The sequence below is a fragment of the Ranitomeya imitator genome, chromosome 1 (genome assembly GCF_032444005.1).
Source record: "Ranitomeya imitator isolate aRanImi1 chromosome 1, aRanImi1.pri, whole genome shotgun sequence".
Lineage (NCBI taxonomy): Eukaryota > Metazoa > Chordata > Amphibia > Anura > Dendrobatidae > Ranitomeya > Ranitomeya imitator.
In genome coordinates, this window is record NC_091282.1 from 1,249,065,843 (window position 1) to 1,249,642,558 (window position 576,716).

Below are 576,716 nucleotides of genomic sequence, written 5' to 3' on the forward strand. Positions count from 1 at the left end.
TTTTTTCTTCTTTGAGACCTTTACTGGCCAGCCACGCTGTGGAGTAGTTGGAGGCATGTGATGGAGCATTGTCCTGCATGAAAATCATGTTTTTCTTGAACGATACCGACTTCTTCCTGTACCACTGCTTGAAGTTGTCTTCCAAAAACTGACAGTAGGTCTGGGAGTTGAGCTTCACTCCATCGTCAACCTGAAAAGGTCCCACAAGTTCATCTTTGATGACTCCAGCCCATACCAGTACCCCACCTCCACCTTGCTGGCGTCTGAGTCGGAGTGGAGCTCTCTGCCCTTTACTGATCCAGCCTCTGGCCCATCCATCTGGCCCATCAAGAGTCACTCATTTCATCAGTCCATAAAACCATTGAAAAGTCAGTCTTAAGATATTTCTTGGCCCAGTCTTGATGTTTTATCTTATGTTTCTTGCTCAAAGGTGGTAATTTTTCAGCCTTCCTTACCTTGGCCATGTCCCTGAGTATCGCACACCTTGTGCTTTTTGTTACTCCAGTAACATTGCAGCTCTGAAATATGGCACAACTGGTGGCAAATGGCATCTTGGCAGCTTCACGCTTGATTTTCCTCAATTCATGAGCAGTTATTTTGCGCCTTTTTTGCCCAACACGCTTCTTGCGACCCTGTTAGCTATTTGCCATGAAATGCTTGATTGTTCGTTGATCACACTTCAAAAGTATGGCAATTTCAAGATTGCTGCATCCCTCTGCAAGACATCTCACAATTTTAGACTTTTCAGAGCCCGTCAAATCTCTCTTCTGACCGTTTTGCCAAAGGAAAGAAAGTTGCCTAATAATTAAGCACACGTTATATAGGGTGTTGATTTCATTAGACAGCACCCCTCCTCATTACAGAGATGCACATCACCCGATTTACTTAATTGGAAGTTGGCTCTCAAGCCTAAACAGCTTGGAGTAGGACAACATGTATAAAAATTATCATGTGATCCAAAAAACAACTTGCCTAATAATTCTGCATGCAGTATATTTATATATATATATTTATATATATATATATATTTGGACACACCTTCTCATTTAAAGATTTTTCTGTATTTTCATGACTATGACGATTGTAAATTCCCACTGAAGGCATCAAAACTATGAATTCACACATGTGGAATTATATACTTAACAAAAAAGTGTGAAACAACTGAAAATATGTCTTATATTCTAGGTTCTTCAAAGTAGCCACCTTTTGCTTTGCACACTCTTGGCATTCTCTTGATGAGCTACAAGAGGTAGTCAAAGGAAATGGTCTTCCAACAATCTTGAAGGAGTTCCCAGAGATGCTTAGCACTTGTTGGCCCTTTTGCCTTCACTCTGCGGTCCAGCTCACCCCAAACCATCTCGATTGGGTTCAGGTCTGGTGACTGTGGAGGCCAGGTCATCTGGCATAGCACCCCATCACTCTTCTTCTTGGTCAAATAGCCCTTACACAGCCTGGAGGTGTGTTTGGGGTCATTGTCCTGTTGAAAAATAAATGATGGTCCAACTAAACGCAAACCGGAAGGAATAGCATGCCGCTGCAAGATGCTGTGGTAGCCATGCTGGTTCAGTATGCCTTCAATTTTGAATAAATCCCCAACAGTGTCACCAGCAAAGCACCCCCACACCTCCTCCTCCATGCTTCACGGTGGGACCCAGGCATGTAGTGTCCATCCGTTCACCTTTTCTGTGTCGCACAAAGACACGGTGGGTGGAACCAAACATCTCAAATTTGGACTCATCAGACCAAAGCACAGATTTCCACTGGTCTATTGTCCATTCATTGTGTTCTTTAGCCCAAACAAGTCTCTTCTGCTTGTTGCCTGTCCTTAGCAGTGGTTTACAAGCAGCTATTTTACCATGAAGGCCTGCTGCACCAAGTCTCCTCTTAACAGTTATTGTAGAGATGTGTCTGCTGCTAGAACTCTGTGTGGCATTGACCTGGTCTCTAATCTGAGCTGCTGTTAACCTGCGATTTCTGAGGCTGGTGACTTGGATAAACTTATCCTCAGAAGCAGAGGTGACTCTTGGTCTTTCTTTCCTGGGGCGGTCCTCATGTGAGCCAGTTTCTTTGTAGCGCTTGATGGTTTTTGCAACTGCACTTGGGGACACTTTCAAAGTTTTCCCAATTTTTCGGACTGACTGACCTTCATTTCTTAAAGTAATGATGGCCACTCGTTTTTCTTTACTTAGCTGCTTTTTTCTTTCTATAATACAAATTTTAACAGTCTATTCAGAAGGACTATCAGCTGTGTATCCACCAGACTTCTGCTCAACACAACTGATGGTCCCAACCTCATTTATAAGGCAAGAAATCCCGCTTATTAAACCTGACAGGACACACCTGTGAAGTGAAAACCTTTCCCGGTGACTACCTCTTGAAGCTCATCAAGAGAATGCCAAGAGTGTGCAAAGCAGTCATCAAAGCAAAAGGTGGCTTGTTGTGAATTCTGCTCTTGGGCTCCCTCCGGTGGTTATGAGTGGTAGTGCTGCGGTAGTTGGATCGCAGCATTTATCAGGTGTATCTATTTTTTGCAATTTGGGCTGGGCTATATAGCCTTGCTTGTTCCTTTAGTCAGTGCCAGTTGTCCATTGTTTTTGGAGGATTCACTTCCCTTCTGGTCTCTCCTGTTCGCTGTGATTTTCTTCAAAGATAAGTCCTGGCTTTGTTTTTGCTGTCCACCTGCTGTGGACCTTATAGTTCTGTGCATTTTTCATGTTTTGTCTTGTCCAGCTTTGTTGTGAAGGATTTTTTGCAGCCTAGCTGTGTCTCTGGAGATGCAGATATACCCTCCCTGTCTTTAGTCAGATGTGGTGTTTTGTATCTTCTGTGGTGGATATTTTCTAGTGTTTTAATACTGACCGCATAGTACTCTGTTCTATCCTTTCTTTTTAGCTAGTATGGCCTCCTATGCTAAATCCTGATTTCATGCCTGCGTATGTTATTTCCCTCTCCTCTCACAGTCAATATTTGTGGGGGGCTGTCTATCCTTTGGGGATTTTCTCTGAGGCAAGATAGGTTTCCTGTTTCTGTTTTTAGGGGTAGTTAATTCTTAGGCTGTGTCGAGGGGTCTAGGGAGCGTTAGGTACCACCCACGGCTACTTCTAGTTGCGGTGTTAAGTTCAGGGTTTGCGGTCAGTACAGGTGCCACCTTCTCCAGAGTACGTCTCATGCTGCTCCAAGGCCACCAGATCATAACAGTAGCTACTTTGAAGAACCTAGAATATAAGACATATTTTCAATTGTTTCACACTTTTTTGTTAAGTATATAATTCCACATGTGTTAATTCATAGTTTTGATGCCTTCAGTGTGAATTTACAATTTTCATAGTCATAGTGTCCAAACTTTTGGTCTGTACTGTATATACTGTGCATGTGTGTATATATAGAAGTGATTTGTGCTCACTCAGCTGTGGTTGAGGTAAGCACAGGAAATGGTTTCATTAAAATGTCCAGGCAGGTTTACTAAACTTCATAAACCTCTCAGTATGAGCAAGCAAAAGATAGCCTTCTCTGGAACAAAGTAAAAAAAAACAGAAAGTAAACAGTCCACTTAGTAGTGTGGATTCATCTGCTCAAGTTACTGTCCTTGAGCAAACACACTGGCAGCCTCCACATCTCCTGTCAGAGACACAACTACTTGCTCTCCATTTTATTGGCCAAATCACAATCCAGGGTAGTTATATGTGAGCAGTCATTCCCACCCATCTCTTTTGACTGCTCGTAAAATAATCCATGTTAAGCCTTATTAACTGTTTCAGCACTATACGTGCTGGAGCATGCTTTCCCTGGCTTACATCACCAAATCTACCAAACTCAATGATACATATCTCCCCTCAAGGACCCATCTGGTGGCCGTCTTACAATATGCAGTTGAGTAAAAAAGTGTTTGCCCCTTCCCAATTTCTTATTCTTTTGCATGTTTGTCAGACTTAATTGTTTCCGATCACCAAACAAATGTAAAGATAACAAAGTAAACAAAAAATGCTATTTTTAAATGAAGGTCTGTATTATTAAGAGAAAAGAAAATCCAAACCTTTGGAGCCCTGTGTGAAAAAGGGATTGCCCCCACCCTCTTAAAACATAAATTAACTGTGATTTATCACATTTTTAGGAAACCGAGTTCAGATTTCCTAGCAAGACCCTGGTCCGATTCCTGCCACATGTGTTCTCAATCAAGAAATCACTTGAATAGGACTTGCCTGACAAAGTGAAGTAGATAAAAAGCTTATCAAAAGCTAGACATCATGCCCTGATCCAAAGAAATTTTGGAACAAATGAGAAACAAAGTAATTGTAGTCAGGAAAAGGTTAAAAAGCCATTTCTAAAGCTTTTGGACTCCAGCGAACCACAGTGAAAGCCATTATCCAGAAATGTAAAAAAATGGAACAACGGTGAAAATACCCAGGAGAGGCCAGCCAACCAAAATTAACACAGTGCATCGACGACTCATCCAAGAGGTCACAAAAGACACCATAACAACATCCAAAGGGGTTCATAGGATCTAGTCCGGTGCCAAGAATCGTCCACATATACTGGTAAGTGCTGCTCTTAGCATGAACTATACTTTTACACATCTGTAAAATGCTTACTCTATTGAATAGCGTCTTGCCTGTCTAATACAGAACATTGGTGGTTGCTTTGGCATCGGTGGTCCTACATTTCCATCCTTGTGCACTTTAACACTTTTTTCTTTTGTATATCTTTTGTACTAATTATTTATTATATGTAATTAATAAAATAATACTTTTTTTAAACCATGATACTCCTTTGTTCTCTTTATTTTCTAACATTCAAAGAACTTCAGGCCTCTAGTGATGAGCGAGTATGCTCATCACTCAGGTTTTCCGAGCATGCTTGGGTGGTCTCCGAGTATTTCAGCGTGCTCGGAGATTTAGTATGTCGACGTAGCTGCATGATTTGCGGCTGCTAGACATCTTGGATACATGTGGGGATTGCCTGATTGTTAAGCAACCCCACATGTATTCCAACTGTCCAGCAGCCGCAAATTGTGCAGCTGCGTCGACATAAACTAAATCTCCGAGCACGCTGTAATACTCAGAAACCACTCGAGCACGCTCGGAGAAACCCGAGTAGCGAGCATACTCAATCATCACTAGAGGCCTCACTTGCCTTAGTTAAGGTCAGTATTCCTGACTCCAATATAGTAAAGAGACTGGGCAAAACAGGCCTGTGTGGCAGAATTCCAAGAAGAAAACCATGGCTGAGCAATAAAAACATAAAGGCTTGTATCAGTTGTGCCAAAAAATATCTTGATGATTCCCAAGACTTTGGTGAAATACTCTGTGGACTGATGAGACCAAGTTGAACTTTTTGGAAAGTGTATGTCCCATTACATCTAGAGTAAAAAAAACACAGGATTTTAGAAAAGGAACCTCATACCAACAGGAAAATGTGGTGGTGGTGGTAGTGTGATGGTCTTGGGCTGTTTTGCTGCTTCAGGAACTGTAATACTTGTTGTTGTAAATGGTACCATGAATTCTGCTGTTTAACAAACAATTTCTGAAGGAGATTATCCAGCTATCTATTTATGACCTCAAGCTGAAGCGAATTTGGGTTATGCAGCAGGACAGTGATCCCAAACACACCAGCAAGTCCACCTCTGGATGGCTTAAGAAAAATAAAATTAAGACTTTGTAGAGGCCTCATCAAAGTCCTGACCTTTATCTGATTGAGTTGCTTGTTTATGACCTTGAAAAGGCGGTTCATGCTTGGAAACCCTCAAGTGTGTCTCAATCACAACAATTCTGCAGAGATGAGTGGCCAAAATTCCACCAGAACATTGGGATCCAAGAAGTATCATTTCTCCTTGCAGAGAGTGACATAATAAGCATGTTGAGGTGAGGAGACTTAAAGCTGCAATGCAATTTGAGATTCTGGTTTGGCTATTAGCCTAAGTCACGTGACAAGGCTCGTTAAAGGGTCGTCATTGACTGTTAGGATTGCTACTTCCAATAGGTGGCACTAGAGTTCTAGTCCTCTTCCCCTCTGAAGAGACAATCATCAGAACATTGCAAAAGACTCACTTCCAGCTACCACAAATGCTTGATTTCAGCTGTTGCTGCTAAGGGTGGCCCAACTAGTTGTTATGCTAAATGGGTAATCACTTTTTTACACAGGGCCCTGTAGGTTTGGATTGCTTTTTTCTTTAATAAAAACCTTCAATGATAAACTGCATTTTGTGATTACTTCTGCCATCTTTGTCTAATATTTACATTTGTTTGTGGTGATTTGAGACATTTAACACCTTAGCGACCGCCGATAAGCCTTTTAACGGCGGCCGCTAAGGCTACTTAAACCACAGCGCCATTAGTTAACGGCGCTGTGGAAAAAGTAAATAGCGCCCCCCAGAGTCGGATTTTTTCCGGGGTCTCGGCTGCCGGGGGTAGCCGAGACCCCAGAGAACATGATTCTGTTTTTTTTTTACCGACCCCGCATTTGCGATCGCCGGTAATTAACCGTTTACCGGCGATCGCAAAAAAAACCAAAATGCGATTTCTTTTTAATTTCTCTGTCCTCCGATGTGATCGCACATCGGAGGACAGAGAAATGGGGTCCCAGGTAGCCCCCCGATACTCACCTGTCTCCCCCGGTGCTCCTCGTGGCTCCCGATGGGCGCCACCATCTTCAAAATGGCGGGCGCATGCGTAGTGCGCCCGCCGGCCGGCACCAGGAGAATCTTTGGCAGCCGAGACCCCAAAGAACATGATCGGGGTCGGTTTTACCGACCCCTGTTTTGCGATTGCCGGTAATTAACTGTTTACCGGCGACCGCAAAAAACTAAAAAAAGCAAAGTGTAATTCTCTGTCCTCTGATGTGATCGCACATCAGAGGACAGAGAAATAGGGGGATTCGGGGACCCTATCATACTCACCGGTGTCCCCGGGTCCTCCTGCTGCTCCTCCAGGCTGCCGGGGAAAAGAAAATGGCGGGCGCATGCGCAGTTAGGGTTAGGGCTAGGGTTAGGGTTAGGGCTAGGGTTAGGGCTAGGGTAGGGCTAGGGTTAGGGCTAGGGTAAGGGTTAGGGTTAGGGCTAGGGTTAGAGTTAGGGTTAGGGCTAGGGTTAGGGCTAGGGTTAGGGTTAGGCTTCTTTCACACTTACGTCGGTATGGGGCCGTCGCAATGCGTCGGCCCGACAAACTGACGCACGTTGTGAAAATTGTGCACAACGTGGGCAGCGGATGTAGTTTTTCAACGCATCCGCTGCCCAATCTATGTCCTGGGGAGAAGGGGGTGGTGTTACGGCCACACATGCGCAGTCAGAAATGGCGGACGCGACGTACAAAAAACGTTACATTGAACTTTTTTGTGCAGATGGTCCGCCAAAACACAACTGATCCAGTGCACGACGGACGCGACGTGTGGCCATCCGTCACGATCCGTCAGCAAGTCTATGGCTTACAAGTCTATGGGCAAAAAACGCATCCTGCGGGCACATTTGCAGGATCCGTTTTTTGTCCAAAACAATGGATTGCGACGGATGCCAAACGACACAAGTGTGAAAGTAGCCTTAGGGCTAGGGTTAGGGTTGGGGCTAAAGTTAGGGCTAGGGTTGGGGCTAATGTTAGGGTTAGAGTTGGGATTAGGGTTGGTATTAGGGTTAGGGTTGGCATTAGGGTAACGCTTGGGATTAGGGTTAGGTTTGGGATTAGGGTTAAGGTTAGGGTTGTGATTAGGGGTGTATTGGGATTAGGGTTAGGTTTGAGGTTAGGGTTGAGATTAGGATTAGGGGTGTGTTGGATTTAGGGTTTTGATTAGGGTTATGGTTAGGGTTGACATTAGGGTTGTTTTGGGGTAAGGGTTGTGATTATCGTTAGGGTTAGTGATTAGGATTATGGATCGGGTTGGGATTAGGGTTAGGGGTGTGTTGGGGTTAGGGTTGGAGCTAGAATTGGGGGTTTCCACTGTTTAGGTACATCAGAGGGTCTCCAAACACAACAGCCAATTTTGCGCTCAAAAAGTCAAATGGTGCTCCCTCCCTTCTGAGCTTTGCCGTGCGCCCAAACAGTGGGTTACCCCCACATATGGGGCATCAGCGTACTTGGGATAAATTGGACAACAACGTTAGTGGTCCAATTTCTCTTGTTACCCTTGTGAAAATAAAAACTTGGGGGCTACAATATCTTTTTTGTGGAAAAAATTTTTTTTTTATTTTCACGACTCTGCATTCTAAACTTCTGTGAAGCACTTGGGCATTCGAAGTTCTCACCACACATCTAGATAAGTTCCATGGGGGGGTCTAGTTTCCAAAATGGGGTCACTTGTGGGGGGTTTCCACTGTTTAGGCACATCAGGGTCTCTCCAAACGCGACATGGCATCCGATCTCAATTCCAGACAATTCTACATTGAAAAAGTAAAACGGCACTCCTTCTCTTCCAAGCTCTGCGGTGCGCCCAAACAGTGGTTTACCCCCACATATTGGGTATCGACGTACTCAGGAGAAATAGCCCTACAACTTTTGTGGTCTAATTTCTCCTGTTAGCCTTGTGAACATAAAAATTTGGGGGCAAAAAGATCATTTTTGTAGAAAAAATGCGATTTTTTATTTTCACGGCTCATGTGAAGCACATGGGGGTTCAAAGTGCTCACCACACATCTAGATAAGTTCCTTAAGGGGTCTAGTTTCCAAAATGCCCACATATGGGGTATTCGCATATTCAGGAGAAATTGCGTAACAAAATTTATGGTTACATTTCTGTTTTTACACTTGTGAAAATAAAAAAAAATGGTTCTGAATTAAAATGTTTGCAAAAAAACGTTAAATGTTCATTTTTTCCTTCCACATTGTTTCAGTTCCTGTGAAGCACATAAAGGGTTAATAAACTTCTTGAATGTGGTTTTGAGAACCTTGAGGGGTGTAGTTTTTAGAATGGTGTCACACTTTGTTATTTTCTATCATATAGACCCCTCAAAATGACTTCAAATGTGATGTGGTCACTAAAAAAAAAGGTGTTGTAAAAATGAGAAATTGCTGGTCAACTTTTAACCCTTATAACTCCCTAACAAAAAAAAATTTGTTTCCAAAATTGTGCTGATGTAAAGTAGACATGTGGGAAATGTTATTTATTAACTATTTTTTGTGACACATCTCTCTGATTTAAGGGCATAAAAATACAAAGTTTGAAAATTGCAAAATTTTAAAAATTTTCGCCATATTTCCGTTTTTTTCATAAGTAATCGCAAGTAATATCGAAGAAATGTTACCACTAACATGAAGTACAATATGTCACAAAAAAACATTCTCAGAATCAGCGGGATCCGTTGAAGCGTTCCAGAGTTATAACCTCATAAAGTGACAGTGGTCAGAATTGCAAAAATTGGCTCGGTCATTAAGTACCAAATTGGCTCTGTCACTAAGGGGTTAAGTGTGACAAACTTACAATAAAACAGGAAACCAGGAAGGGGGTTTATATTTTTTCACCCAACTGTATACAGTATACATGTACTGTATATATATATTGTATATTTGAAACCAATATGTGGCCTAGGTTTAACCCCTTAGTGACCACCAATACGTCTTTTTACTGACCTGAGATATAAAAGATTAGCATCCCAACGGGTGACAATCTAGCAGCTGTCGGCTGTACACTATAGCTGACAATGTGCTGCATCAGCCACAATCAGTGCTGGTACCGACAATAATCAGTTAACCCCTTAAATGCTGCTGTAAATAATGACTACAGCTTCTTGATATTTAACAGGGTGTGAGGGCTTCCTCTTTAACCTCATCGACACCCCGAGATCTTGATCTTGTGGTCCTAATGTTTGCCATGGCAAGTCATGGCCAAATAGCGGCCTTATAGTCTGACGGCTTTTGTGACCGGTTCGGAAGTTATCAACATTTATGTGGTAAAAATTAACTTCTTCATTTCTGTTATGCCACTTTGCATTAATTCCTGAAAAGCACCTGAAGGGTTAATGAACTACCTGAAAGCAATTTTGAATATGTTGAGGGGTGCTATTTTTAAAATGGTATCACTTTTGTCGGTTTTCAACATGTAGGACCTTCAAAACGTAATAAGTCCCTAAAAGTATGTTTTGTACATTTCCTTGAAAACCTGAAAAATTACTGCTACATTTTTAACCCTTCTATAATCCTAACAAATTAAAACAATTTGCAAATGGTGCTGGTGTAAAGCCGACACTAGGGAAATGTTATTTATTAATGTTTTTGTGTGGTATGACTATTTGGATTAAAGGGATAATCATTTCAAAGTTAAAAAAAAATGCAAATTTTTGGAAATTATTGAAAATCTCCGATGTTTTTATAAATAATTACAGAAAATATTGACATAAATTAACCATTATCATAAAGTACAATATGTTGCGAAACAAAAAACAGTTTCAAAATCAACTGGACATGTTTAAGCATCGCAGAGTAATTATCACATACATTGACGCTGCTCAGATTTGAAAAATATAATACATATATTTCCAAAATAGAATGTAAGTCTTCTGTATAGTTCTACTTTTTGCTTGATTCCCATATGACTGTATAGAGCAGATGATTTTATATTAATATTTTGCTAATAATATTCCCTCCCAATCTCTCACAAGCACCATCCACACTATATAATACGGCTCGTTCAGGAACCTACAGCTGTATACAACATTCAGAAAGCTGCAGCACAGATGTATCTGTTATGATTATATTCCAGGGAATATTCCATGGATGAGCCTCCTACCTGCAGAGATGTCGGGGAAGTCGCTAGTAGTAATAGTTATTATTTTCCTCGTCTTTATAGTAACACAGTGCCAGAAGCTAAGCTCAGGACCAAACTGTTTTATTACAAAAGACTCTCCTCTGTTAAATACAAATTATTTCCAGGATGGAGACATGATCATTGGAGGAATATTCACTGTACATTATTATTATGATAACGACCAGAAACAGCCAATTGATGGAGTCTGTAAACTGTAAGTATAGATCTTGGAAAATGATTTTTATTTTGCTGGACACATCTTTCAATTTCTCATTTTTATTTGTTTGATCCAATTATGGGATTTGACTCTGTATTTTTTTTAGTTGCCTCTACAATATACTGCAATATATCTATACTAAACTCATCAATGAGATACTGAAAGGCAGCTTAGTGAGCTCAACTGTAGGGTATAAAGAGGTTAGATCCAGAGTCATCAATATTTGCTATATAGATAGGCCTCCAGCTGCCAAAGCAACACAATAACACCCAATGATCGCATTGCATGTCTCATGTGAGCTCCTGGCTCATCTAGCCACATAGATTCTACAATCAGAATTTACAACAGCACATTCAGTGGCTTCCAAAAGTATTCACCCCCTTGGCATTTTTGGTGTTTTGCTACCTCACAACCTGGAATTTCACTGTTTTTTAAGGGTTTGCATCAGTTCATGTAAAGAAAATGCCTACAACTCTTAACATTTGATTTTATTTTTATTGTGAAGCAAACAAAAAATGGGACAACATTGCTGAAAACTTCAGTGGGCACAAATATTCACCCGTCCAAAGTTAATACTTGGCTGCTCAAACAAACACTTACACACTTTCCCTTAAACCACTTTGCTTCAGCAGTATGCTTTGTGTCATTGTCTTGGTGGAAGGTGAACGTCCGTTCCTGTCTCAAATCACTGGCGGATTGAAACAGGTTTTGCTCAAGATTGTCTCTGTATTTCACATTATCCATCTCCCCCTCGACTTGGACCTTTTTCTCTGTCCCTGCTGTAAAAAAACATCCCCACAGCATGATGCTGCCACCATCATGTTTCACTGTGGGTATTCTATTCACTGTGCTGGTTTGCCACCAGATATAGCATTTACTTTGTGGGACAAAAAGGTCAATTTTGGTTTCATCTGACCAAAGAACCTTCCTCCATACTTTTGGGGAGTCTCCCACAAACTCATAACAAGCCATAGTTTTTGTGTGTAAGTAAAGGCTTTTTTTATACCCAACATAAAAGGATATAAAAATATAGCTAGGTATTCGCGCTGATGCAACCCGATTAAGAAAGGATCAGATGTAACAATCCATGAAATACCAATAAAAAAGATAGTCACTCAATAAATGGAGCAACCGCTGTGGTAGTTCATGTCATAGCTCCTTCAGGATTGATATAAATTTTCCTTTTGGTGCTGTGCCGTAAAAAACTTAAAGTAAATGACGTTCTTACCATGAGGAGTCCATGCAGGATAAACAGTCCATGCAAAATAAAGGAATGCTTTGATGAAGTCTGCGGACCAAATGTTCGGCTAGTAAGGAAGGAAGGAAGGAGACGGACGTCTCTGAAATGCATCAGCTGTTTTGATCCCTACCACCATTCGTACGTGCAAAAAATGTATATTAAGCCGCTCTACCAAACGTCAAGGTATACCCGTATTAGAGCAGTCCTAACTAATGTACTGTATGTAATCCCTAACTGATGTGTTTAAAAACCTGGTTGTTAGGTCTCGAGTTCCCGCTTCTGCACAGGGGGAATCTCGAGCCATCTCCGCTGCGGTCTCCCATTCTCATCCAGCCGCAGTGGAGTCTGCTCAGCAAGGACTTCGGTCCCAGCGTCTTGCTCTGTCTCACTCTGTACAGAGAGTTACTGCTGCTTCTTCAGCTTCTGCCATTAAAGCCAGTGTTGGTCAGCAGCGAGCAGACTTCTCTGGGACTAAGTCCTTGCCTGCACACACTGAGCATACCCAGGGCAAGATCTCCCATTGGAGATCGAGGGTCATGTGCTCAGGCTCTGCAGCACATTCCATTGGTCCTCTTGGCAGGTCTTGGAAGGGCAAAGTTTCTGTGGCCACTTCCTGTGCTGCAACTATATAAACTGCGCATGACCGCACGGCCATGCGCTAGTGTACAATTGTTAATGTGTGTATGTTGTGAGTGCAAGTCGTCCTTGGATATCCCTACCCTATTGAATGTCTGTTCGCAGAAGGTGTATGGTTGCTATCTAGCGCCCGACTTAGCCTACAGCACTAATCACACATTACAGCGTCCTGTTGCTGTGACCGCCAGTACGGCGCTGTGCACTTCCTCTGTGCTTTCCTTACCCAAGCCTGGGTGGTTAGTGGCGTTCGTCAGTGCGGCACCGCATGCCTTAAAATTGTTATTGAGTTTCCTTACACACCCAGTTGCGGTGTTGTGCCAGCAAGGGTCTAATCGGACTTCAATCCTAGTTGGGGTTGAGTTCGCTGACTGCTTGCTCGCGCTCTATGTGCGGTACCGCGGTCCTGTGATGCAACAGGATCGCTTCCTTCATGCTGGGTGAAGTTTAACCCACGTGTGTATACTTATGAGTACCGCCATATAGTCCGTCATTACTTGGCAGCAGGTTCCATCTCTGCACGGTGGACCCCGGGCTGCGAACGCACCATACTCTATCTGTCTTATTATTTGGTGCGTTCCGCTAGCCCTAACATTACACTAGCGCCAGGGTCTGGCTAGTAATGACGGACAAACAGCAATCCTTGCGGTATATCCAGCAGCTGGAGGGTAGGTTGGCGGCTCTTGAGAGCGCAACCTCAGCTGTGGATGTTACCGCAGTTGCTGTACAGGCTGCTAGCGTGGCTGCAGCAACCCTGTCCATTGCCACCCCTGCTCCGACCTTTTCTCGCCTCCCGCTGCCAGAAAATTTTTCTGGTGATAGCAAATTTTGTAGGGGATTTGTGAGTCAGTGCTCTATTCACCTCGAGCTCCTGGCTGCACGTTTTCCCACAGAGCGGGCTAAGGTGGGATTTATAGTGTCTCTCTTGTCGGACAGGGCGTTGGAATGGGCTACACCGCTGTGGGAGCGTGGCGATCATGTGGTGCAGAGTGCTCCGCTGTTTCTGAGCACTCTGAAACAGGTCTTTTCAGGACCTGAAGTCACCCATGATACTGCGCTCCAACTGCTGGCATTAACTCAGGGTGAGTCCTTGGTCAGTCATTTTGCCGTCCAATTCCGCACTTTAGCTTCTGAGCTGGATTGGTCGGATAAAGCTCTTATCCCCATATTTTGGAGGGGCCTGGCTGACCACGTTAAGGACGCTCTGGCCACTAGGGAGATTCCTGCCACACTGGAGGAGTTAATAACTGTCTCCACTCGAATTGACCTCCGTTTTAACGAGCCGAGGTTAGAGCGAGCCCAGTGTAGGCAGAGCTTTCGGCTGGCTCCTACCTTCGCCAAACCTCTGGAATCTCCGGTTCTGGTTCCTGAGTCACATGAGGCCAGGGAAGTGTCACAAGCGGGATCTAAGTCCCGGACCGCAGGTGCACTCAAGGTCTGTCATGTATGCCAGCAGTCGGGACATCTAGCCTCCAGATGTTCTCAGCGGTCGAGGAAACGTCAGCGTCTAGTTGTAGTAGGTGGAAGGGCACTAGACACGGCGACGTTTGCCTCTAAATTGTCCTTTAAGGGGACAATTACTATAGGCTCATTCTCCCACTCGGTAGAGCTCTGCGTGGATTCTGGGGCGGAGGGCAATTTTATGTCTTCTGCCTTCGCCCAACGTCACGCAATACCCCTGGTTATGCTAGCTCAACCAGTAACGGTACGAGTGGTGAATGGGTCGACACTGCCCTCACAGATAACACACCAGACCATCCCTTTTACTCTGTCCATGTCGCCATCTCATCAGGAGATTATATCTCTGCTCGTCATTCCCAAGGGAATTGATGAGGTCATGTTGGGAATACCTTGGCTACGGTACCACTCTCCTCATATCGAGTGGTCCTCTGGCAGAATCCTGGGATGGGGCGAATCTTGTGGGGGTAGGTGTCAGAGGGAGTGCGTTCAGGTTGCTACTACTGAGGTACCCGCAGATCTTTCCTCTCTCCCCAAGCAGTATTGATCTTATGCAGACGTGTTCTCCAAAAAGGCGGCGGAGATCCTTCCGCCCCATCGCCCCTATGACTGTCCTATTGATCTCTTGCCTGGTGCTGAGCCTCCCCGGGGTCGAGTCTATCCGCTATCTCTCCCAGAGACGGAGGCAATGTCACAGGTCATCCATGAAAATCTGGCAAGAGGATTCATTAGGAAGTCAGTGTCACCTGCTGGGGCAGGGTTCTTCTTCGTGCAGAAGAAGAATGGGGAACTACGTCCATGCATAGACTACAGGGGTCTTAACGCCATCACCGTTAAAAATAAGTATCCTTTGCCCTTGATATCTGAGCTCTTCGATAGGCTTCGGGGAGCAAGGGTATTTACTAAACTAGATCTGCGGGGTGCTTACACCTGATTCGCATCCGTGAGGGGGACGAATGGAAGACGGCTGTTAACACCAGGGATGGGCACTATGAATATCTGGTGATGCCCTTCGGGCTCTGTAATGCCCCCGCCGTTTTCCAAGACTTTGTGAATGATATCTTCCGGGATATGCTTTCCACCTCGGTCGTAGTCTATCTGGATGATATTCTCGTCTACTCTCCAGATATTGACTCCCACCGGAGAGATGTTTGCAAAGTCTTCGACCTCCTACGGGCAAACTCCCTCTATGCCAAGTTGGAGAAGTGTATGTTTGAGCAGGAGTCCTTACCTTTCCAAGGCTACATCATCTCTGCCCAGGGATTGGCTATGGATCCTGCTAAACTACAGGCTGTGATGGACTGGCAGGAACCCCATTCTCTTAAAGCGGTGCAGCGCTTTATGGGGTTCATTAATTATTATCGCCAGTTCATTCCGCACTTCTCAACTTTGGTAGCTCCCTTGGTTGCCCTCACCAAGAAGGGGGCGAATCCCAAATTGTGGTCTGAGGAGGTCTCCAAGGCCTTTAACTCTATAAAGTCACACTTCGCTAGCGCTCCCATCCTACATCGCCCCGATGTTGATAAGCCATTTATCATGGAGGTGGATACCTCTTCTGTTGGTGCTGGAGCAGTCCTCTTCCAAAAGGATGCTCAAGGTCGGAAGCATCCTTGCTTCTTTTTCTCCAAGACCTTCTCACCAGCAGAGAGGAATTATTCCATCGGGGACAGGGAGTTGCTAGCCATGAAGTTGGCTTTCTCGGAGTGGAGACATCTCTTGGAGGGAGCACGTTTTCCCTTCCAAGTCTTCACAGACCATAAAAATTTGGTGTACCTGCAGACAGCCCAGCGGTTGAATTCTCGCCAGGCCAGATGGTCCTTATTCTTCTCCCGGTTTCATTTCACCCTCCATTTTCTTTCTGGGGAGAAGAACATTCGGGCCGATGCTCTCTCTCGCTCCATTGTGTCATCTGCGGAGGAGGAGGAGGAGCCTCGGCTTATTGTCCCCACCGAGAGCTTGAGAACTGTGGCCCCGGTTTCGCTAGAGTCTGTGCCCCCGGGCAAGACTTTTGTTCCATCCAGTTTGCGACCGGAGGTTCTCTCTTGGGCACACTCGTCCAGGGTGGGTGGACATTTTGGTACCAAAAGGACATCTGAGTTACTGGCGAGGACATACTGGTGGCCGCATATGGCTCGTGATGTCGCAGAGTATGTTCGGGCGTGTGTCTCTTGCACCAAGAACAAGACTCCTCGGCAACGGCCAGCTGGTTTGCTTTATCCTCTGCCGGTGGCGGACAGGCCCTGGGAGATGGTCGGGATGGACTTTGTGGTGGGCTTACCCAAGTCTCGTAACTGCACCATTATCTGGGTGATCACCGACCATTTTTCCAAAATGGTGCACTTGGTGCCTCTTCCACGGCTACCTTCTGCACGGGCATTGGCTGTCTTGTTCGTCAAGCATATCTTTCGCCTACACGGTATGCCAGACAAAATTGTTAGTGACCGGGGTCCCCAGTTTGCGTCTCGATTCTGGAGAGAGCTTTGTCGTCTACTCAGTATTGAGTTAAATCTCTCTTCGGCATATCATCCCGAGACGAATGGGTTGGTAGAGAGGGCCAACCAGACCTTGGTCACATATTTACGACATTTTGTTTCTGCCAGGCAGGATGACTGGGCATCCTTGCTACAGTGGGCAGAGTTTGCACTTAACAATGCCGTAGCCGACTCCACCGGTCAGACTCCATTCCTCCTAAATTACGGCCAGCATCCACGTGTTCCTGTGCCCATGCCTGTGTCTTCTCCTGATTCCAGGGTGGCAGACTGGGCTGTGGAGGCACGGGACATTTGGGATCGCACGCAGGATGCCATTCGGGCCTCCAAGGAGAGAATGAGGTCCTGCGCTGATGTTCATCGGCGCCCCGCTCCGACCTTTGCTCCTGGCGACTTGGTGTGGCTCTCCGCCCGTAACATCAGGCTGCGAGTTGAGTCCACTAAGTTTGCTCCTCGCTACTTGGGCCCCTTCAAGGTTCTCGAACGGGTTAATCCTGTGGTCTACCGTTTGGCTCTTCCTCCACGCTTGGGTATCACCGACACCTTTCATGTGTCCCTCTTGAAACCCGTATACATGTCCCGGTTTTCCGAGTCATCTGCCGGGACATCGGGTTCGTCTACGGACGATTACGAGGTGAACGCTATTTTGGGGTGCAAGGTGGTACGCGGCAAAAAGTTCTATCTGGTGGATTGGAAAGGCTTTGGCCCGGAGGACAGGTCATGGGAGCCTGCTGAAAACATTCGGGCCCCACAGCTCATTGCTGCCTTCGAGCGTAGCGAGGCCCAAGGAGGGGGGGTAATGTTAGGTCTCGAGTTCCCGCTTCTGCACAGGGGGAATCTCGAGCCAGATTCCGCTGCGGTCTCCCATTCTCATCCAGCCGCAGTGGAGTCTGCTCTGCAAGGACGTCGGTCCCAGCGTCTTGCTCAGTCTCACTCTGTACAGAGAGTTACTGCTGCTTCTTCAGCTTCTGCCATTAAAGCCAGTGTTGGTCAGCAGCGAGCGGACTTCTCTGGGACTAAGTCCTTGTCTGCACACACTGAGCATGCCCAGGGCAAGATCTCCCGTTGGAGATCGAGGGTCATGTGCTCAGGCTCTGCAGCACATTCCATTGGTCCTCTTGGCAGGTCTTGGAAGGGCAAAGTTTCTGTGGCCACTTCCTGTGCTGCAACTATATAAACTGCGCATGACCGCACGGCCATGCGCTAGTGTACAATTGTTAATGTGTGTATGTTGTGAGTGCAAGTCGTCCTTGGATATCCCTACCCTATTGAATGTCTGTTCGCGGAAGGTGTATGGTTGCTATCTAGCGCCCGACTTAGCCTACAGCACTAATCACACATTACAGCGTCCTGTTGCTGTGACCGCCAGTACGGCGCCGTGCACTTCCTCTGTGCTTTCCTTACCCAAGCCTGGGTGGTTAGTGGCGTTCATCAGTGCGGCACCGCATGCACTCTTGTGCCTTAAAATTGTTATTGAGTTTCCTTACACACCCAGTTGCGGTGTTGTGCCAGCAATGGTCTAATCGGACTTCAATCCTAGTTGGGGTTGAGTTCGATGACTACTTGCTCGCGCTCTATGTGCGATACCGCGGTCCTGTGACGCAACAGGATCGCTTCCTTCACGCTGGGTGAAGTTTAACCCACGTGTGTATACTTATGAGTACCGCCATATAGTCCGTCATTACTTGGCAGCAGGTTCCATCTCTGCACGGTGGACCCCGGGCTGCGAACGCACCATACTCTATCTGTCTTATTATTTGGTGCGTTCCGCTAGCTGTTATGTTAACCAATTCAGTAACACAATGGACATAGCGGTCAGAACACATACAGTGATCTGACAAACACCCAAAAATAAAGAACGAGCTCTGAGACGTGGGAACTCTGCAGACCGCAATCCCTGATCCTATCAAACCACACTAAAGGTAGCCGTGGAGCGCTCCTGACCAGAACCTAGGCGCCTCGTCACAGCCTGAGAAACTAGCTATTCCTGAAGATAGAAAAATAAGCCTACCTTGCCTCAGAGAAATTCCCCAAAGGAAAAGGCAGCCCCCCACATATAATGACTGAGTAAGATGAAAACACAAACATAGAGATGAAACAGATTTAGCAAAGTGAGGCGCGACTAGCTGAATAGAACGAGGATAGGGAAGATAACTTTGCGGTCAGCACAAAAACCTATAAATAACCACGCAGAGGGGACAAAAAGAGCCTCCGCACCGACTAACGGTATGGAGGTCGTCCCTCTGCGTCTCACAGCTTCCAGCAGGCGAGAAAAACCAATAAAGCAAGCTGGACTGAAAAATAGCAACAAAATAACATAAGCAAAACTTAGCTTTGCAGAGCAGCAGGCCACAGGAATGATCCAGGGAAAAAACCAGTCCAACACTGAAACATTGACAGGAAGCATAGATCAAAGCATCAGGTGGAGTTAAGTAGAGAAGAAGCCAACGAGCTCACCAGATCACCTGAGGGAGGAAACTCAGAAACTGCAGTACCACTTTCCTCCACAAACGGAAGATCCCAAAGAGAATCAGCCGAAGTACCACTTGTGACCACAGGAGTGAACTCTGCCACAGAATTCACAACAGTACCTCCCCCTTGAGGAGGGGTCACCGAACTCTCACCAGAGCCCTCGGGCCGACCAGGATGAGCCACATGAAAGGCACGAACAAGATCGGGAGCATGGACATCAGAGGCAAAAACCCAGGAATTATCTTCCTGAGCATAACCCTTCCATTTAACCAGATACTGGAGTTTCCGTCTTGAAACACGAGAATCCAAAATCTTCTCCACAATATACTCCAATTCCCCCTCCACCAAAACCGGGGCAGGAGGCTCAACAGATGGAACCATAGGTGCCACGTATCTCCGCAACAATGACCTATGGAATACGTTATGTATGGAAAAAGAATCTGGAAGGGTCAGACGAAAAGACACAGGATAAAGAACCTCAGAAATCCTATACGGACCAATAAAACGAGGTTTAAACTTAGGAGAGGAAACCTTCATAGGAATATGACGAGAAGATAACCAAACCAGATCCCCAACACGAAGTCGGGGACCCACACGGCGTCTGCGATTAGCGAAAAGTTGAGCCTTCTCCTGGGACAAGGTCAAATTGTCCACTACCTGAGTCCAAATCTGCTGCAACCTGTCCACCACAGCATCCACACCAGGACAGTCCGAAGACTCAACCTGTCCAGAAGAGAAACGAGGATGGAACCCAGAATTGCAGAAAAACGGTGAAACCAAGGTAGCCGATCTGGCCCGATTATTAAGGGCGAACTCAGCCAAAGGCAAAAAGGACACCCAGTCATCCTGATCAGCAGAAACAAAGCACCTCAGATATGTTTCCAAGGTCTGATTGGTTCGCTCGGTCTGGCCATTAGTCTGAGGATGGAAAGCCGAGGAAAAAGACAAGTCAATGCCCATCCTACCACAAAAGGCTTGCCAAAACCTCGAAACAAACTGGGAACCTCTGTCAGAAACAATATTCTCTGGAATGCCATGCAAACGAACCACATGCTGGAAGAACAAAGGCACCAAATCAGAGGAGGAAGGCAATTTAGACAAGGGTACCAGATGGACCATCTTAGAAAAGCGATCACAGACCACCCAAATGACTGACATCTTTTGAGAAACGGGAAGGTCAGAAATAAAATCCATAGAGATATGTGTCCAAGGTCTCTTCGGGACCGGCAAGGGCAAAAGCAACCCACTGGCACGAGAACAGCAGGTCTTAGCCGAGCACAAATCCCACAGGACTGCACAAAAGTACGCACATCCCGCGACAGAGAGGGCCACCAAAAGGATCTAGCCACTAACTCTCTGGTACCAAAGATTCCAGGATGACCAGCCAACACCGAACAATGAAGTTCAGAGATAACTCTATTCGTCCACCTATCAGGGACAAACAGTCTCTCCGCTGGGCAACGATCAGGTTTATTAGCCTGAAATTTTTGCAGCACCCGCCGCAAATCAGGGGAGATGGCAGACACATTTACTCCTTCCTTGAGGATACCCGCCGGCTCAGATAAACCCGGAGAGTCGGGCACAAAACTCCTAGACAGAGCATCCGCCTTCACATTTTTAGAGCCCGGAAGGTACGAAATCACAAAGTCAAAACGGGCAAAAAACAACGACCAACGAGCTTGTCTAGGATTCAAGCGCTTGGCAGACTCGAGATAAGTCAAGTTCTTATGATCAGTCAATACCACCACGCGATGCTTAGCTCCTTCAAGCCAATGACGCCACTCCTCGAATGCCCACTTCATGGCCAGCAACTCTCGGTTGCCCACATCATAATTTCGCTCAGCAGGCGAAAACTTCCTGGAAAAGAAAGCGCATGGTTTCATCACTGAGCAACCAAAACCTCTCTGCGACAAAACAGCCCCCGCTCCAATCTCAGAAGCATCAACCTCGACCTGAAACGGAAGAGAAACATCTGGCTGACACAACACAGGGGCAGAAGAAAAACGACGCTTCAACTCTTGAAAAGCCTCCACAGCAGCAGAAGACCAATTGACCACATCAGCACCCTTCTTGGTCAAATCGGTCAATGGTTTAGCAATACTAGAAAAATTGCAGATGAAGCGACGATAAAAATTAGCAAAGCCCAGGAACTTTTGCAGACTTTTCAGAGATGTCGGCTGAGTCCAATCATGGATGGCTTGGACCTTAACAGGATCCATCTCGATAGTAGAAAGGGAAAAGATGAACCCCAAAAATGAAACCTTCTGCACACCAAAGAGACACTTTGATCCCTTCACAAACAAAGAATTAGCACGCAGGACCTGAAAAACCGTTCTGACCTGCTTCACATGAGACTCCCAATCATCCGAGAAGATCAAAATGTCATCCAAGTACACAATCAGGAATTTATCCAGGTACTCTCGGAAGATGTCATGCATAAAGGACTGAAACACTGATGGAGCATTGGCAAGTCCGAACGGCATCACAAGATACTCAAAATGACCCTTGGGCGTATTAAATGCAGTTTTCCATTCATCGCCCTGCTTAATTCGCACCAGATTATACGCACCACGAAGATCTATCTTTGTGAACCAACTAGCCCCCTTAATCCAAGCAAACAGATCAGAAAACAATGGCAAGGGGTACTGAAATTTAACCGTGATCTTATTTAGAAGGCAGTAATTTATACAAGGTCTCAGTGAACCATCCTTCTTGGCTACAAAAAAGAACCCTGCTCCTAATGGCGACGATGACGGGCGAATATGCCCCTTCTCCAGGGATTCCTTCACATAACTGCGCATAGCGGTGTGCTCAGGCACGGACAAATTAAACAATCGGCCTTTTGGGAATTTACTACCAGGAATCAAATTGATAGCACAATCACAATCCCTATGCGGAGGTAGGGTATCGGACTTGGGCTCATCAAATACATCCCGGTAATCAGACAAGAACTCTGGGACCTCAGAAGGGGTGGATGATGAAATTGACAGAAATGGAACATCACCATGTACCCCCTGACAACCCCAGCTGGAAACCGACATGGATTTCCAATCTAATACTGGATTATGGACTTGTAGCCATGGCAACCCCAAAACGACCACATCATGCAGATTATACAACACCAGAAAGCGAATAACCTCCTGAGGCTTATTCTTGGCCAAAGGTGTAGCATCAATTCCTCTCAATGGAATAGGACACTGCAAGGGCTCCAAGAAAAACCCACAACGCTTAGCATACTCTAAGTCCATCAAATTCAGGGCAGCGCCTGAATCCACAAATGCCATGACAGAATACGATGACAAAGGCAGATCAAGGTAACGGACAGAAGAAATTTTGACTGTACTGTACCAATGGTGGCAGACCTAGCGAACCGCTTAGAGCGCTTAGGACAATCAGTGATGGCATGAGTGGAATCACCACAGTAGAAACACAGACCATTCAGACGTCTGTGTTCATGCCGTTCAACTCTGGACAAAGTCCTATCGCACTGCATAGGCTCAGGTTTAAGCTCAGGTAATACCTCCAAATGGTGCACAGATTTACGCTCACGCAAGCGTCGACCGATCTGAATGGCCAAAGACATAGATTCATTCAGACCATCAGGCATAGGAAATCCCACCATGACATCCTTAAGGGCTTCAGAGAGACCCTTTCTGAAAATCGCTGCGAGCGCAGCTTCATTCCATTGAGTGAGTACAGACCACTTTCTAAATTTTTGACAGTATACCTCTATCTCATCCTGACCCTGACACAAAGCCAGCAAATTTTTCTCTGCCTGATCCACTGAATTAGGCTCATCGTACAGCAATCCGAGCGCCAGGAAAAACGCATCAATATTACTTAATGCAGGATCTCCCGGCGCAAGAGAAAATGCCCAATCCTGAGGGTCACCACGCAAAAAAGAAATAATAATTCTCACTTGTTGAGCTGGGTCACCAGAGGAGTGAGGTTTCAAGGCCAAAAACAGTTTGCAATTATTTTTGAAATTCACAAACTTGACTCTATCACCATAAAACAAATCAGGAATAGGAATTCTTGGTTCAAAAATAGGCTTCTGAACCACCAAATCTTGAATCTTTTGCACATTTATAACGAGATTATCCATTGAAGAGCACAGACCCTGAATCTCCATGTCCACACCTGTGTCCTGAACCACCCAAATGTCTAGGGGAAAAAAAAGGAAAAACACAGTGCAAAGGAAAAAAAAAAATGGTCTCAGAACTTCTTTTTTCCCTCTATTGAGAATCATTAGCACTTTGGCTTCCTGTACTGTTATGTTAACCAATTCAGTAACACAATGGACATAGCGGTCAGAACACATACAGTGATCTGACAAACACCCAAAAATAAAGAACGAGCTCTGAGACGTGGGAACTCTGCAGACCGCAATCCCTGATCCTATCAAACCACACTAAAGGTAGCCGTGGAGCGCTCCTGACCAGAACCTAGGTGCCTCGTCACAGCCTGAGAAACTAGCTATTCCTGAAGATAGAAAAATAAGCCTACCTTGCCTCAGAGAAATTCCCCAAAGGAAAAGGCAGCCCCCCACATATAATGACTGTGAGTAAGATGAAAACACAAACATAGAGATGAAACAGATTTAGCAAAGTGAGGCCCGACTAGCTGAATAGAACGAGGATAGGGAAGATAACTTTGCGGTCAGCACAAAAACCTATAAATAACCACGCAGAGGGGACAAAAAGACCCTCCGCACCGACTAACGGTATGGAGGTCGTCCCTCTGCGTCTCAGAGCTTCCAGCAGGCGAGAAAAACCAATAAAGCAAGCTGGACTGAAAAATAGCAACAAAATAACATAAGCAAAACTTAGCTTTGCAGAGCAGCAGGCCACAGGAATGATCCAGGGAAAAAACCAGTCCAACACTGAAACATTGACAGGAAGCATAGATCAAAGCATCAGGTGGAGTTAAGTAGAGAAGAAGCCAACGAGCTCACCAGATCACCTGAGGGAGGAAACTCAGAAGCTGCAGTACCACTTTCCTCCACAAACGGAAGATCCCAAAGAGAATCAGCCGAAGTACCACTTGTGACCACAGGAGTGAACTCTGCCACAGAATTCACAACAGCTAGCCCTAACACTGGTCATATGTATAATACCTGTATGAGCAGGATTCAGAAAAGAAATGTCCAATGTGGACAGGCAGTATAGATAATAAAAGCCACTCTATACTGCGTGCCACATTGGACATTACCTTTCGTAATCCTGCTCATACAGGTATTATACATATGACCAGGTTTTTAAATACATCAGATAGGGATACGATACAATACGATACACTTTATTGATCCCGTGGGAAATTATGGTATCACAGCAGCACAACTTAAATCAAATCATAAAAATCATAAAGGAATTACATAGTTAACATGACAGTGGAGTTGACAGAAGAACATTATACATTATACATTAGAATAGGACATACACAACGAGTGAACTGAAATGTAGAGAAATAAGTAGACATTCACCTTGGAGGTTTAACCCTAATGTTATTGTTGTACATTCCCATGGCAGTTGGCACAAACGATTTCCTATATTTTTCCTTCTTACACCTCAGAAGTATTAGCCGGTTGCTGAAGGTGCTCTTCTGTCTCATGAATAGCTCATATAATGGATGTGCATTATTGTTCATAATTGTCATACACTTTCTCAGAGTTCTTTTCTCCATTACCTCCCCAAATGAGTCCAGATTGCAGCCCACAGCAGAACTTGCCTTCTTAATAATCTTATTCAGCTTATTAGCATCAGAGGCCCGCACACTACTACCCCAGCATGTGATTGCAAAAAAGATGGCACTTGCCACCACAGACTGGTAGAACATTTCTAACATTTTGCTACACACATTAAAAGACCTCAGTTTCCTTAGGAAATACAATCTCCTCATCCCCTTCTTGTAGACAAACTCTGAGTGGCATCTCCAGTCCAGTTTGCTATCCAAATGGACCCCCAAATATTTGTAACTCTCCACCTGCTCTACCTCCTGACCAGCAATAGTGATCGGTAAGCATTCTATCTTTATCCTGCTATAGTTGGCCACCAACTCCTTAGTTTTCTTAACATTTAGTTGTAGATAGTTACCATTGCACCAATCCACGAAATTCGACACCACCCTTCTATATTCCTCATCCCCCTGATCTCCCCTAATGCATCCCACAACCACGGAGTCATCCAAAAATTTTTGAAGGTGGCAAAGTTCAAATTTATACTGAAAGTCTGAAGTATACAGTGTGAATAGAAAGGGCGCAAGCACCGTTCCCTGGGGGGCACCTACACTGCTCAGTAATCTGCTTGACACCACTGCTCCCATCTGTACAAACTGTGGCCGATCTGATAGGTAGTCAGTTATCCAATTTCTCATCCCCTCCTTCAACCTTCATATCAGTCATCTTTTTGTGTAGTAAAAGTGGCTGCAGGGAGTTAAATGCACTCCAGAAATCGAAGAACATCGCTCGCACCGTGGTTCCGTCAATCTCCAGAAATGAATGTACCCTATGTAACAGAGAAAAGATAGCATCATCCACCCCCAATCTATGTCGGTAGGCAAGCTGAAGGGGATCGATAAAAGCATTGACCCTCGGTCTTAAGTGAGCAAGCACTAATCTTTCCAAGGCCTTCATAGCGTGAGATGTTAAGGCTACAGGACGATAGTCATTTAGGGTTGCAGGAGAAGAAGTCTTGGGTACCGGCACCAGACAGGAAGTTTTCCATAACACTGGTACCCTCTGTGTTTGTATACTTCCATTAAATTGGCGTGTAAAGACAGTACACAGCTGGTCTGCACAAACTTTAAGGACACGTGAGCTGAGACCATCAGGTCCTGCAGCTTTACCAATGTTAAGTCACTTAAACTGCCTCCTCACATCATTTTCGGATACTCTAAATTTAGTCTGCTCATCCTCCAATATCGATGTTGCAGAATTTGCACCCAGCTCCCATCCACTATCAGTTGGCAGTGCACATGTACTAAACCTGTTGAAAAACTCGTTCATCTCATTAGCCTTGTCCATTGTTCCTTGATCATTTTCAGGCCTCACCTTAAGCCCAGTCAGTAATTTCATTCCTTACCAAACCTCCCTGGTATATTGTCGGACAGTTTCTTTTCAAGTTTAATTCTGAAGGCTTCCTGGGCCTCCTTTATTTTATGCTTCAATTCATGCTGTATCATTTTAATTTCCTCTTTGTCACCCAGTTTAAATGCCTTTTTTTTCCTGTTGAGCAAATGCTTCAATTCCTTTGTTATCCATGGCTTGTTGTTTGCAAAACACCTAATCTTTTTAGCCGGCACCAACATATCAGTGCAGAAGTTAATGTAGTCAGTCACTCTACCAACCACTTCATTAACATTTGTATACTCGTCCATTGTCCCAAGCAGCACATCCCAGTCTGTAAGATGAAAGCAATCCTGTAAGGCCTGTTCATTCGTTGGACTCCACATTCTAACTGATTTAATGGTAGCAGGCTGTGTACTAACAACAGGTTGGTAGACTGGTGACAATAGTACAAGATTGTGATCAGACTTCCCCAAGGGTGGCAGGGTAGAGGATGAATAAGCATTCTTGACATTCGCATAGAGTAAGTCCAAAGTAATTTTGTCACGTGTTGTACATTTAACAAATTGATAGAATTTAGTTAAGGCAGTAGAAATTTTAGCTCGGTTAAAATCCCCAGAGATTAGAGTAAGCGAGTTGGGGTGTTTCAGCTGGAGCCGAGCAATGACTCCTGACAGCACTTCACCTGCAGCCTCATGGTTTGCAGTTGGTGGTATGTACAACACTACTGCAATAACAAGCGAGAATTCTCTAGGAATATAGTAAGGTCTGAGGCCAACAGCTAGCAATTCAATGTTCGGACAACAATGGCGCTCCCTTACAGTCACATGCCCCTGATTGCACCAACCATTGTTTAGAGTATAACTCCACTGCCCTTTTTTTTGCCGCTCTTCATAGTGTCTCTATCTGCCCGGACCATGTGAAATCCTGGTACTGAGACACTTGAGTCTGGGATCTCGCCACGTAACCATGTTTCAGTAAAACACATCAAACTGCATTCCTTGTATTCCCTCTGGGTCCGTATTAATGCCAGCAGTTCATCCGACTTATTACCCAGTGATTGAACATTAGTGATTACAGTGATTACATATATTAGTTAGGACTGCTCTAATACGGATATACCTTGACGTTTGGTAGAGCTGCTTAATATGCAATTTTTGCAAAAAACTTATTTACCAAATACCCTGTGCTTTTCCATCTTTTTATTAGCACTTGCTGTTTACAGTTATATTTTTTTGCAACAGAGTATTTTTTGGTTTTACTGTGCTTTTTTGTGTGGTTTGTCTCCTGGTGGTGTGAACAGTGTTCTACAGGCCTGTTCACTGTGTGCACGGCTCATGTGTTTCTGGTTTAATTCCTTTAACTAAGGTTTTGACTAATGAAGGTAATTGCCTGCACCAGAAGTTTTGGGGCTTCCTAGCAAAAGGTGTGGATACATATGCACATGTAAATGTTTACTTATTTAATCCCATAAAGTAATTTATACCAGTATTCGTCTCACTTCACTTCACCAACTTATACTATTTAGTGCTGATTAATGTTGAGCGATACCTTCCGACATTCGGAAATATCGGTATCGGATTGGATCGGCCGATATTAAAAAAATATCGGATATCGCCGTTACCGATACCCGATACCAATGCAAGTCAATGGGACAAAAATATCGGAATTAAAATAAACCCTTTCTTTTTTTGTAGGTTAATTCTACCTGAAGGAAAACAACTAAGAATAATGTAGGATGTGTGTGTATTGTGGGAGGTGGAGGAGGCATTAAAGGCATAGAGGTTTAGCCCAATAAAATGGAATAGCAGAAATTATTATTTTTTTAAGATGTTCAGAGTTACAAAGATATTAACTATGTTTAGATTTTTTATATTGTGTCAGATTTTTATGTTTCACTACTTCCATGCTCTTCACGTCCTTCTTCATCATCTTCAGCAGCAGCATCTTTTTCATCAACATCTCCTCCACCTTATTCATCTTATTCTTCTTCACCTTCTTTCTATTATTCTTTTTTTTACATTCTTCATATTCTTTTTATTCAACTATTATGCTTCTTCATATTCTACTTCTTCATAGTCTTCTCCTTCATATTCTTGTAGATTGTAAGCTTGCGAGCAGGGACCTCACTCCTAATGTCACTGTTTAAATTGTCTTAACTTGTACCGAATTGATTGTTTGTACATGTCCCCCCTTAATTGTAAAGTGTGGCGGAATATGTTGGCGCTATATAAATAAAAATATTATTATTATTATTATTATTCATTATATTCTTATTTGTGACAGGCATCCCTGTAATTGTTATCTATAAAAGTTTGAAGATTGCACCTTCCGTTCTGCCTGTGACAAAAGATTTACAACAGGATTTGTTCGCGTTCAGTTTGGCCTGCAGCAGCAGGTTTTTTCCAGGGGCACCACGAGGAGGAAAGGACTCACCCCCATACATTGCTTAGTCTTCTTCTGCTAATAATTTAGATAATATATTTTGCTGTGATTTTTAGTCTTATGCTTAATGTTCTGCTTTTTGATCTGCAGCCTCTTTTTCTTCTGCTTCTCGGTCTTCAGGGTCGTCATCTCCAGCGTCTTCATCTCCAGGGTCGTCATCTCCTGGGTCGTTGCCTTCTTAGGGGTGGTCTTTAGGGTCGTCGTCTCCATGGTCATCGTCTCCGGAGTCGTCATCTCCAGGGCCATCATCTCCATGGTCATCATCTCCGGGGTCGTCGTCTTCTTTGGGGTAGTCTTGAGGGTCGTCGTCTTTAAGGTCTTGAACTTGGAAATGTAGCAGAAGGTACAAGAAGGCTGAGGAACTGCCGAGAACCAGCTGACGGTACTGGAACCTGGATGGCTACCCAAAGGAACAAAAGCCAATGGAACTACCAAGGAACAGCTGACGGTACTAGAACCCGGTTTCTAAGCAGGAGGTACCCATGCCAGAAAGCACTACCAAGGACCACCAGACATTGGTGGAACTTGGATACCCAGAAGGAGGCACCTAAGCTAAAGGCTCCACCCAGAACCAGCTGACAGTACTGGAAACAGAGATTACGCCCTGCATTGTCTTCTGATTTAGTCACACTGCGGGGCAGGGATTCATGGGCATGCACAGTGCATATCTTTGCCTCTCACTCATCTCCTTCAGCCTTCTTCAGACTGTGCGGCGTCACGGCCGTGGCATGCGATTAGGGATCAGCTGATGGTGCACAGTCTGAAGAAGGCGGAGGGAGATGAGTGAGAGGCTGAGGCGAAGATATGCACTGTGCATGCCCATGAATCCCAGTCCCGCAGTGTGACTAAATCAGAAGAAACTGCGAGGCAAGATCTCGGGCAGCGCGGGCACACAGGCGCAGTCAGCCTTACACCAAATGATGTCAGAAGACGGGCAGCGCTAACTGCGCATGCCCAAGTTTTAACATAACAGCACAGGCTCTGGGACAGATTCAAACAACGCTGAGGAGGCGGCACCCGGTGCCAAGGGAGTATGAATGATGTCTGTGCTGCGTCTCATTACGAAGGAAAGTCCCACCTCTGGGACGGTTTCACAGTATGAGGGGACACATTTTATAAGTGTTAAGTTCAGCATGTGCAAGGAGCATAACTAAAAGAGCCACATTTTCCTTGTGCAAATGCTGACTCTTTTCCCTCTTTTGACTTTCTAATGACACAGCTCGCATTTGACTAAGCAAATGTCATCTGCAACGGTCTCAAAAAAGGACCAGGCACTGCAAGTCTTGAGAGCACCCATTTTGGCTTTTGGAAGAGGCATGCTCCTAATGGGTGCCAAAGTGAAGGCTACATGCAATGCATTCTTCCGCCTCCATCTCCCTCTTTGGGCCATTCGGGGAATCTCTTCCTCAGAGCTGCTCCCACCACCTTCCTGTACTTCACGCCATAATGGGTCAAGGACCTCATCATCTACACATTAACCTCTTCCAACAACTGCTTCTCCTGGGTAGTCTCAGCAGCACAATACGCACCAGAAAGTGGCATCTGAGTCTCATCATCAGATGCGTACTGAGGTATGTTGACCGCAGGCACTGGCCCACCCGCCTCTTCAGATTCAGAGAGACAAAGCTGTTGGGCATCACTGCATATTGCCTCTTCTTCCATTTCTCGAATGCTGCTTGGCTGGCCCCCTCTTTCCAAGCCAAGAGATTCAGAGAACAGAAGTAGAGATGGCTCCTGTCCTGGGCTCTCTGACTTGCTGGGCAATTTGGCAGGTGGTGAAGAGACAGATGGGTACGCTTCAGTGCTCTGTGCCTGAGATGATGTGGTACTTATTGAAGTTGATGCATTAGCTGCCATCCATCCGACAACGGCTTCAATTTGTTCATCCCACAGCAGCGAGGTATGGCGAGCTCCTACAAAGCTGCGCATGAAGGACTGTTCCCAGCTAAAACTGGGGGATGATTAGTCAACGGTGCCCACAGCAGGCACTGAATTCCCACATCCTCTCCCTGCTCCACCTCCACGACCACGACCATGTGCCTTACTTCTTCATCTTGGTAGACTGATAAAGATAGACAGAAAAGTACTAAGGGCTTATTGTGCTTATTCCTGAACAGCTGCTAAAAGGTATAAGAAACACTAATTTTATAAAGTGTGGACTAGACTTTAATATGAGCTAATGTGGCCTACACAACTGTAAAGTGGAGTGTTTGGTGAACTTTATTAACTTTTTGTTTTTTTCGCAGAAGTTACTGCAGAGTGAGCTGCACTCACACAGAGACTGTGCAGACAGCTGTGAACAGTGCTGCAAGGCCAAAAAAATCTCCTCTATGTAATCCTATATAGTGTTTTTCCACAATCTAGCAGGATTCGGATGCAAACCCACTAATAGGATAAATTTGAAAAAATGTGCAGCAGGCAGCACTAATTGAAAAAAGGACAATGGAACTGTATGAGGCAGTGACGCACCCTGAGCTGACTACAACCAGCTGTAGCAGCAGAACAGACTACAGAGTGAGCTGCACTCACACAGAGATTGTGCAGACAGCCGTGAACGGCGCTGCAAGGCCATAAAAAGCTCCTCTATGTAATCCTACGTAGTGTTTTTCCGCAATCTAGCAGGATACGGATGGAAACCCACTAACAGGATAAATCAGGAAAAATGCGCAGCAGGCTGCACTAATTGAATAAAGGACAATGGAACAGTATGAGGCAGTGACGCACCCTGAGCTGACTACAACCGGTTGTGGCTGCAGAACAGACTACAGAGTGAGCTGCACTTACACAGAGACTGTGCAGACAGCCGTAAGCGGTGCTGCAAAGCCAAAAAAAGCTCCTCTATGTACTCCTAGTTAGATCCATATATATTTGGACAGAGTAAACATTTTTCTAATTTTGGTTATATACATTACCACAATTAATTTTAAACAAAACAATTCAGATGCAGTTGAAGTTCAGGCTTTCAGCTTTCATTTGAGGGTATCCACATTAAAATTGGATGAAGGGTTTAGGAGTTTCAGCTCCTTATCATGTGCCACCCTGTTTTTAAAGGGATCAAAAGTAATTGGACAACTAATTCCAAGGCTATTTCATGGATAGGTGTGGGCAATCCCTTCGTAATGTCATTCTCAATTAAGCAGATAAAAGGCCTGGAGTTGATTTGAGGTGTGGTGCTTGCATTTGGAAGGTTTTGCTGAAAAGTAAACATGCGGTCAAAGGAGCTCTCCATGCAGGTGAAACAAGCCATCCTTAAGCTGAGAAAACAGAAAAAACCCATCCAAGAAATTGCTACAATATTAGGAGTGGAAAAATCTACAGTTTGATACATCCTGAGAAAGAAAGAAAGCACTGGTGAACTCATCAATGCAAAAAGACCTGAGTGCCCACGGAAGACAACAGTGGTGGATGATCACAGAATAATCTCCATGGTGAAGAGAAACCCCTTCACAACAGCCAACCAAGTGAACAACACTCTCCAGGAGGTTGGCGTATCAATATCCAAATCTACCATAAAGAGAAGACTGCATGAAAGTAAATACAGAGGGTTCACTGCACGGTGCAAGCCACTCATAAGCATCAAGAATAAAAAGGCTAGACTGGACTTTGCTAAAAAAAATCTAAAAAAGCCAGCACAGTTCTGGAAGAAAATTCTTTGGACAGATGAAACCAAGATCAACTTCTACCAGAATGATGGAAAGAGAAAAGTATGGCGAAGGCGTGGTACAGCTCATGATCCAAAGCAGACCACATCATCTGTAAAACACGGCGGAGGCAGTGTGATGGCTTGGGCATGCATGGCTGCCAGTGGCACTGGGTCACTAGTGTTTATTGATGATGTGACACAGGACAGAAGCAGCCGAATGAATTCTGAGGTATTCAGAGCCATACTGTGTGCTCAGATCCAGCCAAATGCAGCCAAACTGATTGGTCGTCATTTCATACTACTGATGGACAATGACCCAAAACATAAAGCCAAAGCAACCCAGAAGTTTATTAAAGCAAAGAAGTGGAATATTCTTGAATGGCCAAGTCAGTCACCTGATCTCAACCCAATTGAGCAGCATTTCACTTGTTAAAGACTAAACTTCAGACAGAAAGGCCCACAAACAAACAGCAACTGAAAACCACCACAGTGAAGGGCTGGCAGAGCATCAAAAAGGATGAAACACAGCGTCTGGTGATGTCCATGAGTTCAAGACTTTAGGCAGTCATTGCCAACAAAGGGTTTTCAACCAAGTACTAAAAATGAACATTTTATTTAAAATTATTTAATCTGTCCATTTACTTTTGTTCCCTTTAAAAACAGGGTGGCACATGTTAAAGAGCTAAAACTCCTAAACCCTTCATCCAATTTTAATGTGGATACCCTCAAATGAAAGCTGAAAGTCTGAACTTCAACTGCATCTGAATTGTTTTGTTTAAAATTAATTGTGGTAATGTCTATAACCAAAATTAGAAAAATGTTGTCTCTGTCCAAATATATATGGACCTAACTGTATATAGTGTTTTTCCACAATCTAGCAGGATACGGATGGATACCCACTAATAGGATAAATTTGAAAAGATGTGCAGCAGGCAGCACTAATTGAAAAAAGGACAATGGAACAGTATGAGGCAGTGACGCACCCTGAGCTGACTACAACCAGCTGTGGCAGTAGAACAGACTACAGAGTGTGCTGCACTCACACAGAGACTGTGCAGACAGCCGTGAACGGCGCTGCAAGGCCATAAAAAGCTTCTCTATGTAATCCTACATAGTTTTTTTCCACAATCTAGCAGGATACAGATGGAAACCTGTTGTGAATTCTGTGGTCAAGCTCCCTCCTGTGGTCATGAGTGGTACTTCGGCTGGTTCTGTCCATGTGCTTCCTTTGGTGGATGTGAGTGGGGCTGCGGCTTCTGAGTTTCCTTCCTCAGGTGACGAGGTTAAGTCGTTAGGTGCTGCTCTATTTAACTCCACCTAGTTCTTTATTCCTAACCTCCAGTCAATGTTCCAGTATTGGTCTTGCTCTCTCCTGGATCGTTCTTGTGACCTGTCTTCCCTGCATAAGCTAAGTCTGCTTGTGTTACTTTTGTTTGCTATTTTTTCTGTCCAGCTTGCTATATTGGTTTTTCTTGCTTGCTGGAAGCTCTGGAACGCAGAGGAAGCACCTCTGTGCCGTTAATCGGTACGGAGGGTCTTTTTGCGCCCTCTGCGTGGTTGTTTGTAGGTTTTTGTGCTGACCGCAAAGCTATCTTTCCTATCCTCGGTCTATTCAGTAAGTCGGGCCTCACTTTGCTAAAATCTATTTCATCTCTGTGTTTGTATTTTCATCTTTACTCACAGTCATTATATGTGGGGGGCTGCCTTTTCCTTTGGGGAATTTCTCTGAGGCAAGGTAGGCTTGTTTTCCTATCTTCAGGGCTAGCTAGTTTCTCAGGCTGTTCCCGAGGCGCCTAGGTCTGGTCAGGAGCGCTCCACGGCTACCTCTAGTGTGGTGTGATAGGATTAGGGATTGCGGTCAGCAGAGTTCCCACGTCTCAGAGCTCGTCCTATGTTATTAGTAACTATCAGGTCACTTGGTGTGCTCTTAACCACCAGGTCCATTGTGTTTCTGAACCCCCAGTTCATAACAGAAACCCACTAATAGGATAAATCAGGAAAAATGTGCAGCAGGCTGCACTAATTGAAAAAAGGACAATGGAACAGTATGAAGCAGTGACGCACCCTGAGCTGACTACAACCGGCTGTGGCTGCAGAACAGACTACAGAGTGAGCTGCACTCACACAAACACCTTGCAGACAGCCGTAAACAGTGCTGCAAGGCAAAAACAAGGTTCTCACACAGTGGTTTCTAAATTAGCCTGGGTAAAGCACAATGAAGCAAATCACTATCTCAAAACTGGCCCTCAGTCAGAACACAGCGTCCTGTCCCTAACTGAATTCACAGCAGAGTGAACCCAAAATGTCGGCGGCGACTTTTATAGTGCATCATGACATCATTTCAGCAGCCAATCACAGCCATGCCAGTAGTTACATGCCTAACATGCAAAACAGGATGTGCCCACAATTCAAATGATTCCCCATTGGCTGAATTAAATGAAACTGGCTCTTTGCATTATGGGAACTTCCGATTCCGGTATCCGATATTTCAAAAGTATCAAAACTCGGTATCGGAATTCCGATACTACAAATATCGGCCGATACCCGATATTTGCAGTATCGGAATGCTCAACACTAGTGCTGATGCATCAAATGCAAATCAGTTTACAAATATATTTAAACATAGGTTTTAATATAACAAAATAGGTGAAAAGCCGTGGGAGAAGGGGACAAATACTTTGGCAAGCCAGTGTAGGATCAAACACATCTGTCATGCTACAGTAGTTGTTAGGTTTCTATTAAAATAATTTTTACTTTTGTGCCGGTCTGGAGTCTTAAAGTTGAGACAAACATCAGTCAAGTAATTAGTGCAAATACAAGTGTTTTGCCATGACGTTCTATGGTGAAGTTTAGCTTCACTATATCCAATATGCACAGCTGCTTAAAATTACTCACTCAGTAGGATCATCCGTCACAAGTTTGTATGAGCAGACTTGTGGAAGTTTGGATTCTGGTACACTAACAAAACTTTATTCCAAAGTTTAATTCTGGTACCAGAACTGTTCCTCAACTTGCATCAGAATCTGAACCCTGCTGAAAACAATGAGAAACTGAACTTTTGAGCTTGAAAACAATATCTGTCTGTCTCTTCCTTGGCCTTCCACCCCCCTTCCCCCCCAAACGCCAAACATTGCAACAAGACTTCTGGGAGACGTCTGTGTTCGGCTTTTTACCGCTGGACATTAACTGACTGATACAAACTGAACTTTTAAGTTCAAATTTTCTCATCTTTACTCACAAGATATCAATATGGAAATGCAGAAACCAGAAACTTGAATATTACCTTGACACCTGCGATCCAATATTTTATTACAGAAAAAAAAACACATTTTTCTTCTATGTATGTTGATGTTAAGATCTATGGGTCAGACATGGATGTGCATGAGTATCTTCCTTCAGATCTCATTTTAAATATAATGGGGGATTACAGTGTGAACCAAGTAATAAATGACACTTATAATTGCACACAGCAACAATGAGATCAGAACATTACAACAAGCGTAGTACAGCAGAGCTATCAAAGTACAGCAGAAGTGAAGTTTTTCTCATTACAATCATTTGCAGCAGAAGTTTTCCTTTTATAGTGCTGGCAAATCTGTTACAGAGCTTTACCTGATTATTACTGATTCAGTACAGCAGAGTTGAGACTTGCCATATTACAAAAACAACAAGCATGATTGCAGTTGTGGCCTCACAGTGCTGTCAGCTCTACTGTACTGCTTTTTCCCCCACACTGGCTGCCTGTGAAATGGTAGCTGAAGCGGACTGCTTTTGTAATGAGACAAACTTCACTTCTGCTGTACTGTGTTTTCTCTAGTCTTTCTGAAAAGTTGTGTGTCAATCATTACTTGTTCACACTGGCAATGCCCCCTTTCATTAAAAATAAACTCTGGAGGAAGATTCTCGTAGAGAACTATGTCCAAGCCCACAGATTTTAACAGATCATTTACATATTTAAAAACCATGTTTTTCTCTGGAACAATCAGATCGCAGATATCAAGGTATCAATTTATTCTATGACCTGCATGTTCATAATGACGGCTTAGGAGGGTAGATCCTACTGGCAGGTTACCTTTCTACTAACTGAAAATAATGTTGTCCCCTACTATTTTTTAGCCTGTAGAATGTTTTTGCAGATACCTGAAAAAGAAAAAAATAGAAATCCTGTAGAGAACACATTGTTAAAGTTCCTGGTGTTCTAGTTTCATCTGAACGATTGGTTAATTTTCTTTCCATTTTCAGCTCAGGAAAATATGGTCAAGGAGAATTAGTATTGATTAAAGGTAGTTGTCCATGCATAAGTATCAATGATTTATCCTCAAGATGTAATCAAAAGTCGATCATTCAATTGTAATCCTGTAGAATGTAAGCCCGCAAGGGCAGGGTCCTCGCCCCTCTGTACCAGTCTGTCATTGTTAGTTTTGTTTACTGTAAGTGATATTTGCATTTTGATGTAACCCCTTCTCAAGTACAGCACCATGGAATTAATGGTGCTATATAAATAAATAATAATAATAATAATAATATTTATCATGGAATTCATGAAAATGGGCTATATACCTATAGCGCAAAAACGTGATGTTATAGAGAAATTATAAGATCAGATTTGAATTCAGCACCCTCAAATTAGTCTAAAACTGTTCTTAAAGTCCATGCCAGAAAAAAAAATTTTTTTGTAGCCCAGTGTTATTTTTGTTCTATTGTTCTCAACACATTCCACTATGTAATGAATAACGATTTACAACTGGAATATTTGATTCAGCGATATCTAGGATGTGGGATTTTAGTGTTCCCTATATTATTTTGAGCAATGTATACACCACCAACTTGAAAAAAAACTAATTTCTTCAACAGTGCAAATAAGAATATGAAAGCAAAGCTGAAAGGAAGATTAGCTTTAGGTAGTATGTACGGATTACAAAATGTGAACTACATAGTTTTCTAATTGAAGTGCTTTTAAGACCTTTTTTATTTTGGTATCTTGAGCTAGTCTAAAAAAAATGTTTTGTTTTTTTCTCTTTGCTACCCTTGCAGCCCTTTACCGTCCTTCTATAAGTATGTTCTTGCATTTATTTTCGCCATCGATGAGATTAACAAGAATCCATATATTTTACCTAATGTGACCCTTGGATACCATGTGACTGATTCCTGCAACAATGAAAATAAAGCCATAGAGAACTTACTACAGATCTTATCCGGTCCAGGAGACATAGTCCCCAACTATTATTGTCCCCGTAATGGCAAACTGGTGGGTGTAGTTAGCGATCAGTCATCGAAGACGTCATTACAGATAATAGAACATTTAAATGTTTATGGTTACACCCAGGTAAGTATCGTTTATTCTTCAGAATTATTATAAAATCATAAACAAAATTTTGATTATAAACTGAAGTGTTAATGGATTTTCATATGGACAATCCCATCACTAACTGAAATTTAATTTTTGCTAATGAAAATCTTGAGAAATAGTAATTAGTGTAAGATAAAAACAGCTCTACATTTCTCCTGTATTGGCCACTAGAGTGAACATGTGTGTAATGGATTGAGTTGAGCACCATGTGGTATATGGTCACCATAAGTCTTGTAGAAATCTCAGTAACTCTATATTATAATGTGAAGTCCCAAACTCAAATGTCTATATATCTATAAAACTTATTAGATGGACCAATTCTAGATTTTCTACTTAGGTGAAAAATGTAATGGTGTCCCTACCTGTGGGGCAATTTAAACCTGTAGTGAAAAGTAAGACAATTCCTTAAATGTTTGGTGGAGTTTCACTTTTAAGTTATTGATTCATTAATATTTAATTCCTTTGGGGGATTACTTGATTATTTTTAGGACACATCACTGTCTCCTATAAAGAAGTACAGCAAAAGAATAATTATTAGTGCAGGAATCCAGCACAACAACCACTGTCAGTAAATGACTACGAGTTCCACTATCAGTGTGTTAGGGATCGAGTTCCCGCCTCTGCACAGGGGGAATATCGAGCCATCTCTGCTGTGGTCTCCCATTCTTCTCCAGCTGTGGTGGAGCCTGCTCAGCAGAGACGTCGGTCCCAGCGTCTCACTCAGTCTGACACTGTGCAAAGGGTTACTGCTGCCTTTCCAGCTTCTGCCATTGTAGCCAGTACTGGTCAGTGCCGAGCAGACATCTTTAGGTCTAAGTCCTACTTTTCCCTTTCTGAGCATGCCCAGGGTAAGATCTCTTATTGGAGATTAAGGGTCACATGCTCAAGTACTGCAGCAACTCCCATTGGTCCTCTAGGAAGGTCCTGAAGTTGCTCAAGTACTGTGGCAGCTTCCTATTGGTCCTTCTGGGAAGGTCCTGTAGTTGCTGCAGCTATAAAAGGTTCGCATGGCCACACAGCCATGCGATAGTATTAATCCTTGTTATGTGCTTTGTGCCAGTGTGGTCATGAATGCCTGCAGTCAGGGTCGGCTGTAAGAGCCATTAGAATACCGGCACCTCCGGTCAGGAGTTTGGTCGCATGTAGTCAGGGCCCAGCTGAGATAAGCCACTAGAATACCAACTCCTCCGGTGAAGAATTGGTTGTGTGCTTTCCTGACTGTATGACCACAAACTGCTATCTGCTCTGCAGTTATCTGTGTGCTCCTGTGAGCTTAACAGGACACAGTCCTTTTCTATATCAGCAACTCTGTGAGGTAACAGAGTTTGCGTATACCGCCATATAGTGCCATTTACTAGCAGCAGGTTCCTCCTGCACGGTGGACCCCGGGCTGCAAACGCACCAATAACTTCATCTATTTACTCGGTGCGTTCCACTAGCCCTAACACAGTGTAAGAATACATGGACAAAACCATAATTAGAAAAACATCAACAGAACCATCATTGGTACATTGATACATCACCATACCCACCATAAGTACATTAATATACAAGTAAAACCAATATCACTGCATAAAAACAACACTCGAACCATCATCAGTACAATAATTCACCAGAGTCACCCGCCGTACGTGAATGCAGCACAAAAACAGCCATCAATACATGAATGCAGCTCCAAAACAACCATCAGTTCATAAATATATCATCAGTACTACCATCAGCATTGACATACAGCTCCAGAACCATCATCAGTACATGAAATCATTATCAAATCATTCATCAGTACATTCATCCATCACCAGAACCCCATCAGTAGATTAGTACATCACCAGAATCACCATTAGTAGGTTAACACAGGACCAAGACGATCATCAGTACATTAATACATCTACAGCACTAGAATCAGTACATGAATACAGCACCAAGCTTAGTACAGTAGTCAATTGCAATGTCATGTCAGCACTTGCCATATACATAGGCTTCAATTCAAGATATATCTCCTAGTATGTCATTAACAATGGTAATTCGGTGGCAGTCATAATCAAGCTATAGATCCTTCAGTAATTACAGCACTGATGAACTATTGCCTCAACAGTATCTGCTCTCATCAACTATAGCCTCCATGCCATCCTCATATTTCATGTAGAAAAGCCGCAGAGACACCATCACGTGTTTCTCAACGTAAGCAATAAATAGCCAGGTCTTTCACCGGGAAGGAACAACCACGGGAAGGGCAGCATCCAAAAAGGAAAAAGGAAAATCACCTATGCCAAAACATGGTATCCATCCATAGACAGCTGTTTCGGGGTATTTGCCCCTCATCAGTGTGGAGTAGGAAACCGGCTATTAGGAGCAGTGTCTAGTAAAAGGACTATAAACATAAGGATGAATGACCACGGGGAGATCAAAACATCCAACACAGCGGAGACACCATCACATATTTCTCAACGCAGTGATCCAGAACACTGCCCCCATCCCTTATGGGAAATATGCAAATGCATGTAGAAAAGCCGCGGAGACACCATCACGTATTTCTCAACGCAAGCAATAAATAGCCAGGTCTTTCACCGGGAAGGAACAACCACGGGAAGGGCAGCATCCAAACAGGAAAATCACCTATGCCAAAACATAGTATCCATCCACAGACAGCTGTTTCAGGATATTTGCCCCTCATCAGTGTGGAGTAGGAAACTGGCTATTAGGAGCAGTGCCTAGTAAAAGGACTATAAACATAAGGCTGAATGACTTCGGGGAGATCAAAACATCCGACACCGGAGGTCATATGAACTATGACCTCAACACAATCTGTCCTTAAAAATCTTTGATACAGAAAGTTTCTATAAAACTGTGATATATACTTGAAGCACGGGGACTTTAGATTTGGCCAATTATGCATTATTTTTGGATTTAATGTTGATATCCTCGCTGCTATTTTTTTATATACTGCTCTGGCAAAAATTAAGAGACCACCACATCAAAACCCTGGCATGGCAGCCCAATCTCCAGACCTGAACTCCAATGAAAACCTCTGGAATGTAATCATGAGGATGATGTATAGTCACAAGCCATCAAACAAAGAAGAACCGCTTACATTTTTGCACCAGAAGCAGCGTGAAAGACTGGAGGAAAGAAAGCGAAGATGCATGAAAGCTGGGATTAAAAATCATGGTTATTCCACAAAATATTGATTTCTGAACTCTTCCTGAGGTAAAATGTTGGTATTTTTACTTCTAAATGATTATTAGCTTGTCTTGTTTGCATTATTTGAGGTCTGAAAGCACTGTTTGTTTGCTTTTATTTTGAACACTTTGCCGTTTCAGAAAAAAATACAAAATCTTTAGCTTTGAAATTTGGAGACATGTTGTCAGTAGTATATAGAATAAATGAAAAATTTACATTTTACTCAAAAATATACCTATAAAGAGAAAAATCAGACAAACTGAACATTTTGCAGTGGTCTCTTAATTTTTGCCAGAGCTGTTTATTGAGAGTTTTTTCCAGTCTCGCCTTTTTCCTATCACCTTTTCCTGATTTTTATCAATGCCATCATTTTAATCATATATAAATCAAATGTAGTAATTTTAATTGAAGTCCATTTTGTCACTTCTAATGTTTGCATATAGTTAAATATAAGCTTGGATCCCTATTGCAAATACTAGTTTATGTATACTGGGCCAGAGCCACTATATACAGCATGATGGCCCATAGTTCTTATATACAGTATGATGACCACCACACCATATCATATGCACAGCTCATTTTGGTGGCTGCCACCCGGTACTGCCCCCTCTTTGAATCAATAGCGACCAGATCACAGTCCCCTTATGGCTGCAATACCCTTACGGGACCACTATTACATTGACAGAGCTATGCGGTGCAGCTCCGCAAGTCCATACACTTAGATAACGCTAGCACCGGGAACAGTTCATCTGTTTGACTACCAGGGTTCACATCTCTAGTGTTTTGATATTGATGACAGCCTAAGGAAAGGCTTTTAATATAAAAGTATAAAAAGTGACAATGCCTTTAAGCATTATACTTGTGCGCAATGTGGATATTAAATCAAAATATTGCACGGGCAATAGATGTGGTACGGTGAGAGAAAAATATCGCCTATATCATGGCAATAATTGTGGGAAACACTATCAGCACCACAGGCACTTATGGAATCACCCCAACAGAAGTAGTATAAATCACAGTTCACAATTGGCCAACTTTGCCTCTGGCAAATATGTCAGTGATGATAAAGTGGAGGGTGCCATGGAAGCTATGTCACAACACTCGTCTCAGTCACGGCAGGATGATGTTACCTCTGACAGTAACATCAGCAGCCTGAGTCTGTGTTCTGTGCAGTTCATCATGTCCTCTGCCGCCATAACACATAGACCCGATTAATCAAAATGTTTTTATCAGAAGACTGGCATCAACCATTTGAAAAGTCAGTTTTTATGTAATTGTTTATTATTGCACAAAAATGTTGAGACTTTTAGTGTCTACACAATAGTTATGCCAAAGTGGATGGAGCTGGGAAGGAATCATGATGGATCAGTAAGAGGTTATGTCTGTCTGTCAAATTCATCAATAATGGTGACATTTCTTATGCCAAAAATTTCTGGTGATACGCACACCGCTGATCAAGGTTCTTAGCGCATAAATCGGCCAATTCATGTATGCCCTTCAACCACGACAAGGTGACCTCCCTCTGATGGGTCCTACTCTACTGTACATGCCACTCTCGGGCTCATTCTGTATATTTACCTATCTATATATTCTTCATTATCCACCTATCTACCTATTATCTATCATTCGTCTATTATCTATCTATATATTTATGTGCTGTTTCTTGTTCTTTTTTCCATCTATCTATAATCTATCTACACTACCATTCCAAAGTTTAGGGTCACTTACAAATTGTTAGGGCTAGCGGAATGCACTAAGTAAGTATAGACGTTTATTATTGATGCGTTCGCAGCCCGGGGTCCACCGTGCAGGAGGAACCTGCTGCTAGTGAATGGTGGCACTATTTGGCGGTATAAGCTAGCTCTGTTACTTCACAGAGTCGCCATGAAAGAAAAGCACTGTGCCCTGTTAGACTTCACAGGAGCACAAGCTAACTACCGAGCTGATAGTGGTAAGTGGTCATGCAAACACACAATCTCCTCACTGGAGGTGCCGGTATTCTTGGGGCTTATTTCAGCCGGGTCCCTGAATACATACACACATAACCACACTGGTGCAAAGCACATAACTTAGATTGATACTAGCGCATGGCCGTGTGGTCATGCAAACCTTTTATAGCTGCAGCAACTACAGGACCTTCCTAGAAGGACCAATGGGAGCTGCCACAGAACTTGAGCAACTTAAGGACCTTCCTAGAGGACCAATGGGAATTGCTGCAGTACCTGAGCATGTGACCCTTGATCTCCAATGAGAGCTGTTACCCTGGGCATGCTCAGAAGGGGAAAAGCAGGACTTAGTCCCAAAGACGTCAGCTCGCCGCTGACCAGTACTGACTACAATGGCAGAAGCTGGAAGTGCAGCAGTAACCCTTTGCACAGTGTCAGACTGAGCAAGACGCTGGGACTGATGCCTCCACGGAGCAGGCTCCACTGCAGCAGGAGAAGAATTGGAGACCGCAGCGGAGATGGCTCGAGATTCCCCCTGCTGTGCAAAGGCGGGAACTCGACCCCTTGCAGAAATGTCCTTATTTTTTAAAGAAAAGCACACTTTTTCCCAATGACGCTAACAGTAAATGATTCAGAAATACACTCTATACATTTTTAGTGTGGTAAATGACTATTCTAGCTGCAGAAGTCTGGTTTGTAATGCAATATCTTCATAGGTGTATAGAGGCCCATTTTCAACAACCATCACTCCAGTGTTTTAATCATACTTTGTGTTTGCCAACTGTGTAAGAAGGCTAATGGATGGTTAGAATACCCTTGAAAACCCTTTGTGCAAGTATGTTAGGACAGCTGAAAACAGTTTGGCTGATTAGAGAACCTATAAACCTGACCTTCCTTTGAGCTAGTTGAGAATCTGGAGATTTACATTTGTTAGTTCCATTAAGCTCTAAAAATGGACAGAAAAAAATAACTTTGGTGTGAAACTTGACAGTCTATTCTTGCTCTTAGAAATGAAGGCTTTTCCATGCAAGAAATTGTTAAGAAACTGATGTTTTCCTACAATGGTGTGTACTGCTCCCTTCAGAGGAGAGCACAAACAGGCTCTAACCAAAGTAGAAAGAGAAGTGGGAGGCCCTGCTGCACAACTGAGCAACAAGACAAGTACATTACAGTCTGTAGTTTGAGAAATCGACGCCTCACAGGTCCTCAACTGGCAGCTTCATTAAATAGTACACGCAAAATACCAGTGTCAACGTCTACAGTGAAGAGGCGACTCCGGGATGCTGGCCTTCAGGGCAGAGTGGCAAAGAAATAGCCATATCTGAGACTGGCTAATAAAAGGAAAAGATTAATATGTGAAAAAGAACACAGACATCGGACAGAGGAAGATTGGAAAAAAGTGTTATGGACAGACGGATCCAATTTTGAGGTGTTTGGATCACATAGAAGAACATTTGTGAGTCGTAGAACAACTGAAAGATGCTGGAAGAGTGCCTGACACAATCTGTAAAACATGGTGGAGGTAATATGATGGTATAGTGCTCTGGTGCTGGTAAATTGGGAGATTTGTACAAGGTGAAAGGGATTTTGAATAAGGAAGGCTATCACTCAATTTTGCAATGCCATGCCGTACCCTGTGGACAGCACTTGATTGGAGCCAATTTCATCCTACAAAAGGACAATGACCCAAAGCCACCTCCAAATTATGCAAGAACTATTTAGGGAAGAAGCAGGCAGCTGGTATTCTTTCTGTAATGGAGGGGCCAGCACAGTCACCAGATCTCAGCCCCATTGAGCTGTTGTGGGAGCAGCTGACTGTATGGTCAAACCAACTTGTGGGAGGGGCTTCTGGAAGCATGGGGTGAAATTTCTCCAGATGACCTCAGCAAATTGACTGCTAGAATGCCGAAGGTCTGCAATGCTGAAATTGCTGCAAAGGGAGCAAAGATTGAAGGAGAAAATTATTATTTCAAATAAAAATATTTTTTTCGAACCTTTTCAATGTCTGGACTAGATTTTCAATTTGTTTGGTAACTCATTTGATTAATGAAATTATGAGTTTTCATGGAAAACACAAAATTGTCTGGGTGACCCTAAACTTTGGAACCATATAGTGTATCTATCATCTATCTATTATCCATCTATCATCTATCTATTATATTATCTATCATATATATCTGCCATTCACTTCTATTTTCTTGCGCATAATTGCTGTTTTATTTCTCTAGATCAGCTACGGTGCCACAAATCCTCTTTTATCCAATAAGAAATTGTATCCATCCTTCTTCCAAACTCTTCCCAGTGATCAAACTCAATTTCTGGCAATAGTTAATCTTCTGAAACATTTTGATTGGACATGGATTGGCGTTCTTGCCTCCGATGATGATGGAGGTTACACACAAAGTCAGAAGTTAATGAAACAGGCAGAAGTTAATGATATTTGCATTGAGTTTATTCTAAAAATGAAAACTGATGATTTCACAAATGAAGAAAACAGCAATGAAAGGAACAGAAGGATATTTCAAAAAACAACCTCAAACATTATTGTACTTTGTGGCACAATTTCATTTCTCACTGTACAATTTATAGAGGAACAAAGCATTTCCGGAAAAGTGAAGACTCTGATTATACCAGCGGGGTCAAATATTCACATTCTTTCATCAGTAAAACATAAAGCATCATATTATAGAAGCCTCATATTTTCAGCACCAAATGTAAAGATCCCACAGCTGAAAACATTTTTAGAAAATATTTGTCTTGAAAATCGTCCAAATGATCCTATACTTGAACATATTCTAATGGTATACCTGAGCTGTAAACCTTCAAACCCCATCCTAAAAATGTTAGCTGCAGAAAAGTATCCACACCAACTTAAATATTGCAACAAAACTGTAAAACTACAAGAAATTGGCAGCAATCATTATTACACTAAAACATTTAGAACCACCTATCTTGTATATACCGCTGTCTATGCCATGGCTCACGCTCTACATGAAGGCCTTCTTCATATGCCAAGAAATATCAATTGTAAACACATATTAAAGGTAATTTAAGTCTTTTACTCCAGGTGTATTAGACACTTTTCATCTCGGGTAATCATGACAATTTTCAAATTTTTTACATATGTAAGAGGCCCAGGCCGGCAGCTGTGGACGACCTACTGCTTCTACACACCCTGGAACTCCACAAATAAACAATGTCTTAGTCCATCAATGTGGTTCTGTATACAATGCAGTGTATTCACTTTAAAGCTGGAGGTTTTTGCTATCTCCACGTCCTTTGGTCCAAGATCAGCTGCACACACCAGTAGACACTTGTTTTGTATATTCAACTTTAAAGGACGGTTCATATGTAACAGTCTTTAACACTCAGTTTCGGGCACAGCACCCTCCAGTTCCTGTTGCATTAATACTGTATATTGAAAGCCTCTGCTTACTTTCAGCTCAATTCATACTCTTGATCCTCCTGTTTCCCCATCCGGCTTCCTCTGTGTGGAAGAGATTAAGGCACACTCCTCAGTGCCTAGTTTTGGCACTAGGCACACAGTATAAGCTAATGCTGTTGGAACGATATGGACTCCACATGTCTCCAGCTCACTGCACACTGAATCTAAACTTCACACAATCTCTCAGTAACTCAGACTCCAACTAATCAAACCAGTAAATGCTTTCATTTTTTGCTCAACCTTGTCTGTCCCATTGGTGGCAAATATTTAACTGTATCCTAACCTACTCTGTCTGCCCCAGCAGTCTGTTGCTGGGGGAAAATAACCTTTCACCTACTTAACTACAGTCACTATGTTCTAACAGCATGCATTGAACTTCTAATCACAGCCTAATTTTCTCTACTCTGGACCCTAAACCCTAACCTATGTTTAACCTGTGCTTACCCTGAACTTTCCGTTATACATGAGCTAAGCGTGCAAGGTCACCTTAGGCATTACCAATACAGCACCCGCACATCAGCATCAGTACTTATAACATTCTATCCATTTACATGTTTATATTATACCATTAAACACAATCTCACCTCGTTAGTATTCACAATTGGTGTCTTCATAGGAAGTTAGTTATATGAAATAATAAAGAATAAAAAAAAAAAATATGGATATACTCACTCCTCCGGCGGACCCTGGATCTTAGCGGTGTAACCAGCAGCCTGCGTTCCTAAGAATGCAGGGTGAAGGACCTTCGATGAAGTCGCGGCTTGTGATTGGTCGCGTGACCGCTCATGTGACCGCTCACACGACCAATCACAAGCCACGGCGTCATCTCAGGTCCTTCACTCGCTCATTCTTAGGAAGGGAGGCTGCCGATTGCAGCGGTTACAACCAGGGTGTGTCCGAGGGTGAGTATACCAATATTTTTTATTTTTATTCTTTATTTTACACATGAATATTCATCCCGATACCGATTCCCGATATCGCAAAAATATCGGAACTCGGTATCGGAATTCCGATACCGCAAATATCGGCCGATACCCGATACTTGCGGTATCGGAATGCTCAACACTAATAAACACCCATATCGATTATTATTTTCATAAAGGAGCCAGCAAGCACCTTAAATAGAGTCTGTCTGTCACACTGTTACGGCCTTCGGTAGGGAAGAGGGGCCTCAAAATGATCCCTGGAGCTGGTCTCTAATTTCCCTGTCCAGGGGGTACTCTTAACCCCTTCATGACCTTGGGATTTTCCATTTTTCCGTGTTTGTTTTACGCTCCCCTCCTTCCCAGAGCCATAACTTTTTTATTTTTCCATCAATATGGCCATGTGAGGGATTTTTTTTTTGTGAAACAAGTTGTACTTTTGAACGACAGTATTGGTTTTAGCATGTTGTGTACTAGAAAATGGGGAAAAAAATTCCAAGTGCGGTGAAATTGCAAAAAAAGTGCAGTCCCACACTTGTATTTTGTTTGGCTTTTTTACTAGGTTCACTAAATGCTAAAACTGACCTGACATTATGATTCTCCAGGTCAGTACAACCCATCAGATTAATGAGACCATCTTTACGATGGTTGATGGGCTCACACTATTTGATCAAATTCTGTGCAAAGCGTCTCTCTAATATTTTCCTAATGTTGAAAAGCCATTTTGCTATTCCAATTTCATGTAGTTCATATTAGACATGCTTTGGCACGATAGAGTGCAATCTTTTTTGTGTATTTTTTTTTGTATATTGTATATGGAGGTAGTTGCTCCTGGTATGCACCTATTCACACTAGTTTGGATGTGCCAGTCGTTTTTCTGTCATTACGAGTTCATGGACACCAAACATGAATAGGTTCTCTTTTATCTAAGTGATGAAAAAAAATTCCCAACTTTGCTGTAAAAAAATTCCGATACCTGTAGCGTCTCCATTTTTTATGATCTGGGGGACAGTTGAGGGCTTATTTTTTGCGTGCAGAGCTGGCGTTTTTAATGATACCATTTTGGTGCAGATACGTTCTTTTGAACGCCCATTATTGCATTTTAATGCAATGTCCTGGCGACCAAAAAAACGTAATTCTGGCATTTCAAATTTTTTTCTCGCTACGCCGTTTAGCAATCAGGTTAATCCTTTTTATTATTGATAGAACAGGCGATTCTGAATGCGGTGATACCAAATATGTGTAGGTTTGATTTTTTTTTTAATTGATTTATTTTGAATGGGGCAAAAGGGGGGTAATTTAAACTTTTATATTTTTTTTGTTTATTTCACATTTTTTTTCCTTTTTTTTTTCCTTTTGCCATGCTTCAATAGCCTCCATGGAAGACTAGAAGCTGGCACAACTCGATCGGCTCAGCTACATAGCAGAGATCATCAGATCGCTGCTATGTAGCTTAATAACAGGCTTGTTATGAGCACCGACCACAGGGTGGCGCTCACAGCTAACCAGGATCAGTAACCATAGAGGACTCAAGGACCTCTATGGTTACCATTGTGATGCATCGCTGACCCCGATCATGTGACAGGTTCAGCGATGCACTCATTTCCGGCCGGATGGCGGTAAGCGCCAGTTAAATGCCGCTGTCAGCGTTTCACAGCGGCATTTTACTAGTTAATAGCAGCGGATGAATAGCGATTTCACCCGCCGCTATTGAGGGCACATGTCAGCTCTTCAAAACAGCTGACATGTCCCGGTTTTGATGTGGGCTCACCGCCGGAGCCTTGCATCAAAGACGGGGATCTGACCTCGTACCTACTATCCAGTCCGAGGTCAGAAAGGGGTTGAAAGTAGAGAGGCCCAAGTCTCTGACTTTTCTCTGCTCCTGTAAAAACCCTAATCTGTTCCCTTCCCCACCCCATGAGGCATGGGACATAAAGGAATGGTAAACCAGACACAAACACAAAACAGGGATAACAGAAAACCTGGATCATACAAAAGCACTAACCAATGATAGGGAGGTGGATAGGGACTGGGAGGAATAGACTAAATGAGAAAAGGAATGAGGAGATAAACACACATGTACAACAGCAAACTAAAGAACACCACAACTCCAACTCCAAACTTCAAATACTTAACTTTATCACACAGCACTGAAAGACAAATCTGCAATAGCAACAACGATCTCCTCTTCAGTACAGCATCTCCTAAGAGCAAGGAAGAAGAGTTTTCACTGGCAGGACAGAGAGGGTCTGGCTAGGTTTCAGACCAGATCTGAAGCAGTTGAAATGGAGCTGCGTGTTTCTGACCAGCATGGGAAAGGTCATTAACCTCTTCAGCCCAAAGGAAACCAAATTCATTTAATATCACAAGGATATCGGAAGGAGATATAAAAGGGGAGACAAGGGGCGCAGAGTCTAAGTGTAGGTGTATATTCACAGCAAGAAATATATATTGTTGCACTCACCCTTTGGATGTCATGTATGTACATTCAATTGATCCGTATGATGGATCCACACCTTATAGTATTCCGGTATCCAGCACTATTGCATGAACTATGCCAGCCTTGATCCAAGGATTGCATGTGAATACAATAGTTAAAGATGAAGGCCGTTGTGGGCTGAAACGCGTTGTTTTGTTCTTATTAAAGTGTCCTAATAAATTTGGTACTGAGCAAATTATCTCAACCTTCAAACTATCCTTGTCTTCCGGAAGCGCCAAGAAAGGAATTTTTTTTTTTCAAATTCATTTAATATGAGATCCAAACAAAAATACTGAATGGAAGATCTGAGGATCAAAATATGGAGTGATCTTCTACCCCCAGATATCCCAGGTTGGCGTGGCACACACGTGACAATGTCACAATAAAAGTACTTTCTAATAGAGACAAGAGAAATGATTTAATCCAAATCAAATTTGTGTAATATTTTTTTAGGAATTTGCTGAATCCAGCAACATTTAAATATAATCTGAGTTTCCTTTCATGAAAATCACCTACAAAAGTTTCCTCCATTGCAGAAAGTTACATCAACCAGAAAAGGCTCATGTGACCTCAAAGCATCCATCATACCTTGCATGTTAAGGGTGCTTTGCCATTACTATTTCTGTTTGCTTTAATTGCTAAAACTGTTTTGAGTAAAGTAGAGATTAGAGATGAGCAAGCACTAAAATGATCGGGTGCTCATTGCTCGACCGGAGGGATTCCTAATACTCGAATGCTCTTTATGAGATACACCATGTATTAGACATAAGGGAGGGCCTCATGCGCATTCTGTTAAAAATTGTCATGTATTGTTACTCCTAGACTCATAAAGGTTATGCTCTTTTGTGAGATATATACCAAGAAAATGTACTCCAGGAATAGTCTGGGTGAGCAATATAATACCGATAACGATATGTGCACACGTTGAGTAAAACCATTGCTGTATCTCCTGGAAGGAAAAATGCATGTTTCAATTTCAGTGAAGTCGGTAATGAAAAATGCAGACAATTTTCTGCACTAAAGCTGCAAGTCAAAAATACTTAAAGTGACACTTCAGGTTTCTCATTCACTTTGCTGGAATTAGGTTTTACTTTATGTTGTTTTTTTTATAAATCAGTGCAGAAAAAAAACGCAACAAAAACCAAACCAAATTTGCAATGTGTGCACACAGCCTAAAGTTTTGAATAAGGTTTTTGAAGCAGATATAAGAACAAAATATACCCAAGAATATGTAAAAGTTTATGGATAAGGAATGTTTTATACCGCTCAATTTTTGGACATGTTTTTTGAGGCTTATATACCACTGAAACCTTCCCAATAATATGTTAAAATCTAATTATCGATATACTGATACATTTTTAAAAAAAGTTTTTTATAGCTTATATAGCAATGAATTGTTCCCAAGAAGACGTAATAGACTATGAATGAGTAATATAATCCCCCCAAAAATTTGAGCAAGTTTGAGGCATACATAATAATGAAATATACCCAATGTATGTAAAAGTCCTCAATGTACCCAAGAACACATTATAATATGTGGATGAATAATATAATACCAATCAGTCTATAGAAAATGAGGTGCTCAGGAGAAAAATAGTAGAATCAGCAGAAAAAACTCCGGCACACAATTAAAGTCAATGCAATTTGCTGGTGAATTTATTAGAAAATAACAACGTTGCAAGTAGTATAAATCCGTAGGAGGAAAAAATGTAACACCGCATACGTAGGAAAAATGCTATGTATTGATTCACAGGTAACAATTTCATGTATTGATTCACAGGTAATAGTTTCAACGTTTCGGACTGTAAGCCTTTTTCAAGAAAACCTGTATGTGAATCTGTAATGATAACAAGAGTGAATGCATTTAAAATACATATAATACCAAAAAAGTGACAAAAATAAAATGAAACAAAACAATAAAGTGATGAAACAGTAATAAAATAAGTCAAAATGATATAGAATCTCACAACATAAAATCCCCTTTAAAGTAACCCTTGCGGATATAAGAGATGGTATGGCTATATACAGATTTAGAGGCGGAACCAAAAGACAACATATATACACTGGTCAAACAAGAAAACATCCTAAATCTGATGAAAGAGACAAGAGACAAAAACAAATAAATAATAAAAAAAAAAAAAAAAAAATTAAAAAATAAAAAAAAAAAAAATAAATAAAAAGAGAAGAAAAAAGGAAAGTCAGAAAATAAAAACCACTTTAGGACAAAAAAAATTAGGAACAAAATGACAAATATACATGTTAGGGGTCGAGTTCCCGCTTCTGCACAGGGGGAATCTCGAGCCACTTTCGCTGCGGTCTCCCATTCTTGTCCAGCCGCAGTGGAGCCTGCTCAGCAAGGACGTCGGTCCCAGCGTCTTGCTCATTCTCACTCTGTTCTGAGAGTTAGTGCTGCTTCTCCAGTCTCTGCCTTTAAAGTCAGTGCTGGTCAGCAGCGAGCGGACTTCTCTGGGACTAAGTCCTTGTCTGCATGTACTGAGCATGCCCAGCGTAAGGTCTCCCGTTGGAGATCGAGGGTCATGTGCTCAGTCTCTGCAGCACATTCCATTGGTCCTCTTGGCAGGTCCTAGAAGGGCAAAAGTGCTGTGGCCACTTCCTGTGCTGCTGCTATATTAACTGCGCATGACCGCACGGCCATGCGCTAGTATTTTCTTACAATTGCTTATGTGTGTATGTTGTGAGTGCAAGTCGTCCTTGGAAACCCCTACCCTATTGAATGTCTGTTCGCGGAAGGTGTATGGCTGCTACCTAGCGCCCGTCTTAGCCTACAGCACTAACACACATCACAGCGTCCTGTAGCTGTGCCTGCCAGTACGGCGCCGTGCGCCTGCCTTGCGCTTTCCATACCCGAGTCTGGGTGGTTAGTGGCGTCCGTTAGTGCGGCATCGCTCGCACTCTTGTGCACATAGATTGCTTAAGGTTCTCTACACACCCAGTTGCGGTGTTACGCCAGCAAGGGTCTAATCGGGCTCCAATCCCTTCTGGGGTTAAGTCCGCTGACCACTTGCTCGCGCACTAGTGCGGTACTGCGGTCCTGTGAATTAACAGGATCGCTTTCTTCACGCTGGGTGAGGTTTAACCCACGCGTGTATACCGCCATATTGTCTGCTAATTGCTAGCAGCAGGTTCTCACCTGCACGGTGGACCCCGGACTGCGAACGCACCTTTATCATCTGTCTTGGTGCGTTCCGCCAGTCCTAACATAATACTAGCGCCAGGGTCTGGCTAGTAAAATGGCGGACGATCAGCGTTTACAGCGGTACATCCAGCAGCTGGAGGGAAGGTTGGCGGCTTTTGAGCGTTCAACCTCAGCTGTGGATGTTACTGCTGTCGCTGTTCAGGCTGCAAGTGTGGCTGCAGCTACCTTGTCCACTGCCGCTCCTGTACCGACGCTATCTCGCCTCCCGCTACCAGAGAAATTTTCTGGTGACAGTAAGTCCTGTAGGGGTTTCGTGAGTCAGTGCTCAATACATCTCGAGCTTCTGGCCTCTCGTTTCCCTACAGAGCGGGCTAAGGTGGGCTTTATAATTTCCTTATTGTCGGACAGGGCGTTGCAGTGGGCTACGCCGCTGTGGGAGCGTGGCGACCATGTGGTGCAGAGTGCTCCGTTATTCCTGAGCACTCTGAAACAGGTCTTTCTAGGACCTCGTGTCACCCATGATACGGCGCTCCAACTGTTGGCACTGACTCAGGGCTCGTCCTTGGTCAGCCTTTTTGCCGTCCATTTCCGCACTCTGGCATCTGAGCTGGAGTGGACGGATAAAGCCCTTATCCCTATATTTTGGAGGGGGCTGGCTGACCACGTTAAGGACGCTCTGGCCACTAGGGAGATTCCCGCCACACTGGAGGAGTTAATAGCAGTATCTACTCGCATTGACCTCCGTTTTCACGAGCGGAGGTTAGAGCGAGCCCAGTGTAGGCAGAGGTTTCGGCTGGCTCCCACCTTCGCCAAACCTTTGGAATCTCCAGTTCAGGCTCCTGAGTTCCAGGAACCTAAGGTGGTGTCACGAGCGGGATCTAAGTCCCAGACTGCTCGTGCACCCCAGGGTTGCCAGGTTTGCCAACAGTCAGGACATCTTGCCACCAGATGTCATCAGCGGTCGAGGAAACGTCAGCGTCTAGTGGTAGTAGGTGGAGGTGCACTAGACACTGCGACGTTTGCCTCCAAATTGTCCTTTAAGGGGACAATTTCCTTTGGCTCATCCTCCCACTCGGTAGACCTCTGCGTGGATTCTGGGGCGGAGGGCAATTTTATGTCTTCTGCCTTCGCCCAACGTCACGCAATACACCTGGTTATGCTATCCCAACCAGTAACGGTACGAGTGGTGAATGGGTCGACACTCCCCGCACAGATAACACATCAGACCATCCCTATTACTCTGTCCCTGTCGCCATCCCATCAGGAGATTATTTCTCTGCTCGTCATTCCTGAGGGTATTGATGAGGTCCTGTTGGGGATACCTTGGCTACGGTACCACTCTCCTCACATCGAGTGGTCCTCAGGCAGAATTCTGGGATGGGGTGAATCATGTGGGGGTAGGTGTCACCGAGAGTGCGTTCAGGTTGCTACTACTGAGGTACCCGCAGATCTATCCTCTCTCCCCAAGCAATATTGGTCTTATGCAGACGTATTCTCCAAGAAGGCGGCGGAGACCCTTCCGCCCCATCGCCCCTATGACTGTCCTATCGATCTCTTGCCTGGTGCTGAGCCTCCCCGGGGTCGAGTCTATCCATTATCTCTCCCGGAAACGGAGGCAATGTCTCAGTACATACAAGAGAATCTGGCAAGAGGGTTCATTAGGAAGTCAGTGTCACCTGCTGGGGCAGGGTTCTTCTTCGTGCAGAAGAAGAATGGAGAACTACGTCCATGCATAGACTACAGGGGTCTTAATGCTATCACAGTTAAGAACAAGTACCCTTTGCCGTTGATTTCTGAGCTTTTCGATAGGCTTCGGGGAGCTAGAGTGTTTACGAAACTAGATCTGCGGGGTGCTTACAATCTGATTCGCATCCGTGAGGGGGACGAGTGGAAAACGGCATTTAACACCAGAGATGGGCACTATGAGTATCTGGTGATGCCCTTCGGGCTCTGTAATGCACCTGCCGTTTTTCAAGACTTTGTCAATGACATCTTCCGGGATATGCTTTCCACCTCGGTTGTAGTCTATCTGGATGATATTCTCATCTTTTCTCCAGATATTGACTCCCACCGGAGAGATGTTGGCAGAGTCTTCGACCTCCTACGGGCAAACTCTCTTTACGCAAAGTTGGAGAAGTGTGTGTTTGAGCAGGAGTCCTTACCTTTCCTGGGCTATATCATCTCCGCCCAGGGATTGGCTATGGATCCTGCCAAACTACAGGCTGTGATGGACTGGCAAGAGCCCCATTCTCTTAAAGCGGTGCAGCGCTTTATGGGGTTCATAAACTATTACCGCCAGTTCATTCCCCACTTCTCAACTCTGGTAGCTCCCTTGGTAGCCCTCACCAAGAAGGGAGCGAATCCCAAATTGTGGTCGGAAGAGGTCTCCAAGGCCTTCACTTCTATTAAGTCCCACTTTGCTAGCGCTCCCATCTTACATCGTCCCGATGTGGATAAGCCATTCCTACTGGAGGTGGATGCCTCGTCCGTTGGTGCTGGAGCAGTCCTCTACCAAAAGGATGCTCAAGGTCGGAAGCATCCATGCTTCTTCTTCTCCAAGACCTTCACGCCAGCGGAGAGGAACTACTCCATCGGGGACAGGGAGTTGCTAGCAATGAAGTTGGCCTTTTCGGAGTGGAGACATCTTCTGGAAGGTGCGCGGTTTCCCTTCCAAGTTTACACGGACCACAAAAATTTGGTCTATTTGCAGACAGCCCAGCGGCTAAATTCTCGCCAAGCCAGATGGTCCCTGTTCTTCTCCCGGTTCCACTTTTCCCTTCATTATCTCGCCGGGGAGAAGAATATCCGTGCTGACGCTCTCTCTCGCTCCCTTATGTCAACTGAGGAGGAGGAAGAGGAGCCTCGGCTTATTGTCCCTTCCGAGAGCCTGAGAACCGTGGCGCCGGTTTCGCTAGAGTCTGTGCCTCCGGGCAAGACTTTTGTGCCCATTAATTTGCGACCGGAGGTTCTCTCTTGGGCTCATTCCTCCAGGGTGGGTGGACACTTTGGGACAAAGAGGACATCTGAGCTACTGGCGAGGACGTACTGGTGGCCGCATATGGTCCGGGATGTCAGGGATTATGTTCTGGCGTGTGTCTCCTGCGCCAAAAATAAATCTCCACGTCAAAGGCCAGCTGGTTTGCTCTATCCCTTGCCGGTGGCAGATAGGCCCTGGGAGATGGTCGGGATGGACTTTGTTGTGGGTTTGCCCAAGTCTCGCGGCTGTACCATCATTTGGGTCATCACCGATCATTTCTCAAAAATGGTGCATTTGGTGCCGCTGCCGCGGTTACCTTCTGCACGGGCCTTGGCAGCGTTGTTCATCAGACATATCTTCCGCCTACATGGTATGCCAGACAAAATTGTCAGTGACCGGGGTCCCCAGTTTGCGTCTCGGTTCTGGAGAGAGCTCTGTCGTCTTCTCAGTATTGAGTTGAATCTCTCTTCCGCTTATCATCCCGAGACGAATGGGTTGGTAGAGAGGGCCAACCAGACCTTGGTCACATACCTGCGACATTTTGTTTCAGCCAGGCAGGATGACTGGGCATCCTTGCTATCATGGGCAGAGTTTGCACTGAACAACGCCGTTGCCGACTCCACTGGACAAACTCCATTCCTCCTCAACTATGGTCAGCATCCACGGGTACCTGTGCCTATGCCCGTGTCTTCCGCCGACTCCAGGGTGGCAGACTGGGCTGTGGAGGCACGGGATATTTGGGACCGCACTCAGGATGCCATTCGGGCCTCTAAGGAGAGAATGAGGTCCTCCGCTGATGCTCATCGGCGTCCCGCCCCGACCTTTGCTCCTGGCGACTTGGTGTGGCTCTCCGCCCGTAACATCAGGCTGCGAGTTGAGTCCACTAAATTTGCTCCTCGCTACTTGGGTCCATTCAAGGTCCTCGAACAGGTTAATCCTGTGGTCTATCGTTTGGCCCTTCCGCCACGCCTGGGTATCACCGACACCTTTCATGTGTCCCTCTTGAAACCCGTGTATATGTCCCGCTTTTCCGAGTCATCTGCTGGGACATCGGGTTCGTCTACGGACGATTATGAGGTGAACGCTATTTTGGGGTGCAAGGTGGTGCGTGGTAAAAAATTTTATTTGGTGGACTGGAAGGGTTATGGCCCCGAGGACAGGTCCTGGGAGCCTGTTGAGCACATTCGGGCTCCGCAGCTCATTGCTGCCTTCGAACGTAGCGAGGCCCAAGGAGGGGGGGGCCCTAGGAGGGGGGGTAATGTTAGGGGTCGAGTTCCCGCTTCTGCACAGGGGGAATCTCGAGCCACTTCCGCTGCGGTCTCCCATTCTTGTCCAGCCGCAGTGGAGCCTGCTCAGCAAGGACGTCGGTCCCAGCGTCTTGCTCATTCTCACTCTGTTCTGAGAGTTAGTGCTGCTTCTCCAGTCTCTGCCTTTAAAGTCAGTGCTGGTCAGCAGCGAGCGGACTTCTCTGGGACTAAGTCCTTGTCTGCATGTACTGAGCATGCCCAGCGTAAGGTCTCCCGTTGGAGATCGAGGGTCATGTGCTCAGTCTCTGCAGCACATTCCATTGGTCCTCTTGGCAGGTCCTAGAAGGGCAAAAGTGCTGTGGCCACTTCCTGTGCTGCTGCTATATTAACTGCGCATGACCGCACGGCCATGCGCTAGTATTTTCTTACAATTGCTTATGTGTGTATGTTGTGAGTGCAAGTCGTCCTTGGAAACCCCTACCCTATTGAATGTCTGTTCGCGGAAGGTGTATGGCTGCTACCTAGCGCCCGACTTAGCCTACAGCACTAATACACATCACAGCGTCCTGTAGCTGTGCCTGCCAGTACGGCGCCGTGCGCCTGCCTTGCGCTTTCCATACCCGAGTCTGGGTGGTTAGTGGCGTCCGTTAGTGCGGCATCGCTCGCACTCTTGTGCACATTGATTGCTTAAGGTTCTCTACACACCCAGTTGCGGTGTTACGCCAGCAAGGGTCTAATCGGGCTCCAATCCCTTCTGGGGTTAAGTCCGCTGACCACTTGCTCGCGCACTAGTGCGGTACTGCGGTCCTGTGAATTAACAGGATCGCTTTCTTCACGCTGGGTGAGGTTTAACCCACGCGTGTATACCGCCATATTGTCTGCTAATTGCTAGCAGCAGGTTCTCACCTGCACGGTGGACCCCGGACTGCGAACGCACCTTTATCATCTGTCTTGGTGCGTTCCGCCAGTCCTAACAATACATATATACGTACCCACATTCAAACCAACATCCTGGCAAAACATTCACTCACTCACTAATCAACATGTGCATGCAAACATAGATACAAGAACACTCATACATGCTACCACACATATACAACACTCACACACACATACACATATATTCACACACTCACACACTCACACACTCACACACTCACACACTCACACACTCACACACTCACACACTCACACACTCACACACTCACACACTCACACACTCACACACTCACACACTATCACATACTCACATATATACATATACACACACCCACATACATAACCATATTCACACTCGTACAAATCCAAATAAATGCACATATAAATGTATAAAAGAAAAAAGGATAAGAATAAGAGAGTGAAAGTACAAATACCGGGTAAAAAAGGATAAGCAAAAGCAAAACACCTGGCCAGAGCCTGAGAATACACAGAATCCATGCACATATAGGAGAACAAGTCCCTTACATAACGGACACAGGGCCAGAGCGGCTGAGAATAAGAAGCAACAGGCAGAAACGGGCTTACCCATGACAGGAATCCAGCAGTGCGGGGTCCGTAATGCGGTGAAGAAAGAGGCGCTCAATCGCGCTTATATGTGCACGCTTCCCGCTACAAGCGAGCAGAAGAGAAAGACTTCTGGGTGCCCAGGAGGTGAGTATCCACAGTGCGCAGGCGCTGAAAAAGAGTGGAGCGCCGATAGAAGGCAAAACAAGCCGAGCGATGAGCCGGCTTGGCGCATGGGCAGTCAGCGCTGCTCGGAACCGACCTAAAAAGAGAGACATAATAAATGCCAAGCAGGGCACAAAAACCAAAAGCCAGGGAAAAACAAAATAGGGAAAAAAAGGGAAAGAAAAACAAAGGAAGGGGAAAAAAATAAAAAATGTAAATGTAATAACAATAGCTAATGGAAGAATAGAAGGAGGGAAAACAGACCTCCAGAAAGTGGAATCCAGAAAGGGAAGGTAAAGATGGAAATCCAGATATCTAATGTACAATTATGATACTTGTTGGCATATCAAATGTTAATAAATGATCTCATAATCCCTATTAAGACCTAGGGGAGAAAGTGTCAGCAACTTGTGAATCCAGTAAGATTCACGAGCTTTAAGCTTTTTAATTCTGTCGCCACCCCTCCTCGATAGGGGGACGTGATCGATGACCTGGTAGCGCAATTGTGCGATAGTGTGTCTCCGATCCAAAAAATGGGCGGGGATGGGTAACAGGGTACGTGAACACCTAATGGTGGATTTGTGCTGGGAAATGCGGTCTCGGATATGTTGGGTAGTCTCACCAACATATCCGAGACCGCATGGACACTTGATAAGGTACACCACATATGTGGAGTCACATGTAAAATGACCTTTAATTTGAAACCTGCGTCCCGTCCGGGGATGGGCAAAGGAGTCACCCTTAATAATATTGGAGCACTGGCGGCAGCCTAAACAGGGGAATGTCCCATTATGTGGAGTGCAAAGAATCCATTGACGTGGTGTGACCGTTGCTGAACCCACATCCGCTCGGACAAGATAATTTCTCAAATTATCAGATCTTTTGTTACAAATTAGTGGCCGTACATTAAATTCAGGAATATCGGGATAAGAAGTCTGTAAGATACTCCAGTGTTTGAATATACTTTGATGTATGGGCCGCTTGAAGGGATGAAACATATTCACGAATGCTATCCGGGACGTATTACGCTTGTCACTAGGGGATGCTCCAGTACTCATTGATACCCCAGAAATCGATGGGGGGTAACCCCTGTCTCGAAATTTCAAATCCATCTCACGATGTTCAAGAGAGGCCTGGATGTCTTCCTGGAGCAGAACAATATTGTATCATACAATTATTAGGTTCTGTAGAAGGACGTAGATCTGGGTATTTATTATGATGGAATATAGGCTGAACTGGATGGACAAATGTCTTTTTTCGGCCTTACTAACTATGTTACTATGTTACTATGATGTCTATGTGAACGTACGAGTGGATTAGAGACTATCCTCCTGATTCTTTCATGTTGGGATTTAGGTAAGGCCTTCTTAACATGGCAGGGGTGGCTGCTTGTGTATAAAAGCAGACTATTCTTATCTGTGGGTTTGACGTACAAATCAGTCTCAACCGACCCCCCTGCTTTGATTAGTACCAAAGTGTCCAAAAAATTAATGGAATTACAGTCATGTTGAATAGAAAATGCTATATTCGGTGTACATGAATTTAGATCGTTATGAAAATCCAACAGTGCCCCCACATCCCCTGTCCAAATAAGGAACACATCGTCTATATAGCGCTGCCAAAAAAATACATGAGATGTAAATAGAGGATGACAATAGACAAAAGTATTCTCAAAAAAATCCATGAATATGTTGGCATAAGGGGGCGCGACGTTAGACCCCATCGCGGTCCCCTTCTGCTGCATATAATACTGATCTTCAAAAAGAAAAAAGTTTTTAGTTAGTACCAGTCCAAGTAATTCATAACAAAAAGATAATTTGTCTGTATTGAAGGTCGTGTGCTTTTGTAGATATTTCATGACTGCTTCAATGCCTTGTTGATGCCCAATACTGGTGTATAAACTTGTCACATCCATGGTGACCAAAACTGATTGGGGGGGCAAAGGGCCTAGATCTCTTAGTAATCTAAGAAAATGAGCTGTGTCCTTTAAGAAGGATTTCATATTCGGTACAATTGGAGATAAGATTTTTTCCAGGGTGATAGCCAAAGGAGATAATAGAGAATTAGTGGATGCGACTATAGGTCTGCCGGGAGGTTTCCATAAATTTTTATGCACCTGAGGAAGTGTATAAAAAACCGGTGTGACCGGATGTCTATTAATAAGAAAGTCGCCCAACTTAGAGTCAATGATACCCAACTCCTGGTAATGAGTAACAATCAGTTTGATTTGTTTGGCTATTTCAAAGGTGGGATTATGAGGTATAGGAGTATACGTCGTGATATCTCTCAATTGTGTCCGTATCTCTTCCATGTAATAAGATTTATCCAGCACCACTATTGCTCCCCCTTTATCAGCGGGCTTAATGATTAGGTTTTTATTATTCTTAATATCATGAAGAGATCTATATTCCTCTTGAGACAGGTTATTCCTGACCTTCATGTGACCCTTATCAATGGAATCCAGAATAGAAGTGACATCTTTTTGAACAAATGAAATAAAAGTCTCCACAGGATGGTAAGATCGTGGTGGTTGGAAGGTGCTACCAACTCTAAGGCCAAGAGACTTAAGAGAGAAACACGTAGAAGTAACTGAAGATTCTACTACTGGATCATATGGGTGATTAGCAAAATGCGCTTTTAGTCTTATGGTCCTAAAGAAACGGTGTAACTCTTGGTCAACCTGAAAAGAGTCGAAGTGAGGAACCGGGCAGAATGTGAGACCTTTTTCTAAAAGTGTCGTGTCAGCTGGGGAGAGGATCTGTGACGAGATGTTGTACACAATGTTATTGGATGTAGTGGTTTCCCTACCTGAGATCTCGTAATCATCCTTTGTCGATCTGTGTGACCGCCTACCTCTCCGCGTCTTCCTTTTGGTTGTCGAGTACGTCGTTGTTCTAAAAAAGGAGCTCTGGAGGTTCCAAAATCGCTGTCCGAGCTGGTAGAGAAAGAATTGTTGTTTCTCCTGTACAACAATTCTTTCTCTACCAGCTCGGACAGCGATTTTGGAACCTCCAGAGCTCCTTTTTTAGAACAACAACGTACTCGACAACCAAAAGGAAGACGCGGAGAGGAAGGCGGTCACACAGATCGACAAAGGATGATTACGAGATCTCAGGTAGGGAAACCACTACATCCAATAACATTGTGTACAACATCTCGTCACAGATCCTCTCCCCAGCTGACATGACATTTTTAGAAAAAGGTCTCACATTCTGCCCGGTTCCTCACTTCGACTCTTTTCAGGTTGACCAAGAGTTACACCGTTTCTTAGGACCATAAGACTAAAAGCGCATTTTGCTAATCACCCATATGATCCAGTAGTAGAATCTTCAGTTACTTCTACGTGTTTCTCTCTTAAGTCTCTTGGCCTTAGAGTTGGTAGCACCTTCCAACCACCACGATCTTACCATCCTGTGGAGACTTTTATTTCATTTGTTCAAAAAGATGTCACTTCTATTCTGGATTCCATTGATAAGGGTCACATGAAGGTCAGGAATAACCTGTCTCAAGAGAAATATAGATCTCTTCATGATATTAAGAATAATAAAAACTTAATCATTAAGCCCGCTGATAAAGGGGGAGCAATAGTGGTGCTGGATAAATCTTATTACATGGAAGAGATACGGACACAATTGAGAGATATCACGACGTATACTCCTATACCTCATAATCCCACCTTTGAAATAGCCAAACAAATCAAACTGATTGTTACTCATTACCAGGAGTTGGGTATCATTGACTCTAAGTTGGGCGACTTTCTTATTAATAGACATCCGGTCACACCGGTTTTTTATACACTTCCTAAGGTGCATAAAAATTTATGGAAACCTCCCGGCAGACCTATAGTCGCATCCACTAATTCTCTATTATCTCCTTTGGCTATCACCCTGGAAAAAATCTTATCTCCAATTGTACCGAATATGAAATCCTTCTTAAAGGACACAGCTCATTTTCTTAGATTACTAAGAGATCTAGGCCCTTTGCCCCCCCAATCAGTTTTGGTCACCATGGATGTGACAAGTTTATACACCAGTATTGGGCATCAACAAGGCATTGAAGCAGTCATGAAATATCTACAAAAGCATACGACCTTCAATACAGACAAATTATCTTTTTGTTATGAATTACTTGGACTGGTACTAACTAAAAGCTTTTTTCTTTTTGAAGATCAGTATTATATGCAGCAGAAGGGGACCGCGATGGGGTCTGACATCGCGCCCCCTTATGCCAACATATTCATGGATTTTTTTGAGAATACTTTTGTCTATTGTCATCCTCTATTTACATCTCATGTATTTTTTTGGCAGCGCTATATAGACGATGTGTTCCTTATTTGGACAGGGGATGTGGGGGCACTGTTGGATTTTCATAACGATCTAAATTCATGTACACCGAATATAGCATTTTCTATTCAACATGACTGTAATTCCATTAATTTTTTGGACACTTTGGTACTAATCAAAGCAGGGGGGTCGGTTGAGACTGATTTGTACGTCAAACCCACAGATAAGAATAGTCTGCTTTTATACACAAGCAGCCACCCCTGCCATGTTAAGAAGGCCTTACCTAAATCCCAACATGAAAGAATCAGGAGGATAGTCTCTAATCCACTCGTACGTTCACATAGACATCGTGAGATGGATTTGAAATTTCGAGACAGGGGTTACCCCCCATCGATTTCTGGGGTATCAATGAGTACTGGAGCATCCGCTAGTGACAAGCGTAATACGTCCCGGATAGCATTCGTGAATATGTTTCATCCCTTCAAGTGGCCCATACATCAAAGTATATTCAAACACTGGAGTATCTTACAGACTTCTTATCCCGATATTCTTGAATTTAATGTACGGCCACTAATTTGTAACAAAAGATCTGATAATTTGAGAAATTATCTTGTCCGAGCGGATGTGGGTTCAGCAACGGTCACACCACGTCAACGGATTCTTTGCACTCCACATAATGGGACATTCCCCTGTTTAGGCTGCTGCCAGTGCTCCAATATTATTAAGGGTGACTCCTTTGCCCATCCCCGGATGGGACGCAGGTTTCAAATTAAAGGTCATTTTACATGTGACTCCACATATGTGGTGTACCTTATCAAGTGTCCATGCGGTCTCGGATATGTTGGTGAGACTACCCAACATATCCGAGACCGCATTTCCCAGCACAAATCCACCTTTAGGTGTTCACGTACCCTGTTACCCATCCCCGCCCATTTTTTGGATCGGAGACACACTATCGCACAATTGCGATCACGTCCCCCTATCGAGGAGGGGTGGCGACAGAATTAAAAAGCTTAAAGCTCGTGAATCTTACTGGATTCACAAGTTGCAGACACTTTCTCCCCTAGGTCTTAATAGGGATTATGAGATCATTTATTAACATTTGGTATGCCAACAAGTATCATAATTGTACATTAGATATCTGGATTTTCATCTTTACCTTCCCTTTCTGGATTCCACTTTCTGGAGGTCTGTTTTCCCTCCTTCTATTCTTCCATTAGCTATTGTTATTACATTTACATTTTTTATTTTTTTCCCCTTCCTTTGTTTTTCTTTCCCTTTTTTTCCCTATTTTGTTTTTCACTGGCTTTTGGTTTTTGTGCCCTGCTTGGCATTTATTATGTCTCTCTTTTTAGGTCGGTTCCGAGCAGCGCTGACTGCCCATGCGCCAAGCTGGCTCATCGCTCGGCTTGTTTTGCCTTCTATCGGCGCTCCACTCTTTTTCGGCGCCTGCGCACTGTGGATACTCACCTCCTGGGCACCCAGAAGTCTTTCTCTTCTGCTCACTTGTAGCGGGAAGCGTGCACATATAAGTGCGATTGAGCGCCTCTTTCTTCACCGCATTACGGACCCCGCACTGCTGGATTCCTGTCACGGGTAAGCCCGTTTCTGCCTGTTGCTTCTTATTCTCAGCCGCTCTGGCCCTGTGTCCGTTATGTAAGGGACTTGTTCTCCTATATGTGCATGGATTCTGTGTATTCTCAGGCTCTGGCCAGGTGTTTTGCTTTTGCTTATCCTTTTTTACCCGGTATTTGTACTTTCACTCTCTTATTCTTATCCTTTTTTCTTTTATACATTTATATGTGCATTTATTTGGATTTGTACGAGTGTGAATATGGTTATGTATGTGGGTGTGTGTATATGTATATATGTGAGTATGTGATAGTGTGTGAGTGTGTGAGTGTGTGAGTGTATGAGTGTGTGAGTGTGTGAGTGTGTGAGTGTGTGAGTGTGTGAATGTGTGAGTGTGTGAGTGTATGAGTTTGTGAATGTGTGAGTGTATGAATATATGTGTATGTGTGTGTGAGTGGTGTATATGTGTGGTAGCATGTATGAGTGTTCTTGTATCTATGTTTGCATGCACATGTTGATTAGTGAGTGAGTGAATGTTTTGCCAGGATGTTGGTTTGAATGTGGGTACATATATATGTATATTTGTCATTTTGTTCCTAATTTTTTTTTTGTCCTAAAGTGGTTTTTATTTTCTGACTTTCCTTTTTTCTTCTCTTTTTATTTTTTATTTTTTTTTATTTATTTTTTTATTATTTTTTTATTTATTTGTTTTTGTCTCTTGTCTCTTTCATCAGATTTAGGATGTTTTCTTGTTTGACCAGTGTATATATGTTGTCTTTTGGTTCCGCCTCTAAATCTGTATATAGCCATACCATCTCTTATATCCGCAAGGGTTACTTTAAAAGGGATTTTATGTTGTGAGATTCTATATCATTTTGACTTATTTCATTACTGTTTCATCACTTTATTGTTTTGTTTTATTTTATTTTTGTCACTTTTTTGGTATTATATGTATTTTAAATGCATTCACTCTTGTTATCATTACAGATTCACATACAGGTTTTCTTGAAAAAGGCTTACAGTCCGAAACGTTGAAACTATTACCTGTGAATCAATACATGAAATTGTTACCTGTGAATCAATACATAGCATTTTTCCTACGTATGCGGTGTTACATTTTTTCCTCCTACGGATTTATACTACTTGCAACGTTGTTATTTTCTAATAAATTCACCAGTGTGCCGGAGTTTTTTTTGCTGAATATAATACCAATACATTTTTTAACCAGTTTTTCTAGGGTTTGATACCACCAAAATCTAACCAAGAATGTGTAATACTCTATGGATGAGTAAAATAATACTGAAAAAAAATTTTAACAATTATTTTTGGGAGGGTTCGATATAATCAAAATGCACCCAATAAGATTTAAAATGCTATAGAGGAGCAATGTAATACCAATACATTTTTGAACACTTTTTGAGGATTATATAACAATAAAATGTATTCCAGAAGACGGAATAGTGCATGAGTGAGAAATGTAACAGAAAAAATAGATATTGTAACGCTTTTTTGGAGTGTTATATATCATAAAAATATGCTCAGAAATCGGCATAGTGATTTGGTGAGAAATGTAACAAAATAAATTAAATTTAAATTTAGAAAATTTAAAAAGCAATAACTGGCACACCTCAGCATCTGCGTGAACCATCTTCAGCAGTTCTACTTAGCAATCCTTTAAAGCACGCAATTTGTAATTGCTAGGTCTCTTTAGTTTAGTCCAAGTTTAGTTTAGTTTAGTTTAGTCCAAGTTTATTTTTAATAAAACAAAAAAATTGGTCACCTGCAGCAGTCAAAGCAGTTTTGGGGAGTTTAATACGACCATAATGCAACATAAAGAACGCAGAAGTATATGGATGGGAACCAAAATCAATCCAGAAAAGTGTTTAAACTCTTTTTAAATGTACGGTAATATACCACAGAAATGTAACACAAATGCCGTAATACTGTATGGGTGAGAAATCTAACCCATCAACATTTTGCATTTTTATTTGAAGTGTTATATATTACAACCAATTTTTTTTAGCTCTTTTTTATAGTGTTAGATAGTATCACAGAAATTTACCCCAGAACATGGAATAGTGTGTGGGTGACAAATCTAATCCATCTAATTTTTTATCGCTTTTTGGAGTGTTGAATATCACAGAAATGTACCACAGAACACGTGTAACTGTATGGATGAGAAAATTTAGACTGCAAAATTTTTAAATGCTTTTTTCCAGTTTTATAGATTACAGGAAATGAATGTACAATAGAACACATAATAATGTATGGATGAGAACTGTAATCCAGCCTATTTTTGATGCATTTTTGGAATAGAAAACAGACCTGTTTACTGATTTTATTCAGTTACTCTCCCTACTCCTACGACTCTCTCTTCCTCCCAAAGGTATATGCATCCCACAAAATTAGATTATCATCAAAAAGTGAATATATTTCAGTTCTTCAATACAAAAAGTGAATCTCATATATTATATAGAGTCATTACAGGCTGATCTATTTCAAGTGTTTGTTTCTGTTAATGTTAATAAATATGGCTTACAGCCAATAAAAACCCCAAATTCATTATCTCAGTAATTTAGAATACTTTATAACACCAGCTTGAAATAATGATTTTTAAAACCCGAAATGTTGTCCTACTGAAATGTATGTTCAGTAAATGCCCTCAATACTTGGTCGGGCTCCTTTTGCATCAATTACTGCTTCAATGCGGCGTGGCATAGAGGTGATCAGCCTGTGGAAATTTCCATCTCCACAAAGATTGTTGGCAGAGGGAAGCATAAAGTGCTCTAAAATTTTCTGATAGACGGCTGTGCTGACTTTGGTCTTGATAAAATAAAATGGACCTACACCAGCAGATGAAACCATCATTAATCGTGGAAACTTCACACTAGACCTTGGAAATCAAGGTTCCAGAGTATGGAGGAAGAGTGGAGAGACAGACAATCCAAGCTGCTTGAGCTTTAGTAACATAGTAACATAGTAACATAGTTAGTAAGGCCGAAAAAAGACATTTGTCCATCCAGTTCAGCCTATATTCCATCATAATAAATACCCAGATCTACGTCCTTCTACAGAACCTAATAATTGTATGATACAATATTGTTCTGCTCCAGGAAGACATCCAGGCCTCTCTTGAACCCCTCGACTGAGTTCGCCATCACCACCTCCTCAGGCAAGCAATTCCAGATTCTCACTGCCCTAACAGTAAAGAATCCTCTTCTATGTTGGTGGAAAAACCTTCTCTCCTCCAGACGCAAAGAATGCCCCCTTGTGCCCGTCACCTTCCTTGGTATAAACAGATCCTCAGCGAGATATTTGTATTGTCCCCTTATATACTTATACATGGTTATTAGATCGCCCCTCAGTCGTCTTTTTTCTAGACTAAATAATCCTAATTTCGCTAATCTATCTGGGTATTGTAGTTCTCCCATCCCCTTTATTAATTTTGTTGCCCTCCTTTGTACTCTCTCTAGTTCCATTATATCCTTCCTGAGCACCGGTGCCCAAAACTGGACACAGTACTCCATGTGCGGTCTAACTAGGGATTTGTACAGAGGCAGTATAATGCTCTCATCATGTGTATCCAGACCTCTTTTAATGCACCCCATGATCCTGTTTACCTTGGCAGCTGCTGCCTGGCACTGGCTGCTCCAGGTAAGTTTATCATTAACTAGGATCCCCAAGTCCTTCTCCCTGTCAGATTTACCCAGTGGTTTCCCGTTCAGTGTGTAATGGTGATATTGATTCCCTCTTCCCATGTGTATAACCTTACATTTATCATTGTTAAACCTCATCTGCCACCTTTCAGCCCAAGTTTCCAACTTATCCAGATCCATCTGTAGCAGAATACTATCTTCTCTTGTATTAACTGCTTTACATAGTTTTGTATCATCTGCAAATATCGATATTTTACTGTGTAAACCTTCTACCAGATCATTGATGAATATGTTGAAGAGAACAGGTCCCAATACTGACCCCTGCGGTACCCCACTGGTCACAGCGACCCAGTTAGAGACTATACCATTTATAACCACCCTCTGCTTTCTATCACTAAGCCAGTTACTAACCCATTTACACACATTTTCCCCCAGACCAAGCATTCTCATTTTGTGTACCAACCTCTTGTGCGGCACGGTATCAAACGCTTTGGAAAAATCGAGATATACCACGTCCAATGACTCACCGTGGTCCAGCCTATAGCTTACCTCTTCATAAAAACTGATTAGATTGGTTTGACAGGAGCGATTTCTCATAAACCCATGCTGATATGGAGTTAAACAGTTATTCTCATTGAGATAATCCAGAATAACATCCCTTAGATGTGAAGTTTCCACAGTGAGTGATTGCATCAGCTGATATGTTCCCCTAATAACCGTGGGTGGAACCACGATCCACCCGTGGCTGCTAACCAGTTTAATGCTGCTGTCAATCAATGACAGTGGCATTTAACGTGATCATGCCAGTAACACGTCACTTTTCCTACCCATTGGCTACCGTGTAGCATGCTATAAGCCCAGCGGTCGGCTCTAATAGCATGTGAGCATTTCTGCTACATTGAGCAGGGCTGTAGCTTTGCTTTATGTAGCACAAGTGATCGGATGATCGCAGTTTCTAGTTTCTCTTGTAGAGTACTGAAGCCATTGAAAAGTGCGATAAGAATGTTTTTAAAAAATATTTAAAATATTAAAGTTTAAATCACTCCATTTGGCCCATTCAAAATAAAAAAATAAAAAAATACTTATTTGGTATCGCCCAGTTCATAATCCCTCAATCTATCAATATGTAAAAATAATTAATCAGATCGGTAAATAGCATAACAAGCATATATTTTTGTAACAAATTTGGGGATTTTTTTTCGTCGCTTGAATTAAAAAGAATCTATACATTGTTGCTACCTCTGAGTTTGTAATGACCAGGAGAATCATTTGGCAGGTCAGATTTAGCATGTGGTGAACATGGTAAAAAACAAACAAACAACAGTTGTGGAATTGCAGATTTTTTGCAATCCCACAGCATTTGGAATTTTTTTCCAGTTCTTGATATGGTAAAACCAATAGTGGCTTTCAAAAGTAGAACTTGTCCGCAAGAAAAAAAAAGGCTTCACATGGCCATATTGATTGAAAAATAAGAAAAGTTATGGCTTTGGGAAGCAGAGGAGCAAAAAATAGAAATGCAAAAACAGAAAATGGCATGGGAGTGAAGGGGTTAAATCTCTGCTTTCCTGGGATTTTCCTCCATTGGGTGGATTTATAAGTGTCTTATCAGTGACTGTTGAGTGTCTTATTAGTGGCTGTTATTTATACAATTGAACCAAAAATTCCCAAAAGAGCATCTGTTTAAATGATTAAATTACTAATTAGACAGAGTCTACTCCTCTCCTTCTGCTCCACAATATGGTTCCTATGAAATGAACGGCATTTTCATGTTGACAGTTTCCCTTTAAAGTTAACTTGAAAACAAAATGCATTCTGGAAAATCTGGAAACTGTTTTTTAAGAATTTTTTTTGATCAAAATCCTCTGCAAATGCTGCTTCAAAAATACTTGGAAAATTCTTCCATTTTATTTCTATTTGAACTGCACTTTTCTGTTCATATAAGGAGAATTTTTTTTTTTCACATTTGATTTTCTGGGATTTGGAGAGGTCCCATCAGTATAATAATACCATACCTTCAATTTGCATCAAATACATTCAATGTAGAGATCAGTGAATCAGACAAAATTCAAATTTGATTGTTTCCATATTTTTTCTGTTACAAATTGTATTATTTGTGTTATTTTTCATATGTTTTTAAAACATCTTTTTTTCTTTTTATTGTATTTTTAGTCCCCTTAGGTGACCTGGACCTGGGATCATCCAATCGCTTATAACCACATGGTTTTCAATTGACCCCAGCTAAACTCTGGCTTTCATGGAGAACCATTATGAAAAGCATGGAGGTCTTCATCAGACTCCAGGCTCAGGCTGTCATGGCAACCCATCAGTGCCCTGCGAAAACATCACAAAAACACTGATAAGCACTTAGAATGATACACTCCTCTACCGGCTCACATCAAATGCAGCTGTCAGAGATTGACCTCATGTAACAGGATAACAGCCATGGGTGGAGCTCTGATCCTCCTGCTGCTGTTAGATGGAGATACTAGCTGCTTACATTAACCATTAACCATTTTCTGCTGGGTGAGATGTTGGCTTGGTGTGCCAGCTCACATCAAAATCCGTAACCGGATATGTGACTTAAATATGTTGGAAGGAGTTCACAATTCTTTTGTGCTTTGGGTCGTTGACTTGCTACATGATCCACATTCTCTGGAGATTACTCTTGATGTTTTCCTTTTTCGCTCATAAAATTCAGAATTCATTATTCCTTCCAAGATGGTTGCTCTCCTGGTCCTAATCTAGCAAAACATGCCCAAAACCACGATACTGCCGCCACTGTGTATCACAGATGATATGGCTTTGTTATGTAGTAACCTGAGTCCACACGTACTTATATTATGCTGCAATTGAGTCACAGGCAAAATTGTGATGTGACGTCAAGTGTTGGTGACTTGCAGCCACCTAAAAATATGCCATGTTTCTTTTTCTTTATTTATTTTACTTGCTTATCTAGTGCCATTAATTCCAAACTGTCTCATAATTAGTGTTGAGCATTCCGATACCGCAAGTATCAGGTATCGGCCGATATTTGCGGTATCAGAATTCCGATACCGAGTTCCGATATTTTTGTGATATCGGGAATCGGTATCGGGATTAAGATTCATGTTTAAAATAAAGAATAAAAATAAAAAATATTGATATACTTACCCTCGGACGCGCCCTGGTTGTCACCGCTGCAACCGCCATGCTTCCCTTCCTAAGAATGAGCGCGTTAAGGACCTTCGATGACGTCGTGGCTTGTGATTGGTCGCGTGAGCGGTCACATGACGCTACCGTGACCAATCACAAGCCACGACGTCATCAAAGGTCCTTAACGCGCTCATTCTTAGGAAGGGAATCATGGCGGTTGCAGCGGTGACAACCAGGGCACGTCCGAGGGTAAGTATATCAATATTTTTTATTTTTATTCTTTATTTTACACATGAATATGGATCCCAGGGCCTGAAGGAGAGTTTCCTCTCCTTCAGACCCTGGGAACCATAGAGGAATACCTTCCGATATTTGTGTCCCATTGACTTGTATTGGTATCGGATATCGGTATCGGCGATATCCGATATTTTTCGGATATCGGCCGATACCATCCGATACCGATACTTTCAAATATCGGACGGTATCTCTCAACACTACTCATAATATCACTCTCCACATTGGGGCTCACAATCTATATCCCCTTTCAGTATATTTTTGGAGTGTGGGAGGAAACTGGAAAACCAAAAGAAAACCTGCGCAAACACAGGCAGAACATACAAACTGAGGAAAACACAGAGAAGCACAGCTCAGGTACATGGGAAAAACCGTGATGCGTACTTCAACAGCTGAACGCCTGACTGCTGATCACAGGTGCTCGCATGAATAACAGAGTTGAATGGCAAACATATCACAGAAAAATGCGGCAGCACTCCCCGATCCTGGAGTGATCATAGTCATAGTAACATAGTAACATAGTAACATAGTTAGTAAGGCCAAAAAAAGACATTTGTCCATCCAGTTCAGCGCTTCTACACTTGGCGCGAAACGGCCGTCGTCGATCCCTGCACACTCTTGTAATTTTGCACACCCCCGAGCCATGAAGATGTCTCCTCACATGCTTGAATAAAGGACTATGATCACTCCAGGATCGGTGAGTGCTGCCGCATTTTTCTGTGATATGTTTGTAGAACATACAAACTCCTTACCGATGTTGTCCTTGGTGGGAATTGAACAAAGGACCATAACACTGAAAGGTATTTTTTTGCTTATTTTCCACTGTTTTTGATTTTTGGAAAATATGCAGCCACATTGGTTTTTAAAGGGTTTTCCAGGACTAATATATTGATATTATATTTTTAGGATAGGTCATTAATAGTAGATTTGTGAGATCCAACACAGTGGTCACTTTACCTCCCATTTCATACCTTTTCGCAGTTTTTTCTCCTTTGTGTGACTTTCCAACAATAAAATACTCACTTAGTCTAAATCCCATTGGATCCACTTTTCATTCCCTCTGGACTTCCTCAACCAGTTGTGCTCAAGGCTTTATTATAAAATCAGACATCTGGCGCCTCCACTTCAGCCTGAGATACAAAGTCTACTGGGCTACATCAGCACAGTTCCTCACCCTGTGTAGTGTTTGTCCTGGGGCACTGCAGCTCAGCTCCTATTGAAGGGATTGTGAGTTGAACTTCAGAAACTAGAAAAGACCACTGCACAGCTCAAAGGGCTGGCTCAGCACATTGTGAACATCTGCGTGCAACGGGAGCTAAAAACAGGTATCCATGGGGGAATATATACAAAGGATGGGCCCAGTATAGGAGGAAATACAAACCCGGATTGGGGACATATATACCCAGAAGGCGCACAGGATGGGGGACAACTGGACCTGAAAGGGGCCCAGGATGAGGAGAAATGAGTACAGGATGGGGACTTTGCTACATAATGAGTGGCAACAGGTATGTTCTTATTGGATATAGAACACAGGCAGGATGAAGGAGGGCAGGACTAAATTTTGCACCGAGGCCCATCAGATTCTCGTTTTGCCATTGTATATGAGCCTAGTTTTTTTTCTATTCTTGTTTATTACTGTTTCCTTTGTTTCAGTTCTTTTTACGAAATCTTAATTTCCAAGATTCATTGGGAAAAGAAGTCCACTTTAATGACAAAGGAGTAATGAACACTTACTATCACATTAATACTTTTAAAATAGTGTTTCAAAATTGTTTTATTCTGAACAATGTTGGAAGATTTAATCTATCTGTGCATGATGAAGAGCAGCTTTTCATAGACACTAATAAAAAATTTTGGAAAAATGGCAAGGTAAGTATTATGATCTCTAGTCATGTACGATCACTCTAATATATTTGGTTAAACATTCAACAAGTTATATGGCTTTCTTTAGCCATTATTCCCTATAATAAAATTCTGTACTTTTGAAAATAAATATATATTTCTTAAATGTCAAAGAGTTTAAGAGTCTTCATATTGTCTGTTTTAATAAAGGCTGATTTCTCATGTGTAAAAGTCAGATGTCGAAAGCTAGTTTAAAAAATACACAAACAACAATACTGAAAATTGTCTCCACTAAACTTAAAAAGGTGGTGTGATACCTATAATGTCCATTACAAATATTTATTTTATCACCCTAAGTAATTTCATAATTTGCTTCATAATAAAATACCCTACACTTCACCCTATCCAGCTTTTCCTTAAATAAGTTGTTATACTTCATTTCATGTGACTCTTCGATAGAGGGACATCATAGTTGACTGAGGCTGAGTTCAATTTCCATCATTCTCTATCTCCTGTCCTGAAACAGGATGTCATCTGGAGGCAGCACAACTGCTTTCATTGCTGCCCATCGCTGTGAAACAAGAAATCAGCAAGGTTCGGTGAAAGAAGCAGGGTGAGTGAAATCAATGCCACAGCAAAGCAGCTTTTATGTCACTCACCCTGCTTTGATCACTACCTACTGAGAATGTCTCCTTTCACAGTAAGAAGTTGCAGAAGGTGGAGATCGTTGCAAAGTACAGGTGACTGTCACTTTTCCTACTGCTTCTATCAGCACCGTTGACTCATGATGTACCTTTACTTGGTGACGTCTTGTTCTATGGGATGTGATAGACATTTCAGGGTAGTGGGTGCATCCCCAGCCTCCTTTCACTCATTCTGAGCTCTGCATCCGAGTATGAGTGTCAGCTCTACAGTGACAGCAACATCATGGGGCATCACAGAGGGAAGGAGCTCCCTCTGCTCTTCCATCGGCACAAAGCAATGTGATTGCGTAATGCTAATTGTCTCCATGGTGACCCCAGGCTGATACATGTTCTGCTGATACAGAAGCATTGCAGAGTATTAGCAATCTGTCAGTTTAAAGTTGATGTCCCATCCTGGGATAGTGTTAAAATGTAAAAAAAAAAAAGTTAAAAAAAATTGTAAAAATATTTTAAAAAAAATCACAAAATAAAGAACAAAAAAGAAAGAAATTTTAATCCAATAAATCCATTTATGTAAAAAATCAAACACATTGTTAGGTCTCGAGTTCCCGCTTCTGCACAGGGGGAATCTCGAGCCATCTCCGTTGCGGTCTCCCATTCTTATCCAGCCGCAGTGGAGTCTGCTCAGCAAGGACGTCGGTCCCAGCGTCTTGCTCAGTCTCACTCTGTACAGAGAGTTACTGCTGCTTCTTCAGCTTCTGCCATTAAAGCCAGTGCTGGTCAGCAGCGAGCGGACTTCTCTGGGACTAAGTGTTAGGTCTCAAGTTCCCGCTTCTGCACAGGGGGAATCTCGAGCCATCTCCGCTGCGGTCTCCCATTCTTATCCAGCCGCAGTGGAGTCTGCTCAGCAGGGACGTCGGTCCCAGCGTCTTGCTCAGTCTCACTCTGTACAGAGAGTTACTGCTGCTTCTTCAGCTTCTGCCATTAAAGCCAGTGCTAGTCAGCAGCGAGCGGACTTCTCTGGGACTACGTCCTTGTCTGCACACACTGAGCATGCCCAGGGCAAGATATCCCGTTGGAGATTGAGGGTCATGTGCTCAGGCTCTGCAGCACATTCCATTGGTCCTCTTGGCAGGTCTTGGAAGGGCAAAGTTTCTGTGGCCACTTCCTGTGCTGCAACTATATAAACTGCGCATGACCACACGGCCATGCGCTAGTGTACAATTTTTAATGTGTGTATGTTGTGAGTGCAAGTCGTCCTTGGATACCCCTACCCTATTGAATGTCTGTTCGCGGAAGGTGTATGGTTGCTATCTAGCACCCGACTTAGCCTACAGCACTAATCACACACAGCGTCCAGTTGCTGTGACCGCCAGTACGGCGCCGTGCACTTCCTCTGTGCTTTCCTTACCCAAGCCTGGGTGGTTAGTGGCGTTCATCAGTGCGGCATCGCATGCACTCTTGTGCCTTAATATTGTTATATAGTTTCCTTACACACCCAGTTGCGGTGTTGTGCCAGCAAGGGTCTAATCGGACTTCAATCCTAGTTGGGGTTGAGTTCGCTGACTACTTGCTCGCGCTCTATGTGCGGTACCGCAGTCCTGTGACGCAACAGGATCGCTTCCTTCACGCTGGGTGAAGTTTAACCCACGTGTGTATACTTATGAGTACTGCCATATAGTCCATCATTACTTGGCAGCAGGTTCCATCTCTGCACGGTGGACCCCGGGCTGCGAACGCACCATACTCTATCAGTCTTATTATTTGGTGCGTTCCGCTAGCCCTAACACACATATTTGGTAATGTTGCATCCAGAACAATGCGACATATAAAACTGTCCCACTAGTTAAGTTCAGAGACGGACTAAACTGTCCCACCAGTTTAGTCCAGAGACGGACTACACCTCAACAAACCTGGGAAACACACATTCGCCAGAAGACTCGCTACACTCATCAGGAGGGCGTTAAACTAGAAGAAGAGGGGACGGGAAGAAAAACATTAGACTTGAACAAAGAATACCCAGGAAAACATACTCAGATGGGAGGTAAGAACATTTCTAAAACAATCCACAGCGAGGAGATTGGAACAAAACAAAATCCTCTAAACTGCATGCTCGCAAACGCCAGAAGCCTGACAAACAAGATGGAAGAACTAGAAGCAGAAATATCTACAGGTAACTTTGACATAGTGGGAATAACTGAGACATGGTTAGATGAAAGCTATGACTGGGCAGTTAACTTACAGGGTTACAGTCTGTTTAGAAAGGATCATAAAAATCGGAGAGGAGGAGGGGTTTGTCTCTATGTAAAGTCTTGTCTAAAGTCCACTTTAAGGGAGGATATTAGCGAAGGAAATGAGGATGTCGAGTCCATATGGGTCGAAATTCATGGAGGGAAAAATGGTAACAAAATTCTCATTGGGGTCTGTTACAAACCCCCAAATATAACAGAAACCATGGAAAGTCTACTTCTAAAGCAGATAGATGAAGCTGCAACCCATAATGAGGTCCTGGTTATGGGGGACTTTAACTACCCGGATATTAACTGGGAAACAGAAACCTGTGAAACCCATAAAGGCAACAGGTTTCTGCTAATAACCAAGAAAAATTATCTTTCACAATTGGTGCAGAATCCAACCAGAGGAGCAGCACTTTTAGACCTAATACTATCTAATAGACCTGACAGAATAACAAATCTGCAGGTGGTCGGGCATCTAGGAAATAGCGACCACAATATTGTACAGTTTCACCTGTCTTTCACTAGGGGGACTTGTCAGGGAGTCACAAAAACACTGAACTTTAGGAAGGCAAAGTTTGAACAGCTTAGAGATGCCCTTAATCTGGTAGACTGGGACAATATCCTCAGAAATAAGAATACAGATAATAAATGGAAAATGTTTAAGAATATCCTAAATAGGCAGTGTAAGCGGTTTATACCTTGTGGGAATAAAAGGACTAGAAATAGGAAAAACCCAATGTGGCTAAACAAAGAAGTAAGACAGGCAATTAACAGTAAAAAGAAAGCATTTGCACTACTAAAGCAGGATGGCACCATCGAAGCTCTAAAAAACTATAGGGAGAAAAATGCTTTATCTAAAAAACTAATTAAAGCTGCCAAAAAGGAAACAGAGAGGCACATTGCTAAGGAGAGTAAAACTAATCCCAAACTGTTCTTCAACTATAGCAATAGTAAAAGAATAAAAACTGAAAATGTAGGCCCCTTAACAAATAGTGAGGAAAGAATGGTTGTAGATGACGAGGAAAAAGCTAACATATTAAACACCTTCTTCTCCACGGTGGAAAATGAAATGCTAGGTGAAATCCCAAGAAACAATGAGAACCCTATATTAAGGGTCACCAATCTAACCCAAGAAGAGGTGCGAAACCGGCTAAATAAGATCAAAATAGATAAATCTCCGGGTCCGGATGGCATACACCCACGAGTATTAAGAGAACTAAGTAATGTAATAGATAAACCATTATTTCTTATTTTTAGGGACTCTATAGCGACAGGGTCTGTTCCGCAGGATTGGCGCATAGCAAATGTGGTGCCAATATTCAAAAAGGGCTCTAAAAGTGAACCTGGAAATTATAGGCCAGTAAGTCTAACCTCTATTGTTGGTAAAATATTTGAAGGGTTTCTGAGGGATGTTATTCTGGATTATCTCAATGAGAATAGCTGTTTAACTCCATATCAGCATGGGTTTATGAGAAATCGCTCCTGTCATACCAATCTAATCAGTTTTTATGAAGAGGTAAGCTATAGGCTGGACCACGGTGAGTCATTGGACGTGGTATATCTCGATTTTTCCAAAGCGTTTGATACCGTGCCGCACAAGAGGTTGGTACACAAAATGAGAATGCTTGGTCTGGGGGAAAATGTGTGTAAATGGGTTAGTAACTGGCTTAGTGATAGAAAGCAGAGGGTGGTTATAAATGGTATAGTCTCTAACTGGGTCGCTGTGACCAGTGGGGTACCGCAGGGGTCAGTATTGGGACCTGTTCTCTTCAACATATTCATTAATGATCTGGTAGAAGGTTTACACAGTAAAATATCGATATTTGCAGATGATACAAAACTATGTAAAGCAGTTAATACAAGAGAAGATAGTATTCTGCTACAGATGGATCTGGATAAGTTGGAAACTTGGGCAGAAAGGTGGCAGATGAGGTTTAACAATGATAAATGTAAGGTTATAGACATGGGAAGAAGGAATCAATGTCACCATTACACACTGAACGGGAAACCACTGGGTAAATCTGACAGGGAGAAGGACTTGGGGATCCTAGTTAATGATAAACTTACCTGGAGCAGCCAGTGCCAGGCAGCAGCTGCCAAGGCAAACAGGATCATGGGGTGCATTAAAAGAGGTCTGGATACACATGATGAGAGCATTATACTGCCTCTGTACAAATCTCTAGTTAGACCGCACATGGAGTACTGTGTCCAGTTTTGGGCACCGGTACTCAGGAAGGATATAATGGAACTAGAGAGAGTACAAAGGAGGGCAACAAAATTAATAAAGGGGATGGGAGAACTACAATACCCCGATAGATTAGCGAAATTAGGATTAGTTAGTCTAGAAAAAAGACGACTGAGGGGCGATCTAATAACCATGTATAAGTATATAAGGGGACAATACAAATATCTCGCTGAGGATCTGTTTATACCAAGAAAGGTGACGGGCACAAGGGGGCATTCTTTGCGTCTGGAGGAGAGAAGGTTTTTCCACCAACATAGAAGAGGATTCTTTACTGTTAGGGCAGTGAGAATCTGGAATTGCTTGCCTGAGGAGGTGGTGATGGCGAACTCAGTCGAGGGGTTCAAGAGAGGCCTGGATGTCTTCCTGGAGCAGAACAATATTGTATTATACAATTATTAGGTTCTGTAGAAGGACGTAGATCTGGGGATTTATTATGATGGAATATAGGCTGAACTGGATGGACAAATGTCTTTTTTCGGCCTTACTAACTATGTTACTATGTTACTATGTAACCCCTTCAGTGAACACCGTTAAAAAATAAATAAAAAAGATGCGAAAAACCATGCTTTATCATCTTACAGCTGAACATGATGAGATCAAAAAGAAAAATGTAAATAAAAATTGTATCTTTGAAAAATGTCATCTTGTCATTTGAAAAATAAATCATAATACAGCGCCATCAGCGAAAAAATAAAAAAAGTTATAGCTCTCAGAATGTGATATAATAATAATTATTTTTTTCTAGAAAGTGGTGTTTACGGTGTAAAAGCACCAAAACATTAAAAAAATATATAAATGCGGTATCGCTGTGATCATACTGACCCGAAGAATAAATCTGCCTTATCAATTTTACTACACACGGAATGGCATAAAAAACTATTTCTGAATTGCTGGCTTTTGTTTATTCTGCCTCCCAAAAATTAGAATACAAAGCAATCACAAAATGTCACATGCCCAAAGATGATACCAATAAAAACATCAACTCTTCTCATGAAAAAACAAGCCCCACATGATTCGGTCAACTGAAATATGGAACATCTATAGCTATCAAAATATGACATTTTTAATATATTAATACAGCCAGTCATACAAAAATAAATATATAAATCTGGTATTGCTTTTATTGCACCGTCCCGAAGAGTCATCTAATCATTTATACCAAATGAGGAATGGCATTAAAAATAAATAAAACCAATTCTTTACCTCCTCTTGATTTTTTTCATTCTGCCTCTCAAATATTGCATTAAGAATCATCTCACATTTATCCTGTGCTCTGCGCTGATCCAGATTCACTATAAAGAGGTGGATGGAGGCACTATGGATTCTGTGTGGCTGCCTTTGGGCCGGCAGTGTCCATCTTTTTAGGCAGGTAAAAAAGCACAGTGCACCACAGTTTTGTGCACCTCTGAAAAGGACGTTGCTGAACAGAGGCCAAATGGAGCCCAGAGTAACTTTGCAGCTGCGTTATAGTGACTGGATCCCTCGGGGATCTCATTTGCATCATGTCACTGGCAAATTTAGATGTAAAGCCCGATTTATGTGCTCAGCGCAGAGCACCAGATAAATGTGATCCCAAGTGTTATGTAAAATGTTCTCTATAAAATCTTCAAATCAATCCACAAAACAGCAAGTCCCCCCTCAGCTCTATGATCTGTTAATGGAAATAGTGGGAACTTCCACTTTACTGGTAGAACGAAAGCTCTGGGAAAGTGCTATAGTTCCTCGGCCCCCAAAAGAAATTCAGCAAATTCCTCACTCCCAAATCCAAATGGCCAATCTCTTTTGAGGACCACAGTGTGCCTAAATCACATTTAGCGTCCACATGTTTAACATTTCTGTAGCGATGACATCCCACCTAATTTACAGATTCATGTCTCCAGAAGCATGAGCTGGGCACTTCCACGTACAGGCAACTATAACGTACTGGTGACTGCAACATACTGGTGACTGCAAAGGGGACTACAATGGCAATTTGCAATTTTCACTCAGCAACATCCACTGCTGCTTGTTTCTGTAAAACTCCCATGGAGTTAAAATCGTCACTACACCTGTAGATAAATTCCCAAGATGGGGGTCACTTAAGGGAGGATTCTGCTGTTGAAGCACTTAGGGACTTTACATGGAGTCCTAAAACCAGTCTAGCAATATCTTTGATCCAAGAGGACAATAGAACTCAGTCCCTATTGGCATCATTTATGCGGGATTCTGCTGTTCTGGCACCTCAAGGGCTCTACCAATGTGACAAGCACCCTCAAACCAGTCCAGCAAAATTTGAACTCCAATGTGGTGCTTCTTCCTTGCTGAGCTTTGCACTGTGCCTCAAAATAAGTTTTTGGCCACCTCCACAAGAGGTATCGGCATGCTCAGGAGAAATTGTGCAAAAATAATTGTGGTCAATTTTCCCTTGTTAACTTTGTGATAATAAACAATTTGGGACTACATTTTTTATTTTCACAGCTCAATGTTATATTCTTCTATGAAGCACGTGGGGTTTAAAGATACTCATCACACAAGGTGTAAAATGGGGTCACTTGTGGGGATTTCAACTGTTTAGGCACATCAGGGGCTCTGCAAACTCGACATGGCATCTGCTAATGATTCCAGCAAATTTTGCATTCATAAAGATAAATCTTGTTCCTTCTCTTCTGAGCCCTTCCGTGCACCAATACAGCAGTTTTTCCCCACATATGGGGTATTAGCATACTCAGATGGAATTTCACAAAAAAATCCATGCTGCAATTCCTCCTGTTAACCTTATGAAAATGCAAATTTGGGGCTTAAAATAAATTTTGTGCAAAAAATGTGATTTTTTATATTTTCACAGCTCAAAATTATAAACTTCTGTGAAGTACCTGGGGGTTCATGGTGTTCACCCACATCTAGATAACTTCCCTGAGGAGTTTAATTTCCAAAATGGTTTCACTTATAGTGGTTTCCACTGTTTAGGCACATAAGGGGCTCTTCAAAATTGACACGGCTTCTGCTAATTATTCAAGCAAATTTTAAATTCAAAAAGTCATATAGTGCTCCTTCCCTTCAGAGCTTTACAGAGCACCCAAACAGTGGTTTTCCCACATATAGGGTTTGGGCGTACTAACAAGAAATTGCTTAACAAATTTTAGGGTTCATTTTTTCCTGGTACACTTGCAAAAAACAAATAGTCACATTTTTAAGAAAAAAAGTTAAATGTTCATTTTTTCCTTCTACATTCCATTAATTCTTGTGAAGAACCTGAAGGGTTAATACACTTCTGGATTGTGGTTTTGAACACCTTGAGCGGTGCAGTTTTGTGTCACTTTTAGGTATTTTCCATAATATAGGCTCCTCAAAGTCTCTTCAAATGTGATCTGGTCCCTGAAAAAAATGGTTTTGTAAATTTTGCTGGAAAAATGAGAAATCGCTAGTGAATTTTTAACCCTTATAACGTCCTAACAAAAACAAATTAAGTTTAAAACTTTAAGGGCATAAAAATTGAAAGTTTGAAAATTGCAAAATTTTCCTCATTTTTGCCAAATTTCTGATATTTTCACAAATAAATGCAAATCATATCAAACAAATTTACCACTATTATGAATTATAATACGTCATGAGAAAATACAGTAATTTCAGAATCAGGTGGATCCGTTGAAGCGTCTAGGAGTTTTTACCAAATAAATTGACATTGGTCATAATTGTAAAATTTGGCCTTTCAGGAAGGTGAAAACAGGTTTCAAGGTGAAGGCAAAAAAGTTACCGCTGGTTACAAGCATTGGCTCATTAGAATATTATTAGCAAACGTATGATGATGGAAGTTTTCACCAGCTGGCACTTGTGCACTGAATATATTTGAAAAAAGATGTGCAATCCCTTCCATTTTTTATAACTAGAGCAGGCAAAACCAACATCTGTGAGTTGCAGCTCTCAGCTGTCAGCTTTTTCTTGGCTGGTTATCAAAAATAGTGGGATCCTATTAATTTATTAATTTTTTAAATAAATAATTTAAAAAAAATGTTGTGAGGTCACCCACATTTTTGAAAAACAGCCAAGCTAAAGCAGACAGATGGGGCAGTTATTCTCAGACTGGTAAGGGGCCATGGGTATTGACCCCCCAGCCTTCAAATAGCATCCCAAAGCCGCCCCAGAAAAGGCACATCTATTAGATGTGCCAATTCTTGTGCTTTGCCCAGTTTTTTCCACTTGCCCTGTTGCAGTGGCAAGTGGGGTAATAGTTGTGGGGTTGATGTCAGCTTTGCTTTCTCAGATGACATCAAGCCCACAGGTTAGTATTGGAGAGGCATCTATAAGACACCCCATTACTAACCCCATGGTAAGATTGTAATAAAGACACAACAAGAATACAGTCCTTTACATGAAAAATCTCCACACCCACTTTTACACGTTTATTTAAAAAAAATAAAAATAATAAAGCAACATATTCCCCACCTGTTTGATGTGCTGTGGTGTGGAGCTTGGCAGTGGGGCCTGGAGCTAAGTTACCTGTTTTCTTACCTTGTCTATCTCGTGCTTGATGGTCTCCCCTTTGTTTGTACCATCTCCAGTGGTGAGGCAAGCATCATTGCCGGCCAGTGCCCTAGCCAGGGTATTGTGAGGTGACAGCTAGGGACTAGACACATGGCGGTGAGGGGATGACCCACATAGGGCGTTAAAGAAGCTTAGGAGTAGGCACAGGCTTTGTTAGGAGGTGCCACATGTTAGGAGTCGAGTTCCCACCGCTGAACAGGGGGAATCTCGAACCATGTCTGCTATGGTCTCTCTTTCTGCATCAGCCGCAGTGGAGCCTGCTCAGTGGAGACATCGGTCCCAGCGTCTCACTCAGTCTGATTCTGTGCAAAGGGTTACTGCTGCCTTTCCTGGCTCTGCCAATGTAGCCTGTACTGATCAGCGGCGAGCAGACATCTCTGGGACTAAGTCCTGCTTTTCCCCTTCTGAGCATGCCCAAAGGAAGACCTCTCAGTGGAGGTCTGGGGTCACATGCTCAGGTACTGCAGTAGCTCCTATTGGTCCTCTAGGAAGGTCCTGAAGTTGCTCAGTTACTGTAGCAGTTCTCATTGGTCCTCTAGGAAGGTCCTGAACTTGCTTCAGCTATACAAGGTTTGCATGGCCGCACGGCCATGCGCTAGTATACACTTGTTTACATGTGTGTGTTGTGAGTGAAAGTCGCTCTTTAATCATCCCCTCCCTTGTGTTTGAATGCTCGCGTAAGGAGGATGATTGTAATCTAGCGCCCGACTTGTTACCAACACTGGTACACAAACAGCGTCTATTACTGTGGCGTCAGCCAGTGCAGCACCGCATGCACTCTTGTGCTACTTAATTATTATTTCTGTTACGTGCAGTACCGCGGCCCTGTGACTCAACAGAGTTCACTTCTTTCTTTCACACAGGGTGAAGCTAACCCGTGTGTGTATCCTCATTGTACCGCCATATAGTCTGTCATTGTTTAGCAGCAGGTTCCATCTCTGCACGGTGGACTTCGGGCTGCGAACGCACCATATGCCTTTTCTCTAATTATTTGGTGCGTTCCGCTAGCGCTAAAACCTCGATCCCTAATGTTAGGGTCTTCATCTCCCTTTTTCCATCACGTTGTGTGCGTGTTGTGCCATCCGCTAGACCAACCCATGTTGAGTCATGACACCGAAAACTCACAAGAATGTTAGGAAACAAGCTCACAACATTGTACAGGCACCTCCATGTTGAATGTGGTGCTTTAAATAGTAAGTGTAATCCAGCTATTGGCTGGGGACACTTTTGAGTAATGCACACTGCCTCTTTAAGAAAGAGGAAGTATGTGTGCACCCTAAGCCCAGTTCCCAGGGACCTGCATGTGGTTCACGTACCCAGGGTAGTAGCAGACCCAGGAGCAGCAGGATGGGGGCTGCAGTGGTAAGTACGCTTGCTTCTCTACAGGGGAGACGGCCTGCAGGCAGAGACAGGGGCGCTACAGGTTCAAAACCTTACACCAAACTTTGGTACCTACTCTTGCAGGGCCAAAATGTAACAAAGAATAAAGTTGCATACATTTTTATAATAGCAAAAATGTATTACAAATGTTAAAGATATTTAATATCTTATTATTTTTAGTCTTCAACAATATTAGAACACATTTGTTGTTTCAAAAAAATGTGATCGTTTATGTTTTAGATTCCAGTCTCTAAGTGCACTGAGGACTGTCCAGCAGGTTATCGAAGGATCCTAATGAGCGGAAGCCATAAGTGCTGCTTCCAATGTCTGCAGTGTTCTGATGGGGAAATATCTAATGAGACAGGTAATAATTGCTATTTCATTCCAGGAGAATTTCATTACAATCCTAACAATCTTTACATTTTATTCAGCAGTTGTTTTCATGTTATATGTTTATTATAATACTCTATGTCTCAATAAGTACATTTATTCTTTTGCGTATAATTGAATGCTTTACATGTGTATTTGTACTGTTGGCTGGGGAGGTGTGGAGTCTAAAAGCTCCCCCCCCCCAAGATGCTGATGATGATTTAACCCCTTAGTGACAGGGCCAATTTTGTACTTAACCCCTTAGTGTCAATTTATGTGGTAATAACTCTGGAACACTTCAACAATTCCCAGTGATTTTGAGATTGTTTTTTCGTGACACATTATACTTTATGATAATGGTAAATTTAGGTCGATATGTTTTGTGTTTATTTATAAAAAAATACCAGAAATTTGAGAAAAATGTTAACAAATTAGCAATTTTGAAACGTTTAATGATTATCCCTTTAATCCAGATAGTCATACCATAGCAATAAATTAATAAACAATATTTCCAACATGTCTGTTTTACATCAGCACCATTTGTAAAATGTTATTTTATTTTATTTGCATTTTAGGAGGTTTAAAAATGTAGCAGTAATTTTTCATTTCTTCAATGAAATTGACAAAATTTATCCTTTTAGGGACTTATCCATGTTTGAAGTGCCTTTAGGGGTCTCATATATTGGGAAACCCCCAAACGTGATACCATTTAAAAAACAGCACCCCCTGACATATTGAAAACTGCTGTCAGGTAGTTTATTAACCCTGGGGATAAAGAGGGAGAAGCCGCACTTTGTTAACCATTTAAAATGATGTAGTCACTATGGACAGCAGCATCTAAGGGGTTAAACAGATTTGGACGGTGCCAACACTGATCGTGGCTGATACAGTAAGTTGTCAGCTATAGTGTACAGCCGACAGCTGCTGTATGTGGACCTGGTCATAAAAAGCTCCCAAACGCCCCGCGACCCTTGACTCTCATTTTGTGTTCAGCTTTATTGAAGGGGATGGTGTAATGTCCCGAGATGGCCGTTTAAATAATCCCCAGTAAAGCACCAATGATAACGGCGCATGCGCCCCAGAGAGCTCCGTACACTTCCGGTCACTTTTCCGTCATCGCACCATCGTCGCATTACTGTGTGCATGCGGGTGAAGTTGCACCCTGTGATGTCACGGAGCATGCGCACAGCAACTAAGGCGATAGCCACAGAGAGAGCAATGTAAAAACAACAGAGTCTTAGTGCACATGGGCACCCTCGGCGGCCATATTGTCTTAGAACACATTCAAATGTAAAAGTGGCCATCTTGGGTAAGAATATCAATATGCATAAAAATGTGGTGATAAGCCCCCGAAGCTGAAGATTAGGAGAAAAGACAGAGGTGAAAGAGGTAAGAGAAAAGTGAATAATAATAATATGAAGAGATAAGTGAAAAGAAAGACAGTATATATCATAAATAGTGTTGAGCGATACCGTCCGATACTTGAAAGTATCGGTATCGGATAGTATCGGCCGATACCCGAAAAATATCGGATATCGCCGATACCGATATCCGATACCAATACAAGTTAATGGGACACCAAGTATCGGAAGGTATTCTCATGGTTCCCAGGGTCTGAAGGAGAGGAAACTCTCCTTCAGGCCCTGGGATCCATAGGGATGTGTAAAATAAAGAATTAAAATAAAAAATATTGATATATTTACCTCTCCGGCGGCCCCTGAACTCAGCGCGGGTAACCGGCAGGCTTCATTGTTCAAAATCAGCGCTTTTAGGACCTGAGAATCACGTCCCGGCTTCTGATTGGTCACGGGCCGCCCATGTGACCGCCACGCGACCAATCACAAGCCGCGACGTCACCGCAAGCTATTAACGCGCTCATTTTTAAAAATGAGCGCGGTAATGACTTTCAAAGACGTAGCGGCTTGTGATTGGTCGCGTGGCGGTCACATGGGCGGCCCGCGACCAATCAGAAGCCGGGACGTGATTCTCAGGTCCTAAAAGCGCTGATTTTGAACAACGAAGCCTGCCGGTTACCCGCGCTGAGTCCAGGGGCCGCCGGAGAGGTAACTATATCAATATTTTTTATTTTAATTCTTTATTTTACACATCTCTATGTATCCAATACCGATACCCGATACCACAAAAGTATCGGATCTCGGTATCGGAATTCCGATACCGCAAGTATCGGCCGATACCCGATGCTTGCGGTATCGGAATGCTCAACACTAATCATAAAGCAAATCCATAACAAAGTGTCTGTGATATGTATGCAAAATCAGTAAAGTAATAGTGAAGAAATAATAACAAGGTATAAAAAATGCCAGGCAAGTGTAAAGACTAGTGTTGAGCGATACCGTCCGATATTTGAAAGTATCGGTATTGGATGGTATCGGCCGATATCCGAAAAATATCGGATATCGCCGATACCGATATCCGATACCAATACAAGTCAATGGGACACAAATATCGGAAGGTATCCTCTATAGTTCCCAGGGTCTGAAGGAGAGATAACTCTCCTTCAGGCCCTGGGATCCATATTCATGTGTAAAATAAAGAATAAAAATAAAAAATATTGATATACTCACCCTCGGACGCGCCCTGGTTGTCACCGCTCCAACCGCCATGCTTCCCTTTCTAAGAATGAGCGCGTTAAGGACCTTCGATGACGTAATGCTCTTATTCTCTTGTCTGCAAGCCTCGCTTCTCTCTGCTCAGAAAGTTCATTGGCTCTTGAGGAAGCAGCTGCTGTTCTCATGTGTGTCAGCCTTGTTTCTCGGTCTTCGCATTTTTCATTGGCCCGTAATGCAGCTTTTCTTTTTGCACCAGTTGACATTCATGCCATGGAATTCCTTTTCTTATGAGGCATTATTGTTGTAAAAATAGTCTGTAACTGGCAGTTTCTATATCCTCTCACATAGAAGTAATGTGACTGACATCAGCCTTTCCACCAACACACCCTAACTGACATGTTATTACCTCACACAAGCTTTGTTATACTGAGAATGTCCTGGCTATGTTAACCAATCAGAGCTCAGATTAATTAACTGTAGCAAAGTAGAAGCTGAGCTGTGATTGGTTGCTATTGGCAGCCTTATAAATCCCAGCAAACAGGAAGCCCTCCCCCTGGCAGTATATATTAGCTCACACATACACATAATAGACAGGTCATGTGACTGACAGCTGCCGTATTTCCTATATCGTACATTTGTTGCTCTTGTCCCCTTATTAATCAGATTTTTATTTTTGAAGGATAATACCAGACTTGTGTGTGTTTTAGGGCGAGATTCATGTGTCAATTTGTTTGTGTTGAGTTGCATGTGGCGACATGCATGTAGCGACTTTTGTGAGATGAGTTTTGTGTGGCGACATGCGTGTTGCAACTTTTTGTGTGTCGAGTTGCATGTGACGGGTTAGTATGCTTTGCGCATCGAGTTTTATGTCTGGTGCATTTTGAGTATGTGCAAGTTTTGTGTGAGGCAACTTTTCCATGTGTTGCAACTTTTGTGCATGTGGCAATTTTTCCGCGTGTGCAAGTTTTGCTTGTGGTGAGTTTTTCATGAGGTGAGTTTTGCACGTGTGGTGAGTTTTGAGCGGCGACTTTTTTGTTTCGACTTTTATGTGGCGAGGTTGGTGCATGTGTGGTGAAATGTGTGCTGAGGGTGGTATAGGTGTTTAAGCACGTGGTAGTGTGTGGTGCATTTTGTGAGTGTGTTCATATCCCCGTGTGTGGTGAGTATCCCATGTCGGGGCCCCACCTTAGCAACTGTACGGTATATACTCTTTGGCGCCATCGCTCTCACTCTTTAAGTCCCCCTTGTACACATCTGGCAGCTGTCAATTTGCCTCCAAGTCTTTTCCTTTCACTTTTCCCCATTATGTAGATAGGGGCAAAATTGTTTGGTGAATTGGAACGCACGGGGTTAAAATTTCGCCTCACAACATAGCCTAGATGCTCTCGGGGTCCAGACGTGTCACTGTGCAAAATTTTGTGGCTGTAGCTGCGACGGTGCAGGTGCCAATCCCAGACATACACACACATACATTCAGCTTTATATATTAGAAATATCTGTAAGTCATCGACCCTGTATATAGTATATACCTGTATGTCATCTCCTCCTGTATATAATATATAGCTGTATATCATCTCCCCTGTATATAGTATATACCTGTATGCCATCTCCTCCTGGCTGTCAATTTGCCTCCAACACTTTTCCTTTCACTTTTTCCCCATTATGTAGATAGGGGCAAAATTGTTTGGTGAATTGGAACATGCGGGGTTAAAAATTTTGCCTCACAACATAGCCTATGATGCTCTCGGGGTCCAGATGTGTGACTGCAAAATTTTGTGGCTGTAGCTGCGATGGTGCAGATGCCAATCCCGGACATACACACACACATACATACACACACACATTCAGCTTAATATATTAAATAGATATATTTATAGATAGATATATCTATAGATACATAGATGTATCTATACATATATCTGGCTGCTTTCACACATCAGGTTTTTGTCGTTAGGCACAATCTGACCAGTTTTGAAAAAAACAGATCGGGTGGAAAAAAACAGATCCTGCGGAAAAAATGGATCCAGTGGAAAAAAAACGGATCTGGCGGGAAACAACGGATCCTGTGGGAAAAAACGGATCCGGTGGAAAAAAACGGATCCGGCAGAAAAAAACCGAGCCGGTGGAAAAAAACGATCTGGTGGAAAAAACAAATCTGGCGGGAAAAAAAACAGATCCGGCGGAAGAAACAGATACTATGAAAAAAATGGATCCGGTGGAAGAAACGGATGTGGTGGGAAAAAAACGGATCCTGCGAAAATAAACGGATCTGTCGGAAAAAAAGGGATGCGGAAAAAAAATGGATCCGGCGGAAAAAAAGGATCCGGTGGAAAAAACGGATCCGGCGGAAAAAAATAAATCGGTTGCGGTGGAAAAAACGGATCCATTTTTTTCAAAACTCACCAGATTATGCTGACGGCAAAAACCTGATGTGTGAAAGAAGCCAGATATATGGAGAGATACATCTATGTATCTATAAATATATCTATAGATAGATATATCCATAGATATATAATAGAAAGGCCGATGTTTCTAAGGCTACTTTCACACTTACGTTTTTAGCAATCCGTCGTTTTCGGAAAAAACGGATCCTGCAAATGTGCTAGCAGGATGTGTTTTTTACCCATAGACTTGTATTAGCAACAGATCGCCACACGTCGCGTCTGTCGTGCAACGGATCTGTTGTGTTTTGGCGGACCGTCGGCATGAAAAAACGTTAAAGTGAACGTTTTTGTCCATCTCGTCCGCCATTTTCTACCGCGCATGCGCAGCCAAAACTCCGCCCTTTCCTCCCCTGACTTCAGAATGGGCAGCAGATGCATTGAAAAACTGCATCCGCTGCCCACGTCGTACACATATTTCACAATGTGTGTCGGTATGTCAGCCCGATGCATAGCGATGGACCCGTACTAATGCAAGTTTGAAAGAGGCCTTAATGAGCGTTGAATTAAAAAAAAACGGCGTGGGCTCCCGTTTTCTGCGCCAGAGGGGGAAAGCCGATGGCCGGGGGACAATATTTGTAGCCTGCTATGAATATCAGCCCGCAACTGTCTGCGTAGCTTTTACTGGCTATTAAAATAAGGGGACCCCCCAAAAAATGACGTTGGGTCCCCCTATATTTTATAGCCAGAAAGGCTACGCAGACAGCTGCGGGCTGATATTCATAACCTAGAGAGGGGCCATGGATATTGGCCCTCGGGCTACAAATACCAGTCCTCAGCCGCCCAGAAATGGTGCATCTGTAAGATGCGTCAATTCTGGCGCTTAGTCCCTCTCTTCCCACTCCCGTGTATTAGTGGGATGTGAGTAATAAGGGGTTAATGTCACCTTGCTATTGTAAGGTGACATTAAGCCGGGTTAATAATGGAGAGGCGTCAATAAGACGCCTATCCATTATTAATAAAATAGTAGGAAAGGGTTAATAAAACACGCACACATTAGGAAAAAAGTATTTTAATATTCTTCATTTAACCATACTTACCATACTTCAGCGCCTGCAAAAAATGTAATATAATAAACCGTATACTACCTGTCTGCCGTTGTCCAATTAATAATTAGTGTCCCACGACGATCTCCCCTATAGAACAGTGACATCGGGTAATGTCACTGCTCTATAGGACCCTCAGTGACACACTGACAGGAGACAATGGCTCCTGCAGTGCATCACTGAGAGATTACCTTAGCACAAAGTCTCACTTTATGGCAATTGCTGCGTGGGAAAATTTCTCACACAGCAATGCCAAAAGTGAGACTAGGGACTATTTTTTTACAGTGGCGGAGGAATACAGTGCGGAAGGATACCTTCCTCCCGTCATTGTATTACTGGTGCCCATAGAGAGCGGTCGCATCAGCTGATGCTGCCGTTCCCCACGGGAAATTGTGGGACACTCGTGGATTTCTGTGGACCGGGAGTATATTGGTTGTTTGTTATTTTCATATTTTTTACAGATGACACTGGCTTCGGGGAACAAAGTGACAAGTAATGGTGAGTATGTACTCTATGTTATATGTACTGTATGTCTGTATGTATGTACTGTATGTAATGTATGAATGTATTGTATGTAGTGTGTATGTAGTATGTATGTTGTATGTAGTATGTTGTATGTAGTATGTATGTATGCAGTATGTAGTATGTATGTAGTATGTGTGTAGTATGTATGTAGTATGTTGTATGTAGTATGTATGTAGTATGTATGTTGTTTGTATGTAGTTTGTATGTAGTATGTGTGTAGTATGTATGTAGTATGTTGTATGTAGTATGTATGTAGCTGCTTGGAAAGAATCACCAAACCAGGGATTCAAGCTTGAGGAGGCTAATTTGCATATTCCAGGTGCCTTCTGGGAAAAGCGAAGAGTCTCCCTAAGCTAGAAGATCGTTGGGTACAGCCGGGACCAGCTGCTTGGAAAGAATCACCAAACCGAATTTTTGCCTGTAGGACATTAATGCAAGAGAGCTTGGCTGAGTAGATTACACAAGAAGGAAAACACACAGCAAGTCAGCAGGATCTAGGAGCAACATGGCAGATGTGACAACCTACATGGTGAGCTGCAGCATGTGCTACATGTTCACAGATCGACCAGAAGAAGAATCAAATTTCACCTGTCAGAAGTGTAGACTAGTGGCCCTTTTAGAAGAAAAGGTGTGGGGTCTGGAAGAAAGAATAGCAACTTTGAAACTCATCAAAGAGAATGAAGACTTTCTAGACAGAACATAAGCATCTCTACTGGTCACAGAAGGTGAAAAAAGTGTCAGAGAACCTCCAAAAGCAGATGAGTGGAAGCATGTGACCAAAAGAAGCAAGAAGACCATGGAGAAATCACCAACCCCACAACTGAAGAACCGATATCAAATCTTTGTAGAGGATGAAGATGGCACACCTAAGGATGAAGCAATACCAGCAAGCAAAAAAGAAAAGGGCACACAGCAACAAGTGACAGCAAACAGTACAGCCAAGAAGCAACGAAGAGTGGTGGTGGTGGGAGACTCACTACTGAGAGGCACAGAAGCAGCCATCTGCAGACCGGACATAACTACAAGAGAAGTATGCTGCCTTCCAGGTGCGATGATCAAGGATGTGACCGATAGGATACCAAAGCTCTTCAACTCCAAGGACGTCCACCCATTTCTTCTGATACATGTTGGCACCAATGACACGGCAAGGAAGGACCTACCGACAATCTGCAAGCACTTTGAAGAGTTGGGGAAGAAAGTAAAGGAACTGGATGCACAGGTAGTTTTTTCTTCTATCCTTCCAGTAGACGGGCATGGCACCAGGAGATGGAACAGGATCCTTGATGCAAACAACTGGCTAAGACGATGGTGCAGACAACAAGGATTCGGATTCCTGGACCACGGTGTGAATTACTTGTACGATGGACTCCTCGCCAGAGATGGACTACACCTCAACAAACCTGGGAAACACACATTCGCCAGAAGACTCGCTACACTCATCAGGAGGGCGTTAAACTAGAAGAAGAGGGGACGGGAAGAAAAACATTAGCCTTGAACAAAGAAGACCCAGGAAAACATACTCAGATGGGAGGTAAGAACATTTCTAAAACAATCCACAACGAGGAGATTGGAACAAAACAAAATCCTCTAAACTGCATGCTCGCAAACGCCAGAAGCCTGACAAACAAGATGGAAGAACTAGAAGCAGAAATATCTACAGGTAACTTTGACATAGTGGGAATAACCGAGACATGGTTAGATGAAAGCTATGACTGGGCAGTTAACTTACAGGGTTACAGTCTGTTTAGAAAGGATCGTAAAAATCGGAGAGGAGGAGGGGTTTGTCTCTATGTAAAGTCTTGTCTAAAGTCCACTTTAAGGGAGGATATTAGCGAAGGAAATGAGGATGTCGAGTCCATATGGGTCGAAATTCATGGAGGGAAAAATGGTAACAAAATTCTCATTGGGGTCTGTTACAAACCCCCAAATATAACAGAAACCATGGAAAGTCTACTTCTAAAGCAGATAGATGAAGCTGCAACCCATAATGAGGTCCTGGTTATGGGGGACTTTAACTACCCGGATATTAACTGGGAAACAGAAACCTGTGAAACCCATAAAGGCAACAGGTTTCTGCTAATAACCAAGAAAAATTATCTTTCACAATTGGGGCAGAATCCAACCAGAGGAGCAGCACTTTTAGACCTAATACTATCTAATAGACCTGACAGAATAACAAATCTGCAGGTGGTCGGGCATCTAGGAAATAGCGACCACAATATTGTACAGTTTCATCTGTCTTTCACTAGGGGGACTTGTCAGGGAGTCACAAAAACACTGAACTTTAGGAAGGCAAAGTTTGACCAGCTTAGAGATGCCCTTAATCTGGTAGACTGGGACAATATCCTCAGAAATAAGAATACAGATAATAAATGGAAAATGTTTAAGAACATCCTAAATAGGCACTGTAAGCGGTTAATACCTTGTGGGAATAAAAGGACTAGAAATAGGAAAAACCCAATGTGGCTAAACAAAGAAGTAAGACAGGCAATTAACAGTAAAAAGAAAGCATTTGCACTACTAAAGCAGGATGGCACCATTGAAGCTCTAAAAAACTATAGGGAGAAAAATACTTTATCTAAAAAACTAATTAAAGCTGCCAAAAAGGAAACAGAGAAGCACATTGCTAAGGAGAGTAAAACTAATCCCAAACTGTTCTTCAACTATATCAATAGTAAAAGAATAAAAACTGAAAATGTAGGCCCCTTAAAAAATAGTGAGGAAAGAATGGTTGTAGATGACGAGGAAAAAGCTAACATATTAAACACCTTCTTCTCCACGGTATTCACGGTGGAAAATGAAATGCTAGGTGAAATCCCAAGAAACAATGAAAACCCTATATTAAGGGTCACCAATCTAACCCAAGAAGAGGTGCGAAACCGGCTAAATAAGATCAAAATAGATAAATCTCCGGGTCCGGATGGCATACACCCACGAGTACTAAGAGAACTAAGTAATGTAATAGATAAACCATTATTTCTTATTTTTAGGGACTCTATAGCGACAGGGTCTGTTCCTCAGGATTGGCGCATAGCAAATGTGGTGCCAATATTCAAAAAGGGCTCTAAAAGTGAACCTGGAAATTATAGGCCAGTAAGTCTAACCTCTATTGTTGGTAAAATATTTGAAGGGTTTCTGAGGGATGTTATTCTGGATTATCTCAATGAGAATGACTGTTTAACTCCATATCAGCATGGGTTTATGAGAAATCGCTCCTGTCAAACCAATCTAATCAGTTTTTATGAAGAGGTAAGCTATAGGCTGGACCACGGTGAGTCATTGGACGTGGTATATCTCGATTTTTCCAAAGCGTTTGATACCGTGCCGCACAAGAGGTTGGTACATAAAATGAGAATGCTTGGTCTGGGGGAAAATGTGTGTAAATGGGTTAGTAACTGGCTTAGTGATAGAAAGCAGAGGGTGGTTATAAATGGTATAGTCTCTAACTGGGTCGCTGTGACCAGTGGGGTACCGCAGGGGTCAGTATTGGGACCTGTTCTCTTCAACATATTCATTAATGATCTGGTAGAAGGTTTACACAGTAAAATATCGATATTTGCAGATGATACAAAACTATGTAAAGCAGTTAATACAAGAGAAGATAGTATTCTGCTACAGATGGATCTGGATAAGTTGGAAACTTGGGCTGAAAGGTGGCAGATGAGGTTTAACAATGATAAATGTAAGGTTATACACATGGGAAGAAGGAATCAATGTCACCATTACACACTGAATGGGAAACCACTGGGTAAATCTGACAGGGAGAAGGACTTGGGGATCCTAGTTAATGATAAACTTACCTGGAGCAGCCAGTGCCAGGCAGCAGCTGCCAAGGCAAACAGGATTATGGGGTGCATTAAAAGAGGTCTGGATACACATGATGAGAGCATTATACTGCCTCTGTACAAATCTCTAGTTAGACCGCACATGGAGTACTGTGTCCAGTTTTGGGCACCGGTGCTCAGGAAGGATATAATGGAACTAGAGAGAGTACAAAGGAGGGCAACAAAATTAATAAAGGGGATGGGAGAACTACAATACCCAGATAGATTAGCGAAATTAGGATTATTTAGTCTAGAAAAAAGACGACTGAGGGGCGATCTAATAACCATGTATAAGTATATAAGGGGACAATACAAATATCTCGCTGAGGATCTGTTTATACCAAGGAAGGTGACGGGCACAAGGGGGCATTCTTTGCGTCTGGAGGAGAGAAGGTTTTTCCACCAACATAGAAGAGGATTCTTTACTGTTAGAACAGTGAGAATCTGGAATTGCTTGCCTGAGGAGGTGGTGATGGCGAACTCAGTCGAGGGGTTCAAGAGAGGCCTGGATGTCTTCCTGGAGCAGAACAATATTGTATCATACAATTATTAGGTTCTGTAGAAGGACGTAGATCTGGGTATTTATTATGATGGAATATAGGCTGAACTGGATGGACAAATGTCTTTTTTCGGCCTTACTAACTATGTTACTATGTTACTATGCATGTAGTATGTATGTAGTATGTATGTAGTTTTTTTTTTTTTACAATCAACACTTTAGCTGGATGATGGGACTACTACTGTCCCATCATTAGCTAATGTGTCAATCACTGTCACTGTTGCAGGCATCGTCCGATAGGACTTGTAGTCCCATTGGACGATGCCTGCACAGACCCCCAGCAGCCCACACAGAGCCCCGGCAGGCAGCACAGAGCCCCATCAAGCTCGCACAGAGCCCCGGCAGGCCGCACAGAGCCCCGGCAGGCAGCACAGAGCCCCATCAAGCTCGCACAGAGCCCCGGCAGGCTGCACAGAGCCCCGGCAGGCCGCACAGAGCCCCGGCAGGCTGCACAGAGCCCTGGCAGGCCACACAGAGCCCCAGCAGGCATGGAGCCCCAGCAGGCACGTACAGACCCCCCCACGGTCACGCACAGACCCCGCCCGCACACACACACACACACATAGTCTCTGCCCACGCACCGCCCACACTCCATTATAGTGCATCATTGCACTATGGAAACTTCCGATTCCGGTATCAGATATTGCAAAAATATTGCAACTCCGTATTGGAATTCCGATACAGCGAATATCGGCCGATACACGATAATTGCAGTATTCGAATGCTCAACAATAGTGATCAGTCATAGATGTATGTGTGTTACTTTCTGCAGAGACAAGTTCAAGCTAGAAAAAGTAATAAAGGTATTTGCCAGATGAAGAAAAAAAAGCAAAAAAAACACCTTTTTTTGGATGCATTACCAGTAAGTCACTGGATTTCCCTGCACTACAGTATATACATTTACACCATGTATAAAAATCAAGTAGTTTTATTGTGGTTCATTAAAATCAAAAGGGCAGCATGGGAGCTCGTAGCGTGTGACAGACTACCGGCAGTTTAGCGTGTCGATACATTCCTATAGGTGTGAGTGCAGCGTGACATCAGCACGCGTCCTATGTACAAAAACAACAATATGTTTAAGTACAAAGTATATAATAACTGTCATGATCCAGGTTGGGGTTTGCTTCTTGCTTTTCCTTCCCCGGCCTAGTTATGGTGGGGTTAACCTTTCCTGCCTCTCTTTAATTCATGGGTGGCTATTTATTGGTGCCACTCCTGCTAGGAATTGTCAGTGATGGTTCCAGTCCCTGGCTTCAGAAGCTGACCCGTATACCCTAGTGATCCTTCTGCCTCTGATTACCCGTATTTGTGCCTGACCCATTTCCTGTCCGTAAAATACAAGTGACTAGCTGACTCCAAAAGTGTTGTGATGCAAAGTGGGGGTTTTATTTACATACAGTATTCACAAACGTTTCGGTCGTTACTGGACCTTCATCAGTGTGCTGAAGGGAAATATATACAGAGAAAGTGACATCCAATGTAGAAAAAAAGAACAATATATGAAAATAAACATAAACAAAAAAACAGAAAAAAACTAAAGTATATACATCACATGGGAGAATACAGTCATGATTGAAAATAATAGAACACAACTCCAATAAAGAGACATCAAACAAGATAGCCGAGATATGAAGGCTGCACAGATTGAACGTATGCGAATAAAGATAAGGTAGTGTATCACGGAGAAAAATGAGGGGTTACGGTAGGACGGGGTGGTGGGGTGGGAAAACATAAGAAAAAAAAAAAAAAAAAAGGAGAAAAACCTACCTAATATACTAGTATGCTTAGAGAAGCCCCGAGTAGCAAAGTTAGATTGCATCTAAAAAGAGAGATCAATATGCGAAGTTGAAGTGATAATAAGAGAGAATAGATAGGCTATGTGAAAAACTGACGGGGCGTATGGTGTATAATGTGTAGTAGAATCCACCTACCAATAAGAAGCCTGAAGACATATAGGTCGCGGGGGTAGGCACTAGCCGCAGAGATACAATGGTGTGTCACAAGTGACGCTAACTGCAGGAGAGAGCAAGGTGTGACATATATGGCACTGTGAACCGCTGGTACTATATGGGCATGTGCTACGGAGGACCCACCTGCTGGATGGAGCAGGAGCCACGCGGAATGTACTGCCAGTATGGGCTGCAAAATAGTGCGCATGAGGTAGAAACAAGCTACTGAGATAGGGTAGTGTGTCACGGACTGACGCTATCTGCGGAAGAAAGGATAGTGTGATGCATATGGCACGGTGACACGCTAGTACTGTATGGGCACAAGATGCAGGGGACTCACCTGCGGAATGAAGCAGGAGGCACGTGGTATGTACCGCCAGTATGGGCTGCAAAATAGTGCTCAAGGGGTAGGCACAAACTATGGAGATAAGATAGTGTGTCACAAACTGACGCTGTCTGCAGAGGAAAGGATAATATGACACCTATGGCACAGTGGACTGCTAGCACTATATAGGCATGTAATGCAGAGGACTCACCTGCTGAATGAAGCAGGGGCCACACGGTATACACCGCCAGTCTGGGCTGCAAGAATAGTGCGCACTATCTGCATAGAGGGAGAAAGGACGTTTCATGTGTGACAGGCTGGACTGCTACAATGGAAAGCATGTAGAGCATGTGGTGCATAGAACTTACCCGCCTCATCAGCAACAGGAAGCACGCGGTGTCCCCCGCAAGTGCAGGCTGAGGACGGTGCGCTCGGGACCTGCCTATATAGTAGCACAAGGAGCCGGAAGGGGCGGGGAGAGGTGACGAGGGTGTCACATGACCAGAAGGGGTGGTGTGCAGTGTATTACACTAAAGAAGAAAAAAAAAAAAAAAAAAAAGTGAGGTGGAGGTGTATTCCAGAGCAGTATACTAGCTGGTGCAGAGGTGCAATACGGTGGCCGCAGGGTGTCACAGATGTCAGAAGGGTGAATTCAGAGAGGCCGATTCTGTAAGGAGAAGAAAGAAGATTAGCAAAATACCAAATGACAGCATGATAAATAAACAGCGGCCCTGTACGTACCATACAGAGTAATGTGGCAGATGTACATTTCTTTAACATAAGAAAACACATTACTAGTCACCTGGGACGGTGATTATGCCTATGATCATATTGTTGATCACAAAATGAGTGAGTAAATACATTTATGTTAAATGAATGAAAAAAGCAAACATAAGTAGAAGTGCCCCGCTATGTGGTGGTATGATAGATAGCGGAGACCTGGTTAGCGGGCATCACATATAGGAACGCAGTGGTACATTTGGTAATGCGGTTGAGCTGAAATAATAGACAGTCATCAAAAAAGAACAGATACAAAGTGACATCACATGTTCCGAAAGCCGTAGAGCTCAACGGGCCCCCTGGAGTATTCTATAGGAGATAATATTGTGACAGTAATCTCAAATAAATGATGATAACTCATAATCTCTGTTGAGACCCCTGGGGCTCAGTGTGTTGAGCTCGTGTATCCAATACGCCTCTCTGCGTTTGAGAATTGAAACGCGGTCCCCACCGCGGCGAGGTGATGTAATGTGTTCTATTATTTGAAATTTTAGCTGGGACACGTTGTGGCCTTTATCGGCAAAGTGTGCTGGTATGGGAAGTAAGAGGTTCTTACATCTTATTGTCGATTTGTGTTTAGAGATCCTAGCTTTGACTGGTTGGGTGGTTTCGCCTATGTACAGGAGCCCGCAGGGGCATTTAATCAGATATACAGCAAAATTGGTGTTGCAGGTGAAAAAACCGTTAATGGGGTATCTCTTGCCTGTGTGCGGGTGATGAATGACATTGCCTTTAAGGACACTGTTGCACTGATTACAACACAGACAGGGGAAAGTTCCTGTTTTGGGGTTACTCAAGAACCGCTGAGTAGTATGAGGTTGTGTTGAGCCTATGTCGGCACGGACTAAACAGTCTTTTATGTTGCGGGGCCTTTTAAAACATGGCAAAAAAGGTTGTTGGAACTCACTAACTGATGGATACGCTGTTTGGAGGATGTGCCAGTGTTGGCGAATAGTTTTGTGTAATCTATAAGCAGCAGGGTGGTACTGGTGGACGAATGGAATGCGTGATGTAGCAGGAACTTTGTCCCTATGGGCCACTGCACACCACCCCTTCTGGTCATGTGACACCCTCGTCACCTCTCCCCGCCCCTTCCGGCTCCTTTTGCTACTATATAGGCAGGTCCCGAGCGCACCGTCCTCAGCCTGCACTTGCGGGGGACACCGCGTGCTTCCTGTTGCTGATGAGGCGGGTAAGTTCTATGCACCACATGCTCTACATGCTTTCCATTGTAGCAGTCCAGCCTGTCACACATGAAACGTCCTTTCTCCCTCTATGCAGATAGTGCACACTATTCTTGCAGCCCAGACTGGCAGTATATACCGTGTGGCCCCTGCTTCATTCAGCAGGTGAGTCCTCTGCATTACATGCCTATATAGTGCTTGCAGTCCACTGTGCCATAGGTGTCATATTATCCTTTCCTCTGCAGACAGCGTCAGTTTGTGACACACTATCTTATCTCCATAGTTTGTGCCTACCCCTTGAGCACTATTTTGCAGCCCATACTGGCGGTACATACCACGTGCCTCCTGCTTCATTCCGCAGGTGAGTCCCCTGCATCTTGTGCCCATACAGTACTAGCGTGTCACGTGCCATATGCAGATGCAGGTAAAGAAGCTGCGGAGACACCATCACGTGTTTCTCGACGCAAGCAGTGAATAGCCAGGCCTTTCCCCAGGAAGGAACAACCACGGGAAGGCCAGCATCCTATGAAGGAAAGCCACCTATGCCAAGCATGGTATCCATCCACAGACAGCTGTTTCGGGGTGTTTGCCCCTCATCAGTGTGGAGTAGGAATCTGGCTATTGGGAGCAGTGCCTAGTAAAAAGGCTATAAAGGCACAGATGATTGGCCTCGGGGAGACCAAAACATCCAACACTGCGGAGACACCATCACGTGTTTCTCAACGCAGTGATTCCAGAACACTGCCCCCATCCCTTATGGGAAATATGCAGATGCAGGTAAAGAAGCTGCGGAGACACCATCACGTGTTTCTCGACGCAAGCAGTGAATAGCCAGGCCTTTCCCCGGGAAGGAACAACCACGGGAAGGGCAGCATCCTATGAAGAAAAGCCACCTATGCCAAGCATGGTATCCATCCACAGACAGCTGTTTCGGGGTGTTTGCCCCTCATCAGTGTGGAGTAGGAATCTGGCTATTAGGAGCAGTGCCTAGTAAAAAGGCTATAAAGGCACAGATGATTGGCCTCAGGGAGACCAAAACATCCAACACTGCGGAGACACCATCACGTGTTTCTCAACGCAGTGATTCCAGAACACTGCCCCCATCCCTTATGGGAAATATGCAGATGCAGGTAAAGAAGCTGCGGAGACACCATCACGTGTTTCTCGACGCAAGCAGTGAATAGCCAGGCCTTTCCCCGGGAAGGAACAACCACGGGAAGGGCAGCATCCTATGAAGGAAAGCCACCTATGCCAAGCATGGTATCCATCCACAGACAGCTGTTTCGGGGTGTTTGCCCCTCATCAGTGTGGAGTAGGAATCTGGCTATTAGGAGCAGTGCCTAGTAAAAAGGCTATAAAGGCACAGATGATTGGCCTCGGGGAGACCAAAACATCCAACACTGCGGAGACACCATCACGTGTTTCTCAACGCAGTGATTCCAGAACACTGCCCCCATCCCTTATGGGAAATATGCAGATGCAGGTAAAGAAGCTGCGGAGACACCATCACGTGTTTCTCGACGCAAGCAGTGAATAGCCAGGCCTTTCCCCGGGAAGGAACAACCACGGGAAGGGCAGCATCCTATGAAGGAAAGCCACCTATGCCAAGCATGGTATCCATCCACAGACAGCTGTTTCGGGGTGTTTGCCCCTCATCAGTGTGGAGTAGGAATCTGGCTATTAGGAGCAGTGCCTAGTAAAAAGGCTATAAAGGCACAGATGATTGGCCTTGGGGAGACCAAAACATCCAACACTGCGGAGACACCATCACGTGTTTCTCAACGCAGTGATTCCAGAACACTGCCCCCATCCCTTATGGGAAATATGCAGATGCAGGTAAAGAAGCTGCGGAGACACCATCACGTGTTTCTCGACGCAAGCAGTGAATAGCCAGGCCTTTCCCCGGGAAGGAACAACCACGGGAAGGGCAGCATCCTATGAAGGAAAGCCACCTATGCCAAGCATGGTATCCATCCACAAACAGCTGTTTCGGGGTGTTTGCCCCTCATCAGTGTGGAGTAGGAATCTGGCTATTAGGAGCAGTGCCTAGTAAAAAGGCTATAAAGGCACAGAAGATTGGCCTCGGGGAGACCAAAACATCCAATACTGCGGAGACACCATCACGTGTTTCTCAACGCAGTGATTCCAGAACACTGCCCCCATCCCTTATGGGAAATATGCAGATGCAGGTAAAGAAGCTGCGGAGACACCATCACGTGTTTCTCGACGCAAGCAGTGAATAGCCAGGCCTTTCCCCGGGAAGGAACAACCACGGGAAGGGCAGCATCCTATGAAGGAAAGCCACCTATGCCAAGCATGGTATCCATCCACAGACAGCTGTTTCGGGGTGTTTGCCCCTCATCAGTGTGGAGTAGGAATCTGGCTATTAGGAGCAGTGCCTAGTAAAAAGGCTATAAAGGCACAGATGATTGGCCTCGGGGAGACCAAAACATCCAACACTGCGGAGACACCATCACGTGTTTCTCAACGCAGTGATTCCAGAACACTGCCCCCATCCCTTATGGGAAATATGCAGATGCAGGTAAAGAAGCTGCGGAGACACCATCACGTGTTTCTCGACGCAAGCAGTGAATAGCCAGGCCTTTCCCCGGGAAGGAACAACCACGGGAAGGGCAGCATCCTATGAAGGAAAGCCACCTATGCCAAGCATGGTATCCATCCACAGACAGCTGTTTCGGGGTGTTTGCCCCTCATCAGTGTGGAGTAGGAATCTGGCTATTAGGAGCAGTGCCTAGTAAAAAGGCTATAAAGGCACAGATGATTGGCCTCGGGGAGACCAAAACATCCAACACTGCGGAGACACCATCACGTGTTTCTCAACGCAGTGATTCCAGAACACTGCCCCCATCCCTTATGGGAAATCTGCAGATGCAGGTAAAGAAGCTGCGGAGACACCATCACGTGTTTCTCGACGCAAGCAGTGAATAGCCAGGCCTTTCCCCGGGAAGGAACAACCACGGGAAGGGCAGCATCCTATGAAGGAAAGCCACCTATGCCAAGCATGGTATCCATCCACAGACAGCTGTTTCGGGGTGTTTGCCCCTCATCAGTGTGGAGTAGGAATCTGGCTATTAGGAGCAGTGCCTAGTAAAAAGGCTATAAAGGCACAGATGATTGGCCTCGGGGAGACCAAAACATCCAACACTGCGGAGACACCATCACGTGTTTCTCAACGCAGTGATTCCAGAACACTGCCCCCATCCCTTATGGGAAATATGCAGATGCAGGTAAAGAAGCTGCGGAGACACCATCACGTGTTTCTCGACGCAAGCAGTGAATAGCCAGGCCTTTCCGACACGTGATGGTGTCTCCGCAGTGTTGGATGTTTTGGTCTCCCCGAGGCCAATCATCTGTGCCTTACGTGCCATATGCGTCACACTATCCTTTCTTCCGCAGATAGCGTCAGTCCGTGACACACTACCCTATCTCAGTAGCTTGTTTCTACCTCATGCGCACTATTTTGCAGCCCATACTGGCAGTACATTCCGCGTGGCTCCTGCTCCATCCAGCAGGTGGGTCCTCCGTAGCACATGCCCATATAGTACCAGCGGTTCACAGTGCCATATATGTCACACCTTCCTCTCTCCTGCAGTTAGTGTCACTTGTGACACACCATTGTATCTCTGCGGCTTGTGCCTACCTCCACGACCTATATGTCTTCAGGCTTCTTATTGGTAGGTGGATTCTACTACACATTATACACCATACGCCCCGTCAGTTTTTCACATAGCCTACCTATTCAGTCTTATTATCACTTCAACTTCGCATATTGATCTCTCTTTTTAGATGCAATCTAACTTTGCTACTCGGGGCTTCTCTAAGCATACTAGTATATTAGGTAGGTTTTTCTCCTTTTTTTTTTTTTTCTTATGTTTTCCCACCCCACCACCCCGTCCTACCGTAACCCCTCATTTTTCTCCGTGATACACTACCTTATCTTTATTCGCATACGTTCAATCTGTGCAGCCTTCATATCTCGGCTATCTTGTTTGATGTCTCTTTATTGGAGTTGTGTTCTATTATTTTCAATCATGACTGTATTCTCCCATGTGATGTATATGCTTTAGTTTTTTTCTGTTTTTTTGTTTATGTTTATTTTCATATATTGTTCTTTTTTTATACATTGGATGTCACTTTCTCTGTATATATTTCCCTTCAGCACACTGATGAAGGTCCAGTAACGACCGAAACGTTTGTGAATACTGTATGTAAATAAAACCCCCACTTTGCATCACAACACTTTTGGAGTGTGCTAGTCACTTGTATTTTACATAAAGGCTTGGGAACCTATGACCGTGCACCTCCTCCTTTTGGCTGTGCTGAACATTTTCTATATAACTACAATTTCCTGTCCGTGACTTACTGTGTGTTTGGTGGTTCCCTACATTGTATGACTCGGCTTGTATTCTGAACCCTGCCTTCTGCTTTTCATCGCTGTTACTACATTTCCCGTCTGGCTTTGACTCTCTGGCTCATACCCCGACTACATCTTGTGTCTCACATTTTGGATCCCGCACTCCTGTCTGGTTCCAATTTCTTTCTTGTCTCTGACCTGGTGCATTGCTGTGACCTCTGGTACTTTGTCTTCCTGTTTGTTGCTGACCGGCCTGACTGCTCTGCCGCCTCGTTGTGGCGCTCCTCACTTTGCACTGTGGTGCTACACAGTGAGTGCTACCTTTTTCCCCTTACCTGCGTGCCCTGGCGGAGGTTGCGTGCAATTGCTCTGCAGATGTATTACAATATCAACACAGATACTGTAGATAACTCTTGTCACATAGACCTAAAGGCCCTGTCTTTTAATATATAATGATCCACTTTGCCTTCCTTTGGAGTAATAATTTTTGAATGTCTCCTCATTCTGGCATATTAAACACTTAAAATCTTACAAAATATAAACCTTTTGGATTTGATCACTGGACCTCACTTATTATATTTTATTAATATTGGTGAACCATTCCCATTCCTATAGAACAATTGTGCTTTCTATATCTTACAAATAAATGTCTTATCTATTCTCCTTTATAGAAACATTTACAAGAGCAGCAGTGGGAATAAACTACTTGTTGAGTTTTGCATGAGACAAAGTGTTTTACCCAATGTGTAATAAATCCAATCCGAATGGAGTTTTGAAAAATATGGAAACTACAAAAAAGATCAATGGTTGCGTTTACATTTCCCTTTAGGTATTGTTTTTTAAAGCCAAGAATAATACTTGTTTTTCAAATGATTTTGGAATAAAAATATCTTTTATGTTGCTGTTGTTTTTGTAAAGCTAGATCATGTAGGTTCTTATCACTTTCTAGTAAATATTTATTTTTCCAGTAATACATTTACTGTTTCATCCATTTGACTAATTTAAACTAAAAAAAAAAAAGTTTATTTTTTTCTTTGCTTGTAGACAAGCGATCATGCATCAGGTGTCCAAGAGACCAGTGGCCAAATGACAACAATCAATGTGCGCCAAAGGAGACAGAATTTTTATCATTTACCGATGACTCAATTACTCTTATAATCACTCTCATTGTTATTTTTCTTTTCCTCAAAACTTCATTTAAACTTGGGAATCTTCACTTTATGTAGAGACACACCAGTCGTAAAAGCATCTAACCAAAGCTTAAGCTTCCTCCTACTTGTCTCCATTATGTTAAGCTTCCTCTGTATATTTTTGTTCCTTGGTCGTCCTACAAGACTCACCTGTATGCTTCGTCAGACTTTATTTGGGATCATCTTCTCAGTAGCGATCTCTTCTATTCTGGCTAAGACAATTATGGTCTACTCTGCCTTCAAAGCCACCAAACCTGGGAGCAAGTGTCGAAAATTTATTGGAGTAAAGATCACCAACTGTTTAGTCTTTATTTGTTCATTTACCCAAGTTGTACTTTGCATTATCTGGTTATCTACTGCTCCACCATTTCCAGAAAACAACTTTGACTTGTATGAGGACAAAATTATTCTTCAGTGTAATGAAGGCTCAATAGTAGCATTTTCCATAATTCTGGGTTATATTGGTATTCTTGCTTTAGTAAGTTTCTTGGTTGTTTTTCTGGCGAGAAATTTGCCAGATAGTTACAATGAAGCCAAAAATATCACATTCAGCATGTTGGTTGTCTGCAGTGTCTGGGGGCTTTTATTCCGGCCTATTTAAGTGTAACTGGAAAAAGTTCAGTTCTTGTAGAGATATTTGCCATATTGTCCTCAAATGTTGCCATTTTGGCCTGTATATTTTTTCCTAAGTGCTATATTATTATCCTAAGACCAGACTTAAATTCAAGGGACAATTTGTTAAAAAAGCCTAAATATAATAGTGAAAACATAATCACATAAATCATGCATAGCAATTTAATGTATTCACAATTTTTTTTTAATGTATATTTTCTTTTCTTTCGTAATGGCCCAACAATCAATTTACATTTTAGATCTTTATTGCTGATTCTGCCATAAGAAATCATGGTATCAAAATTATGGAACAGTGAAAACCTTTAAAGGACCACACGTTAACAAAAGATTTTAGGCAGCAAATTACTTATTCCAATATTGTAGGAAAATATTTGTTTTCGAAATCTTGAAAATAGATCCTATTACAGTTCATTAATAAGACACGATAAAGATGACTATTTGTTAAGCAATTTTTTACAATTTTCTGGTGTAAAACTGCTTGAAATATGGCAAGTAAAATAAATATGGGAAAGAAAGAAAGCAGACTCACTGCAGGGATTCAACAGGTGTTTAATTGCACTGTAGCCTCTAAGCTGGACAACTATAACTCTTAAATCCAACTCCACTTAGAGATATAGCCAGCAAGGAAGTGCAGTAAAGGGTGAGCATAAACAGTGAGGAAAATAAGTGTTTGATACATTTACAATGTTGCAACTTTTCACATATTCAAAGAATGGAGAGCTCTGTAATTTGTATCACACGTACATTTCAACTGTCAGAAACAGAATCTTTTTAAAAATTCAGAAAATTACATTTTATGATTTTTACATAATTAAATTACATTTTATCTCATGAAAAAAGTGTTTGATACTATAGAAAAACAGAACTCTATATTTGGTACGGAAACCTTTGCTTGCAATTACAGAGGTCAGACGTTTCCTGTAGTCCATGGCCAAGTTTTCACACACTACAGCAGGGATTTAGGCCAGTCCTCCAACAAGTTTTCTTTACATCTTTCAGGTTTTGGGGCTTTTGCTAGACAACCTTGAGTTTTCAAGTGGGAAGACCCAGCAAAGACCCATCTTCAATGCTCTTACTGAGGGAAGGAGGTTGATGGCCAAAATATTGCAATATATGACCCCCATTTACCCTCCCTTCTTTACAGTGCTGTTGTCCTGTCCTCTGTGCAGAAAAGCACCCCCAAAGTATGATGTTTCACCCACGTTGCTTAATGGTGGAGATGGTGTTTATACTTTTTCTTCCTCCAGCCACGACGAGTGGAGTTTATGCCAAAAAGTTATTTTTTCATCTCATCTAACCACATGACCTTCTCCCATGCCTTCTTTGGATCATCCAGATGGTCATTGGTAAACTTCAAAAGGGTCTTACAGGGGGAAGTTGCGTGCCCTGCAGGATTTTAATCCTTGATGGCATAGTGTATGACTAAAGGTAATGCTTGAGGCTGTGGTCCCACCTCTCTTCAGGTTATTGATTAGGTCCTCCCATATAGTTCTTGCGTGATTCTTGACCTTTCTCAGAATCATCCTTACGCCATGAGGTAAGATCTTGCATGGAGCCCCAGTCCGAGGATGATTGACAGTCATCTTGTGCTTCTTCCATTTTCTGATAATTGTGCAAGCCACTGTTGCCTCCACACAATCTGCTTGTAGCTCATCCCAGCCCTGCGCAGGTCTACAATTTTTTCCCTGATTTCCTTATACAGGTCTTTGGTCTTGGCCATGGTGGGAAAGTTGGAGTGTGATTGATTGAGTGTGTGTACAGATGTCTTACATGCAGGAAACAAGGTCACACAAGTGCTATTAATACAGTTAATGAGGGTAGAATAGAAAAACTATCAGGTCTGTGAGAGCCAGAATTCTTGCTGAGCAAATCAGGTGATCAACCAGTTATTTCATGCAATTAAAAGCAATTTCATTAATGAAAATCATGCAATGAGATTTTATTGTTATTTAGCTTTCGGTCTCTCACAGTTGAAGTGCACCTAAGATAAAAATTACATGTCTCTCCATTCTTTAAAGGTGGGAAATACTTATTTTCTCCACTGTAAAAATCAACCCAAAATGTGATAGGACAGACCAAAATGGGAAAACGGAAAACAGTTGGAAAGAAGCAAACCAAGAAGGAGGAACAAAGACAATTGGAACCCTCAGCATTTTGGGCAGGGTGGAAAAGGCAATAGCTCAATAGTCAGGGGTACTATCCACGGAACAACAGGTCAGCAGATCAAATCGCCAAACCGACCTATGACAACACATTTACAAGTTTCACCCTAATGGGTTTGTTTACTTTATTCGCAAAATCCGTTTCCAATCTGTGTATATTAACCCCTTCCCGACCTTTGACGCATACGCTGCGTCATGAAAGTCGGTGCCATTCCGACCCATGACGCAGCATATGCGTCATGGAAAGATCGCGTCCCTGCAGGCCGGGTGAAAGGGTTAACTCCCATTTCACCCGATCTGCAGGGACAGGGGGAGTGGTAGTTTAGCCCAGGGGGGGTGGCTTCACCCCCTCGTGGCTACGATCGCTCTGATTGGCTGTTGAAAGTGAAACTGCCAATCAGAGCGATTTGTAATATTTCACCTAAAAAACTGGTGAAATATTACAATCCAGCCATGGCCGATGCTGCAATATCATCGGCCATGGCTGGAAACACTTATGTGCACCCACCCCACCCCTCCGATCGCCCCCCCAGCCCCCCGATCTGTGGTCCGCTCCCCTCCGTCCTGTGCTCCGCTCCCCCGTCCTCCTGTCCGCTTCCCCCGTGCACCAATCACACCCCCCGCGCTCCAATCAAACCCCCCCGCACTCCGATCCCCCCCGCACACAGCGACCCCCCCCCCCCCGTGCTCCGATCCACCCCCCCCGCACAGCGATCCCTCACCCCGTGCTCCAATCCTCCCCCGTGCTCCAATCCTCCCTCCCGTGTTCCGATCCACCCCCCCCATGCTCCGATCCACCCCCCCGTGCTCCGACGCCCCCCCCCGTGCCCTGATCTCCCCCCCTTATACTTACCTGGCCGCCCGAGGTCCGTCCGTCTTCTTTCCTGGGCGCCGCCATCTTCCAAAATGGCGGGCGCATGTGCAGTGCGCCCGCCGAATCTGCCGGCCGGCAGATTCGTTCCAGAGTGAATTTTGATCACTGAGATATAACCTATCTCAGTGATCAAAATAAAAAAAATAGTAAATGACCCCCCCCTTTGTCACCCCCATAGATAGGGACAATAAAAAAATAAAGAATTTTTTTTTTTTCACTAAGGTTGGGGTAAGAACTAGGGTTAGGGGTAGGGTTAGGGGTAGGGTTAGGGTTAGGGTTAGGGGTAGGGGTAGGGGTAGGGTTAGGGGTAGGGGTAGGGTTAGGGGTAGGGTTAGGGGTAGGGTTAGGGTTTCGGTATGTGCACACATATTCTGGTCCTATGCGGATTTTTCCGCAGCGGATTTGAAAAATCCACAGTGCTAAACCGCTGCCGATTTATCGTGGATTTACCGCGGTTTTTCTGCGCATTTCTCTGCGGTTTTACAACTGCGATTTTCTATTGGAGCAGTTGTAAAACCGCTGCGGAATCCGCAGAAAGAAGTGACATGCTGCGGAATGTAAACCGCTGCGTTTCCGTGCAGTTTTTCCGCAGCATGTGTACAGCGATTTTTGGTTCCCATAGGTTCACATTGAACTGTAAACTCATGGGAAACTGCTGCGGATCCGCAGCATTTTCTGCAGCGTGTGCACATACCTTTAGAATTAGGCTATGTGCACACGGTGCGGATTTGGCTGAGGATCCGCAGCAGTGTTCCATCAGGTTTACAGTACCATGTAAACATATGGAAAACCAAATCCGCTGTGCCCATGGTGCGGAAAATACCGCGCGGGAACGCTGCGTTGTATTTTCCGCAGCATGCCAATTCTTTGTGCGGATTCCGCGGCGTTTTACACCTGTTCCTCAATAGGAATCCGCAGGTGAAATCCGCACAAAAAACACTGGAAATCCGCGGAAAATCCGCAGGTAAAACGTAGTGCCTTTTACCCGCGGATTTTTCAAAAATGGTGCTGAAAAATCTCATACGAATCCCCAACGTTGGCACATAGCCTTAGGGTTGGGTTGGAATTAGGGTTGTGGTTAGGGTTAGGGGTGTGTTGGGGTTAGGGTTGTGGTTAGGGGTGTGTTGGGGTTAGGGTTGTGATTAGGGTTATGGCTACAGTTGGGATTAGGGTTAGGGGTGTGTTGGGGTTAGTGTTGGAGGTAGAATTGAGGGGTTTCCACTGTTTAGGCAGTTCAGGGGGTCTCCAAACGCAACATGGCGCCACCATTGATTCCAGCCAATCTTGTATTCAAAAATTCAAATGGTGCTCCCTCACTTCCGAACAGTGGTTTACCCCCACATATGGGGTACCAGCATACTCAGGACAAACTGCGCAACAATTACTGGGGTCCAATTTCTCCTGTTACCCTTGAGAAAATAAAAAATTGCTTGCTAAAACATCATTTTTGGGGAAAGAAAAATGATTTTTTATTTTCACGGCTCTGCGTTGTAAACGTCTGTGAAGCACTTGGGGGTTCAAAGTGCTCACCACATATCTAGATAAGTTCCTTGGGGGGTCTAGTTTCCAAAATGGGGTCACTTGTGGGGGGTTTTTACTGTTTAGGCACACCAGGGGCTCTGCAAACGCAACGTGACGCCCGCAGACCATTCCATCAAAGTCTGCATTTCAAAAGTCACTACTTCCCTTCTGAGCCCCCACGTATGCCCAAACAGTGGTTTACCCCCACACATGGGGTATCAGCGTACTCAGGAGAAACTGGACAACAACTTTTGTGGTCCAATTTCTCCTGTAACCCTTGGAAAAATAAAAAATTCTGGGCTAAAAAATTATTTTTGAGGAAAGAAAACGTATTTATTATTTTCACGGCTCTGCGTTATAAACTTCTGTAAAGCACTTGGGGGTTGAAAGTGCTCACCACACATCTAGATAAGTTCCTTTGGGGGTCTAGTTTCCAAAATGGGGTCACTTGTGGGGGTTTCTACTGTTTAGGCACACCAGGGGCTCTGCAAACGCAACGTGACGCCCGCAGACCATTCCATCAAAGTCTGCATTTCAAAAGTCACTACTTCCCTTCTGAGCCCCCACGTGGGCCCAAACAGTGGTTTACCCCCACACATGGGGTATCAGCGTACTCAGGAGAAACTGGACAACAACTTTTGTGGTTCAATTTCTCCTGTAACCCTTGGGAAAATAAAAAATTCTGGGCTAAAAATTATTTTTGAGGAAAGAAAATGTATTTATTATTTTCACTGCTCTGTGTTATGAACTTCTATGAAGTACTTGGGGGTTCAAAGTGCTCACCTCACATCTAGATAAGTTCCTTTCGGGGTCTAGTTTCCAAAATGGGGACACTTGTGGGGGGTTTCTACTGTTTAGCCACATCAGGGGCTCTGCAAACGCAACGTGACGCCCACAGAGCATTCCATCAAAGTCTGCATTTCAAAACGTCACTACTTCACTTCCGAGCCCCAGCATGTGCCTAAACAGTGGTTTACCCCCACATATGGGGTATCAGCGTACTCAGGAGAAACTGGACAACTTTTGGGGTCAAATTTCTCCTGTTACCCTTGGGAAAATAAAAAATTGCGGGCTAAAATTCATTTTTGAGAAAATAATTTTTTTATTTTATTTTCATGGCTCTGCGTTATAAACTTATGTGAAGCACTTGAGGGTTCAAAGTGCTCACTACACATCTAGATTAGTTCCTTTGGGGGTCTAGTTTCCAAAATGGGGTAATTTGTGGGAGATCTCCAATGTTTAGGCACACAGGGGCTCTCCAAACGCGACATGGTGTCCGCTAATGATTGGAGATAATTTTCCATTTAAAAAGCCAAATGGCGTGCCTTCCCTTCTGAGCCCTGCCGTGCGCCCAAACAGTGGTTTACCCCCACATATGGGGTATCTGCATACTCAGGACAAACTGGACAACAACATTTGTGGTCCAATTTCTCCTATTACCATTGGCAAAATAGGAAATTCCAGGCTAAAAAATCATTTTTGAGAAAAGAAAAATTATTTTTTATTTTCATGGCTCTGCATTATAAACTTCTGTGAAGCACCTGGGGGTTTAAAGTGCTCAGTATGCATCTAGGTAAGTTCCTTGGGGGGTCTAGTTTCCAAAATGGGGTCACTTGTGGGGGAGCTCCATTGCATAGGCACACAGGGGCTCTCCAAATGCGACATGGTGTCCGCTAACAATTGGAGCTAATTTTCCATTCAAAAAGTTAAAAGGCGCGCTGTTAAGGACTGGCGGAACGCACCATGTATAGATGGTAAGAAACTAGGTGCGTTCGCAGTCCGAGGTCCACCGTGCAGGTAAAAGACCCTGCAGCTAGCAAGACGGACAATATGGCGGTACACTAAAGGATACACGCGTGGGTTAAACCTCACCCAACGTGAAGAAAGCGATCCTGTTAATCCACAGGACCGCAGTACCGCACTAGTGCGCGAGCAAGTGGTCAGCGGACTTAACCCCAGAAGGGATTGGAGCCCGATTAGACCCTTGCTGGCGTAACACCGCAACTGGGTGTGTAGAGAACCTTAAGGAATATAAGTGCACAAGAGTGCGAGCGATGCCGCACTAACGGACGCCACTAACCACCCAGACTCGGGTATGGAAAGCGCAAGACAGGCGCACGGCGCCGTACTGGCAGGCACAGCTACAGGACGCTGAGATGTGTTTTTAGTGCTGTAGGCTAAGTCGGGCGCTAGGTAGCAGCCATACACCTTCCGCGAACAGACATTCAATAGGGAAGGGGTTTCCAAGGACGACTTGCACTCACAACATACACACATCAACAATTGTTTGACAATACTAGCGCATGGCCGTGCGGTCATGCGCAGTTTATATAACAGCAGCACAGGAAGTGGCCACAGCACTTTTGCCCTTCTAGGACCTGCCAAGAGGACCAATGGAATGTGCTACAGAGCCTGAGCACATGACCCTCGATCTCCAACGGGAGACCTTACGCTGGGCATGCTCAGTACATGCAGACAAGGACTTAGTCCCAGAGAAGTCCGCTCGCTGCTGACCAGCACTGACTTTAATGGCAGAGACTGGAGAAGCAGCACTAACTCTCAGAACAGAGTGAGAATGAGCAAGACGCTGGGACCGACGTCCTTGCTGAGCAGGCTCCACTGCGGCTGGACAAGAATGGGAGACCGCAGCGGAAGTGGCTCGAGATTTCCCCTGTGCAGAAGCGGGAACTCGACCCCTAACACGCGCCTTCCCTTCCGAGCCCTGCCGTGTGCCCAAACAGTGGTTTACCCCCACATATGAGGTATCGGCGTGCTCGGGAGAAATTGCTCAACAAATTTTAGGATCCATTTTATCCTGTTGCCCATGTGAAAATGAAAAAATTGAGGCGAACATAAATTTTTTGTGAAAAAAAAGTACTTTTTCATTTTTACGGATCAATTTGTGAAGCACCTGAGGGTTTAAAGTGCTCACTAGGCATCTAGATAAGTTCCTTGGGGGGTCCAGTTTCCAAAATGGGGTCACTTGTGGGGGAGCTCCAATGTTTAAGCACACAGGGTCTCTCCAAACGCGACATGGTGTCCACTAACGATGGAGATAATTTTTCATTCAAAAAGTCAAATGGCGCTCCTTCCCTTCCGAGCCTTACCATGTGCCCAAACAGTGGTTTACCCCCACATGTGAAGTATCGGTGTACTCAGGAGAAATTGCCAAACAAATTTTAGGATCCATTTTATCCTGTTGTCCATGTGAAAATGAAAAAAATTGAGGCTAAAAAACTTTTTTTGTGAAAAAAAAGTACTTTTTCATTTTTACGGATCAATTTGTGAAGAATCTGGGGGTTTAAAGGGCTCACTATGCATCTAGATAAGTTCCTTGGGGCGTCTAGTTTCCAAAATGGGGTCACTTGTGGGGGAGCTCCAATTTTTAGGCACACGGGGGCTCTCCAAATGTGACATGGTGTCCGCTAAAGAGTGCAGCCAATTTTTCATTCAAAAAGTCAAATGGCGCTCCTTCCCTTCCAAGCCCTGCCGTGCGCCCAAACAGTGGTTTACCCCCACATATGAGGTATCAGCGTACTCAGGACAAATTGGACAACAACTTACGTGGTTCAGTTTCTCCTTTTACCATTGGGAAAATAAAAAAATTGTTGCTGAAAAATCATTTTTGTGAGTAAAAAGTTAAATGTTCATTTTTTCCTTCCATGTTGCTTCTGCTGCTGTGAAGCACCTGAAGGGTTAATAAACTTCTTGAATGTGGTTTTGTGCACCTTGAGGGGTGCAGTTTTTAGAATGGTGTCACTTTTGGGTATTTTCAGCCATATAGACCCCTCAAACTGACTTCAAATGTGAGGTGGTCCCTAAAAAAAATGGTTTTGTAAATTTCGTTGTAAAAATGAGAAATCGCTGGTCAAATTTTAACCCTTATAACTTCCTAGCAAAAAAAAATTTTGTTTCCAAAATTGTGCTGATGTAAAGTAGACGTGTGGGAAATGTTATTTATTAACTATTTTGTGTCACATAACTCTCTGGTTTAACAGAATACAAATTCAAAATGTGAAAATTGCGAAATTTTCGCCAAATTTCCATTTTTATCACAAATAAACACAGAATTTATTGACCTAAATTTACCACTAACATGAAGCCCAATATGTCACGAAAAAACAATCTCAGAACCGCTAGGATCCATTGAAGCGTTCCTGAGTAATTACCTCATGAAGGGACACTGGTCAGAATTGCAAAAAACGGCAAGGTCTTTAAGGTCAAAATAGGCTGGGTCATGAAGGGGTTAAGGTTATGTCCAAGTGATTTGCAAACGGTAAAAATACTTTCCCATCCTCTCATATTTCTCCTCATTTTTGTCATTTAATGTTATGTTCCCTTTGCTTTGTCAGATCTCAATGCGGCAATACTTTACAGTAATCTTCCCCTAAGTCTAACATCTGTAAATACTTGGCTTCATATGTATTAATTAGATATTCTTTTGATGGCACAGTTTCCTGATTATTTGTATCTACTAACACATCAAGATCTCATCATGTACAGTTAAAACATGTATCTGTTGGATCTGTCTAAAGGAAAGAACAGTGTTCTCCTTGGAGTTAAAAAGCTGTTTCAGCATGATTAACTGGTCTTCTGGATACCAGAGCTTATTCTCATTGCCGTCACCCTGTGTGGAGGGGCAATCACCAGTGCCGGAGGAAAATTATTATATGGCTATCATCAGTTGTTAGAGGAGTCCTCCATAAGCCCTACCTACTGTGCTACTCTCACCCTCCTCTTCACTTCATGTCAGCAAATGTCGAAAGGTCGAGTTTTGTCTCCTAAAGGCACTATTTTCACTTTAGTCACAACAGCATTAACCCCTTAAGCCCCGAGGGTGGTTTGCACGTTAATGACCGGGCCAATTTTTACAATTCTGACCACTGTCCCTTTATGAGGTTATAACTCTGGAACGCTTCAACGGATCTTGGCGATTCTGACATTGTTTTCTCGTGACATATTGTACTTCATTTTAGTAGTAACATTTATTCGATATAACTTGCGTTTATTTGTGAAAAAAACGGAAATTTGGCGAAAATTTAGAAAGTTTCGCAATTTTCCAACTTTAAATTTTTATGCCCTTAAATCACAGAGATATCTCACGCAAAATACTTAATAAGTAACATTTCCCACATGTCTACTTTACATCAGCACAATTTTGGAACCAAAATTTTTTTTTGTTAGGGAGTTATAAGGGTTAAAAGTTGACCAGCAATTTCTCATTTTTACAACACCATTTTTTTTTAGGGACCACATCTCATTTGATGTCATTTTGAGGGGTCTATATGATAGAAAATACCCAAGTGTGAGACCATTCTAAAAACTGCACCCCTCAAGGTGCTCAAAACCACATTCAAGAAGTTTATTAACCCTTCAGGGGTTTCACAGGAATTTTTGGAATGTTTAAATAAGAATGAATATTTAACTTTTTTTCACACAAAATTTATTTCAGCTCCAATTTGTTTTATTTTACCAAGGGTAACAGGATAAAATGGATGCCAAACATTGTTGTACAATCTGTACTGAGTACGCTGATAGCCCATATGTGGGAGTAAACCACTGTTTGGGCGCATGGCAGAGCTCGGAAGGGAAGGAGCGCCATTTGACTTTTAAATGCAAAATTGACAGGAATTGAGATGGGACACCATGTTGCGTTTGGAGAGCCACTGATGTGCCTAAACATTGAAACCCCCCCACAAGTGACACCATTTTGGAAAGTAGACACCCTAAGGAACTTATCTAGATGTGTGGTGACCACTTTGACCCACCAATTGCTTCACAGAAGTTTATAATGCAGAGCCGTAAAAATAAAAAATCATATTTTTTCACAAAAATGATCTTTTCGCCCCCAATTTTTTATTTTCCCAAGAGTAAGAGAAGAAATTGGACCTCAAAAATTGTTGGCCAATTTGTCCTGAGTACGCTGATACCCCATATATGGGTGTAAACCATTGTTTGGGCGTATGGCAGAGCTCGGAAGGGAAGGAGCGCCATTTGACTTTTCAATGCAAAATTGACTGGAATTGAGATGGGACGCCATGTTGCGTTTGGAGAGCCCCTGATGTGCCTAAACATTAAAACCCCCCACAAGTGACACCATTTTGAAAAGTAGACCCCTTAAGGAACTTATCTAGATGTGTGGTGAGCACTTTGACCCAACAAGTGCTTCACAGAAGTTTATAATGCAGAGCCGTAAAAATAAAAAATCTTATTTTTTCACAAAAATGATCTTTTCGCCCCCAATTTTTTATTTTCCCAAGGGTAAGAGAAGAAATTAGACCACAAAAGTTGTTGTGCAATTTGTCCTGAGTGCGACGATACCCCATATGTGGGGGTAAACCACTTTTTGGGTGCATAGCAGAGCTCGGAAGGGAAGGAGCGCCATTTGACTTTTCAATGCAAAATTGACTGGAATTAAGTTGGGACGCCATGTTGGTTTGGAGAGCCCCTGATGTGCCTAAACATTAAAACCCCCCACAAGTGACACCATTTTGGAAACTAGACCCCATAAGGAACTTATCTAGATGTGTTTTGAGAGCTTTGAACCCCCAAATGTTTCACTACAGTTTACAACGCAGAGCCGTGAAAATAAAAAATCCTTTTTTTTCCCACAAAAATGATTTTTAGCCCCCCAAATTTTTATTTTCCCAAGGATAACAAGAGAACTTGGACCCAAAAAGTTGTTGTCCAATTTGTCTCGAGTACGATGATACCCCATATGTTGGGGTAAACCCCTGTTTGGGCGCACGGGAGAGCTCGGAAGTGAAGGAGCACTGTTTTACTTTTTCAATGCAGAATTGGCTGGAATTGAGATCGGACGCCATGTCGCGTTTGGAGAGCCCCTGATGTGTCTAAACAGTGGAAACCCCCAATTATAACTGAAACCCTAATCCAAACGCACCCCTAACCCTAATCCCAACTGTAACCCTAACCACACACCTAACCCTGACACACCCCTAATTCTAATCCCAACCCTAATCCCAACCGTAAATGTAATACAAACCCTAACCCTAACCCTAGCCCTAACCCTAGCCCTAACCCTAACCCTAATGGGAAAATGGAAATAAATACATTTTTTTAATTTTATTATTTTTATTTTAAGGCTAGGTTCACATTGCATTAGGGAAATCCGTTTAGCACTAGCGGATTGCGCTAACGCAATGTCTTTTTAGGTGTCGTGTTTAGTGGTCGCGTTAACGTCCCCGCTCTGGAAGATCGGGGATCGGACCTCGGGCGCGCCGCGGACGCTGCAAGCAGCGTCTGAGGCGCGCCACAAAAGAACGGCACCTTGCTAGCGCGAGCCGAAAATGGCACGCTCTAGCGATGCGCTACACCCGAAAATCACATTGCTGTCAATGGTTGTGCTAACGGACCCGTTGCACGGCGTTAATTGTGACATTTTCGCCGTGCAACGCTGTCCGTTAGCGTTAACCCATTAACGCAATGTGAACCTAGCCTAACTAAGGGGGTGATGAAGGGGGGTTTGATTTACTTTTATAGCGAGTTTTTTATATCGGATTTTTATGATTGGCAGCCGTCACACACTAAAAGACGCTTTTTATAGCAAAAAAGTTTTTGCGTCTCCACATTTTGAGACCTATAATTTTTCCATATTTTGGTCCACAGAGTCATGTGAGGTCTTGTTTTTTGCGGGACGAGTTGACGTTTTTATCGGTTACATTTTCGGACATGTGACAGTTTTTGATCGCTTTTTATTCCGATTTTTTGTGAGGCAGAATGACCAAAAACCAGCTATTCATGAATTTCTTTTGGGGGAGGCGTTTATACCGTTCCGCGTTTGGTAAAATTGATAAAGCAGTTTTATTCTTCGGGTCAGTACGATTACAGCGATACCTCATTTATATCATTTTTTTTATGTTTTGGCGCTTTTATACGATAAAAGCTATTTTATAGAAAAAATAATTATTTTGGCATCGCTTTATTCTCAGGACTATAACTTTTTTATTTTTTTGGTTATGATGCTATATGGCGGCTCGTTTTTTGCGGGACAAGATGACGTTTTCAGAGGTACCATGGTTATTTATATCCGTCTTTTTGATCGCGTGTTATTCCACTTTTTGTTCAGCGTTATGATAATAAAGCGTTGTTTTTTGGCTCGTTTTTTTTTTTTTTTTCTTACGGTGTTCACTGAAGGGGTTAACTAGTGGGCCAGTTTTATAGGTCGGGTCGTTACGGACGCGGCGATACTAAATATGTGTACTTTTATTGTTTTTTTTGTTTTTTTTTATGTAAAGAAATGTATTTATGGGAATAATATTTTTTTTTTTCTGCTTTATTTAGGAATATTTTTTTTTATTTTTTTTTACAAGTGTGGAAATTTTTTTTTTTACTTTTTCACTTTGTCCCAGGGGGGACATCACAGATCACCGATCTGACAGTGTGCACAGCACTCTGTTAGATCGGTGATCTGACATACAGCCGGGCAGGATTAGAGCTGCAGCTGCAGCCTGATCCTGACCCGGAAGTGCTCCCTGCAGGACCCGGATGCAGCCCGGCGGCCATTTTGGATCCGGGGACTGCAGGGAGAAGACGCTCGGTACACGGTGAGCACATCACCGTGTACCGATCGTCTCAGGGAAGCCCGCAGGGAGCCCCCTCCCTGCGCGATGCTTCCCTGCACCGCCGGCACACCGCGATCATCTTTGATCGCGGTGTGCCGGGGGTTAATGTGCCGGGAGCGGTCCGTGACCGCTCCTGGCACATATTGCCGGATGTCAGCTGCGATAGGCAGCTGACACCCGGCCGCGATCGGCCGCGCTCCCCCCGTGAGCGCGGCCGATCGCATATGACGTACTATCCCGTCCATGGGAATTAAGTCCCAGGTCACCTGGACGGGATAGTACGTCATATGGGATTAAGGGGTTAATAGGGGCATTTCAAACATTGAGCTGTCCAAAATGTAAAAAAATTGCGTAGTATCCCAGCAGAACAATCACCCAAAGGATACATCAAGATTGTGGAAGAAATGGTTAAATGACAGCGATGTAAAGGTGGATATGCCCCCGCAGTCACTAGCTCAACGCAATGTAACACCTGTGGTGGTCTTGAAGAAAAAACTGTATACATGCCCAAGTGAGTCAACCAGTGTGCACCAACTTTGGGAACGAAGAGAAGAGCCATGGGATCAGATTTTAGTCTTGACATGTTTGAATATGATTGAGAGCATGCCCAGAAAAATGCAGACAGTGATGAAAAAAACTAAAAAAAACAAATTTAGATTTTTAGAAGCAAAATAGTAACACTGCATAAACACGACAAGAATCTTCACAACTAATCATAGGCTACATAGTTGCAAGTCAAATGCATGTATAAGATAGCCAAGTTGATTGTATATAAAAATCTGATAGTCCCATGTTCAAAGAAGTAGTGATGGTGAGATATGGTGTTAGGTGTAGAGATCCCACCGCTGCACAGGGGGAATCTTTAACCATCTCCGCTGAGGTCTCCCATTCTCCTCCAGCCGCAGTGGAGCCTGCTCAGCAGAGACGTCGGTCTCAGCATCTTGCTCAAGCTGATACTGTGCATCTGGTTACAGCTGTCGCCCCAGGTTCTGCCTTTCTAACCAGCATTGATCAGCGGCGAGTAGACATTCCAGGGACTAAGTCCTGCTTTGCGTCTACTGAGCATGTCCGTGAGACAACCCCTCATTGAAGGTCACATGCTCAGGTCCTGTAGCAGCTCCGATTGGAGCACTAGGAAGGTCCTGGAAGGCTACATCTATAAAAGGCTTGCATGGCTTGGCCATGTGCTAGTATAAACCAAAATTGTGTGTCTGCTTGTATAACTGTATCTGGTGAAAGCTACTTAATGTTCCCCGTCCCTCCGGTTGTTGCATGGGCATTAGGTTGAGTGGAGCTAGGATACAGCATCAGTTAGCCACCGCCACACACTTGGTCAACATCTTTAGCGGTGTACGCAAGCGCGACGCTGCGCGCACGCCATGTGCTGTAGCTTACAGTTAGCGATTTCACAGTTGCGTTAGCACTTAGAGGTTAATCACAGTCACTTTTCAGAGTAGGGTGGGAATTCCCATTTGAACCCAGCATCTGTCTCTGGTGTGCTCGGGCTCAAAAGCCATTGATTGACAGGGTGCGTTCAACCACCAGCTTAGTTGGGGTGAGTGCTATGGATCCCAGTAGCTCCTGCTCTGCTGTGCCCTGTGACAGCTAACAGGGTCCAGCGTTCCTATTGTGCTCTGCGTCTCTGTGGAGCAACAGAATTTGCGTTTGTTCACACCGGGTAATGTTAGCCACAGAGTGCCGCAATTACTTAGCAGCAGGTTCCATCACTGCACAGTGGACCCCGGTCTGCCAACGCACCTTATACCTTCCTTAATATTATTTGGTGTGTTCCGCCAGCCCTAACATATGAAGCCTCAAAGTCAAAAGTTCAAAACATTATTACCTTTTCTGCTTTTCAGTATAAGGGCAAAAAAATATCACTTTTTGGGATCTGGAACAGGTTTTTTTAATTAAAAAAATAATAATTTAACAAGTGCAAGGATTTTTTATCAATCCATGCAAACAGCATCACGTTTTTACAGAGCAGAACAGGCTAGCTACTTTCAATGTACAGCACAAGGGCTTGTCACCAAGTCTTTATAATTTTTCTGTATTTGGTAGCTTTTTATTTTTTTCTATTCTGAAATAACTTTTAGTCCAACACTATAAAACACATTATGTAGCTTGCAGATGTGTGGATGGTTCGGCCGTGTTGTGAGTGTGGCAAAAGTCACACAGAAAAGAGTTAAAGCAAACCTGTCAGCAGGAAACTACAGGCAATGTCACGTTGGCGGTTTTAATCTACCGGTAATTGAAATGATACATAGGGTAAAGAAATCCATCTCGAGGTTCTTGTGTAATCAGTGTTATAAGTTTTCAGTTGATGAGATTCTCATGCTCGAGAGCTGGACTCTGGGCAGAGTCTTATCTTGGTGCTCTAAGCCAGAGAAACCAAGGAAAGAAATGCCCACAGGCCGCCCCGAAGAACAAACAGCCAGTTTCTCTCTTTCTCTATGATGATGAATATGTTTGTGCTTTGGGTCGGCCTATGGGCAGGTCTTTCCTTGGTATCTCTGGCTTAGAGCACCAAGGTAAGAGTCCGCCTACAGTCCCGCCCTGCAGCAGGAGCATATCATTAGATGAAAACTTCTAACACTAATTACACAAGAACCAATATACAGATTTATTTACCCCAGGTATCATTTTAATCAGTTTAACACTGCCAACCTGACACTGTCTGTAGTTTACTTAGCAAAATAATGCTGGGAAGCTCACTGTAAGGCAAGGCAGATAAGGAGACACTGAAGGACCAGCAACAGCAGCCCTGGCACCAGCAGCATTGCCAAACATTGCAAAACACAGCAGGAGATGTGTGGCTTGTGTACCTCTGCCGTGGTTGTGGCAATGGCAGAAGATACAACAGTGTTCCCCAACTCCAGTCCTCAAGAGCCACCAACAGGTCATGTTTTCAGGATTTCCTTAGTATTGAAGGGTGATAATTGCATCGCCTGGACAATACTAAGGAAATCCTGAAAACATGACCTGTTGGTGGCTCTTTAGGACCGGAGTTGGGGAACACTGAGCTACAAGATAGAGAATTAGGATAGGTCAGGTAAGGAGAATTCCAGCAATGGCAGCCCTTGCAGAAGCAGCAGTAATTGCAGTATAGATGATATGGTCACAGGAATAAATACCCAACTGAGCACAGGTCATCAGCAGTTGCAGCTGGAGAAGACAGGCAATGGACAGTCAGACAGACAGAAAGAGCTATGGCTATTTAATAATTGGCATCAGCAGTAGGTGATGAACATTAGCACTGGTCCATGACTTATTATTTTGACAAATGTTACATTTGTCACTCTTTTAGTCAATTACCTTGGATGTGATATATCCGTTGGCCATGCTAAACACTTTTGCTAACAGTACACTGGAGGCTGAACATGACTATGCCGATATCAAATCGGCCAATATCTCGCTACTAATTCATGGGATCTGTGTTCAGGTTATCTAGCTGAAAAAGAACACAGTGTAGATACGACTTAATCTGGCTGCTCACCCTGGTGTTTCTGTTTGATGAAGTGTGTCCACTTTTTGCTCTGACAGATACATTATCTGGCCCATCATGTTAAAGGTACTGCAGCTATCGCTGTGGCTATCTCAGCTCCTTGTTGTAGCACTACTGCTGGCACAGGCAGGGAAGCATTTTGTCTCGGCGGATCATAGAGGTGTTTGTTGGTCAGTTGTGTAGGGAGCAGTGAAAGTTTAGTATACCGGCAAAATGATAAGACCCCTCAATGTGAGGTTTAGAGAAAATGTTTCGCATTGAAATGCTTCATCCAAGGGTGAGTGGCTGCGATATGCGCTTCAGGTGCGGTAGGTGACTGGATAACCTTATTCCTGAAGGTAGTATGAGTTGTCTTGTGTATTAGGCTAGGTTGACATTGCGTTAGGGCAATCTGTTTAGCGCATAGGCTAACGGACTGTGCTAACGCAATGTCCCAAAAGGGATCGCGTTTGCCGAACCCGCGAGCGCAGATGCCCGATCTGCGCTAGCGAGGAGCAGCGTTCGAGGTCCATCACTCAAATGATGGCACATCGCTAGCGCACAGCCATTGTGGGTGTGCGCTAGCAATGCAATCGCCATTGTAAGCAATGGCGGTGTTAACGCACTACGTTACACCGCGTTATGCCGCTGTGTAATGTAGTCCATTTAACGGGTTCACACAACGCAGTGTGAACCTAGCCTTAGACTAAGATAATAATTATATGGGTTCAATAGGCAACACGGATACCTAATTGGATATGATGTACACTGGATTTACCTTGTTATTATAGCTTTTATTTCTATTTTATGTTCTGTATATCTTTTGTACTCTTTCATATATGTCTATAGGTGGCCATAAATATTACGCAAGTATGATATCTATATATATATATACAGTGGGGCAAAAAAGTATTTAGTCAGTCAGCAATAGTGCAAGTTCCACCACTTAAAAAGATGAGAGGCGTCTGTAATTTACATCATAGGTAGACCCCAACTATGGGAGACAAACTGAGAAAAAAAAATCCAGAAAATCACATTGTCTGTTTTTTTAACAATTTATTTGCATATTATGGTGGAAAATAAGTATTTGGTCAGAAAAAAACAATCAAGATTTCTGGCTCTCACAGACCTGTAACTTCTTCTTTAAGAGTCTCCTCTTTCCTCCACTCATTACCTGTAGTAATGGCATCTGTTTAAACTTGTTATCAGTATAAAAAGACACCTGTGCACACCCTCAAACAGTCTGACTCCAAACTCCACTATGGTGAAGACCAAAGAGCTGTCAAAGGACACCAGAAACAAAATTGTAGCCCTGCACCAGGCTGGGAAGACTGAATCTGCAATAGCCAACCAGCTTGGAGTGAAGAAATCAACAGTGGGAGCAATAATTAGAAAATGGAAGACATACCAGACCACTGATAATCTCCCTCGATCTGGGGCTCCACGCAAAATCCCACCCCGTGGGGTCAGAATGATCACAAGAACGGTGAGCAAAAATCCCAGAACCACGCGGGGGGACCTAGTGAATGAACTGCAGAGAGCTGGGACCAATGTAACAAGGCCTACCATAAGTAACACACTACGCCACCATGGACTCAGATCCTGCAGTGCCAGACGTGTCCCACTGCTTAAGCCAGTACATGTCCGGGCCCGTCTGAAGTTTGCTAGAGAGCATTTGGATGATCCAGAGGAGTTTTGGGAGAATGTCCTATGGTCTGATGAAACCAAACTGGAACTGTTTGGTAGAAACACAACTTGTCGTGTTTGGAGGAAAAAGAATACTGAGTTGCATCCATCAAACACCATACCTACTGTAAAGCATGGTGGTGGAAACATCATGCTTTGGGGCTGTTTCTCTGCAAAGGGGCCAGGACGACTGATCCGGGTACATGAAAGAATGAATGGGGCCATGTATCGTGAGATTTTGAGTGCAAACCTCCTTCCATCAGCAAGGGCATTGAAGATGAAATGTGGCTGGGTCTTTCAACATGACAATGATCCAAAGCACACCGCCAGGGCAACGAAGGAGTGGCTTCGTAAGAAGCATTTCAAGGTCTTGGAGTGGCCTAGCCAGTCTCCAGATCTCAACCCTATAGAAAACCTTTGGAGGGAGTTGAAAGTCCGTGTTGCCAAGCGAAAAGCCAAAAACATCACTGCTCTAGAGGAGATCTGCATGGAGGAATGGGCCAACATACCAACAACAGTGTGTGGCAACCTTGTGAAGACTTACAGAAAACGTTTGACCTCTGTCATTGCCAACAAAGGATATATTACAAAGTATTGAGATGAAATTTTGTTTCTGACCAAATACTTATTTTCCACCATAATATGCAAATAAATTGTTAAAAAAACAGACAATGTGATTTTCTGGATTTTTTTTCTCAGTTTGTCTCCCATAGTTGAGGTCTACCTATGATGTAAATTACAGACGCCTCTCATCTTTTTAAGTGGTGGAACTTGCACTATTGCTGACTGACTAAATACTTTTTTGCCCCACTGTACATATATATATATAAAGACTACCTTGCTATTATATCTTTTTTTAAAATACTTTTGCTTCATGCTCTATACAGCCGTTTTATCTTACACTTCACCCTTGTGTCTTTATAGAGGCACGTAGCATATCTTATTGTATTTCACTACATTAAGTGATATCTATACTAACATCCCCTACAGTAACTTGACTAGTATGCTTCATTGATATCTTTACTTGGCACATATTTTTATATATACACGCTGTTTTCCAGGTTCACCCACCCATGGGTTTATTTCTGTTGTTTTCCTGTTTTTTTAAAAAATATATACTATATTTTGATTTTATATTTGATTATCTGAATAAAGCTTCTTTGCCTTTTGAATCTTGGTCTCTAAGGCTAAGAGCATACAGTGCGTTTTTTCTGCGTTTTTTCAGCTTTTTTTCTGCATGGAAATGGGCCAAAAATGCTACGGAATCTTTATGTGAGCTAATTCAATGACAATGCTGAAGTGTTGTACACATGATCAGTAAATTTCCTGAAGTGTTTGCAGTGTGTTTTTTTCTGAAGCATGTCAATTCTTTGTGAGTTTCTGCAGCGTTTCCTACACATTGGCTTCCTACGGTGTTTCCCACGCTGTCATCTGTGTAACAGTATGAGAAACACCAGTGCGGTGGTTCTTATAGGTGGTAACACAATCGCTGGTAAGACTGTTGGCCAGAGCGCAGTGGGATAATGCTGCCAGATGTGAGCCTAAAGTAACTAAAGTTGTTAGTAACATCAGCAACAGCAGGCACAGAAACCACAACAAAGGTGGCACAGACTGCAATAAAGCAAGGTCATTGCAGCATGCAAAAAACTACACCATTGCCTAGTCTGCCCAGTTTGTGACTTGTAAAAGTAATTGAAGATCTATGACTTGTTCATGTTGATGAAAAGTTAGGCAGTCTATACTTCCAGGGGACAGCTGCATAAACTTGTCAGTCAGGACACTACCGGCAGTGCTGCAGACACATTCTGAGAAAACAATGTCTGATGGGCATGAAAAAACATCCTAGACGTGACAGGCGAGCTCAGGCCACTCTTCCATTTTTGAAGACCAAAATGCAAAAGGCTCGAACACATTCGCATTCATATTGAGCTTGAGATACTCCTGCACCATCCTTTCCAGTTGTGAAACTACTCACAGAAATTGCTCCTGCCACTTACACTGCTGCTGCTAATGTTTTTGCATTGACTAATTGATGTTCCTAGATCTAAAAAATCTGTGAAATGACTCACAGAAATTGCTTCTGCCACTTATACTGCTGCTGCTAATGTTTTTGCATTTACTATTCAGTGTTCCGAGGGTTGGAAGTCTATAACTGCAATGCACGCTGTGTGCCTGACTGCTGTCTTAGGGAAAGCCACTCTGTATACAAGCCTGTTTCGATGCTCCAGCATGAACACATCCCTTTCAAGGGAAGAAAGCATCTGACAAAATGTACTCTTCTACGTGGAGCTAACAGAGTGGCAACCTAGTAGTCAGTACTGCTTCTAATCCTAACAATACGGGCATCATGTTGCAGATAGTGCAGTTAGAAAGCAATCATGTGTCAGGGACTTATATGAGGTACAAGTCCATGGTGTGTTGATGGTGGGGTAACACTCAAGCATGCTTCCTCTGTTCCACATGTAACAAAGTGGGGATCATTATCCTCTCATCTCCTGACTGTTGCATGCTTATCACCTTTTTCTCCTCATCCTGCTCCATTTGTTTCTCGGCACCTGAACCCTTACTAACAGCTTGTATGGTACCATGAGTGCCCATCGATCACTGTAATCCACCCTCTCATGAAACTTGTCTGTATGACGAAAGTTTGGAACTTAGAGATATTATTATCCCTTCTGCATCCTCCCGCAGACTAGGCACAGTTGGCGGATAACGTGAGATGGGTCATCCTTTTCAGTTTTTAAAAAGACAACCCTCACCAACCATGCGAACTGCAGATCTGCGATTGCTGCTGGCAACAGCAAGAGTTGCAGCTAAGGATGCCATGCTTGTAATGGTTGCATCACTCCATATATGTGCAGCAATATGCAACATAACCTCCTCGTCTTCCCCCCTCCACCTCCTCTGCTGAGCTGCATGTGTCTGGTTGCACATAGTCATTCTCTCTGTTCTTCAACTCCCTGCCCTGTGAGTCACCCTCCTCCTCTTCCTGCGATACAATACAGTTCATGTGTGCCTCAGGTATCTGACTTTCATCAGTATCACCTCTGGCGGGGGTTAACGTTTAGTGACTATCATCTGGATTCTGCTCAGACTCTACTTCATCTGGCTCTAGGTCCAACAGAAATATTTTTGAGCATAAGTGCAGATGCTTTCCCCCTTTTGAGTCTGTGAATCTTTGGAGCAGAACTCTGATACCCATGGATTAGATTGTGTGAACAGCTCTGCAGACTCGCCCATCTGTGGTTACCCACAGTCAGTGGGGCAGTTGGAGAGTTGTGACATGGGGGGAAAAAGGGTAATTGGGGTGCCACCTCTTAGGCCTCATCATTGTGTGTGATGTTAAGGTGGAGGAAGAGGAGAGGCCACTTGATGCATCACTTGCCATCCACTGGAGCACAAATTCTTTCTGGCCCTCAACTGTAAGGTGTTGATGAGGGAGTCCAGCATGCTCACTGCCTCGGGAAAACCCTAGACTCTGATCTCTCCTTCAAAACATATATCCATGCCCTTTCCACTTCCTGCTGACTGCAGCTCAAAAATATTTCCGTATATTCCTTAAACAAGAATCTGCTAAAACCTTGGTTCATGCGCTCATCATTTTTCACCTGAACTACTACAAGCTCCTGCTTTGTGCCCTCCCTTCTAACAGTTTCACATCCCTCCAATCTATCCTAAACTCTGCTGCCCAACTACTCCACCTATATCCCTGCTCTTACCCTAAATCTTCTCTATGTCAATACCTTAATTGGCCCCCAATTACCCAGAGACTCCAGTTCAAAACCCTAACTAAGACATAGAAAGCCATCCAGCCATCCACAACCTGTATGCTCCATATATCTGTGAGCTAGTCTCCCAGTACTTAACTGAAATCAACCTGCGATCCTCACAAGATCTCCTTCTCTTCTCCCCTCTTATCTCCTCTTTCCACAACTCATACTAGACTTGTCTTCCTATAAGCCTTCAACCTACAGTAACCACCGTTCCACCATACCGCTGTACTATCAGCTCTATTATCACCTATTGTATCCTCAGCTATTACTTGTTGACTGTGATTCCTCATAGGCAAGGTCCTCATTCCTCCATTGCTAGTCTATGACTTGTATTATTTAAGATTTTTGTAATTGTTTGTATTATGCATACCCCTTATCACATGTAAAACGCCATGAAATATATGGCACTGTAACAATAAATCTTATTAGGGAGTCGGGTAGCCAAAAGGTCAAACTGTGCTCCAGCATGTAGGTGACCGGAATAGTCATGCTGATGATGGCATTGTCAATGCTAACATCTTTGTAGCCATTTCAAAACTGTACAGAAGGGTGCAAAGGTCCTTTATCTGTGCCTACTCAGCAAAAGTGATTTGCATCACGTCCATACTGCGTTGGTCCAGGCTTTGCAAAAGGACATTCTTCACCAGGGTCATTGCTGCAACACATGCAGATTGGAATTCCACCGTGTCGGCACATTTCATATCAAATTGTTAACCAGTCTTCTCAAAGACCACAGTAGCAATGTTGATGACTTGAGGGGTGTAAGAGGTGGGAGTGAGCATACAGCAAATGTAAATTCTGCAGCAGTTCATCCAGGCTGGGATAGTGGTGGATAAATTGCTGTATCACCAGGTTGAGGACGTGAGCCATGCAAGGCATATGTGTGAGGTGTCCCCAGTGTAGGACTGACACAAGGTTCACACCATTATAGCAGATGACCTTCCCTGCCTACAGGTTCAGTGTAGACAGCCATTGATCCAACTTGGTCTGGATAGCTGTCCACAATTCTTGAGCTGTATGACTGTGATCTCCAAGGCATAATAACTCAAACACTGCCTAATTGCGGTGAGCCCTGTCTACGCAGTACAGGTCTTGGGGGAATTCATCTGCACTGTTGGAAAGCGTGTCTCGTTAAAGGAGAGGTTGAGGGTGCAAGTGGATTCCCTAGAGGAAGTGGAGGAGGCAGAAACAGTGGAGGAATTGTTAGATACAGAGGTTTGTCTCACAAGATATGGGGATTCCAAGACATGGTGTCTAGTGGCACCATAATGTCCATAGGATTAGTTCACCATCCTTTGGTGTGTAGTGGTTTAGTTCTCCAATCCTAGATGTTTAGTAGTTTAGTTCTCCAAACCCTGTTGTCTAGTAGTTTAGTTCCCCATCTTCTGGTGTGTAGTGGTTTACTTATCCAACCCTACATGTTTAGCAGTTTAGATCTCCGAATCCTGTTGTCTAGTACTTTAGTTCTCCATCTTTTGGTGTGTAGTGGTTGAGTTATCCAACCCTAGGTGTTTAGTAGTTTAGTTTATTTCTTCAACCCCAGTTGTCTAGAAGATTATTCTCTGATGTGTAGTGGTTTATTTTCCATACCCAAGAGTCCTGCAAGCCTTGAGGATTCTAAGACTTTTTGAGCAGACCCTTCCCCGCCTGTCCCCACAGCAACGAGAGTCACCCAATACCCAGTCACTGAGATATAACGTCCCTGGTCATGCTTGCTAGTTCAGGTGTCAGTTGTTAAATGCACCCTGGCAGACATAAATGTTTTAAAGTAACATGCTGATGTAGCACAGGCTAAGCTTTCTAGATAAGGAGTGACAACTGGGCAACTGGTACTGGGGGACTGCGATGGTTTCGAAAAGCGCCTGTAAGCACGAGGCGGAAAAGCAGCATTTGCGTAGCCAACAGATTTTATACGGTGAGGTTCAAGCTCTCAGCTTTGCCATGTGTAAGAGGAAACATTCTTATACATGACCACAACTGTAGGACCGAGGGCTGACTTCTCTGCTGAGAGATGGTGGAGTACGTTGAACACATCAAACTGATGGACTGTGAGTGAGGTGGAGGCAGAGATGTTATGATGGATTGAGAAAGATATGATGTGCTTGGTGTGTGAGATCTGTCAAAAACAGCAGGCATTTCCATTTCTGTAACAACTAACTAGCTGTCGCCTCACCTTTAGCAGGAAAAAAGTGGAGGTTCTGTGGCCACAGATCTGTGTTAGAACACTCACCAGGGTGACGGAGGAGGAAGCAGCACAGGTTTGGTTGATGGCGCACCCGGTGGTTGGCGAGGCCTGCAAAGCTGCATTTTAGAGCTGTGAGATTCCCAGACTAACTCATGTTGATCTCCCAAGTACCGATTCATGCATGTAGTAGTCTAATTGTTGTCAAAATGCTGCACAATTATACTATTTCTACTCTGGGGAAATTGATGCCAATTTAGTGGTGTGTGGCAATAATTTTTGGAAATGTTTGTACTCTATGTTTAATGTACTGTATGTCTGTATGTATGTATTGTATGCAATCTATGAATGTACTGTATGTAGTATGTATGTATGTGCTATGTAGTATGTAGTATGTATGTATGTATGTAGTATTTATGTAGTGTGTATGTAGTATATATGTAGTATGTATGTAGTATGTATGTATGTAGTATGTATGTAGTATGTATGTAGTGTGTATGCAGTATATATGTAGTATGTATCTAGAATGTATGTATGTAGTATGTATGTAGTATGTATGAAGTTTTTTTCACTTTCAACACTACTACTGTCCCATCATTGGCAAATGTGTCAATCACTGTCACTGTAGCAGGCATCGTTCGATGGGACTTGCAGTCCCATCGGATGATGCCTGCACACACGCACAGAGCCCCGACAGCCCGCACAGAGCCCCGGCAGCCCACACAGAGCTCCGGCATGCCGCACAGAGCCACGGCAACCTGCACAGAGCTCCGGCAGCCCACACAGAGCCCCAGCAGGCCCGTACAGACTCCCAGCAGCCCGCACAGAGCACCGGCATGCTGCACAGAGCCCAGGCACACCGCACAGAGCCCCCACCCTGGCACGCCGCACAGAGCCCCGGCAGCCCACACAGAGCCTCGGCACGCAGCACAGTGCCCCGGCACACCACACAGAACCATGGCATGCCACACAGAGCCCAGGTAGGCCCGCACAGAGCCCCGGCAGGCCCGCACAGACCCCCGGAAGCCCGCACAGAGCCCCGACAGCATGCACAGAGCCCCGGCATGTTGCACAGAGCCTCGGCAGGCCTTCACAGAGCCCCATCAGGCCCACATAGAGCCCCGGCAGCCCGCACAGAGCCCCGGCAGCCTGCACAGAGCCCGGCAGGCCCTCACAGAGCCCCAGCAGGCCCGCACAGACCCCAGCAGCTGGCACAGAGCCCCAGCACGCCGCACAGAGCCCCAGCAGGCCCACACAGGGCCCCAGCAGGCCTGTACAGACCCTGGCAGCCCACACAGAGCCCCAGCACACCGCACAGAGCCCCGGCACACCGCACATACCCCCGCACAGAGCACCAGCAGCCCCACACAGACCCCCAGCAGCCCGCACAGAGCCCCGACAGGCCCGCACAGAGCCCTAGCAGGCCCGCAAAGACCCCCCATGGTCACACACAGACCCCGCTCACACATATGCAGTCTCCGCCCATGGACGACCCACGCACCGCCCACACTCCTTTGTAGTGCATCATTGCACTATAGGAACTTCTGATTCCGGTATCCGATATCGCAAAAGTATCGGAACTCGGTATCGTAATTCCGATACAGCGAATATCCACCGATACCCGATATACAGTATGCAGTATCGAAATGCTCAACACTAGTGCTGAGTTGATCTTGCATTATTGCAGTGTCTGACCCCTTTTTTCATGACTTCTGTGTTTGCTGTTCCAATTTTTGGAATTGTGGAGACTTTAAGTTATGCATCTGTCTGGAGTCTTGCCCATAGAAGAAGGTGTGTCAGAGCCTCATTGTACTATTTCTACTCTGGAGAAATTGATGACACTTTAATGGTGTCTGCCCTTAATTTTTGGAAATATTTGGACTCCAAGCTGAGTCTCCTTAATGTTTGTTGCCTGAACTTGGCAGAGCTCTCAGAGCACCAGGCCTACATCTGTCAGTCATCAACCTGTTACTGATTAATGTTTAAGCTAGAAATGCTCATCCAAGCTGTGTCCCAGTCTCTGCCCCATGCATCCATGCTGCACAATGAAATGAGACCTAGTGTCTGCAACACATCATTAGCACAAAGGATTCATATTATGAAATGAGGTCTGGTGCCTGAACCAAAGTATTAACTCAAACAAATTGGATTATGAAATGAGATCTGATGCCTGCACTAGAGTATTAGGCCAAACAATGTTGATTATGAAATGAGGCCTAGTACCTGCAAAACAACATTACCACAAAGGATTTATGTTATGAAATGAGGCCTGATGCCTGCAACGCAGTATTATCCCAATTTGGATTATGAAATTTGGTCTGGTGCCTGCACCAGAGTATTATCCATAACGATTTGGATAAGAAAATCAGGTATAGTTTCTACACCAGAGTATTATACTAAACAATTGCAAATATGAAATGAGTTCTGGTGCCTGCACCAGAGTATCAGGCCAAATGATTTGGATTATGAAATGAGTCCCTGTTCCTGCAACACATTATTAGCTCAAAGGATTTATATTATGAAATGAGGTATGGTGACTGCACCAAAGTATTATCACAAACAATTTTGGATTATGAAATGAGGCTGGTGCCTGCACCAGAGTTTATTCAAAATAATTTGTATTATCAAATGAGGTTTGGTGACTGCACCAGATTAATATCCCAAACAATTTGTATTATGGAATTAGCCCTGGCGCCAGCAACACATTATTAGTACAAAGGTTAATATTATAGAATGAGACCTGGTGCCTGCACAGGAGTATTATCCCAAACAATTTGGATTATGAAATTAGGTATGATGCCTGCACCAGAGTATTACCCATTTTGATCTTTATAATGAAATCAGGTCTGGTTTCTGCACCAGAGTATTATCCCAAATGATTTTGATTATGAAATGAGGTCTGGTGCCTGCAACACCTTATTAGCACAAAATATTTATATTATGAAATGAAATCTGGTGCCTGCACCAGAGTATTATCCCAAACTAATTGTACTATGAAATGATGACTGGTGCCTACACCAGATTATTATCTCAAATGATTTGTATTTAGAAATGTGATCTGGTGCTTGCACCAACGTTTTAGACCAAATGTTTGGGATTATGAAATGAGTCCTTGTGCCTGCAACACATTATTAAGACAAATTATTTATGTTATAAAATTAAGTCTGGTGCCTGCATCAGAGCATTATCCCAAATGATTTGTATTAGAAAATGAGATCTGGTGCTTGCACTGGATTATTATCCCTAACAATGTGCAATATGAAATGAGGCCCTGTGCCTGCATCAAAGTATTAGGCCAAACATTTAGGATTATGAAATGAAGTCTGGTGCCTGGACCAAAGTGTTAGGCCAAATTATTTGGATTATGAAATGAGGTCTGGTGCCTGCACCAAAGTATTAGGCCAAACAATTTGGAATTATTGAATGAGGCCTGGTGCTTGCAACACATTATTAGCACCAAAGATTTATATTATAAAATGAGGCATGGTGCCTGCACCAGAGTATTATACCAAACAATTTGGATTATGATATGAGGTCTGGTTCCTGCATCAGAGTATTATCCCAAACAATTTTATTATGAAATGCGACCTAACGCCTGCACCAGAATATTATCCAAAAAGATTTGTATTATGAAATGAGGTCTAGTGCGTGCACCAAACTATTATCCAAAACGGTAACCTCCAGTAGAGAATGAGAACACAGCTGATATTGTTTAATGTGCTCAGAAGTACACAATAAATTAATATTAATAGAACTTCAACACTCAAAATTGAAATGGTAAATCCAAAAAGATATAAAAATAAAATAAAATAAAATTTTCCACACTAATAAAATGGAAAAATAAGGAGGGACTGGGACTTCCGGACTTTGAAAAATATAGACTTGCTACACGCTTGTCTAGAACCAGGAAATGGAGAATATCCCCACCTAGGAAGCTCTGGGTTGACATAGAATGCAGTTCTTTTAACAGAAGCATCAATCATTAGTCAGAAGGAATTCACATCCCAAACTATTTATATGCACGTTTTCTCTTTCAAATATAAGTCTTGGTCAGTCTTTTCCTTTTTAACTTGAATTGATAGACAAATAGTTATAATATACCTAAATCCTCTGTCACTCCCACTCTATTCCCCGCCTAGTGCTGTCTCTTCCTGCTTGACTGATGGCTCTTTTGAAGGCAGCATAGAGGTAGGATGTCAAGCAGAAAGAAGATGCAGTGGGAGTGGAGCAGAGCTGGAGCGACAGAGGCTTCAAATGTACACCCTCATTTGCATATCAATTCAAACATTGATTTTCCATTAAAAGAGAAATTGAAAGGTATTGCTAAACTTATCTACTAAAAATCTTTATGCATGTATAAATCATTTGGGGTGTGAAATCCTGCTGAAAGATTCTCTTTAAATCCAGGACATGGGCACGCATGGAGTATAATTACTTTGTCAGACTGTAAGGCAACCAAATGGCTGTGTGCAATGTCTCTCATGTGATTTCAAAGTTGCAGTTTACTGGAAACCAGGCAGCAGGCAATTTGTCGCTTGATGCACAGTTGCAACTCAACTGCCTCTTGACTTCCCTTTCCCAAGCTGTTCAGCTGTAAAACCGCTTTGCAGAACTCGCCCTTGCAAAAGATGATGCAACAGCCCAGTTTATTTGTAGTGTGTAGGGTAGCCAAATTAAAATATGAAACCAATTATGCAAAAAGAAAAATGTATGTGTGGTGCCCCTGAGGGTTCAGTCTCCACAGAGTACTGCACCTCACCCAGAGGTGTGGTATTCTGCTCTTAGGTAAGGAGGGGGGCATGAGACAGAACCCTACACCTGCATCCAACACTAGACAATTCAATCAGGGTACCTGGGCATGCCCTAAGGGAGGATGGCATCATCCCAGGCTGGAGAGTGTATCTAGGTAGAGGGTGTGGATGGAGTGAGTAGTTAGGGTAGGAGCTAATTATGCAGGAAAATAGTCAGATGGTAAGGGAAGTGGAGCTGAGCAGACATGTGAGTCTGCAGCTCCTGACAAGGAGATGAGAGTCTGCAAGGGGAAAGAGAGGAGAGCAGACTTGAGAGAGAGGAAGCAGAAGGATCAAGACAGACAGAAAGGAGTACCCAAAGAGGGGTAACTGAAGGAAAGTGAAGCTAAAGAAAGAAGAGAAGGAAGGGCTCCTAGAGTCAACGATAGTTAAAAGTCCACCCGTGGTGCTCATTATAACACTGACCATAGTCAGGTGGAGGGACCAGATCGCAGTCAGGGGACCGCGCCCATACTATTCGAGAAACTAAGGACTCAGCTAGATAACCGGAGTCTGTGGCTTTTGCAAGAAGCACAGCCACATCTGCACACATTTGCTGAAAAGGCAGCCAGATAGGATCCAGGTGGACTAGATCTCACCATCCGACAAGATTCGTGGTTGCTGCCTGTGTGGCAGGAGCAGGGCAGGAGGGGTGAAGTCAGCGCAGAGAGACGGCCAGGCAAGGACATAAAAAAAAGGTTCTGGAAAGTGCACCAAATTTGCTTGAGAGCTGGCAGGACCACAAACCCGGAGGACACAGCACCAGGGCTGGGGCAACTAAGAACTGTGAGTAAAGGATTGAAACTGCACCCTGCTATGTCCTCACACTTATTTACTGCTCAGTGATATCCGAGTGCAGCACGATCTTTCACTCTTACCCATAGACGGTGAGTGCGATCCGAAATCAGCATGCATTCACAGTATGATGCATTTTTTTTACCGTTCGATCATGATCCAATTGGAGCAGGGAAAAAGACGCAATTGAGAGCAGAAGCATAGGATTAAATTGGCGCAAATGTAAATTTTTATTCTGATTGCATTGGTCTGATTTAAATCCATGTTGTAGCGAGCCCTTACACTATTATCCTCCCCCAAAAAAATGCTATGTTGACAGATACACAATTGCACAAGCAACATAATGAACTGGTAAAAGTTACGCAAAAAATAACCTTTTTTTAATAAATATATTTGCTTGCTAAAGCTACAAACAATAATTCTGTAACCCTAAAACATTATTTAGATATTCAGTAGATGCAATACATATGCAACCAATACTTATAAACTAAATGTGTCTAACATCTCACCTGGCCTTTACCAAAAAGAACAGGATGAGAAAACTTAAGTAGGTCCAGAACCCAAAGGAAAGCAACTGCAACAAACCTGCTGTATTCAGGTGATGTGTTTGGGTCTAATATTATTACAGCAAAGAGGTGTGCCAAGAAATCATATTTTTTCAGCATTCTCAGTATGTGTTGTAGATAGTTGTGTATAATATGATTGATCAGGTCAATAACTTGATACTGATACAAGAAGTTTGTAACTTGACGAATTATTCTAATATTTATTTTAAGGTTGATTTTGAGGATTATTTGACCTTCCCGTCTTGGAAGATTCAAGATTAACAGGAAAATAAAAAAAATATATGTGAATGAACCACAAGAAAATAAAATACGGAACATTTATTGTATTTTTAATATGCTTAGGAGGAACTGATAATAACAAAATATTGAAGCTTAATATAATACATTTTATTATGGAAATATTTGTAAGTCTTCAGTACAATTCTGCTTTTTGCTTGATTCCCATATGACTGTATAGAGAACATGATTTTATATTAATATTGTACTAATAATATTCCCTCCCAATCTCTCACAAGCACCATCCACACTATATAAGATGGCTCGTTCAGGAACCTACTGCTGTATACGACATTCAGAAAGCTGCAGCACAGATGTATGTGTTATGATTAGATTATATTCCAGGGAATATTCCATGGATGAGCCTCCTACCTGCAGAGATGTCGGGGAAGTCGCTAGTAGTAATAGTTATTATTTTCATCGTCTTTATAGTAACACAGTGCCAGAAGCTAAGCTCAGGACCAAACTGTGTTATTGGGAAAGACTATCCTTATTTAAGTACTAATTATTTCCAGGATGGAGATATGATCATTGGAGGAATATTCACTGTACATTATTTTTATGACAGTCACAAGAAACAACCAATTGATGAAATCTGTAAACTGTAAGTAAAGTTCTTAGAAGATAATTTAGCTGAACACATCAAGCAATATCTATTATCTTTGAAGGACAATTGTCATTTTTATTCAGAATTTTGGTTCCACTATGAGACTTGAATATGAAAAATTTTAGTAATTCCTGTAGGCAGGGTTAGCATAGCTGAATTGACAACCTTTTGTCAAGCCTCCATCTGCCATGGCAAACATTATCATCAAATAATCAATCTGTAAGGCCCCAGTGAGGTGACAGATGGAGTTACTTCCCTTTATCTAACCATGTAGATGATGATACTTGTTGTGAGTAACGAGTATAATGGGAGTCAAAGGGAAATCCATGCATTTTTCCAGCATACCCTAAAATGAGGTCTGGGGGCAGTGAAAATAGATGCAAAAAGTGCTGAATGGAAGGAGAACAGGATGGGGAAAACCCCTGGAAGCAACTCTGACTCCCAGATATCAGTTGATCACAATGATATCACACTTATAATCCACTTTAAGGACTGACAATAAAACATTCAAAATCGACAAGAAATTAGAGTTTACATGAAAAAAATGTTTAGAAACATTATTTCCTGTATAATGACTCTTCTATAAAAGGCAACATTTTTTTAAAAATAATAATTGAAGTAAACCAAAATTGATGTAGTTTTTGAAGGGAAAAAATATACACCCAGAACTAGACAAAAAGGAGGGCAACATACACATTCTGTTCAAATTGTCATTTAGTGGTACTTCTAGACCCATAAAGGCTATGCACAAAGTACAAAGTCTTCCAAAAATTCCAAGCAGGTTCATCCATACACCCTTGACGGCACCAACTGTAGTGCCTCATTCAATTATTGTGAGCAAAGTATAGTTGTGATACTCCTACACTCATAATAGTTCTGCACAGTTCAAAGCCTGCCATGAATTGCAAGTAGGGTCATCCATACAACCTTGAAGGCGTCAACTGTAACATCTCATTCAAATATTGTTAGCAAAAGTATAGTTGTGGTACTCCTAACCGACAAAACTTCTGCACAATGCAAAGCCTGCCAAAAATTTGAAGCAGGGTCATCCATACAACCTTGAAGGCACCGACTGTTGTACGCCATTTAAATATTGTAAGCAAAGTAGAGTTATGGTGATCCTACCCTCAAAACTTCTGCACAGTGCAAAGCCTTCTAAAAATTGCAAGAAAGGTCATTTATACAGCCTTGAAGACAACAACTTGAAGGCCTCATTAAATGTTAATAAAGTGTACTGTATACCTGTAACAGGCCAATTTTTTTTTTACTTCAAACCAATTGAATTTCACACAAAGTAGGTTCTACAGTATATATGTCAAAAGTAAATTTTTTGTCCAATATTATTTTGTAAACTGTAGAAGGTCAAACGTTTTTTAAAAACTTTAGCCCATCATAATTTTACACACAGCACATTAAACTGTATGCATGAATTATTGAAGCCATAAATATTTTCGGGAGAGTTTCATATACCAGTAAAATGCATCAAGGACCACATTGCAGTGTATGGATAAATACTTGAATCCATAAAAAGTTTTGGAAGCTTTTTATTAGAGTTTAATCTAACAGCAAAATGTAACAAAGAACCACATTAAAGTCTATGGATGAGTAATTGAGTCAATAAACATTTTTCAAGGACTTTAAGAATTTTATATAATGCTGAAATGTAGCAGAAAGCATAAAAAACTGTTTGGATGAGTAATTGAATCCAGACAAATTTATCATTGCTTTTTTGTATTGTTATACCAAAGAAATGTACCACAGAGCATGGAATATAGTATGGATCAGTAATTGAATCCAGACAAATTTCATCTCCTTTTTTTCTATCTGCTTTCTCTCTGGTAAATTGAAGGCAGTTTTAAGAAACTGCTGTACTACCAAGTAGAGAATGTATACTGTTATGGGTCGAGTTCCCACCTCTGCAAAGGGGGAATCTCAGGCCATTTCTGCTGTGGTCTCCCATTCTTCTCCTACCGCAGTGGAGCCTGCTCAGCGGAGATGTCGGTCCCAGCGTCTCACTCAGTCTGACTCTGTGCAAAGTGTTACTGCTGTCTTTCCAGCTCCTGCCATTGTAGCTAGTACTGGGCAGCGGCGAGCAGACATCTTTGGGACTAAGTCCTACTTTTCTCCTTCTGAGCATGCCCAGGGTAAATGTCTTGTTGGAGATCAAGGGTCGTATGCTTAGATACTGCAGCAAACCCCATTGGTCCTCTAGGAAGGTCCTGAAGGTGCTCAACTTCTGTGTCAGCCTCCCATTGGTCCTTCTGGGAAGGCCCTGTACTTGCTGCAGCTATAAAAGGTGTGTATGACCACACGGCCATGCACTAGTATCAATTCAGGTCATGAGTTTTGCGCCAAAGTGGTCATTCATGTGTGTATTCAGGGCCCCAGCTGAAATAAGCCACTAGAATACCGGCATCTCCGGTGAGGAGATTGTGTGTATGCATTCAGGTCCCCGACTGAAATAAGCCACTAGAATACCGGCTCCTCCGGTGAGGAGATTGTATGATTGCCTCTTTGACTGCATGACCACAGACTGCTATTTGCTCGGCAGTTGCTGTGTACTCTTGTGAGCTAAACAGGACACAGTGCTTTCTTTATAGGCAACTCTGTGAAGTAACAGAGTTCGCTTCTACTGCCATATAGTGCCGCCATTTGCCAGCAGCAGGTTCTCTCCTGCACGGTTGACCCCAGGCTGCGAACGCACCAAATATCATCTCTTTATTTACTTGGTGCGTTCCGTCAGTTCTAACATATACTGAATATATGTGCAAACTTGTCAAGCTTCAGAGCCATCACGAGGTTACTTCCTCCATACCTGGGTATCACCTATACCTTTCATGTGTCCCTCCTAAAACCCGTTAACATGTCCCAGTTTTCTGTGTCATCTGTCGGGACATCGGGCTCGTCCACAGACAATTATGAGGTGAATGCCATTGTTGGGTCCAAGGTGGTTCATGGCAAAAAGTTCTCTCTGATGGACTGGAAGGGTCATGGTCCAGAGGACAGGACCTGGGAAGCTATTGAGCACATTTGGGCTCCTGAGCTCCTTGCAGCATTTGAGTGAAGCGAGGTCCGAGGAAGTAGGGCCCAAGGAGGAGGGTAATGTTAGATGTCGAGTTCCCGCCGCTGCACAGTGGGAATTTTAAGCCATGTCATCTGCTGTCTCCTTTTCTTCCTCAGCTGCAGAAGATCCTGCTCAGTAGAGACACCAGTACCAGCATTTAGCTCAGGCTAATGCTGTGCGTCTTGCTGCTGCGGCCTTCCGAGGTCCAGCTATAGTAACCAGCATTAGTCTGTGGCGATTAAGTCCTACTTTTGGCCTTCTGAGCATGCTCATGAGATGACCACTCATTGGTGGACAGAGGTCACATGCCAGGTCCTCAAGCTTTCTGATTGGTTCACTAGCAAGGTCCCGGAAGGCTGAGGCTATAAAGGGATCGCATGGCCGCATGGTATGTCCGTAATTGTTGTGTGTGTGGATGCATGTGTGTTACTGGTGCAAGCTCCTAATTATCCCCTTCCCTCATGTTATGTCTGAGTCAGGGTGTTTGGAGCAATTACAGTGCCAGGTAGTGCATTGCCAGCACCGAGCATGATAACCAGGGTCTATTAGTGGCATTCACCAGTGCAACACTGTGCACAACCATTGTGCTTAACTCCCTAGTCAGGCAGGTTATTGGAGTTCGCCAGTGTGACGCTGCATGCACTCTGTGTGCTAAATCAATTAGTCAGGTGTGGTCCAGGCATCACAGGTGCGATGCCATGTGCTTAGTGGGTCTAGAGAGACTCTTACCCCATGTCCTTGGGGCTGAGTCTTGTGACTGAACACTAGCGTTGTTTTAGCTGTGCCCTGTGACAGCTAACAGGGTACGGTATCTGTGCTTTGCGGTACTGCGGCTCTGTGAATTAACAGAGCTTGTCAAAAGTACCCACTGGGTGACGGTTAACCCACATGTGTCCAGCGTGACACCGCCACTTTGTGTCCGCCATTACTGAGCAGCAGTTTACATCTCTGCACGGTGGACCCCGGGCTGCGAACGCACCTTATTATTATCCTTATATTTATTTGGTGCATTCCGACAGCCCTAACATACCCCCCATCCTTTCAAATTGAGAGGTATTGAATACCTATCCTACGAAAAAGTTTTTGTAAACAAGCTACATAGTGTGCGTTTGAGGCTTCCATTCACCATTTTTTGCTGTGTGTTACCCTAGCTCCAAACACTAATTTGGGGTTAAATATAAAAAAATAAAAGCCACATATATTACAGTGTGGTACTTCCGTGACACACCTCATCTATCCGTGGGCTACAAAGTGTGCTTTTGAGGCTTCCATTCACTTTTCTTGCTGTGTGTTACCCTAGCTCTAAACACTATTTTGGGGTAAAAAATTTAAAAATACCGGCTACATGTATTACAGTGTGGTAATTCCGGGACACGCCTCATCTATCTGTGAGCTACAAAGTGTGCTTTTGAGGCTTCCACTTTTTTACTGTGTGTTACCCTAGCTCCCAACAATTTTTAGCAGTAAAAAAATAAATATACAGGCTGCATATTGAACAGTGTGGTGTCTCAGTCAAACATTAGATATATCTGTGGCCTACAAATTGTGGCATTTCAGGGCTACATCCCACTGTATTTGCTGTCTGTGACCATATTTCTATACAATATTTTGGGGTACACATTTTTAAAAAAAACAAGGCAGATATTTAACTGTCTGGTATTTTGGGGTACAAATTTTGAAAATACAGGCAACATATTGAACAGTGTGGTATCTCGGTCAAACGCCAGAAGCATCTGTGGCCTACAAATTGAGTCATTTCAGGGCTACATGTTTGCCTATGCAGTGAATGCAAGGCCTGCCCAAGATTTAGAAGCACCTCAATACCTCTTTGAAAAGACATACAGGAGGACCTCCTGAAAACAATGTTCCCAATATCAGGAAGTGGGTCTGGTGTACTGTTTACATATGCAGTAATTGTAAGGCCTGCCCACAATTTAGAAGCATCTCAATACACTTTTGAAGAGACATACAGGAGGACCTCCTGAAAACAATGTTCCCATTCTTAGGAGGTGTTTGCCTTTGCAGTGAATTCAAGAGCTGCCCAAAAATAAGATACACCCCAATTTCCCTTTGAAGAGACGTACATGCGATCCTCCTGGAAACAATTTTCCCATTATTAGAAAGTTGTTCTCCCATATTGTTTGACCATGCAATGAATGGAAGGCCTGCCCAAAATTTGGATGCACAATAATACCCCTTTGAAGAGACATACAGGAGGGTCTCCAGAAAACAAAATTCTCAGTCTTGGGAAGTGGGTCTCCCATACTGTTTGCCTATGCAGTGAATGCAAGGCCTGCCCAAAATGTAGATGCAGCCCAATACCCCTTTGAAGAAAAGTACAACAGGGCCTCCTGAAAGCAATGTTCCCATTCTTAGGATGTGGATCTCCCACATTGTTTTCCTATGCAGAGAATGCAAGAGCTGCCAAAAATCCTGGTTATGGGGGACTTTAACTACCCGGATATTAACTGGGAAACAGAAACCTGTGAAACCCATAAAGGCAACAGGTTTCTGCTAATAACCAAGAAAAATTATCTTTCACAATTGGTGCAGAATCCAACCAGAGGAGCAGCACTTTTAGACCTAATACTATCTAATAGACCTGACAGAATAACAAATCTGCAGGTGGTTGGGCATTTAGGAAATAGCGACCACAATATTGTGCAGTTTCACCTGTCTTTCACTAGGGGGACTTGTCAGGGAGTCACAAAAACATTGAACTTTAGGAAGGCAAAGTTTGAACAGCTTAGAGATGCCCTTAATCTGGTAGACTGGGACAATATCCTCAGAAATGAGAATACAGATAATAAATGGGAAATGTTTAAGAACATCCTAAATAGGCAGTGTAAGCGGTTTATACCTTGTGGGAATAAAAGGACTAGAAATAGGAAAAACCCAATGTGGCTAAACAAAGAAGTAAGACAGGCAATTAACAGTAAAAAGAAAGCATTTGCACTACTAAAGCAGGATGGCACCATTGAAGCTCTAAAAAACTATAGGGAGAAAAATACTTTATCTAAAAAACTAATTAAAGCTGCCAAAAAGGAAACAGAGAAGCACATTGCTAAGGAGAGTAAAACTAATCCCAAACTGTTCTTCAACTATATCAATAGTAAAAGAATAAAAACTGAAAATGTAGGCCCCTTAAAAAATAGTGAGGAAAGAATGGTTGTAGATGACGAGGAAAAAGCTAACATATTAAACACCTTCTTCTCCACGGTATTCACGGTGGAAAATGAAATGCTAGGTGAAATCCCAAGAAACAATGAAAACCCTATATTAAGAGTCACCAATCTAACCCAAGAAGAGGTGCGAAACCGGCTAAATAAGATTAAAATAGATAAATCTCCAGGTCCGGATGGCATACACCCACGAGTACTAAGAGAACTAAGTAATGTAATAGATAAACCATTATTTCTTATTTTTAGTGACTCTATAGTGACAGGGTCTGTTCCGCAGGACTGGCGCATAGCAAATGTGGTGCCAATATTCAAAAAGGGCTCTAAAAGTGAACCTGGAAATTATAGGCCAGTAAGTCTAACCTCTATTGTTGGTAAAATATTTGAAGGGTTTCTGAGGGATGTTATTCTGGATTATCTCAATGAGAATAACTGTTTAACTCCATATCAGCATGGGTTTATGAGAAATCGCTCCTGTCAAACCAATCTAATCAGTTTTTATGAAGAGGTAAGCTATAGACTGGACCACGGTGAGTCATTGGACGTGGTATATCTCGATTTTTCCAAAGCGTTTGATACCGTGCCGCACAAGAGGTTGGTACACAAAATGAGAATGCTTGGTCTGGGGGAAAATGTGTGTAAATGGGTTAGTAACTGGCTTAGTGATAGAAAGCAGAGGGTGGTTATAAATGGTATAGTCTCTAACTGGGTCGCTGTGACCAGTGGGGTACCGCAGGGGTCAGTATTGGGACCTGTTCTCTTCAACATATTCATTAATGATCTGGTAGAAGGTTTACACAGTAAAATATCGATATTTGCAGATGATACAAAACTATGTAAAGCAGTTAATACAAGAGAAGATAGTATTCTGCTACAGATGGATCTGGATAAGTTGGAAACTTGGGCTGAAAGGTGGCAGATGAGGTTTAACAATGATAAATGTAAGGTTATACACATGGGAAGAGGGAATCAATGTCACCATTACACACTGAATGGGAAACCACTGGGTAAATCTGACAGGGAGAAGGACTTGGGGATCCTAGTTAATGATAAACTTACCTGGAGCAGCCAGTGCCAGGCAGCAGCTGCCAAGGCAAACAGGAACATGGGGTGCATTAAAAGAGGTCTGGATACACATGATGAGAGCATTATACTGCCTCTGTACAAATCCCTAGTTAGACCGCACATGGAGTACTGTGTCCAGTTTTGGGCACCGGTGCTCAGGAAGGATATAATGGAACTAGAGAGAGTACAAAGGAGGGCAACAAAATTAATAAAGGGGATGGGAGAACTACAATACCCAGATAGATTAGCGAAATTAGGATTATTTAGTCTAGAAAAAAGACGACTGAGGGGCGATCTAATAACCATGTATAAGTATATAAGGGGACAATACAAATATCTCGCTGAGGATCTGTTTATACCAAGGAAGGTGACGGGCACAAGGGGGCATTCTTTGCGTCTGGAGGAGAGAAGGTTTTTCCACCAACATAGAAGAGGATTCTTTACTGTTAGGGCAGTGAGAATCTGGAATTGCTTGCCTGAGGAGGTGGTGATGGCGAACTCAGTCGAGGGGTTCAAGAGAGGCCTGGATGTCTTCCTGGAGCAGAACAATATTGTATCATACAATTATTAGGTTCTGTAGAAGGACGTAGATCTGGGGATTTATTATGATGGAATATAGGCTGAACTGGATGGACAAATGTCTTTTTTCGGCCTTACTAACTATGTTACTATGTTACTATGTAAAAATGTAGACGCACCTGAATACTTTTTTGAAGAAACGTACAGGGGGGCCTCCTGAAAATAATGTTCCCATTACTAGGAAGTGGGTCTCCAAAAATGTTTGCCTGTGCAGTGAATGCAAGAGCTTAAAAAAATTTAGACACACCCCAATTCCCCTTTGAAGAGAAGTACAGGAGGGCTTCCTGAAAACAACGTTTGCATTGTTAGGAAATGGGTCTCCCACACTGTTTGCCTATGCAGTGAATGCAAGGCCTGCCCAAAATTTTGACGCACATCAATACCCCTTTGAAGTGACATAGAGGAGTGCCTCTTGAAAACAATGTTCCCATTCTTAGGAGGTGTTTGCCTTTGCAGTGAATTCAAGAGCTGCCAAAAATTTAGAGGTACCTCAATAGCCTTTGAAGAGACATACAGGAGGGCCTACTGAAAACAATGTTTCCATTATTAGGAAGTGGATCTCCCATACTGTTTGCCTGTGCCATGAATGCAAGGTCTTCCTAAAATTTAGACGCACCACTATACCCTTTGAAGAAAAGTACAAGAGAGCCTCCTGAAAACAATGTTCCCATTCTTAGAAAGTGGGTGAATGTAAGAGCTGCCAAAATGTTTGGAGGCGCTCCAACACCCTTGGAAGAGACGTGAAGGAGGGCCTTATAATTAAATGTTCCCTTTAGAAAGGAGCCTGTCTCCTATACTTGTAATGCCCATGCACTATGTGTGTGGGCTAACAAACATTTACCCCTGGGGGTATACAAGAGCATACTGTATAACCATTATTTTTTATGGCCATCATAAACACCCTTTAAAAAAATTATGTGGGTGTTGCAGCATGGATCACGGTCACCATGGTGATATTGTGGTGGAGGATGAGGAGAAGGACAACAGAAAATAGCCAATATCAGGAAGCATACACCCATGTGTGGGTGTGAAGAGATACATGGGAATAGACCTCCCAAAAAAGACACTGGATTTGATATTATGTTATCATTCGGTGGTGTTGAAAAGTCTGGCCCAGTCCAGCCCTGGTTCATTTTTATGAGTCAGCCTGTTGACAGGCGGATGTGCTTATCAGTTGTAATTCCACCAGTGGCACTAAAAACCGGCTCTGACAAAACGCTAGCAGCAGGGCAGGCCGGGACCTCCAAGGTATAGAGAGCCAGTTCATTCTATGTGTCCAGCTTGGAAAGCCAACAATTATACGACACAGAGGAATCACCAAGGTCTTTGATATGGTCAACAAGGCACTCCCTCAGCATCTTCCAAAACTTTGTACTCCTTGTTAGAGTACCCCGCGCCTCAAGGCCTGTGCAATGGGAGAGTCTGAGAAAACTCTCCCAGAACTTTAGCAGTGATCCCTTGCATGTGTTGGAATGGAGTTGTTTCTCTCTCACCTGTACTCCTTTGTTGTCCAATGAATTGTGACCTCTGCCACCAGCATTTTCAGATGGGGATTTTTTTAATAATTCTGCAACAAGGGCCCTCTGGTAAAGCCCCAATTTAGTAGACCTGTCCAACTTGGGAATAAGAGATGGAAAGTTCTTTTTGTAGCATGGGTCTTGAAGTGTTGCCAACCAGTAATGACTGTCAACCAAAAATTTTGAGAATGCGAGAGTCACAGGAAAGACAGCATAACATAAACGCAGCCAGACTGTTAACAGGCAAGGCTTCTGTGTCCTCACCAAGAGGACGACTGACCATGTTCTCTTCCTCCTCCTCCTCGCTGTCCTCAGGCCTTCCATATTGAGCAGATTTTATGACAGTTGTGCTGGTAGTACCGTCTATAGCACCTAGCTCCTGTTCTTCCTCCTCCACTTCCTCATTGTCACCCAATTCACGTTGGGATGAGATGAGGCTGGGCTGAGTGTAATTACCCTGTATGGTTCCTTGCTCCATCTCATTGTGCTCCTTCTGCAATGCATCTTCTTTGAATGTGAGCAGAGAGCATTTCAGAACACAGGGAAGCAGGATGGTGATGCTAATTATGGATTTATCACTACTCACCTGTTGTGAATTCTGTTATCGAACTCCCTCCTGTGGTCATGAATGGTACTTCGGCGAGTTCTGTCCATGGACTCCCTCTGGTGGCTGTGAGTGAAGCTGCTGCTTCTGAGGTTCCTTCCACAGGTGACTTAGTTTATTCTTTGGCTGGCTGCTCTATTTAATTCCACTCATATCGTTACTCCATGCCAGCTGTCAATGTTCTTGTACTGGTTCAGTTCGCTCTTGGATCTTTCTGGTGACCTGTCTACTCCAGCAGAAGCTAAGTCCCTGCTAGTAAATTATTTGTTCATTGTTTTCTTGTCCAGCTTGCTATCATGATTTTGCCTTGCTAGCTGGAAGCTCTGGGATGCAGAGTGGCACCTCCGCACCGTGAGTCGGTGCGGAGGTCTTTTTGCACACTCTGCGTGGTCTTTTTGTAGTTTTTTGTGCTGACCGCAAAGATACCTTTCCTATCCTCAGTCTGTTTAGTAAGTCTGGCCTCCTTTGCTGAAACCTGTTTCATTTCTGTGTTTGTGACTTTCATCTTAACTGACAGTCAATATATGTGGGGGGCTGCCTTGTCCTTCGTGCGAATTCCTTGTTTGTGACGGGGTCAAAATGTCTCTTTGGAGTTCAGAAGGTTTCATTTTTGGGTTTCATTTTTTCCCCTTCTACTGTCGAGATGGACCCTGTTAAAGTTCAGGCCATTTATGATTGGACTCAGCCGACATCTGTGAAGAGCCTGCAGAAGTTCCTGGGCTTTGCTAATTTTTACCGTCGCTTCATCGCTAATTTTTCTAGTGTTGCTAAACCGTTGACTGATTTGACCAAGAAAGGTGCTGATGTGGTCAATTGGTCCTCTGCGGCTGTAGAGGCTTTTCAGGAGTTGAAGCGTCGTTTTTCTTCTTCCCCTGTGTTGTGCCAGCCAGATGTTTCGCTCCCGTTTCAGGTCGAGGTTGATGCTTCTGAGATTGGAGTAGGGGCTATTTTGTCGCAAAGAAGTTCTGATGGCTCGGTGATGAAACCATGTGTATTCTTTTCTAGAAAGTTCTCACCTGCTGAGCGCAATTATGATGTTGGCAATTGAGAGTTGTTGGCTATGAAGTGGGCATTCGAGGAGTGGCGACATTGGCTTGAAGGAGCCAAGCATCGCGTGGTGGTTTTGACGGATCACAAGAATTTGACTTATCTCGAGTCTGCCAAATGGTTGAATCCTAGAAAGGCTCGATGGTCGCTGTTTTTCTCCCATTTTGATTTTGTGGTTTCGTACCTTCCGGGCTCTAAGAATGTGAAGGCTGATACCCTGTCAAGGAGTTTTGTGCCTGACTCTCCGGGTGTTCCTGAGCCGGCGGGTATTCTCAAAGAGGGGGTAATTTTGTCTGCCATCTCCCCTGATTTGCGGCGGGTGCTGCAGAAGTTTCAGGCTGATAGACCTGACCGTTGTCCAGCGGAGAAACTGTTTGTCCCTGATAGATGGACTAGTAGAGTTATCTCTGAGGTTCATTGTTCGGTGTTGGCTGGTCATCCTGGAATCTTTGGTACCAGAGATTTGGTGGCTAGATCCTTTTGGTAGCCTTCTTTGTCACGGGATGTGCGTTCTTTTGTGCAGTCCTGTGGGACTTGTGCTTGGGCTAAGCCCTGCTGTTCTCGTGCCAGTGGGTTGCTTTTGCCCTTGCCGGTCCCGAAGAGGCGCTGGACGCATATTTCCATGGATTTTATTTCAGGTCTCCCTGTCTCTCAAAGGATGTCTGTCATTTGGGTGGTCTGTGATCGCTTCTCTAAGATGGTCCATTTGGTACCCTTGTCTAAATTGCCTTCCTCCTCTGATTTGGTGCCATTGTTTTTCCAGCATGTGGTTCGTTTGCATGGCATTCCGGAGAACATCGTCTCGGACGGAGGTTCCCAGTTTGTCTCCAGGTTTTGGCGGTCCTTTTGTGCTAAGATGGGCATTGATTTGTCTTTTTCTTCGGCTTTCCATCCTCAGACAAATGGCCAAACCGAACGAACTAATCAGACTTTGGAAACATATCTGAGATGCTTTGTTTCTGCTGACCAGGATGATTGGGTGTCCTTCTTCCTTTGGCTGAGTTCACCCTTAATAATCGGGCCAGCTTGGCTACTTTGGTTTCGCCTTTTTTCTGTAATTCTGGTTTTCATCCTCATTTCTCTTCAGGTCAGGTTGTGCCTTCGGACTGTCCTGGTGTGGATACTGTGGTGGACAGGTTGCAGCAGATTTGGACTCATGTGGTGGACAATTTGACATTGTCCCAGGAGAAGGCTCAACGTTTCGCTAACTGCCGGCGCTGTGTTGGTCCCCGACTTTGTGTTGGGGATTTGGTTTGGTTGTCGTCTTGTTATGTTCCTATGAAGGTTTCCTCTCCTAAGTTTAAGCCTCGTTTCATTGGTCCGTATAAGATTTCTGAGGTTCTAAATCCTGTGTCATTTCGTTTGGCCCTTCCAGCTTCTTTTGCCATCCATAATGTGTTCCATAGGTCGTTATTGCGGAGATACGTGGCGCCTATGGCTCCCTCCGTTGATCCTCCTGCCCCGCTGTTGGTCGAGGGGGAGTTGGAGTATGTGGTGAAGATTTTGGATTCTCGTATTTCGAGACGGAAACTCCAGTACCTGGTCAAGTGGAAGGGTTATGGTCAGGAAGATAATTCCTGGGTTTTTGCCTCTGATGTTCATGCTGCCGATCTAGTTCGTGCCTTTCATTTGGCTCATCATAATCGGCCTGGGGGCTCTGGTGAGGGTTCGGTGACCCCTCCTCAAGGGGGGGTACTGTTGTGAATTCTGTTATCGAACTCCCTCCTGTGGTCATGAATGGTACTTCGGCGAGTTCTGCCCATGGACTCCCTCTGGTGGCTGTGAGTGAAGCTGCTGCTTCTGAGGTTCCTTCCACAGGTGACTTAGTTTATTCTTTGGCTGGCTGCTCTATTAAATTCCACTCAGATTGTTGCTCCATGCCTGCTGTCAATGTTCTTGTACTGGTTCAGTTCGCTCTTGGATCTTTCTGGTGACCTGTCTACTCCAGCAGAAGCTAAGTCCCTGCTAGTAAATTATTTGTTCATTGTTTTCTTGTCCAGCTTGCTATCATGATTTTGCCTTGCTAGCTGGAAGCTCTGGGATGCAGAGTGGCACCTCCGCACCGTGAGTCGGTGCGGAGGTCTTTTTGCACACTCTGCGTGGTCTTTTTGTAGTTTTTTGTGCTGACCGCAAAGATACCTTTCCTATCCTCTGTCTGTTTAGTAAGTCTGGCCTCCTTTGCTGAAACCTGTTTCATTTCTGTGTTTGTGACTTTCATCTTAACTGACAGTCAATATATGTGGGGGGCTGCCTTTTCCTTTGGGGAATTTCTCTGAGGCAAGGTAGGCTTTATTTTCTATCTCTAGGGCTAGTTAGCTCTTAGGCTGTGAAGAGGCGTCTAGGCAGAGTTAGGTACGCTCCACGGCTATTTCTAGTGTGTGTGATAGGATTAGGGGTTGCGGTCAGCAGAGCTCGCTCCCACTTCCCAGAGCTTGTCCTGTGTAGTTTAACCATCAGGTCGTTCCGGGTGCTCCTAACCACAAGGTCCATAACACTCACCATCTTCTTCTCATAAAGCATTATCAACATCTGCAGTGTAGAGTTCCATTGGGTGGGGACATCACACTCCAGTCATTGAGCTGGACGCTGCAAATGCTGCTGAAGCACAGCAAGGACAGTGGAAGCAGTAGCTGACTTTCTAAAATGGGCACACAGGCGGCATAATTTGATTATCAGATCCGGCAGCTCTGAGTAGGTTTTAAGAAACCACTGAACAATGAGGTTAAGCACATGGGCCAGGCATGGTGTGTGTGACCTCGCCTCAGATCCACCACCAGATTTCAGCCATAGTTACACACGACCATGCTTGGCTGTAGATTCAGCGGTTTCAGCCACAGCTCTGCCTGCTCTTTCAGAGCTCTCCACAACTCTTTAGAATTGTGTGGTTTGTCACCTAAGCATATAAGCTTCAGCACAACCTGTTGTCGCCTGGCTGAGGCAGTGCTGCAGTGCTTCCAGCTTCTGACTGATGTAGTAATTTCGAAGATTGAGACTGAAGAGGAGGAGGAAGTGCAGGAGCTGTAGACTGCTGGGGCAACCCTCATTGACATAAGTTCCACAAACCTCAGCCTGGCTACAGGCTCTACGCTAGGGACGAGCTGCACCTCAATGGGGAGGGTGCAGCTGTGTTGGGGGAGAAAATGGCTAGAAGGTTGGAGGAGTGTTTAAACTAGGAATTGGGGGGGAGGGTATTCATTTTATTGGAGGGGAAGATAGTGCAGATAGAGACCTGGGCACAAATAAGGAAGTTGGGGGTGGCGGTGGCATGGGGGGTGGGGTTAGAACAGTTAATAATTTAAGAAAGAATAGAGGTGCAGAGAGATACATAAAATGTATGTATACTAATGCCAGAAGCCTCGCCAACAAAATGGACGAATTAGAACTAATGTTGTTGGAGCATAATTATGAAATGGTGGGGATATCTGAAGCATGGCTGGATGAGAGCCATGATTGGGCTGTTAACTTGCAGGGCTATAGCCTGTTCAGAAATGACCGTACAGATAAGCGAGGGTGTGGGGTGTGTCTATAGGTAAAATCGTCCTTAAAACCCATCCTGCGTGATAATATAGGTGAATTTAATGAAAATGTAGAATCCCTGTGGGTGGAGATAAGAGGAGGGGGAAAAAATAATAAATTACTGATAGGGGTTTGTTATAAATCTCCTAAAATAATGGAAGCAATGGAGAATATCTTCGTAAAGCAAATAGATGAAGCTGCGACTCAAGTAGAAGTCATTATTATGGGGAACTTCAACTACCCTGAAATAGATTGGGGAACAGAAACCTGCAGTTCCAGCAAAGATAATCGGTTTTTGACAACTATGTTACTATCAATATTGTATCATACAATTATTAGGTTCTGTAGAAGGACGTAGATCTGGGTACTTATTATGATGGAATATAGGCTGAACTGGATGGACAAATGTCTTTTTTCGGCCTTACTAACTATGTTACTATGAGAGACAATTACCTTTCACAACTGGTTCAGGACCCAACAAGAAGAGGGGCACTGCTAGACCTAATATTAACCAACAGGCCAGACCGCAGGGGGTCACTTGGGTAATAGCGATCACAAAATAATAATTTTTCATGTATCCTTTAAAAAGATGTGTAATAGAGGGGTTACAAGGACACTAAACTTCAGGAGGGCAAATTTCCAACGGATGAGAGATGATCTTGGTGCAATTAACTGGGACGATATCCTGAGACACAAAAATAAACAAAGAAAATGGTAGACGTTTATTAGCATCCTGGATAGGACCTGTGCACAGTATATACCGTATGGGCATAAACATACTAGAAATAGGAGGAAACCAATATGGCAAAATAGAGCTGTAAGGGGCGCAATAAGTGACAAAAAGAAAGCATTTAGAGAATTAAAGGAAGTAGGTAGTGATGAGGCATTAAATAAACACAGAAAATTAAATAAATTCTGTAAAAAGCAAATCAAGGCAGCAAAGATTGAGACAGAGAGACTCATTGTCAGAGAGAGTAAAAATAATCCTAAAATATTCTTTAACTACATAAATAGTAAGAAACTAAAAAATGATAGTGTTGGCCCCCTTAAAAATAGTCTGGGTGAAATGGTGGATGAGGATGAGGAAAAAGCCAATATGCTAAATGACTTTTTTTCATCAGTATTTACACAAGAAAATCCCATGGCAGACAAAATGACTAGTGATAAAAATTCCCCATTAAATGTCACCTGCTTAACCCAGCAGGAAGTGCGACGGTGTCTAAAAATCACTAAAATTGACAAATCTCCGAGCCCGGATGGGCTACACCCTCGAGTACTGCAGGAATTAAGTACAGTCATTGATAGACCATTATTTTTAATCTTTAAACACTCCATAATAACAGGGTCTGTACCACAGGACTGGCGTATAGCAAATGTGGTGCCAATATTCAAAAAGGGGACAAAAACTGAACTCGGTAAGTATAGGCCAGTAAGCTTAACCTCTACTGTGGGTAAAATCCTGGAGGGCATTCTAAGGGATGCTATACTGGAGTATTTGAGGAGGAATAACCTCATGACCCAGTATCAGCACGGGTTTACTAGGGACCGTTCATGTCAGACTAATTTGATCAGTTTCTATGAAGAGGTAAGTTCCGGATTTAACCAAGGGAACCCAGTGGATGTAGTGTATATGGACTTTTTAAAAGCTTTTGATATGGTGCCACACAAAAGGTTGATACATAAAATGAGAATAATGGGGATAGGGGAAAATATGTGCAAGTGGGTTGAGAGCTGGCTCAGGGATAGGAAACAAAGGGTGTTTATTAATGGAGCACACTCGGACTGGGTAGCTGTTAGCAGTGGGGTACCACAGGGGTCAGTATTGGGCCCTCTTCTTTTTAACATATTTATTAATGACCTTGTAGGGGGCATTCAGAGTAGAATTTCAATATTTGCAGATGACACTAAACTCTGCAGGGTAATCAATACAGAGGAGGACAATTTTATATTACAGGATGATTTATGTAAACTAGAAGCTTGGGCTGATAAATGGCAAATGAGCTTTAATGGGGATAAATGTAAGGTCATGCACTTGGGTAGAAGAAATAAGATGTATAATTATGTGCTTAATTCTAAAACTCTGGGCAAAACCACCAATGAAAAAGACCTGGGTGTATGGGTGGATGACAAACTCATATTCAGTGGCCAGTGTCAGGCAGCTGCTACAAAGGCAAAAAAAATAATGGGATGCATTAAAAGAGGTATAGATGCTCATGAGGAGAACATAATTTTACCTCTATACAAGTCACTAGTTTGACCACACTTAGAATACTGTGCACAGTTCTGGTCTCCGGTGTATAAGAAAGATAATAGCTGAACTAGAGCGGGTGCAGAGAAGAGCGACCAAGGTTATTAGAGGACTGGGGGGTCTGCAATACCAAGATAGATTATTACACTTGGGGCTATTTAGTTTGGAAAAACGAAGACTAAGGGGTGATCTTATGTTAATGTATAAATATATGAGGGGACAGTACAAGGACCTTTCTGATGATTTTTTAATCATAGACCTGAAACCGGGACTAGGGGGTATCCTGTGCGTTTGGAGGAAAAAAGGTTTAAGCATAATAACAGACGCGGATTCTTTACTGTAAGAGCAGTGAGACTATGGAACTCTCTGCCGTATGATGTTGTAATGAGTGATTCATTATTTAAATTTAAGAGGGGACTGGATACCTTTCTGGAAAAGTATAATGTTACAGGGTATATACACTAGATTCCTTGATAGGGCGTTGATCCAGGGAACTAGTCTGATTGCCGTATGTGGAGTCGGGATGGAATTTTTTTTCCCAATGTGGTGCTTAATCTTTGCCACATGGTTTTTTTTTGCCTTCCTCTGGATCAATATGTTAGGGCATGTTAGGTTAGGCTATGGGTTGAACTAGATGAACTTATAGTCTTCCTTCAACCTTAATAACTATGTAACTATGTAACATGTTCCATCCCAAGGTCCGGCTTCCATTTTATTAAAACAGTGTGCTGTCAGCAAGATGTACTGTCTCTGCCAACAAGCACTTGTACATAGGTCCGTGGTAAGGTGGACTTTCCCAGTAACTGCAGTGTTGAAGGCACATGCTTGTGTAATGCACATCGGGAGAAATAGTGGCGGCTGGGGACCGAATACTGAGGGACGGCCGCCGCCATCAGGTTGCGGAAAGCTTCCATCTCCATGAGCCTGAAAGGCAACATTTCGAGCACAAGAAGTGGCAACATGTTGGAATTTTAGTAGTTTGGCCTGTGGGGCACTGGCTGCATATTTGCGCTTGCGTTCCAAAGAACTGGGGTTCTGAGATACTAAATGTGTGCTGAAACAAGAATGTGGACGTGCTTGCTGATGGTGCTAGATGAGTGTCTTCAATGACAGGTGCAGGGCAGGAGGCATCTTTGCATGCACCATGGACAGGGGCTTGGCTTGCATGCACAATAGCTTAAGAAGCAGTGGTGTCACCCGCGGACACTGTTCGTTGACCCTGGGGTGCTGCCATGTTCTTGATCATGTTGCTGGTGGTCAGGCTAGTAGTTTTGCTACCCCTGCAGATGCTGGCATGGCAGGTGGTGCAAATGGCCTTTTTGGAATAATTTGCAGCGTCTTTAAAAAACAACCAGACTTGGGAAGACCTAACAGTTGGACTGGCAACTTCCATCATGTTGATGTTGCGGGGAACAGTTGCCCATTTTTTGTCTGCCTCCACCACACTGCTCCTTCCTGCCTGTTGGGGTACTACACCTCCCTCCCACTGTGTGCTGTTGTCCTCACTCTGCATGTCCTCCTTGCAGGTGGGGTGAGTTATTATATCATCCACCACCTCGTTTTTCACATCCGCTCCCTGGTCCTCCACCTGATTTTCTGGCAATTGTGTCTCATCACTGTCCACCTCTTGTGACACTTTCCCACTGTTGCCTTTGACCGTGGCTTCTCAAATATTTGGCCATCACTACATGATATCTCCTCTTGCCCCTCTTCAAGTGGACAAGGCTAGAGGCCTGATTCTATAAATGGAAAAGTGAACAGCTCTTCAGAGTGTCTCAGTATGGGACCAGTTGTCTCCAGGCACTTGGCATGGTGAGAGGATGGAGGATCAGGGTGAGGAATATGCAGTCCAGACTCACAGCTACTGAGACTTGACCGTGTTGAAGACAGGGTGGTAGTGGTGGTGGCAAAATGACTGGAAGCATTATCCACTATCCAACCAACAACCTTTTGACACTACTCTGGGTTCAAGAGTGGTGTGCTGCTGCGGTCCCTTAGCAATTGGGACAAGAAGGTCGGAAAGAAGATGTGGGTGTTTGTTGTGGCACAATTTCAGCTTGCACACAGCGTTGGCCTCGGCCACTGCATGCACCATCACCATCATGTCCACTTCTCTGTCTCTTGCCAAGCACCTTGCCTATTTTAAATAGAAGACAGAAAAACGCACAGAGAGGTCAAAAAATACTCTGTTGTAAAAAAGTCACAGCAAATAAGAAAGTGCTAGTCAAAATATAAAAAAATACAGGGTATTTAGTTAATACGTTTTTTTGCAAAAAAAGTATGTTAAGCTGCTCCACCAATCGCCAAGGTATATCCATAATAGAGCAGTCCTGTCTAATGTATATAATCCCTATCTGATGTTTTTAAAAACCTGATCATCTGTATATTACCTGTATGAGCAGGGTTCAGAGAGAAAATATCCATGTAGAACATACAGGATGGAACAGCTACAATGCAAATGACCCACAGAGGAGTGGTGGACTCCCCAGTCTTGTAGAAACAAGAGAACAATTATAAAACCAAAAACACATGGGCTACTTGCACAGTGAACAAGTCTGTAGAAACCTGTTCACACCACCAAAGAACTTGAAGACACAAAAAGAGCACAGCGAGGTCAAAAATACTCTGTTGTAAAAAAAAAGTCACAGCAAATAAGCAAGTGCTAGTCAAAAAATGAAAAAATACAGGGTATTTAGTTAATACATTTTTTTGCAAAAAAAATATGTTAAGCTGCTCCACCAATCGCCAAGGTATACCCATAATAGAGCAGTCCTATCTAATGTATATAATCCCTATCTGATGTTTTTAAAAACCTGATCATCTGTATATTACCTGTATGAGCAGGGTTCAGAGAGAAAATATCCATGTAGAACATACAGGATGGAACAGCTACAATGCAAATGACCCACAGAGGAGTGGTGGACTCCCCAGTCTTGTAGAAACAAGAGAAAAATTATAAAACCAAAAACACATGGGCTACTTGCACAGTGAACAAGTCTGTAGAAATACATCAGATAGGGATTATATACATTAGGTAGGACTGCTCTATTATGGGTATACCTTGGCGATTGGTGAAGCAGCTTAACATACTTTCTTTGCAAAAAACGTATTAACTAAATACCCTGTATTTTTTCATTTTTTGACTAGCACTTGCTTATTTGCTGTGACTTTTTAACAACAGAGTATTTTTTACCTCTCTGTGCGCTTTTGTGTCTTCAAGTTCTTTGGTGGTGTGAACAGGTTTCTACAGACTTGTTCACTGTGCAAATAGCCCATGTGTTTTTGGTTCTATTTTAAATAGAGGATAATATTTTCCACGTTCAGTACAAATGACTGAATTTGTAACATACTTATATGGAACTGTGTGATGGAAAACCACAGTTTGTAATATCTGGCCTGTTGGTAACTTTTTTCTTCTGCAAACTGGTGTCAATAACTTGGGTAAAACACTGCAAAAAAATTAAATGTAGGCATGAAATGGCACTATTTTGAGCGCACTGATATGTGATTTGTGTGACGGACAAACCACATTTTAAAATATCTTGCCTGTGGGTAACATTTTTTTTCAGCAAACTAATGTCAAAAACTTGGGTAATGCACTGAAAAAAAATTAAATGTAGACCTGAAATGGCACTATTTTGAGTGCACTGATATGTGTTCCGTGTGACGGACAAACCCCCATTTTAAATATCTGGCCTGTAGGTAACTATTTTTTTTGTGTTATTTTATTCAGTAAACTGGTGTCAATAACTTGGGCAAGACACTGCAAAAAAATGTAAATGTAGGCCTGAAATGTCACAATTTTGAGCACACTGTTATTTGATCCGTGTGACAGACAAACCCCATTTTAAAATAGCTGGATTTTTAACGCTGTAATATGGAAATGATCTGGCTGTATTCTGCAGTGCCAACAAGCAAATGGAGCAGAAAAATAGTGTTCTCTGGAATAGTTTTAAAGCAGATAATCAGGATTAATATCCCCCCAAAAATGATTCCTGGCCCCTGGTACCTGGCGCTAAGTCTACAAATATATGTAACTAGCTGAAGAGCCCGGCGTTGCCTGGGCATAGTAAATATCTGTGGTTAGTTATAGCACCTCACTTCTCTTATTTTCTCATCACGCCTCTCATTTTCCCAATCACATCTTTCATTTTCCCCCTCACATCTCCCATTTTCTCCCTCACATCTCTCATTTTCTCCCTCACTCCTCTCATTCCCCCCTAACACTTGTCATTTCAACCTCACATCAGTCATTTTCTGATCACTCCACTATTTTTCCTCACTCCTCTCATTTTGCACTCACACCTTTTCATTTTCACCTCACACCTCTCATTTTCACCTTATCACCTCAGTATATACATGTTTGTCATCTCCCTTATATATACTATACATCTGTATGTCATCTCCTGTATATAGTATATACCTGTACGTCATCTCCCCTGTATATATTATATACCTGCTGTGTGTCATCTCCCCTATATATAGTATATACCTGAATGTCATCTCCTTCTATATATAGTATATACCTGTATGTCGTCTCCTCCTGTATATAGTATATACCTATGTGTCATCTCCCCTGTATATAGTATATATCTGTGTGTCATCTCCTCCTGTATATAGTATATACCTGCATGTCATCTTCTATATATAGCATATACCTGTATGTCATCTCCTCCTGTATATAGTATATGCCTGTAGGTCATCTGCTCCTGTATATAGTATATACCTGTGTGTCATCTCCTCCTGTATATAGTATATACCAGTATGTCATCTCCTCCTGTATATATATGTACCTGTATGTCATCTCCTCCTCTATATAGTATATACCTGTGTGTCATCTCTCCTGTATATAGTATATATCTGTGTGTCATCTCCTCTGTATATAGTATATACATGTGTGTCATCTCCTCCTGTATTAGACCTCGTTCACACGTTATTTGCTCAGTATTTTTACCTCAGTATTTGTAAGCTAAATTGGCAGCCTGATAAATCCCCAGCCAACAGGAAGCCCTCCCCCTGGCAGTATATATTAGCTCACACATACACATAATAGACAGGTCATGTGACTGACAGCTGCCATATTTCCTATATGGTACATTTGTTGTAGTTTGTCTGCTTATTAATCAGATTTTTATTTTTGAAGGATAAGACCAGACTTGTGTGTGTTTTAGGGCGAGTTTCGTTTGTTAAGTTGTGTGTGTTGAGTTGCGTGTGGCGACATGCATGTAGCGACTTTTGTGAGATGAGTTTTGTGTGGCAACATGCGTGTAGCAACTTTTTGTGTGTCGAGTTGCATGTGACAGGTTAGTGTAGCAACTTGTATGCAGCAAGTTTTGCGCATGGCGAGTTTTGCGCGTGGCGAGTTTTGTGTGGTGCCTTTTGAGTATGTGCAAGGTTTGTGTGAGGCAAATTTTGCATGTGTTGCAACATTTGTGCATGTGGCAATTTTTCCGCGTATGCAAGTTTTGCGTGTGGCGAGTTTTCCATGAAGGTGAGTTTTGCACTTGTGGCGAGTTTTGCAAGAGCCTAGTTTTTGCATGTGGCGAGTTCTGCGCGTGGGGAGTTTTGAGCGGCGACTTTTGTGTTTCGACTTTTATGTGGTGAGGTTGGTGTATTTGTGGTGAAATGTGTGCTGAGGGTGATATGTGTTCAAGCACGTGGTAGTGTGTGGCGCATTTTGTGTGTGTGTTCATATCCCCGTGTATGGTGAGTATCCCATGTCGGGGCCCCACCTTAGCAACTGTACGGTATATACTCTTTGGCGCCATCCCTCTCACTCTTTACGTCCCCCTTGTTCACATCTGGCAGCTGTCAATTGCCTCCTACACTTTTCCTTTTATTTTTTCCCATTATGTAGATAGGGGCAAAATTGTTTGGTGAATTGGAACGTGCGGGGTTAAAATTTCGCCTCACAACATAGCCTATGACGCTCTCGGCGTCCAGGCGTGTGACTGTGCAAAATTTTGTGGCTGTAGCTTCGACGCCTCCAACACTTTTCCTTTCACTTTTTTCCCCATTATGTAGATAGGGGCAAAATTGTTTGGTGAATTGGAACGCGCAGGGTTAAAATTTCGCCTCACAACATAGCCTATGACGCTCTCGGGGTCCAGACGTGTGACTGTGCAAAATTTTGTGGCTGTAGCTTCAACGCCTCCAACACTTTTCCTTTCACTTTTTCCCCATTATGTAGATAGGGGCAAAATTGTTTGGTGAATTGGAACGCGCGGGGTTAAAATTTCACCTCACAATATAGCCTATGACACTCTCGGGGTCCAGACGTGTGACTGTGCAAAATTTTGCGGCTGTAGCTGCGACGGTGCAGATGCCAATCCCGGACATACGCACACATACACACATACACACATTCAGCTTTATATATTAGACTAGCTGAAGAGCCCGACATTGCCTGTGGTTAGTTATAGCACGTCACTTCTCTTATTTTCCCATCACGCCTCTCATTTTCCCAATCACATCTTTAATTTTCCCCCTCACATCTCTCATTTTCTCCCTCACACCTCTCATTTTCTCCCTCACTCCTCTCATTCCCGCCTAACACTTGTCATTTCGACCTCACATCTGTCATTTTCCGATCACTACACTATTTTCCCTCTCTCCTCTCATTTTGCTCTCACACCTTTTCATTTTCACCTCACACCTCTCATTTTCACCTCAGTATATACATGTTTGTCATCTCCCTTATATATAGTATACACCTGTATGTCATCTCCTGTATATAGTATATACCTGTATGTCATCTCCCCTGTATATAGTATATACCTGCTGTGTGTCATCTCCCCTGTATATAGTATATACCTGTATGTCATCTCCTCCTATATATAGTATATACCTGTATGTCATCTCCTCCTATATATAGTATATACCTGTATGTCATCTCCTCCTATATATAGTATATACCTGTATGTCATCTCCTTCTATATATAGTATATACCTGTATGTCATCTCCTCCTGTATATAGTATATACCTGTGTGTCATCTCCCCTGTATATAGTATATATCTGTGTGTCATCTCCTCCTGTATATAGTATATACCTGTATGTCATCTTCTATATATAGCATATACCTGTATGTCATCTCCTCCTGTATATAGTATATACCTGTAGGTAATCTGCTCCTGTATATAGTATATACCTGTGTGTCATCTCCTCCTGTATATAGTATATACCTGTATGTCATCTCCTCCTGTATACAGTATGTACCTGTATGTCATCTCCTCCTTTATATAGTATATACCTGTGTGTCATCTCTCCTGTATATAGTATATATCTGTGTGTCATCTCCCCTGTATAAAGTATATACCTGTGTGATCTCCTGTATTAGACCTCGTTAACACATTATTTGCTCAGTATTTTTACCTCAGTATTTGTAAGATAAATTGGCAGCCTAATAAATCCCCAGCCAACAGGAAGCCCTCCCCCTGGCAGTATATATTAGCTCACACATACACATAATAGACAGGTCATGTGACTGACAGCTGCCGTATTTCCTATATGGTACATTTGTTGCTCTTGTAGTTTGTCTGCTTATTAATCAGATTTTTATTTTTGAAGGCTAATACCAGACTTGTGTGTGTTTTAGGGCGAGTTTCGTTTGTCAAGTTGTGTGCGTTGAGTTGTGTGTGGCGACATGCATGTAGCGACTTTTGTGAGATGAGTTTTGTGTGGCAACATGCGTGTAGCAACTTTTTGTGTGTCGAGTTGCATGTGACAGGTTAGTGTAGCAAGTTGTGTGCTGCAAGTTTTGCGCATGGCGAGTTTTGCGCGTGGCGAGTTTTGAGCGGCGACTTTTGTGTTTCGACTTTTATGTGGCGAGGTTGGTGTATTTGTGGTGAAATGTGTGCTGAGGGTAATATGTGTTCAAGCACGTGGTAGTGTGTGGCGCATTTTGTGTGTGTGTTCATATCCCCGTGTGTGGGGAGTATCTCATGTCGGGGCCCCACCTTAGCAACTGTACGGTATAGACTCTTTGGCGCCATCGCTCTCATTCTTTAAGTTCCCCTTGTTCACATCTGGCAGCTGTCAATTTGCCTCCAACACTTTTCCTTTCACTTTTCCCCATTATGTAGATAGGGGAAAAATAGTTTGGTGAATTGGAAAGCGCGGGGTTAAAATTTCACCTCACAACGTAGCCTATGATGCTCTCAGGGTCCAGACGTGTGACTGTGCAAAATTTTGTGGCTGTAGCTGCGACGCCTCCAACACTTTTCATTTCACTTTTTCCCCATTATGTAGATAGGGACAAAATTGTTTGGTGAATTGGAACGCGCGGGGTTAAAATTTCGCCTCACAATATAGCCTATGATGCTCTCGGGGTCCAGACGTGTGACTGTGCAAAATGTTGTAGCTGTAGCTGCGACGGTGCAGATGCCAATCCCGGACATACACACATACATACACACACATTCAGCTTTATATAGTAGATAGGCAGCAGCAGACAGAACTGGAATGAACCCTCTTCCTATATGCACTGAATTGTGCCACATACACTTCTTGCCTGTCTATCACTGATATTTCTGCAGCTTTATTATTCCTCAGAAGTATTGTTAGTTGAGATGAATGTGTGTTATTTATGGTTTATCCACACTAAGTATGAAGCAAAGAAATCTCTTCCTAGCTCAGCAGCAACTCTCCGTACACTGTTTGAATCCGGAGCCAATTGTGATGAGCGCGGCAGCACCAGATCTGATATAGACCTGAAGACGCTGTGCGGCCAGCCAATCACTGTTATGCCACAACCAACATTGCTGCGGTATTACAGTGTGTGGCAGGAAATCCCTGCACGTTCATTGGCTCTCTAAAGAGTGCAAATCTTGCAGGGCGGTGACCTGAGCTCCCGCTGAGCAAACCCGGAAATACTCGGCGAGCTCCGAGCATCGCGAGCACCGAGCAATGGCGAGTATGCTCGCTCATCACTACAAGAAGTACATAGTTTGGTTGCTTTTTAACTAAATCTAATTTGAAAAATACTTTATCTTTATTATCCACTTACAGTCCTGTACCGTCCTTCTATAAGTATGTTCTGGCATTTATGTTCGCCATAGATGAGATTAACAAGAATCCATATATTTTACCTAATGTGACCCTTGGATACCATGTGACTGATTCCTGCAACAATGAAAATAAAGCCATAGAGAACTTACTCCAGATCTTATCCGGTCCAGGAGACATAGTCCCCAACTATTCTTGTCTCAGTAATGGCAAACTGGTGGGTGTAGTTGGCGATCAGTCATCGAAGACGTCAATACAGATAATAGAACATTTAAATGTTTATGGTTACACCCAGGTAAGTATAATTTATTCTGACAAGTCTTTAAAAATGTAGCAACTACAGTATATTTTGATTATCATCTGTATTGTTAATGCATTTTTGTATAAAAAAAATCCTTTCACTAACTGAAATGTAGGTTTGGCACCCCAAAGCCCCATAGATCTGATGTTATTAGATTAACCTGAAGAAAGCTCTATATTTCTCCTGCAGCATCCCGAAGGTTGGAAAATTTGCTTCTGAAATAAGTTATATGTCATGGACTATATGGTGGCCCTAAATCCTTTGGAAAAGAAGCTGTTGTTTATGGCAACTATCAGTGCTAATAATGGGGGTTGCAAACGGGAACTGTCTCTACATCCTGTCTTTGTGTATGTAAGGAGGAAATCTTTGAATAACCACAAAGCCACATTAGCATAGCCTTCACTCTAGTCCAGCCTTTAGATGTATTTGCTGTCTGCATCCCAACATATACAGATCCTTTGCTCTGGCTAGGTCATCCAATATCATGAGGCTGCTTACAAACCAGATTAGAGCAGAGAGGAGTTTTGCAGGATCAGCTCTCTGGTACCCACTTGGATACAGAAAACCTTGATCAAAACAAAATAATGTTTATTGTTCTTCATAAAATTTCCAGCTCCAAAATCAAAACTGCCTGTCTTCATCAAGAATGAATAAATAGTTGCCCTTCCTTCACCACAAATGAATAAAAAAACAATCTTGGGTAATTCAAACAGTGTCACCAACTTGGTATTAAACGCTTTCCTCAGTTTGCCATAGATTACTTCACCACAGCAGCCCTCAAGGCACTGAGCCTCTACTCCAGGGGGTGAAGACTGGCTGCAATATGCAATTTACGGTTTCACAGATAAATAACCTTCACAACCTACTGAACAGCCGCAAAACCAGCTCTACCCTCTCCTATTGTATCCTCACCCATCCCCTGCAGACTGTGACCCTCGCGGGCAGGGTCCTCCCTCCTTATGTACCTGTGTGCCTTGTTTTTTTGCTCATGTTTAGTTGTATTTGTCTATATTTGCCCCCTTTTCCCATGTATGGTGCCATGGAATAAATGGCGCTATAAAAATGTATAATAATAATAATAATAATAACACACATCGCTGGGCTAATGCGACAGCCTGTTATTAAGCTCCTGATTGAAGTATTAGAGCAACCTTTCCCACCCAGAATCTTTCGTTTGCTTTTAAATTCGAGACAGAAAATCAAGTAAAGAAATGAAACCATCTCGGTGTTAGGGTTGGCAGGTTGCACTAAATAAATTTAATAGAGAAGTGCAATCCAACCCGGGGTCCACCGTGCAGAGATGTAAAACTGCAACTAGTGTGAACAATGGCAGAACACACAGCGAGCGATTGCTTGCTCACACTGAGTTAAACGCCACTCAGTGAACAGCACAAGAAGCTGTGTCACTAGCACACAGAAATGAAATAGATGCTCTGCAATAGAGCTGTGTCACTCGCCCACAGTAACAGAGTAGATGCTCTGCAATAGAGCTGTGTCACTTGTGCACAGTAACAGAATAGATGCTCTGCAATAGAGCTATGTCACTCGCAAACAGTGATTAAAAAAAGTTATGTCCCTTTAGAATGTGGCAAAATGGAATAAGAGTTGATTTGCCTGAATTAATTTATTGTGTGAAATTCTAAATTAATTTGATTAACTTATTAATGATTCTTGTGTCATGTAGGTTTATGTTTTTCAAACCGTAAAGAAGTTTAATTGGTAAAGGTCCACCCAATTATTTTTGGAACAAATCAATGGAGTTAGTTTTATAGAAATGTCTGTGCAGTTGTAGCAGCTTTCCATATGATAATATGTATTTTGATTATGTAACCAAATGAGAGTATGCTACTTGAGTGGACTGTACCTGATTTAAAGTGAATGAAAATGCAAACAGCATAAAATGGGAGCTGTAATGTTGGAATTGTTACAGCGATATGCTAAGGTGCCAATAATTTGTCTTATTAATGTAGCTTGATGTCTGTACTAACAATGTACAGTAAATAAACCAAAACGTAAGAAGTAAAAAATCCAGGAGCAAAAATATATAGAAAAAATATATTCTGCTCCCAAAAATAAAGGGAACACTAAAATACCACATCCTAGATATCGCTGAATACATTTTCCATTTGAAAATCTTTATTCATTAAATACCGGAATGCGTTAAGAACAGTAAAACAAAAATGATCAATGTAAATAAAAATGAATTTCCCTTTATCTGGATTTGCACTGATACTCAAAATCAAAGTGGAAAATCAAATTACAGGCTGATTAAAGTTCAATGGAAATGCTTCAAGAAAAGGAAATGATGCTCAGTAATGTGTGTGGCCTCCACATGCTTGTATAACCTCCCTACAACACATGGGCATGCTCCTGATGAGGAGACGGATGTTCTCCTGAGGGATCTTCTCACAGACCTGGATTAAAGCATCAGTCAACTCCTGGACAATCAGTGGTACAACATGACATTGATGGATGGAGTGAGGAATGTTGTCCCAGATGTGCTCGATTGGATTCAGGTCTGGGAACAGGCAGGTCAGTCAGTCTGTAGCATCAATGCCTTCATTAAGCAGAAACTGCTGACACAATTCAGCCACAAGAGGCCTAGCATTGCATGCATCAGAAGGAACCCAGGGGCCACTGCACCTGCATATGGTCTCACAAGGGGTCTGAAGCTATCATCCTGGTACCTAATAGCAGATAGGGTACCTCTGGATAGCACCTGGAGTGCTGTGTGGCCCTCCAAGGAAAAGCCTCCCCACACCAGTAATGCCCCACTGTTAAACCGTCATGCTGGAGAATGTTGCAGGCAGGCATGGCATCTCTAGACTCTGTCATGTCTGTCACATGTGCTCATTGTGAATCTTCACTCATTCATGAAGATCACAGGTCGTTAATTTCAAATTTTCCAATCTTGGTGTTCTCTGGCAAATACCAATCGCCCTGCACTGTTTTGGGCTGTAAGCACAAAACCCACATGTGGACTTCGGGCCCTTATATTACCCTCATGGAGTGTGTTTCTGACAGTATGAGCAGACACATGGATGTTAGTTGCTTGTTGGACGTCATTTTGCGGGGCTCTGGCAGTGCTCCTCCTATTCCTCCTTGCACAAAAGAGGAGGTAGTGGTCCTGCTGCTGGGTTGTTGACCTCTTATAGCCCCTTCACATCAGCTGTTGCACTGGCCTGTCTCCTGGTATCTGCCCCATGCTCTGGACACTGTGCTGACAGACACAGCAATCCTTTTAGCTACAGCTTGCATTAATGTGCCATCCTGGATGAGCTGCACTACCTGAGCAACTTCAGAGGGTTGTAGACACCAACTCATTCTACTGTAGAGTACCTATAGGAGTTAGAGCAATAACAAAATGCAAAATTGACCAAAACAGCAACCAAAAAAGATGAGAACAGAGAAATGGTCTATGGTCACCCAATGCAGAACCACTCCTTTATAGGTGTTTTTTTGTTAATTGCCTATCATTAGTGTTGAGCATTCCGATACCGCAAGTATTGGGTATCGGCCGATATTTGCAGTATCGGAATTCCGATACCGAGTTCCGATATTTTTGCGATATCGGGAATCGGTATCGGGATGAAGATTGATGTGCGCCCTGGTTGTAACCGCTGCAACCGCCATGCTTCCGTTCCTAAGAATGAGCGCGTGAAGGACCTTTGATGATGTCGCGGCTTGTGATTGGTCACATGAGCGGTCACGCGACCAATCACAAGCCGCGACTGTTGTGAATTCTGTGGCAGAGCTCCCTCCTGTGGTCACAAGTGGTACTTCGTCTGATTCTCTCTGTAAGCTTCCGTTGGTGGAGGGAAGTGGTACTGCGGCTTCTGAGTTTCCTCCCTCAGGTGATGTGGTGAGGTCGTTAGGTGCTGCTCTACTTAACTCCACCTAGTGCTTTGATCTTGGCTTCCTGTCAATGTTCCAGTATTGGACTTGTTTTCCTCCTGGATCGTTCCTGTGGCCTGCTGCTCTGCATAGCTAAGTTTTCCTTTGCTATTTTGTTTGCTTTTCTTCTGTCCAGCTTATCTATTTGTTTGCTGGAAGCTCTGGGACGCAGAGGGTGTACCTCCGTGCCGTTAGTTTGGTACGGAGGGTCTTTTTGCCCCCTTTGCGTGGTTTTTAGGGTTTTGTGTTGACCGCAAAGTTACCTTTCCTATCCTCGCTCTGTTCAGAAAGTCGGGCCTCACTTTGCTAAATCTATTTCATCTCTACGTTTGTCTTTTCATCTTACTCACAGTCATTATATGTGGGGGGCTGCCTTTTCCTTTGGGGTATTTCTCTGAGGCAAGGTAGGCTTATTTTCTATCTTCAGGCTAGCTAGTTTCTCAGGCTGTGCCGAGTTGCATAGGTAGCGTTAGGCGCAATCCACGGCTGCCTCTAGTGTTGTTGGATAGGATTAGGGATTGCGGTCAACAGAGTTCCCACGTCTCAGAGCTCGTTCTATGTTTTTGGATTATTGTCAGATCACTGTATGTGCTCTGACCTCTATGTTCACTGTGGTACTGAGTTGCCTAATCATAACAGTACAGGAAGCCAAAGTACTAATGATTCTCAATAGAGGGAAAAAAGAAGTTCTGAGACCATTTTTTTTTCTCTGCACTGTGTTTTGCCTTTTTTTTCCCCTAGACATTTGGGTGGTTCAGGACACAGGTGTAGCAATGGACATTAGAAGTCTGTCTTCATGTGTGGATCAGCTCTCGGCAAGAGTACAAAAGATTCAAGACACTATTGATCAGAAATCTATGTTAGAACCAAGAATTCCTATTCCTGATTTGTTTTTTGGTGATAGAACTAAGTTTCTGAGTTTCAAAAATAATTGTAAACTATTTCTGGCCTTGAAACCTCGCTCCTCTGGTGATCCAGTTCAACAGGTTTTGATCATTATTTCTTTTTTGCGTGGCGACCCTCAGGACTGGGCATTTTCTCTTGCGCCAGGAGATCCTGCATTAAGTAATATCGATGCGTTTTTCCTGGCGCTTGGATTGCTGTACGATGAGCCTAATTCTGTGGATCAGGCAGAAAAAAATTTGCTGGCTCTTTGTCAGGGTCAGGATGAGATAGAGTTATATTGTCAGAAATTTAGAAAGTGGTCCGTGCTCACTCAATGGAATGAATCTGCGCTGGCAGCTATGTTCAGAAAGGGTCTCTCTGAAGCCCTTAAGGATGTCATGGTGGGATTTCCTATGCCTGCTGGTTTGAATGAGTCTATGTCTTTGGCCATTCAGATTGGTCGACGCTTGCGTGAGCGTAAATCTGTGCACCATTTGGCGGTATTACCTGAGCTTAAACCTGAGTCTATGCAGTGCGATAGGACTTTGACCAGAGTTGAACGGCAAGAACACAGACGTCTGAATGGGCTGTGTTTCTACTGTGGTGATTCCACTCATGCTATCTCTGATTGTCCTAAGCGCACTAAGCGGTTCGCTAGGTCTGCCACCATTGGTACAGTACAGTCAAAATTTCTTCTGTCCGTTACCTTGATCTGCTCTTTGTCATCGTATTCTGTCATGGCATTTGTGGATTCAGGCGCTGCCCTGAATTTGATGGACTTGGAGTATGCTAAGCATTGTGGGTTTTTCTTGGAGCCCTTGCAGTGTCCTATTCCATTGAGAGGAATTGATGCTACGCCTTTGGCCAAGAATAAGCCTCAGTACTGGACCCAGCTGACCATGTGCATGGCTCCTGCACATCAGGAGGTTATTCGCTTTCTGGTGTTGCATAATCTGCATGATGTGGTCGTGTTGGGGTTGCCATGGCTACAAGTCCATAATCCAGTATTAGATTGGAAATCCATGTCGGTGTCCAGCTGGGGTTGTCAGGGGGTACATGGTGATGTTCCATTTCTGTCAATTTCGTCATCCACCCCTTCTGAGGTTCCAGAGTTCTTGTCTGATTACCGGGATGTATTTGATGAGCCCAAGTCCGATGCCCTACCTCCGCATAGGGATTGTGATTGTGCTATCAATTTGATTCCTGGTAGTAAGTTCCCAAAAGGCCGATTGTTTAATTTATCTGTGCCTGAGCACGCCGCTATGCGCAGTTATGTGAAGGAGTCCCTGGAGAAGGGGCATATTCGCCCGTCATCGTCGCCATTAGGAGCAGGGTTCTTTTTTGTAGCCAAGAAGGATGGTTCGCTGAGACCTTGTATAGATTACCGCCTTCTAAATAAGATCACGGTTAAATTTCAGTACCCCTTGCCATTGTTATCTGATTTGTTTGCTCGGATTAAGGGGGCTAGTTGGTTCACCAAGATAGATCTTCGTGGTGCGTATAATCTTGTGCGAATTAAGCGAGGCGATGAATGGAAAACTGCATTTAATATGCCCGAGGGTCATTTTGAGTATCTAGTAATGCCATTCGGACTTGCCAATGCTCCATCAGTGTTTCAGTCCTTTATGCATGACATCTTCCGAGAGTACCTGGATAAATTCCTGATTGTGTACTTGGATGACATTTTGATCTTCTCGGATGATTGGGAGTCTCATGTGAAGCAGGTCAGAACGGTTTTTCAGGTCCTGCGTGCTAATTCTTTGTTTGTGAAGGGATCAAAGTGTCTCTTTGGTGTGCAGAAGGTTTCATTTTTGGGGTTCATCTTTTCCCCTTCTATTATCGAGATGGATCCTGTTAAGGACCAAGCCATCCATGATTGGACTCAGCCGACATCTCTGAAAAGTCTGCAAAAGTTCCTGGGCTTTGCTAATTTTTATCGTCGCTTCATCTGCAATTTTTCTAGTATTGCTAAACCATTGACCGATTTGACCAAGAAGGGTGCTGATGTGGTCAATTGGTCTTCTGCTGCTGTGGAAGCTTTTCAAGAGTTGAAGCGTCGTTTTTGTTCTGCCCCTGTGTTGTGTCAACCAGATGTTTCGCTTCCGTTCCAGGTCGAGGTTGATGCTTCTGAGATTGGAGCAGGGGCTGTTTTGTCGCAGAGAGGTTCTGATTGCTCAGTGATGAAACCGTGCGCCTTCTTTTCCAGGAAGTTTTCGCCTGCTGAGCGAAATTATAATGTGGGCAACCGAGAGTTGCTGGCCATGAAGTGGGCATTCGAGGAGTGGCGTCATTGGCTTGAAGGAGCTAAGCATCGCGTGGTGGTCTTGACTGATCATAAAAACTTGACTTATCTCGAGTCCGCCAAGCGGTTGAATCCTAGACAAGCTCGTTGGTCGTTGTTTTTTGCCCGTTTTGACTTTGTGATTTCATACATTCCGGGCTCTAAAAATGTGAAGGCGGATGCTCTGTCTAGGAGTTTTGTGCCCGACTCTCTGGGTGTATCTGAGCCGGCGGGTATCCTCAAAGAGGGAGTAATTGTGTCTGCCATCTCCCCTGATTTGCGGCGAGTGCTGCAAAAATTTCAGGCTAATAAACCTGATCGTTGTCCAGCGGAGAAACTGTTTGTCCCTGATAGGTGGACGAATAAAGTTATCTCTGAGGTTCATTGTTCGGTCTTGGCTGGTCATCCTGGAATCTTTGGTACCAGAGAGTTAGTGGCTAGATCCTTTTGGTGGCCATCTCTGTCGCGGGATGTGCGTACTTTTGTGCAGTCCTGTGGGATTTGTGCTCGGGCTAAGCCCTGCTGTTCTCGTGCCAGTGGGTTGCTTTTGCCCTTGCCAGTCCTGAAGAGGGCTTGGACACATATCTCTATGGATTTTATTTCAGATCTTCCCGTTTCTCAAAAGATGTCAGTCATTTGGGTGGTCTGTGATCGCTTTTCTAAGATGGTCCATTTGGTACCCTTGTCTAAATTGCCTTCCTCCTCTGATTTGGTGCCATTGTTCTTCCAGCATGTGGTTCGTTTACATGGCATTCCAGAGAATATAGTTTCTGACAGAGGTTCCCAGTTTGTTTCGAGGTTTTGGCGAGCCTTTTGTGGTAGGATGGGCATTGACTTGTCTTTTTCCTCGGCTTTACATCCTCAGACTAATGGCCAGACCGAACGAACCAATCAGACCTTGGAAACATATCTGAGATGTTTTGTTTCTGCTGATCAGGATGACTGGGTGTCCTTTTTGCCTTTGGCTGAGTTCGCCCTTAATAATCGGGCTAGCTCGGCTACCTTGGTTTCGCCATTTTTCTGCAACTCTGGGTTCCATCCTCGTTTCTCGTCAGGACAGGTTGAGTCTTCGGACTGTCCTGGTGTGGATACTGTGGTGGACAGGTTGCAGCAGATTTGGACTCAGGGTGTCGACAATTTGACCTTGTCCCAGGAGAAGGCTCAACGTTTTGCTAATCGCAGACGCTGTGTGGGTCCCCGACTTCGTGTTGGGGATCTGGTTTGGTTATCTTCTCGTCATATTCCTATGAAGGTTTCCTCTCCTAAGTTTAAACCTCGTTTCATTGGTCCGTATAGGATTTCTGAGGTTCTTAGTCCTGTGTCTTTTCGTCTGACCCTTCCAGATTCTTTTTCCATACATAACGTATTCCATAGGTCATTGTTGCGGAGATACGTGGCACCTATGGTTCCTTCTGTTGACCCTGCTGCCCTGGTTTTGGTGGAGGGGGAGTTGGAGTATATTGTGGAGAAGATTTTGGATTCTCGTGTTTCAAGACGGAAACTCCAGTATCTGGTTAAGTGGAAGGGTTATGCTCAGGAAGATAATTCCTGGGTCTTTGCCTCTGATGTCCATGCTCCCGATCTTGTTCGTGCCTTTCATGTGGCTCATCCTGGTCAGCCTGGGGGCTCTGGTGAGGGTTCGGTGACCCCTCCTCAAGGGGGGGTGTTGTGAATTCTGTGGCTGAATTCACTCCTGTGGTCACAAGTGGTACTGCAGCTTCTGGGCTTCCTCCCTCAGGTGTTCTGGTGAGCTCGTTGGCTGCCTTGTTATTTAACTCCACCTGATTCTGTCTTCCTTGCTCCTTGTCAATGTTCCAGTGTTGGATCTGAGCTTCTGGATCTTTCCTGTGGCCTGCTGCTCTGCTTAGATAAGTGCTTCTTTGCTTTTGTTGCTGTTTTTTCTGTCCAGCTTGTCTATTCGTTTTTGCTGGAAGCTCTGAGACGCAAAGGGTGTACCGCCGTGCCGTTAGTTCGGCACGGTGGGTCTTTTTGCCCCCTTTGCGTGGTTTTTTGCTTTAGGGTTTTTTGTAGACTGCAAAGTTCTCTTTGCTATCCTCGCTCTATCTAGAATATCGGGCCTCACTTTGCTGAATCTATTTCATCCCTACGTTTTGTCTTTTCATCTTGCTAACAGTCATTATATGTGGGGGGCTGCCTTTTCCTTTGGGGTATTTCTCTGAGGCAAGTCAGGCTTGTATTTCTATCTTCAGGCTAGTCAGTTCCTCAGGCTGTGCCGAGTTGCATAGGTAGTGTCAGGCGCAATCCACAGCTGCCTTTAGTTGTGTTTAGGATAGGTTCAGGTATTGCGGTCTACAGAGATTCCACGTCTCAGAGCTCGTTCTATTGTTTTTGGGTTTTTGTCAGATCACTGTATGTGCTCTGATTACTGGCACACTGTATTACTGGATTGCTTTCATAACAGTACAAGGAGCCCAAAACTAATGATTCTCAATAGAGGGAAAAAAGAAGTTCTGACATCCTTTTTTTTTCTCAGCTCTCTGTTCAGTCTTTTTTTTCCCCTAGACATTAGGGTGCTTCAGGACACAGCTGTGGACATGGATATTCAGGCTCTGTGCTCTTCAATGGATAATCTCGTTATAAATGTACAAAAGATTCAAGATACAATTGATCAGAAATCTATGCTAGAACCAAGAATTCCTATTCCTGATTTGTTTTTTGGTGATAGAACTAAGTTTCTGAGCTTCAAAAATAATTGTAAGCTATTTCTGGCCTTGAAACCTCATTCTTCTGGTAATTCAGTTCAACAGGTTTTGATTATTATTTCTTTTTTGCGCGGCGACCCTCAGGACTGGGCATTTTCTCTTGCGCCAGGAGACCCTGCATTGAGTGGTGTCGATGCGTTTTTCCTGGCACTCGGATTGCTGTACGATGAGCCTAGTTCAGTGGATCAGGCTGAGAAAAATTTGCTGGCTTTGTGCCAGGGTCAGGATGATATAGAAGTATATTGTCAGAAATTTAGGAAGTGGTCAGTACTCACTCTGTGGAATGAATCTGCGCTGGCAGCTTTGTTCAGAAAGGGTCTCTCTGAGGCTCTTAAGGATGTCATGGTGGGTTTTCCTATGACTGCTGGTTTGAATGAGTCTATGTCTTTGGCCATTCAGATCGGTCGTCGCTTGCGCGAGCGTAAATCTGTGCACCATCTGGCGGTATTGTCTGAGATTAAACCTGAGCCTATGCAGTGCGATAGGACTATGACCAGAGTTGAACGACAAGAACACAGACGTCTGAATGGTCTGTGTTTCTACTGTGGTGATTCCACTCATGCTATTTCTGATTGTCCTAAGCGCACTAAGCGGTTCGATAGGTCTGCCGTCATTGGTACTGTACCATCCAAATTCCTTCTGTCCATTACCTTGATATGCTCTTTGTCATCATATTCTGTCATGGCGTTTGTGGATTCAGGCGCTGCCCTGAATCTGATGGATTTGGATTATGCTAAACGTTGTGGGTTTTTCTTGGAGCTTTTGCGGTGTCCTATTCCGTTGAGAGGAATTGATGCTACACCTTTGGCCAAGAATAAACCTCAGTACTGGGCCCAGCTGACTATGTGCATGGCTCCTGCACATCAGGAAGTTATTCACTTTCTGGTGCTACATAATCTGCATGATGTGGTCGTGTTGGGGTTGCCATGGCTACAAACCCATAATCCAGTATTGGATTGGAACTCTATGTCGGTATCCAGCTGGGGTTGTCAGGGGGTACATGGTGATGTTCCATTTTTGTCTATTTCGTCATCCACTCCTTCTGAGGTCCCAGAGTTCTTTTCTGATTATCAGGATGTATTTGAAGAGCCCAAGTCCGATGCCCTACCTCCGCATAGGGATTGTGATTGTGCTATCAATTTGATTCCTGGTAGTAAATTCCCTAAAGGTCGTTTATTTAATTTATCCGTGCCTGAACACACCGCTATGCGCAGTTATGTGAAGGAATCCCTGGAGAAGGGACATATTCGCCCATCGTCATCACCACTGGGAGCAGGGTTCTTTTTTGTAGCCAAGAAGGATGGTTCGCTGAGACCGTGTATTGATTACCGCCTTCTTAATAAGATCACTGTTAAGTTTCAGTATCCCTTGCCATTGTTATCTGACTTGTTTGCTCGGATTAAGGGGGCTAGTTGGTTCACTAAGATAGATCTTCGTGGTGCGTATAATCTGGTGAGAATCAGGCAAGGAGATGAATGGAAAACGGCATTTAATACGCCCGAGGGTCATTTTGAGTATCTAGTGATGCCGTTCGGACTTGCCAATGCTCCATCTGTTTTTCAGTCTTTTATGCATGACGTCTTCCGTGAGTATCTGGATAAATTCCTGATTGTTTACTTGGATGACATTTTGATCTTCTCAGATGATTGGGAGTCTCATGTGAAGCAGGTCAGAATGGTTTTCCAGGTCCTGCGTGCTAATTCTTTGTTCGTTAAGGGATCTAAGTGTCTCTTCGGTGTGCAGAAAGTTTCATTTTTGGGGTTCATCTTTTCCCCTTCTACTATCGAGATGGATCCGGTTAAGGTCCAAGCCATCCAGGATTGGACTCAGCCAACATCTCTGAAAAGTCTGCAAAAGTTCCTGGGCTTTGCTAATTTTTATCGTCGCTTCATCTGTAATTTTTCTAGCATTGCCAAACCATTGACCGATTTGACCAAGAAGGGTGCTGATTTGGTTAATTGGTCTTCTGCTGCTGTGGAAGCTTTTCAGGAATTGAAGCTCCGTTTTTGTTCTGCCCCTGTGTTGTGTCAACCAGATGTTTCTCTTCCGTTCCAGGTCGAGGTTGATGCTTCTGAGATTGGAGCAGGGGCGGTTTTGTCACAGAGAGGTTCTGGTTGCTCAGTGTTGAAACCATGTGCGTTCTTTTCCAGGAAGTTTTCTGCTGCTGAGCGTAATTATGATGTGGGCAACCGAGAGTTGCTGGCCATGAAGTGGGCATTCGAGGAGTGGCGTCATTGGCTTGAAGGAGCTAAGCATCGCGTGGTGGTATTGACTGATCATAAGAACCTTACTTATCTCGAGTCTGCCAAGCGCTTGAATCCTAGACAGGCCCGTTGGTCATTATTTTTTGCTCGCTTCGATTTTGTGATTTCGTACCTTCCGGGCTCTAAAAATGTGAAGGCGGATGCTCTGTCTAGGAGTTTTGTGCCCGACTCTCCGGGTTTATCTGAGCCGGCGAGTATCCTCAAGGAAGGAGTCATTGTGTCTGCCATCTCCCCTGATTTGCGGCGAGTGTTGCAAAAATTTCAGGCTAATAAACCTGATCGTTGTCCGGCCGAGAAACTGTTCGTCCCTGATAGGTGGACTAGTAAAGTTATCTCTGAACTTCATTGTTCGGTGTTGGCTGGTCATCCAGGAATCTTTGGTACCAGAGAGTTAGTGGCTAGATCCTTCTGGTGGCCATCTCTGTCACGGGATGTACGTACTTTTGTGCAGTCCTGTGGGATTTGTGCTAGGGCTAAGCCCTGCTGTTCACGTGCCAGTGGGATGCTTTTGCCCTTGCCGGTCCCGAAGAGGCCTTGGACACATATTTCGATGGATTTCATTTCTGACCTTCCCGTTTCTCAAAAGATGTCAGTCATTTGGGTGGTTTGTGATCGCTTTTCTAAAATGGTCCATCTGGTGCCCTTGGTTAAATTGCCTTCCTCCTCTGATTTGGTGCCTTTGTTCTTCCAGCATGTGGTTCGTTTGCATGGCATTCCTGAGAATATTGTTTCTGACAGAGGTTCCCAGTTTGTATCAAGGTTCTGGCGAGCCTTTTGTGGTAGGATGGGCATTGACCTATCTTTTTCCTCGGCTTTCCATCCTCAGACTAATGGCCAGACCGAACGAACCAATCAGACCTTGGAAACATATCTGAGATGTTTTGTTTCTGCAGACCAGGAAGATTGGGTGTCCTTTTTGCCGTTGGCTGAGTTCGCCCTTAATAATCGGGCCAGCTCGGCTACCTTGGTCTCTCCATTTTTCTGCAATTCTGGGTTCCATCCTCGTTTCTCTTCAGGACAGGTTGAGTCTTCGGACTGTCCTGGTGTGGATTCTGTGGTGGACAGGTTGCAGCAGATCTGGACTCAGGTAGTGGACAATTTGACCTTGTCCCAGGAGAAGGCTCAACTTTTCGCTAATCGCAGACGCCGTGTGGGTCCCCGACTTCGTGTTGGGGATCTGGTTTGGTTATCTTCTCGTCATATTCCTATGAAGGTTTCCTCTCCTAAATTTAAACCTCGTTTTATTGGTCCGTATAGGATTTCTGAGATTCTCAATCCTGTGTCCTTTCGTCTGACCCTCCCGGACTCCTTTTCCATACATAATGTATTCCATAGGTCGTTGTTGCGGAGATACGTGGCACCTATGGTTCCATCTGTTGAGCCTCCTGCCCCTGTTTTGGTGGAGGGGGAATTGGAGTATATTGTGGAGAAAATTTTGGATTCTCGTGTCTCTAGACGGAAACTCCAGTATCTGGTTAAATGGAAGGGTTATGCTCAGGAAGATAATTCCTGGGTTTTTGCCTCTGATGTCCATGCTCCAGATCTTTTTCGTGCCTTTCATGTGGCTCATCCTGGTCGGCCTGGGGGCTCTGGTGAGGGTTCGGTGACCCCTCCTCAAGGGGGGGGTACTGTTGTGAATTCTGTGGCTGAATTCACTCCTGTGGTCACAAGTGGTACTGCAGCTTCTGGGCTTCCTCCCTCAGGTGTTCTGGTGAGCTCGTTGGCTGCCTTGTTATTTAACTCCACCTGATTCTGTCTTCCTTGCTCCTTGTCAATGTTCCAGTGTTGGATCTGAGCTTCTGGATCTTTCCTGTGGCCTGCTGCTCTGCTTAGATAAGTGCTTCTTTGCTTTTGTTGCTGTTTTTTCTGTCCAGCTTGTCTATTCGTTTTTGCTGGAAGCTCTGAGACGCAAAGGGTGTACCGCCGTGCCGTTAGTTCGGCACGGTGGGTCTTTTTGCCCCCTTTGCGTGGTTTTTTGCTTTAGGGTTTTTTGTAGACTGCAAAGTTCTCTTTGCTATCCTCGCTCTATCTAGAATATCAGGCCTCACTTTGCTGAATCTATTTCATCCCTACGTTTTGTCTTTTCATCTTGCTAACAGTCATTATATGTGGGGGGCTGCCTTTTCCTTTGGGGTATTTCTCTGAGGCAAGTCAGGCTTGTATTTCTATCTTCAGGCTAGTCAGTTCCTCAGGCTGTGCCGAGTTGTATAGGTAGTGTCAGGCGCAATCCACAGCTGCCTTTAGTTGTGTTTAGGATAGGTTCAGGTATTGCGGTCTACAGAGATTCCACGTCTCAGAGCTCGTTCTATTGTTTTTGGGTTTTTGTCAGATCACTGTATGTGCTCTGATTACTGGCACACTGTGTTACTGGATTGCTTTCATAACAGGGGGGGTACTGTTGTGAATTCTGTGGCAGAGCTCCCTCCTGTGGTCACAAGTGGTACTTCGGCTGATTCTCTCTGTAAGCTTCCGTTGGTGGAGGGAAGTGGTACTGCGGCTTTTGAGTTTCCTCCCTCAGGTGATGTGGTGAGGTCGTTAGGTGCTGCTCTACGTAACTCCACCTAGTGCTTTGATCCTGGCTTCCTGTCAATGTTCCAGTATTGGACTTGTTTTCCTCCTGGATCGTTCCTGTGGCCTGCTGCTCTGCATAGCTAAGTTTTCCTTTGCTATTTTGTTTGCTTTTCCTCTGTCCAGCTTATCTATTTGTTTGTTGGAAGCTCTGGGACGCAGAGGGGGTACCTTTGTGCCGTTAGTTCGGTACGGAGGGTCTTTTTGCCCCCTTTGCATGGTTTTTAGGGTTTTGTGTTGACCACAAAGTTACCTTTCCTATCCTCGCTCTGTTCAGAAAGTCGGGCCTCACTTTGCTAAATCTATTTCATCTCTATATTTGTCTTTTCATCTTACTCACAGTCATTATATGTGGGGGGCTGCCTTTTCCTTTGGGGTATTTCTCTGAGGCAAGGTAGGCTTATTTTCTATCTTCAGGCTAGCTAGTTTCTCAGGCTGTGCCGAGTTGCATAGGTAGCGTTAGGCGCAATCCACGGCTGCCTCTAGTGTTGTTGGATAGGATTAGGGATTGCGGTCAACAGAGTTCCCACGTCTCAGAGCTCGTTCTATGTTTTTGGATTATTGTCAGATCACTGTATGTGCTCTGACCTCTATGTTCACTGTGGTACTGAGTTGCCTAATCATAACACGCGACGTCATCGAAGGTCCTTCATGCGCTCATTCTTAGGAAGGGAATCATGGCGGTTGCAGCGGTTACAACCAGGGCGCGTCCGAGGGTGAGTATATCAATCTTTTTTATTTTTATTCTTTATTTTACACATGAATATGGATCCCAGGGCCTGAAGGAGAGTTTCCTCTCCTTCAGACCCTGGGAACCATAGAGGATACCTTCCGATATTTGTGTCCCATTGACTTGTATTGGTATCGGATATCGGTATCGGCGATATCCGATATTTTTCGGATATCGGCCGATACCATCCGATACCGATACTTTCAAATATCGGACGGTATCGCTCAACACTACCTATCATTTCTATCTGTTGTCTATACCATTTGCACAACAGCAGGAAAATTGAATCATAATCAGTGTTGCTTCATAACTGGACAGGTTGATTTCACTGAAGTGTAATTGAAGTGTGGTTGAAATGGAGCTACATTGTGTTGTTTAAGGCTGTGTTCACACGTTCCGGTTTTTTCGCGGTTTTTCCCGATAAACGCTATAAAACCGCAAAAAAACGCATACAATAAGCATCCCATCATTTAGAATGAATTCTGCATGTTTTGTGCACATGATGCGTTTTTTTTCCGCAAAAAACGCATCAGGCACAAAATCCGGACATGCTCTATCTTTTTGCGTTTTTTTGCGGATTTCCCACTCCAAAATGCATTGGGAAGTGTCCGGAAAAAACCGCGGCAAAAACGTGTCAAAACCGCGGCAAAAACCCGTCAAAACCGCGGCAAAATTGCGGCAAAAACGCACGCGGTTTTCTAGCGGATTTCATGCAGAAAATGTCCGGAATTCTCAGGAATTTTCTGCATGAATTCCTGAACGTGTGCACATAGCCTAAGTGTTCCCTTTATTGAGCAGTCTATATATGCTTTTTTATATATGTGGAAACACCTAAAATTAGGACAATACACGATGAAAGCAGTGTGGGTAATTGATAAGGTCACACATTAGTTCGAAGTCAGGATTTGTGAAAAGAATACAGTACATGGAGTATTTGACTATATTCACATGTTGTGTTTTTTATGCAAACTAAAAGTTGCTTTTACAGTACCAGGAAAAGCAATACAATTTCAGAAATCTCATGTGCACACATTTTTTTCATGTTTTTTTCATGAATTGGAAAACTGCCACATCCCAATCCTTTCAGTGTTTTTGCAGTGTATTTTCAGCCATAGAAAGCAATGGGTAAATGAAAAAAAGCAGCAAAAAAGCAGCAAAAATAACATTGCCATCAGCTTTTGCTATGTTTTTAGGGAAAAAAGCAGGTACAGAAGGATATCAAACTCATTTATTTTTTGTGATTTTCTCAAATTAAACCAAAATGTCTTGGTCCCCTTACCTGAGAATGGAAGTTAGGATTAGTACAATTTAATCAAATTAGTGATCTGTGTTAAAGTAAACATTGCCTGACTAATGTATGAAATTGAACAATGCCCAACTCAATGGCTGACTAGTCAAATTAAACAGTGCCTGACCTACAAAATGCACTGCTAATGTGTTAGGTAAATCATATAACCCCCTTCTGCTGTTTTTTTTTACGTTTGCAATTCACTATTTTTTCTTTAGCTCATTGACTTTTTTGTTCAGAATAGTCACTATTATTTTAAACATAAACATTAGTGATGAGCGAGTATACTCGTTGCTCGGGTTCTCGAGTGATCTCCGAGTATTTGTTATTGCTCGGTGATATAGTTTTTTTCGCCTCAGTTGCATGATTTACGGCTTCCAGATACACTGAATACATGTGAGGAATGCCTGTTTGTTAGGGAATTCCCACATGTATTCAGCCTGTCCTGCAGTCGTAAATCATGCTGCTGAGGCGATGAAAACTATATCTCCGAGCAATAACAAATACTCGGAGGTCACCCGAGAACCCGAGCAACGAGTATACTCGCTCATCACTAATAAACATCTTTTCCACCAAATAATTTGCTTAAATTGCCCTTTTTTAAAAAAAAATGTTTATGGTTCCACCATTATTACTGGGAGGGGCTGGTGAGGACCCAGCGGTCATGGTGCACATTGGCACAAATGACAAAGTTAGAGGTAGGTGGAAGGTCCTTAAAGATGATTTCAGGGAATTAGTCTGCAAGCTGAAAGCAAGGACCTCCAACGTGGTATTCTCCGAAATACTGCCTGTACCACGTGCCACGCCAGAGAGGCAACGCGATATTAGGGATGTTAATAAGTGGCTCAAGAATTGGTGAAGGAAGGAGGGGTTTGGGTTCCTGCAGAACTGGGCCGACTTCTCAGTTGGCTACAGGCTCTACGCTAGGGATGGGCTGCACCTCAATGGGGAAGGTGCAGCTGTGCTGGGGGAGAAAATGGCTAGAAGGTTGGAGGAGTGTTTAAACTAGGGATTGGGGGGGAGGGTATTCAATTTATAGGAGGGGAAGATAGTGCAGACAGAGACCTGGGCACAAATAAGGAAGTTGGGGGTGGCGGTGGCATGGGGGGTGGGGTTAGAACAGTTAATAATTTAAGAAAGAATAGAGGTACAGAGAGGAACATCAAGTGCATGTATACTAATGCCAGAAGCCTCGCCAACAAAATGGACGAATTAGAACTAATGTTGTTGGAGCATAATTATGACATGGTGGGGATATCTGAAACGTGGCTGGATGAGAGCCATGACTGGGCTGTTAACTTACAGGGTTATAGCCTGTTCAGAAATGACCGTACAGATAAGCGAGGGGGAGGGGTGTGTCTATATGTAAACTCGTCCTTAAAACCCATCCTGCGTGATAATATAGGTGAATTTAATGAAAATGTAGAGTCCCTGTGGGTGGAGATAAGGGGAGGGGGAAAAATAATAAATTACTGATAGGGGTTTGTTATAAATCTCCAAAAATAATGGAAGCAACGGAGAATATCCTCGTAAAGTAAATAGATGAAGCTGCGACTCAAGGAGAAGTCATTATTATGGGGGACTTCAACTACCCTGAAATAGATTGGGGAACAGAAACCTGCAGTTCCAGCAAAGGTAATCGGGGTCTGACAACTATGAGAGACAATTACCTTTCACAACTGGTTCAGGACCCAACAAGAAGGGGGGCACTGCTAGACCTAATATTAACCAACAGGCCAGACCGCATATCAAATATAAGGGTTGGGGGTTACTTGGGAAATAGCGATCACAAAATAATAAGTTTTCATGTATCCTTTAAAAAGATGTGTAATAGAGGGGTTACAAGGACACTAAACTTCAGGAGGGCAAATTTCCAACGGATGAGAGAGGATCTTGGTGCAATTAAATGGGACGATATTCTGAGACACAAAAATACACAAAGAAAATGGGAGACATTTATTAGCATCCTGGATAGGACCTGTGCACAGTATATACCATATGGGAATAAACAAACTAGAAATAGGAGGAAACCAATATGGCTAAATAGAGCTGTGAGGGGCGCAATAAGTGACAAAAAGAAAGAATATAGAGAATTAAAGGAAGTAGGTAGTGAGGAGGCATTAAATAAATACAAAAAATTAAATAAATTCTGTAAAAAAGCAAATCAAGGCAGCAAAGATTGAGACAGAGAGACACATTGCCAGAGAGAGTAAAAATAATCCCAAAATATTCTTTAACTACATAAATAGTAAGAAACTAAAAAATGATAGTGTTGGCCCCCTTAAAAATAGTCTGGGTGAAATGGTGGATGAGGATGAGGAAGAAGCCAATATGCTAAATGACTTTTTTTCATCAGCATTTACACAAGAAAATCCCATGGCAGACAAAATGACTAGTGATAAAAATTCCCCATTAAATGTCACCTGCTTAACCCAGCAGGAAGTGCGGCGGCGTCTAAAAATCACTAAAATTGACAAATCTCCAAGCCCGGATGGGATACACCCTCGAGTACTGCAGGAATTAAGTACAGTCATTGATAGACCATTATTTTTAATCTTTAAAGACTCCATAATAACAGGGTCTGTGCCACAGGACTGGCGTATAGCAAATGTGGTGCCAATATTCAAAAAGGGAACAAAAACTGAACTCGGAAATTATAGGCCAGTAAGCTTAACCTCTACTGTGGGTAAAATCCTGGAGGGCATTCTAAGGGAAGCTATACTGGAGTATCTGAAGAGGGATAACCCCATGACCCAGTGTCAGCACGGGTTTACTAGGGACCGTTCATGTCAGACTAATTTGATCAGTTTCTATGAAGAGGTAAGTTCCGGACTGGACCAAGGGAACCCAGTGGACGTAGTGTATATGGACTTTTCAAAAGCTTTTGATACGGTGCCACACAAAAGGTTGATACATAAATTGAGAATAATGGGGATAGGGGAAAATATTTGTAAGTGGGTTGAGAGCTGGCTCAGGGATAGGAAACAAAGGGTGGTTATTAGTGTTGAGCATTCCGATACCGCAAGTATCGGGTATCGGCCGATACTTGCGGTATCGGAATTCCGATACCGAGATCCGATACTTTTGTGGTATCGGGTATCGGTATCGGATACATAGAGATGTGTAAAATAAAGAATTAAAATAAAAAATATTGATATATTTACCTCTCCGGCGGCCCCTGGACTCAGCGCGGGTAACCGGCAGGCTTCGTTGTTCAAAATCAGCGCTTTTAGGACCTGAGAATCACGTCCCGGCTTCTGATTGGTCGCGGGCCGCCCATGTGACCGCCACGCGACCAATCACAAGCCGCGACGTCACCGCAAGCTATTAACGCGCTCATTTTTAAAAATGAGCGCGTTAATGACTTTCAAAGACGTAGCGGCTTGTGATTGGTCGCGGCCACGCGACCAATCACAACCCGCGACGTCACCGCAAGCTATTAACGCGCTCATTTTTAAAAATGAGCGCGTTAATGACTTTCAAAGACGTAGCGGCTTGTGATTGGTCGCGGCCACGTGACCAATCACAAGCCGCTACGTCTTTGAAAGTCATTAACGCGCTCATTTTTAAAAATGAGCGCGTTAATAGCTTGCGGTGACGTCGCGGCTTGTGATTGGTCGCGTGGCCGCGACCAATCACAAGCCGCTACGTCTTTGAAAGTCATTACCGCGCTCATTTTTAAAAAATGAGCGCGTTAAGGACCTGCGAATGACGTCACGGCTTGTGATTGGTCGCGTGGCGGTCACATGGGCGGCCCGCGACCAATCAGAAGCCGGGACGTGATTCTCAGGTCCAAAAAGCGCTGATTTTGAACAAAGAAGCCTGCCGGTTACCCGCGCTGAGTTCAGGGGCCGCCGGAGAGGTAAATATATCAATATTTTTTATTTTAAGTCTTTATTTTACACATCCCTATGGATCCCAGGGCCTGAAGGAGAGTTTCCTCTCCTTCAGACCCTGGGAACCATGAGAATACCTTCCGATACTTGATGTCCCATTGACTTGTATTGGTATCGGATATCGGTATCGGCGATATCCGATATTTTTCGGGTATCGGACGATACTATCCGATACCGATACTTTCAAGTATCGGACGGTATCGCTCAACACTAGTGGTTATTAATGGAGCACACTCGGACTGGGTCGCGGTTAGCAGTGGGGTACAACAGGGGTCAGTATTGGGCCCTCTTCTTTTTAACATATTTATTAATGACCTTGTAGAATTTCAGAGTAGAATTTCAATATTTGCAGATGACACTAAACTCTGCAGGGTAATCAATACAGAGGAGGACGATTTTATATTACAGGATGATTTATGTAAACTAGAAGCTTGGGCTGATAAATGGCAAATGAGCTTTAATGGGGAGAAATGTAAGGTCATGCACTTGGGTAGAAGTACTAAGATGTATAATTATGTGCTTAATTCTAAAACTCTGGGCAAAACCACCAATGAAAAAGACCTGGGTGTATGGGTGGATGACAAACTCATATTTAGTGGCCAGTGTCAGGCAGCTGCTACAAAGGCAAATAAAATAATGGGATGCATTAAAAGAGGCATAGATGCTCATGAGGAGAACATAATTTTACCTCTATACAAGTCACTAGTTCGACCACACTTAGAATACTGTGCACAGTTCTGGTCTCCGGTGTATAAGAAAGACATAGCTGAACTAGAGCGGGTGCAGAGAAGAGCGACCAAGGTTATTAGAGGACTGGGGGGTCTGCAATACCAAGATAGGTTATTACACTTGGGGCTATTTAGTTTGGAAAAACGAAGACTAAGGGGTGATCTTATGTTAATGTATAAATATATGAGGGGACAGTACAAAGACCTTTCTGATGATATTTTTAATCATAGACCTGAAAGAGGGACAAGGGGGCATCCTCTACGTTTGGAGGAAAAAAGGTTTAAGCATAATAACAGACGCGGATTCTTTACTGTAAGAGCAGTGAGACTATGGAACTCTCTGCCGTATGATGTTGTAATGAGTGATTCATTACTTAAATTTAAGAGGGGACTGGATACATTTCTGGAAAAGTATAATGTTACAGGGTATATACACTAGATTCCTTGATAGGGCGTTGATCCAGGGAACTAGTCTGATTGCCGTATGTGGAGTCGGGAAGGAATTTTTTTCTGCAAGGTGGAGCTTACTCTTTGCCACTAGTTTTTTTTTGCCTTCCTCTGGATCAACATGTTAGGGCATGTTAGGTTAGGCTATGGGTTGAACTAGATGGACTTAAAGTCTTCCTTCAACCTTAATAACTACAGTTAGGGCCAGAAATATTTGGACAGTGACACAATTTTCGTGAGTTGGGCTCTGCATGCCACCACATTGGATTTGAAATGAAACCTCTACAACAGAATTCAAGTGCAGATTGTAACGTTTAATTTGAAGGGTTGAACAAAAATATCTGATAGAAAATGTAGGAATTGTACACATTTCTTTAAAAACACTCCACATTTTAGGAGGTCAAAAGTAATTGGACAAATAAACATAACCCAAACAAAATATTTTTATGTTCAATATTTTGTTGCAAATCATCCGGCTACTCTTGTCTGCTCTTATGTCATCAATAAACACAAGTGACCCAGTGCCATTGAAAGCCATGCATGCCCATGCCATCACGTTGCCTCCACCATGTTTTACAGAGGATGTGGTGTGCCTTGGATCATGTGCCGTTCCCTTTCTTCTCCAAACTTTTTTCTTCCCATCATTCTGGTACAGGTTGATCTTTGTCTCATCTGTCCATAGAATACTTTTCCAGAACTGAGCTGGCTTCTTGAGGTGTTTTTCTGCAAATTTAACTCTGGCCTGTCTATTTTTGGTATTGATGAATGGTTTGCATCTAGATGTGAACCCTTTGTATTTACTGTCATGGAGTCTTCTCTTTACTGTTGACTTAGAGACAGATACACCTACTTCACTGAGAGTGTTCTGGACTTCAGTTGATGTTGTGAACGGGTTCTTCTTCACCAAATTAAGTATGCGGCGATCATCCACCACTGTTGTCATCCGTGGACGCCCAGGCCTTTTTGAGTTCCCAAGCTCACCAGTCAATTCCTTTTTTCTCAGAATGTACCCAACTGTTGATTTTGCTACTCCAAGCATGTCTGCTATCTCTCTGATGGATTTTTTCTTTTTTTTCAGCCTCAGGATGTTCTGCTTCACCTCAATTGAGAGTTCATTTGACCGCATGTTGTCTGCTCACAGCAACAGCTTCCAAATGCAAAACCACACACCTGGAATCCACCCTGACCTTTTAACTACTTCATTGATTACAGGTTAACGAGGGAGACGCCTTCAGAGTTAATTGCAGCCCTTAGAGTCCATTGTCCAATTACTTTTGGTCCCTTGAAAAAGAGGACGCTATGCATTACAGAGCTATGATTCCTAAACCCTTTCTCCGATTTGGATGTGGAAACTATCATATTGCAGCTGGGAGTGTGCACTTTCAGCCCATATTATATATATAATTGTATTTCTGAACATGTTTTTGTAAACAGCTAAAATAACAAAACTTGTGTCACTGTCCAAATATTTCTGGCCCTAACTGTATGTAACTATGTCTTGCATTGGTGGCTCAAAACCTTGTGCTGCTTGTGCATATATCGTGGAAGCAAAACTGAACTTTGACATCCTAAAAAAATGCAGCAAAAAAGCATCAAATGAGAGCCAGAAAAAGTTGCTTTTTTTACTGCCAAGAGATCAGTTTTTGGCTGCAGAAAAAAACAACAAAAAACAACATGTGAACAGCCTGATATGATGAAAAGGCAAGTACCGTATATACTCGCGTATAAACCGACCTGAGTATAAGTTGACCCCCCTAATTTTGCCACAAAAAACTGGGAAAACTTAATGACTCGAGTATAAGCCGCCTAGGGTTGGAAATGCAGCAGCTACCGGTAAATTTCAAAAATAAAAATATGTACCAATAAAAGTAATATTAATTCAGACATCAGTAGGTTAAGTGTTTTTGAATATCCATGTTGAATCAGGAGCCCCATATAATGCTCCATACAGTTCATGATGGCCCCTTAAGATGCTCCATTCAAAATACGGCCCATATAATCCTGCACAAATGTTGATTATGACCCCATAAGATGCTCCATAGACACATTTGCCCTGTATAATGCTTGACAAGTTTGGATTATGGCCCCACAAGATGCTCCATACAGATATTTGCCCCATATAATGCTGCACATGGCCCCATACAGATATTTGCCCCATATAATGCTGCACATGGCCACATAAGATGCTCCATACAGACATTTGCCTCATATGCTGTTGCTGCGATTAAAAAAAATAAAAAAATACATATTCACCTCTCAGGCCCCCGACACTTGCTATACTCACCTTTCCCATTCCACCGCCGACCACCGCTGTGTCTTCCACGTCCTGTGCACTGACGTTCAGGCAGAGGGCGGTGCGCACTAATCGCGTCAGTGCGCCCTCTGACCTGAGCGTCAGTGCAGAGGATGTAGAAGACTCAGCGGCGCTGATGATGGAACGGGGAGCAGGTGAATATCGCGCACGGCCCCATCATACTCACCTGCTCCTGGCACGGTGGAGTCCCTGGTTCTCTGGGCGCTGGCAGCTTCTTCCTGTAGTGAGTGGTCACATGGTACCGCTCATTACAATAATGAATATGCGGCTCCACCCCATTGGGAGTGGAGTCGGGTCCATATTTATTACTGTAATGAGCGGTACCATGTGACCGCTCACTACAGGAAGAAGCTGCATGTGCTGGGGAACCAGGGACGTGCAGGGACCGTGCCCGGAGAAGGAGAATATTATTACACAGCTCCGCTCCCCCTCCCCTGCCGACCCCTGGGTATGACTCGAGTATAAGCCAAGAGGGTTACTTTCAGTCCAAAAAATTGGGCTGAATATCTCGGCTTATACTCGAGTATATACGGTAACAGTAAAAAGCTTATAAAGTGAGCATACATATAGCTAAGTACCCCAAGATGAATCATGTACTGTAGGAATACATGTACACTGTAATATACAGTGTCTGGTGGATACATATCCAAATTATCACCACATCCAACACAAATTTTTCCAACACTAGTGATATCAGACAACAAAATTGGACCATGTAGTTCCAAAATTTCATCACTATTCCTAGAATGAACACACAAAAATAGTCTATTTCCCGCTTTAATGACTTGGATCTGTGAAGGTCACTCATTTGACGTTCGCTGCCTTATTGCTGAGTTTCATGAAGCTGTCATTGCTGTTACCTCTTTCCTGGAACCAAGTTGTTAACTCCCATACTTTTCTTTCAAATGTGTCACCATCTGAGCATAGTAACATAGTAACATGGTTAGTAAGGCCGAAAAAAGACATTTGTCCATCCAGTTCAGCCTATATTCCATCATAATAAATCCCCAGATCTACGTCCTTCTACAGAACCTAATTGTATGATACAATATTGTTCTGCTCCAGGAAGACATCCAGGCCTCTCTTGAACCCCTCGACTGAGTTCGCCATCACCACCTCCTCAGGCAAGCAATTCCAGATTCTCACTGCCCTAACAGTAAAGAATCCTCTTCTATGTTGGTGGAAAAACCTTCTCTCCTCCAGATGCAAAGAATGCCCCCTTGTGCCCGTCACCTTCCTTGGTATAAACAGATCCTCAGCGAGATATTTGTATTGTCCCCTTATATACTTATACATGGTTATTAGATCGCCCCTCAGTCGTCTTTTTTCTAGACTAAATAATCCTAATTTTGCTAATCTATCTGGGTATTGTAGTTCTCCCATCCCCTTTATTAATTTTGTTGCCCTCCTTTGTACTCTCTCTAGTTCCATTATATCCTTCCTGAGCACCGGTGCCCAAAACTGGACACAGTACTCCATGTGCGTTCTAACTAGGGATTTGTACAGAGGCAGTATAATGCTCTCATCATGTGTATCCAGACCTCTTTTAATGCACCCCATGATCCTGTTTGCCTTGGCAGCTGCTGCCTGGCACTGGCTGCTCCAGGTAAGTTTATCATTAACTAGGATTCCCAAGTCCTTCTCCCTGTCAGATTTACCCAGTGGTTTCCCGTTCAGTGTGTAATGGTGATATTGACTCCTTCTTCCCATGTGTATAACCTTACATTTATCATTGTTAAACCTCATCTGCCACCTTTCAGCCCAAGTTTCCAACTTATCCAGATCCATCTGTAGCAGAAGTGTTGTGAATTCTATGGTCAAGCACCCTCCTGTGGTCATGAGTGGTACTTCGGCTGGTTCTGTCTATGAGCTTCCGCTGGTATATGTGAGTAGGGCTGCGGCTTCTGAGTTTCCTTCCTCAGGTGACGAGGTTAAGTCGTTAGGTGCTGCTCCATTTAACTCCACCTAGTTCTTTGTTCCTGGCCTCCAGTCAATGTTCCAGTATTGGTCTTGCTCTCTCCTGGATCGTTCTTGTGGCCTGTCTGCCCTGCATAAGCTAAGTTCTGCTTGTGTTACTTTTGTTTGCTATATTTTCTGTCCAGCTTGCTATATTGGTTTTTCTTGCTTGCTGGAAGCTCTGAGACGCAGAGGGAGCACCTCCGTACCGTTAGTCTGCGTGGTTGTTTGTAGGTTTTTGTGTTGACCGCAAAGCTATCTTTCCTATCCTTGGTCTATTCAGTAAGTCGGGCCTTACTTTGCTAAATCTATTTAATCTCTGTGTTTGTATTTTCATCTTAACTCACAGTCATTATATGTGGGGGGCTGCCTTTTCCTTTGGGGAATTTCTCTGAGGCAAGGTAGGCTTATTTTTCTATCTTCAGGGCTAGCTAGTTTCTCAGGCTGTGCCGAGTTGCATAGGGAGCGTTAGGCGCAATCCACGGCTACCTCTAGTGTGGTATGTTAGGATTAGGGATTGCGGTCAGCAGAGTTTCCACGTCTCAGAGCTCGTCCTATGTTAGTAACTATCAGGTCACTTTGTGTGCTCTTAACCACTAGGTCCATTGTGGTTCTGAATCATCTGTTCATAACAGTAACCGCTTAGTGCGCTTAGGACAATCGGAGATAGCATGAGTGTTATACTTTGAATTCACCACAGTAAAAACACAGCCCATTCCGTCGTCTGTGTTCTTGCCGTTCAGCTCTGGTCAAAGTCCTATTGCATTGCATAGGCTCAGGTTTATGCTCAGATAATACCGCCAAATGGTGCACAGTTTTACGCTCATGTAAGCGTCGTTCGATCTGAATGGCCAAAGACATATACTCATTCAGACCAGCAGGCATAGGAAATCCCACCATGACATCCTTAAGGGCTTCAGAGAGACCATTCCTGAAAATTGCTGCCAGCGCACATTCATTCCATTGAGTGAGCACAGACCACTTCCTAAATTTCTGACAATATATCTCTACCTCATCCTGACCCTGACACAGAGCCAGCAAGATTTTCTCTGCCTGATCCACTGAATTAGGTTCGTCATAAAGCAATCCAAGCACCAGGAAAAATGCATCAACATCACGCAATGCCGGATCCCCTGGGGCAAGGGAAAATGCCCAGTCTTGAGGGTCGCCACGTAATAAAGAAATAATGATCTTTACTTGTTGAACTGGGTAACCAGAGGAGCGGGGTTTCAAACCCAGAAATAGTTTACAATTATTTTTGAAATTCAGAAACTTAGCTCTATCTCCAGAAAATAACTCAGGAATAGGAATTTTAGGTTCTAACATAGGATTTTGAACCACTAAATCTTGAATGTTCTGAACACTTATAGCGAGATTATCCATCAAAGAGGACAGACCTTGAATGTCCATGTCTACACCTGTGTTCTGAACCACCCTGATGTAAAGGGGAAAAGAGACAAAACACAGTGCAAAGAAAAAAAAATGGTCTCAGAACTTCTCTTTTCCCTCTATTGAGAAGCATTAGTACTTTGGGCCTCCAGTACTGTTATGAACTGGTGATTCAGAACCACAATGGACCTAGCGGTTAAGAGCACACAAAGTGACCTGATAGTTACTAACATAGGACGAGCTCTGAGACGTGGAAACTCTGCTGACCGCAATCCCTAATCCTATCATACCACACTAGAGGTAGCCGTGGATTGTGCCTAACGCTCCCTATGCAACTCGGCACAGCCTGAGACACTAGCTAGCTCTGAAGATAGAAAAATAAGCCTACCTTGCCTCAGAGAAATTCCCCAAAGGAAAAGGCAGCCCCCCACATATAATGACTGTGAGTTAAGATGAACATACAAACACAGAGATGAAATAGATTTAGCAAAGTGAGGCCCGACTTACTGAATAGACCGAGGATAGGAAAGATAGCTTTGCGGTCAACACAAAAACCTACAAACAACCACGCAGAGGGGCAAAAAGACCCTCCGCACCGACTAACAGTACGGAGGTGCTCCCTCTGCATCTCAGAGCTTCCAGCAAGCAAGAAAAACCAATATAGCAAGCTGGACAGAAAATATAGCAAACAAAAGTAACACAAGCAGAACTTAGCTTATGCAGGGCAGACAGGCCACAAGAACGATCCAGGAGAAAGCAAGACCAATACTGGAACATTGACTGGAGGCCAGGAACAAAGAACTAGGTGGAGTTAAATAGAGCAGCACCTAACGACTTAACCTCGTCACCTGAGGAAGGAAACTCAGAAGCCGCAGCCCCACTCACATATACCAGCGGAAGCTCATAGACAGAACCAGCCGAAGTACCACTCATGACCACAGGAGGGAGCTTGACCACAGAATTCACAACACAGAATACTATCTTCTCTTGTATTAACTGCTTTACATAATTTTGTATCATCTGCAAATATCGATATTTTACCGTGTAAACCTTCTACCAGATCATTCATGAATATGTTGAAGAGAACAGGTCCAATACTGACCCCTGCGGTACCCCACTGGTCACAGCAACCCAGTTAGAGACTATACCATTTATAACCACCCTCTGCTTTCTATCACTAAGCCAGTTACTAACCCATTTACACACATTTTCCCCCAGACCAAGCATTCTCATTTTGTGTACCAACCTCTTGTGCGGCACGGTATCAAACGCTTTGGAAAAATCGAGATATACCACGTCCAATGACTCACCGTGGTCCAGCCTATAGCTTACCTCTTCATAAAAACTGATTAGATTGGTTTGACAGGAGCAATTTCTCATAAACTCATGCTGATATGGAGTTAAACAGTTATTCTCATTGAGATAATCCAGAATAACATCCCTCAGACACCCTTCAAATATTTTACCAACAATAGAGGTTAGACTTACTGGCCTATAATTTCCAGGTTCAATTTTAGAGCCCGTTTTGAATATTGGCACCACATTTGCTCTGCGCCAGTAGTGCGGAACAGACCCCATCACTATAGAGTCCCTAAAAATAACCTAAATTGAAAATTCTGCCTTTATGTTTTAGATTGAAACATAAGTGTTTCATTTCAAGTAATGTTTAGATATAGGCTTCAGTAGACAAAAAAGCAAACCATCTGAGTATTACTAATCATATCCAGTGTAAATTATAGATCAACTCTCTTTGTTGTTGGTCTGCAGTCAAGTTGATGGCACTGCAGTGTCACGGGTGTGTCAGAGGCTGCAAATAGCCGCAGTGCATCTGGCTGCAGAAGTTCTCAGCGGTTTGCCTTGCAGACTAATGGCCACCTCCCCTGGCCTTAATGGTGTTACCTGGATGTGGGTGTTTATAACTCCCAACTTCCTCTTGGGTGTTGTGAGTGTTATTTTCTTTTTGCACATCTCTGTTGAGACTTGGAGCTGCAGCAGTCAGCTAGATTCCTCTTTGGAGTTTGAAGGATGGCAGTGTTTCTCTCTGAGTCTACTCAAGCTAAGTTTCCCTTTGATTTGGGTATCCTAGCCGTCTTTAGGGCTAGTGCGGTTTAACCAGCAACACCCCTTCCTTCCCTTACCACTAGGGTCTGACAGGAACTAGGTATTCTGCTCGGCGATTGGTGTGGAACATATTTAGGGTCTCTTAGGACAGACAGGGTGACGTTAGATCTGCCTAGGGGTCTCCACTCCCCTCTTCCCTAGTGTTGGGCCCCCCTTCCCCTTATCCCTTTGCATTGCCACTTAGTCTGTCCTACATTGTGCGTGACATGCAGCCAATGATTGAGCTCTGTAGCTTGTTATGTCTTGCAAAAGGAGAGGCACAGAGCCCTGTTATTAACTCTGGCATGGCACGTTACAACAGCGATCCAAACAAGCACTATAAATCGGGGCAGAGAAGGAAACCCTACACTGGACCCAAGGAAAGCAAGTTTTCAAAAGGTTAAACCCAACAGTATTCTGAAAGGGGAAAACAGATTTAATCTGCTTGCGTTCAAACTATGCATGAAGGATTCAAGTTCAGAGATAGACTTCCTGCCAAAGGAAGATAGCAACATTGATACAACAACCCTAGATGTGTACCTTCAGAATAAGAGGCATTGGGTCTGTCATAGCAATACCTGTTATGATCTGGTGGCCTAGGAGCAGCATGAGACGTACTCTGGAGAAGGTGGTACCTGTACTGACCGCAGACCCTGAACTTAGCACCGCGACTAGAAGTAGCCGTGGGATGTACCTAACACTCCCTAGACACCTCGACACAGCCAAAGGACTAACTTCCCCTAAAGATAGAAATGGGAAAACTATCTTGCCTCAGAGAAAATCCCCAAAGGATGGACAGCCCCCCACAAATATTGACTGTGAGAGGAGAGGGAAATGACATACACAGACTGAAATCAGGATTTAGCAAAGGAGGCCTTTCTAGCTAAAAAGAAAGAATAGGACAGAGTACTAACACTAGAAAATATCCACCACAGAAAATACAAGTCTCCACATCTGACTAAAGACATGGAGGGTATATCTGCATCTCCAGACAAGCTGGACAAGACAAAACATGAAAATGCACTGAACTATAAGGCCCACAGCAGGTGGACAGCAAAAACAAAGCCAGAACTTATCTTTGTTGAAATGAATAGCAAAACAGGAGAGACCAGGTATGGATGTGAATCCTCCGAAAACAATGGACAACTGGCACTGACTAAAGGATCAAGTAAGACTAAATAGCCCAGTCCAAATTGCAATAAGTGGACACACCTGATAAATGCTGCGATCCAAAGACAGCAGCACTACCACTCATAACCACCGGAGGGAGCCCAAGAGCAGAATTCACAACAAATACCCTTGTTAAAAAATGCCAAATTTACCAATGAGAGCTGAAAAATGCCCCAATAGCAGTTTTCTAGAGTTGAGGAGAAAGGGACTGTTTAAAAATGAAAATATTACATGATAAAATTAGTTTTAGAACATCTACAATACAGTCAAACCTTGCTGTTTCTAAACCACTCTATGAAAAAAGTGAACCGCGAGATGGAAATACCATCTTTCTGAGGTTATGATGCTGAAATTGTACAACACAGGTGAAAAAAAGCTTAGCCATTAAAAATTCAACTAATTTGGGATCTAAATGTTATGTATGCTTTCATGATTATGTTTGGATTACTGAATGTATAGTAAATCAGTATTGCTTTTTCTTACTTCTAAGTTGGCTCTCCAACTCTATGCTCTTCATGAATCCTAATTTAAACTTTATTCTACATTTTTTGGAATGACTCACACCAGTTTATTTTTTGTGTTTTTTTTAAGATTTTAAGTGTTTTATACACATATTCTGTTCCACAGGACTACACTGACAAATCCAGGAATCTTTAGATTGTGACTGACAATATTAACTTTGTATGAAGACTTTGGGGTTCTGACTGCCATAAAGTTGATATTGATGTTGCTTTTTTTTTGGTGTAACGCATATTGTTTTCTCTAGATCAGCTATGGTGCCACAAATCCTCTTTTATCCAATAAGCAGATGTATCCATCCTTTTTCCAAACTCTTCCTAGTGATGAAACTCAATTTCTGGCAATAATTAAACTTCTCAAACATTTTGATTGGACATGGATTGGCGTTCTTGCCTCCGATGATGATGGAGGTTACACACAAAGTCAGAAGTTAATGAAACAGGCAGCAGTTTATGATATTTGCATTGAATTTATTCTAAAAATGAAAACTGATGATCTCACAAATGAAAAAAACAGCAATGAAAGGAGAAGAAGGATATTTCAAAAATCAACCTCAAACATTGTTGTACTTTGTGGCACAATTTCATTTCTCACTGTACGATTTATTGAGGAGCAAAGCATTTCAGGAAAGGTGAAGACTCTGATTATACCAGCGGGGTCAAATATTCACATTCTTTCATCAGTAAAACATAAAGCATCATGTGATGGCAGCCTCATATTTTCAGCACCAAATGCAAAGATCCCACAACTAAAAACATTTTTAGAAGATATTAGTCTTGAAAATCGTCCGAATGATCCTATACTTGAACATATCCTGATTGTATATCTGAGGTGTAAACCTTCAAACCCCATCCTAAAAATGTTGGCTGCAGAAAAGTATCCACACAAACTTAAATATTGCAACAAAACTGTAAAATTACAAGAAATTGGCAGCAATCATTATTACACTGAAACATTCAGAACCACCTATCACGTATATACCGCTGTCTATGCCATGGCTCACGCTCTACATGAAGGCCTTCTTCATATGCCAAGATATTTCAATTCTAAATACATGTTACAGGTAATTTAACCCTTTTGCTTCAAGACGTACAGTATTAAATGCTTTTCTTAATTAGTCTGGACAAATTTCAAGTTGTTTACATATATATAAGTATTTGATCCCTTGCTGATTTTGTAAGTTTGCCCACTTATAAAATCATGAACAGTCAATAATTTTAAGGGTAGGTTAATTTTAACATTGAGAGATAGAATGTCAAAAATAAAATCCAGAAAATCACATTGTATAATTTATATAAATTTTATTTGCATTTCGCAGTGAGAAATAAGCATTTGATCCATCTAGCAAACAAGACTTAACATTTAGTATTAAGTCAGACGTTTTTTGTAGTTGATGATGAGGGTTGAGCACATGTCAGGAAGAATTTTGGTCCACACTCTCTGCAGATAATCTATAAATCATCGCTTGGCAACTCGGAGCTTCAGCTCCCTCCATACGTTTTCTATGGGATTAAGGTCTGGACACTGGCTAGACCACTCCATGACCTTAATGTACTTCTTTTTGAGTCACTCCTTTGTTGTCATGTATGTTTTGGGCCATTGTCTTGCTGGAAGACACAGCCATGACCCATTTTTAATGTCCTGGCAGAGGGAAGGAGGTTGTTACTCAGAATTTTATGGTACATGGCTCAATCCATTGTCCCATTGATGTGGTGACATAGTCCTGTGCCCTTAGCAGATAACCACCAAAACATAATGCTTCCACCTCTATGATTGACAGTGGGGACGGTGTTCTTTGGCTCGAAGGCAGCATTTCTCTTCCTCCAAACATGGTGAGATGTGTTAATGCCAAAGACCTCAGTTTTTGTCTCATCTGAAGACAGCACTTTCTCCCAATCACTAACAGAATCATCCAGGTGTTCATTGACAAGCTTCAGACGGGCCTGCACATGTGCCATCTTGAGCGGGGGACCTTGTGGACACTTTAGGATTTTAAAACTTTATGGCGTAAAGTGTTTTCAATGGTTTTCTTGGTGAATCTTGTCCCAGCTGCCTTGAGATCATTAACAAGTTCCCCCCATGTAGATTTAGGCTGATCTCTCACCTTCCTCATGATCAAGGATACCCCACAGGGTGAGATTTTGCATGGTGCCCCAGATCTATGACGATTGACAGTCATTTTGTATTTCTTCCATTTTCTTACTATTACACCAACAGTTTTCTGCATCTCACCCAGAGTATTACTTATGGTTTTGTAGCCCTTTCCAGCTTTGTGCAGGTCAACGATCTTGACCCTGTCTTCCTTATAAAACTCTTTGGTCTTGTCCAAGTTGTAGGGGTTAGAGTCTCACTGATTAATTGAGTCTGTGGACAGGAGTTGTTTTTTTTTATAAAGGAGACTATGTAAGACAGCTGTCTTTAATGCAAGTAATGAGCTGATTAGAAGCGTCTAACTGGTCTGTAGGAGACAGAACTCTTAATGGTTGGTAGGGGATCAAATACATGTTTCTCACTGCAAAATGCAAATACATTTCTAGAATTTATACAATGAGATTTTCAGGATTTTATTTTTGATATTCTATCTTACAATATTAAAATTAACCTACCCTTAAAATTATAGACTATTCATGTCTTTGTCAGTGGGCAAACTTCCAAAATCAGCAACAGATCAAATACTTATTTCCCCCACTGTATATATACTTATTTTATTTACACTTTATAATAAAAATCTCTTAATCATATTTTCTAAAAGAAGAAATTTAGTCACCTTAAATAGAGTCTATGACAAAGAAATTGCTTCGTAAAGTAAGCACATTATATGGGGAGTCAGCAAGTTCCCCAGGTCTGCAACTGAAACCACATGGACGAGAGATCGTCCCACCCAAGACCTGTTCTCCTTATAAAGTGGGCATAATGCTACTCAGACAACACAGGCTGAGGGTAAAGGATGAGGGTAAAACAGTGTGACAATTCTTTATTGACACGGAAAACAGGCAGATAACACATATTCAAAATTCCCCAAGATGGTACACATTACAGAGTCTCACCCTTTGCTGACCCATCAAGATAATGACAGATGTTGCAGTAGAGCTTCCAGGGTCAGCTACCCCACCTGTGGTACACACAGAGAGAGGAGGTAATGACAAGCATAGGAAGATGACAGTCCATTGAGTCCATACAAGGTCCAAAGCCAGTTGACACAAGAGTCACAACCTGGCTTATCTGACCATCTCCATGGACCTCAGGTGACCAGCGGGTCCTAATACTGGCTTTCTCCAAACGTATCCATGGTCTAGAAAAGATCTGCTTTCTTCCAACTGGAGCCGAAAGCCTCTAGTTTATTTCCTGTAGAATGATAGATCCGTGTCCCTCGTAATGGTGCCATGATGAATTGGCAGCAGTGATGTCTCTTGTCCTTTAGGTGTGTTTGGCAGAATCTCTGGCCAACTCTCTCTCACCATGTCAGACTCATTATACAGAGACATATAACCTATTTAAAACTTATTATTAGTGTTGGGCGATACCTTCCAATATCGGGAAATATTGGGATCAGATTGGATCAGCCGATATCCAAAAAATATCGGATATCGCCGAAACCGATACCGGAAACCAATGAAAGTCAATGGGACACAAATATCGGAATGAAAATAAGCCCTTTCTTTCCTTGCACATCCTGTTCCGGGGGGGGAAGAGTGTGGGCAGTGCATGGGCGGAGACTAAATGTATGTGTGGGACCGTGGGGGGGCTGTGCGGACCTGCCATGGGTCTGTACGGGCCTCTCGGGGGTCTGTGCAGGCTGCCAGGTGTCTGTGCGGGCCTGGCAGGGGTCTGTACAGGCCTCTCAGGGGTCTGTGCGGCCTGCCCGGGGTCTGTGCAGCCTGTTGGGGGTCTGTACGGGCCTCTCGGGGGTCTGTGCGGCCTGCCGGGCGTCTGTGCGGCCTGCCGGCGGTCTGCACGGGCCTCTCAGGGTCTGTGCGGCCTGCCGGGGGTCTGTGTAGTCTGCCGGGGGTCTGTACAGGCCTCTCGGGGTCTGTGCAGCCTGCCGAGGGTCTCTGCGGGCTGCCGGGGGTCTGTACGGGCCTCTCGGGGGTCTTTGCGGGCCTCTCGGGGGTCTTTGTGTTTGTGTGCAGGCATCGTCCGATGGGACTACAAGTCCCATCGGGCTATGCCTGCTACAATGGCAGTGATTGACACATTAGCCAATGATGGGACAGTAGTAGTCCCATCATCCAGCTAATGTGTTGAATGTAAAAAAACAAACAAACAAACATACATACTCCATACAACATATTACATACATATTACATACATACTACATACAACATACATACATACAACATACATACAAAATACTACATGCATACTACATACATACTACATACATACATGCAACATACATACAACATACTATATACTACATACATACTACATACATACAACATACATACAACATACATACAACATACTATATACTACATACATACATACAACATACTACATTCATACTACAAACATACATACAACATACTACATACATACAACATACATTCAAAATACTACATACAGTACATACTACATACAGTACGTACATGAAACATACATACAACATACCCCATACATACAAAACACATACTACATACATACAACATACATACAGCATACATACATACAACATGCATACAACATACTACATGCATACTACATTCATACATACAACATACTACATACTACATACATACAACATACATACATACAACATGCTATATATTACATACATACATACAACACACTACATACATGCTACATACATACAACATACCACATACATACAACATACATACTACATACACACATTTTGATCTCATCACAGAAGAAGAAGTCACCAGGTTCCTCTCTTCATCTCGTCCGACCACATGCTCTACCGACCCCATTCCCTCTCATCTCCTCCAGTCTCTCTCTCCAGTCGTCACTACTCACCTAACTACAATCTTTAATCTCTCACTCTCCTCTGGCATTTTCCCATCCTCCATCAAACACTCTATCATTACTCCGTCACTAAAGAAACCCACCCTCGACCCATCCTGCACAAACAACTACAGACCGGTCCCCAATCTCCCCTTCATCTCTAAACTCTTGGAGCGCCTAGTCTACTCCCGCCTTAGCCGTTACCTCTCCATTCACTCCCTCCTAGACCCTTCACAGTTCGGCTTCTGCCCCCTACACTCGACAGAAACTGCACTCATCAAAGTGACCAACGACCTGCTGACAGCAAAATGTAATGGTGACCACTCTCTGCTCATTCTTCTCGATCTTTCTGCAGCTTTCGACACTGTTGACCACCCTTTCTTACTCTCTAGACTCCAGTCACTTGGCATTAAGGACACTGCTCTCTCCTGGTTCTCTGTTATGACCTGGTGGTTAGGAGCACCTGGAATGACCTGATAGTTAAACCTCGTACAGGACGAGCTCTGGGATGTGGGAACTCTGCTGACCGCAAGCCCTAATCCTATCACACACACTAGAAATAGCCGTGGAGCGCTCCTGACCAGACCTAGGCGCCTCGTCACAGCCTAAGAACTATCTAGCCCTAGAGATAGAAAATAAAGCCTACCTTGCCTCAGAGAAATTCCCCAAAGGTAAAGGAAGCCGCCCACATATATCGACTGTGAGTAAAGATGAAAGTCACTAACGCAGAAATGAAACTAGTTTCAGCAAAGGGAGGCCAGACTTACTAAATAGACAGAGGATAGGAAAGGTAACTTTGCGATCAGCACAAAAACCTACAAAAGACCACGCAGAGTGTGCAAAAAAGACCTCCGCACCGACTCACGGTGCGGAGGGACCACTCTGCATCCCAGAGCTTCCAGCTAGCAAGACAAAATCATGATAACCAACTGGACAAGAAAACAGTGAACAAATAATGTCTATCAGGAACTTAGCTTCTGCAGGAGAAGGCAGGTCACCAGAGAGATCCAGGAGCGAACTGAACAAATGCAAAAAACATTGACAGCTGGCATGGAGTAATGATCTGAGAGGAGTTAATTAAAGCAGCCAACCAAAGGATAAACCAAGTCACCTGTGTAAGGAACCTCAGAAGCCGCAGCTTCACTCATAGCCACCAGAGGGAGCCCATAGACAGAACTCGCCGAAGTACCATTCACGACCACAGGAGGGAGCTCGACAACAGAATTCACAACAGTTCTCCTCCTATCTTTCTGACCTTTCCTTCAGTGTTCTCTTCTTTGGCTCCACTTCATCTTCTCTTCCTCTCACTGTCGGGGTACCTCAGGGCTCAGTCCTTGGCCCCCTTCTCTTCTCCATCTACACAGCCCCAATTGGACAGACCATCAGCATATTTGGCTTTCAGTACCATCTTTATGCCAATGACACACAACTATATACATCATCCCCTGGCCTTACTCCTGCTGTACTACAGAACGCCACTGACTGCCTGTCCGCAGTCTCTGACATCATGTCCGCTCTCTATCTGAAACTCAACCTCTCCAAAACTGAACTTCTTCTGCTCCCACCATCTACTAACCTCCCTAAACCTGACATTTCCCTCTCTGTGGGTGACACCATAATAACACCCCGGCAGCAGGCGCGCTGTCTGGGTGATATGTTTGACTCCGATCTCTCCTTCACATCCCATATACAATCTCTTGCCCGCTCATGCCGCTTACACCTAAAGAACATCTCTAGAATCTGCCCTTTTCTCACCATAGAAACAACAAAAACCCTCACTGTCCCCCTGATCCACTCCCGCCTGAACTACTGCAACGCTCTATTAATTGGCCTCCCCCTCACTCGACTTTCTCCTCTCCAGTCAATCCTTAATGCAGCAGCCAGGGTCGTCCATCTGGCTAATCGTTACTCAGATGCATCCGCTCTTCACCAGTCATTACACTGGCTACCCATTCATTACAGGATACAATTCAAAGTACTTGTTCTCACCCATAAAGCTCTTCACAGTGCAGCACCCCCTTACATCTCCTCCCTCATTTCTGTCTATCGGCCTAACCGACCTCTTCGCTCTGCAAATGACTTTCAACTAACCTCTGCATTAATCCGTACCTCCCACTCCCGACTACAAGACTTCTCCCGTGCTGCGCCAATCCTCTGGAATGCTCTACCCCAAGAAATTAGGACCATCCACAATTTGCATAGTTTTAGGCGCTCCCTCAAAACACATTTGTTCAGAGCGGCCTATCATGTTCCCTAATCAGTTATTCTGTTTGTGTGTAGCCCATTCACTACTTCCATCTTTCCCCCACTCCCTGAAGATGGCTGGACCATCATTGTAAATACATCATTGTAAATACACACCTGTGCTTTTTTATTTCCCCACCTCATTGTAGATTGTAAGCTCTCACGAGCAGGGTCATCTTGTGTTGCATTAATTATTGTATTGTTAACATTGTTACTTATGACTGTTGTGTTTGAAGCTGTTAAACTGTAAATTGCTGCAGAATATGTTGGTGCTATATAAATAAAGATTATTATTATTATTATTATTATTATTATACATACAACATACATACAACATACTACATACATACAACATACATACATACTACCTACATACTACATACATACTACATACATACAACATACATACAACATACATACAACATACATACATAAAAACTACATACATACTACATACATACTACATACAATGCATTCATACATTGCATACAATACATACATATAGACATACAGTACATATAACATAGATACATACTCACCATCACTTCTCACTTTGTTCCCCGAAGCCAGTGTCCTCTGTAATAAATATGAAAATAACAAACAAACTATATACTCCCTGATCCGCAGAAATCCACGAGTGTCCCACGACGATCTCCCGATGAGAACGGCAGCATCAGCTGATGCGACCGCTCTCTAGGGGCTCCAGGAATACATTGACAGTAGGAAGGTATCCTTCCGCACTGTATTCCGCCGCCGCTGTAAAAAAATAGTCCCTAGTCTCACTTTTGGCATTGCTGTGTGAGAAATTTCCCATGCAGCAATTGCCATAAAGTGAGACTCTGAACTATAGTAAACTCTCAGTGATGCACTGCAGGAGCCATTATCTCCTGTCAGTGTGTCACTGAGGGTCCTATAGCGCAGTGACATCACCCGATGTCCATGTTCTATAGGGGAGATCGTCGTGGGACACTCGTTATAGTATACGGTTTATTATTTTAAGTTTTTTGCAGGCGCTGAAGTATGGTAAATATTAGGGTTGAGCGAAACGGGTCGAAATTTTTCAAAAGTCGCCGACTTTTGGCAAGGTCGGGTTTCATGAAACCCGACCCGACCCCAGTGTGGGGTCGGCCATTAAGTCGGCAATCTTTTGAATCTAGAATCGGAATTCCGATACCGATTCCCGATATGTTTAAGATATCGGGAATTGGTATCGGAATTCAGATTTAAGTGTAAAATAAAGAATTGAAATAAAAAATATCGCAATACTTACCCTATGACGCGCCCTGGTACTAACCGGGAACCTTCCTTCCTTAGAATTAGCCTTCCAGGACCCTGCGGTGACGTCGCGGTGACGTCGCGGCTTGTGATTGGCCACGCGGCCGCCCATGTGACCGCTCGCGCGGCCAATCACAAGCCGCGACGTCACCCGCGACGTCTCCGAAGGTCCTGGAAGGGCTGATTCTTAGGAAGGAAGGCTGCCGGAAAGAAGCAGGGCGCGTCCGAGGGTGAGTATATTCCTATTAGGTATTCCTATTAGGTATATACTCACCCTCGGACGCGCCCTGCTTCTTTCCGGCAGCCTTCCTTCCTAAGAATCAGCCCTTCCAGGACCTTCGGTGACGTCGCGGGTGACGTCGCGGCTTGTGATTGGCCGCATGAGCGGTCACATGGGCGGCCGCGCGGCCAATCACAAGCCGCGACGTCACCGCGACGTCACCGCAAGGTCCTGGAAGGCTGATTCTAAGGAAGGAAGGTTCCCGGTTAGTACCAGGGCAGAATTTAAAAAAGATAAAAAATGGTAAAAAATGATCCCAGGATCGTTTTTTACCATTTTTTATCTTTTTTAAATTCCGGACACATTGTTTAATATATATTATATCAGGTCTTTTTTTGTACATGAATTATTTGGTACCTTGGTGGTTGTCTCGTGCTACACCTTTTCCTTATATAATTTTGTAATATTAAAAAATGTATTTAAATATTTTTATATTGTTTTATTTTCTGTGATTTGATTTGCTACTGCCTCAATAAAGATACACCTATTCGAACTCCGTGCTGGTATCTCTCTCTCTTTCTTTGGTTCATTCTCTGGGTGTGGTGTTTGTTCCATTGTATGTAGTATGTACGGTATGTAGTATGTATGTTGTATGTATGTAGTATGTTGTATGTATTTTGTATATATGTAGTATGTTGTTTGTATGTAGTATGTATGTAGTATGTTGTATGTATGTTGTATGTAGTATGTATATATCATTTATGTTGTATGTATGTTGTATGCAGTATGTATGTAGTATGTTGTATGTATGTATGTTGTATGTATGTAGTATGTATGTGGTATGTTGTTTGTATGTAGTATGTATGTAGTATATATGTAGTATGTTGTATGTATGTTGTATGTTGTATGCATATAGCATGTATGTTGTATGTATGTCGTATGCAGTATGTATGTTGTATGTATGTTGTATGTATGTAGAATATAGTATGCATGTAGTATGTATATATGTAGTATGTATGTAGTATCTACAGTATGTATGTAGTATGTGTTAGGGTTGGCGGAACGCACCAAATATACTTATTAAGGGAGATAGGTGCATTCGCAACCCGGGATCCACCGTGCAGGAAAGAACCTGCTGCTAAGCAAGGCGGCGAAGCAAATTAGTACAAACAAACTCTGTTACTTCACAGAGCCCGTAGTAAAGAGAACACTGTGCCCTGTTTAGCTCCCAGGGGACACAGCTACTGTGTAGAGCCGACAGTGGTCATGCAGTCCAACCAACACACAGCTCCTCTCCAGTGGAGCTGGAATTCTAATGGCTATTAGCCAGCCCTGAATTCACACATAAACTCCTCGCTGGAGGTGCCAGCATTCTAGAGGCTTATTTCAGCCGGGTCCCTGACTGCATACACACAAAACTCCTCGCCGGAGGTGCCAGCATTCTAGAGGCTTATTTCAGCCAGGTCCCTGACCACACACACGACCACACTGGTGCTGAGCTCGTACATATTTGATACTAGCGCATGGCCGTTCAGTCATGAGAACCTTTTATAGCTGTAGCAACTTCAGGACCTTCCCCGAAGGACCAATGGAAGACTGTCGCAGAACTTGATCAGGTACAGGGCCTTCCTGGAGGACCAATGGAAATTGCTGCAGTACCTGAGCATGTAACCCTTCATCTCCACTGAGAGATCTTACCCTGGGCATGTTCAGTGTGTGCAAAGCAGGACTTAGGCGGGAACTCGACTCCTAACAGTATGTATGTGTTTTTTTTTTTTACATTCAACACATTAGCCAGATGATGGGACTACTCCTGTTCCATCATTGGCTAATGTGTCAATCAGTGTCATTGTAGCAGGCATAGCCCGATGGGACTTGTAGTCCCATCGGACAATGCCTGCACACACACACAACCCCCAGCAGGCCCGCACAGACCCCCGGCAGGCCCGCAAAGACCCCCGGCAGCCCGCACAGACCCCCAGCAGACCCGTACAGACTCCCGGCAGCCTGCACAGACCCCCATCAGGCCCATACAGACCCCCGTCAGGCCCATACAGACCCCCATCAGGCCCGCACCCCCCCGGCAGGCCGCACAGACTCCGGCAGGCCTGCACAGACCCCCTATGCTCACACACAGACCTCACCTGCACACACAGGCACGCAGTCTCCGCCCACGCACCACCCACATTCTATTACAGCGCATCATTGCACTATAGAAACTTCCAATTCCGGTGTTCGATATCTTAAAAGTATCGGAACTCAGTATCGGAAATCTGATACAGCGAATATCGGCCGATACCCGATATTTGCAGTATCGGAATGCTCAACACTACTTATTATATAACCTATTATATTGGCATATAAGCTAATTTTAGATTTACCCAGTGTCCTTCAGTTCAGCCTCATAGATAAGGGAAACAGTGGTGATAAGATCAAATAGCCTTGTTTGATTATGTAATCTATTTGCATATATTTTCTTACTCTGCTTTAAAATTCAACAACCTATCTAGGCTAGACAATGTGTAATTAGCATATCAGTAGTCCTCACTATTCATCAAGGATAAGAGCACACAATGTAATATCAAATATCAGCTTACAAGTCAATATTCCAGGCTTCCACAAGCAAAAGTTTGTTTTCTTGACCAACAGGAAATCACACTTAAATCCAAAAGCCAACATACAGATAAAAAGTCAATTCTTCTTGGTTTGCTAAACATAGTCATCTGGGTAATTAAAATATAACCTGGTTTCTTCACATTGCTCCCCCATGTTAATTAGTCACATGTGATAGGATTTTGATCATCCTCCACTTATGGGGAGCAGTCCACAACATGTCTTAAAGCACAGTCATGAATGTAAGAGGTCTCACCTTTATGACACAAAACTTCCATCATCCAGTTTCCTCAGAGCATATTTCTAATTTAACAAAAAAAAATTATGTGTGGTAGGTGTCGAGTTCCCGCCACTGCACAGGGGGAATCTCGAACCATGTCTGCTGCGGACTCCCATTCTACATCAGCCGCAGTGGATCCTGCTCAGTAGAGACGTCGGTCCCAGCGTCTCGCTCAGTCTGAAACTGTGCAAAGGGTTACTGTTGCCTTTCCAGGCTCTACTTTTGTGGCCAGCACTGTTCAGTGGCGAGCAGGCTTTTCTTGGACTAAATCCTGCTTTGCACACACTGAGCATGCCCACGGGAGGACCTCTCATTGGAGGTCGGGGGTCACACACTCAGGCCCTGTAGCAGTTCCCATTGTTTCTCCAGGAAGGTCCTGAAGAGCGGCAACTATAAAATGTTTGCATGGCTGCATGGCCATGCGCTAGTATCAACCTATGTTATGAGCTTTGCTACATTGTGTTCATGGCAGTATGAGGTCAGAGTTGGCTGAAATAAGCCCCTAGAATACCGGCACCTCCGGTGAGAAGTTTTGTGTGTGTGAATTCAGGGCTGGCGTATAACCACTAGAATTCCGGCTCCACCAGAGAGGAGTTGTTGTGTGTTATGCTGACTGCATGACCACAGTTTGCTTTCGGCTCTATTAGGTAGCTGTGATCCTCTGTTAGGTTAACAGAGCCCAGCATTTTCCTACCTTGCGATTCTGTGAAGTAACAGAGTTCGCTTATACCGCTATATAGTGCTGCCTTTTGCTAGCAGCAGGTTTCTCTCCTGCACGGTGGACACTGGGTTGCGAACGCATCCATTATTACATATATACTCGGTGCGTTCCGTCAACCCTAACATAATACTAGCCAAGATCTGGATAGTAAATGGCAGACGATCAGCGTCTACAGCGGTTAGTGTTGAGCATTCCGATACCGCAAGTATCGGGTATCGGCCGATACTTGCGGTATCGGAATTCCGATACCGAGATCCGATACTTTTGTGGTATCGGGTATCGGTATCGGATCAATAGGGATGTGTAAAATAAAGAATTAAAATAAAAAATATTGATATGCTCACCTCTCCGGCGGCCCCTGGACATCATGCTGGTAACCGGCAGGCTTCTTTGTTTAAAATGAGCGCCTTCAGGACCTGCGAATGACGTCGCGGCTTCTGATTGGTCGCGTGCCGCCCATGTGACCGGCACACGACCAATCAGAAGCCGCGACGTCATTCTCATTCACAAAACTCCTAATTCTAGGAATTAAGGACCTGCGAATGACGTCGCGGCTTCTGATTGGTCGCGTGCCTGTCACATGGGCGGCACGCGACCAATCAGAAGCCACAACGTCATTCGCCGGTCCTGAAGGCGCTCATTTTAAACAAAGAAGCCGGCCGGTTACCAGCGTGATGTCCAGGGGCCGCCGGAGAGGTGAGCATATCAATATTTTTTATTTTAATTCTTTATTTTACACATCCCTATGGATCCCAGGGCCTGAAGGAGAGTTTCCTCTCCTTCAGACCCTGGGAACCATGAGAATACCTTCCGATACTTGATGTCCCATTGACTTGTATTGGTATTGGATATCGGTATCGGCGATATCCGATATTTTTCGGGTATCGGCCGATACTATCCGATACCGATACTTTCAAGTATCGGACGGTATCGCTCAACACTAACAGCGGTACATCCAGAAGCTGGAGGGTAGGTTTTCGGCTCTTGAGCGCACAACCTCGGCCGTGGATGTCACCGCAGTCGCTGTAGCTGCAGCCAGTTTGTCCTCTGCCACCCCTGTTCTGACCCTATCTCGCCTCCTGCTGCCAGAAAAATTTTCTGGTGATAGCAAATCTTGTAAGGGTTTCGTGAGCCAGTGCTCTATACACCTCAAGCTCCTGGCCGCATGTATTCCCACTGAGTGGGCAAGGGTGGGATTCATTTTGTCTCTCCTGTTGGACAGGGCGCTGGAATGGGCTACCCCGCTGTGGGAGCGTGGAGATCATGTGTTGCAGAGTGCTCCGCTGTTCCTGAGCACTCTGAAACAGGTCTTTTTAGGACCTCAAATCACCCATGATACGGCGCTCCAACTGTTGGCATTGACTCAGGGTTCGTCCTTGATAAGCCATTTTGCCATCCATTTCCGCACCTTAGCATCAGAGCTGGAGTGGTTGGATAAAGTCCTCATCACTATATTTTAGAGGGGGCTGGCTGACCACGTCAAGGATGCTTTGGGCACTAGGGAGATTCCTGCCAAACTGGAGGAGCTAATAGCTGTGTCCACTCGTATTTGCCTCCGTTTTAACAAGCGGAGGATAAAGCGAGCCTAGTGTAGGCAGAGCTTTTGGCTGGCTCCCACCGTCGCCAAACCTTTGGAATCTCCGGTCCGGGCCCCTGAGTCACATGAGGCCTTTCAAGTGTCACAAGCAGGATCTACCTGCTCGTGCACTCAAGGTCTGTCATGTTTGCCAGCAGTCAGGACATCTTGCCACCAGATGTTCCCAGCGTTCGGGGAAATGTCAGCATCTAGTTGTAGTTGGTGGAGGTACACTAGACACGGCGATGTTTGCCTCCAAATTGTCCTTTAAGGGGACAATTACAATAGGCTCATTCACTCATTCGGTTGAGCTCTACGTGGATTCTGGGGCGGAGGACAATATTATGTCTTCTGCCTTCACCCAACATCACGCAATACCCCTGGTGATGCTTGCTCAACCAGTAACCGTATGAGTGGTGAATGGGTCAACACTGCCCTCACAGATAACAGACCAGACCTTCCCATTTTCTTTGTCCATGTCGCCATCTCATCAGGAGATTATATCTCTGCTCGTCATTCCTGAGGGAATTGTTGAGGTCCTGTTAGGTAAACCTTGGCTACGGTACCACTCTCCTCATATTGAGTGGTCCACAGGCAGAATTTTGGGATGGGGTGAATCTTGTGGGGGTAGATGTCAGAGGGAAAGCGTTCAGGTTGCTACTACTGAGGTACCCGCAGATCTATCCTCTCTCCCCAAGCAATATTGGCCCTATGAGGACATGTTCTCCAAAAAGGCTGCGGAGACCCTTCCGCCTCACCGCCCCTATAACTGTCCTATTGACCTCTTGCCTGGTGCTGAGCCTCCCCGGGGTCGAGTCTATCCGTTATCTCTCCCGAAGACAGAGGCAATGTCACAGTATATCCAGGAAAATCCGGCAAGAGGATTCATAAGGAACTCAGTGTCTCCTGTAGGGGCTGGGTTCTTCTTCTTGCAGAAGAACAGGGAACTACATCCATGCATAGACTACAGGGGTCTTAACGCCATCACCATTAAAACAAGTATCCTCTGCCCTTGATATCTGAGCTCTTTGATAGGTTTCGAGGAGCAAGGGTATTTACTAAACTAGATCTGCGGGGTGCTTACAACCTGATTCGCATCCGTGAGGGGGACGAATGGAAAATGGCTTTTAACACCAGGAATGGGAACTATGAATATCTAGCAATGCCTTTTGGGCTCTGTAATGCCCCAGCCATTTTCCAAGACTTTGTCAATGATATCTTCCGAGATATGCCCTGCACTCCGGTCGTAGTCTATCTGGATGATATTCTCATCTACTTTCCAGAATTTGACTCCCACCGGAGAGATGTTTGCAGAGTCTTCGACCTCTTATGGGCAAATTCCCTCTATGCCAAGTTGGAGAAATGTGTGTTTGAGCAAGAGTCCTTACCTTTCCTGGGCTATATCATCTCCACCCAGGGATTGGCTGTGGATCTTGCCAAACTACAGGCTGTGATGGACTGGCAAGAACCCCATTCTCTTAAAGCGGTGTTGCACTTTATGGGGTTCATTAACTATTATTGCAAGTTCATTCCTCATTTCTCAACTTTGATAGCTCCCTTTGGTAGCCCTCACCAAGAAGGGAGCAAATCCTAAATTGTCGTCAGAGGAGGTCTCCAAGGCCTTCACTTCTATTAAATCTCACTTTGCTAGCGCTCCCATCCTACATCACCCCGATGTAGATAATCCATTTATAATGGAGGTGGATGCCTCATCCGTTGGTGCTGGAGCAGTCCTTTTCCAAAAGGATGCTCAAGGTCGCAAGCATCCTTGCTTCTTCTTTTCCAAGACCTTCTCACCAGCGGAGAGGAATTATTCCATCGGGGACAGAGAGTTGCTGGCAATGAAGTTGGCTTTCTCAGAGTGGAGACATCTTTTTGAGGGGGCTCGTTTTCCCTTCCAAGTATTCACAGACCACAAGAATTTGGTCTATTTCCAGACAGCCCAGCGGTTAAATTCTCACCAGGCCAGATGGTTCTTGTTCTTCTCCCGGTTCCATTTCACCCTCCATTTTCTTTCCGGGGAGAAGAACATTAGTGCCAATGCTCTCTCTCGCTCCCTTGTATCATCTGAAGAGGAGGAAGAGGAGCCTCGGCATATTGTCCCTTTGGAGAGCCTAAAAACTGTGGCCCCAGTGTCTCTAGAGTCTGTGCCTCTGTGCAAGACTTTTGTTCCATCAAATCTGCATCCGGAAGTTCTCTATTGGGCTCACTCGTCCAGGGTGGGTGGACATTTTGGAACCAAAAGGATATCTGAGCTGCTGGCGAGGACATACTGGTGGCCGCATATGGCCCATCAGAGACTATGTTCAGCCGTGTGTTTCCTGCGCCAAGAACAAGTCCCTTTGATATCGGCCAGCTGGGTTGCTTTACCCCCTGCCGGTGGCAGACAGGCCCTGGGAGATGGTCGGGATGGATTTTGTGGTGGGCTTTCCCAAGTCTCGTAGCTGCACCATTATTTGTGTAATTACTGACCATTTTTCCAAAATGGTGCACTTGGTGCCTCTTCCATGGCTACCTTCTGCACGGGCTCTGGCAGCATTGTTTATTAAACATATCTTTCGCTTACATGGTATGCCGGACAAAATCGTCAGTGACTGGGGTCCCCAGTTTGCGTCTCGGTTCTGGAGAGAGCTTTGTCGTCTACTCAGCATTGAGTTGAATCTCTCTTCAGCATATCATCCCGAGAAGAATGGGTTGGTAGAGAGAGCAAACCAGACCCTGGTCAAATATCTGCAACATTTTGTTTCAGCCAGACAGGATAACTGGGCAACCTTGCTACCATGGGCAGAGTTTGCGCTTAACAATGCAGTAGCCAATTCCACTGGTTAGACTCCATTCCTCCTTAATTATGGTTAGCATCCGCGGGTTCCTGTGCCTATGCCCATGTATTCTGCCGACTCCAGGGTGGAAGAATGGGCTGTGGAGGCACAGGACATTTGGGACCACACTCAGGATGCCATCCGGGCTTCCAAGGAGAGAATGAGGTCATCCGCCGATGACCATCGGCACCCTGCTCCTACCTTTGCTCCTGAAGACTTAGCGTGGCTCTCCGCCTGTAACATCAGGCTGCCAGTTGAGTTCACTAAGTTTGCACCTTGCTACTTGGGTCCCTTCAAAGTCCTTGAAGAGGTTAATCCTTTGGTCTACCATCTGGCCCTTCCCCCACGCCTAGGTATCACCAACACCTTTCATGTGTCCCTTTTAAAGCCCGTAAACATGTCCCAGTTTTCCGAGTCATCTGCCGGGACATCGGGTTCGTCTTCGGAAGATTAGGAGGTGAACACTATTTTGAGGTGCAAGGTGTTACATGGCTAAAAATTTAATTTGGTGGACTGGAGGGGTTATCGCCCAGAGGACAGGTCCTGGTTGCCTGCTGAACACATTCAAGCTCCGCAGCTCATTGCTGCCTTCGTGGCGAGGCCCAAGGGGGGGTACTGGGAGGGGGGTAATGTTAGGTGTCGAGTTCCTGCAGCTGCACAGGGGGAATCTCGAACCATGTCTGCTGCGGTCTCCCATTCTACATTCTACATCAGCCGCAGTGGATCCTGCTCAGCGGAGACGTTGGTCCCAGCATCTCGCTCAGTCTGATACTGTGCAAAGGGTTACTGTTGCCTTTCCAGGCTCTGCTTTTGTGGCAATCACTGTCCAGCAGGTTTTTCTAGGACTAAGTCCTGCTTTGCACACACTGAGCATGCCCACGGGAGGACCTCTCATTGGAGATCGGAAGTCACAAGCTCAGCCCCTGCAGCAGTTCCCATTGGTTCTCCAGGAAGGTCCTGAAGAGCTGCAACTATAAAACGTTCGCATGGCCGCACGGCCAAGCACTAGTATCAACCTATGTTATGAGCTTTGATACATTGTGGTCATGGCTGTATGTGGTCAGGGTTGGCTGAAATAAGCACCTAGAATACCAGCACCTCCGGTGAGGAGTTTTGTGTGTGTGAATTCAGGGCTGGCGTATAGCCACTAGAATTCTGGCTCCACCGGAGAGGAGTTGTGTGCTATGCTGACTGCATGACCACAGTTTACTTTTGCCTCTATTAGGTAGCTTTTATCCTCTGTGAGGTAAACAGGGCACAGCGTTTTCCTAACCTTGCGATTCTGTGAAGTAACAGAGTTTGCTTATACCGCCATATAGTATAATGTCTTATAGTCTCCTGCACGGTGGACCCCGGGTTGCGAACGCATCCATTATTACATACATATATACTCGGTGCATTCCGTCAACCCTAACATAGTGTGACTAGATAATCTACTGCCATTATAATAAAATATTAAATAATGTCATTATATGTACATAAATTGTTTGAATTTGTGTTGATAATATTAAACTGATTGAATATATTTGTGTATATATGTGTATATATATTTTATGTATATTAAATGAATTGTGTTATCTAAACTCTGGTGGTTGTAAATAGATTCTGATGAGACTATGCTGACACCTCTGTGATTAAGGGTGTATTTTAACCCAGGAAACGCATCAGAGATGTATTGATGCACTAACAGAAATGTCTTAATGGATACCGAAGAAATAAATATTTTTAAATGTTTTAAGTGGGCGTAACTAGTGATGAGCGAACATGCGCGCCACTACTCGTTACTCGCCGGAGTATCACTATGCTTGGGTACTCGGCAAGCACTGCCCAGCATTTTTGGTGCTCATTAGAGACCCATTCATCCTGCAGGGATTATCTGCCAGGCTATGAAATGCCGCAGCCATCTTTGTTGTGGTTGTGCAGTGATTAGCTTGGCCGCACAGCATCATCTCGAGTATATGAGACCTGGTGCCGCCCTGCTCGCCATTGCGTGCCCAGAAATAGAGTACAGGAGTACAAAATGAATATTGTGAAGTGGATTTGCACTGACCCATCCAGTAATGGGGTGCATATGAATTGGTAGCAGGGCAGGCCTTGCATTCAATGCAACATTTTATCAGGAGGCCCTTCTGGACATCTTATGAAAGGGGTATTGTGGTGTGTCGTAATTTTATACAGCCCATCCACTCACAGCATAGGCTACAACAGTTTTGGAGACCCACTGTTTCATAATGGCCCTTTAAGAAGATTAATGCCTCCTGATGCACCAGTAAAAATAGGCTCTGTGACTTTAAGAGTCCCTCCTTCATTCATGAAACAAGATGGCTCTGCTTATCTGTCACACACCACATGGCCAGCTAGGTGTGTTAAATTTTACAATGACATTTCCCAGTGAATGCATTTGTAGTCGTTGGAAGCAATGTTAAAGTTGAAAAATGCTTCAAAAACGCTGCGTCTGAACTAAGCCTAAGTGGGGGAAGAAATTTTCGGTCTTGGGTTAATAATTTGGCCTTACAGGCAAGTCATTAACCTGCAAAGGATGTATCTTAATATATTTCCCAGCAAAATCCATTTTGATTTTGTTTTAATCTGTTTTTTTGTGGCACCGGGAAAAATGGCATGAATCTCGGAAAAAATTGTTTAAAGCTGTGAAGTAGGAGTCAGGAATAGGCTTGAGCAAAACAGATCGAACAAATTCAAAAGTCGCCGACTTTTGGCAAAGTTGGGTTTCATGAAACCCGACTCGACCCTAAAAAAGTAAAAGTCGCTCAACCCTAGTCAGGAATGCTTCCAGGGGCGATCCCCATGATGTTCTTGTGCCATTTGAGCAGAATTTCCATGATTTTCAGATGTTTTGTAGACCTTATAGGGACCCCCGGGGGGGATCTCAGTAAAAATACTTGGGTCTCCCACAGACTTACTTGGGGCATTGTTCTGTCCGAGTACCTGAATATTCCAATCTGCTCGACCCAAGCAACGAGCACCCGAGCATTTTAGTGCTCGCTCGTCACTAGTCGTAACTGCTTTTTCCTATACCACTTTTTTCTCTTGTTTTCGCTGGCCAGCCAAGCAAGCAGGTCACACATGATAAGTTGAGTCTGATATAAATGCAGAGTGGTGCGTTCATTTTATCTATATATATTTTAACTAATAAGTTATGTACTCAACCGCCATGGCCTGTATGCATGCTCAGCACTCAAGACTCCATTGCTGAATAAAAACATGTTCACGCATGCTTAAAATTTGCTAAACAACATTTTCCAAGCCTGTGAAAAACTGGGAGAATATAGTTTGGTCAGCTTAGACCAAAATTGAACTCTGTGGATGCTACAATGCACACCATGTTTGGAGGACAAAAGGCACTGCACATAACCCCAAAAAATAAAATTCAAATAGTGAAGTTTGGAGGTGGGAGCATCATGTTTTGGGGCTGTTTTTCAGCATGTGACACTGGCAAACTTCATAAAGTTGAGGGAAGATTGAATGAACAAATATGCATTATTGATAAATATCGGTCACCATCCATCAGGAAGATGAAAATAAGGGTGGACATTTCTAGTAAGACTGAGATCCAAACACACATCCAAGGAATCTCTCAGTTGATTTCATAGAAAGAAAGTATGGCCCAGCCAATCACCTGATTAGAATCAAATAGAAAATGTGTGGCAGGAACTAAAGCTCAGAATTCATAGAGGGAGCTCATGGAACCTTAACGATTTGAAGAGCATTTGTGAGGAAGAATGGGCCACAATCACAACTGAAAAATGCGTGTGACTAACTTCTCCATACAGGAGGCGTATTGAAGCTGTCATCACCAACAAAGGCTTTTGTTTAAAGTATTATTTAAACTTTGGAAAGTGTGTGCAAAATTTTTTCCTGTGTAATTTTTCATTATTACAAATAATTATTGATGGGCGAACCCGACCAGTAAACTTCAAGGTCTGTACCGAACACTTAATGTCCAACCACAGACCCTGAACACAGACTTCTCATGGAAGTCCGTGTTACTGTTTAGGTGTTTTCCACACTGTCATCTGTGTGACAGCACGAAAAACACTAGCGGCTCTGCATTCTTTACCGTCCGTCAGAGCGCTATGGTTCCCATGCTGTCAGATTGCATCATGTGATGTGAGCCAGCAGATGTGACTCATCATCATCACTCTCATCATCTTGCACTTGCTCTCCCCTCCATTTTTGATAACCCGCTATGGTAAAGCTGAGAACTGCAGGCTGCAACTCCCAACTGTCAGCATTATATTGGCTGGTTATCAAACATAGAGGTTCACCACGACATGTCCCCCCTTTTTTGACAATCAGCCAAGCTAAAGCAGACAGCTGGGGGCTAGTTTTCTCAATCTTTGAAGGGCACATGAATATTGGCCCTTTCTAGCCTTAAAATAGCAGTCTGCAGCCACCTCAGAAAAAGCAAATTTACTATACTTTGGTCAGTCCTTGATCTATTGTGGTGGCAGATGGGGTAATATTTGTGGGGGTGTCGTTGATACAAAAGATAGCCTGTGGGCTTGTCATCAGCTGACATGACAAAGCCAACATCAACTCCACAAATATTACCCCAACTGCCAATGCACCAGGTCAAGTGGAAAGAGCTTGACAAAGCACTGCTTGGTGCATCCAATAGATGCACTTTTACTGGGGCGGCTTCAGGCTACTATGTTTAGGCTGGTGAGGGCCAATATCCAGGGCCCCTTCCCAGTCTGAGAATACCAGCCAAAAGTTGTCTGCATTAGCTTGGCTGGTTGTCAAAAATGGTTGGACTCCACACCGGTTTTTAAATTATTTAAATAATTAAAAAATATGCTGTGGGGATCCCTCTATTCTTGATAACCATCCAATAGAAAGCTGATAGCTAGGCGCTGTCAGATTTACATATGCTGGTTATAAAAAATAGAGCGGAACTCACGCTGTTTAAAAAAAAGTATTTATTGTACAGCACCAGATTGTGAATACTTTCATCAGTCTCACCTGCTCTTGCTGCTATCAGCGAGAGTAGGTGTAGGATGATGACAGTAGTATTCTCATCAGCCGATGCCTGTGATCGGTGGCAGCCATTTCTACCGCCGGTCACAACTGCTGGCTCAAATGTGGGAACTGCAGCGCTCTGACAGTCATAACAATCTTACCACCGATCAGAGTACATGTTGGGCATGATGTCGAAGGTAAGCACTGGGTTTCCATGGCAATCTACTGCACAAATGAACATAGATAGCTGGGACCAGCAGTAGGATGCATCTCCTGATGCTCGATCCAATGTTAGAAAGAAACACTAACTGACTTTAGCACACGTTTTAAAAAAAATGTAATCTATACCAAAATGATTTAGTCTCTTTTTCTGCAAATCTAAAATATGTATATCTAACTCAAGCTTGTCTTCTCTACACAATTTTTTTTGCAATTTTCAATTCTTACAGTATTTTTTAAGAAAACTTCATTTCCAAAATTCAATTGGTGAAGAAGTCTATTTTAATGAGAAAGGAGAAATGATGATCACTCACTATCATATTAATAGTTTAAGAATACTGTTTCCAAAACTATTTATTTTAAGAGATTTTGGAAGATTTAATCTAATTTCACATGAAGAGAATCAACTTTTTATACATACTAGTAAAATATTTTGGAAAAATGACAAGGTCAGTATTACAATTATTCACGGGGCATCACAAATATATGTATCTTGTCGTGATATTGACAGAATTGACTTTTTTTATTGAAAGTTCAAAATTACATTACAAATTAATTGCATCAATATTGTATTGTTTATTTTATAATGTGTAGGCATGAGAATCACTGATTAAATTCACTGCCTATGTTCAGCTTATTTTATAAGTGAAGCACACATTTATAGAATGTAAAGATAGTCGAATCTACATATTTGAATTTACCAGCTTTGACAGATTAATAAAAAATGTATTTGCAGATGATTGGTTCACTGTGTTAGGTCTCGAGTTCCCGCTTCTGCACAGGGGGAATCTCGAGCCATCTCCGCTGCGGTCTCCCATTCCTACCCAGCCGCAGTGGAGCCTGCTCAGCAGGGACGTCGGTCCCAGCGTCTTGCTCGGTCTCGCTCTGTACAGAGAGTTACTGCTGCTTCTTCAGCTCCTGCCATTAAAGTCAGTGCTGGTCAGCAGCGAGTGGACTTCTCTGGGACTAAGTCCTTGTCTGCGCACACTGAGCATGCCCAGGGCAAGATCTCCCGTTGGAGATCGAGGGTCATGTGCTCAGACTCTGCAGCGCATTCTATTGGTCCTCTTGGCAGGTCTTGGAAGGGCAAAGTTTCTGTGGCCACTTCCTGTCCTGCAACTATATAAACTTCGCATGACTGCACGGCCATGCGCTAGTGTACAATTTAATACGTGTGTTTGTTGTGAGTGCAAGTCGTTCTTTAAATACCCCTACCCTATTGTATGACTGTTCGCGTATGGTGTATGGCTGCTATCTAGCGCCCGACTAATCACTCAACGTGTCACACACGTATCAGCGTCTATTGCTGTGACCGCCAGTACGGTGCCACGCGCCAGTGTGCGCTTCCTGACCCACGTCTGGGTGCTTTGTGGTACCTGCCAGCACGGCACAGTTCGCACTTCGGTGCTATAATTATATATTTCCTTACACACCCAGTAGCGGTGTAGTGCCAGCAAGGGTCTAATCGGACTACAATCCCTGTTGGGGTTAAGTTCGCTGACCACTTGCTCGCGCTCTATGTGCAGTACCGCGGTCCTGTGACGCAACAGGATCGCTTTCTTCATGCTGGGTGAGGTTTAACCCACGCGTGTATACTTTTGGATACCGCCATATAGTCTGTCATTTCCTAGCAGCAGGTTTCACCTGCACGGTGGACCCCGGACTGCGAACGCATCTATATCATCTCTCTTGGTGCGTTCCGCCAGTCCTAACATTACACTAGCGCCAGGGTCTGGCTAGTGATGACAGACAAACAGCAATCTCTGCGGCATATCCAGCAGCTGGAGGGTAGGTTGGCGGCTCTCGAGAGCGCGACTTCAGCTGTGGATGTTACTGCAGTAGCTGTACAGGCTGCCAGCGTGGCTGCAGCTACTATGTCCATTGCCACCCCTGTTCCGACATTATCTCGCCTCCCGCTGCCAGAAAGATTTTCTGGTGATAGCAAGTTTTGTAGGGGATTTGTGAGTCAGTGCTCTATTCACCTCGAGCTCCTGGCTGCACGTTTTCCCACAGAGCGGGCTAAGGTGGGATTTATTCTGTCTCTATTGTCGGACAGGGCGTTGGAATGGGCTACGCCGCTGTGGGAGCGTGGCGATCATGTGTTGCAGAGTGCTCCGCTGTTTCTGAGCGCTCTGAAACAGGTCTTTTTAGGACCTCAAGTCACCCATGATACTGCGCTCCAATTGCTGGCATTAACTCAGGATGAGTCCTTGGTCAGTCATTTTGCCGTCCAATTCCGCACCTTAGCATCTGAGCTGGATTGGTCGGATAAAGCTCTTATCCCCATATTTTGGAGGGGCTTGGCTGACCACGTAAAGGATGCTTTGGCCACTAGGGAGATTCCTGCCACACTGGAGGAGTTAATAACTGTCTCCACTCGAATTGACCTCCTTTTAACGAGCGGAGGTTAGAGCGAGCCCAGTGTAGGCAGAGGTTTCGGCTGGCTCCTACTTTCGCCAAACCTCTGGAATCTCCGGTCCTGGTTCCTGAGCCACATGAGGCCAGGGAAGTGTCACAAGCAGGATCTAAGTCCCGGACCGCTTGTGCACTCAGGGTCTGTCATATTTGCCAGCAGTCAGGACATCTAGCCACCAGATGTCCTCAGCGGTCGAGGAAACATCAGCGTCTAGTGGTAGTAGGTGGAGGTACACTAGACACGGCGACGTTTGCCTCTAAGTTGTCCTTTAAAGGGACAATTACTATTGGCTCATTCTCCCACTCGGTAGAGCTCTGCGTGGATTCTGGGGCGGAGGGCAATTTTATGTCTTCTGCCTTCGCCCAACGTCACGCAATACCCCTGGTAATGCTTGCTCAACCAGTAACGGTGCGAGTGGTGAATGGGTCGACATTGCCCTCACAGATAACACACCAGACCATCCCTTTTACTCTGTCCATGTCGCCATCTCATCAGGAGATAATTTCTCTGCTCGTCATTCCGGAAGAAATTGATGAGGTCCTGTTGGGAATACCTTGGCTACGGTACCACTCTCCTCATATCGAGTGGTCCTCAGGCAGAATTCTGGGTTGGGGTGAATCTTGTGGGGGTAGATGTCAGAGGGAGTGCGTTCAGGTTGCTACTACTGAGGTACCCGCAGATCTATCCTCTCTCCCCAAGCAGTATTGGTCTTATACAGACGTGTTCTCCAAAAAGGCGGCGGAGGTCCTTCCGCCTCATCGCCCCTATGACTGTCCTATTGATCTCTTGCCTGGTGCTGAGCCTCCCCGGGGTCGAGTTTATCCGCTATCTCTCCCGGAGACGGAGGCAATGTCACAGTACATCCAGGAAAATCTGGCAAGAGGATTCATTAGGAAGTCAGTGTCACCTGCTGGGGCAGGGTTCTTCTTCGTGCAGAAGAAGAATGGGGAATTGCGTCCATGCATAGACTACAGGGGTCTTAACGCCATCACCGTTAAGAATAAGTATCCTTTGCCCTTGATATCTGAGTTATTCGATAGACTTCGGGGAGCAAGGGTATTTACTAAACTAGATCTGCGGGGTGCTTACAACCTGATTCGCATCCGTGAGGGGGACGAATGGAAGACGGCCTTTAACACCAGGGATGGGCACTATGAATATCTGGTGATGCCCTTCGGGCTCTGTAATGCCCCAGCCGTTTTCCAAGACTTTGTGAATGATATCTTCCGGGATATGCTTTCCACCTCGGTCGTAGTCTATCTGGATGATATTCTCATCTACTCTCCAGATATTGACTCCCACCGGAGAGATGTTTGCAAAGTCTTCGACCTCCTACGGGCAAACTCCTTCTATGCCAAGTTGGAGAAGTGTATGTTTGAGCAGGAGTCTTTACCTTTCCTGGGCTACATCATCTCGGCCCAGGGATTGGCTATGGATCCTGCCAAACTACAGGCAGTGATGGACTGGCAGGAACCCCATTCTCTGAAAGCGGTGCAGCGCTTTATGGGGTTCATAAATTACTATCGTCAGTTCATCCCCCACTTCTCAACCATGGTAGCTCCCTTGGTATCCCTCACCAAGAAGGGAGCGAATCCTAAATTGTGGTCCGAAGAGGTCTCCAAGGCCTTCACTTCTATTAAGTCCCACTTTGCTAGCGCTCCCATCTTACATCGTCCCGATGTGGATAAGCCATTCCTAATGGAGTTGGATGCCTCATCCGTTGGTGCAGGAGCAGTCCTCTATCAAAAGGATGCTCAAGGTCGGAAGCGCCCATGCTTCTTCTTCTCAACGACCTTCTCACCAGCGGAGAGAAATTACTCCATCGGGGATAGGGAGCTGCTGGCAATGAAGTTGGCCTTTTCGGAATGGAGACATCTCTTGGAGGGTGCTCAGTTCCCATTCCAAGTCTTCACGGACCACAAGAATTTGGTCTATTTACAGACAGCCCAGCGGCTGAATTCTCGTCAGGCCAGATGGTCCTTGTTTTTCTCCCAGTTCCACTTCACTCTACATTATCTCGCCGGGGAGAAGAACATTCGTGCTGACGCTCTCTCTCGCTCCCTGGTGTCAACTGTGGAGGAGGAGGACGAGCCTCGGCTCATTGTCCCTTCAGAGAGTCTGAGAACCGTAGCTCCGGTTTCGCTTGAGTCTGTGCCTCCGGGCAAGACTTTTGTTCCCATCAATTTGTGTCCGGAGGTTCTCTCGTGGGCTCATTCGTCCAGAGTGGGTGGACACTTTGGGGCAAAGAGGACATCTGAGTTGTTGGCGAGAATGTATTGGTGGCCACATATGGTTCGTGACGTAGGAGACTACGTTCGGGCATGTGTCTCTTGTGACAAAAATAAGTCTCTCCGTCAACGGCCAGCTGGGTTGTTATACCCTCTGCCGGTGGCAGACAGGCCCTGGGAGATGGTCGGGATGGACTTTGTGGTGGGTTTGCCCAAGTCACGTGGCTGTACTGTCATTTGGGTTATCACCGACCATTTTTCTAAAATGGTGCATTTGGTGCCGCTTCCTCGGCTACCTTCTGCACGGGCCTTGGCAGCATTGTTTGTTAAACACATCTTCCGTCTTCACGGTATGCCAGACAAAATTGTCAGTGACCGGGGTCCCCAGTTTGCGTCTCGGTTCTGGAGAGAGCTTTGTCGCCTTCTCAGTATCGAGTTGAATCTCTCTTCGGCATATCATCCCGAGACGAATGGGTTGGTGGAGAGAGCCAACCAGGCCTTGGTCACATATCTGCGACATTTTGTCTCTGCTAAGCAAGATGACTGGGCATCTTTGCTACCGTGGGCGGAGTTTGCTCTTAACAATGCTGTAGCTGACTCCACTGGACAAACTCCATTCCTCCTTAACTATGGTCAGCATCCGCGGGTACCTGTGCCCATGCCCGTGTCTTCCGTCGATCCCAGGGTGGCAGACTGGGCTGTGGAGGCACGGGACATTTGGGATCGCACTCAGGATGCCATTCGGGCTTCCAAGGAGAGAATGAGGTCCTCCGCCGATGTTCATCGGTGCCCCGCTCCGACCTTTGCTCCTGGCGACTTGGTGTGGCTCTCCGCCCGTAACATCAGGCTGCGAGTTGAGTCCACTAAGTTTGCTCCTCGCTACTTGGGTCCCTTCAAGGTTCTCGAACAGGTTAATCCTGTGGTCTACCGCCTGGATCTTCCTCCTCGCTTGGGTATCACCGACACCTTTCATGTGTCCCTCTTGAAACCCGTATACATGTCCCGGTTTTCCGAGTCATCTGCCGGGACATCGGGTTTGTCTACGGACGATTACGAGGTGAACGCTATTTTGGGGTGTAAGGTGGTACGCGGCAAAAAGTTCTATCTGGTGGATTGGAAGGGTTATGGTCCAGAGAACAGGTCATGGGAGCCTGCTGAAAACATTCGGGCCCCACAGCTCATTGCTGCCTTCGAGCGTAGCGAGGCCCAAGGAGGGGGGGCCCTAGGAGGGGGGGTAATGTTAGGTCTCGAGTTCCCGCTTCTGCACAGGGGGAATCTCGAGCCGTCTCCGCTGCGGTCCCCCATTCCTACCCAGCCGCAGTGGAGCCTGCTCAGCAGGGACGTCGGTCCCAGCGTCTTGCTCGGTCTCACTCTGTTCAGAGAGTTACTGCTGCTTCTTCAGCTCCTGCCATTAAAGTCAGTGCTGGTCAGCAGCGAGTGGTCTTCTCTGGGACTAAGTCCTTGTCTGCGCACACTGAGCATGCCCAGGGCAAGATCTCCCGTTGGAGATCGAGGGTCATGTGCTCAGACTCTGCAGCGCATTCTATTGGTCCTCTTGGCAGGTCTTGGAAGGGCAAAGTTTCTGTGGCCACTTCCTGTCCTGCAACTATATAAACTGCGCATGACTGCACGGCCATGCGCTAGTGTACAATTTAATACGTGTGTTTGTTGTGAGTGCAAGTCGTTCTTTAAATACCCCTATTGTATGACTGTTCGCGTATGGTGTATGGCTGCTATCTAGCGCCCGACTAATCACTCAACGTGTCACACATGTATCAGCGTCTATTGCTGTGACCGCCAGTGCGGTGCCATGCGCCAGTGTGCGCTTCCTGACCCACGTCTGGGTGCTTTGTGGTACCTGCCAGCACGGCACAGTTCGCACTTCGGTGCTATAATTATATATTTCCTTACACACCCAGTAGCGGTGTAGTGCCAGCAAGGGTCTAATCTGACTACAATCCCTGTTGGGGTTAAGTTCGCTGACCACTTGCTCGCGCTCTATGTGCGGTACCGCGGTCCTGTGACGCAACAGGATCGCTTTCTTCACGCTGGGTGAGGTTTAACCCACGCGTGTATACTTTTGGATACCGCCATATAGTCTGTCATTTCCTAGCAGCAGGTTTCACCTGCACGGTGGACCCCGGACTGCGAACGCATCTATATCATCTCTCTTGGTGCGTTCCGCCAGTCCTAACACACCGCTAATTGCAAAATTGCAAACCTCTAAATACGCTAAAGTCTTGTCTCCTAGAAATGTTTTGAACCTACCTCAAGAAATTTAAATATTATCCTTTTTTATGGGCACAGACCTGCTTACTCATGCTAGACAGGTTAAGAAAGAGAATGAAGTATCTATTTGAACTGCACAAGAAGTGGTACAAAACTTATACTATACTTATAAGCATTGGATCCCTTTTCTATGCTGGCAGAGCAAATGCAGAGGTTGACATCGGAGGTGACTGACCTTTGTTCTGAGGTTCAGCAGCAACAGCAGCCGCTGGAGGATCCTATTATGGGGAACGCTGCTGGTTGGCGGGTCCAGCTTGAACCCAATATTGCCCTTCCGGACAGTTTTTCGGGGGGTAGAAGCAGGTTTTCGTGTTTAGCAAATAGCAACTGTTATTTCACTGATGCAAGGGGAACATCAGTCCTGGAATTTTTCTCTGCCCCAGGATTCGATGTGTCTGCAGTCTGCAAAAGAGTTTTTCAGGACCCTAGCCCTTATATATGACAATCCTGACTGTATTTCCTTGGCTGATTCCAGGCTGCATCACATTCAGTAGGAAAATCATTCAGTAGAAATGTTGAGTTTGCTAGAACTTATGGTCTTGACTGCTCTACCTTGCCTAATCCTATTCCTACTTGCACCATCAAATCATGGGAAAAGCCTCACTATGCTCACAATGCTAAAGCCTCACAATGCTAAAAGTAGCATTGCTCCTTGATGTCACAGTATAGATCCACTTGAGAAAATTGACAAAAAAAGGGAAGAAACAGATCCACATTGCCGTATGAATAAAAATCTGTAGCTTTATTTCACATGGTTAAAAAAGTGTCGAGACAATTAAAAGACTGTGCACCATGGACATTCTACTCCCTTCTTCTTCATCATTGCAAAATTCAATATTAAAGGGAACCTGTCACCCACAAAATCGAAGATGAGCTAAGCCCACCGGCATCAGGGGCTTTTCTACAGCATTCTGTAATGCTGTAGATAAACCCCCAATGTATCCTGAAAGATGAGAAAAAGAGGTTAAAATACAGTGGGGCAAAAAAGTATTTAGTCAGTCAGCAATAGTGCAAGTTCCACCACTTAAAAAGATGAAAGGCGTCTGTAATTTACATCATAGGTAGACCTCAACTATGGGAGACAAACTGAGAAAAAAAAATCCAGAAAATCACATTGTCTGTTTTTTTATCATTTTTTTTGCATATTATGGTGGAAAATAAGTATTTGGTCAGAAACAAACAATCAAGATTTCTGGCTCTCACAGACCTGTAACTTCTTCTGTAAGAGTCTCCTCTTTCCTCCACTCATTACCTGTAGTAATGGCACCTGTTTAAACTTGTTATCAGTATAAAAAGACACCTGTGCACACCCTCAAACAGTCTGACTCCAAACTCCACTATGGTGAAGACCAAAGAGCTGTCAAAGGACACCAGAAACAAAATTGTAGCCCTGCACCAGGCTGGGAAGACTGAATCTGCAATAGCCAACCAGCTTGGAGTGAAGAAATCAACAGAGGGAGCAATAATTAGAAAATGGAAGACATACAAGACCACTGATAATCTCCCTCGATCTGGGGCTCCACGCAAAATCCCACCCCGTGGGGTCAGAATGATCACAAGAACGGTGAGCAAAAATCCCAGAACCACGCGGGGGGACCTAGTGAATGAACTGCAGAGAGCTGGGACCAATGTAACAAGGCCTACCATAAGTAACACACTACGCCACCATGGACTCAGATCCGGCAGTGCCAGACGTGTCCCACTGCTTAAGCCAGTACATGTCCGGGCCCGTCTGAAGTTTGCTAGAGAGCATTTGGATGATCCAGAGGAGTTTTGGGAGAATGTCCTATGGTCTGATGAAACCAAACTGGAACTGTTTGGTAGAAACACAACTTGTCGTGTTTGGAGGAAAAAGAATACTGAGTTGCATCCATCAAACACCATACCTACTGTAAAGCATGGTGGTGGAAACATCATGCTTTGGGGCTGTTTCTCTGCAAAGGGGCCAGGACGACTGATCCGGGTACATGAAAGAATGAATGGGGCCATGTATCGTGAGATTTTGAGTGCAAACCTCCTTCCATCAGCAAGGGCATTGAAGATGAAACGTGGCTGGGTCTTTCAACATGACAATGATCCAAAGCACACCGCCAGGGCAACGAAGGAGTGGCTTCGTAAGAAGCATTTCAAGGTCCTGGAGTGGCCTAGCCAGTCTCCAGATCTCAACCCTATAAAAAACCTTTGGAGGGAGTTGAAAGTCCGTGTTGCCAAGCGAAAAGCCAAAAACATCACTGCTCTAGAGGAGATCTGCATGGAGGAATGGGCCAACATACCAACAACAGTGTGTGGCAACCTTGTGAAGACTTACAGAAAACGTTTGACCTCTGTCATTGCCAACAAAGGATATATTACAAAGTATTGAGATGAAATTTTGTTTCTGACCAAATACTTATTTTCCACCATAATATGCAAATAAAATGTTAAAAAAACAGACAATGTGATTTTCTGGATTTTTTTTTTCTCAGTTTGTCTCCCATAGTTGAGGTCTACCTATGATGTAAATTACAGACGCCTCTCATCTTTTTAAGTGGTGAAACTTGCACTATTGCTGACTGACTAAATACTTTTTTGCCCCACTGTATACTCACCCAGGGGCAGTCTCGCTGTGGTCCGGGTCCGGTCTGGGGCCTCCCATCTTCTTACCATGACTTCCTCTTCTCATCTTCACGCTGCGGCTTCAGTGTACTTTGCCCTGTTGAGGGCAGAGCAAAGTACTGAAATGTGCAGGCACTGGAAAAGGTCAGAGAGGCCTGGCGCCTGCGCACTGCAGTACTTTGCTCTGCCCTCTACAGGGTAGACAAAGTATGCCGGAGCCGCAGCGTGAATACAAGAAGAGGATGTCATCGTAAGAAGATGGGAGGCCCTGGAACGCGATGCCCATTGGATCGGACCGCCAGCCCAGGTGAGTATAATCTAACCTTTTTTTCTCATCTTTCAGGTTACATCGGGGCTTATCTACAGCATTACAGAATGCTGTAGATAAGCCCCTGATGCTGGTGGGCTTAGTTCACCTTCGATTTTGGGGGTGACAGGTTCCCTTTAAGAGACTATATTGTGAATGCAAGAAAGTGCATCCCTCTGCTTTTGAAAAAAAGACACCGCTCCAACAATTTCCCTCTAGTTTTTCAAAAATTAATGATGTGATGTTAATGGAGGAACTCACCATTATGATCAACAATTACTATGAACTTTTCTACACAACCTGGTTTTATTGTCTGGAGCTTAGATCTTCTGCTGATTATCTTTCTTTTGTTGGGGAAAACTGTGTCTGTCATTTTTGGATTCCACCATTCAACACCCTTCCCCATCTCTTTTCCTCCCTATTTCCCCTCCCCTCATTCGTTTCTTTGTCCTTCTTCTGCTTTTTGCTCTTTTCTCTCTTTTCATTGTATGTTCCTAAGACTTATTCCAATCAGTCTATGTGGATATGGTTGTGGAATTTCATGTCTTTTTAATGTATATGTTTTTCTATATCAGTACAGTTAGTGGAATACCATATTAATTTTTTCTTTTTCATAAATTAAATAAATATAAATTTAGAAAGAAAGATTTATAGAAAAAAGCTTTAACTTTCTTTAGTTAGATATGCAGTTATTTACTTAATGTAAGTTATTGGAATTAAAGCTTGATTTCCATGTTATATTCAGATTTCTAATTTCTACTAAAGTTCTTCATTTTTGCCCTTTTTATTGCTGGAGGGGGATGTCTACTTCGTTAGCCAAGCGACTCATGCTAAGGACCACAAAGCTTTTTATTGTTAAACTATGCTTCTATTTTAAAGGCGTTGTCCTATCTATAGCTCATCAGTACGAGATTGGTGGGGGTTATTAACCTGGCTATCCCTCTACCCCACAGCTGGACATCAGCAAAAAACAAAATACATCTTCATAATTTTGAAATGCAAATTAAAAAATATCATTTAAAATGCTGAATAATATTTGTTTCCTGTTTAAAGCAATCTGAGAATAATTATGCTTCTTTCAAAAGTTGCGCTGACTTGTGTTTTAGATTCCGGTCTCTAAGTGCACTGAGGACTGTCCACCAGGATATCGAAGGATCTTAAGGAAAGGAAGGCACAAGTGCTGCTTCGTATGTCTGCAGTGTTCTGATGGGGAAATATCTAATGAGACAGGTATTACATTACATTTATTCTGATCTTTACATATTTCCCAAAGGTTTTTCATTTTATAAGTTGTTTTGTTCTTAAATATTTTGAATACGTACATTTCTGATTGTTTGCATATGTGTTTGTGCTGCTTTTTGAATAGGGAAATATTTTGAGAGCTGACATGAGAAATTTGATAGGTGATTATTAGAAATGAGCAGATTGTTGGCAATACAAATTTCAGTGTTGTAGAATTTTTTTTCCAAAATATCCAATTTTTGACTACTGGGATAGTAAAAGATGAGTGGTTGAAAGAAAGAACTTTGAGGATTCGACCAAGATGGTCAGTGGCAATGACACCACGATCAGCATAACCCACCTGTCATGGGGCTACCGCGACAGAGAGGTTCCAGAGAACCGCAGTTCTCTGGGCCTCGTTCACACACAGTGAACAGAAGCTCTTCTCCTGTATTCTGACCTGGCTGCTTTGTGCCAGCAGTGCAGGAGTTAACCTTGTTGCTGAGTTGCTGTGAGCTGAGTCTCTCAGCTGACGTGGATTTTTGTAATCTCCTCCTCTATATAGACCCATCCTTGACTACAGCTAGTGTCAGTGATCAGTTCTGCTGCCTGGCTAGGAGGTTGAAGGAGCGTAGTATTTGGATCCTGGAGGTTTATTACAGAGATTGGTGTCTGCTGTTTTGGTTGCATGTTAAACCTGTTTTCCTTCCTAGTTTTCTCCTTCTCTTCCCTTCTATATGTTACCTCTGTGGTTGTGTGAGCATTTGGTTAGTTTGAGACTTTTAGTTACCTTGTCTGTATACCCTGTTTATTGTTGTGTTTATACACTGGTGCAGTCCTCCTCCCTGGGGGGAAGAGGGGGCCACTGATAGGGCCTGCACAGGAGACAGGGATACGCTGGCGGCTCAGGCCTCCTAACCATCATAGGTACCCCTGAGATAGGAGAAAGCCAAGGCCCAATTATAGTGGCAGGGAAAGGTGCGGGTCCCAGTAAGCTGTCCTGCCCCTTTATCGCCGTTAACGGCGTAACACCACCCTTTTTTCTGTCTACTGAAAGGTTTGCTGCTTACAATTAAAAAGGAGTCTTTGCAGGCACATCAACTTGAGATGGAGCTATAAACTATACTGGGTGATGCTACACAGCCAAGTCTCATCTCATATTCTCAACACAAATTGGGTCATAATGAGGAGGAGGAAGAGGAACAAGAGCTGGTTGCTTGCGTGACAGATGGTAATACCCACACAAACTTCACCCTGTCTGTTAAGTATGGATGACCTATAGATGAGGAGGAGAGGGAGGATGAAAAGGAAAACAAGGACAGGCATTCGTTCTCTTGGTGGGGACAGAGAAATCTTGGCTGTTGGCAGTCTGGAACACATGGCTGAAATGATGTTCTGCTGCCTTTATTGTGACCCTCGCGTTGTAAGCATTTTGGCCAACACTAATTGATTCTTCATCTTTCTAGCGCTTCCTCTCACGCTGCAAGGAAAGCTTTCCTTATCTCCCTTCTGTGGTGAACAGTTCTTATAAAACATTGCAGTACCATACGACCAAAGTTGAAGACTTTAAAAATTTCCCATCTGACAACTCTGGTGGTTGAGGTCATTGTTCCTTGGACAACCAAGGAGTGTAGATGAAGGAGAAACACACCAGATGCATCAGAGGCAGGTGAACATTCTTAAATGTCTGGGACAGATTTCTCAGACCCTTCCAATGTCCAGTACTGTACCAACATCCTCAGTGATTCCTCTGTGACTTACAACTATTGAGTATCCAAGCTAGACATGTGGCATGAACTGTCTCTCTACACCTTGGAGGTCCTGGCCTGCCGCTAGCATTTCATCAGAGCGAGTTGTTAGTGCCCCCGGGGGGTATTATAATCTATAGGCATATCCACCTGTCAATTTAAAATGCTGACAGGCTGATTCTTATCAAAAAGAACAAGGGCTGGATTGGGCCAGACATCTCTACTCCACAGAATGATATCAGTGGGACAAAACTCAAAGGCAGGGTTTTTTTGTTTTGTTTCTGGTGCATTCTCATGCCTTCCCACAAAAATATTGGTATACGCTTCAGGATTTTGTCTTTTTGTCCTCATCCTCCATCAGCATCATATCAGAAGGGTGGTCATTCTACAATCGCTATACATTTTCTAAGGGTGTTTATGATGCTCGCATTAACAATTTTTAGAGGCCTATCTTGAACATTCTTTTATATGTATAACCCACAGGGGTAAATGTTTTTCAGCCCTTGCACTTAGTACATGGGTATTACCAGTCTATGTAATAATGGGAAAAAATGCTTTCTGAGGTTCTCTGCTATGTCTCTGCAAAAGGGGTATTGGAGATCATCCTTCTAGTTTTTGGCATCCCTTGCACTTAGTGCATACACTTTACCACTGTTGGAGATCCACCCTTTAGTAATGGGGAAAAAAAATATTTTCTGTGGATCCACTTTGTAGTTGAGGCAAATATTTCTGAAACCAAAAGAGTTGATGGGTTTTAATAGTATATGATCCAGTGCCCTGTTGTGGGCTGTCAGTTGGTCATCACATAGGGAGTTCTCCCACCGCATGCAGGACTTCACAACGAGGACAGGAACGTTTGTACAGTAAGTACCGAAGATTCTGGTCTCCTCCAAATAAGGCTGAGTAGAATTGAAATGCTCCACTATATTCCCCAGCAGGGTTGATGAAATAAAAGTCCATGATGATAATACCGTTCTTATGTGCACTTTGTCTATGGGGAGCTGTGTGCACAAATGTGCAAAAATGTTGCAAGAACACTTTGTGTGAACAAAGACCATATTTTGGATGAACTTTTTTCTCTTTTTTTGCCTTATATACAAGTCAATATCCTGGAAAGAATGTTTCGCAACATTTTTTCCAGGTAAATCCATTTTAACTACAGTTTTGTATATTTTATTTTCGATCCGTAAAAGTGGCGCAATACTCTGACAACATTGTTCCCAGCAGCGACCTGAGATTCAGAGATGCGTCCAGGGGTTTTTCCCATGCGGTTCTTATAAAATTTCAGTGCAGTTTTCATACTTTTCAGCAATTTTTAGACCCCCTCCAGACCTCTGGAATGGAGGAGTTGCAGGAAAAATGCTAGAGTTTTCCTTTGACTTCCATTATACGCGTTACTAAGGTCGAAAACCTAAGGTTCATGATTTGCTTGACTTGAGTAATGAGCACCCAAGCATTTTAGTGCTTGCTCATCACTATTAACTAGGGTATTTTCAGCAGTCTATCATGTGATGCTTGGTATCTTTTTTTTTAAATCCCTGAGAATCAAAAGTGTTTAAATTGACAATGACATGCAAATATGAGGTAACATCACTTGAAATCAATTGCTCTTGATCGATTTGCTCATCTCTAATAATGTCGTCCAACTGTATTACTCAGGAGATCAGATAATACTTCCTGTCTACACATTTGTGCATGTTCTGGACTGTTTACCAAACTACGTATCATATCATATAAAAATAGAATCATAGAATGTTAGAGTTGAAAGGGACCTCCAGGGTATCATAAGTTTAGATTTAACTGCGGTGGGATGAATTAAATGAATCATTGAAAATGCAGATAGTGATTAAAAAAAATTGGGAGTGCTTCTATTTCTATGTGTAAAAAATGTTATATTCTCATGGTTTCACTTTAAGAAAAAATTGACATAAATTAACCCCTTAGTGACAGAGCCAATTTGGTACTTAATGACCGAGCCAATTTTTGCAATTCTGACCACTGTCACTTTATGAGGTTATAACTCTGGAACGCTTCAACGGATCCCGCTGATTCTGAGAAAGTTTTTTCGTGACATTTTGTACTTCATGATAGTGGTAACATTTCTTCAGTATTACTTGTGATTATTTATGAAAAAAATGGAAATATGGCAAAAATTTTAAAATTTTGCAATTTTCAAACTTTGTATTTTTATGCCCTTAAATCAAAGAGATATGTCACGAAAAATAGTTAATAAGTAACATTTCGCACATGTCTACTTTACATCAGCATAATTTTGGAAACAAATTTTTTTTTTGTTAGGGAGTTATAAGGGTTAAAATTGACCAGCAATTTCTCATTTTTACAACACCATTTTTTTTTAGGGACCACATCTCATTTGAAGTCATTTTGAGGGGTCTATATGATAGAAAATAATGAAGTGTGACACCATTCTAAAAACTGCACCCCTCAAGGTTCTCAAAACCACATTCAAGAAGTTTATTAACCCTTTATTTGCTTCACAGGAACTGAAACAATGTGGAAGGAAAAAATGAACATTTAACTTTTTTTGCAAACATTTTAATTCAGAACCTTTTTTTTTATTTTCACAAGTGTAAAAACAGAAATGTAACCATAAATTTTGTTATGCAATTTTTCCTGAATATGCCAATACCCCATATGTGGGGGTAAACCACTGTTTGGGCGCACCGCAGAACTTGGAAGTGAAGGAGCGCCGCTTGACTTTTTCAATGCAGAATTGGCTGGAATTGAGATCGGACGCCATGTCAGATTTAGAGAGCCCCTGATGTGCCTAAACAGTAGAAACCCCCCACAAGTGACCCCATTTTGGAAACTAGACCCCCCAAGGAACTTATCTAGATGTGTGGTGAGGACTTTGAATGCCCAAGTGCTTCACAAAAGTTTAGAATGCAGAGTGGCGAAAATAAAAAAAATATTTTTTTTTCCTCAAAAAAGATATTGTAGCCCCCAAGTTTTTATTTTCACAAGGGTAACAGGAGAAATCGGATCCCAAAAGTTGTTGGCCAATTTGTCCTGAGTATGCTGGTACCCCATATGTGGGGGTAAACCACTGTTTGGGCGCACGGCAGAGCTCGGAAGGGAAGGAGCGCCGTTTTGGAATGCAGACTTAGATAGAATGGTCTGTGGGCGTTATGTTGCGTTTGCAGAGCCCCTGATGTACCTAAACAGTAGTAAACCCCCACAAGTGACCCCGTTTTGGAAACTAGACCCCCCAAGGAACTTATCTAGATGTGTGGTGAGAACTTTGAATGCCCAAGTGCTTCACAGAAGTTTAGAATGCAGAGTCGTGAAAATAAAAAAATATTTTTTTTTCGACAAAAAAGATTTTGTAGCCCCCAAGTTTTTATTTTCACAAGGTAACAGGAGAAATTGGACCCCAAAAGTTGTTGTCCAATTTATCCCGAGTACGCTGATGCCCCATATGTGGGGGTAACCCACTATTTGGGTGCACGGCAGAGCTCAGAAGGGAGGGAGCACCATTTGACTTTTTGAGCGCAAAATTGGCTGTCGTGTTTGGAGACCCCCTGATGTAACTAAACAGTGGAAACCCCCCAATTCTAGCCCCAACCCTAACCCCAACACACCCCTAACCCTAATCCCAACCCGATCCATAATCCTAATCACTAACCCTAATGATAATCACAACCCTAACCCCAAAACAACCCTAATGTCAACCCTAACCATAACCCTAATCAAAACCCTAAATCCAACACACCCCTAATCCTAATCTCAACCCTAACCTCAAACCTAACCCTAATCCCAATACACCCCTAATCACAACCCTTTCCTTAACCCTAATCCCAAACCTAACCCTAATCCAAACCCTAATCCCAACTCTAACCCTAACTTTAGCCCCAACCCTAGCCCTAACTTTAGCCCCAACCCTAACCCTAGCCCTAAAGCTACTTTCACACTTGCGTCGTTTGGCATCCATCACAATCCGTCGTTTTGGACAAAAAACGGATCCTGCAAATGTGCCCGCAGGATGAGTTTTTTGCTCATAGACTTGTATTGCCGACAGATCGTGACGAGTGGCCACACGTCGCGTCTGTCGTGCACTGGATCAGTTGTGTTTTGGCGTACCGTCGGCACAAAAAATGTTCAATGTAACGTTTTTTTGTACGTCGCGTCCGCCATTTCTGACCGCGCATGCGTGGCTGTAACTCTCCCCCCTCCTCCCCAGAACATAGATTGGGCAGCGGATGCATTGAAAAACTACATCCGCTGCCCACGTTGTGCACAATTTTCACAACGTGCGTCGGTATGTCGGGCCGACGCATTGCGACGGCCCCGTACCGACGTAAGTGTGAAAGAACCCTAACCCTAAATTTAGCCCAAACCCTAACCCTAAATTTAGCCCCAACCCTAACCCTAAATTTAGCCCCAACCCTAACCCTAGCCCTAGCCCTAACCCTAACCCTAGCCCTAACCCTAACCCTAGCCCTAACCCTAACCCTAGCCCTAGCCCTAACCCTAACCCTAGCCCTAACCCCCGGCAGCCGAGACCCCGGAGAAAACCCGACTCTGGGGGGCGCTATTTACTTTTTCCACAGCGCCGTTAATTAACGGCGCTGTGGTTTAAGTACCCTTAGCGGCCGCCGTTAAAAGGCGTATCGGCGGTCGTTAAGGGGTTAATTCTTCATTTATAAAAAATCTTGGAAATCTCACATTTATTAATGCACTACGTTGTCAAGTAATATGCATTAGGACATAGTGATTTTTTTTACCAAGAACATAAATAATTATCAAGAGAATTATATATTAACTGTATCTTTGCCATACGTTTTTTTCAAAAATATGTCATATCCAGGCCAAAGGGACCAACATTTTCATCTCAAGTATAAACTATACATTTCTATAATTCCAGATTCTGTGGCTGTGAGGTATAGCACATGCATAGAGGATCTCCAGGTCTACACTTAATGGCAAAAGTCCGATCTTTAAAGCGTTTCTCAAAAACTGTGCTTTTATAGATTTTTGTCTATTTATTTATTTTTTAATCTTTTTTAATCTTTTTTAGACAAGCGATCATGCATCAGGTGTTCAAGAGACCATTGGCCAAATGACAACAATCAATGTGCACCAAAGGAGACAGAATTTTTATCATATAGTGATGACTCAATAACTCTTATTATATCTACAATTTCTATCTTTCTTTTTCTCAAAACCTCAGTTATTTTGGGCATCTTTACATTTTTTAGAGATACACCAGTCGTCAGGGCAACTAACCAAAGCTTGAGCTTCTGCTTACTTGTCTCCATTATGTTAAGCTTCCTTTGCATATTTTCTTTCCTTGGTCGTCCTACACATGTGACCTGTATGCTTCGTCAGACTTCATTTGGAATTATCTACTCAGTTGCCATCTCTTCTATTCTAGCTAAAACCATTATGGTCTACTCGGCCTTCAAAGCCACCAAACCTGGAAGCAAATGTCGAAGATTTATTGGCATAAAAATAACCAACTGTTTAGTCTTTGTTTGTTCATTTACCCAAGTTGTACTTTGCATTATCTGGTTATCTACTGCTCCACCATTTCCAGAAAACAACTTTGACTTGTATGAGGACAAAATTATTCTTCAGTGTAATGAAGGCTCAATAGTAGCATTTTCCATAATTCTGGGTTATATTGGTATTCTTGCTGCAGCGAGCTTCTTGGTTGCTTTTCTGGCAAGAAATTTGCCAGATAGTTTCAATGAAGCTAAATACATCACTTTCAGCATGTTGGTTGTCTGCAGTGTCTGGGTGGCTTTTATTCCGGCCTATTTAGGTGCAACTGGAAAAAGTTCAGTTCTTGTAGAAATATTTGCTATATTGTCTTCAAATGTTGCCATTTTGGCCTGTTTATTTTTTCCTAAATGTTATATTATTATCATTAAACCAGACTTAAATTCAAAGAACAAAATTATAAAAAAGCATAAATATGGTAGGTAAAATAAAACCATATAAATAATGCTTACAATATATAATTTATTGACACTATTATTTAATTTAAAATTTAGATCTTTATTAGAATTATGCTATGTGTGATCAGTAGTTTCTAATTGTAGAACAAGAAAAACATTCAAAAGAGCAAATATTATTTAGATCTTTTAGGTTATGTTATCGAGATCACGCAAAGTCATTATCCCCCTCTACTCCTCTTTGGTCAGATCTCATCTGGAGTTTTGTGTCCAGTTTTGGGAACCACATTTTAAAAAAGACATCAACAAACTGGAGCAAGTTCAGAGAAGAGCGACCAGAATGGTGACCAGTCTGCAAACCATGTCCTATGAGAAACTGTTACTGGATTTAGGAATGTTTAGCTTGCAAAAAAAGAAGACTGAGAGGAGACTTAATAGCTGTCTACAAATATCTCAAGGGCTGTCACATTGCAGAAGGATCATCTTTATTCTCATTTGCACAAGGAAAGACTAGAAGCAATGGGATGAAACTGAATGGCAGGAGACACAGATTAGATATTAGAAAAAACTTTTTGACAGTTAGAGTGACCAATAATTGGAACTGGCTGCCACGAGAAGTGGTGAGTAGGGTTGAGCGAAACGGGTTGGCCAGATTCAGAAGTCGACGACTTTTGGCAAAGTCGGGTTTCATGAAATCCGACCCGACCCCTGTGTGGGGTCGGCCATGAGGTCGGCGATCTTCTGATCTGGAATCGGCACTCTGATACCGAGTTCCGATATGTTTAAGATATCGGGAATCGGTATCGGAATTCATATTTAAGTGTAAAATAAAGAATCAAAATAAAAAAATATTGATATACTCACCCTCGGACGCGCCCTGGTTCTCACCGGCAGCCTTCCTTCCTAAGAATGAGCGCCTGAAGGGCCTTCGATGACATCGCGGCTTGTGATTGGTTGCGTGAGCGGTCACATGGGTGTCACGTGACCAATCACAAGCCGCGACGTCATCTAAGGTCCTTCAGGCGCTAATTCTTAGGAAGGAAGCGTCCGAGGGCGTGTCCGAGGGTGAGTATATTTCTAATAGGTATATACTCACCCTTGGACGCGCCCTGGTTCTAACCCGCAGCCTTCCTTCCAAAGAATCAGCGCCTGAAGGACCTTAGATGACGTCGCGGCTTGTGATTGGTCGCGTGACGCCCATGTGACCGCTCACGCGACCAATCACAAGCCGCGACGTCATCGAAGGTCCTTCAGGCGCTCATTCTTAGGAAGGAAGGCTGCCGGTGAGAACCAGGGCGTGTTCGAGGGTAAGTATATCAATATTTTTTATTTTGATTCTTTATTTTACACTTAAATATGGATCCCAGGGCCTGAAGGAGAGTTTTCTCTCTTTCAGACCCTGGGAACCATTAGAAACCCAATGCACTGCATTGGGTTTCGTGTTTCGGCCGACCCCGACCCCGATTTTTCTATAGGATCGGCCGATTTCACTCGACCCGATTTTTGAAAAAGTCGGGTTTCGTGAAACCCGACCCGATCCTATAAAAAGAAAAGTCGCTCAACCCTATTGAGGAGCACTTTTTTGCAAATCAACATCACTTGTGTCCCCTAAAAACCCTGTACCTGACCTTGCAACGCCACTAGTTTCAATTGCCCCCTGAGAAACATCCTCTTTCCATAAATATTCATCCCCATCATCCTCTTCCTCCTCCTCTTCGTCCACCACCTCGTCCAGGAGAGTTCCCTGAGCAGACAAGGGCTGACAGTCATCAAGCCTTCCCTCCTACTCGGTTGCAGACACCAGCTCCTTAATGTGCATCATATTTTGCATCAGCTGACACATTAATGGGATGCTCATGCTTATGATGGCGTCATCTGCACTTACCAGCCATATGCATTCCTCAAAACACTGAAGGACTTGACAGAAGTGTTGTAGCTTTGACCACTGCACACCAGACAACTCCATGTCTGCCATCCAACTGCCTGCCCGTGCATGTGTATCCTCCCACAAATTAATTACAGCACGCCTCTGTTCGCACAGCCTCTGAACCATGTGCAGTGTGGAGTTCCACCTTGTTGCAATGTCGATTGTTAGGCGGTGCTGGGGAAGATTCAGCGATCGCTGATGATTCAGCATACGGCTGGAGTGTACGGGCAACCGGCGGATGTGCGAGCAAAGTCTTCGCACCTTCAGGAGCAGGGCTGGTAACTCCAGATAATTTTTGAGGAAGCACTGCACCACCAGGTTCAAGGTGTGAGCCAGGCAAGGTATGTGTTTAAGTTCTGAAAGGGCTATGGCAGCCATAAAATTCCTTCCATTATCACTGACTACCTTGCCTGCCTCAAGATGTACACTGCCCAGTCATGACTGAGTTTGTTGCTGCAAGTACTCAGCCAGTACTTCCGCGGTGTGTCTGTTGTCGCCCAAACACTTCCTTTGTAACACAGCTTGCTGACGCTTACCACTAGCTGTTCGATAATGGGACACCTCGTGTGCAACAGTGGCAGCTGCGGATGGAGTGGTCGTGTGACTGCGCTCTGTGGACGAGCTTTCGCTTCTGGAGGAGGAGGAGGAGGGGTGGCAAATGCCTACAGCCAACTGTTTCCTAGACCATGGGCTAGGCAGAACTGTCCCAATATGGCTGTCCCCTGTGGACCCTGCATCCACCACATTAACCCAGTGCGCCATGATGGACACGTAATGTCACTGGTCATGCCTACTGATCCATGCATCTGTTGTGAGGTGCACCTTTCCACTGACTGATTGTCTCAGTGCATGGACAATGCGGTCTTTGACATGCTGGTGAAGGGCTGGGATGGCTTTTTATGCAAAGAAGTGCCGACTGGGTAGGTCATAGCGTGGTAATGCGTAGGCCATCAGGTTTTTGAAAGTTTTACTTTCAACCAACCGGTAGGGCATCATCTCTAACGAGATTAGTCTAGCAATGTAGGCGTTCAAACCCTGTGTATGCGGATGAGAGGATAAGTACTTTCTTTTCCTAACGAGAGTCTCTTGTATGGTGAGCTGGACTGGAGAACTGCATATGGTGGAACTAGCGTGGGTGGTGGTGGACATGGCGGATTGAAAGAGGTTATGTGATGGTATTCTTGATGTTGGCCTACAAACAGTGTTTCCTACCAAGAACCTTGTGATTCCCTGACAGCTTTGGCCTTGCGACAATACCTCCACATTTGCTGCTGGTGTCCTAACCTAATGTCCTAATGTAGCGTTGCTGACTACCTTCATTCTGAGCAGGTGCACCAACGGTACAGGATGTTTGTAAGTTAGTCCAGGCTTGCATGTGCATGCTTTTTAAATGTCTAAGCATACACGTTGTATTTAAATTTTGAAGATTCTTTCCTCTGCTAAAGGTCTTTGAGCATTTCTTACAGATAACTTTTGACGGATCATTCGGATCTTGGTTAAAAAATTGCCACACTACACTCTTCCTAATATGGAATTCACCGGATGGCCACGCTGTCCTAAAACTGTTTTTGTTTTTGACAAACGTTTTTGGCCTGATACGGGCCTGCTAGATGACATCTGTTGCGATATAGATGGCTGCTGCGGATCATCCTCCTCCGCTTCTGAGCTACTGGCAGCGGCACCCTCTTCCCCCAATGGCTGCCAATCTGGGTCAACAACTTGGTCATCTATCACCTCCTCTTCAATGTCATGTGCACTTTCCTCTGTGTCACCGTGTAAGGTGCTATAGCGTTCGGGACGGGGCACCATAGTCTCATCAGGGTCAGTTTCTGGCTCAGTACATTACGAGGGCAATGTAGTGATGAGTCAATGGAACAGCATAATAATCAAGCTGTGGCTGTGCATCTGTGCACTCCATGTCCGATTCATCTTGTAATGGGCAGTTATCAATTTCCCTTTCTAACCCAGGCACGGTATGTGTAAAGAGCTCCATGGAGTAACCTGTTGTGTCACCTGACGCATCTTTCACTTTTGGTTTGGGTGAAGGACACAAGGAAACGTCTTGTTCCTGACCGGGAGCATCCACTGACGACTCGCTGCTTTTATATTTGGAACTTTCTGAAGAGGAGGCGAAAGAGCTATAGGCTGAGTCAGCAAGGAAAGCCAAAACTTTTTCCTGCTGCTCCGGCTTTAAAAGCTGTTTTCCTACTCTCAGATAAGGGAGCCTTCGAGGCCTTGTGTAGCCAGACGATGACGCTGGCTCAACACCTTCAGCCTTAGGTGCTATTGTGCTTTTGCCACTACCACCAGATGCACCACCACCACCACCATCAGTACCAGCTGGCAACCACCGCCCACAAGCTCTTCCACCAGACTTCCTCATTTTTTGGAAAATCTAACCAAAATAACAACCGTTATATGGTACTGTAAAACAAGGTAGAAGGTGTATATAAACTTGTTGAGAATTTAAATCTCCCTAATTTTGGGGGGGAAACTGAAACAAAACTCAGGCCCAGTGTATAAAACAATGCAATGTAAGTGGCAGAACGTGGCAGGAAGATATATGAAAAAATACAAGGGCTGTAGTAAAATTTCAATCTCCCTACAATGATCTCAGGACAAGTATGGCAGCAATAAAAAGGACTGCTGCACACAAAAGTGTGGACAAATAAACAAGATAACTGTGCAGAACGGAGCAACCGGATTTTTGCTTTTAATAAAGCAGTTGTTTTGCACAGCGGCGTACAAACAGCAATGCAGCTATCAGGGAGCCTTATAAGGCAGCCTAATAAGCTACAGAGCTGATGCACCAAAATATAAACTCCACTGTCCCTGCAAAGAAAAGGTGGTGTTTGACAGTGGAAATCGCTACAGCACAAGCAGTTTGGGGGTTAATCTTCCCTCCCTAACTATATCCCTTCTTCTGATGAAGCTGCAGCAACCTCTCCCTATGCTATGATCGGCAGAAGTAAGATGGCGGACGGCGTGCACGCCCCTTTATAGCCCCTGTGATGCCGCAGACAGCAAGCCAATCACTGCAATGCCCTTCTCTAAGATGGTGGGGACTGAGACCTATGTCATCACGCTGCCCATACTCTGCGTCCTCCTTTATTGGCTGAAAAATGGGGCTGAAAGCGTCATACGAAACGCGACTTTTGGCGCGTAGATCGCCGACCTCATGGCCGATCCCACACTAGGATCGGTTCGGGTTTCATGAAACCCGACTTTGCGATTTTTTAATTCGTTCGCTCAACCCTAATTAGGGTTATTTGGATGTTTTGGGGTGTCGTTATAATTTAAAAAGAGAAAACACAGTAGTTTGACAATAAATGGCTTCATCCCACCATTAACAATGAGTGGAGAAAACGTTTTGGTGTCATTCAGATTCTCTGAAAAAAGGCCAAGAAAGCAAAAATTCTGCCGGTTATGTAAATCTAATTAATGCCGCTGGTGATTAAACTAAAGTAAATAATGACAACATTCAATAGCGCTTACACAGGTGGTAAATTAACTTAAAATGAAGTTAATAACAATAATAATCATTAAAAATCTGAATAATACTAATAATACATTTTATTCACAGTGTAAAATAAAAAACAAACTGGATTCAGTAAGATGTGCGTTTTTTATTCATTCCAGCATCTAAACAAATTTCAAAACGAAACATAAATTACGGGTGGTAATGGGGTGGGGGGCGGTATTACGGGTGGTAATGGGGTAGGGGGTGGGATTACAGGTGGTGATGTGGTGGGGGGTGGGATTATGCGTGGTGATGTGGTGGGGGTGGGATTATGCATGGTGATGTGTTGGGGGGCAGGATTATGCATGGTGATGAGTGGGGGCGGGATTATGCGTGGTGATGGGGTGGGAGGCGTGATTGTGTGTGGTGATTGTGTGGGGGTGGAATTATGTGTGGTAATGGGGTGGGGGGTGGAATTATGTGTGGTGATGTGGTGGGGGGTGGGATTATGTGTGGTAATGTGGTGAGGGGTGGGATTATGGGTAGTAATGTGGTGGGGGGCGGGATTATATGTGGTAATGTGGTGGGTGGTGGGATAATGGGTGGTAATGGTGTGGGGGGCGGGATTATGTGTGGTAATGGGGTGGGGGGTGGGATTATGGGTGGTAATGGGGTGGGGGCAGGATTATATGTGGTAATGGGGTGGGGGGTGGGATTATGTGTGGTAATGGGGTGGGGGGTGGTATGGGTGGTAATGGGTGGGGGCAGGATAATGTGTGGTAATGGGGTGGGGCGGGATTATGTGTGGTAATGGGGTGGGGTGGGATTATGTGTGGTAATGGGGTGAGGGGTGGGATTATGTGTGGTAATGGGGTGGGGGGTGGGATTATGTGTGGTAATGGGGTGGGGGGCTGGATTATGTGTGGTAATGGGGTGGGGGGTGGGATTATGTGTGGTAATGTGTGGGGGGCGGGATTATGTGTGGTAATTTGTTGGGGGGCAGGATTGTGTGTGGTAATTGGGTGGCGGGCGGGATTGTGTGTGGTAATGGGGTGGGAGTCGGATTATGTGTGGTGATGTGTTGGGGGCGGGATTATGTGTGGTGATGTGGTGGGGGCGGGATTGCGTGTGGTGATGTGGTGGGAGGCGGAGCTACTGTGAAGGGGGCGGGATTAGCGAGTAATCACGATGCCTTATATATATATATATATATGAATGACAGATACTAAATAGTTTTTGAATGGCATCTAGTTCATCTGTAACACATTGTACCAGTCACCTCATGTTGATCAAATATCGACATGCTACACAAATGGAAAAACCCTAATGATTCTTCCATTAACAAACTTTAGTGTCCACCATATCGATTGACTTTGAAGATTATGTGCAAGACAGATGTAGGCTTGACCTAATTGACTAACCATTAGGGGAATATAGATAATGACGTGGGCGACAGACATCAGGAATGACTAGCAATAATTATGATGCATGTAAAGAAGCCGCGGAGACACCATCACGTGTTTCTCGACGCAAGCAGTGAATAGCCAGGCCTTTCCCCGGGAAGGAACAACCACGGGAAGGGCAGCATCCTATGAAGGAAAGCCGCCTATGCCAAGCATGGTATCCATCCACAGACAGCTGTTTCGGGGTGTTTGCCCCTCATCAGTGTGGAGTAGGAATCTGGTTATTAGGAGCAGTGCCTAGTAAAAAAACACGTGATGGTGTCTCCGCGGTGTTGGATGTTTTGGTCTCCCCGAGGCCAATCATCTGTGCCTTAATAGCAATAATTATGAGATAAGGCATTGAGGTAATGTGTGGCAAAACCCCTTATTTTTTCCTATAAAATGTTGCACACTTCTGCCAATAAAGCAGAATTAATTTGAGACACGACTCACTGTCTATGTCTTGTGATTTCTCTGGCCGTAAAATTCCTATACATTTTGGCGGCAGACAAACAGCACCACTCTCCTAGCCAAAGTCATATCAAAAGAATTAGTAGAAAAGCGATCATGTAACAAACATTGGCTGAATTTTGCCGATTTATAGTAAAAATGCTCCGGTGTCCGAAAACAAATCTGAATATGCTAGGTTGGTGCTGAATTTACATAGTAATATAGTAACATAGTTAGTAAGGCCGAAAAAGACATTTGTCCATCCAGTTCAGCCTATATTCCATCATAATAAATCCCCAGATCTATGTCCTTCTACAGATCCTAATTGTATGATACAATATTGTTCTGCTCCAGGAAGACATCCAGGCCTCTCTTGAACCCCTCGACTGAGTTCGCCATCACCACCTCATCAGGCAAGCAATTCCAGATTCTCACTGCCCTAACAGTAAAGAATCCTCTTCTATGTTGGTGGAAAAACCTTCTCTCCTCCAGACGCAAAGAATGCCCCCTTGTGCCCGTCACCTTCCTTGGTATAAACAGATCCTCAGCGAGATATTTGTATTGTCCCCTTATATACTTATACATGGTTATTAGATCGCCCCTCAGTCGTCTTTTTTCTAGACTAAATAATCCTAATTTCGCTAATCTATCTGGGTATTGTAGTTCTCCCATCCCCTTTATTAATTTTGTTGCCCTCCTTTGTACTCTCTCTAGTTCCATTATATCCTTCCTGAGCACCGGTGCCCAAAACTGGACACAGTACTCCATGTGCGGTCTAACTAGGGATTTGTACAGAGGCAGTATAATGCTCTCATCATGTGTATCCAGACCTCTTTTATTGCACCCCATGATCCTGTTTGCCTTGACAGCTGCTGCCTGGCACTGGCTGCTCCAGGTAAGTTTATCATTAACTAGGATCCCCAAGTCCTTCTCCCTGTCAGATTTACCCAGTGGTTTCCCGTTCAGTGTATAATGGTGATATTGATTCCTTCTTCCCATGTGTATAACCTTACATTTATCATTGTTAAACCTCATCTGCCACCTTTCAGCCCAAGTTTCCAACTTATCCAGATCCATCTGTAGCAGAATACTATCTTCTCTTGTATTAACTGCTTTACATAGTTTTGTATCATCTGCATCTGCCAATTTGAGATTGGCAAACTTTTTCCGAACAAGTTTGCTCATCTTTAGACGTCAACAGGTTTACATTACCTGTTGCCATATCATAAAATACAAAAAGGATGAACATTGATGGGTCTAACTATGGATCAATCATGACCCACTACCCACACTCCTTAAGCTAGCCTGATATCATGTAGTTTTACTTTTTGTTAGTCTTTTGATTGTCATGTCACACTTGTAGCCTTCTTTAGCATTGACTTTGTCTTGTCTGGACCATGATTTTTTTTTCCTTTTAGTTAACCTCAAACTAATCATTGAGAATGATTCCTTAACCTTTCACTAATCCTACAATTCCAAAGCTGCTCTGGAATTTTTTTTCTTAAGGATTAACTGCAGAGAAGTCCAAATCATAGTGTAAGCTTAACGAATAAATTCCAAGAAATCTTTAAAGGGGTTGTCTGGCCAAAATTGATATGTCTGCAATCACTCTATGTGACTCACAGTGCGCTGAGAGGATTCGCTGTTTTCTGAGACAGGAACAGTGGGTACATATGTGTTATTCATACTCACTGCCAGATCCTGTCTAGTTGGCTTCTACTCACTCGATACCCTTGTATTGAGTGTATGGATTCATTTTTTTGGTTTATTTATTATGCTTTGCTTATATAATGCTATGTTATTCCAATGCTTTACAGACATTATCATCGCTGTCCCAAATGGGGCTCACAATCTAAAGTCCCTATCAGTATGTCTTTGGAGTGTGGGAGGAAACCGGAGTATCTGGAGGAAAGTTTAGTTTAAGCTCTTATGGTCAGCCAAGATAGCTACCTTTCTTTCTTTTTTATGTAGTATCTAATCCCTTATGGTCAACCGACTGCACTCTCTCTCACCTGTTGCATGCAAACTCTTATGGTCCTCTATTTCTCTCTCACATTCGTAAAGAGTAAACTCTTAGAGTGTGTGGGGTCCTCTCTCTTCAATAGTGTTTACGTTCTTATGGTCAGCAGAGTCTTCTCCGTCTTTTGACTGTAAACTGAAAGCTTTTATGGTCATCTCTTGGTCATCTTTCCACTCTCTACATGTGTATTTTTCTAAGTAATTACAACCTGTCAAGAATTGAGTTTTATGGAAATTTCTTTTCCACAAATATAATATTTTGGAAAAGTTTGGAGTAGTCGGCAAATTGTAATTTCAAAATATCCACTCATCTCTGAGGCTGGTTTCACATTTGCGTTTTTTGCCGCTGCGCTTTTGCGCAAAAAAAGCATGCGTTTTTTTCCTATATTTAACATTAAAAACGCATGCATTTTTTTGCATGCGTTTTGCCGTGTTTTGCCGCCACATGCGTCTTTCCTATTCATGCGTTGTGTTGCAGAAATGCAACATGTAGTAATTTTTAGTGGCGTTTTTTGGCCGCAAAAAAACCTATTGCTGTCTATGTAAACGCATGCATTTTTATAGAAAAAAAACAGAAAACACACTGATATGCCACCCCCCACCATAAAGGTGATAAAGGGATCCTAACCCTAACCCTAGCCCTAAGGGGATCCTAACCCTAACCCTAAAGGGATCCTAACCCTACCCCTAACCCTAACCCTAACCCTAGGGATCCTAACCCTACCCCTAACCCTACCCTTACCCCTATGTTGTGAATTCTGTGGTCAAGCTCCCTCCTGTGGTCATGAGTGGTACTTCGGCTGGTTCTGTCTATGAGCTTCCTCTGGTGGATGTGAGTGGGGCTGCAGCTTCTGAGTTTCCTTCCTCAGGTGACGAGGTTAAGTCGTTAGGTGCTGCTCTACTTAACTCCACCTAGTTCTTTGTTCCTGGCCTCCAGTCAATGTTCCAGTATTGGCCTTGATATCTCCTGGATCGTTCCTGTGGCCTGTCTGCCTTGCATGAGCTAAGTTTTGCTTATGTTACTTTTGTTTCCTATATTTTCTGTCCAGCTTGCTATATTGGTTTTTCTTGCTTGCTGGAAGCTCTGAGACACAGAGGGAGCACCTCCGTACCGTTAGTCGGTGCGGAGGGTCTTTTTGTCCCCTCTGCGTGGTTGTTTGTAGGTTTTTGTGGTGACCGCAAAGCTATCTTTCTTATCCTCGGTCTATTCAGTAAGTCGGGCCTTACTTTGCTAAAATCTATTTTCATCTCTGTGTTTGTATTTTCATCTTACTCACAGTCATTATATGTGGGGGGCTGCCTTTTCCTTTGGGGAATTTCTCTGAGGCAAGGTAGGCTTATTTTTCTATCTTCAGGGCTAGCTAGTTTCTCAGGCTGTGACGAGGTGCCTAGGTTCTGGTCAGGAGCGCTCCACGGCTACCTTTAGTGTGGTATGATAGGATCAGGGATTGCGGTCAGCAGAGTTCCCACGTCTCAGAGCTCGTCCTATTTTAGTAACTAAACAGGTCACTTGTGTGCTCTTAACCACTAGGTCCATTGTGGTTCTGAATCACCTGTTCATAACAGTACTGGAGGCCCAAAGTACTAATGCTTCTCAATAGAGGGAAAAGAGAAGTTCTGAGACCATTTTTTTTCTTTGCACTGTGTTTTGTCTCTGTTTTTCCCCTAGACATTTGGGTGGTTCAGAACACAGGTGTTGTGATGGACATTCAAGCTCTGTCCTCTTTGATGGATAATCTCGCTATAAGTGTACAGAACATTCAAAATTTAGTGGTTCAGAATCCTATGTTAGAACCTAAAATTCCTATTCCTGAGTTATTTTCTGGAGATAGAGCTAAATTTCTGAATTTCAAAAACAATTGTAAACTATTTCTGGCTTTGAAACCCCGCTCCTCTGGTGAGCCAGTTCAACAAGTAAAGATCATTATTTCTTTATTACGCGGCGACCCTCAAGATTGGGCATTTTCTCTTGCGCCAGGAAATCCTGCATTATGTAATATTGATGCGTTTTTTCTGGCGCTCGGATTGCTGTATGATGAACCTAATTCAGTGGATCAGGCAGAGAAAAATTTGCTGGCTCTGTGTCAGGGTCAGGATGAGGTAGAGATATATTGTCAGAAGTTTAGGAAGTGGTCTGTGCTCACTCAATGGAATGAATGCGCGCTGGCAGCAATTTTCAGAAAGGGTCTCTCTGAAGCCCTTAAGGATGTCATGGTGGGATTTCCTATGCCTGCTGGTTTGAATGAGTCTATGTCTTTGGCTATTCAGATCGGTCGACGCTTGCGTGAGCGTAAAACTGTGCACCATCTTGCGGTATTATCTGAGCATGTACCTGAGTCTATGCAGTGCGATAGGACTTTGACCAGAGCTGAACGGCAAGAACACAGACGTCAGAATGGGCTGTGTTTTTATTGTGGTGATTCCACTCATGCTATCTCCGATTGTCCTAAGTGCACTAAGCGGTCCGCTAGATCTGCCACCATTGGTACTGTACAGTCGAAATTTCTTTTGTTAGTTAGTTTGATCTGCTCTTTGTCATCCTATTCCGTCATGGCATTTGTGGATTCAGGCGCTGCCCTGAATTTGATGGACTTGGAGTATGCTAGGCGCTGTGGCTTTTCCTTGGAGCCCTTGCAGCATCCTATTCCATTGAGAGGAATTGATGCTACGCCTTTGGCCAAGAATAAGCCTCAGTATTGGACCCAGCTGACCATGTGCATGGACCCTGTTAAAGTTCGAGCCATTCATGATTGGACTCAGCCGACATCTCTGAAGAGTTTGCAAAAGTTCCTGGGCTTTGGTAATTTTTATCGTCGCTTCATCAATAATTTTTCTTGTATTGCTAAACCGTTGACTGATTTAACCAAGAAGGGTGCTGATGTGGTCAATTGGTCTTCTGCTGCTGTGGAAGCTTTTCAAGAGTTGAAGCGTCATTTTTCCTCTGCCTCTGTGTTGTGCCAACCAGATGTTTCGCTCCCGTTCCAGGTCGAGGTTGATGCTTCTGAGATTGGAGCAGGGGCTGTTTTGTCGCAAAGAAGTTCTGATGGCTCGGTGATGAAGCCATGCGCCTTCTTTTCCAGGAAGTTTTCGCCTGCTGAGCGTAATTATGATGTTGGCAATCGTGAGTTGCTGGCCATGAAGTGGGCATTCGAGGAGTGGAGCCATTGGCTTGAAGGAGCTAAGCATCGCGTGGTGGTCTTGACTGATCACAAGAACTTGATTTATCTCGAGTCAGCCAAGCGGTTGAATCCTAGACAGGCTCGTTGGTTGCTGTTTTTCTCCCGTTTTGACTTTGTGGTTTCGTACCTTCCGGGCTCTAAAAATGTGAAGGCGGATGCCCTGTCTAGGAGTTTTGTGCCCAACTCTCCAGGTTTGTCTGAGCCGGCGAGTGTTCTCAAGGAGGGGGTAATTTTGTCTGCCATCTCCCCTGATTTGCGGCGGGTGCTACAAAAATTTCAGGCTAATAGACCTGACCGTTGCTCAGCGGAGAAACTGTTTGTCCCTGATAAATGGACGAGTAGAGTTATCTCTGAGGTTCATTGTTCGGTGTTGGCTGGTCATCCTGGAATCTTTGGTACCAGAGATTTGGTGGCTAGATCCTTTTGGTGGCCGTCTCTGTCGCGGGATGTGCGTTCATTTGTGCAGTCCTGTGGGATTTGTGCTCGGGCTAAGCCCTGCTGTTCTCGTGCCAGTGGGTTGCTTTTGCCCTTGCCAGTCTCGAAGAGGCCCTGGACACATATCTCTATGGATTTTATTTCGGATCTCCCCGTCTCTCAAAAAATGTCGGTCATTTGGGTTGTTTGTGATCGCTTTTCTAAGATGGTCCATTTGGTACCCTTGTCTAAATTGCCCTCCTCCTCTGATTTGGTGCCATTGTTCTTCCAGCATGTGGTTCGTTTACATGGTATTCTGGAGAACATCGTTTCTGACAGAGGTTCCCAGTTTGTGTCGAGGTTTTGGCGAGCCTTTTGTGCTAGGATGGGCATTGATTTGTCTTTTTCCTCGGCTTTCCATCCTCAGACAAATGGCCAGACTGAACGAACCAATCAGACCTTGGAAACATATCTGAGATGTTTTGTTTCTGCCAATCAGGATGATTGGGTGTCCTTTTTGCCTTTGGCTGAGTTCGCCCTTAATAATCGGGCCAGCTCGGCTACTTTGGTTTCGCCGTTTTTCTGCAATTCCGGCTTCCATCCTCGTTTCTCTTCAGGGCAGGTTAAGTCTTCTGACTGTCCTGGCGTGGATACTGTGGTGGATAGGTTGCAGCAGATTTGGACTCATGTGGTGGACAATTTAACATTGTCTCAGGAGAAGGCTCAGCGTTTCGCTAACCGCAGGCGCTGTGTGGGTCCCCGACTTCGTGTTGGGGATTTGGTTTGGTTGTCATCTCGTTATATCCCTATGAAAGTTTCTTCTCCTAAGTTTAAACCTCATTTCATTGGTCCGTATAGGATTTCTGAGGTTCTTAATCCTGTGTCTTTTCGTTTGACCCTTCCAGCTTCTTTTTCCATCCATAACGTGTTCCATAGGTCATTGTTGTGGAGATACGTGGCACCTGTGGTTCCATCCGTTGATCCTCCTGCCCCGGTTTTGGTTGAGGGGGAGTTGGAGTATATAGTGGAGAAGATTTTGGATTCTCGTATTTCGAGACGGAAACTCCAGTACTTGGTTAAGTGGAAAGGTTATGGTCAGGAAGATAATTCCTGGGTCTTTGCCTCTGATGTTCATGCTGCCGATCTGGTTCGTGCCTTTCATTTGGCTCATCCTGGTCGGCCTGGGGGCTCTGGTGAGGGTTCGGTGACCCCTCCTCAAGGGGGGTACTGTTGTGAATTCTGTTGTCGGGCTCCCTCCTGTGGTCATGATTGGTACTTCGGCTGGTTCTGTCTATGAGCTTCCTCTGGTGGATGTGAGTGGGGCTGCGGCTTCTGAGTTTCCTTCCTCAGGTGACGAGGTTAAGTCGTTAGGTGCTGCTCTACTTAACTCCACCTAGTTCTTTGTTCCTGGCCTCCAGTCAATGTTCCAGTATTGGCCTTGCTATCTCCTGGATCGTTCCTGTGGCCTGTCTGCCTTGCATGAGCTAAGTTTTGCTTATGTTACTTTTGTTTCCTATATTTTCTGTCCAGCTTGCAATATTGGTTTTTCTTGCTTGCTGGAAGCTCTGAGACGCAGAGGGAGCAACTCCGTACCGTTAGTCTGCGTGGTTGTTTGTAGGTTTTTGTGTTGACCGCAAAGCTATCTTTCCTATCCTCGGTCTATTCAGTAAGTCGGGCCTTACTTTGCTAAAATCTATTTTCATCTCTGTGTTTGTATTTTCATCTTACTCACAGTCATTATATGTGGGGGCTGCCTTTTCCTTTGGGGAATTTCTCTGAGGCAAGGTAGGCTTATTTTTCTATCTTCAGGGCTAGCTAGTTTCTCAGGCTGTGACGAGGCGCCTAGGTTCTGGTCAGGAGCGCTCCACGGCTACCTTTAGTGTGGTATGATAGGATCAGGGATTGCGGTCAGCAGAGTTCCCACGTCTCAGAGCTCGTCCTATTTTAGTAACTAAACAGGTCACTTGTGTGCTCTTAACCACTAGGTCCATTGTGGTTCTGAATCACCTGTTCATAACACCCCTACCCCTATCCCTAAGGGTTAGGGTTAGGATCCCTTTAGGGTTAGGGTTAGGGGTAGGGTTAGGGTTAGGATCCCTAGGGTTAGGGTTAGGGTTAGGGGTAGGGTTAGGGTTAGGGGTAGGGTTAGGGGTAGGGTTAGGGTTAGGATCCCTTTAGGGTTAGGGTTAGGGTTAGGATCCCTACCCCTAACCCTAACCCTAGCTATTTCTATTTATAGTGGGTTTTCTAGTTGATTTTGATGATTGGCAGCTGTCACACACTTCTCATCATGCGTTTAAAAAACGCAAATGCATGAAAAAATGCATGTAAACGCGTCAAAACGCCACATTTTTTTCACCACATGCATGTGTTTTAAAACGCAAGTGTGAAACCAGCCTAACAGTAGGCTGAGTAGCATGATTATTCTAGTTTTGATAATCAAAGAAAACCATAAAATCTGTGCTAACAATGTGACTTGTAGGTAATAATTTATACACGTAGTCATAACAATTACAATAATTTAATTGATATAGCACCAACATATTCCAGGGCACTTTACAATTAAGCAGGGGAAAGTATAGACAATAAAACAATATAAACTAACACATAGGTGAACAGTTACAGAAGGAGCGAAGGCCCTGCTTGCAAGCTTAGTTAAGTTTATTTCTATTCTTTCCATTTTTATTATTTTTTTACCCCAATAAATTATTGAAGCAATTATTTCTTTAATTTTCCATGCTGTTGACTTCTTCTATTCATCTCAGGTTTCAGGAAAATAATGTAGCACTTTGGGAAAAATATAAAACTTAACAGTCCAGCACTCGATGCAAATATGGAAAAAACTTCTACTGCCACCATATTTTTTCCTTTGGTGCTCAGATAAGAAGGAACCATTGTTATCCAGACACTACAGAATATGAGCATACTAAACGTGATGTACTTTGCTTCATTAAAACGATCAGGTAATGTTCTAGCCAAATATGCTACGCTAACACTAACAACAGCCAAGAAGAATAGATAACCTATGTTTGCAAAAAAACCAACTTGTGACCCTTCATTGCACTGAATGATGACCTTTCTTTGATAGGTATGCGTGTCCTGCTCCAGATAGGGGGGTGAAAAGTATAGCCAACTAATACTTATAAAGAGCTCTATGGATGAGGCCATCACAACCATTGAGTTGGTCACTTTCATTCCAAATAGCTTTCTCCATGGACTTCCAGGTCTTGATGTTTTAAAAGCCATGCAGACCATGATAGTTTTCGCCAAAACAGAAGACACTGAGATGGAGAAGATGATGCCAAAAACAATTTGTCGTAATTTACAGGTTCTTTCAATGGGACGACCAATAAATAAAAATACACACAAAAAGCACAACGAAAGTGATGTAAGTAGAACAAAGCTAAGATTTTTGTTATTTGCTTTCACAATTGGTGTATCTCTGTGCGACACAAAAACTCCGAATATTAGAACAGAGATTGACCAAAAAATAATAGAGATGGTCAATAGTGGTATAGCAAGACTGTCAGAATAATCGAGGAATTCTTCAAATTTGGGAAGACATTGATCTCTTTTGCTGCTTGACCATTCCGTAGGCAAACATTGTATGCAGTTTTCACTGTCTGTAAAGACATAAAAAACAGGAATTATTTTTGATTGTCCATATGTTGACGTTGCGGTTTTAAAGTTTCAGGAATTAATATTCAATTTTATAAGGTCAAATCTGGTACTTTGGATGTTGTGTATTCATCTCACCTAATTTGCCTGGATGCAATTATAATAAAAATAGTTTTTATTTATATAGATAATAACCTTTAATTAATCACATTGGGTACATTTCATCCCAAGTGAGTTTGTTTTAATTATATTTCCGCAAGTATGGAAGGTATTAATAATAATAATTTTATTTCTATACCACCAACATATTCCGCAGAGGGGACCGGTACAGACAATACAAGATATTACAGAATAACAATAATCATATAATCCACTATATATCAAGAGGAGTGAGGGCCCTGCCCGCAAGCTTTCTATCTTTGAGAAAATAAAGGAGACATGAAAGGTGTCCTGACCAGCCATAATGTAATAAATTGGGTGTTCATGTAACGCTACATGAACTGGTTATAAACCAGAATCTGTAAAAGTACAGACACAGAGGGCTATTAAATGCGTAAAGCGTGGGAGAACATGACACGAGGGTCCTGCTTATGAAGAAAATTTTAAACGGGCAACCCAGGGATAGTTCGATAAATGACCTGGGGCGGTAGACCAGTCTGAAGAAATGCATTGAGGATTAATCGAATTATCCTGGGTAGTGCATTCCAAACAATTGTCGCAGCATGCAAGAAGTCTTGGAGACGGGAGTGGGAAGTTCTGATTTTTGAGGATGTTAACCTCTGGTCATTAGCAGAATGGAGGGCACGGGTAGGGTGGTAGACTGAGACCACGGAGGAGATGTAGGGTGGTGCTGAACAGTGGAGCACTTTGTGGGTGAGGGTAATAAGTTTATATTGAACTCTGGAGTGGATGGGTAACTAATGCAATGACTGGCGCAAGGTAGATGCATCGGTGTAACAGTTGGCGAGGAATATGATCCTGGCTGCAGCATTCAAGACAGATTGGAAAGGGGAGAGTTTGGTAAGAGGAAGACCAAAATTTTATAAAATCCGGAAAAATCTGTAACATTCGGTAAAAGTGCAGGAAAATAATTGCGTTGCCACAAAAATATTTTCAGCAATTTAGCAACAATAATGGTGGTGTATCATGAGCATTCGGCACGTGTTTGATGATGTGAGGGTTTTGCAGATCTCAGAGGTGCTGCGTTCTTGTTAACAGTGTTTTTCCCCCTAACTTTATGTGTGCACATTGCAGCTAGCCAATCACTGACACAATGGCTTTTTTCATTGGTTGTTGAAATCGCATTTTTTTCACTATCTAAATGTGAAACAGCCTGCTGTATCTCACCTTGTCATTTTGTGCTTTGCTGATATAAAACTGACTACAGACCTAAGGAACAGTAAAAAAATATTATTTTGTTTCTGTTGCTAAATGAGAAACAGCCTGCTGTATCCAACTTTGTCATTTTGTGGCGGTGATATGAACCTGTGTGCAAACTGAAGGTAGATTAAAAAAATATATACCGTATATACTCGAGTATAAGCCGAGATTTTCAGCCCAAATTTTTGGGCTGAAAGTGCCCCCCTCGGCTTATACTCGAGTCACGGTAGCGGTGGGGTCGGCGGGTGAGGGGGTGAGGGCGCTGAGGTATACTTACCTAGTCCCAGCGATCCTGACGCTCCCCCTGCCGTCCCACGGGCTTCGGCGCTGCAGTTTCTTCCTCTCTTCAGCAGTCACGTGGGACCGCTCATTACAGAAATGAATAAGCGGCTCCACCTCCCATAGGGGCGGAGCCGCTTATTCATTTCTCTAATCAGCGGTGCCGGTGACCGCTGATAGAGAAAGAAGCTGCAGCGCCGAAGACAGGAGGGGACAGCGCGAGGATCGCCAGGACTAGGTGAGTATTGCATATTCACCTGTCCTCGTTCCAGCCGCCGGGCGCCGATCCATCTTCCCGGCCGGCGCCTCCATCTTCCCGGCGTCTCTGCTCTCTGACTGTTCAGGCAGAGGGCGCGATGACGCATACAGTGTGCGCGGCGCCCTCTGCCTGATCAGTCAGAGCAGAGACGCCGGGAAGATGGAGGCGCCGGAACGAGACGCCGGGAGCTGCAATCAAGGGAGGTGAGTATGTGTTTTTTTTTCTTTATTGCGGCAGCGGCGGCACAAATTTATGTGGAACATCTATGGGGCACAGTGAACGGTGCAGAGCACCGTATATGGCACAGCACAGCTATGGGGCACAGTGAACGGTGCAGAGCACCGTATATGGAGCACAGCTATGGGGCACAGTGAACGGTGCAGAGCACCGTATATGGCACAGCACAGCTATGTATGGGGCACAGTGAACGGTGCAGAGCACCGTATATGGCACAGCACAGCTATGTATGGGGCACAGTGAACGGTGCAGAGCACCGTATATGGCACAGCACAGCTATGTATGGGGCACAGCGAACGGTGCAGAGCACCGTATATGGCACAGCTATGGGGCACAGTGAACGGTGCAGAGCACCGTATATGGCACAGCACAGCTATGGGGCACAGTGAACGGTGCAGAGCACCGTATATGGCACAGCTATGGGGCACAGTGAACGGTGCAGAGCACCGTATATGGCACATCTATGGGGCACAATGAACGGTGCAGAGCACCGTATATGGCACAGCTAGGGGGCACAATGAACGGTGCAGAGCACTATATGGTTCACACCTATGGGGAAATATGAACGGTGCAGAGCACTATATGGCACAGCTATGGGGAAATAATGATCTATTTTTATTTTTGAAATTCACCGGTAAATGCTGCATTTCCACCCTAGGCTTATACTCGAGTCAATAGGTTTTCCCAGTTTTTTGTGGCAAAATTAGGGGGGTCGGCTTATACTCGGGTCGGCTTATACTCGAGTATATACGGTATATAATTTTTCAGTTGCAAAGTTAGACAACGCGCAGTATCACACTCTGTGATTTTGTTGGTTTGAAATTAAGCTGTAGAGGCCTGATCGAGAGGCCACAAAAATTATTCTGTTTCTAGTATCATACAGTAGAGGACCTGACTTTAACCCCTTCACGACCTCTGCCGTACTTGTATTGCGGAGGTCGCATCTCTTTCTTTGATGTGGGCTCCGGCGGTCAGCCCACATCAAAGCGGGGACATGTCAGCTGTTTTGTACAGCTGACAAGTGCCGGCAATAGCGGCAGGTGGAATCACGATCCACCCGCCGCTGTTAACTAGTTAAATGCAGCTGTCAAATGCTGACAGCAGCATTTAACAAGAGTTCCCGGCCGCAAGCTGGAAGTACGCTCACCGCTGCCCCCCGTCACGTGATCGGGGGTCATCAGTGCATTGGCATAACAACCAGAGGTCTCCTGAAGACCTCTATGGTTGTTGATGATGGATTGCTGTGAGTGCCACCCTGTGGTCGGTTTTCATATCAATGCAGCAATTCTAATACATAGGAGCGATCTGAGAAAATTGTCAATGACGTCTGTAGTTGCTGTTTACAATGGCGCATATGCGAGCCGGATAGGCACATGACGAAAATGAGGTATCCAAGCTCCGATCATGTGACCTGCCTAACGAAGCCGAGCGACGGAGCAGGCACATACAGATCGCAGATTCAAGATCCTTTCTGCATCCACCACTTGAGCATGCGCTACACCAGACATTGTGTTTGAGGGGATCACTATCTTCATATCTTTTATGGGGGGAACAAAATGAGGTATAACACAAGGTAAGGTGCATGTGCCCGATGTAAAAGGTGTAAACTTGAAGTGATGTAAAAAATGGACGGTTTTAGTAAAGGGTAAACCATATCCTTAGTTATGTAAGTGAACAAGGACTTAATAAAATAAGAAAGATTTACAGAGGTGCATCTATATTTAAAAAATATATTAAAATTAATTAGGTTAGAATAATGATTTACTGTAGTATACAGTTCACTTAAATCACAAAATAAATCACAAAGCGTATCATAAATGAATAAAAAATGATACATTAAATTATTTTGATCAGAAATGTATATTTACCAGTTATATTAGATATTTCTCCTTCTGAGCACATTATACAGCCATAACAACAGACTGGTTTCGTATTAATATTGATCTTTCTGCTACCAGGTGGACAATTCTCTGAACATTGAGATCTTGGTACCTATGAAGAGAAGTAATATATTATAGAGAACAATATGTTTCTGCATTAGAGTAGTGTTTCCTAAGAAGGGATCTGTAAGATAAGTAGAGATTAGTGTTGAGCATTCCGATACTGCAAGTATCGGAATTTCGATACCGAGTTCCGATATTTTTGCGATATCGGAAATCGGAATCGGCGTATGCGGTGCGTATGGTTCCCAGGGTCTGAAGGAGTGGAAACTCTCCTTCAGGCCCTGGGATCCATATTCATATAAAAAATAAAGAATAAAAATAAAAAATATGGCTATACTCACCCCTCCGAAGGACCCTGGCTGTCACCGCTGCGAGCGTCTGCTTCCGTTCCTAAGAATGCAGTGAGTGAAGGACCTTCGATGACGTCACGGTCACGTGAGCGGTCAGGTGAGCGGTCACCTGACCGCGACGTCATCGAAGGTCCTTCACTCTCTGCATTCTTAGGAACGGAGGCAGACGCTCGCAGCGGTGACAGCCAGGGTCCTTCGGAGGGGTGAGTATAGCCATATTTTTTATTTTTATTCTTTATTTTTTACATGAATATGGATCCCAGGGCCTGAAAGAGAGTTTCCACTCCTTCAGACCCTGGGAACCATCCAGGATACCTTCCGATAATTGTGTCCCATTGACTTGCGTTGGTATCGGGTATCGGCGATATCCGATATTTTTTGGATATCGGCCGATACCGATACCTTTGAATATCGGAAGCTATCGCTCAACACTAGTAGAGATAAGCTTTCCATTCGGGTTGAGCAGTAGAATAGTGAAACATTTTAGTTTAGACAATTCAATTGCACTATATATTTGACGTTTTGGTCCTAGATTCTGGATCTTTATCAGAAAGCAGAAATCAGATTGTGACAAAAGTCACACGTGCAGTGGCGCAATCCATTTAGAATTACCCCGTCTACGGAAATACATTGTTTTATTAGGAAGATCCGGAATCTACGACCAAAATGTCAAATATGAAATACTATTGGATTGTCTAAATAAAATATTTTCACTATTCTGTTGCTCAACCCCTAAACGCCAAGTTTTTCTCCAGTTATGTTGAGAAGTAAGTTATGAAAAAACAATGAAAAAAGAAGTATACTCCACATTTGACCAACAGTTTTGATGTTCTGAGATCACAATGAATATCACAGAAAACTAAAGATGCATCGAAATAATTTAATCATTTATGATAAAGGGTTTCTTTATCTTAGCTCCCCCAAACAGTAGATTCTTACATCCTGGACCAGCAGTGTTGCAACGATTTTCCACCTGAAATCCACTCTGATGGAATTATGAAGGTTGCACCTAATCAGTGGCTGCTCATCGGTTACAGACATCACTTGACAGCCGGTAGAAATAATTATAAGATTAAAGTTCCCATCCAGGATATCAGGTTTTTTATGTTGCAAAGTTGAATTTTGGGGGGAGAAATTTTATCCCAAATTCTAGAGCAAAATAAGTTTCCAATCCTCATTTTCTCACCTCATCATTCTTCCAAGATGTCAATGATGTGTTGATGTGAAGTTGCTGGTCTGGTGATGCCCAGGGTATGAATGAACCCACATAGTTCATTTTGACTTTGTCATCGCTGACCTTTATCCAGTTATATATCGCATATATTGTATTCAATTCCCTGTTATCATCATAGTATAATCTCTTCTCGAATCCATCATAATGTTGAATGTTCCTCAAGTATTGCTTCAGCTTTCAATAAATCATAAACCAAATGTTATTCAATGTAACAACTACTAAATAGGTTTACTTTTTTGTTCCTTTAGTCTATATTTCTTAGTTCAATTGATAACATTTTACATTTTTGCAAAATGAGAAAGAAAAAAAACACAATGGGAAAGGCTTTACCATTTTCAACGCACCTTGATGTTTGTGGGAAATGAACCAGATTATTAGCATGGATTAAAAATGTTACAACTTGCCCTAAATTCAGCGGTTTAAAGTTAGATAAGAGCATCTAAAAATGGGCCAAATATATGATCCTTGACAAAAATTATTGAAGAAAAAGATGCGGCACTCACCAAATCGTGTTGTTATAAGACCATTTATTCTCCCACTTAATGGGGTGAGGACATACCTCAAGGGTGGCTGGTGTATACGAGGGTGCAGGGAAACAAAAACAGGATGGCCGCCGTTTCGCGCTGACTGCGCTTCCACGGGTCCAGTCGGTGCAAAACGGCCGTCGTCCTGTTTTTGTTTCCCTGCACCCTCGTATACACCAGCCGCCCTTGAGGTATGTCCTCACCCCATTAAGTGGGAGAATAAAAAGACTTTTAACAACACGATTTGGTGAGTGCTGCATCTTTTTCTCCTATAATTTTGGTCATGGATTGCTTCATGTTGAGCACCACAACGTGAAATGATACCACCACCTCTCTATGGTCAGAAGAGGTATTTGCCTGCATGATTTCATGTTCACGGTCCATCAGTTATCGCCATACCTGGTGCCGTTCTACTTTTTCTTTTTTTTTTGGACACATATATGATTCTGCATCAACAACTGTGAAAAATGTTGCATTTTTTGTAACCTCATAATTTCAATTTGTAGTGACAAATGCACAGGTATAGTAAGTATTCCCAATATTTATTTTAGTTGTCCCTGATATCTCTATATTTTTAAAATGATGGTTAATCCCTTCAAAACATATGATGTACATTTACATCATATGTCATGTCCCTGCTTTTGAAGTGGTCTTGTAAGTCAAACCAGCATATTTCCTGGCAGATGATGTCTGTTGTATTTAACCATCATCTGCCCCTAACAGAAAAGTGTGGAGCTGAGCTTCACCCCGCAGCAGGCAGCATGTTAAATGCCGCTCGCAATCTCTGACAGCATAATTTAAGATACGTCGGCAGGAGGCATCTACTGAACACCACTGCACCAGTAATTATGATACTCTTGTGAAAGCCAGTGTTTAGCTGGCCTTCATAGGAGATCATGATTTTAGCTATACATTCCAGTGCTAATGCTCTGATATGTGTAGCACAAGCAATTGGATGATAAAAGATTCAAACTAACAGGTACAGTAAAAAGTGAGAAAAACGTTTTTTAAAAAAATACAAGATTTTAATTACCACCTTTGCCCCATTAAAAGCAAAGCCAATGAAGAGAAAATACATACATTTGGGTTTGCTGCTTTTAGAAAAGGTTGCTCTATCAAAATATTAAATAAGTTCATCCGATCAGTAAACTTGTTCAAAGAATTAACCAAGATGATGAAATGTTGTGACAAAAAATTAAAAAAAGTCAATGCTTGTGTAATAACGAATCACAGTCTATGATGATAGTGAAGTGCTTTCAACCCAGACATTATGGAAACTGACAGAAAAGCCTAATGATGAGAGAAGCATACCAAGTATCCAAATGGAATGAATTTCAAAAATGACCTGTTTTGTATTTACTGATGGTTTATAGCAGTTTACCTTGTCTGTTGGAATGTGATCACCTGTTGTGTATATTCAGCTATTGTTCCCGCTTTTTATTGGATCTCAGCGGAGACGTCAGTCCAAGCGTCTTGCTCAGTCCCACTCTGTACAAAGAGTTACTGCTGCCTTTCCTGCTTCTGCCATTGAAGTCAGTGCTGGGCAGCGGCGAGCAGACGCTTCTGCGACTAAGTCCTGCTTTTCTCATTTTGAGCATGCCCTAAGTAAGATCTCTCAGTGGAGATCGAGGGTCACATGGTAGGAAGGTCCTATTGCTGCTAGGACTAACTCCTGCTTTTCACACACTGAGCATGCCCAGGGTAAGATCTCTCAGTGGAGATCTAGGGTCACATGCTCAGTTATGGCAGTCTCTCATTGGTCCTTCTAGGAAGGTCTTTTTCTTGCTGCAGCTATATAAGGCTCGCATGGCCGCACGGCCATGCGCTAGTATCAATGCATGACATGAGTTTTGCGCCACTGTGGTCACGCTTGTGTGTATTCAGGGACCCGGCTGAAATAAACCACTAGAATACCGGCACCTCCGGTGAGGAGATTGTGTGTTTGGCTACAGGGCCCCGGCTGAAATAAGCCACTAGAATACCGGCTCCACCGGTGAGGAGATTGTATGTTTGCCTCCTGGACTGCGTGACCACAAGCTGCTATCTGCTCAGCAGTTACTGTGTATTCCTGTGGAGTTTAACAGGACACAGTCCTTTCCTTATAGCGACTCTGTGAAGCAACAGAGTTCGCTTCTACCGCCATATCGTGCCGCTGTTTGCCAGAAGCAGGTTCTATTCCTGCACGGTGGACCCCGGGCTGCGAACGCACCAAATAACATCTCTATATTTACTCGGTGCATTCCGCCAGCCCTAACATCCTATTTTTCAACTCTCTGTGTGTCTTAAAGAGGTTGACCAACATTAGGAGAATCCCTTGTCAATCTGAATATTTGCTTACATTTGGAATATTAAAAGGAAGTTAGAAAGCAGAGAACAACCCTGGCTTCCTGTTGAAGTTTGACTTTTCCAAAGGTGGGGACAATGATGCTGGAGCTTACTGGGGGTAGGGTTTGTGTGACTTAACACCCTAACGTGAGCCATGAGAACGCAAGTGCCAACACTAGGGTTGAGCGACTTTTCTTTTTATAGGATCGGGTCAGGTTTCACGAAACCCGACTTTTTCAAAAGTCGGGTCGAGTGAAATCGGCCGATCCTATAAAAAAGTCGGGGTCGGCCGAAACACGAAACCCAATGCAGTGCATTGGGTTTCTAATGGTTCCCAGGGTCTGAAGGAGAGGAAACTCTCCTTCAGGCCCTGGGATCCATATTTAAGTGTAAAATAAAGAATAAAAATAAAAAATATTGATATACTTACCCTCAGACGCGCCCTGGTTCTCACCGGCAGCCTTCCTTCCTAAGAATGAGCGCCTGAAGGACCTTCGATGACGTCGCGGCTTGTGATTGGTCGCGTGAGCGGTCACATGGGCGTCACACGACCAATCACAAGCTGCGACGTCATCTAAGGTCCTCAGGTGCTGATTCTTAGGAAGGAAGGCTGCGGGTTAGAACCAGGGAGCGTCCAAGGGTGAGTATATACCTATTAGGAATATACTCACCCTCGGACAGGCCCTCAGACGCTTCCTGCCTAAGAATTAGCACCTGAAGGACCTTAGATGACGTCACGGCTTGTGATTGGTCGCGTGACCGCCCATGTGACCGCTCACGCGACCAATCACAAGCCGCGACGTCATCGAAGGCCCTTCAGGCGCTCATTCTTAATAAGGAAGGCTGCCGGTGAGAACCAGGGCGTGTCCGAGGGTGAGTATATCATTATTTTTTTATTTTTATTCTTTATTTTACACTTAAATATGAATTCCGATACCAATTCTCGATATCTTAAACATATCGGAACTCGGTTTCGGAATTCCGATTCCAGATCAGAAGATCGCTGACCTCATGGCCGACCCCACACAGGGGTCGGGTCGGGTTTCATGAAACTCGACTTTGCCAAAAGTCAGCGACTTCTGAATCTGGCCAACCCGTTTCGCTCAACCCTAGCCAACACCTTTGGAACATCGTCGGCAAGGGAAGTGAGCATGAGTGTTTTTTTTTTAATGGGGACAAAGCTTCCGATTAAGAAAGGGTTGTTCTAGCAGTGAACAACCTATTTAAGCCGGCTCCACTTCATTTGCACTTTCCTATGTTGGGGTCATTATTACAGAATGCTGCCCCCTATTATTTTGAACTTTAGATCTCCAAGTTCATTAAAACTGTGAGAATGAGGGATTCTGCTGAGTTTCGAATTTACTAGAATTTGGGAGGGAAATTTAACTGACATCAACGCTATTTGGTGAAATTGTAATGCCTCTTAATATATTTTTGTGCGCTCTCCTCATGCTCATTTAATCTCAAATGTGATGACATCTTAATATCATGAAGTTTACCACCCCTCATGAGAAGCGTCATGATGTCTGATAACTATTCAGCCAAAGAATCTCAAAGCTGAGTAGAGATTGTAGAAGATACAAGAGGAGGCACGGAGCATTCACGGCAGGCTGCATCAAAGACAAATATAAGCGGAGAAGCTTTTTTTTCACCACTTTGCTCACTATGATGCAGTAAAATTAAATTATAATGAATAAATAAACCCAAATTTGAATGGAGTGTACCATAGTTAAATATCAAATTAAATTTGCTGCCACCAAAAGTCACATCCACAATGGTAAATAAACAATAGTGAACACTTAAGAAGATTAAAATATCAATTTTGTATTAATAAATAATTAAACAAACATACATAAATAGACAAATATCAAAGATGCCTCAAATGTGACAATGGAAACCACATAAGACCAGCCCAAAAGTGTAATTCACAATAATTCATTGTCATATCTTCAAAAAAATGCCAAAATCTGTAGAATCTCTGCTTTCTAAGGCAAATGGGTGACAATGAGCTCAATCAATCCCACTATTATATATCCATATTGAGGCAGTAACACTAGAAGCTGTAAGTGCATGTAGAGTAAGACACTCCTCTAATAATGTGTCAGTGCATCAGGAGAAATAGCTTGCTGAGCTACATGTTAGAGTAGGTTACCTGTGATATGAATTGGTGCAGGGCAATGGCCAGGGCTGTCTCTCCCCCGACGCACGTTTCAAATTCACTTCTTCAAGGGGCATATCAGGAAGGGAGTCCAATCAGAGCGCAGTTCGTATAACACATAATTAGGGAAGTGGCTTAGGCTGAGTTGCGATCAATATGATCTGGCACGATGCATCATGTACCCACCCTTATCACATGACTTATCACTAGTGTTGAGCATTCCGATACCGCAAGTATCGGGTATCGGCCGATACTTGCGGTATCGGAATTCCGATACCGAGATCCGATACTTTTGTGGTATCGGGTATCGGTATCGGATACATAGAGATGTGTAAAATAAAGAATTAAAATAAAAAATATTGATATATTTACCTCTCCGGCGGCCCCTGGACTCAGCGCGGGTAACCGGCAGGCTTCGTTGTTCAAAATCAGCGCTTTTAGGACCTGAGAATCACGTCCCGGCTTCTGATTGGTCGCGGGCCGCCCATGTGACCGCCACGCGACCAATCACAAGCCGCGACGTCACCGCAAGCTATTAACGCGCTCATTTTTAAAAATGAGCGCGTTAATGGCTTTCAAAGACGTAGCGGCTTGTGATTGGTCGCGGCCACGCGACCAATCACAAGCCGCGACGTCACCGCAAGCTATTAACGCGCTCATTTTTAAAAATGAGCGCGTTAATGGCTTTCAAAGACGTAGCGGCTTGTGATTGGTCGCGTGGCGGTCACATGGGCGGCCCGCGACCAATCAGAAGCCGGGACGTGATTCTCAGGTCCTAAAAGCGCTGATTTTGAACAACGAAGCCTGCCGGTTACCCGCGCTGAGTTCAGGGGCCGCCGGAGAGGTAAATATATCAATATTTTTTATTTTAATTCTTTATTTTACACATCCCTATGGATCCCAGGGCCTGAAGGAGAGTTTCCTCTCCTTCAGACCCTGGGAACCATGAGAATACCTTCCGATACTTGATGTCCCATTGACTTGTATTGGTATCGGATATCGGTATCGGCGATATCCGATATTTTTCGGCTATCGGCCGATACTATCCGATACCGATACTTTCAAGTATCGGACGGTATCGCTCAACACTACTTATCACCGCTGACACTTTACTAAATGAATATTTTAGCCTACGTGTGTTAGGAGTCGAGTTTCCTCTGCTGCACAGGGGGAATCTCGATCCATCTCCGCTGCGGTCTCCCATTCTCCTCCAGCCGCAGTGGAATCTGCTCAGCAGGGACGTCGGTCCCAGCGTCTTGCTCGCTCTCACTCTGTACAGAGAGTTACTGCTGCTTCTTCAGCTCCTGCCATTAAAGTCAGTGCTGGTCAGCGGCGAGCGGACTTCCCTGGGACTAAGTCCTTGTTTGCGCACACTGAGCATGCCCAGAGCAAGATCTCCCGTTGGAGATCGAGGGTCATGTGGTCTGGCTCTGCAGCGCATTCCATTGGTCCTCTTGGCAGGTCTTGGAAGGGCAAAGTTTCTGTGGCCACTTCCTGTCCTGCAATTATATAAACTGCACATGACCGCACGGCCATGCGCTAGTGTACATTTGAATACGTGTGTTTGTTGTGAGTGCAAGTCGTTCATTAAATACCCCTACCCTATTGTATGACTGTTCGCGTATGGAGTATGGCTGCTATCTAGCGCCCGACAAATCACTCAACGTGTCACACACGTATCAGCGTCTATCGCTGTGACCGCCAGTGCGGCGCCATGCGCCAGTAGTGCGCTTCCTGACCCACGTCTGGGTGCTTAGTGGTGCCTGCCAGCACGGCACAGTTCGCACTTCGGTGCTCTAATTATAAGATTTGCCTAACACACCCTGTTGCGGTGTTGTGTCAGCAAGGGTCTAATCGGACTTCAATCCTAGTTGGGGTTGAGTTCGCTGACTACTTGCTCGCCTTCTATGTGCGGTACCGCGATCCTGTGACACAACAGGATCGCTTCCTTCACGTTGGGTGAAGTTTAACCCACGCGAGTATACTTATGAGTACCGCCATATAGTCCGTCATTACTCAGCAGCAGGTTCCATCTCTGCACGGTGGACCCCGGGCTACGAACGCACCGTACACTATCAGTCTTATTATTTGGTGCGTTCCGCTAGCCCTAACAACGTGCACTTGCACGTTTAATTGTTATAATACTGGAATTAAGTTCATTAGAACCCATTTCCCTTAGAAGTCAGAGATTGGACCGGTCATGTCATTTTTATGAAAATATGACTGTAAATTAATGCGAATTATACTTTTGTATATCACGTTTGAGCTATTTTTGTGCCTACATTTTTTTGGCTGGCCTTATGTGGTTTCCATTGTCAGCTGATCCCTCACTTTTGAGGCACCTTATTATAATTATTTCTAAATAAAATAAACGTTATTTTAAATCATCCTAAGTGTTGCTTATCTACAATTGTAGATGTGACTTTTGGTGATAGCAAAATTGATTTAAAATGCAGTAAAATGGCTGTTGTCTGGCCGCCGTTTTATTAAATGGATGTGAAACAAAATGCCAAACATTCCAACTCGAGAGAATTTAAAATGTAATAAAATGTGAGGCAAATTCAGTGGGCCTCAGATTAGCTCGTTTCCCATTTCTATGATTGATTTACCTTATTTTTGTATTTATGATTTTTCAATTTATTGCTATTATTTTTTTTCCCCAGAGAAAGAAGCATAGAATCGAGGGCGTAAGCCATGGTGAGTAACGTATCATATACTACGGGTGAGCCAATATCGAATAATGCATATGGAAGTGTAGATATATTCTCCTCTCCTGAACAATTGCGCAGTTTTGTCTTACATACTATCTCAAATACTCTGTTTTTATTATTATTCCTTGACCGACATCTGTATTGTGTCATCCATAAGTCTTCAAGCATCTTATCATCTGGATAATTTAAAGGATGGACATTTTTAATAAATTGCTCCATGTTGTCTATTTTGTGTGGAGTTTTCCTGAGTTCTTCAGTGCTGTTATACCCATTATGAGTACCCATGTTATGTACAAATCCCAGGGCACAATTAAATGCTTGAAAACAGCATTCCACTAGATTGTAATTGGTGAACCAGATGGGCGGAAGGACAAAAGTTTTCGTTTTCAGAACAAAATCTGGCAAATGTAAAATGTCAGCCACGTAAAAAGAAACCGTTCCACAAATAAGAATAATATTAGAGGACGATTTGGAGATTATTTCCTTATTTTTCTCATTTATGACTTGTGTGATTTGGCTTTTTATAACGCCATGCATAGCTCTTAGAGAAAATATTCTAGCAACAAACTCTACACAGACGCCATGACTGTTAAGGATCGAGGAGAGAGTTTGACTCTCTTTGTCTCCACTGTCATCTGCACTGGTCACGATTCCAACCCAGTTCCAAGAAAAATGCTTCATCAATGCTAAAACGGCAGAGAAGTAGACATTGTCATTATGTGCCGTACGGAAAAGATATGGGTACATAGCACTGTCACTGAGGATCGGATCTGTAGCTCCATAACTGATCTGGGGGAAAAAAATAATTCTGTCAAAATTTGTAAATCATTTCAATAAAATAATTGACTGAAGCCAATCCATTTCTTTAAAGAATGTATCACCAACCCAAGGCTCATAAGTTACGTGCGACTCTTGGCTAATAGTTATACTGGCACACTAGCTCTGCATAGTGATGAAATAGTAATCAAATACTTGAGTTCTCGTTACTCGGATTGACCACTTTGGACTGCTCACGTGCTCGACTCGAGTATATTGGAAGTCAATGGAAAGCTCAAGCATTTTTTTTCCGATAGACCCTCCCAGGAGGTAAGCAAAAAGATATTGTGGAAGGCAAAGAGGTCACCAACATTATTATTCACCCCAAATGGGGTATACTTATATTTAAATAGAATGGGACCAAGGATAGGACCATAATGGACAGACTGCAACAATAAACACCAAACCAACCAAAGAAAAAACAGTCAGAAGTCCAAATATAAAAATGTACAAAAAAACTTTATTATTAATAATGACAGATAAAAACATAACAGAAGGAAGCAATCCCTGTGCTACCCATGGCAAGCACCTGAAAAGGGCAGGGGTTAGGTGTCTCTAGCAGAAACAAGTCCACTCACTAACCATATGGAGAAACCAATAATCGTGTAGGACTAGTAAAGAGTAACTGCATGTAAAGAGCAATGGAGTCTACAATTTAGCAGCAACGCCCACACACAATACACAATATACATACCGGTTAATGCAGGAGTATACCTAATACGAACGGGCACCTCACCCCTGTCCACCCCGACGTGCGTTTCGGCTGATGCCTTTCTCAAGGGGTATACCTCCCAGGAGGTATGGAGATCATCAAATCACTGAAATGGATGGAAAAAATGCTCAAATGGAATGGGAACAGCATGGGGAAGACAACTGGATGCATCCCTAACTCCCAGGTCTCTTCTGAATCCAATGTTGTCAGAGTATTACGCCACTTTTACAGACTGAATATAAAACATATCAAAGATAAAATGCATTTTACCGGAAAAAAGACTAGGAAACATTCTTTCCAGATAATGACTTGTATATAAGTCAAATAAAAATAAAGGTAAAAAACTTTCCTCCTTAGGCTATGTTAAAACTTTGCATTTTTGTTGTGTTTTTTTCAGTTTGTCATTCAGTTTGTCATTCAGTTTGCACAATTGGTGCAGAATCCAACCAGAGGAGCAGCACTTTTAGACCTAATACTATCTAATAGACCTGACAGAATAACAAATCTGCAGGTGGTCGGGCATCTAGGAAATAGCGACCACAATATTGTGCAGTTTCACCTGTCTTTCACTAGGGGGACTTGTCAGGGAGTCACAAAAACATTGAACTTTAGGAAGGCAAAGTTTGAACAGCTTAGAGATGCCCTTAATCTGGTAGACTGGGACAATATCCTCAGAAATGAGAATACAGATAATAAATGGGAAATGTTTAAGAACATCCTAAATAGGCAGTGTAAGCGGTTTATACCTTGTGGGAATAAAAGGACTAGAAATAGGAAAAACCCAATGTGGCTAAACAAAGAAGTAAGACAGGCAATTAACAGTAAAAAGAAAGCATTTGCACTACTAAAGCAGGATGGCACCATTGAAGCTCTAAAAAACTATAGGGAGAAAAATACTTTATCTAAAAAACTAATTAAAGCTGCCAAAAAGGAAACAGAGAAGCACATTGCTAAGGAGAGTAAAACTAATCCCAAACTGTTCTTCAACTATATCAATAGTAAAAGAATAAAAACTGAAAATGTAGGCCCCTTAAAAAATAGTGAGGAAAGAATGGTTGTAGATGACGAGGAAAAAGCTAACATATTAAACACTTTCTTCTCCACGGTATTCACGGTGGAAAATGAAATGCTAGGTGAAATCCCAAGAAACAATGAAAACCCTATATTAAGGGTCACCAATCTAACCCAAGAAGAGGTGCGAAACCGGCTAAATAAGATTAAAATAGATAAATCTCCGGGTCCGGATGACATACACCCACGAGTACTAAGAGAACTAAGTAATGTAATAGATAAACCATTATTTCTTATTTTTAGGGACTCTATAGCGACAGGGTCTGTTCCGCAGGACTGGCGCATAGCAAATGTGGTGCCAATATTCAAAAAGGGCTCTAAAAGTGAACCTGGAAATTATAGGCCAGTAAGTCTAACCTCTATTGTTGGTAAAATATTTGAAGGGTTTCTGAGGGATGTTATTCTGGATTATCTCAATGAGAATAACTGTTTAACTCCATATCAGCATGGGTTTATGAGAAATCGCTCCTGTCAAACCAATCTAATCAGTTTTTATGAAGAGGTAAGCTATAGGCTGGACCACGGTGAGTCATTGGACGTGGTATATCTCGATTTTTCCAAAGCGTTTGATACCGTGCCGCACAAGAGGTTGGTACACAAAATGAGAATGCTTGGTCTGGGGGAAAATGTGTGTAAATGGGTTAGTAACTGGCTTAGTGATAGAAAGCAGAGGGTGGTTATAAATGGTATAGTCTCTAACTGGGTCGCTGTGACCAGTGGGGTACCGCAGGGGTCAGTATTGGGACCTGTTCTCTTCAACATATTCATTAATGATCTGGTAGAAGGTTTACACAGTAAAATATCGATATTTGCAGATGATACAAAACTATGTAAAGCAGTTAATACAAGAGAAGATAGTATTCTGCTACAGATGGATCTGGATAAGTTGGAAACTTGGGCTGAAAGGTGGCAGATGAGGTTTAACAATGATAAATGTAAGGTTATACACATGGGAAGAAGGAATCAATGTCACTAGAGTTGAGCGACCTTGACCTTTTTAGAGTCGAGCCGGGTTTCGCGAAACCCGACTATCTCAAAAGTCGGGTCGAGTGAAATCGGCCGATTATGACGTAAAGTCGGGATCGACCGAAACACGAAACCCAATGCAAGTCAATGGGGCAGCATAGTCGGCAGTGAGTGGGGGCCAGGAAAACACCTAGAGTGCCCATTTTAATGTCAAAACCATCCATTCTTCTTAATGAAGCTTGTCAAGCGTAATTTACCTTATAATAATTGGAAGGCATTTGAAATTGGGGGTCATTTGGCTAAAGTTGTGTGGGGTAGGGCTGGTTCAAGTAATTAGTGGGCCCAGGAAATCTGGACCACGTCACGGCAGTGGAGCAGGGAGAGGTAAGTATTTCAACTTTGCAAGTGCTGTGATCCTGAGCAAGCAGGGGGGGCCCACTTGTTGGCATTGGCACTGGCACAGGGCCCCTCAAAGTACAGCGGTGTGTTTGCACGGCGGGGGCGCCTCCCACCGGCAGCAACACTTTTGCGTACTATGAGAGGCCCTGTGCCAGTGACGTCGCCAACTAGTATTCCTCCCCCCACCTGATGAAGGAACCTGCACTTTCATCTGCACCTTCCTCTTTGTCCCCGTGTAAGGTGGTATGGTATGCGGGAAGAGCAACCTGACTTTCAGCAGGGTCACAATGTTGTTGTGTAGCATGCACGGGGAATGTTGCGTTATGGGTCAATGTACCAGCAGACTCATCTATCACTGGCTGGGCAATGGGCACGATGAAGTGGAAACACAGATATAGGCCCAAAGAATAAAGTGGGCTAAATGCAGTTCAAAATTGGTAACACAGGAATAACCAGGGGGCATTGCAGTGGAGGACAACTGGAATGAGAGGCTGACACAGAGAGTAGGGCCAAATCAGTAAGTAGTCGAAATGCAGTTCAAAATTGGCAACCGTAGTAAACAGGCGGCACAGCTTTGTTCAGTGGAGGAGAACAGCAAGGAGTGGCAAACACCGATAGTAGGCCCCAACCCAACTAGTAGGCCAAATGCAGTCTAACATTAACAACTACTTAACGAGAGCCTGAAAATGGAATTTCAGGACAGGAAACCAGGAGAACAGCAAGGAGTGGCAGACACCGATAGTAGGCCCCAAACCAACTAGTACGCCAAATGCAGTTGTTCCATTTAACCACAATTTAATGAGAGCCTGAAGATAGAAGCTCAGGAAAGGCAACCTGGGGAACACCTTGGAGTGTAACACACCATCTCTCTCCACCCCATACCCATTTTGTAGGCCTAATGCAGTGTACTTTTCTACAACTACTAAACGAGAGTCGGAAGACCGAAGCAATGGCAAGGAAACCTGGGGAACACCTTGGAGTGTAACACACCATCTCTCTCCACCCCATACCGAATTTGTAGGCCTAATGCAGTGTAGTTTCCAAGAACTACTAAACGAGAGCCGGAAGATCGAAGCTCAGGAAAGGCAACCTGGGGAACACCTTGGAGTGTAACACACCCTCTCTCTACACCCCATACCCAATTTAAAGGCCTAATGCAGTGTAGTTTCCAAGAACTACTAAACGAGAGCCGGAAGATCAAAGCTCAGGAAAGGCAACCTGGGGAACACCTTGGAGTGTAACACACCCTCTCGCTACACCCCATACCCAATTTGAAGGCCTAATGCAGCGTAGTTTCCAACAACTACTAAACGAGAGCCGGAAGATCGAAGCTCAGGAAAGGCAACCTGGGGAACACCTTGGAGTGGAACACACCATCTCTCTACACCCCATACCCAATTTGAAGGCCTAATGCAGCGTAGTTTCCAACAACTACTAAACGAGAGCCGGAAGATCGAAGCTCAGGAAAGGCAACCTGGGGAACACCTTGGAGTGTAACACAACGTCTCTCTACACCACGGAAGGGCTGATTCTTAGGAAGGAAGGCTGTTGGAAATAAGCATTGCGCGTCCGAGGGTGATTATATTCTTATTAGGTATATACTCACCCTCGGACGCGCCCTGCTTCTTTATTTGGAATGAATGTTTATTTGCAATGTGGTGTTGACTTTCTCTATTATTTTGGTAATTAATGATTTTATTATTTTCATTGTTTTGCATCTTCTCGGCAATAATATAAAGAAGACGCGACAGGACAACACTCGGTGGATGCCATATGTGTGTTTTCAATTTAAAAAACCTTTCAGTTAACTACTTGCAGGAGAAAGTAATTGTAGCTGGTGGCCATTTTTAGTACTGTACCAGATTTTAGTTGTGTGTTTGTTTTTAATGTTAAAATGTCTGCATTTGATATCTCTCCAGTATTTTCTTTTTTGTAAGCAAAATACTTATTTTTATATTTTCTGATGTTGGTTCCAGGGGTACACGGGCAGCAGTGCCCTGGTCAGTGTAGTAGTAGTTGAAAGAATGGACCGCAGACAGGCATCGAAGGCCTAAAATAAAAAAATTGGGCTGGCTGTAGGCAATTTTAAATTGGTTCCAGGGGTACACGGGCAGCAGTGGTGTGGTCAGTGGAGGCCTAGTGGAAGGAGTGACCGCAGACAGGCATCGAAGGCCTAAAATAATAACACATGGCTGTAGGCAATTTTAAATTGGTTCCAGGGGTATACGGGCAGCAGTGGTGTGGTCAGTGGAGGCCTAGTGGAAGGAGTGACCGCAGACAGGCATTGAAGGCCTAAAATAAAAAAATTGGGCTGGCTGTAGGCAATTTTAAATTGGTTCCAGGGTTACACGGGCAGCAGTGGTGTGGTCAGTGGAGGCCTAGTGGAAGGAGTGACCGCAGACAGGCATCGAAGGCCTAAAATAATAACACATGGCTGTAGGCAATTTTAAATTGGTTCCAGGTGTACACGGGCAGCAGTGACCTGGTCAGTGTAGTAGTAGTTGAAAGAATGGACCGCAGACAGGCATCGAAGGCCTAATATAAAAAAATTGGGCTGGCTGTAGGCAATTTTAAATTGGTTCCAGGGGTACACGGGCAGCAGTGGTGTGGTCAGTGGAGGCCTAGTGGAAGGAGTGACCGCAGACAGGCATCGAAGGCCTAAAATAATAACACATGGCTGTAGGCAATTTTAAATTGGTTCCAGGGGTACACGGGCAGCAGTGGTGTGGTCAGTGGAGGCCTAGTGGAAGGAGTGACCGCAGACAGGCATCGAAGGCCTAAAATAATAACACATGGCTGTAGGCAATTTTAAATTGGTTCCAGGGGTACACGGGCAGCAGTGGTGTGGTCAGTGGAGGCCTAGTGGAAGGAGTGACCGCAGACAGGCATCGAAGGCCTAAAATAAAAAAATTGGGCTGGCTGTAGGCAATTTTAAATTGGTTCCAGGGGTACACGGGCAGCAGTGGTGTGGTCAGTGGAGGCCTAGTGGAAGGAGTGACCGCAGACAGGCATCGAAGGCCTAAAATAATAACACATGGCTGTAGGCAATTTTAAATTGGTTCCAGGGGTACACGGACAGCAGTGGTGTGGTCAGTGGAGGCCTAGTGGAAGGAGTGACCGCAGACAGGCATCGAAGGCCTAAAATAATAACACATGGCTGTAGGCAATTTTAAATTGGTTCCAGGGGTACACGGGCAGCAGTGCCCTGGTCAGTGTAGTAGTAGTTGAAAGAATGGACCGCAGACAGGCATCGAAGGCCTAAAATAATAACACATGGCTGTAGGCAATTTTAAATTGGTTCCAGGGGTACACGGGCAGCAGTGGTGTGGTCAGTGGAGGCCTAGTGGAAGGAGTGACCGCAGACAGGCATCGAAGGCCTAAATTAATAACACATGGCTGTAGGCAATTTTAAATTGGTTCCAGGGGTACACGGGCAGCAGTGCCCTGGTCAGTGTAGTAGTAGTTGAAAGAATGGACCGCAGACAGGCATCGAAGGCCTAAAATAATAACACATGGCTGTAGGCAATTTTAAATTGGTTCCAGGGGTACACGGGCAGCAGTGGTGTGGTCAGTGGAGGCCTAGTGGAAGGAGTGACCGCAGACAGGCATCGAAGGCTTAAATTAATAACACATGGCTGTAGGCAATTTTAAATTGGTTCCAGGGGTACACGGGCAGCAGTGCCCTGGTCAGTGTAGTAGTAGTTGAAAGAATGGACCGCAGACAGGCATCGAAGGCCTAAAATAAAAAAATTGGGCTGGCTGTAGGCAATTTTAAATTGGTTCCAGGGGTACACGGGCAGCAGTGGTGTGGTCAGTGGAGGCCTAGTGGAAGGAGTGACCGCAGACAGGCATCGAAGGCCTAAAATAATAACACATGGCTGTAGGTAATTTTAAATTGGTTCCAGGGGTACACGGGCAGCAGTGGTGTGGTCAGTGGAGGCCTAGTGGAAGGAGTGACCACAGACAGGCATCGAAGGCCTAACATAACAAAAATGTCAATACAATGGTATTGTCAGTGGCAGGCATTGAAGGATGTCAGCGCATAGACTAAACATTGGTGGAACTGTGAGATAATTTTGCAAGTGGTAGAGCACTGTTTGAGCTGGGGTGGGGGGAAACTGTCTTGTGGCCGGCGGTACAGGCCCAGGGCCCCTCATATTACAACGGTGTGTCTGACGTTGGGTGCGCACCACCACCGCCAGAGACACTTTATTGTACTGGGAGGGACCCAGTGGCAGTGCCGTCGACCAAAAGCGGGCTCACCCACCTCTTCAGACAAACTGCACTCTTACGGGTGCTGTCGCCAAGTGTCGATACCACGGCCCCGTGTGGGGAGTTTGGCCATTTAGTGAGGTGTAAACATGTCGTATGCTGGACAATCAGGTGCTGAAAATTACGAGATTGGAAAAGGCATTCAGAATAGTCCACAGGCAAGACCTTTTCATAAGAAAGCTAGGTGTCAGCCGGGCAAGGTGGGGCAAAAGATTTCGAAATCCAGTTGTGGTTCATTTTAATGAAGGTTAGATCATCTACATTTTGGGTAGCCAGACGAGTCCTTTTTTCTGTTAGTATTGAACCTGCAGCACTGAATACTCTTTCTGATAGGACACTAGCTGCCGGGCAAGCAAGCTCCTGCAATGCATATTCTGCCAATTCTGGCCAGGTGTCTAATTTTGATGCCCAGTAATCAAATGGGAATGACGGTTGAGGGAGAACATCGATAAGGGATGAAAAATAGTTTGTAACCATACTGGACAAATGTTGTCTCCTGTCACTTTGAATTGATGCTGCAGTACCTGTCCTGTCTGCGGTCATAGCAAAATCACTCCACAACCTGGTCAGAAAACCCCTCTGGCCAACGCCACTTCTGATTTCTGCCCCTCTAACTCCTCTGGTCTGCTGGCCCCTGCAGCTCGTGTGAGAACGATCACGGGCGCTGTGTGCAGGGAATGCCAGAAGCAAACGGTCAACAAGAGTTGATTGTTTGGTTGCTAATATTAGTTCCAAGTTCTCATGTGGCATTATATTTTGCAATTTGCCTTTATAGCGAGGATCAAGGAGGCAGGCCAACCAGTAATCGTCATCATTCATCATTTTAGTTATGCGTGTGTCCCTTTTGAGGATACGTAAGGCATAATCCGCCATGTGGGCCAAAGTTCCAGTTCTCAAATCTGCGGTTGTGCTTGGTTGAGGGGCAGTTTCAGGCAAATCCACGTCACTTGTGTCCCTCAAAAAACCAGAACCCGGCCTTGCCGCGCCACCAATTTCCAGTGGCCCCGGAAAAGCTTCCTCATTAAAAATATAATCATCCCCATCATCCTCCTCGTCCTCCTCCTCCTCTTCGCCCGCTACCTCGTCCTGTACACTGCCCTGGCCAGACAATGGCTGACTGTCATCAAGGCTTTCCTCTTCCTCAGCTGCAGACGCCTGATCCTTTATGTGCGTCAAACTTTGCATCAGCAGACGCATTAGGGGGATGCTCATGCTTATTATGGCGTTGTCTGCACTAACCAGCCGTGTGCATTCCTCAAAACACTGAAGGACTTGACACATGTCTTGAATCTTCGACCACTGCACACCTGACAACTCCATGTCTGCCATCCTACTGCCTGCCCGTGTATGTGTATCCTCCCACAAAAACATAACAGCCCGCCTCTGTTCACACAGTCTCTGAAGCATGTGCAGTGTTGAGTTCCACCTTGTTGCAATGTCTATGATTAGGCGATGCTGGGGAAGGTTCAAAGAACGCTGATAGGTCTGCATACGGCTGGAGTGTACGGGCGAACGGCGGATATGTGAGCAAAGTCCACGCACTTTGAGGATCAGGTCGGATAACCCCGGATAACTTTTCAGGAAGCACTGCACCACCAGGTTTAAGGTGTGAGCCAGGCAAGGAATGTGTTTCAGTTGGGAAAGGGAGATGGCAGCCATGAAATTCCTTCCGTTATCACTCACTACCTTGCCTGCCTCAAGATCTACAGTGCCCAGCCACGACTGCGTTTCTTTCTGCAAGAACTCGGACAGAACTTTTGCGGTGTGTCTGTTGTCGCCCAAACACTTCATAGCCAATACAGCCTGCTGACGTTTGCCAGTAGCTGCCCCATAATGGGAGACCTGGTGTGCAACAGTGGCAGCTGCGGATGGAGTGGTTGTGCGACTGCGGTCTGTGGACGAGCTCTCGCTTCTGCAGGAGGACGAAGAGGAGGAGGAGGGGGTGCGAACGGCTACAGCCAATTGTTTCCTAGACCGTGGGCTAGGCAGAACTGTCCCAAACTTGCTGTCCCCTGTGGACCCTGCATCCACGACATTTAACCAGTGTGCCGTGATGGACACGTAACGTCCCTGGCCATGCCTACTGGTCCATGCATCTGTTGTCAGGTGCACCTTTGTGCTCACAGATTGCCTGAGTGCATGGACGATGCGCTCTTTAACATGCTGGTGGAGGGCTGGGATGGCTTTTCTGGAAAAAAAGTGTCGACTGGGTAGCTCGTAGCGTGGTACAGCGTAGTCCATCAGGGCTTTGAAAGCTTCGCTTTCAACTAACCGGTAGGGCATCATCTCTAATGAGATTAGTCTAGCTATGTGTGCGTTCAAACCCTGTGTACGCGGATGCGAGGCTAAGTACTTCCTTTTTCTAACCATAGTCTCATGTAGGGTGAGCTGGACTGGAGAGCTGGAGATCGTGGAACTAGCGGGGGTGCCGGTGGACATGGCAGACTGAGAGACGGTGGGAGATGGTATTGTTGCCACCGGTGCCCTAGATGCAGTGTTTCCTACTACGAAACTGGTGATTCCCTGACCCTGACGGCTTTGGCCTGGCAAAGAAACCTGCACAGATACTGCAGGTGGTGCGGAAAATGGTGGCCCTACACTGCCGGAAGGGATGTTGCGTTGCTGACTAGCTTCATTGGCCGAGGGTGCTACAACCTTAAGGGACGTTTGGTAGTTAGTCCAGGCTTGCAAATGCATGGTGGTTAAATGTCTATGCATGCAACTTGTATTGAGACTTTTCAGATTCTGTCCTCTGCTTAAGGTAGTTGAACATTTTTGACAGATGACTTTGCGCTGATCAATTGGATGTTGTTTAAAAAAATGCCAGACTGCACTCTTTCTAGCATCGGATACCTTTTCAGGCATTGCAGACTGAGCTTTAACCGGATGGCCACGCTGTCCTCCAACAGGTTTTAGCTTTGCCACGCGTTTTGGGCAAGATACGGGCCCGGCAGATGGAACCTGTTGCGATGTTGATGCCTGCTGCGGCCCCTCCTCCTCTGCTTCAGAACTGCTGCCGCCTGCACCCTGTTCCCCCAATGGCTGCCAATCGGGGTCAAGAACTGGGTCATCTATTACCTCTTCTTGTAGCTCGTGTGCAACTTCGTCTGTGTCACCGTGTCGGTCGGTGGTATAGCGTTCGTGATGGGGCAACATAGTCTCATCAGGGTCTGATTCTTGATCAGCACCCTGCGATGGCAATGTTGTGGTCTGAGTCAAAGGACCAGGATAGTAGTCTGGCTGTGGCTGTGCATCAGTGCACTCCATGTCAGATTCAACTTGTAATGGGCATGGACTGTTAACTGCTTCACTTTCTAAGCCAGGGACGGTATGTGTAAAGAGCTCCATGGAGTAACCCGTTGTGTCGCCTGCTGCATTCTTCTCTGTTGTTGTTTTTGCTGAAGAGGACAAGGAAGCGACTTGTCCCTGACCGTGAACATCCACTAACGACGCGCTGCTTTGACATTTACCAGTTTCACGAGAGGAGGCAAAAGAGCTAGAGGCTGAGTCAGCAAGATAAGCCAAAACTTGCTCTTGCTGCTCCGGCTTTAAAAGCGGTTTTCCTACTCCCAGAAAAGGGAGCGTTCGAGGCCTTGTGTAGCCAGACGACGAACCTGGCTCCACAGCTCCAGACTTAGGTGCAATATTTTTTTTCCCACGACCAGCTGATGCTCCACCACTACCACTACCCTCATTACCAGCTGGCAATGAACGCCCCCGGCCACGACCTCTTCCACCAGACTTCCTCATTGTTTTAAAAACGTTAACAAACGAACGGTATTTGTTGCTGTCACACAACTTACACGGTGAGCTATAACTTCAGTATGATTTAGCTACCCCTTTACAGGTGGGTGAGACCACAACGAAAATCAGCCACAATGTTACACACTCTGTTGTTGTTGGCAACAAATGAGATGGCACACACGCAGGACTGTCACTGAAGCGCAAATGTAAATATTTATCTCCCACTGATTTGTGTTTGTTTTTTTTAAAAGGGAGACTTCAGAAAAAAAAAAAATTAAAAAAAAATTATTTTTTACAGAAGAATTTATAAAACAAATAAAATGAAATGATTGTTTCAGGGAGAATTTAGGAAAAAAAAAAAAAAAAAGGCTTTGTAGGGCCCACTGAGTGAGAGAGGACGCACACAGGAGTCAGGAGTGGCACACAAGCCCAGAGGCCAATATTAATCTCCCACCGATTGATTTAGTTATTTTTTTTGGTAGATTTTGGAACCCAAATCAAGCAAAAAAATTAATAGGCTTTCTATGGCCCACAATTGGGGAGAGAGAGAGAGATGGCACACCCAGGAGTCAAGACTGGCACACAAGCAGAAGGGGCAATATGAATCTCCCACAGATTTTTTTTTTTTTTTTTTTTTTTCAGGGAGACTTGAGAGAAAAAAAAATACAAAAAAAATGATTTTTTTCAGGAATAATTTAGAAACCAAAGAAAATAAAATGATTGTTTCAGGGAGAATTTAGAAAACAAATAAAACAAAAAATAGGCTTTCTAGGGCCCACTGAGTGACAGATGACGCACACAGGAGTCAGGAGTGGCACACAAGCCCAGAGGCCAATATTAATCTCCCACTGATTGATTTAGTGATTTTTTTCAGGTAGATTTTGGAACCCAAATCAAGCAAAAAAATTAATAGGCTTTCTATGGCCAACAATTGGGGAGAGAGAGAGAGATGGCACACCCAGGAGTCAAGACTGGCACACAAGCAGAAGGGGCAATATGAATCTCCCACAGATTTTTTTTTTTTTTTTTTTTTTCAGGGAGACTTGAGAGAAAAAAAAATACCAAAAAAAAGATTTTTTTCAGGAATAATTTAGAAACCAAAGAAAATAAAATGATTGTTTCAGGGAGAATTTAGAAAACAAATAAAACAAAAAATAGGCTTTCTAGGGCCCACTGAGTGACAGATGACGCACACAGGAGTCAGGAGTGGCACACAAGCCCAGAGGCCAATATTAATCTCCCACTGATTGATTTAGTGATTTTTTTTGGTAGATTTTGGAACCCAAATCAAGCAAAAAAATTAATAGGCTTTCTATGGCCCACAATTGGGGAGAGAGAGAGAGATGGCACGCTTAGGACTGGCACACAAGCCCAAAGGCCAATATTAATCTCCCACTGATTGATTGATTGATTTTTTCAGGTAGAATTATGAACCCAAATCAACCAAAAAAATAAATAGGCTTTCTATGGCCCACTATTTGTGAGAGAGATGGCACGCTCAGGACTGGCACACAAGCCCAGAGGCCAATATTAATCTCCCACTTTTTTTTTTTTTCCAGGGAAAATTTATAAACCCAATAAAATAATAAAAAAATAGGCTTTCTATGGCCCACTATCTGAGAGAGAGAGAGATGGCACGCTTAGGACTGGCACACAAGCCCAAAGGCCAATATTAATCTCCCACTGATTGATTGATTGATTTTTTCAGGTAGAATTATGAACCCAAATCAACCAAAAAAATAAATAGGATTTCTATGGCCCACTATTTGTGAGAGAGATGGCACGCTCAGGACTGGCACACAAGCCCAGAGGCCAATATTAATCTCCCACTGATTGATTTATTGATTTTTTCAGGTAGAATTTAGAACCCAAATCAAGCAAAAAAATTAATAGGCTTTCTATGGCCCACAATTGGAGAGAGAGAGATGGCACACTCAGGAGTCAAGACTGGCACACAAGCAGAAAGGGCAATATTAATCTCCCACTGATTTGATGGTTTTTTTTTTCAGGGAGACTTTAGAAAAAAAAATAATAGAATAAAATGATTTTTTCAGGAAGAATTTAGAAACCAAATAAAATAAAATGATTTTTTCAGGGAGAATTTAGAAAACAAATAAAACAAAAAAAGGCTTTCTATGGCCCACTGAGTGAGAGATGACGCACACAGGAGTCAGGAGTGGCACACAAGCCCTGAGGCCAATATTTTTCTCCCACTGATTGATGTTGTGATTTTTTCTGGTAGATTTTGGAACCCAAATCAAGCAAAAAAATAAATAGGCTTTCTATGGCCCACTGAGTGAGAGATGACACAGACAGGGATGGCACTCTAGCAGAAATGTCAATCTTAATCTCCCACAAAAAAAAAAAAAAAAAGGAACTGTCCTTCAATTACTATCTCCCTGCAGTAATCTCAGCCAGGTATGGCAGGCAGCAATAAGGAGTGGACTGATGCACAAATTAAATAAAAAGTGTGGACAAACAAACAAGATAGCTGTGCAGAAAGGAAGGAACAAGAGGATTTGTTCTTTGAAAAAAGCAGTTGGTTTGCACAGCGGCGTACACACAGCAATGCAGCTATCAGGGAGCCTTCTAGGGCAGCCCAATGAGCTACAGCGCTGAGGAAAAAAAAAAAATGTAGCTTCCACTGTCCCTGCACACCGAAGGTGGTGTTGGGCAGTGGAAATCGCTACAGCACAAGCGGTTTTGTGGTTAATGGACCCTGCCTAACGCTATCCCTGCTTCTGACGAAGCGGCAGCAACCTCTCCCTAAGCTCAGATCAGCAGCAGTAACATGGCGGTCGGCGGGAACTCCCCTTTATAGCCCCTGTGACGCCGCAGACAGCAAGCCAATCACTGCAATGCCCTTCTCTAAGATGGTGGGGACCAGGACCTATGTCATCACGCTGCCCACACTCTGCGTTTACCTTCATTGGCTGAGAAATGGCGCTTTTCGCGTCATTGAAATGCGACTTTGGCGCGAAAGTCGCGTACCGCATGGCCGACCACGCACAGGGGTCGGATCGGGTTTCATGAAACTCGACTTCGCCAAAAGTCGGCGACTTTTGAAAATGTTCGACCCGTTTCGCTCAACCCTAAATGTCACCATTACACACTGAATGGGAAACCACTGGGTAAATCTGACAGGGAGAAGGACTTGGGGATCCTAGTTAATGATAAACTTACCTGGAGCAGCCAGTGCCAGGCAGCAGCTGCCAAGGCAAACAGGATCATGGGGTGCATTAAAAGAGGTCTGGATACACATGATGAGAGCATTATACTGCCTCTGTACAAATCCCTAGTTAGACCGCACATGGAGTACTGTGTCCAGTTTTGGGCACCGGTGCTCAGGAAGGATATAATGGAACTAGAGAGAGTACAAAGGAGGGCAACAAAATTAATAAAGGGGATGGGAGAACTACAATACCTAGATAGATTAGCGAAATTAGGATTATTTAGTCTAGAAAAAAGACGACTGAGGGGTGATCTAATAACCATGTATAAGTATATAAGGGGACAATACAAATATCTCGCTGAGGATCTGTTTATACCAAGGAAGGTGACGGGCACAAGGGGGCATTCTTTGCGTCTGGAGGAGAGAAGGTTTTTCCACCAACATAGAAGAGGGTTCTTTACTGTTAGGGCAGTGAGAATCTGGAATTGCTTGCCTGAGGAGGTGGTGATGGCGAACTCAGTCGAGGGGTTCAAGAGAGGCCTGGATGTCTTCCTGGAGCAGAACAATATTGTATCATACAATTATTAGGTTCTGTAGAAGGACGTAGATCTGGGGATTTATTATGATGGAATATAGGCTGAACTGGATGGACAAATGTCTTTTTTCGGCCTTACTAACTATGTTACTATGTTACTATGTATTGCTTTCAATCATGAAAAAAACCCTGAAAAAACCCTGAAAAAATTGATATGTTCCTTTTTTCAAAAATGCAGCAGTTTTCCATTTCAGTAAGAAACAAAAAAAGGAATAAGGAATTGTGTGCTTGAGATTTCTGATTTTTTTGTTCCCATTGGGACTCCTAGTCGGGTGAAGCGTATGCAGTAAGTGCAAGGCCTATCAAAACTTAAAAGTAATTATTGAAATTCACCCTTGAACAAAAGTAGAGAATGGACTCAGAAAACATTGCTTCCTCAACTGAAACTAGTGAGACTCCTAGACTTTTTAAAGCGCATGGGCAAGGGCTTCCAAAAATTAGAAGTCACTCAAAATACCATATGTAAATTGCCTCTTCAGAGAAAAGGAAGACTTGAACTCTATAGCGCCACCTATTGGAAGTAGGGATCCTACAAGTCACAATCAACCCTTTAACGAGTCTTGCAATATAACTTAGGATAAGAGTCAAATTAGTATCTCAATTCACAGACACGGTGTTTCAGGCTGTTGGCTCTCATCAGTGTGAAGCATGAGAACTAATTTGGCTAGGTGACAGGCTCTGGACTGGGGTCGTAGGGTACCGTCACATTTAACGATGCTGCAGCGATCTAGACAACGATGCCGGCACTGTGTCACTGTGCCGAAGTCCCCGGGTAACCAGGGTAAACACCGGGTTACTAAGCGCAGGGCCGCGCTTAGTAACCCGATATTTACCCTAGTTACCAGTGTAAATGTAAAAAAATACAAACACTACATTCTTACATTCCGGTGTCTGTCGCGTCCCCCGGCGTTCTGCTTCCCTGCACTGTGTAAGCGCCAGCCGTAAAGCAGAGCGGTGACGTCACCGCTGTGCTCTGCTTTACGGCCAGCCGGCGCTGACAGTGCAGGAAAGCAGAACGCCGGGGGACGCGACAGACACTGGAAAGTAAGTATGTAGTGTTTGGTTTTTTCTACATTTACACTGGTAACCAGGGTAAACATTGGGTTACTAAGTGCGGCCCTGCGCTTAGTAACCCGATGTTTACCCTGGTTACCAGTGAAGACATCGCTGAATCGGCGTCAGCGATGTCTGCGGGAGATCCAGCGACGAAATAAAGTTCTGGCCTTTCTGCTCCGACCAACGATGTCACAGCAGGATCCAGATCGCTGCTGCCTGTCAAACACAACGATATCGCTATCCAGGACGCTGCAACGTCACGGCTCGCTAGCGATATCGTTGTTAAGTTGTTCAGTGTGAAGATACCATAAGGGGTAAGGTTTCTCCCTGTGGAGAGTGACATACCAGCTCTGGCTTGTCAAGATAAGGAGGCTTATTCACCATGCAATTCTCCTCTGGGAAATATAATATGCAAATTGCTTCTTCAGATAAAGAGAACACCCATAAGGTAGGGCCTCAGAAAACAGTTACCTTTCGAAGGAGTGCAAATTCTGTGGTCAACAGCAAGGAGTCCTGGATTCGAGGTAAATGCTCTGGGTACAACAAGTTGAAATTGAGCAAAATTAGTTTCAGCCTATTCGGCCGGCCTCCCCAATAGTCATGGTCTGTCATGCGGCCAGTAAGGACAATTAATTTCCCACCTCTACTCTGTTGTGTATAGCGCTATGTTACATATAGTGAAAATGGGGCACTTATACCTGTAAAACATAACAAAAAACCTAAAAAATTCTCTTATTTAGTTAATTTAAAAATCCAAAACATTAAGACGTAAATACATCCATATTTGCACAGAAATACAGTAATTGAAAAAAGTAGGAATAGGGACTAGCATTGTCCTTCACAATTCCCTTACTGACAGCAGCATGGTCTCCTCGTTTCTCGTCAATCGCACCTATGAAGCCATTTCCACTACTCTAGCTTCCAGAAACAAAAAATTAAAAGCAACACTCACCGGGTATGCGATTCGTCATAAATCCTTTATTTCCAGTTTACAAATATTGGCAAAGCGGAGGGCAGGGAGTGTGCAGGAGAGGAACAGACAACGACAGCCATTTTGCGCAGCTGCACTTCAATGGGTTCATCTAGCAATGACATACCAACTACTTCCATTTGTAGCAAGGCAGGCAGGTGCAGAATATCTGTTATTACAACAATCAGTACATAGAAAACATTGTGCAGATTAAAAACCATTACAAACCGACATATACAATCTATCATTGAGTTCCAAAGGACTCCGGGCTGCAGAATTAAGAATTAATTTCTATTCCTGCAAAGCATAATAGTTTAGGATCAGCGTTATGGTATCCATGAATATGTTTAAAAAAATCAAAGGGCTCCATTTCCAGTGGTTATAGAACGATAATATTCTCTGAATCATACAAACATGGGTCTCATAGTTTTCCATATGCAATAACATTTACATGGACAGATGACTGCATATACCACATGCTTAGTCCTGCATGAGAAAAAATCATTAACATGTCATCAGTCCTAAATGGGACACTTTGTCTGAACCATGCAAATGGCAGAATGAGCAGCTGCCACATCTGAAGTTACCCCGTGATGTGTTTTTTCAAACCAATTATCTGTGTTATTTTCTGTTCTACTGTATTTCTAACTATTAAGTCTTGTCAGTAAATCTCATATTTTTGGCATTTACTTCATTTATATAAGATACAAAAGATAGAAATTGCATGCTTTTGTGTCACCCCAGGGACCTGGTCATCACAGAAGCATTGCTTTCCTCACGGGGAGAGTGATGTTACGGTTGGAGGCAAGAAGGGATAACTGTCACCAGGTAAACACAAGCATGCAAAACATTCACACTCCAGGCCACCAGGGGGAGCTTTTGATCCTATTTACTAGGTGACTCACCATATATATGGTAGTTTGTAGGGAAAGTTAGTCAGTTCTTGCCAGGAAACAGACTGGAGCAGTCTGAGGCAGAAGAGGGTGTACGGAGCTGTGTAGCCACAGTGCTGCAGCTCTTGGAAAGAGATTATACAAAAGCCGAATATACTGCAGTGAGCATGTAGGAGAGCGATGCACAGGAGAGTAATGCCAGTGGGAGACCAGCCATGAGCAGGCTGCCTCCTTCTGAGGCGCAGAGACCGGTAGCCAGAACACCGAGGTTGCAAGGGCTCTACGACTTACATCAGAGACCTGCAGGACATCTGAACTCCAAGATACCTGTCCAAGTTACCTTAATACCCAGGAGTGTTGTGAATTCTGTGGCTGAATTCACTCCTGTGGTCACAAGTGGTACTGCAGCTTCTGAGCTTCCTCCCTCAGGTGTTCTGGTGAGCTCGTTAACTGCTTCATTACTTAACTCCGCCTGATGCTGCTATCCTTGCTCCTTGTCAATGTTTCAGTGTTGGATCTGAGCTTCTCCTGATTGTTCCTGTGACCTGCTGCTTTGTATAGCTAAGTGCTTTTTGCTTTTTTGTTGCTTTTTTCTGTCCAGCTTGTCTTTTGTTTTGCTGGAAGCTCTGAGACGCAAAGGGTGTACCGCCGTGCCGTTAGTTCCCTTAGTGCCCTTGCCGGTCCCAAAGAGGCCTTGGACACATATTTCGATGGATTTCATTTCTGACCTTCCCGTTTCTCAAAAGATGTCAGTCATTTGGGTGGTCTGTGATCGCTTTTCTAAAATGGTCCATCTGGTGCCCTTGGCTAAATTGCCTTCCTCCTCTGATTTGGTACCTTTGTTCTTTCAGCATGTGGTTCGGTTGCATGGCATTCCTGAGAATATTGTTTCTGACAGAGGTTCCCAGTTTGTTTCAAGGTTTTGGCGAGCCTTTTGTGGTAGGATGGGCATTGACCTATCCTTTTCCTCGGCTTTCCATCCTCAGACTAATGGCCAGACCGAACGAACCAATCAGACCTTGGAAACATATCTGAGATGTTTTGTTTCTGCAGACCAGGATGATTGGGTGTCCTTTTTGCCGTTGGCTGAGTTCGCCCTTAATAATCTGGCCAGCTCGGCTACCTTGGTTTCTCCATTTTTTTGCAATTCTGGGTTCCATCCTTGTTTCTCTTCAGGACAGGTTGAGTCTTCGGACTGTCCTGGTGTGGATTCTGTGGTGGATAGGTTGCAGCAGATCTGGACTCAGGTAGTGGACAATTTGATCTTGTCCCAGGAGAAAGCTCAACTTTTCGCTAATCGCAGACGCCGTGTGGGTCCCCGACTTCGTGTTGGGGATCTGGTTTGGTTATCTTCTCGTCATATTCCTATGAAGGTTTCCTCTCCTAAATTTAAACCTCGTTTTATTGGTCCGTATAGGATTTCTGAGGTTCTCAATCCTGTGTCTTTTCGTTTGACCCTCCCAGACTCCTTTTCCATACATAATGTATTCCATAGGTCGTTGTTGCGGAGATACGTGGCACCTATGGTTCCATCTGTTGAGCCTCCTGCCCCGGTTTTGGTGGAAGGGGAATTGGAGTATATTGTGGAGAAGATTTTGGATTCTCGTGTTTCTAGACGGAAACTCCAGTATCTGGTTAAATGGAAGGGTTATGCTCAGGAAGATAATTCCTGGGTTTTTGCCTCTGATGTTCATGCTTCCGATCTTGTTCGTGCCTTTCATGCGGCTCATCCTGGTCGGCCTGGGGGCTCTGGTGAGGGTTCGGTGACCCCTCCTCAAGGGGGGGGTACTGTTGTGAATTCTGTGGCTGAATTCACTCCTGTGGTCACAAGTGGTACTGCAGCTTCTGAGCTTCCTCCCTCAGGTGTTCTGGTGAGCTCGTTAACTGCTTCATTACTTAACTCCGCCTGATGCTGCTATCCTTGCTCCTTGTCAATGTTTCAGTGTTGGATCTGAGCTTCTCCTGATTGTTCCTGTGACCTGCTGCTTTGTATAGCTAAGTGCTTTTTGCTTTTTTGTTGCTTTTTTCTGTCCAGCTTGTCTTTTGTTTTGCTGGAAGCTCTGAGACGCAAAGGGTGTACCGCCGTGCCGTTAGTTCGGCACGGTGGGTTTTTTTTGCCCCCTTTGCGTGGTTTTGCTTTAGGGTTTTTTGTAGACTGCAAAGTTCGCTTTACTGTCCTCGCTCTGTCCTAGAATATCGGGCCCCACTTTGCTGAATCTATTTCATCCCTACGTTTTGTCTTTTCATCTTACTCACAGTCATTATATGTGGGGGGCTGCCTTTTCCTTTGGGGAATTTCTCTGGGGCAAGTCAGGCCTATTTTTCTATCTTCAGGCTAGCTAGTTTCTTAGGCTGTGCCGAGTTGCCTAGGTAGTTGTTAGGCGCAATCCACAGCCGCTTTTAGTTGTGTTTAGGATAGGATCAGGTGTGCAGTCTACAGAGTTTCCACGTCTCAGAGCTCGTTCTTGTATTTTTGGGTATTTGTCAGATCACTGTGTGCGCTCTGATCGCTAAGCACACTGTGTTTCTGGATTGCCTTCATAACACCTGTCATTAGCAAACATAACAGTACAAGGAGCCCAACTAATGATTCTCAATAGAGGGAAAGAAAAAGTTCTGACATCATTTTTTTTTTTTTTTCTGCTCTGTGTTCTCTTTTTTTTTTTTCCCCTAGACATTTGGGTGATTCTGGACACAGGTGTGGACATGGATATTCAGGGTCTGTGCTCTTCAATGGATAATCTCGTTATAAATGTACAAAAAATTCAAGATACTATTGATCAGAAATCTGTGTTAGAACCAAGAATTCCTATTCCTGATTTGTTTTTTGGAGATAGAACTAAGTTTCTAAGTTTCAAAAATAATTGTAAGCTATTTCTGGCCTTGAAACCTCATTCTTCTGGTAATCCTATTCAACAGGTTTTGATTATTATTTCTTTTTTGCGCGGCGACCCTCAAGACTGGGCATTTTCTCTTGCGCCAGGAGACCCTGCATTGAGTAGTGTCGATGCGTTTTTCCTGGCGCTCGGATTGCTGTACGATGAGCCTAATTCAGTGGATCAGGCTGAGAAAAATTTGCTGGCTTTGTGCCAGGGTCAGGATGATATAGAAGTATATTGTCAGAAATTTAGGAAATGGTCAGTACTCACTCAGTGGAATGAATCTGCGCTGGCAGCTTTGTTCAGAAAGGGTCTCTCTGAGGCTCTTAAGGATGTCATGGTGGGATTTCCTATGCCTGCTGGTTTGAATGAGTCTTTGTCTTTGGCCATTCAGATCGGTCGACGCTTGCGCGAGCGTAAATCTGTGCACCATTTGGCGGTACTGCCTGAGGTTAAACCTGAGCCTATGCAGTGCGATAGGACTATGACTAGAGTTGAACGGCAGGAATACAGACGTCTGAATGGTCTGTGTTTCTACTGTGGTGATTCCACTCATGCTATTTCTGATTGTCCTAAGCGCACTAAGCGGTCCGCTAGGTCTGCCGTCATTGGTACTGTACAGTCCAAATTCCTTCTGTCCATTACCTTGATATGCTCTTTGTCGTCGTTTTCTGTCATGGCGTTTGTGGATTCGGGCGCTGCCCTGAATCTGATGGATTTAGATTATGCTAAACGTTGTGGGTTTTTCTTGGAGCCTTTGCGGTGTCCTATTCCATTGAGAGGAATTGATGCTACACCTTTGGCCAAGAATAAACCTCAATACTGGGCCCAGCTGACCATGTGCATGGCTCCTGCACATCAGGAAGTTATTCGCTTTCTGGTGTTGCATAATCTGCATGATGTGGTCGTGTTGGGGTTGCCATGGCTACAAACCCATAATCCAGTATTGGATTGGAATTCCATGTCGGTATCCAGCTGGGGTTGTCAGGGGGTACATGGTGATGTTCCATTTTTGTCGATTTCATCATCCACCCCTTCTGAGGTCCCAGAGTTCTTGTCTGATTATCAGGATGTATTTGAGGAGCCCAAGTCCGATGCCCTACCTCCGCATAGGGATTGTGATTGTGCTATCAATTTGATTCCTGGTAGTAAATTCCCTAAAGGTCGATTATTTAATTTATCCGTGCCCGAACACGCCGCTATGCGCAGTTATGTGAAGGAATCCCTGGAGAAGGGACATATTCGCCCATCGTCATCACCACTGGGAGCAGGGTTCTTCTTTGTAGCCAAGAAGGATGGTTCGCTGAGACCGTGTATTGATTACCGCCTTCTTAATAAGATCACTGTTAAATTTCAGTATCCCTTGCCATTGTTATCTGACTTGTTTGCTCGGATTAAGGGGGCTAGTTGGTTCACTAAGATAGATCTTCGTGGTGCGTATAATCTGGTGAGAATCAGGCAAGGAGATGAATGGTAAACTGCATTCAATACGCCCGAGGGTCATTTTGAGTATCTAGTGATGCCGTTCGGACTTGCCAATGCTCCATCTGTGTTTCAGTCTTTTATGCATGACATCTTCCGTGAGTATCTGGATAAATTCCTGATTGTTTACTTGGATGACATTTTGATCTTCTCAGATGATTGGGAGTCTCATGTGAAGCAGGTCAGAATGGTTTTTCAGGTCCTGCGTGCTAACTCTTTGTTTGTGAAGGGATCAAAGTGTCTCTTCGGTGTGCAGAAAGTTTCATTTTTGGGGTTCATCTTCACCCCTTCTACTATCGAGATGGATCCAGTTAAGGTCCAAGCCATCCAGGATTGGATTCAGCCGACATCTCTGGAAAGTCTGCAAAAGTTCCTGGGCTTTGCTAATTTTTATCGTCGCTTCATCTGTAATTTTTCTAGCATTGCCAAACCATTGACCGATTTGACCAAGAAGGGTGCTGATTTGGTTAATTGGTCTTCTGCTGCTGTGGAAGCTTTTCAGGAGTTGAAGCGTCGTTTTTGTTCTGCCCCTGTGTTGTGTCAGCCAGATGTTTCTCTTCCGTTCCAGGTCGAGGTTGATGCTTCTGAGATTGGAGCAGGGGCGGTTTTGTCACAGAGAGGTTCTGATTGCTCAGTGATGAAACCATGTGCTTTCTTTTCCAGGAAGTTTTCGCCCGCTGAGCGTAATTATGATGTGGGCAATCGAGAGTTGCTGGCCATGAAGTGGGCATTCGAGGAGTGGCGTCATTGGCTTGAAGGAGCTAAGCATCGCGTGGTGGTATTGACTGATCATAAGAACTTGACTTATCTCGAGTCTGCCAAGCGCTTGAATCCTAGACAGGCCCATTGGTCGTTATTTTTTGCCCGCTTCGACTTTGTGATTTCGTACCTTCCGGGCTCTAAAAATGTGAAGGCGGATGCTCTGTCTAGGAGTTTTGTGCCCGACTCTCCGGGCTTATCTGAGCCAGCGGGTATCCTCAAGGAAGGAGTCATTGTGTCTGCCATCTCCCCTGATTTACGGCGTTTGCTGCAAAAATTTCAGGCGAATAAACCTGATCGTTGTCCAGCAGAGAAACTGTTCGTCCCTGATAGGTGGACTAATAAACTTATCTCTGAACTTCATTGTTCGGTGTTGGCTGGTCATCCTGGAATCTTTGGTACCAGAGAGTTAGTGGCTAGATCCTTCTGGTGGCCATCTCTGTCACGGGATGTACGTATTTTTGTGCAGTCCTGTGGGATTTGTGCTAGGGCTAAGCCCTGCTGTTCTCGTGCCAGTGGGTTGCTTTTGCCCTTGCCGGTCCCAAAGAGGCCTTGGACACATATTTCGATGGATTTCATTTCTGACCTTCCCGTTTCTCAAAAGATGTCAGTCATTTGGGTGGTCTGTGATCGCTTTTCTAAAATGGTCCATCTGGTGCCCTTGGCTAAATTGCCTTCCTCCTCTGATTTGGTACCTTTGTTCTTTCAGCATGTGGTTCGGTTGCATGGCATTCCTGAGAATATTGTTTCTGACAGAGGTTCCCAGTTTGTTTCAAGGTTTTGGCGAGCCTTTTGTGGTAGGATGGGCATTGACCTATCCTTTTCCTCGGCTTTCCATCCTCAGACTAATGGCCAGACCGAACGAACCAATCAGACCTTGGAAACATATCTGAGATGTTTTGTTTCTGCAGACCAGGATGATTGGGTGTCCTTTTTGCCGTTGGCTGAGTTCGCCCTTAATAATCGGGCCAGCTCGGCTACCTTGGTTTCTCCATTTTTTTGCAATTCTGGGTTCCATCCTTGTTTCTCTTCAGGACAGGTTGAGTCTTCGGACTGTCCTGGTGTGGATTCTGTGGTGGATAGGTTGCAGCAGATCTGGACTCAGGTAGTGGACAATTTGATCTTGTCCCAGGAGAAAGCTCAACTTTTCGCTAATCGCAGACGCCGTGTGGGTCCCCGACTTCGTGTTGGGGATCTGGTTTGGTTATCTTCTCGTCATATTCCTATGAAGGTTTCCTCTCCTAAATTTAAACCTCGTTTTATTGGTCCGTATAGGATTTCTGAGGTTCTCAATCCTGTGTCTTTTCGTTTGACCCTCCCAGACTCCTTTTCCATACATAATGTATTCCATAGGTCGTTGTTGCGGAGATACGTGGCACCTATGGTTCCATCTGTTGAGCCTCCTGCCCCGGTTTTGGTGGAAGGGGAATTGGAGTATATTGTGGAGAAGATTTTGGATTCTCGTGTTTCTAGACGGAAACTCCAGTATCTGGTTAAATGGAAGGGTTATGCTCAGGAAGATAATTCCTGGGTTTTTGCCTCTGATGTTCATGCTTCCGATCTTGTTCGTGCCTTTCATGCGGCTCATCCTGGTCGGCCTGGGGGCTCTGGTGAGGGTTCGGTGACCCCTCCTCAAGGGGGGGGTACTGTTGTGAATTCTGTGGCTGAATTCACTCCTGTGGTCACAAGTGGTACTGCAGCTTCTGAGCTTCCTCCCTCAGGTGTTCTGGTGAGCTCGTTAACTGCTTCATTACTTAACTCCGCCTGATGCTGCTATCCTTGCTCCTTGTCAATGTTTCAGTGTTGGATCTGAGCTTCTCCTGATTGTTCCTGTGACCTGCTGCTTTGTATAGCTAAGTGCTTTTTGCTTTTTTGTTGCTTTTTTCTGTCCAGCTTGTCTTTTGTTTTGCTGGAAGCTCTGAGACGCAAAGGGTGTACCGCCGTGCCGTTAGTTCGGCACGGTGGGTTTTTTTTGCCCCCTTTGCGTGGTTTTGCTTTAGGGTTTTTTGTAGACTGCAAAGTTCGCTTTACTGTCCTCGCTCTGTCCTAGAATATCGGGCCCCACTTTGCTGAATCTATTTCATCCCTACGTTTTGTCTTTTCATCTTACTCACAGTCATTATATGTGGGGGGCTGCCTTTTCCTTTGGGGAATTTCTCTGGGGCAAGTCAGGCCTATTTTTCTATCTTCAGGCTAGCTAGTTTCTTAGGCTGTGCCGAGTTGCCTAGGTAGTTGTTAGGCGCAATCCACAGCCGCTTTTAGTTGTGTTTAGGATAGGATCAGGTGTGCAGTCTACAGAGTTTCCACGTCTCAGAGCTCGTTCTTGTATTTTTGGGTATTTGTCAGATCACTGTGTGCGCTCTGATCGCTAAGCACACTGTGTTTCTGGATTGCCTTCATAACACCTGTCATTAGCAAACATAACACAGGAGGCATGGTGATACCCATATAGCTGGGGGCATGCTAGAGTCCCTATAAACATTCTCAAGTCACCATGAGCGGGGGACAGAGAGAGAAAATCTGTGAGCCCCACAGCGCTAGAGGAAGGCTTTGATTTCCACCTGGATAAGGGAACTCCTAACATGTCTCCAAGCCGGCCAGACCCTGCCTGCCCTGTGATCTGGTACCCTGGACTGTGGCTGCCTGAAGTCTTCAGTAAACAATGTAAAGAGACTGCAAACCTGTGTCCTCTTTCCTTACTGCGCCTTTTACCATCTTCCATCTACACACCGGTAGCTCAGGGGATACACTTCACCTGTGGGAAGTTATACCATCTAGCTGCCATAACATCACCCCAGAGGACCCCTTTAACCCCTTTCTGACCTCAGACGGGATAGTACATCCGAGGTCAGAAGCCCCTCTTTGATGCGGGCTCCGGCGGTGAGCCCGCATCAAAGCCGGGACATGTCAGCTGTTTTGAACAGCTGACATGTGCCCATAATAGGCGCGGGCAGATTCGCGATCTACCTGCACCTATTAACTAGTTAAATGCCGCTGTCAAACGCAGACAGCAGCATTTAACTACCGCATCCGGCCGGGCGGCCGGAAATTACGGCATCGCCGACCCCTGTCACATGATCGGAGGTCGGCGATGCTTCTCCATTGTAACCACAGAGGTCCTTGAGACCTCTATTGCTACTGATCGCCGGTAGCTGTGAGCGCCACCCTGTGGTCGGCGCTCACAGCACACCTGATTTTCTGCTACATAGCAGCGAAAATAAGATCGCTGCTATGTAGCAGAGGCGATCGCGTTGTGCCTGCTTCTAGCCTCCAATGGAGGCTATTGAAGCATGGCAAAAGTAAAAAAAAGATAAAAAAATGTGAAAAAAAAAAAAAAGTTTAAATCACCCCCCTTTCGCCCCAATCAAAATAAATCAATAAAAAAATCAAATCTACACGTATTTGGTATCACTGCGTTCAGAATCGCCCAATCTATCAATTAAAAAAAGCATTAACATGATCGCTAAACGGTGTAGCGAGAAAAAAATCAGTTTTTTTGGTCGCCGCGACATTGCATTAAAATGTAATAAAGGGCGATCAAAAGAACGTATTTGCACCAAAATGCTATCATTAAAAACATCATCTCAGCAAGCAAAAAATAAGACCTCACAGACCCTAGATCATGAAAAATGGAGACGCTACGAGTATCGGAAAATGGCACAATTTTTTTTTTTTAAGCAAAGTTTGGAATTTTTTTTCACCACTTAGGTAAAAAATAACCTAGTCATGTTAGGTGTCTATGAACTCGTACTGACCTGGAGAATCATAATGTTAGGTCAGTTTTAGCATTTATTGAACCTAGCAAAAAAGCCAAACAAAAAACAAGTGTGGGACTGCACTTTTTTTGCAATTTTACCGCACTTGGAATTTTTTTCCCGTTTTCTAGTACACGACATGCTGAAATCAATGTTGTTGTTCAAAAGTACAACTCGTCCCGCAAAAAATAAGCCCTCACATGGCCAAATTGACAGAAAAATAAAAAAGTTATGGCTCTGGGAAAGAGGGGAGTGAAAAATGAACACGGAAAAATGAAAAATCCCAAGGTCATGAAGGGGTTAAGCAGCGTCGGTCCCCACTGACCTAATACCACTGATGGCGTCATGAAAATAAACTTTATTCCCTTTAAAAACCTTCCCATTTTAAATCAGCGCCCAGGACCACGGACCGGGTCGCCACTGTGACATCCCCCTGTGAATCACCGGACCCGGTACAGAGTTCCCCATGGCCCAGGTGGGGCGTCTCATCTTGGCATCACGAACAGGATTGACTGACCCAGCAAATTGGGTCATGTGCACCTAAAAGACTGTGCCTAATTGCGATTTGTTTGAGAGACTGTGTAATGTAATTTGCCGCCAAAACCACCGCCATTAGAGCACCATGTGGCGTGCAGGAGGAGTGGGGCGTGTTGTCATGGGCGGAGCTTGGAAAATAGGGGTCTACCTTTTTTTTTAATTATTAATGGGCATCATAAACACCCTTGCCAAAAATTAGAGTGACTGGTGTATCACGGAATACATTCACCCTCATGTTCTAGTGGTGGTGTCTGAAGAAATGTGGAGGATGTCCTCCTATGAATGTTTTCCCAATTTAAACGGGTGGGTCTCCTATACTTGACATGCCCATACACTAAGTTTAAGGGCTGACAAACATTTCCCCCTGGGGGTCTACTTTTTTTTTAAATTATTTACAGGCATCATAACAGCCTTGCCAAAAATTTGAGTGACTGTTGGATAACGGAATACGTTCACCCTCGTGTTTTAGTGGGGTGTCTGAAGAGAAATGGAGGATGTCCTCCTATGAATATTTTCCCAGTTTAAAGACGTGGTTCTCCTATGCTTGAAATGCCCATACACTATGTGTAAGGGCTGATAAACATTTCCCCATGGGGGGTACATTTTTTAAAAAACATTTACGAGCCACATAGACACTCTTGCAAAGAATAGACTGAGCTGCTTATCTGTTATAATTCCAGCAGCGGCATTAAAAATCCGCTCTGACAAAATGCTAGTGTCTAGACAGTACAGGACCTCCAAAGTGTAGAGAGCCATTTCATGCAACGTGTCCAGCTTGGATACCCAATGATTAACCCTGCTGTTCTGTTGGTCAAAAATGACCGACTTTGAACTTCAATATTCTTTAAAATATTCAAGATGCGGCTCTGAAACCCGTGGCCGACCGACCCATCCTCATTTAAGTCAATCAACCACAAGTTTCAGAACCGCATCTTGAACACCCCAAAAAATACCAAAGTTCAAAATAGGTCTCCCCAGACCGAACAGAACAGCAGGGTTAAAAGGCACAGAGGAATCACGGGTGACATTGGTACGGTCAGCAAGATACTCCCTCACCATCTTTCCAAACATTCCATTGTGGCATTACAACATGCCTCAGGGCCAGGGTGATTGGAGGGTCTGAGAAAACTGTCACAGAACTTTGCCAATGTTGGCCTGCCACTGCTGGATTGGAGTTGTGTCTCTCTCGCCTGTACTCTTTGGTTTTCTAATGCACTGTGACGTCTGGTGCCAGCGTTTTCAAATGGGAATTTTTAAAATATTTTCGCAACTATGGCCTTCTTGTACTGCACCATTTTAGCACACCTGTCTGCCTCTGGAACAAGAGATAGAAAGTTCTCCTAGTAGACTGGGTTTAAATGAGTCACTACCCAGTAATGACACTCAACAAAATTTTTTTACAATATGAGGGTCACGGGACAAGCAGCACAACACAAAGTCAGCCATGCATGCCAGACTGGTAACAGGAAAGCTTTCCGTGTCCTCAACAACAGAACAAGTGACCAAGGTGTCCTCCTTCTCATCCTCCCTGTCCTCAGGCCATCCACGCTGAACAGATGGTATGACAGTTGTACTTTCAGTATCGTCTATAGCACATGAAAGTAGCTCCTATTCTTCCTCCTCCTCCTCATTGTCAACCAGTTCACGTTGGGATAACATGAGGTTGGGCTGTATGTAATCACCCTGCATGGTTCCTTGCTCCAGGTCCTCATGCTCCTTCTGCAATGCATCCTCTTTCACTGTGAGCAGAGAGGTTTTCAGAATGCAGATGCTAATTATGGCGCCATTGCTGCTCACTATCTTGTGGACTCCTCAAAGTTTTGCAGGGTGGTACAGATGTCTGGCATCCATGTCCACTCCTGAGGTCTTATGTGTGAAGTCTGAACTGAATAACGACGCCCTGTTGATGCTGATAGTCAACAACTGCCCTCTTCTACTCACAAATCCTTTCCAACATGTGCAGTGTAGAGCTCCAATGCGTGAAGACATCGCACACTAGTCGGTGAGCCGGAAGCTGCAAACGCTGCTGAAGCACGGCAAGGGGGGCTGAAGCTGCAGCTAACTTTCTAAAATGGGCCCACAGTTGGTGTACTTTCATAAGCAGATCCGGCAGCTCTGGGTAGGTTTTGAGAAAATGCTGAACCACTAGGTTAAGCACATGGGCCATGCATGGCACGTGTGTGAGCTCGCCTCACCTCAGAGCTACCACCAGGTTCCGGCCATTGTCACACATGACCATGGCTGGCTGTAGGTTCAGCAGTGTCAGCCACAGATCTGACTGCTCTTTCAGAGCTGTCCACAATTCTTCAGCATTGTGCGGTTTGTTACCTAAGCAGATTAGCTTCTGTGCAGCCTGTTGGTGCTTGGCTGAGGCAGTGCTGCGGTGCTTCCAGCTTGTGACTGATATGCTACTTTCAGTGATGGAGGCTGAAGAGGAGGTGGAGGAGGAGGTGCAGGAGATGTAGACTGTGGTGGCATCCCAGATTGATGTGTGACCTGGAATCCTTGGGTTTGGGAGGACGTGCACCATCCCAATGACTTACTAGGTCCCAGCTTTCACTATGTTAACCCAATGTGCCAGCAGCGAGATGTACCATTCCTGCCCACAAGCACTTGTCCACTTGTGTCCGTGGTTAGGTGGGCTTTCCCTGTAACAGCATTGTTAATTGCACGGCTAATGTTGTGGGATATGTGCTTGTGTAATGCTGGGAAGGCACACCGAGAGAAATAGTTGCGACTGGGGACCGAATACCTTGGGATGGCCGCCACCATCACGTGGCGGAAAGCTTCCATCCCCATGAGCCTAAAAGGCAACATTTCGAGTGCAAGTAGATGAGAAGTTTGTGAATTTAGTACTGTGGCCTGTGGGGCATTGGAGGCATACTTCTGCTTGCATTCCAATGACTGTGGTATGGACAACTGAAGGCTGTGCAGGGACAAGGATGAAGATGTGCTCGATGATGGTGCTAGTTGAGTCTGTGAAATTGCAGGTGCAGGGCAGGAGGCATCTTCACATGCACCGTGGATAGGGAATTGGCTTTCACGCACAACAGTGGAAGAAGGAGTGGCGTTACCTGCAGACACTGTTCCTGGTGCCTGTGGTTTGGCCCACAAAGTCGGGTGCTTTGCTGTCATGTGCCTAATTATGCTGGTGATGGTCAGACTGGTAGTTTTGCTACCCCTGCTGAAGTGGGCATAACAGGTTTTGCAAATGGCCTGTCTGGGATTATTATTATTATTATTATTTATTTATATAGCACCATTGATTCCATGGTGCTGTACATGAGAAGGGGTTACATACAAGTTACAAATATCACATACAGTAAACAAACTAACAATGATGGACTGGTACAGAGGGCGAGGACCCTGCCCTTGCGGGCTTACATTCTACAGGATTATGGGGAAGGAGACAGTAGGTTGAGGGTTGCAGGAGCTCCGGTGTTGGTGAGGCGGTAGCTCCGGTGTTGGTGAGGCGGTAGCTCCAGTGTTGGTGAGGCGGTAGCTTCGATAGTGATGAGGCAGCAGCGGTGTCAGTGCAGGCTGTAGGCTTTCCTGAAGAGATGAGTTTTCAGGTTCCGTCTGAAGGATCCGACTGTGGTTGATAGTCGGACATGTTGGGACAGAGAGTTCCAGAGGATGGGGGATATTCGGGAGAAGTCTTGGAGGCGATTGGATGAGGAGCAAATAAGTGTGGAGGAGAGAAGGAGGACTTGGGAGGACCGGAGATCACGTGAGGGAAGATATCGAGAGATTAGTTCAGAGATATATGGAGGAGACAGGTTGTGGATGGCTTTGTAGGTCAGTATTAGCAATTTGAACTGGATACGCTGAGGGAATGGGAGCCAGTGAAGAGATTTGCAGAGGGGGGAAGCGGAGGAGTAGAGAGGAGAGAGATGGATTAGTCGGGCAGCAGAGTTAAGGATGGACTGGAGAGGTGCAAGGGTGTTAGCAGGGAGGCCACAGAAAAGGATGTTGCAGTAGTCAAGGCGGGAAATGATGAGGGCGTGTACAAGCATTTTAGTAGATTGGGGGTTGAGGAAAGGACGGATCCTGGAGATATTTTTGAGCTGGAGGCGACAGGAGGTGGAAAGAGCTTGGATGTGTGGTTTGAAGGACAGGGCAGAGTCGAAGGTTACTCCGAGGCAGCGGACTTCGGGTACAGGGGAAAGCATGATGTCATTGACTGCGATAGATAGGTCAGGTAAGGAAGATTTGTGGGATGGAGGAAAGATGATGAGTTCAGATTTGTCCACATTGAGTTTGAGGAAGCGAGAGGAGAAGAAGGAGGATATGGCTGATAGGCACTCTGGGATTCTGGACAGAAGAGCGGTGACGTCTGGGCCAGAGAGGTAGATCTGAGTGTCATCAGCATAGAGGTGGTACTGGAATCCATGGGACTTTATGAGTTGTCCCAAGCCAAGTGTATAGATTGAGAAGAGTAGGGGTCCTAGAACAGAGCCTTGGGGGACTCCAACAGAGAGAGGGTGGGATGAGGAGGTAGTATGGGAGTGGGAGACGCTGAATGTGCAGTTGGAAAGGTACGAGGCGATCCAGGATAGGGCGAGGTCTTTGATGCCAAAGGAGGAGAGCATCTGCAGTAGGAGGCAGTGGTCAACTGTGTCGAAAGCAGAGGACAGGTCTAGAAGGAGGAGTACAGAGTATTGTCCAGTAGCTTAGGCGGTAAGTAGGTCGTTAGTGATTTTGGTTAGGGCAGTCTCAGTTGAGTGATGGGGCGGAAACCAGATTGTAGATTGTCGTACAACAATTTAGATGAGAGGTGGGAGGAGAGTTCAGCATGGACGTGCTGCTCCAGGAGTTTGGAAGCAAATGGGAGCAGCGATATTGGGCGATAGCTGGGCATAGCAGTTGGATCGAGGGTTGGCTTTTTAAGGATAGGCGTGATTGTGGCATGTTTAAACGCAGAGGGGAAGGTGCCAGAAGTTAGTGATAGGTTGAAGAGGTGGGTTAGGGATGGGATAAGTGTGGTGGTGAGGTTGGGGAGGAGGTGGGATGGGATGGGGTCGAGCGCACATGTGGTGAGGTGGGATTTGGAGAGGAGACAATTAAGTCCCCCTTCAGTGATGTTGGATAGGGAGGTTATGGGGTTTGGGCATTGGTCTGGTATACAAAGGGGTTGTGGTGGTTGAACAATAAAGACTTGCCTTGTCTGGTCGATCTTATTTTTAAAGTGTGTGGCAAAGTCCTCAGCAGAGATGAGGGAGGTTGGAGGGGGCAGTGGGGGGGCGGAGGAGGGAGTTAAATGTTTTGAATAACTGTTTGGGGTTGTGGGATAGGGAAGATACGGGGGTTGTGAAGTAGGCCTGTTTAGCAGAGGTGAGTGCAGATTTAAAAGCGAGTGTCGCTTGTTTGAATACAGTGAAGTCGTCTTGCGAGTGTGTTTTCTTCCAACGCCGCTCCGCAACCCTGGACACTTGCCTTAGCTTTTTGGTGGTGTTATTATGCCAAGGTTGTCTATTGATACGTCGCGCTCTGCCATGGACGAGAGGGGCAACCGTGTCAATAGCTGATGCGAGAGTGGCATTGTAATCAGCAAAGTCTTCAAAAAACAGCCAGACTCAGGAAGACCTTACAGTTGGACTAGAAACTTCCATCATGTTGGTGTTGTGGGGAACGATTGCCCACCTTTTGTCTGACACCACACTGCGTCTTCCTGCCTGTTGGGGTGCTATGCCTTCATCCTCCTGTGTGCTGCTGTCCTCGCCATGCATGTCCTCCTTCCAGGTTGGGTCAGTTGCTATATCATCCACCACCTCTTCTTCCACTTCCACACCCTGGTCCTCCTCTTGAGTTTCTGGCAATTGATTCTTATCATCGTCCACCTCTTGTGACACGTAAACACCATTGCCTTCATGTGACCATGGCTGCTCAAATATTTGGGCATCGCTACATGGAATCTCATCTTGCCTCGCTTCAAGTGGACTGGAAGAGAGACCTGAATCTGTAAATGGAAAAGTGAAAAACTCTTTGAAGTTCCCAAGTGTTGGATCAGTTGTCTCAGGGCACTCAGCATGGTGGAAGGAAGGAGGATCAGGGTGAGGAATATGTGGTCCAGAGTCACGGCTACTCAGACTTGACTGTGTGGAAGACGGTGCTGGTTTTGGTGGCAAAGCGACTGGAAGTATTATCCGCCATCCAAACAACTGCCTGTTTATGCTGCTTTGGTGTCAAGAGTGCTGTTCTGCCGTGCCCTATGAATTCTGATAGGAATATGAAGATGAAGATGTGGGTGTTTGTTGTGGCCCACTTTCAGCTTGCCCACAGCTTTAACCTCTGCATGCACCATCACCATAACATCCACTTCCCTGTCCCTTGCCATGGCCTTGCTAATTTTAATTAAAAGGTGAATGCAAGCCTCAGCTCTAATCTATTGACACAAATTGTAGGCCACAGATAGATAAGGCATGTCACAGAGAAACCAGACTGTTCAATACGTGGCCTGTATTATTGAATTTTTTATCCTAAAATAGTGTATAGACCTAGGGTAGCAGATAGCAAAAAAAGTGGAAAATCAACCTTTTGTAGAGCACAGATAGATCAAGAGTCTAAGGGAGCTATCACACTCATCAATACGTGGCCAGTTTGTTTTTATATTTTACCCAAAAATAGTGTATGGACCTAGTGTAGCAGACAGCAAAAGCAAAAAAAAAAGTGGAAGGTAGGTCTAAAAAGCAACGATTTGTAGGGCACAGATAGACCAGGCATCTGACAGAGATAACAAACTGTTCAATATGTTGCCTGGAGTTTTTTTTATTTTTTTTTTAACCCCAAAATACTGTATACACCTAGGGTATCCGACAGAAAAACAGTGGAAAATAGGCCGGAAATGCCACTATTTGTAGAACACACATAGATCTTTCGTCTGACGGAGATAGAATTCTGTTAAATATGTGCCCTGGATATTTTTTGGCCCATCAAAATTGTAAAAAAAAATTAGCTTATTGATATGCGATGCATGTGGTGTACAAAAGACAGTGATAAATATAAGAACTGTAGCTAAATATTTTTGAACCAGCTAAAGATTTTTTGGTCAGCAAAATGGTGTCAAAAAATCTTGTCAGAAAAAAATACTACAGTACCAAAAAAAGGCCAGAATTTTCTGCACACTAACATCTGATGCCTGAGACAAAAAAAAAGCCATTTTAAATTGCTAGATTTTCACACTGTTGTATTAAAATGACCTGGCTGTACTCTGCAGTGTGACCAAGCAAATAAATGTAGAAAAAAAGGGGGTTCTGGATTGCTTTGTAATATGGATTATTATGACACAATGGTGAATAAACATACAGTACATACCAATCTTCCACTACCTTCAAGGATGTTATAATCCAGGGGTAAAAAAAACCCAAAACTTGTATAAATAGTATAATATATATACCAGGCTAAATTGTTTCCTCGCTAGATGAAGCTCAAGAACATCAACTGTTCATTAACCCTCCGTCACATACAACTGATCTGACAGGCGCTTCTCTTTTACTTTCATTTCTCCTTCCTCACCAGATTGTGAGGAAACCCCCTCCCTCCAGGTAGTCTCCTGTCTCTTGAAGGTCTGTGAAACCTGATATCACAGTTGGATTTCAGAGCTTCAGGGGAGAGGATATAGCTGCACAGATCTCTCAGGCTCATTGTATGTGAATACGTCACATTCAGTAAGGTTGGTATTTTATGTTTTTATTCATCACAATAGTTTATTTAGCTTGTTTTATGAATGTATAGCACAAAATGTGAGGATATTTCATAGAAATAAGGGAGATTTTATAAAAGAAAGTGTGCTGCTCAGGCATATACAGTAGTTCCCTAACATATTCTTTCTCTTGCTTTAGATTATCTGCTGAAATGGAAAGGAAAATGTACAATTTATCCAAACAACTTGATGTTGAGGAAGTAACAAACATGCTGTTAGATGATAGAGACCTCACACTGAATGAGGATTTAGGAGAGGAAAGTGAGATTGATTCTCATGATGAGGTGGAAGAATGTGTCCTGGATTCTGAAACAGAGCAAGATGGTGACAGTGGTGAGGATGAAGAAGTTGGATCATATTATATTGGCTACAGCAGATCAGATGTGCTCCACTTTCAACATCAGCAGAAACATCAAACGCTGGCCAATGGTCATATTTTTTTGCTATGTTGAATTTGGGTGGTATAAATTCACAAGTAATTTATCTTGAAAACAAGCTTGAACCACTCCATAGACGATTGTATCTGAAAAAATTGGCCCATGAACTAGTACTTGGAGAGCTATGCAGGAGAAGCGTGAAAACAATCGGTATCCCCTCTCGCCTTCAAGTTCAGCTCAAAAGGTTCCGCCCAGAAGATGATGGTGAAAAGTCACCATCTGCACCACCTCACAAAAGAAGGAGATGCACCACCTGCCAAACGGAAAGCGGAACCAGAGGGCTTTCAAATTATGAATGTCTCAAATGTCATAAAGCAATTTGCCTGACACATGCAAAAATGGTGTGTAATTGTTGCTATTTGCTCTGCAAGTGTGACTTTTCTGGGGAAACCTCAGCATCTACTTCTGATTTAATATGTTTTTAATAGTACTTAAGGTACCTTAAAATTAAGTTTGTGTTCAAAAATTTTCTTTGTACATTTTTTTGAGAGAGTCGAACTGGGGACTATTTGGCGGGAGTTTTGAAAAGTTTGTATTTCATAGTTATTAGTTTTATGTTAAGTAAATGTTTTTTTTTGCAACTGATTATGTGTAGTCTCTTTTATTACATCCCTATGAAGGTCACTGATCACTTTTAGAGCACTGAAATTGCAAACATTAGATATTATAGGTATTTTTCCAGCAGGCGCCTGACAGGCACATTGTATGTGAACTCGTTAGTCCGAATATTGTATGTGACGGAGGGTTAAGCCTCTTAGGGTGGTCCGTGTCCATCTAAAAAATCCACCTTGTTTCTCTCTGCAAGATTTTTTTATCCCAGTCTCCTTGACGGACCGATGGTTCCACCACTTTGATTGTCCTGAATGCACTAGATCCCAGATCACCCTATGACACATGTTCACATGCCGAGCCAGCGGTGTGTCTCTCTTATTACGTATGTCACCAAGATACTCACCAATCCGCACTTGAAACTGTCTCTTAGTCTTACCAATGTAGTTAAGTGAACAGGTACATGTGCACAGGTAGATGACTCCCACAGTCTTAGAATTCGCAAACTGTTTGTTGTTATAAGTTCTATTAGTAACTGTACTAGTAAACGTATTGGATGGCGTAACATACCGACAGTAGCTGCAATGTCCACACCTAAAGGTACCTATGGCCCTATTGTCCTGCCACATTCCCTCCTTCTTAGGAGGGGCGACTTGACTGTTGACAAGCTGGTCCTTGATAGATTTACCCCTCCTAAGGCTGCCGTCACACTAGCAGTATTTGGTCAGTATTTTACATCAGTATTTGTAAGCCAATGCCAGGAGTGGAACAAATAGAGGAAAAGTATAATAGAAACATATCACCACTTCTGCATTTATCACCCACTCCTGGTTTTGGCTTACAAATACTGATGTAAAATACTGACCGAATACTGCTAGTGTGACGGCAGCCTAAATGTCACCGATGGTCTTGGTGTAATCCATTTAACTATATCAGAGTCAGTTCTGAGAACATTCCAATGTTTTTTAAGAATATGCAACATTTTGGGATTTTGGTCATCAAAGGTGCCTATTAATCTAGTGAGTGTATCTGAATCCTGTACTTTTTTTTTATGTCAAAAGAGATGTCCTGTCAGTCCTAAGCACATTATGATACGCTCTTTTTATTACCGAACCGGGGTACCCATGATCTTTGAATCTCTGGGTTAGATCGTGTGCCTTGTCACAAAAACCTGCTGTCCCTGAGCAGTTTCTTCTCAATCGGAAGAACTGTCCTTTCGGAATACCTCGTTTTTGGGGGACCGGATGATGGCTCTCCCATTTCAGTAGGCTGTTCATCGCCCTGGCTTTCCAAAATATAGATATCTTCAAAGAGCCATCCGGCTGTATGGTAATCGACACATCAAGAGAGACAATTGTATTCCCCCCTATCTCATATGTGGATTTTAAACCCAAATTATTCACATTGAGATGTTGGACAAGCGTGATAAACTCCTCTGCACTGCCCGTCCATAGGACGAGGATGTCATCTATATAGCGGCCCCAAAATTGAATATTGGGCCCCCGGATGACATCCCCATCCTTGAAAACCACGATATCCTCCCACCAGCCCAGGAGCATGTTGGCATAAGTGGGGGCACATGTGGCTCCCCATAGCCGTGCCTCTGGGATGGTGGTAGTACCTCCCCCCAAAAAGGAAGAAGTTATGTCTTAGAACAATTTGTAACAATTCTAAGATGAATTCATTATGTGATGTTAGATGGCTACCCCTAGTGCTCAGAAAGTATCTGGCTTCCATTAGGCATCGTTCATGAGGTATACTCAAATACAGTGACAGTACAGTGCCTCTACATCAGTTGATACCAGGATAGTCCCTGGTTCAACATTAATACCATCCAACTTATTCAGTAGATCCGTGGTATCCCTCAGATGTGATGGAAGGGCTGTAACAAAACCTCTCAGGATCTGATCAAGATATACACTACTATTCTGACATAATCCGTCAATACCACACACTATGGGACTCCCTTTTAGAGGGGGATACCCTTTGTGTATCTTGGGATTTGCATAAAATGTGGCGATCAGCTGGTATTTTGGCAGGAGGAAGTCCATCTCATTAGAGGAGATAAGACACTTCTGTTTTGCTTCAGATACAATCTCTCTCAGGGCCTTTAGATATTCAGGACTGGGGTCACATGAAAGGATCTCATAGGTTTTCCTATCAGACAACAGCTCAACACACATTTGCCGGTATTGCTCATTATTCATTACCACAGTGTTCCCCCCCTTAACTGAGGGCTTTATAACCAGAGAGGTATTATCCTTTAGATTCTGTATTGTCATCAAATCATCAAATGACAGGTTCGAGGGTATCTGATTATCTTTTGTCCTGATTTTCTTATATCTATATATATATATATATATATATATATATTTTTTTTTTTTTCTTATAATATCCTCCACCACAAGTTTTAAAAAATGTCAATGCTGCTCACTTCTCCACTAGGTGGCATCTTGGTGCGCTTACATTTAAGGTTTGTAAAAGGACCTTCTCCCACGTTCCTCTCACCTTCCCAAGCCAGGTCGGTGAGTAATAGAACGTCTGGGAGTTCATCAATCGATATCCCCAATTGTTGGCACTTATTCCTGTCATTGTAAGCAAATCATTTTCTCCATCTTAACTTTCTCAAAAACAAATGTATATCTTTCACCCATACAAAAGGGTTAAGCCTAGTGGTTGGAACAAAGGTCATCCCTGCTTTCAATACCTTGTATTCTGATGTCGTAAGTGTGTGAGAAGATAAATTAATAATGCAATTTTTATCAGATCCCTTCATGTCCCAGTCCCTTTGTATGTCCCCAGAGTTACTTATTTGTTGTAAGTGACTGTCCAGCCTCGAAGTTGATATCGAGCATCTCGGCTCCCTAAAAAAGAGGGCTGTGCAGAATATGAGGATGATGTGGAGGCTGAGCCCTGATGGAGACCTCCTCTCCCTCCACTCTCTTCTCCTTTTCTCTGCCATCTCTTGAACCTTCTGCCTCTCCTATGCTGGTTGGTAAATCTCTCATAAGACCTGGGACTCTCTTTTGGATTAGCCTCAGGATCTGAGGGTTCTAGATCAGAGGAAGAAATATCCATACTAACTAGGGTTGAGCGAAACGGGTCGGCCATTTTCAGAAGTCGCCGACCTTTGGCAAAGTCAGGTTTCATGAAACCCGACCCGATCCCTGTGTGGGGTCGGCCATGAGGTCGGCGATCTTCGCGCAAAAGTCGCGTTTCATTCCAATACCGCAAGTATCGGATATCGGCCGATATTTGCGGTATCGGAATCCATATTTATGTGTAAAATAAAGAATAAAAATAAAAAATAGGGATATACTCACCCTCGGACGCGCCCTGGTAGTAACCGCTGTAACCGGCAGCTTCCATTCCTAAGAATGAGCGCGTGAAGGACCTTTGATGACGTCGCGGCTTGTGATTGGTCGCGTGAGTGGTCACATGAGCGGTCATGCGACCAATCACAGGCCGCGACGTCATCGAAGGTCCTTCACGCGCTCATTCTTAGGAAGGAAGGCTGCCGGTTAGTACCAGGGCGCGTCCGAGGGTGAGTATATCCCTATTTTTTATTTTTATTCTTTATTTTACACATAAATATGGATCCCAGGGCCTGAAGGAGAGTTTCCGCTCCTTCAGACCCTGCGAACCATTAGTATCCCATTGCACTGCATTGGGTTTCGTGTTTCGGCCGAACCCGGCCCCGACTTTTTTATAGGATCGGCCAATTTCACTCGACCCGACTTTTGAGAAAGTCGGGTTTCGTGAAACCCGACCCGACCCTAAAAAAACAAAAGTCGCTCAACCTTAATACTAACCGCTCCCCGCATATGTAAATTCGGGTATGCCTGCTTATCTCTGAATTCTGATAAATCCCTCAAAAAACGTTTGTGCTTCCGATCCTTTAGCGCTGCTTGATATTTTTCAACAGCCACTCTTAAATTCTCCTCCTTATTTGTGAAATTAGTTTCAGATTTAAATTTCAATGCCCCTTCAATAAGTTCTTTTAATCTCTTAGATGTCCTCTCAAATGTATGCTTTTCTTCCTCAATTAAAATCTGCATGAACCTTAGTGATGATGATATAGATTTTTTCTCTCAATTTTCCAAGAACGACGCTGATCTACTTCTAGTGGCAGTTATAACCTTAATCCTGAGCCCTCTAGGCACAATGTTATGTTTACTATAACTGTCCAATGATTGGACCAACCAGACTTAATATTTTCTTTATAGGCCTCCAATAATTCAGAAAAAAAGATTTTTCAAGTTCGGTCCTGTACCTAAATCTGATCCTCCCTCCTGCTCTGAGAAGACTTCCTTTGCCTCATCCAGCCATTTATTGGTGTTCAACGGTCCCGACAGGAAACCAGCCATTTCCAACTAAAATAGTCCAACTGTCCAACCAAATTATTGCAGGGGAGTATATCAAGCGTAGTACCAAACAAAAAACCTACCCTTAAAAACATTAATCTTTATTAATAATCCCAGGTAATACCATCAATCAAAAAATAGATAAAAAAAAACATCCCGCTAGGGATTCACATTACAGGGTTCAGGGTAACAGCCTATATAAAGAAGAGTATACCCAAAGAAAAAAATATTTTTCAAAAATACAAACGGGATATCAAAAAATTAAAAAAAAGAAAAAAAAATGCAAAATATAGTATACCTTCCTATTCCTAGTAGACCCTGAAGTCTGATATCCTTCCTGTCAGCGGAGGGTGGCCCCCTAATATGCGATCTGGCGCCCCCGCTCCACGATGGCTGTCCCTTAAATCCCTGGGTGATCCCTATGGTCCCCATGGTCCTCAAGTGCCAAATCTGTGAATTCTGCAGGACAATGGGTGGAAGACAATGCCAAACGAATTAGAGTCACTTTCAACCATCCAATCTACCACCTTTTCACCATCTTATGCCCATACCATTCTGCCAGCATTAATCAGACCTATGTAGCAGGTGTAGGACTACCACGTCTTCTCCTTGCAGCAGCTCCACCAACACAGGCTGTAAAGAGTAGATTTAAAGGGGCTGCACGCATTAAGCTTTTCTGCACTCTTTTCTTCTGTCTGACAATGCGGCACAACATGTGAAGCTGTCTTTATACAGGTTATCTCATGTGTTGCGCCAACCAATACTGTGATGCAGCAGGAAGTGCACACAGTGATAAAGCTTGGTAATTGGCTGATATGCAGCCGTTCACCAAGATTAATTAGGCGCAGCCAATGCACTATTGGTTTAAAGTCCATGTTCGAGGTTTGGAACCGCACACAGCATAGGGTGTCTGGTATGAACGTCGAACATGAGTGTTCTGGTGCGCCAATCGGGCATAGTGCTCGAGCACCCAGGATGCTCAATCGAGTAACGTTGCTCGATCCAGTATCGAGCAGTACAAAGCATATTCGCTCATCATTTCTAGTGTCCATGTTTTGTAAAAAATAATAGGCATTTAAATAAAGTTTCAGATGTTACTCAGCAATAATAGGTTGAAGGTGAACCAGGTCAGCTAAATTAGATTAGTAACAAAAATTCTTAGTTTAGTTGAGTTCTCATAACTGTTTATTTCCCATGACCACGATACATGGTCCAAGTCAGTTGTCTCAGTATGTCGGAGGAAACCCACGCAAACACGGAGAGAACATACAAACTCTTTGCAGATGTTGTCCTTTGTGGGATTTGAACCGAGGACTCCAGCGCTGCAAGGTTGCTGTGCTATCCACTAAGTCACCGTGCTGCCATAATAATAATAATAATAATAAGCCAAGCCTGGAATCCTGGACCATTGACCATGGACTGGTGTTAATTATTGGCTGCTGATTTCTTACCTGTGTATATCCATACAGATTCAGCAGTTCTGCCATTGGCACAGTTGTTACTGATAACAGATCTCCAATAAAACTTGCAATGTTACTTTCTTTCCCGCAGCTATAGTTAGGTACGGGAGCTCCTGGTCCTGATAATATTTGTATTACACTTTTCACAGCTTTCCTAGCACTGGTACAAGAATCAGACACATAATATCCTAAGGTCACATTGGGCAAAATGTACGGATTTTTATTCACTTCCTCTATGGCAAATTGAAAATCCAAAAAGGCCTTGTAAGTGGAAAAAAGAGCTCTGAAAACATACACAACATTTCTACCAGTTAATGATTAATGACATTATGTATGATATCAGATTAAATAATACATTAATATGGACAGCAGTACGTGACACATTGAAATTAGGAATATACTCACCCTCGGACGCGACCTAGTTCTAACCCGCAGCCTTTCTTCCTAAGAATCAGCGCTTGAAGGACCTTTCGATGACGTCGCGGCTTGTGATTGGTCGCGTAACGCCCATGTGACCGCTCACGCGACCAATCACAAGCCGCGACTTCATCGAAAGGTCCTTCAAGCGCTGATTCTTAGGAAGGAAGGCTCCCGATTACAACCAGGGCGCGTCCGAGGGTGAGTATAGCAATTATTTTTATTTTTATTCTTTATTTTACACAATAATATGGATCGCAGGGCCTGAACGAGAGTTTCCTCTCCTTCAGACCCTGGGAACCATTAGAAACCCAATGCACTGCATTGGGTTTCGTGTTTTGGCCGACCCCGACTTTTCTATAGGATCGGCCGATTTCACTCGACCCGACTTTTGAAAAAGTCGGGTTTCGTGAAATCCGACCCGATCCTATAAAAACAAAAGTCGCTCAACCCAACTACAGGGGTTATATTATTTTCTTTACCAAATATGTATTTTTTAATATTTCAAATTGTTTACAATACGATTGCATGGATGTCGACAGACAATGACAATGACAAGATGTTCAAAACTTACTAACATAGTAATAACATTTCACATTTTTGAATTTTTCCCTAATTTTTTTGACGAGTGATATATGTTTTATTTTTGATCCAATTAATGAAATCATTCATTTTACCATATGCAGTACTGAAAAAAAGTAAAACAAAAAAATTCCAAGTGGGGTAATATGGTGAAAAACATGCAATTATGCCATTGCTTGTTGGGCTTGATTTTTACATTAACTTTGCTGTGAGTTAACTTATCCTGCTTTGACAGAAAAACATTTTCAGCGATTTGCATAAAAAAAATACTTTTATGAATATAGTTAAAATGACTTCAAAAAAATAAGAAAGCGAAAAAAATAAAAGCGGCTAACACAAGTGAGCTGTGTAACCAAACCAAAAACATAAAAACAACTAACAGACAGGCAGAGTATAAACAAACGCAAATAAAAAAAAACAAATAACAAAAGTGAGCAGTATAAGCAAACAAAAATAAAAAATAAAAAAACGAAAGAAAATGAGTTCTAGCAATACAATGTATAATTTGTGAAATCATTGTTAGTGGCGCTACATAATACAGAGATACTGGGATAAATGTTTGTATCAATATTAGATGTTTTATCGGGGCTGAGCTGCAATATACACTGTGTTTTTTTTCGCGGTCTCAATAACCTCTTTTGGATATTTCTGCCTATCGAAACCTGAGTTCACATTGATACAGTGTTCAAATCATTCTGCCAATCATTTATTTTGAAAAGTAAATAAAAATAATTTTTCATGATCATTTTGCACTCAAATATGAAAGCAATTTTTTTTATTTTGACTTACCCATTGCAAAACATCACTGTCTGATTTGTGCTTGTTGGAATCTCTTCCATGTTTAAATTAACAGTGAATATTCCTCCGATGATAACGTCCCCATGCTGATAATATTCATTTTCTTCTATTGCCTTTTGTATTCTCAGCTGACACTTAGTGGAGATTGTCAAAGTCATATAAAGAGAAAGGCACAGGATTATTACAGTGGTCATTAGATGGCAAGAAATTAGGAAATTACGGGTATTTTGTCAAATAAATCCGCCAATGAGTAATCTAATCTTCGTAGAGTTCAGTGATTCAGCATCAATGAAGATTTTCATCTGTGATAGAGAAAGCAGCATCCCACACATTATATAACTATTGGAGTTACTGACAAGATGTAATTAAGTGATACCGTAATATTAAACTTACCAGATGTGGCCAACTTTTTTTCTTCATAGGACTAAATAAAATTGTCTTGTTAACTCGATCCTGACATTTCTAAATGTCGCTTATACAAATAAAAACGTTCAACTTTTGAAATGACATATTCAAGAAGCAAGAAAGTCCTTTATTTCATAAGTAAATATTACAATCTTTAGATTAATTCTTAGTTTAGTCTGTAGAAGATTAGCTTCATAGCGTTTGGCAAAAGCATTTTCTGCTCTTCTTGGTGTAAAGAAACAGAATGTAAAGATTTTTAAAAAAATGCAATATCGCAATAGGGTCTTATCCAGGTTAGAGATGAGCAAACTTTTCAAGGTTCGGTTAGATGAAAGTCCCGATATTCACTGAGCAATTTGTCGAACATACCTGAACCCCTTGAATTTAATGGGAGGCAATACCAAACACATAGACAACACCATAGGAGGGTCAAAAAACTTCCCAAACTGCTCAAATTAGTGGCAGATATCAGGAAAAGTGGCATCAATTGACCTACAGTAGAAATTTGATATTGGCACAGCAGTAGTCAACCATGGGCCATGCATGAGGTATCAGGGTCTGGGCCAGCATTTACAGCTTTGATATGAAGTTTTAATTAAGATGAGGTGGGTGAGGGAGCGGTGTTAGCCTTTTTTTCTGGGAGCCCTAATACCTCATTCAATCATTCAAGTTGTTCTTGTTTTTCCATCCAAACTCATGTAGTACAAGATTTTTTAAAAATGCAATATCACAATAGGGTCTTATCCAGGTTAGAGATGAGCAAACTTTTCAAGGTTCGGTTAGGTGAAAGTCCCGATATTCACTGAACAGTTTATCGAACATACCTGAACCCCTTGAATTTAATGGGTTTACCCAACACATAGACAACACCGTAGGAGAGCCAAAAAACGTCCCAAACTGCTCAAATTAGAGGCAGACAGCAGGAAAAGTGTCATCAATGGACCCAGAGTACAAATAGTGTAATTGTGCAACATTGATGCCTGGGAGAGGGCTTGGAGCAGCATTTCTAAGAGAAACATTGATCAGTAACAGGTGGAGTCCTGCTGCTCTTAAAGGTCTGCTAAATTCAGGCAACACACATAGAGGAGACTCACCTTGAAGTCTAAACATTTCCCAAAATTTGATATGAAGTTTTAATTAAGATGAGGTGGGTGAGGGAGCGGTGTTAGCCTTCTTTGCTGGGAGCCCTAATACCTCATTCAACCATTCAAATTGTTCTTGTTTTTCCATCCAAACTCATGTGGTACAAACATTACCTTGGTAGAGCACTAATGTTAAAAGTATGTAAGCATAGTAACGCAACTAGTTGACCAAGCATTTGACCCATAGTAGTCAAATGCTTGGTCAACTATGATCTGGTGGAAGGTGTACATAGTAAAATATTGATATTTGCAGATTATGCAAAACTATGTAAATCAGTCAATACAAGAGAAGATACAGATGGATCTGAATGAGTTGGAAACTTGAGCCGAGAGGTGGCAGGTGCGGTTTAACAATTATAAATGTAAAGTTATACACATGGGAAAAAGGAATCAACATCACCGTTACACACTGAATGGGAAAACACTGGGTAAATCTGACAGGGAGAAGGACTTGGGGATCCGAATTAATTATAAACTTATCTGGAGCATCCAGTGCCAGGCAGCGGCTGCCAAGGCAAACAGGATCATGGGGTGCATTAAAAAAGGTCTGGATAAACATGATGAGAGCATTATACTGCCTCTGCACAAATCCTTGGTTAGACCGCACATGGAGTACGGTGTACAGTTTTGGGCACTGGTGCTCAGAAGGATGTAAAGGAACTTGAGATAGTACAAAGAAGGGCAACAAAATTAATTAATGGGATGGGGGAACTACAATACCCTGAGAGATTAGCAAAATTAGGATTATTTAGTCTAGAAAAAAGACGACTGAGGGGCGATCTAATAACCATGTATAAGTAAGTATATAAGGGGACAATACAAATATCTCGCTGAGGATCTGTTTATACCAAGGAAGGTGACAGTCACAAGGGGACATTCTCTGCGTCTGGAGGAGAGAATGTTTTTCCACCAACACAGAAGAGGATTCTTTACTGTTAGGGCAGTGAGAATCTGGAATTGCTTGCCTGAGGAGGTGGTGATGGCGAACTCAGTCGAGGGGTTCAAGAGACTGACCCGGAGCATAACAATATTGTATCTTACAGTTATTAGCGTCATTAGAAGGACGTAGATCTGGGGATTTATTCTGACAGAATATAGGCTGAACTGGATGGACACATGTCTTTTTTCAGCATTGCTAACTATGTTACTATGTTAATATGTAGAACATTTTATAATTGCACAGAAGCAGTCAGCCAGGGACCATGCATGAGGTTTCTGTGTCTTGGACAGTATTTAGATTTTTGAACTTAAGTTTCAATTAAGTGGATGCTGGTGTGGCTGCTGGGTAAACCTTCCATGCTAGGAGCTTTGATACCTCAAGTAATAGCTCAAACTGGTTCTATGCCCAGCCGCACTCAGGTGGCACAAATATCAGCTTCATAGACCACAAATCTAGAATCTGTGCAGGGGACAATGAAATCTCAAGACTATCAGGGGATTCTAGAGAGAAATGTGCTGCCCAGTATCAGAAAGCTTGGTCTCAGTTGCAGGTCAAGGGTATTGCAACTGGATAATGACCCAAAACACACAAGAATGGTTAAGAGGAAAACATGAAACTATTCTGAAGTGGCCTTCTATGAGCCCAGACCTAAATCCTATTGAACATCTTTGGAAAGAGCTAAAACATGCCGTCTGGTAAAGGCAACCTTCAAACACGACACAACGGGAGCAGTTTGCTCTTGAGGAGCGGCCAAAATACCTGTGGAGAGGTGCAGCAGTCTCATTTTCAGTTACAGGAATCGTGTGATTGCAGTGATTGCCTCAAAAGGTTGTGCAACAAAATATTTAGCTAAGGGTCCCATCATTTCTGTCCAGGCCTATTTCATGAGTTTTATTTTTTAACTTTTTTATTCTGTGGAAGCATGGTTAAACAGCGCCGCAGCAATACTGTGCACAGTGCATCTGGACCGCATCCAGCAGCGGCACATACCTCTATCACAATATACAGGTCCTTCTCAAAAAATTAGCATATAGTGTTAAATTTCATTATTTACCATAATGTAATGATTACAATTAAACTTTCAGATATTATAGATTCATTATCCACCAACTGAAATTTGTCAGGTCTTTTATTGTTTTAATACTGATGATTTTGGCATACAACTCCTGATAACCCAAAAAACCTGTCTCAATAAATTAGCATATTTCACCCATCCAATCAAATAAAAGTGTTTTTTAATAACAAACAAAAAAACCAACAAATAATAATGTTCAGTTATGCACTCAATACTTGGTCGGGAATCCTTTGGCAGAAATGACTGCTTCAAATGGTGGATAATGAATCTATAATATATGAAAGTTTAATTGTAATCATTACTTTATGGTAAATAATGAAATTTAACACTATATGCTAATTTTTGAGAAGGACCTGTGCAACCAGTTTATTGCACTACAGCAATTCAACTACCGCATATGCTTTTTGAAGGGCAAATTGGCTAACTGTATACATTCAAGATAAACTATATTGCTCTGTGGAAGGTCCGCGTTGGACCGAAAACGTTCAGCAATTGATCTGTTTGTCAGGATGTGAAATAAACAACCTTACCCTTCTTCCGAAAAAATTGAGTGCCAAGTTTGTTTCTTACATTTGTTGATACGGGTTGGAGACCCTACTTGAGCACCAACATCCACCCTCCACAGAGTCCCATGTAGCCTACATTGACTTGCTAGTAGCAAGTGAGTATTTCTGCTACACACAGACGATCTGTTCATCGCCTGTGTGTAACAAAGCCGATTAGACAACTGCATAGGAGACTATTGCAGTATGCAAGAAGTAAAAAAAGTTTTAAAAAATATTACAAGAACTAAAAAAATCCAAAAGTTCAGGTCACCCCCTTTCGCCCCATTGAAATAAAACAATAAAAAAATCAAATATACACATATTTGGTATCTACGTATTCAGAAACACTTGATCTATCAATATATAAAAAAGAAATAACCTGATCATTAAATGGTGTAACAAGAAAAAATTAAAAACTTCAGAATTCCTTTTTTTTCCTCCCACCCTGCCCAAGATCATGAAAAATGAAGACTCTACGGGTCTCAGAAAATGGCCCCTTTTTTGAACCAATCTTTGGATATTGTTTCACCACTTAACCCCTTAGTGACAGAGCCAATTTGGTACTTAATGACCGAGCCAATTTTTGCAATTCTGACCACTGTCACTTTATGAGGTTATAACTCTGGAACGCTTCAACGGATCCCGCTGATTCTGAGAATGTTTTTTCGTGACATATTGTACTTCATGTTAGTCGTAACATTTCTTTGATATTACTTGCGATTATTTATGAAAAAAACGGAAATATGGCGAAAATTTTTAAAATTTTGCAATTTTCAAACTTTGTATTTTTATGCCCTTAAATCAGAGAGATATGTCACGAAAAATAGTTAATAAATAACATTTCCCACATGTCTACTTTACATCAGCACAATTTTGGAAACAAAATTTTTTTTTGTTAGGGAGTTAAAAGGGTTAAAAGTTGACCAGCAATTTCTCATTTTTACAACACCATTTTTTTTTAGGGACCACATCACATTTGAAGTCATTTTGAGGGGTCTATATGATAGAAAATAATGAAGTGTGACACCATTCTAAAAACTACATCCCTCAAGGTTCTCAAAACCACATTCAAGAAGTTTATTAACCCTTTACGTGCTTCACAGGAACTGAAACAATGTGGAAGGAAAAAATGAACATTTAACTTTTTTTTGCAAACATCTTAATTCAGAACCATTTTTTTTATTTTCACAAGTGTAAAAACAGAAATGTAACCATAAATTTTGTTATGCAATTTCTCCTGAATATGCCAATACCCCATATGTGGGGGTAAACCACTGTTAGGGCGCACCGCAGAACTTAGAAGTGAAGGAGCGCCGTTTGACTTTTTCAATGCAGAATTGGCTGGAATTGAGATCGGACGCCATGTCACGTTTAGAGAGCCCCTGATGTGCCTAAACAGTGGAAACCCCCCACAAGTGACACCATTTTGGAAACTAGACCCCTTAAGGAACTTATCTAGATGTGTGGCGAGCACTTTGAACCCCCAAGTGCTTCACAGAAGTTTATAACGTAGAGCCGTGAAAATAAAAAAATCGCTTTTGTTTACACAAAAATGATTTTTTGCCCACAAATTCTTATTTTCACAAGGGTAACAGGAGAAATTAGACCACAAAAGTTGTTGTGCGATTTCTCCTGAATACGTCGATACCCCATATGTGAGGGTAAACCACTGTTTGGGCGCACAGCAGAGCTTGGAAGTGAAGGAGCGCCGTCTTACTTTTTCAATGTAGAATTGGCTGGAATTGAGATTGGACGCCATGTCGCGTTTGGAGAGCCCCTGATGTGCCTAAACAGTGGAAACCCCCCACAAGTGACACCATTTTGGAAACTAGACCCCTTAAGGAACTTATCTAGATGTGTGGCGAGCACTTTGAACCCCCATGTGCTTCACAGAAGTTTATAACGTAGAGCCGTGAAAAAAAAAAAATCGCATTTTTTCTACAAAAATGATCTTTTTGCCCACAAATTTTTATTTTCACAAGGGTAACAGGAGAAATTAGACCACAAAAGTTGTTGTGCAATTTCTCCTGAGTACGCTGATACCCAATATGTGGGGGTAAACCACTGTTAGGGCGCACCGCAGAGCTTGGAAGAGAAGGAGTGCCGTTTTACTTTTTCAATGTAGAATTGGCTGGAATTGAGATCGGACGCCATGTCGCGTTTGGAGAGCCCCTGATGTGCCTAAACAGTAGAAATCCCCCACAAGTGACCCAATTTTGGAAACTAGACCCCCCATGGAACTTATCTAGATGTGTGGTGAGAACCTTGAATGCCCAAGTGCTTCACAGAAGTTTATAATGCAGAGCCGTGAAAATAAAAAATATTTTTTTTTTCCACAAAAAAGATATTGTAGCCCCCAAGTTTTTATTTTTACAAGGGTAACAAGAGAAATTGGACCCCAAAAGTTGTTGTCCAATTTGTCTTGAGTATGCTGGTACCCCATATGTGGGGGTAAACCACTGTTTGGGCGCACGGCAGAGCTCGGAAGGAAGGAGCGCCGTTTTGGAATGCAGACTTTGATAGAATGGTCTGCGGGTATTATGTTGCATTTGCAGAGCCCCTGATGTACCTAACCAGTAGAAACCCTCCACAAGTGACCCCATTTTGGAAACTAGACCCCCCAAGAAACTTATCTAGATGTGTGGTGAGAACTTTGAATGCCCAAGTGCTTCACAGAAGTTTAGAATGCAGAGTCGTGAAAATAAAAAATATTTTTTTTTTCACAAAAAAGATTTTGTAGCCCCCAAGTTTTTATTTTCACAAGGGTAACAGGAGAAATTGGACTGCAATAGTTGTTGTCCAATTTATCCCGAGTACGCTGATGTGCCATATGTGGGGGTAAACCACTGTTTGGGCGCACGGCAGAGCTCGGAAGGGAAGGAGCGCCTTTTTGGAATGCAGACTTTGATAGAATGGTCTGTGGGCATTATGTTGCGATTGCAGAGCCCCTGATATACCTAAACTGTAGTAACCCCCCACAAGTGACCCCATTTTGGAAACTAGACCCCCCAAGGAACTTATCTAGATGTGTGGTGAGAACTTTGAATGCCCAAGTGCTTCACAGAAGATTAGAATGCAGAGTCGTGAAAATAAAAAATATTTTTTTTTTTCACAAAAAAGATTTTGTAGCCCCCAAGTTTTTATTTTCACAAGGGTAACAAGAGAAATTGGACCCCAGAAGTTGTTGTCCAATTTATCCCGAGTACGCTGATGCCCCATATGTGGGGGTAACCCACTGTTTGGGCGCACGGCAGAGCTCAGAAGGGAGGGAGCACCATTTGACTTTTTGAGCGCAAAATTGGCTGTCGTGTTTGGAGACCCCCTGATGTACCTAAACAGTGGAAACCCCCCAATTCTAGCTCCAACCCCTAACCCTAATCCCAACCTGATCCATAATCCTAATCACTAACCCTAACCATAATCACAACCCTTACCCCAAAACAACCCTAATGTCAACCCTATCCATAACCCTAATCAAAACCCTAAATCCAACACACCCCTAATCCTAATCTCAACCCTAACCTCAAACCTAACCCTAATCCCAATACACCCCTAATCACAACCCTAACCTTAACCCTAATCCCAAACCTAACCCTAATCCCAAGCGTAACCCTAATGCCAACCCTAACCCTAATACCAACCCTAATCCAAACCCTAAACCTAATCCCAGCTCTAACCCTAACTTTAGCCCCAACCCTAGCCCTAACTTTAGCCCCAACCCTAACCCTAACCCTAAGGCTACTTTCACACTTGCGTTGTTTGGCATTCCGTCGCAATCCGTCGTTTTGGACAAGAAACGGATCCTGCAAATGTGCCCGCAGGATGCGTTTTTTGCCCATAGTATTGCCGACGGATCGTGACGGATGGCCACACGTCGCGTCCGTCGTGCACTGGATCAGTTGTGTTTTGGCGGAGCGTCGGCACAAAAAAAGTTCAATGAAACGTTTTTTTGTACGTCGCATCCGCCATTTCTGACCGCGCATGCGTGGCCGTAACTCCGCCCCCTCCTCCCCAGGACATAGATTGGGCAGCGGATGCGTTGAAAAACTACAGCTGCTGCCCACGTTGTGCACAATTTTCACAACGTGCGTCGGTATGTCGGGCCGACGCATTGCGACGGCCCCGTACCGACGTAAGTGTGAAAGAAGCCTAACCCTAAATTTAGCCCCAACCCTAACCCTAAATTTAGCCCCAACCCTAACCCTAAATTTAGCCCCAACCCTACCCCTAACCTAACCCTACCCCTAACCTAACCCTACCCCTAACCTAACCCTAGCCGTAACCCTACCCCTAACCCTAACCTAACCCTACCCCTAACCTAACCCTAGCCGTAACCCTACCCCTAACCTAACCCTAGCCCTAACCCTACCCCTACCCTACCCCTACCCCTAACCCTAACCCTACCCCTAACCCTACCCCTAACCCTACCCCTAACCCTACCCCTAACCTAACCCTAGCCCTAACCCTAACCCTACCCCTACCCTACCCCTACCCCTAACCCTACCCCTAACCCTAACCCTACCCCTAACCCTACCCCTAACCCTAACCCTAACCCTAATTTTAGCCCTAACCACTGTTCTCCTGCCGGCCGGCAGATGGAGACAGATGGCGGGCGCACTGGGCATGCGTCCGCCATGTTCTTCTGCCGGCGGCCAGGAGGAGCAGCAAGAGGATCCAGGGACCTAGGTGAGTATGCTAGGGTCCCCGAATCCCCCTATTTCTCTGTCCTCTGATATGCGATCACATCAGAGGACAGAGAATTACACTTTACTTTTTTTTTTTTTTTTTGCGGTCGCCGGTAAACAGTTAATTACCGGCGATCGCAAAACAGGGGTCGCTAAAACCGACCCCCGATCATGCTCTTTGGGGTCTCGGCTACCCCAGGCAGCCGAGACCCCAAAGATTCTCCCGGTGCCGGCCGGCGGGCGCACTGCGCATGCGCCCGCCATTTTGAAGATGGCGGCGCCCACCGGGAGACACGAGGAGCATCGGGGGAGCTAGGTGAGTATTGGGGGGCCACCTGGGACCCCTTTTCTCTGTCCTCTGATGTGCGATCACATCGGAGGACAGAGAAATTAAAAAGAGATCGCTTTTTTTTTTTTTTTTTTTTTTTTTTGCGATCGCCGGTAAACGGTTAATTACCGGCGATCGCAAATGCGGGGAGGGTTAAAAACCCCCCGAATCATGTTCTCTGGGGTCTCGGCTACCCTCGGCAGCCGAGACCCCGGAGAAAATCGGCCTGTGGGGGGCGCTATACACTTTTTCCACAGCGCCGTTAATTAACGGCGCTGTGGTTTAAGTACCCTTAGCGGCCGCCGTTAAAAGGCGTATCGGCGGTCGCTAAGGGGTTAAATAAAAAAGAAGCTATACATGTTTGGTGTCTGTGAACTAGTTTCATCATTTAGTAAACATGGTTAAAAAAAAATTGTGGGATTGCAATTTTTTTTGCAGTTTCACCGCACTTGGAATTTTCTTCCCGTTTTCCGGTACGCGATATTTTAAAACCATTAGTGTTGTTCAAAAGAACAGCTTGTCTCGCGAAAAAACAAGCCCTCACATGGCCGTATTGACAAAAAAATATAAAAAAGTTATTTCTCTATTAAGAAGGGGAGCGAAAAACGCAAACGCAAAAACAAAAGTACCTCTGGTCAAGAAGGGGTTAAGGTCTCATCAAGCTTAGCTACATCATCACAGGCATACCATTGATGGTTCGGCAGTGTAGTTGGGCGAATTTAATAAAGTTGAATTTTAAAGTTTTCGAACATCCATATTCTCCAAAATGTGTTTTTTTTTGTAAATTGCACAGTACAAATTCAGCAAAAATTTTGCTGAACCATAGAGGGAAAAGGTTAAAGAAAAAGTGAATTACTTACGTCACCACTCAACTCCCATCCACCTCCACTACAATCTCCCCCCTATACAGTCCTTGATGCTTCTTCCTACCCCCCTCAGCACACTGAAATGTATGGCCTCTTCGTAATAGGCTGGAATTTTTGGCTGGGCCTACATCTGGGATGGGTCAGTGATCTACTGACATGCATGTCACAGCTGCGACTGAACCAGGGACAATCTTGCGCATGCCTACCCATGGCTTTAAGTCCCATTCTTGCAGTAAGATCCCCAGACAGCAATAATGAGAGATCTTGAGATCTATACGGGGAACAGTGAGCAGCAGAGGTGAGTGATAATGTCAATACTATTGGTCGATTTACTTTTTCTACATCTTATGTTTCTGCAACTTAAGACTGCAAGGCATAATAATCGATACTGCAAATTGAATTTCCTGCAAAATTTTGCAAATTTAGTGAATGTATATATCTTCAGATCTGTTCATCTTTATACAGCAGGTAAAGTAGTCGTCTGGAATAGTCCATGGGATCCCCCTCCGCTCATATTGTTGTACTCAACATTTAAATTGTAATGAAGCAAACAACCACTCTTGGAACATAATTAATTTATTAATGCAAACAATGTAGGCTTCTTCCAGATTCCTCAGAATTTCCTTTCTTTTGAACATAGCCCAGTTAAGCCTCCAGGCGACCGGACCAAATGAAAAACTCACACTCTGGGCAGCCTGGAGCTTATTACCTCTGCGGTCAGGAAATACGCGATGGACCATGGATATGAATATTTTCAAGATGAGCAAAATGTCAATGCGAAATCGCTGCGAGTCACCGGGGCGGCTCCAACTTTAATTAACTGAGCCAGCCCCTTCGGGACCCACAGAATCTCACAAAGATGTCTATGCTACAAACTCTTTCATCATTTTACAGAATAACATTTTTTATCTTTAATGGAGCCCTTTGAGTCTCCACCCTGGTTTCGTTGCCCCAAGATAGTAATACTGGGTCTGGAAAAGCTCCAATCACTGGGGTTGTTAACAACTTCCATTATGAAAAGTTGCTGTATCTCAAAATTACATCATTTATAGCTTTTTTCAACCAAAAATTGCAAGTGGACACAAAAAAAAAGAAAGAAACCAATATCCTACTGGTGGGTAACATTTACAATCTTAACTCTGACATATGGCCAACACAAACAAAAACCTCAATTCCAGACGCAATCCTAAAAAAGCTTTGTCTAACCATTGAAGCCAATGCAATCCTTTGATCCTGTGTCCAAGAGCTTGAAGACAGCACATTTAATTAAAAACTTGAGGTACAATATATTAATTAAGACTAAAATTAATGATTTTGCTTTATCACATACTGAAGTGGTTGTTGCCCATAATGTGTCATATGGGTTTGAACAGATATTTGTACAAGAACATATCAATACTAACTTACACAGAAAGTCCACTTGTTGGAATTACACTCTTCATACAAAAAGTTGCCATCTTCTTCATGTCATTAAAATCTTACCAGTTGGAGGATTTCCTCAATCAATGTCCTCCAAAAAATTATTTTGTGTACAATTCAACAAAGAAAACCAGTCTGTTCCATTGTAACCGCAATTACCATGGAGTGGACAGAATAAACACAAAGTCCAAAATTTGTCTTTAGAATTAAATAAACAACAATTTTATTGACAATACAATTTCATTACAAATCTATGAAAACCTCAAGTAATGAGGGACATTACATGCTAAGAACTCCTTTAAACACAACGTGGAGTATATGGAGTGTAATAAACACTGTTGTTCTAGGGCTAATTATATTAGATTAATTAAATAACAATATACACAGAGGAGCCACATGATACTCTTTATATATGGCATTTTTTTTTTACAAAATAACACCTGTATACTGAACACATCAGATATGCAGCTCAGCGGTTCCACGTTTTGTTATACATTAGCCACAATTATAGATATAAACAGAGTCTCACAAAATGTTACTTACTCTTGTGTGTGGAGTTAAGTGCTATGTCCCTCCACCCCGACGTACGTTTAACCTTCCTGAATACCACTGAATTAATATATCAAGCTGAATTCACAGTGTGAGATAAGCTATATATAGTTTGTACCACCAGAAAAAAATACATCTCAGAATGTATAGTATTGTATGTTGTCATCTAGAAAATGTAGCATCTATATAGGCTCTATGTGCAGCTTCTCAGCACTTGTTTCAATATGAACAACGGTGATGTGTCAATGCTTGTAGTAACAGCAGTTGAAAAAATTAACAAACCATCATATGGAGGTGACTTAAAAAATACATTTTAATTAATGAACAGGGATCAGTGGACCTGTGGAAGTTCGGGTTTGTCTCGTTCGATCATACTTTTGACTATAAACTTTAGTTTGGGTGCCAGAACTGTACCCAAGCTTGAACCTGTACCCGCATACCATTGAAATCAATGGAGACCCAAATTTTGGAACTGGAAAAACTCTCTCCCCCTAAACTCCCGAACTGTGAAACGAACTTCCAGGAGAAGTCTTTGTTGGGAATTCTGCACCCGACACTAGATGTCCGGTACGAATCCCAAACTTTACTCTTGCATTTTGCAAGCTGTGCTGCTGAAAAAATCCATACACATCCTGGAACACGGCGACTTTTAACTATGTCACTAAGTTAGCGTATGAGACTGTATCACCTGCTAATGATGGAGAACAAACTGATCTCCAAGATGAGCAAGGCTCAAACTTTCTTCCTTCTCCTCCTGATTGTCTTTCTGGTAACCAGTCCACAAGTACTGCCTTGGCATAGTCCTCAGCCCCATCTTCATCCTCCTTCCATTCATTTTCATTTTTCCATTTTCCCTCCATTGTGTTGTCAGCTAGCCATTTGTGCGCTCAAGAAACATGATTGGTTGTCTGTTTTTGTAGCAGCTAACCTCTCCCATGTCAAAATTCAGCACAATTGATACCAGACCATCTGCATTGTAGTTGGTTGTCATCTATTCAAACAACTCAGCAGTCTTGTGTTTTGCAGGTATGTACCACCGCAGTATGCAATGCTGGTTAAAAGAGAATGCCAGACATGGTCGTAGCAATGCAATCTTCAAAAATGATGTGAATAGAAAAAAAGAGGGGTACTCACCACTGGGGTAATATTCTGTGCTTAATTATTCTAAAGTCTTGTGGAATACAGAGTGAAGACACAAACACTGGGCTACAGCTGTTTTGCATTTTATTACCCTTCGTCTGAACATTCTGGGAAGAATTTTGCCCCTGTGCAAGTCAAGGCACAAAATGTTTTTTAAAAATAAAAGATTATAGTATTACATGCATCAAATTTTTGTTACATATCAGTTTCTATACCATTTTCAGCAAAAAAATGTAGTTTTTTATATGTGCATCTGGGGAGAATTTTCCTCATATCACCCTGAGCAGCTTTGGGCGAAAATGGCAAAAAATGGTTCAAAATTTTTATTTGGTTTAAATTACTCTCAGTTTTCATGCAGTTACTGATTTGCCTTTATTTTTTTCAAATATTAAAAGTTTTTTTTTTGAGGAAGTCTCAAAGCTAAGATCGTGGGCAAAATTTTGAATTAGAAGAAAAAACAATTCTTGGAATTCTCTTAATGCTTTTTTCTTTAACAAAATTGTCCATTTTTATTTAAATTGCTAATGATTTTTTGGTTAGCGCTTACTCACTTGAACATATTTTTGGTCGGAGTGAAAAAAAATCAGACAACACTTGGACTAATTTCAGAACGCACAAGTGTGTTCTGTAAATTGGATAAGACTTCACTACTCAAGTCTTACGGTATGCAAAACAAACTGAATGCTGCCACATAGAATCCATGCTATATACTCTCCTCAAAAAAATAAAGGGAACACTTAAACAACAGAATGTAACTCCAAGTAAATCAAACTTCTGCGAAATCAAACAGTCCACTTAGGAAGCAACACTGTTGGACAGTCAGTTTCACAGATGGAAATTATTGGCAATTATCAAGACCCCCTCAATAAAGGAGAGGTTCTGCAGGTGGGGGCCACAGACCACATCTCAGTACCAATGCTTTCTGGCTGATGTTTTGGTCACTTTTGAATGTTGGTTGTGCTTTCACATTCGTGGTAGCATGAGACGGACTCTACAACCCACACAAGTGGCTCAGGTAGTGCAGCTCATCCAGGATGGCACATCAATGCGAGCTGTGGCAAGAAGGTTTGCTGTGTCTGTCAGCGTAGTGTCCAGAGGCTGGAGGCGCTACCAGGAGACAGGCCAGTACACCAGGAGACAGGCCAGTACACCAGGAGATGTGGAGAAAAAAAATCGCAGTTGAAATGTAACCCATTGAATAACATTGGTCAGAGTGCAATCTGATTTTGTATTGGATTGCACTTGACCATTTTTCTCGCAAATGTATATCAACCCTTAATGAGACAAATCACCTGAATGACGTGCATGTACTGCAGGAGCAGATATAGTATTGGTACAATCTGTGCAGCTTAAGAGGAAAGAGGTAAGAGGAAACACTTACTCCTCCAAAGTAGGTGGAAATGTGCATTGCGATAAGCTATTGGATTGCAAAGGAATAATATAATACCTTTAGACAGAGGCCTCTTCTGTCTGTGTCTGCTACTGATGTCATGCTACATTTTATTCTCTGCTTTAAAAAATGCATGGATTTCTCTGCAGTAACAATCAATCATTAATGATTTTTTACTTGGAAACATGGCATTCAATTTATAATATGACTTGTTAGGAATCAATAAAAGTTTATCAAGTACAGACTATCCGCACAACTTAGTTATGCTTTTTTTGTTCGTTTTTTTACTTTTTTTCATTTCAGACTTTGCCAGTATGTTCCACAGCTTAGGTAAGAATATACAAATCATTATCCCATTACCTGAAGCCAATATGGCAAAAACTTCTACACTAACCATATTTTTCCCTTTACTGCTTACATAAGCCAGGATGGCACAGATCCAGACACTGAAGAACACCAGCATGCTGAAGGTGATGTACTTGGCTTCATTGTAGATATCTGGTAACTTCCTCACCGTAAAAGCCAGAATTAGACTCACCGCTGCCAGAAACCCCATATAACCCAACATGACATAGAAGGCCAGTCTTGAGCCCTCATTACATTGAATGATGATCTTTCCAGGATATGAGACCATGTCTAGCTCCTGAAATGGAGGAGAAAACAGCAACCAGAATATTGCATTCAGGACCTGAAGAGATGATAAGATCACCACTATAAAGTTAGGAAGCTTAACACCGAGCCATTTCCTCCAGGAGCTGCCAGGTGTGGTGGCTTTGAAGGCGATGCAAACGATGATGGTCTTGGCCAAGATTGATGACAACACAACAGTGAAGATGATCCCAAAGGAGACATGACGGAGCATACAAGTTATATCCACTGGTTTACCGATGAAGAGGAAAATACAGAGCAAACTGAGCTTCAGAGAAACAAGGATAAGAAAGCTGAGGTTCCGATTATTAGCTCTGACAACAGGAGTGTTCCGTAAAAATGTAAATATTCCTATTATTAATATAATTGTAGTAGAAGATAAAACTGACAAGAATAAGAAGACATAGGCGACTACATCAGTGTCATACGAGAGAAACTCAATAACTTTAGGGACACACTTGTCTCTTGCTTCATTTGGCCATTCCGTGTATAAACACTTTTCACAGTTTTCAGAATCTGAAATATAGAAATGTAACAGAAAAGTATTAGAAAAACAAAATAAAACTACAAAAAAGGATTTTGGAGAATATATTTAATGGTATTGCATACAAAATGAATTTAATCTCTCAGATCTTAGTTTGGCTTTTTAGGGGCTGTCCACTACTCAAACAACCCCAGGAGTTTGCACCCTGATGTGCGCTAATTGTGCCGACTGTCCCATGGTCAAGTATCCTGTTTTTTCCACGCATTACTCCTAGAATTATATTGGTATATTCTATTTCACTACGGAGAAATATTCTTGATAAAGTCTAAAGTCTAAAACGTTTTATTTGTCTGTCTGTGAATCCATGAATAATTCAAAAAACAAAAAACTATTCTTGTTATATCCTGTTAAATATGCTTATTTCGCACATTTATTTAATCAGGACTATTCACCAGGTGCTTACTCTTAAAGAAAAATGTCATGGTATTCTCATAAAAAGTATAGTGGTTTATTGAATTGTCCACAGAAAAACCACATTGCAGCAAAACATGAAAGTAGATGAAATAGTTACGACCAGATTGTCCATGTGTAAATATCAGCGCTTGTTACTCATCTTTCCCAAAGTCCTGGATGGTAAAACCGTCTGTCTGTGTGAAGTCTGAAGTCATCATGGCTACCAGCTGTTGTTCCTTGTGACTTGTCTCATGTCCATGGAGAATGATGGTGGAGGCAGGAGGTGACAGCCCCCACGTCACAAAAAGCCCCCCCACCCTCCTAAGAGACGTTATTTATATGTCCCACAGATCACGTGTTCCCTGTATATGGTGTTAACTTATACTCTGAGCTACATACACAGAAATAGCTGTTTGTAATGTCAGCAAGAAGCAACGTGCTCAGTACAGAATAAGAATATTTCAATTAATTAATATTTAACATATCCTCTGTGCCAAAGGTTATTCTTGTTTATTGCATTGAAGTTCCTTCCGAGCACAAAAATCTACATTGGATTGCCTATCCTTCCATTCTCAACAAGCCATTGGAAGACCACTGTGGTGATGTCATGTTGCTTCTCCACTTCCCCCCTTCCTACTTGGGTCTCATCCAGTATGGCATGGTGCCATTCTAAATTCCACAGGCCTAATATGACCTGTGGTCTACAGAATAGAGAGCGTGCAGGGAAACCGTTGAGTTTACCTATATTGACTTGCTGAACTCTCTGATACATTTAAGTGTAGCTGTCACCAACTTTCTGGCCCTATAGAACATACACATCTTGGATAACCCTATTATTTATTGTTATTGCTTATGTAACGCCATCATATTCTGTGGAACTTTACATACATCATCATTGCTGTCCCCAGTGGGTCTCACGATCGACATTACCTGTCAGTATGTCTTGGGAGTGTGGGTAAAAACCAAAGTACCTGGTGGAAATCCACAGAAACACGGGGAGAACACACAAACTCCTTACAGATGTTGTCCTTGATGGGATTTGAACTATTTCTATAACTATAACTTTTCAAACACAATTTCACTGTTGAATAACATTTCTATTTTCACCTTGATATAGCCTTAAGGAGGCTTGTATTTGTGAAATGTGCTAAATTTTGGATTACATACTGTATAATTGATTACCTAACTTTTATTAACTCTTCATGAGAAGGAATAGGAATAGTAATTTATTTATGTGGAACTGCCGCTGTATTGTGAAGACAGTGGTTTGTTTGAAAACATCATGAAATCCAAGGAACACACCAGACAGGTCAAGGAAAAAATTGCAGAGAAGAGTAAAGCAAGGTTAGCTTATTAAAAATATAGCCCAAGCTCTTGCCATCTCACAGAGCCCTGTTCAATCCATCATACAAAAATAAAAGGAGTATGACACAACCGTAAATCTACCAAGACATGGCAGTCAGCCTAAATTGACATCCTAAGCATGGGAAGTTCTAGTTAGAGAAGCAGCCATGAGGCCCATGGTCAATCTGAATGATTTCAAAAGATTCACAGCTCAGCTTAGAGATTCTGTCAACAGGACCACTATGACAGATTTTACTTATCTGCGTATAAATCAGAGAAGCACAATCTGATAAAAACTTATACTGAACACTGACTAATGTTATTCAATGCTCATGTACACCTTTTTTCTCACCTGGAATCTGGATGAGAAATTTTTTTAGCATGCTGCTGAATTTTTTTAGCTAAGTGCAAAACGTTATGAGTGGTGAAAAACTGACACTACAAGTTACCCTGAAAACATCATTCTCACAGTCAGACATGGTGGTGGCAGCAGCATTATGCTGTGGGGATATTTTGTGAAGCAGTTTCACGGAAGCTGATCAGAGTTGATGGAAAGATGGATGGAGCTAAACACAGAGCAATCCTGGAGGAAAACCTGTTAGAGGATGCTAAAGACTTGAAACTGGGGCAAAGGTTAACCTTCCAGGAAGAAAACAACCCTAATTATACTGCCAACAGAACAATGATTTAGATCAAAGTCACATTTCAGACCTAAATCACATTGAGAATTTATGAAGTGGAAATTGCCTTTCATGAACTCTCTTCACCCAAATTCACTGAGTGAGAGCTAGTTTGCAAAGAATGTAAGAATACTTGCTACAATTAAGTTTAAGTTTGTTGTGCAATTTGAAAAAGTTTTAAAAAGTTCACTGAAAATAAATATTTTTTCAAGTAACTGTCCTATTCCTCATAGTGTGGTGGTTTTTTTTTGCAAGTCTACTGTGTTAATTGTCATCATTACAGCTCACACTTCTGTGCCTTAATTAAATTATACATTTAAATCAATTTTGCCCGATCGTGATGCCGTTGGGTGATGCATGTAATGACGCCAAGTTTCCTAGTAATCTCCAGAGTGATTATAGAACAGACCCTAACTGTGAAAATGACCAATGAAGAAAAGACTGAAATGAAATTGTGAGGAATGGGAAGGAAAATGCCCAGAAAAGTTTAACCCTGCTGTTTTGTTCGCATTTACTATACACTTGTAGTGTTCCGGGTCACTATGACCCGGCTTATTAAACATTGAGTTTAGACACTCAAACTCCTTTTTTTTTATACTTTTTGCTTACTAGACTGTTTGTGAACTTGTTTGGTAGTTAAAAAAAAAGAAAAATGAACTAGAAATCTTTTTTTTTTTTTTATTCTGAAAAAAACAGATCCATCCAATGAGCAAAACGAAAATAGAAAACTACACATATTTTGTAACAAAAAAAAACAAAAAAAAACAATCAAATCAAACATTTTGTGATAAAAAATAAAGATAATAAACATTACAATGTGGATATATTTACATGATCATATAAATTTACAGATTCTTGCATGAAAAACAATACACATGATTTTTGCCTAGAAATGTTTTACAGCCAGAACATGTTATACTCGTCTTGGTGTCACAAGTAGAAGGGCAATAGCTGCATCTTTTCTTTTTGATGCCGGAAGAGGCCATGGGGGTAGAAGCACACAGCTGCTTTCCAAAGAAATTGAAAGGTAACATGTCTGGGCTAGCATATGTGTACTGATAAGAGCAGAGAAGATAAGAACCCTTCTGAAAACAAGCAGATAAGCCAGGAAGACAGACTTACTTAGCAAAAAAAAATATTTGCAAGACTTTACAGCTCAGCTTTACAAAAAAAAACATCTTAGACAGCGCGTTCTGAGCAGTCCGTTCTGCGCATAATATACATGTGTAGTGCACACCTAGTGATTAGTGTTGAGCATTCCGATACCGCAAGTATCGGGTATCGGCCGATACTTGCGGTATCGGAATTCCGATACCGAGATCCGATATTTTTGTGATATCGGGTATCGGTATCGGAAGTGTAAAATAAAGAATTAAAATAAAAAATATTGTTATATTCACCTCTCCGGCGGCCCCTGGACATCAGCGGGAGGATCCGGCGTCCGGCACGGCTTCTTTCTTCAAAATGCGCGCCTTTAGGACCTGTGGAATGACGTCCCGGCTTCTGATTGGTCGCGTGCCGCCCATGTGACCGCCACGCGACCAATCAGAAGCCGCGACGTCATTCCTCAGCTAAAGTCCTAGAATGAGCGCCTTCTAGGACCTGAGGAATGACGTCGCGGCTTCTGATTGGTCGCGTGGCGGTCACATGGGCGGCACGCGACCAATCAGAAGCCGGGACGTCATTCCACAGGTCCTAAAGGCGCGCATTTTGAAGAAAGAAGCCGTGCCGGACGCCGGATCCTCCCGCTGATGTCCAGGGGCCGCCGGAGAGGTGAATATAACAATATTTTTTATTTTAATTCTTTATTTTACACTTTAATATGGATCCCAGGGCCTGAAGGAGAGTTTCCTCTCCTTCAGACCCTGGGATCCATGAGGATACCTTCCGATACTTGATGTCCCATTGACTTGTATTGGTATCGGATATCGGTATCGGCGATATCCGATATTTTTCGGGTATCGGCCGATACTATCCGATACCGATACTTTCAAGTATCGGACGGTATCGCTCAACACTACTAGTGATCTCTCCGGATGCACTCTACATTTTAGAATAGACTGCGCACCAAAAATAATCAATATAAAGCCATTTTTATGGTGTGCAGATCTCAATGCATACCCCCGGTAGAGCGCGTGTACGACCCCATTGAAATAATTTAGGAAATAAATCAATTGATATACAATAGTAGATGCAATAAATAGACCCAACTGAGGTTATAACTCCTTTATTTCACTGAAAATATGGCCTCACAGCTGTAAAAAACGATGTCGGGTCACTATGACCCGAACACAACAAGTGTAACTTTTTGCGTGTAGCAAAAAGTAAACGAAAAAAAAGAATACTCATAGGTCGGTCCCCCCAAATGAGGAAAAGTCAAGGAGTCTCAAGTTTTATAGACTTACAGGAAAAAATCTACAGGGCCGCAAAAAGTCTGTTCGAGTCACTATGACCCGAACAGAACAGCAGGGTTAAGTCAAAAGAGAAGTTAGACATTTAAAGAGTTTAAATGTTAAGTTAAGAGTTTATTACTTATTACGCTAGGTTTGTTAATTTGTATCAAAAAATTTCTATGTGATCTGAATTTCACGGTTAAATTAAAGTGAATTTGCTAAATTCAAATGTAAATGTTATCGTTAGTTATGAAATTGGGTTGGAATTAATGATATTGAGAAATATTTGTTTTGTATCTTTACATTCATGAATTTATTATCATGTCTATGTGTCGTTAATACCATAAAGATATTTGAAATTTTAATTCAGAGTTAGTCACAAAGTATTTTGATATGGGAAAATCTTCAGTCAAATTTTCACTTTTTAAACTTTTACGACATTTTGTTTCCAGAGATACTAAGTAGCTTCTGTTACCAGAATCATTGGAAATCTCTCCAATAGAGCACAAGATACAGTCATAGCAACAAATGTGATGTCCTTTAATGACAGCTTTTCTTGATCCTGGAAAACACTCTTGTGAGCACCGGCTGTAAGGCACCTGTATGACGAGAAAAAAATCTAAATTAAAAAAACGGCTCCATGACATAAGAAAATTTAAAAGTTGTCTGGACGTTTAGAATTGCAAATGTATATATAAAATGAAATAACCTTCCTCTAGTGTTAGGGTCGTGACTCGTGACCGACCCGTTTTAGGTTTTAAATGCATATAAATTCTACATACATTTGTTTATTGCATAAAGACTTTTTGACTTTTTCAGGAACTTATTGTTAAACAAAATACAATAAAATAAAACTATTTTACTAAATTGTAAAATGCGCTTATTAAAATTATAACACTTGTGTTGTTGGGGTCAATTTAGACCCAGGTCTAATATAAGAGTAAAAAAACAATAATAAGTCCCAAAACTGAACTCATAAACACAATATAAACCAACAGCCCACAGTCAGCTCGACCTCCAACAACTTGAGTTAGGGACATGTCCAGGCATGTATGACCAAATCAGTTTTGAGTTGGTACTTTGCAGAGTATAGTTTATATTATTCTCTTGAGGTTCATTTGACAATATTTTTATATTGAAAATGAAGGGTATGCTCTCAAATGAAAGGCCCAGGGGGCCACAACAAAAATATTAAAATCAATCCTTCCATGGATGAGAAACCCTAACAAGATAACTAAGAGGTAAGAAACAAATTGGATCATAAATAACTATTTTTAGTGTATCCTAGGGGTGATTTAAGACACGGGTCAAAACCGGCCCTTTAACATAAGAAAGCGTAACAGAAAGCTAACACTAAAGGGTATTCTGCATTTTGACATTACATTAGTTCAAGATTGTTAAATAACTGTTTGCATTTTTTCTGTCTGTGTGTTGTGATGAATAACGTACAGTGGATTGGTCTCCTTGGATAACCTTAAAGGGAACCTGTCACCCCCAAAATCGAAGATGAGCTAAGCCCACCGGCATCAGGGACTTATCTACAGCATTCTGTAATGCTGTAGATAAGCCCCCGATGTATCCTGAAAGATGAGAAAAAGAGGTTAGATTATACTCATCCAGGGGCGGTCCCGCTGCGGTCGGGGTCCGATGGGCATCGCGGTCTGGTCCGGGGCCTCCCATCTTTACAGGATGATGTCCTCTTCTTGTCTTCATGCTCCGGCTCTGGCGCAGGCGTACTTTGTCTGCCCTACTGCAGTGCGCAGGCGCCGGGCCTCTCTGACCTTTCTCAGTTCCTGTGCACTGCAGTACTTTGATCTGCCCTCAACAGGGCAGAAAGAGTACGCCTGCGCTGGAGCCGCAGCGTGAATATAAGAAGAGGACGTCATTGTAAGAAGATGGGAGGCCCCGGACTGTAGATAAGCCTCTGATGCCGGTGACCGCAGCTCATCTTCGATTTTGGGGGTGACAGGTTCCCTTTAAATGTTGGGTTCATGATTGGCCAGAATAGTTTAATGAAATGTACTATAATTATAGGAACGCTAGAAACCCAAACACAAAGTTTGGAGCTCTGCAGTTATTGGTTTGGCAGAGATTAGTCAACTTTTAGGCACTATACATTCAGAACCCTACAATCCTGCTCTGCAACATTACATGGTATCCACTTCTTGGATGAGTTAATTTGATTCCTTCCATTTCTCTATATGACCACTCACAGGTGATAGAGGATAGAGACAAGAAAATTCATGAACTGAGCTGTTTCATGGGTAAAGTATAAAAACATTCAAATAAGCTTGTTTCTAGTTCGCTTGTGTTACAAGATCACTCTACTATATCTATTTACTGCATACCTTCATAACTACAGCCCATACACACACTTTTTGCACTCAATCTATATTAGTCCCATTCTTCGCCCATCTTCTATGTACAGAGCTCATTGCTCTTTTCACATTCATAATCAATACAGATTCATTCACTCTGACTGTACAGCACAAAATATGCTCTCACAAATCACTGAACCATCTGCTCACTCTCTGTATTTTCCTTCTCTTAGTCGTAATTGATATCTCCCTAATTTGGGCCATCCTTTTAATAGTAAATTTAACTCCTCTGCTGCACTCAGAAGCCCTGTTAATCTCATTAATATTGTTTTTGTAACCTCTGAAATTCACGATCAGCTTGTAATAGACTCCCCCACATCCATGACTTTTTTCTTTCCAATTCTCTTAGCCACCTGGCTCTCAGTTGGACACCACTACCGCTGTTGCTTTCTCGTATTTTGACCTTCATTTTAGCACACACATTCAGACCTGAGAACAAACAAGATGGAGGGTGTTGGTCTAATATTTCAACAAAATGTGCTTTTAGTTCATCCTCCCAGTGCACTCACTTATCTACGGTACCTATCTTTTGAGTTCCACACCATTAGACTTTTCCAGCTCTTTTTCCTGTGAGTGCCAGTTGTGTATCATACTCTATGCCAATCACTCCAGTTCCGATGATGACTGTGCCCCTTGGCCTCCACACTAAATATCTTCCAATATTTTTACTCTCATCATAGGGGACTTTACATCCATATTAATAATCCCTTCTCTTCACATGCCACTCATCTTTTAGCTCTATCTTCCTTTCCTGACCTTTCACAGCTTATTAACTCTCCTGCACATGAAGAGAGGAATACACTGAATCTGGCTTTTTTGCATTTCAACTCAGAGCACAATTTTACTAATTCCTGTTTCCTTCTCTCTAATCTCCACCTTCTTTCAATCTCTGCCAAGAACTGTTACGCCACTCATGACACCCTAACTTGCCACACTTATGGAAATATACATGCCATCAATACCAGAAACTTATGAAGATTTGGCATCCATTATTTGTCCAATCTCCTCACTCTCATGTCCTTACTCAGCTCTGAAATGTTATAATAAAACAATGAAAAGTGATTTTGAGGAAGCTGCACTTTCTATACAAAGAATACTCTGATACAGACAGTGGAAATCCTAGCACATGTTATAAACACGCTTTCTACAATGGTTTCCTATGTGTGCTGACCATCTGTGAACAAAATACCATTTAACATAAAATTTCATTCATTAAAAATCTTAACCCCTTGGTGACAGAGCCAATTTGGTACTTAATGACCGAGCCAATTTTTACAATTCTGACCACTGTCACTTTATGAGGTTATAACTCTGGAACGCTTTAACGGATCCCGCTGATTCTGAGATTGTTTTTTTGTGACATATTGTACTCCATGATAGTGGTAACATTTCTTCGATATTACTTGCGACTATTTATGAAAAAAACAGAATTATGGCAAAAATTTTAAAATTTTGCAATTTTCAAATTTTGTATTTTTATGTCCTTAGATATGTCACACAAAATAGTTAATATATAACATTTCCCACATGTCTACTTTACATCAGCACAATTTTGGAAACAATTTTTTTTTGTTAGGAAGTTATAAGGGTTAAAAGTTGACCAGCAATTTCTCATTTTTCCAACAAAATTTACAAAACCATTTTTTTAGGGACCATCTCACATTCAAAGTCACGTTAAGGGGTGTACATCACAGAAAATACCCAAACTTGACACCATTCTAAAAACTGCACCCCTCAAGGTGCTCAAAACCACATTCAAGAAGTTTATTAACCCTTTATGTGCTTCACACGAACTGAAACAATGTGAAAGGAGAAAATTAACATTTAACTTTTTTTGGAAACATTTTACTTCAGAACCAATTTTTTTTTGTTTTCACAAGTGTAAAAAGAGAAAATGAACCACAAACTTTGTTGTGCAATTTCTCCTGAATACGCTGATACCCGATATGTGGGGGTAAACCACTGTTTGGGCGCATGGCAGGGCTTGGAAGAGAAGGAGTGCCGTTTGACTTTTTCCTTCCACATCTCTGTCAACCACTCAACCCATGCTGTCTATTCCTCTAATGACCTAGTACTTACAGCGTTAACCCTTTTTTGGAACTGGATGTACTATTCCATCCATGTGACCTGGGACTTAATCCCCATGGACAGGATAGTACGTCCAATGCAATCGGCCACACTCCCGCTCTCGCGACCAGTTGTCAGCTGATTATCACAGCTGACACCCGCTACTATATACCAGGAGCGGTCAAGGAGGCATAGAGAAGCATCGTCTAGGGAGGGGGCTTCCTGCGTACTTCCCTGAGACCCTCAGAACAACGCGATGTGATCGCATTGTTTGAGGTTCTCCCTGCCTGCAGACCCCCAGATCCAAGATGGCCGCAGGGTCCTTCCGGGTTCCTCAGTGAGGTGGCTTGTCAGTGCCTGCTGAGAGTAGAACCTGATAAGCCTCCTTCACTGCCTGTCAGATCGCTGGAAATGTCATCTTGTCCCGCAAAAAACGAACCACCATACAGCATCATCAGCAAAAAAATGAAAAAGTTATAGCCTTCAAAATAAAGCAATGCAAAAATAATAATAATTTTTTTAAATAAAATAGTTTGTATAAAAGCGCCAAAACATAAAAAAATAAATGAGGTATCGCTGTAGTCATACTGACCCGAAGAATAAAACTGCTTCATGAATTTTACCACATGTGGAACGGTATAAATGCCCCACCCAAAAGATATTCATGAATTGCTGGTTTCTGTTCATTTGGCCTCCCAAAAATCATAATAAAAAGCAATCAAAAAATGTCATGTGCCTGAAAATGGTATGAATAAAAACGTCAACTCGTCCCACAAAAAGACCTCTATGGGCCCAAATCTGTAAAAATTATAGCTCTCAAAATGTGGTGATGCAAAAACTATTTTTTGCAATAAAAAGCATCTTTTAGCATGTGACAGCTGCCAAACATAAAAACCCGCTATAAAAACCTGCTATAAATAGTAAATCAAACCCCTTTTTACCATGGTACTGCTGAAAACGTCATCTTGTCCCTCAAGAAACGAGCTGCCATACAGCATCATCAGCGAAGAAGCGAAGAAATAAAAAAGTTATAGTCCTCAGAATAAAGTGATGCAAAAATAATTGCTTTATCAATTTTATCAAATGTGGAACGGTATAAACGCCCCCCCAAAAAAAAGAAATTCACGAATAGCTGGTTTTTGGTCATTCTGCTTCACAAAAATCTGAACAAAAAGTGATCAAAAAATGTCACATGCCCGAAAATGGTACCAATAAAAAAGCCAACTTGTCCCGCAAAAAACAAGACCCCACATGACTCTGTGGACTAAAATATGGAAAAATGATAGCTCTCAAAATGTGGAGACGCAAAACTATTTTTTGCAATAAAAAGCATCTTTTAGTGTGTGACAGCTGCCAATCATAAAAATCCGCTAAAAAACCCGCTATAAATAATAAATCAAACTCCCCTTCATCACCCCCCTAGTTGGGGAAAAATAATAAAATTTAAAAAAATGTATTTATTTCCATTTTCTCATTAGGGTTATAGTTAGGGTTGGGTGTTATGAACAGGTGATTCAGAACCACAATGGACCTAGTGGTTAAGAGCACACAAAGTGACCTGATAGTTACTAACATAGGACGAGCTCTGAGATGTGGGAACTCTGCTGACCGCAATCCCTAATCCTATCATACCACACTAGAGGTAGCCGTGGAGCGCTCCTGACCAGACCTAGGCACCTCGGGCACAGCCTGAGAAACTAGCTAGCCCTGAAGATAGAAAAATAAGCCTACCTTGCCTCAGAGAAATTCCCCAAAGGAAAAGGCAGCCCCCCACATATAATGACTGTGAGTTAAGATGAAAATACAAACACAGAGATGAAATAGATTTTAGCAAAGTGAGGCCCGACTCACTGAACAGACCGAGGATAGGAAAGATAGCTTTGCGGTCAGCACAAAAACCTACAAACAACCACGCAGAGGGGGCAAAAAGACCCTCCGCACCGAATAACGGTACGGAGGTGCTCCCTCTGCGTCTCAGAGCTTCCAGCAAGCAAGAAAAACCAATAAAGCAAGCTGGACAGAAAATATAGCAAACAAAAGTAACACAAGCAAAACTTAGCTTATGCAGGGCAGACAGGCCACAAGAAAGATCCAGGAGAGAGCAAGACCAATACTGGAACATTGACTGGAGGCCAGGAGCAAAGAACTAGGTGGAGTTAAATAGAGCAGCACCTAACGACTTAACCTCGTCACCTGAGGAAGGAAACTCAGAAGCCACAGCCCCACTCACATCCACCAGAGGAAGCTCATAGACAGAACCAGCCGAAGTACCACTCATGACCACAGGAGGGAGCTTGACCACAGAATTCACAACAGTACCCCCCCTTGAGGAGGGGTCACCGAACCCTCACCAGAGCCCCCAGGCCGACCAGGATGAGCCAAATGAAAGGCACGAACCAGATCGACAGCATGAACATCAGAGGCAAAGACCCAGGAATTATCTTCCTGACCATAACCCTTCCACTTAACAAGGTACTGAAGTTTCCGTCTGGAAATACGAGAATCCAAAATCTTCTCCACTATATACTCCAACTCCCCCTCAACCAAAACCGGGGCAGGAGAATCAACGGATGGAACCACAGGCGCCACGTATCTCCGCAACAATGACCTATGGAATACGTTATGGATGGAAAAAGAAGCTGGAAGGGTCAAACGAAAAGACACAGGATTAAGAACCTCAGAAATCCTATACAGACCAATGAAACGAGGCTTAAACTTAGGAGAGGAAACTTTCATAGGAATATAACGAGATGACAACCAAACCAAATCCCCAACACGAAGTCGGGGACCCACACAGCGCCTGCGGTTAGCGAAACGTTGAGCCTTCTCCTGAGACAATGTCAAATTGTCCACCACATGAGTCCAAATCTGCTGCAACCTATCCACCACAGTATCCACACCAGGACAGTCAGAAGACTCAACCTGCCCTGAAGAGAAACGAGGATGGAAACCAGAATTGCAGAAAAACGGCGAAACCAAAGAAGCCGAGCTGGCCCGATTATTAAGGGCGAACTCAGCCAAAGGCAAAAAGGACACCCAATCATCCTGATCGGCAGAAACAAAACATCTCAGATATGTTTCTAAGGTCTGATTGGTTCGTTCAGTCTGGCTATTTGTCTGAGGATGGAAAGCCGAGGAAAAAGACAAATCAATGCCCATCCTAGCACAAAAGGCTCGCCAAAACCTCGAAACAAACTGGGAACCTCTGTCAGAAACGATGTTCTCCGGAATGCCATTTAAAGAACCACATGCTGGAAGAACAATGGCACCAAATCAGAGGAGGAAGGCAATTTAGACAAGGGTACCAAATGGACCATCTTAGAGAAGCGATCACAAACAACCCAAATGACCGACATTTTTTGAGAGACGGGGAGATCCGAAATAAAATCCATAGAGATATGTGTCCAGGGCCTCTTCGGGACTGGCAAGGGCAAAAGCAACCCACTGGCACGAGAACAGCAGGGCTTAGCCCGAGCACAAATCCCACAGGACTGCACAAACGAACGCACATCCCGCGACAGAGACGGTCACCAAAAGGATCTAGCCACCAAATCTCTGGTACCAAAGATTCCAGGATGACCAGCCAACACCGAACAATGAACCTCAGAGATAACTCTACTCGTCCATTTATCAGGGACAAACAGTTTCTCCGCTGGGCAACGGTCAGGTCTATTAGCCTGAAATTTTTGCAGCACCCGCCGCAAATCAGGGGAGATGGCAGACAAAATTACCCCTTCTTTGAGAATACCCGCCGGCTCAGGAACACCCGGAGAGTCAGGCACAAAACTCCTAGATAGGGCATCCGCCTTCACATTTTTAGAGCCAGGAAGGTACGAAACCACAAAGTCAAAACGGGAGAAAAACAGCAACCAACGAGCCTGTCTAGGATTCAACCGTTTCGCAGACTCGAGATAAGTCAAGTTCTTGTGATCAGTCAAGACCACCACGCGATGCTTAGCTCCTTCAAGCCAATGACGCCACTCCTCGAATGCCCACTTCATGGCCAGCAACTCTCGATTGCCAACATCATAATTACGCTCAGCAGGCGAAAACTTCCTGGAAAAGAAGGCGCATGGTTTCATCACCGAGCCATCAGAACTTCTTTGCGACAAAACAGCCCCTGCTCCAATCTCAGAAGCATCAACCTCGACCTGGAATGGGAGCGAAACATCTGGTTGGCACAACACAGGGGCAGAAGAAAAACGACGCTTCAACTCTTGAAAAGCTTCCACAGCAGCAGAAGACCAATTGACCACATCAGCACCCTTCTTGGTTAAATCAGTCAACGGTTTAGCAATACTAGAAAAATTATTGATGGAGCGACGATAAAAATTAGCAAAGCCCAGGAACTTCTGCAGGCTCTTCACAGATGTCGGCTGAGTCCAATCATAAATGGCCTGGACTTTAACAGGGTCCATCTCGATAGTAGAAGGGGAAAAAATGAACCCCAAAAATGAAACCTTCTGAACACCAAAGAGACACTTTGACCCCTTCACAAACAAAGAATTCGCACGCAGGACCTGGAACACCATTCTGACCTGCTTCACGTGAGACTCCCAATCATCCGAGAAGACCAAAATATCATCCAAGTACACAATCAGGAATTTATCCAGGTACTCTCGGAAGATGTCATGCATAAAGGACTGAAACACTGATGGAGCATTAGAAAGCCCGAATGGCATAACCAGGTACTCAAAATGGCCCTCGGGCGTATTAAATGCTGTTTTCCATTCATCGCCCTGTTTAATACGCACAAGATTATACGCACCACGAAGATCTATCTTGGTGAACCAACTAGCCCCCTTAATCCGAGCAAACAAATCAGACAGCAGCGGCAAGGGGTACTGAAATTTGACCGTGATTTTATTTAGAAGGCGGTAATCAATACAAGGTCTCAGCGAACCATCCTTCTTGGCCACAAAAAAGAACCCTGCTCCCAATGGCGACGACGACGGGCGAATATGACCCTTCTCCAAGGATTCCTTTACGTAACTCCGCATAGCGGCGTGCTCAGGCACAGACAAATTAAACAGTCGACCTTTAGGAAACTTACTACCAGGAATCAAATCGATAGCACAATCACAATCCCTATGCGGAGGTAGGGCACTGGACTTGGGCTCATCAAATACATCCCGGTAATCCGACAAGAACTCTGGGACCTCAGAAGGGGTGGATGATGAAATAGACAGAAATGGAACATCACCATGTACCCCCTGACAACCCCAGCTGGACACAGACATTGATTTCCAATCCAATACTGGGTTATGGACTTGTTGCCATGGCAACCCCAACACGACCACATCATGCAGATTATGCAACACCAAAAAGCGAATATCCTCCTGATGCGCAGGAGCCATGCACATGGTCAGCTGGGCCCAATACTGAGGCTTAATCTTGGCCAAAGGCGTAGCATCAATTCCTCTCAATGGAATAGGATACTGCAAGGGCTCCAAGAAAAACCCACAGCGCCTAGCATACTCCAAGTCCATCAAATTCAGGGCACCGCCTGAATCCACAAATGCCATGACAGAAAAGGATGACAAAGAGCAGATCAAAGTGACGGACAAAAGAAATTTCGACTGTACTGTACCAATGGTGGCAGAGCTAGCGAACCACTTAGTGCGCTTAGGACAATCGGAGATAGCATGAGTGGAATCACTACAGTAAAAACACAGCCCATTCTGACGTTTGTGTTCTTGCCGTTCAGCTCTGGTCAAAGTCCTATCGCACTGCATAGGTTTAGGTCCATGCTCAGATAATACCGCCAAATGGTGCACAGTTTTACGCTCACGCAAGCGTCGACCGATCTGAATGGCCAAAGACATAGACTCATTCAGACCAGCAGGCAAAGGAAATCCCACCATGACATCCTTAAGGGCTTCAGAGAGACCTTTTCTGAAAATTGCTGCCAGCGCACATTCATTCCATTGAGTGAGCACAGACCACTTCCTAAACTTCTGACAATATATCTCTACCTCATCCTGACCCTGACACAGAGCCAGCAAATTTTTCTCTGCCTGATCCACTGAATTAGGTTCATCATACAGCAATCCGAGCGCCAGAAAAAACGCATCAATATTACATAATGCAGGATCTCCTGGCGCAAGGGAAAATGCCCAGTCTTGAGGGTCGCCACGTAATAAAGAAATAATGATCTTAACTTGTTGAACTGGGTCACCAGAGGAGCGGGGTTTCAAAGCCAGAAACAGTTTACAATTATTCTTAAATCTCAGAAACTTAGCTCTATCTCCAGAAAACAAATCAGGAATAGGAATTCTTGGTTCTAACATAGAATTCTGAACCACAAAGTCTTGAATATTTTGTACTCTTGCAGTGAGATGATCCACACAAGAAGACAGACCTTTAACGTCCATCACTACACCTGTGTCCTGAACTACCCAAATGTCTAGGGGAAAAGAAAGACAAAACACAGTACAGAGAAAAAAAAATGGTCTCAGAACTTCTCTTTTCCCTCTATTGAGAAGCATTAGTACTTTGGGCCTCCAGTACTGTTATGAACAGGTGATTCAGAACCACAATGGACCTAGTGGTTAAGAGCACACAAAGTGACCTGATAGTTACTAACATAGGACGAGCTCTGAGACGTGGGAACTCTGCTGACCGCAATCCCTAATCCTATCATACCACACTAGAGGTAGCCGTGGAGCGCTCCTGACCAGACCTAGGCGCCTCGGGCACAGCCTGAGAAACTAGCTAGCCCTGAAGATAGAAAAATAAGCCTACCTTGCCTCAGAGAAATTCCCCAAAGGAAAAGGCAGCCCCCCACATATAATGACTGTGAGTTAAGATGAAAATACAAACACAGAGATGAAATAGATTTTAGCAAAGTGAGGCCCGACTCACTGAACAGACCAAGGATAGGAAAGATAGCTTTGCGGTCAGCACAAAAACCTACAAACAACCACGCAGAGGGGACAAAAAGACCCTCCGCACCGACTAACGGTACGGAGGTGCTCCCTCTGCGTCTCAGAGCTTCCAGCAAGCAAGAAAAACCAATAAAGCAAGCTGGACAGAAAATATAGCAAACAAAAGTAACACAAGCAAAACTTAGCTTATGCAGGGCAGACAGGCCACAAGAAAGATCCAGGAGAGAGCAAGACCAATACTGGAACATTGACTGGAGGCCAGGAACAAAGAACTAGGTGGAGTTAAATAGAGCAGCACCTAACGACTTAACATCGTCACCTGAGGAAGGAAACTCAGAAGCCGCAACCCCACTCACATCCACCAGAGGAAGCTCATAGACAGAACCAGCCGAAGTACCACTCATGACCACAGGAGGGAGCTTGACCACAGAATTCACAACAGTTGGGGCTAAAATTAGGGTTAGGGTTGGGAATATAGTTAGGGATAGGTTTGGGGCTAAAGTTAGGGTTAGGATTAGGGATAGGGATAAATTTAAGGTTAGGGTTTGGATAAGGGTTAGGGTTGGGATTATGTTTACAGTTGGGATTAAGGTTAGGGGTGTGTCAGGGTTAGGGGTGTGTTGGGCTTGGGTTAGGTTTGGGGCTAAAGTTAGGGTTAGGGACAAAGATAGGTTTGGGATTAGCGTTAGGGGTGTGTTCGAGATAGGGGTGTAGTTAGGGTTATGGTTAGTGTTGGGATTAGGGTTAGGGGTGTGTTGGGCTTAGGGTTATGGTTAGGGTTGGGATTAGGGTTAGGGGTGTGTTTGCATTAGGGTTTCAGTTATAATTGGGGGGTTGCCACTGTTTAGGCACATCAGGGGCTCTCCAAATGCGACATGGCGTCCGATCTCATTTCCAGTGAATTCTGCATTGAAAAAGTCAAACGGTGCTCCTTCCCTTCCGAGCTCTGCTGTGCACCCAAACAGTGGTTTACCCCCAAATATGGGGTATCAGTGTACTCAGGATAAATTGGACAACAACATTTTGGGTCTAATTTCTCCTGTTACCCTTGTGAAAATAAAAATAATTTTTGTGGGGAAAGAAAATGATTTGTTATTTTCACGGCTTTGCGATGTAAATGTTAGTGAAACACTTGAGGGTTCAAAGGTCTCACAAAACATCTAGATAAGTTCCTTGGGGGGTCTAGTTTCCAAAATGGCATCACTTGTGGGGGTTTCAACTGTTTAGGTACATCAGGGGCTCTGCAAACGCAACATGATGCCCGCAGACCATTCCATCAAAGTCGGCATTCCAAAACGTCACTATTCACCTTCCGAGCCCCGATGTGTGCCCAAACAGTAGTTTTCTCAAACATATGGGATATCATTGTACTCAGGAGAAGTTGCAAAACAACGTTTGGGGTCCCATTTCTCCTTTTACTCTTGTGAAAATACAAAATTGGAAATTGTGGAAATTTTTTTTTTCATGGCTCTACTTTATAAACTTTAGTGAAACACTTGGGGGTTCAAAGTTCTCATAACACATCTAGATAAGTTCCTTGAGGGGTCTAGTTTACAATATGGGGTCACTTGTAGGGGTTTCTACTGTTTAGGCACATAAGGGGCTCTGAAAACGCAACGTGATGCCCACAGACCATTCCATCAAAGTCTGCATTCCAAAACGGTGCTTCTTCCTTTCCGAGGTCTGCCATGCACCCAAATAGTGTTTTACTACCACATATAAGGTATCAGTATACTCAGAAAAAATTGTACAATAACTTTTGGACTCCAATTTCTCCTTTTTCCCTTGGGAAAATAAAAAATTGGGGTCAAAAATATCATTTTTATGAAAAAAATATGATTTTTTTTATTTTTACGGTTCTACATTATGTACTTCTGTGAAGCACTTGGGGGTTTAAAGGGCTCACCACACATCTAAATAAGTTCTTTAGGGGGTCTACTTTCCAAAATGGTGTCACTTCTGGGGGGTTTCCACTTTTTAGGTACATCAGGAACTCTCCAAATGTGACATGGTGTCCGATCTCAATTCCAGCCAATTTTGCATTGAAAAGTCAAACGGCACTCTTTACCTTCCGAGCTCTACCATGTGCCCACACATTGGTTTACCCCAACTTATGAGATATTAGATAAAAAGCAAAGAACCGAATATATGGAATTCAAAAAATTATTATATAAAAGAAAAATTAAAAAGACAAGTATTATATGAGAAAAGATATATCTGTATTAAATATAACTGGTAAAAAAGTGGCACTATAAAGTGTGCCTGTACTTGGAGAAATAATAGATATGTGCTATAAAATAATCATATATATATATGTATATATATATATGTATATATATATATATATATATATAAGATAATATTATAATAAATATAGCACAATAGCGAACGGACACAAGAGAAGGGGAAATTTGGAAACAATTGTATAATAACAGACCAATTAATCACTTGGACCACACGGCGTGCAAACATGCATATAGAGACACATATATGTATATAAATACAAATAACCAGCCAAAATTGTGATGAAAATATATTATTATACACTCCAAGACATATATAAGTGTGTAAGCAAAAATTGGTGTGAACTCAATATAAAATATATGCGAAAAAAAATAAATATATATATATATAAAATGTATATACGTGATCATGTGACAAACATACCAAAAATATATACACTAAAACATATATGTGTGTAAAATACCTGCCTCAGTGCAGAAAAATATATCCATATATGTATATACAGTGGGGCAAAAAAGTATTTAGTCAGTCAGCAATAGTGCAAGTTCCACCACTTAAAAAGATGAGAGGCGTCTGTAATTTACATCATAGGTAGACCTCAACTATGGGAGACAAACTGAGAAAAAAAAATCCAGAAAATCACATTGTCTGTTTTTTTATCATTTTATTTGCATATTATGGTGGAAAATAAGTATTTGGTCAGAAACAAACAATCAAGATTTCTGGCTCTCACAGACCTGTAACTGCTTCTTTTTTAAGAGTCTCCTCTTTCCTCCACTCATTACCTGAAGTAATGGCACCTGTTTAAACTTGTTATCAGTATAAAAAGACACCTGGGCACACCCTCAAACAGTCTGACTCCAAACTCCACTGTGGTGAAGACCAAAGAGCTGTCAAAGGACACCAGAAACAAAATTGTAGCCCTGCACCAGGCTGGGAAGACTGAATCTGCAATAGCCAACCAGCTTGGAGTGAAGAAATCAACAGTGGGAGCAATAATTAGAAAATGGAAGACATACAAGACCACTGATAATCTCCCTCGATCTGGGGCTCCACGCAAAATCCCACCCCGTGGGGTCAGAATGATCACAAGAACGGTGAGCAAAAATCCCAGAACCACGCGGGGGGACCTAGTGAATGAACTGCAGAGAGCTGGGACCAATGTAACAAGGCCTACCATAAGTAACACACTACGCCACCATGGACTCAGATCCTGCAGTGCCAGACGTGTCCCACTGCTTAAGCCAGTGCATGTCCGAGCCCGTCTGAAGTTTGCTAGAGAGCATCTGGATGATCCAGAGGAGTTTTGGGAGAATGTCCTATGGTCTGATGAAACCAAACTGGAACTGTTTGGTAGAAACACAACTTGTCGTGTTTGGAGGAAAAAGAATACTGAGTTGCATCCTTCAAACACCATACCTACTGTAAAGCATGGTGGTGGAAACATCATGCTTTGGGGCTGTTTCTCTGCAAAGGGGCCAGGACGACTGATCCGGGTACATGAAAGAATGAATGGGGCCATGTATCGTGAGATTTTGAGTGCAAACCTCCTTCCATCAGCAAGGGCATTGAAGATGAAAAGTGGCTGGGTCTTTCAACATGACAATGATCCAAAGCACACCGCCAGGGCAACGAAGGAGTGGCTTCGTAAGAAGCATTTCAAGGTCCTGGAGTGGCCTAGCCAGTCTCCAGATCTCAACCCTATAGAAAACCTTTAGAGGGAGTTGAAAGTCCGTGTTGCCAAGCGAAAAGCCAAAAACATCACTGCTGTAGAGGAGATCTGCATGGAGGAATGGGCCAACATACCAACAACAGTGTGTGGCAACCTTGTGAAGACTTACAGAAAACGTTTGACCTCTGTCATTGCCAACAAAGGATATATTACAAAGTATTGAGATGAAATTTTGTTTCTGACCAAATACTTATTTTCCACAATAATATGCAAATAAAATGTTAAAAAAACAGACTATGTGATTTTCTGGATTTTTTTTTCTCACTTTGTCTCCCATAGTTGAGGTCTACCTATGATGTAAATTACAGACGCCTCTCATCTTTTTAAGTGGTGGAACTTGCACTATTGCTGACTGACTAAATACTTTTTTGCCCCACTGTATGTGTGCCACAGGCCCCTATGATTGGTTGCATTCACATAGGTTAAATACTAATTGGCTGCGTTTGCATAGATTGAATACTATGTGCTCACAGCACATGTAAAGACCGTCAGGCTCCAAGTAAAAAAAAAAAAAAAAAAAATATATATATATATATATATATATATATATATATATCAATACGTGAGTGGTCACTACCTTCAAGGGTCCGTTCCTCCAAGTACAGCGCACACCGACGCGCGTTTCAGATATAATCCTTCGTCAGAGGGTTTTCTCCAAGTACAGGCACACTTTGTAGTGCCACTTTTTTACCAGTTATATTTAATAAAGATATATCTTTTCTCATATAATACTTGTCTTTTTAATTTTTCTTTTATATAATAATTTTTTTAATTCCATATATTTGGTTCTTTGCTTTTTATCCAGTATTCCGAATGGTCTGCCATTCATGATCTATAGCGGCCATATTTAACTTTTATTCTTGTAATATATTGTATTGAATTTTAATTGTCTGTTATTATAGTTAAATATTTGGTTTGCTATTTTGTTCACTTTTATGAGATATTAGCGTACTCAGGACAAACTGCACAACAACTTTTGGGGTCCAATTTCTCTTGTTACCCTTGGGAAAATAAAAAAATTGGGGGCAAAAATATAATTTTTGTGAAAAAATATGATTTTTTACTTTCATAGGTCTATATTATAACTTCTGTGAAACACTTGTGGGTTTCAAGTGCTCACCACACATCTAGATTAGTTCCTTAACGGGTCTACTTTCCAAAATGGTGTCACTTGTTGGGGGTTTACACTGTTTAGGCACAATAGGGACTCTCCAAATTAGACATGGCGTCCAATCTCAATTCCAGCAGATATTGCATTGAACAGTCAAATTACGCTTCTTCCCTTCCGAGCTCTGCCATGAGCCCAAATACGGCATACTCAGGACAAATTGCACAATAACTTTTGCGGTCCATTTTCTCCTGTTACCCTTTGGAAAGTAAAAAAAATTGGGATCGTAAATAATTTTTTTGTGAAAAAAAGTTAAATGTTCATTTAAAAAAAAAAATTTGAATTTAGAGTCCTCAGTGGTTGATACCTTTTAATGGCTAACTAAAAAGATGGTAACAAATTTCAAGCTTTCGAGACTACTCAGGTCTAGGGTTGAGCAACATTTCCTTTTTTGAGGTCGAGTCGGGTTTCAAAAGTCGGGTCGAGTGAAATCGGCCGATCTTATTGAAAAGTCGGGTCGGGGATAGGCCGAAACACGAAACCCAATGCAAAGTCAATGGTAAATTATTAATCTGGCTTAATGTCACCTTACAATAGCAAGGTGACATTAACCCTTCATTACCCCATATCCCACCGCTACACGGGAGTGGGAAGAGAGTGGCCAAGTGCCAGAATAGGTGCATCTTCCAGATGTGCCTTTTCTGGGGTGGCTGGGGGCAGATGTTTTTAGCCATTGGGGGGCCAATAACCATGGACCCTCTCCAGGCTATTAATATCTGCCCTCAGTCACTGGCTTTACTACTCTGGCGGAGAAAGTTGCACGGGAGCCCACGCCAATTTTTTCCGTGATTTAACCCTTAAATTTAACAGCTAGAGTGCCGAAATTTTGCACATACACACTACTAACATTAGTAGTGTGTAGTGTTGAGCATTCCGATACCGCAAGTATCGGGTATCGGCCGATACTTGCGGTATCGGAATTCCGATACCGAGATCCGATACTTTTGTGGTATCGGGTATCGGTATCGGATCCATAGTAATGTGTAAAATAAAGAATTAAAATAAAAAATATTGATATACTCACCTCTCCGGAGGCCCCCGAACATCACTGCTAGTAAACGGCAGCCTTCTTTGTTTAAAATGAGCGCGTTTAGGGACTCCCATGACGTCACGGCTTCTGATTGGTCGCGTGCCGCTCATGTGACCACCATGCGACCAATCAGAAGCCGCGACGTCATTCCTCAGGTCCTAAATTCCTAGAATGAGGAGTTTAGGACCTGAGAATGACGTCGCGGCTTCTGATTGGTCGCGTGGCGGTCACATGAGCGGCACGCGACCAATCAGAAGCCGCGACGTCATTCTCAGGCCCTAAACTCCTCATTCTAGGAATTTAGGACCTGAGGAATGACGTCGCGGCTTCTGATTGGTCGCTTGGCGGTCACATGAGCGGCACGCGACCAATCAGAAGCCGCGATGTCATTCTCAGGTCCTAAACGCGCTCATTTTAAACAAAGAAGCCTGCCGGTTACCCGCGGTGATGTCCAGGGGCCTCCGGAGAGGTGAATATATCAATATTTTTTATTTTAATTCTTTATTTTACACATTAATATGGATCCCAGGGCCTGAAGGAGAGTTTCCTCTCCTTCAGACCCTGGGAACCATCAGGATACCTTCCGATACTTGGTGTCCCATTGACTTGTATTGGTATCGGATATCGGTATCGGCGATATCCGATACTTTTCGGGTATCGGCCGATACTATCCGATACCGATACTTTCAAGTATCGGACGGTATCGCTCAACACTAGTAGTGTGTAATATGCAAAACAAAGGGGGATATGACATGGTTTACTGTATGTAAACCATGTCTCATATCATGTCGGGTTTAGGCAGGAGAAATGAAAAGCCAGCAATTGAATTACCGGCTTTTCAATATTATCGCGCTGAAGTAAATATATATATATATATGTGTCTCTATGACATATATATATATATATATATATATAAAACGAAACCCGACTTTAGAGTACAGATCGCCGACCACCGACCCGATCCCAGAGTGGGATCGGGTCGGGTTTCATGAAACCCGGCTTTGTTAAAAGTCGGCGACTTTTGAAAAGTGCCGATCTGTTTCCCTCAACCCTACTCAGGTCCCATTTTTTTAAAAAACATTCCAAAAATTCCAGTGAAGCACCTGAAGTGTTACTAAACTTCTTAAATGCGAATTTGAGCACCTTGAGTGATGCAGTTTTTAGAATGGTGTCACATTTGGGTATTTTCTATCATATAAACCCCTCAAAGTGACTTCAAATGTGATGTGGTCTCTACAAAAAAATGGTGTTGTAAAAATGAGAAATCGCTGGGCAACTTTTAACCCTTATAACGCCCTAACAAAAAAAAATTGGTTTCAAAAGTGTGCTGATGTAAAGTAGACATGTGGGAATTGTTACTTATTAATTATTTTGTGTGACATATTTATGTGATTTAAGGGCATGAAAATCCAAAGTTGACAAATTGTGAAATTTTTTAAATTTTCACCAAATTTCCATTTTTTTCAAAAATTAACACAAGTCATAACAAACAAATTTTACCATTATTATGAAGTACAATATGTCATGAGAAAACAATGTCAGAATCACTGGGGATCTATGGAAGCGTTCCAGAGTTGTAGCCTCATAAATGGACAGTGGTCAGAATTGTAAAAATTGGCCTGGTCATTAACATGCAAACCACCCTTGGGGGCAAAGGGGTTAATAACCTGAGCCTCCAACTTTAGTCTTCAATACTTCTCTTATGCTGCACGGGTTCTTTGGAATGAACTACTCTGGGCAATTCAATTAATTTCACAATTTTAATACTACCCTAAAAACGCATTTATTTAGACTATCCTATGTTAGGTGTCGAGTTCAAGCCGCTGAACAGGGGAAATCTCGAACCATGTCCGCTGCTGTCTCCCATTCTCCCCCAGCTGCAGTGGAGTCTGCTCAGCAGAGACGTCGGTCCCAGCATCTGGCTCAAACTGATACTGTGTGTCTACTAACAGCTGCTGTCCCAGGTTCAGCCTTTGTAACTAGCATTGATCAGCGGCGAGCAAGTGTTCCAGGGACTAAGTCTAGCTTTTTGTCTACTGATCATGCTCGTGAGATAACTTCTCATTGGAGGTCAAAGGTCACATGCTCAGGTCCTGTAGCGGCTCAGATTGGACCTCTAGGAAGGTCCCGGAAGGCTGCATCTATAAAAGGTTTGCATTGCCACTCGGCCATGCGCTAGTATAAACCTGACTAGGTGTATGAGTGCTGAGTGTTTGAGACTGGTGAAAGCTCCTTAATGACCGCCAACCCGTTGGTTGTTGTTTGGGTGTTAGGGTGAGAGGAACAAACCATCAGCGCTATATCTAGGCAGCACAGCCAACTTTATACCACCGGTCAGTGTAGGGTGGGATTTCCCGCTTGGACTCAGCATCTGACTAGGGGCATCCTCAGGTGTGGGCTCAAAAGCCACCAAGGGTCAGAGCGGGTCCAATCACCAGTATAGTGGGGGTGAATCATAGGGATCCCATTAGATTCTACCCGCTGCACTCTGTAAATGCTAGCAGGGCTCAGCGTATTTTCAGTGACTCTGTGAATCAACAGAGTTTGCTTCCATTCACACGGGGTGAAGTTTAACCCACGTGTGCACAAGCGTTCATCCACCATCTTGTTCTGCCATTACTTAGCAGCAGGTTCCATCTCTGCACGGTGGACCCCGGGCTGCGAACACACCACATATCTCCCTTTATATTATTTGATACAATCTTTATCTGTACTTATACAAACACTGGCTGGTGACTGATTCATTCAGCAATATTTTAATACCTATTTATTAAGTTTGATGGAAGAACTTTCCAAAGTATTTTTAAATGTCATGAAGTCTTACAGTTATCATGTTACACATGAGATTACCAAAATAAAAGACTAGAATACTTTGCATCACTCACTAATGAAAGTAAGAATGTTGATGTAATTATTATTAATAATAGTAGTGGTAGTAATAGAAGTAGCAGTAGCAACAGTAGTACAAGTAGAATTTATAGTAGCAATAAAAACTATGTAAAGCAGTTAATACAAGAGAAGATAGTATTCTGCTACAGATGGATCTGGATAAGTTGGAAACTTGGGCTGAAAGGTGACAGATGAGGTTTAACAATGATAAATGTAAGGTTATACACATGGGAAGAAGGAATCAATATCACCATTACACACTGAACGGGAAACCACTGGGTAAATCTGACAGGGAGAAGGACTTGGGGATCCTAGTTAATGATAAACTTACCTGGAGCAGCCAGTGCCAGGCAGCAGCTGCCAAGGCAAACAGGATCATGGGGTGCATTAAAAGAGGTCTGGATACACATGATGAGAGCATTATACTGCCTCTGTACAAATCCCTAGTTAGACCGCACATGGAGTACTGTGTCCAGTTTTGGGCACCGGTGCTCAGGAAGGATATAATGGAACTAGAGAGAGTACAAAGGAGGGCAACAAAATTAATAAAGGGGATGGGAGAACTACAATACCCAGATAGATTAGCGAAATTAGGATTATTTAGTCTAGAAAAAAGACGACTGAGGGGCGATCTAATAACCATGTATAAGTATATAAGGGGACAATACAAATATCTCGCTGAGGATCTGTTTATACCAAGGAAGGTGACGGGCACAAGGGGGCATTCTTTGTGTCTGGAGGAGAGAAGGTTTTTCCACCAACATAGAGGAGGATTCTTTACTGCTAGGGCAGTGAGAATCTGGAATTGCTTGCCTGAGGAGGTGGTGATGGCGAACTCAGTCGAGGGGTTCAAGAGAGGCCTGGATGTCTTCCTGGAGCAGAACAATATTGTATCATACAATTATTAGGTTCTGTAGAAGGACGTAGATCTGGGGATTTATTATGATGGAATATAGGCTGAACTGGATGGACAAATGTCTTTTTTCGGCCTTACTAACTATGTTATGTTACTATGTTATGTTAATAGCAGCAATTGCTAAATATGCATTTTGATAATTAGAGAAGCTATTTAATATCTTGGTGACTTACCTCATTATTAATCCAAACTATATCTAAAGGTGAAATATTCAGTTGCTGATCTGGTGGAAGGGATCCATCAAATGTCCCAACAGTTGCTGTGAGTCCTTGTAGTGTGTCTCCTCCTGCAGTATTATGATGTCGTTTAGTTATAAAATTAAGAAAATCTAATGTCTCAGGTATTTCACCTTTATCATTAAAACATAGTTTTCCCGTCTTCAGATCATTGATGCATAATAGCTTCATGTAATGTCTCAGCTACAACATAAATACAATAACTATTTAGCAATGTTTTTCTACAAGTTCTATAAAGTGACAGTAAAATCTACACAAGTGCAGTATATACTGTAATATAATGATTCAAATGTAACTTGTCTGCTTTGTTTCAAGATGAAGTTGTAAAGCAATGCCATGAAGGAAATGAACAAGGATGAGGAGCAGATTGGAGGACTGAATTGGAAGCAGGACATTTCATAGTTTCAAAGCTTTTAAGGTTCAAGGTGTTTGGCTATGTGCACACGTTGCCGTTTTGCCTGCGGATCCGTGGCGTTTTTGATGCTGCAGATCTGCAGCAGTTTCCCATGCGGTTTACAGTACCATGTAAACCTATGGAAAACCAAATCCGCTGTGCACATGCTGCGGAAAAAACCTCGCAGAAACGCAGCGGTGTTGTCAATTCTTTGTGCGGATCTGCAGCGTTTTTGCACCCATTGACTTGCATTGAGTCGGCAAAACCACAGATGTAAAAAAGATCTGCGGTTTAGCTGCGGATGAAATGCTGCAGATCGGGAGGAGGGAAGTGTGCAGGCGGTGAATGTGTGCGTGTATGTGTGTGTGGGGATGGCGGGGCTGTCCGGGATGTCGGGGGTCAAAAGGGTCTGTGTGGGGCTGTCCGGGGTCTGTGCAGGGCTGTCCAGGGGTTTGCGGGCTATCCACGGGTCTGTGCAGGGCTGTTGGGGGTCTGCGGGGCTGTCTGGGGGTCTGTTTGTGTGCAGGCATTGTCCAATGGGACTACAAGTCCCATTTGGCTATGCCAATTAAAAAAAACACATACAGTACATACAACATACTACATCCAACATACAACATATAGTACATACAACATAAAGTACATACAGCACATACAACATATAGTACATACAACATACAGAAGATACAACATACAGTACATACAACATATAGTACATACAACATACAGAAGATACAACATACAGTACATACAACATACAACACACAGAACATACAGTACATACAAAATGCAACATACAACATACTACATTACAGTACATACAACATTCAACATACAGTACATACAATATACAGAACATACAGTACATACAACATACAGTGCATACAACATACAGAACATACAGTACATACAGTACATACAAAATACAACATACTACTTTACAGTACATACAACGTACAGAACAAACAGTACATACAACATATATTACATACAACATACTACATACAGTACATACAACATACAACATACAGTACATACAACATGCTACATACAGTACATACAACATACAGTACATACACCATACTACATACAGTACATACAACATACAGAACATACAACATACACACATATACAGTACATACAACATAGAGTACATATTCACCATCACCTTGATCCCCGAAGCCATTGCTCACCTGTAAAAAATATTAAAAAATAATAAACAAACAATATACTCCCTGATCCGCAGAAATCCAATTAATATAAGTGTCCCATGACGATCTCCCATGGAGAGCTGCCACATTAGCTGATGCCATTGCTCTCCAGGGGCTCCGGCAATACAATGACAGCAGATATACTTCGGCCCTGTATCCCTTTGCCGCTGTGAGAAATGATTCCTACTCTCACTTGCAGCACTGATGTGTGGGAAAATTCCCACTCAGCTTTGCCATAAAGTGAGAGCCTGAACTAGGTAACCTCTTCAGTGATGCGCTGCAGGAGCCATTGTCTCCTGTCAGTTCATCACTGGGAGGCCCTATACAGTAGAGCAGTGACATCACCTGATGTCACTGTTCTACAGGGGAGATCATCGTGGGACACTCATTAATTGGACTGTGCCGGACAGGGAGTATATGGTTGGTTTAGTATTTTTATTTTTTGCAGGCCATCGAGTATGGTAAGTATGGTGAAATTAAGAATATTAAAATACTTTATTCTTGCTGTGTCTTTATTTTTTTAACTCTTTCACTACTGTAGGATTAATAATGGATAGGTGTCTTATTGACGCCTCTCCATTATTAACAGGGCTTAATGTCACCTAACAATACAAAGGGGTAGTAAGGTGACTTATTACCCTATATCCCACAGTTACACAGGAGTGGGAAGAGAGGGGCTAAGTGCTAGAATTGGCGCATCTTACAGATGTGCCATTTCTGAGGTGGCTGGGTGCTGGTATTTGTAGTCGGGGGCAAATATCTATGGCCCCTCTTTAGGCTATAAATATCAGCCCACAGCTGTCTGCGTAGCCTTTCTGGCTATAAAATATAGGGGGACCCCACGTCTTTTTTGGGGGGTCTCCCTATTTTAATAGCCAATAAAGGCTACGCAGACAGCTGCGGGCTGATATTCATAGCCTGCAAAGGGGCCATGAGTATTATACTATCTATATATCTATCTATCTATCTGTCTATTTGTGTGTAATTTAGTGTGGGCTGGAAAAATGTAAAAGAGGAGGTTGGACAAGAAATTACATCACAAATCTTTTCTTTGTTCAATAATAGAGCTTTATTAAGCTTTCAAAATGCATACAAATCTGCATAAAAAACACACCTAAAACGCATCAAATATGCACCTGCATTTTCTGCCTGGAGGTGCGGATTTAGTGCTGAAAAATCCACAGGCAAATCTGCAACGTGTGCACATAGCCTTTAGGGTTGGCGGATTGCACTAAACAAAACAAAAAATTTACAGGATGTCTTTCACGGCCAGTGCTCTCTGTGCTACTGTGCCTTCAAGTGTAAAGGTGGACAGGTGACTTGAAGTCCAGCTGTCTGTCGGTTTCTGCTGTGAGCCTTAAAGTACTGCACAACCTCGGTCTTCCGTCTACCGGTATCTGCACTTCAGCTTGGAGGGAGCCCACTCACAGCTCTCCTCCAGCTCTTTACTCTCCTTTGCTTCTTTTTCCTCCTTCATGCTCTCTACAGCTTGTTCTTTCCTTTTTCTCTCTCCTTTCTAGGAGCTGCAGCACCTCACGTGGCTGCACGGTCCCACACCTTCCTCACATGAGCTGCAGATCTTCTCATCTGCACGGCCCCTTTCCTCTGTCTCCCTCACAGACTGACTGACTCTACTTTCCCTCCAGCCAGAATGTATATAGGGGAGCCCCCCACAAGCTGGATCAGAGCTCCCACTTCTGGCTTGGAGTAAGAACATGTTGTATGCTTGTGATAATCTGATAAAAGGAATCCTTCCTCGCTTCCAAGCATGACATCACTCTCCCCGTAAGGAAAGCAATGCCATTGTAACAACCAGTAACCAGGGGTGTTACGCTAGCACCGATCATGGATATTTAACCACTCTGATGCAGCTGTCAGTAGCGACCGCGTTATTCTAATAGTCTCCATGGAGACCCCCAGCAACAAGATGGCCATGGGGTCCTTCAGGGACCTGCAGGGAGGTGGCTTGTCAGTGCCTGCTGAAAGCAGGACCTGAAATGCCTCCTTCCCTGCCTGTCAGATCCTTGATCTGATACTCAGCAGAGCTAATTGTCAGATCAGCAATCTAACATTATATAATGATGGCAAATACTGCGACAATGTAAAAAAGTTTTAAAAAAATTATAATGTATAAAAATATTTTTTTTAAATCCCCAAATAAATAAAAAAAATTTTTACCAATAAATAGATTTATTTATGTAAATAAAAAAAACAGTAAAAGTGCACATATTTGGTATCGCCACGTCCATAACGACCTGCTCTATAAAACTGTCCAACTAGTTAACCCCTTCAATGAACACCGTAAAAAAATTAATAAATAACAAGGCAGAAAACAATCCATTATCATCATACCTCTGAATAAAAAGTGCAATAAAACATGACAAAAAAGACAGATGTAAAAAAAAAAAATGTTACCTCTGAAGACATCATCTTATCCTGCAAAAAAAAAGCTATCATACAGGTCCATCAGCAGAAAAATAAAAAAGTTATAGCTCTCAGAATAAAGTGACACAAAAATAATATTTTTTTCTATAAAATAGTTTATATTGTGTAAAAGCGCCAAAAGATAAAAAAATATAAATGAGGTATCACTGTAATTGTACTGATCCAAAGAATAAAGCTGTCTTACCAATTTTACCACATGAGATACGGTATAAAAAAAAATCAATTCCTGAATTGCTGGTATTTGTTCATTCTGTCTCCCAAAAATCAGAAAAGAAAGCAATCAAAAGATGTCTTGTGCCCAAAAATTGTACCAATAAAACACCAGCCCGTCCTGCAAAAAACAAGCCCTCACATGACTCTGTCAGCTGAAATATGAAAACATTATAGCTGTGAAAATATGGTGATGCAAAAACTAGTTTTTGTAATAAAAAAACCTCTTCTAGTATGTGACAGCAACCAAACATAAAAACCCGATATAAATCTGGTATCGCTGTAATGGCACCGACCCGAAGAATAAAGTCACCTAATAGTAAAGGAATGGCGTAAAAAACAAATAAAAACAAGTCTTCACCTACTGTTGATTTTTTCACTCTGCCTCCCGAAAATCGCAGTAAGGCTTGGCGCACATTTATCCTGAACTCTGCGCTGAGTGCTTACACTGATGTTCCCGTGTAAATCTCTGAAATACATGATTTACACACAACCCCTGCCAGAAAATTCCCTAAAAGGAGGCTAATGGAATCACTGTGGGCTCCATATGACCTGTGATCTGGCGGTGTCCATCTTCTTAGGATTGCACAAATGTGCCGTTGGCCAGTTTTGTACACTTCTGAAAAAAAGGACATCACAGAACAGAGGCCAGATGGAGTCCAGAGTAACTCTGCTGCCTCATTATAGTGAACGGATCCCTCGGGGGTTTCATCTATCACATCACATGGAGATTTAGATGGAAACCCCAAAGTAAGTGCTCAGCGTAGAAAACCAGATAATTAAGTAAAATGTTCCCAATGAAAGCTTCCACTCAATACACGAAGAAGCAAGCCCTCACTCAGGTCTGCCATCTGTTAATGGAAATATATGGGGCATCTACGTTACTGGCAGTAAAAAGGCTCTCGAAAACCAAAATGGCTCCTAACAAGTCAAAAGAAATTCAACAAATTCTCTGCTCTCAAATCCAAATGCCCTCTCCATTCTGAGACCCAGTGTGCCTAAACATTTAGCACCCATATATTTGGCATTTCTGTAGTGATGAGAGCCTGCCTAATTTACATGCGCATCTCCAGAAACATGGGCTGGGCATAACGCCCTGGTGACTGGAACGTACTGGTCACAACAGCGTACTTGTCACTACAACGGCAGTTTGCAATTTCAACTCAGAAGCGTCCACTGCTGCTTTTTACGGGAAAACACCCATGGAGTCAAAATTGTCACTACATCTGTAGATAAATTCCCAAAGGCCTATCATTTACAAAATGGGGTCACTTGAGGGGGAATTCTGCTTTTCTAGCACTTAGGGGCTCTTTATATGGAATACCGCTCTGTCCCTCTCGAGTCACTCCGTATGGCAAAGCAGTACTGTACAGCCACATCTGGGGTATTTCTACATTCATAAGAAATTGTGAGACAAATTCTGGTGCCATTTTTACCCATTTCCTAGTGTGAAAATGTAAAACCTGGGGCTAACACACAATCTTCGTAGTAAAAATGTAAATTACTTTTTCTTCACTTCCCAATGGTATAAAAGTTTGTGACACATCTGTTGTGTCAATATAACCACTACACCACTAGATGAATTAATTAAGATGTTTCATTGGTAAAATGGGGTCACTTATAGGGAGATTCTTCTGTTATGGCACCTCAGGGGCTATGTCCATGTAATATGGCGCTACTTCCCTTCTGAGCCTTGCACTGTGCCTCAAAATAGTTTTTGACCACATGGGGTATTGGTGACCTCAGGAGAATTGCATAGCAAACTTTAGGGTCCATTTTCTCCTTTTGCTCTTGTGAAAATACAAAATTTGTAGTTAAAAATGATTTTTGGGAAAAGTGAGATTATTTTTCACAGCTTACAGACATAAACTTCTGTAAAGTACCTGGGGGTTCAAGGTGCTCAATACTCATCTAGATAAGTTCCCAAAGGGGTCTAGTTTCCAAAATGGTGTCACGTGTGGGGGGTTTCCACTGTTTAGGCACATCAGGTGCTCTTCAAACGGGACATGGTGTCCGCTAATTATTCCATCAAATTTTTCATTCCAAAAGTCAAATGGTGCTCCTTCCCTTCCAAGCCCTGCTATATGCTTAAACAGTGGTTGTCTCCTTACTCAGAAGAAATGGCACAACAAACTGTATGGAGTAATTTCTCCTGTTACCCTTATGAAAATGCAAAATATGGAGCTACAATAGCTTTATTTGGAAAAATTTGATTTTTTTATTTCTACGGTTCTATGCTATAAACTTCTGTGAAGCACCTGTGGGTTCAAGGTGCTCATTACACATCTAGACAAGTTACATAAGGGGTCTAGTTTCCAAAGTGGTGTCTCTTGTGGGGGGTTTCCACTGCTTAGGCACATCAGAGGCTCTTCAAACGCGGCATGGTGTCCGCTAATTTTTTCTTCAAATTTTGCATTTAAAAATTCAAATGGGGCTCCTTCACTTCTGAACCCTGCCGTGTGTCCAAACAGTAGATTTCCGCTACATATGGGGTATCAGCATGTCTAAGAGAAATTGCAGTAAATGTTTATTTTTTCCATCAACATTCCAAAAATTCCTCTGAAGTACCTGAAGGGTTAATACACTTCTTGAATGTGGTTTTGAGCACCTTGAGAGAAGCAGTTTTTAGAATTGTGTTACTTTTGGGTATTTTCTGTCATATACGTCCCTCAAAGTCTCTTCAAGTGTGAGGTGGTCCCTAAAAAAATGGTTTTGCTAATTTTGATGTAAAAATGAGAAATCGCTGGTCAACTTTTATCCCTTACAACTTCCTAACAAAAAAAATTATGTTTCCAAAATTGTGCTGAGATGCTGAGATAAAGTAGACATGTCGGAAATGTTATTTATTAACTATTTTGTGCAATATGACTCTGACTTAGGGGCATAAAGATTAAAAGTTTGAAAATTTGCGACATTTTTAAAATTTTGGACAAATTTTAGTTTTTTCACAAGTCATATCAAAAATTTTGTAACGCTATCATAAAGTACAATATGTCACGAGAATACAGTCTCAGAATAACCAGGATCCGTTGAAACGTTCCAGAGTTATGTCCTCATAACATGACAGTGGTCAGAAAGGTGAAAACAAGCTAGGTCTCAAAGGGGTTCATGTAAATGCAGCAATACATTACTCCCATCCACAAGGTCATTAACAAAGAGGTTGAAAAGAATTGGTTCTAGCACAGATCCCTTGATTTCTTCTGTACGGGCCCCTCAGGGGCATTGCCAATATGACATGGCAACTGAAAAGCATTCCAGTAAAATCTGTACTCCAATATGGCATGATTCCCTTCTGAGCTTTGCACTGTACCTCAAAAAAGGTTTTAGACCAAATTTGGGGCATAGGAGAACTCGGGAGGAACTGTGTAATAATTTGTGCTCTCCATTTCCTACTTTTACCCTTTTTGAAAAGTAAAACCTTGGGGCAAAGCAACATGTTTGTGAAAAAATGGTAATTTTTCATTTTCATAGCCCAATGTTATACAATTCCGGTAATCAACTGAGGCTTAAAATTGGTCAATACACCCCTATAAGAATTCCTTGAGAAGCGTAGTTTCCAGAATGGGTCTCCTTGCTGGGTTTTTATCCTGTTTTGGCTTGTCAGGGGCTCTTTAAGTGTGGAATGGTGTTTCCAAGCTATTCCAGCCATTCAAGTAGCGCTCCTTCATTTTCTAGCATTCCATATGCTTAAACAGTAGTTTGCGACCGTATATGGACCATCCTCGTACTCACGAAAAATTGCAAAACAAATTGTGGCGTCCAACTTATCTAGCTACTCTTGTAGCACAATTCTATACTATTACTTGAATCAGCTGTGGCTTCACAATGCTCACGGTACCCTTAGGCCGGGATCACACATGCGAGAAACACGTCCGTGTCTCGCATGTGAAATCCAAGCTGTGGCGCCGGCACTCCAGAGCGGAGCATGCGGCCGCATAGCATTACATGGAGCCGCACGCTCCGCTCTGGAGTGCCGGCGCCACAGCTTGGATTTCACAAGCGAGACACGGACGTGTTTCTCGCATGTGTGATCCGGCCTTAGATGAATTCTTTGAGGGGGTCTAGTTTCCGAAATGAGTTAACTTGTGAGGGTTTCTTACTGTTTTGGCAAGCAAGGGGCTCTTTAAATGCATCATTGCATCAACAGTCTATTCCAGCCATATGGGTGCTTTCAAATTCTAATGGACCTCCTTCCCTTCCAAACCTAGTCATGCACCAAAAAGACGTTCTCCATCATGTAGGGGGCATCAGCGTACTCAGGAGAAATTTTACAACTTATTCCATTGTCAATTTTCTCCTTTTACCTTTGAGAACATGAAAAAATTGGTACTGAAGCAACAGTTTTGTGGAAATTAACTAATTTTTCTTTTTTAGTTTCCACTTTGTTTTAGTTAATGTGAAGCATCTGAAGGGTTAACAAACTTCCTAAATGTGGGTTTGAATCCCTTATAAGGTACAGTTGTTTTTAAATGAGATTTAATGATGGGCCCCAATCCAATGTAAGGCTGATGTCTGAATTCCTGGGTGAATGTGGACACCTCTCTCTGCATTTTCTGTATATTGTATATGGACTGGAAGTGGCTGCTCCATATGGAGGTAACATAGTAACATAGTAACATAGTTAGTAAGGCCGAAAAAAGACATTTGTCCATCCAGTTCAGCCTATATTCCATCATAATAAATACCCAGATCTACGTCCTTCTACAGAACCTAATAATTGTATGATACAATATTGTTCTGCTCCAGGAAGACATCCAGGCCTCTCTTGAACCCCTCGACTGAGTTCGCCATCACCACCTCCTCAGGCAAGCAATTCCAGATTCTCACTGCCCTAACAGTAAAGAATCCTCTTCTATGTTGGTGGAAAAACCTTCTCTCCTCCAGACGCAAAGAATGCCCCCTTGTGCCCGTCACCTTCCTTGGTATAAACAGATCCTCAGCGAGATATTTGTATTGTCCCCTTATATACTTATACATGGTTATTAGATCGCCCCTCATTCGTCTTTTTTCTAGACTAAATAATCCTAATTTCGCTAATCTATCTGGGTATTGTAGTTCTCCCATCCCCTTTATTAATTTTGTTGCCCTCCTTTGTACTCTCTCTAGTTCCATTATATCCTTCCTGAGCACCGGTGCCCAAAACTGGACACAGTACTCCATGTGCGGTCTAACTAGGGATTTGTACAGAGGCAGTATAATGCTCTCATCATGTGTATCCAGACCTCTTTTAATGCACCCCATGATCCTGTTTGCCTTGGCAGCTGCTGCCTGGCACTGGCTGCTCCAGGTAAGTTTATCATTAACTAGGATCCCCAAGTCCTTCTCCCTGTCAGATTTACCCAGTGGTTTCCCGTTCAGTGTGTAATGGTGATATTGATTCCCTCTTCCCATGTGTATAACCTTACATTTATCATTGTTAAACCTCATCTGCCACCTTTCAGCCCAAGTTTCCAACTTATCCAGATCCATCTGTAGCAGAATACTATCTTCTCTTGTATTAACTGCTTTACATAGTTTTGTATCATCTGCAAATATCGATATTTTACTGTGTAAACCTTCTACCAGATCATTAATGAATATGTTGAAGAGAACAGGTCCCAATACTGACCCCTGCGGTACCCCACTGGTCACAGCGACCCAGTTAGAGACTATACCATTTATAACCACCCTCTGCTTTCTATCACTAAGCCAGTTACTAACCCATTTACACACATTTTCTCCCAGACCAAGCATTCTCATTTTGTGTACCAACCTCTTGTGCGGCACGGTATCAAACGTTTTGGAAAAATCGAGATATACCACGTCCAATGACTCACCGTGGTCCAGCCTATAGCTTACCTCTTCATAAAAACTGATTAGATTGGTTTGACAGGAGCGATTTCTCATAAACCCATGCTGATATGGAGTTAAACAGTTATTCTCATTGAGATAATCCAGAATAACATCCCTCAGAAACCCTTCAAATATTTTACCAACAATAGAGGTTAGACTTACTGGCCTATAATTTCCAGGTTCACTTTTAGAGCCCTTTTTGAATATTGGCACCACATTTGCTATGCGCCAATCCTGCGGAACAGACCCTGTCGCTACAGAGTCCCTAAAAATAAGAAATAATGGTTTATCTATTACATTACTTAGTTCTCTTAGTACTCGTGGGTGTATGCCATCCGGACCCGGAGATTTATCTATTTTAATCTTATTTAGCCGGTTTCGCACCTCTTCTTGGGTTAGATTGGTGACCCTTAATATAGGGTTTTCATTGTTTCTTGGGATTTCACCTAGCATTTCATTTTCCACCGTGAATACCGTGGAGAAGAAGGTGTTTAATATGTTAGCTTTTTCCTCGTCATCTACAACCATTCTTTCCTCACTATTTTTTAAGGGGCCTACATTTTCAGTTTTTATTCTTTTACTATTGATATAGTTGAAGAACAGTTTGGGATTAGTTTTACTCTCCTTAGCAATGTGCTTCTCTGTTTCCTTTTTGGCAGCTTTAATTAGTTTTTTAGATAAAGTATTTTTCTCCCTATAGTTTTTTAGAGCTTCAATGGTGCCATCCTGCTTTAGTAGTGCAAATGCTTTCTTTTTACTGTTAATTGCCTGTCTTACTTCTTTGTTTAGCCACATTGGGTTTTTCCTATTTCTAGTCCTTTTATTCCCACAAGGTATAAACCGCTTACACTGCCTATTTAGGATGTTCTTAAACATTTCCCATTTATTATCTGTATTCTTAGTTCTGAGGATATTGTCCCAGTCTACCAGATTAAGGGCATCTCTAAGCTGGTCAAACTTTGCCTTCCTAAAGTTCAGTGTTTTTGTGACTCCCTGACAAGTCCCCCTAGTGAAAGACAGGTGAAAGTGTACAATATTGTGGTCGCTATTTCCTAGATGCCCAACCACCTGCAGATTTGTTATTCTGTCAGGTCTATTAGATAGTATTAGGTCTAAAAGTGCTGCTCCTCTGGTTGGATCCTGCACCAATTGTGAAAGATAATTTTTCTTGGTTATTAGCAGAAACCTGTTGCCTTTATGGGTTTCACAGGTTTCTGTTTCCCAGTTAATATCCGGGTAGTTAAAGTCCCCCATAACCAGGACCTCATTATGGGTTGCAGCTTCATCTATCTGCTTTAGAAGTAGACTTTCCATGCTTTCTGTTATATTTGGGGGTTTGTAACAGACCCCAATGAGAATTTTGTTACCATTTTTCCCTCCATGAATTTCAACCCATATGGACTCGACATCCTCATTTCCTTTGCTAATATCCTCCCTTAAAGTGGACTTTAGACAAGACTTTACATAGAGACAAACCCCTCCTCCTCTCCGATTTTTACGATCCTTTCTAAACAGACTGTAACCCTGTAAGTTAACTGCCCAGTCATAGCTTTCATCTAACCATGTCTCGGTTATTCCCACTATGTCAAAGTTACCTGTAGATATTTCTGCTTCTAGTTCTTCCATCTTGTTTGTCAGGCTTCTGGCGTTTGCGAGCATGCAGTTTAGAGGATTTTGTTTTGTTCCAATCTCCTCACTGTGGATTGTTTTAGAAATGTTCTTACCTCCCTTCAGAGTATGTTTTCCTGGGTCGTCCTTGTTCGAGTCTAATGTTTTTCTTCCCGTCCCCTCTTCTTCTAGTTTAACGCCCTCCTGATGAGGTAGTATGCATCTATTCAGACTAGTTTGGATGTGCCACTTTTTTTTTTTTTTTTTTTTACTATTTCCGTGTTGCCAAGCGACATCCTCAAAATCTTAATGATATAGAGATCATCTGCAAAGAGCAGTGGACCAAAATTCCTCCTGACATGTGCGCAAACCTCATCATCAACTACAGAAATCATTGGACTGCTGTGCTTGCCAACAAGGGTTTTGCCACCAAGTATTAAGTCTTGTTTGCCTGAGGGATCAAATACTTATTTCTCACTGCAAAATGCAAAAAAAAGTTTATATAATTTATACAAAGTGGTTTTCTGGATTATATTTTTGATATTCTATCTCTCAATGTTAAAATTAACCGACCCTTAAAATTATAGAATGTTCATGGCTTTGTCAGTGGGCAAACTTACAAAATCAGCAAGGGATCAAATACTTATTTCCCCCACTATATGACTTCTGTAAACAAGAACTGAGAATTATAGTAAGTGTCAATGCCAGAAAATACAATGCGTTAGGATGAAGCTATTGGAAAACTCTTAAAAATAAGATCATGTCGTTGTCAGTTAAGGAATTTAATAATTGTGTCTGCCAAACTGCTCCATTAGTAAAAGGAAAGTAACTGAACTCGGAGACAGTTCCATTTATTTAAAGGGACATTAACCCCTTAATGCCATCAGATGGAATAGTACGTCCGATGTCAGTACCCCCGCTTCGATGTGGGCTCCGGTGGTGAGCTGACATGTGCCCGCAATAGGCGCAGGTGGAATTGCAAGCCACCAGCGCCTATTAACTAGTTAAATGCCACTGTCATAATATGACAGCGGCATGTAAAGCATGCTTCCAGCCATCAGGCCTGAAATACATGCACCGCTGACGCACGTCATGTGATCAGGGGTCATAGGTGCATCGGCATAACAACCAGAGGTCTCCTTGAGACCTCTATGGTTTTTGATACCGGATTGCTGTGAGCACCACACTGTGGTTGGCGCTCATAGCAATCCATTAATTCAGCTACATAGGGGCGATCTGAGCATCACTCCTATGTAGCAGAGCCGATCAGGCTATGCCAGCTTCTAGCCTCCCATGGAGACTATTGTAGCATGTCGAAAGTTTAAAAAAAAAATTTAAAAAAAAATATGGAAAAAATTAAAAAAATAAGAGTTCATATCACCCCCCAATAAAAAAAAATCAAACCTACACATATTTGGTATTGCCGCATTCACAATCTCCTGATCTATCAATAAAAAAAGGATTACCCTGATCGCTAAACGGCATAGCGAGAAAAACAATCAAAACCCCGAAATTACATTTTTTTTGTCACCGCCACATTGCATTCAAATGCAATAATGGGCGATCAAAAGAACGTGTCTGCACCAAAATGGTATATTTAAAAATGTCAGCTTGGCACACAAAAAATAAACCCTCACCCAACCCGAGATCACGAAAAAGGAGACGCTACAAGTATCGGAAAATTGCACTTTTTCTTTTTAGCAACGTTTGGAATTTGTTTTCATCACTTAGATAAAACATAACCTAGACATGTTTGGTGTCTATGAACTCGCAATGACCTGGAGAATCATAATGGCCAGTCAGTTTTGGCATTTAGTCAACCTAGCAAAAAAGTCAAATTAGAAACAAGTGTGGGATTGCACTTTTTTTTGCAATTTCACCATTTTCTAGTACTTGGCATGATAAAACCAATGACTTTGTTCAAAAAGTATAACTTGTCCCGCAAAAAGTAAGCCCTCACATTTATGGAAAAATGAAAAAGTTATGGATCTGGGAAGGAGGGGAGCTAAACACAAAATGCAAATCTGAAAAAAGCTCTGGGGTTAAGGGGTTAAAGTTTCAAGACGGATCTGGATTTTGTGACCAAATGGAAAAAACACTTGGAACATTTGCTTAGACCTATACATTGGTATTGTTTTGAATAAAAAAGGAATATGAGTAAAACAAAATATGAAATACAAAAATAGAATAAAAAATAACCTTATATTCTTAAGTTGTCCCTTTAACAGCACACAACTTTGCAGTTTACTTATTTTCTGTTTGCTTGGAGCAAGGTTCAACTCCTTGAGTTCTGATCCAAGAGCTTTGTTCTGCTTCATTATTGTTCTGCCATTGTTTATTCAGAGTCAATATTCTTATCACTATATACTGTATACAAGGAAGCAGTGCATTTAAACAATCAGACAGCTCAGGAAAGTGATGATTGGGCTAACTGTTATGGAAGCTACCAATATTGGGTGCATGTGAATTGTGATTACATAGAAGTGATAAAAGCCCTGTCAGGAGCACAGCGGGAGAAGGGTAAACGTGAGCGGCTACCATATTTTTCAGATTATAAGACAAACTTTTTCAGCAAAAACTTTGTGGTAAATGGGGTGCGTCTTATAGTTTGACTATAGCTTAGCGGCTGCGGTTGAGCGAGGCCCAGGGCCGCTGCTGATGGAGGCAGGAGTGAGGTGACACTGCGGCCTCAGGCTGGGAGAAGATGGTATTCAAAGGTGCAACGCTGTGGGTGTTCAGTGATTCTGAGGCTCCGTCTATATTTTTTTTAAAGCCCAGAGCACCTGCACTTCCATGGTTTACATTGCAGTGGACTACGGGAAAATGGCTGCCGGGGCGGGCAAGTGCAGATGGAGATCTCGGCACCGAGATTTCATCTTCAGCCTGGGGTCCACAGCATCGTTCCACTCCTTCCTCCTGGGATACCGATCCCCTGCAGATACCACCGATGGTAATCAATAAGATACACAGAGTATAAGAAGAACTATTTTACTGAAGAAGTTTTTTTTTTTCTCAAAATTTGATGTGCATTTTATAATCCGATGCTCCTTATCATTCACAAAATATGGTAACTTATACATAGAAATCAATTGCCTGATAAGAGCTGGATAACACCTAATGACTTAACGCCTCTCTTGGAACTACTCTAGTACTGAACTGTGTGTTAGGAGTCGAGTTTCCTCTGCTGCACAGGGGGAATCTCGATCCGTCTCCGCTGCGGTCTCCCATTCTCCTCCAGCCGCAGTGGAGTCTGCTCAGCAGGGATGTCGCTCCCAGTGTCTTGCTCGCTCTCACTCTGTACAGAGAGTTACTGCTGCTTCTTCAGCTCCTGCCATTAAAGTCAGTGCTGGTCAGCGGCGAGCGGACTTCCCTGGGACTAAGTCCTTGTTTGCGCACACTGAGCATGCCCAGAGCAAGATCTCCCGTTGGAGATCGAGGGTCATGTGCTCTGGCTCTGCAGCGCATTCCATTTGTCCTCTTGGCAGGTCTTGGAAGGGCAAAGTTTCTGTGGCCACTTCCTGTGCTGCAACTATATAAACTGCGCATGACCGCACGGCCATGCGCTAGTGTACAATTGAATACGTGTGTTTGTTGTGAGTGCAAGTCGTTCATTAAATACCCCTACCCTATTGTATGACTGTTCGCGTATGGAGTATGGCTGCTATCTAGCGCCCGACAAATCACTCAACGTGTCACACACGTATCAGCGTCTATTGCTGTGACCGCCAGTGCGACGCCACGCGCCAGTAGTGTGCTTCCTGACCCACGTCTGGGTGCTTAGTGGTGCCTGCCAGCACGGCACAGTTCGCACTTCGGTGCTCTAATTATAAGAGTTGACTAACACACCCTGTTGCGGTGTTGTGCCAGCAAGGGTTTAATCGGACTTTAATCCTAGTTGGGGTTAAGTTCGCTGACTACTTGCTCGCCTTCTATGTGCGGTACCGCGACCCTGTGAGCGCAACAGGATCGCTTCCTTCACGTTGGGTGAAGTTAACCCACGCGAGTATACTTATGAGTACCGCCATATAGTCCGTCATTACTCAGCAGCAGGTTCCATCTCTGCACGGTGGACCCCGGGCTACGAACGCACCGTACACTATCAGTCTTATTATTTGGTGCGTTCTGCTAGCCCTAACATTACACTAGCGCCAGGGTCTGGCTAGTGATGATGGACAAACAGCAATCCCTGCGGTATATACAGCAGCTGGAGGGTAGGTTGGCGGCTCTCGAGAGCGCAACCTCAGCTGTGGATGTTACCGCAGTTGCTGTACAGGCTGCCAGCGTGGCTGCAGCAACTTTGTCCATTGCCACCCCTGTTCCGACATTTTCTCGCCTCCCGCTGCCAGAAAAATTTTCTGGTAATAGCAAATTTTGTAGGGGATTCGTGAGTCAGTGCTCTATTCATCTCGAGCTTCTGGCTGCATGTTTCCCCACAGAGCGGGCTAAGGTGGGATTTATTGTGTCTCTATTGTCGGACAGTGCGTTGGAATGGGCTACGCCGCTGTGGGAGCGTGGCAATCATGTGGTGCGGAGTGCTCCTCTGTTTTTGAGCACTTTAAGACAGGTCTTTTTAGGACCTCAAGTCACCCATGACACTGCGCTCCAACTGCTGGCATTAACTCAGGGTGAGTCCTTGGTCAGTCATTTTGCCGTCCAATTCCGCACTTTAGCTTCTGAGCTGGATTGGTCGGATAAAGCTCTTATCCCCATATTTTGGAGGGGCTTGGCTGACCATGTAAAGGACGCTCTGGCCACTAGGGAGATTCCTGCCACACTGGAGGAGTTAATAACAGTCTCCACTCGAATTGACCTCCGTTTTAACGAGCGGAGGTTAGAGCGAGCCCAGTGTAGGCAGAGGTTTCGGCTGGCTCCTACTTTCGCCATCCCTCTGGAATCTCCGGTCCTGGTTCCTGAGTCACATGAGGCCAGGGAAGTGTCACAAACGGGACCTAAGTCCCGGACCACTTGTGCACTCAGGGTCTGTCATGTTTGCCAGCAGTCTGGACATTTAGCCACCAGATGTCCTCACCGGTCGAGGAAACGTCAGCGTCTAGTGGTCGTAGGTGGAGGTACACTAGACACGGCGACGTTTGCCTCTAAATTGTCCTTTAAGGGGACAATTACTATAGGCTCATTCTCCCACTCGGTAGAGCTCTGCGTGGATTCTGGGGCGGGGGGCAATTTTGTGTCTTCTGCCTTCGCACAACGCCACGCAATATCTCTGGTTATGCTAGCTCAACCTGTAACGGTACGAGTGGTGAACGGGTCGACTCTGCCCTCACAGATAATTCACCAGACCATCCCTTTTACTCTGTCCATGTCGCCATCTCATCAGGAGATTATTTCCCTGCTCGTCATTCCAGAGGGAATTGATGAAGTCCTGTTGGGAATACCTTGGCTACGGTACCACTCTCCTCATATCGAGTGGTCCTCAGGCAGAATTCTGGGATGGGGTGAATCTTGTGGGGGTAGGTGTCAGAAGGAGTGCGTTCAGGTAGCTACAACTGAGGTACCCGCAGATCTTTCCTCTCTCCCCAAGCCGTATTGGTCGTATGCAGACGTATTCTCCAAAAAGGCGGCGGAGACCCTTCCGCCCCATCGCCCCTGTGACTGTCCTATTGACCTCTTGCCTGGTGCTGAGCCTCCCCGGGGTCAAGTCTATCCGCTATCTCTCCCGGAGACGGAGGCAATGTCACAGTACATCCAGGAAAATCTGGCAAGAGGGTTCATCAGGAAGTCAGTGTCACCTGCTGGGGCAGGGTTCTTCTTCGTGCAGAAGAAGAGTGGGGAATTGCGTCCATGCATAGACTACAGGGGTCTTAACGCCATCACCGTTAAGAATAAATACCCTTTGCCTTTGATATCTGAACTGTTCGATAGGCTTTGGGGAGCAAGGGTATTTACTAAATTAGATCTGCGGGGTGCTTACAACCTGATTCGCATCCGTGAGGGCGACGAATGGAAGACGGCTTTTAACACCAGGGATGGGCACTATGAATATCTGGTGATGCCCTTTGGGCTCTGTAATGCCCCAGCCGTTTTCCAAGACTTTGTGAATGATATCTTCCGGGATATGCTTTCCACCTCGGTCGTAGTCTATCTGGATGATATTCTCATCTACTCTCCAGATATTGACTCCCACCGGAGAGATGTTTGCAAAGTCTTCGACCTCCTACGGGCAAACTCCCTCTATGCCAAGTTGGAGAAGTGTATGTTTGAGCAGGAGTCCTTACCTTTCCTAGGCTACATCATCTCAGCCCAGGGATTGGCTATGGAACCCCATTCTCTTAAAGCGGTGCAGCGCTTTATGGGGTTCATTAATTATTATCGCCAGTTCATCCCGCACTTCTCAACTTTGGTAGCTCCCTTGGTTGCCCTCACCAAGAAGGGGGCGAATCCCAAATTGTGGTCTGAGGAGGTCTCCAAGGCTTTTATCTCTATAAAGTCACACTTCGCTAGCGCTCCCATTCTTCATCGCCCCGATGTTGATAAGCCATTTATCATGGAGGTGGATGCCTCTTCTGTTGGTGCTGGAGCAGTCCTCTTCCAAAAGGATGCTCAAGGTCGGAAGCATCCTTGCTTCTTTTTCTCCAAGACCTTCGCACCAGCAGAGAGGAATTATTCCATCGGGGGCAGGGAGTTGCTAGCCATGAAGTTGGCTTTCTCGGAGTGGAGACATCTCTTGGAGGGAGCACGTTTTCCCTTCCAAGTCTTCACAGATCACAAAAATTTGGTGTATCTGCAGACAGCTCAGCGGTTGAATTCTCGCCAGGCCAGATGGTCCTTGTTCTTCTCCTGGTTTCATTTCACCCTCCATTTCCTTTCTGGGAGAAGAACATTCGGGCTGACGCTCTCTCTCGCTCCGTTGTGTCATCTGCGGAGGAGGAGGAGGAGCCTCGGCTTATTGTCCCCACCGAGAGTTTGAGAACCGTGGCCCCGGTTTCGCTGGAGTCTGTGCCCCCGGGCAAGACTTTTGTTCCATCTAGTTTGTGACCGGAGGTTCTCTCTTGGGCGCACTCGTCCAGGGTGGGTGGACATTTTGGTACTAAAAGGACATCAGAGTTACTGGCGAGGACATACTGGTGGCCGCATATGGCTCGTGATGTCGCAGAGTACGTTTGGGCGTGTGTCTCTTGCGCCAGGAACAAGACTCCTCGGCAATGGCCAGCTGGGTTGCTTTATCCTCTGCCCGTGGCTGACAGGCCCTGGGAGATGGTCGGGATTACCCAAGTCTCGTAATTGCACCATTATCTGGTTGATCACCGATCATTTTTCCAAAATGGTGCATTTGGTGCCTCTTCCACGGCTACCATCTGCACGGGCGTTGGCTGTCTTGTTTATCAAGCATATCTTTCGCTTACACGGTATGCCAGACAAAATTGTTAGTGACCGGGGTCCCCAGTTTGCGTCTCGATTCTGGAGGGAGCTATGTCGTCTACTCAGTATTGAGTTAAATCTCTCTTCGGCATATCATCCCGAGACAAATGGGTTGGTAGAAAGGGCCAACCAGACCTTGGTCACATATCTGCGACATTTTGTTTCTGCCAGACAGGATGACTGGGCATCCTTGCTACCGTGGGCAGAGTTTGCACTTAACAATGCTGTAGCCGACTCTACCGGTCAGACTCCATTCCTCTTAAATTACGGCCAGCATCCGCGTGTTCCTGTGCCCATGCCTGTGTCTTCCGCTGATCCCAGGGTGGCAGACTGGGCTGTGGAGGCACGGGACATTTGGGATCGCACGCAGGATGCCATTCGGGCCTCCAAGGAGAGAATGAGGTCCTCCGCCGATGTTCATCGGTGCCCCGCTCCGACTTTTGCCCCTGGCGACTTGGTGTGGCTCTCCACCCGTAACATCAGGCTGCGAGTTGAGTCCACTAAGTTTGCTCCTCGCTACTTGGGTCCCTTCAAGGTTCTCGAACAGGTTAATCCTGTGGTCTACCGCCTGGCTCTTCCTCCACGCTTGGGTATCACCGACACCTTTCATGTGTCCCTCTTGAAATCCGTATACATGTCCCGGTTTTCCGAGTCATCTGCCGGGACATCGGGTTCGTCTACGGACGATTACGAGGTGAACGCTATTTTGGGGTGCAAGGTGGTACGCGGCAAAAAGTTTTATTTGTTGGATTGGAAGGGTTATGGTCCAGAGGACAGGTCTTGGGAGCCTGCTGAAAACATTTGGGCCCCACAGCTCATTGCTGCCTTCGAGCGTAGCGAGGCCCAAGGAGGGGGGGGCCCTAGGAGGGGGGGTAATGTTAGGAGTCGAGTTTCCTCTGCTGCACAGGGGGAATCTCGATCCGTCTCCGCTGTGGTCTCCCATTCTCCTCCAGCCGCAGTAGAGTCTGCTCAGCAGGGACGTCGCTCCCAGTGTCTTGCTCGCTCTCACTCTGTACAGAGAGTTACTGCTGCTTCTTCAGCTCCTGCCATTAAAGTCAGTGCTGGTCAGCGGCGAGCGGACTTCCCTGGGACTAAGTCCTTGTTTGCGCACACTGAGCATGCCCAGAGCAAGATCTCCCGTTGGAGATCGAGGGTCATGTGCTCTGGCTCTGCAGCGCATTCCATTGGTCCTCTTGGCAGGTCTTGGAAGGGCAAAGTTTCTGTGGCCACTTCCTGTCCTGCAATTATATAAACTGCGCATGACCGCACGGCCATGCGCTAGTGTACAATTGAATATGTGTGTTTGTTGTGAGTGCAAGTCGTTCATTAAATAATCCTACCCTATTGTATGACTGTTCGCGTATGGAGTATGGTTGCCATCTAGCGCCCGACAAATCACTCAACGTGTCACACACGTATCAGCGTCTATTGCTGTGACCGCCAGTGCGGCGCCACGCGCCAGTAGTGCGCTTCCTGACCCACGTCTGGGTGCTTAGTGGTGCCTGCCAGCACGGCACAGTTCGCACTTCGGTGCTCTAATTATAAGAGTTGCCTAACACACCCTGTTGCGGTGTTGTGCCAGCAAGGGTCTAATCGGACTTCAATCCTAGTTGGGGTTAAGTTCGCTGACTGCTTGCTCGCCTTCTATGTGCGGTACCGCGACCCTGTGACGCAACAGGATTGCTTCCTTCACGTTGGGTGAAGTTTAACCCACACGAGTATACTTATGAGTACCGCCATATAGTCCGTCATTACTCAGCAGCAGGTTCCATCTCTGCACGGTGGACCCCGGGCTACGAACGCACCGTACACTATCAGTCTTATTATTTGGTGCGTTCCGCTAGCCCTAACATTGTGCTTTAGAACAAGCTGTACACTATGCAAGATAAAAGCTTTCATAGCAAAAAATGGCAGCAGGTCATCAGAAAAAGCAAGTCAATTGAAAATGTGCTTATTTTGCTTCTGTCTGACTAACCGAGCTAAAGTAATCTATTAACTATTTAAAAGAATTACAGCTTAACAACTTGACAAGAAAAAACAACCTCAAACAAATTAATATTAGTTAATAGAAAAAGAGAAACATTTTTACTTGGCAGTAAGTCTTTGACAGGTAGAATGACAGAAACTGTACACAAAAATGATAACATAAACCTTGTTGCAAGTTATATTTCCTGGCAATTTCAACTGATTTACCTATTAATATTGGTCAATTAGAGGTTTCTCTCTGAGGATATGAGTATTATTGAACATATACTACTAGTAGTACAAAGCATCAGGTTAATATGCTGTTGTTATTATTATTATTATTATGCATTTTTATAGTGCCATTTATTCTATGGTGCTTTACATGTGAAAAGGGGGCAAATATAGACAAGTAAATTAAACATGAGAAAAAAACAAGGCACACAGGTACATAAGGAGGTAGGACCCTACCCACGTGGGCTCACAGTCTGCAGGGGATGTGTGAGGATACACTAGGAGAGGGGAGAGCTGGTTGTGTAGCGGTTCAGTAGGTTGAGGATCATTGCAGGCTGTAGGCTTATCAGAAGAGGTGAGTCTTCAGGTTCTTTTTGAAGGTTTCTAAGGTATGCGAGAGTCTGATGTATTGGGGTAGAAAGTTCCAGAGTATGGGGGAAGCATGGGAGAAGTCTTGGATACGGTTTTGGGAAGAAGAGATGAGAAGGGAGTAGAGAAGGAGATCTTGAGAGGATCGGAGGTCACATGTAGGTAAATACCGGGAGACCATTTCACAGATGTATGGAGGAGACAGGTTGTGCATGGCTTTGTATGTCATTGTAAGGGATTTGAACTGGAGTGTCTGGGTGATATCAAGCCAGTGAAGGGCTTGGCATTTTGGAGAGGTTGGGGAATAGCATGGAGACAGGTAGATTAGTAGGGCAGCAGAGTGTAGGATGGATTGGAGTGGTGCCAGAGTGCTAGAGGGGAGGCCAGAGAGTAGGAGGTTGCAGTAGTCAAGGCGGGAGATGATAAGGGCATGCAGTAGTGTTTTTGAGGTGACGCGGTGAAGGAATGCGGGAAATATTTTTGAGTTTGAGACGGCAGGAGGAGGCAAGGGCTTGGATGTTTGGCTTGAAAGAGAGGGCAGAGTCAAGGATCACCTCGAGGTACCGGGCATGTGGGACTGAAGAAAGTGACCAGCCATTAACATTTATGAATAGGTCATAGAGGTGTAGAGTGAGATTGAGGAAAGATGATGAATTCTGTTTTTTCCATGTTCAGTTTTAGAAACCGAGCAGAAAAGAAGGCCGCGATAGCAAACAGACAGTTTGGGATTTTGGTAAGTAAAGAGGTGAGGTCAGGTCCGGATAGGTAGATCTGCATGTCATCGGCGTAGAGATCATACTGCATACTGTGGGATTCTATGAGCTGTCCCAGGCTGAAGGTGTAGATGGAGAAGAGTAGGGGTCCTAGAACAGAGCCTTGAGAAACACCGACAGACAAGGGGCAAAGTAAGGAGGTGGTGTGAGGGAGGGAGACACTGAATGTTCCATCTGTCAGATATGACGAGATCCAGGATAGGACCAAGTCTGTGGTGCCAAGAGATGAGAGGCTCTGTAGCAGAAGGGAGTGGTCCACCGTGTCAAAGGCAGAAGACAGGTCCAGGAGGAGGACAGAGTAGCGTCACTTGCTCTTGGCAGTTAGTAGGTTATTGGTGACTTTAGTTAGGGCAGATTCAGTTGAATGATGGGGTCGGAAGCCATGATTGTTACCAGTCAAAGAGGGAGCAGGAGGAGAGGTTGGAGGACAGTTCAAGATGGATGTGTTTTTCCAGTAATTTGGGGGCATAAGGGAGATGAGATATCGGGTGATAGCTAGACACAGAGGATGGGTCGAGGGAAGGCTTTTGAGGATGGGTGTGATCTTAGCATGCTTGAAGGATGAGGGGAAGACATCTGTTGTGAGTGAGAGGTTGAAGAGGTGTGTTAGGGTTGGGATGAAGACCATGGCAAGGTTAGGGATGAGGTGGGACGGTAGCACGGTCAAGTGTGCAAGTGGTGAGGTTTGATCTTGACACGAGGGTGGAGAGCTGATCTTCTGTCATGGTGGAGAATCTGGTTTTGGAGGAACAGCATTGAGCAGCTAAGAGGGGCATTGGGAGGGAGAGAATTGAATGTGTTAAAAAGCTGTTTAGGGTTGTGAGACGGAGGATATGAGAGATGAGAAGTTAAGTTTGTTTTGCATCAGTGAGTGTGGACTTGAAGCTGGCGAGGGACTGCTTGTATGCAGTGAAGTGGTCGGTGGAGCAGGATCGCTTCTATCTCTGCTCAGCGATCCTGGAAGCCCATCTCAGTTTTTGGTCAAGCTGGTCAGCCAGGGCTGCCTGTTGAGTGTACGAGTTTTGCTAGGCATGAGTAGGGCGGCCAAATTGAGTGTTGCTCTTATTGTGGTGTTATAAAAAGTGACAGCAGCATCTGTGTCATGAAGGGAGGCTATGTCTGTAAGAGGGAGAAGGGACTTCGAGAGTGATTGTAAGTTGAGGTGTTTGAGATTTCTGCGATGGTGAATGAGTTTGTGGAGTTGGGGTTGCACACTAGAAGAGGAGAGGGAAGAGAATGTCAGTAAGTTGTGGTCAGACAGGGGGAGGGGTGTGTTAATGAGATTAGTAAGGGAGCAGAGGCGGGTGAAGATGAGGTCCAGCGTGTGGCCATCTTTGTGAGTGGCCTCAGAGGACCATTGAGTGAGGCCAAAGGAGGCAGTTAGTGACAAAAGTTTAGAGGTAGCTGAGGTGAAAGTGTCAATGGGGATATTCAAGTCACCCATGATGATAGTGGGGATGTCAACAGAGAGGAAATGAAGTAGTCAGGGGGTGAAGTGGCCAAGAAAAGTGGAGATGGCTAGTTCTGGGGGGTGATTGATGACAGCCAGCTGGAGGTTGGAGGGGGAATAGAGGCGGACGGAGTGCACCTCGAACGAGGGAGCAGGTGTCGGACAGGAGCAAGCAAACCCTTCCACCATGTTTGTTGCTGGGCGAGGGGTGTGAGAGAGGTGAAATCTGCCATAGGAAAGCACAGCTGGAGAGGATGAGTCAGAGGGGGTGAGCCAGGTTTCAGTAATGCCGAGGAAGGAGAGTTTGTTGGTGATGAAGAGGTCATAGATAAATGGCAGTTTATTGCAGACGAAGCGTGCATTCCATAGTGCACCAGGTAGGAGGACCAAGGGAGTGAGTGGCTGGATGAATGGGTATGAGTTTATCATAGTTGTGAAAATGTGTAGAGGTTCGTGGCAGGGGATTAGAAATGAGTGTGGGAAACTGTTGAAGAGGGTCGGGATTTGGGGATACTTCACCAGAGATGAGGAGTAGCAGACAGAGCATTAGAAGGTGGGAGCAGGATAGGACATGATTCGGCCGTGTGTGTCTGGAGAAATAGGATTGTATGTGGAGGAACAGTTCTGAGGAGAAGGTGAGATGGCTGGGGAGTATTGAGGGAGAAATGAGCAGTTCTTTTCTGGGTTTTCTGAGTAGGTATATTTTTGTGTCTTTTTTTAAATAGTCAGTTTGTTATTATCTATTGGTTTCTTACTTTTTTTCTATATCTGTTAATATAATTTTCTTCCTTGTTTATTCCACTAATTTTTAAGGTTTTATACATGTCATCCAGTGCTTGAGCCATCATCATTACAGCCGTGTACACTCTGTATGGCACTCCATCCTTAAAATAATGGCTGTCATTTGTAAAACGCTCTTCACCAGTGCAATTATGAAGGGGAAACTGGTCAACACTATAATGTAATAGCTCATTTTTCAGATCATTCCTTGAAACACAATGCAATGTAGTTATCCAAAGATCTTCTAGTATTGGATCATGTGGTAGTGAGGATGGATGAAAGCCAACTTCCTGCAGCTCATCAAAACTGTACTTAACAGGACTAAATACAAGGCTACAATTAATCCAATGTCCATACGAATAAATGGAGTCTTGTGACCAAGATGTTGAAAAGATAAAAGTTTTGTTTTTGATCATTTGTGCTGAATGAGCTAGAATAGCCTGAAACAGGCCACTACTTGTGCCACAAAGTAGAATAACTTCTGCTTTTAAATTCTTTATGATAGATGAATGTAAGATTTCTATTTTTGTAAGAAAAATTATTTCTTCAATACATATTTCAGATTTTCTCAGCTCTGTGCTAAGAAAGCGAAGATCCTGCTCTCCAATATCATCATTGGTAACAAAAATACAAACCATGTTCCAATTAAAATACATCAACAACTTCACTAAAGACACAAATTGCATCTCATTATCCTGGACTGTTCGAAAGAAGTGCGGATACGATCTTCTGTCACTGAGTATAGGGTCTCTTGCCCCGTAACTTATCTGAAATTTAAAAAACAAGATAAAGTATTGTCACAAAAAATGTATTTCTACCATCATATCATGGGGGTTTAGACTTATTGTTTGCAATAATTTAACTTGTGACAAGATATAAGCAAATTACCGTAAACTAATTTGAAAAGGATTTGAAAATTCAACCCCAAAATTAAATTCTATGTGAATTAATTCACTGCAAACCACAAGAAAAGAGGTTAAGTCAGAGGGTTCTACCTCTTGTTGTGTTTCACATAAAAATTGGCATTCACATATAAAGCATTAAATTAATATGCAAGTAAACAAATAGAATATGACCAATATCCAAAATCTATGTAAAATAATGGTGAGGACATTGTGATTACTGAATGCACAAATTACCCTATTGCTATAAACATAAGGAATATAATGATTCATAGACCTCAATTTGAATAAAACATTTGGAAGGGTTGCAAGAGTTGCACAAAAATGTTTCAATCATTACACTTTGCTAAAATGAGCATAGCCGGGGGGTCTACCTGGGTGAGAAGGAAAGTGACTACAAGAGATGAGTGAACCTTTTGACGTTCAGTTCGGATCCGAGAATATTTAAATGTTTGCTAACTTGTTTGACGTACGATTTTGACAAATGCAACCGAACTTCTAAAACCACGCCTCCTCTTCTGCACATTTTCAGGCAAATGACAGCTGACCTGACTAGCTGTCATGTGTCCCTAACAGCAGCAGGTGGAATCGTGATCCACCAGCCGCTATTTACATATCGAGTAACAGCATTTACCATGCAGATGCTGGAGGTGCTCAACAAACCACACCCATCGGCACCCCTGTCACATATCCTCGGGGCACAGATGGGTTGGCATGACAATCCAGGGTCTGCCGGAGACCTGTGTGGTTATCATTACTGATCTGTCAGGCAGATGACAGCATGAGCTCTCAGCTGTGATCGGAGGTAAACAGTTTACCTTCGGTCACAGGCATCGGCTGATGTGACTAATGCTCCCATCAGCATATGCCTGCAGCAGCTGATAACAGCAAGATCAAGCACCCATGATGGAAATATTCATCAGTCAGCACCTGTGCTGTTTTAACAATCCATCTAAGCTAAAGCAGACAGCTGGAGGTTGGTATTCCCAGGCTGGGAAGGGGCCATAGATATTTCCCTCCCAGCCTAACAATAGCAGCCCGCAGCAGTCCCAGAAAAGACATATCTATTAGATGTGCCAATTCTGATTCTTTGCTTGGCTCTTCCCACTTGCCCTAATGCTGCGCCAAGTGGGATAATATTTGGAGGTTGATGTCACCTTTGTATTGTAAGGTGCCATCAAGCCCAGAGGTTACTATTGGAGAGGTGACTATAAGCAATGACATCATTGAGGTTTCCACCAGTCACTGAGGATGCATTCACAGTCGGGCCCCTGAACTGTGGGGACCTCGGTGATATGAGCGCTGCACCGTGAAACTTTTTTTATATTAAAGACACCTCTCCAATACTAAGCCGTGGGCTTGATGTCACTGGACAACCCCACAAATATGAACCCCACTTGCCACCGCCACAGGGCAAGTGGGAAGAGCCAGGCAAAGCACCAGAATTTGCTCACCTATTAGACACACCTTTTCTGAGAGGCTGTGGGCTGCTATTTTTAGACTTGAGTGGGGTCCAATATCCATGGCCCCTTAACAGCCTGAAAATAATAGCCCCCAACTGTCTGCTTTAGCTTGGCTGGTTGTCAAAAATGAGGGAGACCCCACATTGTTTTTAATTATTTATTTAAATAATTAAAAAATATGGAGTGTGGACCTTTCTATTCTTGATAACTAGACTTAGGCTTAAGCTAACAGCTGAGGGTTGAATCCCGTAGGGCTGGTTATCAAAAATACAGGGGAACCCTATGTAATATTTTGAGGGAATTACCCATTTTAATAACCAGGAAAGGCTATGTTTACAGCTGTGAGTTGGTATTAATAGCCTGGTAACCTTTATGAATATTGCCTCTTTCCCAGAATATCAACATCAGTCCCCAGCCATCAACTTTCCCTCAGATGTTTATGAAATTTATACGGGACCCCATTCCATTTTTTGTCTATATTTTATTTATTTACTAGTACTGTAAAAGACACTCACAAGGTCATCTTAGCTTACAGCCTTCATGGGTTCCTGCAGCTGGAAACTTCCGGAACCTTAAAATGTCTCTCAAAGTTTCATAGGAGGTTTCCAGGCCTCGCATCTGCTGGGAGAACCGATGTCTCTGAACTCTGGTGATCTAAAGTTCAAGCTACCGGTTGTAGAGATGGGGTATTGCACTAATTAAAATAAATAATAAATTGCAATCACAACCCGGGGTCCACTGTGCAGATATGTAAAACTGCTTCTAGTGAGCAATGAAAAAACACACGGCGAGCGATTACTTATACACACTGAGTTGACGTCACTCAGTGTGATAAGACGCTAAGTTCCAAGCTCTGTTACTCCACAGGAAAGAAACAGTACAAATGAATACTAAGTGCTATGTCCTGTTAAACCTCACAGGACAAGCACATGAGCTGAACGAAACAGATGCTGAGTATTAAACCCTGACTCTTCTGTACTAACCGCACACATGTAGGTAACAGATGCTAAGCCAAATAGCTAATTGCCCCAACTGTTGCTAGCTGCCTGCCTACGTGTACAGTCCTAAGTTAGGCAGACATACAATGCTTGAAGACAGAGTGGTAGAGTCTTCACTCACATAGCCACACATAAATGATACTAGCGTGCACCACTGGGGGTCTTTTTTACCTTAGGCTCCCCAAACACTCATGTCCAGTAGAGTTGAGCGACCTTGACCTTTTTAGAGTCGAGCCGGGTTTTGCGAAACCCGACTATGTCCAAAGTCGGGTCGAGTGAAATCGGCCGATTATGACGTAAAGTCGGGATCGACCGAAACACGAAACCCAATGCAAGTCAATGGGGCAGCATAGTCGGCAGTGAGTGGGGGCCAGGAAAACACCTAGAGTGGCCATTTTAATGTCAAAACCATCCATTCTTCTTAATGAAGCTTGTCAAGCGTAATTTACCTTATAATAATTGGAAGGCATTTGAAATTGGGGGTCATTTGGCTAAAGTTGTGGGGGGTAGGGCTGGTTCAAGTAATTAGTGGGCCCAGGAAATCTGGACCACGTCACGGCAGTGGAGCAGGGAGAGGTAAGTATTTCAACTTTGCAAGTGCTGTGAACCTGAGCAAGCAGGGGGGGCCCACTCGTTGGCATTGGCACTGGCACAGGGCCCCTCAAAGTACAGCGGTGTGTTTGCACGGCGGGGGCGCCTCCCACCGGCAGCAACACTTTTGCGTACTATGAGAGGCCCTGTGCCAGTGACGTCGCCAACTAGTATTCCTCCCCCCACCTGATGAAGGAACCTGCACTTTCATCTGCACCTTCCTCTTTGTCCCCGTGTAAGGTGGTATGGTATGCGGGAAGAGCAACCTGACTTTCAGCAGGGTCACAATGTTGTTGTGTAGCGTGCACGGGGAATGTTGCGTTATGGGTCAATGTACCAGCAGACTCATCTATCACTGGCTGGGCAATGGGCACGATGAAGTGGAAACACAGATATAGGCCCAAAGAAGAAAGTGGGCTAAATGCAGTTCAAAATTGGTAACACAGGAATAACCAGGGGGCATTGCAGTGGAGGACAACTGGAATGAGAGGCTGACACAGAGAGTAGGGCCAAATCAGTAAGTAGTCGAAATGCAGTTCAAAATTGGCAACCGTAGTAAACAGGCGGCACAGCTTTGTTCAGTGGAGGAGAACAGCAAGGAGTGGCAGACACCGATAGTAGGCCCCAAACCAACTAGTACGCCAAATGCAGTTGTTCCATTTAACCACAATTTAATGAGAGCCTGAAGATAGAAGCTCAGGAAAGGCAACCTGGGGAACACCTTGGAGTGTAACACACCATCTCTCTCCACCCCATACCCATTTTGTATGGCCTAATGCAGTGTACTTTTCTACAACTACTAAACGAGAGTCGGAAGACCGAAGCAATGGCAAGGAAACCTGGGGAACACCTTAGAGTGTAACACACCCTCTCTCTACACCCCATACCCAATTTGAAGGCCTAATGCAGTGTAGTTTCCAAGAACTACTAAACGAGAGCCGGAAGATCGAAGCTCAGGAAAGGCAACCTGGGGAACACCTTGGAGTGTAACACACCCTCTCGCTACACCCCATACCCAATTTGAAGGCCTAATGCAGCGTAGTTTCCAACAACTACTAAACGAGAGCCGGAAGATCGAAGCTCAGGAAAGGCAACCTGGGGAACACCTTGGAGTGGAACACACCATCTCTCTACACCCCATACCCAATTTGAAGGCCTAATGCAGAGTAGTTTCCAAGAACTACTAAACGAGAGCCGGAAGATCGAAGCTCAGGAAAGGCAACCTGGGGAACACCTTGGAGTGTAACACAACGTCTCTCTACACGACGGAAGGGCTGATTCTTAGGAAGGAAGGCTGTTGGAAATAAGCATTGCGCGTCCGAGGGTGATTATATTCTTATTAGGTATATACTCACCCTCGGACGCGCCCTGCTTCTTTATTTGGAATGAATGTTTATTTGCAATGTGGTGTTGACTTTCTCTATTATTTTGAAAAGATGGTAACAAATTGCAAGCTTTCGAGACTACACAGGTCTCTTCATCAGGCAAAGACTAAAACAAATTCTGAAGAATCACATATTTATGCACAACATAGTATAGGAAAAAAAAAAAAAAAAAAAAAACCATGGATAAGCCAGGTGACATGAAGCAGAATTACCATGGGTGATAAACAGTTACGTCCATAAATATTGGGCCAATTCTTAGATAAGGATTGTTTTATTGTCCTGTGATTAGGGTCTCTGTTTTAATGACCCTTCATGGTCTGAGGGGCAAGTTCCTTAGTTGATGTAAAAAGACATAAATCCATGTCATCCATTACATGGATTTATGTCTTTTTACATCAACTAAGGAACTTGCCCCTCAGACCATGAAGGGTCATTAAAACAGAGACCCTAATCACAGGACAATAAAACAATCCTTATCTAAGAATTGGCCCAATATTTATGGACGTAACTGTTTATCACCCATGGTAATTCTGCTTCATGTCACCTGGCTTATCCATGGTTTTTTTTTTTTTTTTTTTTTTTCCTATACTATGTTGTGCATAAATATGTGATTCTTCAGAATTTGTTTTAGTCTTTGCCTGATGAAGAGACCTGTGTAGTCTCGAAAGCTTGCAATTTGTTACCATCTTTTCAGTTAGCCATTAAAAGGTATCAACCACTGAGGACTCTCAATTCTAAATATTTTTCTATCCACTGGCTAACACGGTACCAAGATATATTTCTTTCCTGTATCTATTATTTTGGTAATTAATGATTTTATTATTTTCATTATTTTGCATCTTCTCGGCAATAATATAAAGAAGACGCGACAGGACAACACTCGGTGGATGCCATATGTGTGTTTTCAATTTAAAAAAACTTTCAGTTAACTACTTGCAGGAGAAAGTAATTGTAGCTGGTGGCCATTTTTAGTACTGTACCAGATTAGAGTTGTGTGTTTGTTTTTAATGTTAAAATGTCTGCATTTGATATCTCACCAGTATTTTCTTTTTTATAAGCAAAATACTTATTTTTATATTTTCTGATGTTGGTTCCAGGGGTACACGGCCAGCAGTGCCCTGGTCAGTGTAGTAGTAGTTGAAAGAATGGACCGCAGACAGGCATCGAAGGCCTAAAATAATAACACATGGCTGTAGGCAATTTTAAATTGGTTCCAGGGGTACACGGACAGCAGTGGTGTGGTCAGTGGAGGCCTAGTGGAAGGAGTGACCGCAGACAGGCATCGAAGGCCTAACATAACAAACTTGGGCTGGCTGTAGGCACTTTTAAATTGGTTCCAGGGGTACACGGGCAGCAGTGGTCTGGTCAGTGGAAGTCTAGTGGAAGGAGTGACCGCAGACAGGCATCGAAGGCCTAAAATAATAACACATGGCTGTAGGCAATTTTAAATTGGTTCCAGGGGTACACGGACAGCAGTGGTGTGGTCAGTGGAGGCCTAGTGGAAGGAGTGACCGCAGACAGGCATCGAAGGCCTAAAATAATAACACATGGCTGTAGGCAATTTTAAATTGGTTCCAGGGGTACACGGGCAGCAGTGGTCTGGTCAGTGGAAGTCTAGTGGAAGGAGTGACCGCAGACAGGCTTCGAAGGCCTAACATAACAAAATTGGGCTGGCTGTAGGCACTTTAAATTGGTTCCAGGGGTACATGGGCAGCAGTGTATGGTCAGTGGAAGTCTAGTGGAAGGAGTGACGGCAGACAGTCTTCGAAGGCCTAACATAACAAAATTGGGCTGACTGTAGGCACTTTTAAATTGGTTCCAGGGTAACACGGCCAGCAGTGGCCTGGTCAGTGTAGTAGTTGTAGAAAGAAGGGACCGCAGACAGGCTTCGAAGGCCTAACATAACAAAAATGTCAAAACAATGGTATTGTCAGTGCCAGGCATTGAAGGATGTCAGCGGCTAGACTACACATTGGTGAAGCTGTGAGAGATAATTTTGCTAGTGGTAGAGCACTGTTTGAGCTGGGGGGGGGAACTGTCTTGTGGCCGGCGGTACAGGCACAGGGCCCCTCATATTACAACGGTGTGTCTGACGTTGGGTGCGCACCACCACCGCCAGAGACACTTTATTGTACTATGAGGGACCCAGTGGCAGTGCCGTCGACCAAAAGCGGCCACACCCACCTCTTCAGACAAACAGCACTCTCAAGGGTCCAAGCGCAAAGTGGCGATAGCACGGCCCCGTGTGGGGAGTTTGGCCATTTCGTGAGGTGGAAACATGTCGTATGCTGGACAATCAGGTGAAGAAAATTACGAGATTGGAAAAGTCATTCAGAATAGTCCACAGGCAAGACCTTTTCATAGGAAAGCTAGGTGTCAGCCGGGCAGGGTGGGGCAAAAGATTTTGAAATCCAGTTGTGGTTCATTTTAATGAAGGTTAGATCATCTACATTTTGGGTAGCCAGACGAGTCCTTTTTTCTGTTAGTATTGAACCTGCAGCACTGAATACTCTTTCTGATAGGACACTAGCTGCCGGGCAAGCAAGCTCCTGCAATGCATATTCTGCCAATTCTGGCCAGGTGTCTAATTTGGATGCCCAGTAATCAAATGGGAATGACGGTTGAGGGAGAACGTCGATAAGGGATGAAAAATAGTTTGTAACCATACTGGACAAATGTTGTCTCCTGTCACTTTGAATTGATGCTGCAGTACCTGTCCTGCCTGCGGTCATAGAAAAATCACTCCACAACCTGGTCAGAAAACCCCTCTGTCCAACGCCACTTCTGATTTCTGCCCCTCTAACACCTCTGGTCTGCTGGCCCCTGGAGCTCGTGTGAGAACGATCACGGGCGCTGTGTGCAGGGAATGCCAGAAGCAAACGGTCAACAAGAGTTGATTGTTTTGTTGCTAATATTAGTTCCAAGTTCTCATGTGGCATAATATTTTGCAATTTGCCTTTATAGCGAGGATCAAGGAGGCAGGCCAACCAGTAATCGTCATCGTTCATCATTTTTGTAATGCGTGTGTCCCTTTTGAGGATACGCAAGGCATAATCCGCCATGTGGGCCAAAGTTCCCGTTGTCAAATCTGCGGTTGTGCTTGGTTGAGGGGCAGTTGCAGGCAAATCTACGTCACTTGTGTCCCTCAAAAAACCAGAACCCGGCCTTGCCACGCCACCAATTTCCCGTGCCCCCGGGAAAGCTTCCTCATTAAAAATATACTCATCCCCATCATCCTCCTCATCCTCCACCTCCTCTTCGCCCGGTACCTCGTCATGTACACTGCCCTGACCAGACAATCGCTGACTGTCATCAAGGCTTTCCTCTTCCTCTGGTGCAGACGCCTGATCCTTTATGTGCGTCAAACTTTGCATCAGCAGACGCATTAGGGGGATGCTCATGCTTATTATGGCGTTGTCTGCACTAACCAGCCGTGTGCATTCCTCAAAACACTGAAGGACTTGACACATGTCTTGAATCTTCGACCACTGCACACCTGACAACTCCATGTCTGCCATCCTACTGCCTGCCCGTGTATGTGTATCCTCCCACAAAAACATAACAGCCCGCCTCTGTTCGCACAGTCTCTGAAGCATGTGCAGTGTTGAGTTCCACCTTGTTGCAACGTCTATGATTAGGCGATGCTGGGGAAGGTTCAAAGAACGCTGATAGGTCTGCATACGGCTGGAGTGTACAGGCGAACGGCGGATATGTGCGCAAAGTCCACGCACTTTGAGGAGCAGGTCGGATAACCCCGGATAACTTTTCAGGAAGCACTGCACCACCAGGTTTAAGGTGTGAGCCAGGCAAGGAATGTGTTTCAGTTGGGAAAGGGAGATGGCAGCCATGAAATTCCTTCCGTTATCACTCACTACCTTGCCTGCCTCAAGATCTACAGTGCCCAGCCACGACTGCGTTTCTTGCTGCAAGAACTCGGACAGAACTTCCGCGGTGTGTCTATTGTCGCCCAAACACTTCATAGCCAATACAGCCTGCTGACGTATGCCAGTAGCTGCCCCATAATGGGAGACCTGGTGTGCAACAGTGGCAGGTGCGGATGGAGTGTTTGTGCGACTGCGGTCTGTGGACGAGCTCTTGCTTCTGCAGGAGGACGAGGAGGAGGAGGAGGAGGGGGTGCGAACGGCTACAGACAACTGTTTACTAGACCGTGGGCTAGGCAGAACTGTCCCAAACTTGCTGTCCCCTGTGGACCCTGAATCCACCACATTTACCCAGTGTGCCGTGATGGACACGTAACGTCCCTGGCCATGCCTACTGGTCCATGCATCTGTTGTCAGGTGCACCTTTGTGCTCACAGATTGCCTGAGTGCATGGACGATGCGCTCTTTAACATGCTGGTGGAGGGCTGGGATGGCTTTTCTGGAAAAAAAGTGTCGACTGGGTAGCTCGTAGCGTGGTACAGCGTAGTCCATCAGGTCTTTGAAAGCTTCGCTTTCAACTAACCGGTAGGGCATCATCTCTAACGAGATTAGTCTAGCTATGTGGGCGTTCAAACCCTGTGTACGCGGATGCGAGGCTAAGTATTTCCTTTTTCTAACCATAGTCTCATGTAGGGTGAGCTGGACTGGAGAGCTGGAGATCGTGGAACTAGCGGGGGTGCCGGTGGACATGGCAGACTGAGAGACGGTGGGAGATGGTATTGTTGCCGCCGGTGCCCTAGATGCAGTGTTTCCTACTACGAAACTGGTGATTCCCTGACCCTGACTGCTTTGGCCTGGCAAAGATACCTGCACAGATACAGCAGGTGGTGCGCTAAATGGTGGTCCTACACTGCCGGAAGGGATGTTGCGTTGATGACTAGCTTCATTGGCCGAGGGTGCAACAACCTTAAGGGACGTTTGGTAGTTAGTCCAAGCTTTCAAATGCATGGTGGTTAAATGTCTATGCATGCAACTAGTATTGAGACTTTTCAGATTCTGACCTCTGCTTAAGGAAGTAGAACATTTTTGACAGATGACTTTGCGCTGATCAATTGGATGTTGTTTAAAAAAATGCCAGACTGCACTCTTTCTAGCATCGGATACCTTTTCAGGCATTGCAGACTGAGCTTTAACCGGATGGCCACGCTGTCCTCCACCAGGTTTTGGCTTTGCCACGCGTTTTGGGCAAGATACGGGCCCGGCAGATGGAACCTGTGGCGATGTTGATGCCTGCTGCGGCCCCTCCTCCTCCTCTGCTTCAGAACTGCTGCCGCCTGCACCCTGTTCCCCCAATGGCTGCCAATCGGGGTCAAGAACTGGGTCATCTAATAACTCTTCTTGTACCTCCTGCGCAACTTCGTCTGTGTCACCGTGTCGTTCGGTGGTATAGCGTTCGTGATGGGGCAACATAGTCTCATCAGGGTCTGATTCTTGATCAGCACCCTGCGAGGGCAATGTTGTGGTCTGAGTCAAAGGACCAGCATAGTAGTCTGGCTGTGGCTGTGCGTCAGTGCACTCCATGTCAGATTCAATTTGTAATGGGCATGGACTGTTAACTGCTTCACTTTCTAAGCCAGGGACGGTATGTGTAAAGAGCTCCATGGAGTAACCCGTTGTGTCGCCTGCTGCATTCTTCTCTGTTGTTGTTTTTGCTGAAGAGGACAAGGAAGTGACTTGTCCCTGACCGTGAACATCCACTAACGACGCGCTGCTTTTACTTTTACCAGTTTCACGAGATGAGGCAAAAGAGCTAGAGGCTGAGTCAGCAAGATAAGCCAAAACTTGCTCTTGCTGCTCCGGCTTTAAAAGCGGTTTTCCTAATCCCAGAAAAGGGAGCGTTCGAGGCCTTGTGTAGCCGGACGACGAACCTGGCTCCACAGCTCCAGACTTAGGTGCAATATTTTTTCCCCCACGACCACCTGATGCTCCACCACTACCACTACCCTCATTACCAGCTGACAATGAACGCCCCCGGCCACGACCTCTTCCACTAGACTTCCTCATTGTTTTAAAAACGTAACCAAACTAACGTTATTTGTTGCAGTCACACAACTTACACGGTGAGCTATAACTTCAGTATGATTTAGCTACCCCTTTACAGGTTGGTGAGACCACAGCGAAAATCAGGCCCAATGTTACACACTCTTTTTTTGGTGGCTGCAAATTAGAGAGATGCCCCACACGCAGGACTGTCACTGAAGCACAAATGTTAATATTAATGTCACACTATTATTTTTTTTTTATTTTTATTTTTTTCAGGAACACTTTAGAAACCCCCCAAAAAAAAAAAAATAGATTTTTGCAGGGAGAATTTAGAAAACAAATGTAACAAACTATATGCTTTCTATGGGCCACTGAGTGAGAGATGACGCACACAGGAATCAGGAGTGGCACACAAGCCCAGAGGCCAATATTTTTCTACCAATGATTGATGGAGTTATTTTCTCTGGTAGATTTTGGAACCCAAATCAAGGAAAAAAAATGTAGGCTTTCTATGGACCACAATTGGAGAGAGAGAGAGAGAGAGATGGCACACCCAGGAGTCAAGACTGGCACACAAGCAGAAAGGCCAATATTAATCTCCCACTGTTTTTTTTGGTTGTTTTTTTTTTTTTTTTTTTCAGGGAGACTTTAGAAAAAAAAATAATAAAAAAAATATGATTTTATCAGGAAGAATTTAGAAACCAAATAAAATAAAATGATTTTTTCAGGGAGAATTTAGAAAACAAATAAAACCAAAAATAGGCGTTCTATGGCCCACTGACTGAGAGATGACGCACCCAGGAGTCAAGACTGGCACACAAGCAGAAAGGCCAATATTAATCTCCCACTGTTTTTTTTGGTTGTTTTTTTTTTTTTTTTTTTCAGGGAGACTTTAGAAAAAAAAATAATAAAAAAAATATGATTTTATCAGGAAGAATTTAGAAACCAAATAAAATAAAATGATTTTTTCAGGGAGAATTTAGAAAACAAATAAAACCAAAAATAGGCGTTCTATGGCCCACTGACTGAGAGATGACGCACCCAGGAGTCAAGACTGGCACACAAGCAGAAAGGCCAATATTAATCTCCCACTGTTTTTTTTGGTTGTTTTTTTTTTTTTTTTTTTCAGGGAGACTTTAGAAAAAAAAATAATAAAAAAAATATGATTTTATCAGGAAGAATTTAGAAACCAAATAAAATAAAATGATTTTTTCAGGGAGAATTTAGAAAACAAATAAAACCAAAAATAGGCGTTCTATGGCCCACTGACTGAGAGAGAGAGAGAGATGGAACGCTTAGTACTGGCACACAAGCCCAAAGGGCAATATTAATCTCCCTTTTTTTTTCCAGGGAGAATTTCTGAAACCCAAAAAAAAAATAAAATAGGCTTTCTATGGCCCACTATTTGTGAGAGAGATGGGACGCTCAGGACTGGCACAGATGGCACGCTCAGGACTGGCACAGAAGCCCAGAGGCCAATATTAATCTCCCTTTTTTTCTGGGAGAATTTATAAAACCAAAAAAATATTTAAATAGGCTTTCTATGGCCCACTATTTGTGAGAGAGATGGCACGCTCAGGACTGGCACAGATGGCACGCTCACAACTGGCACAGAAGCCCAGAGGCCAATATTAATCTCCCTTTTTTTCTGGGAGAATTTATAAAACCAAAAAAATATTTAAATAGGCTTTCTATGGCCCACTATTTGTGAGAGAGATGGCACGCTCAGGACTGGCACAGATGGCACGCTCACAACTGGCACACAAGCCCAGAGGCCAATATTAATCTCCCTTTTTTCAGGGAAAATTTATAAAACCAAAAAAAAAATTAAATAGGCTTTCTATGGCCCACTATTTGTGAGAGAGATGGCACGCTCAGGACTGGCACAGATGGCACGCTCACAACTGGCACACAAGCCCAGAGGCCAATATTAATCTCCCTTTTTTCAGGGAAAATTTATAAAACCAAAAAAAAAATTAAATAGGCTTTCTATGGCCCACTATTTGTGAGAGAGATGGGACGCTCAGGACTGGCACAGATGGCACGCTCAGGACTGGCACAGAAGCCCAGAGGCCAATATTAATCTCCCTTTTTTTCAGGGAGAATTTATAAAACCCAAAAAAAAATAAAATAGGCTTTCTATGGCCCACTATTTGTGAGAGAGATGGCACACTCAGGACTGGCACACAAGCCCAAAGGCCAATATTAATCTCCCACTGTATTTTTATCAGGGAGAATTTATACACCCCACAAAAAAAAATACAGAAAAATGAAAAGGCTTTCTATGGCCCACTATGTGAGAGAGATGGCACACACAGGGATGGCACTCTAGCAGAAATGCCAAATTGCCAATCTTAATCTCCCACCAAAAAAAAAAAAAAAAAAAAAACAGGGAATGTCCTACAATTACTATCTCCCTGCCTGCAGTAATCTCAGCCAGGTATGGCAGGCAGCTACTATCTCCCTGCCTGCAGTAATCTCAGCCAGGTATGGCAGGCAGCAATAAGGAGTGGACTGATGCACAAATGAAATAAAAAGTGTGGACAAACAAAAAAGATAGCTGTGCAGAAAGGAAGGAACAAGAGGATTTGTGCTTTGAAAAAAGCAGTTGGTTTGCACAGCGGCGTACACACAGCAATGCAGCTATCAGGGAGCCTTCTAGGGCAGCCCAATGAGCTACAGCGCTGAGGGGAAAAAAAAAAAAAAAAAAAATTCCACTGTCCCTGCACACCGAGGGTGGTGTTGGACAGTGCAAATCGCTGCAGCACAAGCGGTTTTGTGGTTAATGGACCCTGCCTAACGCTATCCCTGCTTCTGACAAAGCGGCAGCAACCTCTCCCTAAGCTCAGATCAGCAGCAGTAAGATGGCGGTCGGCGGGAACGCCTCTTTATAGCCCCTGTGACGTCGCAGACAGCAAGCCAATCACTGCAATGCCCTTCTCTAAGATGGTGGGGACCAGGACCTATGTCATCACGCTGCCCACACTCTGCGTTTACCTTCATTGGCTGAGAAATGGCGCTTTTCGCGTCATTGAAACGCGACTTTGGCGCGAAAGTCGCGTACCGCATGGCCGACCCCGCACAGGGGTCGGATCGGGTTTCATGAAACCCCGACTTAGCCAAAAGTCGGCGACTTTTGAAAATGTTCGACCCGTTTCGCTCAACCCTAATGTCCAGTTGACTGGCGTGTCATCCATGGGCCAATCCAAAACTGCCACGTCAACAGGACAGGAAATGTCCAACCACCAATGAAATACCACCACATCACAGGCATGATCAGTATGGTGATTTCTGGACTTAGACGTGAGAGCATCAAGCCCCAGGTGCCTAACGCTGGATACCATAGACTTGGATGTAGAACCAGCAGCAACCAAATGAATTCATCGAGCCTGAGCTAGATGCTGGGACCGGCGTCAATGCTGAGCTGCACCCATGGTGGCCGAGCCTCAAAGGGGGACTGCAGAGGCAGATAAGGCTTGGGATCTATCCCAAGCAGTGGGAGAATCCTGACGCCTGACACCGGGTCTCACAGTAGCCCCAGTTCTGGACTGTTGAATGTCCGAGTGATGAGAGCCAGACTTGGAGCCCTTCATCAGTCTCGCACTGGCACTTGCAAAGCAAGAAAAACAACTGCTATAAACTCATGTAACCTTACTGTTCTTGCTTACAAATTAAAAAGTAATTAAGAAAAAAAAGTGTGAGTCCCCTGTAATTTTCATAATGAGCAGAGGGAAAGCTGACGGCTGGGGGCTGATGTTAATACTCTGGGAATGAGACAATATTCATAAAGGTTCCGAGGCAAAGAATATTAGCTCACAACTGTATACTTAGTCTTTTATGGTTATTAAAATGGGGTACCCCCAAAAAAGATTACTTAGGGTCATCCTATGTGTAATAACCAGCAAAGGACAGGCAACTGTGGGCTGAATAGCTTTTCACACTTGCCCTGGTGCAGTAGTAAGTGGGGTGAGAGGTGGGGTGGGAGGTTAGTAATAAGGAGGTATCTATAAAACGCCCCCAATACTAACCTCATTGTCATATTGTATTAAAAAACACACCCAGAACAAAATCCTATAATTGAAAGAATGATACAGACTTCTTTAATGAAATTAAACCATACTTACATAATCTCCTAGTCCACTGAAGCCATGGTCTCCTGTAACATGCTTAAATAATAAACAGGAATATAGCATACTCATAGATTGTGAGTAGTGTTGAGCGATACCTTCCGATATCGGAAAGTATCGGTATCGGATAGGATCGGCCGATATTCAAAAAATATCGGATATCGCCGATACCGATACCCGATCCCAATGCAAGTCAATGGGACCAAAATATCGGAATTAAAATAAACCCTTTCTTTCCTTGTAGGTTCATTCTACATGAAGGAAAACAACTAAGAATAATGCAGGATGTATTTGGGGAGGTGGCGGAGACATTAAAGTCATAGAGGTTTAGCCCAATCAAATAGAATAGCATGTTTTTTTTTTTTTTTTTTAAAGACGTTCGGAGTGACAAAGATATTGACTATGTAAATATTTTTTTTATTTTGTCAGATATTGATGTTTCACTATTCCACGACCTTCCCCTTCTTTTTTTTTTACTTTTCCCACACTTTCATCTTCATCATCATCAGCATCTTTGACATCAACTTCTTCTTCACCTTATTCATCTTCTTCTTCATCCTTTACCTTTTGTTTTTTTTTTTTTATTACATTCTTCATATTCATTTTATTCAACTATTATTATTCTTTCTATTCTACATATTCATTTTATTCAACTGTATTATTCTTCCTATTCTACTTCTTCATCATATTCTCATTTGTGACAGGCATTCCCGTAGTTGTTATCTATAAAAGTTGGAAGATTACACCTTCCGTTCTGCCTGTCACAAAAGTTACATTTGTCCGCGTTCAGTTTGGCCTGCAGCATCAGGCTTTATCCAGGGGCACCACGAGGAAGAACGGACTCACCCCCATACACTGCTTAGTCTTCTTCTGCATATAATTGAGATAATATCTTTTGCTCTGATGTTAAGTGTTATGCTTAATGTTCTTCTGCTCTTTGTTCTGCAGCCTCTTGTTCTTCTGCTTCTCAGTCTTCCATGTCGTCGTCTCCAGTGTCGTCGTCTCCAGTGTCGTCATCTCCGCCGTCGTCGTCTCCGCCGTCGTCATCGTCGTCATCGGGGTGGTCTTCCGGGTTGTCGTCATCGTCGTCATCGGGGTGGTCTTCCGGGTCGTCGACTTTAGGGTCTTCAACTTGGTAATGTAGCAGAAGGTACAAGAAGGCTGAGAAAATGCCAAGAACCTGATGATGGAACTGGAACTCGGATGGCTACCCGAAGGTTCAAGAGCCTATGGAACTACCGAGGACCAGCTGACGTTACTGGAACCCGGTTACTAAGCAGGAGGTACCCGTGCTAAAAAGCACTACCAAGGACCGCCTGACGTTGGCGGAACTCGGATACCCAGAAGGAGGCACCTAAGCCAAAGGCTCTGCCCGGAACCAGCTGACGGTACTGGAACCAGGATGGGGAGCAGAAGGTACAAGAGCAAAAGACACTGCCGAGAACCAGCTGACGGTACTGGAACCCGGATGGGTAGCCGAAGGTCCAAGAGCCAATGGAACTACCGAGGACCAGCTGACGTTACTGGAACCCGGTTACTAAGCAGGAGGTACCCGTGCCTGAAAGCACTACCAAGGACCACCTGACGTTGGTGGAACTTGGATACCCAGAAGGAGGCACCTAAGCCAAAGGCTCTGCCCGGAACCAGCTGACGGTACTGGAACCAGGATGGGGAGCAGAAGGTATAAGAGCAAAAGACACTGCCGAGAACCAGCTGACGGTGCTGGAACCAGGTGGTGGACCCGAAGGCCCACAGGAGAGGAGAGAACAGCTAGGCCGCGAGGCAGCCGCAGTTACCGAACCCCAACAGTCCTACAGGGGGAGCTGGGCCTACTGGCACTACAGAACCAGCCTTGACTACCAGTTCACGCAGCCCACATAGGAAGCTCCTAAACTGGAGGCACCCTGGAGTTGGCTAACCCGACCGCACCACGACGGGGCAAGCATAGGCGTCTCAGTGAGCTTGACACGACCCGGAAACAGCTGACGGTGCTGAAACCAGGTTTGGCACGAGGGAGTACCTGTGACAAAACCACTGCCGAGAACCAGCTGGCGGTGCTGGAACCCAGATGCGTTGCCCCAGTGTGCAAGAGCCAATGGCACAACCGAGGACCAGCTGACGGTGCTGGAACCCGGTTACTAAGCTGTTGGTGCCCGCGCTTAAAAGCACTACCAAGGACCGCCTGACGTTGGCGGAACTCGGATACCCAGGAGGAGGCACCTAAGCCAAAGGCTCGGCCCGGAACCAGCTGACGGTGCTGGAACCAGGTGGTGGACCCCAAGGCCCACAGGAGAGGAAAGAACAGCTAGGCCGCGAGGCAGCCGCAGTTACCGAACCCAAACAGTCCTACAGGGGGAGCTGGGCCTACTGGCACTACAGAACCAGCCTTGACTACCAGTTCACGCAGCCCACATAGGAAGCTCCTAAACTGGAGGCACCCTGGAGTTGGCTAACCCGACCGCACCACGACGGGGCAAGCATAGGCGTCTCAGTGAGCTTGACACTACCCAGAAACAGCTGACGGTGCTGAAACCAGGTTTGGCATGAGGGAGTACCTGTGACAAAAACACTGCCGAGAACCAGCTGGCGGTGCTGGAACCCAGATGCGTTGCCCCAGTGTGCAAGAGCCAATGGCACGACCGAGGACCAGCTGACGGTGCTGGAACCCGGTTACTAAGCTGTAGGTGCCCGCGCTTAAAAGCACTACCAAGGACCGTACCCAGGAGGAGGCACCTAAGCCAAAGGCTCGGCCCGGAACCAGCTGACGGTGCTGGAACCAGGTGGTGGACCCCAAGGCCCACAGGAGAGGAGAGAACAGCTAGGCCGCGAGGCAGCCGCAGTTACCGAACCCCAACAGTCCTACAGGGGGAGCTGGGCCTACTGGCGCTACAGAACCAGCCTTGACTACCAGTTCACGCAGCCCACATAGGAAGCTCCTAAACTGGAGGCACCCTGGAGTTGGCTAACCCGACCGCACCACGACGGGGCAAGCATAGGCGTCTCAGTGAGCTTGACACGACCCGGAAACAGCTGACGGTGCTGAAACCAGGTTTGGCACGAGGGAGTACCTGTGACAAAACCACTGCCGAGAACCAGCTGGCGGTGCTGGAACCCAGATGCGTTGCCCCAGTGTGCAAGAGCCAATGGCACGACCGAGGACCAGCTGACGGTGCTGGAACTCGGTTACTAAGCTGTAGGTGCCCGCGCTTAAAAGCACTACCAAGGACCGCCTGACGTTGGCGGAACTCGGATACCCAGGAGGAGGCACCAAAGCCAAAGGCTCGGCCAGGAACCAGCTGACGGTGCTGGAACCAGGTGGTGGACCCCAAGGCCCACAGGAGAGGAGAGAACAGCTAGGCCGCGAGGCAGCCGCAGTTACCGAACCCCAACAGTCCTACAGGGGGAGCTGGGCCTACTGGCACTACAGAACCAGCCTTGACTACCAGTTCACGCAGCCCACATAGGAAGCTCCTAAACTGGAGGCACCCTGGAGTTGGCTAACCCGACCACACCACGACGGGGCAAGCATAGGCGTCTCAGTGAGCTTGACACGACCCGGAAACAGCTGACGGTGCTGAAACCAGGTTTGGCACGAGGGAGTACCTGTGACAAAAACACTGCCGAGAACCAGCTGGCGGTGCTGGAACCCAGATGCGTTGCCCCAGTGTGCAAGAGCCAATGGCACGACCGAGGACCAGCTGACGGTGCTGGAACCCGGTTACTAAGCTGTTGGTGCCCGCGCTTAAAAGCACTACCAAGGACCGCCTGACGTTGGCGGAACTCGGATACCCAGGAGGAGGCACCTAAGCCAAAGGCTCGGCCCGGAACCAGCTGACGGTGCTGGAACCAGGTGGTGGACCCCAAGGCCCACAGGAGAGGAGAGAACAGCTAGGCCGCGAGGCAGCCGCAGTTACCGAACCCCAACAGTCCTACAGGGGGAGCTGGGCCTACTGGCACTACAGAACCAGCCTTGACTACCAGTTCACGCAGCCCACATAGGAAGCTCCTAAACTGGAGGCACCCTGGAGTTGGCTAACCCGACCGCACCACGACGGGGCAAGCATAGGCGTCTCAGTGAGCTTGACACGACCCGGAAACAGCTGATGGTGCTGAAACCAGGTTTGGCACGAGGGAGTACCTGTGACAAAACCACTGCCGAGAACCAGCTGGCGGTGCTGGAACCCAGATGTGTTGCCCCAGTGTGCAAGAGCCAATGGCACGACCGAGGACCAGCTGACAGTGCTGGAACCCGGTTACTAAGCTGTAGGTGCCCGCGCTTAAAAGCACTACCAAGGACCGCCTGACGTTGGCGGAACTCGGATACCCAGGAGGAGGCACCTAAGCCAAAGGCTCGGCCCGGAACCAGCTGACGGTGCTGGAACCAGGTGGTGGACCCCAAGGCCCACAGGAGAGGAGAGAACAGCTAGGCCGCGAGGCAGCCGCAGTTACCGAACCCCAACAGTCCTACAGGGGGAGCTGGGCCTACTGGCACTACAGAACCAGCCTTGACTACCAGTTCACGCAGCCCACATAGGAAGCTCCTAAACTGGAGGCACCCTGGAGTTGGCTAACCCGACCGCACCACGACAGGGCAAGCATAGGCGTCTCAGTGAGCTTGACACAACCCGGAAACAGCTGACGGTGCTGAAACCAGGTTTGGCACGAGGGAGTACCTGTGACAAAAACACTGCCGAGAACCAGCTGGCGGTGCTGGAACCCGGATGCGTTGCCTATCAAAGATTGTCTTCCTACACCCCCAACTAGTGGTGTTGGAGCAAAGGGTAAGCAGGGGGAGCAGAGTGTAGGCCGAAGCCTGCACTGGAGTCAGCTTTGTGTCTGCGTTGCGTTTGCAGGACACTTTGCTGGCTACACAGCGGGGGAACAGCTGGCAGTGCTGAACCCCACTAACACATTGGCTGGTGTTTTTCTCTGTGCAGCTAGCACTTCCGGGCAAAAACTAGCGGTGTTATAGCCCTGGGGCAGCAGGAGGAGGAGAGGAGCAGAGTGTAGGCCGAAGCCTAGTTGAACCAATTTCAAAGGTAACCTTTAACCCCCCCTCAGGTGTTACAAAGTACAAGAGCCACACCTTGTGCAGCATTAATGCTGCACAAGTAAAAGGTTGCTCTATTAATTTTTCTACTTGCACACGCTGAATACAACACGTACACAATTTAGCCCATTCTACAGTCAAACTGTAGTTGAGGCGTGACTTGTATTTTTAAGGAGACGCAGCATAGGTGTCCCAAATAACGCCTTTGTGCTTGGCGCAGCTTCCTGAGCGTTGTTTTTTGCTGTACAGGAATCTGCGCTCTTGTGTTATCCCTTGGGAATCGCCTGTTAGCGCTGCCCGTCTTATGACCTCATTTCATGTTGGCCGCTGCGGTTAACGATGGCCATAAATCCCAGACCCACAGAGCCTTTTCATAAAGTCACACTGCGGTGCTGGGATTCGTGGCCTTGAGCAGTAAATATTTTCGACGCTCACACACATCCTTACACCTGCTTCAGACTGGGCGGCCTCTGCTGATCCCTTTTCGCATGCCGCGGCCATGAGGCCGCACAGTCTGAAGAAGGCGGAAGGAGATGAGTGACGACAGGCGAACATATGCACTGCTCGTGCCCATAAACCACACCCTCGCTGACAAAATAAATAAGACAACGAGGGGCGTTGTTTCACGCAGGGCGGATGCACAGGCGCAGCCAGCTAACCATGATGTCAAAAGACGGGAAGCGCTACCAAGGGGGGTGCTGCGTATCATTAGAAAGGAAAGTCACACCTCAGGGACAGTGGAATGGTCTCAATGAGACACATTTTGTACGTGTTGAGTTCCACGTGGGCAAGGAGAAAAAGTCAGCCACCTTGTACAAATGCAGCAGTACTGCTGAACAAGGTGGCTGTTATACATAGAAACACCTGGGGGTGGGGGGCAGGCTCCCTTCAATTTCAGTTCATGTGCCTGCATGGCGTTTGCAGGTCACGTTGCCGGCTACACAGCTGGGGAACAGCTGGCGGTGCTGAACCCCACTGACACATTGGATGGTGTTTTTCTCTGTGCAGCTAGCACTTCCAGGCTAAAACTGGCGTTGTTATGAGCCCAGGGTCAGCAGGAGGAGGAGAGGAGCAGAGTGTAGGCCGAAGCCTGCACTGGTGCCAGCTTTTGTTCTGTTGTGCCTTCGTGGCATTTGCAGGTCACGTTGCCGGCTACTCAGCTGGGGAACAGCTGGCGGTGCTGAACCCCACTAACACATTGGCTGGTGTTTTTATCTGTGCAGCTAGCACGTCCGGGCAAAAACTGGCGGTGTTAGAGCCCAGGGTCAGCAGGAGGAGGAGAGGAGCAGAGTGTAGGCCGAAGCCTAGTTGAACCAATTTCAAAGGTAACCTTTAACCCCCCTCAGGTGTTGCAAGGTACAAGAGCCACACCTCGTGCAGCATTAATGCTGCACAAGTAAAAGGTTGCTCTCTTAATTTTTCTCCTTGCACACGCTGAATAAAACACGTACACTATTTAGCCCATTCTACTGTAAAACAGTAGTGGAGGCGTGACTTGTCTTTTTAAAGAAAAGCAGCCCAGGTGTCGAAAATAACACCTTGGTGCATGGGCGCAGCTTCCTGAGCGTTATTATTTGCTGTACAGTCTGCGCTCTTGTTATCCCTTGGCCATGCGCTGTGAGCGCTTCCTGTCTCCTGACCTCATTTCATGTCGGCCGTTGCGGTTAGCGATGGACATGAATCCCAGACCCACAGTGTGTTTTCAAAAAATCACACTGCGTGGCTGGGATTCGTGGCCTTGTGCAGTAAATATGTTTGCCGCTCACACATGTCCTTACACCTGCTTCAGACTGGGTGGCCTCATCTGATCCCTTATCGCATGCCGCGGCCATGAGGCCGCACAGTCTGAAGAAGGCGGAAGGAGATGAGTTAAGACAGGCGAACATATGCACTGCACATGCCCATCAATAACACCCTCGCAACCAAAATATATGAGCCAACGAGTTGCGTTGTGTTGGGCAGGGCGGACGCACAGGCACAGACAGCCAACCAATGATGTCAGAAGACGGGCAGCGCTACCAAGGGTGGTGCTGTGTATCATTAGAAAGGAAAGTCACACCTCAGGGACAGTTGAATGGTCTCAATGAGACACATTTTGTACGTGTTGAGTTCCACGTGGGCAAGGAGAAAAAGTCAGCCACCTTGTACAAATGCAGCAGTACTGCTGTACAAGGTGGCTGTTATACATAGAAACACCTGGGGGTGGGGGGGCAGGCTCACTTCAATTTCAGTTCATGTGCCTGCGTGGCGTTTGCAGGTCACGTTGCCGGCTACACAGCAGGGGAACAGCTGGCGGTGCTGAACCCCACTAACACATTGGCTGGTGTTTTTCTCTGTGCAGCTAGCAATTCCGGGCAAAAACTAGCGTTGTTAGAGCCCAGGGTCAGCAGGAGGAGGAGAGGAGCAGAGTGTAGGCCGAAGCCAGCACTGGTGGCAGCTTTTGGTCAGTTGTGCCAGCGTGGCTTGTGCTGGACACGATGCAGGCTACACAGCAGGGGAACAGCTGGCTGTGCTGAACCCCACTAACACATTGGCTGGTGTTTATCTCTGTGCAGCTAGCAATTCCGGGCAAAAACTAGCGGTGTTAGAGCCCGGGGTCAGCAGGAGGAGGAGAAGAGCAGAGTGTAGGCCGAAGCCAGCACTGGTGGCAGCTTTTGGTCAGTTGTGCCAGCGTGGCTTGTGCTGGACACGATGCCGGCTACACAGTGGGGGAACAGCAGGCGGTGCTGAACCCCACTAACACATTGGCTGGTGTTTTTCTCTGTGCAGCTAGCAATTCCGGGCAAAAACTAGCGGTGTTAGAGCCCAGGGTCAGCTGGAGGAGGAGAGGAGCAGAGTGTAGGCCGAAGCCTGCACTGGTGGCAGATTTTGGTCAGTTGTGCCAGCGTGGCTTGTGCTGGACACGATGCAGGCTACACAGCAGGGGAACAGCTGGCGGTGCTGAACCCCACAAACACATTGGCTGTTTTTTTTCTCTGTGCAGCTCGCATTTCCGGGCAAAAACTAGCGGTGTTTGAGCCCAGGGGCAGCACGAGGAGGAGAGGAGCAGAGTGTAGGCCGAAGCCTGCACTGGTGGCAGCTTTTGGTCAGTTGTGCCAGCGTGGCTTGTGCTGGACACGATGCCGGCTACTGTCATGATCCCAATGGCAGGGGATCACAAAAGGACAAGCACAAAAACAAAACAAGCTCTAGGGTGATGGAACCAACTAGCAGTAGCCGGGGAACGTGCCTACGATGATTCCTAGACGTCTCGCGCCAACCGAAGGATTAACTTCCCCTATAAGAAGAAACACAGACCTCACTTGCCTCCAGAGAAACACCCCACAGAAATAGCAGCCCCCCACATGTAATAACGGTGAAATGAGAGGAAAGCACATACGTAGTTGTGAAAATAGAATCAGCAAAAATGAGGCCCGCTAAAGCTAGATAGCAGAGGATACAAAAGTGAACTGCGCGGTCAGCGAAAAACCCTTCAAAAAACCATCCTGAAATTACTTGAACTCATGTGCCAACTCATGGAACATGAGGAGTAATTTCAACCCACTAGAGCAACCAGCAGCAAGGAATCACATCTCTGCAAGCTGGACTAAGACAAAAATTAAGCAAAACGTGGAACAGGAAAAACAAAACTTAGCTTGTCCTGAAGATAACAGACGCAGGGAGCAGAGGTAAAAAGACACGCTGATTACATTGATAGCCGGCGAGGAAATGACAAAAAAGCCAGGTTAAATAGGAAACTCCCATAACCTGATGGAACAGGTGGACACCAGAGACCGCAGAGAACACAAGTCACCCAGTACCATCAGTAACCACCAGAGGGAGCCCAAAAACAGAACTCACAACAGTACCCCCCCCCTTGAGGAGGGGTCACCGAACCCTCACGAGAACCAACAGGGCGACCAGGAAGAGCCCTATGAAAAGCACGGACCAAATCGGCAGCATGAACATCAGAGGCAATCACCCAAGAATTATCCTCCTGACCATAACCCTTCCACTTGACCAAATACTGGAGTTTCCGTCTGGAAACACGAGAATCCAAGATCTTCTCCACAACATACTCCAATTCACCCTCCACCAGCACCGGAGCAGGAGGCTCAAGCAAAGGAACGACAGGTACCTCATACTTCCGCAACAACGACCGATGGAACACATTATGAATAGCAAACGATGCCGGGAGATCCAAACGAAACGACACAGGGTTAAGAATTTCCAAGATCCTATAGGGACCGATGAACCGAGGCTTGAACTTAGAAGAAGAGACCTTCATAGGAACAAAACGAGAAGACAACCACACCAAGTCCCCAACAAGAAGTCGAGGACCCACGCGGCGACGGCGATTAGCAAACTGCTGAGCCCTCTCCTGGGACAACTTCAAATTGTCCACCACATGACTCCAAATCCGATGCAACCTATCCACCACCATGTCCACTCCAGGACAATCAGAAGGCTCCACCTGACCAGAGGAAAAACGAGGATGAAACCCCGAATTACAAAAGAAAGGAGACACCAAGGTAGCAGAACTAGCCCGATTATTAAGGGCAAACTCGGCAAGCGGCAAAAAGGAAACCCAGTCATCTTGATCAGCAGAAACAAAACACCTTAAATAAGTTTCTAAAGTCTGATTAGTTCGTTCCGTCTGGCCATTCGTCTGAGGATGGAATGCAGACGAAAAGGACAAATCAATGCCCATCCTAGCACAGAACGTCCGCCAAAATCTAGACACAAACTGGGATCCCCTGTCAGAAACGATGTTCTCCGGAATGCCATGCAGACAGACAACGTTTTGAAAAAACAGAGGGACCTACTCAGAGGAGGAAGGTAACTTAGGCAAGGGTACCAGATGAACCATCTTAGAAAAGCGGTCACACACAACCCATATGACGGACATTTTTTGAGAGACAGGGAGATCCAAAATAAAGTCCATGGAAATGTGCATCCAAGGCCTCTTCGGGATAGGCAAAGGTAACAACAATCCACTGGCCCGAGAACAGCAAGGCTTAGCCCGAGCGCAAACTCCACAAGACTGCACGAAAGAACGCACATCCCTCGACAAGGAAGGCCACCAAAAAGACCTGGCCACCAAGTCTCTAGTACCAAATATTCCAGGATGACCTGCCAACACAGAAGAATGGACCTCGGAGATGACTCTACTGGTCCAATTATCCGGAACAAACAGTCTTTCTGGCGGACAACGATCAGGTTTATCCGCCTGAAACTCCTGCAAAGCACGTCGCAAGTCTGGGGAGACAGCCGACAAAATCACCCCATCCCTAAGGATACCAGTGGGCTCAGAATTTCCAGGGGAGTCAGGCACAAAACTCCTAGAAAGAGCATCCGCCTTCACATTCTTTGAACCTGGCAGGTATGAAACCACAAAATTGAAACGGGAGAAAAACAGTGACCAACGAGCCTGTCTAGGATTCAGACGCTTGGCAGACTTAAGGTACATCAGATTTTTGTGATCAGTCAAGACCACCACACGATGTCTAGCACCCTCAAGCCAATGACGCCACTCCTCAAATGCCCACTTCATGGCCAAAAGCTCCCGATTACCAACATCATAATTCCGTTCAGCGGGTGAAAATTTTCTAGAAAAGAACGCACATGGCTTCATCACTGAGCCATCGGAGCTTCTCTGTGACAAAACCGCCCCCGCTCCGATCTCGGAAGCATCGACCTCAACCTGAAAAGGAAGCGACGTATCTGGCTGACGCAACACAGGAGCAGAAGAAAACCGGCACTTAAGTTCCTGAAAGGCCTCCACAGCCGCAGGAGACCAATCAGTAACATCAGCACCCTTTTTAGTCAAATCCGTCAAAGGCTTAACAACACTAGAAAAATTAGTTATGAAGCGACGATAAAAATTAGCAAAGCCCAAGAACTTCTGTAGACTCTTAAGAGATGTAGGCTGCGTCCAGTCACAAATAGCCTGAACCTTGACGGGATCCATCTCAATAGTAGAAGGGGAAAAAATATACCCCAAAAAAGAAATCTTCTGGACTCCAAAGAGACATTTAGAACCCTTTACAAACAAAGAATTGGCCCGCAGGACCTGAAACACCTTCCTGACCTGCTGAACATGAGACTCCCAGTCATCAGAAAAAACCAAAACATCATCCAAATACACGATAATAAATTTATCCAGATATTCACGGAAAATATCGTGCATAAAAGACTGGAAGACAGAAGGAGCATTAGAAAGTCCAAAAGGCATCACCAAATACTCGAAATGGCCCTCAGGCGTATTAAATGCGGTTTCCACTCATCACCCTGCCTTATCCGCACAAGATTATACGCACCCCGAAGATCAATCTTAGTGAACCATTTAGCCCCCTTAATGCGAGCGAACAAATCAGTCAACAATGGCAAAGGATACTGATATTTGACTGTAATCTTATTCAAAAGACGATAATCTATGCAAGGCCTCAAGGAACCATCTTTTTTGGCCACAAAAAAAAACCTGCTCCCAAAGGGGACGAAGAAGGACGGATATGTCCCTTTTCCAAGGACTCCTTAAGATAATTCCACATAGCAGTATGCTCTGGCACTGACAGATTGAACAAATGACCTTTAGGGAATTTACTGCCGGGAATCAAATCTATAGCACAATCGCAATCCCTGTGAGGAGGAAGCGAACTGAGCTTAGGCTCCTCAAAAACCTCCCGATAATCAGACAAAAATACCGGAACCTCAAAAGGAGTAGATGAAGCAATAGAAATCGGAGATGCATCATCATGAACCCCCTGACATCCCCAGCTTAACACAGACATTGTTTTCCAGTCCAGGACTGGGTTATGAGTTTGTAACCATGGCAGACCAAGCACTAAGACATCATGTAAATTATACAGTACCAGGAAGCGAATCACCTCCTGATGAACGGGAGTCATACGCATGGTCACTTGTGTCCAGTACTGAGGTTTATTCATAGCCAAAGGTGTAGAATCAATTCCTTTCAAAGGAATAGGAACTTCCAGAGGCTCCAGACTAAACCCACAGCGATTGGCAAATGACCAATCCATAAGACTCAGGGCAGCGCCTGAATCCACATAGGCATCGACGGAAATGGATGATAATGAGCAAATCAGAGTCACAGACAGAATGAACTTAGACTGTAAAGTACCAATGGCAACATACTTATCAACCTTTTTTGTGCGTTTAGAGCATGCTGATATAACATGAGCTGAATCACCACAATAAAAACACAATCCATTTTTCCGCCTATAATTTTGCCGTTCACTTCTGGACTGAATTCTATCACATTGCATTATCTCAGGTGCCTGTTCAGAAGACACCGCCAAATGGTGCACAGGTTTGCGCTCCCGTAAACGCCGATCAATCTGAATAGCCATAGTCATGGACTCATTCAGACCTGTAGGCGCCGGGAACCCCACCATAACATCTTTAATGGCCTCAGAAAGGCCATCTCTGAATTTTGCAGCCAGAGCGCACTCATTCCACTGAGTAAGCACCGACCACTTCCGAAATTTCTGACAATATATTTCTGCTTCATCTTGCCCCTGAGAGAGAGCCAATAAAGCTTTTTCAGCCTGAATCTCTAGGTTAGGTTCCTCATAGAGCAAACCCAATGCCAGAAAAAACGCATCCACATTGAGCAACACAGGATCCCCTGGTGCCAATGCAAATGCCCAATTCTGAGGGTCACCCCGCAGGAAAGATATAACAATCTTGACCTGCTGAGCAGGGTCTCCAGAGGAGCGAGATTTCAAGGAAAGAAACAACTTGCAATTGTTCCTAAAATTCAGAAAACTAGATCTATCTCCAGAAAAAAACTCTGGGACAGGAATTCTAGGTTCAGACATAGGCGTATGTACAACAAAATCTTGTATATTTTGAACCTTAGCAGCAAGATTATTCAGGCTGGAAGCCAAACTCTGGATGTCCATGATAAACAGCTGAGGTCAGAGCCATTCAAGGATTAAGAGGAGGAAAGAAGCAGTCAAGCTGCAATTAAGGCTAGGCAGCAAACACTGAGGAGGAGAAAAAAAAAAAAAAAAAAAAAACTTCCTCAGACTACTTTTCCTCCTACTTCAGCCAAAACGATGACCAATTTTTTCGGCCGGCTATACTGTCATGATCCCAATGGCAGGGGATCACAAAAGGACAAGCACAAAAACAAAACAAGCTCTAGGGTGATGGAACCAACTAGCAGTAGCCGGGGAACGTGCCTACGATGATTCCTAGACGTCTCGCGCCAGCCGAAGGATTAACTTCCCCTATAAGAAGAAACACAGACCTCACTTGCCTCCAGAGAAACACCCCACAGAAATAGCAGCCCCCCACATGTAATAACGGTGAAATGAGAGGAAAGCACATACGTAGTTATGAAAATAGAATCAGCAAAAATGAGGCCCGCTAAAGCTAGATAGCAGAGGATAAAAAAAGTGAACTGCGCGGTCAGCGAAAAACCCTTCAAAAAACCATCCTGAAATTACTTGAACTCATGTGCCAACTCATGGAACATGAGGAGTAATTTCAGCCCACTAGAGCAACCAGCAGCAAGGAATCACATCTCTGCAAGCTGGACTAAGACAAAAATTAAGCAAAACGTGGAACAGGAAAAACAAAACTTAGCTTGTCCTGAAGATAACAGACGCAGGGAGCAGAGGTAAAAAGACACGCTGATTACATTGATAGCCGGCGAGGAAATGACAAAAAAGCCGGTTAACTCTCCGTCACATACAATATTCGGACTAACGAGTTCACATACAATGTGCCTGTCAGGCGCCTGCTGGAAAAATACCTATAATATCTAATGTTTGCAATTTCAGTGCTCTAAAAGTGATCAGTGACCTTCATAGGGATGTAATAAAAGAGACTACACATAATCAGTTACAAAAAAAAACATTTACTTAACATAAAACTAATAACTATGAAATACAAACTTTTCAAAACTCCCGCCAACTAGTCCCCAGTTCGACTCTCTCAAAAAAATGTATAAAGAAAATTTTTGAACACAAACTTAATTTTAAGGTACCTTAAGTACTATTAAAAACATATTCAATCAGAAGTAGATGCTGAGGTTTCCCCAGAAAAGTCACACTTGCAGAGCAAATAGCAAGAATTACACACCATTTTTGCATGTGTCAGGCAAATTGCTTTATGACATTTGAGACATTCATAATTTGAAAGCCTTCTGGTTCCGCTTTCCGTTTGGCAGGTGGTGCATCTCCTTCTTTTGTGAGGTGGTGCAGATGGTGACTTTTCACCATCATCTTCTGGGCGGAACCTTTTGAGCTGAACTTGAAGGCGAGAGGGGATACCGATTGTTTTCACGCTTCTCCTGCGTAGCTCTCCAAGTACTAGTTCATGGGCCAATTTTTTCAGATACAATCGTCTACGGAGTGGTTCAAGCTTGTTTTCAAGATAAATTACTTGTGAATTTATACCACCCAAATTCAACATAGCAAAAAATATGACCATTGGCCAGCGTTTGATGTTTCTGCTGACGTTGAAAGTGGAGCACATCTGATCTGCTGTATCCACACCCCCTTTGGTGGCATTGTAAAATGTAATTATCTTTTTTTTCTGCCCCAGTCCCAGGATCGATGGCAGCATCATCATGAAGTGTTGATAGAAGAAGTACGATTTTTTGGGCATGTGGTACATAGGAAACTAAAGCCTTTCCATTATGGAATGCAAACATACTGCTGTACTGTTGTCTCTCTTTCACACTTACAAACTGTGGCGGCAATTCCCTTTTGTTTTTTCTTACAGTTCCCACATATGACAGCTTCTGAATTTTCAGATAATCAATCAGATCACAACTTGTAAACCAATTGTCAGCTGTAATATTGTGACCCGATCCAAATAAGGGTTCAGCCAGTCTTTTTACAACATCAATGGGTTTGTTGCTCACACAGTAAGGACCTTCTGGTTGTTTTCCTGCATAAACTTCCAGGTTGTAAGTGTAGGTCTTACTGGCATCAACAAGGGCATAAATTTTTATTCCATATTTGTTTGGCTTTGATGGAATATATTGACGAAAGGCACATCTACCACGAAAACCAGGGAGCATTTCGTCAATAGTGAGATTCTCTCCAGGGTAATAACTTTGTTTACAGTTTACAACAAATCTTTGAAATATATCACGAATTGGAGCAAGTCGGTCATGTGTTTTGCGTTCGGTTCGGGTAGTTCTGTCGTCAAACCGAAGGCAACGAATTAGAACCTTGAATCTGTTTATGGACATAACAAGGCTAAATTTTTCAACTCCATCCCCATCTTTACCCCAAAGTTCCTCCAAACTTTGTCTATTTGCCCTATAAGCTCCTGCAAGGTACAGTAATCCAAAAAAAGCACGCAGTTCTATTTCATCTGTGGGCTTGATGGTTCTGTTGCAGATGTACTTGTCCTTTATAATGTCTATATATTGGTTGGTATATGTGACAATAGAGTCCAGAATGTCATCTGTAAATATACTGTTCCAGCATTCAACTGCAGTTTTTGCATTACGTGCAGTTCCTATTACTTCAGGAAGGTGAGTAATAATGTTTAAAGGTTCCCTACGTTTTTTCTGGAATGGCTTCTTGTTCCATTTAGTATTTTTATCTTTTCCAATATAATATGATCCAACTTCTTCATCCTCACCACTGTCACCATCTTGCTCTGTTTCAGAATCCAGGACACATTCTTCCACCTCATCATGAGAATCAATCTCACTTTCCTCTCCTAAATCCTCATTCAGTGTGAGGTCTCTATCATCTAACAGCATGTTTGTTACTTCCTCAACATCAAGTTGTTTGGATAAATTGTACATTTTCCTCTCCATTTCAGCAGATAATCTGAAGCAAGAGAAGGAATATGTTAGGGAACTACTGTATATGCCTGAGCAGCACACTTTCTTTTATAAAATCTCCCTTATTTCTATGAAATATCCTCACATTTTGTGCTATACATTCATAAAACAAGCTAAATAAACTATTGTGATGAATAAAAACATAAAATACCAACCTTACTGAATGTGACGTATTCACATACAATGAGCCTGAGAGATCTGTGCAGCTATATCCTCTCCCCTGAAGCTCTGAAATCCAACTGTGATATCAGGTTTCACAGACCTTCAAGAGACAGGAGACTACCTGGAGGGAGGGGGTTTCCTCACAATCTGGTGAGGAAGGAGAAATGAAAGTAAAAGAGAAGCGCCTGTCAGATCAGTTGTATGTGACGGAGGGTTAAATAGGAAACTCCCATAACCTGATGGAACAGGTGGACACCAGAGACCACAGAGAACACAAGTCACCCAGTACCATCAGTAACCACCAGAGGGAGCCCAAAAAAAGAACTCGCAACAGGCTACACAGCAGGGGAACAGCTGGCGGTGCTGAACCCCACTAACACATTGGCGGGTGTTTTTCTCTGTGCACCTAGCACTTCCAGGCTACAACTGGCTGTGTTATAGCCCAGGGTCAGCAGGAGGAGGAGAGGAGCAGAGTGTAGGCCGAAGCCTAGTTGAACCAATTTCAAAGTTAACCTTTAACCCCCCCTCATGTGTTGCAAGGTACAAGAGCCACACCTTGTGCAGCATTAATGCTGCACAAGTAAAAGGTTGCTCTCTTCATTTTGCTCCTTGCACACGCTGAATAAAACACGTACACTATTTAGCCCATTATACTGTCAAACAGTAGTGGAGGCGTGACTTTTCTTTTGAAGAAGACGCAGCACAGGTGTTAAAATTTACACCTAGGTGCTGGGCGCAGACTCCTTACCGTTGTTATTTGCAGTACAGGAGAGTGCGCTCTTGTGTTATCCCTTGGCAATACCCTGTTAGTGCAGGCCGTCTTATGACCTCATTTCATGTTGGCCGGTGCGGTTAACGATGGCCATAAATCCCAGACCCACAGTGCCTTTCCATAAAGTCACACTGCGGTGCTGGGATTCGTGTCCTTGTGCAGTAAATATGTTCGCCGCTCACACATGTCCTTACACCTGCTTCAGACTGGGCGGCCTCAGCTGAACCCTTATTGCCTGCCACGGCCATGAGGCCGCACAGTCTGAAGAAGGCGGAAGGAGGGGAGTGAAGACAGGCGAACATATGCACTGCTCGTGCCCATCAATCACACCCTCGCAGTCAAAATATATGAGACAACGAGGGGCGTTGTGTCGGGCAGGGCGGACGCACAGGCACAGCCAGCCAACCAATGATGTCTGAAGACGGGCAGCGCTAACAATGGGGGTGCTGCGTGTCATTAAAAAGGAAACTCACACCTCAGGGACATTGTAATGGTCTCTAATGAGACATATTTTGTACGTGTTGAGTTCCACGTCGGCAAGGAGAAAAAGTCAGCCACCTTGTACAAATGCAGCAGTACTGCATTCAAGTACTGCATTCAAGCTTCAGGAGGCTAATTTGCATATTCCAGGTGCCTTCTGGGAGAAGCGAAGTCTCCCTAAGCTAGAAGATCGTTGGGTACAGCCGGGACCAGCTGCTTCGAAAGCATCACCAAACCGCGCGCCGTACGGCGCACGAATTTTTGCCTGTAGGACATTATTGCAAGAGAGCTTGGCTGAGTAGATTACACAAGAAGGAAAACACACAGCAAGTCAGCAGGATCTAGGAGCAACATGGCAGATGTGACAACCTACATGGTGAGCTGCAGCATGTGCTACATGTTCACAGATCGACCAGAAGAAGAATACAATTTCACCTGTCAGAAGTGTAGACTAGTGGCCCTTTTAGAAGAAAAGGTGCGGGGTCTGGAAGAAAGAATAGCAACTTTGAAACTCATCAAAGAGAATGAAGACTTTCTAGACAGAACAGAAGCATCTCTACTGGTCACAGAAGGTGCAAAAAGTGTCAGAGAACCTCCAAAAGCAGATGAGTGGAAGCATGTGACCAAAAGAAGCAAGAAGACCATGGAGAAATCACCAACCACACAACTGAAGAACCGATATCAAATCTTTGTAGAGGATGAAGATGGCACACCTAAGAATGAAGTAATACCAGCAAGCAAAAAAGAAAAGGGCACATAGCAACAAGTGACAGCAAAAAGTACAGCCAAGAAGCAACGAAGAGTGGTGGTGGTGGGAGACTCACTACTGAGAGGCACCGAAGCAGCCATCTGCAGACCGGACATAACTGCAAGAGAAGTATGCTGCCTTCCAGGTGCGATGATCAAGGATGTGACCGATAGGATACCAAAGCTCTTCAGCTCCAAGGACGTCCACCCATTTCTTCTGATACATGTTGGCACCAATGACACGGCAAGGAAGGACCTACCGACAATCTGCAAGGACTTTGAAGAGTTGGGGAAGAAAGTAAAGGAACTGGATGCACAGGTAGTTTTTTCTTCTATCCTTCCAGTAGACGGGCATGGCACCAGGAGATGGAACAGGATCCTTGATGCAAACAACTGGCTAAGACGATGGTGCAGACAACAAGGATTTGGATTCCTGGACCACGGTGTGAATTACTGGTATGATGGACTCCTCGCCAGAGACGGACTACACCTCAACAAACCTGGGAAACACACATTCGCCAGAAGACTCGCTACACTCATCAGGAGGGCGTTAAACTAGAAGAAGAGGGGACGGGAAGAAAAACATTAGACTCGAACAAAGACGACCCAGGAAAACATACTCAGAAGGGAGGTAAGAACATTTCTAAAACAATCCACAGTGAGGAGATTGGAACAAAACAAAATCCTCTAAACTGCATGCTCGCAAACGCCAGAAGCCTGACAAACAAGATGGAAGAACTAGAAGCAGAAATATCTACAGGTAACTTTGACATAGTGGGAATAACCGAGACATGGTTAGATGAAAGCTATGACTGGGCAGTTAACTTACAGGGTTACAGTCTGTTTAGAAAGGATCGTAAAAATCGGAGAGGAGGAGGGGTTTGTCTCTATGTAAAGTCTTGTCTAAAGTCCACTTTAAGGGAGGATATTAGCGAAGGGAATGAGGATGTCGAGTCCATATGGGTCGAAATTCATGGAGGGAAAAATGGTAACAAAATTCTCATTGGGGTCTGTTACAAACCCCCAAATATAACAGAAACCATGGAAAGTCTACTTCTAAAGCAGATAGATGAAGCTGCAACCCATAATGAGGTCCTGGTTATGGGGGACTTTAACTACCCGGATATTAACTGGGAAACAGAAACCTGTGAAACCCATAAAGGCAACAGGTTTCTGCTAATAACCAAGAAAAATTATCTTTCACAATTGGTGCAGAATCCAACCAGAGGAGCAGCACTTTTAGACCTAATACTATCTAATAGACCTGACAGAATAACAAATCTGCAGGTGGTTGGGCATTTAGGAAATAGCGACCACAATATTGTGCAGTTTCACCTGTCTTTCACTAGGGGGACTTGTCAGGGAGTCACAAAAACATTGAACTTTAGGAAGGCAAAGTTTGACCAGCTTAGAGATGCCCTTAATCTGGTAGACTGGGACAATATCCTCAGAAATGAGAATACAGATAATAAATGGGAAATGTTTAAGAACATCCTAAATAGGCAGTGTAAGCGGTTTATACCTTGTGGGAATAAAAGGACTAGAAATAGGAAAAACCCAATGTGGCTAAACAAAGAAGTAAGACAGGCAATTAACAGTAAAAAGAAAGCATTTGCACTACTAAAGCAGGATGGCACCATTGAAGCTCTAAAAAACTATAGGGAGAAAAATACTTTATCTAAAAAACTAATTAAAGCTGCCAAAAAGGAAACAGAGAAGCACATTGCTAAGGAGAGTAAAACTAATCCCAAACTGTTCTTCAACTATATCAATAGTAAAAGAATAAAAACTGAAAATGTAGGCCCCTTAAAAAATAGTGAGGAAAGAATGGTTGTAGATGACGAGGAAAAAGCTAACATATTAAACACCTTCTTCTCCACGGTATTCACGGTGGAAAATGAAATGCTAGGTGAAATCCCAAGAAACAATGAAAACCCTATATTAAGGGTCACCAATCTAACCCAAGAAGAGGTGCGAAACCGGCTAAATAAGATTAAAATAGATAAATCTCCAGGTCCGGATGGCATACACCCACGAGTACTAAGAGAACTAAGTAATGTAATAGATAAACCATTATTTCTTATTTTTAGTGACTCTATAGCGACAGGGTCTGTTCCGCAGGACTGGCGCATAGCAAATGTGGTGCCAATATTCAAAAAGGGCTCTAAAAGTGAACCTGGAAATTATAGGCCAGTAAGTCTAACCTCTATTGTTGGTAAAATATTTGAAGGGTTTCTGAGGGATATTATTCTGGATTATCTCAATGAGAATAACTGTTTAACTCCATATCAGCATGGGTTTATGAGAAATCGCTCCTGTCAAACCAATCTAATCAGTTTTTATGAAGAGGTAAGCTATAGACTGGACCACGGTGAGTCATTGGACGTGGTATATCTCGATTTTTCCAAAGCGTTTGATACCGTGCCGCACAAGAGGTTGGTACACAAAATGAGAATGCTTGGTCTGGGGGAAAATGTGTGCAAATGGGTTAGTAACTGGCTTAGTGATAGAAAGCAGAGGGTGGTTATAAATGGTATAGTCTCTAACTGGGTCGCTGTGACCAGTGGGGTACCGCAGGGGTCAGTATTGGGACCTGTTCTCTTCAACATATTCATTAATGATCTGGTAGAAGGTTTACACAGTAAAATATCGATATTTGCAGATGATACAAAACTATGTAAAGCAGTTAATACAAGAGAAGATAGTATTCTGCTACAGATGGATCTGGATAAGTTGGAAACTTGGGCTGAAAGGTGGCAGATGAGGTTTAACAATGATAAATGTAAGGTTATACACATGGGAAGAGGGAATCAACATCACCATTACACACTGAACGGGAAACCACTGGGTAAATCTGACAGGGAGAAGGACTTGGGGATCCTAGTTAATGATAAACTTACCTGGAGCAGCCAGTGCCAGGCAGCAGCTGCCAAGGCAAACAGGATCATGGGGTGCATTAAAAGAGGTCTGGATACACATGATGAGAGCATTATACTGCCTCTGTACAAATCCCTAGTTAGACCGCACATGGAGTACTGTGTCCAGTTTTGGGCACCGGTGCTCAGGAAGGATATAATGGAACTAGAGAGAGTACAAAGGAGGGCAACAAAATTAATAAAGGGGATGGGAGAACTACAATACCCAGATAGATTAGCGAAATTAGGATTATTTAGTCTAGAAAAAAGACGACTGAGGGGCGATCTAATAACCATGTATAAGTATATAAGGGGACAATACAAATATCTCGCTGAGGATCTGTTTATACCAAGGAAGGTGACGGGCACAAGGGGGCATTCTTTGCGTCTGGAGGAGAGAAGGTTTTTCCACCAACATAGAAGAGGATTCTTTACTATTAGGGCAGTGAGAATCTGGAATTGCTTGCCTGAGGAGGTGGTGATGGCGAACTCAGTCGAGGGGTTCAAGAGAGGCCTGGATGTCTTCCTGGAGCAGAACAATATTGTATCATACAATTATTAGGTTCTGTAGAAGGACGTAGATCTGGGTATTTATTATGATGGAATATAGGCTGAACTGGATGGACAAATGTCTTTTTTCGGCCTTACTAACTATGTTACTATGTTACTATGTTACTATGTTACTGCTGTACAAGGTGGCTGTTATACATAGAAACACCTGGGGGTGGGGGGCAGGCTCACTTCAATTTCAGTTCATGTGCCTGCGTGGCGTTTGCAGGTCACATTGCCGGCTACACAGCAGGGGAACAGCTGGCGGTGCTGAACTCCATTAACACATTGGCTGGTGTTTTTCTGTGTGCAGCTAGCAATTCCGGGCAAAAACTAGCGGTGTTAGAGCCCAGGGTCAGCAGGAGGAGGAGAGGAGCAGAGTGTAGGCCGAAGCCTGCACTGGTGGCAGCTTTTGGTCAGTTTTGCCAGCGTGGCTTGTGCTGGACACGATGCAGGCTACACAGCAGGGGAACAGCTGGCGGTGCTGAACCCCACAAACACATTGGCTTTTTTTTTCTCTGTGCAGCTCGCATTTCCGGGCAAAAACTAGCGGTGTTTGAGCCCAGGGGCAGCAGGAGGAGGAGAGGAGCAGAGTGTAGGCCGAATCCTGCACTGGTAGCAGCTTTTGGTCAGTTGTGCCAGCGTGGCTTGTGCTGGACACGATGCCGGCTACACAGCAGGGGAACAGCTGGCGGTGCTGAACCCCACTAACACATTGGCTGTTGTTTTTCTCTGTGAAGCTCGCATTTCCGGGCAAAAACTAGCGTTGTTAGAGCCCAGGGTCAGCAGGAGGAGGAGAGGAGCAGAGTGTAGGCCGAAGCCTAGTTGAACCAATTTCAAAGGTAACCTTTAACCCCCCCTCAGGTGTTGCAAGGTACAAGAGCCACACCTTGTGCAGCATTAATGCTGCACAAGTAAAAGGTTGCTCTATTTAGTTTGCTCCTTGCACACGCTGAATAAAACACGTACACTATTTAGCCCATTATACTGTCAAACAGTAGTGGAGGCGTGACTTGTCTTTTTAAGGAGACGCAGCACAGGTGTCAAAATTTACACCTAGGTGCTGGGCGCAGATTCCTGAGCGTTGTTATTAGCTGTACAGGAGTCTGTGCTATTGTGATCCCTTGGCCATGCGCTGTGAGCGCTGCCTGTCTTCTCACCTCATATCATGTTGGCCGTTGCGGTTAGCAATGGATATGAATCCCAGGCCCGCAGTGTGTTTTCAAAAAATCACACTGCGTGGCTGGGATTCGTGGCCTTGTGCAGTAAATATGTTTGCCGCTCACACCTGTCCTTACACCTGCTTCAGACTGGGCGGCCTCAGCTGATCCCTTATCGCCTACCACGGCCAGGAGGCTGCACAGTCTGAAGAAGGCGGAAGGAGATGAGTTAAGACAGGCGAACATATGCACTGCACATGCCCATCAATCACACCCTCGCAGCCAAAATATATGAAACGAGGGGGTTGTGTCGGGCAGGGCGGACGCACAGGCACAGTCAGCCAACCAATGATGTCAGAAGACGGGCAGCGCTACCAAGGGGGGGGGTGCGTGTCATTAAAAAGGAAAGTCACACCTCAGGGACATTGTAATGGTCTGTAATGAGACACATATTTTACGTGTTTAATTCTACGTGGGCAAGGATAAAAAATCAGCCACCTTGTACAAATGCAGCAGTACTACAGTACTAGGTGGCTGTTATACATAGAAACACCTGGGGGGGGTGGGGCCAGGTTCCCTTTAATTTCAGTTCATGTGCCTGCGTGGCGTTTGCAGGTCACGTTGCCGGCTACACAGCAGGGGAACAGCTGGCGTTGCTGAACCCCACTAACACATTGGCTGGTGTTTTTCTCTGTGCAGCTAGCACTTCCGGGCAAAAACTAGCGGTGTTTAAGCCCAGGGTCAGCAGGAGGAGGAGAGGAGCAGAGTGTAGGCCGAAGCCTGCACTGGTGGCAGCTTTTGTTCTGTTGTGCCAGCGTGGCTTGTGCTGGACACGTTGCCGACTACACAGCAGGGGAACAGCTGGCGGTGCTGAACCCCACTGACACATCACCTAGTGTTTTTTCTGTGTAGACAACACTTCCAGGTGGCAACTGACAGTGTTGAAACCCAGGGAATCAAAGAGGAGCAGAGTGTAGGCCGAAGCCTGCAGTGGAGCAAGTTGAAAGGGAACCTTTAACCCCCCCCCCCCCAGGCATTTGTTGCTGAAAGAGCCATCTTGTACAGCAGTAATACTGCACATTGAAAATGGTGGCTCCGAAAATTATGCTCCTTGCAAACGCTGAAGTACACACTCAAATAATGTGTCCCCTCACACTGTCAAACCGTCCCGGAAGTGGGACTTTCCTTTGTAATGTGACACGGCACAGCCGTCATTCCAACCCCCTTGGTGCCGTGCGCCACCTCCTCAACGTTGTTTGGTTCTGTCAAGGAGCCCGCGCTGTAATGTTATCCCTTGGCCATGCACAGTTAGCGGTGCCCGTCTTCTGACATCATGTAGGTGTCAGGCTGGCAGTGCCTGTGCATCCAAGCTGCCCGAGATCCAACCTTGCAGTGTAATCTAATGTAGTCCCACTGCGGGCCAGGGATCCATGGGCATGCGCAGTGCATATCATCACCTCTCACTCACCTCCTTCCTGCTTCTTCAAACTGTGCGGCGTCACGGCCGTGGCATGCTATTAGGGATCAGCTGACGCCGCCGAGTCTGAAGAAGCGTGAAGAAGGGGAGTGAGAGGCTAGTATATGCACTGCGCATGGCCATGGATACCAGGCCCACTGTGGGATCACATTAGACGACACTGCGAGGTGGGATTTCGGGCAGCGTGGACGCACAGGCGCAGCCAGGACGACAACAAATGATGTCAGAGGATGGGCAGCGCAAACTGTGCATGGCCAAGGGATAACATAACAGCGCAGGGTCCATGACGGAATCAAACAACGCTAAGGAGCCAGCGCACGTTGGCAAGGGGGTAGCAATGACGGCTGTGCTGCGTCACATTACAAAGTTAAGTCCCACCTCCTGGACGGTTGGACGGTGTGAGGGGACACATTACATGAGTGTGTAGTTCAGCGTTTGCAAGGAGCATAATTTCCAGAGCGACCCTTCCCTTGTGCAGTATTAGTGCTGCACATGGTGGCTCTTTCAGTAACAAACGCCTAGGGGGGGGGGGGGGACAGGTCCCCTTACATTTTAGTTGTGCCAGCGTGGCGGTCGCATGACACGTTGCCGGATACACAGCTGGGGATCAGCTGACGTTACTGAACCCCAATAACAGAGGAGCGACTGTTGACTGTGCAGACAGCACTTCCAGGCACCAACTGGCGGTGTTAGAGCCCAGGGACAGCAGGAGGAGCAGATTGGAGGTATTGCCGCACACACAGCTGGGGATCAGCTGACGTTACTGAACCCCAATAACAGAGGAGCGACTGTTAACTGTGCACACAGCACTTCCAAGCACCAACTGGCGGTGTTAGAGCCCAGGGACAGCAGGAGGAGCAGATTGGAGGTATTGCCGCACACACAGCTGGGGATCAGCTGACGTTACTGAACCCCAATAACAGAGGAGCGACTGTTAACTGTGCACACAGCACTTCCAGGCACCAACTGGCGGTGTTAGAGCCCAGGGTCAGCAGGAGGAGCAGAGGAACAGAGTGTAGGCCGAAGCCTGATTGGAGCAAGTTGAAAGGGAACCTTTAACCCCCCCCCAAGATGTTTGTAGCTGAAAGAGCCATCTTGTGCAGCACTAAGGATGCAAAAGGAAAAGGTTGCTCTTTTAATTATGCTCCTTGCAAACACTGAAGTAAACACTAAAAATGTGTCCCCTTATACCGTTCAACCGTCCCGGAGGTGCGAATTTCCTTCGTAATGGGACACAGCACAGCTGTCATTCCTATCCCCTTGGTGCCGTGCGCTGCCTGCTCAGCGTTGTTTTAAGCTGTCACAGAGCCTGCGCTGTTCTGTTAGCCCTTGGCCATGCCCAATTAGCGCTGCCTGTCTTCTGACATAATTTGGTGTCAGGCTGTCAGTGCCTGTGCGTCCACGCTGCTCCAGATCCCACCTCGCAGTCTCGTCTAACGTAATCCCACTGCGGGCCTTGGATCCATGGGCATGCACAGTGCATATACGCGACTCTCACTCCCCTCCTTCCCTCTTCTTCAGACTGTGCGGTGTCACGGCCGTGGCATGCTATTAGGGATCAGCTGACGGCGCAAAGTCTAAAGAAGGCGGAGGGAAATGAGCGAGAGCCCGAGGGGAAGATATGCACTGCGCATGCCCATGGATCCCAGGCCCGCAGTGTGACTCAATCAGAAGACACTGCGAGGCGGGATCTCAGGCAGCGCGGCCGCACAGGCGCAGCCAGCCTGACACCAAATTATGTCAGAAGACAGGCAGCGCAAATAGGGCATGCCAAAGGGATAACAGAACAGCGCAGGCTCCGTGACAGCTTAAAACAACGCTGAGGAGGCAGCGCATGGCACCAAGGGGGTAGGAATGACGGCTGTGCTGCGTCACATTATGAAGGAAAGTCCCAGCTCCGGGACGGTATAACGGTATCAGTGAACACATTTTATAAGTGTTAAGTTCTGCGTGTGCAAGGAGCTAAACCAAAAGAGCTACCTTTTCCTTGTGCAGCATTACTGCTGCACAAGATGGCTCTTTCAGTAACAAACGACGGGAGGGGGGGACAGGTTCCCTTACATTTAGGTTGTTGTGCCAGCGTGGCGGTCGCAGGACACATTGCCGGCTACACAGCTGGGGATCAGCTGACGTTACTGAAACCCAATAACACTGGGTCGTATGTTTTTACTGTGCAGCCTGCACTTCTGAGCTGCAACTGGCGGTGTTGGAGCCCAGGAATAGCAGTTCAGGTGGTAGAAAGATGAACACAGCAGGAGACCTGGATGACACCCAATTACTTAATCAGGCAGAGGAGTGGCAAATTCCTGCGAGATCCAGGCCTGGTTCATTTTCAGGAAAGTAAGCCGGTCAACGTTATCGGAGGATAGTCGCATGCGACGGTCTGTTAGTACACCACCTGCGGCACTAAAGACACGTTCCGATAAGACACTAGCCGCAGGGCAAGCCAGCACCTCCAATGCATACTGGCTTAGCTCTGGCCATGTATCCAGCTTAGAGAGCCAAAACTTGAACGGGGAAGAGCCATCTGGGAGTACAGTAAGAGGGCAAGCCATGTAGTCTGTCACCATCTGACGGAACCGATGCCTCCTGCTGACTGGAGCCGCCGGTGATGGTGTAGACATTTGGGGCGGGCACACAAAAGTGTGCCAGAGTTGTGCCATACTGGGCTTGCCTTGGGCAGAGGCACTGCTTCTGCTCCCTCTTTGGGCAGAGCCTCCCCCACTGCCTCGACGCACTGAGCTGCTTTGTAAAGCACTAGCAGCACTCCTCTCAGTTGGACAGGAGAAGATGATGGAATTCACCAGTGTGTCGTGGTACTCCCGCAATTTACGCTCCCGGGTCAACGCTGGGATGAGGTTTTGGACGTTGTCCCGGTAGCGAGGATCGAGGAGGGTGAACACCCAATAATCAGGCATGTTGAGAATGTGGTCGATGCGACGGTCGTTTCTCAGGCACTGCAGCATGAAATCCACCATGTGCTGCAGAGTGCCAACTGGCCCAGAAACGTTGTCCCCTGCTTGAGACATGATCTCTGCCCGCTCGTCATCACCCCACCCTCGCTGTACACACTGACCACTGGACAATTGTGTCGCTCCCTCCTCTGGACGGAGCTCTTCCTCCTCCATTGACTCCTCCTCATCCTCCTCACAAATTGGCCCCTGCGTACCCCTTTGTGAGGAACCACGTGGCGCTGACTCTCCAGAAGCTGATGGAAAAGGTGACTCCTCATCCTCCACCTCTTCCACAACATCATCCCTTAACCCTTGCAAAGTTTGCTGAAGCAGGCAGATAAGGGGGACAGTCATGCTGACTAGTGCATCATCTGCACTTGCCATCCGCGTGGAATAATCAAAAGGACGCAAAACCTGGCAGACGTCCTTCATAGTGGCCCACTCTGTGGTTGTGAAGTCTGATCGGCGCTGACTGCGACTTTTTTGCGCCTGATGCAGCTGGTACTCCATAACTGCTTGCTGCTGCTCACACAACCGCTCCAACATATGTAATGTGGAATTCCACCAGGTAGGTAGGTCACATATGATGCGGTGTTCCGGAAGGCGGAATCGGCGCTGCAGAGCAGCAATGCGGGATCTGGCCAAGCTGGAACGCCGCAAGTGAGCACACTCTAGGCGGATCTTGTGCAGCAGGGCATCACGATCCGGATAGTCCCTCAGAAAACTCTGCACAACCAAATTGAGCACATGTGCCAGACATGGGATGTGAGTGAGGTTGCCAAGGGCCAAAGCTGCCACCAGATTTCGGCCATTGTCACACACTACCATGCCTGGCTGGAGATTCGCTGGCAGTAACCACACATCGCTCTCCTGCTTGATGGCATTCCAGAGCTCCTGCGCTGTGTGGCTTCGATTCCCCAATGAAACAAGTTTCAAGACGGCCTGCTGATGTTTGGCCACGTCTGTGCTCATGTCGGTCATAGGTAAACGTTCACGGGTCCATGTGGAGGTGGACTGTGACGGCTCCTGCAGAGTTGATTCTGAGGAACTTGTGTAAGAGGAGGAGTCAATGCGTACAGACTGGATGCCTGCAATCCTTGGAGTGGGCAGGACACGTCCTGCGCCACTCGCACGATCTGTACCTGGCTCAACAACATTAACCCAATGGGCAGTGAGGGAAACGTATCGCCCCTGTCCATGCTGACTGGTCCACGCATCGGTGGTGAGGTGGACCTTGCTACTGACGGCGTTCAGTAGCGCATGTTTTATGTTTCCCTCAACATGCCTGTGCAGGGCAGGGACAGCTTGCCTGCTGAAGTAAAAGCGGCTGGGCACCTTGTACTGTGGGACTGCCAATGCCATCAAGTCACGGAAGCTGTCAGTCTCCACCAGCCTGAACGAGAGCATTTCCAGGGACAACAGTTTGGCAATGCCTGCATTCAGAGCCTGTGCTCGGGGGTGGTTGGCCGAGAATGCCCGCCTTTTCTCCCATGCCTGTACTACCGATGGCTGCAGAGTAGACTGGGAGTGTGAGGATGACTGGGAAGGTGGTGCTGTGGGTGGAATTACACAAGGTCTCTGGACAACAGTGCCAGAGGTTCTTCCATGGCGATCCTGGGAGGAAGCCAAACCAGCTGTGCGTGAGCTGGAGGAAGAGGCAACACGAGCTGAAGAGATGGTAGCTGCCGCTGTTGGTTGGCCTACATCTTCAGTCTGTTTCTGTAACTCCACCGCATGCCTGGTCCGCACATGTTTCCACATATTTGTGGTATTGAGGTTGCTGACATTTTTCCCTCTTTTTACTTTCTGATGACACAGCTTGCATTTGACAAAACAAATGTCATCTGCAACTGTGTCAAAAAAGGACCAGGCACTGCAAGTCTTGGGAGCGCCCTTTTTGGCTTTGGAAAGAGACAGGCTCCTAACGGGTGCCAAAGTGGAGGCTACAGGCTCCGCAGTCTTCCCCCTCCCTCTCCCTCTTTGGCCCGTAGGGGGAATCTCTTCCTCAGAGCTGCTCCCACCACCTTCCTGTTCCTCACGCCACGATGGGTCAACGACCTCATCATCTCCACTACCCTCTGCCACCAACTGCTCCTCCTGGGTAGTCTCGGCAGCACAGTACACACCAGAAAGCGGCACCTGAGTTTCATCATCAGATGCGTACTGCGCTGTGGTCACTGGAGGCACTGGCCCACCCGCCTCTTCAGAGTCAGAGAGACAAAGCTGTTGGGCATCACTGCACACTGCCTCTTCTTCCATTTCTCCAATGCGGCTTGGCTGGCCCCCTGTTTCCAAGCCAAGAGATTCAGAGAACAGAAGTAGAGACGGCTCCTGTCCTGGGCTCTCTGACTGCCTGGCCAATTTGGCAGGTGGTGAAGAGACAGATGGCTGCTCTCCAGTGGTCTGTGCCTGAGAGGATGTGGCACTAACTGAAGTCGATGCCGAGGCGTTAGCTGCCATCCACCTGACAACGGCTTCAATTTGGTCTTCACGCAGCAGCGGTGCACGGCGCTCTCCGACAAAGCTGCGCATGAAGGACTGTTCCCTGCTGAAACTGAGTGACGACGAGTCACCGGTGCCCGCAGCAGGCACAGAATCACCACGTCCTCTCCCTGCTCCTCTCCCTGCTCTGCGCCCACGCCCACGTGCCTTACTCCCTGCCCTCTTCATCTTGGTTGACAGATAAAGATAAGCAGAAAAGTACTAAGGCCTTAGTGTGCTTATTCCTGAAATGCTCCTCCTAACAGGTGTAAGAAACACTAATGTTGTAAAGTGTGGACTAAACTTTATTATTTTTCAAATGTGGCCTACACAAGTGTTAAGTTGTGTTTGGTGAACTTTACTTTTTTTTTTTTTGCAGATCGGGCTACAGAGCAAGTTTAAATCACACGGAGACCGTGCAGACAGCCGTAAACGGCGCTGCAAGGCCCAAAAATCCTCCTCTAGGTTATCCTATTTAGTGTTTTTCCACTATTTAGCTGGAGACGGGTGGAAAGACACTAATAGGGAATTTTTTTTTTTAATTTTAAACAGGCTGCACTATTTGAAAAAAAGGAAATTTTTTTTCAAGGTATGAGGCAGTAACGCACCCTGAGCTGAATCCAACCGGCTATGGCTGCACACAGACTACAGGGCGAGCTGCGCTCACACAGAGACCGTGCAGACAGCCGTAAACGGCGCTGCAAGGCCCAATAAACACCCTCTAGGTTATCCTATGTAGTGTTTTTCCACAATTTAGCTGGAGACGGGTGGAAAAACACTAATAGGAAATTTTTTTTTTAAATTTTAAACTGGCTGCACTATTTGAAAAAAATGAAATTTTTTTTCAAGGTATGAGGCAGTAACGCACCCTGAGCTGAATCCAACCGGCTATGGCTGCACACAGACTACAGGGCGAGCTGCGCTCACACAGAGATCGTGTAGACAGCCGTAAACGGTGCTGCAAGGCCAAAAAAAAACCCTCTAGGTTATCCTATGTAGTGTTTTACCACAATTTAGCTGGAGACGGGTGGAAAAACACTAATAGGAAATTTTTTTTTAAAAGTTTAAACAGGCTGCACTATTTGAAAAAAAGGAAATTTTTTTTCAAGGTATGAGGCAGTAACGCACCCTGAGCTGAATCCAACCGGCTATGGCTGCACACAGACTACAGGGCGAGCTGCGCTCACACAGAGACCGTGCAGACAGCCGTAAACGGTGCTGCAAGGCCCAAAAAACCCCTCTAGGTTATCCTATGTAATGTTTTTCCACAATTTAGCTGGAGACGGGTGGAAAAACACTAATAGGAATTTTTTTAAAAAATTTTTAAACAGGCTGCACTATTTGAAAAAAAGGAAAATTTTTCTCAAGGTATGAGGCAGTAACGAACCCTGAGCTGAATCCAACCGGCTATGGCTGCACACAGACTACAGGGCGAGCTGGGCTCACACGGAGACCGTGCAGACAGCCGTAAACGGCGCTGCAAGGCCCAAAAACCCCCCTCTAGGTTATCCTATGTAGTGTTTTTCCACAATTTAGCTGGAGACGGGTGGAAAAACACTAATAGGAAATTTGAGAAAAAATGTGCAGCAGGCTGCACTATGAGCAAAAAAGGACAACTGTGTGAGGCAGTGTGAACCCCCCCTGAGCTGAATACAACCGGGTATATGGCTGCACACAGACTACAGAGTGAGCTGCACACACACATACACAGAGAGACCTTGCAGAACGCTGTTAAAACAGCGCTGCAAGGCAAGAGCAAGGTGAACAGTGAAGAACACACAGCGTTTTGCTAAATTAGCCTTTGGAAAGGAAAATAAAGCAATTAGCTATCTCAACTGGCCCTCAGTTAGAACACAGCGTCCTGTCCCTAACTGAAATCACAGCAGAGTGTGCGCAAAATGGCGGCAGCATTTTTTATAGTGCAGAGTGACATCATTTCAGCAGCCAATCACAGCCTTGCCAGTACTTACATGCCCACCATGCTAAACAGGATGTGCCCACACTTCCAATCATTCCTCATTGGCTGCTGCGTTCAGTTTGAATTCTGGGAACTTCCGATTCCGGTATCCGATACGCAGGAAGTATCGGAATTCGGTATCGGAATTCCGATACCGCAAATATCGGCCGATACCCGATACTTGCGGTATCGGAATGCTCAACACTAATTGTGAGGTCTCGCAGGCAGGGTCCTTTCTCCTCCTGTACCAGTCGTGATTTGTAATGATTAAAGGGACTCTGTCACCTGAATTTGGAGGGAACAATCTTCAGCCATAGGGGCGGGGTTTTCGGGTGTTTGATTCACCCTTTCCTTACCCGCCGGCTGCATGCTGGCTGCAATATTGAGTTGAAGTTCATTCTCTGTCCTCCATAGTACACGCCTGCACAAGGCAAGATTGCCTTGTGCAGGCATGTACTACGGAGGACAGAGAATGGGTCAATCAAATACCCGAAAACTCCGCCCCTATGGCTGAAGATTGTTCTCTCCAAATTCAGGTGACAGAGTCCCTTTAAGATTGTAGTACATGTTTTTTTACTAGGTATACCCATTTTCACATGCAAAGCACCATGGAATAAATGGCGCTATAATAATAAATAGTAATAATAATAACATTCCTCACCTGTCCACAGAGAAGATAATAATCCATTTGTCCAGCAACATATCTAGCTCTGAAACATCGAGATGGCAGGCTGCATTGTTGCATGATGTGACTATACAGCCTGCCATCCATCAGAGACACTGCATATGCTACCACTACTTAAGGTACCGTCACACTAGACGATATCGCTAGCGATCCGTGACGTTGCAGCGTCCAGGCTAGCGATATCGTCCAGTGTGACAGGCAGCAGCGATCAGGCCCCTGCTGTGATATCGCTGGTCGGGGCAGAAAGGCCAGAACTTTGTTTCGTCGCTGGCTCTCCCGCTGACATCACTGAATCGGCGTGTGTGACACCGATTCAGCGATGTCTTTGTTTGGACTGGCGGAACGCACCAAGTATAAGGTGTAATGGTATTAGGTGCGTTTGCCGTCCGAGGTCCACCGTGCAGGTGAAAACCCTGCTGCTAGTAGAGACGGACGAGATGGCGGTACAATATGAATACACACTTGGGTTAACTTCACCCAGTGTGAAGGAAGCGAACCCTGTTGAGTCACAGGGCCGCGGTACCGCACCAAGAGAATATATTTAGAGACACGAGAGTGCGTACGGTGCCGCACTGGCGGACGCCACTAAAAGACGCTGTAATGTGTCTACCGTGCTGATGGCTAAGTCGGGCGCTAGGTAGCAATCACCCACCTTCCGCGAGCAGTCATTTAATAGGGAGGGGATTTTAAAGAACGACTTTCACTCACAACACACACACATTTACAAAAGACAATACTAGCGCATGGCCGTGCGGCCATGCGAGGCTTAAATAGCTGCAGCATGTTTAGGACCTTCCAAAGAAGGACCAATGGAGTGCTGCAGCACCTGAGCATGTGACCCTGGATCTCCACTAAGAGATCTCGCCCTGGGCATGCTCAGAGTGCAAAGCAGGATTTAGTCCTAGCAGCTACAAGGACCTTAGCTGCAGTATCTGATCATGTGACCCTCGATCTCCACTGAGAGATCTTACTCTGGGCATGCTCAGAATGTAAAAAGCAGGACTTAGCCCCAGAAACGTCCGCTCGCCGCTGCCCAGCACTAACTTCAATAGGAGAAGCAGGAAACGCAGCAGTAACTCTAAGCACAGAGTCAGACTGAGCGAGACGCTGGGATCGACGTCTCCGCTGAGCAAGCTCCACTGCGGCAGGAGAAGAATGGGAGACCGCAGCGGAGATGGCCCGAGATTCCCCCTATGAAGAGGCAGGAACTCGACCCCTAAAAGTCTTCACTGGTAATCAGGGTAAACATCGGGTTACTAAGCACAGGGCCATGCTTAGTAACCCGATGTTTACCCTGGTTACCATCGTTAAAGTAAAAAAAACAACCACTTCATACTTACCTACTGCTGTCTGTCCCCGGCGCTGGGCTTCTCTGCTCTGGCTGTGAGCACAGCGGCCGGAAAGCACAGCGGTGACGTCACCGCTCTGCTTTCCGGCTGCCCGGCGCTCACAGCCAGACCAGAGAAGCCGAGCGCCTGGGACAGACAGCAGTAGGTAAGTATGAAGTGGTTGTTTTTTTTACTTTAACGATGGTAACCAGGGTAAACATTGGGTTACTAAGCGCGGCCCTGTGCTTAGTAACCCGATGTTTACCCTGATTACCGGCGTCGCTGGAGAGCTGTCTGTGTGACAGCTCTCCAGCGACGCTGCAGCGATCCGGATCGTTGTCGGTATCGCTGCAGCGTCGCCTAGTGTGACGGTACCTTTAGTGTCTCGCGGTGAACTCCTATGACCTTACTGACATCACTTAGAGCTAGAGAAAGTTCTCATGCTTGTGAAGCCATCAGAAAGGTCCTGGGAGTTCACAGCCAATTAACTCACTTCACCAATCTGACATCACTGTGAGCGCCGTTACAAGTTATCCCTTGGCGCTTGTGCTGAATCAGTGAGTTGAACTGAGTTATTTGGCAGTGAACTCTCAAGACATTTCTGATGGCACCGCGATCACGAGAGCTTTCTCACGCTGGAGGTGACGTCGGTCAGGTCATAGGAGTTCACTGAGAGACACTAAGTAGTGGTAGCACACGCTGTTTACAGTATCTGCTTAATTGGAGGCTATATAATTACATCATGCAATGATGCAGCCTGCAATCTAGATTTAGCAGTGCTAGACCCATCATGGGACAATTGAATTATTATCATCTCTGCTGACAGGTATGGAATACTGTGGTTTATTATTTTATTCTGTTACAGGAGACCATGGCTACTGTGGACTGGCCTTAAAACTTATAGGTCCTAAAGTGTCTAATGTGAATACCTTTCTAAGACTGAAGTCTGAATTCCTGGGTAGATTTCAATAACTCTCTTCCAAGTCTGATTTTAAGGGTAGGTATTAGCTTTCTGCCCAAGCAGTCCACCCTTCAACATGTGGTGGATTTAAATTGCAGCAGGGACCTGCCTACCCATAAAATAAGACTGGAAGAGAGGTACTGCCACCTACCCAGAAATTCAGACTTCAGTCTTAGAAAGGTATTCACATTAGACACGTTAGGACCCATCAGTTTTGAGACAACCTTGTTGGTTGATGGACATGCATGAACTGGCCCAATTATGTGCTAAGTGTCTCATTTTTTCCTAGTATCCAGAGGCAGCATTGCTATTCATAATTAAGACTAGGATAGGAATGCAGCAGCCACTTTAAAACCTAGCTCTCTCCCTCACTTTCTTTCCGTCTTATGGGAAGATTCAGCAACTTCAATGACTTCACATTTGAAATATCTGCTCATCTCTAATGCACACATTTATCTGTATATTTCTGTTTTTGCACAACTGTTTTACTAGTTTGATTTTCTAACCTTCACACCTATATTGCTGCTTGCTGCTCCCTTTTGCTATCTCTCCATGTAACTGCCCACCTAGAATTTCTTATTACATTTTGGGAGGGCAATTGTTGAATAATTAGAATTGAAAATGATGCCTAGGAATAATTCTAAAGTTGTACAAAATGTGAGGTAAAAGAAAAAGCAGCAATGAAAATCAACAGGATAGTGGAAAAGAGATAAGAAAAGAAAACATATCTAAGAATGTTGGTGATACAAGCAGTCTGAGCCATAGTTCTACTTCCAGACGGGGTCACATCTGACCTACTTTGCCTCCGTCAAGCATATAAATGGAGAGGACGGTGCAGTTTGTAATGGAGTATGTTGCCCATCACTGATCTTAGTCACAGCAGGATGATGTTTTCTCTAAGGATATGTGTTAACTGTGTCTCTTTGTTGAGTTTTTGAAGTGAAAACTTAGCTGAAACTCGTATAATCATATACATATTTCACGTATTGCTACAATGAAGCAAAATTATGACTTTTGATCAGACGCCAGCCATACTTTTACTCCCCCATAATAAATTTAAAATGTAAGAATTGTTTCCTGATTCAAGAATTAATGCATTGATAAGTTATGTTCCCTGCTTGGCCAGATATATTTGCTGAGCATTCATCCGATGACAGCACATCTGACGATGATGATAATTCCCCCACCTGTACTAGCACTAGTACTACAGGTATATGAGGCAGCAGCAGTGACTACAGCATTGATGACATTGATGATAAATCAGATGTTTTGCTGCCTGTTGCACCAAACTTCAGCAAGCAAAAATGTTCTGTCTAAACAGCTGTAGAGCCTGGACTGTGTGATTTCTCCAGCAAATGCCCTGAGCCCTAAATTCATGGACTTCTGAATCAGCAAAAGGGACCAGCAGAGCAGTTGTGAGAACTATCCTAGACACAGTGTCATGTCCAGCCTCCTATGTACTGACAGAGGGCATTCAGCAGGCCAAGTGGCTTCGTCACACCAAGTTGGACTAGATTGTCTACTACCAGTGTGGAAAACCTTATATTACTCAATGGCGATCTCAATCTATTTTACTTTTTTTTTCTCCATAAAACCATATGAGGAACCTGTTAGAATGGAAAGTTTAAGTCTCTTCTATATCAATATGATGTTGTTTAAATTCATTTCTGACTATGGTTTACTGAGAATGAAAGCAAGAGAAAATGTTTTTGTCCAACCTGCTCGATTCAAGTACCGAGCACTCCAGCTTTTCAGTTCTCAACCAACCCTGGTCGAGATGCATCCTACTGAAAAGGAACCAGGGCATTAGGCTTCATACAGTGGCTTTTCAATATGCGCTGTCCAGTAAATTCTCTCCTCATCCATTCTCAAAATGTCATGGTGTAGAATCCAAAGGAGCCAGCTTTTTTTTTTTTATCAAGACTTACCTGTGTATATCCATACATACCCAATAACTGAGCCATCGGTAGGGTGGTGGCAGATCCTTGGTCTCCAATATAACCAGCTACATTATCATGGTCCATACATGAATAATTAGGAGCTGTTACTGAGTGTCCGGACATTATCTGCAGAACGTCCTTCAGAACTTTATTCACATTGCCGCAGGAATCATACAGATGATATCCCAGGGTGACGTTTGGTAGAATGGCCGGATTACTGTTAATATCATCAATGGCAAAAATGAATGTCAAGAGATGTCTGTATTCTCTAAATTTGGCACTGCAGAAAATAATAGAATGTAATTATCAATTTACAAATTAAATCAATTTTATGTTTTTCAATATTAATATAATATGTTTTTCCCTGTGCTGTTCTGTATTTTTCGATATAAACCTTACATTATACCCAACATTGACCAATACAGGCAATTGGATTTGTTAATAATATATAAGGTGTTACTTTTATACTAAACCGGTAAGTATTGGGCCACAACTCCTAATCATTGAACTTGCAGTAAAGCATTATTGTCATTTCAGGAAACCTTGTAGAATAATCACTCATTTGTGTACATGGCGAGTAATATCCTAACTTGAGATGAGCGAATGATCGCCGGCTCCCTCCTTATTCAGCAAGCTTTAGCTCTTACTGAAGAAGCGACATTGGGAACCTGGATACTTGGAGCACTCTATATAATCAGCTGTTCGGCGCCACAGCTACATGTGTCGCGGCTGTGTGACAATAAACATAAGGAGGAATGACCTCCGGGAGCTCAAAACATCCAACACCGCGGAGACACCATCACGTGTTTCTCAACGCATTGATCCAGAACACTGCTCCCATCCCTTATGGGAAATATGCAAATGCATGTAGAAAAGCCGCGGAGAAACCATCACGTGTTTCTCAACGCAAGCAATAAATAGCCAGGTCTTTCACCGGGAAGGAACAACCACGGGAAGGGCAGCATCCAAAAAGGAAAACCACCTATGCCAAAGCATGGTATCCATCCACAGACAGCTGTTTCCACACCGATGATGGGCAAATACCCCGAAACAGCTGTTTGTGGATGGATACCATGTTTTGGCATAGGTGGTTTTCCTTTTTGGATGCTGCCCTTCCCGTGGTTGTTCCTTCCCGGTGAAAGACCTGGCTATTTATTGCTTGCGTTGAGAAACACGTGATGGTGTCCCCACGACTTTTCTGCATGCGGCAGTGTGACAGTCATAATTCACAGGCTCTCCATGCATGTGTGGTTACTGTCACACAGTCGCAACACATGCAGCTGTGGCTCGGAACAGTTGATTATCTGGAGCGCTCCAAGTACCTGGGTTCCCGATGCTGCTACTTAAGGAGGGAGCCGACTACGTTCACTAATTTTTAATCCTAACTCTACTGCGCCCTCTTATAATCCTCTCTTGTTAACACCCAAAAGTTGCAAAATGATGCCTCACTCATTGTCGACTTGCCCCCTCAAAATCCTGGTGTGTACAAATCAATGCTGTAGATAGGCTGTCACAGATAACGTTGGGTCGTGTACAATAACAGGTGACCTTCATATTAATCTACAAATTGCAAAAGAAAGAAAAATTTGTAATTATATAAATTTTCCTGTGCTCAAAAGATGCTATGTTAATCGACAGGAAATTACCAAATAACTGAATTTGTTGCAGAAAAAGCCTAAACATAGACATAACAATTGCCACAATATAAAGTTCCTTATCTGAAGACGACGCTCTATCTCATTCTAACGCATTTTCCACAGCAATCTAGAGATTCATCAGGAGACATTATCAAACAGAGAATGACAGGAGCATGCCAGTGATGGATGCAGATCTCCTGCATAATGGCACATGGGTGTCAGTGAGTTATTTTGACGCCGTAAGGTTTGGATTGTGGTCTACTGGACAAACATGCAGTCGGTAGCCATCCACTCTGCAATAGCTTCACCAATCAGGGAACACGTTATTACAGTTATTATGTCAGTTCAACCACCCTAATAAAAATAATTTACAGTTTAAAAAATAGAATTTTGCCTCTAGCCCCTCGACCCCCACCACTTCCTCCCCTCTCGTGTTATGTCTTGTGTTATGTCTTGTTGATATGGTTGAGAAAATTTTCAATAAAAATTACTTGAATGAAAAAATAGAATTTTGTAAAAAAATTATTGAGCCTACAGAATTGCAAAAATGTTTGGGTTAATAATTTTTAACAATTTTTCCCCTTTTTTCCCTGCTTTTTGCAGAGGCCAGGCACAAAAGGAGTTGTTGAATCTACAAGAAGTGGACAGGGGTTTTCTTGCCAGACAAGCAGCCGTCAGTCAACCGTCCTTTCTGCAAAAGCATGACTAAACATGGAAAACATATGCTGATATGCCTGCTGCTTCACATCCTATAATTGTGCTTAGTCTCTATCACTGAGGGTGCTAGTGTTATTATTTTCCAAAAATGATTAACTTTTTTTTTTTACAAAATGAAAATTTATTGAAACAAAATTGCATTGCGGAAACTACAAGGATTTTTGTTTTCTACGTTTCAACAATTTTGCCCTATGTTCTCTGTGGAAGAGCACAGTTTTGCACAAGGATGCCTTTTCCTGTTAATGGTGAAAGTCATCCAGGCACAATAAAATGTAATTCAATTAAACATTAGAATGAAGTTGAAAGTCAGTTGAATTATAAACTTGATGCATGATACACATGTTTACTTTGTAAAATAAATCAGCATTTTTGGACTTGTAAATGTTCAATTTCCTAACAAATGGATCACTGGATGCACATTTCTTGGGCAAATAAAATGTGAATTGACAATGCCATGGAGGTAGAGGAGGAAGAGTGCTGAAAGCAGTGCTGTACGTTATCAAACTGGATTAATAAATTAGGTATTGTGAGATTGCACTCACTAACGGGTAGAGGATTACTCGCTTGGCACTGGATTCAAGCGCACGGGCACAAATTTTCAACACAAATCAGTCCATACGGTTTATTTTCAAGTCATAAACCGCGCAGTAAGCCAAGTTACAAATCACCGGCTTACATATAGTCCATTACACACTGTATCATTGGCTTGCATTATCCCTTTGCAGCAACTAAACACGCTGGTCCTCTTCTGACCAGTTGCCGTGGGTTACCACACAGTTCATAGAAAAAATTAGCACCAACAGACTATGGTACCTTCTGGGAGCTCCTGCCCCACCTGCTGACTCCTTGTCAGTCCTCTCTCTTGGGAAAGCTGCCTCACGGGGATCACCAACTTGCCCGTGTGGCATATCTTAGCCAGTCCAGACCCACTTAAGGACAGTAGCTTCCCCTAGGGATCCGGTCTTACACCCAGGACCTCCCAACACCAGCATGTGGCCTACCAGGTGCTGTTCAGGACGTTAGTCCAACACCCCAGGCCACCAGGTCTGAAGCCCCACCATGTGCTCTTCAGGAAGCCTCCTCCCTGGTCTTCCAACACAGGCTTCAAACAGGAAACTCTCAGCAAACATGTGACCCACACCCTGGTCACATCATATACCTTTTAACCACTCCCCTTCGTGGGAGTGTGGGTGTTTGGCTAGTTTGTCCCGCCCATCTCACATAACTAGCCCTGCCAGCCTCCCATGACTATTATACAACACTATAACTATAGGACTGCAGGTCCCAGAACACCACATCGATTCAGGCTGGCAGCGCAGAGTCCCCTCCTCTGCGACATATATATCGGCCATTCACCACAATGCCGGACTTTGTCACATCCATGCAACTGCCATGTACTCTCACAGCCTCAATACGCCTCCCCTACCTGTTACAGGGGTCACTGCATCACAGTATGCAGAAAGTAAAACGTGAGCATTTTTTTTCTAAGTATTTTTTAGGAGGGAGATAGATATTCTGACCCTGATTCTTCAAGTGGTGCACATATTTTAGTAAATCAGACTAGATGTCAAGTACAGACACCTTCTTAGGGTCCTCAGCACAAATCTTTCTCCAGTCAGGAACTGGAGTAAAATTTGTGCTGTAAAGTATTCCACCACTTGTCATGAGTTTGACAAATGAGTCTTCCTATTTCTCAACACTTTGTCATAGCAGTATGACAATGATGTGAAAAAGTCAACCACTTTTACCAAGCCATTTACTGAGTTAAAATTGCCAGTTTTGGCTCATACAATCTATAATGCATCCAGGCATTTTTTTTTTAATTTTCCCTATTAAAGGGAACTTGATGGCTGATACATGCTTCTCAATCCACGTTCGGCATGTATTACACATTGACTGTATGGATTCAGCCATGTCTGTCTAACCCTGAATTGCTGTGATGCCTCAAAGAAAAATATATTCTAAAAATCAGCTGGGGACCAAGCCACCTCAGATAACTGATGGACTTGCAGGTTCCCTGTGGTCATTGACTGATAGGTCATTTTCCACACACGTTCTTGGGAGAGACACTTCACTCAAGGGTGGTGGATGGGGAGAAGCCGCCAGAAACTCATCTGTATGATGACTTCACTCTACGAGCGGTTTGGTCCTCAGCTGGCTTCTAAGGTATATTTTTAGAATTTCATAGTCATAAATAGAGATGAGAGAACTTGGTAAATGGTGACTGAATTTGAATGTGCCATATTTTGTGCCGAATTTATGTTTGACGATTTTATTCCGAACATATTTGCTCATACAAGTAGAGATGAGTGGATATGTTCGTAAACGATAGCCAAACATAACTTAAACACAAATATGGAACATTTGGATTCGGTGACCATTTTCTGAATAAGCTCGCTCATCTCTACTCAAAATACATGGATGAAATCATAAAGGTAGTGGCTGATATACAGTATCCTGTCTGTGGACCGAGCTCCTTGTATCATTTGTTAGGTTCGAGTTAACAAAGAATTCTTAATCCTAAAGACTAGATAATTATGTAACAACAGCCAGAAGTATTGTTGTTGGCTGGCATTGTTAGATGCAACTAGTTAAAAAAACCTTAACTTTTTTTTTACTTATTTATTTCTGTATTATTTTCTCTTTCTTTTTAATTATGCCAAAAACTGTGTGGCTAATAAATTGGACAAACAAAACAGGAATTCAGAAATTAAAATGTAAGCTTTAAAAAAAGCAAACAAAAACAAAGGAATTTGAATACGCCGATACCCCATATGTGGGGGAAAACCACTGTTTGGGCGCACAGCAGGGCTCAGAAGGGAAGGAGTGCTTTTTGAGTTTTTGAACGCAAAACCGGCTGGAATTGAGAGTGGACGCCATGTCGCGTTTGAAGAGCCCCTGATGTGCCTAAACGTTGGAAAACCCCACAAGTGACCCAATTTTGGAACCTACACCCTTTACTGAACTTATGTGGCTACGTGGTGAGCACTTTGAACCCCCAGGTGCTTCACAGAAGTTTATAACGCAGAGCCGTGAATAAAAAAATCACATTTTTCCACTAAAATGATATTTTAGCAATGATTTTTTTATTTTCTCAAGAGTAAAAGGAGAAAATGGTCCACTAAAATTGTTGAGCAATTTCTCCTGAATACCCCGATACACCATGTGTGGGGGAAAAATACTGTTTTAGCGCACAGCAGGGCTTGAAAGGGAAGGAGCACCTTTTGACTTTTTGAACGCAAAATTGGCTAGAATTGAGAGTGGACGCCATGTCACGTTTGAAGAGCCCCTGATGTGACTAAACATTGAAAACCCCCCACAATTGACCCCATTTTGTAAACTAGACCCTTTAATGAACTTATTTAGCTGTGTGGTGAGCACTTTGAACCCCAAGGTGCTTCACAGAAGTTTATAACGTAGAGCCGTAAAAAAAAATCACATTTTTTCCATGAAAATGATCTTTTAGCAATGATTGTTTTATTTTTGCAAGTGTAAAAAGAGAAAATGGTTGACTAAAATTGTTGAGCACCTTTTGACTTTTCGAACGCAAAATTGGCTGGAATTGAGAGTGGATACCATGTTGCATTTGAAGAGCCCCTGATGTGCCTAAATATTGGAAAACCCCCACAAGTGAGGCCACATTCACACGTTGCGTCCTGTCCTGCGGGTTCTCCTGCAGCGGATTTGATAAATCTGGAGGGCAAACCCGCTGCGGTTATCCCTGCAGATTTATCGCGGTTTGTCCTGCGGGTTCCGCTGCGGGTTCCGCTGCGGGATTTTACCCCTACTATTGATGCTGCATATGCAGCAATATGCAGCATCAATAGTAATGTTAAAAATAATAAAATAATTATATACTCACCCTCTGATGTCTCGATCTCCTCGGCGCTGCAGGCGGTGGTCCGGTTCCAAAGATGCTGTGCGACCAGGACCTTCGTGACGTCACGGTCATGTGACCGCGACGTCACCGCAGGTCCTGGTCGCATAGCAAACCTGAGACCGGACGGCCGCGTGCAGCGCTGAGACTTCAGAGGTAAGTATAGCATTATTTTTTATTTTATTTCTTTTTTTTTTTACTCAAATATGGTTCCCAGGGCCTGGAGGAATAACCCGCATATTATCCGCTTACTTCCCGCATGGTGTGAACAGCGGGAAGTAAGCGGATCAATGCATTTCTATGGGTGCAGAATCGCTGCGATTCTGCACAAAGAAGTGACATGCTCCTTCTTTTTTTCTGCAGCAATTCCGCGCGTTTTTTTCCGTGATTTTCCGCAATGTGGGCACAGCGGTTTTTGTTTTCCATAGGGTAACATTGTACTGTACCCTGCATGGAAAACTGCTGCGGACCCGCAGTGGCAAAATCGCGGCGGTTCCGCGGTAAAAACCACATAGTGTGAAGATAGCCTGACCCAGTTTTGTAAATTAAACCCTTTAACAAACTTATTTAGCTGTGTGGTGAGGACTTTGAACCCCCAGGTGTGTCATAAAAGTTTATAGCGTTGAGCCGTGACAAAAAAAATCAAATTTTTTTCCACAAAAATGTTTTTTTAGCCCCAATTTTTTTATTTTCACAAAGGTAACAGGAGAAAATAGACCACTAAAGTTATTGCACATTTTCTCCTGAGTACGCCGATACCCCATATGTGGGGGAAAACCACTGTTTATGCACACAGCAGGGCTCAGAATGGAAGGAGTGATGTTTTGGATTGCAGCCTTTGATGGAATGGTCTGGGGACATCATGTTGCACTTGCAGAGCTCCTGATGTGCCTTAACAGTGGAAATCTCCCAAAAGTGACCCCATTTTGGAAACTAGACCTCCCAAGGAATTTGTTTAGATATGTGGTGAGCACCTTAAATCTCCAAGTGCCTCACAGAAAATTATAACGTGAAAACAAAAAAAGTCACAGTTTTTACACAAAAATGATCTTTTAGCCCCAATTTTCTTATTTTCACAAAGGTAACAGGAGAAAATAGACCACTAACGTTGTTGCACATTTTCTCCTGAGTGCGGCAATACCCCATATATGGGGGAAAACCACTGTTTGTGCACACGGCAGGGCTCAGAATGGAAGGAGTGATGTTTTTGATTGCAGACTTTAATGGAATGGTCTGCGGACATCATGTTGCATTTGCAGAGCCCCTGATGTGCCTTAACAGTGGAAATCCTCCACAATTGACCCCATTTTGGAAACTACACTTCTGAAGGAATTTATCTAGAGGCATTGTTTTATCATAATAACTATAATGCTTTTGGTTTTAGTGTATGAATTTATAATGTGGCGGTATGTGTAAGATGTGCTCGGTACATCAGATTATAGATGTGTTGTGTCAAAAGGGTATAAACTAATTTTATTAATTTGTAGATGTGTGGTACGCTTTGAAACAATCCTTAATGCAAAGGCCAGGTTTTTCAGGGCAGGTTTCACAATGGTACGTTGTGTCCTTTCAGATTTCCCTCTTGGAGCATACTCTGCACCGTTTTTATGATAGGCCTGTCCTTGCTGCTTGGGGAACCTGTCCTGGGAAATGTTGACCAGGGACAATATGGGCACTATCAGATTCAGAAGTACTGGGGCCCTCACCTCCCCGAGTGCCAAACATTAGGGCCTTGATGACTTCCTCCTGAAACTGAAGGAAGGTCCCCATATTGCCTGCAGATCTGAACAGCACAGAAGCATTGTACAGTGCCATCTGAACAATGTGCACGGCCAATTTTTTGTATCATTCTTTGGCTTTTCGCATGGCACTGTATGGTTAGAGGACCTGATCTGAAAGATCCACATCCCCCATGTACCGATTGTAATCCAAGATGCAATCTGGCTTTCAGACTTGTGTTATGGTCCCACGAACAGTGACAAGGGTACTGTTGTCACGGTGTATGGTGGTCAGGAGAAGGACATCCCTTTTGTCCTTATAATTGACCACCAGCATGCTGTCACTGCATTGGGCTCTGCTTTCCCCTTTTCTCAGCATTTGCCCAATTAGTGGCTTAGGGAGTCCTCGCTGATTTTTTTGCACGGTGCCACATGCAGCTTTACCTCTGGCAGAGAGGGCCTTGAAGAGTGGGATGCTGGTGTAAAAGTTGTCAATGTAGAGGTGATAACCTTTATCCAGCAGTGGGTGCAGCAATTCCCACACAATTTTTCCACTCACCCCCAGGATGGGGGGGCATTAAGGGGGTTAATTTGGGTGTCCTTCCCCTCGTAGACCGTAATACTGTGGGTGTACCCTGAGGTACTCTCGCACAGTTTGTACAGCTTTATTCCGTACCTGGACCTCTTACTGGGCAGATACTGTCGGAATTTTAGCCTCCCTTTGAAGTGAACGAGAAATTCATCAATAGCGATGTCCCTCTGGGGTGTGTACGCCTCAGCAAATTTTCTGCTGAAGTGTTCAACCACTGGACGAATTTTATATAGACGATCAAAGTTAGGATCCTCTTGGGGAGGACACTGCTCATTATCACTGTAATGCAAAAATCTTTGGATCCCTTCAAATCGTGTCCCTTTCATGGCCTTGTGGAATATCGGTGTACTGTAGAGAATATCAGTACTCCAGTACTGACGAATCTCTGTTTTTTTTTAATTATGGCCACATGCAGCACAATTCCCCAAAATGTCATCATCTCTACTGCATTTACGGTGGGTCCATCTGGCGTATGATGACGTGAGACTTTGGGTGAAAAATTGTTGGGCATACAGGTTCGTCTGGGCCACCATAAGATTTATTGTTTCCTCACTGAAAAAGAATTTGAAGAAGTCAATATCAGTGAGGCCAGTGGTGTCAAACTGGATTCCTGAGCTGCTCAAATCCGGAATGACGGGCTGATAATTTTCGTGGGGGTGCAATCCATACAGGATCGATGGCTACATGAGTTGCCTGGGTCCTAGGGCGCCTTGTTGGGGGTCCTTCCTCACCAGATGAGGAGGACTAGAGGAATGTGGGATCTTCCTCACTGGCTGAATCCGTGTCGGATGCAAGGATGGCGTAAGCCTCCTCTGCTGAATAGCGCCTTGTTGACGAATGGGCCATTTTTATTTTTTTCCCAAACCCCGGGGATGTGTATGTAAGTGGTGCTTTTACACGTGTAATGTGTGGGGCTTGTGTATAGGGTACTCTTCATTATAACAAAACAGAGAGAAAAAAGAAGTAGAGAGGTAAAATGTAGAAGAAAAAAATTGAAAGAAAAATCAGATTTAAAAAAAGTTTGCATAAAAAAACAGACGTTCACTACACTAATGCCCTCCCTATAAATTTATCAGACGCAAATTCTTTTTTACAAAAGAAAAACGGACGTCACCAACAATGTGACGTACGCTCCCCTAATGCACTTTTTATGCAAGAAAAAAAAAGCTACTTCCCTACCTATAAATCTACTCTGTACTTTTTTTTTCTAAAACAAGATCGGTCGTCACTAACTATGTGACGCCGGCTACGCTACCTTGCTATGTCTAAAACTATGCTGTACTAACTACTATTATTTTTTTCTAAAAAAAAAAAAAACTTGGACATCGCTTAGATTGTGAAGTTTGCTACACTAACTAGCTAAAAAAAGAAAAATTCCGGTGGTGCAGTCTCTGATGAGCAGCGATACTTATCAAAGCGCTGCGGACACAGGAAGAGCACGAATGCTCTGCGTGGGAAGCAGCGCACAGGAAAAAAAAGCACAAAAAAGTGCGCAAAAAATAAATTGCAGGGAGGAGACGGAGGGGGGCACTGGAACAGGGATGGGGAATGGGAAGGGGTGGGGGAGGTGCTGCTGCTGCTGCTGCTTTGATCACAGGAGTCGCACAGCAGGCAGCTGGCAGCAGAGAGAAGATCGCAGGAGTTCAGCACACAGCACAGGAGGGCAGGAGATCACAGGGATGATCGCACTGGCCACCAAAGGACTCCTCTCAGGTGACACAGAGGGACTTAGACCACCGCTCTGCACACCAAATCTGAGGTAAAGATGGCGTGCAGGGCGGTGATCGTTACTTTAATTTTACCCCTTTGGCGCTGATTGGCTAGAAGCTATTGTTCAGCCAATCAGCACCATAGGGGTTAATCAAGTGAGATGACGGGGTGATCACCCCACCTACTGTGACGGCTGTGATTGGTACTAAGTCACAGAGCGCGATGACCGGAAATAGCAGCGCCGTACTAGTACTGCGGTTTGAGGGAACACAGTTCCCGCAGAGCAGTACTAGTACGGCACATGTCAGGAAGGGGTTATGGTCTCCCCAGAGAAAGCACATGCATCAGATCTAATATTGAACTATTTCAACAAAGAAGTGTGCAAAAAAACTTGTTTTTTTTTACAACCTATACACTTTGTGATTTTGATAGTCGTGTTTACCTTTCTGGAGCCCTGACCTAAACCCAACTGACCATCTCTGGAGAGACCTGAAAATGGCCGTCCACCAATTTTCACCATCCAACCTGATGGAACTAGAGAGGATCTGCGAGGAAGAACGGCTGAGGATCCCCAAATCCAGGGGTGAAAAACTTGTTGCATCATTCCCAAGAAGACTCATGGCTGAACTGGCTCAGAGGGTCCTTCTACTCATGACCATGTGATAATTAAGTTTTCAATTTCAAATAAACATGCAAACATTTCTATCTTTTTGATTTTTTTCAGTCAAGATGGGGTGCAGAGTGTACATTAATGAGGAAAAAATGAACTTTTTCGAATTTACCAAATGGCTGCAGTGAAACAAAGAGTGAAAAATTTAAAAGTGTCTGAAAACTTTCCATACCCACTATATATATATATATATATATATATATATCCTCATATCAAAATTGAGGATTACCAGTATAATCAAATAGCTGAATAGAATTGTCTATTAAGTTTGCTGTCAATAAGCTAGCTACTCGGATTTAAGCACATGCAACAGTTTCACTAAGTTTCACTAAGTCCTCTCGACTGATCATTCATGTTAACAAATAAGGAATATTACCTGAAATAATTGATTGTAAAAATTCCAGATGTAGATAGGAGCGTTGCTCCTGAACCTGAACAGAATCTTACTGTAATACATTTTTTGGCATAAGGCACATCACAGATTGTCATGAATTAGATGAGTGAGCATCACTGCATCCCATTCCACCACTGGCCAGCACAAACTCAGTCCTTGTTGGCAGAGCTGGCATAAAAACAACAAAAGTTGCAATATTGTCACGTTGGGATCATGAACCTACTGCACCATGGCCCAGGTTTAACGTGCGGCTACTTGGTTTTCAATGGAGGGTCTGATGGTTAGGTCAATATTGAGCTGCAGGTAGCTGCCAGATACCAATGCTGGGCAGTGTCTAGAACTGTAGCAGATTCCAAGGGTCAGGGACTCTGGTTTGGATTTGGGGTACATGGCGCAATTGCAGATAGTGAGTTTTCTGGATTATTAGACACTGGTTACTGGTTCAGAGAGTGGAACTTCTGGATATAGGACAGTATTGCCACTGGACTTTGTGGCTTCTGGATACTATACAGGATGGCTGTTAGTAAGGGTTTAGGTTCAGACAGTGTGGCTTCTGGATACAATGCAGGAATGGAAAAGGTAGTTTCGGGTTCAGAACTACTTACTGGCAGCTCAAGTACAGGAACAGAATGGTTCATGGTCAGGATCAGGAAGGACAGATTTAGGGACCTAAGCACAGGGAAGCAGGTAGGGACAAACTGATAATGTACTAAAGTTGCTCAGGAACCTTCCAACAGGTGAAGGTGCCTTAAGTACTCAATGCCTCCCAGCTATTGGCTGTTGAAACAGCAGGAGTGCACCCACTGTCTGTTTAAGGATCAGGGGGTGCATGTGCGCCCTGAATACACTACCAGGAGATCTCCATGGCATGCAAAAGCCCTGGGACATGTGAGCCAAAGCAAAGGACGTGGCTGGGCGGCTGGGGTGGTGAGAATGATGGCATCCCTGATGTAAGGAGTTAGAGGAGGTATGCATTGTGCAAAGATTTTTCAATGTTTAAAAATATTTTACACCAAATTTCTGGTGTTAAACACTTTAATGAATCAGGGCCAATGTATTTTATTTCATAGCAGACAATTTAATGGAGAAAAGACACTTTACCAGACAGCCAACATTTTTCTGGATTGACCCAAGCGAATAGCAAAACTCTTTAGTTAAATTCGATTCACCTTGAATCAATTCACTAATCTCTAGCAGCCTGTACAGGCAGAAAAAAAGTAAATAGCCCAGAAGAGGAACAAAATAAAGTTTATCCAACAACACAGATCAGTGACACAAACCTACGGTCAGATTTTTGGCACAAGTTACACTAGACTTGGTGCATTGAGCTTCATAAATATGTCTTATTGCATTTTGGTACCTTTGTTTTTTTATTGCATTCTAAGTATGTTAAATTAAGTGATTTAATTACTACTATAACTACGTCTCTCCATTATGCCAGGACCTATAGCCATGACCAAGCCTTAAAAGTCTTTATGCACGCGCATCATTAGTTTGCGACATATTGAAAGCCTAGCATGAAGATGCCCAGGGCTTCAGCACACAGCAGCAATAAGAAAAGTCGTTAAGGACAGTACAGGGACTGAGAGCAGCGTTATTAGCTGGAAACGTAAGTGCTGAGACAAATAATAGTTACTTTTATTTTTATTGTGCTCTCAGACCTCAGAGTATAATAACGGAGAATTAATTTGCGAAAAATAATTTTGCTGTGAATAACATTTTTGGGTAAAATACACCAATTTTGCGTATTAAATCTAATCCAATTGGCTAATCTGTATTTATAACTTCATTCACATCATTTTAATTCGAGATCTTGGCTCAAATTAAATTCAAAGTGTATCTGCAGATAGTGCACCGTTGGGCATCTGGGTCACTCTCTAGGTTACAGCAGTGTTGCAACCTAGGTGGTTGTCATGAAGTTCTATGACTAATAAAGTTGGAAATCAAAGCAGTTTTCAAGCGTTCGAATGATCTAATCAGTTCAGCGAAAATGTTAATTTCGAATCCCATTATCAGTTTTGGACATTTTAATTAAGTTGCAGTGGATAATACTTGGAAGTAAAGTTCACATCTTTTTTTCCCTATCTTTTTGGTACATTATCAAACGAGTTTGTTCCTATCAATAAATAAAATAAATGAAAAAGTCTCCAAGAGTAAAAGCACCATATCTAGTAAAATAAGCTAAATGTACTGTACCATATGCTATGCTTGCTAATAAAATATACATTTATTCAAAATATTTGAAAAATTAAAACATAAATTCTATTTGCCTATTGACTTAGCGCAAAAATCTGGTCTCAGTATTTTTTTTTTGACACAAGCAAGAAACAGGAAAAAGTTGTTAGAAAGGGAGAACATTTTGCATTTCCATATAAAATCTGATAGAACTTAGCAACTTTTTTCGTTTGTCAGATTAAATATTAAATGACTGCTCAGAAATCACGTAATGCGTCCTTTTTTTAGCTAGATTGATATTTCACGCTACTCTTTGATGTTTTATGACACAGTTAAGCAAAGCAATAGAAAAAAACGTAAAAGATAAAGTTGTGCATACAGATCTAGCCTAATTTGACTATACAAATAAAGGACCATTTTGATATATTTTTTCAGAAATGTATCTAAATGAAGTGGATTACACTTGCGAACATTGCAAAAGCTATTGATCTTAAGTTGGCGGTCAGATTTTACTTTTCTGCGCTGTGATATCACAGTACTGAGTTACCTGTGTTCTTTTAATCATGGCTGCATCTTAAGATTGCACCCACATCAACTAGCTATACATTTTTTTTTAACTTTTGTATGGATTAGGCTACGTTCACATTTGCGGTGCGTCGAGCGCAACCGCGGCGACGCATGCGTCATGCACCCCTATATTTAACATGGGGGCACATGGGCTTGCGTTGTCTTGTGACGCATGCGACTTTTTTGGCGCAAGCGACGCAGCAAGTTGCATTTTTTTTGCGTCCAAAATCGGCCAAAAAAGGACGCATGCATCACAAAACAATGTGTTTTTGTATGCGTTTTGCATGCGTTGTGCGTTGCGTCGCCGATGCAACACACAACAACGCAAATGTGAACGTAGCCTTAGGGTACAAGATCTTCAACAACCAGAACCACTTTTTTTTATAATGTTTTGCACAGCAAACAGAAAAAATAGCACACAATGCCCATAAAGAGGTACTGTAAACATGTTCTATTAGGTAGGTTTTATTTTTTTCTCTCGTTTACTTACTATACGCAGACCATTTTAAAAAATGTTTCTTTCATAAACTGCCATTGTATTGTCAATGAATGTACAGTGAAAATTGCTCCTATGGTAACGTCTCCATCCTGAGAATATTTATATTCATACGTATAGTTCTCCATTGTTAGATGACATCCAGGAGCCGAGCTCGGTGACAGAGCAGAGCAAAGCATCATGCAGAAGAGCAATATCCAGCAGAGCCTCAGTGGAAGTACAATGTAACTTGACATCAGAGGATTAGTAAATAATCTTCTCTCGTATCCCAATGGCATGACAGATGTCAATTCTTAGTGAAAAAAATCATGACTGCACTGACAATGACAGAATGAGGGCTTTATATCTTTTTCCAAGTCATAATATAGACTACATGTATAATTTTATATTTAGCAAAAATGAAGGAAAAAAAAAGAATAAATAAAATAAGAACAGACTCAGGTGTGAGGAAAATATTAGAATGATAAATCAAATGAATTAAATTAAATATGAAGAAAAATAACAGCAAATGAGTTATGATATAGGTCACAAAGATTTGGTACTTTGCTGAGATCTGCGGTTCTATCTATTTGATGGACTATGGCAGACAGGTGTGTGATTTTTTTTTTTTAATGAAGTGATTAACCGGGGAAATTGTAGAGGACTGTTTGTTTAAATAAAGTATTTTTGTGTTTTTTTTACTGGTTTAGCAGAGCCCTAGCTATCTGTGCTCCCCAGATTACGCCTGATGATGAAGACAGCGGGACCACGTATTGTGATGCAGCTGTAGTGCAGTTTAGTGCAACCTCCACCAATGAGTGCTGGTGAGGGAATAGAGGTTGTACACTCACAGCGCAGCAACACTGAACAGCCGCACAGGTATCACGTGTGGCGAAAGAGTGGTCAGACTAGCAGAGTCAGAAACTGTCAGTAGCAGAAGTATCAGAGGTAACAGCAATAAGCGAAGTCAGAGCCAAGCTAGAAGTCAGAGCCAAACTGGAGCATCATTTCCAAAATGAGAGATGCAAGACAAAGTTGGGGTACAAGTCAGAAGTCAAAGCCAGTCGGGGAACGAGGTATCAGAGATGGAAAGCAAGAAGCAGGATACCGAGATAAGGCCAAGTAATACACTGTAAAGAAAACCACCAGATGAACACTAAGTTAGGGATAGGGAACATGTCTCACGCAAATAAGGGAAGTCAGAGGAAGAAGGATCACCAGGGTATATGGGTCAGCTGTTCTAGCCTGGAAGCATGAACTATCAATGAGGCTGCCCAGCAGACTACAGAGGACTGAAAAAGCCCAGCCAGCTCCAAAACGAGGCAGAAGGTGCTAACCCCTGCATGACCAGTCCAGAGAGAGGATAGCAGAAATCATACCCTGGACTGCGTACTGCCTCCTTTCCCCCACTAGCTCCATGGCCCCTTAATGCTTCGGAATCCACGTGCCTGTCATTACTGGCGTATCTCCTTGCATTTTTACAGCTCCAGCCTGATTGGGCATATCTTTACATCATTTCCAGGGTTCTCCTGTCTCACTTGTGGCTATTACTGTAGCATTTTCAGGTTTCTGTATGTGCTATGTATTATTCATTTGACCCTTTGCATAGGGACAGTTTACCTGTTATTTCTCCAGGTTGCCACTTACTTTTTGTTGAGCTGTATCATGTTAGCTAGCTTGTGGTTGTCACTGCCCATGAGACCTTTATAGCTTAGTTTGCGACTCCAGTTTTGGCATCCAGTTACATAGGGCACCTGTAGGTCCATACTTTTACTGAGACTCTGTTATGCTCGCTATAATTATGTACCGCATGGTTTGGTGGCTTTTTGATTACAGACTGTTTTGATTATTGATATTGTATACCTCTTGTATCTCCATATCATGGATGTGGGGAGGTGTGTTTGTTTTAGGTATGTTTCAATCTTCAGAATTTTGACAAAAATTGCACCCCTCTATCACACTGAAAGGCACACCAAGCAATCGGACCACATGCTCAATGAATAGTTTTGATAGAGTCTCAGCATTATGGAGGCCCACCAATGGTACAAAATATGCCTTTTTACTGAACCTATCATCAACTACCCAGAAAATGTTTTTTCTATTAGAGGGGGGAAGATTGGTGATAAAATCAATAGACAGATTAATCCATGATCTATCTGGAATTGACAGTGAAACCAATTCCCTGACCGGCCGGCTACAGGGGTTTTCTGAGCGGGCGCAAGTTTCACAGGAGGACACCAACCCAGTGACGTCAGAAGCCAATGAGGTTCACCAAAACAGCCTAGTGATGGCTTTACGCGTGGCAGAGATTCCAGGATACCCACCAAGAGCCGAGTCATGGAACTCCCGAAGCTGAACCAGCACAAAGAGCTTATTATCAGGTTTGGACAAAGGAGCAAGAGATTGGGCCTCACAAATCTCTCCTTCCAATGACGAGGACAAGGCAGCCACCACCACTCCCTGCTGAAGAATGGAGGAAGGAGGATCAGGAGGATATATTGGATCTAGGTAACGAGATAAAGCATCAGCCTTAACATTCTTGGACCCTGGTCTGAAAGTAATTGAAAATTGAAATCGATAAAAAAGGGACCACCTTGCCTGTCTCGGAGTTAAACGTTTGGCGGACTCGATGTAAGACAGGTTCTTGTGATCCGTAATGACAGTGATACGATGGACAGCCCTCTCCAAAAAATTCCTCCAATTTTCAAACACCAATTTAATGGCCAATGGCTCCCAGTTACCCACATCATAATTCCTCTCAGCAGAGGACAATTTTTTTGAACAGCAGGCACAGTTTCTTAGTTAGTAAACACGGTGGGCCCCTGAGACAACACAGCAACTCCCACCTCCGAGGCGGCCACCTCTACAATAAATGGTTTAGACAAATCAGGTCGAACCAATACAGGGGCAGTCATTAAACAGTTCGTCAAGGAAAAAAACACCGCCACAGCAGGAGCTAACCAGTTCTTGATATCAGTTCCCTTTCAAGTTAAATCCGTGAGGGGTTTGACCACCTGAGAAAACCCCTTAATGAATTTTCTATAATAATTAGCAAAACCCAGAAAACACTGAAGACCCTTGAAATCTCTGGGTTGCACACAATCCACAATAGCCTGTACCTTCCTAGGGCCCATGTGAAACCCCTCAGCAGACAAAAAGACTCCAAGAAAGGACAATTCTTGAGCAAAAATGAACTCTTCTCTGGTTTAGCTAATAGTGAGTTCTCACTGAGCCTTTGAAGAACTGCCTGGAGGAGGCCCATGTGACTCTGTTTGTCAGAATATATGAGGATGTCATCCAAGTAAATAACCCTGAAACGCCCAATAAAATCTGAGAAAACATGATTCATGAAATTCTGGAACACTGCTGGCGTCTTAGTCAGGCCAAAGGGCATAACCAAATTTTCAAACAAACCCTCAGAGGTGAGAAATGCAGTTTTCAACTCATTCTCCCCACACATACGGATGAGCCTTTATGCTCCCTTGAGGTCCAACTTAGAGAACCACCTGACCCCTGACAATTGATTGTTCAAACCAGGTATGAGTGGGAGGGGATAAGTGTTTCTTATAGTAATTTTATTCAGTTCTCGGAAATCGAGGCATGGGCGTAAACCACCATCCTTTTTCTTCACAAAAAAGAACCCTGCCACCACGGGACAGACAGATGACCGAATGTGCCCTTTATCGAGGCTATCAGAGATATACTCCTTGATAGCAGCCCACTCAGGGCTAGAAAGGTTGTACAAAGGGGCTTTGGGCTATTTGGCACCAGGAACAAGATCAACAGCACAATCAAAAGGGCCTCTTTCTCAGAGAACACATGCTCAAAGTCCTTCAGGTACTCCAGAATACCTTCCAGACTGACGGGTGACACAAGTATAGTAGTGAGTCAATTTTTACTACAATTAGGACCCCATTTAACAATGTCCCAGAATTCCCATTTTATCACAGGATTATGTAATTGTAGCCAGGGGAACCCCAACACCAGTCCTGCATGCAGATTGTCCATAATAAAACATGAAATATGTTCCTGGTGTAGGGAACTCACTTTAAGGAAAAACTCAGAAACACATTTGCAGACATTCTTAGCCAGTAGTGTTTTGTCAATGGCAACAAAATGAATAGGAGTCCCGAGCCTAACTGTCCCTAATTTACACTTGGAGTCAATAAAGTTCATGGACGACCCACAATCCACGAAGGCAGACGTAGGTACGGAGATACTCCCACAACAAAGTTCCACTTCCAACAAAACTTTTGATAATGTAGAAAAAGGTAACTGTGAGTCTGCGTGACTTCCAAAATAATCACCCAGACTCAGCCGCTTGGTAGTCGGTGGACAGAAGGGGCAGCCCTTTTTAACAATGCCCAGGATCTCTGCAGTAAAAACACATCTTTCCTACACATCGCCGTCTCCTCTCCTTCTCTTTAAGGTTGACAGCCCCCACCTCCATAGGTCCAGATGGAGACAAATCAGCAGAACCAGCAGGGAGTAACGAAACCTCTCGCTGTGTAGCACCTCTCTCCTGCAGCCTCCGATCCATACAGATAGCCTGAGTCATAGCTTCCTCCAATGAGCTGGTGGTGGATGGAAAGCCAGAGCTTCCTTCAGGTAATTTGACAGTCCACTCTTGAACTGACATCTCAGAGCATAGTCATCCCAGGACACCTCAGTGGACCATCGATGAAACTCGGAGATGTACCACTCAGCTGAGCACTTTCCCTAAACCAGACCCATAATAGTGTTGTCTGCCAACTTGAAATGGTCTGGTTCATCATAGATAAGTCCTAGGGCCTCAAAGAACCTATCTACCAACATCCTTTCAGGAGCAGTAGGGGGCAGTGAGAAAGCCCAAGATTGGGGACCCTCCCTAAGTAAGGAGATAATTATCACAACCCGCTGATTCTCATTCCCAGAAAATTGGGGTCTAAGAGAAAACAGTAGTTTACAAGTCTCCCTGAATGCACAACATTTATCTTTTTTGCTAGAAAAGGTGTCAGGAAGCTTAACTGAGGGTTCGGGAAGTGCAAAACAACATCTACTGAATCACCAGGTCGACTAACAGCATGTGGGGTGGTTCCATGAATGGTCTTAACAGTCTCTGTCTGCTTTTTTCTTACGTGAATATGAGACGTTGCTAGGGTCCGATGTTCCACTGAAAAATCTGGCACCATCTGTGTCAAACTGGACACTTGATCCACACAGTTACCAAGTGGATCCTTTTAAATGTGTGGTCAGTGATAATGTGATGCGGCTGCAGTGCAGTTTAGCACAACCTCCACCAGGGGGAGTTGGTGAGGTAAGAGAGGTTGCACCCTCACAGCGTAGCATCACTGAGCAGCTGCACAGGTGTCACAGGTAATGAAAGAGTTGTCAGACGAGTCAGAAATTGTCAGGAGCAGAAGTACCAGAGGTAACAGAGATTTCAGAGGTAACAGAGGTTTCAGAGATGGAAAGCAAGAGGCACAGTACCGAGCAACAAACTGTAAAGAAAACCACCAAAAAAAAAAAAAAAAGAAAAAGCCCAGTCAGCTCCAAAATGAGGCAGAGCGCGTTATCCCCTGCACAACCAGTCCAGAGAGATGATAGCAGAAAACAAACTCCGGACTGGATCATGACACGTATCTTTCTGAGCTCATGAATTTATTACTGAGTTTCACAGAACCTAGAAAAATTGGCCTAGATAATGATGGCACTTCCACAATTGCATATAAACCTATAAATATACGGAAGCAGATATCCAGTAGGTTTTAAAAGATAGTAAATTTTATTGAATACTAAATAACAACATTTAAAAAAAATTCAATGGTTAAACACAAGAAAAATGGACTTGCACACACAGGGATAGTTATACCCAATATTAAGAGCAATAAATTAAATGCCATTAAAGTTGTGTTACTAATATGATTTGGTCTAGAGGAGAAAAAGAAAAAATCATCCAATTCTTTCACAAAAGAAAATACTGTAAGTGCTTATAAGCTTCAATGTATAAAAAATAGCAGTTAATGAATTCTCAGATAATAGGTATTCATTTACATTTAGATTGATTAAATTGTTCCTGATGCTAAGTAGCAATATTAGTACATATTAGATCAGGACCGTTGTACATACATTTAGTACTTATAAGCTTCAACATATGAAAAAAAAGTTTTTAGAATCTCTGATGATATTAAGTCCAAATCCAATTGGATCAATTACATCATTAAATCTATTTTAAAGCAGAGTATCCAGTGTCTTAAAGGTAAATCAGCTAATAGTAATATTGAATCAATGGTCCAATTGAAAAAAAGCTTTTAATAATGGTAGGAAATAAGGGTTTTAAATCAAGGTAAACAGTAAAGCAATTGGTGCTTATATCTTCATATATAGAAGAAACTGCTCCTCACAACTGTGAAGCGCAATAATATATCTATATAGTAAAGGTGCAAATATTCATGCACATAGATTCTCAATAAAGTTACTGCCAATGAATTAGTGCCTAGACAGATATCAAGGTTTCAGCAGAATGCATATTGTTAAAGTGCACAGTGCCAATAGGTCACTCAAAGTTCAGTTGAGCAATGAGAGAGATATAAAGGTTCTTAAAATTTGAGGGTTTACATCAGAGGTCCCCAACTCCAGTCCTCAAGGCCCACCAACAGGTCATGTTTTCAGGATTTCCTTAGTCTTGCCCAGGTAATAATTGCATCACCTGTGCAATGTAAAGGAAATCCTGAAAACATGACCTGTTGGTGGGCCTTGAGGACTGGAGTTGGGGACCTCTGGTTTACATGACCTGGCTGCAAGGTGGCGCCCCATCTGACTCTAAAGGTACCGTTACACTAAACGATTTACCAACGATCACAACCAGCGATATGACCTGGCCGTGATCGTTGGTAAGTCGTTGTGTGGTCGCTGGAGAGCTGTCACCCAGACAGCTCTCCAGCGACCAACGATGCGGAAGTCCCCGGGTAACCAGGGTAAACATCGGGTTACTAAGTGCAGGGCCGCGCTTAGTAACCCGATGTTTACCCTGGTTACCATTGTAAATGTAAAAAAAGAAAACACTACATACTCACATTCCGGTGTCTGTCATGTCCCCCGCCGTCACCTTCCCGCACTGACTGTCAGCACCTGCCGGCCGTAAAGCAGAGCACAGCGGTGATGTCATGACGTCACAGCTGTGCTCTGCTTTACGGCCGGCCGGCCGGCGCTGACACAGTCAGTGCGGGAAGCTGACGCCGGGGGACGTGACAGACACCGGAATGTAAGTATGTAGTGTTTTTTTTTTTTTTACTTTTACAATGGCAACCAGGGTTAACATCGGGTTACTAAGCGCGGCCCTGCACTTAGTAACCCGATATTTACCCTGGTTACCAGTGAACACATCGCTGGATTGGCGTCACACACGCCGATTCAGCGATGACAGCGGGTGATCAGCGACCAAAAAAAAGGTCCTGATCATTCCCAGGGACCAACGATCTCCCAGCAGGGGCCTGATCGTTGGTCGCTGTCACACATAATGATTTTGTTAACGATATCGTTGCTACATCACAAAAAGCAACGATATCGTTAAAGAAATCGTTATGTGTGACGGTATCTTAACTGCAGCAGGTGGAGTGGAGTGGAGCATGCAGGTGTAAAATTTTCAAATGCCACTGTCAATCTGTCTGCACACTAGCAGAGGGGTGCCCAATGTTATGTGTCCATAGGAGCGCCTGGAACATGATGGAAGTGCACTCTTGGATTGCCATGTCTGCTGAAGACTCCTGTGGTTTTCATGACAGTACTCCTTTGAAAGCCAGCTTGTGTCTGGCATTTATAAATAACTGTTCAGTGTGCAATATGCAGTAATACTATGATAGTGGTGTATAAAGTACAAGTGTTCAGACGATAGCAGGTTCAAGGTCTCTGAAGGGACTAACAAATACAATAAAAAAGGGATGAGGAATCTCAGGCCCCCTCGATGACCTTTTATCAGGCCCTCGTGCAGATTCTCAGGGACCACATTCTTGGGCAGGGAGCTACATTTTGATTGCCACCAGCTTATTAATTTCATCTTGCTCTGTTAGCACACACACACACAGTGCTCACTATCACTACTGAACTCCGAACGGCATGCAATTAAAGATTATGTGCTGACACCAGTGCCACAGTCAGGATGCACTTTGTGGGAGGAGTTTGTACGGCCCCCAAAGGATGGTAAAAATATGCAAATTCGGCAATTGTCATTTATTACTCAATTTCATGCCGACTGCAAGAAGTTCCAATTTATTATTTATTCTTCTCCATTTACACCTTTGGCCTGGGACAGCTCATAGAATCTCATGGCTTTCAGTATCACCTTTATGCTGACGACACACAGATCTACATCTCTGGACCAGATATCACCTCTCTTCTAACCAGAATCCCTCAATGTCTGTCCACTATTTCATCCTTCTTCTCCGCTAGATTTCTGAAACTTAACATGGACAAAACAGAATTCATCATCTTTCCCCCATCTCACGCGACCCCCCAACGAACCTATCCATTACAGTAAATGGCTGCCCACTCTCCCCAGTCCCACAAGCTCGCTGCCTCGGGGTAATCCTTGACGCTGATCTCTCCATCAAACCACATATCCAAGCCCTTTCCACTTCCTGCCGCTTTCAACTCAAAAATATTTCACGAATCCGTTCATTCCTCAACCATGAATCTGCAAAAACCCTAGTCCATGCCCTCATCATCTCTCGCCTTGACTACTGTAACCTCCTGCTCTGTGGCCTCCCCTCTAACACTCTCGCACCCCTCCAATCTATTCTAAACTCTGCTGCCCGACTAATCCACCTGTCCCCCCGCTATTCCCCGGCCTCTCCCCTCTGTCAATCCCTTCACTGGCTCCCCATTGCCCAGAGACTCCACTACAAAACCCTAACCATGACGTACAAAACCATCCACAACCTGTCTCCTCCATACATCTGTGACCTCGTCTCCCGGTACTTACCTACCCGCAACCTCCGATCCTCACAAGATCTCCTACTCTACTCCTCTCTTATCTCCTCTTCCCACAATCGTATACAAGATTTCTCTCGCGTATCACCCCTACTCTGGAACCCTCTACCACAACACATCAGACTCTCGCCTACCATCGAAACCTTCAAAAAGAACCTGAAGACCCACCTCTTCAGACAAGCCTACAACCTGCAGTTACCACCGATCGACCAAACCGCTGCATGACCATCTCTACCCTCTCCTACTGTATCCTAACCCATCCCTTGTAGATTGTGAGCCTTCGCGGGCAGGGTCCTCTCTCCTCCTGTACCAGTTATGACTTGTATTGTTTAAGATTATTGTACTTGTTTTCATTATGTATACCCCTCCTCACATGTAAAGCGCCATGGAACAAATGGCGCTATAACAATAAATAATAATAATAATAATAATAATAATAATTATTCTGAAACATTGGGCCATTCTGTGGAGAGACAAGGTTATAGGTGAATATCTACCTATTGCCCCAAGATTTGTATTCAGGAAAGCCCAGTCCTTGGGCAACTTGGTGGCTCCAACTCTTAAGAGTCGAAAGGCAGAGGCCGGTATACCTAGGAACACCGCTCCGCTATTTACCCCATGTGGTACTTGTTATTTTTCGTAAAAACACAATCTACAACAAATCAAAACAAGTTGCGTTTGCTGACTCTGAGGCCATGAATACCTTTAGTGTTAAAAGCAGTATTACCTGCTACACTTCAAAGGTTATCTACCTAATTGAATGCCCATGCAAAAAATTGTACGTAGGCTGCACTAAAAGGTGGCTCATGGTACGCATCAAAGAGCACCTGATAAACATTAGGAAAGGGCATATAGGCCATCCCCTCTCACGCCGTTTCTCTGAGAAACATAACAAATGGGGATCCAAAAAATTCAGCAGAATGCCAGAGGGGGCAATCTCATAGAGACGATGGCAAGAGCGGAATCCAAATGGATTTTTTCTCTGAATTGTTTGGCCCCAAAGGGCCTTAATTTTCGGCTAGAACTCTATGCATTCTAGGGTACGGTGAACCAACGATCTGCTGTGCCCCCTCTCTATTGACCCTAGGCGTATTCATTCAGTTTCCCCATTTAGCAAGATATCATGAAACATATGGGGTTCGTACAGAGTAACTCCTCTCTCTCCTTTCCCCCTGTGCTAATGCCTGCTGAAGCAGGTTTTAATGTTCTGAAATTTTATTGTGTATATATATATACAGAACGGGCGCAGGATGGCAGCAGCACATGACAGAACGGGCGCAGGATGGCAGCAGCACATGACAGAACGGGCGCAGGATGGCAGCAGCACATGACAGAACGGGCGCAGGATGGCAGCAGCACATGACAGAACGGGCGCAGGATGGGAGCAGCACATGACAGAACAGGGGAGCAGGATGGGAGCAGCACATGACAGAAGGGGGGCGCAGGATGGGAGCAGCACATGACAGAACGGGGGCGCAGGATGGGTGCAGCACATGACAGGATGGGAGCAGCAAATGACAGAATGGAGGCGCAGGATGGTAGCGTCACATGACAGAACGGGCGCAGGATGGCAGCAGCACATGACAGAATGGGCGCAGGATGGGAGCAGCACATGACAGAACGGGCGCAGGATGGCAGCAGCACATGACAGAACGGGCGCAGGATGGCAGCAGCACATGACAGAACGGGCGCAGGATGGGAGCAGCACATGACAGAACAGGGGAGCAGGATGGGAGCAGCACATGACAGAACGGGGGCGCAGGATGGGAGCAGCACATGACAGAACGGGGGCGCAGGATGGGTGCAGCACATGACAGGATGGGAGCAGCAAATGACAGAATGGAGGCGCAGGATGGTAGCGTCACATGACAGAACGGGCGCAGGATCGCAGCAGCACATGACAGAATGGGCGCAGGATGGGAGCAGCACATGACAGAACGGGCACAGGATGGCAGCAGGACATGACAGAACGGGCGCAGGATGGGAGCAGCACATGACAGAACGGGGGCGCAGGATGGAAGCAGCACATGACCGATCAGGAGAGCAGGATGGGAGCAGCACATGACAGAACGGGGGCGCAGGATGGGAGCAGCACATGACAGAACGGGGGCGCAGGATGGGAGCAGCACATGACAGAACAGGGGCGCAGGATGGGAGCAGCACATGACAGGATGGGAGCAGCAAATGACAGAATGGAGGCGCAGGATGGTAGCGTCACATGACAGAACGGGCGCAGGATGGCAGCAGCATATGACAGAACGGGTGCAGGATGGGAGCAGCACATGACAGAACGGGCGCAGGATGGCAGCAGCACATGACAGAACGGGCGCAGGATGGGAGCAGCACATGACAGAACGGGCGCAGGATGGCAGCAGCACATGACAGAACGGGCGCAGGATGGGAGCAGCACATGACCGATCAGGAGAGCAGGATGGGAGCAGCACATGACAGAACGGGGGCGCAGGATGGGAGCAGCACATGACAGAACGGGGGCGCAGGATGGGAGCAGCACATGACAGAACGAGGGCGCAGGATGGGAGCAGCACATGACAGGATGGGAGCAGCAAATGACAGAATGGAGGCGCAGGTTGGGAGCAGCACATGACAGAACGGGGGCGCAGGATGGGAGCAGCACATGACAGGATGGGGATGCAGGATGGAGCAGCACATGACAGAATGGGGGCGCAGGATGGAGCAGCACATGACAGGATGGGGACGCAGGATGGAGCAGCACATGACAGGATGGGGACGCAGGATGGAGCAGCGTAGAACGGGTTCAATAGCTAGTATATATATATTGGGGATTACATCCTTCTTTTAACTCCTGTCTATGATTGATGCCACCTATATACTGCGGGCACCCCTGATTTTATTTTATTTTATTTTATCAGACATGTTTAAAATTATTTATTGTTATTTTTATTGGATTAATAAAGCATTATGCAAATTTTTAATTATATTAAAAGTAATTCACACTTACACATATTTTAATGTTTTGAGGCCTCATCCACTGGGTTCGAACCTGTGTCAGGCACGCATGGTGTTTCTCCTCTGTGTGTACAGGTGTATTAGCGGTGGTGCACACTGAATCTAAGTATCAACCCTATGGGCGGTGATAGGAGTGGGGTGCGGGACATAAGGGGCTCTTTAGCTGGGTTTCCCAAGCAGGCGGTAACCCTGATGAAGAAGGACTGCGTTCCTTCGAAATGCGTCGGTTTTCTGCTTGGTCCCAGCGCTGCTCCATACTCTTTGTGACGTCACACAGTGAGCGCTCCCGTCGGCCATTTTTCTTTTCCCCCACTGTTTCCAGGGATGCCACCATAACATGAATAAAAATCATGATGCAACAATTGCAGTTTGTCGGCCAACACAACAATACAATAGAATGTAACAGTAGGCGATCAAAACATTGCATCTACCCCCAACTTATATAAATAAAACCATTGGCTTGGGGCACAAAAGACAAACCATTCCAAGTGTCAAAAGTACAACTTGTCCTTCAAAAATCAAACCACCACACAGCTACGTCGATGAAAAATAAAGTAAAATATTGCTTTTTGAATAAGGCGAAGAAAAAATGAAAGTGCAAAACCAAAAAGTCACCTGGTCTTTGTTTATTTTAATCATATTGTTGAGCTAATAAAAATTTATTTTCTCATTTATTGCTTTTGAACACAATTCCTTATAGGTTTACATTATTGTTATAAGCTTGCACGTGTCATTATAGATTCAATCCTCACTATTTCAATGTCACTAATTCCTTTTTCACTTGTATTATATATTGTACATTCTATTGTTCCTATTTTGACTTAGTGAGAAAAGAACTTAAAAAGGTTTTCAAATACTAGGACAACACCTTGATAAGCTAAATAAAATAATAAAGCCTATGCTCCCGTCCCGTACTGGCTCTGTTCCAGCGGTGTCGACACTTGCGGTCCTTTGACTGTGATGCAGTTCAATCCACTGCTTGCCAGTCTCGTAATTTACCTTATTGATTTTTAACTTAAATGTTCCATTCAGCCTTTCTACCTTCTCACATCTTATGTGGTTGGTAAAGAGAGTGGAAAGCCTGCTCTATTCCCCGAGACTGCAAAATCTTCTTCATGACTTCTCCTGTAAAATTCTCTATCACTTTCTATCACTTCAGAAACCCTGAAACCCTAAATACCAACTACTTCATGATTTTTGGAGTGGTAACGTTAGCCCTAGCTTTCTGCACCATTTATACCTCAGGTTAACATGAAATGAAATCAACACAAAAATGCACAAGCTCATATGCACCTACGTGTGGTAGTTGTGTATTGTCAATCTTCAATCTCTGGAAAGGGTAGAGCAGACAAGGCTTTATTTATGTTGGGTTACAATATCTATTTTTTTCATACAAGATTTGAATGTTTGAAGCACATGAAGACCAAGGAACACAACAGGCAGGTCCGTGATACTGTTGTGGAGAAGTTTAAAGCCGGATATGAATACAAAATGATTTCCAAAACTTTAAACATACCAAAGAGCAATGTGCAAGAGAACATATTGAAATGGAAGGAGTTTCATACCACTGCAAATCTACCAAGACCCGGCCGTCCCTCTAAACTTTCATCGCAAACAAAGAGACTACTGATCAGAGATGAAGCCAAGAGGCCCATGATCACTCTGGATGAACTGCAGAGATCTACAGGACATCAATCAGTCGTACACTGCACAAATCTGGCCTTTATGGAAGAGAGGCAAGAAGAAAGCCATTTCTCAAAGATATCCATAAAAAGTGTTGTATAAAGTTTGCAGCAAGCCACCTGGGAGAAACACCAAACATGTGGAAGAAGGTGCTCTGGTCAGATGAAACCAAAAACAAACTTTTTGGCAACAATGCCAAACGATATGTTTGGCGTAAAGACAACACAGCTCATCATCCTGAAGACACCATCCCCACTGTCAAACATGGTGGTGGCAGCATCATGGTTTGGGCCTGCTTCTCTTCAGCAGGGACAGGGAAGATGGTTAAAATTGATGGGAAGATGGATGGAGCCAAGTACAGGACCATTTTTGAAGAAAACCTGTTAGAGTCTGCAAAAGACCTGAGACTGGGACAGAGATTTACTGTATCTTCCAACAAGACAATGATCTGAAACATAAAGAAAAATCTACAATGGAATGGTTCACAAATAAACGTGTCCAGGTGTTAGAATGGCCAAGTCAGAGTCCAGACCTCAATCCAATCGAGAATCTGTCGAAAGAGCTGAAAACTGCTGTTCACTAGTGTTGAGCGATACCTTCCGATATCGGAAAGTATCGGTATCGGTTTGGATCGGCCGATATTCAAAAAATATCGGATATCGCCGATACCGATACCCGATCCCAATGCAAGTCAATGGGACCAAAATATCGGAATTAAAATAAACCCTTTCTTTCCTTGTAGGTTCATTCTACATGAAGGAAAACAACTAAGAATAATGCCGGATGTATTTGGGGAGGTGGCGGAGACATTAAAGTCATAGAGGTTTATCCCAATCAAATAGAATAGCATGTTTTTTGTTTTTTTTTAAGACGTTCGGAGTGACAAAGATATTGACTATGTAAATTTTTTTTTTATTTTGTCAGATATTGATGTTTCACTATTCCACGCCCTTCCCCTTCTTTTTTTTCTTTTTTTTTTTCTTTTCCCACACTTTCATCTTCATCATCATCAGCATCTTTGACATCAACTTCTTCACCTTATTCATCTTCTTCTTCATCTTCTACCTATTTTTTTTTTTTTATTACATTCTTCATATTCATTTTATTCAACTATTATTATTCTTCTTATTCTACATATTCTTTTTATTCCACTGTTATTATTCTTCCTATTCTACTTCTTCATCATATTCTCATTTGTGACAGGCATTCCCGTAGTTGTTATCTATAAAAGTTTGAAGATTACACCTTCCGTTCTGCCAGTCACAAAAGTTACATTTGTCCGCGTTCAGTTTGGCCTGCAGCATCAGGCTTTATCCAGGGGCACCACGAGGAGGAACGGACTCACCCCCATACACTGCTTAGTCTTCTTCTGCATATAATTTAGATAATATCTTTTGCTCTGATATTAAGTCTTATGCTTAATGTTCTTCTGCTCTTTGTTCTGCAGCCTCTTGTTCTTCTGCTTCTCGGTCTTCCATGTTGTCGTCTCCAGGGTCGTCGTCTCCAGTGTCGTCATCTCCGCCGTCGTCGTCTCCGCCGTCGTCGTCGTCGTCATCGGGGTGGTCTTCCGTGTCGTCGTCATCGTGGTGGTCTTCCGGGTCGTCGACGTTAGGGTCTTCAACTTGGAAATGTAGCAGAAGGTACAAGAAGGCTGAGAAAATGCCAAGAACCAGCTGATGGAACTGGAACTCGGATGGCTACCCGAAGGTTCAAGAGCCTATGGAACTACCGAGGACCAGCTGACGTTACTGGAACCCGGTTACTAAGCAGGAGGTACCCGTGCTAAAAAGCACTACCAAGGACCGCCTGACGTTGACGGAACTCGGATACCCAGAAGGAGGCACCTAAGCCAAAGGCTCTGCCCGGAACCAGCTGACGTTACTGGAACCAGGATGGGGAGCAGAAGGTACAAGAGCAAAAGACACTGCCGAGAACCAGCTGACGGTACTGGAACCCGGATGGGTAGCCGAAGGTCCAAGAGCCAATGGAACTACCGAGGACCAGCTGACGTTACTGGAACCCGGTTACTAAGCAGGAGGTACCCGTGCCTGAAAGCACTACCAAGGACCACCTGACGTTGGTGGAACTTGGATACCCAGAAGGAGGCACCTAAGCCAAAGGCTCTGCCCGGAACCAGCTGACGGTACTGGAACCAGGATGGGGAGCAGAAGGTACAAGAGCAAAAGACACTGCCGAGAACCAGCTGACGGTGCTGGAACCAGGTGGTGGACCCCAAGGCCCACAGGAGAGGAGAGAACAGCTAGGCCGCGAGGCAGCCGCAGTTACCGAACCCCAACAGTCCTACAGGGGGAGCTGGGCCTACTGGCACTACAGAACCAGCCTTGACTACCAGTTCACGCAGCCCACATAGGAAGCTCCTAAACTGGAGGCACCCTGGAGTTGGCTAACCCGACCGCACCACGACGAGGCAAGCATAGGTGTCTCAGTGAGCTTGACACAACCCGGAAACAGCTGACGGTGCTGAAACCAGGCTTGGCACGAGGGAGTACCTGTGACAAGAACACTGCCGAGAACCAGCTGGCGGTGCTGGAACCCGGATGCGTTGCCCCAGTGTGCAAGAGCCAATGGCACGACCGAGGACCAGCTGACGGTGCTGGAACCCGGTTACTAAGCTGTAGGTGCCCGCGCTTAAAAGCACTACCAAGGACCGCCTGGCGTTGGCGGAACTCGGATACCCAGGAGGAGGCACCTAAGCCAAAGGCTCGGCCCGGAACCAGCTGACGGTGCTGGAACCAGGTGGTGGACCCGAAGGTCCACAGGAGAGGAGAGAACAGCTAGGCCGCGAGGCAGCCGCAGTTACCGAACCCCAACAGTCCTACAGGGGGAGCTGGGCCTACTGGCACTACAGAACCAGCCTTGACTACCAGTTCACGCAGCCCACATAGGAAGCTCCTAAACTGGAGGCACCCTGGAGTTGGCTAACCCGACCGCACCACGACGAGGCAAGCATAGGTGTCTCAGTGAGCTTGACACAACCCGGAAACAGCTGACGGTGCTGAAACCAGGCTTGGCACGAGGGAGTACCTGTGACAAAAACACTGCCGAGAACCAGCTGGCGGTGCTGGAACCCGGATGCGTTGCCCCAGTGTGCAAGAGCCAATGGCACGACCGAGGACCAGCTGACGGTGCTGGAACCCGGTTACTAAGCTGTAGGTGCCCGCGCTTAAAAGCACTACCAAGGACCGCCTGGCGTTGGCGGAACTCGGATACCCAGGAGGAGGCACCTAAGCCAAAGGCTCGGCCCGGAACCAGCTGACGGTGCTGGAACCAGGTGGTGGACCCGAAGGTCCACAGGAGAGGAGAGAACAGCTAGGCCGCGAGGCAGCCGCAGTTACCGAACCCCAACAGTCCTACAGGGGGAGCTGGGCCTACTGGCACTACAGAACCAGCCTTGACTACCAGTTCACGCAGCCCACATAGGAAGCTCCTAAACTGGAGGCACCCTGGAGTTGGCTAACCCGACCGCACCACGACGAGGCAAGCATAGGTGTCTCAGTGAGCTTGACACAACCCGGAAACAGCTGACGGTGCTGAAACCAGGCTTGGCACGAGGGAGTACCTGTGACAAAAACACTGCCGAGAACCAGCTGGCGGTGCTGGAACCCGGATGCGTTGCCCCAGTGTGCAAGAGCCAATGGCACGACCGAGGACCAGCTGACGGTGCTGGAACACGGTTACTAAGCTGTAGGTGCCCGCGCTTAAAAGCACTACCAAGGACCGCCTGGCGTTGGCGGAACTCGGATACCCAGGAGGAGGCACCTAAGCCAAAGGCTCGGCCCGGAACCAGCTGACGGTGCTGGAACCAGGTGGTGGACCCCAAGGCCCACAGGAGAGGAGAGAACAGCTAGGCCGCGAGGCAGCCGCAGTTACCGAACCCCAACAGTCCTACAGGGGGAGCTGGGCCTACTGGCACTACAGAACCAGCCTTGACTACCAGTTCACGCAGCCCACATAGGAAGCTCCTAAACTGGAGGCACCCTGGAGTTGGCTAACCCGACCGCACCACGACGAGGCAAGCATAGGTGTCTCAGTGAGCTTGACACAACCCGGAAACAGCTGACGGTGCTGAAACCAGGCTTGGCACGAGGGAGTACCTGTGACAAGAACACTGCCGAGAACCAGCTGGCGGTGCTGGAACCCGGATGCGTTGCCCCAGTGTGCAAGAGCCAATGGCACGACCGAGGACCAGCTGACGGTGCTGGAACCCGGTTACTAAGCTGTAGGTGCCCGCGCTTAAAAGCACTACCAAGGACCGCCTGGCGTTGGCGGAACTCGGATACCCAGGAGGAGGCACCTAAGCCAAAGGCTCGGCCCGGAACCAGCTGACGGTGCTGGAACCAGGTGGTGGACCCCAAGGCCCACAGGAGAGGAGAGAACAGCTAGGCCGCGAGGCAGCCGCAGTTACCGAACCCCAACAGTCCTACAGGGGGAGCTGGGCCTACTGGCACTACAGAACCAGCCTTGACTACCAGTTCACGCAGCCCACATAGGAAGCTCCTAAACTGGAGGCACCCTGGAGTTGGCTAACCCGACCGCACCACGACGAGGCAAGCATAGGTGTCTCAGTGAGCTTGACACAACCCGGAAACAGCTGACGGTGCTGAAACCAGGCTTGGCACGAGGGAGTACCTGTGACAAAAACACTGCCGAGAACCAGCTGGCGGTGCTGGAACCCGGATGCGTTGCCCCAGTGTGCAAGAGCCAATGGCACGACCGAGGACCAGCTGACGGTGCTGGAACCCGGTTACTAAGCTGTAGGTGCCCGCGCTTAAAAGCACTACCAAGGACCGCCTGGCGTTGGCGGAACTCGGATACCCAGGAGGAGGCACCTAAGCCAAAGGCTCGGCCCGGAACCAGCTGACGGTGCTGGAACCAGGTGGTGGACCCGAAGGTCCACAGGAGAGGAGAGAACAGCTAGGCCGCGAGGCAGCCGCAGTTACCGAACCCCAACAGTCCTACAGGGGGAGCTGGGCCTACTGGCACTACAGAACCAGCCTTGACTACCAGTTCACGCAGCCCACATAGGAAGCTCCTAAACTGGAGGCACCCTGGAGTTGGCTAACCCGACCGCACCACGACGAGGCAAGCATAGGTGTCTCAGTGAGCTTGACACAACCCGGAAACAGCTGACGGTGCTGAAACCAGGCTTGGCACGAGGGAGTACCTGTGACAAAAACACTGCCGAGAACCAGCTGGCGGTGCTGGAACCCGGATGCGTTGCCCCAGTGTGCAAGAGCCAATGGCACGACCGAGGACCAGCTGACGGTGCTGGAACCCGGTTACTAAGCTGTAGGTGCCCGCGCTTAAAAGCACTACCAAGGACCGCCTGGCGTTGGCGGAACTCGGATACCCAGGAGGAGGCACCTAAGCCAAAGGCTCGGCCCGGAACCAGCTGACGGTGCTGGAACCAGGTGGTGGACCCCAAGGCCCACAGGAGAGGAGAGAACAGCTAGGCCGCGAGGCAGCCGCAGTTACCGAACCCCAACAGTCCTACAGGGGGAGCTGGGCCTACTGGCACTACAGAACCAGCCTTGACTACCAGTTCACGCAGCCCACATAGGAAGCTCCTAAACTGGAGGCACCCTGGAGTTGGCTAACCCGACCGCACCACGACGAGGCAAGCATAGGTGTCTCAGTGAGCTTGACACAACCCGGAAACAGCTGACGGTGCTGAAACCAGGCTTGGCACGAGGGAGTACCTGTGACAAGAACACTGCCGAGAACCAGCTGGCGGTGCTGGAACCCGGATGCGTTGCCCCAGTGTGCAAGAGCCAATGGCACGACCGAGGACCAGCTGACGGTGCTGGAACCCGGTTACTAAGCTGTAGGTGCCCGCGCTTAAAAGCACTACCAAGGACCGCCTGGCGTTGGCGGAACTCGGATACCCAGGAGGAGGCACCTAAGCCAAAGGCTCGGCCCGGAACCAGCTGACGGTGCTGGAACCAGGTGGTGGACCCCAAGGCCCACAGGAGAGGAGAGAACAGCTAGGCCGCGAGGCAGCCGCAGTTACCGAACCCCAACAGTCCTACAGGGGGAGCTGGGCCTACTGGCACTACAGAACCAGCCTTGACTACCAGTTCACGCAGCCCACATAGGAAGCTCCTAAACTGGAGGCACCCTGGAGTTGGCTAACCCGACCGCACCACGACGAGGCAAGCATAGGTGTCTCAGTGAGCTTGACACAACCCGGAAACAGCTGACGGTGCTGAAACCAGGCTTGGCACGAGGGAGTACCTGTGACAAAAACACTGCCGAGAACCAGCTGGCGGTGCTGGAACCCGGATGCGTTGCCCCAGTGTGCAAGAGCCAATGGCACGACCGAGGACCAGCTGACGGTGCTGGAACACGGTTACTAAGCTGTAGGTGCCCGCGCTTAAAAGCACTACCAAGGACCGCCTGGCGTTGGCGGAACTCGGATACCCAGGAGGAGGCACCTAAGCCAAAGGCTCGGCCCGGAACCAGCTGACGGTGCTGGAACCAGGTGGTGGACCCCAAGGCCCACAGGAGAGGAGAGAACAGCTAGGCCGCGAGGCAGCCGCAGTTACCGAACCCCAACAGTCCTACAGGGGGAGCTGGGCCTACTGGCACTACAGAACCAGCCTTGACTACCAGTTCACGCAGCCCACATAGGAAGCTCCTAAACTGGAGGCACCCTGGAGTTGGCTAACCCGACCGCACCACGACGAGGCAAGCATAGGTGTCTCAGTGAGCTTGACACAACCCGGAAACAGCTGACGGTGCTGAAACCAGGCTTGGCACGAGGGAGTACCTGTGACAAGAACACTGCCGAGAACCAGCTGGCGGTGCTGGAACCCGGATGCGTTGCCCCAGTGTGCAAGAGCCAATGGCACGACCGAGGACCAGCTGACGGTGCTGGAACCCGGTTACTAAGCTGTAGGTGCCCGCGCTTAAAAGCACTACCAAGGACCGCCTGGCGTTGGCGGAACTCGGATACCCAGGAGGAGGCACCTAAGCCAAAGGCTCGGCCCGGAACCAGCTGACGGTGCTGGAACCAGGTGGTGGACCCCAAGGCCCACAGGAGAGGAGAGAACAGCTAGGCCGCGAGGCAGCCGCAGTTACCGAACCCCAACAGTCCTACAGGGGGAGCTGGGCCTACTGGCACTACAGAACCAGCCTTGACTACCAGTTCACGCAGCCCACATAGGAAGCTCCTAAACTGGAGGCACACTGGAGTTGGCTAACCCGACCGCACCACGACGAGGCAAGCATAGGTGTCTCAGTGAGCTTGACACAACCCGGAAACAGCTGACGGTGCTGAAACCAGGCTTGGCACGAGGGAGTACCTGTGACAAAAACACTGCCGAGAACCAGCTGGCGGTGCTGGAACCCGGATGCGTTGCCCCAGTGTGCAAGAGCCAATGGCACGACCGAGGACCAGCTGACGGTGCTGGAACACGGTTACTAAGCTGTAGGTGCCCGCGCTTAAAAGCACTACCAAGGACCGCCTGGCGTTGGCGGAACTCGGATACCCAGGAGGAGGCACCTAAGCCAAAGGCTCGGCCCGGAACCAGCTGACGGTGCTGGAACCAGGTGGTGGACCCCAAGGCCCACAGGAGAGGAGAGAACAGCTAGGCCGCGAGGCAGCCGCAGTTACCGAACCCCAACAGTCCTACAGGGGGAGCTGGGCCTACTGGCACTACAGAACCAGCCTTGACTACCAGTTCACGCAGCCCACATAGGAAGCTCCTAAACTGGAGGCACCCTGGAGTTGGCTAACCCGACCGCACCACGACGAGGCAAGCATAGGTGTCTCAGTGAGCTTGACACAACCCGGAAACAGCTGACGGTGCTGAAACCAGGCTTGGCACGAGGGAGTACCTGTGACAAGAACACTGCCGAGAACCAGCTGGCGGTGCTGGAACCCGGATGCGTTGCCCCAGTGTGCAAGAGCCAATGGCACGACCGAGGACCAGCTGACGGTGCTGGAACCCGGTTACTAAGCTGTAGGTGCCCGCGCTTAAAAGCACTACCAAGGACCGCCTGGCGTTGGCGGAACTCGGATACCCAGGAGGAGGCACCTAAGCCAAAGGCTCGGCCCGGAACCAGCTGACGGTGCTGGAACCAGGTGGTGGACCCCAAGGCCCACAGGAGAGGAGAGAACAGCTAGGCCGCGAGGCAGCCGCAGTTACCGAACCCCAACAGTCCTACAGGGGGAGCTGGGCCTACTGGCACTACAGAACCAGCCTTGACTACCAGTTCACGCAGCCCACATAGGAAGCTCCTAAACTGGAGGCACCCTGGAGTTGGCTAACCCGACCGCACCACGACGAGGCAAGCATAGGTGTCTCAGTGAGCTTGACACAACCCGGAAACAGCTGACGGTGCTGAAACCAGGCTTGGCACGAGGGAGTACCTGTGACAAAAACACTGCCGAGAACCAGCTGGCGGTGCTGGAACCCGGATGCGTTGCCCCAGTGTGCAAGAGCCAATGGCACGACCGAGGACCAGCTGACGGTGCTGGAACCCGGTTACTAAGCTGTAGGTGCCCGCGCTTAAAAGCACTACCAAGGACCGCCTGGCATTGGCGGAACTCGGATACCCAGGAGGAGGCACCTAAGCCAAAGGCTCGGCCCGGAACCAGCTGACGGTGCTGGAACCAGGTGGTGGACCCCAAGGCCCACAGGAGAGGAGAGAACAGCTAGGCCGCGAGGCAGCCGCAGTTACCGAACCCCAACAGTCCTACAGGGGGAGCTGGGCCTACTGGCACTACAGAACCAGCCTTGACTACCAGTTCACGCAGCCCACATAGGAAGCTCCTAAACTGGAGGCACCCTGGAGTTGGCTAACTCGACCGCACCACGACGGGGCAAGCATAGGCGTCTCAGTGAAGTTGACACAACCCGGAAACAGCTGACGGTGCTGAAACCAGGCTTGGCACGAGGGAGTACCTGTGACAAGAACACTGCCGAGAACCAGCTGGCGGTGCTGGAACACGGATGCGTTGCCTTGCCTATTAAAGATTGTCTTCCTAGAGCCCCAACTAGCGGTGTTGGAGCAAAGGGTAAGCAGGGGGAGATGAGTGTAGGCCGAAGCCTGCACTGGAGGCAGCTTTGTGTCTGCGTTGCGTTTGCAGGACACTTTGCCGGCTACACACTGGGGGAACAGCTGGCGTTGCTGAACCCCACTAACACAATGGCGTGTGTTTTTCTCTGTGCAGCTAGCACTTGCGGGCAAAAACTAGCGGTGTTTGAGCCCAGGGTCAGCAGGAGGAGTAGAGGAGCAGAGTGTAGGCCGAAGCCTAGTTGAACCAATTTCAAAGGTTACCTTTAACCCCCCCCCTCAGGTGTTGCAAGGTACAAGAGCCACACCTTGAACAGCATTAATGATGCACAAGTCAAAGGTTGCTCTATTTAATTTTGCTCCTTGCACACGCTGAATTAAACACGTACACTATTTAGCCCATTATACTGTCAAACAGTAGTGGAGGCGTGACTACTAGTCTTTTTAAGGTGACGCAGCACAGGTGTACAAATTTACACCTAGGTGCTGTGCGCAGATTCCTTACCGTTGTTATTTGCAGTACAGGAAACTGCGCTCTTGTGTTATCCCTTGGCAATACCCTGTTAGTGCAGGCCGTCTCATGACCTCATTTCATGTTGGCCGCTGCGGTTAACGATGGCCATAAATCCCAGACCCACAGTGGCTTTTCCTAAAGTCACACTGCGGTGCTGGGATTCGTGGCCTTGTGCAGTAAATATGTTCGCCGCTCACACATGTCCTTACACCTGCTTCAGACTGGGCGGCCTCAGCTGATCCCTTATCGCATGCCGCGGCCATGAGGCCGCACAGTCAGAAGAAGGCGGAAGGAGGGGAGTGAAGACAGGGGAACATATGCACTGCTCGTGCCCATCAATCACACCCTCGCAGTCAAAATATATGAGACAACGGGGGGCGTTGTGTCGGGCAGGGGGACGCACAGGCACAGCCAGCCAACCAATGATGTCAGGAGACGGGCAGCGCTAACAATGGGGGTGCTGCGTGTCATTAAAAAGGAAAGTCACACCTCAGGGACATTGTAATGGTCTGTAATGAGACACATTTTGTACTTGTTGAGTTCCACGTGTGCAAGGAGAAAAAGTCAGCCACCTTGTACAAATGCAGCAGTACTGCTGTACAAGGTGGCTGTTATACATAGAAACACCTGGGGGGGTGGGGGGCAGGCTCCCTTCAATTTCAGTTCATGTGCCTGCGTGGCGTTTGCAGGACACGTTGCCAGCTACACAGCAGGGGAACAGCTGGCGGTGCTGAACCCCACTAACACATTGGCTGGTGTTTATCTCTGTGCAGCTAGCATGTCCGGGCAGAAACTGGCGTTGTTTGAGCCCAGGGTCAGCAGGAGGAGGAGAGGAGCAAAGTGTAGGCCGAAGCCTGCACTGGTGGCAGCTTTTGGTCAGTTGTGCCAGCGTGGCTTGTGCTGGACACGTTGCCGACTACACAGCAGGGGAACAGCTGGCGTTGCTGAACCCCACTAACACATTGGCTGGTGTTTTTCTCTGTGCAGCTAGCCGTTCCGGGCAAAAACTAGCGGTGTTTGAGCCCAGGGTCAGCAGGAGGAGTAGAGGAGCAGAGTGTAGGCCGAAGCCTAGTTGAACCAATTTCAAAGGTTACCTTTAACCCCCCCCCTCAGGTGTTGCAAGGTACAAGAGCCACACCTTGAACAGCATTAATGATGCACAAGTCAAAGGTTGCTCTATTTAATTTTGCTCCTTGCACACGCTGAATTAAACACGTACACTATTTAGCCCATTATACTGTCAAACAGTAGTGGAGGCGTGACTACTAGTCTTTTTAAGGAGACGCAGCACAGGTGTACAAATTTACACCTAGGTGCTGTGCGCAGATTCCTTACCGTTGTTATTTGCAGTACAGGAAACTGCGCTCTTGTGTTATCCCTTGGCAATACCCTGTTAGTGCAGGCCGTCTCATGACCTCATTTCATGTTGGCCGCTGCGGTTAACGATGGCCATAAATCCCAGACCCACAGTGGCTTTTCCTAAAGTCACACTGCGGTGCTGGGATTCGTGGCCTTGTGCAGTAAATATGTTCGCCGCTCACACATGTCCTTACACCTGCTTCAGACTGGGCGGCCTCAGCTGATCCCTTATCGCATGCCGCGGCCATGAGGCCGCACAGTCAGAAGAAGGCGGAAGGAGGGGAGTGAAGACAGGGGAACATATGCACTGCTCGTGCCCATCAATCACACCCTCGCAGTCAAAATATATGAGACAACGGGGGGCGTTGTGTCGGGCAGGGGGACGCACAGGCACAGCCAGCCAACCAATGATGTCAGGAGACGGGCAGCGCTAACAATGGGGGTGCTGCGTGTCATTAAAAAGGAAAGTCACACCTCAGGGACATTGTAATGGTCTGTAATGAGACACATTTTGTACTTGTTGAGTTCCACGTGTGCAAGGAGAAAAAGTCAGCCACCTTGTACAAATGCAGCAGTACTGCTGTACAAGGTGGCTGTTATACATAGAAACACCTGGGGGGGTGGGGGGCAGGCTCCCTTCAATTTCAGTTCATGTGCCTGCGTGGCGTTTGCAGGACACGTTGCCAGCTACACAGCAGGGGAACAGCTGGCGGTGCTGAACCCCACTAACACATTGGCTGGTGTTTATCTCTGTGCAGCTAGCATGTCCGGGCAGAAACTGGCGTTGTTTGAGCCCAGGGTCAGCAGGAGGAGGAGAGGAGCAAAGTGTAGGCCGAAGCCTGCACTGGTGGCAGCTTTTGGTCAGTTGTGCCAGCGTGGCTTGTGCTGGACACGTTGCCGACTACACAGCAGGGGAACAGCTGGCGTTGCTGAACCCCACTAACACATTGGCTGGTGTTTTTCTCTGTGCAGCTAGCCGTTCCGGGCAAAAACTAGCGGTGTTTGAGCCCAGGGTCAGCAGGAGGAGTAGAGGAGCAGAGTGTAGGCCGAAGCCTAGTTGAACCAATTTCAAAGGTTACCTTTAACCCCCCCCCTCAGGTGTTGCAAGGTACAAGAGCCACACCTTGAACAGCATTAATGATGCACAAGTCAAAGGTTGCTCTATTTAATTTTGCTCCTTGCACACGCTGAATTAAACACGTACACTATTTAGCCCATTATACTGTCAAACAGTAGTGGAGGCGTGACTACTAGTCTTTTTAAGGAGACGCAGCACAGGTGTACAAATTTACACCTAGGTGCTGTGCGCAGATTCCTTACCGTTGTTATTTGCAGTACAGGAAACTGCGCTCTTGTGTTATCCCTTGGCAATACCCTGTTAGTGCAGGCCGTCTCATGACCTCATTTCATGTTGGCCGGTGCGGTTAACGATGGCCATAAATCCCAGACCCACAGTGGCTTTTCCTAAAGTCACACTGCGGTGCTGGGATTCGTGGCCTTGTGCAGTAAATATGTTCGCCGCTCACACATGTCCTTACACCTGCTTCAGACTGGGCGGCCTCAGCTGATCCCTTATCGCATGCCGCGGCCATGAGGCCGCACAGTCAGAAGAAGGCGGAAGGAGGGGAGTGAAAACAGGGGAACATATGCACTGCTCGTGCCCATCAATCACACCCTCGCAGTCAAAATATATGAGACAACGGGGGGCGTTGTGTCGGGCAGGGGGGACGCACAGGCACAGCCAGCCAACCAATGATGTCAGGAGACGGGCAGCGCTAACAATGGGGGTGCTGCGTGTCATTAAAAAGGAAAGTCACACCTCAGGGACATTGTAATGGTCTGTAATGAGACACATTTTGTACGTGTTGAGTTCCACGTGGGCAAGGAGAAAAAGTCAGCCACCTTGTACAAATGCAGCAGTACTGCTGTACAAGGTGGCTGATATACATAGAAACACCTGTGGGTGGGGGGCAGGCTCCCTTCAATTTCAGTTCATGTGCCTGCGTGGCGTTTGCAGGTCACGTTGCAAGCTACACAGCAGGGGAACAGCTGGCGTTGCTGAACCCCACTGACACATTGACTGGTGTTTTTCTCTGTGCAGATTGCATGTCCGGGCAAAAACTAGCGGTGTTAGAGCCCAGGGTCAGCAGGAGGAGGAGGAGAGGAGCAAAGTGTAGGCCGAAGCCTGCACTGGTGGCAGCTTTTGGTCGGTTGTGCCAGCGTGGCTTGTGCTGGACACGATGCCGGCTACACAGCGGGGGAACAGCAGGCGGTGCTGAACCCCACTAACACATTGGCTGGTGTTTTTCTCTGTGCAGCTAGCATGTCCGGGCAGAAACTGGCGTTGTTTGAGCCCAGGGTCAGCAGGAGGAGGAGAGGAGCAAAGTGTAGGCCGAAGCCTGCACTGGTGGCAGCTTTTGTTCTGTTGTGCCAGCGTGGCTTGTGCTGGACACGTTGCCGACTACACAGCAGGGGAACAGCTGGCGGTGCTGAACCCCACTAACACATTGGCTGGTGTTTTTCTCTGTGCAGCTAGCATTTCCGGGCAAAAACTAGCGGTGTTTGAGCCCAGGGTCAGCAGGAGGAGTAGAGGAGCAGAGTGTAGGCCGAAGCCTAGTTGAACCAATTTCAAAGGTTACCTTTAACCCCCCCCTCAGGTGTTGCAAGGTACAAGAGCCACACCTTGTGCAGCATTAATGCTGCACAAGTAAAAGGTTGCTCTATTTGTTTTGCTCCTTGCACACGCTGACTAAAACACGTACACTATTTAGCCCATTATACTGTCAAACAGTTGTGGAGGCGTGACTTGTCTTTTTAACGAGACGCAGCACAGGTGTCAAAATTTGCACCTAGGTACTGGGCGCAGATTCCTGAGCGTTGTTATTTGCTGTACAGGAGTCTGCGCTATTGTGATCCCTTGGCCATGCGCTGTGAGCGCTTCCTGTCTTCTGACCTCATTTCATGTCGGCCGTTGCGGTTAGCAATGGACATGAATCCCAGACCCACAGTGTGTTTTCAAAAAATCACACTGCGTGGCTGGGATTCGTGGCCTTGTGCAGTAAATAGGTTTGCCGCTTACACATGTCCTTACACCTGCTCCAGACTGGGCGGCCTCAGCTGATCCCTTATCGCCTACCACGGCCAGGAGGCCGCACAGTCTGAAGAAGGCGGAAGGAGATGAGTTAAGACAGGCGAACATATGCACTGCTCGTGCCCATAAACCACACCCTCGCTGACAAAATAAATATGACAACGAGGGGCGTTGTTTCTAGCAGGGCGGATGCACAGGCGCAGCCAGCTAACCATGATGACAAAAGACGGGAAACGCTACCAAGGGGGGTGCTGCGTATCATTACAAAGGAAAGTCACACCTCAGGGACAGTGGAATGGTCTCAATGAGACACATTTTGTACGTGTTGAGTTCCACGTGGGCAAGGAGAAAAAGTCAGCCACCTTGTACAAATGCAGCAGTACTGCTGTACTAGGTGGCTGTTATACATAGAAACACCTGGGGGGGTGGGGCCAGGTTCCCTTTTAATTTCAGTTCCTGTGCCTGCATGGCGTTTGCAGGTCACGTTGCCGGCTACACAGCAGGGGAACAGCTGGCGTTGCTGAACCCCACTAACACATTGGCTGGTGTTTTTCTCTGTGCAGCTAGCACTTCCGGGCAAAAACTAGCGGTGTTTGAGCCCAGGGTCAGCAGGAGGAGGAGAGGAGCAGAGTGTAGGCCGAAGCCTGCACTGGTGGCAGCTTTTGTTCTGTTGTGCCAGCGTGGCTTGTGCTGGACACGTTGCCGACTACACAGCAGGGGAACAGCTGGCGGTGCTGAACCCCACTGACACATCACCTAGTGTTTTTTTCTGTGTAGACAACACTTCCAGGTGGCAACTGACAGTGTTGAAACCCAGGGAATCAAAGAGGAGCAGAGTGTAGGCCGAAGCCTGCAGTGGAGCAAGTTGAAAGGGAACCTTTAACCCCCCCCCCCAGGCATTTGTTGCTGAAAGAGCCATCTTGTACAGCAGTAATACTGCACATGGAAAATGGTGGCTCCGAAAATTATGCTCCTTGCAAACGCTGAAGTACACACTCATATAATGTGTCCCCTCACACCGTCAAACCATCCCGGAAGTGGGACTTTCCTTTGTAATGTGACACAGCACAGCCGTCATTCCAACCCCCTTGGTGCCGGGCACCACCTCCTCAACGTTGTTTGGTTCTGTCACGGAGCCCGCACTGTAATGTTATCCCTTGGCCATGCACAGTTAGCGGTGCCCGTCTTCTGACATCATGTAGGTGTCAGGCTGGCAGTGCCTGTGCGTCCAAGCTGCCCGAGATCCAACCTTGCAGTGTCATCTAATGTAGTCCCACTGCGGGCCAGGGATCCATGGGCATGCGCAGTGCATATCATCGCCTCTCACTCACCTCCTTCCTGCTTCTTCAGACTGTGCGGCGTCACGGCCGTGGCATGCTATTAGGGATCAGCTGACGCCGCCTAGTCTGAAGAAGCGTGAAGAAGGGGAGTGAGAGGCTAGTATATGCACTGCGCATGGCCATGGATACCAGGCCCACTGTGGGATCACATTAGACGACACTGCGAGGTGTGATTTCGGGCAGCGTGGACGCACAGGCGCAGCCAGGACGACAACAAATGATGTCAGAGGACGGGCAGCGCAAACTGTGCATGGCCAAGGGATAACATAACAGCGCAGGGTCCATGACGGAATCAAACAACGCTAAGGAGGCAGCGCACGGTGCCAAGGGGGTAGCAATGACGGCTGTGCTGTGTCACATTACAAAGGAAAGTCCCACCTCCGGGACGGTTGGACGGTGTGAGGGGACACATTACATGAGTGTGTAGTTCAGCGTTTGCAAGGAGCATAATTTCAAGAGCGACCTTTCCCTTGTGCAGTATTAGTGCTGCACATGGTGGCTCTTTCAGTAACAAACGCCTAGGGGGGGGGGGGGACAGGTCCCCTTACATTTTAGTTGTGCCAGCGTGGCGGTCGCATGACACGTTGCCGGATACACAGCTGGGGATCAGCTGACGTTACTGAACCCCAATAACAGAGGAGCGACTGTTGACTGTGCACACAGCACTTCCAGGCACCAACTGGCGGTGTTAGAGCCCAGGGACAGCAGGAGGAGCAGATTGGAGGTATTGCCGCACACACAGCTGGGGATCAGCTGACGTTACTGAACCCCAATAACAGAGGAGCGACTGTTGACTGTGCACACAGCACTTCCAGGCACCAACTGGCGGTGTTAGAGCCCAGGGACAGCAGGAGGAGCAGAGGAACAGAGTGTAGGCCGAAGCCTGATTGGAGCAAGTTGAAAGGAAACCTTTAACCCCCCCCCCCAAGACGTTTGTAGCTGAAAGAGCCATGTTGTGCAGCACTAAGGATGCAAAAGGAAAAGGTTGCTCTTTTAATTATGCTCCTTGCAAACACCGAAGTAAACACTAAAAATGTGTCCCTTTATACCGTTAAACCGTTCCGGAGGTGCGAATTTCCTTCGTAATGGGACACAGCACAGCTGTCATTCCTATCCCCTTGATGCCGTGCGCTGCCTCCTCAGCGTTGTTTTAAGCTGCCACGGAGCCTGCGCTGTTCTGTTAGCCCTTGGCCATGCCCAATTAGCGCTGCCTGTCTTCTGACATAATTTGGTGTCAGGCTGTCAGTGCCTGTGCGTCCACGCTGCTCCAGATCCCACCTCGCAGTCTCATCTAACGTAATCCCACTGCGGGCCTTGGAACCATGGGCATGCACAGTGCATAACCTCGACTCTCACTCCCCTCCTTCCCTCTTCTTCAGACTGTGCGGTGTCACGGCCGTGGCATGCTAGGGATCAGCTGACGGCGCACAGTCTAAAGAAGGCGGAGGGAAATGAGCGAGAGCCCGAGGGGAAGATATGCACTGCGCATGCCCATGGATCCCAGGCCCGCAGTGTGACTCAATCAGAAGACACTGCGAGGCGGGATCTCGGGCACCGCGGCCGCACAGGCGCAGCCAGCCTGACACCAAATTATGTCAGAAGACAGGCAGCGCAAATAGGGCATGCCCAAGGGATAACAGAACAGCGCAGGCTCCGTGACAGCTTAAAACAACGCTGAGGAGGCAGCGCATGGCACCAAGGGGGTAGGAATGACGGCTGTGCTGCGTCACATTACGAAGGAAAGTCCCAGCTCCGGGACGGTATAACGGTATCAGTGAACACATTTTATAAGTGTTAAGTTCTGCGTGTGCAAAGAGCTAAAAAAAAAGAGCTACCTTTTCCTTGTGCAGCATTACTGCTGCACAAGATGGCTCTTTCAGTAACAAACGACGGGGGGGGGGGGGGGGGGACAGGTTCCCTTACATTTAGGTTGTTGTGCCAGCGTGGCGGTCGCAGGACACATTGCCGGCTACACAGCTGGGGATCAGCTGACGTTACTGAAACCCAATAACACTGGGTCGTATGTTTTTACTGTGCAGCCTGCACTTCTGAGCCGCAACTGGCGGTGTTGGAGCCCAGGAATAGCAGTTCAGGTGGTAGAAAGATGAACACAGCAGGAGACCTGGATGACACCCAATTACTTAATCAGGCAGAGGAGTGGCAAATTCCTGCGAGATCCAGGCCTGGTTCATTTTCAGGAAAGTAAGCCGGTCAACGTTATCGGAGGATAGTCGCATGCGACGGTCTGTTAGTACACCACCTGCGGCACTAAAGACACGTTCCGATAAGACACTAGCCGCAGGGCAAGCCAGCACCTCCAATGCATACTGGCTTAGCTCTGGCCATGTATCCAGCTTAGAGACCCAAAACTTGAACGGGGAAGAGCCGTCTGGGAGTACAGTAAGAGGGCAAGCCATGTAGTCTGTCACCATCTGACGGAACCGTTGCCTCCTGCTGACTGGAGCCGCCGGTGATGGTGTAGACATTTGGGGCGGGCACACAAAAGTGTGCCAGAGTTGTGCCATACTGGGCTTGCCTTGGGCAGAGGCACTGCTTCTGCTCCCTCTTTGGGCAGAGCCTCCCCCACTGCCTCGACGCACTGAGCTGCTTTGTAAAGCACTAGCAGCACTCCTCTCAGTTGGACAGGAGAAGATGATGGAATTCACCAGTGTGTCGTGGTACTCCCGCAATTTACGCTCCCGGGTCAACGCAGGGATGAGGTTTTGGACGTTGTCCCGGTAGCGAGGATCGAGGAGGGTGAACACCCAATAATCAGGCATGTTGAGAATGTGGTCGATGCGGCGGTCGTTTCTCAGGCACTGCAGCATGAAATCCACCATGTGCTGCAGAGTGCCAACCGGCCCAGAAACGCTGTCCCCTGCTTGAGACATGATCTCTGCCCGCTCGTCATCACCCCACCCTCGCTGTACACACTGACCACTGGACAATTGTGTCGCTCCCTCCTCTGGACGGAGCTCTTCCTCCTCCATTGACTCCTCCTCATCCTCCTCACAAATTGGCCCCTGCGTACCCCTTTGTGAGGAACCACGTGGCGCTGACTCTCCAGAAGCTGATGGAAAAGGTGACTCCTCATCCTCCACCTCTTCCACCACATCATCCCTTAACCCTTGCAAAGTTTGCTGAAGCAGGCAGATAAGGGGGACAGTCATGCTGACTAGTGCATCATCTGCACTTGCCATCCGCGTGGAATAATCAAAAGGACGCAAAACCTGGCAGACGTCCTTCATAGTGGCCCACTCTGTGGTTGTGAAGTCTGATCGGCGCTGACTGCGACTTCTTTGCGCCTGATGCAGCTGGTACTCCATAACTGCTTGCTGCTGCTCACACAACCGCTCCAACATATGTAACGTGGAATTCCACCGGGTAGGTAGGTCACATATGATGCGGTGTTCCGGAAGGCGGAATCGGCGCTGCAGAGCAGCAATGCGGGATCTGGCCAAGCTGGAACGCCGCAAGTGAGCACACTCTAGGCGGACCTTGTGCAGCAGGGCATCAAGATCCGGATAGTCCCTCAGAAAACTCTGCACAACCAAATTGAGCACATGTGCCAGACATGGGATGTGAGTGAGGTTGCCAAGGGCCAAAGCTGCCACCAGATTTCGGCCATTGTCACACACTACCATGCCTGGCTGGAGATTCGCTGGCAGTAACCACACATCGCTCTCCTGCTTTATGGCATTCCAGAGCTCCTGCGCTGTGTGGCTTCGATGCCCCAATGAAACTAGTTTCAAGACGGCCTGCTGACGTTTGGCCACGGCTGTGCTCATGTCGGTCATAGGTAAACGTTCACGGGTCCATGTGGGGGTGGACTGTGACGGATCCTGCAGAGAGGAATCAGAGGAACTGGTGTAAGAGGAGGAGTCGATGCGTACAGACTGGATTCCTGCAATCCTTGGAGTGGGCAGGACACGTCCTGCGCCACTCGCACGATCTGTACCTGGCTCAACAACATTAACCCAATGGGCAGTGAGGGAAACATATCGCCCCTGTCCATGCTGACTGGTCCACGCATCGGTGGTGAGGTGGACCTTGCTACTGACGGCGTTCAGTAGCGCATGTTTTATGTTTGCCTCAACATGCCTGTGCAGGGCAGGGACAGCCTGCCTGCTGAAGTAAAAGCGGCTGGGCACCTTGTACTGTGGGACTGCCAATGCCATCAAGTCACGGAAGCTGTCAGTCTCCACCAGCCTGAACGAGAGCATTTCCAGGGACAACAGTTTGGCAATGCCTGCATTCAGAGCCTGTGCTCGGGGGTGGTTGGCCGAGAATGCCCGCCTTTTCTCCCATGCCTGTACTACCGATGGCTGTAGAGTAGACTGGGAGTGTGAGGATGACTGGGAAGGTGGTGCTGTGGGTGGAATTACACAAGGTCTCTGGGAGGAAGCCAAACCAGCTGTGCGTGAGCTGGAGGAAGAGGCAACACGAGCTGAAGAGGTGGTAGCTGCCGCTGTTGGTTGGCCTACATCTTCAGTGTGTTTCTGTAACTCCACCGCGTGCCTGGTCCGCACATGTTTCCACATATTTGTGGTATTGAGGTTGCTGACATTTTTCCCTCTTTTTACTTTATGATGACACAGCTTGCATTTGACAAAACAAATGTCATCTGCAACTGTGTCAAAAAAGGACCAGGCACTGCAAGTCTTGGGAGCGCCCTTTTTGGCTTTGGAAAGAGACAGGCTCCTAACGGGTGCCAAAGTGGAGGCTACAGGCTCCGCAGTCTTCCCCCTCCCTCTCCCTCTTTGGCCCGTAAGAGGAAGCTCTTCCTCTGAGCTGCTCCCACCACCTTCCTGTTCCTCACGCCACGATGGGTCAAGGACCTCATCATCTCCACTACCCTCTGCCACCAACTGCTCCTCCTGGGTAGTCTCAGCAGCACAGTACGCACGAGAAAGCGGCACCTGAGTTTCATCATCAGATGCGTACTGCGCTGTGGTCACCGGAGGCACTGGCCCACCTGCCTCTTCAGAGTCAGAGAGAAAAAGGTGTTGGGCATCACTGCACACTGCCTCTTCTTCCATTTCTCCAATGCTGCTTGGCTGGCCCCCTGTTTCCAAGCCAAGAGATTCAGAGAACAGAAGTAGAGACGGCTCCTGTCCTGGGCTCTCTGACTGCCTGGCCAATTTGGCAGGTGGTGAAGAGACAGATGGCTGCTCTCCAGTGCTCTGTGCCTGAGAGGATGTGGCACTAACTGAAGTCGATGCCGAGGCGTTAGCTGCCATCCACCCGACAACGGCTTCAATTTGGTCTTCACGCAGCAGCGGTGCACGGCGCTCTCCGACAAAGCTGCGCATGAAGGACTGTTCCCTGCTGAAACTGAGTGACGACGAGTCACCGGCGCCCGCAGCAGGCACAGAATCACCACGTCCTCTCCCTGCTCCTCTCCCTGCTCCGCGCCCACGCCCACGTGCCTTACTCCCTGCCCTCTTCATCTTGGTTGACAGATAAAGATAAGCAGAAAAGTACTAAGGCCTTAGTGTGCTTATTCCTGTAATGCTCCTCCTAACAGGTGTAAGAAACACTAATGTTGTAAATTGTGGACTAAACTTTATTATTTTTCAAATGTGGCCTACACAAGTGTAAGTTGTGTTTGGTGAACTTAACCTTTTTTTTGGTGCAGATCGGGCTACAGAGCTAGTTTAAATCACACGGAGACCGTGCAGACAGCCGTAAACGGCGCTGCAAGGCCAAGAAACCCTCCTCTAGGTTATCCTATATAGTGTTTTTCCACTATTTAGCTGGATACAAGTGGAAAGACACTAATAGGAATTTTTTTTTTCAAATTTTAAACTGGCTGCACTATTTGAAAAAAAGGAAATTGTTTTTCAAGGTATGAGGCAGTAACGCACCCTGAGCTGAATCCAACCGGCTATGGCTGCACACAGACTACAGGGCGAGCTGGGCTCACACGGAGACCGTGCAGACAGCCGTAAACGGCGCTGCAAGGCCAAAAAACCCTCCTCTAGGTTATCCTATATAGTGTTTTTCCACTATTTAGCTGGATACGAGTGGAAAGACACTAATAGGAATTTTTTTTTTCAAATTTTAAACAGGCTGCACTATTTGAAAAAAAGGAAAATTTTTCTCAAGGTATGAGCCAGTAACGAACCCTGAGCTGAATCCAACCGGCTATGGCTGCACACAGACTACAGGGCGAGCTGGGCTCACACGGAGACCGTGCAGACAGCCGTAAACGGCGCTGCAAGGCCAAAAAACCCTCCTCTAGGTTATCCTATATAGTGTTTTTCCACTATTTAGCTGGATACGAGTGGAAAGACACTAATAGGAATTTTTTTTTTCAAATTTTAAACAGGCTGCACTATTTGAAAAAAAGGAAAATTTTTCTCAAGGTATGAGCCAGTAACGAACCCTGAGCTGAATCCAACCGGCTATGGCTGCACACAGACTACAGGGCGAGCTGGGCTCACACGGAGACCGTGCAGACAGCCGTAAACGGCGCTGCAAGGCCAAAAAACCCTCCTCTAGGTTATCCTATATAGTGTTTTTCCACTATTTAGCTGGATACGAGTGGAAAGACACTAATAGGAATTTTTTTTTTCAAATTTTAAACAGGCTGCACTATTTGAAAAAAAGGAAAATTTTTCTCAAGGTATGAGCCAGTAACGAACCCTGAGCTGAATCCAACCGGCTATGGCTGCACACAGACTACAGGGCGAGCTGGGCTCACACGGAGACCGTGCAGACAGCCGTAAACGGCGCTGCAAGGCCCAAAAACCCCCCTCTAGGTTATCCTATGTAGTGTTTTTCCACAATAGAGCTGGAGACTGGTGGAAAAACACTAATAGGAAATTTGAGAAAAAATGTGCAGCAGGCTGCACTAAGAGCAAAAAAGAACAACTGTGTGAGGCAGTGTGAACCCCCCCTGAGCTGAATACAACCGGGTATATGGCTGCACACAGACTACAGAGTGAGCTGCACACACACACACACAGAGACCTTGCAGAACGCTGTTAAAACAGCGCTGCAAGGCAAGAGCAAGGTGAACAGTGAAGAACACACAGCGTTTTGCTAAATTAGCCTTTGGAAAGGAAAATAAAGCAATTAGCTAGCTCAACTGGCCCTCAGTTAGAACACAGCGTCCTGTCCCTAACTGAAATCACAGCAGAGTGAGCGCAAAATGGCGGCAGCGCTTTTTTATAGTGCAGAGTGACATCATTTCAGCAGCCAATCCAAGCCTTGCCAGTACTTACATGCCCACCATGCTAAACAGGATGTGCCCACACTTTCATTCATTCCTCATTGGCTGCTGCGTTCAATTTGAATTCTGGGAACTTCCGATTCCGGTATCCGATACGCGGGAAGTATCGGAATTCAGTATCGGAATTCCGATACCGCAAATATCGGCCGATACCCGATACTTGCGGTATCGGAATGCTCAACACTACTGTTCACAAACGATCTCCATCAAATCTCACTGAGCTCGAGCTGTTTGCCAAGGATGAATGGGCGAGAATTTCAGTCTCCCGATGTACAGAACTGATAGAGACATACCCCAAGAGACTTGCAGCGTTAATTGAAGCAAAAGGTGGCGCAGCAAAGTATTAAGTTAAAGGGGCCGAATAATATTGCATGGAGAAGCTTGTGTATGACAAATCAATCCTCAGAAAATGTGTGAAAACCTTTGTAATTTCCAAAAGAAAAAACATTTTTCCTTCCATAACAGACCTTTCTATTATTAAATCTAAAGTTTGGTTTCCAGGTGTTAATTTAATCATGGGGAAGGACCAATAGAAAGAGAAACTTCTTGGTGATGCAATCTACTCATTTGTCAATTTCATAGGATGAGAAAGGATCATGTACAGCTATGTGTGGGGTCAGTAGAGGCTGCCCCCCAGCTTTTTTTTACGACTCCCTTCGTCCTATGAGCCGGAATTACATCTGGCTACAACCCATTTAGCCACTTACAAGAGGTTGTTTGAGTTCTTTTGCTCTCCACTCAGGCTGCACTTTCACAAGGTTATCTCCAATGAGTTTCATTCCATCCACCCACAAAGCAGTTCCCAATATTTGTACATTGAGGCCAATCCATTCCACTCATCTGAAAACAGGCAAAACACTTTCCCACCATCTTATTTTTTTCCCTGAGTCATATTATTTAAGGTTATAGATTGTTCCCTTTGCTTTGTCACAGTCCGGCACTGTAGAACATAGTGCCCCAATCCTCCACAGTTGTAACATTTTACAGTTTTGGCGCCCGAACGGGGCCGTGCAACCAGCCAAATCGGAATCCGTATGTGGGAGCAACCTGAGAGATTGGACACGCAAAACACAGCTGCAGCAAGGTAAGAAAATTTATTCTTACACTGTTTTCTCGTACTCTTCCCATGAGTATATTATCTGCAAATACCCTGTCCTATGTCTAATATTTAGATATTCTCTTGAAGATCCCATTTCCTTCTTTATAATATGGGCAGTCATGTCTGACACTTTTGTATCTACCAATGTCTCAAGGTCTTGCCATGTACAGTTATATGTAACCTACATCTGTTGGATCTATTGAAGAAAGGAATTTGCTTCCCATTGGAATTATGAAGCTGTTTCAGCCTGGCTAACTGATCACTTGGGCTTCAAGGCCTTGTACTGTGTTGCAGACACCCTTGAAGAGGGGAATTTACCAATACCTGAGGAGTGTTAGTCGAAAGCCTCCCATGAGTAGCTGTCAGTTGTTGGGAATGCCCTATGTCAGCCCCACCTACTGTATTACTCTTGTCCCTCTCCCCACTCCATGTCAACAGAAGTGGGGTAGGTTAGGTGTTGTCTCCTCCACATAGTATATAGTTTTGTTCTCCGCAGACATTATAAGAGCATCCTGGACATTGGCCTAAGTCGGGGCACTTCATAATTTAAACACCAGTATCTTCATCCTAGATTCTGTTCTTTACATATTGTACATGTCCACCTTCCAGTCCATTATAGGGAGGAATTACCATTGGCTCTGTCCGATTCATTTCTTCAGTCCATTGTCAAAACATTGATATAAAACCCTATTACCTATAGTATTGTTTCTTTACACCGGCTCTAATCGCCTCATCCTCTGCTTTCTTTCACTGTTCAAATTTAGATGCTAGACCATTGTCTTGTATCCAACCATGGAGCTCTTTCATTTACAACTGACACTTACACACATCCAGACTCCACTCTGGGGGGATTGCTGCCTTTTTGAACACGTTTGTCCAATTTGTTACAACATTCTTTCCTTCACATTTTCTGACCACTCTCTTTCCAGTCTTTTCTTGGGGTATATCTTTTATTTATATAAGTGTCATTAGGTATTAAACACCCTAAAATCTTGTTTCACAGTGCCAGAAAACATTCCTTGTGCATAAGTCTGGCACAAAGCTAATTTATCACCCTACACAACAAGAACTCAAGTAGACAACAACAGGACACCTATTCTGTGGATCATTCTCAACAGCCAAACAAGACACTGCAGCACTAGCAATTATCCAAGTGTGAGTGCCACTAAATTTTACTGTTATACACTAATTATATCTCATACACACAGTTCAAAAAGGTAAAGTTATCTATTTAGTTCTTAGACTAGACTCTTAAATGCAAAATAAGTCACCTGGAAAAGAGGAGGACTTAGAATACAAATTCTAACAGTCTATTCAGTAGGACTATCAGCTGTGTATCCACCAGACTTCTGCACAACACAACTGATGGTCCCAACCCCATTTATAAGGCAATAAATCCCACTTATTAAACCAGACAGGGCACACCTGTGAAGTGAAATCCATTTCCAGTGACTACCTCTTGAAGCTCATCAAGAGAATGCCAAGTGTGTGCAAAGCAGTCATCAAAGCAAAAGGTGGCTAGAACCTAGCCACCTGAAGAACCTAGAATATAAGACATAATTTCAGTTGTTTCACACTTTTTTGCTAAGTAAATAATTCCACATGTGTTAATTCATAGTTTTGATGCCTTCAGTGTGAATGTACAATTTTCATAGTCATGAAAATACAGAAAAACCTTTAAATGAGAAGGTGTGTCCAAACTTTTGGTCTGTACTGTATATATATATATATATATTATCCCCTTGATAAAGCTGACATACTAAAAAGCGAAACGTACGTTGGGGCGCTCTTGGATGCGATCTAGTGCCACTTCCCCATCTATCCTTTGGTGAGTGTTGTTCCTGCTGCATATTTGCACATTTTTGACCACTTGGTCAGAACATAGATAAATTTTTTTTATTTTTTTTATTTGGAACATACTTTCCCCTTTACCTCTCACTATGTATTATGTACTATTGGGGCATAGGTGGCGCTATTGATCTGGCACATCATCCGGTTTTAGTATCACTTTTTGGAATATATTTATATGACTTGATATGTTTTTGTAATAAAGCTTACTATTTTTTAACCCTAAATACTCCTGTTTCCTCCGATCTTCTATATATATATATATATATATATATATATATATATGTGATCCTATGATTAAGGAGTGCTTCAACTATTACCCCGCAGGTAGACTTCCCGAGAAAGAACCCCGGTGCTTATTAGGCTGGTGAATTCACTTATATGTGGGGTTCAATAGAAGGTATAGTTTCAATTCGGTACCTGTGATGCCGATACTTGCAAATAATAAATTAAATTAAGAGCTGTCCATGAATCCCGGGCGGAAATAGTAGGGCAGGTTACTTAGCTTAGTATATGCTGTCTTTGTTCGTCGGCTTCCAGGCAGCTTATGCGAGCGCCGTCCCGGCCGGTGACGGACGCTCGCGCAGCCTGTACTTGAGGATCCTTGCGCGATGCTTTGCAGGACCTTCGGTGACGTTCATCAGTCACGTGATCGTCAGTTACGTGGTGCCCCTGGAGATACTATGGATCGCAGTGGGAGCGAGAAAACCTACGCATTTCAGAATAGCTACGGATTCCTTCATCAGGGTTGGCTCCCCCTGCGCTGAATGGCTTTATATACCTGCAGTTCATCTCCCATAGGCTTAATTGAATGCGAACAGTTCCACTTCTTATTTATGCCCCTGGGTTTCAATGTGTCCATCTCAAAGATATATATTTTTTCTTCACGGGACATTTGTCTTATGAAGTCTCCATTTGGCCAATCACGTTGGACTACTTTTATGCCTGTCACCTTTATTCCCTGTATAGATCCCTCATGATGAATTTAAAAATATTTAGATAATGGGTGCTCATTATATTTAGTTCTTAGACTAGACTCTTAAATGCAAAATAAATCACCTGGAATAGAGGAGGACTGGACTCATAATGAAAGTGAGGCAACATTTTAAGAATAAGCTTCTTACCTTATGCTGCAGCTTTTCGGCTCACTGTCACTGGACAGTCTTTCTTCTCTCGAGATACAGATGCTACAATGGACGTTTGGTCTCTGTTTGGGCACCAAATTTATTTCAGTGAAATCAGCTCAGTTCTATTGCCTTTTGAACTCCAAATAATAAGATAAGTTTGCGAGCGTTCAGGAAATCAAACAGCACAACCCTAGTATGGTCTACACAGGGGGAATCTCGAGCCATCTCCGCTGCGGTCTCCCATTCTTATCCAGCCGCAGTGGAGTCTGCTCAGCAGGGACGTCGGTCCCAGCGTCTTGCTCAGTCTCACTCTGTACAGAGAGTTACTGCTGCTTCCTCAGCTTCTGCCATTAAAGCCAGTGCTGGTCAGCAGCGAGCAGACTTCTCTGGGACTAAGTCCTTGTCTGCACACACTGAGCATGCCCAGGGCAAGATCTCCCGTTGGAGATCGAGGGTCATGTGCTCAGGCCCTGCAGCACATTCCATTGCTCCTCTTGGCAGGTCTTGGAAGGGCAAAGTTTCTGTGGCCACTTCCTGTGCTGCAACTATATAAACTGTGCATGACCGCACGGCCATGCGCTAGTGTACATTTGCATACGTGTGTTTGTTGTGAGTGCAAGTCGTCCTTGGATACCCCTTCCCTATTGAATGTCTGTTCGCGGAAGGTGTATGGTTGCTATCTAGCGCCTGACTTATCCTACAGCACAAATCACACATTACAGTGTCCAGTTGCTGTGACCGCCAGTACGGCGCCGTGCACTTCCTCTGTGCTTTCCTTACCCAAGCCTGGGTGGTTAGTGGCGTTCGTCAGTGCGGCACCGCATGCACTCTTGTGCCCTAAATATTGTTATTTTCCTTACACACCCAGTTGCGGTGTTGTGCCAGCAAGGGTCTAATCGGACTTCAATCCTAGTTGGGGTTGAGTTCGCTGACTACTTGCTCGCGCTCTATGTGCGGTACCGTGATCCTGTGATGCAACAGGATCGATTCCTTCACGCTGGGTGAAGTCTAACTCACGTGTGTATACTTATGAGTACCGCCATATAGTCCGTCATTACTTGGCAGCAGGTTCCATCTCTGCACGGTGGACCCCGGGCTGCGAACGCACCATACTCTATCTGTATCATTATTTGGTGCGTTCCGCTAGCCCTAACAATGAATTTTGGCCTTTCTGCTTGTGTGCCAGTCCTGAGTGTGCCATCTCTCTTAAATAGTGGGCCATAGAAAGCCTAGTGTTTTTTTTTAAATTTGGTATCTAAATTCTCCCTGAAAAAAAAAAAAAACAGTGGGAGATTAATATTGGCCTTTCTGCTTGTCTGCCAGTCCTGAGTGTTCCATCTCTCTTAAATAGTGGGCCATAGAAAGCCTAATGTTTTTTTTTTTTAAATTTGGTATCTGAATTCTTCCTGAAAAAAAAAAAACGTGGGAGATTAATATTGGCCTTTCTGCTTGTCTGCCAGTCCTGAGTGTGCCATCTCTCTTAAATAGTGGGCCATAGAAAGCCTAGTGTTTTTTTTTTTTAATTTGGTATCTAAATTCTCCCTGAAAAAATAAAAACAACGTGGGAGATTAATATTGGCCTTTCTGCTTGTGTGCCAGTCCTGAGTGTGCCATCTCTCCTAAATAGTGGTCCATAGAAAGCCTAGTGTTTTTTTTAATTTGGTATCTAAATTCTCCCTGGAAAAAAAAAACAGTGGGAGATTAATATTGGCCTTTCTGCTTGCGTGCCAGTCCTGAGGGTGCCATCTCTCTTAAATAGTGAGCCATAGAAAGCCTAGTGTTTTTTTTTTTAAATTTGGTATCTAAATTCTCACTGAAAAAAAAAAAACGTGGGAGATTAATATTGGCCTTTCTGCTTGTCTGCCAGTCCTGAGTGTGCCATCTCTCTTAAATAGTGGGCCATAGAAAGCCTAGTGTTTTTTTTTTAATTTGGTATCTAAATTCTCCCTGGAAAAAAAAAACAGTGGGAGATTAATATTGGCCTTTCTGCTTGCGTGCCAGTCCTGAGGGTGCCATCTCTCTTAAATAGTGGGCCATAGAAAGCCTAGTGTTTTTTTTTTAATTTGGTATCTAAATTCTCCCTGGAAAAAAAAAACAGTGGGAGATTAATATTGGCCTTTCTGCTTGCGTGCCAGTCCTGAGGGTGCCATCTCTCTTAAATAGTGAGCCATAGAAAGCCTAGTGTTTTTTTTTTTAAATTTGGTATCTAAATTCTCACTGAAAAAAAAAAAACGTGGGAGATTAATATTGGCCTTTCTGCTTGTCTGCCAGTCCTGAGTGTGCCATCTCTCTTAAATAGTGGGCCATAGAAAGCCTGGTGTTTTTTTTTTTTAAATTTGGTATCTAAATTCTCCCTGAAAAAATAAAAACAACGTGGGAGATTAATATTGGCCTTTCTGCTTGCGTGCCAGTCCTGAGTGTGCCATCTCTCTTAAATAGTGGGCCATAGAAAGCCTAGTGTTTTTTTTTTTTAATTTGGTATCTAAAGTCTCCCTGAAAAAAAAAACAGTGGGAGATAAATATTGGCCTTTCTGCTTGTATGCCAGTCCTGAGTGTGCCATCTCTCTTAAATAGTGGGCCATAGAAAGCCTAGTGTTTTTTTTTTTAATTTGGTATCTAAATTCTCCCTGGAAAAAAAAACAGTGGGAGATTAATATTGGCCTTTCTGCTTGCGTGCCAGTCCTGAGTGTGCCATCTCTCTTAAATAGTGAGCCATAGAAAGCCTAGTGTTTTTTTTTTAAATTTTGTATCTAAATTCTCCCTGAAAAAAAAAAAAACGTGGGAGATTAATATTGGCCTTTCTGCTTGTGTGCCAGTCCTGAGTGTGCCATCTCTCTTAAATAGTGGGCCATAGAAAGCCTAGTGTTTTTTTTTTTAATTTGGTATCTAAATTCTCCCTGAAAAAAAAAACAGTGGGAGAATAATATTGGCCTTTCTGCCTGTGTGCCAGTCCTGAGTGTGCCATCTCTCTTAAATAGTGGGCCATAGAAAGCCTAGTGTTTTTTTTTTAATTTGGTATCTAAATTCTCCCTGAAAAAAAAACAGTGGGAGATTAATATTGGCCTTTCTGCTTGTCTGCCAGTCCTGAGTGTGCCATCTCTCTTAAATAGTGGGCCATAGAAAGCCTAGTGTTTTTTTTTTATTTGGTATCTAAATTCTCCCTGAAAAAAAAAACAGTGGGAGATTAATATTGGCCTTTCTGCTTGTGTGCCAGTCCTGAGTGTGCCATCTCTCTTAAATAGTGGGCCATAGAAAGCCTAGTGTTTTTTTTTTTTAAATTTGGTATCTAAATTCTCCCTGAAAAAAAAAACAGTGGGAGATTAATATTGGCCTTTCTGCTTGTCTGCCAGTCCTGAGTGTGCCATCTCTCTTAAATAGTGGGCCATAGAAAGCCTAGTGTTTTTTTTTTAATTTGGTATCTAAATTCTCCCTGAAAAATAAGAAAAAAACAGTGGGAGATTAATATTGGCCTTTGTGCTTGAGTGACAGTCCTGCGTGTGTGGCATCTCTCTCATTTGGTGCCACAGAAAACAGAGTGTGTAACATCGTGCCTGATTTTCCTTGCGGTCTCACCCACCTATAAAGGGATATCTAAATCATACAGAAGTTAGAGTTCACCTTGTAAGTTGTTTGACAGTAAGAAATACCGTTAGTTTGGTAACGTTTTTAAAACAATGAGGAAGTCTGGTGGAAGAGGTCGTGGCCGTGGGCGTTCATTGCCAGCTGGTAATGATGGTAGTGGTAGTGGAGCATCGGGTGGTCGTGGGAAAAACAATATAGCACCTAAGTCTCGAGCTGTGGAGCCAGGTTCGTCATCTGGCTACACAAGGCCTCGAACGCTCCATTTTCTGGGAGTAGGAAAACCGCTTTTAAAGCCGGAGCAGCAAGAGCAAGTTTTGGCTTATCTTGCTGACTCAGCCTCTAGCTCTTTTGCCTCCTCTTCTGAAACTGGTAAATGTAAAAGCAGCGCGTCGTTAGTGGATGTTCACGGTCAGGGACAAGTCGCTTCCTTGTTCTCTTCAGCAAAAACAGCAACAGAGAAGGATGCAGCAGGCGACACAACGGGTTACTCCATGGAGCTCTTTACACATACCGTCCCTGGCTTAGAAAGTGAAACAGTTAACAGGCCATGCCCATTACAAGTTGAATCTGACATTGAGTGCACTGATGCACAGCCACAGCCAGACTACTATGCTGGTCCTTTGACTCAGACCACAACATTGCCCTCGCAGTGTACTGATCGAGAATCAGACCCTGATGAGACTATGTTGCCCCGTCACGAACGCTATACCACCGACTTACACGGTGACACAGACGAAGTTGCACACGAGCTAGAAGAGGAGGTTATAAATGACCCAGTTGTTGACCCCGATTGGCAGCCATTGGGGGAACAGGGTGCAGGCGGCAGTAGTTCTGAAGCGGAGGAGGAGGGGCCGCAGCAGACATCAACATCACAACAGGTTCCATCTGCCGGGCCCGTAGATGGCCCAAAACGCGTGGCAAAGCCAAAACCTGTTGGAGGACAGCGTGGCCATCCGGTTAAAGCTCAGTCTGCAATGCCTGAAAAGGGATCCGATGCTAGAAAGAGTGCAGTCTGGCATTTTTTTAAACAACATCCAATTGATCAGCGCAAAGTCATCTGTCAAAAATGTTCAGCTACCTTAAGCAGAGGTCAGAATCTGAAAAGTCTAAATACAAGTTGCATGCATAGACATTTACCCACCATGCATTTGCAAGCCTGGACTAACTACCAAACGTCCCTTAAGGTTGTAGCACCCTCGGCCAATGAAGCTAGTCAGCAACGCTACATCCCTTCCGTCACTGTAAGGCCACCATTTTCCGCACCACCTGCAGTATCTGTGCAGGTTTCTTTGCCAGACCAAAGCAGTCAGGGTCAGGGAATCACCAGTTTCGTAGTAGGAAACACTGCATCTAGGGCACTGGCGGCAACAATACCGTCTCCAACCGTCTCTCAGTCTGCTATGTCCACCGGCACCCCCGCTAGTTCCACGATCTCCAGCTCTCCAGTCCAGCTCACCCTACATGAGACTCTGGTTAGAAAAAGGAAGTACTTAGCCTCGCATCCGCGTACACAGGGTTTGAATGCCCACATAGCTAGACTAATCTCGTTAGAGATGATGCCCTACCGGTTAGTTGAAAGCGAAGCTTTCAAAGCCCTGATGGACTACGCTGTACCATGCTACAAGCTACCCAGTCAACATTTCTTTTCGAGAAAAACCATCTCAGCCCTCCACCAGCATGTTAAAGAGCGCATCGTCCATGCACTCAGGCAATCTGTGAGTACAAAGGTGCACCTGACAACAGATGCAAGGACCAGTAGGCATGGCCAGGGACGTTTACATCAGCACAATAGACTTTGGCTCACGGCTTATTATCATGAATGTGTCTGGAAGACAAAACAAAGCTGAGAGATTGTTTTCAGCAACAGTAACAGAGGACACTCCCCCGCCCGGTAACAAAGACGCATTGTTGGATAATTTGCTATTACTAATGCTGAAAGGAAACCGTGTGTGGTGGGATCTTAGCTCACTAAAGAATTACAAAGACAAAAATGTGATCCCGAGAGGACTGAGATTAAAGAAAATCCCTAGTACCGTTTATTCAGACACGTTTGTCAAGGAATGGAACACAATTTTATCTGATTGCTCTCTGAAACTTATTGCACTTATCATTCATCATGAGGAAGAAATGCTAATAAAACTACAAAAGGACATTGATATCGCAACTAAGGACGCTAAAGACAAGATGACATCTGCTCAATTTGACGAGTTTTTGAACACCAGTAACTCTAAAATTGTGAAAGCAGAGGAAAATATTATGGACATGAAAAAACGCAAACTGGACCGTGACTTATATGATTATGCTCATGAACAAGTCTATGAATGGGGAAGGTGGGATAGAATGACTCAATCCCACAAATCAATCCTCAAATCCCAAAAACGTCGTACTTCGAAAAATCGCATGCAAAGACAGGTTACATTTAGTTCATCAGAATTAGACACGTCCACTGGAGTTACCGATGATTCAGATCCAGAACTCTTGCAGGCATCAAAAAACTCTTATTTCAAGAAAAGCAAGTGTTAGGGCTAGCGGAATGCACCAAATAATAAGACAGATAGTGTATGGTGCGTTCGCAGCCCGGGGTCCACCGTGCAGAGATGGAATCTGCTGCTAAGTAATGACGGACTATATGGCGGTACTCATAAGTAGGGTTGAGCGAAACGGGTCGTTCATTTTCAAAAGTCGCCGACTTTTGGCAAAGTCGGGTTTCATGAAACCCGATCCGACCCCTGTGTGGGGTCGGCCATGCGGTACGCGACTTTCGCGCCAAAGTCGCGTTTCAATGACGCGAAAAGCGCCATTTCTCAGCCAATGAAGGTAAACGCAGAGTGTGGGCAGCGTGATGACATAGGTCCTGGTCCCCACCATCTTAGAGAAGGGCATTGCAGTGATTGGCTTGCTGTCTGCGGCATCACAGGGGCTATAAAGGGGCGTTCCCGCCGACCGCCATGTTACTGCTGCTGATCTGAGCTTAGGGAGAGGTTGCTGCCGCTTCGTCAGAAGCAGGGATAGCGTTAGGCAGGGTCCATTAACCACCAAACCGCTTGTGCTGTAGCGATTTCCACTGCCCAACACCACCTTCGGTGTGCAGGGACAGTGGAAGCTACATTTTTTTTTTTTTTCCCTCAGCGCTGTAGCTCATTGGGCTGCCCTAGAAGGCTCCCTGATAGCTGCATTGCTGTGTGTACGCCGCTGTGCAAACCAACTGCTTTTTTCAAAGCACAAATCCTCTTGTTCCTTCCTTTCTGCACAGCTATCTTTTTGGTTTGTACACACTTTTTATTTAATTTGTGCATCAGTCCACTCTTTATTGCTGCCTGCCATACCTGGCTGAGATTACTGCAGGGAGATAGTAATTGAAGGACACTCCCTGTTTTTTTTTTTTTTTTTGTGGGAGATTAAGATTGACATTTCTGCTAGAGTGCCATCCCTGTGTGTGCCATCTCTCACTCAGTGGGCCATAGAAAGCCTATTTATTTTTTTGCTTGATTTTGGTTCTAAAATCTACCTGAAAAAATCACTACATCAATCAGTGGGAGAAAAATATTGGCCTCAGGGCTTGTGTGCCACTCCTGACTCCTGTGTGTGCCATCTCTCAGTCAGTGGGCCATAGAAAGCCTATTTATTTTTTTGCTTGATTTGGGTTCTAAAATCTACCTGAAAAAATCACTACATCAATCAGTGGGAGAAAAATATTGGCCTCAGGGCTTGTGTGCCACTCCTGACTCCTGTGTGCATCATCACTCACTCAGTGGGCCATAGAAAGCCCATTTTTTTTTTTTTTTTGCTTTATTTGGGTTCTAAATTCTACCTGAAAAAATCAATAAATCAATCAGTGGGAGATTAATATTGGCCTCTGGGCTTGTGTGCCAGTCCTGAGCGTGCCATCTCTCTCACAAATAGTGGGCCATAGAAAGCCTATTTATTTTTTTTTTTTTGGTTTTATAAATTCTCCCTTAAAAAAAAAAGGGAGATTAATATTGGCCTTTGGGCTTGTGTGCCAGTCCTAAGCGTGCCATCTCTCTCTCTCAGATAGTGGGCCATAGAAAGCCTATTTATTTTTATTTTTTTTTAATGGGTTTATAAATTTTCCCTGGAAAAAAAAAAAAAAAGTGGGAGATTAATATTGGCCTCTGGGCTTGTTTGCCAGTCCTAAGCGTGCCATCTCTCTCTGTCTCTCAGATAGTGGGCCATAGAAAGCCTATTTATTATTTTTTTTATTGGGTTTATAAATTTTCCCTGGAACAAAAAAAAAAAGTGGGAGATAAATATTGGCCTCTGGGCTTGTGTGCCACTCCTGACTCCTGTGTGCGTCATCTCTCACTCAGTGGGCCATAGAAAGCCTTTTTTTGTTTTATTTGTTTTCTAAATTCTCCCTGAAAAAATCATTTTATTTTCTTTGGTTTCTAAATTCTTCCTGAAAAAATCATTTTATTCTATTTTTTTTTCCTAAAGTCTCCCTGAAAAAAAAAAAAAAAAACAAACAAATCAGTGGGAGATTAATATTGCCCTTTCTGCTTGTGTGCCAGTCTTGACTCCTGGGTGTGCCATCTCTCTCTCTCTCTCTCCAATTGTGGGCCATAGAAAGCCTATTATTTTTTTAGCTTGATTTGGGTTACAAAATCTACCTGAAAAAATCACTACATCAATCAGTGGGAGATTAATATTGGCCTCTGGGCTTGTGTGCCACTCCTGACTCCTGTGTGCGTCATCTCTCACTCAGTGGGCCATAGAAAGCCTTTTTTTGTTTTATTTCTTTTCTAAATTCTTCCTGAAAAAATCATTTTATTCTATTTTTTTTTTCCTAAAGTCTCCCTGAAAAAAAACAAAAAAAAAAACAAATCAGTGGGAGATTAATATTGCCCTTTCTGCTTGTGTGCCAGTCTTGACTCCTGGGTGTGCCATCTCTCTCTCTCTCTCCAATTGTGGGCCATAGAAAGCCTATTATTTTTTTAGCTTGATTTGGGTTCCAAAATCTACCTGAAAAAATCACTACATCAATCAGTGGGAGATAAATATTGGCCTCTGGGCTTGTGTGCCACTCCTGACTCCTGTGTGCGTCATCTCTCACTCAGTGGGCCATAGAAAGCCTTTTTTTGTTTTATTTGTTTTCTAAATTCTCCCTGAAAAAATCATTTTATTTTATTTGGTTTCTAAATTCTTCCTGAAAAAATCATTTTATTCTATTTTTTTTTTCCTAAAGTCTCCCTGAAAAAAACAAAAAAAAAAACAAATCAGTGGGAGATTAATATTGCCCTTTCTGCTTGTGTGCCAGTCTTGACTCCTGGGTGTGCCATGTCTCTCACTCTCTCCAATTGTGGGCCATAGAAAGCCTATTATTTTTTTTAGCTTGATTTGGGTTCCAAAATCTACCTGAAAAAATCACTACATCAATCAGTGGGAGATAAATATTGGCCTCTGGGCTTGTGTGCCACTCCTGACTCCTGTGTGCGTCATCTCTCACTCAGTGGGCCATAGAAAGCCTTTTTTTGTTTTATTTGTTTTCTAAATTCTCCCTGAAAAAATCATTTTATTTTATTTGGTTTCTAAATTCTTCCTGAAAAAATCATTTTATTCTATTATTTTTTTTTCCTAATGTCTCCCTTAAAAAAAAAAAAAAATCAAATCAGTGGGAGATTAATATTTACATTTGTGCTTCAGTGACAGTCCTGCGTGTGTGGCATCTCTCTCATTTGTTGCCACCAACAACAGAGTGTGTAACATTGTGCCTGATTTTCGTTGTGGTCTCACTCACCTGTAAAGGGGTAGCTAAATCATACTGAAGTTATAGCTCACCGTGTAATTTGTGTGACAGCAACAAATACCGTTAGTTTGTTTACGTTTTTAAAACAATGAGGAAGTATGGTGGAAGAGGTCGTGGCCGGGGGCGTTCATTGTCAGCTGGTAATGAGGGTAGTGGTAGTGGTGGAGCATCAGCTGGTCGTGGGAAAAAAAATATTGCACCTAAGTCTGGAGCTGTGGAGCCAGGTTCGTCGTCTGGCTACACAAGGCCTCGAACGCTCCCTTTTCTGGGAGTAGGAAAACCGCTTTTAAAGCCGGAGCAGCAAGAGCAAGTTTTGGCTTATCTTGCTGACTCAGCCTCTAGCTCTTTTGCCTCCTCTCGTGAAACTGGTAAATGTCAAAGCAGCGCGTCGTTAGTGGATGTTCACGGTCAGGGACAAGTCGCTTCCTTGTCCTCTTCAGCAAAAACAACAACAGAGAAGAATGCAGCAGGCGACACAACGGGTTACTCCATGGAGCTCATTAACACATACCGTCCCTGGCTTAGAAAGTGAAGCAGTTAACAGTCCATGCCCATTACAAGTTGAATCTGACATGGAGTGCACTGATGCACAGCCACAGCCAGACTACTATGCTGGTCCTTTGACTCAGACCACAACATTGCCCTCGCAGGGTGCTGATCAAGAATCAGACCCTGATGAGACTATGTTGCCCCAACACGAACGCTATACCACCGACCGACACGGTGACACAGACGAAGTTGCACACGAGCTACAAGAAGAGGTAATAGATGACCCAGTTCTTGACCCCGATTGGCAGCCATTGGGGGAACAGGGTGCAGGCGGCAGCAGTTCTGAAGCGGAGGAGGAGGGGCCGCAGCAGGCATCAACATCGCAACAGGTTCCATCTGCCGGGCCCGTATCTTGCCCAAAACGCGTGGCAAAGCCAAAACCTGTTGGAGGACAGCGTGGCCATCCGGTTAAAGCTCAGTCTGCAATGCCTGAAAAGGTATCCGATGCTAGAAAGAGTGCAGTCTGGCATTTTTTTAAACAACATCCAATTGATCAGCGCAAAGTCATCTGTCAAAAATGTTCAACTACCTTAAGCAGAGGACAGAATCTGAAAAGTCTCAATACAAGTTGCATGCATAGACATTTAACCACCATGCATTTGCAAGCCTGGACTAACTACCAAACGTCCCTTAAGGTTGTAGCACCCTCGGCCAATGAAGCTAGTCAGCAACGCAACATCCCTTCCGGCAGTGTAGGGCCACCATTTTCCGCACCACCTGCAGTATCTGTGCAGGTTTCTTTGCCAGGCCAAAGCAGTCAGGGTCAGGGAATCACCAGTTTCGTAGTAGGAAACACTGCATCTAGGGCACCGGTGGCAACAATACCATCTCCCACCGTCTCTCAGTCTGCCATGTCCACCGGCACCCCCGCTAGTTCCACGATCTCCAGCTCTCCAGTCCAGCTCACCCTACATGAGACTATGGTTATAAAAAGGAAGTACTTAGCCTCGCATCCGCGTACACAGGGTTTGAACGCACACATAGCTAGACTAATCTCGTTAGAGATGATGCCCTACCGGTTAGTTGAAAGCGAAGCTTTCAAAGCCCTGATGGACTACGCTGTACCACGCTACGAGCTACCCAGTCAACACTTTTTTTCCAGAAAAGCCATCCCAGCCCTCCACCAGCATGTTAAAGAGCGCATCGTCCATGCACTCAGGCAATCTGTGAGCACAAAGGTGCACCTGACAACAGATGCATGGACCAGTAGGCATGGCCAGGGACGTTACGTGTCCATCACGGCACACTGGGTAAATGTGGTGGATGCAGGGTCCACAGGGGACAGCAAGTTTGGGACAGTTCTGCCTAGCCCACGGTCTAGGAAACAATTGGCTGTAGCCGTTCGCACCCCCTCCTCCTCCTCTTCGTCCTCCTGCAGAAGCGAGAGCTCGTCCACAGACCGCAGTCGCACAACCACTCCATCCGCAGCTGCCACTGTTGCACACCAGGTCTCCCATTATGGGGCAGCTACTGGCAAACGTCAGCAGGCTGTATTGGCTATGAAGTGTTTGGGCGACAACAGACACACCGCGGAAGTTCTGTCCGAGTTCTTGCAGAAAGAAACGCAGTCGTGGCTGGGCACTGTAGATCTTGAGGCAGGCAAGGTAGTGAGTGATAACGGAAGGAATTTCATGGCTGCCTTCTCCCTTTCCCAACTGAAACACATTCCTTGCCTGGCTCACACCTTAAACCTGGTGGTGCAGTGCTTCCTGAAAAGTTATCCGGGGTTATCCGACCTGCTCCTCAAAGTGCGTGGACTTTGCTCACATATCCGCCGTTCGCCCGTACACTCCAGCCGTATGCAGACCTATCAGCGTTCTTTGAACCTTCCCCAGCATCGCCTAATCATAGACGTTGCAACAAGGTGGAACTCAACACTGCACATGCTTCAGAGACTGTGTGAACAGAGGCGGGCTGTTATGTTTTTGTGGGAGGATACACATACACGGGCAGGCAGTAGGATGGCAGACATGGAGTTGTCAGGTGTGCAGTGGTCGAAGATTCAAGACATGTGCCAAGTCCTTCAGTGTTTTGAGGAATGCACACGGCTGGTTAGTGCAGACAACTGTTATGGCTGGCAATCAGGCAACACAGCGTGCAGTAATCAGCGCACATACAGAGATCTGGCAATAACCAAAAACAATAGGACGAGCTCTGAGACGTGGAATCTCTGTAGACTGCAGTACCTGATCTATCCTCACACAACTATAAGCAGCAGTGGATTGCGCCTATCACTACCTATGCAACTCGGCACTGCCTGAGGAGCTGACTAGCCTGAAGATAGAAATACAAGCCTGACTTACCTCAGAGAAATACCCCAAAGGAATAGGCAGCCCCCCACATATAATGACTGTTAGCAAGATGAAAAGACAAACGTAGGAATGAAATAGATTCAGCAAAGTGAGGCCCGATATTCTAGACAGAGCGAGGATAGCAAAGAGAACTATGCAGTCTACAAAAAACCCTAAAACAAAAACCACGCAAAGGGGCAAAAAGACCCACCGTGCCGAACTAACAGCACGGCGGTGCACCCCTTTGCTTCTCAGAGCTTCCAGCAAAAGTTAATAGCAAGCTGGACAGAAAAAAACAGAAAACAAACTAGAAGCACTTATCTAGCAGAGCAGCAGGCCCAAGGAAAGATGCAGTAGCTCAGATCCAACACTGGAACATTGACAAGGAGCAAGGAAGACAGACTCAGGTGGAGCTAAATAGCAAGGCAGCCAACGAGCTCACCAAAACACCTGAGGGAGGAAGCCCAGAGACTGCAATACCACTTGTGACCACAGAAGTGAACTCAGCCACAGAATTCACAACAGTACCCCCCCCTTGAGGAGGGGTCACCGAACCCTCACCAGAACCCCCAGGCCGACCAGGATGAGCCACATGAAAGGCACGAACAAGATCTGGGGCATGGACATCAGAGGCAAAAACCCAGGAATTATCTTCCTGAGCATAACCCTTCCATTTGACCAGATACTGGAGTTTCCGTCTAGAGACACGAGAATCCAAAATCTTCTCCACAATATACTCCAATTCCCCCTCCACCAAAACAGGGGCAGGAGGCTCCACAGATGGAACCATAGGTGCCACGTATCTCCTCAACAACGACCTATGGAATACATTATGTATGGAAAAGGAGTCTGGGAGGGTCAGACGAAAAGAAACCGGATTGAGAATCTCAGAAATCCTATACGGACCAATAAAACGAGGTTTAAATTTAGGAGAGGAAACCTTCATAGGAATATGACGAGAAGATAACCAAACCAGATCCCCAACACGAAGTCGGGGTCCCACACGGCGTCTGCGATTAGCGAAAAGCTGAGCCTTCTCCTGGGACAAGGTCAAATTGTCCACTACCTGAGTCCAGATCTGCTGCAACCTGTCCACCACAGAATCCACACCAGGACAGTCCGAAGACTCAACCTGTCCTGAAGAGAAACGAGGATGGAACCCAGAATTGCAGAAAAATGGAGAGACCAAGGTGGCCGAGCTGGCCCGATTATTAAGGGCGAACTCAGCCAACGGCAAAAATGACACCCAATCATCCTGGTCAGCGGAAACAAAACATCTCAGATATGTTTCCAAGGTCTGATTGGTTCGTTCGGTCTGGCCATTAGTCTGAGGATGGAAGGCCGAGGAGAAAGATAGGTCAATGCCCATCCTACCACAAAAGGCTCGCCAGAACCTCGAGACAAACTGGGAACCTCTGTCAGAAACAATATTCTCAGGAATGCCATGTAAACGAACCACATGCTGGAAGAACAAAGGCACCAAATCAGAGGAGGAAGGCAATTTAACCAAGGGCACCAGATGAACCATTTTAGAAAAGCGATCACAGACCACCCAAATGACCGACATTTTTTGAGAAACGGGAAGGTCAGAAATGAAATCCATCGAAATATGTGTCCAAGGCCTCTTCGGGACCGGCAAGGGCAAAAGCAACCCACTGGCACGTGAACAGCAGGGCTTAGCCCTAGCACAAATTCCACAGGACTGCACAAAAGCACGCACATCCCGTGACAGAGATGGCCACCAGAAGGATCTAGCAACCAACTCCCTGGTACCAAAGATTCCTGGATGACCGGCCAGCACCGAACAATGAAGTTCAGAGATAACTTTACTAGTCCACCTATCAGGGACGAACAGTTTCTCGGCCGGACAACGATCAGGTTTATTAGCCTGAAATTTCTGCAACACTCTCCGCAAATCAGGGGAGATGGCAGACACAATGACTCCTTCCTTGAGGATACTCGCCGGCTCAGATAACCCCGGAGAGTCGGGCACAAAACTCCTAGACAGAGCATCCGCCTTCACATTTTTAGAGCCCGGAAGGTATGAAATCACAAAATCAAAACGAGCAAAAAATAACGACCAACGGGCCTGTCTAGGATTCAAGCGCTTGGCAGACTCACGATAAGTAAGGTTCTTATGATCAGTCAAAACCACCACGCGATGCTTAGCACCCTCAAGCCAATGACGCCACTCCTCGAATGCCCACTTCATGGCCAGCAACTCTCGGTTGCCCACATCATAATTACGCTCAGCAGCAGAAAATTTCCTGGAAAAGAAAGCACATGGTTTGAACACTGAGCAACCAGAACCTCTCTGTGACAAAACCGCCCCTGCACCAATCTCAGAAGCATCAACCTCGACCTGGAACGGAAGAGAAACATCAGGTTGACACAACACAGGGGCACAGCAAAAACGACGCTTCAACTCCTGAAAAGCTTCCACGGCAGCAGAAGACCAATTAACCAAATCAGCACCCTTCTTGGTCAAATCGGTCAATGGTCTGGCAATGCTAGAAAAATTACAGATGAAGCGACGATAAAAATTAGCAAAGCCCAGGAATTTCTGCAGACTTTTTAGAGATGTCGGCTGAGTCCAATCCTGGATGGCCTGAACCTTAACCGGATCCATCTCGATAGTAGAAGGGGAAAAGATGAACCCCAAAAATGAAACTTTCTGCACACCGAAGAGACACTTTGATCCCTTCACGAACAAGGAATTAGCACGCAGTACCTGGAAAACCATTCTGACTTGCTTCACATGAGACTCCCAATCATCTGAGAAGATCAAAATGTCATCCAAGTAAACAATCAAGAATTTATCCAGATACTCACGGAAAATGTCATGCATAAAAGACTGAAAAACAGATGGAGCATTGGCAAGTCCGAACGGCATCACCAGATACTCAAAATGACCCTCGGGCGTATTAAATGCCGTTTTCCATTCATCTCCCTGCCTGATTCTCACCAGATTATACGCACCACGAAGATCAATCTTAGTAAACCAACTAGCCCCCTTAATCCGAGCAAACAAGTCAGAAATCAATGGCAAGGGATACTGAAATTTAACAGTGATCTTATTAAGAAGGCGGTAATCAATACACGGTCTTAGCGAACCATCCTTCTTGGCTACAAAAAAGAACCCTGCTCCCAATGGTGACGACGATGGGCGAATATGTCCCTTCTCCAGGGACTCCTTCACATAACTGCGCATAGCGGTGTGTTCAGGTACGGACAAATTAAATAAACGACCCTTAGGGAATTTACTACCAGGAATCAAATCGATAGCACAATCACAATTCCTATGCGGAGGTAGGGCATCAGACTTGGACTCTTCAAATACATCCTGAAAGTCCGACAAGAACTCTGGGATGTCAGAAGGAATGGATGACGAAATAGACAAAAATGGAACATCACCATGTACTCCCTGACAACCCCAGCTGGTTACCGACATAGAGTTCCAATCCAATACTGGATTATGGGTTTGTAGCCATGGCAACCCCAACACGACCACATCATGCAAATTATGCAATACCAGAAAGCGAATAACTTCCTGATGTGCAGGAGCCATGCACATGGTCAGCTGGGCCCAGTACTGAGGCTTATTCTTGGCCAAAGGTGTAGCATCAATTCCTCTCAACGGAATAGGACACCGCAAAGGCTCCATGAAAAATCCACAACGTTTAGCATAATCCAAATCCATCAGATTCAGGGCAGCGCCTGAATCCACAAACGCCATGACAGAATACGATGACAAAGAGCACATTAAGGTAATGGACAAAAGGAATTTGGACTGTACAGTACCAATAACGGCAGAGCTATCGAACCGCCTAGTGCGTTTAGGACAATTAGAAATAGCATGAGTAGAATCACCACAATAGAAACACAGTCTGTTCAGACGTCTGTGTTCTTGCCGTTCTACTTTAGTCATAGTCCTGTCGCACTGCATAGGCTCAGGTTTACTCTCAGACAATACCGCCAGATGGTGCACAGATTTACGCTCGCGCAAGCGACGACCGATCTGAATGGCCAAGGACATAGACTCATTCAAACCAGCAGGCATAGGAAATCCCACCATTACATCCTTAAGAGCTTCAGAGAGACCCTTTCTGAACAAAGCCGCTAGTGCAGATTCATTCCACAGAGTGAGTACTGACCACTTCCTAAATTTCTGACAATATACTTCTACATCATCCTGACCCTGGCATAAAGCCAGCTGATTTTTCTCAGCCTGATCCACTGAATTAGGCTCATCGTAAAGCAATCCCAGCGCCTGGAAAAATGCATCAACATTACTCAATGCAGAATCTCCTGGTGCAAGAGAAAACGCCCAGTCCTGTGGGTCGCCGCGCAAAAAAGAAATAATAATCAAAACCTGTTGAATAGGATTACCAGAAGAATGAGGTTTCAAGGCCAAAAATAGCTTACAATTATTTCTGAAGCTCAGGAACTTAGTTTTGTCACCAAAAAACAAATCAGGAATCGGAATTCTTGGTTCTAGCATCGATTTCTGATCAATAGTATCTTGAATCTTTTGTACATTTACAACGAGATTATCCATTGAGGAGCACAGAGCCTGAATATCCATGTCCACAGCTGTGTCCTGAAGCACTCTAATGTCTAGGGGAAAAAAAAGACTGAAGACAGAGCTAAGAAAAAAAAATGATGTCAGGATTTCTTTTTTCCCTCTATTGGGAATCATTGGTGTGGCTCCTTGTACTGTTATGGCTGGCAATCAGGCAACACAGCGTGCAGTAATCAGCGCACATACAGAGATCTGGCAATAACCAAAAACAATAGGACGAGCTCTGAGACGTGGAATCTCTGTAGACTGCAGTACCTGATCTATCCTCACACAACTATAAGCAGCAGTGGATTGCGCCTATCACTACCTATGCAACTCGGCACTGCCTGAGGAGCTGACTAGCCTGAAGATAGAAATACAAGCCTGACTTACCTCAGAGAAATACCCCAAAGGAATAGGCAGCCCCCCACATATAATGACTGTTAGCAAGATGAAAAGACAAACGTAGGAATGAAATAGATTCAGCAAAGTGAGGCCCGATATTCTAGACAGAGCGAGGATAGCAAAGAGAACTATGCAGTCTACAAAAAACCCTAAAACGAAAACCACGCAAAGGGGCAAAAAGACCCACCGTGCCGAACTAACAGCACGGCGGTGCACCCCTTTGCTTCTCAGAGCTTCCAGCAAAAGTTAATAGCAAGCTGGACAGAAAAAAACAGAAAACAAACTAGAAGCACTTATCTAGCAGAGCAGCAGGCCCAAGGAAAGATGCAGTAGCTCAGATCCAACACTGGAACATTGACAAGGAGCAAGGAAGACAGACTCAGGTGGAGCTAAATAGCAAGGCAGCCAACGAGCTCACCAAAACACCTGAGGGAGGAAGCCCAGAGACTGCAATACCACTTGTGACCACAGAAGTGAACTCAGCCACAGAATTCACAACAGACAACGCCATAATAAGCATGAGCATCCCCCTAATGCGTCTGCTGATGCAAAGTTTGACGCACATAAAGGATCAGGCGTCTGCAGCTGAGGAAGAGGAAAGCCTTGATGACAGTAAGCCATTGTCTGGCCAGGGCAGTGTACAGGACGAGGTAGCGGGCGAAGAGGAGGAGGAGGACGAGGAGGATGATGGGGATGATTATATTTTTAATGAGGAAGCTTTTCCGGGGCCACTGGAAATTGGTGGCGCGGCAAGGCCGGGTTCTGGTTTTTTGAGGGACACAAGTGACGTGATTTGCCTGAAACTGCCCCTCAACCAAGCACAACCGCAGATTTGAGAACTGGAACTTTGGCCCACATGGCGGATTATGCCTTACGTATCCTCAAAAGGGACACACGCATAACTAAAATGATGAATGATGACGATTACTGGTTGGCCTGCCTCCTTGATCCTCGCTATAAAGGCAAATTGCAAAATATAATGCCACATGAGAACTTGGAACTAATATTAGCAACCAAACAATCAACTCTTGTTGACCGTTTGCTTCTGGCATTCCCTGCACACAGCGCCCGTGATCGTTCTCACACGAGCTGCAGGGGCCAGCAGACCAGAGGAGTTAGAGGGGCAGAAATCAGAAGTGGCGTTGGCCAGAGGGGTTTTCTGACCAGGTTGTGGAGTGATTTTGCTATGACCGCAGACAGGACAGGTACTGCAGCATCAATTCAAAGTGACAGGAGACAACATTTGTCCAGTATGGTTACAAACTATTTTTCATCCCTTATCGATGTTCTCCCTCAACCGTCATTCCCATTTGATTACTGGGCATCAAAATTAGACACCTGGCCAGAATTGGCAGAATATGCATTGCAGGAGCTTGCTTGCCCGGCAGCTAGTGTCCTATCAGAAAGAGTATTCAGTGCTGCAGGTTCAATACTAACAGAAAAAAGGACTCGTCTGGCTACCCAAAATGTAGATGATCTAACCTTCATTAAAATGAACCACAACTGGATTTCGAAATCTTTTGCCCCACCTTGCCCGGCTGACACCTAGCTTTCCTATGAAAAGGTCTTGCCTGTGGACTATTCTGAATGCCTTTTCCAATCTCGTAATTTTCTGCACCTGATTGTCCAGCATACGACATGTTTACACCTCACTAAATGGCCAAACTCCCCACACGGGGCCGTGGTATCGACACTTGGCGACAGCACCCGTGAGAGTGCAGTTTGTCTGAAGAGGTGGCTGAGCCCGCTTTTGGTCGACGGCACTGCCACTGGGTCCCTCCTAGTACAATAAAGTGTCTCTGGCGGTGGTGGTGCGCACCCAACGTCAGACACACCGTTGTAATATGAGGGGCCCTGGGCCTGTACCGCCGGCCACAAGACAGTTTCCCCCCACCCCAGCTCAAACAGTGCTCTACCACTTGCAAAATTATCTCACAGCTCCATCAATGTTTAGTCTATGCGCTGACATCCTTCAATGCCTGCCACTGACAATACCATTGTATTGACATTTTTGTTATGTTAGGCCTTCGATGCCTGTCTGTGGTCACTCCTTCCACTAGGCCTCCACTGACCACACCACTGCTGCCCGTGTACCCCTGTAACCAATTTAAAATTGCCTACAGCCATGTGTTATTATTTTAGGCCTTCGATGCCTGTCTGCGGTCACTCCTTCCACTAGGCCTCCACTGACCACACCACTGCTGCCCGTGTACCCCTGTAACCAATTTAAAATTGCCTACAGCCATGTGTTATTATTTTAGGCCTTCGATGCCTGTCTGCGGTCACTCCTTCCACTAGGCCTCCACTGACCACACCACTGCTGCCCGTGTACCCCTGGAACCAATTTAAAATTGCCTACAGCCATGTGTTATTATTTTAGGCCTTCGATGCCTGTCTGCGGTGACTCCTTCCACTAGGCCTCCACTGACCACACCACTGCTGCCCGTGTACCCCTGTAACCAATTTAAAATTGCCTACAGCCATGTGTTATTATTTTAGGCCTTCGATGCCTGTCTGCGGTGACTCCTTCCACTAGGCCTCCACTGACCACACCACTGCTGCCCGTGTACCCCTGGAACCAATTTAAAATTGCCTACAGCCATGTGTTATTATTTTAGGCCTTCGATGCCTGTCTGCGGTCACTCCTTCCACTAGGCCTCCACTGACCACACCACTGCTGCCCGTGTACCCCTGTAACCAATTTAAAATTGCCTACAGCCATGTGTTATTATTTTAGGCCTTCGATGCCTGTCTGCGGTGACTCCTTCCACTAGGCCTCCACTGACCACACCACTGCTGCCCGTGTACCCCTGGAACCAATTTAAAATTGCCTACAGCCATGTGTTATTATTTTAGGCCTTCGATGCCTGTCTGCGGTGACTCCTTCCACTAGGCCTCCACTGACCACACCACTGCTGCCCGTGTACCCCTGGAACCAACATCAGAAAATATAAAAATAAGTATTTTGCTTATAAAAAAGAAAATACTGGAGAGATATCAAATGCAGACATTTTAACATTAAAAACAAAAACATACAACAAAAATCTGGTACAGTACTAAAAATGGCCACCAGCTACAATAACTTTCTCCTGCAAGTAGTTAACTGAAAAGTTTTTTCAATTTTAAACACAGATATGGCATCCACCGAGTGTTGTCCTGTCGCGTCTTCTTTATATTATTGCCAAGAAGATGCAAAACAATGAAAATAATAAAATCATTATTTACCAAAAAAATAGAGTAAGTCAAAACCACATTGCAAATAAACATTCATTACAAATAAAGAAGCAGGGCGCGTCCGAGGGTGAATATATACCTAATAAGAATATAATCACCCTCGGACGCGCCCTGCTTCTTTCCGACAGCCTTCCTTCCTAAGAATCAGCCCTTCCGTGGTGTAGAGAGAGGGTTTGTTACACTCCAAGGTGTTCCCCAGGTTGCCTTTCCTGAGCTTCGATCTTCCGGCTCTCGTTTAGTAGTTGTTGGAAACTACGCTGCATTAGGCCTACAAATTGGGTATGGGGTGGAGAGAGATGGTGTGTTACACTCCAAGGTGTTCCCCAGGTTTCCTCTCCATTGCTTCGATCTTCCGGCTCTCGTTTAGTAGTTGTTGGAAACTACGCTGCATTAGGCCTACAAATTGGGTATGGGGTGTAGAGAGATGGTGTGTTCCACTGTAGAGAGATGGTGTGTTCCACTCCAAGGTGTTCCCCAGGTTTCCTCGCCAATGCTTCGATCATCATGCTCTCGTTTAGTAGTTGTTGGAAACTACGCTGCATTAGACCTACAAATTGGGTATGGGGTGTAGAGAGATGGTGTGTTCCACTCCAAGGTGTTCTCCAGGTTGCCTTTCCTGAACTTCTATCTTCAGGCTCTCATTAAATTGTGGTTAAACGGAACAACTGCATTTGGCGTACTAGTTGGTTTGGGGCCTACTATCGGTGTCTGCCGCTCCTTGCTGTTCTCCTGGTTTCCTGTCCTGAAATTCCGTTTTCAGGCGCTCGTTAAGTAGTTGTTAATGTTAGACTGCATTTGGCCTACTAGTTGGGTTGGGGCCTACTATCGGTGTCTGCCACTCCTTGCTGTTCTCCTCCACTGAACAAAGCTGTGCCGCCTGTTTACTACGGTTGCCAATTTTGAACTGCATTTCGACTACTTACTGATTTGGGCCTACTCTCTGTGTCAGCCTCTCATTCCAGTTGTCCTCCACTGCAATGCCCTCTGATTAGTCCTGTGTTACCAATTTTGAACTGCATTTAGCCCACTTTATTCTTTGGGCCTATATCTGTGTTTCCTCCTCATCCTGCCCATTGCCCAGCCAGTGATAGATGAGTCTGCTGGTACATTGACCCATAACGCAACATTTCCCGTGCACGCTACACTGCAAGATTGTGACCCTGCTGAAAGTCAGGTCCCCCTTCCCGCATACCATACCACCTTACACGGGGACAAACAGGAAGGTGCAGATGAAAGTGCAGGTTCCTTCATCAGGTGGGGGGAGGAATACTAGTTGGCGACGTCACTGGCACAGGGCCTCTCATGGTACGCAAAAGTGTTGCTGCCGGTGGGAGGCGCCCCCGCCGTGCAAACACACCGCTGTACTTTGAGGGGCCCTGTGCCAGTGCCAATGCCAACGAGTGGGCCCCCCCTGCTTGCTCAGGTTCACAGCACTTGCAAAGTTGAAATACTTACCTCTCCCTGCTCCACTGCCGTGACGTGGTCCAGATTTCCTGGGCCCACTAATTACTTGAACCAGCCCTACCCACCACAACTTTAGCCAAATGACCCCCAATTTCAAATGCCTTCCAATTATTATAAGGTAAATTACGCTTGACAAGCTTCATTAAGAAGAATGGATGGTTTTGACATTAAAATGGGCACTCTAGGTGTTTTCCTGGCCCCCACTCCCTGCCGACTATGCTGCCCCATTGACTTGCATTGGGTTTCGTGTTTCGGTCGATCCCGACTTTACGTCATAATCGGCCGATTTCACTCGACCCGACTTTTGAGATAGTCGGGTTTCGCAAAACCCGGCTCGACTCTAAAAAGGTCAAGGTCGCTCAACTCTACTCATAAGTATACACACGTGGGTTAAACTTCACCCAGCGTGAAGGAAGCGATCCTGTTGCGTCACAGGATCGCGGTACCGCACATAGAAGGCGAGCAAGTAGTCAGCGAACTCAACCCCAACTAGGATTGAAGTCCGATTAGACCCTTGCTGGCACAACACCGCAACTGGGTGTGTAAGGAAGCTGAATAACAATATTAGGGCACAAGAGTGCATGCGGTGCCGCACTGACGAACGTCACTAACCACCCAGGCTTGGGTAAGGAAAGCACAGAGGAAGTGCACGGCGCCATACTGGCGGTCACAGCAACTGGACGCTGTAACGTGTGATTAGTGCTGTAGGATAAGTCGGGCGCTAGATAGCAACCATACACCTTCCGCGAACAGACATTCAATAGGGAACGGGTATCCAAGGACGACTTGCACTCACAACAAACACACGTAAGCAAATGTACACTAGCGCATGGCCGTGCGGTCATGCGCAGTTTATATAGTTGCAGCACAGAAAGTGGCCACAGAAACTTTGCCCTTCCAAGACCTGCCAAGAGGACCAATGGAATATGCTGCAGAGCCTGAGCACATGACCCTCGATCTCCAACGGGAGATCTTGCCCTGGGCATGCTCAGTGTGTGCAGACAAGGACTTAATCCCAAAGAAGTCGGCTCGCTGCAGACCAGCACTGGCTTTAATGGCAGAAGCTGAAGAAGCAGCAGTAACTCTCTGTACAGAGTGAGACTGAGCAAGACGCTGGGACCAATGTCCCTGCTGAGCAGACTCCACTGCGGCTGGATAAGAATGGGAGACCGCAGCGGAGATGGCTCGAGGTTCCCCCTGTGCAGAAGCGGGAACTCGAGACCCAACATTACCCCCCCTCCTAGGGCCCCCCCCTTGGGCCTCGCTACGCTCGAAGGCAGCAATGAGCTGTGGGGCCCGAATGTTTTCAGCAGGCTCCCATGACCTGTCCTCTGGGCCATAACACTTCCAATCCACCAGATAGAACTTTTTGCCGCGTACCACCTTGCACTCCAAAATAGCGTTCACCTCGTAATTGTCCATAGACGAACCCGATGTCCCGGCAGATGACTCGGAAAACCGGGACATGTATACGGGTTTCAAGAGGGACACATGAAAGGTGTCGGTGATACCCAAGCGTGGAGGAAGAGCCAAACGGTAGACCACAGGATTAACCTGTTCGAGAACCTTGAAGGGACCCAAGTAGCGAGGAGCAAACTTAGTGGACTCAACTCGCAGCCTGATGTTACGGGCGGAGAGCCACACCAAGTTGCCAGGAGCAAAGGTCGGAGCGGGGCGCCGATGAACATCGGCGGAGGACCTCATTCTCTCCTTGGAGGCCCGAATGGCATCCTGCGTGCGGTCCCAAATGTCCCGTGCCTCCACAGCCCAGTCTGCCACCCTGGAGTCAGCAGAAGACACAGGCATGGGCACAGGAACACGCGGATGCTGGCCGTAATTTAGGAGGAATGGAGTCTGACCGGTGGAGTCGGCTACGGCATTGTTAAGTGCAAACTCTGCCCACGGTAGCAAGGATGCCCAGTCATCCTGCCTTGCAGAAACAAAATGTCGTAAATATGTGACCAAGGTCTGGTTGGCCCTCTCTACCAACCCATTCGTCTCGGGATGATATGCCGAAGAGAGATTCAACTCAATACTGAGTAGACGACAAAGCTCTCTCCAGAATCGAGACGCAAACTGGGGACCCCGGTCAGTAACAATTTTGTCTGGCATACCGTGTAGGCGAAAGATATGCTTGACGAACAAGACAGCCAACGCCCGTACAGAAGGTAGCCGTGGAAGAGGCACCAAGTGCACCATTTTGGAAAAATGGTCGGTGATCACCCAGATAATGGTGCAGTTACGAGACTTGGGTAAGCCCACCACAAAGTCCATCCCGACCATCTCCCAGGGCCTGTCCGCCACCGGCAGAGGAAAAAGCAAACCAGCTGGCCGTTGCCGAGGAGTCTTGTTCTTGGCGCAAGAGACACACGCCCGAACATACTCTGCGACATCACGAGCCATATGCGGCCACCAGTACGTCCTCACCAGTAACTCAGATGTCCTTTTGGTACCAAAATGTCCACCCACCCTGGATGAGTGTGCCCAAGAGAGAACCTCCGGTCGCAAATTGGATGGAACAAAAGTCTTGCCCGGGGGCACAGACTCTAGCGAAACCGGGGCCACAGTTCTCAAGCTCTCGGTGGGGACAATAAGCCGAGGCTCCTCCTCCTCCTCCGCAGATGACACAACGGAGCGAGAGAGAGCGTCGGCCCGAATGTTCTTCTCCCCAGAAAGAAAATGGAGGGTGAAATGAAACCAGGAGAAGAATAAGGACCATCTGGCCTGGCGAGAATTCAACCGCTGGGCTGTCTGCAGGTACACCAAATTTTTATGGTCTGTGAAAACTTGGAAGGGAAAACGTGCTCCCTCCAAGAGATGTCTCCACTCCGAGAAAGCCAACTTCATGGCTAGCAACTCCCTGTCCCCGATGGAATAATTCCTCTCTGCTGGTGAGAAGGTCTTGGAGAAAAAGAAGCAAGGATGCTTCCGACCTTGAGCATTCTTTTGGAAGAGGACTGCTCCAGCACCAACAGAAGAGGCATCCACCTCCATGATAAATGGCTTATCAACATCGGGGCGATGTAGGATGGGAGCGCTAGCGAAGTGTGACTTTATAGAGTTAAAGGCCTTGGAGACCTCCTCAGACCACAATTTGGGATTCGCCCCCTTCTTGGTGAGGGCAACCAAGGGAGCTACCAAAGTTGAGAAGTGCGGAATGAACTGGCGATAATAATTAATGAACCCCATAAAGCGCTGCACCGCTTTAAGAGAATGGGGTTCCTGCCAGTCCATCACAGCCTGTAGTTTGGCAGGATCCATAGCCAATCCCTGGGCAGAGATGATGTAGCCTAGGAAAGGTAGGGACTCCTGCTCAAACATACACTTCTCCAACTTGGCATAGAGGGAGTTTGCCCGTAGGAGGTCGAAGACTTTGCAAACATCTCTCCGGTGGGAGTCAATATATGGAGAGTAGATGAGAATATCATCCAGATAGACTACGACCGAGGTGGAAAGCATATCCCGGAAGATATCGTTCACAAAGTCTTGGAAAATGGCTGGGGCATTACAGAGCCCGAAGGGCATCACCAGATATTCATAGTGCCCATCCCTGGTGTTAAAAGCCGTCTTCCATTCGTCCCCCTCACGGATGCGAATCAGGTTGTAAGCACCCCGCAGATCTAGTTTAGTAAATACCCTTGCTCCCCGAAGCCTATCGAAGAGCTCAGATATCAAGGGCAAAGGATACTTATTTTTAACGGTAATAGCGTTAAGACCCCTGTAGTCTATGCATGGACGCAATTCCCCATTCTTCTTCTGCACGAAGAAGAACCCTGCCCCAGCAGGTGACACTGACTTCCTAATGAATCCTCTTGCCAGATTTTCCTGGATGTACTGTGACATTGCCTCCATCTCCGGGAGAGATAGCGGATAGACTCGACCCCGGGGAGGCTCAGCACCAGGCAAGAGATCAATAGGACAGTCATAGGGGCGATGGGGCGGAAGGATCTCCGCCGCCTTTTTGGAGAACACGTCTGCATAAGACCAATACTGCTTGGGGAGAGAGGAAAGATCTGCGGGTACCTCTGTAGTAGCAACCTGAACGCACTCCCTCTGACACCTACCCCCACAAGATTCACCCCATCCCAGGATTCTGCCAGAGGACCACTCGATATGAGGAGAGTGGTACCGTAGCCAAGGTATTCCCAACAGGACCTCATCAATTCCCTCTGGAATGACGAGCAGAGATATAATCTCCTGATGAGATGGCGACATGGACAGAGTAAAAGGGATGGTCTGGTGTATTATCTGTGAGGGCAGTGTCGACCCATTCACCACTCGTACCGTTACTGGTTGAGCTAGCATAACCAGGGGTATTGCGTGACGTTGGGCGAAGGCAGAAGACATAAAATTGCCCTCCGGGCCAGAATCCACGCAGAGCTCTACCGAGTGGGAGAATGAGCCTATAGTAATTGTCCCCTTAAAGGACAATTTAGAGGCAAACGTCGCCGTGTCTAGTGTACCTCCACCTACTACCACTAGACGCTGACGTTTCCTCGACCGCTGAGAACATGTGGTGGCTAGATGTCCTGACTGCTGGCAAACATGACAGACCTTAAGTGCACAAGCGGTCCGAGACTTAGATCCCGCATGTGACACTTCCCTGGCCTCATGTGACTCAGGAACCAGGACCGACGATTCCAGAGGTTTGGCGAAGGTAGGAGCCAGCCGAAACCTCTGCCTACACTGGGCTCGCTCTAACCTCCGCTCGTTAAAACGGAGGTCAATTCGAGTGGAGACAGTTATTAACTCCTCCAGTGTGGCAGGAATCTCCCTAGTGGCCAGAGCATCCTTAACGTGGTCAGCCAGGCCCCTCCAAAATATGGGGATAAGAGCTTTATCCGACCAATCCAGCTCAGAAGCTAAAGTGCGGAATTGGACGGCAAAATGACTGACCAAGGACTCACCCTGAGTTAATGCCAGCAGTTGGAGCGCAGTATCATGGGTGACTTGAGGTCCTAAAAAGACCTGTTTCAGAGTGCTCAGAAACAGCGGAGCACTCTGCACCACATGATCACCACGCTCCCACAGCGGCGTAGCCCATTCCAACGCCCTGTCCGACAAGAGAGACACTATAAATCCCACCTTAGCCCGCTCTGTGGGAAAACGTGCAGCCAGGAGCTCGAGGTGAATAGAGCACTGACTCACAAATCCCCTACAAAACTTGCTATCACCAGAAAATTTTTCTGGCAGCGGGAAGCGAGAAAATGTCGGAGCAGGGGTGGCAATGGACAGGGTTGCTGCAGCCACGCTAGCAGCCTATACAGCAACTGCGGTAACATCCACAGCTGAGGTTGCGCTCTCAAGAGCCGCCAACCTACCCTCCAGCTGCTGGATATACCGCAAGGATTGCTGTTTCTCCGTCATTACTAGCCAGACCCTGGCACTAGTGTAATGTTAGGGCTAGCGGAACGCACCAAATAATAAGACAGATAGTGTATGGTGCGTTCGCAGCCAGGGGTCCACCGTGCAGAGATGGAACCTGCTGCCAAGTAATGACGGACTATATGGCGGTACTCATAAGTATACACACGTGGGTTAAACTTCACCCAGCGTGAAGGAAGCGATCCTGTTGCGTCACAGGATCGCGGTACCGCACATAGAAGGCGAGCAAGTAGTCAGCGAACTCAACCCCAACTAGGATTGAAGTCCGATTAGACCCTTGCTGGCACAACACCGCAACTGGGTGTGTAAGGAAGCTGAATAACAATATTAGGGCACAAGAGTGCATGCGGTGCCGCACTGACGAACGCCACTAACCACCCAGGCTTGGGTAAGGAAAGCACAGAGGAAGTGCACGGCGCCGTACTGGCGGTCACAGCAACTGGACGCTGTAACGTGTGATTAGTGCTGTAGGATAAGTCGGGCGCTAGATAGCAACCATACACCTTCTGCGAACAGACATTCAATAGGGAAGGGGTATCCAAGGACGACTTGCACTCACAACAAACACACGTAAGCAAATGTACACTAGCGCATGGCCGTGCGGTCATGCGCAGTTTATACAGTTGCAGCACAGGAAGTGGCCACAGAAACTTTGCCCTTCCAAGACCTGCCAAGAGGACCAATGGAATGTGCTGCAGAGCCTGAGCACATGACCCTCGATCTCCAACGGGAGATCTTGCCCTGGGCATGCTCAGTGTGCGCACACAAGGACTTAGTCCCAGAGAAGTCCGCTCGCTGCTGACCAGCACTGGCTTTAATGGCAGAAGCTGAAGAAGCAGCAGTAACTCTCTGTACAGAGTGAGACTGAGCAAGACGCTGGGACCGACGTCCCTGCTGAGCAGACTCCACTGTGGCTGGATAAGAATGGGAGACCACAGCGGAGATGGCTCGAGATTCCCCCTGTGCAGAAGCGGGAACTCGAGACCTAACAGCAAGCCCCCATTAAACAACAACAGAAGAAGATTTATCGGAGAAAGGGAAGGAAACATCGATGCCAACACAAATCCCCCAAGATATCATCTCAGACATCAACGCTAGGACAATTTGATGTGATAAATCTCTCCTCTTTTTCCCTTACAAATGACCAGAAAGAACTTCTGTCTCATGGCCTCAACTTTGTGCCTAGTTGTGATTTTGATCTCTTTTCTACAATTTGTGATGTAAACAGGTTTATCAGGAACATTGCGCTTAAATTGCACTTTAAGGACGATTCTCCTGTGACTGAAGGTAATGCACACGAGTGTGACAATGTTTTCAAGTCTTTCAATTTTGCTGACCAACTGTCACTTATCTGTTTATTGGAATTACAGGAGGATGACCTTAGTTCTAGTCATGGCCCTAGTCCCTCTAGAAACCGTATTAAGGTACCCAACCCCCATTACTACCCTGTACAAGCACGCAAACCTGTAATGGACAGGTTCCAAATTGCCATGGAAACACAATTAAGGCTTCTATCTGAGAGTGCTTCTGATGTACGCTTACAGAATAGTAATCTCAAACCAAAACTGCAACGGGCACTACGAGAACTACGAGACAATGATAATCTTGTCATTAAAAATTCCGATAAAGGTGGTTCCGTTGTAGTTATGGACAGAGACAACTATATAGCCTGGGTTGATAAAATGTTATCTGACTCTGCTGTATATAAGTGTTTACCTGCCAATCCTACCTCATCTATCAGAGACAGAATCTTCAGACTCATTGACGAGGGCTTTAGTTTGGGCTTTTTTAATGGGAAAGAGCGTGATTATCTCAAAGTTGCAACTCCTGTTACCCCAGTGTTGTACGCTTTGCCTAAAACTCACAAAGATGTTCATCCTCCACCTATGAGACCGATCGTCTCGGGTATTGGGTCCCAGGGTGAGAGACTGGGTGAGTGGCTAGACCAGCTCCTCCAGCCTCTCGTCCGGAGAACACCTGGTTACCTTAGTGACAGTACAGATGTACTCAATGTCATGAAAGATCTTATATGGCAGACTAGTTTTTCATGGATTACTTCAGACGTTGTCTCATTATACACGTCCATACCACCTGAGATAGCACTCTTCGCATTGAAATTTCACATGGAAAGATATAGCGATTTTCCCTTGGATCTTCAATCTTATGTGATAGAGGTCACTCAATTCTTGATCACCACCAATTTTTTTTGTTTCAATCAAATTTATTATATGCAAATCAGTGGTGTCTCAATGGGGGCTAAGTACTCGCCTTCTCTCGCTAATTTGGTCATGAGTTGGTGGGAAGAGTCTTACATTTACAATATCGAGAACCCATTTAGGGATTGTATATTTTGGTACGGTAGATATATCGATGACATCATATTAATTTGGAATTCTGATGTATCTACCGTACACAATCTAATTGATTATTTCAACAGTAATCCCTTTAACCTTAGTTTCACTGCTCGTCAAGAGCACATTTGTATAGAGTTTTGGGATTTAAAACTCAAGGGTGCTAGCGACCTTCCTGTAGTCACATCTACTTTTAGAAAAATCACAGCAGGAAACACAATTTTAAGGGCAAATAGTCACCATCCCAAACACACAATTAAAAGTATACCCGTAGGTGAAATGGTTAGAGCAAAACGCAATTGTAGTACCCAGGAGGATTATGCCAAAGAAGTCGAGGACATCAAAGGTAGACTCACACAGAGAGGCTACAGCAAATGGTGTTTACAGAGGGCGGAAAAAATTGTCGACAAAAAACCTCGTTTTAAACCCCAACAGAATAAAACGATAACTCCTACCAATCCCATTACCCTGGTTTTTCAATACAGCAACCAATTCGCTTCTATTAGCAAATTAATCAGAAATAATTTAACTATCCTAAGAGAAGATCCAGGTATTGCTGCTATATTGAAAAGTGGATGCAGAATTGTGTCCAGAAAGGCACCATCGTTAGGAAATAGTCTCTCTCCTTGCTCCCTCAATATGTCCCGTGCTCAGCCACTCAATTGGCTCAGCATGAAGGGATTCTACAAATGTGGTGCCTCAGTATGCAAAATTTGTAAATTTACACAAAAGTGCTCTGGTTTTACAGATGTGAATAATCAAAAAACATACCAAATTAAAACGTTTCTCAACTGCAACACTAACAATGTAGTTTACATTATGGAATGCACGACCTGTCATCTAAAATATGTTGGGAGTACTATACACCCACTAAAAACAAGAATTCGTGAGCACATTTATGATGTAGAAAACATTAACATCCACAGAAATATATCGCAAGTGTCACAACATTTCATCAATTCTCACCAATCCAATCTTGACTCTTTAAAGGTTTATGCAATTGAAAAGATGCACAGACCTTTTAGAGGAGGAGATACTGAGGCAACCCTCAGAAACAGGGAAACATGGTGGATATTTAAATTAGGTACTAGAACACCGCATGGCCTTAATAAGAGAAGAGACATCATGCTTTTCTATTAATCACATTACTCTTATTATGCCCACAAACCTCCCCTTCATACCTTTCTGGATTGTCGGCGCACTGGTGGTGCTGGATTTGTTTGTCTGTGCTTGGCACTGTGCGGTTCAGTGTATACGATCCGTTACGTACTTCGTTTCCCCTGTATGGTCTGCTGCTTCTGTGATTTATTTCAGCCACCATCTGCTTATATTACAGCCTTTTAGGTTTTACTGCTCCTTACAGCGACTTGTTCTTCGTCTCTGTTAGGTGTTGAAGCGATTTCATGCATTCAACATGATTTATCAGTTTCTTATTCAGTAACTTTTTATTATTTATATTATTTAAATTGTGATCTCCTCTATTAATTTTCGCTTATGTGCAATAACCATTCTATTTTCATAGGCTTTAGATTATAGCATCCTAGAAATTTGTTTATCTTTTTGTATAAACATGTTACAGTACAATTTTGAATAACCATCATGGCTAGTGTTGAGCGATACCTTCCGATATCGGAAAGTATCGGTATCGGTTTGGATCGGCCGATATTCAAAAAATATCGGATATCGCCGATACCGATCCCAATGCAAGTCAATGGGACCAAAATATCGGAATTAAAATAAACCCTTTCTTTCCTTGTAGGTTCATTCTACATGAAGGAAAACAACTAAGAATAATGTAGGATGTATGGGGGAGGTGGCGGAGACATTAAAGGCAATGAGGATTAGTCCAATCAAATAGAATAGCATGATTTTTTTTTTTTTAAAGACGTTCGGATTGAAAAAGATATTGACTATGTAAATTTTTTTTTATTTTGTCAGATATTGATGTTTCACTATTCCACGACCTTCCCCTTCTTTTTTTTCCTTTTCCCACACTTTCATCTTCATCATCATCAGCATCTTTGACATCAACTTCTTCACCTTATTCATCTTCTTCTTCATCTTCTACCTATTTTTTTTTTTTATTACATTCTTCATATTCATTTTCTTCAACTATTATTATTCTTCCTATTCTACATATTCTTTTTATTCCACTGTTATTATTCTTCCTATTCTACTTCTTCATCATATTCTCATTTGTGACAGGCATTCCCGTAGTTGTTATCTATAAAAGTTGGAAGATTACACCTTCCGTTCTGCCAGTCACAAAAGTTACATTTGTCCGCGTTCAGTTTGGCCTGCAGCATCAGGCTTTATCCAGGGGCACCACGAGGAGGAACGGACTCACCCCCATACACTGCTTAGTCTTCTTCTGCATATAATTTAGATAATATCTTTTGCTCTGATATTAAGTCTTATGCTTAATGTTCTTCTGCTCTTTGTTCTGCAGCCTCTTGTTCTTCTGCTTCTCGGTCTTCCATGTCGTCGTCTCCAGGGTCGTCGTCTTCAGTGTCGTCATCTCCGCCGTCGTCGTCTCCGCCATCGTCGTCTCCGTCGTCGTCTCCGCCGTCGTCGTCATCGTCATCGGGGTGGTCTTCCGGGTCGTCGTCGTCATTGGGGTGGTCTTCCGGGTCGTCGACTTTAGGGTCTTCAACTTGGAAATGTAGCAGAAGGTACAAGAAGGCTGAGAAAATGCCAAGAACCAGCTGATGGAACTGGAACTCGGATGGCTACCCGAAGGTTCAAGAGCCTATGGAACTACCGAGGACCAGCTGATGTTACTGGAACCCGGTTACTAAGCAGGAGGTACCCGTGCTAAAAAGCACTACCAAGGACCGCCTGACGTTGGCGGAACTCGGATACCCAGAAGGAGGCACCTAAGCCAAAGGCTCTGCCCGGAACCAGCTGACGTTACTGGAACCAGGATGGGGAGCAGAAGGTACAAGAGCAAAAGACACTGCCGAGAACCAGCTGACGGTACTGGAACCCGGATGGGTAGCCGAAGGTCCAAGAGCCAATGGAACTACCGAGGACCAGCTGACGTTACTGGAACCCGGTTACTAAGCAGGAGGTACCCGTGCCTGAAAGCACTACCAAGGACCACCTGACGTTGGTGGAACTTGGATACCCAGAAGGAGGCACCTAAGCCAAAGGCTCTGCCCGGAACCAGCTGACGTTACTGGAATCAGGATGGGGAGCAGAAGGTACAAGAGCAAAAGACACTGCCTAGAACCAGCTGACGGTGCTGGAACCAGGTGGTGGACCCGAAGGCCCACAGGAGAGGAGAGAACAGCTAGGCCGCGAGGCAGCCGCAGTTACCGAACCCCAACAGTCCTACAGGGGGAGCTGGGCCTACTGGCACTACAGAACCAGCCTTGACTACCAGTTCACGCAGCCCACATAGGAAGCTCCTAAACTGGAGGCACCCTGGAGTTGGCTAACTCGACCGCACCACGACAGGGCAAGCATAGGCGTCTCAGTGAAGTTGACACAACCCGGAAACAGCTGACGGTGCTGAAACCAGGCTTGGCACGAGGGAGTACCTGTGACAAGAACACTGCCGAGAACCAGCTGGCGGTGCTGGAACCCGGATGCGTTGCCCCAGTGTGCAAGAGCCAATGGCACGACCGAGGACCAGCTGACGGTGCTGGAACCCGGTTACTAAGCTGTAGGTGCCCGCGCTTAAAAGCACTACCAAGGACCGCCTGGCGTTGGCGGAACTCGGATACCCAGGAGGAGGCACCTAAGCCAAAGGCTCGGCCCGGAACCAGCTGACGGTGCTGGAACCAGGTGGTGGACCCGAAGGTCCACAGGAGAGGAGAGAACAGCTAGGCCGCGAAGGCAGCCGCAGTTACCGAACCCCAACAGTCCTACAGGGGGAGCTGGGCCTACTGGCACTACAGAACCAGCCTTGACCACCTGTTCACGCAGCCCACATAGGAAGCTCCTAAACTGGAGGCACCCTGGAGTTGGCTAACTCGACCGCACCACGACGGGGCAAGCATAGGCGTCTCAGTGAAGTTGACACAACCCGGAAACAGCTGACGGTGCTGAAACCAGGCTTGGCACGAGGGAGTACCTGTGACAAGAACACTGCCGAGAACCAGCTGGCGGTGCTGGAACCCGGATGCGTTGCCCCAGTGTGCAAGAGCCAATGGCACGACCGAGGACCAGCTGACGGTGCTGGAACCCGGTTACTAAGCTGTAGGTGCCCGCGCTTAAAAGCACTACCAAGGACCGCCTGGCGTTGGCGGAACTCGGATACCCAGGAGGAGGCACCTAAGCCAAAGGCTCGGCCCGGAACCAGCTGACGGTGCTGGAACCAGGTGGTGGACCCGAAGGTCCACAGGAGAGGAGAGAACAGCTAGGCCGCGAGGCAGCCGCAGTTACCGAACCCCAACAGTCCTACAGGGGGAGCTGGGCCTACTGGCACTACAGAACCAGCCTTGACTACCTGTTCACGCAGCCCACATAGGAAGCTCCTAAACTGGAGGCACCCTGGAGTTGGCTAACTCGACCGCACCACGACGGGGCAAGCATAGGCGTCTCAGTGAAGTTGACACAACCCGGAAACAGCTGACGGTGCTGAAACCAGGCTTGGCACGAGGGAGTACCTGTGACAAGAACACTGCCGAGAACCAGCTGGCGGTGCTGGAACCCGGATGCGTTGCCCCAGTGTGCAAGAGCCAATGGCACGACCGAGGACCAGCTGACGGTGCTGGAACCCGGTTACTAAGCTGTAGGTGCCCGCGCTTAAAAGCACTACCAAGGACCGCCTGGCGTTGGCGGAACTCGGATACCCAGGAGGAGGCACCTAAGCCAAAGGCTCGGCCCGGAACCAGCTGACGGTGCTGGAACCAGGTGGTGGACCCGAAGGTCCACAGGAGAGGAGAGAACAGCTAGGCCGCGAGGCAGCCGCAGTTACTGAACCCCAACAGTCCTACAGGGGGAGCTGGGCCTACTGGCACTACAGAACCAGCCTTGACTACTAGTTCACGCAGCCCACATAGGAAGCTCCTAAACTGGAGGCACCCTGGAGTTGGCTAACTCGACCGCACCACGACGGGGCAAGCATAGGCGTCTCAGTGAAGTTGACACAACCCGGAAACAGCTGACGGTGCTGAAACCAGGCTTGGCACGAGGGAGTACCTGTGACAAGAACACTGCCGAGAACCAGCTGGCGGTGCTGGAACCCAGATGCGTTGCCCCAGTGTGCAAGAGCCAATGGCACGACCGAGGACCAGCTGACGGTGCTGGAACCCGGTTACTAAGCTGTAGGTGCCCGCGCTTAAAAGCACTACCAAGGACCGCCTGGCGTTGGCGGAACTCGGATACCCAGGAGGAGGCACCTAAGCCAAAGGCTCGGCCCGGAACCAGCTGACGGTGCTGGAACCAGGTGGTGGACCCGAAGGTCCACAGGAGAGGAGAGAACAGCTAGGCCGCGAGGCAGCCGCAGTTACCGAACCCCAACAGTCCTACAGGGGGAGCTGGGCCTACTGGCACTACAGAACCAGCCTTGACTACCAGTTCACGCAGCCCACATAGGAAGCTCCTAAACTGGAGGCACCCTGGAGTTGGCTAACCCGACCGCACCACGACGGGGCAAGCATAGGTGTCTCAGTGAAGTTGACACAACCCGGAAAGAGCTGACGGTGCTGAAACCAGGCTTGGCACGAGGGAGTACCTGTGACAAGAACACTGCCGAGAACCAGCTGGCGGTGCTGGAACCCAGATGCGTTGCCTTGCCTATTAAAGATTGTCTTCCTAGAGCCCCAACTAGCGGTGTTGGAGCAAAGGGTAAGCAGGGGGAGATGAGTGTAGGCCGAAGCCTGCACTGGAGGCAGCTTTATGTCTGCGTTGCGTTTGCAGGACACTTTGCCGGCTACACACTGGGGGAACAGCTGGCGTTGCTGAACCCCACTAACACAATGGCGTGTGTTTTTCTCTGTGCAGCTAGCACTTGCGGGCAAAAACTAGCGATGTTAGAGCCCGTGTTGAAGCAGGAGGAGGAGGAGAGGAGCAGAGTGTAGGCCGAAGCCTAGTTGAACCAATTTCAAAGGAAACCTTTAACCCCCCCCTCAGGTGTTACAAAGTACAAGAGACACACCTTGTGCAGTATTAATGCTGCACAAGTGAAAGGTTGCTCTATTAATTTGTCTACTTGCACACGCTGAATGAAAGACATACACAATTTACCCCATTCTACAGTCAAACTGTAGTGGATGCGTGACTTGGTTTTTTGATGAGACGCAGCACAGGTGTCCAAAATAACGCCTTGTTGCTTGGCGCAGCTTCCTGAGCGTTGTTATTTGCTGTACAGGAGTCTGCGCTCTTGTGTTATCCCTTGGCAATGCCCTGTTAGCGCTGCCCATCTTATGACATCATTTCATGTTGGCCGGTGCGGTTAACGATGGCCATAAATCCCAGACCCACAGTGTCTTTTCATAAAGCCACACTGCGTTGCTGGGATTCGTGGCCTTGAGCAGTAAATATTTTGGCCGCTCACACACGTCCTTACACCTGCTTCAGACTGGGCGGCCTCTGCTGATCCCTTCTCGCATGCCGCGGCCATGAGGCTGCACAGTCTGAAGAAGGCGGAAGGAGATGAGTTAAGACAGGCGAAGATATGCACTGCTCGTGCCCATCAATCACACCCTCGCAGTCAAAATAATTAAGACAACGAGGAGCATTTTATTCAGGCAGGGCGGACGAACAGGCGCAAGTAGCCAACCAATGATGTCAGAAGACGGGAAGCGCTACCAAGGGGGGTGCTGCGTATCATTAGAAAGGAAAGTCACACCTCAGGGACAGTGGAATGGTCTCAAAGAGACACATTTTGTACGTGTTGAGTTCCACGTGGGCAAGGAGAAAACATCAGCCACCTTGTACAAATGCAGCAGTACTGCTGTACAAGGTGGCTGTTATACATAGAAACACCTGGGGGTGGGGGGCAGGCTCCCTTCAATTTCAGTTCATGTGCCTGCGTGGCGTTTGCAGGACACGTTGCCAGCTACACAGCAGGGGAACAGCTGGCGTTGCTGAACCCCAGTAACACATTGGCTGGTGTTTTTCTCTGTGCAGCTAGCATGTCCGGGCAGAAACTGGCGTTGTTTGAGCCCAGGGTCAGCAGGAGGAGGAGAGGAGCAGAGTGTAGGCCGAAGCCTAGTTGAACCAATTTCAAAGGTTACCTTTAACCCCCCCTCAGGTGTTACAAAGTACAAGAGCCACTCCTTCTGCAGCATTAATGCTGCACAAGTAAAAGGTTGCTCTATTAATTTGTCTACTTGCACACGCTGAATGCAACACGTACACTATTTAGCCCATTATACTGTTAAACAGTAGTGGAGGCGTGACTTGTCTTTTTAAAGAAAAGCAGCACAGGTGTCGAAAACAACACCTTTTTGCATGGGCGCAGCTTCCTGAGCGTTGTTAGTTGCTGTACAGGAGTCTGCGCTCTTGTGATCCTTTGGCCATGCGCTGTGAGCGCTTCCTGTCTTATGACCTCATTTCATGTTGGCCGTTGCGGTTAGCGGTGGACATGAATCCCAGACCCACAGTGTGTTTTTAAAAAATCACACTGCGGTGCTGGGATTTGTGCCCTGGTGCACTAAATATGTTTGCCGCTCACACATGTCCTTACACCTGCTTCAGACTGGGCGGCCTCATCTGATCCCTTCTCGCATGCCGCGGCCATGAGGCTGCACAGTCTGAAGAAGGCGGAAGGAGATGAGTTAAGACAGGCGAAGATATGCACTGCTCGTGCCCATCAATCACACCCTCGCAGTCAAAATAATTAAGACAACGAGGAGCATTTTATTCAGGCAGGGCGGACGCACAGGCGCAACTAGCCAACCGATGATGTCAGAACATGGGAAGAGTTACCAAGGGGGGTGCTGCGTATCATTAGAAAGGAAAGTCACACCTCAGGGACAGTGGAATGGTCTCAAAGAGACACATTTTGTACGTGTTGAATTCCACGTGGGCAAGGATAAAAAGTCAGCCACCTTGTACAAATGCAGCAGTACTACTGTACAAGGTGGCTGTTATACATAGAAACACCTGGGGGAGAGGGGGCCAGGCTCCCTTCAATTTCAGTTCATGTGCCTGCGTGGCGTTTGCAGGACACGTTGCCAGCTACACAGCAGGGGAACAGCTGGCGGTGCTGAACCCCACTGACACATCACCTAGTGTTTTTTCTGTGTAGACAACACTTCCAGGTGTCAACTGACAGTGTTGAAACCCAGGGAATCAAAGAGGAGCAGAGTGTAGGCCGAAGCCTGCAGTGGAGCAAGTTGAAAGGGAACCTTTAACCCCCCCCCCCCAGGCATTTGTTGCTGAAAGAGCCATCTTGTACAGCAGTAATACTGCACATGGAAAATGGTGGCTCCGAAAATTATGCTCCTTGCAAACGCTGAAGTACACACTCATATAATGTGTCCCCTCACACCGTCAAACCATCCCGGAAGTGGGACTTTCCTTTGTAATGTGACACAGCACAGCCGTCATTCCAACCCCCTTGGTGCCGTGCGCCACCTCCTCAACGTTGTTTGGTTCTGTCATGGAGCCCGCGCTGTAATGTTATCCCTTGGCCATGCACAGTTAGCGGTGCCCGTCTTCTGACATCATTTAGGTGTCAGGCTGGCAGTGCCTGTGCGTCAAAGCTGCCCGAGATCCAACCTTGCAGTGTCATCAAATGTAATCCCACTGCGGGCCAGGGATCCATGGGCATGCGCAGTGCATATCATCGCCTCTCACTCACCTCCTTCATGCTTCTTCAGACTGTGCGGCGTCACGGCCGTGGCATGCTATTAGGGATCAGCTGACGCCGCCTAGTCTGAAGAAGCATGAAGAAGGGTAATGAGAGGCTAGTATATGCACTGCGCATGGCCATGGATACCAGGCCCACTGTGGGATCACATTAGACGACACTGCGAGGTGGGATTTCGGGCAGCGTGGACGCACAGGCGCAGCCAGGACGACAACAAATGATGTCAGAGGACGGGCAGCGCAAACTGTGCATGGCCAAGGGATAACATAACAGTGCAGGGTCCATGACGGAATCAAACAACGCTAAGGAGGCAGCGCACGGTGCCAAGGGGGTAGCAATGACGGCTGTGCTGCGTCACATTACAAAGGAAAGTCCCACCTCTGGGACGGTTGGACGGTGTGAGGGGACACATTACATGAGTGTGTAGTTCAGCGTTTCCAAGGAGCATAATTTCAAGAGCGACCTTTCCCTTGTGCAGGATTAGTGCTGCACATGGTGGCTCTTTCAGTAACAAACGCCTAGGGGGGGGGGGGACAGGTCCCCTTACATTTTAGTTGTGCCAGCGTGGCGGTCGCATGACACGTTGCCGGATACACAGCTGGGGATCAGCTGACGTTACTGAACCCCAATAACAGAGGAGCGACTGTTTACTGTGCACACAGCACTTCCAGGCACCAACTGGCGGTGTTAGAGCCCAGGGACAGCAGGAGGAGCAGATTGGAGGTATTACCACACACACAGCTGGGGATCAGCTGACGTTACTGAACCCCAATAACAGAGGAGCGACTGTTGACTGTGCACACAGCACTTCCAGGCACCAACTGGCGGTGTTAGAGCCCAGGGACAGCAGGAGGAGCAGATTGGAGGTATTACCGCACACACAGCTGGGGATCAGCTGACGTTACTGAACCCCAATAACAGAGGAGCGACTGTTGACTGTGCACACAGCACTTCCAGGCACCAACTGGCGGTGTTAGAGCCCAGGGACAGCAGGAGGAGCAGAGGAACAGAGTGTAGGCCGAAGCCTGATTGGAGCAAGTTGAAAGGGAACCTTTAACCCCCCCCCCAAGACGTTTGTAGCTGAAAGAGCCATCTTGTGCAGCGCTAAGGATGCAAAAGGAAAAGGTTGCTCTTTTAATTATGCTCCTTGCAAACACAGAAGTAAACACTAAAAATGTGTCCCCTTATACCGTTAAACCGTCACGGAGGTGCGAATTTCCTTCGTAATGGGACACAGCACAGCTGTCATTCCTATCCCCTTGGTGCCATGTGCTGCCTCCTCAGCGTTGTTTTAAACTGTCACGGAGCCTGCGCTGTTCTGTTAGCCCTTGGCCATGCCCAATTAGCGCTGCCTGTCTTCTGACATAATTTGGTGTCAGGCTGTCAGTGCCTGTGCGTCCACGCTGCTCCAGATCCCACCTCGCAGTCTCGTCTAACGTAATCCCACTGCGGGCCTTGGATCCATGGGCATGCACAGTGCATATCCTCGACTCTCACTCCCCTCCTTCCCTCTTCTTCAGACTGTGCGTTGTCACGGCCGTGGCATGCTATTAGGGATCAGCTGACGGCGCACAGTCTAAAGAAGGCGGAGGGAAATGAGCGAGAGCCCGAGGGGAAGATATGCACTGCGCATGCCCATGGATCCCAGGCCCGCAGTGTGACTCAATCAGAAGACACTGCGAGGCGGGATCTATGGCAGCGCGGCCGCACAGGCGCAGCCAGCCTGACACCAAATTATGTCAGAAGACAGGCAGCGCAAATAGGGCATGGCCAAGGGATAACAGAACAGCGCAGGCTCCGTGACAGCCTAAAACAACGCTGAGGAGGCAGCGCATGGCACCAAGGGGGTAGGAATGACAGCTGTGCTGCGTCACATTACAAAGGAAAGTCCCAGCTCTGGGACGGTATAATGGTATCAGTGAACACATTTTATAAGTGTTAAGTTCTGCGTGTGCAAGGAGCCCAAAAAAAATAGCTACCTTTTCCTTGTGCAGCATTACTGCTGCACAAGATGACTCTTTCAGTAACAAACGACGGGGGGGGGGGGGGGCAGGTTCCCTTACATTCAGGTTGTTGTGCCAGCGTAGCGGTCGCAGGACACATTGCCGGCTACACAGCTGGGGATCAGCTGACGTTACTGAAACCCAATAACACTGGGTCGTATGTTTTGACTGTGCAGCCTGCACTTCTGAGCCGCAACTGGCGGTGTTGGAGCCCAGGAATAGCATTTCAGGTGGTAGAAAGATGAACACAGCAGAAGACATGGATGACACCCAATTAATTAATCAGGCAGAGGAGTGGCAAATTCTTGCGAGATCCATGCCTGGTTCATTTTCAGGAAAGTAAGCCGGTCAACGTTATCGGAGGATAGTCGCATGCGACGGTCTGTTAGTACACCACCTGCGGCACTAAAGACACGTTCCGATAAGACACTAGCCGCAGGGCAAGCCAGCACCTCCAATGCATACTGACTTAGCTCTGGCCATGTATCCAGCTTAGAGACCCAAAACTTGAACGGGGAAGAGCCGTCGGGGAGTACAGTAAGAGGGCAAGCCATGTAGTCTGTCACCATCTGACGGAACCGTTGCCTCCTGCTGACTGGAGCCGCCGGTGATGGTGTAGACATTTGGGGCGGGCACACAAAAGTGTGCCAGAGTTGTGCCATACTCGGCTTGCCTTGGGCAGAGGCACTGCTTCTGCTCCCTCTTTGGGCAGAGCCTCCCCCACTGCCTCGACGCACTGAGCTGCTTTGTAAAGCACTAGCAGCACTCCTCTCAGTTGGACAGGAGAAGATGATGGAATTCACCAGTGTGTCGTGGTACTCCCGCAATTTACGCTCCCGGGTCAACGCAGGGATGAGGTTTAGGACGTTGTCCCGGTAGCGAGGATCGAGGAGGGTGAACACCCAATAATCAGGCATGTTGAGAATGTGGTCGATGCGGCGGTCATTTCTCAGGCACTGCAGCATAAAATCTACCATGTGCTGCAGAGTGCCAACCGGCCCAGAAACGCTGTCCCCTGCTTGAGACATGATCTCTGCCCGCTCGTCATCACCCCACCCTCGCTGTACACACTGACCACTGGACAATTGTGTCGCTCCCTCCTCTGGACGGAGCTCTTCCTCGTCCATTGACTCCTCCTCATCCTCCTCACAAATTGGCCCCTGCGTACCCCTTTGTGAGGAACCACGTGGCGCTGACTCTCCAGAAGCTGATGGAAAAGGTGACTCCTCATCCTCCACCTCTTCCACCACATCATCCCTTAAATCTTGAAAAGTTTGCTGAAGCAGGCAGATAAGGGGGACAGTCATGCTGACTAGTGCATCATCTGCACTTGCCATCCGCGTGGAATAATCAAAAGGACGCAAAACCTGGCAGACGTCCTTCATAGTGGCCCACTCTGTGGTTGTGAAGTCTGATCGGCGCTGACTGCGACTTCTTTGCGCCTGATGCAGCTGGTACTCCATAACTGCTTGCTGCTGCTCACACAACCGCTCCAACATATGTAACGTGGAATTCCACCGGGTAGGTAGGTCACATATGATGCGGTGTTCCGGAAGGCGGAATCTGCGCTGCAGAGCAGCAATGCGGGATCTGGCCAAGCTGGAACGCCGCAAGTGAGCACACTCTAGGCGGACCTTGTGCAGCAGGGCATCAAGATCCGGATAGTCCCTCAGAAAACTCTGCACAACCAAATTGAGCACATGTGCCAGACATGGGATGTGAGTGAGGTTGCCAAGGGCCAAAGCTGCCACAAGATTTTGGCCATTGTCACGCACTACCATGCCTGGCTGGAGATTCGCTGGCAGTAACCACACATCGCTCTCCTGCTTTATGGCATTCCAGAGCTCCTGCGCTGTGTGGCTTCGATGCCCCAATGAAACTAGTTTCAAGACGGCCTGCTGACGTTTGGCCACGGCTGTGCTCATGTCGGTCATAGGTAAACGTTCACGGGTCCATGTGGGGGTGGACTGTGACGGATCCTGCAGAGAGGAATCAGAGGAACTGGTGTAAGAGGAGGAGTCGATGCGTACAGACTGGATTCCTGCAATCCTTGGAGTGGGCAGGACACGTCCTGCGCCACTCGCACGATCTGTACCTGGCTCAACAACATTAACCCAATGGGCAGTGAGGGAAACATATCGCCCCTGTCCATGCTGACTGGTCCACGCATCGGTGGTGAGGTGGACCTTGCTACTGACGGCGTTCAGTAGCGCATGTTTTATGTTTGCCTCAACATGCCTGTGCAGGGCAGGGACAGCCTGCCTGCTGAAGTAAAAGTGGCTGGGCACCTTGTACTGTGGGACTGCCAATGCCATCAAGTCACGGAAGCTGTCAGTCTCCACCAGCCTGAACGAGAGCATTTCCAGGGACAACAGTTTGGCAATGCCTGCATTCAGAGCCTGTGCTCGGGGGTGGTTGGCCGAGAATGCCCGCCTTTTCTCCCATGCCTGTACTACCGATGGCTGTAGAGTAGACTGGGAGTGTGAGGATGACTGGGAAGGTGGTGCTTTGGGTGGAATTACACAAGGTCTCTGGGAGGAAGCCAAACCAGCTGTGCGTGAGCTGGAGGAAGAGGCAACACGAGCTGAAGAGGTGGTAGCTGCCGCTGTTGGTTGGCCTACATCTTCAGTGTGTTTCTGTAACTCCACCGCGTGCCTGGTCCGCACATGTTTCCACATATTTGTGGTATTGAGGTTGCTGACATTTTTCCCTCTTTTTACTTTCTGATGACACAGCTTGCATTTGACAAAACAAATGTCATCTGCAACTGTGTCAAAAAAGGACCAGGCACTGCAAGTCTTGGGAGCGCCCTTTTTGGCTTTGGAAAGAGATAGGCTCCTAACGGGTGCCAAAGTGGAGGCTACAGGCTCCGCAGTCTTCCCCCTCCCTCTCCCTCTTTGGCCCGTAAGAGGAAGCTCTTCCTCTGAGCTGCTCCCACCACCTTCCTGTTCCTCACGCCACGATGGGTCAAGGACCTCATCATCTCCACTACCCTCTGCCACCAACTGCTCCTCCTGGGTAGTCTCAGCAGCACAGTACGCACGAGAAAGCGGCACCTGAGTTTCATCATCAGATGCGTACTGCGCTGTGGTCACCGGAGGCACTGGCCCACCTGCCTCTTCAGAGTCAGAGAGAAAAAGGTGTTGGGCATCACTGCACACTGCCTCTTCTTCCATTTCTCCAATGCTGCTTGGCTGGCCCCCTGTTTCCAAGCCAAGAGATTCAGAGAACAGAAGTAGAGACGGCTCCTGTCCTGGGCTCTCTGACTGCCTGGCCAATTTGGCAGGTGGTGAAGAGACAGATGGCTGCTCTCCAGTGCTCTGTGCCTGAGAGGATGTGGCACTAACTGAAGTCAATGCCGAGGCGTTAGCTGCCATCCACCCGACAACGGCTTCAATTTGGTCTTCACGCAGCAGCGGTGCACGGCGCTCTCCGACAAAGCTGCGCATGAAGGACTGTTCCCTGCTGAAACTGAGTGACGACGAGTCACCGGCGCCCGCAGCAGGCACAGAATCACCACGTCCTCTCCCTGCTCCTCTCCCTGCTCCGCGCCCACGCCCACGTGCCTTACTCCCTGCCCTCTTCATCTTGGTTGACAGATAAAGATAAGCAGAAAAGTACTAAGGCCTTAGTGTGCTTATTCCTGTAATGCTCCTCCTAACAGGTGTAAGAAACACTAATGTTGTAAATTGTGGACTAAACTTTATTATTTTTCAAATGTGGCCTACACAAGTGTTAAGTTGTGTTTGGTGAACTTAACTTTTTTTTTGGTGCAGATCGGGCTACAGAGCTAGTTTAAATCACACGGAGACCGTGCAGACAGCCGTAAACGGCGCTGCAAGGCCAAAAAACCCTCCTCTAGGTTATCCTATGTAGTGTTTTTCCACTATTTAGCTGGATACAAGTGGAAAGACACTAATAGGAATTTTTTTTTTCAAATTTTAAACTGGCTGCACTATTTGAAAAAAAGGAAATTGTTTTTCAAGGTATGAGGCAGTAACGCACCCTGAGCTGAATCCAATCGGCTATGTCTGCACACAGACTACAGGGCGAGCTGCGCTCACACAGAGACCATGCAGACAGCCGTAAACGGCGCTGCAAGGCCCAAAAAAAAACCTCTAGGTTATCCTATGTAGTGTTTTTCCACAATTGAGCTGGAGACTGGTGGAAAGACACTAATAGGAATTTTTTTTTTTTCAAATTTTAAACAGGCTGCACTATTTCAAAAAAAGGAAAATTTTTCTCAAGGTATGAGCCAGTAACGAACCCTGAGCTGAATCCAACCGGCTATGGCTGCACACAGACTACAGGGCGAGCTGGGCTCACACGGAGACCGTGCAGACAGCCGTAAACGGCGCTGCAAGGCCAAAAAACCCTCCTCTAGGTTATCCTATATAGTGTTTTTCCACTATTTAGCTGGATACGAGTGGAAAGACACTTATAGGATTTTTTTTTTTCAAATTTTAAACAGGCTGCACTATTTGAAAAAAAAGGAAAATTTTTCGCAAGGTATGAGCCAGTAACGAACCCTGAGCTGAATCCAACCGGCTATGGCTGCACACAGACTACAGGGCGAGCTGGGCTCACACGGAGACCGTGCAGACAGCCGTAAACGGCGCTGCAAGGCCAAAAAACCCTCCTCTAGGTTATCCTATATAGTGTTTTTCCACTATTTAGCTGGATACGAGTGGAAAGACACTAATAGGAATTTTTTTTTTCAAATTTTAAACAGGCTGCACTATTTGAAAAAAAGGAAAATTTTTCTCAAGGTATGAGCCAGTAACGAACCCTGAGCTGAATCCAACCGGCTATGGCTGCACACAGACTACAGGGCGAGCTGGGCTCACACGGAGACCGTGCAGACAGCCGTAAACGGCGCTGCAAGGCCAAAAAACCCTCCTCTAGGTTATCCTATATAGTGTTTTTCCACTATTTAGCTGGATACGAGTGGAAAGACACTAATAGGAATTTTTTTTTTCAAATTTTAAACAGGCTGCACTATTTGAAAAAAAGGAAAATTTTTCTCAAGGTATGAGCCAGTAACGAACCCTGAGCTGAATCCAACCGGCTATGGCTGCACACAGACTACAGGGCGAGCTGGGCTCACACGGAGACCGTGCAGACAGCCGTAAACGGCGCTGCAAGGCCAAAAAACCCTCCTCTAGGTTATCCTATATAGTGTTTTTCCACTATTTAGCTGGATACGAGTGGAAAGACACTAATAGGAATTTTTTTTTTCAAATTTTAAACAGGCTGCACTATTTGAAAAAAAGGAAAATTTTTCTCAAGGTATGAGCCAGTAACGAACCCTGAGCTGAATCCAACCGGCTATGGCTGCACACAGACTGCAGGGTGAGCTGGGCTCACACGGAGACCGTGCAGACAGCCGTAAACGGCGCTGCAAGGCCCTAAAAACCCCCCTCCAGGTTATCCTATGTAGTGTTTTTCCACAATAGAGCTGGAGACTGGTGGAAAAACACTAATAGGAAATTTGAGAAAAAATGTGCAGCAGGCTGCACTAAGAGCAAAAAAGAACAACTGTGTGAGGCAGTGTGAACCCCCCCTGAGCTGAATACAACCGGGTATATGGCTGCACACAGACTACAGAGTGAGCTGCACACACACACACACACAGAGACCTTGCAGAACGCTGTTAAAACAGCGCTGCAAGGCAAGAGCAAGGTGAACAGTGAAGAACACACAGCGTTTTGCTAAATTAGCCTTTGGAAAGGAAAATAAAGCAATTAGCAAGCTCAACTGGCCCTCAGTTAGAACACAGCGTCCTGTCCCTAACTGAAATCACAGCAGAGTGAGCGCAAAATGGCGGCAGCGTTTTTTATAGTGCAGAGTGACATCATTTCAGCAGCCAATCCAAGCCTTGCCAGTACTTACATGCCCACCATGCTAAACAGGATGTGCCCACACTTCCAATCATTCCTCATTGGCTGCTGCGTTCAGTTTGAATTCTGGGAACTTCCGATTCCGGTATCCGATACGCGGGAAGTATCGGAATTCGGTATCGGAATTCCGATACCGCAAATATCGGCCGATACCCGATACTTGCGGTATCGGAATGCTCAACACTAATCATGGCAAATGCATGTAAATAATTTCACCTAGTTTCCATATGGATATGTCTTCTCAGGTATTAGAACACCGCATGGCTTTAACAAGAAAGAAGAGATATTCTGCTTTTCTATTGATTACATTGCCCTTATTATGCCCACAAACCTCCCCTTCATACTTTTCTGGATTGTCGGCGCACTAGTGGTGCTGGATTTGGTTTGTCTGTGCTCGGCACTGTGCGGTTCAGTGCATATGATCGTTACGTACTTCGTTCCCTCTGTATGGTCTGCTGCTTCTGTGATTTATTTCAGTCACCATTTGTATATATTACAGCCTTTTAGGTTTTACTGCTCCACGCAGCGACTTGTCCTCTGTCCCTGCTAGGTGTTCAAGCAATTCCATGTATTGACCATGACTTATGAGTTTCTTATCCAGTAATTCTTTATTATTTATATTTAATTTGTGATTTCTTCCATTAATTTTCGTTTATGTGCAATAACCATTCTATTTTTATAGGCTCTGGATTAATAACAGCGTCCAAGAAATTTGCCTATCTTTTTGTCTAAACATGTTACAGCACATCTGTGAATTACCATCATGGCAAATGCATGCAAATAATTTCATCTAGTCTTTCATATGGATATGTTTCTCCAACTTTTTTCAGGAAGGACTCAATATTGTGTTAAACCTGCATGTTACTATTCTTGGATATCTTTGATGTAAAGATTTTTATTTTTTATTTTTGTTTTTGTTCCTATTTTTATGTTATTAAGCAATCATATACATTTTTGTTCTTCACATTTTCTGTTTTATAGCCAAAGTATTTTTTGTATGTGTTCTCTGCTTGTTCTGTGAATTCTTTTGTCACGTAAGGTCGAGTTGTGATCTACGCACACTATCAGGTGTTTTCACTTTTAATTATCTTCTCAATTAATCACTGCACTGGTGTGCCTACCGGATGCTAACATAAAAAGAACTGAACAGGCTACATACCAGATATCATGATTAAGGGTGCTGCGTCACCTGAAACGCGTAGATAGTGTTTTTTACCTATATTGTGCTGATGTTTTATCCTCTGCTTCTTATATGAAGTGAATAAAGTATTTAGTTTTTACTTTTCACCGCTTCGTTGAGCTGGAATTCCTTTTTCTTTTTGTGAATGTGGTGGATGCAGGGTCCACAGGGGACAGCAATTTTGGGACAGTTCTGCCTAGCCCACGGTCTAGGAAACAGTTGGCTGTATCCGTTCGCACCCCCTCCTCCTCGTCCTCCTGCAGAAGCAAGAGCTCGTCCACAGACCGTTGTCGCCCAACCACTCCATCCGCAGCTGCCACTGTTGCACACCAGTTGTCCCATTATGGGGCAGCTACTGGCAAGCGTCAGCAGGCTGTATTGGCTATGAAGTGTTTGGGCGACAACAGACACACCGCGGAAGTTCTGTCCGAGTTCTTGCAGAAAGAAACGCAGTCGTGGCTGGGCACTGTAGATCTTGAGGCAGGCAAGGTAGTGAGTGATAACGGAAGGAATTTCATGGCTGCCATCTCCCTTTCCCAACTGAAACACATTCCTTGCCTGGCTCACACCTTAAATCTGGTGGTGCAGTGCTTCCTGAAAAGTTATCCGGGGTTATCCGACCTGCTCCTCAAAGTGCGCGGACTTTGCTCGCATATCCGCCGTTCGCCCGTACACTCCAGCCGTATGCAGACCTATCAGCGGTCTTTGAACCTTCCCCAGCATCGCCTAATCATAGACGTTGCAACAAGGTGGAACTTAACACTGCACATGCTTCAGAGACTGTGTGACCAGAGGCGTTCTGTTATGTATTTGTGGGAGGATACACATACACGGGCAGGCAGTAGGATGGCAGACATGGAGTTGTCAGGTGTGCAGTGGTCGAAGATACAAGACATGTGTCAAGTCCTTCAGTGTTTTGAGGAATGCACACGGCTGGTTAGTGCAGACAACGCCATAATAAGCATGAGCATCCCCCTAATGCGTCTGCTGATGCAAAGTTTGATGCACATAAAGGAGCTGGCATCAGTAGCCGAGGAGGAGGAAAGCCTTGATGTCAGTCAGCCATTGTCTGGTCAGGGCAGTGTACAGGACGAGGTAGCGGGCGAACAGGAGGAGGAGGACGAGGAGGATGATGGGGATGAGTATTTTTTTAATGAGGAAGCTTTTACGGGGCCACTGGAAATTGGTGGCGTGGCAAGGCCGGGTTCTGGTTTTTTGAGGGACCCAAGTGACGTAGATTTGCCTGAAACAGCCCCTCAACCCAGCACAACCGCAGATTTGACAACTGGAACTTTGGCCCACATGGCGGATTATGCCTTACGTATCCTCAAAAGGGACACACGCATTACTAAAATGATGAACGATGACGATTACTGGTTGGCCTGCCTCCTTGATCCTCGCTATAAAGGCAAATTGCAAAATATTGTGCCACATGAGAACTTGGAACTAATATTAGCAACCAAACAATCAACTCTTGTTGACCGTTTGCTTCAAGCATTCCCAGCACACAGCGCCCGTGATCGTTCTCACACGAGCTGCAGGGGCCAGCAGACCAGAGGAGTTAGAGGGGCAGAAATCAGAAGTGGCGTTGGCCAGAGGGGTTTTCTGACCAGGTTGTGGAGTGATTTTGCTATGACCGTAGACAGGACAGGTACTGCAGCATCAATTCAAAGTGACAGGAGACAACATTTGTCCAGTATGGTTACTAACTATTTTTCATCCCTTATCGATGTGCTCCCTCAACCGTCATTCCCATTTGATTACTGGTCATCCAAATTAGACACCTGGCCAGAATTGGCAGAATATGCATTGCAGGAGCTTGCTTGCCCGGCAGCTAGTGTCCTATCAGAAAGAGTATTCAGTGCTGCAGGTTCAATATTAACCGAAAAAAGGACTCATCTGGCTACCCAAAATGTTGATGATCAAACCTTCATTAAAATGAACCACAACTGGATTTCGAAATCTTTTGCCCCACCTTGCCCGGCTGACACCTAGCTTTCCTATGAAAAGGTCTTGCTTGTGGACTACTATGACTGACTTTTCCAATCGCGTAATTTGCAGCAGCTGATTGTCCAGCATACGACATGTTTTCACCTCCCTAAATGGCCAAACTCCCCCCACGGGGCCGTGGTCTCGCCACTTGGCGCAAGCACCCGTGAGAGTGCCGCTTGTCTGAAGAGGTGGGTGTGCCCGCTTTTGGTCGACGGCACTGCCACTGGGTCCCTCATAGTACAATAAAGTGTCTCTGGCGGTGGTGGTGCGCACCCAACGTCAGACACACTGTTGTAACATGAGGGGCCCTGGGCCTGTACCGCCGGCCACAAGAGAGTTCCCCGCAGCTCAAACATTGCTCTACCACTTGTACAATTATCTCTCACAGTTCCACCAATGTTTAGTCTATGCGCTGACATCATTCAATGCCTGGCACTGACAATACCATTGTGTTGACATGTATGATGGTACTTAACATAGTCAGGGGCAGTGTCCTATATTTACACCAGTAAATAATTAGCGCCAAATTACTAGGTCTAAAACTCAGTAGAGGAGCCCACCCCTGTACCTAAGTATTCCACCCTTTTGTGTTTTGGTTTTGTTGTAATGCGAGACATTAACATCTATTTATTTTTTTCGAGTACTAACTGGCAGACACTCATTACAATCGGCCTCCGCTGACAAAAATAATGCTGCCTGCGTACCCCTGCAAGAGAATTGCAAGTGCCTACAGCCAAATTTTGTTATGTTAGGCCTACTACGCCTGTCTGCGGTCCCTCCTTCCACTAGTCCTCCACTGACCAGACCACTGCTGCCCGTGTACCCCTGGAACCAATTTTAAAGTGCCTACAGCCAAAATTTGTTATGTTAGGCCAACTACGCCTGTCTGCGGTCCCTCCTTCCACTAGTCCTCCACTGACCAGACCACTGCTGCCCGTGTACCCCTGGAACCAATTTAAAAGTGCCTACAGCCAAATTTTGTTATGTTAGGCCTACTACGCCTGTCTGCGATCCCTCCTTCCACTAGTCCTCCACTGACCAGACCACTGCTGCCTGTGTACCCCTGGAACCAATTTTAAAGTGCCTACAGCCAAATTTTGTTATGTTAGGCCTACTACGCCTGTCTGCGGTCCCTCCTTCCACTAGTCCTCCACTGACCAGACCACTGCTGCCCGTGTACCCCTGGAACCAATTTTAAAGTGCCTACAGCCAAATTTTGTTATGTTAGGCCTACTACGCCTGTCTGCGGTCCCTCCTTCCACTAGTCCTCCAGTGTCCTGTCTACTGCTGCCCGTGTACCCCTGGAACCAATGTAAAAGTGCCTACAGCCAAATTTTGTTATGTTAGGCCTACTACGCCTGTCTGCGGTCCCTCCTTCCACTAGTCCTCCAGTGTCCTGTCTACTGCTGCCCGTGTACCCCTGGAACCAATTTAAAAGTGCCTACAGCCAAATTTTGTTATATTAGGCCTACTACGCCTGTCTGCGGTCCCTCCTTCCACTAGTCCTCCAGTGACCTGTCCACTGCTGCCCGTGTACCCCTGGAACCTATTTTAAATTGCATAGAGCATCCTTTTTTAATAGTAGGCATACAAACTCTGTCTGTGGTCCATAATTGAAATTGTCCTCCACTGAACAGACCAGTGCTGCCTGTGTACCACTGTAACCTTTTTTAAACTGCATTGAGCCAAATGTTGTGTTTAAGGCCTACTACCTGTGTCTGTCTGCGCCACTCAATACAACTGTCCTCCTTTTAAAAAAGCTGAGCGTCAATAGTCTGGTTTTCAGCCTATAGGAATTTGAAAACTTCATTAGGGATACTACTACTACTTCGGTAGGGCCTACTAACGGTGTCTGCCGCTCCAAGGTGTTCCCCAGGTTTCCTCTCCATAGCTTAGAGCTTCTAGCTCTCGTTTAGTAGTTGTTGAAAACAACACTGCATTCAGCCTACAAGTTGGGTCTGGGGTGTAGAGACGGTGTCTTCCGCTCCAAGGTGTTCTCCAGGTTGCCTCTCCATTGCTTCAATCTTAAAGCTCTTGTTTAGTAGTTGTTGAAAACAACACTGCATTTGGCCTACAAGTTGGGTCTGAGGTGTAGAGACGGTGTCTTCCGCTCCAAGGTGTTCCCCAGGTTGCCTCTCCATTGCCTCAATCTTCTGGCTCTCGTTTAGTAGTTGTTGAAAACAACACTGCATTCGGCCTACAAGTTGGGTCTGGGGTGTAGAGACGGTGTCTTCCGCTCCAAGGTGTTCTCCAGGTTGCCTCTCCATTGCTTCAATCTTCTGGCTCTCATTTAGTAGTTGTTGAAAACAACACTGCATTCGGCCTACAAGTTGGGTCTGGGGTGTAGAGACGGTGTGTTCCACTCCAAGGTGTTCCCCAGTTTGCCTCTCCATTGCTTCAATCTTAAAGCTCTCGTTTAGTAGTTGTTGAAAACAACACTGCATTCGGCCTACAAGTTGGGTCTGGGGTGTAGAGACGGTGTCTTCTGCTCCAAGGTGTTCTCCGGGTTGCCTCTCCATTGCTTCAATCTTCTGGCTCTCGTTTAGTAGTTGTTGAAAACAACACTGCATTCGGCCTACAAGTTTGGTCTGGGGTGTAGAGACGGTGTGTTCCACTCCAAGGTGTTCCCCAGGTTGCCTCTCCATTGCTTCAATCTTAAAGCTCTCGTTTAGTAGTTGTTGAAAACAACACTGCATTCGGCCTACAAGATGGGTCTGGGGTGTAGAGACGGTGTGTTCCACTCCAAGGTGTTCCCCAGGTTGCCTCTCCATTGCTTCGATCTTCTGGCTCTTCTTAAGTAGTTGTTGAAAACAACACTGCATTCGGCCTACAAGTTGGGTCTGGGTTGTAGAGACGGTGTCTTCCGCTCCAAGGTGTTCTCCAGGTTTCCTCTCCATTGCTTCAATCTTAAAGCTCTTGTTTAGTAGTTGTTGAAAACAACACTGCATTCGGCCTACAAGTTGGGTCTGGGGTGTAGAGACGGTGTCTTCCTCTCCAAGGTGTTCCCCAGGTTGCCTCTCCATTGCTTCAATCTTAAAGCTCTTGTTTAGTAGTTGTTGAAAACAACACTGCATTCGGCCTACAAGTTGGGTCTGGGTTGTAGAGACAGTGTCTTCCGCTCCAAGGTGTTCTCCAGGTTTCCTCTCCATTGCTTCTATCTTAAAGCTCTCGTTTAGTAGTTGTTGAAAGCAACACTGCACTCGGCCTACAAGTTGGGTCTGGGGTGTAGAGACGGTGTCTTCCACTCCAAGGTGTTCCCCAGGTTGCCTCTCCATTGCTTCAATCTTAAAGCTCTTGTTTAGTAGTTGTTGAAAACAACACTGCATTCAGCCTACAAGTTGGGTCTGGGGTGTAGAGACGGTGTCTTCCACTCCAAGTTGTTCCCCAGGTTTCCTCTCCATTGCTTCAATCTTCTGGCTCTCATTTAGTAGTTGTTGAAAACAACACTGCATTAGGCCTACTAGTTGAGTTGGGGCCTTCTATCTGTGTCTGCCGCTCCTTGCTGTTCTCCTACAGTGAACACAGCTGTGCCGCCGCTTTACTACTGTTGCCAATTTTGAACTGCATTTAGAATACTTACTGATTTGGGCCTACTCTCTGTGTCAGCCTCTCATTCCAGTTGTCCTCCACTGAACAAAACAATGCCCCCTGGTTAGTCCTGTTACCAATTTTGAACTGCATTTAGCCCACTTTATTCTTTGGGCCCATATCTGTTTCCCCCTCATCCTGCCCATTGCCCAGCCATTTATAGATGAGTCTGCTGGTACATTGACCCATAATGCAACATTCCCCATGCACTCTACACTGCAAGATTGTGACCCTGCTGAAAGTCAGGGCCCCCTTCCCACATACCATACCACCTTACACGGGGACAAAGAGGAAGGTGCAGATGAAGGTGCAGGTTCCTTCATCAGGTGGGGGGAGGAATACTCGTTGGCGACGTCACTGGCATAGGGCCCCTCAGAGTACGCAAAAGTGTTGCTGCCGGTGGGAGGCGCCCCCGCCGTGCAAACACACCGCTGTACTTTGAGGGGCCCTGTGCCAGTGCCAATGCCAACGAGTGGGCCCCCCCTACTTGCTCAGGATCACAGCACTTGCAAAGTTGAAATACTTACCTCTCCCTGCTCCACTGCCATGACGTGGTCCAGATTTACTGGGCCCACTAATTACTTGAACCAGCCCTACCCCCCACAACTTTAGCCAAATGACCCCCAATTTCAAATGCCTTACAATTATTATAAGCTAATTTAAGACTAACAAGCTTCAGTAGCAAGAATTGATGTTTTTGCCATTAAAATGGGCTCTGTACATGTTTTCCTGGCCTCTACTCACTGCCGACTATGCTCCCCCATTGACTTGCATTGGGTTTCGTGTTTCGGTCGATCCCTGACTTTTTCGCGATAATCGGCCGATTCCACTCGACTCGACTTTTGAGATAGTCGGGTTTCGCGAAACCCGACTCGACTCTTAAAAGGTCAAGGTCGCTCAACCCTAGTGTTGAGCATTCCAATAATGCAATATCGGGGAATTGGAAGTTCTCATAATGCAATGAGCCAGTTTGATTTTAACCAGCCAATGAGGAATCCTAAGATGTGTGGGCACATCCTGTTATGCATGTTAGGCATGTTAACTAATGGCATGGCTGTGATTGGCTGCCACCATTTTGGGTTCACTCTGCTGTGAATTCAGTTAGGGACAGCATTGCTTTTGTACCTTCTGCTACCCATCTGGGTTCCAGTACTGTCATCTGGTTCTCGGCAGTGTTTTTGGCTCTTGTACCTTCTGCTACCCATCTGGGTTCCAGTACAGTCAGCTGGTTCTCGGCATTGTCTTTGGCATGGGTACTCCCTCCTGCTCAGCCTGGTTCCAGCACACCAGCTGTTTCCAGGTAGTCTCAAGGTCACTTTGCCTCCAATACGTTGTCCTGTCGGGTTGCGGTCGTGTTAGCCGACTATATGGTGCCTGCAGTTTAGGTGCTTCCTATGTTGGCTGCGGGATCTGGCAATGGAGGCTGGTTCCATAGTGCCAATAGGACAAGCACCCCCTGTAGGACTGTGGGTTCCGGTAACTGCGGCCGGCTCGTGGCCTTGCAACTTTTTTTTCATCTGGACCTTCAACTGCCTATCTGAGTTCCACCACCATTAGCTAGTTCTTTGGAAGTCAATCTTGAATATGTCCCCCTGGGTTCCAGTAGCGTCAGCTGGTTCCAGGCAGGGCCTTTGGCTTAGGTGCCTCCTTCTCAGTATCCGAGTTCCACCAACGTCTGGTGGTCCTTGGTAGTGCTTTCTGGCACAGGTACCTCCTGATTAGTAACCGGGTTCCAGTACCATCAGCTGGTCCTCAGTAGTTCCATTGGCTCTTGTACCTTCTGCTACCCATGCGCGTTCCTGTACCATCAGCTGGTTCTCGGCAGTTCCTCAGCCTTCTTGTACCTTCTGCTACATTTCCAAGTTCAAGTCTTTTTATATGGTTTTTGGTAATCACTTTGGATCTCCCTGATGATGACCCTAAAGACGACGACCCTGAAGACCACCCCAAAGAAGACGACGACCCTGGAGACAATGACCCCGAAGACGACGACCCTGGAGACGATGACCCTGAAGACGACCCCGAAGAAAACGATGACCCCGGAGACGACGACCCTGAAGACAACGACCCTGAAGACCACCCCGAAGAAGACTACGACCTCGGAGACGATGACCACGGAGACGACGACCCCGGAGATGACAACCCTAAAGACCACCCCGAAGAACACCAAGAAGATGACCCTGAAAGAAGATGGTCAAAAGGACAAAGAACAAGAAGACAACCACCAAGATACAGAAGAACAAGAGACAGAAGACCAAGAAGCAGAAGGACAAGAAGCTGCAGAACAAAAAGCAGAAGAACATTGAGCATAAGACTAAAAATCAGAGCAAAAGATATTTTATTATCTAAATTATAAGCAGAAGAAGACTAAGCAATGTGTGGGGGTGAGTCCGTTCCTCCTCGTGGTGCCCCTGGAAAAAAACCTGCTGCTGCAGGCAAAACTGAACGCAGACAATTCCTGTTGTAAATCTTTTGTGACAAGCAGAATGGAAGGTGTAATCTTCAAACTTTTATAGATAACAACTACAGGAATGCCTGTCACAAATAAGAATATGATGAAGAAGGAGAATATGAAGAAGATGAAGAAGTAGAATATGAAGAAGAATAATAGTTGAATAAGAAGAATTTGAAGAATGTAAAAAAAAAAAACAATAATAGGAAGAAAGTGAAGAAGAAGATGATTAAGGTGAAGAAGAAGTTGATGAAAAAGATGCTGCTGCTGAGGATTATGAAGGAGAAAGTGTGGGGGAAGTAAAAAAGAAGGTGAAGAGCATGGAATTAGTGAAACATAAATATCTGATAAAATATAAAAAGCTTAACACGGTCAATATCTTTGTAACTCCGAACATCTTAAAAAAAATGATTCCTGCTATTCCATTTGATTGGGCTAAACCTCTATGCCTATAATGTCTCCTCCACCTCCCCCAATACATTCTACATTATTCTTAGTTGTTTGCCTTCATGTAGAATTAACCTACAAGGAAAGAAAGGGTTTATTCTCATTCTGATATTTGTGTCCCATTGAATTGCATTGGTTTCCGGTATCGGAATCGGTGATATCCGATATTTTTTGGGTATCGGTCCAACTCAATCCGATCCGATATTTCCCGATATCGGAAGGTATCGCTCAACACTAGTGATGATCGACTATACTCGTTGCGAGTATGCTTGGATATCCTCCAAGTGTTTTGGCATGCTCTGAGATTTAGTTTTTGTTAATTTGCAGCTGCTGAACAGCCTGAATACGTGTAGGTCTTGCCTCGTTGTTAGGAAATCCCACATTCAGGCTTTCTAGCAGCAGCACACTATGCAGCTGCGTCGACATAAATGAAATCTCCGAGCAGCCCGAAACACTCGGAGACCGTCCGAGTATACTCAGGAAAACCTAAGCAACAAGTATACTTGCTCATCACTAATAGGGATTAAAAGGTAAGTGTCAGATCGTATGGATCTCAAAGAGTGAACCCGCAGAACCACAACAACAAACCTTCCAAGGGTGAGCTGGCCTGGTGGACCACCCCCAATACAGGGAGCATTAGGGTCAGGCCCAAGGGAGACTATTGCCGCAGAAGCTGAAACCGGGGAATAGGAAACAGGAGAGGAAAGATGCAGAAGTGGCTGAGGCAGAGACACAGGACAGAGTGACAGTGACTCAAACACAGAGTGGACTGGATATGGTGGACGCCCAGGACTGACAGGATATGGCGGAGACACAGGACAGACTGGATATGACGGATGCCCAGGACTGGTAGGGTATGGTGGAGACACAGGACGGACTGGATATGGTGGACACCCAGGATTGGCAGGGTATAGCCGAGACACAGGATGGACAGGATATGGCGGATGCCCAGGACTGGCAGGCTATGGCAGAGACACAAGGCGGACAGAGAATCGCACTGGAAAGCAACACAGCACAGAGGGACCTTGGTCAAGTGAGGACAAATGACAATCAGGCATGGAGCAGACGAAGGAGTTACCTTAAATAGTCTGAGTGCTGCAGATCTTCTGGGACAAGATCCTCCAGAATCATAGAGTGGAGGAACGAATCATCTGCAGGCTAGAGAGGGGAAGTGCGTGTGCGCAGTGAGAGGTGCATACGCGCACCCGACGAGAGCCAGGGACTGGCGGCGAGTCAAGAGAACAGACCGGAAGGCACGTGCACACCGCTGGAGTGAGCCGGGAGAGGTAAGTATGCTGCAAAGCAGGTGCAGCAGGCATCACACTAAGTCAGTGTTCATCATTATCATGATGAATGTGTGGTGAGGAGCTAGAACTTAGATCCAGATCAGGGTGACAAAAATGTGTTGTGTTGTAGGAGAACAAGACATTCCAGCGGCAGACCTGGTTCTGTTGTGATCAGATGATACAACAGCAAATGATGCCACAACTACTGTTGATAGAGGAGATGCAGTTTTATGTATTGACTAGCTGAAGAGACCGGCATTGCCAGGGCATAGTAACTAACTGTGGTTAGTTATAACAAATTATAATGATTATATTGCACATAGAAACATTTCGCATCATATACTCAACACTACAGATTTGCAACACAAATTAACTAAATGATTACCTAAGTATTGAAAGTATTTTATTTTCAACTCATTCAAGAGCCTTTTGGATAAACAACATTTTTGGCTTTTCATTCCGGTGCAAAGCTGAACAGATTTTGGGCAGTTCCAACTCTTGAACAGGCCATGTAAAGTTGACCATAAGAAAGGCATGAAGATTGCACATTGATCCGTACTACTTTCAAGGACTGTCCCTGAGCCTTGTTAATTGACATTGCAAAAGCCAGTTGAAGTGGAAACTGGAGGTGTTTAAAATCAAAAGGCAAATCCTATGGAATGAGTGGAATTTTTGGAATGAAAAAGTCCTCTCCTTTGACATATTCTGTTGCTGAGCTGTGTATCTAATCCTATACTGTGTGATACCATCTGCTGAATTGTGAATCTAGTTATGTCCTCTGTGATACTGTCTTCTGAGCTGTGTACCTAATCCTATCCTGTGTGATACTGTGTGCTGAGCCGTGTGTCTAATCCTATCCTGTATGATACTGTGTGCTGAGCTGTGTACCTAATCCTATCCTGTGTGAAACTGTCTCCTGAGCTGTGTATCTAATCCTATCCTGTGTGATACAGTCTGCTGAGCTGTGTATCTAATCATATCCTGTGTGATACTGGGCTCCCCCTGCAGTCTATAACAGAGGGTGGTCTGTGTTGACATGGTAATTCATTCTGTTATTTCCAGTTATTTCCAGCTTTACTGAAGGACGATAACACCATAGAAATGATAAGAATAATAGGCAGCAGTTACCACAACTGTCTGCAAGGAAAACTGTTGCTCATAGCAACCAATCACAGCTCAGCTTCTTGAAAGATGCTTAGTGATTGGTTGCCGATACACACACATACACTCATTTTTATATATATATATACAGTTAGGGCCAGAAATATTTGGACAGTGACACAAGTTTTGTTATTTTAGCTGTTTACAAAAACATGTTCAGAAATACAATTATATATATGTAATATGGGCTGAAAGTGCACACTCCCAGCTGCAATATGATAGTTTCCACATCCAAATCGGAGAAAGGGTTTAGGAATCATAGCTCTGTAATGCATAGCGTCCTCTTTTTCAAGGGACCAAAAGTAATTGGACAATGGACTCTAAGGGCTGCAATTAACTCTGAAGGCGTCTCCCTCGTTAACCTGTAATCAATGAAGTAGTTAAAAGGTCAGGGGTGGATTCCAGGTGTGTGGTTTTGCATTTGGAAGCTGTTGCTGTGAGCAGACAACATGCGGTCAAAGGAACTCTCAATTGAGGTGAAGCAGAACATCCTGAGGCTGAAAAAAAAGAAAAAATCCATCAGAGAGATAGCAGACATGCTTGGAGTAGCAAAATCAACAGTTGGGTACATTCTGAGAAAAAAGGAATTGACTGGTGAGCTTGGGAACTCAAAAAGGCCTGGGCGTCCACGGATGACAACAGTGGTGGATGATCGCCGCATACTTAATTTGGTGAAGAAGAACCCGTTCACAACATCAACTGAAGTCCAGAACACTCTCAGTGAAGTAGGTGTATCTGTCTCTAAGTCAACAGTAAAGAGAAGACTCCATGACAGTAAATACAAAGGGTTCACATCTAGATGCAAACCATTCATCAATACCAAAAATAGACAGGCCAGAGTTAAATTTGCAGAAAAACACCTCAAGAAGCCAGCTCAGTTCTGGAAAAGAATTCTATGGACAGATGAGACAAAGATCAACCTGTACCAGAATGATGGGAAGAAAAAAGTTTGGAGAAGAAAGGGAACGGCACATGATCCAAGGCACACCACATCCTCTGTAAAACATGGTGGAGGCAACGTGATGGCATGGGCATGCATGGCTTTCAATGGCACTGGGTCACTTGTGTTTATTGATGACATAAGAGCAGACAAGAGTAGCCGGATGAATTCTGAAGTGTACCGGGATATACTTTCAGCCCAGATTCAGCCAAATGCTGCAAAGTTGATTGGACGGCGCTTCATAGTACAGATGGACAATGACCCCAAGCATACAGCCAAAGCTACCCAGGAGTTCATGAGTGCCAAAAAGTGGCACATTCTGCAATGGCCAAGTCAATCTCCAGATCTAAACCCAATTGAGCATGCATTTCACTTGCTCAAATCCAGACTTAAGACGGAAAGACCCACAAACAAGCAAGACCTGAAGGCTGCGGCTGTAAAGGCCTGGCAAAGCATTAAGAAGGAGGAAACCCAGCGTTTGGTGATGTTCATGGGTTCCAGACTTAAAGCAGTGATTGCCTCCAAAGGATTTGCAACAAAATATTGAAAATAAAAATATTTTGTTTGGGTTATGTTTATTTGTCCAATTACTTTTGACCTCCTAAAATGTGGAGTGTTTGTAAAGAAATGTGTACAATTCCTACATTTTCTATCAGATATTTTTGTTCAACCCTTCAAATTAAACGTTACAATCTGCACTTGAATTCTGTTGTAGAGGTTTCATTTCAAATCCAATGTGGTGGCATGCAGAGCCCAACTCGCGAAAATTGTGTCACTGTCCAAATATTTCTGGCCCTAACTGTATATAGATTGAGAGCCATAGTTATTCCCCTACTTGATCCTTGATTTCCACATCTTATTTATCTTTCTCATAGTCTGTACATTGAATAAAATTTATCGATGGAAAAGATTGACTTTGTTTCTTCAGAAACAAATACACGACATATTGCTATTACATGCCATCTGCTGTTGAATTATCATTTTTGTCTGTCACATGAACCCTGCTAGTGCCTAAAATTTTTTTGTTAGATGTCATCTTTAGAAACAAATAAACTGTATCAATGTGTTCTGTATGTATTAGGGGTCGAGCTCCTGCCTCTGCACAGGGGGAATCTCGGGCCATCTCCGCTGCGGTCTCCCATTCTTCTCCTGCCGCAGTGGAGCCTGCTCAGCGGAGACGTCAGTCCCAGCGTCTCGCTCAGTCTCACTCTGTACAACGAGTTACTGCTGCTTTTCATGCTTCTGCTATTGAAGTCAGTGCTGGGCAGCGGCGAGCAGACATCCTGCTTTTCTCGTTCTGAGCATGCCCTGAGTAAGATCTCTCAGTGGAGATCGAGGGTCACATAGTCAGATACTGCAGCTAAATCCATTGGTCCTTTCAGGAAGGTCCTGTAGGTGCTAGGACTAAGTCCTGCTTTGCACACACTGAGCATGCCCAGGGCAAGATCTCTCAGTGGAGATCTAGGGTCACATGCTAAGGTATGGCAGTCCCTCATTGGTCCTTCTGGGAAGATTTTTTACTTGCTGCAGCTATATAAGGCTCACATGGCCGCACAGCCATGCGCTAGTATTGTCTTTTGTTATGTGCTTTGCGCCAATGTGGTCACCTGAGGTTGTGTTCAGGGACCCGGCTGAAATAAGCCCCTTCAGGCCCTGGGATCCATATTCATGTGAAAAATAAAGAATAAAAATAAAAAATATTGGTATACTTACCCTCGGATGCGCCCTGGTTGTAACCGCTGCAACCGCCATGAGTCCCTTAACATAGTAACATAGTTAGTAAGGCCGAAAAAAGACATTTGTCCATCCAGTTCAGCCTATATTCCATCATAATAAATCCCCAGATCTACGTCCTTCTACAGAACCTAATTGTATGATACAATATTGTTCTGCTCCAGGAAGACATCCAGGCCTCTCTTGAACCCCTCGACTGAGTTCGCCATCACCACCTCCTCAGGCAAGCAATTCCAGATTCTCACTGCCCTAACAGTAAAGAATCCTCTTCTATGTTGGTGGAAAAACCTTCTCTCCTCCAGACGCAAAGAATGCCCCCTTGTGCCCGTCACCTTCCTTGGTATAAACAGATCCTCAGCGAGATATTTGTATTGTCCCCTTATATACTTATACATGGTTATTAGATCGCCCCTCAGTCGTCTTTTTTCTAGACTAAATAATCCTAATTTCGCTAATCTATCTGGGTATTGTAGTTCTCCCATCCCCTTTATTAATTTTGTTGCCCTCCTTTGTACTGTCTCTAGTTCCATTATATCCTTCCTGAGCACCGGTGCCCAAAACTGGACACAGTACTCCATGTGCGGTCTAACTAGGGATTTGTACAGAGGCAGTATAATGCTCTCATCATGTGTATCCAGACCTCTTTTAATGCACCCCATGATCCTGTTTGCCTTGGCAGCTGCTGCCTGGCACTGGCTGCTCCAGGTAAGTTTATCATTAACTAGGATCCCCAAGTCCTTCTCCCTGTCAGATTTACCCAGTGGTTTCCCATTCAGTGTGTAATGGTGACATTGATTCCTTCTTCCCATGTGTATAACCTTACATTTATCATTGTTAAACCTCATCTGCCACCTTTCAGCCCAAGTTTCCAACTTATCCAGATCCATCTGTAGCAGAATACCATCTTCTCTTGTATTAACTGCTTTACATAGTTTTGTATCATCTGCATATATCGATATTTTACTGTGTAAACCTTCTACCAGATCATTAATGAATATGTTGAAGAGAACAGGTCCCAATACTGACCCCTGCGGTACCCCACTGGTCACAGCGACCCAGTTAGAGACTATACCATTTATCACCACCCTCTGCTTTCTATCACTAAGCCAGTTACTAACCCATTTACACACAATTTCCCCCAGACCAAGCATTCTCATTTTGTGTACCAACCTCTTGTGCGGCACGGTATCAAACGCTTTGGAAAAATCGAGATATACCACGTCCAATGACTCACCGTGGTCCAGCCTATAGCTTACCTCTTCATAAAAACTGATTAGATTGGTTTGACAGGAGCGATTTCTCATAAACCCATGCTGATATGGAGTTAAACAGTTATTCTCATTGAGATAATCCAGAATAACATCCCTCAGAAACCCTTCAAATATTTTACCAACAATAGAGGTTAGACTTACTGGCCTATAATTTCCAGGTTCACTTTTAGAGCCCTTTTTGAATATTGGCACCACATTTGCTATGCGCCAATCCTGCGGAACAGACCCTGTCGCTATAGAGTCCCTAAAAATAAGAAATAATGGTTTATCTATTACATTACTTAGTTCTCTTAGTACTCGTGGGTGTATGCCATCTGGACCCGGAGATTTATCTATTTTAATCTTATTTAGCCGGCTTCGCACCTCTTCTTGGGTTAGATTGGTGACCCTTAATATAGGGTTTTCATTGTTTCTTGGGATTTCACCTAGCATTTCATTTTCCACCGTGAATACCGTGGAGAAGAAGGTGTTTAATATGTTAGCTTTTTCCTCGTCATCTACAACCATTCTTTCCTCACTATTTTTTAAGGGGCCTACATTTTCAGTTTTTATTCTTTTACTATTGATATAGTTGAAGAACAGTTTGGGATTAGTTTTACTCTCCTTAGCAATGTGCTTCTCTGTTTCCTTTTTGGCAGCTTTAATTAGTTTTTTAGATAAAGTATTTTTCTCCCTATAGTTTTTTAGAGCTTCAATGGTGCCATCCTGCTTTAGTAGTGCAAATGCTTTCTTTTTACTGTTAATTGCCTGTCTTACTTCTTTGTTTAGCCACATTGGGTTTTTCCTATTTCTAGTCCTTTTATTCCCACAAGGTATAAACCGCTTACACTGCCTATTTAGGATGTTCTTAAACATTTCCCATTTATTATCTGTATTCTTATTTCTGAGGATATTGTCCCAGTCTACCAGATTAAGGGCATCTCTAAGCTGGTCAAACTTTGCCTTCCTAAAGTTCAGTGTTTTTGTGACTCCCTGACAAGTCCCCCTAGTGAAAGACAGGTGAAACTGCACAATATTGTGGTCGCTATTTCCTAGATGCCCGACCACCTGCAGATTTGTTATTCTGTCAGGTCTATTAGATAGTATTAGGTCTAAAAGTGCTGCTCCTCTGGTTGGATTCTGCACCAATTGTGAAAGATAATTTTTCTTGGTTATTAGCAGAAACCTGTTGCCTTTATGGGTTTCACAGGTTTCTGTTTCCCAGTTAATAGTTGATAGTAGTAACAGTTGGGTAGTTAAAGTCCCCCATAACCAGGACCTCATTATGGGTTGCAGCTTCATCTATCTGCTTTAGAAGTAGACTTTCCATGGTTTCTGTTATATTTGGGGGTTTGTAACAGACCCCAATGAGAATTTTGTTACCATTTTTCCCTCCATGAATTTCGACCCATATGGACTCGACATCCTCATTCCCTTCGCTAATATCCTCCCTTAAAGTGGACTTTAGACAAGACTTTACATAGAGACAAACCCCTCCTCCTCTCCGATTTTTACGATCCTTTCTAAACAGACTGTAACCCTGTAAGTTAACTGCCCAGTCATAGCTTTCATCTAACCATGTCTCGGTTATTCCCACTATGTCAAAGTTACCTGTAGATATCTCTGCTTCTAGTTCTTCCATCTTGTTTGTCAGGCTTCTGGCATTTGCGAGCATGCAGTTTAGAGGATTTTGTTTTGTTCCAATCTCCTCGCTGTGGATTGTTTTAGAAATGTTCTTACCTCCCTTCTGAGTATGTTTTCCTGGATCTTCTTTGTTCAAGTCTAATGTTTTTCTTCCCGTCCCCTCTTCTTCTAGTTTAACTCCCTCCTGATGAGTGTAGCGAGTCTTCTGGCGAATGTGTGTTTCCCAGGTTTGTTGAGGTGTAGTCCGTCTCTGGCGAGGAGTCCATCGTACCAGTAATTCACACCGTGGTCCAGGAATCCGAATCCTTGTTGTCTGCACCATCGTCTTAGCCAGTTGTTTGCATCAAGGATCCTGTTCCATCTCCTGGTGCCATGCCCGTCTACTGGAAGGATAGAAGAAAAAACTACCTGTGCATCCAGTTCCTTTACTTTCTTCCCCAACTCTTCAAAGTCTTTGCAGATTGTCGGTAGGTCCTTCCTTGCCGTGTCATTGGTGCCAACATGTATCAGAAGAAATGGGTGGACGTCCTTGGAGTTGAAGAGCTTTGGTATCCTATCGGTCACATCCTTGATCATCGCACCTGGAAGGCAGCATACTTCTCTTGCAGTTATGTCCGGTCTGCAGATGGCTGCTTCTGTGCCTCTCAGTAGTGAGTCTCCCACCACCACCACTCTTCGTTGCTTCTTGGCTGTACTTTTTGCTGTCACTTGTTGCTGTGTGCCCTTTTCTTTTTTGCTTGCTGGTATTGCTTCATCCTTAGGTGTGCCATCTTCATCCTCTACAAAGATTTGATATCGGTTCTTCAGTTGTGTGGTTGGTGATTTCTCCATGGTCTTCTTGCTTCTTTTGGTCACATGCTTCCACTCATCTGCTTTTGGAGGTTCTCTGACACTTTTTTCACCTTCTGTGACCAGTAGAGATGCTTCTGTTCTGTCTAGAAAGTCTTCATTCTCTTTGATGAGTTTCAAAGTTGCTATTCTTTCTTCCAGACCCCGCACCTTTTCTTCTAAAAGGGCCACTAGTCTACACTTCTGACAGGTGAAATTTAATTCTTCTTCTGGTCGATCTGTGAACATGTAGCACATGCTGCAGCTCACCATGTAGGTTGTCACATCTGCCATGTTGCTCCTAGATCCTGCTGACTTGCTGTGTGTTTTCCTTCTTGTGTAATCTACTCAGCCAAGCTCTCTTGCAATAATGTCCTACAGGCAAAAATTCCCGGCTGTACCCAATGATCTTCTAGCTTAGGGAGACTCTTCGCTTTTCCCAGAAGGCACCTGGAATATGCAAATTAGCCTCCTCAAGCTTGAATCCCTTCCTAAGAATGAGCGCGTAAAGGACCTTCGATGACGTTGCGGCTTGTGATTGGTCGCGTGACCGCTCATGTGACCGCTCACGTGACCAATCACAAGCCGCGACGTCATCGAAGGTCCTTCACGTGCTCATTCTTAGGAACAGAAGCATAGCTGTTGCAACGGTTACAACCAGGGCGCGTCCGAGGTAAGTATATCAATATTTTTTACTTTTATTCTTTATTTTACACATCAATCTTCATCCCGATACCGATTCCCGATATCGCAAAAATATCGGAACTCGGTATCGGAATTCCGATACCGCAAATATCGGCCGATACCCGATACTTGCGGTATCGGAATGCTCAACACTACTGACTAATATCTAATCACTTCCAAGGCACCAGAGAGATGATTCTATTAATTTTTTCATCCAAAATAAATCATAAAAACAACACTTTGACTGGCAAGCGGCCTATTTCAAGCATAAACAAAATGGCAGATGAAGCTAATAGTCATCATCACCACTATGATCATTGTCGTCCACCTCTTCAGTCATACTCCTAGAATGCCTCCTCCTCCTTCTTTTTGTCTCAACTGCACATAGCCATTCCCAATTGTTTGTCAAGGAACCAAGTGTATACTTCTAGTTATCTACATTCAACCTATAGGTAAACCCATAAATAAAGTTCACATGCACCAAATATAAACCAAGATGAAAAATGTATTGTACAGTCAAGCATTTATAAATAAAAATGATAAAAGAAGAAGCAATGAAAAACAAAACCGAAATAGATGAATGACAATAAGTATTCTATGAACAAAATGAGATAGTTATTTACTAGAAAAAATTAGTAAATTAAGGTGCAGTATGAGGAAGCTGGTGCTTATAGGCGACAGCCATTTTGTGCTGCTCTGTGCTTCTAAGAAGCGGCACTCAATTATGGTGAGCGCCTCTCTTTCTTTCTTCTTTATATATTTTTTACTGGACTGTTTTTTATAGTATCTTTTTACCAATTTTGCCTTATGAAAATGTAAAATTTGAGGCTAAGATAACATTTTTGTAGTAAAAATGTAATTATTTTTTCTTCACTGGCCAATGATATAAATTTCTGTGACCCACCTGTGGTGTCAAATTGATCACTGCATCATTATATTAATTAACTCAGATGTGTAGTTTGTAAAATGGGGTCACTTATCAACAAAATCTGCAGTATAATATTTTTTATGGAAATCCTTCCCTTCTGAGCACTCCACTGTGCCTGAAAAGTGTTTCCTGAGTACATGTAGGGTATTGGCGCATTCAGTAGAAACTACACAACAAACTGTAATGTCCATTTTTTCATGTTAGCTCTTACAAAACTTAAAAACTTGGGGCTAAGTGTTGTGAATTCTGTTGTCGAACTCCCTCCTGTGGTCGTGAATGGTACTTCGGTGAGTTCTGTCCATGGACTCCCTCTGGTGGCTGTGAGTGGAGCTGCTGCTTCTGAGGTTCCTTACACAGGTGACGTGGTTTATCCTTTGGCTGGCTGCTCTATTTAACTCCACTTAGATCGTTACTCCATGCCAGCTGTCAATGTTTCTGCATTGGTTCAGTTCGCTCTTGGATCTTTCTGGTGACCTGTCTACTCCAGCAGAAGCTAAGTTCCTGATAGTATCTATTTCGTTCATTGTTTCTTTGTCCAGCTGGATATCATAATTTTGTCTTGCTAGCTGGAAGCTCTGGGATGCAGAGTGGCACCTCCGCACCGTGAGTCGGTGCGGAGGTCTTTTTTGCACACTCTGCATGGTCTTTTGTAGTTTTTTGTGCTGATCGCAAAGCTACCTTTCCTATCCTCTGTCTATTTAGTAAGTCTGGCCTCCCTTTGCTGAAACCTGTTTCATTTCTGCGTTTGTGACTTTCATCTTTACTCACAGTCAATATATGTGGGAGTCCATGGACAGAACTCACCGAAGTACCATTCACGACCACAGGAGGGAGTTCGACAACAGAATTCACAACAGTGAGATTCTATGAGCTGTCCCAGGCCAAAAGTTAAATAGAACAGCCAGCCAAAGGATAAACCACGTCACCTGTGTAAGGAACCTCAGAAGCAGCAGCTCCACTCACAGCCACCAGAGGGAGTCCATGGACAGAACTCACCGAAGTACCATTCACGACCACAGGAGGGATTTCGACAACAGAATTCACAACAGCTAAGACAACATTTTGGTGGTAAAAATATAATTATTCTTTTTCCACCACCCAGTGATACAACATTTTGTGAGTTTATGCGGTTTCAGCATGCTCACTGCACCCCTAAATGAATTCAGTGTGGGGTTATATTTTGGAAAATGAGGTCAGTTAAGAGTGGGTTCTGCTGTTCTGGCACCTTAGGGGCTCTGCCAATGTGACTTGGCACTCTCAAACCATGACAGCAAAATCTGAACTCCAATATGGCACTTCTTTCCTTCCAAGCTTTGCACTGTGCCTCAAAAGTAGTTTTTTCTCACATATGGGGTATCGGCATACTAAGTTGAAATTACATATGAAATTGTATCATTCATTTTCTTCTATTATCCCTTTTAAAAATTCAAACTTGTGGCCAAAGCAACAGTTTAATGGAAAAAATGGTGACTTCTCCATTAACTTCATTTAGTGTTAAACAATTATGTGAATCGTCTGAAGGTTAACAATGTTTGCTGCACCCCTACATGAATTCCTCAAGAGGAGCATTTTCCAAAATGGAGCTATTTGTGGGGGGTTCTGCAGTTTTGGCATTTCAGTGGCTCTTCAAATGTAACATGGCATCCGCATTCTATTCAAGTCAAAATGGAGGTCCAGAATTCAATTGATGCTTCTTCACTTCCAATCCCTGCCGTGTGTCCAAACAGTAGTTTTCCACCACATATGGAGTATCTGTGTACTTAGAAAAAATTGCACAACAAACTTTATGGTTCATTTTCTCCTATTACTCTTGTAACAATCAAAAATTTGAAGGAAAACCATAATTTGTTTGCCAGAAAATGTATTTTCACAGCTCAACGTTATAAAATTCTGTGACGCACCTGTGAGTTCAAAGTGCTCACTACATCTCTAGATAAGTTTGTTGAGTGGTCTATTTTCCAAAATGTGGCCACTTGTGGGGGGGTTCAACTGTTTAGGCACGTCACTGGCTCTGCAAACTTGTCATGGCATCCGCTATCTATTCCATCAAGTTTTGGGCTCCAAAAGTCAACTGACGCTCCTTCCCTTCCGAGCTATGCCATGCACCCAAGCAGTAGTTTTTAACTAAATATGAGGTATTGTCATCAGGAGAAATTACAGAACAAATTATATGGTCCATTGTTTCCTGTTACAAGAATTTGAAGCTAAATCAACATTTTTGAGGGCAAAAGTAACATATTCATGTTTTCCTTCACATTGTTTTACTTTCTACGAAGCGCTTGAAAGGTTACTACACTTATTGAATGTGGTTTTAAATTTGTGTCACTTTTGGTTATTTTCTGTCATAAAGGTCCCTGAATGTAATTTCAGATTTGATGTGGTTCTTACTAAAAACAGGTTTTGTAAATTATGTTGGAAAATAAGAAAAATTGCTGATAGTTTTTGAACCTTTCTAACTTCCTAACAAAAAATTATGTTTCAAAAATTATACCTATGGAAAGTAGACATGTGGAAAATGTTAACTATTAACTATTTTGTCTCGTATAACTGTCTAATTAAAAGGCAGAAAATTTTAGTTTGAAAATTGCGAAATCTTCAAAATTTTCACAAGTATTTTCACAAATAAAAGCAAAATATTTCGATAAAAAACTATTTCAAAATCAATGGGAAACATTGAAGCATTCTAGAGTTATTACCGCATAAAGTAACAGTGGTCAGAATTAGAGTTGAGCGACCTTGACCTTTTTAGAGTCGAGCCGGGTTTCGCGAAACCCGACTATCTCAAAAGTCGGGTCGAGTGAAATCGGCCGATTATGACGTAAAGTCGGGATCGACCGAAACACGAAACCCAATGCAAGTCAATGGGGCAGCATAGTCGGCAGTGAGTGGGGGCCAGGAAAACACCTAGAGTGCCCATTTTAATGTCAAAACCATCCATTCTTCTTAATGAAGCTTGTCAAGTGTAATTTACCTTATAATAATTGGAAGGCATTTGAAATTGGGGTTCATTTGGCTAAAGTTGTGATGGGTAGGGCTGGTTCAAGTAATTAGTGGGCCCAGGAAATCTGGACCACGTCACGGCAGTGGAGCAGGGAGAGGTAAGTATTTCAACTTTGCAAGTGCTGTGAACCTGAGCAAATAATAACACATGGCTGTAGGCAATTTTAAATTGGTTCCAGGGGTACACGGGCAGCAGTGGTGTGGTCAGTGGAGGCCTAGTGGAAGGAGTGACCGCAGACAGGCATCGAAGGCCTAAAATAATAACACATGGCTGTAGGCAATTTTAAATTGGTTCCAGGGGTACACGGGCAGCAGTGGTGTGGTCAGTGGAGGCCTAGTGGAAGGAGTGACCGCAGACAGGCATCGAAGGCCTAAAATAATAACACATGGCTGTAGGCAATTTTAAATTGGTTCCAGGGGTACACGGGCAGCAGTGGTGTGGTCAGTGGAGGCCTAGTGGAAGGAGTGACCGCAGACAGGCATCGAAGGCCTAAAATAATAACACATGGCTGTAGGCAATTTTAAATTGGTTCCAGGGGTACACGGGCAGCAGTGGTGTGGTCAGTGGAGGCCTAGTGGAAGGAGTGACCGCAGACAGGCATCGAAGGCCTAAAATAATAACACATGGCTGTAGGCAATTTTAAATTGGTTCCAGGGGTACACGGGCAGCAGTGGTGTGGTCAATGGAGGCCTAGTGGAAGGAGTGACCGCAGACAGGCATCGAAGGCCTAAAATAATAACACATGGCTGTAGGCAATTTTAAATTGGTTCCAGGGGTACACGGGCAGCAGTGGTGTGGTCAGTGGAGGCCTAGTGGAAGGAGTGACCGCAGACAGGCATCGAAGGCCTAAAATAATAACACATGGCTGTAGGCAATTTTAAATTGGTTCCAGGGGTACACGGGCAGCAGTGGTGTGGTCAGTGGAGGCCTAGTGGAAGTAGTGACCGCAGACAGGCATCAAAGGCCTAAAATAATAACACATGGCTGTAGGCAATTTTAAATTGGTTCCAGGGGTACACGGGCAGCAGTGGTGTGGTCAGTGGAGGCCTAGTGGAAGGAGTGACCGCAGACAGGCATCGAAGGCCTAAAATAATAACACATGGCTGTAGGCAATTTTAAATTGGTTCCAGGGGTACACGGGCAGCAGTGGTGTGGTCAGTGGAGGCCTAGTGGAAGGAGTGGCCACAGACAGGCATCGAAGGCCTAAAATAATAACACATGGCTGTAGGCAATTTTAAATTGGTTCCAGGGGTACACGGGCAGCAGTGGTGTGGTCAGTGGAGGCCTAGTGGAAGGAGTGACCGCAGACAGGCATCGAAGGCCTAAAATAATAACACATGGCTGTAGGCAATTTTAAATTGGTTCCAGGGGTACACGGGCAGCAGTGGTGTGGTCAGTGGAGGCCTAGTGGAAGGAGTGACCGCAGACAGGCATCGAAGGCCTAAAATAATAACACATGGCTGTAGGCAATTTTAAATTGGTTCCAGGGGTACACGGGCAGCAGTGGTGTGGTCAGTGGAGGCCTAGTGGAAGGAGTGACCGCAGACAGGCATCGAAGGCCTAAAATAATAACACATGGCTGTAGGCAATTTTAAACTGGTTCCAGGGGTACACGGGCAGCAGTGGTGTGGTCAGTGGAGGCCTAGTGGAAGGAGTGACCGCAGACAGGCATCGAAGGCCTAAAATAATAACACATGGCTGTAGGCAATTTTAAATTGGTTCCAGGGGTACACGGGCAGCAGTGGTGTGGTCAGTGGAGGCCTAGTGGAAGGAGTGACCGCAGACAGGCATCGAAGGCCTAAAATAATAACACATGGCTGTAGGCAATTTTAAATTGGTTCCAGGGGTACACGGGCAGCAGTGGTGTGGTCAGTGGAGGCCTAGTGGAAGGAGTGACCGCAGACAGGCATCGAAGGCCTAAAATAATAACACATGGCTGTAGGCAATTTTAAATTGGTTCCAGGGGTACACGGGCAGCAGTGGTGTGGTCAGTGGAGGCCTAGTGGAAGGAGTGACCGCAGACAGGCATCGAAGGCCTAAAATAATAACACATGGCTGTAGGCAATTTTAAATTGGTTCCAGGGGTACACGGGCAGCAGTGGTGTGGTCAGTGGAGGCCTAGTGGAAGGAGTGACCGCAGACAGGCATCGAAGGCCTAAAATAATAACACATGGCTGTAGGCAATTTTAAATTGGTTCCAGGGGTACACGGGCAGCAGTGGTGTGGTCAGTGGAGGCCTAGTGGAAGGAGTGACCGCAGACAGGCATCGAAGGCCTAAAATAATAACACATGGCTGTAGGCAATTTTAAATTGGTTCCAGGGGTACACGGGCAGTAGTGGTGTGGTCAGTGGAGGCCTAGTGGAAGGAGTGACCGCAGACAGGCATCGAAGGCCTAAAATAATAACACATGGCTGTAGGCAATTTTAAATTGGTTCCAGGGGTACACGGGCAGCAGTGGTGTGGTCAGTGGAGGCCTAGTGGAAGGAGTGACCGCAGACAGGCATCGAAGGCCTAAAATAATAACACATGGCTGTAGGCAATTTTAAATTGGTTCCAGGGGTACACGGGCAGCAGTGGTGTGGTCAGTGGAGGCCTAGTGGAAGTAGTGACCGCAGACAGGCATCGAAGGCCTAAAATAATAACACATGGCTGTAGGCAATTTTAAATTGGTTCCAGGGGTACACGGGCAGCAGTGGTGTGGTCAGTGGAGGCCTAGTGGAAGGAGTGACCGCAGACAGGCATCGAAGGCCTAAAATAATAACACATGGCTGTAGGCAATTTTAAATTGGTTCCAGGGGTACACGGGCAGCAGTGGTGTGGTCAGTGGAGGCCTAGTGGAAGGAGTGACCGCAGACAGGCATCGAAGGCCTAAAATAATAACACATGGCTGTAGGCAATTTTAAATTGGTTCCAGGGGTACACGGGCAGCAGTGGTGTGGTCAGTGGAGGCCTAGTGGAAGGAGTGACCGCAGACAGGCATCGAAGGCCTAAAATAATAACACATGGCTGTAGGCAATTTTAAATTGGTTCCAGGGGTACACGGGCAGCAGTGGTGTGGTCAGTGGAGGCCTAGTGGAAGGAGTGACCGCAGACAGGCATCGAAGGCCTAAAATAATAACACATGGCTGTAGGCAATTTTAAATTGGTTCCAGGGGTACACGGGCAGCAGTGGTGTGGTCAGTGGAGGCCTAGTGGAAGTAGTGACCGCAGACAGGCATCGAAGGCCTAAAATAATAACACATGGCTGTAGGCAATTTTAAATTGGTTCCAGGGGTACACGGGCAGCAGTGGTGTGGTCAGTGGAGGCCTAGTGGAAGGAGTGACCGCAGACAGGCATCGAAGGCCTAAAATAATAACACATGGCTGTAGGCAATTTTAAATTGGTTCCAGGGGTACACGGGCAGCAGTGGTGTGGTCAGTGGAGGCCTAGTGGAAGGAGTGACCGCAGACAGGCATCGAAGGCCTAAAATAATAACACATGGCTGTAGGCAATTTTAAATTGGTTCCAGGGGTACACGGGCAGCAGTGGTGTGGTCAGTGGAGGCCTAGTGGAAGGAGTGACCGCAGACAGGCATCGAAGGCCTAAAATAATAACACATGGCTGTAGGCAATTTTAAATTGGTTCCAGGGGTACACGGGCAGCAGTGGTGTGGTCAGTGGAGGCCTAGTGGAAGGAGTGACCGCAGACAGGCATCGAAGGCCTAAAATAATAACACATGGCTGTAGGCAATTTTAAATTGGTTCCAGGGGTACACGGGCAGCAGTGGTGTGGTCAGTGGAGGCCTAGTGGAAGGAGTGACCGCAGACAGGCATCGAAGGCCTAAAATAATAACACATGGCTGTAGGCAATTTTAAATTGGTTCCAGGGGTACACGGGCAGCAGTGGTGTGGTCAGTGGAGGCCTAGTGGAAGTAGTGACCGCAGACAGGCATCGAAGGCCTAAAATAATAACACATGGCTGTAGGCAATTTTAAATTGGTTCCAGGGGTACACGGGCAGCAGTGGTGTGGTCAGTGGAGGCCTAGTGGAAGGAGTGACCGCAGACAGGCATCGAAGGCCTAAAATAATAACACATGGCTGTAGGCAATTTTAAATTGGTTCCAGGGGTACACGGGCAGCAGTGGTGTGGTCAGTGGAGGCCTAGTGGAAGGAGTGGCCACAGACAGGCATCGAAGGCCTAAAATAATAACACATGGCTGTAGGCAATTTTAAATTGGTTCCAGGGGTACACGGGCAGCAGTGGTGTGGTCAGTGGAGGCCTAGTGGAAGGAGTCACCGCAGACAGGCATCGAAGGCCTAAAATAATAACACATGGCTGTAGGCAATTTTAAACTGGTTCCAGGGGTACACGGGCAGCAGTGGTGTGGTCAGTGGAGGCCTAGTGGAAGGAGTGACCGCAGACAGGCATCGAAGGCCTAAAATAATAACACATGGCTGTAGGCAATTTTAAATTGGTTCCAGGGGTACACGGGCAGCAGTGGTGTGGTCAGTGGAGGCCTAGTGGAAGGAGTGACCGCAGACAGGCATCGAAGGCCTAAAATAATAACACATGGCTGTAGGCAATTTTAAATTGGTTCCAGGGGTACACGGGCAGCAGTGGTGTGGTCAGTGGAGGCCTAGTGGAAGGAGTGACCGCAGACAGGCATCGAAGGCCTAAAATAATAACACATGGCTGTAGGCAATTTTAAATTGGTTCCAGGGGTACACGGGCAGCAGTGGTGTGGTCAGTGGAGGCCTAGTGGAAGGAGTGACCGCAGACAGGCATCGAAGGCCTAAAATAATAACACATGGCTGTAGGCAATTTTAAATTGGTTCCAGGGGTACACGGGCAGCAGTGGTGTGGTCAGTGGAGGACTAGTGGAAGGAGGGACCGCAGACAGGCTTCGAAGCCCTAACATAATAAATTGGGCTGGCTGTAGGCAATTTTAAATTGGTTCCAGGGGTACACGGGCAGCAGTGGTGTGGTCAGTGGAGGCCTAGTGGAAGGAGTGACCACAGACAGGCATCGAAGGCCTAACATAACAAAAATGTCAATACAATGGTATTGTCAGTGGCAGGCATTGAAGGATGTCAGCGCATAGACTAAACATTGGTGGAGCTGTGAGATAATTTTGCAAGTGGTAGAGCACTGTTTGAGCTGGGGGGGGAACTGTCTTGTGGCCGGCGGTACAGGCCCAGGGCCCCTCATATTACAACGGTGTGTCTGACGTTGGGTGCGCACCACCACTGCCAGAGACACTTTATTGTACTAGGAGGGACCGAGTGGCAGTGCCGTCGACCAAAAGCGGGCTCACCCACCTCTTCAGACAAACTGCACTCTCACGGGTGCTGTCGCCAAGTGTCGATACCACGGCCCTGTGTGGGGAGTTTGGCCATTTAGTGAGGTGTAAACATGTCAGATGCTGGACAATCAGGTGCAGAAAATTACGAGATTGGAAAAGGCATTCAGAATAGTCCACAGGCAAGACCTTTTCATAGGAAAGCTAGGTGTCAGCCGGGCAAGGTGGGGCAAAAGATTTCGAAATCCAGTTGTGGTTCATTTTAATGAAGGTTAGATCATCTACATTTTGGGTAGCCAGACGAGTCCTTTTTTCTGTTAGTTTTGAACCTGCAGCACTGAATACTCTTTCTGATAGGACACTAGCTGCCGGGCAAGCAAGCTCCTGCAATGCATATTCTGCCAATTCTGGCCAGGTGTCTAATTTTGATGCCAAGTAATCAAATGGGAATGACGGTTGAGGGAGAACATCAATAAGGGATGAAAAATAGTTTGTAACCATACTGGACAAATGTTGTCTCCTGTCACTTTGAATTGATGCTGCAGTACCTGTCCTGTCTGCGGTCATAGCAAAATCACTCCACAACCTGGTCAGAAAACCCCTCTGGCCAACGCCACTTCTGATTTCTGCCCCTCTAACTCCTCTGGTCTGCTGGCCCCTGCAGCTCGTGTGAGAACGATCACGGGCGCTGTGTGCAGGGAATGCCAGAAGCAAACGGTCAACAAGAGTTGATTGTTTGGTTGCTAATATTAGTTCCAAGTTCTCATGTGGCATTATATTTTGCAATTTGCCTTCATAGCGAGGATCAAGGAGGCAGGGAAAGGGAGATGGCAGCCATGAAATTCCTTCTGTTATCACTCACTACCTTGCCTGCCTCAAGATCTACAGTGCCCAGCCACGACTGCGTTTCTTTCTGCAAGAACTCGGATAGAACTTCCGCGGTGTGTCTGTTGTCGCCCAAACACTTCATAGCCAATACAGCCTGCTGACGTTTGCCAGTAGCTGCCCCATAATGGGAGACCTGGTGTGCAACAGTGGCAGCTGCGGATGGAGTGGTTGTGCGACTGCGGTCTGTGGACGAGCTCTCGCTTCTGCAGGAGGACGAAGAGGAGGAGGAGGGGGTGCGAACGGCTACAGCCAATTGTTTCCTAGACCGTGGGCTAGGCAGAACTGTCCCAAACTTGCTGTCCCCTGTGGACACTGCATCCACCACATTTACCCAGTGTGCCGTGATGGATACGTAACGTCCCTGGCCATGCCTACTGGTCCATGCATCTGTTGTCAGGTGCACCTTTGTGCTCACAGATTGCCTGAGTGCATGGACGACGCGCTCTTTAACATGCTGGTGGAGGGCTGGGATGGCTTTTCTGGAAAAAAAGTGTCGACTGGGTAGCTCGTAGCGTGGTACAGCGTAGTCCATCAGGGCTTTGAAAGCTTCGCTTTCAACTAACCGGTAGGGCATCATCTCTAACGAGATTAGTCTAGCTATGTGTGCGTTCAAACCCTCTGTACGCGGATGCGAGGCTAAGTACTTCCTTTTTCTAACCATAGTCTCATGTAGGGTGAGCTGGACTGGAGAGCTGGAGATCGTGGAACTAGCGGGGGTGCCGGTGGACATGGCAGACTGAGAGACGGTGGGAGATGGTATTGTTGCCGCCGGTGCCCTAGATGCAGTGTTTCCTACTACGAAACTGGTGATTCCCTGACCCTGACTGCTTTGGCCTGGCAAAGAAACCTGCACAGATACTGCAGGTGGTGCGGAAAATGGTGGCCCTACACTGCCGGAAGGGATGTTGCGTTGCTGACTAGCTTCATTGGCCGAGGGTGCTACAACCTTAAGGGACGTTTGGTAGTTAGTCCAGGCTTGCAAATGCATGGTGGTTAAATGTCTATGCATGCAACTTGTATTGAGACTTTTCAGATTCTGCCCTCTGCTTAAGGTAGTTGAACATTTTTGACAGATGACTTTGCGCTGATCAATTGGATGTTGTTTAAAAAAATGCCAGACTGCACTCTTTCTAGCATCGGATACCGTTTCAGGCATTGCAGACTGAGCTTTAACCGGATGGCCACGCTGTCCTCCAACAGGTTTTGGCTTTGCCACGCGTTTTGGGCAAGATACGGGCCCGGCAGATGGAACCTGTTGCGATGTTGATGCCTGCTGCGGCCCCTCCTCCTCCGCTTCAGAACTGCTGCCGCCTGCACCCTGTTCCCCCAATGGCTGCCAATCGGGGTCAAGAACTGGGTCATCTATTACCTCTTCTTGTAGCTCGTGTGCAACTTTGTCTGTGTCACCGTGTCGGTCGGTGGTATAGCGTTCGTGATGGGGCAACATAGTCTCATCAGGGTCTGATTCTTGATCAGCACCCTGCGAGGGCAATGTTGTGGTCTGAGTCAAAGGACCAGCATAGTAGTCTGGCTGTGGCTGTGCATCAGTGCACTCCATGTCAGATTCAACTTGTAATGGGCATGGACTGTTAACTGCTTCACTTTCTAAGCCAGGAACGGTATGTGTAAAGAGCTCCATGGAGTAACCCGTTGTGTCGCCTGCTGCATTCTTCTCTGTTGTTGTTTTTGCTGAAGAGGACAAGGAAGCGACTTGTCCCTGACCGTGAACATCCACTAACGACGCGCTGCTTTGACATTTACCAGTTTCACGAGAGGAGGCAAAAGAGCTAGAGGCTGAGTCAGCAAGATAAGCCAAAACTTGCTCTTGCTGCTCCGGCTTTAAAAGCGGTTTTCCTACTCCCAGAAAAGGGAGCGTTCGAGGCCTTGTGTAGCCTGACGACGAACCTGGCTCCACAGCTCCAGACTTAGGTGCAATATTTTTTTTCCCACGACCAGCTGATGCTCCACCACTACCACTACCCTCATTACCAGCTGACAATGAACGCCCCCGGCCACGACCTCTTCCACTATACTTCCTCATTGTTTTAAAAACGTAAACAAACTAACGGTATTTGTTGCTGTCACACAAATTACACGGTGAGCTATAACTTCAGTATGATTTAGCTACCCCTTTACAGGTGAGTGAGACCACAACGAAAATCAGGCACAATGTTACACACTCTGTTGTTGGTGGCAACAAATGAGAGAGATGCCACACACGCAGGACTGTCACTGAAGCACAAATGTAAATATTAATCTCCCACTGATTTGATTTTTTTTATTTTTTAAGGGAGACTTTAGGAAAAAAAAAATAGAATAAAATGATTTTTTCAGGAAGAATTTAGAAACCAAATAAAATAAAATGATTTTTTCAGGGAGAATTTAGAAAACAAATAAAACAAAAAAAGCCTTTCTATGGCCCACTGAGTGAGAGATGACGCACACAGGAGTCAGGAGTGGCACACAAGCCCAGAGGCCAATATTTATCTCCCACTGATTGATGTAGTGATTTTTTCAGGTAGATTTTGGAACCCAAATCAAGCTAAAAAAAATAATAGGCTTTCTATGGCCCACAATTGGAGAGAGAGAGAGAGATGGCACACCCAGGAGTCAAGACTGGCACACAAGCAGAAAGGGCAATATTAATCTCCCACTGATTTGTTTTTTGTTTTTTTGTTTTAGGGAGACTTTAGGAAAAAAAAATAGAATAAAATGATTTTTTCAGGAAGAATTTAGAAACCAAATAAAATAAAATGATTTTTTCAGGGAGAATTTAGAAAACAAATAAAACAAAGAAAGGCTTACTATGGCCCACTGAGTGAGAGATGACGCACACAGGAGTCAGGAGTGGCACACAAGCCCAGAGGCCAATATTTATCTCCCAATGATTGATGTAGTGATTTTTTCAGGTAGATTTTGGAACCCAAATCAAGCTAAAAAAAATAATAGGCTTTCTATGGCCCACAATTGGAGAGAGAGAGAGAGATGGCACACCCAGGATTCAAGACTGGCACACAAGCAGAAAGGGCAATATTAATCTCCCACTGATTTGTTTTTTGTTTTTTTGTTTTTCAGGGAGACTTTAGGAAAAAAAAAATAGAATAAAATGATTTTTTCAGGAAGAATTTAGAAACCAAAGAAAATAAAATGATTTTTTCAGGGAGAATTTAGAAAACAAATAAAACAAAAAAAAGGCTTTCTATGGCCCACTGAGTGAGAGATGACGCACACAGGAGTCAGGAGTGGCACACAAGCCCAGAGGCCAATATTTATCTCCCACTGATTGATGTAGTGATTTTTTCAGGTAGATTTTGGAACCCAAATCAAGCTAAAAAAATAATAGGCTTTCTATGGCCCACAATTGGAGAGAGAGAGAGAGATGGCACACCCAGGAGTCAAGACTGGCACACAAGCAGAAAGGGCAATATTAATCTCCCACTGATTTGTTTTTTTTTTGTTTTTTTCAGGGAGACTTTAGGAAAAAAAAATAATAGAATAAAATGATTTTTTCAGGAAGAATTTAGAAACCAAATAAAATAAAATGATTTTTTCAGGGAGAATTTAGAAAACAAATAAAACAAAAAAAAGGCTTTCTATGGCCCACTGAGTGAGAGATGACGCACACAGGAGTCAGGAGTGGCACACAAGCCCAGAGGCCAATATTTATCTCCCACTGATTGATGTAGTGATTTTTTCAGGTAGATTTTGGAACCCAAATCAAGCTAAATAAAATAATAGGCTTTCTATGGCCCACAATTGGAGAGAGAGAGAGAGATGGCACACCCAGGAGTCAAGACTGGCACACAAGCAGAAAGGGCAATATTAATCTCCCACTGATTTGTTTTTTGTTTTGTTTTTTTCAGGGAGACTTTAGGAAAAAAAAAAATAGAATAAAATGATTTTTTCAGGAAGAATTTATAAACCAAATAAAATAAAATGATTTTTTCAGGGAGAATTTAGAAAACAAATAAAACAAAAAAAGGCTTTCTATGGCCCACTGAGTGAGAGATGACGCACACAGGAGTCAGGAGTGGCACACAAGCCCAGAGGCCAATATTTATCTCCCACTGATTGATGTAGTGATTTTTTCAGGTAGATTTTGGAACCCAAATCAAGCTAAAAAAATAATAGGCTTTATATGGCCCACAATTGAAGAGAGAGAGAGATGGCACACCCAGGAGTCAAGACTGGCACACAAGCAGAAAGGGCAATATTAATCTCCCACTGATTTGTTTTGTTTTGTTTTTTTTTCAGGGAGACTTTAGGAAAAAAAAATAATAGAATAAAATGATTTTTTCAGGAAGAATTTAGAAACCAAAGAAAATAAAATGATTTTTTCAGGGAGAATTTAGAAAACAAATAAAACAAAAAAAGGCTTTCTATGGCCCACTGAGTGAGAGAGGACGCACACAGGAGTCAGGAGTGGCACACAAGCCCAGAGGCCAATATTTATCTCCCACTTTTTTTTTTTTGTTCCAGGGAAAATTTATAAACCCAATAAAAAAAATAATAAATAGGCTTTCTATGGCCCACTATCTGAGAGACAGAGAGAGATGGCACGCTTAGGACTGGCACACAAGCCCAGAGGCCAATATTAATCTCCCACTTTTTTTTTTTTTTCCAGGGAAAATTTATAAACCCAATAAAAAAAAAAATAAATAAATAGGCTTTCTATGGCCCACTATCTGAGAGAGAGAGATGGCACGCTTAGGACTGGCACACAAGCCCAAAGGCCAATATTAATCTCCCAATGATTGATTTATTGATTTTTTCAGGTAGAATTTAGAACCCAAATAAAGCAAAAAAAAAAAAAAAAGGGCTTTCTATGGCCCACTGAGTGAGTGATGATGCACACAGGAGTCAGGAGTGGCACACAAGCCCTGAGGCCAATATTTTTCTCCCACTGATTGATGTAGTGATTTTTTCAGGTACATTTTAGAACCCAAATCAAGCAAAAAAATAAATAGGCTTTCTATGGCCCACTATTTGTGAGAGAGATGGCACGCTCAGGACTGGCACACAAGCCCAGAGGCCAATATTAATCTCCCACTTTTTTTTTTTTGGTTCCAGGGAAAATTTATAAACCCAATAAAAAAAAAAAAATAGGCTTTCTATGGCCCACTATCTGAGAGAGAGAGATGGCACGCTTAGGACTGGCACACAAGCCCAAAGGCCAATATTAATCTCCCACTGATTGATTTATTGATTTTTTCAGGTAGAATTTAGAACCCAAATAAAGCAAAAAAAAAAAAAAAATGGGCTTTCTATGGCCCACTGAGTGAGTGATGATGCACACAGGAGTCGGGAGTGGCACACAAGCCCTGAGGCCAATATTTTTCTCCCACTGATTGATGTAGTGATTTTTTCAGGTAGATTTTAGAACCAAAATCAAGCAAAAAAATAAATAGGCTTTCTATGGCCCACTGAGTGAGAGATGACACAGACAGGGATGGCACTCTAGCAGAAATGTCAATCTTAATCTCCCACAAAAAAAAAAAAAAAACAGGGAGTGTCCTTCAATTACTATCTCCCTGCAGTAATCTCAGCCAGGTATGGCAGGCAGCAATAAGGAGTGGACTGATGCACAAATTAAATAAAAAGTGTGGACAAACAAAAAAGATAGCTGTGCAGAAAGGAAGGAACAACAGGATTTGTGCTTTGAAAAAAGCAGTTGGTTTGCACAGCGGCGTACACACAGCAATGCAGCTATCAGGGAGCCTTCTAGGGCAGCCCAATGAGCTACAGCGCTGAGGGAAAAAAAAAAAAAAAAAAACTTCCACTGTCCCTGCACACCGAGGGTGGTGTTGGGCAGTGGAAATCGCTACAGCACAAGCGGTTTGGTGGTTAATGGACCCTGCCTAACGCTATCCCTGCTTCTGACGAAGCGGCAGCAACCTCTCCCTAGGCTCAGATCAGCAGCAGTAACATGGCGGTCGGCGGGAACGCCCCTTTATAGCCCCTGTGACGCCGCAGACAGCAAGCCAATCACTGCAATGCCCTTCTCTAAGATGGTGGGGACCAGGACCTATGTCATCACGCTGCCCACACTCTGCGTTCACCTTCATTGGCTGAGAAATGGCGCTTTTCGCGTCATTGAAACGCGACTTTGGCGCGAAAGTCGCGTACCGCATGGCCGACCCCGCACAGGGGTCGGATCGGGTTTCATGAAACCCGACTTTGCCAAAAGTCGGCGACTTTTGAAAATGAACGACCCGTTTCGCTCAACCCTAGTCAGAATTACAAAATTTGGCTTGTTCAGAAAGGTGGAAATAAGCTCGAGGTTGAAGGGTTTAAGTGTCTGAATCTTATGCACAGATGACTGCCGCACATTCTTCTCACCTACAATACTATTTTTTTCTATATATTCATTGCTTAGCTACTTTAAAATAAACAAGGTAACATGTTTTTGTGGAATGCTGATTATTTTTCTTTAGATGTTATTTAGATGGAGTTGCAGAATCTCACATAATGAGATTCCAACAATATTACCCTCTTTATTGCATAAATTATTTTGCTCCGAAAAGCTATAGCGCACAATTCACAGAAAGAGAAAGGCATGTTCTATTAGGTTTTTTGTCTTTTTACTTACAATATGCAAATCATTTTGGAAAATATGTCCCCTTTATACCACCAAGGTATTGTCCATGAGTGTACAGTGAAGATTCCTCCTATAATAATGTCTCCACCTTGAGAATATTTATATTCAAATGTATAGTCCTTCATCGTTAGATGACATCCAGGAGCCGAGGTCTGAGCAGAGCAAAGCATCATGCAGAAGAGCAATATCCAGCAGAGCTTCAGTGGAAGATCCCGTACAATGGAACGGGACATCAGAGGATTGGTGAAGACTAGGGTTGAGCGAAACGGGTCGAACATTTTCAAAAGTCGCCGACTTTTGGCTAAGTCGGGGTTTCATGAAACCCGATCCGACCCCTGTGCGGGGTCGGCCATGCGGTACGCGACTTTCGCGCCAAAGTCGCGTTTCAATGACGCGAAAAGCGCCATTTCTCAGCCAATGAAGGTAAACGCAGAGTGTGGGCAGCGTGATGACATAGGTCCTGGTCCCCACCATCTTAGAGAAGGGCATTGCAGTGATTGGCTTGCTGTCTGCGACGTCACAGGGGCTATAAAGAGGCGTTCCCGCCGACCGCCATCTTACTGCTGCTGATCTGAGCTTAGGGAGAGGTTGCTGCCGCTTTGTCAGAAGCAGGGATAGCGTTAGGCAGGGTCCATTAACCACAAAACCGCTTGTGCTGCAGCGATTTGCACTGTCCAACACCACCCTCGGTGTGCAGGGACAGTGGAATTTTTTTTTTTTTTTTTTTTCCCCTCAGCGCTGTAGCTCATTGGGCTGCCCTAGAAGGCTCCCTGATAGCTGCATTGCTGTGTGTACGCCGCTGTGCAAACCAACTGCTTTTTTCAAAGCACAAATCCTCTTGTTCCTTCCTTTCTGCACAGCTATCTTTTTTGTTTGTCCACACTTTTTATTTCATTTGTGCATCAGTCCACTCCTTATTGCTGCCTGCCATACCTGGCTGAGATTACTGCAGGCAGGGAGATAGTAGCTGCCTGCCATACCTGGCTGAGATTACTGCAGGCAGGGAGATAGTAATTGTAGGACATTCCCTGTTTTTTTTTTTTTTTTTTTTTTGGTGGGAGATTAAGATTGGCAATTTGGCATTTCTGCTAGAGTGCCATCCCTGTGTGTGCCATCTCTCTCACATAGTGGGCCATAGAAAGCCTTTTCATTTTTCTGTATTTTTTTTTGTGGGGTGTATAAATTCTCCCTGATAAAAATACAGTGGGAGATTAATATTGGCCTTTGGGCTTGTGTGCCAGTCCTGAGTGTGCCATCTCTCTCACAAATAGTGGGCCATAGAAAGCCTATTTTATTTTTTTTTGGGTTTTATAAATTCTCCCTGAAAAAAAGGGAGATTAATATTGGCCTCTGGGCTTCTGTGCCAGTCCTGAGCGTGCCATCTGTGCCAGTCCTGAGCGTCCCATCTCTCTCACAAATAGTGGGCCATAGAAAGCCTATTTAATTTTTTTTTTGGTTTTATAAATTTTCCCTGAAAAAAGGGAGATTAATATTGGCCTCTGGGCTTGTGTGCCAGTTGTGAGCGTGCCATCTGTGCCAGTCCTGAGCGTGCCATCTCTCTCACAAATAGTGGGCCATAGAAAGCCTATTTAATTTTTTTTTTGGTTTTATAAATTTTCCCTGAAAAAAGGGAGATTAATATTGGCCTCTGGGCTTGTGTGCCAGTTGTGAGCGTGCCATCTGTGCCAGTCCTGAGCGTGCCATCTCTCTCACAAATAGTGGGCCATAGAAAGCCTATTTAAATATTTTTTTGGTTTTATAAATTCTCCCAGAAAAAAAGGGAGATTAATATTGGCCTCTGGGCTTCTGTGCCAGTTGTGAGCGTGCCATCTGTGCCAGTCCTGAGCGTGCCATCTCTCTCACAAATAGTGGGCCATAGAAAGCCTATTTAAATATTTTTTTGGTTTTATAAATTCTCCCAGAAAAAAAGGGAGATTAATATTGGCCTCTGGGCTTCTGTGCCAGTCCTGAGCGTGCCATCTGTGCCAGTCCTGAGCGTCCCATCTCTCTCACAAATAGTGGGCCATAGAAAGCCTATTTTATTTTTTTTTTGGGTTTCAGAAATTCTCCCTGGAAAAAAAAAGGGAGATTAATATTGCCCTTTGGGCTTGTGTGCCAGTACTAAGCGTTCCATCTCTCTCTCTCTCTCAGTCAGTGGGCCATAGAACGCATATTTTTGGTTTTATTTGTTTTCTAAATTCTCCCTGAAAAAATCATTTTATTTTATTTGGTTTCTAAATTCTTCCTGATAAAATCATATTTTTTTTATTATTTTTATTTCTAAAGTCTCCCTGAAAAAAAAAAAAAAAAAAAACAACCAAAAAAACAGTGGGAGATTAATATTGGCCTTTCTGCTTGTGTGCCAGTCTTGACTCCTGGGTGTGCCATCTCTCTCTCTCTCTCTCTCTCTCTCTCTCTCTCTCTCTCCAATTGTGGTCCATAGAAAGCCTATATTTTTTTTCCTTGATTTGGGTTCTAAAATCTACCAGAGAAAATAACTACATCAATCATTGGTAGAAAAATATTGGCCTCTGGGTTTGTGTGCCACTCCTGACTCCTGTGTGCGTCATCTCTCAGTCAGTGGGCCATAGAACGCCTATTTTTGGTTTTATTTGTTTTCTAAATTCTCCCTGAAAAAATTATTTTATTTTATTTGGTTTCTAAATTCTTCCTGATAAAATCATATTTTTTTTATTATTTTTTTTTCTAAAGTCTCCCTGAAAAAAAAAAAAAAAAACAGTGGGAGATTAATATTGGCCTTTCTGCTTGTGTGCCAGTCTTGACTCCTGGGTGCGTCATCTCTCAGTCAGTGGGCCATAGAACGCCTATTTTTGGTTTTATTTGTTTTATAAATTCTCCCTGAAAAAATCATTTTATTTTATTTGGTTTCTAAATTCTTCCTGATAAAATCATATTTTTTTTATTATTTTTTTTTCTAAAGTCTCCCTGAAAAAAAAAAAAAAAAAACAACCAAAAAAAACAGTGGGAGATTAATATTGGCCTTTCTGCTTGTGTGCCAGTCTTGACTCCTGGGTGCGTCATCTCTCAGTCAGTGGGCCATAGAACGCCTATTTTTGGTTTTATTTGTTTTCTAAATTCTCCCTGAAAAAATCATTTTATTTTATTTGGTTTCTAAATTCTTCCTGATAAAATCATATTTTTTTTATTATTTTTTTTTCTAAAGTCTCCCTGAAAAAAAAAAAAAAAAAAACAACCAAAAAAAACAGTGGGAGATTAATATTGGCCTTTCTGCTTGTGTGCCAGTCTTGACTCCTGGGTGCGTCATCTCTCAGTCAGTGGGCCATAGAACGCCTATTTTTGGTTTTATTTGTTTTCTAAATTCTCCCTGAAAAAATCATTTTATTTTATTTGGTTTCTAAATTCTTCCTGATAAAATCATATTTTTTTTATTATTTTTTTTTCTAAAGTCTCCCTGAAAAAAAAAAAAAAAAAAACAACCAAAAAAAACAGTGGGAGATTAATATTGGCCTTTCTGCTTGTGTGCCAGTCTTGACTCCTGGGTGTGCCATCTCTCTCTCTCTCTCTCTCCAATTGTGGTCCATAGAAAGCCTACATTTTTTTTCCTTGATTTGGGTTCCAAAATCTACCAGAGAAAATAACTCCATCAATCATTGGTAGAAAAATATTGGCCTCTGGGCTTGTGTGCCACTCCTGATTCCTGTGTGCGTCATCTCTCACTCAGTGGCCCATAGAAAGCATATAGTTTGTTACATTTGTTTTCTAAATTCTCCCTGCAAAAATCTATTTTTTTTTTTTTGGGGGGTTTCTAAAGTGTTCCTGAAAAAAATAAAAATAAAAAAAAAATAATAGTGTGACATTAATATTAACATTTGTGCTTCAGTGACAGTCCTGCGTGTGGGGCATCTCTCTAATTTGCAGCCACCAAAAAAAGAGTGTGTAACATTGGGCCTGATTTTCGCTGTGGTCTCACCAACCTGTAAAGGGGTAGCTAAATCATACAGAAGTTATAGCTCACCGTGTAAGTTGTGTGACTGCAACAAATAACGTTAGTTTGGTTACGTTTTTAAAACAATGAGGAAGTCTAGTGGAAGAGGTCGTGGCCGGGGGCGTTCATTGTCAGCTGGTAATGAGGGTAGTGGTAGTGGTGGAGCATCAGGTGGTCGTGGGGGAAAAAATATTGCACCTAAGTCTGGAGCTGTGGAGCCAGGTTCGTCGTCCGGCTACACAAGGCCTCGAACGCTCCCTTTTCTGGGATTAGGAAAACCGCTTTTAAAGCCGGAGCAGCAAGAGCAAGTTTTGGCTTATCTTGCTGACTCAGCCTCTAGCTCTTTTGCCTCATCTCGTGAAACTGGTAAAAGTAAAAGCAGCGCGTCGTTAGTGGATGTTCACGGTCAGGGACAAGTCACTTCCTTGTCCTCTTCAGCAAAAACAACAACAGAGAAGAATGCAGCAGGCGACACAACGGGTTACTCCATGGAGCTCTTTACACATACCGTCCCTGGCTTAGAAAGTGAAGCAGTTAACAGTCCATGCCCATTACAAATTGAATCTGACATGGAGTGCACTGACGCACAGCCACAGCCAGACTACTATGCTGGTCCTTTGACTCAGACCACAACATTGCCCTCGCAGGGTGCTGATCAAGAATCAGACCCTGATGAGACTATGTTGCCCCATCACGAACGCTATACCACCGAACGACACGGTGACACAGACGAAGTTGCGCAGGAGGTACAAGAAGAGTTATTAGATGACCCAGTTCTTGACCCCGATTGGCAGCCATTGGGGGAACAGGGTGCAGGCGGCAGCAGTTCTGAAGCAGAGGAGGAGGAGGGGCCGCAGCAGGCATCAACATCGCCACAGGTTCCATCTGCCGGGCCCGTATCTTGCCCAAAACGCGTGGCAAAGCCAAAACCTGGTGGAGGACAGCGTGGCCATCCGGTTAAAGCTCAGTCTGCAATGCCTGAAAAGGTATCCGATGCTAGAAAGAGTGCAGTCTGGCATTTTTTTAAACAACATCCAATTGATCAGCGCAAAGTCATCTGTCAAAAATGTTCTACTTCCTTAAGCAGAGGTCAGAATCTGAAAAGTCTCAATACTAGTTGCATGCATAGACATTTAACCACCATGCATTTGAAAGCTTGGACTAACTACCAAACGTCCCTTAAGGTTGTTGCACCCTCGGCCAATGAAGCTAGTCATCAACGCAACATCCCTTCCGGCAGTGTAGGACCACCATTTAGCGCACCACCTGCTGTATCTGTGCAGGTATCTTTGCCAGGCCAAAGCAGTCAGGGTCAGGGAATCACCAGTTTCGTAGTAGGAAACACTGCATCTAGGGCACCGGCGGCAACAATACCATCTCCCACCGTCTCTCAGTCTGCCATGTCCACCGGCACCCCCGCTAGTTCCACGATCTCCAGCTCTCCAGTCCAGCTCACCCTACATGAGACTATGGTTAGAAAAAGGAAATACTTAGCCTCGCATCCGCGTACACAGGGTTTGAACGCCCACATAGCTAGACTAATCTCGTTAGAGATGATGCCCTACCGGTTAGTTGAAAGCGAAGCTTTCAAAGACCTGATGGACTACGCTGTACCACGCTACGAGCTACCCAGTCGACACTTTTTTTCCAGAAAAGCCATCCCAGCCCTCCACCAGCATGTTAAAGAGCGCATCGTCCATGCACTCAGGCAATCTGTGAGCACAAAGGTGCACCTGACAACAGATGCATGGACCAGTAGGCATGGCCAGGGACGTTACGTGTCCATCACGGCACACTGGGTAAATGTGGTGGATTCAGGGTCCACAGGGGACAGCAAGTTTGGGACAGTTCTGCCTAGCCCACGGTCTAGTAAACAGTTGTCTGTAGCCGTTCGCACCCCCTCCTCCTCCTCCTCCTCGTCCTCCTGCAGAAGCAAGAGCTCGTCCACAGACCGCAGTCGCACAAACACTCCATCCGCACCTGCCACTGTTGCACACCAGGTCTCCCATTATGGGGCAGCTACTGGCATACGTCAGCAGGCTGTATTGGCTATGAAGTGTTTGGGCGACAATAGACACACCGCGGAAGTTCTGTCCGAGTTCTTGCAGCAAGAAACGCAGTCGTGGCTGGGCACTGTAGATCTTGAGGCAGGCAAGGTAGTGAGTGATAACGGAAGGAATTTCATGGCTGCCATCTCCCTTTCCCAACTGAAACACATTCCTTGCCTGGCTCACACCTTAAACCTGGTGGTGCAGTGCTTCCTGAAAAGTTATCCGGGGTTATCCGACCTGCTCCTCAAAGTGCGTGGACTTTGCGCACATATCCGCCGTTCGCCTGTACACTCCAGCCGTATGCAGACCTATCAGCGTTCTTTGAACCTTCCCCAGCATCGCCTAATCATAGACGTTGCAACAAGGTGGAACTCAACACTGCACATGCTTCAGAGACTGTGCGAACAGAGGCGGGCTGTTATGTTTTTGTGGGAGGATACACATACACGGGCAGGCAGTAGGATGGCAGACATGGAGTTGTCAGGTGTGCAGTGGTCGAAGATTCAAGACATGTGTCAAGTCCTTCAGTGTTTTGAGGAATGCACACGGCTGGTTAGTGCAGACAACGCCATAATAAGCATGAGCATCCCCCTAATGCGTCTGCTGATGCAAAGTTTGACGCACATAAAGGATCAGGCGTCTGCACCAGAGGAAGAGGAAAGCCTTGATGACAGTCAGCGATTGTCTGGTCAGGGCAGTGTACATGACGAGGTACCGGGCGAAGAGGAGGTGGAGGATGAGGAGGATGATGGGGATGAGTATATTTTTAATGAGGAAGCTTTCCCGGGGGCACGGGAAATTGGTGGCGTGGCAAGGCCGGGTTCTGGTTTTTTGAGGGACACAAGTGACGTAGATTTGCCTGCAACTGCCCCTCAACCAAGCACAACCGCAGATTTGACAACGGGAACTTTGGCCCACATGGCGGATTATGCCTTGCGTATCCTCAAAAGGGACACACGCATTACAAAAATGATGAACGATGACGATTACTGGTTGGCCTGCCTCCTTGATCCTCGCTATAAAGGCAAATTGCAAAATATTATGCCACATGAGAACTTGGAACTAATATTAGCAACAAAACAATCAACTCTTGTTGACCGTTTGCTTCTGGCATTCCCTGCACACAGCGCCCGTGATCGTTCTCACACGAGCTCCAGGGGCCAGCAGACCAGAGGTGTTAGAGGGGCAGAAATCAGAAGTGGCGTTGGACAGAGGGGTTTTCTGACCAGGTTGTGGAGTGATTTTTCTATGACCGCAGACAGGACAGGTACTGCAGCATCAATTCAAAGTGACAGGAGACAACATTTGTCCAGTATGGTTACAAACTATTTTTCATCCCTTATCGACGTTCTCCCTCAACCGTCATTCCCATTTGATTACTGGGCATCCAAATTAGACACCTGGCCAGAATTGGCAGAATATGCATTGCAGGAGCTTGCTTGCCCGGCAGCTAGTGTCCTATCAGAAAGAGTATTCAGTGCTGCAGGTTCAATACTAACAGAAAAAAGGACTCGTCTGGCTACCCAAAATGTAGATGATCTAACCTTCATTAAAATGAACCACAACTGGATTTCAAAATCTTTTGCCCCACCCTGCCCGGCTGACACCTAGCTTTCCTATGAAAAGGTCTTGCCTGTGGACTATTCTGAATGACTTTTCCAATCTCGTAATTTTCTTCACCTGATTGTCCAGCATACGACATGTTTCCACCTCACGAAATGGCCAAACTCCCCACACGGGGCCGTGCTATCGCCACTTTGCGCTTGGACCCTTGAGAGTGCTGTTTGTCTGAAGAGGTGGGTGTGGCCGCTTTTGGTCGACGGCACTGCCACTGGGTCCCTCATAGTACAATAAAGTGTCTCTGGCGGTGGTGGTGCGCACCCAACGTCAGACACACCGTTGTAATATGAGGGGCCCTGTGCCTGTACCGCCGGCCACAAGACAGTTCCCCCCCCCAGCTCAAACAGTGCTCTACCACTAGCAAAATTATCTCTCACAGCTTCACCAATGTGTAGTCTAGCCGCTGACATCCTTCAATGCCTGGCACTGACAATACCATTGTTTTGACATTTTTGTTATGTTAGGCCTTCGAAGCCTGTCTGCGGTCCCTTCTTTCTACAACTACTACACTGACCAGGCCACTGCTGGCCGTGTTACCCTGGAACCAATTTAAAAGTGCCTACAGTCAGCCCAATTTTGTTATGTTAGGCCTTCGAAGACTGTCTGCCGTCACTCCTTCCACTAGACTTCCACTGACCATACACTGCTGCCCATGTACCCCTGGAACCAATTTAAAGTGCCTACAGCCAGCCCAATTTTGTTATGTTAGGCCTTCGAAGCCTGTCTGCGGTCACTCCTTCCACTAGACTTCCACTGACCAGACCACTGCTGCCCGTGTACCCCTGGAACCAATTTAAAAGTGCCTACAGCCATGTGTTATTATTTTAGGCCTTCGATGCCTGTCTGCGGTCACTCCTTCCACTAGGCCTCCACTGACCACACCACTGCTGCCCGTGTACCCCTGGAACCAATTTAAAATTGCCTACAGCCAGCCCAATTTTTTTATTTTAGGCCTTCGATGCCTGTCTGCGGTCCATTCTTTCAACTACTACTACACTGACCAGGTCACTGCTGCCCGTGTACCCCTGGAACCAATTTAAAATTGCCTACAGCCAGCCCAATTTTTTTATTTTAGGCCTTCGATGCCTGTCTGCGGTCCATTCTTTCAACTACTACTACACTGACCAGGTCACTGCTGCCCGTGTACCCCTGGAACCAATTTAAAATTGCCTACAGCCAGCCCAATTTTTTTATTTTAGGCCTTCGATGCCTGTCTGCGGTCCATTCTTTCAACTACTACTACACTGACCAGGTCACTGCTGCCCGTGTACCCCTGGAACCAATTTAAAATTGCCTACAGCCAGCCCAATTTTTTTATTTTAGGCCTTCGATGCCTGTCTGCGGTCCATTCTTTCAACTACTACTACACTGACCAGGTCACTGCTGCCCGTGTACCCCTGGAACCAATTTAAAATTGCCTACAGCCATGTGTTATTATTTTAGGCCTTCGATGCCTGTCTGCGGTCACTCCTTCCACTAGGCCTCCACTGACCACACCACTGCTGTCCGTGTACCCCTGGAACCAATTTAAAATTGCCTACAGCCATGTGTTATTATTTTAGGCCTTCGATGCCTGTCTGCGGTCACTCCTTCCACTAGACTTCCACTGACCAGACCACTGCTGCCCGTGTACCCCTGGAACCAATTTAAAAGTGCCTACAGCCAGCCCAAGTTTGTTATGTTAGGCCTTCGATGCCTGTCTGCGGTCCATTCTTTCAACTACTACTACACTGACCAGGTCACTGCTGCCCGTGTACCCCTGGAACCAATTTAAAATTGCCTACAGCCAGCCCAATTTTTTTATTTTAGGCCTTCGATGCCTGTCTGCGGTCCATTCTTTCAACTACTACTACACTGACCAGGTCACTGCTGCCCGTGTACCCCTGGAACCAATTTAAAATTGCCTACAGCCATGTGTTATTATTTTAGGCCTTCGATGCCTGTCTGCGGTCACTCCTTCCACTAGGCCTCCACTGACCACACCACTGCTGCCCGTGTACCCCTGGAACCAATTTAAAATTGCCTACAGCCAGCCCAATTTTTTTATTTTAGGCCTTCGATGCCTGTCTGCGGTCCATTCTTTCAACTACTACTACACTGACCAGGTCACTGCTGCCCGTGTACCCCTGGAACCAATTTAAAATTGCCTACAGCCAGCCCAATTTTTTTATTTTAGGCCTTCGATGCCTGTCTGCGGTCCATTCTTTCAACTACTACTACACTGACCAGGTCACTGCTGCCCGTGTACCCCTGGAACCAATTTAAAAGTGCCTACAGCCAGCCCAAGTTTGTTATGTTAGGCCTTCGATGCCTGTCTGCGGTCCATTCTTTCAACTACTACTACACTGACCAGGTCACTGCTGCCCGTGTACCCCTGGAACCAATTTAAAATTGCCTACAGCCAGCCCAATTTTTTTATTTTAGGCCTTCGATGCCTGTCTGCGGTCCATTCTTTCAACTACTACTACACTGACCAGGTCACTGCTGCCCGTGTACCCCTGGAACCAATTTAAAATTGCCTACAGCCATGTGTTATTATTTTAGGCCTTCGATGCCTGTCTGCGGTCACTCCTTCCACTAGGCCTCCACTGACCACACCACTGCTGTCCGTGTACCCCTGGAACCAATTTAAAATTGCCTACAGCCATGTGTTATTATTTTAGGCCTTCGATGCCTGTCTGCGGTCCATTCTTTCAACTACTACTACACTGACCAGGGCACTGCTGGCCGTGTACCCCTGGAACCAATTTAAAATTGCCTACAGCCAGCCCAATTTTTTTATTTTAGGCCTTCGATGCCTGTCTGCGGTCCATTCTTTCAACTACTACTACACTGACCAGGTCACTGCTGCCCGTGTACCCCTGGAACCAATTTAAAATTGCCTACAGCCATGTGTTATTATTTTAGGCCTTCGATGCCTGTCTGCGGTCACTCCTTCCACTAGGCCTCCACTGACCACACCACTGCTGTCCGTGTACCCCTGGAACCAATTTAAAATTGCCTACAGCCATGTGTTATTATTTTAGGCCTTCGATGCCTGTCTGCGGTCACTCCTTCCACTAGGCCTCCACTGACCACACCACTGCTGTCCGTGTACCCCTGGAACCAATTTAAAATTGCCTACAGCCATGTGTTATTATTTTAGGCCTTCGATGCCTGTCTGCGGTCCATTCTTTCAACTACTACTACACTGACCAGGGCACTGCTGGCCGTGTACCCCTGGAACCAACATCAGAAAATATAAAAATAAGTATTTTGCTTATAAAAAAGAAAATACTGGTGAGATATCAAATGCAGACATTTTAACATTAAAAACAAACACACAACTCTAATCTGGTACAGTACTAAAAATGGCCACCAGCTACAATTACTTTCTCCTGCAAGTAGTTAACTGAAAGTTTTTTTAAATTGAAAACACACATATGGCATCCACCGAGTGTTGTCCTGTCGCGTCTTCTTTATATTATTGCCGAGAAGATGCAAAATAATGAAAATAATAAAATCATTAATTACCAAAATAATAGAGAAAGTCAACACCACATTGCAAATAAACATTCATTCCAAATAAAGAAGCAGGGCGCGTCCGAGGGTGAGTATATACCTAATAAGAATATAATCACCCTCGGACGCGCAATGCTTATTTCCAACAGCCTTCCTTCCTAAGAATCAGCCCTTCCGTCGTGTAGAGAGACGTTGTGTTACACTCCAAGGTGTTCCCCAGGTTGCCTTTCCTGAGCTTCGATCTTCCGGCTCTCGTTTAGTAGTTCTTGGAAACTA

At 44.8% G+C, this 576,716-nt stretch overlaps 3 protein-coding genes across 3 annotated transcripts; 1 reads left to right on the top strand and 2 right to left on the bottom strand.

Annotated features, from left to right (window-relative positions):
* Positions 1 to 163,353: 163,353 nt before the first annotated feature.
* Positions 163,354 to 244,283, top strand: LOC138657463 (vomeronasal type-2 receptor 26-like). The gene is made up of 6 exons (XM_069745262.1): positions 163,354 to 163,385; positions 163,456 to 163,747; positions 195,153 to 195,968; positions 209,243 to 209,345; positions 234,660 to 235,562; positions 244,237 to 244,283. The coding sequence occupies exons 1-6, from the start codon at positions 163,354 to 163,356 to the stop codon at positions 244,281 to 244,283; spliced, it is 2,193 nt and encodes a 730-aa protein (XP_069601363.1).
* A 6,649-nt stretch (positions 244,284 to 250,932) lies between these two features.
* On the bottom strand, positions 250,933 to 322,649 carry LOC138657469 (vomeronasal type-2 receptor 26-like). Its single transcript, XM_069745266.1, has 6 exons — positions 322,500 to 322,649; positions 309,827 to 309,969; positions 308,030 to 308,321; positions 265,884 to 266,237; positions 256,072 to 256,195; positions 250,933 to 252,053 (listed from the first exon to the last, which is right to left on the bottom strand). The coding sequence occupies exons 1-6, from the start codon at positions 322,647 to 322,649 to the stop codon at positions 251,149 to 251,151; spliced, it is 1,968 nt and encodes a 655-aa protein (XP_069601367.1). The 3' UTR covers positions 250,933 to 251,148.
* Positions 322,650 to 323,016: 367 nt separating this feature from the next.
* LOC138657482 (vomeronasal type-2 receptor 26-like) lies at positions 323,017 to 444,635 on the bottom strand. The gene is made up of 6 exons (XM_069745270.1): positions 444,517 to 444,635; positions 428,326 to 428,617; positions 351,806 to 352,051; positions 330,797 to 330,920; positions 324,608 to 325,483; positions 323,017 to 323,054 (listed from the first exon to the last, which is right to left on the bottom strand). Exons 1-6 carry the CDS (start codon positions 444,633 to 444,635, stop codon positions 323,017 to 323,019), a joined length of 1,695 nt encoding a protein of 564 aa, XP_069601371.1.
* Positions 444,636 to 576,716: the final 132,081 nt, after the last annotated feature.

Coding starts and splice junctions, on each gene's coding strand:
- LOC138657482 (XM_069745270.1), bottom strand. CDS start 444,635: ATGGACCTACAGGTGCCCTATGTAACTGGATGCCAAAACTGGAGTCGC. Junction 428,618..444,516: donor ATGATACAGCTCAACAAAAA/GTAAGTGGCAAC, acceptor TATTTTCTGCAG/TGCCAAATTTAGAGAATACA. Junction 330,921..351,805: donor TAGTTTGGATTAATAATGAG/GTAAGTCACCAA, acceptor CTCGTCATACAG/GTGCCTTACAGCCGGTGCTC.
- LOC138657463 (XM_069745262.1), top strand. CDS start 163,354: ATGGCGAGTATGCTCGCTCATCACTACAAGAA. Junction 163,386..163,455: donor CTCGCTCATCACTACAAGAA/GTACATAGTTTG, acceptor ATCCACTTACAG/TCCTGTACCGTCCTTCTATA. Junction 195,969..209,242: donor ATTCTAAATACATGTTACAG/GTAATTTAACCC, acceptor CTGCCCTCACAG/ATAACAGACCAGACCTTCCC.
- LOC138657469 (XM_069745266.1), bottom strand. CDS start 322,649: ATGGAGGGAAAATGGAAAAATGAAAATGAATGGAAGGAGGATGAAGAT. Junction 309,970..322,499: donor CTTGCTCATCTTGGAGATCA/GTTTGTTCTCCA, acceptor ATCTCCACTAAG/TGTCAGCTGAGAATACAAAA. Junction 266,238..308,029: donor ATCTGTATGGATATACACAG/GTAAGAAATCAG, acceptor TTTTTCCCCCAG/ATCAGTTATGGAGCTACAGA.